This window comes from Megascapheus bottae, chromosome 19, assembly GCF_031878675.1.
Source record: "Megascapheus bottae isolate mThoBot1 chromosome 19, mThoBot2.hap1, whole genome shotgun sequence".
In the NCBI taxonomy this organism is placed as follows: domain Eukaryota; kingdom Metazoa; phylum Chordata; class Mammalia; order Rodentia; family Geomyidae; genus Megascapheus; species Megascapheus bottae.
Window position 1 is genome coordinate 18301521 of NC_143527.1, and position 576716 is coordinate 18878236.

At 43.4% G+C, this 576716-nt stretch overlaps 2 protein-coding genes across 7 annotated transcripts; both read left to right on the forward strand.

The window, feature by feature from the left end:
- Positions 1–54404: 54404 nt before the first annotated feature.
- Zbtb7c (zinc finger and BTB domain containing 7C) lies at positions 54405–334718 on the forward strand. Of its 3 annotated transcripts, XM_090353133.1 has the most exons (5): positions 54405–55221; positions 111956–112170; positions 216997–217058; positions 325798–327015; positions 332273–334718. In XM_090353133.1, exons 4-5 carry the CDS (start codon positions 325814–325816, stop codon positions 332925–332927), a joined length of 1857 nt encoding a protein of 618 aa, XP_090209259.1. In that variant the 5' UTR covers positions 54405–55221; positions 111956–112170; positions 216997–217058; positions 325798–325813; the 3' UTR covers positions 332928–334718. The 3 variants fall into 3 exon arrangements, with proteins under 3 accessions (XP_090209259.1, XP_090209260.1, XP_090209261.1); XM_090353134.1 differs by lacking the exons at positions 54405–55221; positions 111956–112170; positions 216997–217058 and adding an exon at positions 257796–257835; XM_090353135.1 differs by lacking the exons at positions 54405–55221; positions 111956–112170; positions 216997–217058 and adding an exon at positions 316002–316046.
- A 49955-nt stretch (positions 334719–384673) lies between these two features.
- Positions 384674–448747, forward strand: Smad2 (SMAD family member 2). Of its 4 annotated transcripts, none has more exons than XM_090353138.1 (11): positions 384674–384700; positions 408996–409281; positions 427469–427558; positions 428582–428775; positions 429631–429765; positions 431870–431944; positions 435300–435353; positions 436639–436851; positions 439562–439699; positions 439854–439998; positions 441297–448747. In XM_090353138.1, the coding sequence occupies exons 2-11, from the start codon at positions 409046–409048 to the stop codon at positions 441418–441420; spliced, it is 1404 nt and encodes a 467-aa protein (XP_090209264.1). In that variant the 5' UTR covers positions 384674–384700; positions 408996–409045; the 3' UTR covers positions 441421–448747. The 4 variants fall into 4 exon arrangements, with proteins under 4 accessions (XP_090209264.1, XP_090209262.1, XP_090209265.1 ...); XM_090353136.1 differs by lacking the exon at positions 384674–384700 and adding an exon at positions 387273–387354; XM_090353137.1 differs by lacking the exon at positions 384674–384700 and adding an exon at positions 387629–387759.
- Positions 448748–576716: the final 127969 nt, after the last annotated feature.

The following is a 576716-nucleotide window of genomic DNA, read 5'->3' on the forward strand; positions in this document are numbered from 1 at the left end:
ATTTACTTTAAGGAAAGAGTCACTGAGTTATCTTCTGTGATGAGCTTTCCCCATTCATTTAAAGTAGGAATTACTTTATCACAATATGACGTATAAATAGCCCTCCAAGATTGCATCTGTTGCTCAAGATGACACCAAATGAAGTCATTAAGATGATTTCAGTGCCTGGAGAATGAGAGCAGAGATGTTTGCTTGCTTCAGCATTGGCAGGGTCCAGCTGGGGGAGGATTTGTAGACGTCACTCTCAAACCACTGCTTCTAATCTGGTAAAATTATAAAGACCACAGGAATGCTAAAATCAGGTGAACTGTTTATTATACAAATGGCTTGTGAACACCAAGGAAGACCTTGCCACCGAAGACTCCATAAGAAGACAGAAACAATAAGAGAAGTCACACTTTTTCTGTGTTGCTTGTACTAGTGGAGAGCTGGAACAGAAATGATGATTTGTTATACACATGACAATCTTTACTGACCAGTTCAGGAGGTCCACAGAGGAACACTGCCTTCTGACTTCTTAGTTAAGATGACAAAGGTCACCAGTTTATCGGTGCTATATTTTTACCATCTCTAACTGGATACATGGCTCAAGAGGTAGAGCACCAGCTGAGCCAATAATTAAAACCTGAATTTAAGCTCCAGTACTGTCTTTTTCCCTTGCAGAGACATATTGGATGGAAATAAAATAACACACAGCCTTTCCTCTGACATGATTTAGAGGGAAAATCACAAGTGGAAGGATGAATGAGACAAGAATGGCAAATGTTAGCTATTCAGTCACATGAGAAGTACACAGATGTCTTCCTACTCTTGTCTATACTTTTGTATATCTTTGAATTGTATGCTAAAACAAAAAGAACTGGAGCTTGGAGTGTGGCCTAGCGGTAGAGTGCTTGCCTAGCATGCACAAAGCCTTGGGTTTGATTCCTCAGTACCACCTACACACAAAAAGGTGTAAGTGGTGCTGTGGCTTAAGTGGTAGAGTGCTAGCCTTGAGAAAGCCCAAGGACAGTGCCTAGGCCCTGAGTTCAAGCCCCAGGACTGGCAAAAAAAAGCTCATAGTGGGAGCCAGTGGCTATTGCATCAATCCTAGTTATTCAGGAAGCTGAGATTCAGAAAATAATGGTTTAAAGCCAGCTGAGGCAGAGAAGTCCACAAGACTCCATCTCCAAAATAACCATCAAAAAGTCAAGTTGGAGATATGACTCAGGTGATAGAGCTCCAGCCAAGCAACCAAGCAAGCCAATGGAACACAATTTTCCAAGTTCAAATCCTGAAATAGGAAGAAAAAGGGATTCTTGCCCCCATTTCATTGTCTATTCTCACTTGCAAAAGAAGCTAGGAAATAGATTTTTATTTAGGTATCTGTCACACACAACAGTTTGGAGTCCTGTTGATGAGGAAGGAGGGCACAGGGATGTGCTCTGCCATGCTAATAATGACCTGTGAAAATTGCTACCCTGGCATTTCCTTCAAAGCCAGTGGCACCGTGGTCACCAAAGCACAGTTTGGATCTCCTGTGGGATGGATCAGCCAGCACACTTGACCATATTCTTGGTCTCACTGGGCTTGGAATGTTCCCCATGGTCCCTCACTCCTTCCCTGGATTAATACTCTCCATCCTTAGGACTCAGTTCACCAATTACACCTCCCAACAAGGCATTTACCTGTCTCCCTTCACACCCCTCGTATCAGTTTAAATTTCCTTCTGGGTTCCTATATCTCTTCTGCTTCTAATACCTCTCAAATACCTTCTAATACCTGCTACAGAGTACAGAATGAGATTCATGAATCTGATTGTAGATTGCTAAGGGTTATCCTAGCAACAATATTAGCAATAATAACAAATAACCTTTCTTGGCTATTTAATATGTGTTAGACTTATTAGGTGCGTTATTTTGTTGAATTTTTACAAGACTCCTGTGTGAATGCATTTTTTTCTATTGAACAAGGAAGGAAAAGAAGAGATTATCTTATGGGATTTCTAAGGTGGCAAAGCCTAGTTTGCACTATAGGATTGTGACTGCAGAGGGTGAAAGCATCATTTTTCCTTTACTGCTTTCATGTTGTCTTCACTCCTGATGGCTGTGACAGGAACCAGAATTAAGCAACCTAGAATGCTGGATGTGTCCTTATATGGTAATGGCAGGTGATCCTGGTATGTAGATGTAGCTGTGCTCCCTGTATGAAAAAGCTGGGATTGAAAACAAGAGCCCTGGATTAAAGTTTTAGTGTTAGTATGTGAGTGCGCGCGCATGCTCGCGCGCACACACACACACATACACACACACACACACACACACGTACAAATTTACTGAATACAGAGCATTCTTGGATTAGAGCAAGACTTCTGGCTTGAGTTTATCTAATCCCAGTGGAATAGTCTAGAAGGCATATCTACACAATGCTGCAACATTCTCTCTCTCTCTCTCTCTCTCTCTCTCTCTCTCTCTCTCTCTCTCTCTCTCTCTCTCTCTCTCTCTCTCTCCATTAATGTCCCTAAGAATGGAAGCTGGGGTTCCTTGGCTGGGCTGGGACAGAAAGGAAGGCTATTATTCCAGTCCCAAAAAGCTGCCTCTGTGGCCTGTGTCTCAGCGACCTTCTGGGCAGCCTGGAGAAAGGCAGTTGTGTGAGCATCCCATAATAGAGTCTGGAGGGATGCTGGCTTTTGAAAAGCCTCACCTCTCCATTCTCTCCCTGGAAGAGCTTAGGGATAATTGGGTATTATGTGCAGCCTCTAAGACACAGGGCCTTTCAGCCTGACCATCCCTGGGGGAATGGACGTTTTTGTGTCACCCTGCAATTTTCCCTGGGCAGGGGAAAGGAGCAGGTCAGGCCCAGTGCCTGCCTTTACAGAAGTGGGAATCCTACCCGGGTCTGGGAACTTCAGTAACATTCAGAGCCACACAAAGCCGTGACAGGGGAGGCAGCAACAATGACCACCCAGTGTAACCTTACCACGAAACCACTTTCTTCTTTCCTGGTGGAGGCTGAGCAAAAGGGTAATGTGGTTGCTTTCCACACTTGTAAAGTGGGGCAAACTTGACCATGTCCTTTGTATCCAGCTATGATTCTTTCCCTCCTCTTGAGGGGTGAGAGGCTAATTACCCTGGCTTTGATTCTGGGTATACTGCTGACCCAAGATACCCCAAGGAGTTCAGCACTCAAGTCTATGGGAAATCCCATAGACTTCTAAGAAGGAAGCCCTCTGGAGCCCTTTCTATCTCCTCAAATGACTTTTTGATTCTTGTATCAGAAGACAATGGTTTTGTTGCTGCTGTTTGTTTGATTAAGTGTGTGTGGTTCTGGGGGATTAAACCCAAATCTTGGGGTAAGATGGGCAAGAGCTCTGTCACTATGCCTGAACCCAAGCCTCTCTTCTTCCTCCTCCTCCTCCTCCTCCTCCTCCTCCTCCTCCTCCTCCTCCTCCTCCTCCTCCTCCTTCTTTATTTGTTGGCTGGTCCTGGGCTTGAATACACAGCCTGGGTGCTGTTCCTGAGCCTCTTTGTACTCAAGGCTAGTGCTTTACTACTCGAGTCACAGCACCACTTCCAGCTTTTTTGGGGTAGTTTATTGGAAATAAGAGTCTCAAGGACTTTCCTGTCCAGGCTGGCTTTGAACTGTGATCCTCAGATCCAAGCCTTCTGAGTAGCCAGGATTATAGGCATAGCCACCTACACCTTATTATTCTTTTTCCTTTTGGCCTCCCTCCTTTTTTCCTTTCCTATTTCCCTCTCTGTCTCCTTCCCCTTCTTCTCTCCCTCCCTTGTTCCTCTCTCTCTCTCTGCTTCCTCTTCTTTCTCTTCTTCCTCCTCTTCTTTCTCTGTCTCTTAGATCTTCTTCTTGAGGTAAGGTCTCACTATGTAACCCAAAGTTGGCCCAGAACTCTACATAACCTAGACTGGCTTGTAATTTTTGGTTTTCCTACCTCAGCCTCCTGAGAGCTAGGATTACAGGTGTATAGCATCACATCTAGCATCAGTGGGCCCTTCTGATTTGTGTGGAGATCTCTCCCGGATTGTTCTAAGTCTTGCTGAATGCAGGATGAACATTCCTTGTGGAAACTGTTCCACCCTCTAGCTCTCCTGCAAGTGTCTCACCTGTCTTTCCTCCTCCATGGCGGTGTGGGCAGGAAGGGGTAAAAGTCAACACTAAGAGAGACCACATTCCAGGATGTGCCAAGAATTGCCAGGGAAGACATGGTTGGAAGACATACTGGTCTGAGTCCCTGTGATAAAGTTCAGAAGGGCAAATTTAACATGTATGATAGCAATGAGTTAGCTTCATAGTGTCCTGCACACACTGGGTATTAGCTGCATTTGTGGTTATCATCAGTGACCCCCAATAATAGCCTTAGGGTTCAATCACATACAGCCAAGGTTCTCAGGTGGTTCAGAAGATGAGGCAGTGAGCGATTTGGGTGAGGAAGGAACCAGAACTGAGTACTAGCAGGAGAGAACTGCTAGCTTGGGGGAGCTGCATCCTGTCAGTACAGGAACGTCCTGAAGAACAGAGGTCCTAGGAAGAACAACATTGCTCTTGCTTTCTCCAGGAGAGAGATTAGTGTGGAACAGTGAATGACAGGAATTGTTAGGAAGGGGTGATGTCACATGCATTGACAGGAAAATAAATAGGAAATGACCCATTGTCTACACTAAAATCACTATCTTCTATAGCCTTGTAAAATCAATCTATCTATCTATCTATCTATCTATCTATCTATCTATCTATCTATCTAGTTTTGCTTTGTTTCACTTTGTTTTGATTTATTTTACATAAGAGTATTGGTATATAGCCAGGGGTGGCCTTGAACTCATGGTCTTCCGCTCTCTATCCCTTGAGTTCTAGTATGCTTCAACATGGTTGTCTTTGTAATATGTTTTTAAGTGAAACTGTCGCTTGTGTAAAGCGTTCCTGGCACAGCCCTGCCTCGCCCTTGCTTCCTGTTCTAAGGTTGCCTCTGGGCTCCCCCATGAGACTCTAGTATGGAAGGAGGAGGAATTTGGTGTCCTATGTTCACAGTGGGGACATTCAGAAGAACAAAAATCAAGCAGTGGTGCCTGGAGACTATAACTAGGTGTTTCCTCTGTTAGCTACAAAAGGATCATTGCAGCATGTTTCACAGGGTTTTCCAAGTGGATCCGTGGGGCCAGGCAAGTAATCGCTCATAAATATGGTCCAATCTACCAAGGGCCATGGATTGACAGCCCAGCCTCCAGAACTCTGCTTTCCTTCCTCCTCGTCTCTCACTTTTAATCTCTAGACACTTGCACATGAGCCTTTGTTACAGGTACTGCTGTCTGAGAAGCTGGGTCCCACCATGGGAACAAAGAAAGCAGGTAGACTTAAACAAACAGGCCAGATGACCAAGTACTTCACTATTTGTTTTTAATTGTTCAGACTTGGAGCTCATATAGGGAGTTTTGTCAAAGCACACCTGCCTTCCTTCTCAGATCGGATGGAAGCCTCACTCATGGGGAGAGATCATTTATAAGTGCTTCTATTTGTATAAGATACAAACAGGGAAAACTGCTGGTGGCTTACACCTGTAATCCTAGCTACTCAGGAGGCTGAGATCTGAGGATCAAGGTTCAAAGTGAGGCTGAGACTCTTATCTCCAATTAACCTCTAGAAAATGTGAAGTGGGACTTGGCTCAAGGGTAGGACAGTAGCCTTGAGCTGAAGAGCTTAGAGACAATGCCCAGGCCCAGGGGTAGGGCAGTAGCCTAGAGCTGAAGAGCTCAGGGACAGTGCCGAAGCCCAGTTCAAGCCCCATGATGCACACACACACACACAAAAACATAGGGAAAACTTTCTAGATAAGTTTATTTTCACACTTAAGGAAGATGTTAAGATAGAAATATAATAGGAAGTTTACAGACTACTGTTATGAAAATGTTTGCTTGGTTTTATTATTTCACTGTAATTTATCTATTTATAGACAAAGTCTTATGTAGCTCAGGCTCTTCTTGAACTTACAATCTTGCTACCTCTACTTCCTGATTGCTGAGATTTTCAGCATGCACCATCATGCCAACAACTGTAAGGTTCTTAAGAAAATAGAGATCTGTCCCATTAGTAACTAAACTCCTAGAAATAAAGTTTTATTTCTAAAAGAGTTAGGATTTATTTCAGTTTTCCAGGACTGACATAACATAGTGGTTTAAACAATATGCATCTGTTCCTTACAGCACTGGGAAGCTACAAATTCAAGACCAAGGAATCAGCAGCGCTGTGTTTTTCTTCTTGCTCCTCAGCTTTCAGATGGCTCTTTTTTTTTTAAATTTCTGGGCAGGTGTGTTTCTAGTGTCTCTTTTTTTAATAGGGACAACAATCATACTGGATTGCAGACAACCACTGGGACTTCATTTTACGTTAATAATCTCTTTCAAAGCCCTGTCTCCCAATGTGATAATCTGACTCTGGAGATCAGGGCTTCAACATGTGAATCTTTCATGTTGAGGAGGCCTTGAAAGGTAATGTTGTAAGGATACTCCGTTGTGATAAACAGAAAAGCCATATTTTCAGAGGTTGAAATGGGAGTCTATTGGAGAGCTGCCATCTGCAGGTGGACTCCTGTCATAAAGACCTACAGCCCCTTAAATAGTGTTAGAAAACTTAGTCATGAGGGTAGGATAGGAAAGAGCAGAAAAAACAATGCCAACAAATCAGATCAACTCCTGAAGTGGGATGCCATGGTGACTGGAGGAGAGTCAGGAGCCAGGAGACACAGGAGTACAAGGCATGGCATAATGGCACCTGAGCAGATATAGGGGGCAGGGTCACAGGAAACTAGAGAGTCTCCCAAGTTCAAGGCACAGGACTGGCAGATCCAGTGACCTATCATCCAAGTCCCCACCTCTACTTCTAGGAATTTAGGCACTCCCATCACCTGGATGGTGCCACCATGAAGACAAGATGGTGCCAGTTAAATCCAAATCCCTATCCACTATGTGGCCAAAATGGTGCCCAGTATCCTCAGATCACTAACACTCATTTGTTACAGGAAAAAGGACAGAATTTCTACCTTTTGAACTTACACATTGTTGCACCCAGACAGTCTCATGGAGATTAAACTTTTTCCTTCTGCCTCTATTGAGAAAAACGTAGAAAAGCACCTGGCTGCCTCAGGAGGAGGAAGCTGAGACAGAGAAGGTGGCCTGACCCCAATTACATCATCTTGTGATGTGTGTGTGTGTGTGTGTGTGTGTGTGTGTGTGTGTGTATTCAGGACTTGAATTCAGAGCTCATTTTCTTCAAGGCTAGCAGTCTTTCACTTGAGCCGTATCTCTACTTCTGCTTTTTGCTGGTTAATTGGTGATGAGAGTCTCCCAGACTTTATTGTCCCAGCCTGAGATCAGTCTTCAGATCTCAGACTCCTGAGTAGCTAGGATTGCAGGCTTGAGCCACTGGTGCCCAGTGACGTCTGTGGTCATGAATTAGAAGAAGCTTCTAATTGGGTGTTGCATACTCCTGAGACCTTGCAGTGATTCACCCTGGAGACACTGGCTCCAGAGAGTGCCATCATCCATCTTGACTCTACAAAGTTCAGCTGAGAGGATGTCCTGATGCTAGAGCATGAAACAATGTGAAGGAAATAAAGCTCATCTTGAGACAAAGAAGCACTGGGAACAAAAGACTAGAGTTCCCACTTCTGCTTGCTTGCATCAGGGTGTGGGTTGAGCTGGGGTCACTGGGAACCTTTGGCAATGGATTATGTCTCTCACCTCTACCCCTGAGGATTTTCCAACAGCATGCTTCAGTACCCCAGAGCTAAAAAGGGAAGAGCAGTGCTTCTATCCCATTGTGTGTCCCAGTGAACAGGAGTCACAGCCCTCCTACTGCCCCCTTGCCTCTGCCCACTTTTTCCCTCTTCCTTGCCAACTTCCTGGTTGTGGCCAAGGCCTGACACATGGCAGGACGCACTTCCTGGGGTGGTTTCCAGGAAGAACGAGGTTACTTCCACTCAGAAGGGAGATGCTTGCTTCTGCTACAATGAAAACCCTCACTGCCTTCCATCAGCCTGTTTCTGACAGCCTTTTGTCTGTGGCTCACTTTTGTGCCAAGCTTTTGCCACATCCTGCTGAGGCTGATTAACAAAGCTGGGGCCCGCTTTCTGGTCCTGGCCAATAGAGAAAGAGCTAAGTGCAGAGGAGAGCAGGGCTTCCTGGCAGGGGTGGCAGAGGCAGAATCCTCCAGCTGGGCAGTTTGGACTGGCATGCAGTATCCCACTGGGCCAGCTGCAGGTGTGCCAGATGGCCCACCCTGAGTCAGCTCATCTCCTTTGCCAGTCTTTGTTTGTGTTCTGCCACCATCACTGTCCCCATAAAACCCATCGTGATGCCCAGGCAAACCTGAATGCAGCAGCAGGTAGAGGTGGGATTCTAGAGATTATTTCTTTAAAACAACGAGAGAAGCGTATTGTGGAAGCTGATTCCAATGAAATGGAATCGGGCTGTAGAGGCCCTGTTGCCAGCATCAGTAGGAGCCCACAAGAATCCTGTGTTTCTTAAACATGGAGCCATGCTCTGAGAAATAATATCATTATTATATGACTATCTTAGGGGGTGCTTTCACAAACCAAAGCAGCAAGGGCATCATTAGGTGACACAATCTTTGTGTAAGTGGCCCTCACTGGCTGAAAGATACATTGAGTGGACACACAACTATATTCTAAAAGGAAGTTTGGTTAAGTATGGTGGTACACACTCATAATCACAGCCTTCGGGAGACTGCAGCAGGAAGATAGCAAGTTTGCGGCTACTCAGGGACAGATAGTAAGACTCTGCCTCAGAAGACAGTTTGTGGCTGTAATCTTAGCTACCCAGGAGGTGGAGATCTAAGGATCCTAATGCAAAACCAGTTTGCGCAGACAAATTTGAAACTCTGATCTCCAGTTCAACATCAAAAAGGCAGAAATGGAGATGTGGTTCAAGTGGTATAGCAGTAGTCTTGAGCAGAAAAAGCCAAGCCAGGGCAATAGGTTCAAGCTCTATACAAGCATGCATGCACACATGCAAGCACACATACTCGTACAAGTAAATGAAGTATATTTGCTCAGCAATTATTTTAAAGTGAAAACTAACCCAGAAAATGGTCACCAATCCTCAATGTTACTGATTGGTTTAGCTAATTGTAGATCATCACATAATTCCCTTTCAGCCAAATCCAAAAACACATCAAGCTAAGTGAGGCGAGAGGACTCAGAAGAGTGAAGAGGCGTTGTCTGTGAAAGAAGCTTCTAGAAATGATCTCCATTTTGATGTGGCTAGTGGACCTACATGTGAAAATGAATGAAGGGAAACATATATAATTATTGCATGCATATATTTGATAAACCTTTATACAAAAAATAAAACAATCAGGTGTCCTTACTTTGTGCCAGGCACTGTGCCAGGTCCTTGCAGTATACATGCCTAAGCAAAGACAATCAAGGGGTAGGAGAACAGTGCTTAGGAGCAGCTTAGCAGGAGGTGCTGGTGGTCAGTATGTGTACTCCTACAGTAGTCACAGACTCAGGACCCAGCTGGAGCTTTGCTGTCTAGGATGTACATGACCACCCATGGCCTTCTTTTCCTAGGCGTCGTCACTGATCAGCTCTGGGCAAAGACGGGGGAAGTCCACTGAAAGGAAGCCTATTTTCTCTTGGTATCTGCATTGTGGACTAGACAACTGCAGCCATTTGGTGTTAGGAGGTGACTTTGAGGGAGAGAGTTCTTTAGCACTGATGTTGGAGAGATAAGAGAATGATCCCTAATGACCTTGTGGGGCTGTCTGGCTGACCTTGGGCTGCCAACCACAGGCGGTTGTTTACAGGAGTCCTGTGCACTGAACTCAGTGCGGTTTACTTAGTGCTGGGCTGCCTCCAATCCAGCTAATCATACGTTAAGGCCAAGTTAATCACAGGGTTCCATGGGAGATCTGGCAAGGCACAACTCAGCAAAGGAGTAGGATAGTAACAAAGACTCCCCTCCCCCTCTTTTTAACACACAAAGTGCCACCTGGAGTGAGTCTTGGCAAATAATAAAAATTTGACTGAAAAGTAAAAATATCTCTTTAAGTCTTATGAGAGTTCTACCTGATATAAAAATCTGTTAAAGGGCCTTTGGATCCAGTCAGAAGAAGATCTCTTACCTTGAAAGAGCCAATAATCCGATCTACTGGGTAAGTATCAATTAGCATTACCTTATCTTTAGTGGTTATTTGAATATTTGTTGATAAAATGAAGATACTTTAGTTCTTTATTTGACTTAAAATTCTACCCCGCGTGCCTGGGAGTTTGGCCTTGTGGTAGAGTGCTTGCCCAGAATGCACAAAGCCCTGAGTTCCATTCCTTGGTACCACATGCAAAGAAAAAACCAGAAGTGGTGCTGTGGCTCAAGAGGTAGAACTCTAGCCTTGAGAAATCCCAGGGACAGCGCTTAGGCCCTGAATTTAAGCTCTAGGACTGGCCAAAGAAAGGCATAGTTAATGATCAATTGTCATTTGAAAACTCTCAATGAGGAAGGACGTAAATGACTACTGTTCTAAGAATTATGACACATGGCTGAGATGTCATTTTTCCCCAAATGATCTTAGATTGCACACTATCCATCAACAGTGTTTAGTATAAATTGACAAGCCTATTGTAAAGTTATATGGAAACATAATGTCCTAAATACTTTTGGGAGAAAACAATTACATTAGGAGGCTTAAATTATTTGACTTGGAGATATTTATAAACCATCTGTTTCAAGATACACTTACAGAACTGCAATACTGAGACAATGAGATGTTGACCTAAAGATAAATAATAAGATTAAAAGAATAAAATTTGGCCAGGAGTTTGGCCTAGTCGTAGAGTGCTTACCTAGTATGCATGAAGACCCAGGTTCGATTCCTCTGTACCACATACATAGAAAAAAGCCGGAAGTGGTGCTGTGGCTCAAGTGGTAGAGTTCTAGCCTTGAGAAAGCCCAAGGATAGTTCTCAGGCCCTGAGCTCAAGGCCCAGGACTGGCAAAAAAGAATAAAATTTAGTTTCCAGAAATATATCTATACATGTATTTTCCATTGATTTTTTTTTTCAGTGATGTTACCAAGGCAGTTCAGTGCAGGAGAAGAAAATCTTCTCAGCACATGGTGGTGAAAGAGAAAGATATTTATATGGAATAAAAATTGAGTTTGAGCACAGTTGCACATACATGAAATCAGAGGCAGAGGTAGAAGGATTATAGTCCAAGACCTGCTTGATCAAAGTTAGCCAAAGACCCTATGTAACATTAAAAAAAAATGTGATATGGTTCAAGTGGTAGAACACTGCCTAGCAAGTATACAACCTTGAGTTCACTGTCCCCTACTGGGAAACAAATACCTCTCCCCCTAAAAAATAAAAATTAAAAAAAAAAACCCATGATCTGCTATTTCACACCATACATAAGAGTCAAATGGAAACCATAAAGCTTCTTAAGATTCTCCCTCACTCCTTGTTTCCTTTTGGACATGTTATAGTTCCATTCTTCAGAATCTCAGAAGCAGCCCCTACATTGAAATCATGACCTCTTTCACCTTTAGGAGTGTTTTGGGTGGCTGTAAGTTATATGTCATCCTGCCAGGATCTTCCAGCTATTGATGGTGCAAGTTGGGGTGACAAGATTTAACGGCAGTTCGTTCTGAATCAGAGCTATGGGAATCACAAGGTTAAAAGTCAGAACATCTAGGGAAGAGCCAGGAATTCTCTCTTCTCTTTAGACCTCTTCTCAGGCTGCATGCTCAGATGTTCCCCTGGACTAAAGCATCCAGTCTTTTCTGTATGCAGAAAGCCTCCTCTTCTTATCGACTTCCTGTCTGTCCTGTTTTGTGTTTTATTCTAATCTCCCTGGTTCTCATTCTGATCCTTTGACAATATCCTCATTTAGAGTTCACAATTAGCATTCGAAGACAATATTGGCTGAATTCAAAGAGGTGATCTTGGACCTTTATCACATAAAAAAATACTGATGATCAGTCAGTAGGTATTGGCCTAGAAATTTTAGAGGGATGTGCAGCCTCCAGAGATGTGAGGAGGGGATCCTGGGGGGAAAGTCGAGACAGCTGGCATTTAGTGAGTAAGTCTCCACTCCCTCCTCTACTTCCCTTCCTGCCTCTGGGTAGTCAGCCCTCCCTGTACAGAGCTGGCTGGTCCATGACTAAAAGACACAATCTGAACCTGGAGAACATTCCAAGGCTTTCTTTGAGACGTGACATATTGTCTCAACCAGAGCTGCTGAATGGGAAGAAAGGAAGCCTGGAGCTGTTGTTCCTGGTAGCGACATAGGAGATAAATGTCATCCAAGAGGAAGCAGAGCCAGACCAGTAGAGTCCTCATGACTTAGATTTCTCTCTCCTGTCACTGAAAGAGTCCTGATTGCCAGAAGCCATTCTCAGGAAGCTTAGTGATAGTAGAGTCATCGCCTGGACTTATCTGATAGATTCTGTCCCCAAATGGCACAGAGTAACACAACCTGCTCCAAGTGGATGCTGACAGCTGAAACAACAGCAAGGTGTTATTACCAAGAACTGCATGTCTTTCTCATGTGTCTTAGGGAGCAGGTCCTGTTTCCCACTCTGGAGTCTGGCCAGCTTATGACTTCGTATGGACAGGAGAAGGCACCAAAAGTGACACTGTGCAGGTTCAAAGGTCATTGCTGTGGGAAAAGCCATCATGTGGAGAAAAGCTGTGCACCCAGACCACAGCTGGCAGGCACTAGCAGAGACACCTAGCCTTCTTTCCCTGGCCTCCAATGTGCAAATGTGTCCTCTGCCAAGACAGAGGACCATTTGGTTGGCCTAAGCCTGTCATTGGCCTGCAGAATTGGGGGTTGAATGCTGGTGATTGTCATTGGCTTGCTAGATTTGAGGGTGACCTCTTTCCTAGCAGTTATGAACTGATATTCCTTTGACATGATGCACTCTGTAAACTTGAATGGAAACCCACACTGGAGACATTTCTGATTGGGAGTTATGGTTCTACAACGACTACTGGGAGGGCCTTGGGCAACGCTTTTCAACTGTTGCTGCAGATTTCTCATCAATACAGTGCAGCTCTGGTTTGAATACAGTGTGCCTCCCCAGAAATTCATGCTGAAAGTTGATTGACATTGACTGTATTGGAAGGTTACCAATAAGAGGTGATTAGGACATTGGAAGGACTTAATATCTTTCTCTCAAGACTGGATTAGTTACTGTACCAGTGTGTTGTTTTCAGAGAAGCTCACACCCCAGGTGTCTACCTTCTACAGTGCCCACGCATGTTATGTGGCAGCACAAATCCTTGCCAGGGACAAGCAACCCATTTTGGATTTTCTGTCTCCAGAACTGTGAGCTACTGAACTTCCTTCCTTTATCAAATGGACGAAGGCAAATGGGCATAAGAGTAGCACAGATAGACATTTGGTAAGACAAATGAGAGCAAGTGTGTGCAGTAACTAGCACAGTACCTGACACACCATAAGCCTATGTGGACTATGTTATTACCACACACAATACTCGTGACCTCTAAATTGCACTTGACAGTGGGGAAGACTGAAACTCAGGAGGCTAACTAGATGACAATAGTAACCGCATAGAAGGTCCACCATGACCCGAAGTTTCCAGAAGCTGAACCTTCCAGAATCAGATAATAGGATCTGTGAGTATAGCCTAACCCAGATGAGTCCAGGGGAGCTGGGGCCTGGTTAGGTCCAGAGTGGGGAGAAGAGTCTTTTCTTACTCTTGGAGAGGCTCCAGGCCAGTGCTGTCTCAGGAACCCAAGCCTGTGAACAGGAGAGAAAGGGGAACAGAAGCTCCCTTCATACTCAGTTCAGCTTTTACCCTCCAAGAGGGAAGGAACCCCAACAGGTACAAACCTACCCTCCTCCAAGCCACCGTCTCATTCAACATCCGGCACTGGAGCATCAGCCAGAGTGTCTGGATTCTTTCTGCCCCATCTGGACAAAGCCAGAGCAATGAGTCATAGGAGAAATAGGTCTTGGACTTTTTGTTCTTTCCAAAATCAGAACAATTCCAGCCCAATTCTTACTACCAAAATTATGCACATACCCAGATACTTATTGGAGAGTTCACCTGATTCTCCCCCATTTGTTTTCCTTCTGCATGTTTTATCTCCACATGTATGCACACAAAAGCATTCAGACATCCAGCACCAGCACGCCTGCACCCAGAACACTGTGTGCTCTTACCTCACTAGTATTTAAGTGTCTAGTTTTCATGACAGGCTTCATTTTTCTTTGTATTGCTTACTTTATGACACAGTTTCTATTTAGTTTCATCCTCCCATTACAATCTAAACCTTCAAGAGGGACGTAGTGTTCCATATGTGTTTCCAGTATCTACAATGGTGCCTGCCCATAATGGCATATGATGTCTGTCGAACAAGTGAGTGGATTATATGTGTTGGTGCCAGGGTGGAAGCAAAGAATTGGACATATAGCATGTGGAAGGAAGAGTGATGAATGGAGTGGTGCATGCCTGTCATCTCAGCTCAATGCTAACCATAAATAGTACGATTAAAGTCCAGCCAGGGATGGGGTGGGGGTGTAAAACCTTGTTGAAAAATAACCAGAGCAATAGGAACTAGGACCATGGCTCAGGTGGTAGAGCACTTGCCAGGCAAGCAAGACAAATTCAAATCTGTTGGGCAAAAAAATCATGTGCTTTTAAAAAGAATTTTTAAGTTTTCAAAGTACACAGCCAACCATGTTCTTGTAAGATGCTCACAACTTAGGAAACAGATCTTTGATGGGATTCCCAGCTCAGATTTCTATAGGGAGAATGAAATTTCAGGCCCAGTTTTGAAAAGGTTAAAATAATAAAGCCAAAAGAAATTAGAACCCCAACTTTTGAATGAATGGATGGGTGAATGAATGATTAGATGGGTGAATGAATGAATGGACTGATGGGTAATTGATTGAATGGAGCAGTGCTGGCATATTTCTACTCCCCACACAAAGTCTTTTTCTACCTTCTACCTTCTACTTCTACCTTCTACACAAGGGTTTATTTTCTCCAGTCTTAGATCTGTGCAAAAGAAAGGTCACTCTAAGATATTAATGACTAACTTCTATTTAGTGTATTATATTTGGCAGAATGATCTAGATTATACGATCATTACAACTAAGCAGCAAAATCTTGAGGGCTTAATATCCCAGGTTTGTTTCTTCCTTACTTACACTGCATGGTCATGAAGTAAGATCTACTCTGGGTCCCACACTGGTGAAACTGATAAAACCTGGACCACTTCGGGTCTCCAGGCAGGAGGAAGGAGACTGTGTGAAGATCTGTACAGTGACTCACAGCCTTTCCAACTCTCTAGGACCTGTATCACTGCCACCCACAAGTGGTCTACAGAGGGTCATGTGGCCATGATCAACATCACAGGCCAGGATGTACCAGCCTACCACGGCTTTGATGGGCAGATAGGCAGACTAGGTGACTTCCTTCCTGACTTCCTCCAGTGATACTTGTTATTTTACGAGGCCAGTGACTTAAAATGGCTGAAAGTCACCCAAACACACTCTGAAGGTGGAATATCAGGCAACAGCTTTGAGTGGTGAGAGAGAACAAATTTGAAGGCGTCTACAGATTTCCCAGATCCTTCACCAACAGGACCCTGGTTCTTAGCAGAACCTGCTTGCTCTCAGCCTACAGTCTTCATCCCCCGGAGTTGCGGCACAGATGCTTCCCTTAGCACACTTCTAGGGGGACTCTGCATGCAAATATGACAGGTTTGGTTGCTCCTCTGTTTCCCTGTCCACAGTCCTTAATGCTGTCCAGAGGCTGCATTGTGTAGTTCACCTGGAATCCTACCTACAAACATCTTTGCCTCTCAGGGAATGGCCAAGTCTTCTATTTTTTTCCCCCGAGTCAAAAAACTTTTAGGGTTGAATTCTGCCACGGTTGAGTTGTATAACTTGGTATCTGTTCCATTTTTCTGCAAAATCAGAATCTTAGCATCTACCTCATGGATTGTGCCAATAGATCACAACCTTTTCTAGCCGTGTGACCTCTCTGTGCTTCCGTGTCCATACCTCAGCTATTCTGAAGTGTGAGCTGTTACTTGTAAAGAGCACACACAGTTTTGTTTGCTCTTGGCAATGGTTAATATCAAGGCAAGCAAAGCAGCTGGTACACAGAAGCCTCTGTTAAAAATGAGTCCTCATCTTTCCTCCCTTAGCTCCATAGGCTTTGGCAGCCACAGCCTGATTTCTCTGAAGCCACCATACAGTTCCAGGCAATCCATTTAGCTACCTTTGAACAGTAAATGGCCTCAGTTCACCCTCAGTTGCAGAAAACTTAAGTAACAGTGACGCCTAGTGGACTTGCTAGGGAATGCTCTGGATTCCCTATCTGTGGCTAAGGCCATAGGTGGAGACCCAGGGGACAGTACCACTGTGGGCTTCACCAGCAGGGTGCCTGATCACCAGTCCTCAGCTGTGCCTTGTCACAGAAGTCTCAGTTCCAAATCACAGGGTCAGGACAAAGTCTGTCATGTCCACAGCACATATGGAGGACATGCTTCAGGCTGCAGTAGGGGGACCCAGGGCATAATTGAGGAGTTGGCAGAACATAAACAGGACTAGTTCTTTGTTTCACATGGAAAAGCTTAACACGTGTGTGTGTGTGTGTGTGTGTGTGTGTGTGTGTGTGTGTGTGTGTGTGTGTGTGCTGGTCCTGAGGCTTGAACTCAGGGCTTGGGCACTGTCTTTGAGATTTTTGGCTCAAGGCCTAGCACTCTCCCACTTGACCCACAGTGCCACTTCTGGCTTTTTTGGAGGTTAATTGATCAGAGTCTAACCGACTTTCCTGCCTAGGCTGGCTTTGAACCACAATCTACAGATTTCCTCTTGAATAGGTAGATTATAGGTGTGAGCCATTGACACTTGGCTCCTATCACTTCTTTGAGAAATACATTGTGACATGTAAAACAAAAGGATTGTTGAAATCAACATGACATTCACTTTAGGAAATAGCAAATATAGCTGAGGCTTTCTGGTGCTTCTCCAATTGTACTTCTCCTCAGCCGCTCCCCTGCAAAAGGAACCACCATCCTAAATTTGGTGTTTATCCTTGCCTTGCATGCATTTACATTCTTACTACTACATATGTGTGTGTTCTAAACAACATATGGCAGAGTTGGGTATGGAAAAACCTTTGTGTAAATATATCATAGAGTACCGATCTGTGTCTGTCTGCCAGGACTGTGGTATCATACCGCAGACTGAGGGGGCTGAATTAGCAGGAGAATGTTTCCTCACAGTCCTGGAGGCTGCAAGTCCAAGGTCAAGGTTCCAGCTGACTCAGTTCTTGTTGAGGACTCAGATTCACTTTCTTTCTTGCAGATGGCTCCCTTCCCACTGTGCTTTGCATGGTCTTTCCTCTCTCTCTCTCTCTCTCTCTCTCTCTCTCTCTCTCTCTCTCTCTCTCTCTCTCTCTCTGTATAAGGGTAGGGAGGAAAGGACAAAAGAGAGGGAAGAATAGGGTCTTCAATATCTTTCTTACAAAAAGACAATAATTCAATAATTCTATGGCTTCATTTAACCTTAATTACTTCCTAAGAAGCCCCACAGGAAGGAGGTTTTCTTAGCATGTGAGGTTGGTGTGGGGAGGGGCATAATCTACACTGATTCATGAGAGGTCATCAGTGGTCCAATGACAAGTATGTGGAAAGATAAGGAGTGGAGACTGGTGAGAAGGAAGTCTAGGGGAAGTTATGAGGACCTGCAAAGGGCCAAGACTCAAGATTTGTCCTATGTGGCTGCTCATCCAAAAGCATTCTTTTCAGAGCAGGTAAAGAGGGACTGAGCTGGACCAAATTATGCTCCGTGAAGGACAATAGCCATCTCTCCCATCATCTGTGTTTCTCAATGGACTCTTGGATAAAGTGGTCATAAAAGTGGAGCTGGACTTTGCCTGCACCATCAAAGAGCTGGTGAGCAGGGAACTCGTTGATGGTGTAGGCAAAGCCTATCCACATCAGACAGGGCGATCTGCTGCTTTCGGTTTACATGTTCAACTGATTGTCTCATCCAGGAATACTGCACAGGCACACTCCAGATATCCAGACTTGCCCATAAGCTTTCCTCATTATGGGTATGGAGCCAACAAGGGAGAAAGAGGAGTAGATGTAGGGTGGGACAGGCAGCATCTGTGAGCTTCCCATTGGGGGCTGTATCTCAAAATAGCATCTGAGGATGGAAGGCTCCATCCTCTACAAGGAGAGGCCTTTATGTCCACCAAGAAGGCTCAGGAGAACCCAAAGGTCCAGCTTCTCCTAACACCACCATCCCAGGCTCCTCATTGCATTCCTTCCTCTCAGGATGATAATAAGACCCCATCACCCTTACCAGGAAGTCCTGGGTTTTTGAGCTGTAAGATTTAAGGTCACTTTAAACCTTCTGGCTTTCACATTGTGCTCTGAGTTGAAGCATGGCCCTCCTGATTGTGCCATTGTACTTTTAGAAGATGTACAGAGCAGCCAACAAATGCCGGTTTCCTCCATAACCATCATCATTCCAGATGTCCCTTTATCTTCAGGTTCTGGATCCTCTGTATAGATAGTGCTCAGTCTTGCTAGTGCTGTGGTGCTACAGGATGGGACACAGGTATCTGTCCATCCCACCAGCCTTCCATACACTGCTCTGGTGTCATCTGGCTCCCAGACGCCCCAGTGACAGCATGCAACTCTGAGGTTGTCTCCTAAGGCCAATCTCAACACCAACTTCCCTTCAGCTCACCTGAAAGCAGAGCCCGTGCTAGACTTGTATGAGGTGACCTGCATGGCCAGCTCAAGAAGCAAGAGGCAGGACAGGAAAACAGACTGAAGGAAGATGTGTTATCGGGATGGGCTCTGAGCACCTGATTCACCAGGTCTCTAGGAACAGAGAGAGAAGGCTGGGGGACAGGAGTCTGGTTAAGGGGTGCTTTAGGGACACTAGTGTTCCTGCAGTTCTAGATTGCTTTGCTCTGGGAGCAGAGAGGGATTCTGTGCACCCCAGAAAGCTTGGAGGCAGGAAGCAAATGGACACAAAGCCTACTGAGGGCTATTGCCTGTGGGTTAGGCTGAGTTGCTGAGAACATTTTGAGCTGTGAGACTGAGGTGGGAGGGTCCCAGTAGGAATCTGCTACCATCAATTTCGTTTTAATCTTTGCAAAGATAAGTCAATATGGAGCTAAAATCCTCATGTTAAAAGCTTGTGGATTTTTGAGGCCTTAGAGAAGGTGCCTTCTGGGATGGGAGGAACTAATGGTGGTAGTGTGGTTTTGGAGGGGATGGGCCTGGCAGCTTTCCCAGCTTCAAAGCTCAAGGTCATCTCTGAGTTGCTGCAATGTCATGAAACTCAGATTCAGGCCAGTGTCTGCAGCCATAGTTTGTCTCCCACTGGGAGTCCAGTTTAGGCAAACTCTTGCCTGAGCTTGCGTCAGTCCATCCTGGGAATGGACTTCAGGCTAGGCTGCTACCTGCAGTGTTCAGATGGTAAGGCATTTTCACAGACCATTATCCTCTGCCCTCTGCCCCACCTTCTCCTACTCCCACCTCCACCCCAGCATGCATTCCCGTTCATGCACAAATCACATCATTGCCCTGCTCTAGCTGGCTTCTGTTTCCAGTAGTTTCCCCTCCCAGGAGGTGCTTTCCTCCTGCAAAAAAAAAAAAAATCCTTCCCTGGGGATTTCAGAGCCTCTCCTAGGCTGAACCCGCCCCACCTCTTCTCCTGGCTCATGTGACTCAACACTTATTTTTACTGTCTGTAAGGGTGGGCGTGAGGAAGAGAGGGAAAAGCTTTTCTTTCTCCCACAGTTTGCTTTCAGATCTTCTGGTCCAAGCTTCTGCTCAAGGTGTTGTCTTCGACTTTCAAAGGTGAAAAATTTTCACACTATTGTAGCCAAGTCTTGCTGTTGTTGGTTTGGTACATTCATCTACACCTTAGGGTTTGACAGATTTCCTGTCACCTAATTGGAGTGAAGATGTCAGAGTCCTAGCTAGGATGTCTTAGCTGGAATCTAGTTTTTACAACTGTCTGTGCCTAGCATTGTCTCTGAAGATCAAATACTCTAGAGGTTTTTGAGCCAGATTTCAGCAAACAAACTTGTCTATACAGATGAAAACTCTAGTCAATCTTTGATTTTAAACAGGTTAACAAAAAGGCAAATGGATCAGAAGTTCAAATTTGCCAACCATAATAATTTGGTTGAAAAGACAGAGTGTCTTTATGGAAGCTGTTTCCTTGAAGTCACTCCAGTGTCCTCACTCTACAGAGAAGGAAATGGAGCCTAAAGCAAGTTGGGCACCAGCCCAAGCACAGGTGGAAGGGAGGACCCAAGGCGGAGCTGGTTTCTCCACTAAAGTAGCTCTTCCTGCCTCCAGGTCGGCACTCTACTGGTCAGGACTGAGAAGGAGTAAGTTCCCTAGTTTGCTCTAGTCTGGATCTTAAATGTCTCTCAGAGGTCCCTGGTTTTCATTCCCTTTTTGTTGTTATGCCAACTGCCTCAAAGAAACAATTTAAAGGAGAAAGGATTTATTTGGGCTCACAGGTTCAGAAGTTTGTGGTGCCTCACCATCCAGTAGAACATCATGGTAAAGAGGATAAGGTAAAGAATAGTTGCTCCTCTCATCACAGTGGGAAAGCAGGAGCTACACAGGAAGGGGCTGAAAGCAAGATAAAGCCTTCCAAAGGCACAGTCTCAAAGACCTACTTCCTTTAACCAGGCCCCACCTCCTATTTTCCACCACCTGCCACCTGGATTGTGAATCCATCATGAATTCACGCATTGGCTAAGTCAGAGACCTCAGGACTCAATCACCTTTCAAAGACTGAGTTCCATACTAAACCTTCAACACATGAGCCTTTTTTGTTTTTGAGTGTAACATTCTATTTTTTAATATATTTTTATTGTAATTAATAGAAGGGTTACATGGTATTTGCCAGATAAATGGTGCCTTAATTCCCACACATTGATACCCTTTTACATGTCGTGGTCCCCATTTCCCTTCCCCCCTCCCCCAACACATGAGCCTTTTAAGGGTTATTTCATGCACAAGCTACAACAATGGGACCTAGAGGAAGGCTCTTAGGTCATTGGGATGTGCCCTTGAAAGGAATTGTGGGATCTAGGTCCTCCTACTCACTTTTTTTTTTTTTTTGCCAGACCCAGGGCTCAGACACAGGGCCTGAGCACTGTCCTTGGACTTTCTCAAGGCTAGAGCTCTACCACTTGAGCCTCTGGCTTTTTTTTCTATGTATGTGGTACCGAGGACTGTAACCCGGGTCTTCGTGCATGCTAGTCAAGCACTCTACCACTAGGCCAAACTCCCAGCCCCTCTCCTACTCGCTATCGTTTGCTTCCTGGCTTTGTGACGAACTCCCACCAAATGTTTTGCCTTGCCACAGGCTTAGAGCATTAGGACCAATTTAATCATGGATGGAAACTTTCGAAACTGTATGTCAAAATATTCTATTTTATAAGTTGATTATGTCAAATATTTTCTAACACTTGTGTTAGGAAGTGTTCTTTGGGGTTTTCTGAGGAGAGCAACTTACTCATTATGAGAAAGTTTAAGGAAGCACCATCTCATAATCCTTAATGCTGATTCTCATAGCGTATTATTGTCTATAAGACTCTAAGAGGTCCTGAAACATAGAAAACTCATCATCTTTGCTTAATCCAGTTTAAGTGTGTGTGTGTGTGTGTGTGTGTGTGTGCACGCATGTGTATTTTAAAGATGTCACTTGTGTGTAGATCTTCTTTAGAGCCTCTTGGGGCCAGAAAAAGTTTTCCTAAGGAGCAAATCCCAACAGGAGATATAAGCATTAAGCTATTGGTCAGGTTTTCTGGGGTCCTCATCTGCACTGTTTCTTCCACCTCAGAGCTGGTCACCTGCCCTCTGTTGGGTGCAGTGTAAAGACAGAACAGTTCAGCAGCCTTACATTAAAAATGAAGAAGCTGTCTCCAACATGGCTGGTAGAGTTTTGTACTGTAAATTTTGGGAGAGGAGTGGTCCATAGTGACCTGGATATAGCCAGGGGTTTGCAACTAGGAGAGCTCTCCTAGCTGTTCTCTTGATGTTTTCTGTCCTTTTTTCGTTTTGTTTTGCTTCCACATTCTGTGGCTTCCCCCTTTGAAGGGCACCATTGTCCATCTAGGCACAACTTTTTTTGGAGGTTCTTAGTCATCCCTGCTGGCCACCAAGCTGAGGGTTCTGAGGTAGGACTCCACCCAGGGCCTTGCAGGCACTGCCCTCATCTTCCTTGCAGAGCTGGTAGGTGGAAAGTTGTTCCTTGGCATCTTTCATTAAGGGAGGTTTCCATGCTCCAGTGTGAGATTTTTCTGTCCTCCAACCATCCTTAGGAACACCCAGTTCCACTTCAACTCACAACCACCAGAGGGCACAGTGAACCCCAGACAGCAATTAAGGCTTGTGAAGAGAGACCGCAAAAATGCTTTTTTTCTGTCATGCAACCCACAGTCTAGGAAATAGGAAACATTCAAATCTGAAAAGTGAAACACAGAATACTGTGGCTTTTTCTTTATGTACTATGTTATTTCTCATCTTTCCTTGTTATCTGATATATTGTATATATGTTTATTCGTTTATTTGAAATAGGATACAGAAGGGGGAAAACAAGATGAGGGGAGGGGGTCGGGAAGGGAAATGGGGACAAACATGAGAAGGGGTAGCAATGATTGTTAAGAAATATACCTTCTATCTGACGAATATAATGTAACCCTTTTATTAATTACAATAAAAAAATTAAAAATGTAAGTAATATAAAACACCTGATATAGTAAAAATGTAAATGAAAAAAAATATGGTGGCTTTGGTCACTACTTGTGACCTCTTCATTACTTTTATCTCAGGTGGTAACACAATTTATGCCACACCATTTCAAGTGGCTGGGTCTCCCAGCTCTTTAAAATGTGCCAAGGAAGAATGTGTGGAAGAGGTTTTCAGCCTTGATTCAGAAATATGAATTTAACAATGGCTGTCTTATAATAAACAGGAAGGCTAAGGAGAGAGCACAGGGTATGATAGAGGCTGTTCTGGGTTCCCCTACAGAAAATGGGGCTCTGACCCTGGCTTTATTGTTACGTACCAGTTGAATCCATGACTTATTGACAGTGGATATCCGTTGAACATTCACTACCTGACAATAGCCTGGGACTGGCTTCTTGTGACCATTATTTCTCATGGTTACCATGAACTTGCAGGATACTTATGTTTCCTTCCCTTGAATGGATGGTCAGAGATATTGATGACATGCACTAAGTTCCATAGCCAGCAAGTTCTTGAGCCAGTCTCTAGCTGTATCAAACCACAAGTTCCTGTCATCTTTAGGGTGTGGCCTTCCAGATCAGATAGATATAAAGAGTAAGAAATGAGAGATTCATTCCGGAAGTGGCAGACATCCTTTTCCATTTGTCTGCCCTAATGTGACTCCAGGAAATGTTAGCCCTGGGTCTAGGAAGGGGAGGGGAAAATGAATATTGATGATATGTTCTCTCACATACATTCCTATCTTGAGAGATTAAAGTGAGGACAAAATAAAATGATTATCTGCTAATATGGCCCTGGGGATTTACCCTGGAAGGAAAAGGCTGTCATGGAGAGATTGCAGATGTGAGTATGTCTGCATGGGAATTGTGATGGGCTGGCACTCGGGCCTGCATTGAGGAATAAAGAAAATAGACTGCAGAGGCTTTGCTGTTCTTCCTGGCCCCAAGGAAGCCTTTCAATCATTAGTTCACACATTTACTCTCATGTTCATTCTTCATTTATGCATCCTCCAACAAATTGTTGTAATGCCCTGAGCATTGTTGTGTTGTGCTGTGCGTGTGTTCATGTGCATGTGTATATATGTGTGTGCGTGCAATGTCTTATCTAGAATTGCTATCAGTTGTAGAAAGGATGAGTTTGTCTTTGCTCTGAAGTGAAGGTTTTTCAGTGCCACCTGTTGACAGGTGGCTAGCTGGCTGCTCAGTTCTACATGAGGAATGAGACCATTTCACTACTTCATTAACTATTTTATTAATGTAAAGTTCTAACAAACTTGAATTTGTTTTTTAATGTTAAAATTATTTTAACACATCATTGATCTCATTTTGCTTGTGGGTTGATAGTGAATAGCTTTTGGACTTTTGTCTAAGCTGCATTCTTGTCATCTGGACATCTTTATTCATGGACACCTTAACAATTACTAAGATATTTAGGAGAGATCTGATGCAAACACTCAGCAGACCATTCTGTCTAGGTGCCTCATAGATGTGGATACTCTCTGAGAGAGTCGAGAATCCATTCTTGAAGTCGAAACCCCTTCTGTAGGCCCATCTACATACTGCTTTCTTGTGTCTGGTTTTCTACTCTGTTCCTTTCAGGCCCATGGACATCTGACCAAGCTATTCAATATTGCCACAAAGATAGCCTCAGCTCATTCTCTTCATATGAAGTATATAATCAAATAAATTTGGTGCCAGTTTGCCCACTGATAGAATTGCATCTTTAAGGCCACTCTTGGTTGTGGTGACAATGAGTAAAATAATGGTATTTACTAAGCTTAGTTTCATAAGAAATGAATGAAATTGGAGTCTGGACCATCTTTTTCTATAGTTTACTTAATCTTTCTGTATTTCTAAAGGCCAGGCCACTCCATTTCATGACAGATTGCTGTCTATGTACCCAAACATGATTCTGTAGGTTAGATAATACACAACTCACTATAGAGAATCAGATTGCACAGTAGCAGAATGTCCCAGGGCCAGCTGTCCAGTCTCTATCAGGGTCCAATAAATGCAAGAAACTACTTCTCAAACCATATAGGTCTTTACTGTAATTCAAGGCCTTGTTCTGGAGTCTAAGGGCTCTCTGCTATGGCTTGTCTCTTGAGAACTGCCACCTCCTTATGCAGTACAGATAACTCTAGCACCATTAGATCCATTGGTCAAAAGACCAAAGAAACAAACTATAACAACAAACCAGTCTTCATAGTAGTCCACAGAAGGAGACAATTGTTACACATGCTTCTACCTTCTATTTCCTAGGGGAAGATAGTGCTTGGTGTATCTGGTTCAAAAACCCTCTTGCCATGCTTTGAGGGGAACCTCTCAGATTGGTAAAGTGATAGATTCTGGTGGAGGAGAGCCAGTGACACCTTTACTAACCACCTTTTGATGTTCTTAGCACACGTCAATGACAAGAGAAGGATGAAATCAGCTGATTGAACTCATTAATGTTGACCTTTCAGGAGGAGATAATCAGTATTGTACACATTTCCATAATGAGATGTATACACAAATTACACTGCAGAATATTGAGATGCTTCCTCTTCTTGTCCATAGATTCTTTTTAGAGAGAATTATATGTACCATGAGATTTGATTGGGAACTTTAGGTGAATGTTGTGATGTTTGTATTAGATAAAAGCCATGTTACTTTGTTAAGAATCATACACAATTCTCTCAACTCTAATGGCAAATTTAGGTCTATCTGAAACCTGAGGCCTAATTCTGTACCCATATACAGATGTCCTGATGGAGCCTGGATCTAATATGACTTCTCAACCTTCGTCTGCTTGAATGATCTCATGTATCGGAGATTCTGTTCCAAAGAATCTCATGATAGTTAATCTTGATTGTTAAGTTGATTGGGTCAAGTGACACCTAGGGAAAAATTTGTAAAATTTGTAAAGCATACTTCTGGGTATATTGGTGAGAACATTAGTCTTATGTAGAAACTAGATTTTCCTAAACTAAGCTATTATAAGTAGATTACCACATTGTTGTCCAAAGAAACCTCCATCATACCAAAGCAGAGATGACTGGCATATGTGACAGTGGCCAAGGAGGAAGACCTGACTTGAATGTGGATAATCATCCTGAAGAGAAATAGTAGGTGGAGAAGCACAAACGTGATTTTTCTTGAGTGGGTGTGTTCATTGTTCCCATTGTCCCATTGAGACATTAAACTCTAGCTTCTTCAGGTTTTCAACATGGACTAATGCTACCAACAACTCTTCAAGGAGCTTCTAAGCCTTCAACCCTGGACTAGGGCTGAATCAATCATCCCTCTTTTTTTTAATTCTTAATTTTTTTTTATATTTGAGGGCTTTTTAAAAAAATTGTCAGGGTAATGTATATAGTTACATTCACCAGATAGTAGGTGTATTACTTCTCACACATTGATACCCCTTCTCATGTTTTTGTCCCCATTTCCTTCCCTTCAGCCCCTCCCTCAGTGGTCTCTCTTATTTGGAGGTTTCCTGCTTACTTTCTGTCTCTTTCTTTCTTTCTTTCTTTCTTTCTTTCTTTCTTTCTTTCTTTCTTTCTTTCTGTCGGTCGTGGGGTTCGAACTCTGGGCCTGGGCGCTGTCCCTGAGCTCTTCAACTCAAGGCTAGCACTCTACCACTTGAGTCACAGCATCACCTCTTCCTGCTTCTTAAATGGAGTAGCTACTGAACTCTCTGACTCTTCAGCATGAAGACAGCCATTGTGGGGCTACTCAGTCTCTAATTGTGTGAGCCAATATAATAAAGCCCTTTTTATAATATATCTCTTTTATTGGCTCTGTTTCTCTAGAGAACTCTGACTAATACAACTCTCAAATTCAATAATATATCAGAATAATTCTGGAAGCTGGGGGAAAAAACTGAGGTTTCAGGACTTATACCACTCTCTGAATCAGATTCTGAATCAGAATCTCTAGAGATGGGGCTGAGAATCAGTTTTAATTTTGAAAAGTGTCTATGCAATTCTAATGCTAAAGTATTCTTATGAAACAATGGTCAACAATAGCCTATCTTCATCTCCTCTGATCTCTCAAGATATTTTCTGGTTTTCAACTTTGGTGATTTCTCTCTCTGTTTACTTGGTAAGGACGAGATTAACAGAGAGAGAATCACTTTATCTATATGATGTGAAAATGTAGTCAGCTATGTAACAATTACTCCTTTCCTCTAGTGAGCAACTGTTAATTAATTAATTAATTAATTATTTTTGTCAGTCATGCGGCTTGAACTCTGGGCCTGAGGGCTGAGCCTGAGCTCTTTTGCTCAAGCCAGGTCTCTACCACTTTCAGCCATATCACCCCTTCCAGTTTTTGAGGGGTTAATTGAAGATAAGAGTCTGATAGGGACATTTCTGCCTGGGCTGGCTTCAAAATCCTCAGATCTCAGCCTCCTGAGCAGTTAGAATTAGAGGCATGAGCCATCAGTGTTTAGCCAAACATTTATTTTTAGAGATGACTATAGAGGGCATCTACAAAAGGATTGGATGAGCCGTAATTATTACTCAGTTTCTGGTGTAAGCAGGGTCCTCTTTTATCTTCACACTAACCACTCAGGAGGGCATTTTTACTGCTATTTTGGAAAGCTAAAATGAGGGATTCCAAGTAACTGATCTTCACAACTCCCAAATTCTCCTTGCACTAAACATGAGCTTTTGGCATCTCTCATTGTCTCTGTTAGCCCCAGCAGATATTGTGATCTGGTAAGAGGGAAGATATGAGGCTCCTGGAATGGAGGCTGAGTTGAGAGGCCGAGCCCAGAGACTGAAGTGTAGTTCTCATGGCATCTGGACTGGCTGAAAAGAAACAGAATACACATTTGTTGTTGTCTAGCCCTGTGGCCTCCTCCTGGACCTAGCTAGAAGCTACCTTGGATGAATTAATAGGAGACTGGAGAGGTTTCCAGGAATAACAATGAAAGCTGATAGGGTTCATGATACCTAGAAATTGAAATTTACCAGAAAATCCCAGCTCAAGGCAATGTAATCATTGTGAATGTTCTAGTCAATGGCCACTTTACATCTTAAGGGTTGGACATGTCACTCGCTCTACAGAACAGAGGAGCCATGGGGCCCCACGTCCCCTCACTCTGGTATTAGAAGCCAGGCCTGGTTGGGAGAATGGGCACCCCCCTGCTTCTGTGTGTGTGTGTGTGTGTGTGTGTGTGTGTGTGTGTGTGTGTCTGAAGGAAAGGCCCTGTTGGCAGAGGTCTGTGCCTTGAAGATCTCATTATGGTCCTGGCTTGGCATTTGTTCATTCCCATCATGAGCCAAAATATCATTAATAATAAAGATACTAATTCATGTCTGGTCTCAAAACCTAACAAATTGATATGGTACTCATCACTCATACCTATAATCATAGTTACTCAGGGGGTTGAAATCTGAGGATTAAGGTTTGAAGCCAGCCTGGGCAGGAAAGTCTCAGAGATTCTAATCTCCAACTAACACTAGCAAAAAGCCAGAAGTAGAGCTATAGATCAAGTGGTAGAGCACTAGTGTTGAACAAAAAAATGTGCAGGGACAGCATCCAGGCTTTGAATTCAAGCCCCTTTTCTCCTAATCCAACAAGTCAACTTTTCTATGCCAAGCTCTATGTAAAACTACAAAACAGTAGTAGTTAAAAGATCCCCTTCAGAGACATGCAAGGATTAAATGAATTCACACAGAACATTTATACTTGTGTCTGGCAAATAGCCAGTGCCATAAACATTTAGTGGTTGCTGTCATACCTTTCTTAGGCTCTTTAATGTTGCCAAGCCCAAGAGCAGGAAGAAAGGCCACCTCTAAAAAGGGATCTAGCAATTGACAACATTGGAACTGTGTGTGACCTGGTTCAAACTCTGAGGTTCAGTACAGTTGCTTTGGGCTCTATCTTAAAACATGGTAGAGTTGGCAAGGGAGCTGCCTTGTTTTTGTTTTGTTTTGTTTTGACTCTTAGGGCCCAATGAGAGTATTTAAACCTTGAGCTCCCAGGACTCAGTCAATGTCAGGCCTTGTGGACTACTGGGTCCACAGGTGTGGTTCTGGTGGCTTTCCCTTAAAGTCTTGCTGGTGAAAGCTTTTTTTGGTAGACCAGTAGCCTGTAGTCCTCTGCTGCAGCCTCCCCTGGGGCAGGGCCCTTTCCATGGGCTCTGAGTCCTCAACCCCCTAACCCCACCCATTCTTTAACTGCCACAAAATCTTCTCTTCTAGCGTTGCTTAAACCACCAAAACCTGGGATTCAGCTACAAGAAGAAAACCACATCTTCTGAACTGGTTTGTTTTCTCTTCCTTTTTTTGTTGGATTAGGAGAAAAGGGGCTTGAATTCAAAGCCTGGATGCTGTCCCTGCACATTTTTTTGTTCAACACTAGTGCTCTACCACTTGATCTATAGCTCTACTTCTGGCTTTTTGCTAGTGTTTTTGTTTCTCTCCTTCCCTTGCTTCTCCAATCTAACTTTGTGTCTGTTTGTCTGTCTCTCTCCTTTATTCATAGCAATTTGGCCATCAGGAAGTTGTTTCCTGGCTTCATGAAACAAGGCTTTCTGAGATTTGGAGATTCCATCCAAGAACATGTAAACAGAAGCCTTCCCAAAGCTCTTAGGGCACTCAGAGGACTAGCTGACATCTTCTCTTGAACCACGGGCCTTTACCTCAGCTGCTCTGGGCTCTACTTTTAGGCATGGCAGAGCTAGAATGGGAGTTGTCTTGGATTTTTGGACTTTGAGTCCAATGTTAGTAGCTTAGCCTTGAACTCAGAGGACTTTGTCAGTGACAAGTCTTGGGGACTACTGAGTCTGGAAAAGACCATGAGGTGATGCTGGATGCCTGGACTCATCTTTGAGTTGAACATCTGGCTTTGGAAACATTGTCTGAGACTATGGTGTCTTTTGTAGGGTGGACAGGAGGAGGCAAAGTTGGCGGAGTAGGGAAGAAGTAAGAGTTGCATTGGTTTTGCTGGGCCTTTGGTCTGTATGCAAGTAAGTGGCCTAAAGTATTTCCTCAGGGAAAGAAGAGAGTTTCTTTAACAAAGTGGAAGGGAGATAGTCTATTTCCACCCAGGACAGTTTCAAATTCTTTCTATGGCTAGGAAGGTAACTAGATAGGAAAAAGATCAGATATTTAGTGCAGGAGATCAATCAAGCCAAAGGTTTAAATGTTAAAATACTTGATTTTTTAATTTAAAAATCATTCTTTTAGCCATATTTTCTGACCAGCTACACCATATTTTCTGATCACTTACAACCTCCAGTGGTGGAATCTCAGTGAAAAACACATTTGTGACCTTCTGACAGAGAATGTCATAAAGAAAAGCATCAGAGGGATTCCTAAAATGCAAAAGATTGATCTGAAAGATTGCAAGTCAGGATACAACAAAGGCTTCTGTATACCCATTTTCACTGCAGCACTGTTCACAATAGCCAAGCCATGGAGACAGCTCAGATGCTTTATAACTGAGGAATGCCTTTGGAATTGTCCCTGTCCAAGCTCCCTTGGGGGCACATACCTGAGACCCTGCTTGTCAAGAAGGACAGGACTGTGGGGCTCTAGCTATGCTGTTCCGTGCATTATTCTGGACCTTCCTTTTCTTAGGTGGCTGTTTCCACAGGGTGCAGTCTGCTGTCCATCATCTCTGGAAGGGGCTATGTGGGGATGTCATCTGTCTCTGGGTATATAACAGGCCTTCAGAACACATCCTATAGCTTGTACTCAACAAAGCTCCGCAGCTGTGTCTGCCTTAGCATCCTTTCCCTTCTCCAGAACCTTAGGCTGGGGAGTAGAGGGTAGCATATGGGGTATTTTGGTGGGGAGGAGATGTGGGGAGGTGTGGTGAGGATGGAGATAGGAATGGGGTAAGAGGGTAATGCTTCTACATATCTTTCTTCCATGTCTTAGGTTTGTGGACTGTGAGCTCCTTACTGAAGGGTATAAGACACTCAGTTCCATTCAGTGAATGAGTACTTGTAAGGAGATATGCCAGGCTTTGTGCTGAGCTGTGAGGATGTAAAGATGTCCTTGGGTTTGGAAGTGTGTGCTGCAGACCTGAGATGGAGGCAGCATGTGCACCTTCTCTATCTTGTCCCTGATGGCCCTCCCATCAGTAGGCAATCTCAGATGTGACACTCCACGGTGACAGTGAGTCACAGTGAGGTTCTTAAACATTGTCACCCTCCTGGAGCTTTCTGGTGAATGTAAGTCACAGCTCACCTCTGCAGTGACAGCCTTCCTTTCCTCTGTTTATTGAGTCAGCAGACTGTGACAGAGGCACTAAAGGGACAGGGGAGGACAGGGCATGGCCCTGCACTAGGATAGTGTATTCTAGTAGAGGGCCTACACTGGCTCCAGGCTAGGCACAAATCCCATAGAGATGACTCACACAGCTTAGGTTCTCTCCTTCCAGTGCATGAGGGACATGGAACCAGCTGACCCCACCCACTGTGGGAGAGAGGTTCAGAAGAGAAGCACATAGTGGGCTTTCATGCCTAGGGCCAAAACAAGTGTCCTAGAGAGTGCTCCCCTTCCTGTGTCTAAGTCACAGCCACGATGACTCAGTTGTGCTGAGCGGTGCACACAGGTGCAGTAGCCACCAAGAAAAAGGAAGGACTCCCTGGAAGAAGTGGGCTTTCAGTTGGTCCATTAGGCTAGTGCCATAATTCTGGTGGACTCTGATTTTTCTCATCTAGTATTGACAAAGCACTCACTCCCAGCCTGCCTCAGTGTGAATTCAACTATTCATGGTAGGATTACATAATGATTATGTCTTGCTCTGTCTCCTTCATGTGCCTTTGTCTGCCCTTGAGGACCATGAGCCCTTTGAAGCCTGTGGGGACCATGTCTTTTTGGTGTGTCCCCCACAGAATGGTGCTGGGGACAGGACAAGGTGCCCAGTCCGCAAGACTGGATCTATGGGGGTCCTTAGTGCCCCTTGCTATCCTTCCTTGGAGAAGGTCACAGCAGCAGAGCCCTGGCAGTGCCTGGGATTTGTCTTTAAATAGAGCAGAAGAACCCTGTCATCACAGCAGTGGGGGAGAACACACTTACACTTTGTATTATTCATTTATGTTGGGAACATTAATTGAGTTAGGCTTTGAATAAAAATGATTCTATTTTCAGAAGAGTCAGAAGAGCAATGAAAAGATGGCATTTTCCTCCAGAGGAAACCAAACCACATGACTTCTTTTGGGAAGCTGCTAAAGGTTCAGGTAGTGGGGGTACAGAACACCTAGAGAGCCTTGAGTTGGCAGTACTAGTGGTGGGTATGGAACCTCTGCTTTATTGAAATGTTAGATTTATTTATTTTTGGAAGTAGTAAGGTTTTCAACCCAGGGCCTCATATTTGCTAGTTGAGCCACTATTTGAGCCATGCCTAATGGACCTTGGATCTGGGGTTCCTGAAATAAACCATGGAGCTATAGGATCTTGTTGTCTTCCAGACACATGAGAAGTGGGTGGAAAACCCAGGACCAGTCTTCATGGTGCTTTTAAGGCCAAGATATCTCTGGATTCAGGCTGGATCATTTTCCCAAAAACACCATCATAAGTCACAAGAAAGATGAACTGCTAATTACTGGCTACAACATTGACTGCTGTTCAATCATCCCAAATCAACTGAGGCGTCAATAGAGGCTTCCATCTACAGCAATACAATGATTTCCTTAATAACTTCAACCTCTGTGGTCCTTTGCTGTTCTCTGGCCTCCAGAAGGCCTTCCATGTACATTTCTAGAACCTCAGACAAGTAGTAATGGGAAGTACAGGGATCAGTTCTCTGCTCCATTCCACCCAGACCTTTACTGGATGGTGATGTCCTGAGCAGGAGTCACCTTGACTTTGCAATAGGAATGATCCAGAGAGTTTATAACAACCCCTGACACCTAATGAATCACGCTTCTCTAAAGTTAGCTCCCAGCAACAAACAGTACTTTAAAAAGTTTCCTGGTTCATTTCAAGGGGGCAAATTGAAAACCAATGGCTACCACAAATTCCTTGCCCCCAAGAGAGAAAACAGCATGTCCAGTGTCACATGGCTTCCAGGGCCAGGGCTGAAATGCAAACTCAGAGCTTTTGGATGTCTAGATCAATGTTTATTTGTAAAAGATTGGGGGAGAAAAGGAACCTCATCTTCCTAGAGGAGAGGATCTGACCTCCAGGGTAATAGCTTGTTAGGTGCCAGAGATGATGTTTTGAGAGCGGGCAAAGGGGGAGAGAACTTTGTGGAAGAGTGGTCCCCAGAAGAAGGGGAGGGAATAGAAAGGGCCCTGGGAAATGGGAGGGGCATGGGAGCCAAGAACAGTTTTACCAGATGCACAGATTGAATGAAGGTGGGAATAGCATGCCACAGGAATCAGCTGCATAGATTAAAGGCATTCATTTCTTGATCAGCTTTGGGAGCCACTAAAGGAGCAGTGGTGGTAAGGAGGGGCAGTTGCAAATGGCTGCGTTTTTACCTGTTGGGTCCTTAGTGCCTCTGAAGGTCATAAATGCCCTGGGCCACCACCATACCTGCTCCATCATCAGAGTTCAGAGCACCAGGCCACTCAGCAGTGCGGTGGCAGGCACTCAACCCGTTGAGAAGGCAGGATATCAGATTAAGACTAATATTTTTGTGGCTGAACGCATTCCTAACTCCTATAGGGGATTTGTGTATGTACTTGGGAGGAGGAGCTTAGTGGAAATGTCTGCTTCTAAGTCTCAGACCCTCAGGTTTTCCATGTTTACTCTCCTAGTATAACAGGTGACTTTCCAGCCAACTGGCCACCAGAGGGCGCCCAAGACATCCACGAGGTCATGGAAACTTATGGAAGGACATGCATTTTCCCTCCAGTTGAGAAAGTCCTGGTTGGATGTCACTGAACAGCAGGAGTTAAGAAGCATAGAGTAGGCCCAAAACATAGGAGTGTGGTATCTAAAGCCACACTCATCCTTGGACTTTTCCAGGTAATGGCAATGCATAGCCATTTTCCCTTCCTGGTGATTGCTTCTGTGGCTCATACACCAAGTAATACCTGATGGATTTGTCACAGTGACAAGTTGGGTTTTCTGGCCATTGCTTCCAGGAATAATTTGAAAAAGGAAAACTCTATGTAGCTGTGCAAAACTCTATTAGAAAGGAATAACAGATGCCACTTTCTCAGCTAGCCATGAGTGTCACTGACCCAGAGTCCCCACGCCTTGATGCCATTGGCCAGTGATGCTTTTAGAACAAATATACCTCCTTATACCTCCATCTCTCATGCACTTTTCATGCTAAGTGAGAACTCTCTGCCCAATTATAGGTTTCCGTCAACTGAAGTTTATGAATCTCTACTCCAAGCTAAACTAGTATATCTATATCTATATCTATATCTTGAAGATCAAATGATCTCACTTATCCAGCTAAGCCTGGAAGATAATAAATGGTTAGATACAGAAAACTTTCCAAGTAGATTGATTGGTCCACACTTCTAAGGCAGAGGCCAGTAAGGCCCATATCTGGTCCATGCCTGTTTTCTGTAAGCATTGGAAACTTTATTGAAACATAGTCATGCTCATGCATATATGTAATATCTATATCTGATTTTGCATATAGTGGCAAGGTTAAGTAGTACCCCACTGTTAGGGTTCCCCAGCCCTTCATATGAAAGCCAGCTGACAACTGTTCTAGAAAACAAAATGGCAGCTGCAGAAGCTGGTGGGCTGGAAGGCTTCTCTGCTGTACTCCTAGAATGGAGATGATGGTAGGGCTAGCAGAGCCCTCAGGATTACTCAACCATCTGCTAGGTAAACAGACAGTGGAGAGACAGCCTTGTTGAAGAACCATTGGTCTTTGTAGGTCTACTTAATTCCTGGTATAGGACTACGCTGCTGAAGTTTTCAGAGTCACTCCATTCTCCCTCAACATTTTAAGGACAGTTTTATTGACCTATAAGTCATATACCACACATTTGCCCAATGGGTTGTAAAATTTATTCCATTTTCTTTTAACTTACATGTCACTTTGTCCTTCTCTGCTTCCTTAAACCACCAATGGATCAACTTATTTTGTGTAAAGACTTCAGTGAAGGCATAAAAGAAGAGTAAGACCACTTGGAATCTCAGAGTGGCCCATCCCAGGTTGCATCTTTGGATTTGCATTAGGACTTTTTTTTTCCAGAAGCAGACCATGAGTTTCAGGTGCAGAAGAAGATGTCAGCCAAACCCAGGCAATCCGGCTTTGAAGTGGGGTGTACCTATCAGTATACTGTGCAGTCTGCCCTGGTGCTCAGGCCTCTCCCTGTCAGGAGTTTGCAAGTATCCCAGGGATGAGGATCCCTGAAGCTGTGACTCTGCTGCTCATGATCCCTGAAACATGGTCATCCATGGAGCATGGAACTGCAAGTCCTTCCTGGAAGGGGGATCTAAGAGCCACACCTCCAAGTGCACCTTTACAGGGCTCCATTATCCTGGATCTCTGGTATTCCTTCATATCTAGAGGTTGAGACTTCCTGTACTCACTTGGGAGTGGGGAGGCAGCCACAGGTACGCAGAGGGGCCTCAAACTATGGAAATACAAGGCACAACCCTGGAGGGCCACTGGGTTCTAAGATTTGCAACCTAAAATTTCAATTTCAAGCTGGGTGCTAGTGGCTCACACCTGTAATTCCTAGGTTAAAATGGCCACTTAGGGATCAAGACACATAGGTAGGAAAATCAGCCAAATAAAATCAAACCTATACACCATCTGCTATTACAGATCATATTAGAAACCCTCACAGGTCTGCTAGTTCCATTTCTTTGTTTTACAGTCACCAGTATGGAGATCCAGAGCAAGGAAAATTACTTGGTAAGGTCACAGAAGGGGCACACTGACATGATCCTGATTCTGAGTCTCCCTTGTGGCATTTACTATAGGTTCCACATGAGGGAGGGAAGGTATTTCTCAGTTTTCTGTTCTAGTGGTTATGGTGCAGTACATATGGTATGGATGGAAACTTCCAGGAAGCTTCTGGGAATTTCCTTGGGTAACTCCCTTTGAGTGAGTCAGCCTAGGGTCTGCTGACCAGGGGCTTTCCCAGGGAATCCATTTTGGAAGTGAGATCTAAGAGCCACACTTCCAAGTGCACCTTTTACAGGGTTCCATTACCCTGGATCCCTGGTATTCCTTCACATTCCTTTGCATGACTTGAAGAGAATGCCATACTTTTTTCCAACAGACATTGGCTGGTTTTTGTGTAGTTGGTTGGTTGGAACTACGGAAGACAAGACTGTAAGAAAAGAAAAATCTAGGAAGGACAACCAAGTCTCCTTCAGTTGGGCAGAGGAAGAAACGGCACACCTCCCTGACAAGTAGGGTCTATTTATTTATTTATTGATTTATGTATTTATTTAGTAGGTCATGGGGCTTGATCTTGGCCTGAGCACTATCCCTGAGCTATTCAGCTCAAGGCTACCACCCTCCCTTTGAGCCAAGCCCCACTTCCCATTTTCTTGAGGTTAATTGGAGATAAGAGTCTCTGGTCCTTTTGTGTCTGGCCTAGCTTTGAACCTTGATCTTCATATTTCAGTCTCCTGAGTAGCTAGGATTACAGGCATGAGCCACCTCACTCAGCTAAGTAGGATCTCAATAGGCAGAAAAAGTGAAGTCAGGCAGGGGAGATGGAAGTGGGGTGAGATAGAATCAGAGTGGGAGAGCAATCTTACCTTGAGTAGGGGGTTTCAAGGTTTCAACAGCATCTGTGTTCACTGGGGGTCTCAGCACCAGATGTGACCTTGGTCTCGGGTTTTCTTCCAAGACCACTGGGTGCATTTGTTCACAGGGAAAAAGAAGGGGGATGATTCAGCAGGCTGGACAGCAAAGCAAAACTAATCTCCAAAGTAACAACCATCCTATTAAAAAATGGGCCAAAGACTTAAAGAGAGTCTTCTCTGAAGAAGAAACAAGAATGGCCTGTAGACACATGAAGAAATGTTCAACATTTCTGGCCATAAAAGAAATGCAAATCAAAACAACTCTAAGATTCCACCTCACTCCAGTTAGAATGGCCAGGATCAGGAAAACTAATAACAACAGATGCTGGAGTGGATGTGGCCAGGAGGGATCACTACTACACTGTTGGTGGGAGTGCAAACTCATTCAGCCACTTTGGAAAGGAGTATGGCAGTGCCTCAAAAGGCTAAACATAGAGCTCCCCTATGACCCAGCAATTCTACTACTTGGCATTTACCCAACCATCCAGAAACAAGGACATACTAAATCCACTAGCACAACAATGTTCATTGCAGCACTATTTACCATAGCAAAGATATGGAACCAACCTAGATATCCCTCAGTTGATGAGTGGATCAATAAGATGTGGTATTTGTACACAATGGAATTCTATGCTGCTGTTAGAAAAAATGACATCGCCCCATTTGTTAGGAAATGGAAAGACTTAGAAAGAATCATATTAAGTGAAGTAAGCCAGACTCAAAGGAACTTAGGCTCAATGGTTTCCCTCATTTGTCATAATCAGTAGAAACCTTGGGCTCTCCTAGCAGAGATCTGCAATAGAGCAAAACCTTGATACATAAGGCCATATAGTATGAAGCTAATTGAAAGGACCTCCAGGATATTGAAACAAAAGCCATACAATGAACGATTGTTGTCCTTAATGTACTATGTCATCTCTCATCTCTTTTGCCATCCCTTGGTTATCTCATAATGTTACAGTATCTCACTTTGTTATCTGATATATTGGATATATTTGTATTTGGTTATTTGAAATTGGATAGGGAAGGGGGAAAACCAAGACGGGGGGTGGGGAGGAGGGTAATGGGGACCAAGACATGTGAAAAGGTATCAATGTATGTGAATTAATGCACCTTCTACCTGGCAAATATCATGTAACCCTTTTATTAATTACAATAAAAAATATTAAAAAAAGATATGTAAAGGTGAAAAGATAAGTGCTTTCAGTTTAAGTTGCTTTCCCTACACTTACCTTTGTGGCTTCCCTTAACCTCAGTTTTCTCTCATGCAAAACAGAGAGGAGATTATTTTTCTTGCTCTTCCCAAGAGGGATATGGAGGCACAGCATGGCAAGTCAGATCATTAAGTATAGGGCTAGCAAAATACATTTTCAGGAAAGACTTCTTCAGGGTACATTGTTCTTACCTGTCTGTTAAGCATCATCAGGAAGAATGCTTTAAGAGCCAGGCATGGTAGCACACACCTGTCGTCTGAATACTTGGGAGGCTGAGGAAGAAAAATCTTGGTTTTGATGTCAAAACAAAACAACATAAAGACTGTGGAAAGAGGAATTTCAGAGAAGGACAGTGTTAAAAATATTTTTTGGGTTTTAAGAAATGGAGCTGCCTTCATGCTTGTATTCCTAGCTATTCAGAAGGCTGAGAGCTAAGGATCATCGTTCAAAGCCAGCTCAGGGAAGACTGAGATTCTTACCTCCAATTAACCAGCAAAGACCAGAAAACAACAACAACAAAAAAAAACCCAATGCAGGAAGTGGGGCTGTGGTAAAACACCAGCCTTGAGTGAAAAAGCTAAGGGACAACACCTAGACCCTGAGTTCAAGTCCTGGTAACTAGTGCACACCCACCCAGAGAAAAATAAAAGGAAAGAAGAGGAGGGAGAGGAGGAGGAGGAAGAGGAGGAAGAAGAGGAAGAGGAAGAGGAGGTGGAAGAGGAGGAGGAGATGTAGAGTGGACAGAATCAGGCAAGCATCTTCTGGGGCCCTATTGTCACTTGAGTGTCTTTGGGCTGCAACTGCCAGCAGAAGATGTGAGTGACACTTGGGAGACGTGGCACTTGGAGCTGGCTCAACAGCAAGAGACTACAATCAAACCTGTGAGTGCTTTTCCAGATGCTGCAAACAGCCCTGTCCTGCCTGCTGCAGAGTGCCAGGGAAGCCCACAGAAAGAGCAGACTGCAGCTTCCAGGGATGGGCTGCTGTCAGGGCCCCTCAGAAGATTGATGTCTCCTTTCCAAAGAGGCAGCCAGAATCCTTCCTGGATGACAGCCCCAGAGGAGCCAGGCTTTGGCGAATTTGGCACAGCTTTGTGCCTTTTTGTCCCAGGGCCTGGATCTGAGCATGGTCCCAGAGTGTTGGCAGGAGGCTGTATTTCAGTTGGCTGTGGTGGAGGAAGCTGACCAGGCCGACATCCTGTGAGGGTCTGGGAGGGCTGGGAGTGTGCCCTGCAAAGAAGTCTGAAAGCCTAGTACACACGCAGTCATACCAGTCATTCAGTGAGAAACTGTTGGCACTGGATATGACTTTAAAAATGCACAGAGGGAGCAGGATTTCAACAAAGGGAATCCCCTTTGTGCTCTTTGGCTTTGTGAAAGCGGTCATCACAAGCTAATCCCCACAGGTTTTAGTTGGTTTAAACTACCTTCATGCTCACGGAGGGGGCTGACTACAGGGAAGCCAGGGAAAGTTTTGGAGCATTTCTTCTTGTAGTTGGATGTGACAGAGAACAAGTACAGTAATTGGCATTTGTTTCCCTGAGCCTCAGGGTAGAGGAATAGGGGACAGTTGTATAGCAAGATTGGGAGCTATACACAATCCTCTCCAGGCCACTAAATACTATATAGCTGTAGGCAATCCATTGCTCTCTTGGCTAGCAGATTCTAACACGCCTTTTAGTTCCAAAATTCTAAATGAGGGTGTGTCAAGTGTAAGTGAAGATTATATTTTTTAATGAGCAGAGGATTACTGACACTAAGGGGAAGCATTTCAGGAGTCCATGGATATTTGATTTTCCTTAAAGTTATTATCTAAATAATAGATGTAATTCAGAGACAGTTTTAGTTGGAGCTGGGTAGGTAGGAAAGATAGAAACATATTCAAACAAGTGCAAGAAAAGGGAAATTACTGAATTCCATAAAACCTAAGGTCAGGGAGTGGGTGGTAGAGGCTGGATCTGGGAACTGAGAGCCGTAGGGAATGGAAGTGCCCCCTTGATCATTCCTGGTCATCCTCTCTCTTGATCACTCGGAAATGCCACACGGCTTTGCCTTGCAATGGTGCTAGTTTCTTCCTCCCTTTACTTTTCTGTCCCTTAAGTTTTGATACTACTCAGTATTCTTCCCTTGGTCATCTTTGCTCTTTTAGGACATCTGTCAAGGACATAGTATCTTCCAGACATCAAGAATATGGCAGAGAGATGAGCACTGGTGGCAGACACCTGTAATCCTAACTACTGTGAAGTTTGAGATCTGAGGATTGTGGTCCAAAACAAGCCCAAGCAATTAACCAGCAAAAAGCTGGAAGTGAAGGTATGTATGGCTCAAGTGATGGAGCATTAACTTGGATTAAAAAAAGCCAAAGGAGAGCCTGAGGTCTTGAATTCAAGCCCCAATATTAACCCACATATACAAGAAAATAAATAAGAAGAAAGAAAAGAAAAGGCACAGCCTCTACCTCCACAGGATATACAGCCTCATGAGAAAACAAATGGTTATAATCTTCCATCAAGATCTATAGTGGAAACCAATGCCAGTGGCTCATGCCTATAGTCTTGGCTACGCAGGAAACTGAGAACTGAGAAACACAGCTCAAAGCCAGCCGGGGCAGACAGAGCCAAGTAAAAAACTCAGATCTTAGCATGTCACTGCCTATTTGAGCTTTCTCCCTAAAAAAGCAAAATACTGCAGTGTTAAAGTTTCCATGTAGATAAACAATCATTTTGACTTTATTTTCTCAAAATGTATTTTCCAGTTCCTTTGCTATATCACTTTGTTCTGTGCCAATGCCATGCTTAATCAATGCAGTTTTCAGGTTTTTGTTTTGTTTTATAAAGAATTGGCATCTGATAAAACAAACTCCCTGTTATCATTTGACATTTTGTTTTTCAGTTGCCTTGAACATTATACTCTTTCTCTTTTTCTGTAGCATAAAATTTTTCTCTAGTTTGGAGCAAGTTATGCTAAATAAGCACAAAAATTGGAAAACTGAACATATGTGACAGGACTATGACATTTTAAAATATCAACCAGGTTATAAACACTGACTTGTGCAATTGTCCCTAGGCCTCATTAGCCACCAAATACTTCCTACTTGTATGTATTTTATGGTGTGATTTAAAAAAAAACAACTGACAGTGATAAGAGGTGATATTATTGCCATCATTTCATTTAATTTTTTTTGTGTTCAATGTTTATGGCCTAAAAATGTTGATGGTTCGATCAAAGCTTCTAATAGTGTTATTGAAAAGCCCAAGACTGGGGGCTGGGAGGTAGAGTGCTTAGTGGTAGAGTGCTTAGTAGTAGAATGCTTGCCTAGCATGTGCAAAGCCCTGAGTTCAATTTCTCAGTACCACATACTCAGAAAAAGCCAGAGATGGTGCTATGGCTCAAGTGGTAGAGGTCCAGCCTTGAGAAAGTCCAAGGACAGTGCCCAGTCTCTGAATTCAAGACCCAGGACTGGCAAAACAAACAAAAATGTAGTTGTTTGAAGGAGTCGCCATGCACTCAAGTAGTTTATGAATATGATGCATCTTGATCTATGGCACCTCTTTCAGCACTCTTACCCAACCCTCTCAATACACTACTTAGTTATCTTAAGTTTAGAAGACTTATTGCTACTTAGCAAAGCGGGTTGTGTGTACACTATGTCTTAATCTGTGTCATCACTTCAATACCTTCACTAACTTTGACCCACTCTGCCCCTTACATGTCTCAATTCTGTGATATATCAAGAGCTTTTTATCTTTGTAAGTTTATAAGGATTATTCCTAGTGAAAACATTTTAGCATATTAATGTTTCATTTATTATACTGGTGAGTTTGGAGGCCCTTTAAATCTGTAAATTCAAATCTTTGATTTTTGAGAGGTTTCCTTCTCTACCTTCCCTTTTCCTTCCTTCTTTTTTATTGCCAGTCCTGGGGCTTGAACTAAGGGCCTGACACTGTCTTTGGGCTTTCTCAAGGTTAGAGCTCTACCACATGAACCACAGCACCATTTCTGTTTTTTTTCTATGTGCTACTAAGGAATCAAACCCAGGTCTTTGTGCATGCTAAGCAAGCACTCTACCACTAGGCCAAACTCCCATCCCCTCCTTCCTTCTTTTCCTCCTTTCCCTTCTCTGCCTCTTCCTTTTCCTTCTTTTTCTCTTTCTTCTTTCCATCATTTTTTGTTTATAATTTTCTGCTGCCCCAATTGCTAATCTATTGTGATAGTCTTTCTCTACTTTCCTCCCCTTTTTCCTCAGCTTTGCTTTTATACTCTTTTTCATTTCTACTAAAATGTTTTTCATTCTTAAGGTACCTGCTTTTGTTCTCTGAATGTTCCTTTTCATAATAACAACTCTTTTTCCTATCTCATCTCTTGTATCTCTGAGAATATTTATTATAGCATTAAATGAGCTTGTTCCTCTCTTCTTTCTCTTTTATTTTGAAGTGTTTTGGTTTTTTTTTTTTAAATTTTGAACCTGGTATGCTGTTGTTGTTTTGAACGAGAGATCCTGATGTTTGAACTCAAGGCCTTACACAGGAAGGCATAGTACTGAGTACTCACAGATTTATCTTTCATAGTTCAGCTACTACTGGGCCCTGTGCAGCCTCAGCTGGGGAACACATAACAATCCCAGCTTCTAGGAATCTGCTCTCTTCTTGGAAGGAAGACCTGAGCTCAGATAGCAATGATTTAAGGTAGAGTCTGAACCCTATGACCTGGAAGGGCTAGTCAGTGCTAGCAGGGCAGGGATGAGAGGACAATTAGCAGCATCCAACTGCTGCAAAGCTGGAGACTGGATCACCCATGCTGGTGAGAGATGAAGTAGGCCGTGGGGCAGAGGAGCTGAGACCCACTAAGGTCATGGTCCACGAGGAGGAGGCAGATGGGCTCCCGGAGGGAAGAGTGGACATGTCATATGACACACTGCCAGAGGAGGGTGGAGGTGGTGTGGGGTGCCATGTGACTGGAGTGCATGATGACATGGAGAAAGTGACAGCAATGACAACATTCTCCTACTGCATGGCTTCACCCAGGGCCAGCTCCAGCCTGACAGCCATCTGGAAGGACTAGTGGTTCCACTAGTCCTTGTCTCCTTGCCCTTCCCTTCCCTCTTCTGCCTTCCATCCACCCATGGGTGTGTGCATGATGTCATGTTGCAATTTACAAAACCAGAAAATTCCCCCAGCCCCACCACAGGCTGCCCTCCGGTGGCCCTGTGATTTCATGGGTGACCTTTTCACATGCTCTTTACATTTTATGTGGTACTGAGAGATGGGTATCAAGGGTCTTGGGATAGAAACCCATAAGGATAATGAGTTTTCTTTCTTTTCCCTTCCAACCTCAAGTCATCTCTACAAGTACTTTATCCATTCTGTGCAAGGTACCATTCAGGAGCTGATGGCGAGGAAGGAGTTGGGCTAAGAATCCCAATGTGTTATAGGTGAGGAGTTTTTGGTTGACCAGATGTGAGAAAAGTGCCTTTTCTATCCAAGTTAATCTTGTAAGACCCGGCAAAGAAACTCTGTGCTGCATATTGCCATGGAAAAAGCCATCCTGAGAATGGGTGAGGAACAAGGGAGAGTAGAATATTCTGGAGGAAGAGTGGATGGTGATGGAAAAGATTTTAAGGGAGAAGACATGGAAATATTGGAGATTGAGGTGGGTGGGTATGGGAATGGGGGAAAGGAAGTAATGACCAGCTACTTACTTTCTATTTCTCCTGCACCTCCATTGTCTCTTGTCTTTGCATAGCCCTTATACCTAGACGGCATTCTCACATTTCTCTCCAACACAGTGAACAGGAGGATCAAAGTTCTCCATTTTCCATGTGTAGAATGGGAGCACAGAGAATTTCTGTGCCTGGCCCAAAGTCCCACAGAGAATCATGGGACTGTGGGGACCTCTAGGAATTCAGATTAACCCATCGAAGCACTACTTCTAAATTCCTTCTCCACTTTCCAGATGCCCTGGGACCCACAGATGAGAAGTTCAAAAATATGTCACAAATACAGTGTTTTGAGTGACTTTAGGAGGCAGGACCCTGATTTATTCAGGAGAACTGATGTCCAGAGTATGTGACAGCAACAAGGCCTTTCCAGGACCTGTATCACTTCTTATGAAACTACAGGTGATTTATCTGAAACAAACATGGAAATTCAGACGGCAAATTCAGATCAGTTAGTGCTGATAATCAATCTTACGAACACCTCGTTATTGTTAATAAGCACGTCTCCAAGACCAAGACAATTTATTTATGTGAAATATTGAACGCTGTTTGAACTGCTATTACTATTAATGTAGAGTAGAGCAAGCAGGCTTCTGAGTGGCTTCTGGGTCCAGTCTCCAGCTGCACCTTGATTCTTAATCATCATCACCATTACCAGCGCCTTCATAACATTTCTGTCTCTTTTTTTCTGAAATTGGTAATGACCACCAATTGAGATATTCAGCCCAGGGTCAGCTCTCGTCTCACCCTGGAAGCAAGCTCATTACTCCTTTTTTAATTTTTTTTTGCTAGTCCTGGGCTTGAGCTCAGGGCCTGAGCACTGTCCTTGGACTTTCTCAAGGCTAGAGCTCTACCACTTGAGCCTCAGCACCACTTCCGGCTTTTTTGTATGTATGTGGTACCAAGGAATTGAACCCGGGTCTTTGTGCATGCTAGGCAAGCACTTTAACCACTAGGCCAAACTCCCGGCCCTCATTAGTTCTTTGTATCTATTTTTCTTCGTTGCATTGACATCTATGTTTCATGACCACTTCTCCCTCACTGCAACTACTCCAGGGACTTTGGGTGAGAAGCAAAAATCTGGGTGGTGATTTAGCTCTTTGGAATCTCCAATGCTCTTCTTGCTTCCCATTCACTGTGAGAGCCATGGGTGAGTTGCTATTCCTTTCTGCTTAAAAAAAAGTGTCAACCATATAGCAAAGAATGTTTTCTTACGAATACATACAATAACATGCAGCTGTTTCAAGATTGGATGTCTAGAGCACTAAGTTTTAAAAATCTCTAGAAAAATCTACTTTTATGGATTCCATACAAATGAGGGGTTGCTGTAGCCTGTTAATAGCCCATAACACTGTTTACAGCTTTAGGGTAATTGCAGAGGTTAAGTGCGTAGAGGGCCTGGGCAGTATATGTTCCTCTGTTTCTGTATCATTGGTGATGCTTGATTAAGATATATATTAGATTGTTGGTAATTTTTAATTGACTCATCTTTTTGCTAGTTTGGGGATGAAACCTGAGGCCTCACACAGGCAATCAATGGTAACTGGTGAGTGTTGGAAATAGTGGAAGGGGTTGTTTGTGCATAGGGAAAGATTTGAAATCCCATGAAGCTCAGTGGATGGCAGTATGCATTCTGCCTACATTTGTGGCTGGTTTTGTCTAAGAGTTCACATAAACTATGTATCAGAACATCAAGGAATATGGTCTGCTGTGTTTTCCCCTAAAACGATCTGTCATAATTGGTTTTTATTAAGTATTTCACTCTAAAAATTAGCACTGAATGAATGAATAAATATACTAGTGGAGAGAGGTGACAGCAAGTTTTCAATGATTAGGGTCTTAGCCTCCTTGTGTTGAAGTGCTTTCAGTGATGTGGCGCATCCCAACTGAATAGTCCAGAGTTCAATTAATATTTATAAATTCAATTAACAGGATCACTACCTGATAAGAGGAAATCAGGCATAGTTCTATAATATACCAAACCAGATATTGAGTCCAAACAAAGGATAATTTTAAAAACAGAAGAACAAGTAACAACTGGAAGTCAGCAGATGACAATGTCTCTTCATGTAACCAGACATTAATGCCAAGAGTACCAACAAATGCCAGTGTGCTAGGCATAGTGTGAATTAAGGTAGAATCTACATCCCTAACCATAAGTTATTAATTTGAAGACACACAGATAAATCTATAGAAAGACCTTTTCTGCCAAATATGGTGGTGATGCCTATAATCCCAGCACCTATGAGGCTGAAGCAGGAAGGAAGTTTGAGAGTTCAAGGCCAGATTGGGTTACATAGTGAAACAGTATTAAAAAAAAAAAGACATTGTCAAAGATGTCATCAAAGTAAGGTTATAGGAAAGGCCTTGAGTAACAAGAGGAGTGGTCTCTGTATTCAAAGGGCTCAGGCAAAGTAGGCTAGAGTGAGAATTGCCATTGCATAGTTGTCACTTGTTTATGGCAAGACTGCATCTGCTTCTTGATCTATAGAAAGGATTTAATGGTTTTTTATAACCAATAAGTCAACAAAATATTTCTTATACACTGCTAAGTGCCAAGCTCTGTTCCTTTTACAAAGAGGAGCAAATGGAGTTCTGGCACTGAATTACTCAGTCAATATCATCTTGGACAATAGATCCAGCTGTATGGTAAGGCGAGGGCACTCTTCATTGGTTTTTCTTCACTAATGATGGAAGCCTGCCTGCTGTGCTCACTGTGGCCTCTGCATTCTCTCAAGATGGCTACCAAGAATTTTTTATCCAACAGGTCTGGCTTAAAAGACAGAACTTATATGCACTTTCCAGGCAATAGGGGCCATAATAGCACCACATAAATTTGCTATAGGGGCTTAGAGAGGCAGATGGTTAGTTGCTTTTGTTTTGTTCAACCTAGGAAAAGAGTCATAACATAGCTGACCAACCAGTAGATCTCAAAGGATGAAGAAGATCATATTTTAGAAGATCAGGTCCTGCTCTGCTTTTACTACCTATATCATCGTTGGTTAATTAGAAGCTTGGAAAGGAGGTCACGGTCCCTGGGAAATACAGCTTCCTTCCTGATCCTGGTGGAGTTAATTTAGAGTCCTTCGGATCTGAGCCTCTATGGGAGTAATAAAACTCCTGGAAGGGACAGGGCCTCCAGGTGAACAACATAGCTGGGCCAGCCTAATAGAGAAAGTCCAAGGAATTGGCCCTCTGTTGAGTTTTTCTTTGGCTGGAGAAGGCCCAGTTCTTCATGTGGCTGATGCCAAGCAGGCCAGCACAGTGAACTCATGGTGCTCCATGGATCCTGGTGCTGGAGACAGAAGTGGAGGGCATGAGGGGTTGCTGGAGAAACTCTCATGGCTCCAGGTTTGCAGTAGGCAGGGCACCAGGCCAAAGGAGACAGGAAATATTCTGAGTTTTCAGACATTGTGTCATATGATTGTTTATTTGGGAGGAGAAAACCACCCAGAGAGTGCTGGTACCCATCATCACCTCCAGAGAGAAAGCAGCAAGAGCACGTGCCATCTGCCCCACCACCCCTACCTCAGGATCATAAGTAGGTGAGCTTGCTGTGTATAGAACCCAGTCACCTGTATATACTCCAGTGCTACAGGAACGACCCAGCTCTCCTGCCACTCGAGCAATTCACTGATGGGTTGACTTTCAATTGCCCAATGTTTCAAGCATTGTTCTGAGAAAAAGCTGTGAAGAACAAACCAGAGCAACTGCAGACATACTATGAATGGTTTATGTCTTCCTAACAACTAACTGCTTAGCTGAGCTCACCTGAGTTCCTCTCTTTCCGTTCTGTATGCAAATCGTGGTTAGCTGAGATTTCAGGTGCAAGCCACTGTTCCCAGCTGATAGTTTAATTTAAAAAACTAACCCAGATAAACTCTGTATTCTTAGAAGTTTGCAAAGATAGTTATTCTTGTATAATTTACAGTATTAAAAACATCAAAAGAACAGTAATGATGATAAAGTGGGAAATGTTTGCAGCACATGTGACAAAAGGCTCATATCCTCACTATGTGAGGAAGTCTTAAAATAAGAAAGGAGAGGAACAACCCGTTCAGAAATGGGCAAAGATCACAAGCAATTACAAAAAAGAGAAATATCAACTAAGGAGCTTATGAAAAATGCCAGCCTCATTAATAACTTTTAAACAAGAAGTTCAGAAATAATATATGCCAAGGATTAGCTGTTACTTCATTCCCTTCCATAGTTCTAGTTCACTGCTCAGGCTATATTTGAGGAGTGGCAGTTGCTATTTCCTCTGATTTTTTTTTTTGGAGATTCCAGGTCCATAATGTCTGTAAGTCTTCTCAACAATGATCCCTCTGTCTCCCATTGGGGTGTTAATATAATGCTTTTTAAGGACTGTCTTGTACTATGCTGGGCCAAAAAATGCATATTTCTCCTCACAGGGATGAACCCTGTTCTTGGCCCATAGGAGTCTGTACAGACTGTAGTCTGTGGGAAGTCATTGGTTTCCTGGGTTTGCACTAATAATCACCACAGGGGACTTGATGCCTTCACAGAAATTTATTTCATAGTTCTGGAGACCAGAAGTTTTAAAGAAAGGTCATCAACAGGGATGCTGCCTTTGGGTGTCTCCATCGGTTCTGTGATTCTCTCTTGGCTTCTGGTGTTGCTTAACTATAGCTGCCTCACTCCTCCCTCTGCCTCCATCTTCACATTGTCTTCTCCTGTAGTGTTGCATATTTCCATTGCTTTCCCTCCTTCCGATATCTTTCTCTTCCTCCTTCCCCTTCCCTCTCTCCCTCCCTTCCTTGGCACTGAGGTTTGAATTCAGGGTCTCACATTTGCTAGGCAGGTCTCATCAACTGAGCTACACTCCAGTCCTTTGTGTTCTTCTTGTTTTTCAGGTACGGTCTTGAAGTTTTGTCCTGTTGGGCCTACATAGTGATCCTCCCACCTATGGCCTCCCAAGGAGTTGGAATTTCATGCCCAACTTTGGCAATGAACTTATGAAGTTTTGCCTGAGTTGGCAAAACTCAATCATCTAAGTCTCCAACTCCCAAGTGAGCTAGAGCTTACATGTATGGGAATTTAGGATTTAGGGCTCACCCTAATCCAATATGATTTTAACTTAATTTGACATGTGTGAACAGATATTATTTGCAAATAAGGTAATGTACAAATTCCAGGCAGATATTAATTTTGGGGGTTAATTATTAATCTAGAAAACTAAGCAAAATTACAGTACAGAATGAAGTAATTATGATTATGAGAAAGACTTGGTTAGAATAGGTGCTGGTTTATGTTTGCAAAATGTAATTACAAATGTTAAATTTAATGTGACTAGAAACAAGATGATTGCTCACAGATTCCTAAATGCTGTGGGGAAAAAAACCCCTTGCATTTAAGGTCTTCTTCAGCTAGCACAGCAACCACCTTTGAGAGCTCTTGGCAGCCAGGACTCAATATCAGATGACATTTGGGTACTATAGAGGCAAGAAGAGATCTAATGTCTCAATACAGGTAGGTTCAATGCCCTGGCATTGAGAGCAATGTTTCTTTTTTGTTTGTTTTGTTTTGTTTTGCCAGTCCTGGGCTTGAGCTCAGGACCTGAGCACTGTCCTTGGACTTTCTCAAGGTTAGAGCTCTACCACTTGAGCCTCAGCACCATTTTCGGCTTTTTTCTATGTATGTGGTACCGAGGAACCGAACCCTGTTCTTCATGCATGTTAGGCAAGCATTCTACCACTAGGCCAAACTCCTGGCCCTAATGTTTTTTTGTTTTTAACTGAGTGATGAATTTGATACTAGCGAGTGAGAAAGGAAATGAAAAAAAAAAAGATTTCTGGACTTGAACAAAAAAAGATGATGTCTGGATACTCTGAAGAATCTTTATCACCAATGAATGGTATTGACATAAATAAATATGCAAATATCTCTGCCATGATTCTAAATCTTCATCATTAAATTCTACACTTCACAGTAAAATACGCTATACTTTAAAATCATGTTGTTTATATAGAAAGGCACTCTGCAATGAATATTAGTCTAGCTCCCCAAACTTCCAGAATCAAAGCCATTGTCTTCTTCCGCCAGCCTCTGAGCAAGGTGTATTATAACCTCCTAACTGCACAGCTCTGACCTATCACATGGGTGATTCTCCTACCATAGGTTTATGGGGAGGATGAGGCAACAAGATTGTACAAATTGGGGAAAGGTGAAGGAACAGAGCTAATCATATGATAGTTTCTAAATTTTGGAAGCAACTTGTTTACCTGCTCTTCATACTTTTAGACCGAATCCTCAGTGAGAACTCTTCATAAAAGGGTGTGATGTAGAGTACATGGGTGCAAAATTGGTTCACCAATATCTTGCTAAATAGCAAGACAATTGGTTCACCAATATCTTGCTAAATAGCAAGACAATTGGTTCACCAATATCTTGCTAAAGAGTAAGACAAATATACAGTCTCACCTGCAACTCAGAATGCTGGGGGATATTAAAGGGCTGAGCTTACCTGCAGCCCTCTCTTCCCTGCATGGCTTAGTTGTTCAGCTATAGAGGTGCTGGTGGTCATCACTGAATCAACTCTATCCAAGCAACTACTTCAGGAAGTTATTTTAGGTGGTTGAATGGACTGAGGCTGTGGGAAATATATGAAGGCAGGAGAGGAGATTCTTGAGAAAGTCTCTCCCTGACATTAGATGTTGGTTCTCCTATGGAGGATCACACCAAAGGGTAGATAAACCACATGAGAGTCAAGACTAATTCCTGGAAGCTCATAAGCCAGGTGAGAAGTAGGGGTGCATCATCAGGAGATTCACTATGAAAGACCCAAACCCTATTCAGTCTTCCCTAAACTGTGAAGGAAATGGAATCTCATGCATGGCTTCATGTTGTCCAGTCTTACATTCTAATTACCTTGAGCTATTCCAACCCTTTATTATATGTCACCTACAGCTTTTGTAGGCCCTGGTATGGCAGATAGAAGAGTGTACAGTGGAATGGTCTTCCCATACCAAATTCTTTATGGGGGCTTCCAAGGACACAGCATCTTCCTTCTCTAGAGAGTTGGTAACCAGAGTCTGGGGTGCGGGACTGAGAGGAGTGGTGGATCATGGGAGTAGCTTGAGTGAGAGTGGAAACTGGGGAAGTGGAATGTATGGATCCACAGTTTTCTAGGGGAATTCATCCCCTGGGAAACAGTAAACTTGTACTTGAATCACACAGACCTGTTGAAAACTCAACAGTTAACACTGATTATAACCAGTGGGTATTTACATGTGGTCTTAATTTTTAATTAAATATTTATTTTCTTTGGCCCTTTTAAAGAAAAATTCTTCTAATATTTGTTAACGTGCTAAGTAAAAAAGTTTTTTTTTTTCAAGACCATGGGGGCTATTACAATGAAGAAAAGGATGGGTCTTGGCCAGAACAAGTGGAGAATTACAGCCAAGGAACCAAATGAGGGGAAGTGGGTTAAGAAGATGGAAAATTACTAAGAGGCCCTCAGGGGTAGGTAGCTTCTTGCTAAACTGACCTAGCAGGATTCTTGCTAAAGATAGACCAGAGTAATCAGGTATGGAAGGTGAAGATGAAGAATTGGACAAGATATTGAGTTGATAGGGCAGAAGGATTCTCACTAAATAGGCTTAGCAGAATTTTCTCTGTATCTGGACTCGGCAGTACTGAGGGTGAGGGGACACAAGGATGAGAGCCTAGACAAAAATCAAACGGATGGCTCAAAGATTGTCTCACAGGCACTCACCATTAAAATAAATCAAAGTGATAATGTTTGTTTAATAGAGGAAAATATTCATGAACAATGTCAACTGAATGCAATATAAAATCCCAAGTTAGATCTCAACCAGAATCTATTTTCTCCCCCCCACTTAGTGAGGCAATTGATGAAATCTGCTTAGATTAGATAACTGTTTTTGTATGACAGTTCTACTCTGATTTTGATAACTGTGTTACAGAATGTCTTTGCACATCATATCTGCAGCTTACTCTCAAAGATTTAGGAAGAAATAATATGTATGTATAAGGAAACAGTGGAATAAAGTAAATGTGGGAAATTGTTAGCATTTGAAAAATCTGAGTGAACGTATATGGGAATTCTTTATATCAATTTTTTTTTTTGCCAGTCCTGGGCTTGGGCTCAGGGCCTGAGCACTGTCCTTGGACTTTCTCAAGGCTAGAGCTCGACCACTTGAGCCTCAGCACCACTTCCGGCTTTTTTCTATGTATGTGGTACGGAGGATCAAACCCAGGTCTTTGTGCAGGCTAGGCAAGCACTCTACCACTAGGCCAAACTCCCGGCCCCTCTTTATATAATTTTTGTAAATCTGAAATTTTTATTTCAAAGTGAGAATTTAAAAATTAGTAAGAAGCTAGATGTCAGTGGCTCCCACTTGTAATCCTACCTACTCTGTAAGTTGAGACCTGAGGATCATGAGTTGAAGCCAGCCTGGGAAAGTCTATGAGACATCTATCTCCAGTTAACCACCAAAAAGGCTTAAGTAAAGCTGTGACTCAAGTGGTGGAGTGCCAGCCTGGAACAAATAGCACCTGGGCCCTGAGTTCAAGCCCCATTAGTTCTCCTCCACTCAAGAAATAAACAAAAGGAGAAAAGAGGAGAGAGAAGGAAGGAGAAAGACAGGAGTGTGTATAGAGGAGTGGGGGGGGGGTGGGAGGGTTCAAACTTCAAAAGACTGAGTAAAGTCCATCTTTTCCAGAAAATAACTCACAGTATAGTTTGTGCCTCATTCAGTATCTAAGTAATGTAGACTTTAGTTTCCTTGGTTATCTTTTGCTGTTCCTCCCCCCACACACATACTGCCCCCCTTAAAATTGCCTCCTCTCTCCTGTAGGGAAAAGATGCTCCTGAACTTCTGACCTCCCTAATTCAAGACCAAGTGCTGCCTTTGCCAGCCCCCAGCTGCGGGACCCTGGCCTAGTCACTTACTGCTTGTGAGTTCTGTTTTACACATGGTTACAACAAAGCAATGCTTTTATAATAAAGTAAATTTGATGAGTTTTTGCTCACTCATCACTTTTTCCCCCACTCATATCACTTTTAAAGTCTTGTGCATGAGCCTGGCATTCAATTTAACAAGATGGGTAAAGAGCTTGAGGTGGTGGGGACAAAAATACAATTGAGCAAAACCCATACACAGAGTCTGTAACCACTTTCTTGAAAACACTCTATTAACCACCACCACAGATTATTCTTCTCTTGAATGCCCTTACCTTAATGGAAGGTTTCCTTTCCTATGGTTCAGTACCCTGGTGCTTTCTGTCTAGAAGCCTTAAAGCTATCAGTGGCTTACAATTACACGGCATCAGGTCTGGGCCAGAGAAGGGAGGAGAAACTTTACAATTCTGACTTATGGCTAACATAGTGCACACTTTTCCTGGGTTGTAGCTGCTGTCCTCCCACCCAGAACCACATTTTTGGCATTCCAGGGAAGGTCCTCCAGGTGCTCCCTAAATGTGCCCCAATGTTTGGCATGGACACAGCCAGATTTACAGCTCTGAAGCTCAGCCATGCAGCTGGCCCAGTAGTACTCCATATTGCTGAAGACCTTTTAATGAAAGAGCCAAGCATACAACCAAATTTAACAGGGAGACTCAACCTACCATGTTGGAGTATAATGACTTCTTAGGGCTACTTAAAGCAATGAATATAATTTTGTCATTGTGGAAACTTTAGCAACTTGGAAAACTACATCCTGACTCTGAAACATCTTAGTTTCCACAACAGACCAAACTTGAATTGATTGAAGAGTCAGTTCCTCTCTAGCACATTTATCTCCATATCACTGTACAAACCTTGTGTGTCTGGTCCCTTTCTCATGCACCTTCCTGCTTATTCCAGGCACGTCTTCGCTAGTCTTTTCTACCCTAACATGGAGCACTCCAATGTACATTTACCGTGCCATTGAATGAAGGATATAAAACATCCCAAAGACCCAGGTGCTGGTGGCTCATGCCTGTAATACTATCTACTCAGAATGCTGAGATGTCAGGATCACAGTTGGAAGCCAGCCCTAAAATGTCTGTGGGACCCTTATCTCTAAAGAATCAACAACAGCAATAAAACAAAGGTGTGGCTCTAACCTTGGGAGAAAAAGCCACACACTAGTGTGAGGCCTTGATGCTTCAAGACTCCGTTCTGGCACAAGCAACAACTGCAACAAAACTCCCAGAGTACCAAGCATACAAGTTCATTTGTGTGCATTTCATAAATGATGTCATCGAGTATTTTCAGCATTAAAAGACACTATTACACAGTCACCGCACGGATCTCCTTTTTGGGTCAGTGTAAGGTTGGGCATCCATTCATGGTCTCCCCTCTCCTCAGCCAGCCCTGAAGAAGTTTGGAAGCAGCCAAGGGAGGAAGAAGGGAGAAGGGGTGAGTTATTAGGGTTAAAGCCAGGTCAAGGGCGCCCTAGTCTTACAGTGGCCAAACGTCAACACCAAGCGAGGACCAGCCAGTGACTTTTCACAGGACCCTATTAGGTCCAGATGCCCTCGTCTCCTCTGCGATGGGTCCTCCCCAAAATCCCTCACGACCTGGCACCGCTGGGCAGACTCTCGGGCCTTCCAGTACGCTCGGGGGCGTGGCTAAGCGATTGGGCGGAGCCACGCCTTCTCTGGACCAGCCCCTTAGCCGCGTAGCTTAAGGGTGGGACCTGACCCACCCTCCCAGGAGCGGTCCAGGCCAGGTCGCTGGCACCTGGGTTGCAAAGTAATGGGGATCCTTGGCGGCCAGGGGTGTAGGACCCCGGCTGCTAAGAGGTCTCCAGGGTGGGCTTTCTAGGAGGGATCTGGGCCACCGGGATGCTGCAAGCATACCATTTTTAGTGGGCCAGGCGTAGGGTGGTACTCGCGGGAGTTGGGGAAACTTCTTGTCCCCAATTCCTGGCTTCCCACTCTATTGCTCCTCACTTTTGGATGGGAAGCAGTTACTGACTAGTTTGATTTCCTCCACCCCCTCTCGCCCCCCACCCAACTCTGCAAAAAAAAAAAAAATAGCCGTGCACAGGACAACTAAGCCAAGTTCTGCCGCTCGGGCCCACCGGGCCGTGTGTGCTCCTAAAAACGCCCCGCCGTTCGGAGCTTGCGCTCGGGAGTGCGTGCGGGTCTGGCCGGCCGCAGAGGGCGTCTGGAGACCGGAGAAACCTCGGCCGCCGGGCCCCTCGCCTCGGCCGGGGCTGTCCCTTTAAATCCTGGAGGAGGCAAAGAGAAAAAAAAAAAAGAAAGAAAGAAAAAAAAAAAGACGCGGAGCCCCGAGCGGCTGGTGGCTCTGCCCGGCCCCCCACTCCGCCCCCGCGCCGGGACCGACTCCCGCCCGAGGCCTCCGCGGGTTCCCCGCAGCGCCACCCACTCGCCACAGTTACGGTCAAAATAGAAATGAGCGGAGCCGGGCGGAGGCTGAGACGCAGCAAGTGCACGTGTGGCTGGGCGGGGAGGGGGCGCAGGGGGGCAGGCGGGCGCGAGCCACCGAGAGGCGACCGCACACATCCGGGCCCTTTAGCCCCGTGCGCCCCCCGAGCCAGCCGCGCGGGTGCCGGGCGAGGGGCGCGGGGCTGACAGCCGCGGCGCGGGAGGCGGGGCGCGAGGAGGGCGGAGGCGCAGCCCGGGGAGGGAGGAGCTGCCCGCGCGCCCGCCGCCGCCGCGCCGCTCCACACCCGCGGCCGGCGCAGCCCCGCCACGAGACTCTGACAGCCGGCGCCGCTCCGGAGCGCACGGACCGACGGACGGCCGCGGCCGGGGGAGGACGCGAGCACCCGCGGCCCGGCGCCAAGTGCGGGAGGCGCGCGCGGCCGGAGACGCGCAAAGGTGAGCCGTCTCGCGCTCCGGGCTCTGGGGCCGGTGGTCAGGGGTTCTCTTCCACACCTCGGCTGCTGAGGCGACCGGGGGGTCGCGGGGCGCGGAAAGGGTTGTCTGCGCATCAGCAGCGCCCCGAAGCGATCGCCGGGGACCGTTGCTAGGAGGCGGGCGGTCCGCGCGCTCCGGGGCGCCGGCGGGGGCAGGAGGGCGCTCCGCTCGCTGGGCAGAAGGCGGGGGGCTGCGGTGGCTATTCAGGGGCTCCGTGCGGCAGCCATGCCACCGGAGGAGGCGGGAGAGGAGAGAAGGAGGAAGGGAGGGAGGGAGGGAGAGCCAGCCCAGAGCTTACCAGCGAGCGGGCGCCGCGCCTCTTGGCTGGCACCGCGGCCCGGAGCCAAGGGGCGCGCCGGGCTGGAAGGGAACTTCGGGGGGCGCGTGCGGTCCCGGGCTTGGTGGCGCATCCCGGCCCGGGCTGGGAGGACCTCTTGGCAGCCACAGGTGGTTTCTGCCAAAAGTTTTGGCGCACTTTTGTCGGGGAGCCGCAGGAGCATCTTGGCGGGGTGTGTGTGTGTGTGTGTGACGTTTTTCTGGGACTTGGGCACCTCGAACATCCCATCGCCTTTTTCTTGACGGTTGGGAAGAAAGGAGCTGGGACGGCTGGGATTCTGTGCCTCACAATGAAGCCCGAGGGCTGCGTGGCGGTCCCGGGGCGAGATGGCGCTCAGGCAGGGTCTCAGACCCTTGCTGCGGTCCACGTGGGAAGCTGGGAGAAATGGGCGCACGCACGCAGCCCCTGGTTCCTTCGGAAAGTTAAGCGGAACCTCGCCTGGTCCCGCCGCCCGCCCGGGGAGCCGGGGGTCGCTTCCTAGCGACGGGAACCGCGCGCACCCTCGCTCGTCTCTGGTTGGCTTGAAACCGAATTGCCTCTGGGCCGTGGTGCTGCTTCGTTATTCTGGCTGCTCTTGGTTTCTCACGGAGAAATGCCAGGAGAAAGAAAGAACCAACAGAAAAAGGCAGCTCCTGTTACCTTTGAAATCTGCGTGGCTGTGGTGGCTGGTACCCAAGCTTGAGTGGTGATCGCGAAGGGTGGAGGAAGCTGGGGCAGAGTTGTGCTCCGTCTCTCCATGGAGTCCTACCGTACCATGGCAAAGCTAGGGCAGGGGCCGCGGAGATAGAAAAAAAAAGGGGGGTGCGGGTGAGACGACTTCATGAAAGAGGGAGAAATGTTATCTCCAGCTTGGTGGAGAGGTTCTGAGGTCTGGTGACTTGGCCCCATTCCTCATTCACGTGGTTGAGGAATCCAGGGCAGCGAGGTAGAATCACCAGGGTAGGTCTGTCCTGGGCTGAAAGAAATCATTATCCCTAGAGCTGGTCTGATACCCTGTGTTGCAAGTAGGTACAAAACTGTGTGAGAGTTGGAAACACACTCAGTCCTACAGTCTCCTCGGTCCTGCTCTCACACTCTGTTTCCCCGGTCTCCATAAGTACAGGAGCATAAAAGATGTTCTTTGCTTTAAGGAAGCACACATAATTTGGGGGAAAGGGTGAAAGAAACCCTAGCTATTAACAGCACTCATTTTACAGATGAGCAATGCCAGGCCCAAGGAAATGATCCAGTACAATGTTAAGAGTCCAGGGAGACTAGAAATGACATCACTCTCCCAGGCCAGGGTGGATAGAATTCTGAAGGCAAGGCCTTATCAGAAATGCCACTCCAGATCCCACACCTATTATGGACTTATTATCTCGTGCTTTCTAAATCTACATTAGCTAGCCAACATGGCATATTTCCTGTCTCTTGTTCTTGGCTTAGCAAAATCAGGAATGTCACTGCAGAGGCCAGTCTGACACTACCCTAACTTTTTCTGCTCCCTTATCACCCCCAAATTCCTCAGACTCCTTTGGTAATATAATGTGGCTTGATTAGCCAAGATGGGTTTGCCACTTGTCTCACTGAAGTACCCACTTCCCATAGGATGCCAGAACTGTTTTCCTGGTAATTAGGTTTTACAGATATTTTTGAAAGGAAGCCCAATTTTGGATCAATTACACTTGGACACAAATGCTGTGCTGTTGTGGATACCAAATGAGAGAGATGAGCAATTATCTGGGGGTACTGGAATAAATGTTGTTATGAGTATTTGACACAGCTATTAAGCACCAATGAGTGGGTTTTCAGTAAATGTTTTTTTTTAACTCTGTATTTTATTGAGCAAACAAAGTGTCTTAATTAAAAAGAGACGCGAGTTGGCCACTTAGATTTTAGCCACTTGTTTCTTATCAGTGTGTATGCCATGGGAGAGGGGTATCAAATAATTAAGATACTTTTTTTCTTTTAAAACCAAAATATTATATTTTCCAGCATAAATAAATACTCTAGGGGAAGGTTTAACCTTTGGCTGAGATGTTACATTCAGCCTGGCAAAACCTTATTAAGTAAAAATGAGGCTGGGTGTGGTGTGGGTCAATCTGTATTAGTCAGAAATGACTTGTAAGAGAGAACGTTTTATAAATTTCATTGCTTTCATGAACATTCAGTATCAAGAATTCAAAGCTAATGCAGAGCCAGCGAGTATAGTTTTGCTTAGAGTGTCCCATATAAGAAACTGAGAGTTGGTGTTCTACTGATAATGGTGTTGTACTGTGACAATGTCTTCATTTTCCTGACACCAGCATCCCACAGACTGAGTAGTTGTTTATCTTACAGATGGAGAAACTGAGGCAGAATGACGGGAGGTGTGGTCCTCCTATAACTTCTTCCAGGGCATTAACACATTCTGACATGCAGCTTATACCTGCTGGGTGGTTCAGAGTGTAAAAGAATCCCTGAACAGTTTCTGGATCCCTGTCCTTCCTAGCACTGCAGTTCTAGCTAGAGGAGTGTGGGACACAGGGGGTTACAGTTAATAGCTGTGGTTCATTGGCAGTGGGTCAGGACCTCTTGCTTCTTGGCCCCGCCCAGGATGGGCAGTTGTCCTCCCTCTTAGTAGCAGGCTGTGGGAACTTGGGTGGCAGAAAGACCAGCTGGCTGTGGTTGGGGCGGGGGTGTGGGATCTGTGCCTGTGTAGGGCTGAAGGAGTGCAACCTATTTATAACCCCTCCTCCCCTCCTGGGAAGAAGAGACTCAAGGGTCTAGAACCATCTGCAGCGTTCACTTCTTCCTCCCTAGGATGACTGTATCCCCTGGGAATAAAAACAAACAAGAAAAAAAAAAAACCACACTAGGGTGAACACTGACCTGTGTAGGCGGATCCTGGAGGATGGCTTGGAATATCCCTGCTCTAGGGACTTAGGCTCCAAGGACTTTCCAGAGCCAGGATGTATCACCTTTGCTCAGGCACTGCCCTCATTGCACAGGGAGGTGCATTGTAGGGAAATGCTCACCAACCTATGAAAGGACACAACGTTGGCTTTCTGAAGAATAACAGCAATGATTTTTATACAGGAGATCCTGCAAGTGATAAATTGGCTGTGGTTTCCAGGGACTCCACGCTGGGCCACTTCTGTACAGAATGGAGGAGGAAGTGGAGGAGGTTTGAGGCACACACTCCTCCCCTCTGCTCTTCCCCAGACGAGTTCCTGATGGCCCCTTGCCCACCGACTCTTGAAACAAACACCAAAGACTTCCTTTGTCTTGAAATAAATACTTCTGTCATGCTACTGGTTACAATCTCATGGCTGAGGCTACATCCATTTTCTGCCGGTTGGCAGAATGAAGAATGGGGGTGTGGCTGGCGGGAGGAGGTGGTACCATTGAGCTCATCTTTCTGCTTTTCCCCTTGGTGACTTGATTTTTCCATAGAACCATTTCAGGGGCTCAAGGTAGGTTTCAACAAGAGGAGTGTACTTAGTTAGGAGTCTCTGGCTGAAGAGGAGAGATTGGAGCCTGGGTGGGCGAATAGCAGTGTTTCATGGCACTATGAAGGAGTAGCAGAGGGTGGAGAGAAGGATAGAAATGTCCTTCGGTATTGTGAGGTACAATTCTGGGCCCAAGCGGATTGGCTACTTTATAGCACTAGGAATGATAGGATCCAGCCATCATGGATGCAGCCACTGGGGATACGGTCCTTTTGTGCTGGCTGTCACTGCCCAGCACAAGCTGCACAGCCAGCCAGCAAAGTGGGGTTCCTTCAGGATGGGAGGTCAGACCATCCCCTCACATAACCCTCCACGGCTCCTGCTCTCTGATCTTCCCATGATCCATGTTCTGCCCTTCCCATTTTCTCTTGTTTCTCGAACACCCAGAGTGTTTAATGTTTTTGACTCGGCCATTCCCTTTGTCAGGAATGCCCTTCTCTCCAGTCCTCTCCATCTGGCTTTGCCTTCACTTTTAGGTCTCAAGTAGAACATCATTATACCATTCTGCACTGTTTTTTGTTTTTGTTTTTGTTTTTTTCTTTTTACAACATCCAATACTGGAGCTGGGGGAAACCTATTGGAATTTGCCAGTTGCTGCATATAAAAAACAAAACATTGCCACTATTCCGAAAAGCCAACTATAAGTCTGCCTTGGGATATTTCTGGGGTGTAGTGTACCTCCCTATGCAAGGGGGGCAGTGCCTGAGCATAGGTGTACATCCTGGCTCTGGGAAGTCCTTCAATCCTAAATCCCTGGGATAGGAACGTTCTAAGATCCTCTGGGATCATTCTACACAGATGGGCAGTTGTTCCATTGTGGTTGGGTGGTAGGTTCTCTTGTTTAATGTCTGTCTTTCCCACCAGGGTGTAAGCTTCAGGAGGGCAGGGACCATGTCAGTGTTGATCGTGTCCTCTTCTCCAGAGCAGTGTTTGACTCATGGCACTGCCAAAGCAAACAGTTGATGAATGGCTATGCTGATTAGTGCTTTTGGATGTGTGAAGATGAATCAGCCAGGGGCCTGACCTTTGGATCTCTTTGGCCTAGAGGCAGAAATAAAGTTTATTCATGCACATTCTGAAGTGAGGCAGGAAGGGAAGGTGGCATATAAGAGGCACAGCCCAGGAAGACCATTGTCAAGGCTGGCTTAGGTAGAGGGAGTTCTTTCATGTACTCCGTTATGAGTTATAGAGCTCTGGCAGCTGATGTCCTCTCAGGACTCAAGTTCTTCTAGCTTGCCACCCCCCTGCTTATTTACTTCTTTGGTGGGCAAGAGTTCTAAGCATAATGGCATCCTTGGAGAGTCAGGAATGTTGTGTTTTTCCACCAGCACCATTCACTGGCAGCCTCTTCAGAACAGCTGTGGGCAGCTGGCTGCCAGCGTGGACACAGGGTAAGTTTCTCTTCAGGGCCAAGGAGGGGAGTACACTTACACTCACAGGTGTGGGAACTTTCATTCTTCTTCCACATTCTGCTGATGTCCAGTTTCCACTGAAATGATGCCTGTAAAAACAAATTCATGAGGAAATTAAAAAAAAAAGTATTACCACTAAAAAACTATTACGGATTTTTTGGAGACAAGTTCTTATGAGTCCTGGCCAGTCTTGAACTCACTAGCCCTAACTGTACTCCGACTCATGATCTTCCTTCTGCTTCAACTTCCCACATACTGGGATTACAAGCTTGTACCACCACTCTGAATTCTAGTTTATTTTCTGATTAAATAATGCAGCAAGCGTCATAACAGAAAATTTGAAAAATGTGAAAAAACATAAAATCGAAGCATTTCTACAACATTGACTTGGATGTATTTTTAAGGTATTTTACCCAACACACACACACACACACACACACACACACACACAAGCACACACATCCAACTACAATTAATCTCTAGGCTTTTAAAATCCATGTTATCTTTCACTGAAAACAAATCTACTAAACTGGGTGATAGTGGCTTGTGTCTGTAATCCTAGCTACTAAGGAGACTGAGATCTGAGGATCACAGTTTGAAGCCTACCCAGGCAGGAAAGTCTGTAAGGCTCTTATCTCCAAAGACCCAAAAGACCCAAAAGTGAAGCTGTGTTTCAAGTGGCAGAGTACCAGCCTTGAGTGAAAAAGCTTAGGGACAGAGCTCAGTCTCTGAGTACAAGTCTCCCCTCCCCTCTAGCCCTCTCTGAGACCCCTCTCCCATCCCACTGCCCCTGGAGGTTCCTTTCCCTTGGAACCTTAACACATTATCATTGTGACTCACTGATACTAGAAGAAGGGGTGTTTGAGTCTCCACACCCACTAAGAACTCTTCAGATAGGAAAACCCATCTCCTCCCTTAGCTCCTCAACACAGTAAGGAATGGCAGAGGTAGAGCCTTACAGAGTGGAGAATGGCAAAGAGAGGCACAGCCTATCCCAGGAAGCAGCAAGAGATTCTTGACACTGATAGCTCCTAGGACCTAGAATCTAGTCCTAGTAGAAGGTGGAGCCTTGGGATATCATGGCCCTTTTCTCCATTCCCAGGTTAGGAAACTGAGGTGAAGCAGTTAAGGCATGGAGAAGGCTCGTAACTAATCAGACCTGAAACCCATGGCTTGGGTTCCTGCACTGCAGAGAAGCTGGGAATTGTCTGCCCACTACAGCTTTGGGATGGGGATGAGAACTCTTCTTCCTCCTCCTCTTGGGTTCTTACAGCACATCAAGCACATTAATTGACCCTTCTCAGTTCTGGCTTCTTTTCTTGATAAAAGCACCAATATCTGTGGAGCTGAGCTTATAGAACAGCATGAAAAAGAACTAGGGACCCCATGCGTGGAAGACACTGCCACTCATACATTTTACAGATTTCCATCCCTAGTCTCCAGGGAGGGGGAGAAAAGACTCCAAAGGGTCTTTTCTGCAAATATATTTAAGACATTGTTGTCTTTCCCTAAATGGCTGCCTATTGCAGAGGCTAAAACACAGGCTAGATGGGTGGTGACGATTTGGTGGTGACTGCTCCCATGCAGGCAGAATTAACATTAACATTATTTGAGGGAGCCTATGGAGAGAGGAATATACTTATTAAGGCAGGAACTTTATCTAGTTGTCACTGTCAAGGGATGTCTTGCTTCCTCATGCACCTCATGAAAAGACACCTATGGGTCTTTTCAATAGAGAATATCAGGCTGCAGAGACAGGAATGTGCTAGGTTGGCTCTGCTGATGGGAGCTGAATGGAGAAGCTACAGATGACCTGGATTGGCTTAGCCTACTAGGAACTTGATTGAGCCATGTATATAATATAAATGATATAGTAGATATTTTTATAAAGTAAAAATATGGGTGAAATCATTTTTAAGTAATTTTATCTTGTTTAACCTCATTTGATGTGTATTATTATACATCACCATTGGGTCCCTTTTGATATCTTGAGTGCTCAGCAGTTCCCCAGGCTGGTGGCTGCAATGTTGGGGGCCTGGGGCACACTCAGCCCCACAGAAATGGGGGTGCAGGTGAAGAGGCACAGTCTAGGGGAGGCTGGGACTACCAGGGGAACTCTGGATTTCAAGTGAAAGCAATAGGACCCTGGGGAGGAAACATCAAAAGCAAGTATATTAGAAGTTTTGAGCCCAGCTCTCTTTTCCTGGTCTGGTGGACCTCGTATCCCCATGTGTGGTGTGAGCTCAATTATCTCTAAGACCCATTCTTGGCCTGGTATTCTTCTGAAAATAGGACAAAGAGAAAGAGGCATGGACAGTTAATTTGGCCACTTCCCACCCTTAAGAGGGTGTAGGTGAGGTGAGGGAAGATTTGGGTGGTGTCGAGGATTGTAGGGACACGTGTGAAGCATAGCAGACATTGTGCTGTCTGGATAGCTTGTATAGTAAGACTGTTTATGAATGGATGGCATCCAGTCACTACATGAAGCTGCCTTCTCAAAAGTCTGTTTTGGATATGAGGCAGGAGTGATGTTATTTTAAAACAGGGCCATATTTTCATTGTGCTGAAATTCTGAAGCTTCCTCATGTTCCTGGTCATCCTAGAGGGCTGTCAGTAGCAGCCATGAAAGATGGGAGGGGCTCAACAGGAAATATTAGCACAAAAAGGGAACTTTTTCAGCTGTGTCATAAATGGGCACCCAGCCGGTTCAAAGAGGATGTGGGAAGAGGGAGGGACAGACACAGAGGCAGGTGTGTCTGAAGGGAAGGGCGGAACCCTTTTTAGGCAGACCCTTTTCAGCTCCTTAAATCAGAGGTACTGGTTTTCGAGCACTCCAGAGAAGCTGGGATTTGTTTGCACACTACAGCTTTTGGGGTGAGGACAAGTGAGCATTCTTCTTTCTCCTTTTTTTGCCGCCAACTCTTTTTCCTGCTTTTTGGGGCTTGAACTCAGGGCCTGGGCTTTTTTTGCTCAAGACTGATGCCGTACCACTAGAGTGGCACATCTGCTCTTTCTGTTTAGTGGTTTAATTAAAGATATGAGTCTGAAAGAACTTTCCTGCATGGGTTGGCTTGGAACTATGATCCTCAGAGCTCAGACCCCTTGAGTAAGATTTCAGGCATGAGCTACTGATGTGCTGCTTATGATCCTTGCTCTTTTAAGGACTATCTCTTCTTTTTAAGACACATCCAGTAAATAGCTTGTGTTTATCTGAGGGATCCCTGTCTTCCACTCAGGAAAGGAGTCCGAACTCTCTGGTTGTTGGTTCAATTCTACTGCTCTTAATGAGGCAACTGTGGCCCAAATAACCCTCATTACTCTTGAAGTTCACTCCTCTCAACCCCCCAAGCCCAGGATTAGGCACTAGAATCCATGCCTGCCTTCCACCTCTCCACCGGTCCTGTCCTGGGGTCTTATTCATAGAACTCAATATGCTGTCTTGGGTGTGTGTGTGTGTGTGTGCGTGTGTGTGTGCGTGTGTGTGTGTGCGTGTGTGTGTGTGTGTGCGTGCGCGTGCGCTCGCAGGCGTGCGCGCGCGTGCCAGTACTGGGGCTTGGACTCAGGGCTTGGATGCTGTCCCTGAGCTCTTTTGCTCAAGTCTAGCATTCTACCACTTTGAGCCAAAGCACCACTTCATATTTTCTGGTTAATTGAAGATAAGAGTCTCACAGGGTCTTTTCAGCCAATGATTGGCTTCAGACCATGATCCTCAGATCTCAGTCCCCTGAGTAGCTAGGATTACAGGCCTGAGCTCTCAACCTAATGATTTTTTTTAAAGTGAAAGCAATTTTGGATTTTTCTGAATACAGGTGAAAATTTTAATATTTCAAGAATAAGTTTGCGGAGTTATTATGTACAAGCTATTTTAAACTAAGGATTTGGAATAGAATGTATAATTTTTGGTTGAACCTACTGGGAAACAAATCATAGAGTCAGTCTTGTCTTGGTAAACCAGTGTTTCTTGAGCTCCTACTATGTGCTGAGTGGAGGGAAGTGCAAAAGATAAAGGGGGCTGGGAGTATAGCCTAGTGGTAGAGTGCTTGCCTAACATACTCAGAAAAAGCCAGAAGTGGTGCTGTAGCTCAAGTGGCAGAGCACTAGCCTTGAGCAAAAATGTCGAAGGATAGTGCCCAGGCACTGAGTTCAAACCCCAGGACTGGAGGGAGGGAGAGAGAGAGAGAGAGAGAGAGAGAGAGAGAGAGAGAGAGAGAGAGAGAGGCAGAGACAGAGAGAGAGAGACAGAGAGACAGAGAGGAGAGAGAGAGACAGAGAGAGAGACAGAGAGAGAGACAGAGGGACAGGGAGGGAGGGAGAGAGAGAGTGGCAGAAGCACTTACTTTTCTTGGGGTTTCATATTAGATGGTGAATGTAACTGGGGCAGAGAATAGATATGGCTTCATGTCAGGGAAAGGGGTTTAATGGCACATTGCACATAGCCCTGATGAAGGAAAATGGAAGTCCCAGGGGTCTTGTTAGGTCTCTTTGATAAGAGATGGGTACACGGTACCAGGAGAGCTTCCTGGTTGATTGGCTGTTTGTAAGTACCATTTCTTGACCATAGCTTCTGCCACTATGTCCTAGGTCCCCACATCTGTCTCTTTCTGTCATTGCCCCTCTGCAAGGACCTCCAAAGCCCAGAGCCTGGCTTCTGTATCCTTGGTGTGTTCCTTGTAGTGTTGAGGAGCTTTGAAATCCTCCATGATGCAGGAAATCAAAACAGGTTTCAGAGTTTGGGGGAGCTGTCTTTCAGTTTAATCCCTTTTTGGCCAATGAATTGTGGAGAATCCCTGGAATCAGAGTGGGCTATGGTCATTAGGGGAGACTATCACCTCTGCACAGGAGGGGGCTCTACTCTCTGACCCAGAGAGTATAGGCTCGTCCTTGAGTATAAGCAGCTCATGAGTCCCCTCTCAAGCTGAGAGTGATCTGCTTCCCATCAACACTGGCTCCAATCCTGACACCTGTCCTCTCTGGGGCTCAGAATGCTTTTGGAAGCAGCCTCAGGCTGAGTAGACCTCTATTAGTGGACGTGCAGACAACTAGTTAAAGTTGCCAAAGGCTTGTTGATTGGAAACAACCTGGTTTCCAAAGGTTCTTTCTGCTTTTGTGTGTGGAAGCTGGGATTCCACAGGAAAACCACAGTGCCTTGGGCTCCTTCAAGGTTTCTCATCAGGGGCTAAGCTCCATAGGAGACCAGAAAAAGCCTAAGATATGGTCTTGCTTTCAAGGGTCTGAAAACCTGCTTAGAAGATGTTATACACACGACATGCACAGGAAGGTAGTGTGTGCAGACGGTAAGGAGTTAAAGAGCAATGTGTACTTACCAGTCTAGTGCTTAGAGTCAACAGATGTGAGACTTGCATTGAACTTCCAAAGGGTTGCTGGTAAGATGACCAAGACTGGCATTATTCAGTAACTGTTACAGGGCAATACCTTCCTGGGTAAGGCATATCCATTAATTCTCACAAGGGACCTTTGCTTGGACATTGTGATTCCCACTTAGCAGATGAAGTACTGGGGCTTTGAATGTTTAGATTAACTTATGTGAGGTGCAGTGGCACCCAGGAGGTGACAGAGAACTGATTCCAGAGTCTATATTTTCTCCATCACACCAAAATAGAGACTGAGGTTTCTAGAGAGTATTCACAGGGAGGGGACACCTCAGACAAAGGAGTGGCAGGGCCAAGCTGAGCCGAGTATCCCCTAACAGAAAGAGGGGTTGGGAATCAAGGAGAAATACAACTGGTTAAGGGAGTCAGGGATGCGAATGTGATTTCCACTGCAGGTTGGTCCCCCATCTGTTCACTTCACTGCTGGCCTTTCCGCCTTGGTCAGCTGAATACTACAATGATTTAGGGTTGACAGTGGCACTGATTCAATTTTAGCCATAAACAATAAGAATTTAGGAAGCCATAATCCACCTGACACTAAGTAGCAAAACTGTGGATTTTAGTCCAGCACCAAATTGGGATGACTTTATTCACTGGGTCACATCTCTTTCCACTGGCATCTTGAGAATTCGCTTTTGGAACTATCTAAAGCACCATTGTAAAAATGTAACTACAAGCACAAAGAAATACCAGGTCACTAAATTCAAGTGTGAAGATATCCCACAAGTGTGCACTGTATAACCCTACTCTCTGAGGGCTGTGGACTTGCTGATCACCACTGTTGTAGTCCATGGTGGAGGATAAGAATGCTCTCATTACGTTTGCTCTGTGTGGTGTGAGCCACAAGGTACATGTGCCATGTGGGGCAGTGAGTGAACAGGGGCGGAGGAAATGATTTGAAGGCTAGTGAATCTGATGCAGTGATTAGGTGTGAGACATAGGGAAGATTCAGGGACTAACCCATCATCTGAAGGCCCCTGTTGGCACAAGCTTCCTCCAGTGGATTTATATCAATCTTTGTTATCTCAAGGTTTCTCTGTTCTCATACTAATATACAAACAAATACAAAGCACTGGACAACAATAACAACAAAAGGCTTTTGTGTTATTTTTTCTGACAAGCTGTAGCCTATGGGAATCTGTGCCTTAATGAAGGATAGTTAAGTAGGTGGAAGATTTAATTCTTACCTGGTGAGGATGTGTTCATTTCATTCCGCTGGCCATGAGTCTTGTAGATTATTTGCTCAGGGTGGAAAAAAAATTCTGCCTGATTCTGGGTTAGCTTTGTTGCTACATGTATACATGCTCATTTAGCAAATCGCCCCCTAATTTAGATTTTGGCTGGTTTCTAAGAACATACAACTCTGGCTCACAAGCTGGACAGTACAGATGAGTAAGCAGAGGGTGAAATCCCAGGTACTTTCTTTGTCAGCCATTAGAGAACAGGGTGAGTGAGCACCTTTTTGCCTTTGTCTGTTTTGAGGTCCTCATATCTCTTCTCAACTGCTTTGTCAGAAGGGTAGGGCTGGAAAGAGGGTGTAAAAGTGAATTGTTGGGCTAGGGACCTGTGGATCACACCTAAGATCCTAGCTATTCTGGAGGCTAAGATCTGAGAATCAAGGTTGAAGCCAGCCCACGTAGAAGAATATCTGAGGCTCTTATCTCCAATTTACCAGCAAAAAGTAAAAGTGGGAGGTAATAGACCACCTGCCTTGAGTAACTAAGCTAAGGGGGTGCATGAGGCCTTGAGTTCAAGTCTTACTACTGGCACATATATACAAAAGGGTGAGTTGTTTCATAAAAAAGTATTTTTGTTCACAACAACAATATAGAATAAAATGAAGCCATACTCTTCTTCCATGCCTTTTCCAGCAATTCCTTAATCCTTTACATTCTGATGTACCAATTCCAGCCACCTTGCAGAGAGCTACCTATTTGTAGAAGTCATTAAAAGCCATTGTTTAACTAAAGGCTTTTCTTTTCCTTCCTTACAGTTTTCAGCTCTGGCATTTATGCAGACCTGACTCAGCAATATTCTATTTTGAGAATTTGTTACCTCTTCTCAGATTCTGGGCTGCATTTATCTCATTTTCAGCTCTTTACTCAGAAATGGCAATTACCTAGATTTTGACTTCTGATATAAAGTAATTTCTCACATCTTTGTGGATGCCTCTGCCCCCTGTCACTGGATAGCCTGTGGAATAAATTCTCCTTTCTTCCTGACTCCTGGACAAACTAACATTTTGACCATTATGGAGTTCTATTCTCTGGGAAAGAAGCAGCGAGGCATTTGAGTAGGACACAGCCACATGCTGGCTCACACCTAAGTACTCAGGAGGGTGAGATCTGAGGATTATGGCTTGAAGCCAGCCTGGGCAGGAAAGTCTGCGAGACTCTTATCTCTAATTAGTCAAGCTCCCTCCTCCAAGCCACCCCCACGGAAGCACAGCTGTGGCTCAAGTGGTAAAATGCCAGTCTTGAATGAAAAAGCTAAGGGACTAAGCCCATGCCCAAAGTTCACGCCCTAGTACCAGCCCCCCCCCCCAAAAAAAAGCCAAACAAAACACAAACACAGATGCACATCGTCTCATTTATTCACACCACCCCCACTTTGCCACATTCATCCTCCTTAAATGGCATTCGAAGTGGAATCTTTCTTACACAGTGGTCTTCACAGAGCCCTGAACTCACCAAATATTATCGGCTACTACTAATAATACATTGATCATCCTCAAAGGAAAATGCAGCTCCAGAATTCTTGGTTGTCTGTCCCAGGATCAGAGAGCTCTCTTATTTGTGTAGTGATCCTCTCTGTTGAGTTTTCCTCCTCCATCTTTCACACACACACACACACACACACACACACACACACACACACACACACACAGCACATTAAGAGTCTGTTCATTCTTTGAATGTGTGCAAAATTCCAATTCCTGTCAGGAGAATTTATGTGTGGCTTTAGAGGGGATAATCGACCAGTTAGTATGTGCGCACTGATTTTATACACATACGAGTCGAGTTTACAGCACACATTATAACATCTTCAGTCTCTGCCAAGAATGGATATTTCTTAGCCCCATGCATTTGCATATTATGGGTTCATAATTCCAACTAGCTGTAAAGATCTCCATGGAAAAATGGAGTCACTGTACTCTGATGGTTCTAAATCTCAATCTACTGGTAGAACCTGGCTAATTTTTGCCCCTGCTAATGTGCCAGCCCTGTAATTTTTATACAAACACACCACATTCATATTTCTAACTTTCTCCTGTTTCTAAGCAAGATTTAATAGTTGGGAGCTGAGTTATGTTGATTATTCCCCAGACTTCATTACCTTTCCAAAATATATTGTACACACGATGCAATATACTATGGTCTCATTACATATGACTAAAAAGAAAAAAAATTCAAAATAGATGGACCAACTATATCTTATCTTTCCCTGGCTCCCAATTATCTGCCCAGTTTTGGGTTCACTGAGCTCTGTGAGGAGGCAAGGAGCTCTTCAGAAATTGTTCCTGCAAGAAAATGGCACCCTAAAGTCCAGCCACCTCTCCCCCATCCTCTAATCAATCCTTAGAGCTTCTACCATGGACAGACCTTGGTTTGGCAAAACAAAATGCAGCTAGGCACAATGGCTCAAGCCTGTAGTCCTAGCTACTAAGGAGGCTTAGATTTGAGAATCATGGTTTGAAGCCAGCTGGGGCAAGAAAGTCTGTGAGACTTACCTCCAATTAATCATCAAAAAGCTGGAAGTGAGGGCTGGGAGTTTGGCCTAATGGTAGAGTGCTTGCCTAGCATGCATGAAGCCTGGGTTCGATTCCTTGGTACTCACATACATAGAAAAAGCCAGAAGTGGTGCTGTGGCTCAAGTGGCAGAGCACTAACCTTGAGAAAGCTCAAAGACAGTGCTCAGGCCTTGAGTTCAAGCCCCAGGACTGGCAAAAAAAGGGCTGGAAGTGAAGGTATGGTTTAAGTAGTAGTACACTAGCCTTGAACAAAAATGATAAGGGACAGCATTCTGGCTCTGAGTTCAAGCCCTCATATTGGTGCATATGTGTGCACCCCCCTCACACACACACATACTAGAGCAGTGAGAAGAAACTTCTGTGACATTCTTTTAACACTTGCAGTTATGAAGCACTCAAATCTTAAAAGTAATTGCATGAAGATTTTCTTTTTGAAGTATGGGGGGGGGGGAAGGAGGCCAAATTGAAGTCTATTCCACCTTGTTTCAGTGTATAGAGAAGTAAATATCCAAACCATGGGAGTTTCAAGTATGTTGGCTGTGATAGAATGCCGTAGAAACACATTTTGGTGATGCTAACCTTGGGGTCACTACATTGGCGTTGGTGGGCACTGGAGAGGGGGGCACCAACAGCTTCTTTGTGTGGTGGGTTTTGCTCAGTGATGCTTAATCCAAAAGTACTTCAAGGAGCACCCCAATGTCTGGGTACTCTAACTTTTTGGGTGTCTGGGAGAATCAGGGTTTTCAGAAAGCAGGGAACAACATTGCAGCTGGGGAGAGGCAGCCAGAACTCTTCAGGAGAATGAGGAGTGCTGGCTTAGTGGCTCTTGATTCTGTCCTTTGCGGATAGTTTTTAATTAGAAATCTCTCTGCCCCTCCCCTCTCTGTTTCTTCTTACCAAAATGATATTTAGTTCTGATTAAAAGCTTAATCACAGAAGAATGGAGTGAAATATGTATAATTTTAAAAAATCGACATTAAAAAAAATAAATTAAAAAACTGTGTGTGTGTGTGTGTGTGTGTGTGTGTGTGTGTGTGTGTGTGTGTGAATTGAACCCAGGACCTTTTGTAGATCCATCCCCCACCTCTGTCCTTCCTTGACAGGGTCTTACTATGCAGCCCAAGCTGGCTTCAAACTCAGAATCCCCCCCCTCAGTCTCAACCTCCCAAGTGCTGGGGTTATGGCCATGTACCAACATGTGTGGTAAGCTCAAACATTTTAAACAGCTTCATTGAAGTATAATTTCCATGGTATACAACTCAATTTGTTTTAGGTATGTAGTCCAATACATACACACACAGGGAGGCAGGGGGAGACAGAGAGAGAGGAGCAGAGATTGTAGAAAGGTTATAAGGGATGTTCTATTCCAGTCCATGCAGGTGTGCTTCCATGTCACCTTCCCTGCAGAGGGAGCCACGCCACAGGAAGTATGGCAGGGAAGGACACACATGTCCTGAGTAGGATCCTTCTTGGTCTACACAGTCCCACCTGGACAGGTGAGGCTCTTCAATGCTTGGAAAACAGTTCCTCCCCTGGTCATCAACACAAATGCTATGGCATTATCTCATTAAAAGCATATTCATGAATACATTTGGCCTCATCCGTTTCCTATCCTCACAAACAGGTTGTGGGGGCCAGTTTCCCCAGGTATGCCTAGCCAAGTACTGTCCCTGGAGCTGAGCTGAGAGAGTGGGCCAGAGGAGCACTCAGTAAGTATTTGGAGACAGACTCTGATCTTTTGACTTTGCCCTGGGGAAATGATCTAATGTGGGCATTGGAGGAAGTAGAAAGGCAATAAAGAAGTCACCAGAGACCTGTTTGTCCTTGTATAAGTTGCTAATACTCCAGCTCACTGTCTCGCCTGCAGACCATCTTTCAGTACTGCAGGTGAGGGTCTGGCTTGATGTTATCCAAGTTTCTCATCCCGAACCTTGAGAGGAGTTGAGGGAAGGGATTTCTTCACTTAGGCCTTTAGTCCAAAAGCAGCCAGACTTTGGTTGCACCCAATAACTCTGAGCTGGAAACCAGGCCAGTCTGAGAAACACAGCCACCACTTGCCTTTGGAGTTCTGTCAAGAACCCCCCATTTTAAATCCAAGTTGCATCCTACTAGTGTGTGTGTGTGTGTGTGTGTGTGTGTGTGTGTGTGTGTGTGTGTGTTGTTCTGCAAAAAAAAAAAAAACCTGTACTTCAGGATTTTAAAAAGGACATTTCATCTTGAAGCATTCAAAGCTTTTAAAAAATCAGTTAAAGAAGAAACAGGGTGAATGTAGCTGTGAGTAATAACTAGACATTCCATGTGTGGTGGGAAGGGGAGAGCTTATGCTTTGAAAGGGGGACAGTGGTCCCTCTGATTCAAGGAATTGTCACAGGGGATTCAGCCTGCTGGGGCACTTGTTTCGAAGGCCTTTCCTTTCAGCTTTTGCCAGCTGTGGAGCAGCAAGCCAGCCACTGGGGCAGAAAGCCAAGCTTTCTCTGGAGCTGAGAGCCACAGTGGGAAGAAGGAGGGTGGCAGCAGGCCCTGATGGAGTAGCCACCAGGCAATTGCAGCTCACAGGAGGGCTAGAAGGGGTCAGCACAGAGGGAGAAACCTGGCACTCCTGGAGGCTTGCTGGAGCCTCTCCAGACTTGAGAGCTAGGCACACAGGGAGTTTCCAAGTGGTGGTTTTCTAAGCAAGGTCACCCTAGACCAGCAATGTCAGCTTCCCTCGGGGACCTATGAGAAATACCAGTGATCTGGCCCTACCCATCCAGACCACCTGAATCAGGAACCCTAGAAAAGAGCCAGGTGCTAGTGTCTCATGCCTGCAATCTTAGTTACTCAGGAGGCTGAGATCTGAGGATCATGGTTAGAAGGCAGCCTGGATGGGGAAAGTTCATGAGACTCTTATCTCCAATTAATTACCAAAAGCCAGAAGTGGGTTTATGGCTCTGGTAATAGCCTTGAGAAAAAATGCTCAAGGACAGAGTTCAGGTTCTTCAAGCCTCAGTACACACACACACACACACACACACACACACACACACACACACACAAACTCTAGAGAAGCCCCTAGCAGTCTATAGTTTACAAACCTTTGGTGAACCTGGGTAGTTTTCACATAAAACTACCCAGTTTGATCAAGAAAGGTTTGTTAAGCAGTGATTGATAATGGAATGGCTGAGAACCAAGTATTACTTTGTGTTGTTTTTGTGTTGCTCTTATATAATTTTTGTGTTGTCCTGTAGTATTGTTTGTGTTGTTTTGATAGTTCTTTAAGTCCTGTTTGGTCAGTTTAATGAAGAGTTTTATTATTCTACAGAGAGTATTATAGACTGGCTTGCATAACAAAACACAAGGAACTACTCTGAGGAAGAGCAGAGGGGAGTTGTGAGAGTCAAGGGATGGGCATTCTGCTTAGCTCAGCCCTTCCCAGTGTGGAAAGCTAAGCAGAGTCATCCACATTGGAGGGCCTCATTTTGTTGTTGCTGTTGTTTTCTGAGAAAAATTATAGCATGGAGTTCTTGAACATAAAGAAGACTAAGACACATCCCATAGGCAGTGTGAACCTCGGGCCTGTGCTCCATGGACCCATGCTGAGAACATATCCCTCCCACGGGCACTGCCATTGCACAGATGGTGGTGGGCATTCATCCCTATAAGATAGTTTTGTAGAACTACTGAGGTGGGTAGGAGCTGGGTTTGGCTACAGTTTAGCCTTGCCCAGGCCATTTATCCTCACACATGTTGGCCCTGTTGCAAATTAGAATGCTTCTAGTCAGAGCTAGAGAGAGGGTTGTCAGTGCTAGGCCTAGGGCAGGGGAGAGAAAGATCTGACATTTTTCAGCTCTCATTTGATTGTCATTTTCACTTGTCTCTCAGTCCTTTGGTTTCTCCATGCAAAGGGGCAGTGTCTAGAGGGAGAAGGATGAAGTCTCTTTCGGAGACAAGCATAGGGATGGTAGAACAGGTGCAGCTGGGGCTAGAGCTCAACCTAGGCTATGATAGAAGGCAATGTCTCATTTATCCAGTGTCCAGGGAACCAGGAGAAGGTAGGCATGAGTGAAGATGGGGTTTACTCTCCCAGCTAGCTAACAGAAGGGTCCAAGTAGGTAAATTGTGACTGATTATAATTTTTAAGCAATCCTTAACAGTTGATGAACTATCGAACTCTTAAGGAAAGTATTTGTAATGAAATGTAAATACTTTGCATTTTATTTATACTCTTGGATTTTTTTTTTTTTTTGCCGGTCCTGGGCTTGAGCTCAGGGCCTGAGCACTGTCCTTGGACTTTCTCAAGGCTAGAGCTCTACCACTTGAGCCTCAGCACCACTTCCGACTTTTTTCTATGTATGTGGTACCGAGGAATCGAACCTGGGTCTTCATGCATGCTAGGCAAGCACTTTAACCACTAGGCCAAACTCCCGGCCCCTACTCTTGGATTTTTTTTCTTGGAATTTTTGCCTGTCTTGGTTTTTGTCATTGATTTAAAAAACCGAAGCTCTTTAGCAAGAAAATCAATACTATAGAGACATGAAATACTTTGGAAAGAAGATCAAAAGCAATTACTAAGCAAAAGGACACTTTGAGATATAGCTCTATTTCTACCATATATATATATATATATATATATATATATATATATATATATATATATATATATATATATATATAATCTGTGTGAAGAGGCTGGTCATGATAATCCCAACTACTTGGGAGGTAGACATAGGAGGAATCACAGCTTGAGGATACCATAGACAAAAACCACCAAGACCCTACCTGGGCATGGTAGAGCATACTTGTAATCTCAGTTGTTTGGTAAATGGAGGAAAAAGGACTGTAATCTGAGGCCAACCTAGGCAAAACTGTGCAACTTTATCTGAAAACTAAAGTAAAAGCAAAAAGTACTGGGGATGAGACTCAAGTGGTAGAATATTTGCCCAGAAATTGCAAGGTCCTGACTTAATACTGAAAAAAATTCTACATGTAAAAACACAATGGATGCTAAAATATTACTAAAATGTTAAATTTCTTTCTAGTTTAAGCATTGATTACCTTTGTAGTTAGACAATACTAGTTACTAAATAGTTGCTAAAACAGAGAAGCACAGGTGTCTTCTCCAATTCAGCTGACCCCCTCACTTAGGATCTTTTGTCCAGCCTTGTCCCTGCATGCAGACGAACACAGTTCCTCTAACAGTAGTGATGGCATCATGTTTCCCATGGAATTTCCTCTACATCCAGCTCAGTGGGTAAAACATGGCAGAGGTCTAGAGAAACTTACACATTCATTCATTCCTTTAAAACTAATGTATCAAGTGTTAGGTGTGGTGGCACATAGCTGGAATCTCTGCATTCTGGAGGCCAGGGCAGAAGATGGTGAATTAGAGGCCAGCCTGGACTACATAGTTCCAGGCCCCAATTTAAATTACAGGAGAGAATTCATCTGTAAAAAAAAAACAAAATCCAGAAAAAACAAACAGCAACAAAAGATATATTAAATGCCTCTTTGTGGCAGGCTCTGTGCTGGGCTCTGCAGATTCCATACAGTAATACAGAATGATGTTGATTGCTTCTCCTCTGAGAGAGTTCCTCTTTCAGATTGATCCACATCTTCATCTTTTAATAGAGGAGAATAACACAGCATGGGGTTGTGGCATCCAAGGCCCCTTTAGAAACAGACAGGCTGGGATTTGGGCCAGGAAAGGTAGAATCTATACTAGGAGCACTTGAGGAAAAATTCTGCCTGTCATGACTGTCTATTGATGTTTTTGTGCCAGGCACTGGATTAAGTGTTTATGCCTATTCTTAATCTCTACTATAATCCTTTAAAGGCAAGAAAAGCTCGAGTATAAAGGTAAAAGAGGTTGGCTGTGGGTCATGCATGTAGGAAGGAGCAGAGTGAGGAGCTAAATCTCTATCGTTCTGTGTTTTCTTCCCTAATACTGTGGTTTGAATCCAATGCCTGTTTGCCAGGCTCTACCACCTGAGTCACACACCTAGCACCTTTCTGGGTCTTTGAGGCCCTCTGTCTCCACCCTTACTTATCGATAACTCCATTTCCAGGCTGTTACAGGCCATCAAGAGTTCACAAAGCCCACAGGTAGGCTCAAGACACTGTGACACAGACACACAACATTGTCTGTCTGTCTGTCTGTCTGTCTGTCTGTCTGTCTGTCTATCTATGTATGTATGTATCTATCTAATCTATCCATCCACATGGGTACAAATGCTAGGCACACACAGGATGATTTAAAGAGCCTAAGTATCACTCTATGAATAAATGACAAAACACAGCTTTGCAACCTTTGGAGTTAACCTGATACTCCTGGGCTGAAGTCTTCATGTTAGTTCAGACTTCAGGGCAATTATTTAGAAAGTGTGATGACTCAGACAGGGCTGGGCTGAAGTATAACTTAGTCCAAATTAAGATTGTATGTGTGATGAGAGGAGAGGCCAACTTGATCCTGTAAACAAGATGAGAAAGGCCTCACTGGAACTCTTTAAGAGGATACTTTGTAAGTCCTCATTTATACTTCTAAAGAACTCTTTATCCTTCTTGTTCTAGACCAATTCTAGACAAGTGACTTCTGTGTAAGTTGGACCCAGTCCCAGCTTCAACCTCCATGATACTAGTTTTTGTCACTTTAAATGGAATCAGATCCTTTAAAATCACATAGCTAATGCCATTCTACCTTGTGGAGTTCCCAGTATGAAGAAGGAAAACATGAATACTACTATGCTTCACAGATTTTTTAAAATAATTTTTATTGTAATTAATAGAAGGGTTACATTATATTCACCAGATAGAAGGTGCATTACTTCACAAACATTGATACCCTTTCTCATGACATGGGCCTCACAGTTTTTATAGAACTGGTTACTTAATAATAGTTTAATTTTTTCTCCTTCCTTCCTTCTTCCTTCCTCCCTTCCTTCCTCCCTTCCTTCCTTCCTTCCTTCCTTCCTTCCTTCCTTCCTTCCTTCCTTCCTTTCTTGATTTCTTCATCCCTTTCTTGCTTTCTTCATTCCTTTGTGCCAGTACTAGGGCTTGAACTCGGCCTAAAGCTCTTGCTTGACTTTTTTGGCTCAAGGCTGATCTGCTACCTCTTGAGCCACATTTTTACTTCTAGAGTTTACCTGTCCCAGCTAGTTTTGAAGCAAAATTTTCAGATCTCAGCCTCCTGAATAGCTAGGATTAGAATGAGCCAGCACATGGCTGCATCGATCCTTTCCATATGTCTACCACACTGATAGGTGTTATGAGAAAATGTAAGACATATTCCTATTCTTAAGAGGATTATTATTATGGGGATTATTTCAATATCTGTTCAAACCAAACAAGGCAACATCTGGACTGGGTGGAATACTGTTTGGTACTGAAGGTTTTTAAGAGAGGGATAACAAGGAGGACAGGCTTTGTAGCTGAGGTGAGTTTTTTTTGTTTTTGTTTTTGTTTTGTGGATCATGGGACTTGAACTAGGCCTGTGCACTATCCTTGAGTTCTTCAACTTAAGGCTACCACCCTACCCCTGGGCCTGAGCATTGTCTCTGAGCTCCTCAGCTCAAGGTTACCGCCCTACCCTGGAGCCAAGCCCCACTTCCTATTTTCTAGAGGTTAATTGGAGATAAGTCTCAGGTCCTTTTGTGCCTGGGCTGGCTTTGAACCTTGATTCTCAGATCTCAGCTTCTTGAGTAGCTAGGATTGTCGGATTGTCGGAATGGGCCACTGTGAGTTTTGATGGGTGATCGGGATTTCAATTGGAAGGAGGAAAGCAGGCTTCTAATACAAGCCAGTTAAATGAATGAACAGAATGGAAGCCCTGCTTTTGATTCAGCAGTATTGCTTAATATGTCCCTCTATTAGTTGATGTCACTTCAGATCAAATTAATCCTCAGTTGTATGTTTGTAGGGGACAAGGGAGCTGCCCTCTTTTCTCTTCTTGCTGTTCTGTCTCTCTGGCCCATGGCAATGCTCCTTTCTCTGTCTTGAAAAAAGATAGAGGCAAAGAAATGTGAAGGTCAAGCTCTTGCTCAGGAAGAGATTCACTGGGAAGGATGGCTGGCAGAAATGATGTAGAAATAAGGTGAGAAATTGGCTGTGGCTTTCAAATGAGCATTGTTTCCAGCTTTCTCCATTTAAACTGCTCATTAGGAAAACAGCCCATGCCTTTTGAGCATCTATTAAGATGGAGGCTAGCTTGCTAGGTGGACACAAGACATTCCTTCCAGGTATTGCTTTCTGGAATGCTGTTTGGCACACTTTCCTTTGCTACCAAAACTCCTCCACCAAAACTCCTCCAGTGTGTTCAGACTTCTGACCTCCATATCCACTCCTCACCTCCATGTCTACTCTTGATCACATTTGACTGCCCCTCCTTTGTGTCTTTGCTCTGACCCCACCCACTTTGCAATTTCTAGACTTGACATTTTTGTATCTGAGCCTTATTTTTGCTCATTGTGACTCCTTCATCCTGCAATGTTTTACTTCACTTCTTTTTAAGATCCAAAGTATTCTTTAAAATTCAAAGTGCCTCTTTCTTCAAGAAGACTTCCTGGACCATCCTCCTGGAACTAATCACTTCTAGAACACTGTGGGCTGAGAAAGGGGAGAGAACAGGGTGTGCTTGCTGTGAAGCCTGGGAAATTTGAAAGACTTGACAAACATTTGAGACTCTAGAGTGGTGTGGGAGACCTGAGAAGGAGAGAAAGGGGAACATGAGTGATAGTTCTGTTGGCTATTGAGTGATGTCGGATAGCATTCTTTGAGATAAAGGAAAATGGTTGAATTTCCTCTTGATTTTTGATTTTTAGGTTTTTTGGACCCTATATTTTTACAGACTGTGCTATAGGGGACCCTAGATTTTATCCAGGCTACCAATTACATTTTCCCGGCACATCTGTGTCCAGGTTGTCATCCATTATCTACACTCAAGATTGTTTGTATATATGGCCAGCTGTTCTATGACTTGGATTTTCCAGAACAGTTCTGATTTGAAAATGATGGTTACAGGGTGACATTAATTAAGATTTACTGTATTCATAAACTGACATATTGACTTGAAACCCCTTTGTAAAACAACTTAAACAATGAGATAAGATAAAATGAAATTGAAAGGAAGGAAGGGAAGAAGGAAGGAAGGGAAGAAAGACAAAAAGGAAGGAGGGGAGAAGAAAACAAAGAAATTGTCACTATAGGCAGGCCAAGGCTCTGCAGCTGAATTTGCTTCTTCTCTGGACAAGGTATCAGTGCCTCTTTGCGTCCACTTTGCTGGTAAGGGCAAGTACTTATTGAGTGCTTGGAAGGGGTAGGCTTCAAGTCCACGTTCACCTGGATATTGGATTATTGTCACCTTTGAGGACCTTCAGCATTTACCCTCTGCTTCATCTGTTCTTTCTACATCTAAGCTAGAAGATTCTTGCCATTGGTAGGAGTAATGAGAGGGGTGGGTTCACTTACCCACATCTGGTACATGTCTACAGGGGATGAGGAGGAAGCCTCCCATATCAGACTTCCTTTAGCCAGGGAGAACAGCGGCTCCTTGGTGGACAGGGCTTCCTAATTACAAACTCCAGTGGGTGGGAGGCCAGGAAGAGGGGTGGAATGTGTGGGAGTGGATCTCTCACATCCCCATTCCTGCTTTAGCATTCCACAGTTTCATGACTCCAACCATGCTGAGGGAGAATCTTCCTTCCTTAGTAGAACCAGGGCAGCTGAAAGGGCTGCTCAGAGGACATCTCTTTGTATACACGTGGGCTGTGGATCTGCCACGCTGGCTGCCTACAGCTATCCGTGTGGGCTGGCAAGGAGTGAGGAACAAGCAGCGCTGTACATGGTGGAAACCACAAATCAAGATTCTGCAAATATCAAGGGTTTCCTGTGTGTTTCTGCACTGCTCGCTGGAAGAGGCTAAAGGGACTTTTTGTCTGTTCCACTCACTTCTCTGCACTGCTATCCCTTCCCCATTGCCTCTGTCCCAAAGCTTGGAGCCTTCTGAGTAGGTCTGCCCTCTGTAGGGTAGTGTTGCTCACTTCTTGCTAACGTGTGTGTTTGTATGGTACAGTTCTCCCCCCACCACCATGACCATACTCTAAATTGAGATCTATAATTTCTGGGCTGTGGGAAACCAGTGGGCCAGGACAGGTGTGAAAATTCCAATCTTAGATATCTCATAGCGTTCTAATCTAGTGACTCCCCCTTCCCATCAGCCTCAGCAGAAGTCACCCATAGCTTCTCAGTCGCTCCATACTGCAGGACAGAGTAGGTACTACGAAAGCCTTTGATATCCTACAGCACTTAGACCCCCACGCTTAAGAAAAATATTGACTCTGAATTGGAAAGAGGTCAGTAAACCAGAAAGAGAAAACACTGCATCAAGTATCTACAAAGCACACTATCCGGTCCCCTGCTACTTACTTCAAGTCTAAGTTCATCACTGTAACCCCATTCAGTGAAGGATGTGGGTGTATTGTGGCAGGTCAGCTCCGATATGAGATAGAGTTAATTGGATGTTTAATTTTAGACAATCCAAACATTTAAAAGTATCAAAGGAACTGCAGTGAAATGTATTCACTTAAGACCTATCAGTTTGAAAAAGAGAGTAATTGAATTAATTTTCTACGAAAGTATTGGTTTTGGGGGGGGGGAGATTCTATAAGGGTTTTGAAGGAAAGGGATTCTATGCTCAGCTGAGCCAGTTGCCTGGCGAAGGGAGGGTTGGCTAACTGACAGTTCGACTCTGGCTCTTTGGAGACCATGATTGCTTAGGTGATGGGAAGTATTTGTGGTGCAGTGCCTGAGGATGAAAGCTCGCTGAGCCTGGGTAAGGCAGCAAGGAACTAGTGGGCTGGAGCACAGCCCCTGTTATACCATCAAATGAAGAAGCTCTACATTCACATTGGCCTCAGTATAGAATGCATCTTGATGGTACAGAGGGCAGAAAGAAGGCATGCTCTCGATCTGGTACACTCCTGCACTATCGTTTAGGTAAGCATTTACTTCTAAACTCTGCTCTTCTAAGGGATCATAGTCTAGAAGTCATTCTAACCAGGTCTCTGCACAGGCAAGATCAATGTTAGCGAAAACAATCTCTTGCACAGCGCCAGCATCGATGCTCCTGAAGTCGATTGCGTGCATTAATGTAGTTTAAGGTTTCTGCATTCTTCACCTCTTGTGGTTTGGATTATATAGAACTAACTGAAAGTAAAGAACATTTAGGTTTCTCTTATGTGGGAAGGGGTGTCACTAGTGAGAATGTGTGACACTAGGCTGTGGGGTTTGAAGGGGTGTGATTATAATAGTGGTTGTCACTTGCTTTGTGTGGAAGAGATTCATGTACTTGTTTACTCTCAAATTCAGAGTGGAAAGTATCCATGGTACAGTGGAGTTAAGTGACTAAGAGCTGCTTGGCCTTGTTATTTATCATCATTTAATAACTTTTAGTGAATGGTTTTACAAAACTTACCACACAAAAAGGAATCTCTCCCTCCCTCCTCCTTCTCTTCCACCGAGACAAGATGAGATTGTTTTCAATTCTTGTTTCTGGAATTTTTAATTTTACTTCTATCCTTAAATAATGTTTGTGAGGAAGCTACTTTTAAAATGTTCAGGAATTATCTGCTGTTTTCCCACGCATGGAAGGTGACACTTTAACTCTTTCATTGCACCTTTGTTCCAGCCTACATTACAATACACACATTCACCAGCTATGAGATCGTTCCCATTGGTTCACTGGCTCTCTGTGAATGCATAACACACCTGTCTTCATTGTCACGTGGCCTGCATTCCTGAGGGAGGGGTCATATAATTGATATCACAAGTGCTTATGGGATTAGTTTGGTTAATGGAATGTGAGTGGGAATGATGCCTGCCACTTCTGATCAGAAGCTTAAGAGCTATTGTATAGTCTAGTTGGATTGCTCTTTTCCTCAGCCAAAAATTGGTGATGTCTCAGAGTTGAGGCTGATCCTTTCACCTAGATCTTAGAATGAATAAGGCATGCAACATAGCCACAGCTGGCCCACAGCTGTGATTATTGTATGAATGAGAAGTAGCTCTAGTTTTTGTAAGCCACTGAGATTTCTTTTGTGATGGTAGCATTTCAAAATAAAAGCTGATCAACACATTACTCTCCTTGTCTTTTTGACACCTTTAAGCTATACTTTTGGTGGAATAAATATTGAGTATTATGGCATGTTCACACTCTCCTCAGGTGAACTGCCTGTATGAACTCTACGATGCTTTTTCTTTCTTGAATCACTTTGTTTTTCCTAGAGTTTATTATTGCATTATGGTTATGTCTATAATTGCATGTATTTATTATTAAACCAGTCCCCAAAATCTCTATCAGCTCTCTAAATCTCTTCTCAAAATGTTTAAATTTCTCTCTTTGTGTCTCTGATATGTTCCAGTTTGGACCAATAAATCTCTACACCTAGTGCATTAGCTATCACCTCGGAGTTATCTTGTGCATCATCCTTGGGGTGATTTGAATCTTCCTGTGATGAATGCTCTATTTCCTGTACCCCTTGGCTTCCTCTTGTTTCATTAGACCTCTATATTGTTGGAGCATATCCCCTACTAAAAAAGTCTCCTAAAAAGGGTGCATAGATATAATTTATTTAAAACTTTGAATGTCTGCAAGTATCTTTATTCTATTACCATTCTCAATTGATACTTTGGCTGGATATAGAATTCTTGTTTGGAGATCATTTTCCTTCATAATTTTAAAGGCTTCCCCTCATTTATTTTAGATTTCACTTTATAGTGGATAAGCCTAAAATTCTCATATAAATCATCTATATGTGCACATGATCTTTTTTTTCTTTCTGAGTGTTCTTTAAATTATTTATTTTAGAACAGTTATACATTTGCAAAGCTAATGTAAAGATTGCTCAGGGTGTTCTTTTTCCATTTATTTATTGTTATTGTAAAGGTGATGCACAGAGGGGTTACAGTTATATAACCCATTTAAAATGGTCCTTATCTGTATACTTTTCCTTGATCACTTAGCTAGAGATAGTGTTTGTCCTGCTTCTCCACTTTAAAGTTACTCTTACTTTTTTCCTTTTCATATATGTCTCTTTGAAAGAAAGCTACAATGTATCCCTCACACGGAAGGATGGAGTATTTGCATAAGTTATTTGGAATGCTTCTTTCTGCATGAGAAGTTCTGCCTATGCTACTCATTTGTTTTATTCATTCAGTTAGTATTTATTACCATAGATGTGTGAATATTTATTTTAGTCTTTGAATTATAATTCAGTGCTGTTTTAGTTACTTGGCTGCCTTAACCACCCCAGCCTTGGCCACAAGAAATTTTTTCACTTGGTTCCTGTATTCTTTTGACATACCATCTTTGTTAGTATGAGGGATATGAAAGGATGTTTTTTCCTGATACTATAAGATATGTGAGCTTCATAGATTTTCTCAGCCAATTTCTTGGCTTTCTTCAAGAAGTTCTTAAAATGATGTCAGTAAAGATCTAGGCACTAGTTGTATTTATTTCTACTAGGATTCCATTGCTTCTAGATCCTTTCAGTTTATAAAGCAGATGTACATGGGTGCACTGAGCCTTGTGTACACACAATCCTGCAAATATTTCTACACCATCTACACCTATAAAGTTAATTATAAGTTTAAAATGATACACTAGCCCTTTTTGTTCTAGTTATTTTTGAGATAGGGTCTTCCTTTTTGCTTGGCAGGCCTGGAATCAGATCCTCCCAATCTTAGTCTCTTGTATAGTTCCGATGACAGGCATGATTCACTGGTTGATGACAGAAAGTATTTTCATTCATTGTTGTACTGCTCTGGGTAGAGTTGGGAGACATGGGGAAGAATGATTTAAGGGGTGATACTGATCAAGACATATTGCATGTATAAATTGATATGTGGAACTGAAACCTTTTTAGGGCTATTTGAAGATAATGATAAAAAGTTCTTTTGTTCATCTTTAGATTTCTAGCACCTAGCCCAATGCCCAGACTTATATAAACTGTTAGTAAATATCTGCAGCACAAATGAACAGCAGAACCATTAGTTGTGGCATGGTCTGGTGGAATAGGCTTGATCAAGGCTGCCCAACTCCTCTGATCTAAGAGTTGAATGTAGGGCTTAGTGGGGACCCAGGATGGGTCCCTGAGGGCTTGATCCCAATCCTATTGCAGCCCCCAAAGACTTTCTTCATGTGTTTGAGGTTGTAATTAGGAATATGGAGACTGGGGAGGGGATGGAAAGTGTCTCTACATAATGATGTCTGTTCCCTTCATGTGTCTGTGTACTAAAGGCAGAAGAGCTCTGCTGGGTGGGTGTCTGGTGAGAGGCTGTAGAGAAGGTGTCGTTATGTTGTAATTGATGAGCAGGTCAGCTTCCTTCCCTGAGGCAAAGCCTAAAGCATTAGCAGAATGCCAGCAGCGTTTACAGAGCCTGGTCACCTGGCTAGACAGGGCTTAGCATGACATAAAAGCAGAGAGCAAAGCTAAGAGGGGATATGCACCCCAACTGCAGAGGTGCAGCAAGGTGACTGCCTCCGGGGGTACGGGCCATGGGTTCTGCCACCTACCCTGGCAGGAGGCTGCTCTCTAGGGCTGATAGTGGTTGGGGGAACATGTCACTGGCTGACTGACAGCCCTGCTTCCAGCAACCGAGCCTGGCCTTGGGCTGATTTCAGGCAACCAAGGGCCTTTGTTGAGCCTCACATACCAGGCCCCGAAACAGTAATTAGCCAAGTGCTTCTGAGTCACATGGGAAGCCAGAGTTTTCTGAAGGTAACCCCAACTGGAGCAGGGTGGCTGCAGAGGTATGGAAAACCCTTCTCTTCCAATTGTCTTCTCTGATGGGTCTCTAGGGCTCTTTTGTGCCCAACTTAGAAGTAGATGATGTCTTTGGGATAGGACATCATTCTATTTAAAATGCAAATAGTCACAAGAAGAACACATTAAACAAGTATCGGCCAGTAACAACTTCATGTGGATTGGTTTAAAATATTCATTAAGCAATTAGAGCTGGGAAGAATCTCAGACTGCCTGGACTTTTCCAGGCCTCTGTGGCCAGCAGCAGCGGCAGCAGCCCCTGGAATTCATTCAGGTTGCACATTCTTAGGCTCACCCTGGCCCCAGTGACTTAGAGACTGGATTGTGCCAGAGCATCTGTGTTTACGAGTCTTCAGGTGATCCTGATGCCCTCTGTTGTGAAACTTCACTCCTGAAGACTAGGAAACAGAAAGGGCAGAGGACTCCGGATATGTTTTGTTGTTGTTACTATTATTGTTATTGTTGTTGTTGTTTGCCAGTTGTGGGGCTTGAACTCAGGGCCTGAGCGCTGTCCTTGGACTTTTCTCAAGGCTAGAGCTCTACCACTTGAGCCACAGCATCACTCCCAGCTTTTTTCTATGTATGTGGTACTGAGTAATCGAGCCCGGGCCTCTGTGCATGCTAGCTAGGCAAGCACTCTATCACTAAGCCAAACTCCCGGCCCCATCTGGATATGTTTTAAGACACCAAACTAGCAATAGCAGAACTGGGACCCAAAGCCTAGTGTTCTCATCCTTAGTCTGTCCATTTGAAATGACATCTGCTTGCCAAGATGGAGGAAGGAGTTCCCATCTAGGGGTTCTGCATGCAAATCGGGGAGTAGGAGCATTACCTTATGTGGTTCAAACCTCAGTTCTGCACAGTCCTGGTTTGCAGAGGCTCAGCATGGTGAAGTAATTCCCCGGGGCAGGGTAGACTGGATTTCAATCCTGAATTTTTTCCCTTCTTTTACACTTACTTGCCTCTGATTGCATCATGTGCGCAGGCTATGGACAGGTAATATCCAGAAACTTCTGGACAAGGGCAAGATACTTGGAGCAACCATGGAGCATTCCTTCAACTGGGGGAGCAGGGAACTTGGAGGTTCGCTACCATCTACCACCTTTTCAGTTTTGCTTCCTCTTGAGTCCCAATTCAAATGCAGAGGGAGAAAGGAGAGATCTCCCTGTCCTTTCCTGCCCCTGCATTTCTATCTATGCTTAGGAATTGGCTTTCCTTGGTGATTTGAGCTTCTCACTGCTTTTGTAACTCTGGGAAGGTCTGGAGCCACAATAAATGGAGCCTGCATACCAGGCAGGAGAGCTGACCATGGGTTCCCATATGCCTTTGGAGTTAGATGCCCCGGGCAAAACACAACAACTGGAAAAGGCCAGGGAGTGTACACAATGAAAGAGAAGAGGAAATTAAAGAGGTTCCAGTCTCCTTCTAGCTTCTTTCTAGCCTGCTCTGTTGCATTTTTGGCAGGGTTTGGCAAAGCTGGCCTGTAACTTTCCAGTCTGCCTGCTCATTGTGTTGCCCAGAAATACCAGATAAAAGAAACCGTGGAATGAGGAATGAGGAGCTTGGGTCCCACCCCCAGGCAATTCCACCAATACCAACTGGCTTTTATGTTTGCCCTGGACCAGCTGTCCCAACAGTCCTTGCCTCTGCTGTGTGGTCTGTGGTGGTGAGGGGGTGTAGACGGTGTGTCTCTCAGGAGCCCCACATCACAAACCAGATGTCCACCCACTATCTATCTTGCGCCTGAAATCTGCCCAGCAGCACCCTTCTACTGGAGCTCTCGGGGTTCCTTTTGTAAGCAGAATGGTCAAGAAGGGTAATCTTTGGTTGGCAGGCATCAGATTTTTGGTTAAACATATAGGCACTCCGTGGAAAGGAGCCAATAAGTCAGAGCAGAGGCTACTGACAAAGAGGGGCCAAACAAAGAGCAAGGAAAATGACAAGAGTCTTAACAATCCTCATAGCCAGAGGTCCTTGGTTCAAGGTTCTAGGAATGACCCCAGGGATGATGGAGAAGGGTCTGCCCTGCTCAGGAATATAAAGCTGATGAGGATAGAGCTAGATTGTTTTCTGGCCTGTGGCTCTCTAAGCCCCTTATGATGAGAGATTGTTTCATTTCCCACCTCAGGCTCTGCAATTTGACTGCATCTCTTCTTCAAGGAGATGTGATCTTCTCCAGAAAGGATTTAGAGTAGGGCTCCACTTGTGTGGTCATTAAGCATCTTGTGATAGTCTCCTAGAAACATGATGCCAGACGTAGTACCAGAAGAGATAGAAGAAAGCGCTCACTATCCCAGCTCCTGTGATATTCCTAGGTCAGTAGTCACATAGAGAGGTCCAACTCAAAACCTCAGGGCTGGGCATAGTTGTGTATACCAGTAATTCTAGCTACTTGAGAGAATAACAGTCTGAGGCTGGTCCTGAGCAAAAATAGAAGACTCACTGAGATTGGTGGCTCATGCCTACAATCCTAGTTACTAGCCTGAGATGTGAAGAATTGTAGTTCCATGCCAGCCCAGTCAAAAAGTTTGTGAGATCCCATGTCACCCAATAAAAAGCTGACCATTCACAATACCTGTGTGCATCTGATCATATAAAATATTTGTCCAGGGCCGGGAGTTTGGCCTAGTGGGAGAGTGCTTGCCTAGCATGCACGAAGACCTGGGTTCAATTCCTCGGTACCACATACATAGAGAAAAAAGCCGGAAGTGGTGCTGAGGCTCAAGTGGTAGAGCTCTAGCCTTGAGAAAATCCAAGGACAGTGCTCAGGCCCTGAGCTCAAGCCCAGGACTGGCCAAAAAAAAAAAAATAAAATAAAATAAAATATTTGTCCAAATGAACTTCAGGAAACATAAATGAGATTTTTTTCTTGTTGCTGTTTTTGTTTTCTTTTCCTTTGTCTTATTTGTTTATTTATCTGTCTTTGACACAGATATGGGGACAAAGGATGAATAAATGCAGCAGTGATGCTCACTAGAAAATGTTGAAAATGAACTTTACAACTTGTGGATGGGGATGGGAAGGGAAAACTGGGAGAGAGAGAGGAAAGGGATGACATTGTTCAAAAGGAAATGTACTCTTTATCCAACTTACGTAACCATAATCCCTCTGTACATCACCTTGACAATAACAATGTGTTAAAAAAAAAAAGCTGGCTGTGTGTGTGTGGGGGTACAGTTGTCATCCTAGTTACACATGAAGTATAAATAGGAGGCTCATGATATAAGGCCAGGCCAGCCCAGGAGTAAGAGGATGACCCTGTTCAAAATGTAATGAAAAGAAAGAAGAGTTGGGAATGTGGTTCAAATGGTAGAGCCCCTCCTTAATGAGTGCAAGGCTCCGAGTTCATCACCCAATACTGAAAAGGAAAAAGGCACTATAAGCAAGGTCTGTCTCTGGGGCTGTGGCTGTAGATGAGCGTCTCCAGTCAGAAGGAAGGTTATCAGCTAGGCTGGTGCTGGGGACTGAACAATGAATCAGTTTTGCTGAGCAGATGGAGGAGGGAGGAATGAGAAGAGGCAAGGACATCCCAGGAAGAGAGGGCCTTTAAGATAGTATTACTTTAAGATAGATCTTGCTGGGAACTACAGACATGGATACATCATGGTTTTTGACAGGGAATGCTTAGCAAGGCCAGCTATGGGGATTGAGCCAGGCCATAAAAGTCTTGAACAGGGTCATGTTGAGGAGTTTGGTGTTTGTCATGTCCCAAAGATGATAGGGAGCCTTTGAACACTTTTATTAGTCAATCAATGCTAACTGTCCAATAAGAAACTCCTCCCATCTTAATGGCTTAACTCCAATAAAGGTGTAATTATACTCCTACAAAGTACGATGAGACTTCCAAAATCACAGTGGGAAGGAAGAGAAAGATAGAAATGGCACATCAATAAGAAATACCTTGAAATGTTTCCTCACTGACAGAATAAGGAGTAAGTAGCTTTATTCATTGTTGGCTATAGATCAAGGTTTAGCCAGGTTTTTCTGTAATAGTCCAACAAGAAAGTAAATACTGTAGGCAGGTTTTGCAAGCTTGTGATTTCTGTGTCAAGCACTCATTATTATTATGCACATACAAGCCCAATAAAACCTCATTGACAAAAAGAAAAAAGAAATGGCATATCAACTCTTAACTACCTCAGCCTCGAAGTGACACAGTTCCACTTACATTTATTGGCCATGGCCAGTCTCTGGGCCCTAACTTAAGTGCAAAAGAAGCAGGGAAATGTCCAAAGACACACACACACACACACACACACACACACACACACACACACACATATATATATATATATTTATAGTACTGACTCACTACTAGTGATATTGTCTGTCATGCAATCTTGATGTTCATACTGGGAGTGGTGAATGGATAAATTAAAGGCTTCAGTTGTGAAGGCAGAGTGGTCAGGCAGAGGCCTTTCTAATTGTCCAGAGGGAATATTCTTTCGGTCCCCATATTCCTGTTCCTCTTCAGATTGCAGGTAGGTGAGCACATAGGCTTTGGTGGGAAGATGGAGAAAAGTAGCAGTGAAGGAGGTAGCTGGGGGAGAAATGGAAGGTAATGAGGGACCTGTTAATATGTCCAGTAGGAAGCTGGCTGCAGCGTCATAGGTGGGCCTGCGCTGAACTCAGGTGAATGGTATTGGATTTTACCAAGTTAAGGCCTACCAAAGTGGGTGTCATGTCTTCTTGTCACTCAGTTACCATTTTGGAATGAGTGAGCAGTTGGTAGATGAAGCCATGGGTGAAAATGAAGAGCCCAGAGAAAGGAGGAGTCGGGAATAGAAACTTCCCAAGGAAACAGCAGCATTTAATGGCCTGTCTTCTTTTCCAAGGTGATAAAATCTCTCTCGTGTTCCTAACACTCATTGCCACCTATTTGTATCTCTTAGGAGTAATGAAAGCTGCCACATCAGAAGTACTTCAGGCGTTTTCAGAGGAGGCTTTTGCTCATTAGTTTCTGCATGTCTAAGCTCATCTGAATCTGGGGCCTGACTAGGCTCCCACTGTGGCCTTCCACTGGTAGTGCCATGCCGTTGGAGTCTTCCCATTCTGCCTCTGTCCCCCTACTTGCTCTCCCAATGACAGGGTTGGAACTTCAGCCAAGCTAAGGGATAGTTGTCACAAAGCTGATGGACAGAAGATGACGATCTGAATTCAGCTTTGCTGCTAACTTAGTAGGTGATCTTGAGAAAGTAACCTTTAGCCCCTGGGCCTTAGTTTCCCTTTCTGAATGTTAGGCATTGGGTGTGCCTGAGAGTTTTGAGTGAGATGATCTTCCAACTCATTCCAGACATTTCTAGTTCCACAGTATGGAAATGGAGTATCTTAAGCATCTGGCAGATTTCAGGACTGTGTTTGCCTAGCTAGGAGTGAAACACCTGGAGGAATTTCTGTGTAGTAGAGTGTCACCTGGAAGAGCTCACTGGCTATTTCTGGGGGCTGCACAAATCATGGTTTGTGGGAGTCAAATGTGGGCTTTCTCCCTTGCCTCTTTAGGAAATGACTTTTTGAGCAAATGAGAGAAAGCCGTAGACCACTTCCCCAGGAAAACCTGTGCTAAATGAACCACACACCACACACACACTTGCCCCTTTACACTTAATTGTAGGGGTTTCACTGGCTCCCTCAAATGCAGTGTGAATCATTTCCTGCCACATGCCTGCTTTTTTCTTCCTAGTAGGTTCTGAGTTTCTATTACAAATTCAGTTCTTGTTCCTGAAGCAAGCTGAAGAAAAGCCTCAAAAGGCCAAAGGGAAGTCCCAGAGGTGTTTTCTCTGGCTTCACAGGATTGGCTGAGCCCTCTCTTGAGAGGCAGAAAATCTTATCAGGCATAAAAAAATCAGCACAGTCTCCTGGTAACTACTGAAGGCATTTGTAAAATGGTGTGTGTTTGTGTGTGTGTGTGTGTGTGTGTGTGTGTGTGTGTGTGTGTTCCCTGATCCTTGGATTCTGTACTTTTTATAATTGTTATTATAAAGGTGATATACAGAGGGGTTACAGTTATGTAAGCCAGGTAAAGAGTATCTCTTTTTTTCTTCCTTCCTTCCTTCCTTCCTTCCTTCCTTCCTCCCTCTACCATCTTTCTTTTCTCTTTTTTCGCCAATCCTGGGGCTTGAAATTAGGGCCTGGGTATTGTCCCTGAGCTTCTTTTTGCTCAAGATACTCTACCACTTGAGCCACAGCATCATTTTTGGCCTTCTCTGTTTATGTGGTGCTAAAGAATCGAACCCAGGGCTTCAAGCATGCTAGGCAAGTACTCTACCATTAAGCTACATTTCCAACCCCCAAGAGTAAATTTTTCTTTGGAACACATCTGTACTCTTTAAAATTTAAGCTTTTCATTTGAGATAATCATAAATTTTCAGGCAATCATGAAAAATATTAATGCACACGGATCTTATGTATCCTTAACCTAATTTCTTTTTATGGCAATATCTTGTAAAGTTACAGTATAAGACACAGACTGACACTGGAGTTGGTAAATATATTGTAAGTTGAAGCTACTGTAAACTGATGATATGTTTAGCACATCTAATGTACAGAACATCTTACATGGTAATTCAACATACTGTGAAGAATCCACTGCTCTTAGAGCTTTTTGGCTTGCTCCTTGGCTATTCAAGATGTCAAAGTTTTGTGTTGTATGTGGCCAGCTCAGGAGATTAAAATTCAAAACTGAGGGGTTCGTTGCTACCAAAATATACCTTACTTTGGTATCATCATGAAGTTAAAAAATGGCTAGCCTGAGCTATCATAAACGAGGAACTTCAGTACAGACATTGATATAGTCAGGATACAGAATATTCCTGTTCCTACAAGGTTTCCTTTGGCTACCTGTTTATAGCCATATCTTTCACTTGCTTTCATATCCTGTTTATACCTCAGAGGTTATTATTTTGTTTTTTAGGCCTATCCTCTTATCATTTTAGTGATGTCATATAATTAAAATAATATTGAATTTCCTAAGATGCATCCAGGTTAAAAAATGTGAGTTTGCTCATTTTTATTTCTGACATTATTTTATGGTGTAGATGTACCACAATTAGTTTTAGCATTCAACTATTGAAGGACATCTGAGTTCTTCTTTGGCCTAGGGATTAATTGGTTTGTTGATTTGTTTCCATGTGTTTGGAGCTTTTTCTGTTAACTTATTGTTACTGATTACTAATTGGTTTCATTCTATACAAGCCAGAAAACACTCTCTGAATGATTTCATGTCTTCTCATGTATTGATTTTTATTTTATGACTAGGATAGAATTATCTTAGTATGTGTTTTTTGTATACTTAAGAGTAGTTTATCTTCTGCTCTTGGGGTGAATGTTTATCAATGTTGATTAGATTCTGTTGAATGATATTCTATTATTTTAGGTTCTTACTGAGTTTCTGGTGGTTTGATTAGTTGTTTAAAGAGGGGTGTCGACATCTGCAAATGTAATTATGGGTTTGTCTGTTTCTCCTTTACTTCTATCTGCTTTTCTTCTCACAATTTGTAGCTTTGTTGTTTGGTGCTTGCATCTTTAGGATTGCTATGTCTTCTTGGTGAGTTGAACATTTTATTATTACAAATGTCCCACTCTTACTCTGATAATTCTCCTTATTTTGAGATTGAGCTTATCTCATATTCATGTAACTAACTTTGCATTCCTTCATCACAATTTACATGACATGTTGTTTTTCCTCTTTTAACTTTTAACATGCTTATATCATCATATTTGAGGTGAATTTCTTATAGCCAGTATATAGGGAGTCATACCATTTAATTTGCCTTGTTATATAATTTATATTTAAAGGAATATTAATACATTAAGTCTTAAATATGCAATTTCATTTTTCTTGTTTACAATGCCTTTCATTTTTATTTTTCCTGTCTTAGGGGTTATATTTGGCATTTTCTACTTGGATTTATCTGTAGTTTATTTAGCTTTATTTTTTTTTGTATTTTAGTGGTCTCCCTACGTGTGTGTGTGAGTGTGTGTGTGTGTGGTTTCCTCCACTTTACTCATATCATTATTTTACCAATTTGAGTGAACTGTAGGAACCTTACTGCTTTGTGTCTCTTTTTATTCTTTCCTGATTACAATGCACTTGTCTTGACTATTTCTCCTACATACATTTAAACCATAATAGAAGGTATTATAATCTTTGCTTCTACTGTCAAACTCAAGAGGAGAAATAAAGTACATTATACTTATTCTCTTTTGTCCATTTTTTAAACTCATTTCTTTTGGTTTAACAAAGAACTTCATTTATCCTTAGGGTGACAGATTTGCTTACATTTCCCTTATCTCAGAATAGTTCAGTTTCCTTTTTGTTCCTAAATTATTTTCTTTAGATATGGGATTCTGGAATGATAATTATTTTCTTTCTTCTAAAATAATGTAGTGCTGAGATTTGAACTCAAAGCTTCACATTTGCGAAGCAGGCACTCTTCCATTTGAGCCATGCACCAGCCATAATTATTTTCCTTCTTTTGCAGTTGTAAAAGATGCCATTTCCTTTTCTCCTCCATGGTTTCTAATGAGATAACTTTTGTGTCTCCTTTTGCCATTCTCCTACTATTGGTATGCATTACTTTTTTTTGCTTGTATTCAGGATTACTTTCTTTGTCGTTAATTTTCAGAAGTATGGCTATGATTTGTCTTGGTATAGGATTTCTTTGGTTTACTCAGCTTCTTCAATCTGTATATTTATGTCTTTTATCCAAATTTTGCAGGTTTTCAGCTGTTGAACCACCTTTCAGCATGGCCCCATTCTTTCTGGAACTCCATTGATAGTATTGTCAGAACTATCCTTATAGAACTGTAGATTCCCACATTTCCCCTCCCATAGTGTATTCCTTTGTTTTTCAGACCCAGTCACTGCTTTTTAAAATTTTTCCAGTTGATTGAATTTCCTCTGGCCCCTTTCTTCTGCAGCTGAGTCTATCTACTGAATTTTATATTTCAGTTATTTATTTTTTGGTCCTAAAGTTTCCTTTTGGTCCTCCTCTCTCTCTTTCTCTCTCTCTCTCTCCCTTTCTCTCTCTCTCTCTCTCTCTCTCTCTCTCTCTCTCTCTCTCTCTCTCTCTCTCTCTCTCTCTCGCACACACACACACACACACACACACACCAGCAGCAGCAGCAGTAGCACCTATAAAGCAGCATCTGCATCACTTGGGAAATTGTTGGGAATTTGCATCCTCAGGCCTCCCTGCAGACCTCCTGCATAAAACTATGCCCAGCCATGGCAAATGGCAAGGCATGTTGTTTATGCTGTTGGTATTTGTTGTGTTAGTGTTTGTGCAGGAAAGTAGAAGCCCTATATATCAAGTGTGTGTGTGTGTGTGTGTATGTGTGTGTGTGTGTCTGTAAAATATATAGAAGGATACAGAAGGAGCCAACCACAGCCACAGCGATTGTTTTCTGATGGGATGTAGGATAATAGGAGCTAAGATGGGACAGTGAATTTCTTACTTTGTGTTTGTGTGTGTTGCTGAGCATTGAAGCCAGCACTTTGAGCATGCTAGGCAAGTACTCTAACCACTGAGTTACACCTCTAGTTCTGACTTTTCACTATATAGTCTTTTTATTTTCGCCAGTCCTAGCTTGAACTCAGGGCCTGAGCACTATCCTTGGACTTTCTCAAGGCTAGAGCTCTACCACTTGAGCCACAGACCACTTCCAGCTTTTTTCTATGTATGTGGTACTGAGGAATCGAACCTGGCTCTTCGTTCATACTAGACAGGCACTCTACCACTAGGCCAAATTCCCCACCACTATATAGTCTTTTAATCTTTTGAGTTTTCACCATCCACTTAATGTCATACTTGTTTAGATTTAGAAAATTAAAATACAAAAGCGCCTTTCCATGCAATCTCTGCCTCCCTCATTAGCTCTCTCCCTCCCTTCCCATATGGCTTCTTCATGCCAGTCAAATGTGTCTCTTGGATGTAGATGGCATTTTCTGACATGAGTCTTTGATTAATGCTCTGCTCTCATCTAGACTTTCTGAGCTCTTCTCTGCGTCACCAAAAGTTTCCTTGCCTTCCAAGGTCAGGCTTACTGATACCACATTGGGAAGACTTGCCTCAGCTTCCAGCTTATGCCTTTACTGCAAGTTTCTCTCCCCTACTTGCTCATTCCCTGCAGGCAGGCTTATGTCTTTTTTAACCTATCTGTTTTTGGTGGGTACAACTTGACCCTGCAGTCTTTGGGTCTCTAGTATCCCCTGAGGTCTATAGCTTGGTACCTATGATTTTTTAAAAGTAAATAATTGAACTCAGATCTATAATCCTAGCCACTGAGAAGACTAAGATCCAAGGATTATTGTTCAAAGCCATCTGAGCAGGAAAGTCTGTGAGACTTTTAGCTCCTGTTAATCAGCAAAAGCCAGAAGTGGAGGTATAACTCAAGTGGTAGAGCACCAGCCTTGAATGAAAAAGTTAAGGGATAGTATCCAGGCCTGGAGTTCAAACTCCAGTAGCAACACCAATAGATATAAAAATGAAAACGAAAAAAAAATCTGAGTAAAACGTGCATGATAGATGGGGCTGGAAACCGAGGCACAGAAGGGCAGATTGTGAGTAGGAATTGTCCTGCAAAAAGAAGAATGACCACGCAGGAAACAAGGGAGGGATGAAGGAATACAGGGGTTGCTGCTGATGGCTAGGCTTTCTCCTGATTGGCTGGGACTGAGCCATTCTCAGTACCCTGAAGGGCCACTGGGAGGCACGTCCTTTCCCTTGGGACCTTTTAAAGGACAGCTGTGCTTTGTGTGGGGTGTGATGGAGGGTGCAATGTGTGACAAAAAGCTCCTGCATAGGCGGGCAGTAGAGCCCTACCAACAAGGCTTGTCTGATTAAAACCAAGTCAGGGGTGAAGTTAGATTTTAATAAGAAAGTACATGCCCCCATCGGCCATGTGTCCCTCACCACCCTCCATCCCAGCAAAGCAGCTGACATTTCCTGCACATTTTAACTTTCTAACCAAATAATGAAATAATCATACCGGCTCCTTAGTCACAGGGTTCATTTTATCTCATTCCCAGGCTTCAGAATTCATCTCATATTTTAATCTGTTTTGAGCTCTTTTCAATTGCCTTGGAGATAGAGCCAAAGGTTCCCTGAACTCATGTTGCCTGGAGTTGTTTGGTTTAGGTTCCTGTGGGGTATTTTCTTTAATAACATGGCCTATCTTAGGGCAGCAGTAGGAATTCAAGGGGGTGGGGTTGAGGACAGTCTTGCATTTTTGTGGCTCCCTGACAGTAAATGAGTGTCTAAATTCTGACTCTGGGGATTCTCATCTTTTGTCTTCTTATGGGTGGAACGCTCCCCATTCCTGCAGCAATACCTTACAACTAACTGTTCCAGGCCACAGCATCCCAAAGTCCCATGGGACCAAGTACATGCAAAACCACCAAGGCAACATGGACCAACCATTCTGAGCTCAACTTGTCTATAGACGTAGGAGCTGCTATGCGCCTATGGTAAACTTAGATTAACATTTTTTTTAAAAAAAATTACTTATTTAAAAACCATTGCATTATATTTTTTGGTGGTTATCATTTAACTCTTTCTACACTACTAGAAAGTAAACCCAGGACCTCATGCAAATGCTTTACTATTCAGGCCATAAACATAGCCCTTTCACTTGTTTTGTGCCTGTCTTGAGGCTTGAACTCTGGGCCCTGAACTTCTTTTGCTTAAGGCTAGCATTCTGGCCTTTTCTGGCACCACTTCTGGCTTTTTCTGTGATTAATTGGAAGTAAGGGTCTCCAGGACTTCTCCTGTTTGGGCTAGCCTCAAACCTTGATCCACAGATCTCAGACTCCTGAGTAGCTAGGATTACAGAGTTGGCCATTAGTGCAAAGCTGTGAGACTTTATATCTAATTAATTAGCAAAAAAGTTGGGAGTAGAGCTGTGGCTCAAGTGGTAGAGTGCTAGCCTTGAGCAAAAAAGCTAAAGAACAGAGCCTAGGCCCCGAATTCAAGCCCCAGTTTACTCACTCACTCTTTTCTCTCTCTCATGTAAGTTTCCCACCCATACACACATGATACAGTTTTAATAGCCTTATTAAGATACAATTCATGGGTTTTTTTGCCTCTTTTGTTTTTTTTTGTACATTCAAGGGGATTCACCTCTTATCACTACTGTCTGCTTCTAAAATACTTGCTTTCATGTCTTTAAAAAAGAATCCATTAGCATATACCTGCCTTGGGAGATGTTTGCTGTTACATCAGCACAGCACAGCCCATGCTGACTGACACCGACACTGACACCTCTATGCCTAGAGGAGGCATGCTGTGTGATGCTCATTTACATGCTGTGCCATTAGTTTAGGGGAAATCTGGGAATGGGAAGTCTGGTGTGAAGGTGAGGATGTCTTCACCCAGGTAGACATGGACAGACAGCATGAGGTGCACTTTGCTGTCTCCCGATGTTGACACTTTGACTTTCTTTCTTGCTACTAGCCTGGCTGACTGATTCTGAGAGGCATGGAGGATTGATCAGGTTGGGTGGCACCAGAGTTGGAATGTCATGAGATCTGGAATCTGAAGGCCACTTGGCAGTCCCCTGTGACCTTGGGGAAGGCTGACCTGACCCTTACTACCTGAGTGATTGATGAGACTTCTTTGAGCCTTTTACCCCAGCAAGCTGTGTTCTCCTTGGCATTCCTCTGTTTCATTTTTTTTTTCTGTGTGTCAGAGTGAGGGATACTGGGAGACAGATGTGGAGAAATGAATACCCCACATCTCAGCCCTGCTTCTTCTGGGTGGGAAAAGGTCAAGCTGACCATTGTGACAGCTCTGTTCCTGCTCCCACTTCCTATCAGAATGCATCTTTGCTCAACCTTCAGAGACCACGCTGCCGGAGTGTTGGGAGGTGATAATGTGGTATCCAGTAGACTTATCTCAGCACCTGTACTGATGAGCAGGCAGGCTGCCTGGGGATGTTCATTCCTTAGATGGTCCCTAGGGCTCTCCTGTGCCCAGCAGAGAGCTTGGTGCTGTGGGCAGGGGCTCATAACCTAGGTCTGGCTCCATCTCTAAGCCTTTCCTGTTCAGCAGTGAAGGGCCCCAGGCCACAGTGTTTTGAGGACTCAGAGGGTAGTGAGAATGCTCTGTAGCCTGGGTTGATCAGGATTATCACATCACCACATAGGCCTCAGTTTCCCATCTGTTGGATAAATTGATAGGCTGCTGAGGATTTTTTGTTTTGTTTTGCCTTTGTTTTTGTTTTTGTTTTAGGTAGGTAGACTTTGGGATTCAGAAGTTGTTACAATTCAGTTTCTGTCAGTTTGGGATGGTGGTAGGGTCTAGCTCTTCATTCTCATTTTGAATGACATCTTTTCCTACTGAGGTCTGGCCTAGAACATGGATCGTGGCCATTTTAGCCCAGCAGTCTGTGACAGAATGTAGGGGTCATGGTGAAGAATTTTCTAGATACTAAATTCCTGGCCAGTGCCCCGCTTTTGCTGTTAAAATACTGTGGCAGCTGGCAGCATCCAGGCATATTGCTTGATTGGGAGACAGTGGCATTTTTGAGCTCTAATTGGTTGCTGAATAATTTAACCATCCAATTAGCAGGAACAGGTGGGGGAGGGAGGACCATGGATCAGGATGGCTCTTTGCAGGAGGCTTGAGGTAGCCTGAAGGTAGGCTGGCTACTGTATGCTCCATCTGCAGCTCCTACATCAGGATGCCACATAGACTTTCTGTGCTGGCTTACTTTGAGGTTCTCTGCAATGAATGTGAGAATGGGTGTCCCCAAGAATAAACAGATTAGGCAGCTATAAGGGTGTTTGGTCATCCCTTTATCAAAACTAGAAAGGGTGCTTTAAGGACTCTAACTTAAGGACAAACTTCATATGCATATGGTTTGCTGGAATTGGGGTACTGGTCTCCCTACCAGGGTGCCCACTGCAAAAGTTAGGTTCCCATAAGCTGCCCCTGCTGTTTCTGGTTCCCAGGTCACATCTCAAAAGCCTTGGCTAACTTCTCAATCTCTAACCTGCTGTGAGCATTTACATGATTGTGTCACTACCTGTAGGGCACTGGTAGTCTAAGAATTTACCCTACACAAGCAAAAAATAGGAGGTGATAGATGTCCTCAGGAGAGTTAGAGAAACCGAACAGGATGATGTGAGACTTCCAGAAGTAGGACGCAATGGATGATGGGTACCGTGTAGACTGCTAGACTACTAAGGCATACAATGCCCAGTGCCTGCGTGGTGCCTCACATAGTTGAGCATTGGGTGGCTCTTGGGACAGGAAAACAGGGTTCCTGGGCCAGGGCCAGGAGCAGGGGCAGGAGCCAGGTCAGGAAGCCCAGAGCTTCCAATAGCTGAGTGGAGTTCCAGGAAGGGGCAGGAAGGAGAGAAGATTTTTAAAGGAGAGGGACGCTGGAAAGTCGGAAATGCTTGGGTGAGGAGTTCACTCCCTTCCACAGTGAACTGGGGATAAATAGACAGCAGCTTGGCATTCCCAAGCACACATCTGGAAATGGACTCTTGCATTTTGAAAAACAGATTTTCAGTAGTAGCTCATGGCTGGTCCATGTGACATGATTTCAAGGCAGCATCTCAGAGCTTTCTCTGTTCTTGAACATGCTTTAACCCCACTCCATTGTTTTGGCCACTTGTCTTGAAACTTTACAATTAGAGATTTTTTTTTTACATTTTATCCAGGAGGTTTATTTGATAAACCATGAAGGAAGGAAATAGTCCAGGAAGGAAATAGTTAATCTTGATACTATGCTGTGTCACCTCATCAGGTATTTATGGGTAGTCTTCTGCCAAGGTCATTGGACAGGGGAAGTAGAACAGGTAATGTGGACCAATCTGAAGGCAGAGGGAAAGAAGGGCTAGGTGTGGTAGAAGGAAATAGTATTGTGGGGGCAGAGAGTTAGTACGAAGACAGCGTTGGTGTAGGGACTGCCCAATTCTGAGGACTGTCATCAGGAATGATAGGTGGTATGAGGCCTGAGACCTTAAATACTAAGGGGGCACAGAGAGACATCACAGGGCTAACAGTCTCAGGAGGTCACAGCTAGTGGAGTTACCCTTTCTTTTTTCTGGGCGGGGAGGGGGTCATGGAGCTTGAACTCTGAGCCTGGGCACTGTCCCTGAGCTCTTCATCTCAAGGCTACTGCTCTACCCTTGGGTCAACCCCAGGGTGCTCTTTTTTTTTTTTTTTTTTTTTTTTTTTTGCCTGTCCTGGGCTTGGACTCAGGGCCTGAGCACTGTCCTTGGGTTTTCTCAAGGCTAGAGCTCTACCTTTTTAACCACAGCACCACTTCTGGCTTTTTCTTTATATGTGGTACCAAAGAATCGAACCCGGGTCTTCATGTATTCCAGGCAAGCACTCTCCCAGTAAACCAAACTCTCCCATCCCCCACTGCCCCAGCTGGCTTTGAATAACGATTCTCAGATCTCAGCATCCTGAGTAGCTAGGATTTCAGGCCACCATGCCTAGAGAGTTACTCTTTCTTTCTGTGGGCGGTGAGGATGTGGGAACCACTGTACCTCAGATTTCACTTCTGGCCTGCTGCAGGTTCTTCTACTGAAGAGATGGGATGGGCTAGACCTGTTCCCATAATTTTATGCTGGAGCATGTAGTTCTCAGGTCTGTTCCTGATTCATCTATTTAGCTGCATTCAACACACACACACACACACACACACACACACACACACACACACGGAGGAGAAACTAATCCAGTTGTGTTTGGGAATGAAGATCCGAAAATGAGATAGCAGGAAAGTCCTGTTACCAGTCACTTCCTTCTCTTTCTGGTCCAAGTCTAGAGTTTCTGAGCCAGGTGGTCTGTAGGAGAATGATGCTCACATCCTCTACTATGTTCAACAGCCTTCAACAGAAACCTTATGAGCAAAGTTGATGGCTGTCCCCAGCCAGTGGAGCAGGACACTTGGACAGGCTTGTAGGTGACACTGTGAGAATGGTTGCTGTGCTGAATACTTCTAGGACTCAGTTTCATTTACTCCTCAAACATAACCTGAGCACTCTGCTTATCAATGCTGTGCTGTGATAGGTACCAGCCTCAGGTGCTCACTGTTCAGGGAGGCCAAGTCTGGTGACAGAAGCAGGTTACATTTTAGAGTCAAAGGTGATAGAATAGAATTAGTGCCCATGCACTGGGTACCTGCTAAGTCCTGGCCTTGTAAGTTATGGAAGACTTCCTGGGAGAGGGGTCCTTGAGCTGATCCTAGAAGGCCAAGAATAAGTCAGGTGGATCAAGGGTGGAGGGCTGCTCTAGCTCCTGCCATACTGGCCCTTGGATCCACCCACTGGTATTGAGCATCTGTTCTCTTCATCAGGCAGAGACAGAGGTGTATATTCCATTCCTAGCCTGAGCTTGCTTGGATATCTGCAGGATGAGGCCTGGCCAGGCTAATGGGGCCTATTGGTGCCTTGAGAGCTTCCTAGATAGCTGTGAAATCTTAATTGTTGAGATCAAAGGTTTCATGTTCTCTTGAATAAGTGATTTAACTCACCTTTGAGATGGCTGTGACTCAGCTCATCAAAGGCTTGTTCACTTTGAAGCATCTCCACTAGGAATGGATGAAGAACAGGAAGCAAGGGCTATAATATGGGTGCAGCTTGGACTTTGGAAACCTGAGTGTAACTGTGACTTCCTTTTGTCACCCCTCAGAGGTGAGAGGCTACCCTCAATATGCCCAGTGGTGATGTGGCCCCGCAGAGCATCAGTGAGTTTATTAGTCTACAGAGGACCTGTGAGGGAGAGGCAGCTTAACTGGGGGAAAAATGCCCAAAGCCACCACTCTGAAGATCCTCTAAGTTGAGGTCCCCTTGGCTGGATGCTGGCAGATCTTCCTTCCAGTCCCTGCCCACACTACCACAAGTCCAAGGATTTTGAGCAGCGGAGATCTCTAGGGCTTCTGGGTGTGGTGGAATAGCCCAGTGTGAGTATAGAAAGCATGGGAACCATGGCTTTTTGTTGTTGTTGTTGTTGTTTTTAACCAAAAAGACCTGGCATATCACCCACATATGGCTGGAGTAGAGAGAGTATACTTGAAATGATTTTTCCCTATGGGGGTAATTCATCAGGGGTCAAGAAAGTTTAAAGCTCATATTTCACCCAGGAGTCTCAATTCTATGGATTATCTTATAAGTATCCAGATACCAACACAGAAGGACAATATATGAAGGTTGTTGCAGTGTTGTTTGTAAGAACAAAAGATTAGAAATAACCTAAATTCCTATCACTGGGAAACTAGATTAATCAACAGTACAGTAATACCGTAGAATAATATTCAGCCATAAGAAAGAACAAGGGGGCTTCAGTATATGGATTTGGGGCAATCTCAAATGTATCATAAGGGAAACAAAATGTTGGTCACTATTATATATGGTACCATTTGTGTAAAAAAAATCAAAATTATATGTGTGTATGTGTATTTGTTTGTTTAGGCAAAAAGCGTCCTGGAATAGAGACACTGAGAAATGTTAACAGGACATATAAACTAAGCAATGAATGACACAGACCAAAGCACAACTTAAAAAAAACTATTTTTATTGTTGGGGTAATATATAGAGGGGTTGCAGTTACATTTGCCAGGTAGTAGGTGCGTTATTTCTCCCACATTGATACCCCTTCTCATGGTTTTTATCCCCATTTCCCTCCCCCAGCCCCTCCCAATCATCTTGTTTTCCCCTTGTCCCTTTCCTATTTCAAATAAACATATATACAATATACCAGGTAACAAAGTCAGATATAGTAACAACATGAAATTACAGAGGGAAACTTTTGCTCTGTCATTTTATGTATCATTTGGACTTAGAACAGTGTGACTATGCTTTCAAATGTAGTAAAGAGAATAATTGGCTTCCCTGCATGGCCAGGACTCCAGGGCTGTGTGTCTCCAACATGGCCTCTGCTAGGCCTGGAGATTCAAAGCCCTTTGCTATCTTGAAGCCAATGGACTGGTCGGGGCCTCATTTCCCAGTTTGGGCTGGCTCATAGCCTGAAAACCTCCAAGCTGCAAGATCTTTGAGAAGCTTGGCTTGGGTTTTTTTTGCCTCTAGCACTCCTGGTCTCATTTGTTATGTAACTCAGGAGACTGGGTAACTCAGAGTTTCTGCTGTGGTAGCATTTGTCCAGCCTCCTCTTCTGAGACCACCATTCCCTCTTATAAGGGGTCTGTTGCAATCATTTATTTCCTGACTGTCCTCTCAACAGGGATTCACTGAAACCTGCCAAAAGATCACACATATCTTCTAGGTTGTACCAGCAGGGCTGGGCTGGTGTTAGGAGGGAGGGAAAAGATGAGGCTTGTCATGTAGTTGTTGCGAGAAAATTTGTCATTGTTCTTCTCAGACATTTCTTTTGGCCATCCTCATTGTATACTGTGCCCTCCCTCCTCTCTCAGGCGTGGCCAGGTACTGTGACTCTGGTTTGAACTACTGAGCTGGTACCTGTCACTAGACCATTCCAGGGCTGCATTTAGAGACCCTCAGTTCTGTTCCCCTTGTCTGCTTCCCCAACCCTCCCTCAGCCCCAGCTTCCTGTGTCTCTGCTCTGCCCCCCCCCCCAAGGCTTCTTAGGTGCTTGAGCAGAGTTGGCAGTGGAGCAGACAGAAAACATAGGTCCACATGTCACTTCTCACAACCAACCTTACCTGAGGGACTAATCCTGGCAGTCCTGTCTTAGCTTGTACAGGACAAGAAACTGTAGTGTCTGCCAGAGATGGCAGATCCAGAGCAGAGCAGCAGTTACTTCCTTGTCCAAGTTAGGAACTTGTCTTCCAGGAAACATGGCAACCAAGGAATCATGTTCTAGACTCAGCAGATGAGAGTTTGAATCCAGACTATGTGACCCTTTCCAAAACTCAGTGTACCTGCCTGTGAAGATGGGGGCTAGACCAAGAATGCCCATGGGATGGACAGAGCTAGAATTGAATTCTAAGTCCAAGCTTGCCATCTGGTCCAGCTGTTGTGGTTGAGATGAGCTTATGACAGTAAAATACCTCTTCTATGGGGGAAACCAGAAGGCAAAGCAGAGCAAGACCCAGCTCCGATTCTAACAACGGCATTGTCTAATCAACTGAAATGCTTGGTTTACTCTTTCGCAGGGTTTTGACTGTTTTACAGTTGTGCCACATTTCAGGCATGAAATAGAAACTGGCTCATTCCTGGATGGAGGGAGCAGAGGTGGGGCTGAATTTTAGCCACCTGTAGGTACCTACACATTGCTCTGCCAAGTAGGTGGTTCTGGGTCTCGGGAAGAAGCCTGCCCCTGGTCTTGGCCTCTGATGACTTCCAGGGGAGGCCAGGACAGAGAAGCCTCATGTGTGATTCAGCATCTCTTGCCTTTGAGACACAACAGGCACAGACAGAGAGAAATTTGGGGACTGGTTTGCAGAAAGGGACCCACTAGGGATAGGTAGCACTGGAATGGAATTTCAAATGTGAGTTTGCCCTTCTCATACAGCCCTGGTGGTGATGTCTGCTCCTGATAATCTGTGAACCTTCTTGGGGACATCAGCCAGTGAAACTAAAGGATACACTAGTACAGGTGAGGAGCCAAGAAACAGGTGCCTTACTTGCTGAGACAAAGGCTCCCATGCCCAACACAGCTTCTATGTGGAGGAAAGTCCTGTGGTCCTTACAGACAGCACCACCCTGGCTCCTTACTCTCAAGCACATTTTTCCATTTCTGCTCAGGTTAGAGGTGGCGCAGCCTAGGGTTCACATTAGAGGTGAGACAGGGCAGCTGATCTATCAGGAGTGGGGGTGGAGATGTGGTTTCTAGGAGCTTTCTTTGGGCACAGAGTCAATTGGAGAGAATAAGTTTTGACAGTACAGTTCCAAGCTCATTGGAATGACCTCACCCTTAAGATGGGCATGTCAGCCCTTCCATGGTGGTCTTGGAGTCTGGGGAAAATGTTCGTAAACAAAGTTTATATTTTATATTCTTTACCACAATAGAAAGGGAAGCAAGCAGACATTTAAAGTCACACATATTGTAGTAAGGTTAAGAGAAAACACATTTTGTTGCTTGAAGGGATGATGTGTAGCTGCCTATAAAAATCAACCTATCTCATCTGTATCTCTAGAAAAATTAATATTTCCATTGGCATCATGAAGTGTGAGAAGCAGATAGGTCTAAGAAAGCCCCATACACTCATTTAATTTTTACTGATGATGGAGTAGAGATGAAGAGATGGTACATAATTTGTCCAAGGTCCCTCAGCCAGGTGGCTACAGAACTATCCCTTAAACTTGTATCATCCTAGTATAAGATAGATTTGGGAACTGGGCAGTAGCCTGGACTTGGACTCTGTACCTCAGCAGAATCAGCTAGACTTGGGCTAGGACTGCCTTCCAGCCTTCCGGGGTCAGCACTAAGGCCTAGATGGGGTCCTGAGGGGCTTGAAACATCTGCCCTGGAGGAAATGGAAAAGACCCTGTACAAATGGGATGGGAAAGGGGAGAGGGCAATGTGAGCTAGGGGAGCTGAATCTTGAACAGGGTTTCCAGGGGAGTGATATAAACATGGCCAAAGCTAAGGGAACAATGGACATCCCCCTGTTTGCCCCTTATGTTCTGTGACTGCTATTCTAAGAGAGACCATTTATAGTCATTCTAGAACTGGTGTTTGAAAGGCAATGTATGTCCCTGGACCTGGAAACAAAGAGAAAATGCTGAGCATTTCTTATACTCTTGCACTCTTGCAGAAACTCACTTTCAAGGGCTGTTTTTTTTTTCTTCTCCTTCAAAAGAGGCCAATAGGGCTCAAACCCAGCTTGTCCAATGCAAACCCACAGCACTTTCTCACTGAGCATCTAGCCACACGTGTCCTATTTTTACTCTTAATAACTGTTCGCTCAGGGTTACCAAGGTCTTCCTGTTGCTATAGTGAGAGGTGATGGCGCCAGCTTTCCAAAGCGCTGGACCCTTGACTCAGAGGAAAAACACAATCTGAGTTGCTGTGTTTTGGGGGTTTGCCTGAGATACACCATTTTCCAAGCCTCAGCAAACAATGACGATTTTACTTAAAATTCACCAAAAAGCTCTATCACCAAGAAAACTGGTGATTCTGAAGAGTAGAACATTTGAGATTACATGGAAGATAAGTGAAAAATTATTTTCCTTGGGAAAATAAGAAGAAATATAAAGGAAAACCCCCAGGTGTAGGTGCATTGCCTGACACAGTCTTTGTGGTCCTTCTGGGCTTCAGTCCTTCTGTCAGTTTTCCTAGTATTCATTTGGCAATATTGAAGACATCACATACACATAATTGGCAGTCTGCTTTTCTTAGTTAATATGTGTTAATCATTTCTGTGTTGCTGTATTTTCTCAGTGAGTGCTGTTTGTAGTATGGGGTAAGGTTCTTGCATACAGCATCCTGCTTTCTTTCTCTGCTTTGGTCTCCTCCACACCGTCTCTAGCTAGACCTGTTCTTCTGCAGATGTGGCCGATGGGGTCCCCTTCCCTCTCACACTCCATGCCAGCATTGCTAAACAAAGGATGGTTTTAGACCAGTGAGGTGATGTGGACACACCATGGGATATGAGCTTGTTAGAAATGGAGATTTGGTCTCCACCTGTGACCTCCTGCATCGGCAGCTGTGTGTTACATTTGGACACGATTCCCAAGTGACCTGTGACACACTAAGGCTGACAAGCACCCGTCTCAAACACATTCTGTCCAACTCCAGGGCACAGTGTCAGAACCCTCACCATGCACTGCCGAATGCAGAGAGACTAGAGAAGCAGTGCGTGTAAGACAGGAGAGAAGGAACCACAGCAGCTGTAGGTCTGGAGCTTTGTAGAGATGGGAGGTGGTAGGAGCCAAACTCACAGAAAATGCAATCTGGTTGTCCAGGTGGCTGTTAGGGGCAGAAGTGTAGATTTGGGGAGATCACCATCCCTCACATCCACATTTACTTTACAGAGGAAGAAGCGGAGGCACAGGGAAGTCTAAGGTCACTCGGTTAATAGGAAGTGGATTTGGACCAAGCCTGATTCCAGAGACCACATTTCATTGCTACCCGTAGCTCAGGGTATGGGGTAAATGGCAGGATGGGGAAGCCAATATTCCCCAGGGACAGTGAATTACTGGAATTAGCATACAGAAGCCCTGTGTGAGGCTGTGGAGGGAAAACTACAAGTGTTCCAGATACATACAGTCTATAGTGTTTAAAGATGGTGGATTCAATTTTTCTCACAATGCAGCCCAGCATCCACTAGAGACATCAGCCTGTCAGCAAATTGAGAATGGTTGCTTTCTCACTTTAATTAAACACATTACATGACTTCTGACTTTTGACTTCTGACTATTCCCAACTTTTTAATTGTTTTACTTGGGGAGGGGCACTATTTCCTTTTCCAGAGGCAGATTTTCACAAAAAGCAAAGGCTAGGAAACCCTTAACAGATCACAGAACTATTTTAATATGACTTATAACACCAGACAGAGAGCTTCTCTGCACCCACTGAGCTGTGTAATGCACGTGTGAGAATTAATTATTTTTTTTGTGTGTGCCAGGCCTGGAGCTTGCACTCAGCCTAAGCTCTGTCCCTGAGCTTTTGTGTTTGAAGCTAGCATTCTACCATATGAACCACAGCTTCATCCCACTTTGCAGATAATGTCTCAGGAACTTTCTTAGGCTAGCTTTGAACTAAGATCCTCAGATCTCAGCTTTCTAAATGGCTAGGATTATAGGAGTGAGCCATGGACATCCAATTAAAATTTTTGTTTTTTGAATGTCTTTTTAAAAAATACTGTGCTTGGTCAACATCATATGTAATAAATCCACAAATAATACTAATAGCCTAAGCAGGATTCAAGTCCAAAGTATTTTAAATATCAAACTGATACTCTTTCTGTCATGTATACTTTGCCAGTAAGACATGGTATTGGTTGGCCTCTCTCTCTCTCTCTCTCTCTCTGTCTCTATTTCTCTCTGTCTCTCTCTCTCAGAACAACTTTTCTCCTTTCTACTGGTTTCCTGATTTTACTCCCCACCCATCATAGAATTCCTCTCATCTGTCCAGAATGGGGAGAGCAAGGTTCAGAATTTGTCTTTCCCCAGTCCTAAAACAACAACAACAAAAACCACAATGAAACATTAAGGTTAGACAGTATCTGGTTTGGCAATTAATCCAGGCCCAGAAATCTTGGGTACCTCTGGCTGAGGTCACACAGCCTGCTTGTTAAAGATCTGAGACTCTGGCTCTTTGGATGCTACTGGGATATCTGTGTTTCTGGTGGCCCGAGTATCTTGGACCCTTCTCAGGGCCCTGTCCAGCCAGTTGGCGCTGTGCAGCTGTGTTGCAAAGTTAGTGTCAAGTCATCCTTGATCTTAAGCTTCAAGTATCCCCTATGACCCTCTATTAAAAAAACAAAACAAAACAAACCCGTGTATAAAAAAACACCTATTTGATGCTAATAATCCATGTAGTACAGGGTGTGCCAGAAAGCACCCCCTCTTCTGGGTCCTTCCTGGACCACTCCCAAGGGGTAGTCACTTAGCAGCCCTGTCTCCAAAGATTCCTTAATTTCTCTGCCAGCCACTGGGCTGTTCAGGATCCATGCCACAGCAAGGTTATTTTTAACAAGCACCCCAGGCTTCAGGGGGTTGAGGAGTAGGGGAAGGGAAAAATATTCCACTTGTATATTTTTAATTCATGCACATCTGAGGAAGCAGTGAGTTTCTGGTCTCTGCTGCCCGAATTGTGGGCAATTGATTAGGCTCTGGGTGCTGGTTAGTCCTTTCTCTTGCTCTAAGGAGACTGTAAGACTTCCAGGGGCTCAGAAAGTATTGCCGCATGTTAGTGGTTGTAGCTGGCTGCCTCCTGATCCTGTGTCCCCAGCAGCTTCTTCCCTCAAGCAAACTTAAGAATCCTGGCCAGGTCTCTAAGAGCAGAGAAAGTTTGGGAACTTGACTCTGTATGCTAGGCTCATATTTAGAAATGTCCAGCCAGACATTGGCATCCATCCACTCAGGCTCTGGGTGGGGTCATGTGTGCCACCTTTAAGTGGGCAGAGTCTGAGTGGGCACTATCCCACTGTGAATATAAACACAACTTCTTTGTTCCCAAGATCTGGAGAGAAATTTTGTGCTCCTGAGCACAGCAGGGGCTGGTGCTGGTGGACAGATAGGCCATGGGGGAGGGAAGAAAGATGTCACAAGGGCTGGCCAGGGTACATGGTGGTAGATGAGAGGCTCCAGATCCCAACCCATTTTCCACAATCCTTCCTTGGGATCCCAGGGTATCGTCTTTGCCTGTAGAGACTGTCTGCTGTCCTGTAGTAGGCCAGATAGTGCCCAGATGAGTCCCTTCCTCTTCTTTCCCCCTTTTCTCCTCTCCTCCTCCTCCTCCTCCTCCTCCTTTTTCCTTTCTTTGTTCCCTCTCCTTTCTTCCTTTCTCTTCACTCTTCATTTCTACTTTTATTTCCCAGTCCGTGAGACTAGATCAAGGCCACCAACAGCAGAGCCTTACCCTCTTTCCCTTCTTGGAGCTGCTAGCCTCTCAGCCTGTCCAGACCACATCTGTAAGGCCCTGAAGGCTCTCTGAGAACCCTGTGAGTAAATAACAGCAAGCTGCCCCACAACCTCTAGCTTACTCACGATAGCACATGAGGGAGAGTGAATTAGATTTCCTGATCTGGGCTTTACATCGTCATCTCCTTTTCAAACAATTCCCTTTCATGGAAAAATCCTGGATCATTTCCTCATGCCTAAGTTATTTATTGAGCACCTATAAGGGCAGGCCCTGTGGCCATCAGCCTTGTGGTGGCTAACTGGACTATGTAGCCACCTGTGGGAATGGGACAGGAGGCTTCCCAACCAAGCTTCATCACAAGGCTCCACCCCTTTTCAGGTCCTAGCCTGCTCACCAACTTCAGCCTTCTGGAGTGGGGGCTGCCTTCCTGTTGCCCTTGCTACTCAGAGAGCCAAAATACAGTAGAAAGTCTCCTGCCTACAGCCTGATACTGCCTTCCTCTTCCTATCCTGTCCTTATTGTCCCACATGTCCGAGGACCAAAAATACCAAGAAGTGGGAATGAAGGTTTAGCAGGTATTTTCTTGGTCTGTCCTGGGAAACATGGTTAAAACATACAATAACTGAATGAGTAGACAGATGGATAGGTAGACAAATAAGCCAATGAGTTAATGGCCAAGAGTAAACAGCTTCTGCTCTAAAGGAATTTAAAATTCAGGTGGAACAGACTGCAGGATGGTGGCTCTGTGGGCCTGAGGAGATCTTTGAGATTGAATCCAGTACCATTTTTTATTAAATGAGAAAAGCCCTCAGGATCAGAGGAGGGGGACTGCCTCAAAGCAAGCAACAGACCACTGAGGTCAGGCAATGGTGAGATGGCACAGGGTGGCAAGATCTGGAATGGAGTGCAGGTGGCCCTGAGTGTCCCTTGTCCTTGGAAACTGTGTCTTTTCATATGGTTGGGAGTGGACAGTGCAATTTTTCTTAGAGGGTTAATTGTTTGCCTGACAGCACAGATAATTAGGAATGAGAATCCTGGAGTGAGGGTGACAGTACCATCTGCTATGAATATGTTTCAGCCCCACCTTGCCAGAGAACCTGGCCATGCTGGTTGTGAATACATGCAGCTGCACCCTCTACCTCAGATGTGGGCATTCCGCTGCTGCTGCTGCTGGCCTCATGCTAGGGGATAAGGAGACTTTGTAATCAGTGGGCTGACCCAGTGACTGGCTTCTTCTGGGTGCATTATCTCCCTCTCCTGTGACAGTTAATAAGGGCTCCAAGGATTAAATGAGGACCCAACACTAATACAAAGGAGACAGTTTTCTCCAGGGCCTGATGGATGATGGTCTGGTCTTCTGTTGGCTAAAAGTGGACATCAGGATGTACACTGAGCTATATGGCGGACATTGATGGCTTGGGTCATTTTCCTGCCCAACTCTATGGATTTGTCACCTGCCCTGGCTTTTTGCTTTTAGAACTGTGCTGCTTATTCTAGGGGGAGGTTGGCTCTGGCTCCCACACCCAGGCAGGGACATCTTAGGTGTGATTTCTCTGTGTCAGTGGAAAAATAGCAGCTTTGGAATCTTATGTCTCGAAGCAGCTGAGACCTTTTTTTTTTTTTTTTTTAAATAGGAGCAGAATTTTGTGTTTTTCCTTTTCTTTAGTCTTTTTTTTGTTTTTTGAATCACACATGTAGAAAAGCATATGGAATGCATGTATGTCTCTTGAAGGTGATAATAACAGCTTGCCTTTCAAAGCAGCTCTTGGCTGCATGTTACCTTGCACAGGAGGGCCTCCCTTGAAGGCTGAGTGGAGAGGCTCAGGGTCAGAGCCTGTGGCTCTTTATGATGGCTGATTTCCTTGTCCTCTGTGCTGCTTCTCCTTACTTGGCTGAAAAGGAGGAGTTGAAGGTTGGAGTACATCTCAGTAGCACAGCCATGTGGACAACATGAGTTTGTCTTACTACCAGCCAGGCCTGGTGAGAGGTTTGGGGCTGTGGCCAATGCAGACCCAGTGTCTATGTACAGGAGAGGAATGGCAACTTCAGATGGACACCTGCTAGCTCCTCCAAACAGATTGTGAGCTGAAGTTATGGTTATAAAATATAGTGATTCATGAAGCTACTGTTCCTATCCCTCACCTCAGAGACATGTGCATCATCTCTACTTTGGTCCCTCACTTTGGGATGCAGGGCTATGAAAAGATGTTTATCAGTAGCCATGGGTGGGGTGGCCTTGCAGGAATCCCCCAGAGCACAGCTCACAGAAACCTGGCCTCAGAGACCTGGGCCGCAGGGTGGAGAAGTGTTCCTCAGCTGACAGATCTTGATATTTATATATTACACTGGTAGAGCAGGGACATTCATTTTCTTCCTTTTGCCTGGGCCAAGGGACAGCTCATCCTAAGTCTAAACTCTGAATGATGGCTAGCATTTGGACACATGTCTTTTAGGAAGACAGAATGTAATGTGCAGAGGTAAGAAATTAGGAGGGAAAGGCATGATGGTGCACGTCTGTAGTACCAGAGATTTAGGCGGTGTAAATAGGAGAATCCAGGTTTGCAACCAGCTTGGGGATAAGGTTAGGATTTTATCTCAAAGAACAAATTGGGCATAGTGAAAGATTTCTGTAATCTGAGCTACTGAGGAAGTACACATAGGAGGATTTTAGGCCAAGATTGGCCTGGGAGGAAAAAGGATAAGAACTTACATGAAAAACAAACAAGGCAAAAAGTGCTAGGGGGTGTGACTCAAGTAGTACAGCATCTAGTAGGGCCTTATGTTTAATCCCCAGTGCTGCCAGAAATCAAAGGGAAAACAACAAGCCCCAAAATGGAAAAAAAAAAACAAAAATAGGAATGGAGTTTGTATGCATATGTGTGTCTCAAAGGCTATGGATAGAGCCTTATCAGTGAACTTTCTGGAGTGCATAAAGCTGGTATAGTCACCAGGGATTGTAAGACATGATAAGAAAAGGCAATGAGAGGATATCTAGAAGATTCCAGAATATTTCAAAGAGATGGATAGGTGTCTCTGCCATGGTAGGTGATATAGGCCTCTGTTCTTCCTGCAGATTCTCTGTGAGAGATCTGAATCTCAGGTGGCTTCCCCCCTGAGGAGTGGGTTAGCAGAAGAGGAAGAAGGGATGGTGGTGTGCCCACTTGGGGCCTGAAGAGTGAGCCACAGTCTGTTGAACCTACAGCCTTCAAGTGGGGGTCGGCACCCTGGGGTGACTCAAGAAGAATCGATGCGTTGGCTCCCATTGACATGTACATGGTGTAATGACAGGTAATGAACCCGCAGCTTGTCTGTCCTTTATGAATGATGTGACAGGTGGGAGAATTTATCAGCGTGCTATAGACATAAAATGTCAACCTCAGGATGATAACTATGCAAACAAAGCACAGGATGGCCTGATAAGACGATAGATGGACACTTTATGGTTATTAGTTTTTGCCCATGTGTTTGCTGGAGCCAAGCATCAGAAGATTTAGCATCGGCTGGATTCACTTCCTAGGCTTGTGGCATGCATGACTCGATGCCTTTATTGATGGAGCGTGTCTGATTTGAGAAACAGAGTAACAAATCAAGTAGACATTATTCCCATCAGCTCTTGTGTGGGGCAGGAAATCTGTGCCAGTGGGGAAACTGAGGCAGTAAAGGGGAAGGGAGATTGTTGCATTTGATGCATATGGGTGGGTCTGGGGATCCTGATGTTTTGTAAAACTTCAGGTTTGCTTCAGATAATTGAGTGTTTTTTTCTGAGAAAAAGAACGAGTTTGTGGCTCCCTTATTCCTTCAAGGATGCCTGTGCAGGTGGTAGATGATAGGAGGTAGCCCAGGAGGTCCTGAGTAGGCATCTGAAGGGGGTGTTCAAATTTTGATAGACACTGTGGGTTTAGCAGTTGATCCTGGAACTTAGCCAAGGTAGGAAGATGTATCAAGCAGACTGTTAGGGTTTAGGAGGGATTAGAAGGAGAGGGAATCCATAGGACTAGAAACCCCCAAGGTGAGTTTTGATCCAGTGACAGAGCTGTTCCCACTGGTTGTCTGGTCTACACTGTCACTTATGCTGCTTTAGCAACTTCTGTCATAGGGAACACAGCAGGCTGAGACAGAAGCAAAAATAGCTTGGAGCCTTGGGAAAATGACCAGGTCAAAGGAGGAAGGGCCTGTGTCCAGGAGCAGAAGGCCCAAGAGGGTGTGGCAGATTCCATTCCAGTTCAGGCCAATGTCAGGGTCCTGAGGTCAGAGCCAAGGCTGGGGAGGGGCAGAGTAATAAGGCTTCTGGGTGGCCTTGTTCTAAATCAGGCAGAAAGAATAAGTTGGAGGAATCTGGAAAGCTGAACCCAGCTTTAGGCTGTGTATCAGCTACACTCACTGGGCAGCTCCAAGACTTGACTCCTGTCTCTGCAAGGAAATGGAAAGGACAGAGCTCTTGGGACTGGAGGGGTTAGCAGAGAATGAGGTCATTCCTTGGGTGCTTGAGCTAAATATGAGGTATTGGACCTGAGCTGTCCTCATATTCTAGTTCTCAGTGGGGCAGCTGGTCAGTACAATTCAAGCTTGACTCGGGACTAGGGCTGACCCTGAGAGGTCTTTTAGCAGTAGGAGGTGGGCAAGGGAAGATAGGGCAGTGTGCTGTCAGAAGTTCTTTAGTCAAGTACTGGTGGCCCATACCTGTAATCCTAGCTACTCAGGAGGCTGAGAGCTGAGGATTGTGGTTTAAATCCAGGCCTGGGGTAAAAGTCCGTGAGATTTTTATCTCTGAGTAATCAGAAAAAAGCTGATAGTAGTGCTGTGGCTCTACAAGTGGCAGAACACAGCAACCAGCTCCTGAGTTCAAGCCCTAGTGATGGTACAAATAAAAGGAGAAAGGTTTTAACCAATCTGACCAATAGTTACCAAGCACCTACTATGTATACTTCACTAATGCAGAAATGCAGAAAATGAGACAGTCTGTCCCTAGACAGAGGATGTAGCAGAGGAGAAAGCATTGAGACAGGTCCTTGCCTACAAATTAGTGAAAGTGCTCTCAAGAATAAAATAAAATACACCATACAAAACAAATCCAAGCCACTGGCATAATCTATATATTTAGTTTACTTCTACTTTTTGGCTCTTGGAAGAGCTCAAGTGGCAGGTGGGAGAGGGACAGTTTGGGAGGAGGGCATTCTGCCCTGGGACTAATGATGGCTCACTGCCTGGTCAGCTTGGTGTTTAGAACTCCTCTGGCCACAGGAAATGGGGTTTAAAGTGGGACCTTTTACTTATAATTGGTGATCATGTTTGAGGGTTGTGGCCTGAGAGACACAGAAGGCAGAGTCAGGAAGCCTAGGATTATGAAGATTTGAGAAGATAAGAGGGACATTCTCACAATTCCTAAAGAGTCTTAAAAACTGTTTCCAGTGAAGTTTCTTGGGTGGGGGCAGGATGGGGTTGGGTGTCACAGAAGAGAGGAGTGACCCAGAAGAGACAGGAAGCAGGCCACAGGTGCAAGCCACACTACTCTCAATTTGCTAGTTACATGGACAAACATGAAAAACAGCAGGTGGAATTGATTTCAATCATATATTTAACTCAATATATTTAGAATATTATCATTTCATCATATAATCAATATAAAGTATTACCTTTCCTTGGCCTTAATGTCCTCCTCAGTTAAATGGATAGGAGAAAGTGTTTATCTATGACTTAACCCTGGGGTCCTGTAGAGGAATATCCTGAAAGAGGCAAATTAGTTTCTTTCTTGCTTTCTGGGGGCCCACATGGAGCAGCAACTCCTATACCACCTTAAGGTTTGCATAGAGAAGAGGCAGAAAGCCACATTGCCCTTGACTGACAACCTTCCTATGTGTATTTAACAATTTTAATTTTTCATGATTCTTCCGATAAAAATAGTGCCTGACTAAAAACAAATACATTTGTATTTTCAGTCTCCTTAATTAGTTTCTAATTTGGGGGTTCTTATCACCTTAAAATCATCTCACTGAAATGGTCCTCCAATGATAAAAAAAAAAAAGAAAAAAAAACCACCATGGAAAAGCACAATCAATTCCAGAGAGATCTTCCTATTTAATTATGCTGATTGGTGCACTAGAGACCCCCGGCAATAGGAACCTCTCAGAATAAGCTTGATTTGAGCAATTTGGTTTTTAAAAATTTGGGATGCATATTTATCATGTTCAACTCTATGTTGTTGTGTTCTCCTTGAGCTCCTGACTTGTCTCCAGTGATGAGGAAGGAAGAAACCCAGGGACAGCTGAGCTATGCTCATGGATTTACTGACTGGTAGGCCTGGTCTCAAGGGAACATGAGAGCTCCAGCTTGTCAGCTGACCCAGAGGCAGGCTAGGGATGGGTAGGCTGATACACCTGTGTAGTTGGGTGATAGGAAAGATTTTGTTTTTTCATAAAAAATCACAAGAATCAGCCAGTCCTGGGTTAGAGATAGATCCAGAACAAAAAATCCTACAATGTTCTATGGCTTTGGAGACACTGAGAAAATACCATTGGTCAAAAAGATTTGTATCTTGGGGGCTGGGAGTTTGGCCTAGTGGTAGAATGCTCACCTAGCATTCATGAAGCCCTGGGTCTGATTCCTCAGTATCACATACATAGAAAAAGCTGTAAGCAGTGGTGTGGCTCAAGTGGCAGAGTGCAAAACTTGAGCAAAAGTGCTCAAGGATAGTGTCCAGGCCCTGAGTTCAAACCCCAAGACTGGCAGAAAAAAAAATTGTATCTCATCTTTCAATCCCATAGGATTAGTTTTGCTTTTAGGTACCAATCCTAACAAGTCAGCGATTCCAGATATTTTGTGGGAGACTGAGGAAAGAGGATCTCAAATTCAAGACCATTCTAGAGAGCATAAGGAGTTCTTGGCTCAAAATTAAAAAAAAATATTTTTGAAAAGGGCCAGAGGTGTTGCTTAATGGTAGTTTCTACAGGCCCTGAACTCAATCACCAGCAAAGCACACATAGGCACATGCATACGTACATACACACACACACACACACACACACACACACACACACACACACACACACACACACACACACACAGAGTAGAGGTCACAAGTTATAGACAGAAAAAGAAGACATTATCACTACCCAGAATATGTTCTTTCCATGAAGGCGAGCCTGCCTTGATCAGGCAATAGCTCTAACTATGGCTTTATACAGGGGCCAGAGGAACATGTAAAATCCACTATGGGGCCAGCACCCATACACTAAGTGATATGCCTCAGCACCTACTCTTAGTGTGGATGAAGGGACTTGTGTTAAGACACTAGTCCAATTCATTCTGTGTGTTGTCTGGATTTTTGTTCAAGCTGAGCTACTGCAAAAAGGGTGAATTCAAGAGAACCCAGGAGATGAAGTTAGTTAGGTATGAAGTAATAAACATTCGATGGTTAGATTTCTTTCTGTGATAGTGTGGGAATGTGGGCTAAGGGTGTAGTTTTGTGGTATAGTACCTGTGTGGTCCTGGGTTTGATGCCCAGCACCACAAAGATAAATCCTGGAGATGCCGCTTACAGGAGTATTTACAGGCCACACAATAAGATCTTCCTATCTTCCTTCCTTCCTTCCTTCCTTCCTTCCTTCCTTCCTTCCTTCCTTCCTTCCTTCCTTCCTTCCTCCCTGATGTGGTTTGGCTTTGTAGGCTAGGCTGTCCTAGAATTCATTACATAGCTCAGACTGGCCTCCATCTCACCGTCTTCCTCCCTCAGTCTCCCAAGTCTCAGTTTTCCTTTCTGTAAATGAACCACTTATTTAACAAGTTGATGACTGTTATCTGGTGCCATTTTATAAAACTCAGTCTTAATATTTGCTTGCAAACTTGTGCTACACATCTCTGTGGACAGAGTGTGGTACAGCAAAGGATGGCTATCCATGGGTGCCACACACTTTGAGGACATAAAGGTAGTAAAGTCTTTGCCCTTAGAGAGTTTTTAATGGCATGAGAGGTAATAAGAACAACCATAATAGGGACGGCAAAGCTGCTCACCCTAGGACAATGAGAAGTTCAACTACAGTGGGAGGGGGGAATTTCTTGGGGCTGAGATGGTTTGTGAGGTCCCCTAGAGGAGGTGGCACCTGACCTGAAGCCTGAGAAGATTTCTGTGGCCAGGCCTCTGTTAGAGGCCTCAGCTGGAGTACTGCTTCCCACACCCACGCTCTGCAGCTGAGCACATAAACCTTGTTTGGATTACTGTGTCATAGGACTTGAAGTCCTCCCTGTATGGAGTAGGAGTTGATGCTTTCCATGCCTGTCCCTTACAACTTCTTCTATCTTCTCTCTACTCAATCTCCACCCACTTACCTCTTACCACCAGAGCCCAGAGGATTGCCCCTGCCCTCTCTTTAAGCCATTCAGACAAAGCATCCAGGCCTTCACATGGCTTCCAGAAGTAAGAGAGGTAAGGTACCGCCAGAAGCTGGTTGAGTTTATTGGTTTCTGAGAGTTAGCTAGGGCATCAACTATCCTGGCTGTGTAGACATGATCTTACATGGGATGTAAATAGTCATTCTACCACTTGCCATCCACATTGTTGTTTAATTTGCGCTGAAGAAATGAAAGAAAAGGCCTTAGGAAAGGGCAGTGTGGTGGTGGATATTTATTGAGGTGTGTTCAGGGCCCAGGGGTCCTGCCCTAGCCATGTCCAGATTCAAAGATGACCCAGACACTCGCCCTGTCCTCAAGAGTTCTGGATGGGCAAAGCTTAGCTTGTGAAGTGGAAGCTGTGGCAGTGAGTGGGCAATGACTTTTACAGTGCCCAGCCCCAACTCAGCTTCACTGGGCACTTGCCCAGCCACCATGGAGCCTCATCTCTGAGCTCTGTCTTTACCAGTTGGGGAGGTTTCATAGTACTCCCCACACCCCCATAGTACCTCTGTGTTCTAAGTGAGTGATGAGGTGACTATAAGAAAAGAAAAAGAGCAGAGGGAAGGCGTGCATCCTCAGTTGAAGTTATTTTCCATCAGTGGTATGGACAAAAAGAGATGAACTAGAGAGAGGTTTTGGTCTCAAGGACCTCAAAAACTTTTAGTTCCGGCCCTTTTCATCTCTGCCTGAGAAGAACGATTTTCCTGAACCTCAGTTTCCTTATCTGTGAATTGGAAAAAATAACTAGTTTTCATGCCCTGCTAACATTCTTTCACTGTGAAGGAAGTGTTTAATAGGCAAAGAATGGCAAACACTTCAAGGTGCATGAAAAATTAGTCAGACATTAAAAGTAGCTCATGCATATTCATATGTACAACTCACATACATAAATGGTTCCTAGAAGATAAAAAGTGTGTTGGGGGAGCACTATACTTTTTGGTCCTCTGTCCCTTTGGAGGCTATATATGAGGCAAGGATCCCACATAAAGCTGGTACCCCACTTTGTTAGGCAGACTGCCTGTGTGTCCTTGAATAAGTCATGTAACCAATCGCCTTCTCGGCAAAATTGAAGGTTAAAACAAAAAATGCAAGTGTTGAAAGTGGAGCTGTGGCTCAAAATGCTAGAGTGCCAGTCTTGAGCAAAAAAAGCTCAGGGACAGTGCCCAGGCCCTGAATTCAAGCCCCACCACTGACAAGGGGGTGAGGGTGGATGGAAAGCCAGCTACTAGATGCAAGAGGATTCAGAGTGATAAAGCGGTGATCTATACATAAAAGAGGCCGCCATGCTGGTAGCTGCCAGGTGGCCTCCCATGCTGGTAGAACCCCAGATTTAATCATGATTGTTAATTGATTAATGTGCATCCTGCCATCTCAGCTCCCTTCCAGGGAGACAGTGGCGATTACTTCTATGTGAGAGAGACTATTGGAGAAGACAATCTTTCTCACATTGCTGTATGGAGGACTCCGGATGGAGCTCTCCCCCAGTGTGGCTGACAACAGTCAGGTGGCCACTGGGGCTGAGACCAGCCATCCATTTACCCACTTATTCCAATTAGTTCTGTAACTCAGCACTCACTCTGGGCTTTGATTTACAGTTAATGGTTCATCTCTAAATGAACACTTGTCTGGAATCTTCCATCAGTCAATGGATGACTTTTAGGAAGTGGTGGTATTGACCTACATGCCGTGAAATGAGTCCTGGGGTGCCAATTTTTTTTTGTTGCCAATACACCTTGCTTCTCCTTACCAGCCACTAAAGAACCCTCACAAAGGTGTACTGATCTTAAGGCCACAAGATACCAGGGAAATTGTACCAGGCCATGAGTGCACAGATAAGTTCTCAGCTCGGCTATGCTATCAACTCACTGTGCCAAGCAAGAAAGTCTTATGACCACTCTGGGCCTGAGATCCCTTCACTGGGACCCAGTTGACAAGGGAATTTCTCTCTGAGCCTCTGATTTAAGACAGCACATGGATCAGTGCAATGGTGTGTGGAAGGCATGCCATAAATTAGGAAGGTCTTTGTTCAAGTTACAAAAATAACTTAAAATTATAAACAATATAGAAACATTAAACTGAGTGAAGGAATTTGGGACCTTCTATCCATCATCCTGATCAAATATACAGGTTATCTATACAGGTATCTGCTTTTATTGTGGGTCTGGAAAAATATATCCATATTAAACAAAAAAGGAACAAGCTATATGCTATGTTCCACAGTTTTGGTGTCCCTTAGTTGAACTTTGAAAATCTTTTTTTTTTTTTTTTTGGCAGTTCTGGGGTTTTGATTCATGTCCTTGTTAGCTATTTCCATATTGCTGAGTCATGTCTATAGCACAGGGTTGTTATTGGTGGTGGTTATTTTTAAGATGAGGCCCTCCTTTCAGCCTAGGTATGTGCCTGAATGGTGATCTCCCTACTTTAGGCTTCCCTCATTGCTGGGGTTATAGGCACAGACCATTGCATCCAGTTTCCATTGCTGAGATGGAATCTTGTGGATTTTTCTCCCCAGATTGATTTCGAACCATGATTCTCCCATGTATCATCAGGATGGGGGGGCATCCTCACAAGCTTTTATGCTTCGGTTGGCCTGGAATCACAATTTTCCCTTTCTGTGCCTTCCAAGTAAAATGTATTATAGGCATGAGCCACTGGCACCTGGCTACTTTTGTCTCAGTTTGTTCTTTTGTTTTGTTGGTCATGGGGCTTAAACTCAGCTTGGGCTCTGTCCCTGAGCTCTTCAGCTCAAGGCTACCGCCCTATCCTTGAGCCCAAGCCCCACTTTCCATTTTTCTAGAGGTTAACTGAAGAGAAGAGTCTCAGGTTCTTTTGTGTCCAGGCTGGCTTTGAACCTTGATCCTCAGATCTCAGCCTCTTGAGTAGCTAGGATTACAGCTGTGGGCCAACATGTCCAGCTCAGTTTGTTGTTAAATATCACATTTTTGGCTGGGAAGCTTGAGATTTCAATTCTCCTCTGCCTCCCAAATAGCTGGGCATATAGGTGTAAACCACCATACCGAGGTACTTTAATTCTTTCTTACATGGATTTCTATAGATTTAACTTATAGTAGAATTAAATTTTACTTGTTGATGAGCATCAGGGTGGTGCTGAAGACTCTGATTGATTTGCTGTTCGACTGCCACTCCTTCTCAAGGAAGAAAGAGACTGGGGAGGGGAAGAGCTCACTCACACAGCTGAAATCTCCCTCCTCAGGGAAGGCACTGCTATCTCACTTCACCAGGAATCCTTTGCTGACATGTTCTGTGGCTGAGCACCACATGAGATACTGTCCTTCACTATTTTGACCCCAGGGCCAAAGCTGGAGTAGAGACAGGGACCACAGTGAGGAAGCCCTGGGAGAGTGGGATAGAGGAATGGGCAGTGTGCTGAGGGAGGGGTTTGAGAATGGAACATGTGCTTAGAACAGTTGGATTGCTCCTGGAGCCAATGTCAGGAGTTGAATGAGACAGGTGGGTTGTGAGACGATATAGAAATAGTATTCTAAAGAAGCACGGGCTATGAAGCAGCCTTCCTGGTATAATCCATGGATTTACAGCCTTCCTGATTCTCAGAGAAGGCTAGGGAGGCCTGACCACTATGGCCAGCTAGAGAAGATTCCCTGGGCTTGGCGGGGAGGGGGAAAGAAGAAGGTGAGGGGTGACTCTCAAACAGGATGGCATGTTAGAATCTATTCTTCTGAGAAGGCAGAAAGGAGATATTTTTGGTTCTTTTCCCTGCAGTGATTTCCCATTTGTTCTTGGGTTTAATTGAATTGGAGATTTTGAATAGGTACAGTATTTGTATAGTTCAAAAATCAAGTTACTATAGAAAGATGATATTTCTCTCACCTTTATCCCCTTCCACGCAAACCCTGATCCTCTTGTCCATATGGAAACTATTTGCATTATTTCTTGGTTTATTCTTCCACTATTTCTTTGTGCTATTAAAACACAGAAAATTGAATATCCATATTTAATTTCCTTTTTACCATACAAAACATAACCTGCTGTATACGCTACCTTATACCCTGTTGCTTTTAAAAATGTCCTAGAAATCTGTTCATATAAATACACAGAGCTCTTCCTATTTTCTTTTTTTATAGCAGCGTAGTATTCTACTGTGCTACTGTAGTATTCTGCCAGTACTCTATTCATGGCTCCTGAACTATTTTCAGTTTTATTCTATTAAAAACAGTTATTCAGTTTATTCAGTTATTCAGTTGTGGATGGGTATCAGTGTGGTGCCATAAGCCCTAACTGATTTGCTGTTTTCCCCTCATGCTGTCCCTTCAGTCTGATGTCAGTTGGAACTTATTGTATACATGTGTGCTTAATGAAAAGTACCTGTCTTTGCTAAAAGTAAGCAATGTATCATGACCTAGAAGCAGATAAGTGAGCACGACTCTTCCCAAACTCTGCTGTGTCTTATAAGCAATCCTGTTCTTAGCCTGTTAGTTTTCCACAAGCACCACAGTGTGTGCAAGGTCCCTTGCTGTCCCACCTAGGCTACTGAGGAAGTACTTCTGTGGTTTGGATGGAGACTCATGGATCCTGACAGGTGATAGAAGTGGCCATGGTCTGGACCAGTCTGAGGGTGTGACTTCCTCTCTTACATCTGCTGCCAATGAATGAGGTGACCCTACCTGTCACACAGCTATCTGTTTGGTTTGAAGGTCTGTGCATGGGGCATTCACAATCCTTGGAGCATCCAAATGATATGAGGCATTGTGTTTAATCCCCAGGCCCTGAGAGGAAGTAGTATCTGAAGTTACTGTCCCAGCTTGGAGCCTGTACTGGGTGTCATAACTTCTTCAATGTGAGGTTGGATCTTGATGAAGCAGGTCTGTGGTAATACTAAAACATTGCCCACATGCCCTATCTCATTACTTAGAATCACATCATTTGGCTACAGATTTGTGAAGCCCTTTCCTTTCCAGTGCATGAAAAAAGGGATATTTCACACATGTTTCACAGCCTGTGATTTAGCTTCTCACTGATTAAGAATCAATGCAACAGCCAACTGCCACCCAAGAGCCCATTTATATAGTGTGACTATTGGCTACGGCCCCACCTTTGATGGCTGTCTTCTCAAATCTGATAATAGTAAGAATATTGTACATTTTCATTTTGTGTCTCCTTCCCTGAGGCTTAGCTGTTGGTGCCTGTGCCTTCACTCTTGTCGATCTGTCTCTGTCTGGGTTGCATCAGAGTCTGTTGGGACCTTCAAAGTAAGTTTCACCCAAGAGAAGAGTCCATCACTTAGCAATTCATCAGTTAGGAGATCGATCAGTCATCCAATCCACTTTTGTGGAGCACAGAACCCTTTAACTCACTGTACTCAGTCATTCTGCATGCCTGGGAGCCAGTGTTTCCTGTAAACAGCACGTCTGTCCATCCCATCAACCACCCTGTGCTTGAGCAGTGCCCTTTCTCTCACCCTCCTGGGAAGTTTCTCTATGTGTTAAATGTGTCTGGAGTTTTCATTTCCCTCTAGTCCCTGTGTCTTCACATTCTAGCTCACCACCACCTCCCCCTCGTAGCACAGCGGGTCTGTTGCCACCAAGCCCCACTCCATCTTCATCTATTATGTTGGTAAACGTGTCCCCCTCATACCGCTGCTTTCTCTGGTCTTCAGTGGTTTCTGGGTTGCTTATAGGAGAGAGGTAGAGAGGCTAACCAGGGTACTGTTAGATCCTTTTCACCACATCTGCCTCCTCCTCTCAAACCCTTTTTGGCTTTGAGAACAAGCAGAGCTTTCCTACCTTAGGGTTGTGTGCACTCCCCTCTTGGTGGTAGTGGCTTTCCCCATCTTGTCAATGGTAATTCATTCTCACCAGTCAGGGAGCAGCCGGGCTGTCCCTTACTTGGCCCTTGGGGCTCGTTCGGCCTTGGTGCATGTGTCTTAGCCTTATCACATACCTTAGTCGATTGGGCTACTATAAAAAGCATCAGAATATTGTTTGTTGGTTTATTCTTCCTGTATTTTTGTGCTAATGTGGAATATATCCCAGCCACTCAGGTGAGACTTGAACCCACAGCATTAAAGTCACCAGCGCTTTAATAGCTGTGCAGCAACTGCTCTCCACCTTTGGGTTGGTCGAGAACAGCCCCATGCTTCAGTGGGGCTGAGTTTTTTAAGGTAAACACCACACGCAGGTGGTCCTCACCATATGACATCAGCATATGATGCCCTAAATCAATACCCACATGGATGAAACCACATGCAGGTGGTCAAGCAGGTTAAGCATTTTTACAAAAATAGGATTTGATAGCTAAGCTTGGCAGGTTATTACATATTTATGTATGTACATAAATGTATATAATACATATTATATAGACTCTCCTACTTTCCATTTTACATAAAATGTAGCCTACTGTATACTCTACAATGTATCTTGCTTTATTTCCTTATTTGCATATCCTGGAATCTCTCCAGGTGCATGCATTACCCTGGCTTACAAACAACACAAAATCATAGCTTATAGGCTGCAGGCTGAGAGGACCTAAACGCTGCTAGCAGCTTGAGTGTCTGGTGTGGACCAGTTTTTCCAAAGAGGCTTCCTTCTTCCTTGTGTCCTGACCTCGAGGATAGCTGCTCAAGCTACACAGGGCCTCCTGAGAGGGCATTATAAAAGAATCTTTTCTGTTGAAGTGGTTGCACTGCCATTTTAAGAGTCAGCACCTTCGTATAAGAAGGTGTTTTAGTTAAGCCACATCCTGTGATTAGAATTGTTTTTCTAGGGGCTGGAGGCATGGTTCAAGTGATATAGAGTACCAGCTGTGTAAGAATTGTTTTTCTGGCAAGTTCCTGCTTTGGCCAGGTGTCCAGATTTTTGGTTGATTGCTTAGACAAACTTTTAACCCTTTGAAATTAGACAATCATACAAGGTTGTGAACCTAAGTTCCGACCAATCAGAATAAAGGGCAGTATTGCATTAGGATAAAACCTGGGTGGACTGCCCACTCAGCATTCTTGTTCATTTGTTAGAAGTATATCCTCCTGCAAAAGTAAACTTGCCTTGCTGAGTTCCTTATGAATTGGGGTGTTCTGAAACCCCAATATCCTCGGACAGTCCAACAATTTGGATCATCACACACAGGGAGAAGGGTGCTTTTGGCAGAGGAGATAGAGGCCAGAGGTTTAGCCAAGCAGCCTTCAATGTTTCAATGCACAAGTCAGCCTTCTCTCTCACTGGCCCCCCAGCAAGGATGTACACACTGTCAGGATAGCTAAGATTCAGAAATCCTTGCTGAGGTTTTATAGGGAACCCCGGAGAAGCCAAGTCCACTGGGAGGTATTCAGATGGAGGGCACTATATCTAAAAAGGACAGGAACTTCCAACTAAGCATATATTATAATAACCTGTCAAGCTTAGTCATCAAATTCTGTTTTTATAAAAACGCTTAACCTGTTCAACCACCTGTGTTGGTGTCATCCTTGTGGGTTTTTGACTTAGGACATCATACGGTGACATCCTATGGTGATGTCCACCTGCACATGGTTCTGATCACCAAAAGTGTGGTGTTTACTTTAAAAAAATCCAGCCCCACGGAAGCTAGAGGGGCTGTTCTCTACCAGCCTGAAGGTGGAGAACAGTTGCTGAGAGACTATTAAAATGACTCCTAGATTGATTCACTGAGCGCTGCTGACTTTGCTGTGGAAAGTTCAAATCCCACCTGAGTGTCTGGGATACAACATATATTGGGGAAATGGCCTCTCCTGTGCTGTGAAGATGGAACTAAAAGGTTCTATTGGGTGTGGAGGGCCAGGGAAGGGTGGGGAGGAGTATAAGTAGCTGTTCGGACCAAAGAGAACCCAGATGGGGAAAGCCTGATCTAATGGGTATGGGGTCTGGGCATGAGGGCCATTCCTCTGAGCAGTGTTTTTGCCAGACCTCATAAATGGTAGCATCTGCAGCCTCCTCTTTGGCCAGAGGCCTTCAGTGCCTAGGGGCCTGAAATGGGGGCACAGAGAGCAGGGATACTGCTTGTACTCCGCTCTCAGTGAAATGGCATAGACCCACTGCAGGGAGGAGCTCTGAGAGCAGATTCCTGCTGCTGATTCCTGCTGCCCTTGGGAGGTGTGAGGACGAAGGGTAGGTGTAAATCACATTCCATCCAGTTTTCCCCACCCCCAAGCCCACACCATTTTCACCTAGGAATAGTCTAATACAAATGCGTTTCAAGTCCTAGTCCTAAAGGATCGAACATGAGGAGAAGCTGGGGTAAGATGCCAGCTCCAGCACAGCCTTGATTAAATGGAGCTAAGCTGCAGGGCTTTTTCTGCCCTTGGAAGCAGCCCCAGGGCCCCTAGAAGCAGTGGGTCCTGGATTACACCCCTTTCCAGGCCTGTGCTTGGCAGAAAGTCCCTGGGTCCCAGTGGTCTAGTGAGTTATGTGGGCACTCACCTTGCTTGGCAATCCTGCCTGCATGGTACAGTCAGCTTCTGAGGAAGTTGTACACCTAGGTGAAAAGACTCCAGGGCTTTGCCTGAGAGAGCAGGTGGTGGAGAGAGGTTGAGTGTTCTGCCTGGAAAGACAGGTGCCAGACCAGGCCCTTTGCACAGCGGTTCTCAGTCCTGACTGCACACTTAAATCACCTTGGACCCTGGAGAAAATTCCATGCCAGGATGCATCCCAGATCTATTAAAGGAGTCCCTGGGTAGGGGTAGAACTCAGGCAGCAGCAATTTTTCAATTTCTCCAGGTGACTTCAATGAGAAGCCAAGGCAGAGAATTGTTGATTTAAAGTATCACTAGGCTCAGGCTGTGTGGCTACGTGGAGGCTGTGTCAAGGGCACCAGGGAATGATCAGGACTCAGGAAATCATGGGGCACGTGGACCCTGCATGGGGAGGGACTGTCACCCCTCAGGCTGCACTAATGACCAGGGTCTTCCTTCAAGATGACTGCATAAATACAGAGGATAGACCCCGACTCAGAGCTGGAGTCTGAGGTACAAGCCTGCGCTGCCAGCACGGTCAGGGGATCCTCTAGGGGAGTGAAGGACAAAGGCAGGCGTGCCTGCTAGACTTGGCCTGGTGTGGTAGACTTTGTATTGCAATTATTTAGATGTGTTTCTGGTCTTTGCTGCCAGACTGAAAGCCTGGGGAGAGTCTCAGCCACTTTATAATGCTGTTAGGGGCTGGCCACTTCCCACCTGTGCCACTGTCATCTCTCGCCTGGAAGATTACACTAGCCTCAGGGTTGCCATCCAGCCTCTGCCCTCCAATCTTCTGTTCCCAAGGTAGTCAACAGGATCCTTCAAAATATGGTTCAGGGCTTCTTTCTTTGCGCAGAACCTTTCAGTGGCTTCCCCATGTCAGGATGCATTCCAGGTCACCTGGCTGCATCTTTGTCCCTGACCCATCCACCACTTTGTTGGCTTGCTCCATACCAGCACTGGTTTCCTTCAGATCTTTGGAGGATTCTTCACTCAGGACCTTTGGCTGGATGTTCCCTCCACCAGAGAGCCTTAGCACAGCCCTCCCTTCCTCTTCCTTAATGTTACATTCATGAGGAATCCTTTGCTAGCCATCTCCTTTGTGATCTCCTGGATCTTCTTTATTTCTCTGATAATACCCATACATCAATGCTATATCTTTTGTTTGTTTCTGTCTCTGTGAACCACTGCAGCCTGTGAGCAACAGGAAGGATTTTTGTTTTGTTTTGTTTTTCTTTTGCTCTTTCTATTTTATTTGCTTTCATAGAGCCAAAGAAGTCAATTTTTTTAAAGAATTAATGTGGATGTTTACATCATATTTTAAATGACAAGTTTAACAAACAAGTGTTCAAGGCAAAGAAGTCAATTTTAAGAACTCGGGATGTGTACTTCTGATTTTGCTTTCTTGTGTTGTTGGTATTTAGAAGTGGTTTCATCGTAGTATTTGGCCTCTGACATTCTCTCTCCTGGTCCATGCATGATCTACTTTTATTTAATTATGCATGTAATTAGTTATTTTTATTAATGTCATAAGCAGCCAAAGGCTCATCACCCCCAAATAAAGCCAGCATGTAGCAAAGTTCTGCATTCAAATGTATGATCCTGCCTCAGCCCAACCCCCTGCCTCTTAGCCACCATCTTCCTTAGTCTTTAGGCTCTTAATCCCTGCTGTTCTTTGTGTATACTTTTACTGCAGCTATAGGAACTCTTATAAAGGATATTTTATTGTAGTTATTTTCAAGCTTATTCAAAGCCTACTGCACTGTATATAATCTGTGGAGTACTTTTCACCTAATAATTATATCCCTATACTGCTGTAGGTAGTTTATTGCTATATGTATATATACATGCAGTAGTTTCTTTGACTCTGATAAGTGTTTGTGTTATGGATATTTAGCACTGTTTCTTTCCATAGAGACAATTTCATAGCAATAGCTAAAGACTTTTAAGTATTCCTCTGTGCAAGGCACACTATTTTATCAACCCATTTAACTGACGGGAGAAAAGAGACATGATGTAAGCAACTGGCTCAGGTCGCACTTACATGGCCAAAGGCTGCATGATACAAATGCAGAGACTTTTTTCTGTCCCTATACTTTATTGTCTCTCTGAAGGAACTAAGGAAGGAATACATAAATGTCTCCTCCTATCAATTTCTTCTCTAATAAAAGAACATGGCAGCTGGGCCTTCTGCTAACAGGGACTGGAGGCTTAGAACCTACCCAGCAGGTTCTGCACTTAGACTTGGTTGCCAAGACAGAGGCCAGGCCGAGACTTGTACCCTTGGCCCAAGGGAAAAAAGAACCTGTTCAGATGATTTTTATGTCCCTTCACATCATAGTCTGGATGGCTGTAGAGGCCACACTTAGCAGAGCTGGGCATGCATTGATCAGCCTGGGCAAGAGATGAGACTTTTTGGGGCCCTAGCCATCAGCTACCCTCTTCAGGTGCCTCGAGCCTAGAGTATCCCCCTAACTCCAAGGGGTGATTCTTTTCCATATATTAGGAACCAAGAGAAGGAATGGGGAACTGGTAGTTTGGTAACCAGATTGGGCAAAAACTAGATGCTGTCCTAAAAATAATAATCCTGCTCTAAGATGTCTATGCAGCAGGGCCCAGGTTGGCCAAATAAATGAACACTGTAGGGCTTTCGTCCAAACCCACTGTTGGGCTTGCATGGGCCAGTCTGGACTGGAGAGAGGCCCCAGAGTGTACTGTTGGTGTGAGGAATGGCCGTTCTGGTGTGCCTGTGTTTGTGCAAAGCCTGAGGCAGAGCAGATAAAGTCCCAGCAGGCACTGGGACTTCACTGACCAGGAAGACAGTGGGTATTCCTGCAGGCAGCCAGCTTTCTGGCAGGGATGCACACCACCTGGGAACAGGGGCTGATTGATGAAGGGAAGGGTTCCAGGCCAAGTCTGGAGAAAGGAAAACAAGTGACATGTTCACAGTTATCAATAGGGGGTGATAGAGAGTAGAAGATAGACAGCTGGACCTCCACTGGGCAGAAGTCCTCTGGGGCCCTCACGAATGCCTTGAGTGTAGGTGGCTAGGAGGGAGGCAGTAGTCCTTGGAGACTACTGAGTCTCAGTTCATAGGCTGTGCATTAGAATTGCCATGGGAGCTTCAAAATTCAAATGCTCTGGCTTACTCAGGCCAATGGGTCAGAATGTCTAGATAGGACCCTGGATCTGGATGTTTCAAAGTGTCTCAGATTGAAATCTCTGCCAGACAGTATATCCACTGGGCCTCCATAGCTATCGGACCTGGGACACTGGCTGGCATCCTCTCTAAAGCAGAGATGCCATAGGTCATATGAGCATCAGAACTTCCATGAGGATTAACTGAGGGACAGAGGCAGCCTAGTCAGTCAGCTGGCAACATATGTGCATTGTGTATGTTTTGCAGGTGAGCTGGACATTTGGCATCTATAGAACAGGACTGAGGAGTCCTGGGTCCCCAAAGAGTATGGGAAGGTATTTTATTTCTGGAATTAGATCTGTGAGAGGCTGCTTCAATGTGTCCAAAAGGTAGGCTTGTACCAGACGGAACTTGGGATAAGCTGAGGTACAAAGTGAGAATCTTGCTTCACTAAAGCCTTTGGCCTCAGTGGTGACCTCAGCTGGGGTCATTGTATTGGCAAACCTGTGGATTGTCTCATGTGTACTGATCAAGTTCACCGTTTTTATTCCTTGTCGCAACCGGATGTGGTGGTTCTACAGAGCCCATTTTATTGAGAGATAAACCGAGGTCCGGAGAGATTTGGCATCTTGCTTAAGGCCACACAGGGGAACCAAGTCTCTTGATTGTTTTACTGCACTGCTGCCCTCTGCAAGCAAGGGGTTGGGGTGGGGCAGAGAGGAAAGAACTTCAAAGAGAATAGGTCTGACTCCTCAGACATTCTCAACTCAACTTTAGTTAACCCATGCACAGATAGGTAGGTTTTATTTCAAAGTTCCTTTTTAAAACATAATCTATTTTAATAACATTCTTTTCAAAATTCTAGTTTTTCTCCAACTGGAAGTTCTGTAGAGGCCTATCTTTGAAGATGGCCTCTGGGTGCTCATAGAATGGGTGTCTGAGTAGGAAAATCAGGCAACCTTGGTGTCAGATCTCTTCTGAGGGGGAATCTTTTTCTTCTGTCCCAAAGGGCAAGAGGATTGGTTTCTTGGTCCTCCAGAGAATGGAAGCCAGCTGGGTGCCAGGGCTTAAGGACCTGAGAGTCTTATCCTCCATCTCTAAGACCTCTCCCAGCCCTGGTATGAACCAACTTCTTCATTTTGAGTTACACCATAGCCTAGGAGATGAAACTAGTTGAGACCCCTACATCTCGGAGCTGAGCAAGACCATTTAAGCCTACCCAGCTTGGAGATTCTGTAAAGAGCTGGATGGGAATAGGGGCCAAGCACTGCAGGACCCACCCACCATGCTGTAGTACCTGACATTTGGGCTAGAACTAGGGTGTTTGGCAATTCCAATTACCCTTCTTACCTTTCATTTTGCCTAAAATGAAGGAACTGAGGCCCAACACATGAGATGGCTTTGTGTGTGTGTGTGTGTGTGTGTGTGTGTGTGTGTGTGTGTGTGTGTGTGTGTGTGTGTGTGTGTGTGTATTGGGGGGGTTCTTCATAGTGAGTGGCAAAGCTGTGAACACCTGAGTAGAGTGTTCGGACAGAGAGCTTTGCATTTAGATGGTGTTGGGGCACAGTCTGGAGAACTGAGAAGAAAACGGGTTGATGTTGGCCATCCCAAGCCCCTGTGTGGATAACCTTCCCTCCATTGAGAAGCCAAGCTATGATCCTTCATAGCTTTCATCATACAGAGTACCTTTGCTCTTTTCCTGTGTCCTATTGGGGTTATGAATTTTCAGAAGCCCATGGGTAATTCAAGTAATTCAGTATCCATATGTCATTTTACGGATGGTGTTGCCACAGCTGAGACCTCCCTTAGTTCTTGTCACTTGTTTTCTTCAGGGGTTGGCCGTGTGCCAAATTTTCTAACTCAACTGCCTTCTGAATTCACATACATTGTGTTCCCACTGTAATTGGTACTGTTAAAGGCATTCCCCAGTCCGATCCTGGCTGGCTCTGATAGCGAAGCAGAAGTCAGGAGAGGACCACCATATCCAGTTGGAGATGTCTTCCTCAAAGGCCTTTGTGGAAGGGCTGGACTTTGAATATGGCCAGGAGCCAGTGCTACTGGTTCCTGCCTCCCATCGTTCCACACTAGGCTCAGCAGCATGCCCAGCCATGATTTGCTGCTCAGGTCTGCACTTGGGGCTCTACAGCCCTTTCTAATTCACCTGTCTCAATTGAAAGGACCACAAGATAGCACAGTATGCTCTATACATTTGAACACCAGGTAAGCAAAGAAACATAGTTTAATGTTAGAATATCTGTATATATTGTCTAGGTCATTCTTGTAACATAACTTATTCTTTCTTTGAAGTTCAAGTGAAGCTCGGTGTCGTGTATTTTTGGTCACTAAATCTAGCAACTTGATGCACCAAGGATCTCTCTAGGACTGGGTTGAAGAGAATAATCAATCTGTTCTATAGTTTGTTTGGTTTTTTTAGCTTCTTTTAGAGAAACTCTACTCATTGATGCCCCTGTAATTTTTTTAACTTAATTTTATTTTGTTGTGAAGGTGATATACAGTGTTACCCCCTCCCTTCTTTTCTCCCACTTTCTCTCCCCTCTGAACCCCACCCCCACATTGTAAAGTTCATTTCCAATACAATATGTTGTAAGTGTCTCTGTTGCATTGGTTCACCAGTTGTCCTTTGTCTCAACATTATTCCCCTTTCCTTCCCCAAATTAGAAAAGTGTATGTATGAGACACAGGGTAGCAAAATCATGAACAGTAACAACGGGGTAAACCAATAGAAAAAATAATGAAAAATGATTTTTTAAATTAAAGTTCTTTTTGCAGGTTCTGATTCAGTAGGTCTGGACAGGGTTGAGGTTCTTTCTTCCTAACAAGCTACCTAGCCTATGCTGATAACTAGGATCATAGTTTTGAGTAGGATATAGGATTACCCCTGTGATCTGATTAATTTGTCTGGAGGCCTCAAGCTTAGAGCTTTTAGGTGATCTGATTCCCACACAAATTTAGCTCCATCTAGCCTCAGCTCTATCTTGACACCTTTTAATCTGTTCTTGCTGGCCCAAAGCCAACAAGATTTTCTAGGCACAAAGTTATCCACTCTACATCTCAGGGAGATGCTAACTGTGTGGATGGTCATGTACCTGGAGCTGGGCCTGCCAGCCATACCCCGCCTGGGAAGCAGAGTTCATGCCTTGAATACTCTGTGGTTTTGGTCAACTCACTTAAGATCTCTGAGCCCCAGATCCATTCTTACAAAGGGATGGAAGAGTGATAACTAAGAAAAAGAGACCTGGATAAAGCGTGGTGCAAGAGCTTCTTAGATCCATGAGAACATCAGATGAGGTACGGATGAGGAAGAAAGTACACCACCATCCTTTCTGTGGTGGATTCTCAGTTGGAATCAGTTGCCACTCACTGAGGAAATCCCACCCCCAGCATTATGGAAGAACTTCCTCACCATAACCTCAGGATCAAATCCAACACCAGTGATCTGCCTGGCAATGTCGGGCATTCAAAATACCAATGAACCAACTTGTGACAAAGACACAGCCTCAGAAGCTGGGCAGGTGAGCCCCTAGGGATGGAGTATGTGACATGATGAGTGCTTACTTGCATGAGATACTATATGCAGTCTGCCATTTCTTAATGTATTGGATCATCACAGCATTGCTGGGAGGTATAGTCTGTTATCTCTTCTTTACCCAAGCACAGAGAATCTAAGCAGTTGCCCAGCCAAGCCAGGGTTGGGACCCAAGTAATCGATTTCAGACACCAGGTTGCTAACCTTGTCCTCTATTTTCTGTTAATATGAAGAGCATCATGAGAATTAAGCCATGTTATAAGAGTTCTGACACTTGAATTCACACAGAAGCAGAGGAGAGAATCATGGTATGAAGATGACAGGACTCACTGAGGTGTCATGGGGACAGGAGAGGCAGGAAGGGAACTTGGCCAGACACCTTGGGCAAAAGCCAGTGCTGAAATGAATACAGGTCCAAGGGGATCACCCCTGAATTGGGAAGCCAGTTATATTACCAGCCCTGCCTGAGAGCTCTTTCCATGCCCCCCTGGACAGAGGTGGCTGATAATGGCCAGCTTCTTGCTAAGGGAATTGGACCTGACTTCCCCAAGGATGCCACCTGCATGCTGTTCTTGAGAACTGGGTAGCAAGAGGGAAGAAACAGATGGCCTCACACAGATATTCTCAGAAGGCAGGGGAGCCTTAGTGGAAGTATGGAAATTCTTGCCTTCACTTTAAAGTACATCCATCAAGAATGTGAAGATTCAGTGCTTGCTTATTGGGGAGAAGTATCTACTCCAAGGTGATACCTTTTCTGCATGTGCTTATCTTGTTGATGAAGAAAAATCTGAATTAAGGCAAATTTTTACTGGAATATGAGGTATAAGGTAAGGCTAAAGACTGAGAGCCAATATAGTTTTGTTTCTTTTCCATCCCATCCACTGGATTCTTGGACATCTTTGATTCTCAGAACCCCATTTTTCTCATCTGTTGTATAGAGATCATCCAGTGCATTGTGTGTGTGTGTGTGTGTGTGTGTGTGTGTGTGTGTGTGTGTGTGTGTGTGTGTGTGTGTGTGTATTTTGGGTAGTACCAGTTCCTCGATTCTCTTTCTTAGCTGCCAATGGAAACTTTTCCTCCCAAGTTGGCAACAGCCAATAATGGGCTCCAGATATGGCCAAAATTTCCCCAGGAGTCAAAAATATTCCAATAGAGTACAACTCTAATAGATTTCTGCCTCCAGACAGAAAAGTCCACATGTCATTCATTCATCATTCATCATTTCATTGTCTCATTGGACACATATGCACTGATTTTCACATAGCTCTGGTGCCATGTATTGGCTAATGAGATATTTGGTGGTGAACAAGGCAGGTCACCTGTCCCTTAGCATCTCCCACGTGGTGAAGGCAGAGGGGAGGCAGTTGAGAGCTGGCATCTGCAATACCCTGGGGGAGCCTTCTTAGGGAGATGTTTAATCTTGGGCTTTTCATTGGAGTACAGGGAGATGTGGAGAATGAGCACAGATTCCAGGGAACCAGGTGACAGACATTATCATTTCTGCTGATAATGGAATTCTGGAATTAGGTTAGCCAAGGCTGCATATGATTAATTTTCTATCTGGATTGGGGAGATGTACAAAAATATGCTACACTGGGGCCGGGAGTTTGGCCTAGTGGTAGAGTGCTTGCCTAACAAAGACCCAGGTTCAATTCCTCAGTACCACATACATTGAAAAAAGCTGGAAGTGGTGCTGAGGCTCAAGTGGTAGAGTGCTAAGCCTTGAGAAAGTACAAGGACAGTGCTCAGGCCCTGAGCCCAAGCCCAGGACTGGCAAAAAAAAAAATATGCTACATGGGGGCTGGGAGTTTGGCCTAGTGGTTAAAGTGCTTGCCTAGCATGCACAAAGACCCGGGTTCAATTCCTTGGTACCACATACATAGAAAAAAGCCGGAAGTGGTGCTGAGGCTCAAGTGGTAGAGCTCTAGCCTTGAGAAAGTCCAAGGACAGGGTTCATGTCCTGAGCTCAAGCCCAGGACTGGCAAAAAAAAAATATGCTACATGGAGGGACAGTTACTTTGTCTTGACATTTAGAACCAGATTGTCAGGAACCTGCTAATGTGTTATCTTCTGAGAAGACCAGGATAATAACAAGTGTGTTAGGTCATAGCATAGAGGACTGCTATCAGGTTAAGTTGCCAACTGGAATGTCCTCTTCCTTCAGACCTCCAAAGTTTGAGAGACTAGGCCTTGGGAGGGCAGGGAATAAAGAATCCCACCTGCTTGGAAGCAGAAGTGCCTTGAGGGAAAAAGTTGTACCTGCCCCAGCCAGGGCTTGGGTACCAGTGCCTTTCCTAGAACTTTGAATTTGGCTTGGGAGATTCTAGAGCTTTTAAAGAAAATTTGCAACTAAAGCTGTTTACTATTCTTCAGGGAATATATCTATATCTATATATATCTTTCTCTCATCTTCCTTAGCACTAGGAAATAAGGAAAGGAAGATTGTGTTTTCCAATAATAACTATTCTTTGGAAGTCTTTGGATAGAGTTTTTTTCCTTCAATTTGAACTCACTTTATTATCATTCCTGCATGAACCATTTGGCAAGCAGGAGGAATGGTTTACACTTGTCCAAGAAACACAAGAAATAAAAACTCCTAAAATTCCTATGTTGTTGTAATGATGACAGCAATTTTTAAATGACACTGATTTTGAAAAATAGCAACTAATTTTGGAGTGCCTGCTGTGTGCTGAACCTTTGCAACCCTTACCAGATCCTTGCAAACAGGTCTCTCTGTCCCTTTGCCTAGGTGGGAAGCTGAAGCCTAAGACTGATCCATAGCGCATTCCAATACTGTAGAGTCAAGATTCAGGACTGAAGGTTGAGAAGAAATGCAAAAAAAATGCAGTGAGGTTTTGATAAGGTCAAATTTTTCTCTCTTACAAGAATTGTCCTTTATTCTGAGACTTTCATTCTTCCAATACTTTAGATAATGAGATGCATTTGTTTTAATGCTGAGGAGGCAATATAACTTAGGGACATAAAACTTTGCTATCTTCAAACATACATTCTATTGTCTTATGAAATTCTGTACCCTAGCAATTTTGTCTTTTATAGGAAGCCCAAGTTACAGTCCCACTAAGAAAAGCCCTTAATTCAGTGTTCTGTGGGAAGTAGCCAGTGTCTCCACTTTCTTTTTGTTCTTTCCTAGCTCCCTTCTACTTTATGCCTAGGATTGTGGACTTGTCATGGAGGAAAAGTGAGAGCAGGAAAAATGGTAAGTGACAACCCTTAGGGCAGCAGTGGTTTTTTTTTTTTTTAAGAAAAGATTGTAATTCTGTTGAAAATCGCTGAAGAGGATTGTACAGTCCAAGTAGGCACATGCAAATTACATGCAAATCACACACCACCCTCCTACTTCATAACCTGGATGTAGCCCTTGGGAAAATGCTAATGGAGACTAGTGGTCTCTGGCAATCTTCCATTCTTCATCTCTAGGAGTCCGCCCCTAATTAAAATGTTTTTCCAGTAGTGTGGAACTTCAGTGGTCTATATTTTTGCATCCCCCTTTCCTTTACCCTGAGGCCCATGGCCAAGCTATGTATATATCTGGGTAGTAGTGGTAAAGGGGGGAAATCTCTTAATTTCAGGGCAGGTGAAGTAAGAAACATGGCTGGAGACTTGGCTTGGAAGGTTCTGGAATTGCTAGGTAGATGTCTCCTTCTGTGGAGCTTTCTATATTCCAGCATAAACTCATCCTGAGGGCATGGACTACTTTAAGTGCTATTTCTCCAGCTTCTGAATGATTAGGATCATGTGGAGGGCCTCAGACAAAGATGGCTACATCCATCCCTGAGTCTGGGTGGAGCTGAGTGCATAGAATTCCCACATGATGCCTATCCTGAGACCACAGTTTCATGACCCCAGGTTTGGAGCAAGTGGTACTACTCAAAGTGTGCACATTGGTACAGAGCTTGAAATGTCCTGACATTCAAACATGTGCTGATTTTTCTGTTTATTTTCATTGTATTTTAGAAAAGAGTAGTGGTTTTTGATGGTTTGGTAGTTATGACAAGTCTTTTACTGCAGATATGAGCGTGGGAACTCTAACCTTGACAACCTAGCCTGGTCAAGGTTCAGGACACTTCAGGATGGCTGGAGAATTGGAATGCCTATCAAGAAACCAAGACAGAAGGTTCTGTCCCTGGAATGTACTTGGAAACGTTGGGGATGGGCAAGGGTTGGTTGTTGAAATGACTAGTGGGGTGTGAAAGTGAGGTAGAAAATTGGGCATTTAATGACTGAAGGCTGGACATAGGCATGGCAGAGAATTGTCTTGCTGTGATGCCAGTAGAATCCCCTTGGGGAACAATAAATAGCTGGGAAGGTCAAGGCTAAGGAGCTGGCCTGACTCCAGACCCCTGGCTTTCTTCCAGGATGGAGATTTGGAAGAGAGAGGGGGGGGAGAGAATGTGGGTAGGGGTGCTGGTCAGTCTGGCTCAACCAGAGTGGCTTCATTTGTACATGGTAACTGTGTTTGTGGCCTTCATGAGTGGTGTGTGCCTCTGGGTGGCCATATCACTGCTGGCATCTTTACACAAAATCTGCATATGAAACTCCTTCTTTACACAAAACTTGTATATAAGAGCTACAAAGAAGAAAAGTAGATTGGCAGGCATCATGAGACCAATTCCTTTTTAAAAGGATCAACTGAAGTTGTCTCTACTAATCAAACATGTACCAAAAATGTAATCGAGCTGGGTGTGGTGGCTCATGCCTGTAATCCCAGCACAGGGAGGCTGAGGCAGGAGAATCACAAATTTAAGTTCAGCCTGGGCTATATAGCTTACCCTGTTTGTTAAAAAACCAAAGTTGTTGTTTATATAATGTAGTCTATACCTATCTGCTGAGGAAGGTGGAAGAATTTAAAGGTGGCATGCTTTTAGATGACATTAAAATTGTTTTGGAAATTTTGACAGCAATAAATACCAGAATAAGTGGCTCTTATGGGTAGGGCTCTGGCTTGAGAGCTGGAGACTTGGCAGCCAGCTTAGGCACAGGTCCTTATAGGCCTTTAGCCTGGGCAAGTCCTTTTCAACTAAAAGAGAAAGTACTGAGATCCAGATCCGGGGCTTTGCAGACACTGTTTTGACATTTTATAGTGATGGTGGGAGGAGTAATTGGATGTCCTATGCCTTGTGGTGTAGCAGGAGGTCCCAGGATCTTACAGCTCAGGATCTTAGCAGACAGCGTTAGAAGAGGCTGAGCATTCAGCAAGCATTCATTTTAGCATGGTGGAAACTGGAGGGGCCCGCAGAACCAGAATCAGCCTCTCAATCAGCTTGTATTGAGACAGGCAGCCTGGCCTATTGTTGGAGGCTTACTGTGTAATTAATGGGATTTGGAGCAATTACAGGGACAGTAAAGCCCCTCGTTTGTTTCTGGTGCCAGGCCTGGGATTCCTGAAGAGGGTGGAGTGGAGAGTGGAGGGAAGGTGGGAAGGAGGTGGCAGATAGTTGGCAAATCAATCCTTGCAGGGCCTGCTGTGCTGAGCACTGGCTCACAGTCTTAGTGCCTTGGAGGAGCTATACAAAGGACCGATCTGTTTTGTTCCCAGGACCCTGTTTTGGTTTTTGTTTTGTTTTAAACAGTTCTTTCCTGTTCCTTTTAATGCTGAGCTCTGAAGAGCCTGCTTCTGTTGTGTTTTGCAATCAGCACCACATAAAAAGGTGTGCATGGTTTGGGGAGAGGTGCCAAGTGGCCACTCTCTAGGGGTAAGCAGAGATTTTTCTGATCATCACCCTGGGTTTTCCTGCTGTACAAAAAGCTGTGGCAGACATCTAGACATCCGGATCCTGGGCCACTCATAAAGTCAACAGTATTTTTTGATTACCTGTTATTTCCCAGCCACTGTGTGCATGGGCTGCAGATACAAATGAACCAGCCAAAAGCTGGAAGTAGAGATGTGTCTCAAGTAATAGAGAGCCAGCCTTGAGAGAAACAGTGATGGGACAGTGCAAGGCCCTAAGTACAAGCCCTAGTACCAGCACACACACATATAAACAAATGTTCTAGAAGTGGATGCTGGTGATGATCTCACGACAGTGCAAGGTGCTCAGTGTCTTAATTTTTAATAAGTGTGGCTAGAATTGACATTTATGTTGTGTGCATTTGTTACATTTCTAAAGTGTAACAAAACAGAGTAAAGTCTCTGCTTCCAGGGAGTCGCTGATGTTCTGCCAGTGGTCACATCTGAGCCCCGGGATCTGTACCATGGACTGCTGGCCATGAAGAGGTCAGGAAAAACCTTCAGCTGATAGGAGGTTGGGAATGCCTATGATAATCTGAGCTGGGACCACCCACCTACATATTCCAGAAATATGGCCATCCTTATCCATGTTTCTGGATCAACTGTGATTTGAAGACATTGCTGGCATAGAGAGGGACTAAACTTACTTGAATTTGTTTGGTATTATTTTTCTCAAAGAGATTCCCAGTGGTAATACCTCGGGGTTGCCATCACAGAGACACCCTATGTTTGAGCTCTGCTTTTCTTCTTTCCAGCTCATGTTTATTTCTTTTAAGACCTTCATCGAGTTGAGTCTACCTAGAACCATGCTTTGTTTTACCTAGTGTTCCTTGAGACTTGGTCACTAAAGCATATGACACCCTGGGCACAGAGGAGAGCCTCCTTTTCTTTCTGTGGACCAGAGCACTTGGGATGGAGGGTATGTAGAGAGTCACAGACCTGCAGGCAACATTCTGTGACAGCTTTGGCTATCACTTTCACTGGGTATTACTATATCCTGCCTTAGTGTGAGCCATGCATTATTTAACCTAGCTCTATGTTGATCTCCTCAAATATTACTTAGCATGTATAAAAGTGGCATCTCATCATACCCCCAGTATGTATCAGGTGCTCAACAGAGATTCAGCTGATTGGGTACAATTTGCTTTCAGAGCCATAGTCAGGGTAGATTTTCCAAGGCCAGATCTTTCATTCACACATACTGTGGCCCTGGTCCAGGTCTCTGGGAGGGAAACTATTCTAGGCTCAGGTCTGTCCTATGTGAGGCTCTCAACAGCGCTTTAACCTTTCTGTTTGCAAATAGTTGCCCTGGACTTTTTTGACGGTCTAAGGTCCTGATGGCCGCACCCAGTGACAAGCTGCTCAGATAATTACATGGGCTTTAAATTGTTCACCACTTTATGTCCTCAAAGTAATTTCAGAATCAATTTGAGGTTTGATAGGGAGCTGGTGGCAGCCTAGCAGGCCTAGAATGACGTGCTGGCCCTGCTTAGAGCTTGTTATAATTCCAGTGGCAGGCCCTGTGCACCTGGGGAGCAGGGCCACTGTCCTCTCTGAAACTCGGGGTAGAAAATCAATCAGTCAGTCAATGAGCACACACTTAATTAAAGGTAAGAAAGGCTCTGAAGCCTCTTCCCTCCCTGAGTGTCAGGCCCGTACAGTGTCAGAGACAAGTCTTGCTTCAAACGGGCTTCAGATACAACCTGGATGTCTGAAACTAATAGACAAAATGCCATGTGGTATGATAATATGGCTCAGGATGGCATCTGCCTCTTCCAGTACCTCTGTATCTTGTGAGGAGATTTATGACACTGCAGTTTCCTTTTGCAGCATAAGCTGTTAACTTTATTGGGTATCGCAAGGCCCTCTTGCTTAAAAGGTGCTCACCCTTCTCTGAAGCACAGAACTCTTCCTAAAGTCTTAAAACTGGGCTTAGGCCAGGTGTGGTGGCATATACCTATAATCCTAGTTACTTGGGAGGTAGAGGTAGGAGACTCTTAAGTTAGAGGCCAGTTTGGGCAAAGTTAGTGAGATCCTATATGAGGAATAAAAACCAAGAGGGCATAGCTCAAATAGCGGTATAGCCCTTGCCTAGCAAGCAAGAAGACATGAGTTCAATCCCTAGTACCAACATAGGATTTAGGCAGGTAAAGGACTTAAGGGCTGACGGCTGCTCTTATTTGTGACTAGGGGTACATCGGGTACACTGCACCCCTATTGCACTGGGCTTGGATGTTTGATTCAGGTAGCCTGGCTCCCACTTATTTATTTGTTGATTCCTAAACACAGAGTGTGACCATCAAAGTGTGAACCAGACTTCTTGGCTTTACCACTCACTGACTGGGCATGATGGTGGTGCCTCTTGCCCTGACTTCTGGATGCCTGTGAAGATTACATACGTGTGTCAAAGGCTTAAAGCAAAATCTTCGGATCATAGAACAGTTTTCCTAACAAGGTAATTGGTAAAGCCCTGGATTGTTTATTTTGGCTTTCACATTAAGAAAGGGGTGCCGATGCCCCGAGGGATGAATGTATCTAAATTCACAGAGTAGAGAGCTGGAGCCAAGTATAGAATAGAGGCCTTATCACCTGGAGTTGAGACCAGGTATTGCCTATGTTCTGGAGTTTATCCTTGTCTATCTGCCTGTACCCTGGGTTTCCTTCTTCCCAGGTACCCTGAGTTCTGATCTCCAAACTTCTAGTAAGCCCAGCCCTGACTCTATGCACCTCCACTCTTCCCTTTATTCTCCAAGCTAAGATCAATCCTGGCTGTGTAGTTGGTATTTTAACAGGGTCAACGCCTTGTGTTGCAGGAAGGAACCTGTGTTCACGCATGGAGAAACCAAGAACACATTGTTTTCTGTCTACTTCACTGGGTTTGGGAGGTTCAAATGGAGTGATGAGTGTTCTCTAGAGGATAATAGACCAACATGTAAATCCTAGTGTTTCATCTTGGTGCTGTGCAGGGGAGAGATGGGGGCAGAATGAGGTGGATGGGAGAAAAACGCAAACTTTACCTGTGACTGTGCTTCACATTTCTTCCCCTCATACCAGTGCTGAGCGCTGAACATTAGGAAAGAGTCACAGCTTTCCTAGAGGACAGGGAGACCAGCCTACCCCTCACCTTTCCTTTCACTTTTTACTCCTTCACTTCTGTTGCTAAGCCGTATCTCCCTTTTTCTGATCCTCCCATGCTGCTCTGGACCTCAGCTTCCATCCTTTGTCCTGCCTGCCCATCAAGGTGCATCCAGGCAGGACCAGACAATCTGTGCCTGAGAGGAGAATGGGTATAGTGAGGTGAGTGTTTCGTGTTTCTCTGTCATTTGGAAATTATACCTAATCTGGACTCCTCAGGCATGAGACAACGCCAGATGTCATGCAAGATGCATGTACAACACACGCGTGCATGCACGCACACACACACACACACACACACACATACACACACACACATACACACACACACACACACACACACACACACACACACACACACACACAGCTCTTTGGCTTCTGAGAATAGCCCAAGGGCTAAAGGATAAGTCTGAAGAGCTGAGAAGGGGCCTGGAGACCTGGCTGCAGCAGGGACAGGCCAGGGCCAGCAACTGTGAAGAAGCCCCCTTTTGGCCTACAGGTTGAGGGTGGCAGCCTGCTAGCACACTGGACCCAGGCTCCCTGGCTCTGGATCCCAGTTGATATATCTGATGATATAAGGCTGGAATTATCGCCAAAGTGCCCTTGTCTGAATGGTGTGGTGTGGCATTGGCCTAGGTCCTCAGCAGTGAGGGAGTACTGTGAGGACTGACACTTGGGGAAGAGCACTGTGAGGCATACCACAGGTGTGCTCAGGTACAGGTCAGGATGGGCAGGCCTTGCACAATATGAAATATCACACAGTGCTCTCTCAAGGGGGGGTACTGCCCCCATTGCTACCTATGTCTGTCTCTACCCACGAGAGAGGTAGAACCACAGGTAGTTCTGTGTCCACCTCCAGTTACAGCAGGACACATTAGGGCCATACCCAAAGCAGGCAACACCTTCCTACAGGATTGCCTGTGAGGTGACAGAGCCTGACCCAACCCAGTAACATGTCATCCTCCTTATGAACATGTAAATGAGGAATTCATGAAGTTCATATTTCTGCCTTCCTGCAGGTTCATTAGCAGGTATTGATTGATTTTTAGCTGTAATATATGCTACTTGTAATGACTTCTGACTGAAGAGGAATGTGTTGTTTGGAAGTCCAGGAAGTTCAAAACATCCTGAGATTGCCTGTGTGGCAGCAATGCCAAGCTATGCTGATTGTATCTCATCATGAGGTTAACAAGAAGATAACTCAGTCACCTGCTGTATGCCAGAGAGGGGTTTCTGTGGGAGCATAGAGAGAGATGGGAACAAGTAGAAAGTCAGTGACAACAGTTAGCCAATCAGGATAGAGTTTCAGGATGGCTATAGGAAGTAGAAAATAGAACCAGGGAGGGTCCCTGAGGTTCTCAATCTGACCTGTGTCCTTTTATTTCTAAAAACAAAACCCAAAGGCCAACACAGCAGAACATTAATATATGATGGTGTTTGACTGTATGTGTGGGGTGGGGAGTTATTCTGTTTTTCAGTGCAGCTGTAATAGTTAAACAAAAATGTAAGAGAAAAATAAAAGGCATGGGGCAGTATGTACAGCAGGGTGTTGTTTGAGATGAGAAGAGGGGACATAGTATATCTCCATAAAGAGCCACAGGCTGTGGGAGGCAGAACCCATGCTGTGGAAGAGAAGCTTTCTCTCTCTCTCTCTCTCTCTCTCTCTCTCTCTCTCTCTCTCTCTCTCTCTCTCTCTCTCTCCCCCCCTCTCTCTCTCTCTCTCTCTCTCCCTCCCTCTCTCTCCCTCTCTCTCTCTCTCTCTCTCTCTCTCTCTCTCTCTCTCTCTCTCTCTCTCTCTCTCTCTCTCTCCCTCTCTCCCTCTCTCTCTCTCCCTCCCCCTCCCCCTCCCTCTCCCTCTCTCCCTCCCTCCCTCCCTCCTTTCCTGCTTTTCAGATGTCCTGTCTTATTCCTATATTACCTAATACTTAAAAATAACATCAATTTTTTTCAACACTTAAGACAAATAGAGAAGGAAGGGAAAGCAAAAAGAGAGACCTTTGAGAATAAGTTTTTAAGAAGAGGCTCGAGCCTACAACCAATGGCTGGGTACTGTGGCATTAATCTATCACCTCTGCCAACACTAGAAAGCATAAGAAGGAGGATTGAAGCCCAGGCATAAACTAAAACTCTGCCTCAAAAATAAGCAAATCCAGAAGGCACTGAAGGCATGGTTCAAGTGGTAGGCTTGCCTTGCAAGCTCCAGGTTCTGAGTCCAATCTCCCATACCACCAGAAGAAGGAGACAGAGAGGGAAAGAGGCTGGAACTCAGCCTGTGCACTTGTGATGACATTGGGCAGCAATCCCTCAAGGGTTTTCTGGCAAGGAGCCCTGTGCAGTTGCCTGCTGTGGACAGACATGAAAGGTGCTGACTTCATGCCCAGACCTAGCACATGCTCTCCCATTTCCCATATTTTAATGTGGGACAGGATGCAAGCAGCTGAGCCTGGTAGGGTCTGCCTGTAATTTCAGCTACTGGGATGGCATTGGGTGTGGGGTGTAGATAGAGGTAAGAGGATCATGAGCCCTAAACTGCCCAGGGCAGGTATACCTTCTGATCCTGCCCTGCAGCCAACTTGCAGCAGGTAGAGGCTCAGGACTTGTAATTCTTACTCAGTTGTTGAAGTTGTAGGAAAGAAAAGGAGGCAAAAAGCACCAGGACAGTAAGTGCGGAGGAGGGTAAGGCTTGGAGAGGGAAGGGATCCATTTTGAGACCTGATAATTCACTCTGCTGGCACATGCCACCCAGGTAGTCTTCCCCATCACTCCCTGGAGGCTGTGCTGACATTAGCTGGAATGCCCTCTGCAAGAGCAGGGAGGCCAGGGTGGGGGTGGGGGGGCAAACGGGGACCCTGGAAGCCCAGCCTTGACTGCATGAGCATAGAAAGTGGGGGCAGATCAGCGAATATTTGCTGTGATGTGGGGTTGCTGCTTCAAGTAGAGGTGGGAAGACCTGCAGAGGGAAGGTCTGACAAATGCTTGTAGATGGCCTTGCTTGGGGCTGCACCCAGTGTGGCAGGAGCTCTAGGGACAGCTAGGAATTGTTTCCTTCCCAGCACCCACAGCAGAGGGTCTGGCCTGGGGCACCTGTCAAGGAATAGCTGCTGGAAGTCAACAGAGAAAAAAAATACACACAAAACACCTTGGAACCAGGGCCTGAGAGTGAGGGTGAGCGCAGGATTAATTTAATTAAGCTTTGCTTTGGGGACCAGGCTAAATTTAGCCACTACTCACTGCTATTAAGACCCATTCCTGCATCTCCCTCCCTCCCTCTGCCTATTGTGTTCTGCAGGTGATTAATTCAGCATTCCAGGCTGGCAGAAGCACAGGCTCCTGCAGATGCCCAGTCCCCTCTCCAAGCCTGTGCTAGTAGTATTCTCTCCCAGGTCCCAGAGGACAGCGCATTTTGAACATTAAGCCAGCAACCTGCTGCCTTCTCCAGGGAGGTAAACACAGCCTAATGACTCCAGAGGTGGCCCCAGCAGCCCCAGGGCCTAGCACCTCACCAAGGAAGCAGGGCACCACTGTCCCAGATCTTGAGCTGGCTTCATTCTATTGTTCCTGATGGAGTGTTCAGGAAGATTGGAAAGCAGGGTGTTGTTTGAGACCACAGTGACTGTTCTGTGTCTGGCTGTTCTGCTGGTGCCTCCTGGGGAGGAGAAGAAGGCTCCCTTACCACAAATCCTGCTTCCATTCAATACTCACCCCTTGTTTTGTTTTGTTTTTTTGGTGCCAGCACTGGAGCTTAACCTCAGTCTTACTTGGCATATTTGCTCAAACCTACCCTTTGACTCTACCCTTTGAGCCACACCTCTACTTCTGGCTTTTTGCTGGTTAACTGGAGATAAGAAGCTCATGGATTTGTCTTCCTTGGGCTAGTTTTGAATGGGGTCCTCAGATTGCAGCTTCCTGAGTAGCTAGAATTACAGGTATGAGCCACCAGGGCCCATCCATTCTTCCCCTTCAATAAACTGTATTTGGTTGTTTCATTTTCCAGTTTTAGACTACCCCCCCCCATTTCCTCCATCCCATTTACGGACCATTTTCAAGTTTGTTCATCAGGATAAAGAAAGAAAAATTAGAAGGATGACCTGAACAATAAATACCGAAAGATGATTTATAGTTTTTATGGGCTGAATGTTTGGATTTCACCCCCCACCTTCCAAGTGCAAGTATTAAAACTTGATCCCTAATGCAGTATAACATTTACTGGTGTCTCCCAGGAGGAGGACATGTTTGGAAGGTGATTATACTTAGATTAGAGCCTGAAGATGGAGGCCTCCTGAGGCAATTAATTCCCTCACAGGAAAGAAAGACCGAAGTGTTTGGTATGTATATCACAGACCACGGGATAGCAACCAGGAGCTGCATCAGATCATCTCAACTTCCCAGATCCCAGAACTGTGTGTGGGATCAATTTTTTTTTTGTTAAGCCACCAATAGATGATATTTTTTTTTTGTCATCTGGACAAAGACAAGTTTAGAGCATTCACATGTTCACTCATAAGGTAATGTGTGTGTGTGTGTTGATGTTTATGAACATTGTTCCTTAGCTTTTTCAGATTCAAGGCCAGTGTTCTACCACTTGAGTCATAGCTCTACCTCTCGATTTTTGGGTCGCTAATTGGAGATTAAAGACTCAGACTTTCCTGTCTTGGTTTGCTTCAGACTATGATTATCAGATCTCAGCCTCTTGAGTAGCTATGATTACAGGCATGAGCCACTTTTGCCTGGCTATAAGGTATTTTTTTAAGTGTCTCTGATGATCCAGCCATTATGATCCTAATGCAGAAGCTACCTCAATGAGCAGGACACAGGTCCTACCCTTAGGACCTGGCCACCCAAGAATAGTAGACAGGCAGAATTAACTGGCTGAAGGCCATTGTATTTCTGGAAATAGTGGCTGTGGTCATAACAGCAGTGGATTTCCATGCTTTATACTAGGATCCAAGCTAGGAGGGGGAATGGAGAGAAGGGAAGAGCAAACAGAAAAAGCTTTCTTTTCCCCACTGTACACTGCTCCATGGTTTTTCCAGTCTCTGATTTGAATCTTGGACACATCCTACAGCTTTTCTGGTCTCACACAGGTATTAATGAGTGGTTACAGTTAAGTTACTAAAGTTGGCAGTTTAAACCCCATTTCAATCACTCATCTGCTTTTCAGCTACAACCTCCATCTCTACCCTAAATCCGTATCCAGGTATCACACCCTCAGCAGAGCATGGGGCACAGTGGCAACTCTTTACTACTTGGCATTCTGCTCTCACTGTTACACTGGCCTCCTTGGGGTCAGGTGCAGGAGTGGGAGGTAAGGGAAAGAAAGCAGAGTGTCATGTGATCAATTATAGTATAAAACTGGGGCTTTCTAGGAGGCAGGTGTTGGAATCCAAGCTCTCCTGGGTGCTGCGGGAGGCTGGATACCTTGGAGGTCTGAGAGACAGTGGACCATAGCAAAATGCTTTGGAGGCAGGCAAGCTGGCAGGCCTGGTCTCAACCTCAGGCTGTCCTACTACTATGACCTTGAGCAAGTGACTTCCTCATGACTCCAGCTTTCCTCACTATAGTATATAATGGGTAGCTTTTCTCACTATAGAATGAGTAGAACTGCTCATGTTTGTGACTATATGTATAGTGACTAAAATATTCTAAGTACTAAGTGATAGTAGCCAGTTTGGGAAGTCTGAATTCCATATTAGTGTTTTTAATAACAGAGATCTGGTACTTAAGTGGAGGCATTAATTCTGCCTCCAGACTTGAGGCTTTTATAGGTTTTCTTAATTTACATTTTCCCCTTCCTCCCTTCAATCATCCATATCACAGTATTACTTTCCCTAGTCAAGAATATAGTGATTATAATGACTGCACCTATGGACAGTGCTGTCTGTACTTGGATTAGTTATAGGTCTGTGACTGTAAATTAAGACACTTCCCAAATTTGCAAGGTCACATAAACAGTAAGATAATTTATATAATAACCAGGCCTAACCCCAAGGGTCTATGAGTTGTACCCTTTCACCCTCAGAACCAGCACTGTAAGGTAGAACTCTAATGTGGTTGGGGTGATATGGTACCATCACCCATAGACTTAGAAGTGGTTTAGGTCCCTCTGCTCCTTTTTAAAAAATATTAATACCTAGCTATTATTTATGAAGCATACTAAATGCTAAGTGCTAAATGACTGATCCTTTATAGAGATTTTTTTGAGGCAGGATTTTGTTAGGTAACCCAGTCTGGCCTTCAACTTTTGATCCTCTAACCTCAGCCTCCTGATTTCTAAGATTACTCAGTGAGTGATATCTTTGAAGGCACAACAAGTCTATAAGAAAGGTACTAGCCTAACAACTATTGTGCTATTTTAACAAGTGTGGAAGCTGGGCCTTATCAAGAATAGCTAATCCAAGCTCATAAAGTACTCATCCAGGCCAGGGACTGGTGGCTTATGTTTGCTGCAAGGAATTGGGGTGGGGGGGAGGGAAGACATTAGATGAAATAAAAATTCCCCATAAGCTTATTAAATATTTTACAAAACATTTTTAGTGGTACAGTAAGTATACCAGTGCTCGATGTTTAGGCTGTTTCTGGATTTGTGACAGGTACTACTGCATCCTCATTATTTTTTTTGTAGGTAAATTTGTACAAGCTGGAATTCACTAGATCAAAGGATATGAGAATTTTAAAGGTTTTGATAAATATTGCCAGATCCCCTTCCAAAGAGCTTTACTGTTTTGCACCCCCCAATTTTGTGTTTTTGTCCCACTTTCCATCTCCCCATTTCTCCCCTTTTCTTTCTGCCAGTACTGGCCCTTGAACTCAGGCCCTTGCTCTCTCAATCAGTTTTTCCACTCAAAGTTGATTTGAGCCATGCCTTCATTTCCATTTTTTGTTGTTTGTTTTTTCATATATTTGGAGATACAAATCTTGAGAATTTGTCTGCCCTGGCAATCTTCAAACTGTGATTCTTTGATTTCAGCCTTCTGAGAATTTAGGATTATAGGAATGCACCACAGAGACATGGCCCTTTTCCCCTTTTTGAAGATGGATATTTTATTAAAACATTATATACATAGAAGAGTGAAGAGCTTGGGTGTCTGGCTCAGTGAGTTTTCACACTGAGAATAAAGCCATGAGCCCAGCTTGATCTTGGCAGAGGACTGTTGAGATTCTCAGCTCCTCAGAAGGCACACTCACTCCCCACCCCTTCCAGTCACTGTCTTGATCCCAAGGGAACATCTACCCCGACTTCTAGCCCCACAGCCCAGACTTGCTTGGACTCGCCCTTCATATTAACTGTGTAAAAGTCACACAGTGTTACTCTTCAGTGTCTGCCTTATTTCCCTCAACAGTGGATTGGGTATTCTACCCATACTCCTGTGTAAGGTTATAGTCTGTGCATTGTTCTTATTTCTATATATCTCATTGCACGACTGCATCTAATTAATCCTCCTCACTGTGGGTGACATTTAGATTATTTTTAGGTTGGGGCCATTACAAACAGCACTGCCCTGAATGTTCTAGTACACATCTTCTAGTTAGTGATTATATTAATTTCTGTTCTCTATATACTCAGAATTAGATTTGTTAAATCATAATATTAAGTGTTTTTATTTATCTAAAATATTGTTACTTAGTTGAGTTGATGCTTAACTAAAGAACAATAGCTAACAGGATATTTCACACCTCTGAGTGTTGGGTGTTTGTTAGCTGGTCCTAGAGCCTTCCTGTAGATTTCATGTACCATGGGGACTGCTGGTATGCCATGTCCCCTAAGTGTGACCAAAATATGTGAATATGAAGCTTTTGTGTACATGTTTATATGGAGAAATAAGGTGATAGGGTTGTGTTAGTGACTGGGCAGAGATTGGCTGCATCCCTTTGTGGCAACCATTTGTGTCTAGGGCTCGAGAAGCTGGGGCAACACATTTAAGGAGCTATATTATAGATTGTGGGTTCACGATGAAGGTACTTGAGTCGGTATGTGCCTTGGTGGAAAGCAGGTTTTAGGTCATCCATGGGAATATGGCTGGAAGCCACGAATGCTGGATGAAAGGCACCAGTGTGGGAACATGGGGTTATAGAGGAGGGAGCTAAGGGAATCCTTAGTCATGGGGCAAGTGTCTGGAGCCTGTGGACCCTTGGGCTATCCTGTAGTATGCTGCTATTTTCTCCAGTTCCCATGTGTCTTTCTAGCTACCTGTGCACTATCACTGGAACTCAATGTGGCTGCACAAGTGAACCCTGTCTCTGCTACTACACAGCACTTGCCATCTAGCATTCAACTTTGGAGTGTGCTTCCTGGGACAAGGACCACTTTTTTCCTGTCTGCTAACCTCCTTTAGCACCTAGCGTAGTGCCTGAATGCCATAGCTGCTCAATAAACATGATGAGCCATCTTTCCATCATACCCATCTTCCTCTCTGCCAGCCTTCTGCTGATTTCCACCTGCTTCTCTTTGCTCTTAGTCTCTGCCTATATCTAATCTCAACCCCCGTTTCCATAGGTGAGGATGTTGAGCTAGTGCAGTGCAGAAGCAGGCCCTGTGCCTAATGCCCTGCCTCTGTCTGTAAGCATGACCTCTGACCCTGAGACCTGGATGACCCAGTGCTTAGGATGCCTGGTTTGTGCACCCTCACTGTGAGGCCTCAGTGGGGAAGCTGCCTGAGGCCTAGGACCTGGGTGACTCACCATAGTAGTGGCTAAGTGCAGTCATTCTAGGTAGAAGTGATCCCTGTCTGATCCTTCACCCACTGGACCCCCTAAAGACAGGCCCTATTCTTAGTAGAAGATAGAAGTACCACACCAGGCCCCATGTGACACTTATCTTCATTTCATGATTTCTTCCTTGTCGAGCTTATATATGATTTATGTATGATTCATGGTAATAAACTCAGTTGTGTCTCATATTTACTTATAGCCAAATGGGAAGGACAGGGGCCTGCCTACAGTTTGTGGTCTTGGTTTTTTTCCCCCTTTTTCTCCCATGTGGATCATGAATGACTGAGGGAAAGTGGGGAGCCTGGGACAGCTGGAGCCTGACCAAGGGCTGTGTGTACTGGCTGTACTGATTTCCTTGTAGGATATTCTCTTGTAATGATGGAGCAGGAACAACTTGCTGGCAGAACTGTTGACCATCTGTGCTCTGAGACAAGGTGCTGCCCTCTGGACTTGGGGTGTTTGGTTCTGTGGACTTTTCTACTCGTAACATATGTGGTGTGTTGGAGACTATGCCCAGAATACTGGCTCGCCCGCCAAGCAAGTTTTAAGGGTTCTGTAAGTCCCAAATCCATTTTCAGTGTTTCTAGCAAATTCTCCAGTTGATGAATTTAAAACAATAAAACAAAAAACCTGGGCTCCTTAAAATGCCTTGGGGAACCTTTGAGGTACTGATCACCAGCAGAGAGCAGTTAGGAGGTGTCTCAGCTATAAATTACTACAAAGCAAACCATCCTAAGTATAGCTGCATAAAGCAACTATAAACTGATCTATGGGTCAGGAAGTTGAGCAGGAGTCTGTGGTAACAGCTTTCTTCTCTTCTACTTGGGTCATTCAATGGGGATTGGAAGATCCAAGGTGGCACCACTTCCACATATGCTTTGGAGCTGGCTCTTGGTTGGAAGCCTTCTATGACACCAGTTATTGGTTGAGATGGGATGTTACAAATGTTTTGCCCAGATTAGTCTCAAATCATAATCATTCTGATCTCTGACTCTCAAGCAGGTAGAGTTATAGGCATGAGCCACTGATTCCTGGCCTGTGGGCTATTTTGTGGTTATAAGTTATGTGCTCTAGAATTCTATTGTTTATTGTAAACCTACAATGTGTGTCTACAAATATGACCCTTTCTGACTGCAAGTTGCTAGAGAGCAGGGCCAATCCAAGGGCCTCTTGACTACTCTGGAGTGTAACCTTGGCAGTCAAGATTGTACTTAATTATGCAGTTTTGAAATTTGCGCCTGACACATTGTTAAACAGCTTGTTAGCGGTTCTAGCCTTCCTTAGAATAGCTGTTAATTTTTAAATTCTCCAAATGTAAAGAGAAAATAGCTATTTATTCTTGTTTTTCTTTGTGGTAGAAGATCTTATTGTAAACTTAGGAATGCCCCTACTGCTGTTCATTAACATAGCAAGAAAACAAGGAAAGGAGAGTAGCCACAGAAGGGCTGCTCTTTTGCATGGGGCAAAGGAGGAGAATACTGAGGTCATGAAATCCTGCTGTTTCTGTCCTCTGCCCAGACCTCCTCCAGCATCTCCAATCCCATCTTCCTCCCAGCTTCTTCCTTATTCTGAGTCCACTTCCAGGATTTCATACCAAAAATATTTCCAAAATCAAATTTGCCTTTGAAGAAAGAAAACAGATCAGTTGTTTGGGTCCTGCTGCCTTCTTACCATTGAGCTGCTTAGCAGATGACTGGATTATAAAACACTTCTGGTTCTCATTAATTTAAACATGATAGCATGAGGTGCTGGGGAAGAGCAATGAAGCGCCAGGCTTTCCAAGGTGCATTTCTGAACTGCTTCATGCTGCAATCTGCTCCTGAACTTGATGTACTGAGCAGTTATTTTGGGTCATTTAATGCCTGAAAAGAATGCAGGGGGAAGACTGTGTAAGTGGCACATTGTTTAATTTTTAATAGATTAAGCAGCACGAATCAATGATCAGGAGACACTGGTATGGTAAATTCCAGCTCTAGCAAAGTAAACTCCACCCACCATCTTGGACAAGTACTAGGATTTAATATTTATATCTTTAAATCAGGGATTTAGAGGTGATTTATCAAACTCTGGACCAGGTGTTGCACTGAGCATTGAGACTAACCTGGGCTGTGTCCTACCTACAAGGGGCTAAGCCAGTGTTGCAAATCATTTTCTGTGATCATTAAAACTCCCAACCGACGGACAGAGGGAAATCAGTCTGTTGTCCTCCAGTGACCTGGAGGTCTTAGCGTGACCTGATTCTGGGTATTTGCATCCATGTGTATCTCCTCAAGGTTGTGTACACAAGAACTTAACAGTTCAACTGGACCTGTTTGGGTACCTAATTAGTTAATTAATTTCTTATTGCTAAATATTAGTCATTCTTTTTGTCAAATTGTTACTTTGCTCAGTTTGACTCTTTTCTAGTAGTTAAGCAGTTTGAATATTAGGACAGATAAGTTTGTCTCCAAATTGGAAATAAAGCCATGGAAGTTAAGTCCCTGAAAAAGGGAAGGGTTGGGATTAACAGCCTGTATGAGAGTTGGGTATGTGGCAGGGGCGGGGGAGAAGTGAGGACAGGTTTGTAAACAGCTCCTCAGCCACCCCCTCACCTCTGACCTTGTAATGTAAAGCATGGCAGAGAGCAATAGTAGACTGGACCGTGGCAGAGACTGACACTGGTTTAAAAGATAGATAAATATGCACACATATATATATATCACACACACATAGATAATGTCCCTTAATAGTAACATATAAGTGTTATTCATAGTTTTCTAATAGTCCTTGAGACAAAATACAGAAGGTCTCTCCAGTATTTTATTTGTCTAGTCTGTCTTAGCATCTCTTGGCCTGTTATTTTCCTGTTATTATCTGTGTCAAGTGCCACAAAAAACTTAATGAGAATTTTTTTTAAAATATGAGATGTTATTTATATAACATAAATTTCATTATTTTAAAGTGTAAAATCCAGTGATTAAAAAAAATAAATCCACCAAATCATGCCATCAATACTAATTTCAGAATATTTTCATCATCCCCTAAAAGAAACCCATACTCATTAGCAGTCCATGCCCATTCTCTCATCCCATAGTCTATCTAGGAAACCACTAATCTCTTCTATTTTTAAAGATTTGCATATTCTCCATATTTCATATGAATGATATGCAGTATGTGCATTTCATATAATATGAGCTTTTTATGTCTAGCTTATTTCATTTAGCTATTATTTCATAATGCTTAGAAGATTCGTTCATGTTGTAACATGAGTCAATACTTCATTCCATTTTTATAACTGAGTAATGTTTCATTGCCTGAAGAGGCCATATTTTCTTTATCTACCATTAGCCAATGGACATTCGCATTATTTCTACTTTGTGGTTTTTATGAATAATGCTGCTATGAATATTCTCAGGAAATTTCTGTGTGGGTATATGTTTTCATGTGTCTTGTATTTATGCGTAGGTTGAAAATGCTGACTTTTTTGCAAACTTTTTTTTACCAGTCCTGTGGCTTGAACTCAGAGCCTGAGCATTGTCTGGGTTTTCTTAAGGCTACAACCCCACCACTTGAGCCACAGCATCACTTCCCGATTTTTTTTTCTATGTATGTGGTACCGAGGAATCAAACCCATGTCTTCATGTATGCTAGGCAAGCACTCTACCACTAAGCCAAGCTCCCGGCTCCTTTGGAAACTGTTTTAACTTCTTGAGAGATTACCAGATTCGTTCTCCAAGTGAATGCACCATTTTACACCTTAATAAATATGAGGTGGTAGATCTCATGGCCCTAGAATTAAATTGCAATATTTTTATTTTTTTCCAGATCCATATAGGGAGATTAGCACCTGTATACTGAACCTTCTTATCCATTGTATATATGTATACATATATATATATGTATACATATGAATTTGTTTGTTTTAACTCTGTATTAGACAGTTTATGAAGGATTACTTCCCATCATCTGCAAAGTTCCCAAACTGTAAAGTCCCAAGAAAACTAGTGTTTTAATCTCAATCCAAACACAATGATCTGAAATCCAAGGGAGTCAAGATGGGAATCCCAACAACTTGGTGTACAGTATTTAAGAGAGGTAATGCAGCTTTCAGCTCAAGCAGAGAGCAAATTCGTCTTTCCTATGTCTCTGTGTTCTATTTGTACTGTCAAAGGATCAGACAATGCCAACTCACATTGCAGGGCTTCTTTTCCAGGTCTGTTCATCTGATGCTGATATCTAGTGAGTTCCTCAGAGACATACATAGACCTATTATTTTATAAGCCATCTGGGCCTCAGTCCAGTCAGGTAGATACCTAAAATTCATTATCACCAGATGTATCAAGAACAATGATATGATGCAGATTTCTTTTTAATTATTGTACTGTTTCTCTTGTCATATTTCTCTAGGTAAGTCTGTAAATTTAGTGAGGAGTAATGAGGGTAAATATCTGGTTCTAGTTAGGAAACTGACTTTTAACAAAAATACGTTTAAAATTTTACTATAGCATAAGATACTTGAAAATACTTGTAATAAAAACTTTTATCAAAGTTTTTTCTTCATTTGTTAAAGTTATGGAATTTTGTATAATTTTTTTTCTTCGGCGTTTTCTAAGCAGATTACACTTTTTGTTCTTAATCTAATAATACATTTTCTATTAATTTTCTGATGACAAACATTTTACATTTCTAGGATAAAGTTTATTTGGTTGAAATATAATTTTTGTACATTGGTAAATTTGAGTTAAGACCAAGACATGTGAAAGGGTATCAATGTATGTGAATTAATGCACCTTCTATCTGGCAAATATCATGTAACCCTTTTACTAATTACAATAAAAAAAATTTGAGTTAAGATGATTTTAAATAAGATTTTGGACTTATTTTCCTAAATGAGCCAGTGCTGTAACTTTTATTGCAATGTACAGTTTATTAAAGTTACACTGGTCTTATGAACTTACTGTTCTTGAGCCAGTTTGCTGGGGATAGGTTAAGATGGATACCAAGAGAAGCTTTGCCATTGTGGTGAGCTTTCTTTTAGCATAGTAAATAATTCCTTCTGAAATTATGAAGAAAATTAAGTATGGAAATTGGAGTTCTAGGCTATAATTCTGGCCCCAGGTTTCTATATGTCAGATCAAGCCACTTGCCTCCATATGTTAAGTAAAGAGATGAGATGAAATGAAGGGCATAGAAAACAGATTTATTATGTGACAATCATTCCATAAGAGGAGGCAGCTAAGCTCATCTTCAGGGTACGGACAGGAGCTTTAGGCTTTAATAGAGAAAGAATAGGTGCAGGGGGCAAGAGGTATACATAAAACGTCCTAAGCAAAGTATGCCCTGGTTGATCATTATCTCACGTCTGTTCTACAAAGGGTTCAGAGGAGTTGTCAGTATGTCTGAGATCACTTGAGGAGAATAAATCTGGAGATTACTCTTGTTCCAGGATGCTGCTTCCTCATTGAAGTTAATTATCCAATGCTACTTGTCCTCATTTGGGGCATGTTCTGTCCTGAGAGGGTCTACTGCCCTTTTACACCAGGTAACTCAGGTCTGATGGTGAAGATGTGATTGATCAGTCCTGTTGTCCCTGGATTCCCAAGAACGGCTTAGATACAAAATGGAGGTGGAGATGTCAAGCTTTTCTCTTGCCTTGAGTTAATTCTTAGGCCCAAGTCAGCAGTCATTGCTTTTCAGTAAAGGCAGTTTGAGTATCTGTGTGATCTCTCTCCAGTTCTGGAATGCAGAACAGTCTTGGCTGTATTGAGACTAGGATGTGCTACAGAACATTTGGTACTCACCTGCATACCCATAGGATGGCAGTGTCCTTGTTAGGATCCTCAGATTGCTGCCACCTGTTTATGTGACTATAGAGAGAGGGGAGCAAATGCAGAAAGGAGGTGCAATCTGAAACCATGGAAGTGGTACTTACTAACTTCTCTCATGATGCCTTCCACCTTCCCAGGTGTAAGCTCTGATGTCTGAGTGGTGCTAACTCCCTGCTCTGCCAGACCATTTTAATCTCTCAGCAGCAGCTCTGTTTAGAATATGTTAGGGTTTAAAAAAATTAAACCATCTCAGTCTTACAGAAAAGCAACAAATACAGTGCAGTCAAGCAACCTTCCCCAATCCTTGAGAACTTTGTGAAGAATCTTACAACCTGATGTCCCATCACCCCCAGAATATTTTAGAGAGCACTTCCTAGAAACATGACCTTTCTCCTACAGGACAGAGAATGTCACATTTGTACACTACCACTGGATAATTTTCAGATCCTTACTGAGCATGATCAAGTGTCACAATAGTGGTTTTTTAAAAATTATTTTGTAGAAGAGCCCAGTTCAATATTTCATGCCACATGGAGTTGCTGTGTCTCTTTAGTCATCTACAGTCTGCAACTTTCAATTGGTCTTTTTGACTCTTTTAGTCTAGGTGCTTTTGATGATTACAGGCAGTCACTTTGTAAGCACCCCTAACTGAGGGTGTATATGATGTTGGCCTAATTAGAGTCAAGAGGTGTCTCTTTGACAAGTCGGCCACAGAAATATTGCCTAGTTTTGTCCATTATCAGTTTTATTTTAAATGAGAACATAAGTAAAAATGTGCTCATTTATTGAACTCTCACTGTCTGGCTAGCAACGGGCTCATTTCTTTTCCTGGATGATCTGTTCAGCACGTCTGTGGGGTTCCTTCCACTACCCTGACTGGGTAGTGATGGTAGTTCTGCAACGTTCAGAGGTGGATAGAAACTTGGGATAGTTCCAGTTGCTGGGATATATTAACCATTGCCAAATGCAAGCAGAGCCTATCAAACTCTGAGAGACAGCTTTGAATCAGAAAATATTGCAATAGAGGGAAAAAGACCTCAGTGTAGAACTGAGATCAAGCCCAGGTACCTCAAGAAATAGAAATGTAGAGCCAAGGAGCAGAGCTGGGTATGGAGGGACAGTGGGTAGAAAATTACTAAGAGGGGATAGCAAAGGTTAAGCCAGTTCTTGCTAAATGAATTTAACATGATTGTGGCTGAAGGCTAACGAGTGTGATTAACTATCAGAGATAGAAGAGTCTTGCTAAAACTGGGTTATTCTTTCAAGCAATGAAGGGGGTTAATGTTGAAACCTAATAAATAAAAAGAGTTTAGGGAATCCCAACCAAAGTTTGGTAAGAGAGAATCTTTGGCATGATTCACTTGCCTTATTGACTACTATGCCTTGTGTCATAGATTTACCTTTTAGCCCTACATAATAGTCATGCTGATACTCTTCAGATTAGGTAGTGATCAATGTGCTCTTTTACCTGATGGGAATTCTGAGGCTAAGAGATGAGATGTGTGACATGACTGGGTCACATGCTGTATTGGTAGAGGATTGGAACCCAGATCAGATCTCTTTATTCCCAGGACAGGGGATATAACTCAGGTGGGCTTGGCAATGAAGCTGGGTGAGAGTAAACTGGGTGAGTTTGCAACCAAGGATTAAGATGCCAAGTACAGCCTGACTGGGTCAGTGAAAGACACAAATGACTTGGAAATGAAGATGTACTCCCCATAGCCCTGCTAGCCTGGACAGACTCACCCAGTTCTTCTTTGGTATTTTTCTCCTTGTCCAAACTCAGGTTCCTCTAAGTCCAGCTAGACCCTGTACTTGGACTCCAGTTTTATCAAGAATATTGCTCTTTCCCGGAATCCTCCTCTTCTGATAGCAAATCACCTTTGATATCTAGTGAGAATCCTAATCCTTCAAGTGATATTCTGTCCCAGTGGCCTACTTTTGAGACTGGAGGTTTAGCTCCCACCCACAAACTTCTGTATATCATCTCTGGCCACTTGCCTCTATATGGCAAATAGACAAGATGAAGGGTAGAGAAAGGTTTATTTTGTGGTATAGGCAACCCCCCCCAAAATCAAACTGCACTTAGGGTCATCAGTCATTTTCAGGGTCCAAACATGAGCTATAGGTTTAAATAATCAGGTATAATTTTTTTTTAAGTTCCAAAGGTAGCAAAAGGTAGTCTGATAGTCCATTGTTTTATAATGGGCATGTGGGCCAAGCAGCAGTGACTCATACCTGCAAACCTGTCTAATTGGGAGTGGAGAATGGGAGGATTATGGTTCAAGATTAGCCTGGGCAGAAAAGTTGTCAAGGCCTCATCTCAAAAATAACCAGCAAAACAACAGGGCTCAATTGGCCCAGCCTAACACGACTGAGGCCTTGAGTTCAAATTCTCGTATCATCATCAAAAGAAAAGCAAAGAAAGGGCCAGGAGTTTGGCCTAGTGGGAGAGTGCTTGCCTAGCACGCACAAAGACCTGGGTTTGATTCCTTGGTACCACATACATAGAAAGAGCAAGAAGTGGGGCTTTGGCTCAGGTAGTAGAGCTCTAGCCTTGAGAAATCTCAAGGATAGTGTCCAGGCCCTGAGTTCAAGCCCCAGAACTGGCAAAAGGAAGGAAGGAAGGAAGGAAGGAAGGAAGGGAGGGAGGGAGGGAGGGAGGGAGGGAGGGAGGAAGGAAGGAAGCAAGGAAGGAAGGAAGGAAGGAAGGAAGGAAGGCAGGCAGGCAAAGGAAGAGTGAGTGAGTTGGTTAGGAGGGGCTTATTTCACCATGATCTCATCCCCTGTTCTCTGAGATTCTGAGGTTCCAGAGAAGTTATCACTGTTGTCACTTGAGGGGAGCAATCGGGCTCCCTTGAGATGATCATTCTTGCCCCGTTATTACGAGTAGTTGTCCTCATTAGGAGCAGGGGTGGGGGTTGTCCTATCATGCTGCTGTTCCTTAGGGGAAGCTTCCGTCCCTTGTCATAAAGTTATTTTCCATTTGTCCATTTCTGGATTCTGAGGTGACTGCAAACTGAGCGACCTAGAGCAAATATGACCTAGGGCATAGATATGAAATAGAGGTTGAGATGATGAGCGTCTCCCCTGCTTTTAGTTAACGCATGAGCCCAAGTAAGGGGCTTTTGCCTTTTTAACCAAAGCAGTGTTTGAACGCTGGTTACATCTTTAGCAATGCGGATGTTTTACTAAGATAGGAGAGTAAGAAAAAGTAAGACAATGGTTTATTAGCATGCCAGTACAAGAGATACAGTGGGAAGCTAGGCAGAGAAGCAGTGTGTGACTGTTGCTGGGAGCCAGTTCAAGATTGAGGACAGGCTTTATGGAGTTAGTACCAATTCTTCTGATTGACTGTCTCCTTTCTTGTGCACCCTCTTGATTGACTGGCTGGCTGTTTTTCAGACCACAGTGTGAATTTTGTGCATGGAACATCTCGAGGGCTCAGTATTTTTTTTTAAGATTTTTTATTAAAGAATTTATTAACAATGATTTTTGCATCATATTTCAAATGACATGTTTAACAAACAAGTATTCAGGAAGGGAATCTCTATATACAGTCACTGGCATTTAGATTTTAGAACATAATTAAAATTAGGCTGAGGGTTTGTATGTCATAGATACATATTAATCTATGTAATAAAACATGTCTATAAAGTCATAGATTTTTTTCATATATTTTTATTGTAATTAATAGAAGGGTTACATTATATTCACCAGATAGAAGGTGCATTACTTCACATACATTGATACCCTTTCTCATGTCTTGGTCCCCATTTCCCTCCCCCCACCCTCACCCCTCATCTTGTTTTCTCCCCTTCCCCTATTTGATTTCAAATAACCAAATATGCATATATAGAATATATCAGAAAACAAGATGAAATACTGTAACAATGTGAGATAGCCAAGGGACAGCGAAAGAGATGAGAAATAACATAGATTTTTATGTCTATGTAGTTGTGTTTATATTTCCAATACCATGTCCACAGCATTGGGTGCTCGCTTTTGTACTGTTTGGATCTAATAGCCACATATTAAGGATATCATGCGCCTTTTGTTCCTTTGGTCTTGACTTGTCTCACTCAACATGATTCACTCTAGATTCATCCACTTCCCTGCAAATGCCATTATTTTATCTTGTCTGTTGGCTATGTAGAATTCCATTGTATAATTGTGTGTGTGTGTGTGTATATATCTATATCTATCTATCTATCTATCTATCTGTCTATCTATCTATCTATCTCTCTATATATATCACATTTTCTGTATCCATTCATCTGGAGTAGGGCATCTAGATTGTTTCCATCACCTGGCTATTGTGAATAGTGCAGAGATGAAACATAGCTGAGCAGGTATCCTTATAATATCTTGGGTCATGATGTTTAGGATAGATGCCCAGGAGTGATATGGCGGGATCGTAGGGAAGGTCTATTTTCAGTTCTGTAAGAAACCTCCACACTGTTTTCCAGAGTGGCTGAACTAGCTTATAGTCCCACCAGCAGTGCAGTAGGGTTCCTTTCTCCCCAACTTCACCAGCATCTGTCATTGTCTGAGTTCAAAATCTTGGCCATTCTTGTTGGGGTAAGGTGATATCTTAGGGTTGTTTTTATTTGTATTTCCTTTATGACCATGGATGATGAGCATTTTCTCATATGCTTTTCTGCCATTTTAACCTCTTCTTTTTTTTCTTTTTTTCATATATTTTTATTGTAATTAATAGAAGGGTTACATTATATTCACCAGATAGAAGGTGCATTACTTCACAAACATTGATACCCTTTCTCATGTCTTGGTCCCCATTTCCCTTCCACACCCCGCCCCTCATCTTGTTTTCTCCCCTTCCCTATCCAATTTCAAATAACCAAATATACATATATACAATATATCAGATAACAAGGTAAAATACTGTAACAATTTGAAATAACCAAGGGACAGCAAAAGAGATGGGAAATAGCATAGTACATTAAGGATAACAATCACTCGTTATATGGCTTTTGTTTCTATATCCTGGAGGTCCTTTCATTTAGCGTCATACTATATGGCCTTATTTATCTAGGTTTTGCTCTATTGTAAATTTCTGCTAGGATAGCCCAAGGTATCTACTGATTATGACAAATGAGGGAAACCATTGAAGGCTCATGATGAGTGAGTGGCTGATTTGATATACATTTCATCTTTTGTGTATTTCCAAAAAATCTCAATTAGCTCAAGTTAGTTCCTCTCTGAGAGGGAGTTACGTGTCTTTAAAGCCTACCAGAGATTGAAGAAGGGTTCATAGGTCATTAACAAAAGACCTTGTATGCATGTACACATGAATATATTAACTGAAAGTGTGGTTTACACAGGGGAGAATTCCAGTGGTGTAATTCCTTAGAACAACTAAGTCACAGTCTAACAAAATTAATACCAGCAAGTTGGAACTTGAAATGTGTGTGAAAAGGAAGGTCAAGTATGTGGGTGGGGGAGGGCACTAGATGAATGAAAAGAAGGGTGGAAGAGAAGGCAGTCATAATATTAACCTCTTCTTTGGATAAGTCTCTCATTAGTTCCCTTGCCCATTTAGTGATTCGTTTGATGGGTTTGGCAGGGGGGATTAGTTTCTTGAGTTCCCTGTAGATACTGGATACTAAGTATTTATCTGATGTGTTATTGGTAAATACGTTTTTCCAGTTGGTTGGCTGTCTCTCTACTTTAGTGGCTATGCTTTTATCTGTGCAGAAACTTCTTATTTTTAGGTAGTCCCACTTATCAAGTCTCTCTCCAATCTGTTGTGACCCTGGGATTCTGTTCAGGAATCTTTTGCCTATGCCTATGAGTTCCAATGTCTCCCCAACTCTATCCTGTAGCAATTTAAAGGTTTCCGGTCTGACATTGAGGTCTTTGATCCATTTTGAGTTAATGCTTGTGCATGGAGAAAGGCTAGGGTCAATTTTTAGTTTTCTGCATGTGGCTCCCCAGTTTTGCCAGTTCCAATAATTGAATAGTCTGTGTTTGTTCCACTGTATATCTTTGGCTCCTTTGTCAAATACAAGTTGACTATAGGTACGTGGTTCTACTTCTGGATCTTCTATTCTGTTGATCTTCTGGTCTATTTTTGTGCCAATACCATGATGTTTTTGTTATTATGGCTCTATAGTAGGGTTTGAAGTCTGGTATTTTAATACCACCAGCATTGCTCTTTTTGCCTAGAATTGTTTTGGCTATTCTAGGTCTTTTCTTGTTCCATATGAATCTTTGGATTATATCTTCTATTTCAATAAAGAATGTCTTTGGGATTTTGATGGGGATTGCATGAATTTGTATATCAGTTTTGGCAGTATGGCCATTTTCACTATATTGGTTCTCCCTACCCATGAGCATGGTAGGATACCATTTCCTGGTATCCTCTTTAATTTCTTTCCTTCGGCTTTTATAGTTTTCATTAAATAATTCCTTTACATCTTTGGTTAATTCCTAAGTATTTTATTCTTTTGGGGGCTATTGCAAATGGGATCATTTTCTTGATTTGGCCTTCTGTTTGCTTATTATTGGCATACAAGAAGGTTACTGACTTTTGCAGGTTAATTTTGTATCCTGCCACTTTGCTAAAGTTATTTATTAATTCTAGGAGTTTGGGAGTGGACCTTATTGGGTCACTCAGGTAGAGATCATGTCATCTGCGAATAGAGATAGTTTAATTTCTTCTTTCCCTATGTGGATCCCTTTGACAATGTCCTTCTATTGCCTTATTGCTCTGGCTAAGGGTTCCAGCACTATATTGAAGAGAAATGGAGAGAGTGGGCATCCCTGTCTAGTTCCTGATTTGAAGTTAAATGGTTCCAATCTTTCTTCATTTAGTATAATACTGGCTGCAGGTCTGTCATATATGGCTTGGACAATTTTTTTGAAACCCATAGTCTTCAGGGTTGTAGATGGGCTACTAAGTGGATGGATGAGAAGAAGTACCTTTGCTGGACCTCAGAGCCCAGGCTAGCCCAGAAAGGCTTGGTGTGGGGCTCACCCAAGGAAGCCTGTCAGGATCTTATTGCCTTTGGGATAGTGGTAAATTAGACCTCTATAGCCTGAAAGGATATTACAGACCCCCACCCACCTTTATATCCTAAGGAATTGTTGGCCTTCTTCCAGACTTGCACATTTGTTCTGGTACCCAGCCATGAACCCTTTTCTTTTTGTCCCTGCTCACTGACCCATCCATCCATTAAGCCACCTCAGGGTCCCAGATGCCATGTCACAGATTGGGAATGAGTTTAAAGCAGTGCTTCTCAAGTATGGTCCTAGGCCAGCAGCAGCTAGCACTGTCACTACCACCATAACCTGTCACTACCACTGCCACCATTACTACCAACAACCTAGAGCTTACTGGAAATGCAATTCTTAAACTCTATCAATCATTTAGTGAGTGACCAAGAATGCTAGTTTTCAAGGTTCATTGGGCACACTGCATCACCTTATATCAGAACTCGAGTTAATCTGTAAGCCTTTGATTGCTGGTTCTTTTTGGGGGGCAGTCCTGGGGCTTGAACTCAGGGCCTGAGCAGTGTCCTTGAACTCCTCAAGGCTAGTGCTCTTCCACTTGAGTCACTGTACCACTTCCAGCTTTTTCTATGTATGTGGTACCGAGGAATTGAACCTAGTGCATCATGCATGCTAAGTAAGAACTCTATCACTAGGCCAAACTCCTGGCCCTTAAGCTCTGGCTCTCATCTACCCTCCTCTAATATCCCAGATACTCACTGGAGAGGTGAAGTGGGATGCCTAGGTCACTTAACTCAATGTGGTGCCACCAGGACTAGAGCACAGGTCCCCTGACTCATTCTTCTCCCACTGTTTTTTTCCTGGAGAAGGGGCTATCACTCTCCCTGCAAGCTCCTCAAGTGGCTTAACCCTCCTGTCCTCCACTTCCTCAACAGCAGTGGCTGAGATAATGGATGGAAAGTCACCTGTGAAGGTGAAAGATGACCAGCTGCCCTTTTAGACAGGAACATAGGCATAGGGAAGTGTCTGCCACATGAAGATACAGTTAGTCACAGCTTTCCTCCCTCTTCCCCACCCCCTCCCCAGTGAGCAGACCAGTTGGTGGGGGCTGTCTGGGTTAGGGGGAAGGTGATGCCAGAGATATTGTTGCCATGGTGACTTAGTAGTAGCCCTCCATAGCATCCCTAAATCCCAACCCCTATAAGCCAGCTTTTTCAAGCTCTGCCTTCCAGCACATGCAAAAGCTGTCTTCAGCTCTATGACTTCAGGACTGTGTCGACAGCTGGACCTCCCACCACTCAGTAGGCCCTGGAAGGTCCCTCATTGAGCTGATCCCAGAGAGTGGCTGGAAGGGGTGAGCCGGGCTGGATCAGTGACATTGTGCTGTGTGACCCAGAGCCAGCTATGTGAAGGGACATGTGCTGTGGCACATGAAGTGTGTGCTCCTTTCTTTGTTCCTCTGATTTATCCCAGGTTTGCTCATAAAGGTGGTTTGCTTCTGTGGTCATTTTATACAATGAGCAGCACAGTCTTTGGTGATTACTGCTGTGTTTCTGACTGTGACTGATGGTAGCCAGGCTGGCTAATGTTCTATCTTACAAAGATTGGCTCATTAATTGACTGTAGAGATGTCACCCACACACAGGAGGTATTAGCAGCCATCGGCCTTAAGCAGTGCTGACTCAGCATAGGAAAGCTGCAGGCTTCCGTTTGTTCCGTTAGCGGGGGGATTACCAGGTTATAGGGCACAGATATCTACCCAGGTCTTGATGGGTTTGCTAAATATTTTCTCCATCTATTGCACCGTTAAGGCTAATGGCATTAGCCATTTATGAATGTTTTCAGTTCTCCCCCATCCTAACAGCATTTGATTTATGAATTTTTGGTGCTAATTTATAGGTATAAAATGGTACATTATTGTCTTAGTTTGCATTTAGGAGGTTTAGGTGGTTTAATTTGCATATCTTTGATTATAAATCTGTTCTATATATTGGTTTATTATTTGGATTTCCCCCTGTGTTTGCCTGTTTATGTCCTTGGCTACTCTCAGCTGAGTTTTTTTAGCATCTTTATTGTCACCCAAGAGCCACAGGGATATAAATCACAGCTTCCCTGTGCCTGGAGCTGTGATAGTCCGTCCCCTCAGGACTCTGCTGTGGAAGGTAGGGACCAAAAGGAGACAGGGAGGTCATTTTTAAAGATGCCAGAGAGCTCAGCTGCATGTATTAACTAAGCCCATTTCTGAAGATCATCTAGTCGTTCTTCCTCTGAGAAAAGGAAGAGACCACTGGATGACCTCTGACTGTTCTACCTCCCCCGGTCCTCGACTCTGCAGTTTGAGTGGGTAGAGGGAAAGGATGGCATTGAACTCTGTGTGATGCTGATTTCAGTTTGCTGTGATCTCCTGGAGCATGCCTGGTATTCTGACACAGACTGTCTGTGCTGGGAGAGTGGCATCTCTTGGCTACTGATGTGGGCTATCACAGGCCAGGGCATGGAGGTGAGTCCTGAAGAATGAGTAAACTCTAGACAGATGGACAAATGAGTGGGGCTGTTAGGTGAGGGAAATATCCTTCAAGCCCTGGCTACAAGAACTTCGATGGTATTTTATTGGATGGTGTCAGACGGAATCTGCATGTGTTTCCCATGAGAGCTAGGAAGTTCTAGGCTGAGGAGGAGAGGCCTAGGCTGTCAGGACACTAGGCTAGGCCAGGGGAAGGTCATTCACTGATGGTTTCTGGTGGTAAGATCGTAAGCTACTGTGGTATAAGAGGTTGATGGGTTGGCATCAGGGACCAACAGGAACAGCTGGGGCTGTTGGCCTGTAAGTTCTTCATTGGGGCACTGCTGGGCTGTGTGAAAAGTCTAGGATGTGCTTGGTCTTCCTCCAATCCTGCCACATATCCTTAGAAACAAAATATTATAGGATGGGTGAGGTGGAATGCATAGTCTGTTCATGTCTACTTACTGTGAGCTAGTGCTAGAGCCCCTATCTGTTGGATATGTCCAATAGAAAAGAAAGTCAAGGTAAGGTAGTGACTTGAGTGCAGTTATTTATGAAGTAGTTTTGTAGGACTTACCTATGATTTTTTTAAAAAAAAACACTCTAATGCTGCCATTTTCCAAGCGTTTTCACACAATATTGTGAACCCTGATTTTATATATTGCCTAGTACTCTGTGTATTTGGGGGGATGTGTTGGACAGGACTCATCCCTTCACTGAGATAATAAACTCTCTGAGAACAGGGCACTGCTAGGCTTTGCTATGTTCAGCAGCCCTAACCATGAGGTAGGGACATTGGGACATTGTAAGTATTCAAGATACATATGTGACTGGATAATGAGCTGGTTTCAGCTGTCTTATCCTTCAACTGGACTAAGCTCCTGAGAGGCTGGAAGTGTGATATTCTAGAATGGAGCAGAGCCCATGAGTTCTGAATTTACATTCAGCGCTGCTATCTTTTCATAGTACAGCACTGATTCTGATCATTTTCTTCTCCTGTGCCTTAGTTTCATTGACTAAAAAACAAGAGTGCTGTTGCCCACTGAGGACAGAGGAATCTCAATTTATTCAATGCTTGTGTGATGTACAGAGAAAAGAAACCCAGCCCTTTGACCAGAATGTACCAAGAAGTAGGGAAATCACCATTGTCTCCACTTCTACCTTCCTGTAGCACTGCTGCTCTGCACCCATATTCTACAGAGTTCAGATGGCACCTGTCCAAGGAATTTGTTCAAGGAGGGCCAAGATCACATCATCCCCTCTCATCTGACATAGGAAAACATACTGGATGAGGATTTAGAAATAGCAGAGAAAATATACCCCCAAATGCCTTTCTCTAGGAGTAAGTGGTGAGCCTGAAGACCCCCAGACCAAAGCCAATGGAATTTGCTTCCTAAGGAACAAGGACAAAGAGAGTTTGAGTCTACTGTGAGTTTGATGTCTGTGACATGAAGATGCTCTGGGATATAGGAGTGACTCTGAGGAAAGAATTCCAGCAGAGCTATTTAGCAAGGGTCTTGGTGGGAATGGAAAGCATCCTTTCAACCAGCATACACCGTCCTAAGAAGCAGCTTTCTCTGCAGCCAGTGACTTAGTGGCATCTGTCCCATAGTATTGGCAGCACTGGGCCATTATTATACACTATGGCAATAATCATCACTATGATAATCCCACACTACCCTTGTTAGTCTCTTAACTTGGAAATAAAGAAGATGACTGATCTGTCTGAGCATCAGCTCTGATCTATCTAGCTCATCATCACTTAATAATGATTATGGAGACCCCCCCTGGGCAAACAGTGCCTTGACCAGCACTCAAGATACTAAATCCACCTAGAGACAGAATATAATAATGCTGATCCCATGGGGATGTTCCAAGAATTAATTCCTGTGGGCTTTTCCTTCCCCTTTTCTTAGACACATTCAATCTTAGGAGCCTAGGGATTGGTGACGTTTATGCCATGAATTAAGACATTCTGCCATTGCCCCTGGAACTCTTTATTATGATCCCGAGTGGATCAATGGTAAAGAGGAATACTATTTATTACTTAAAGTGGATGCTATTGAATTCTTAATTTAAGTGGCTTTTAATTCAGTGTTTTACTTGTTGTCCTTCATTTTGCCCTTGCTCAGACAAATTTTCCCATTAGAGCTGGGTATGAGGCCATGTTGTTGGCTTTCTGTCATGGTTCTGTTTTAGCAGAGAACAGTCTTCAGTTGGGAGAAGGCAGGCTTCTCAGAGTGGGCAGAGAGGCCAGACAGCCAAGCCAGAAAGGGTCTTGTTGCTACCTGCTGTCAGGAAGTGGAGGATCTGGAGGGGGTGAGTCATGCATTTCAGATCACCCACAGCCTTTCAGACTGAGTCTCCTGGCTCATACTGCCTTCCTTGGTGGTAACACTTTGGTTCTACCAAATTGCAGTCTTCCTTGTGGTTCTTCTGTCATGATATGTCCAGAGATTATAGAGTTGAAAGGACAGAGCATCTTGCTAACCAGAATATCTCCCAGGCCCAGCCTAGCTAGCTCCCTCCTGCATGCTAGTTGTTGTTCTGTAGCTTGACTTTTTTCTGTATGATATCCAGGAATAGCTGCTAGTAGCCATGCCTCAATGCAGGAGACATTAGTTTGAATACTTTTATTGCTATTTTTAAGGGGATGTAATTGCAGTATAGTGCCTATGGAAAAAGTGGAAAATTTAAGTTTGACCTATGAATATACCTATGCTATTGCCAAAATCCTAAAAAAAAAATGAAGTTATCTTTTGCCCCAAACTTATTTCACTACCTCTGGAATCCTCCCTTCCTCCCTTCCCCTCCCCCATCCCACAGAGGGTATATCAAGGAATTCTGTATAATATGTCTACTTTCTGTCACTAGAGATTATTTGCAATCATATTATGTGTTCTTTTTTGTTTTTCTTTTTTTTAATTTTTTTAAATTGTGATTCACCAGATAGAAGGTACATAACTTCACAAACATTGATACCCTTTTTCATGACATGGTCCCCATTTCCCTCCCCTCTCCCCAGATGTGTTCTTTTTGGTGTTGTTTATATCAACATAATTTGATTGAAATTATTCCCTGATACTACATATAATAATAGTCAATTTGTCTTATTGTTGAGTAATATTCCATGGTATGGGTATATTATATTTGTTTAATTATATGCCTGTTGATGGGAATTTAAACTGACTCCAATTCTTGGCTATTACATTAACACTCGTGTGTCTTTTTGTGTGGACGTGTGCATTCATTTCTCTCAGGTATACATTAAATTATGAAATTATGGGATTGTGTAGTCTGAATGTCTTTGATGTATTAAGAAACTATTAGATTATTTACTAGGACCATTGTACTCAACATTGCTTATTCCCATCAATAGTAAATAAGAGTTCCAGTACCTCCTCTTCAACTACAGTTTTGAAAATTATTATATCTCTTTTTTCTTTTTAAGTCTACTTTGTATAAAATAAATACAACTGCTACCTTTATTTTGATTAATTTTAGGTATGTCTTTTTATTAGCTATATATTCTTTATATTTAAAGTGGTCTAGTGCTGGAAGACTATACAGCACTTGAGTATTTTTATCTAACAATCTCTGCCTTTTAATAATGTTTAGACTACTTATACTTAATGTGATTATATTGAGTTTATATGTGTGTGTGTGTGTGTGTGTGTGTGTGTGTGTGTGTGTGTGTGTGTGGTTACTGTTATTTATCCATCCCATCTGGTCTTCATTCATTTTATTCTATTTTTCTGCCTTGCATGTCTTTTATGATTCCTTTTTGAACCCCCTTGTTATTATCACCTATAACTACCTATAACTCTTTTTTTAAATATGATTTCAAGTTTACAGTTTAAGTCTTTTTTTTCCAGTCATGGGGCTTGAACTCAGGGCTTGAGCACTGTCCTTGGACAAATTTTTCTCAAGGCTATCACTCTGTCACTTGAGCTACAGTGCCACTTTTGGCTTTTTCTGTGTATATGGTACCAAGGAATTGAACTCAGGGCTTTGTGCATGCTAAGCAAGCACTCTACCACTAGATCACACTCCTGGCCAAGTATTAGTATTATAGTGTACTTTCAAATGATATAATGCCACTTCACATATATATATATTTATATACTATTGATATACTGTAGATATATATATATATACTTATATACAATTTGGAACTTCATAATATATTTCTGTTCCTCCCTTCATGACCTTTAGGCTAAGTTGTTATATATTTTACATTACTAAAAGAAATGTTACAATATTATCATCTTTGTATAGCTGTTCAATTACCCTTTAAAGCATAGATACAAGTGTAATTATCATTTCCATGCTACAATTAATTTGGATAGGTACATATTCTTCCTGGTATGGTTTTCAGTGCTTTAAGAATGTTCTATAACATTTTTTGCAGTGTGGCTAGTATTTTATACGGTTTGGGTCTGTTGATTAGGATTTTCTTCCTTGTTTTTGTATATACTGAAGAGTTTTCATTTTATCCGACTTTGTTTTAAAAAAGTATCTTTCTGCCCATACCCACCACCTCAAAGAATCTGCTAGAGTCTATTTGTTATTCTGAATGTAAGTTTTTTCCTTTGACTGCTTTGAAGACTTTTTCTTTATTAATCTTTAACAATTAGATCATCATGTATCTTGTGGTTCTTTTCTTCACATTTCTTGTATTTCAGGTGTTGTGTTGAGCTTCTTGGTATTGTGTGAGATTACAGATTTTTTTTTAAATCAAGTAGATTTCTGGCTATTATTTTTTTCAGATAGCTTTTCCCTCCACTCCAACTCTCTCCTTTTCTCTGGAGACCTTGACCACACATTTATTACACTTAAGAAATTGCTCCTTGACCACTGTTGAGTTACGTATTTCTCATTCTTTGTCCTCTGTGTATTTCATTGCACTTCTGTGTCTCTGCGTATTCAATTTTTCTATTCTTTTTCTTTTTTAGGAAGAAGAGTGTTATCTAGTATGTTTCTCATCCTAAACATTGTGGGATTTTTTTCCCCCAAAACTTTGACTTTGGTCTTTTTATATCTTATTTCCTGAAGGCTAGCTTCTTGAACTTTGCACTGTCTTACTCTGTAATTCTAAGTTCTGAATTCACTCTGTGTTACTTTTGAGTTAATTGATTTACTCTCATGTTAGGTTATTACGTGGCTTTACTGTACATTTGGCGATTTTGTTGTTGGCTGTCAATAACTGTATTTTATACTGTGTAATAGACAGTATAAATACTGTCTATAAATACTTTGTTCTAGGACTCAAGTTATTGGAGACAGTTAAATCCTCATAGGTTTTGCTTTTAAGATTTGTTAGATGGTACAGATCTGTACCATGGTCTGGGATTATACTTCAATGTTGAGACCATTCAGAATACTCCAGCCATTGTTCTGAGAATTGTGAGGTTGTCTGTTGAGGTCTGTGGGAACTGAATTTTTTCCTGATCTGTGTATCTGGTACCATTCCTTCTTTGACCTTGGGCATTTACCTGCCCTTGAACTTTGAGCATGCTGAGGGATACTTGAAAGCTCTGGAGGTCTGAGCTTCCCCCCTCTCCTCCTCTCTCTTTCCTTTCTGGTGCCCCATCTTATCAACTTCAATATCCTCTGAAGTCTCATCTCTGTCTCTTCAACTTAGGGAGAATGCTATGTTCCGCCTCAGTTTCACCTTCCTGTTCTGTGATCCATAAATCTCTCAGGGCTAGAAATGGGGGAAAATGTAGGGTCCACATTATTTGACTCTCATATCTCAGGTATCTCTTAAGGTTTTCTTCCAGCATTTTGAAAGTTGTTGTTTATATAATTATTCAGAATTTTCATTGCTCTAGGTGGGAGGATAAATCCTGTCTCTCAGAGCTTGATATTTTTAAAGCACTTTTAAGGCATTATTTTATTTTTTTCTGGATATGTGCCTGACATGTGTTTTTAAAAATTCTATTTAATTGATGGGGGAACTGGAACCTGGAAAGGAGGCATATCTTTCCCAGTGTTGAAGAAAGCATCAATGGCAAGAGGTGGAAGTGAGATATTTGAAGTCCCAATGCACCTGCTGTTGTGTCAAAAATCTCTGAACCACTTGTCCCAAGCCACAGTGTGCTTTTACACCACAGTATAATCAGGAAGGAGGAGAAACTTTACTAAAGCTCACAACTAAAAGAATCCATTCCACAGATGAACCCAAAGCCAGTAGTGTTTTTTCAACATAGTATTCTTGTTCTTAAAGCTGTAGTAAGAGCTCCTTTCAATTGTTTAAAAAATAATTTTACTTGTTCTTTTATTTATTCTCCTCACAGATATTTACTGATTATAGTATCAAGTGTTGGATAAAAATTGAGTAGGAACAAGCATGGTGCCTACCTCTTAGGATTCATACTCTTGTATGAATAGTACAAAAATAGTATAAACAGTAGAAAATAAATATTGCTAGAAACTATTTTATGTACTATTAATGGTTTGTGAATATCTCCTGATTTTTCTCTGTGTGTGTGTTTATATGTGCATGTGCCAGTCCCTGGGGCTTAAACTCATGGCATAGGCATTGCGCCTGAGCTTTTTTTTTTCTCAAGACTAGCATTCTGCTACAGTTCCACTTCTGACTTCTTGGTGGTTTAGGAGATACATCTCAGAGACTTTCTTGTTTGACTTGGCTTCAAACCACCATCCTCCAGATCTCTACTGAGTAGCTTGGATTACAGGCATGAGCCACTAGGGCCTACCCAGTGACATTTTACTTTTTTTTTTTTTGCCAGGCCTGGGCTTGAGCTCAGGGTCTGAGCACTGTCCTTGGACTTTCTCAAGGCTAGAGCTCTACCACTTGAGCCTCAGCACTATTTCTGGCTTTTTTCTATGTATGTGGTACCGAGGAATCGAACCCGGGTGTTCGTGCATGCTAGGCAAGCACTCTACCAGTAGGCCAAACTCCCAGCCCCGACATTTTACTTTTAAATGTACTTCAAGGTTTTAGTTCAAGTAGGTCACAAGAAAGAAGGCTCAAGCAGGCCAAGTCAGAGATCATCTCCCATATAAAAATTTATAGAGAAATAGGATGAGTAGATAATTACTGTGAGACTGGATTAAAAAAAAGAAGAGAAAAGAATTGTTTTAAAATCATTAGCTCCTCTCTGACAGTCCGCTGAGTGGGTGGGTAACTAGCTTCCCAGAAGGTCTTAATCTCATTAAAGTTTATCAGAAAATTGCTTATACATTTATCAACACTAATTTCTTCCCAGAAGGAGGCTAGCAATTACATCATGCAGAAAGGCAACATTTTACCCCAGGTTTAGGGATTTTTCTATTTTTGTATCAGGCGTGTGCAGAAGACAGAATCAAGCTGTAGAGACCCTAGCAGCAGAGGAAACTGGCATTGTTTGTTACAAGACAGGCACTATGCCCTTGGCTGACAGTTATCAACTCCCTTGATTCTCATATAGGCTATGAAATAGGACTTCTATTATTACTATTTTGCAGATAGTGAAAGCGATTCAGTAGTTTGCTCAAGACCTCACAGCTAGGATGTAGCAGTGTCAACTGACACAAAAAAATGACAGCAGTTTAAAGGTGTTCATTAGAGTGTGTGTGTGTGTGTGTGTGTGTGTGTGTGTGTTTGTGTTAGTAATGGGGCTTTCACTGAGGGCCTTGTCCTTTTACTTATGGCTCATGGTTGATGCCTTCCCACTTAAGCCACACATCTATGTCTGGCTTCTTGCTGGTTAACTGAACATAAGGAGTCTCATGGACTTCCCTACCCCTGGTTTCAAATATGGTCCTCATATATCAGTTTCCTGAATAGCTAGGATTATAGGCATGAACCATCAGACTTACTAGGATTGTTTTCTTTTTCTAAAATGGGCCACATTTCATGCCATGAAACAAACTAGTGCTTTGATGACTTCAGCAGAGGTGAGTTTTGCATACAGAGGGAAGCTGAAGAAAGCAGAAGCCAAGAACAGAAACAGACTGGCAATCTCAAAGTTACTTTCCTTCGAAGGCAGAGGCAATAGGAAAATAACTCATTGGTTAACTCAGATTCAGTTACTGCGTGTGTGTGTGTGTGTGTGTTGAATAAGGCAGATGAATCATGCGGTGGCCTGCTAGGGAAATGTGCCTGTTAATCTCTCTCTTCTAATTTGTTGAAGGTCAGGCAACTTAGTTTCCATTAGTTTACCTGGAGTTAGATCATGGGTGAATGTGTTGGCTGTGCCATTATTGTCGTTGTATGGTGCTAGACAGGTACTTCAGCATTTGAGTCATACCTCCAGATCTTTTTTTTGCCATTCTGGGACTTGAACTCAGGGCTTGGGCACTGTCCTTGGACACTTTTTGTTCAAGGCTAGCTCTCTGCCACTTGAGCCACAGCATCACTTCCAATTTTTTTTCTGTGTATGTGGTACCAGGGAATCAAACCCAGGCTTTGTGTATGCAAGGCGAGCACTCTACTGTTAGACTACGCTCCCAGGCCCCTCTAGCTCTTTTTGATTTGATATTTTTGAATTAGGGCTTTTCTTTTTGCCTATCCTAGTCCATACCACAATATTATTTATACTTCTTTTAAAAGAATTCAAATTTAATCTTTTAAAAGAGTTATTGTTATTGTAGAGTTGATATACAGAGGAGTTACAGTGACATGAATCAGGTAATGAGCACAATTCTTTTTGAACCACGTTTCTCTTTCCTCATTCTCTACCAGGTTTTCCCTCCCATCCCACCCATATATGTTCTTATAAAATAATATTTTATGAAATGAACTCCAAGAAAAGGAAACAAAAGATACTTTCAATTGCCATTGTTGCTTTTTTTTTCTTTTCCTTTTGCCTTGTTTGTTAGTTTGTGTTTGGGAGGGTAATGGGGGGGGGACAGAAAAATGCAACAATGGTACTCACTAGTTACTATGTGGAAAATGAACTGTACACTTCAATATGGGTCAGATGATGGGAATGTGACACCATATCTGGCTATTGATGCAATAAGAGTCTCTTGAACCTTTTGCTCAGGCTATCTGTAATCTCAGTCCTCCAGATTTCATCGTCTTGAATGAGATTGCAGTCACCAGCCACCACAAGTAGCTCCATGTTGCTTTTTAGTTTGGTTAGTCAGGACTAGTTCTGACAAGTAGCAGAAAGGTCAGAAGACTGCCCTAAGGAAGAAGGCATTCTGGGCAGACTGGACCCACCTAGTCTGTATCATCAAGCCGCACACCAGGAGTGCATTGGATTGGTAAGAGTCTCAGGATATATACTTGCTCTGGATTGTGGCTGACTCAGGTCTCCTCATGGTTGTTAAACAGTGTGTTTGGCTTTGGCAGAAGAGAGCCCCCTCCACTCAGAAGCATTTGGAGATAAAAGCCAAGTTCCCAGTCAGACAGACACATTAGCACAATACCATTAACAAGCCGTGGAAATTAGTGTAGGCTATTTGAGCTCTAGTCTGAGTGTTTCATTGTTTGCTTGACATATTTCTGCATCTTTACAGATAGACACTACAGCAGGTGCATTCAGATGGTGGTGAGAAGAGTCCCTCTACAGTGGTATAACTATTAATAAAGATAATGCAACTTTATAGGCATAGGTCCATGGGAGTGGGAGTGGGTGGTTTGTGTAGTTACTTTTGCCCTGGAAGAGCCCTTTAGAAACTACAGGAGCTTCTGGTGAAAATTTAAAAGAAAGTATTTAAAATATTTTTTACATGTCACATATTATCTTTTCTAAATGTATACGCATACTGGGAATTCCATCCAAGGTGTATACCTGACATGCTATTTTGCATTGTTTGTTTTCAATGACCAATGAATCATAAACATTTTTTCATGTTTCTGCATAATTATCATTTTAATGGCCACATAATATTCCATTGTGCAGAGGTAGTATAATTTATTAAGCTATTCCCCTTAATGTGGGCCATTTATATGTTTTTGGTTTGGAGCTTTGATAGATAACACTGCAGTAAGAAAATGCAAATAGCATTTGGCCATTGCTCATTTTCCATAGGAATAATTTCTAATAGAGGAATTACTAGCCAAGGACAGTACATGACTCTTTCTATGGCTGAATTATGTTTTTAAAATGTGGACTAATCCAGGTCATCCATCTACAACAATCCACTAGTCTTATCCCAGCTTCAGGAGCAGTTAGCAAAAGTGTCTTTTCTACTAATTTGACAGACAAAGCAGTGGGAAATTTTTTTTAATTTTCTATTCCTTTGCTTACAAGTGAAAATCCCTATTTTACCATGTTTTTTGCTTCGGTCGTAAATAATTTTCCAAAAATTATCTGTTCATTTATCTATTATGATCTTTGGCAATTTAAAGAAATAAAATTAAATTTAAATAGGCTCTCTAGAAATTATTAATCAGTTTTATCTTGTTGTTTCAAACATTTCTTCTAGTTGGTTGTCTTTTCCGTGGTCTTAATTTTCATTATCAAGTTGCTGCATGTGGGTATTTCCATCTCTTAATCTGTAAGTAGTAAAACCTTATTTATTTATTTATTTATTTATTTAATATTTTTGTGCCAGTATTGAGGCTTGAACACAAGGCTTTACTCTCTTACATTTTTTATTTGTTTATTTATCTTTTGCTGCTGATACCGGGGCTTGAACTCAGGGCCTTACACTTTCACTGGGCTTTTTCCTCAAGCTAGCATTCTACCATTTGATTAGCACCTGCACTTTCAAGGCATGACTCTCTGCCTTGATTTTTTTGCTCAAGGCTGGCACTTTTATATTTTGAAACATGCTTCCACTCCTGGCTCTTTGCTGGTTAATTGGAGCTAAGAGTTCACTGACTTTCCTTTGTGGGCCGGCTTCAAATCCCAGTCCTTAGAGCTCAACCTCCAAAGTAGTTAGGATTTATAGGCCTCAGCCACCAGCACTCTGCCTAAATCTTTTTCTAAAGAAGAGAATATAATTCTTAGATCTTTTGATTGTTTTATACACCTTGCATTTAATCATCTCTTTAATTCAGTCACCTGGTGCCTGTTGTGGCTAGAGCTCCTTCAAGGATCCAGCATACACATTTCTCATATTCTTAGTTACTGCTTAGCAACTCAAGGCCCCGAATCAAATCCCAGTGCTGCCAAAACTCTTGCTTTCATGGAGATGGCATACTAGGGAGAAGAGAGATAATAAGCAAAGATGTAACTAGTAGATCAACATAGCAACAAATCTTAAGAGAAAAATTAAAAAGCAGGATCAGAGAACAGAGGATTTCAGGGAGAACTTTTGAGCTCAGGAAACACTAGTCACAAAGTGGCATTCACAAAGGAGGGCAGGGAGGGCCACTACCAAAATGTGTTCTTTGACCAGAGACCCAAATGAAGTGACAGAAGCAAAAAAATATGCAGCTCTGAACTGGGAAGCATGTGAATGTACTGAGAAGTAAGGCAAACCCTGTGGTCAAGCAAAGCTCATGACTTCAGGGGTCTGTCACTGGAGTACTGGAGCCAAGAATACCAGTTCAAATCCCAGGGGAACTGGAGAAGGCCCTGGCACTAACAGAGCACCAGCAGGATAGGACTCCTCCCAGTTTAATTGGAACATTTGATAATTTTATATTTGAGTCATTTGGGCTGACTTAATTTTCTAGCTCTGTAATCATGTCAGACACAAGAGTCTTTTCCTTGTCTCTTTCTCTTCCATATTTAGTCCCCTTCTCCTGGCTTTAGCTTGAATTTCTTGACAAGAACTTTTAAGATGGTGTTAAAGAATTGCTTTTTATTAATGATTCCAATAACAGTTACAATGGTAGTTATCTTTATATAGTCTGGATTTAGGATTATTACTAATTTTTGTTTAAATATGGATGCCCCATAATAGTAGTGAGAATTCTTTTTTTCTTCTAGTTCTTAATTTTTTAATTAGGGATAGTAGTTAATATAAGATAGCTTTAAGTATACATTAAGATTCTTAGATGTTTTGCTACTTAGTATCTCCATGTGTAGCACGTTACAGTTTTATAGTGATTTTCATTTCATGTTTTTGAGACAGGGTTTTACTAGATAGTCTAGAGGGGATCTCAAGCTCACAATCCTTTTGCTTTAGACTCTTGAGTGCTGTAATTATAAATATGTATCACCACACTTAAGTAATATAGAGATTTCTTGTTGTTTTTCAGTACTGGGATTGAACCCAGAACTTTGCATCCTACCACTGAGCATCATCCTTAAACAATCCTGGGGCTCGAGCTCAAGCCTTGGATATTGTTTCTGGGCTTTTTTTTTTTCTTCTCAAAGCTAGTGCTCTTCCACTGAGCAACAGCTCTACTTCATGTTTTTTGGTGATTAATTGGACATAAGAGTCTCAGACTTCCCTTTGTGATCTGGCTTCAGACCCCAGTTCTCAGATCTTAGCTTCTAGAACTCACACAGTAGCAGATCTTATACTTGCTTATGATCGTAGAATAAACCTGTTTGTCATGGTATAATTTCATGCATTTTTCAGTGGATTCTCTAATGATTTCTATCTGTACTCATGTCAGTTAAGGATGGCCCCAACCACTGTTGACTTGATGTTGCCCTGACTGTCTTTGCTCTATATTTTGGCTTTAATCAAGATGTATATGTCCATAGTTCCAGCAATCACATAATGCAATAAAACTTACAACAAAAAGTAGGAGTTTCTTCTCTAACTTACCTAAAATTGCTTTTTTCCTTCCTAGCTATTTTTCTTTTTTAATTTTATTTTTCCCGTCTGTATATAACTTGCTTATATAGCTATATTTTCAGTTTTCTATTGCCAGCATTGTTATTTATTGACTTATTTATTATGGGAGACAATGATTTAACTCCCTTTACCCTTTATTCACATGAAGAATATAGATTTCTATATCTGATCTTTATATCACAATTGTGACTAAATCAATATTTAGTGCTTATATGGCTGTGATGATATGTGCTTATCACACCATAACTAGTGATGTGTTACCTGATTCATTTTCATACTTACCTTTTTGTTTTCTGTAATTAATAATTGTATTTTGGTCACTTGGTAGGGTCTTTTGTTCATTTCCTGAATTTTTCCAATTATTATAGTCCCCAACATTCCAATAGTTGGATAAATTTTTTTCCTACTTCCATTTTTTTGTTGTTGAAGCATTATTGGAGACTTCTGACTCATTTCATTCTTATTTGCTGCTCTGGGGCACAGCTGATAGCCTTTACCCGCATCCCAAGGGTTTCCTTTCTGTTTTACTCTGTTTGGATCTCTTATGGCCAAAGCCTTTTCTTTTAGCTTGCTCCCTTGTTTTAATGGAGCACATCCTCCAGTAACCATGAAAAAAGGACCATGAGGCATTCCTCTTTCCCACATTTTCTCAAAATAATCTTTTTCTCTTAAACAGATGTTTCACAAAAAGTATCTGTAATTTATATATTCAGTTTAACGAATACTTGTAATCAAGCATTCAAGCAGCCATCATTAAAATCCAGAGAAATAACATTTGCCTGATTTTGAACTTAATAAAATGGAAGCATTATATTATATATACATCTTTTAGGTCTTGTTTTACTCAGCACTGTGACCAGTTGTAATTTGCATTATCATCTTCCATTGCATGTGTATGTTGGACTATACACTAATTTAGACAAATATCCCTCCTCTTGATTGGCTAGTTGGCCATTTCCAGTTTGGGGACATAACAAATAACTCAGCTAGAAACAAATCTGCTATAAATCTTCTTAGCATATTTTATAGTTATCATGTATACAACATCAATGGATTATAGAACTCAGGGTAGAATTGTTTTCTATCATGTGTGTTAGCTTTACTGACTAACCAAGAAAGTCAAAGGAGGAAAGGTTTACTTTGGCTCATGGCTTCAATCTTAGCTCATGGATTGAGCAAAGCTATTTACTTCATGGTAGCCAGGAAGGAAGTAGACTAGGAAGAGAAGAAGGAATGAGAGGGAGGGATGGAAGGAGGAAGAAAGAGAGAGAGAGAGAGGAGAGAGAGAGAGAGAGAAAGAAAAAGGAGGGGGGAGAGAGAGGGAGGGAGGGGGGGGAGAGATTTTCTTTAAAGGCATGTCTTCCAGTGACATATTTCCTCCGTCTAGGTCCCTACCTTCTAATAGCCTAGTCATCTAAGAACTTATCGATAGACTAATCCATTGGTGAAGTTAGTGCCCTCAAGATCCAATCACTTCTCAATAGCATCCTATATAGGGACTAAGCTTTCAACTATGAGCCTTTTAGGACATTTCATGTCTAAACCATAATATAGAGTAAGATAGGCATACTAGATAATACCCCCCCAACCCTGCACACACACACACACACACACACACACACACACATGGTGGTTATCAAATCACTCTCAGAAGGAGGCAGACTGTATACCAAACCCATTCTCATCACGCCACCTTCCCTTCAATACTTGGTATTGTCAGGTATTCTAGTTTTGCTCATGCCATGGTGGGTAATGTGTACTTCAGATGGAGCCTCTCTTCTTATACTTTAGTAGATGTTAGAGATTTCAGTATCCTTCCCTTGCTTTTTCCTCCTGGCCACTTCTGATAGCCAAGTCTGGCCACATCTGAACTGTTTTGTGGGTTCCCAAGTTGGTCCTCTTGCCCCAGCCTTTGTTCTGCTTCTCCCAACAGGTCATTTCCAGTGGAGCTTACGCAAATCACTTACCTATTTACTTTCTGGGCCATTTCCTGCTGACCTGTGTTTTGTTTTATGTTGCAGAGGGATGACGCCTTCAAATTTTATTTGCCAGTTTTCTTGGACAATTGGATCTGATGTTGGCTAAGTTTGACCAAAGGAAGATACTAAAGGAGAGTGGAGGAATCTTAGGAGGAAGAAACCAGATTACTTGTCTCCTCTGTGTTGTTTTGGATATCACCTTCAGCGATGGTCACTTTCCTGACTTTTTAATTACAGCTGCAGCATCAGTTCCAGCCTCTGAGCTCTAAGGACATTCCCTTCTCCTGTCCAGCCCTTGAGATGGGCATGGCTTCCTGGCACTAGCCTCTAAATGGCCTCATCAATTGCTTGCTTGATTTTTCAATCATTCTAATACAATGAATTCCCCATATTAAATTCCCTCTGTGAAGCTATCTTGTATGGATTTTATCTTTTTACTGGAATCTGGAAGCAAAGTCTCTGGATCAAACTGTCCAATCAAAGAATTGTTAGATTCTTGTCACCAATAGGATAGAATTAAAATCCTATTCATTTTCAAAATCTGATTCATCTTACGTTTCCACCATTAGCTGCACTATTCATACATCCATACATCTTGCCTATGGAAAACTATGCCAATTCAACTGTATTCTTCATGCCTGCCTCTGTCTCTTGCTCTACGTAGCTCTGGCGTAACTTCCTCTATCCAGTAACATTCTATTCATAGTTCAAGTTTCGGTCCCTTTTTTAAATTCTTCCTTCAACTCAAACAAAATCTTGAAGTTGAACTATAAGTTTATGTGTTTCCCTAGGGCTCATACCTACCCAAGAAAGATTTATGAAGCCCTTCTCATGGGTAAAACACTGTTACAAATTAGTTACAGCAGGTATTCACTTATGAATGTAAAAGTTTCCTACAGGAGTTGACATTGTCTTGATACTAAAGTGCAGATGAACTTAATCAGAAAAAACTTTCTATTAGAATCTTGGTAAATTTAGACATGAGAGTTGAGAAAGATGGGAAAATGTAGACCTGGTGACTGAAACAAAGAAATTCTTCTGAATATGAGTGACATACAGAAACAAAAATTGAGGAAGTACAAAAGAGGCTTACAGATACCAAAGGCTAACATGTTTTATTCTTAATATAGTCAAAGAGAGTAGTGGGAATAAAAGAAAGAAATCTTTAAAGAGAAAATGGGGAATGGTTTTGCAGAACTGTTGAAAAACATAAATTCTCAAATTAGAAAACTAACATGAATACCAGGGAGATCAATTGGAAGAAATATTCTTTGAAAAACTCAAAAGACAACCATCACTAAATTCAGTTTTCAAAATGGCAAATTGCTTTAAAAGCAATGTTTGTTTAAAAACAGCATCTTTGAGAAGCTGTCAGCATTAAGTCCTATTTCTTACCTTGAAAATAGCTGAAAAGCACACTTATACAACATGAATGATAGAAAAATCTAAACCAGCCAGGGAGGAAAGATGGACAGCAAATTGAAAACGATGCTATCTTCATCTAGCAGTGCAGCAGACAGTAGACACCTTCAAGATGCCAGTGGGTATAGGAAATAAACTAGACTTTTATGCAGATATAAATGATCAAAAATACAAACAAATACTCAAAGAGGTCAAGTTACAAAACAGTCATCAAAGTACCTCTAAGATATATCCTTAAGGAAGAAGGAAGCCAGACATGGGTAGCTCATACCTATAATCCTAGCTACTCAGGAGGCTGACATCTAAGAACTATAGTTCAAAATCAGTCCGGTTAGGAAAGTCCATGAGAATCTTTTTTTTTTGCCAGTCATGGGCCTTGAACTCAGGGCCTGAGCGCTGTCCTTGGGCTTTCTCAAGGCCAGACAGAGCTCCACCACCTGAGCCATAGCACTACTTCTGGATTTTTTTATGTATATGGTAACTGAAGAATCAAACCTGGGTCTTTGTGCATGCTAGGCAAGCACTCTACCATTAGGCCAAACTCCTGGCCTCTCCATGAGAATCTTATCTCCAATTAATCAGCAAAAATGTGGCTTAAGTGGTAGAGTGCCAGCCTTGAGCAAAAAAGCTAAGACATAGCACTCTGAGTTTAAACACACCACTCCAGGAGTAGGAGTTGGGGGAAGAGGAGGAGTTTATTGCTGAAGGAAGAACTAACATGCAATGAGGAACAAGGATCAAAATCCTTGGAAAACAGATGGAGAAATGTAAACAATCTTAATGTTATTCCAACACTAACATTAAGAATTAAGAACAGATTAAGGAACACATACAAATCTATATATCCCCTGAACTGTGGAGCTCAGGTTTGAAGATGTGGCTGGCTCATTCTTGAGCATATTCTGAAACATCACCCTAGAAACAACAACAACAATGAAGTTAGTGTCTTCTTAGTAGGAGAGATGTAGAACTGCTTTGGGAACCTTGGAATATCACAAATGTGCACCTCCTGTGCCCACTAGCATTCTGTGATGGTGGACTGTGGCCACCACGATAGCAGTATAGCTCCTGCCTGACTCCTAACCAAGAGCCTCATTGAGCTATTAACCTCTCCCTTCTCCATGCAGCAGTCAGAGAGAACGTGTTTCTCAGATGTACTCACTGCGGTGGCTGGTGACAATCCCAGCTGTGTGCCCTCTGCAGAAAAACTAGCTACTATTCCTACGAGGGCACAGTTGAAACTGGCCAGGCACCCCGCCCATAGCTCATGTCTATAATCCTAGATATTCAGGAAGCTGAGATCAGAGGCTTACGATTCGAAGCCAGCCCAGGAAAGTTCATAGAAATCTTATTCCCAATTAACTACCAAAAAAGCTGAAAGTGGAACTGTCAGGCAGTAAAATGCCATCCTTGAGCAAAAAAGCTAAGACACAATGTCTAGGCCCTGAGATCAAGCCCCGTTCCTGGCATGTCTATGGGTGAGTGTACGTGTGTGCACGCACACACACACACACACACACAGCTATAGCACCTCTGCCTGCTCCCTTCCTCCCATGTTCTGTAATGTTACATTTAATCTGCAACAAACATGAGCTGTACATCAATTTGGGCCAAAAATCCAAACATGTAGGTAGCATGCTTGCCATGAGACAGGAAATTAGAGAAACGACTAAACATCATTTTAGTCCTGTGGGTGACTAAACATCATTTTAGTCCTGTGGGTTTAACATGGGAAACTGAGGAACAGAGAAGAGAAAGAAAACACCAGAATTCAGACCAGAGACCTATTTAAGCCCAAATATTCTCCTGTTCATTCCAGGATCGCCTCCAAAATCCTGTGGTCCTTCCTACTCTCCAGCAGTGCACTGTGGGCCAGGGTTGCCTCAGGCAGTACGGCCAGGCCTAGTCAGCTCAGATACAGGGAGGACACGGGGAGATGGATGACTCCAAGCCCTCTTCACTGAGATTGTGATGAGCCTGTGAGAAGGAATGTTGATTCCGCACTTAGATTCTCTTTATTGCTAATCTGCACAAAGAAACCTTAATGATTTTAATTATGGGGTTAGGTTAATACATCATGTAAATGATTTTATTTAGAAAATGCAAACTAATCTTCCTTGCTGTATGGCTCCGTCTCAGGGCCCATTCACCTGCCTGCCTGGCTGGGCAGGAACTAGGAGATAGGAATGGCAACCTCACTTGACCTGGCTACACAGTATGCTTTCCTCACCATGTGGAGGCCAGGAAGAAGGCCTGGTTCCCTGAGGCCTACCAGGAGTCCACACTTGCACCAGTAAGAAGACAGGTCTGTCAGGGTGCCAGGAGTTCCCTCTGCTGCTGACTCCTTTAAGTCCCTATCCCTTCTTGTTGATGCATGGGTAATTCCCACCAACAGACCTGATTATTCCACAATTTGTTCCAACCCCAAAATAAAGACAGATAAAGTGAAAATATTCTGGGAGGAATGCCAAGCCAAAGGCATTAAATTATTAAGTGATCTCTATCTGAGTAATAGATTTATGCCCCTTAACAACTTTAAAAGAAATATAATGTTTTTCAATACCCTCTTTTAAGGAGCTTCTTATAAATGAACTGTCCATTTTATTAGTACTAAAGGAAATGGAGGTTGAGCCAGAGCATCCTGGGCTTGTGATTATCGGTACATTTCTTCTTAGAGCTGGGGAAATTAACAATGTGAAATAATCCACACATTTTTTCCCCAAAGTGCACTTTACAAGAATATTGTACAGTAAATTGGAAAATGTATAACTGTTCATCAAGGTAAATCTTGGGGATAAAATAATTAGAAACCATACAACCATGGCTAGGAAATGTTAACACTAAAATTAGACTTTGTGTGCCTATGTTTTGATGTCATTGGACTGGTGACAGAGTGGGACGGGAAGCTGGGTGGAGTGGAGCCCAGACAGGACACTGGAGTTTGGGGGAAACTGCTCAGGTGGACATGTGGGGCTGTGGGGGATATTGGGGGAGGAACATGATGTTTTGACTGGAATCTGGCAGCTGCTTTGGTTTCCCTCCTCCTCTTTGCGTGACCCTGGCTGCCTTCACCTCAGCCTGGCACGGCTCTTCCTTGCTTGCCGTTCCAGATGGTTTGCAGCTCTGTGGTTGCCACTGGCAAGCAGATGGATTCCTTCCATAGGGGTCAGAGGACAGGGGAGGGGGAGGAAATACTAAAGCCTAGTGTGTGAGAATGTGCAATTTGTGTGCAGTGTGTGTGTGTATGTGTGTGGGTATATATAAGTGTAAGAGAGGGAGAAAGAAGAAAAGAAAAGAGAAAGAGATGCTCTTTGAGTGGAAAGGGTTTTACTTCTGCTTGGAGCCCTTTAGACTGCTGGCATCGAAGGAAGGGCTGTGGGCGGGTGGGCAGGGGGTGGGGTGGCAGCCACTATGTGCCAGGGCCTCTTCTCTTCCTGCCACAGCCTCCGCCCTTGGCAGCTGCTCTCAGGCCAGTGGGTGGGGTGGGACAGTGAGGAGGGGTCCTGCTAGGAGGGGAGGGGAAGGAATAGAGGAGGGAGGGGGAGGGTTAGGTTCCTGAGGACCTGCCCCACCCAGGAGCAGCTTGACTGTACCAAGCAAAGGCTAGCTTCTCCTGCCAGAACCAGTCTGGGTAAAGTGTTCACTCAGGATTGACCTAGCTCAAGTCATTTGTGACCAGAGGCAGCCACTTGCCTTATAGCTCCTGTACTCACCTCTCCCTAGTATAGATGGGGAAAATGAGGCCTACCCAGGCAAAGTGCAAGGTCAGAGAAAGGCCTATAGTGAAGACTGTGGCTGCTATTTATCGCCTGACACAGGCCATCCTTTCTGGAGGTCCTGCCTGCTAGGTCAGGAGAGCTAGCATTGAGGATGTTCCCCTCCCAGCTATTTCTTAAGGCAACCTCCTTATACAGGGGTCCTTCAGATCCAGCACCTTCAGCACCCTAAAGACTCCCATAACCCTCCCAGACCCCTCTCTTCTCAGTGCCCACTTCCAATGTCAGAAATACTGCAATGAACTGTTCCACTCGTGTCCCCTCTTCAGTATGTTTCCCTGTTCTCTTTGAGAGTAGCGGGGCGGGGGGGGAGGAATGGTGAAAGAGAGAGGAAGAACCCTCCCCTCCATGTCAGCAGCTCCTCTCCCATTTCTGGGACAATTCCTGAATCTCCTTATTTAATTTTCCTGAATTTTTACCCCTTTAATTTTTAGAGGACACAGCCTACCTACCCCAGCAATTTCCACTGAGAATCCTATGTCAATGCTGGATTTAGTAAAACAGGGCTCTTATTTCCCGAGGGTCTGAAAGAATTACTGAAACTCTAAAATATAGTTCATTTATTCCCCAGTCATTGTGACTCTGGGCTATTGTGATGATGATGATGACAATGAGATCCATAGCTGGCTACACTACAGACAGCTGTTAGTGTGGGTAGAGGCTGCTTCAAGGGAGACAGTGACACACACCCTGATTTGGGGCTGGAAAAGTGGCCTGGTCAAAGGCTGTGTCCACCCAACTTGCCCATCTATCTTCAGGAGCATGCCTGGCTAGTAGGAGATTTGTGAACATGTTCTCTAAATGAAATTTCCTGGTGAATACAACAGTATCTCTTCTCTCTAATGCTATTTAGAATAAGGGTCAGTTTCAGGTGCCTCTAAAAGCCAGGATTTCCAGCATTCCCATAATGTAAAGGCCTTTCATTGGAATTAGATCCTCAATTCCTTAATAATATAGCATCTTGATTGGTGTACATGTTAAGGGCTGCAAGTTTGGGGGGGAATAGGAAGAGAAGGGTTTGGAGGTGCCATTGCCAGATATCTTGAGACAGAAAAGCTTGGATGACCCCTTGAATGGAGGGATCTGTCTATATCAGTTAGCTACAGCTCTGAAACTTAATAGCCTCAAAACTTAATGGCTTAAAACAATGAATTATACATTGCTGTTCCATAGTCAGCAGGCCAGGTGGGCTCTATACAGAAGTGTTGTGCTCCTCCACATACCTGGACTTGGCTTGGGACAGCCTTTGATGACAATGACATGGCTTCTCTCAGCATGTCCCTCGTGATTAAGGAAGATAGCAATGAGGAGAATTTCACATGGTGCTGACAGTCTCAGATGGAGAAAGCTGAAGCTACAAGACCTCTTTAGACTTTGATTCAGTGTTGCGAAGTCAGTTCCCCATGGAATAGTCTGCAGCTGAAATGCCCATTAAAGTTCATGCGTTAGAGGCTTATGTCAATCCAAGGCTCTACTGGAAGGTGGTGGATCATTTACCAGGGGAGGGCTGTTAGGAAGCATTTCATCTTCCATCTTCATTCCCTCCTCAAGGTATGCCCTTGAATAAGGTTGTAGGACCTCAGTCTTTGTCCTTTCTTTCTCTCTATGGACAAGAGGTGAGCAGTTTTGCTCTATTACACATTTCCTCCATGGTGTACTGCCTCACCAGGCCCAAAAGCAATAGTACCAATCCGTCATAGGCTAGAACCTCTAAAACTGTGATCCACAGCAAACCTTTTCTCTTGGTAAGTAGATGAAGTCAGGTGTTGGTTCTAGTATCACAAAGCTGACTTGCACACACTACAAGTCATGAGGCCAGTCTACACTCATGTGCTGGAAAATTACAGTCCACCATCTGGTGGGAGGGATGACAGAGTCACACTGCAAAGAGACATTGTGTGTGTGTGTGTGTGTGTGTGTGTGTGTGTGTGTGTGTGTGTGTGTGTGTGTAATGGAAGGAATTACTGCAACAACCACTGAATAAGCAGTCAGCCACACCAGATAAAGCAGACCTGGTTTCCTTATTGTCTGACATGCATGAGACAGAATTTCCCAGAGGTTTGGGTTCTTCATGGTTCATTTTTCTCTGTCATCCTCTCCCTCTCTCTCCCCAGCCCCTTCTCCTTTCCATTTCCAGAGGTCTAGTAAGGTTGGTCTAACCCATCAGATGAGGCAGATAATAACTGCGGTGCAGTTGGACAGAGAAGTGGGCTATGGGTGGGTCCTGCATGTGCTCAGGCACGCAGATGTGCATTTGTGTATACTAGAGCAAAGGCAGACCTATATGCATACAAACACTAGCTGCCAGGGATTCTGGACTGGCAAGAGGGGAATCAGAAATATGACAAAGGGTTGGGTTGTTTTTTTTTTTTACCACTGCCTAAACTGATGTTTAGCTGATAAATAAACTATAAGTCACTTAACATTTTAGCAAATGTGGATGGAAAAGTAGTTGCCTGAGTTAGCAGAGTATATGTAACCCAGTTTTATGCCTTCCATATAACTTATTTAACTGAGTAGACTATTTTAACTACTTAGCTGTTATTTATTGGATGTTTCCTGGGAAAAATATAATTTGTAATTCACATCTCTGGGTGGATCTCAAGAAAGTTGGTAAGCAGTGGAGTTGTTGCTAGAACCTATGTTTGTCAGGCAGAGACCCTAATTTATCATCTCACCCTGAATGCTGTAGAAGATTCTGTTCTTGGCACAGTTTACCTTTAGTGAAGGGCGTGGGATACCCGGGTCTCTGGGCTGGTGTACAGAACCCTTGCCTATTCATGGGTTCTAACTGCCTCCTCTCTCCATTGGAGGTTCTTCCTCTCATCTTCAGCCTCTGTTCTTGGCCTCCTTCTACCACATGGACTGTGTTACTATCCCTTATGCTGGTGGCAGCTCTTTCTCCCTATGCTGCTTACTCACTTTAGTTTTATTTATCAGCTCCTATGTTTAAAGATTCCTCCATTGGCTCTAGAGTTGTGACTTTGCTGGACTGTTCCTAGTCAGATGGTTGAGAGTCCTGATCTATGAATCCTGGATGTTACATTATATAACTTAGACTAGGTTTTTGTACAGCTAGGAACACAGACCATAGGCAACAGTGACTAAAAATTACCAAGATTTTTTGCTCCCCTTCATTTAAGGGAAGCCTTTCTTTTTAAGACTAGGATGAAATAGCCACAGTTACTAGGGACTTGATTGTCTCTATTTTACTCTCCTAATCTTAGCATCTTCAATGGTCAAAAATGGCCACTGGAGCTCAAGCTATCACAACTTTTAAAGGTCCTATGTTTCCCTGTTCAGAAGCATATATTGTATTAGATACTTTTATCTTCAAGGTTGTCTGGTAAGTGTAATTTTCTAAGTAGGTAAATCACCCAAGTTTATAAATAATAACAGATAGTGACTATTAAATGAGAAAACAAACTTTTTTCCCGCTCCTAGGGTTGAATTCAAGGCCTGGGCACAGTCCTTGGACACTTTTTGCCCAAAGCTAGTGTTCTGTCACGTGAGCCACAGCACCACTTCTGGCTTTTTCTGCATATGTGGTACCAAGGAATCAAACCCAGGGCTTCGTGCATGCTAGACAAGCACTCTACCACTAGGCTACACTCCCAGCCCAAGAAAACAAACTTTAAAACATTTTTGTCAGTTGGGATGGACTGGAGAAAAGAAAGATCATTCTCCCATTTAATGATGTACAATGTGCAGTTCAAGGAGGTTTAGTGACTTGCTCAGAGCCATAGTAGTAAAAGAACTGGGCCTAAAGAGCTACATTCTTGGCCATCTCTGCATAGGCCAATCTAGGCAGGAACCTCTCCTAAATTCCCCTTGTGCAACCATGTAGCCAGTGTTGGTTGTAAAAAGGCTTCTTACAATGTGTTTAATGAAAAGAAATATTGTAGATTCCCAGTGCTCTCCCCTCCACAGACACATATTCCACTTCTGGGAAGTGGAACTGCACACTACTCCATCTCGAGTGTGACCTGGGCCTAGGCCTTCCCAACTGTCCCTGCCTCTGTCCACCACAAGCTAAGATCTTCCACCAGCCCTTCCTTCCTTGGAGTCTGGAAGCCCTATGCATGGGTGTTGATGTGTCATCACAGGCAGATACCTGTCTGGGACTGACCTGTAATTTTGTCTTGGGGATTTACTGGTAGAGTGACATTCATAGAGCATGGTGATGATGGTCATGACCTCAGTACAGCTTGGGCCCTTTGGGATGAGGCCACTGCTCATAAATGCGATCTTGACAAGAGCTTGGCACACATGTTCAAACAGGAGTGGCCCCTTGTCCCCCACATCTGTGTATATGGTGGTTTGGAACAGTGCCCTAGGGGAGAAGCCCAGAACCAGCTTTGGAAGGCCACAGGCAAGTCTCTGCTTCCATGAGTTTTTCTTTTCTCATCCCTGCTACTAAGCAGGGAATGGTACCACCTGTGTCTCCCCTGAGAGATTACACAAGAAGTGTCTTGTAATCCTGGTGAGTGCTTGTGCAAACCCAGTCCTGCTCTGAGCAGGTGTTCCTCCCACATTCTCCCCAGTCTGGTACATCCCTCTGTATCATTCTCTTGCATGACCCAAGAGCCAGTTAAACTTCAGGATCATCCAGGACAGAGGCTGGCAGGAGCAGGAACAGACCTCAGCCATCTGTTTCTATGTCACTGTACAGCCTTCTAGTGCCACCAGCTGTCTTCAGGCAAGAGTGGGAGGCTGGAGTGGGTGTGGGCAAGGCTGAGGCAGTGTTCAGAGACACCAGCAGTAGCAGGAGACAAAAGGAAGAAGCTCTGAGCACGTTGTTTCGGTCTCATTTTTGCCTAATATGTGAGGGTGGCATGCATCTCTACCTCTCTGTACCTCTACTTTTTCAGCCAGGCAGTGTGGCTGATAGTTTGCTTCACTGGCCTATTTCCAGGGCTGAGTGAATCAACATATGTGAAATCCTTAGAAAAGATTTTGATATGTGGTAAGTTTGAGCTACCCTTATTGCCAGTTTCTGGTTGGTGCCGATTTGCCCAGGCTATCAGGCAGGTATTCCTAGAACCTGGATTTAGACTGTACACTATGTAGAAGTCCCAGGTTGGGACTCCATGTACATGAGCTAAAAGTCAGTATGTAGGCAAAACTTGATGATGTCTATGGCTTGGAGGCTTGGTGGTTTGTGTTCTAAATCACCTCTCTGTCCCTCCGAGGCAGCCCTGCTGCCCCCATCTCTAGGAGCAGTGAGAACTAGCCACAGTCTGAGCACTGTTTGGTATCACTTCTGGTGCTGATGAGCAGCCTCTCCAAAGTGTCACCTGACTGGGGCAATTCCCTTCTTCTCCTTTTCCCCCTGATCTGAGTTGGATGCAGGCCAAACCCACTAAGTAGACATCACAGTGCTCTGACTTCAGAGATGGCTGGCACTGGTGCCTCTCCATTTCCAAGCATGAGAATGCAGTCTGCATTCTCTGGTCCATGAGCAGATGGCATCAGTACCACAGAAGATGGGCTCTGCATAACATCGTGGATGACCGTAGCAAGTGGGGCAATGTTGGCTAGCACCAAGCCATCTACTGGGAGTAGCCATAAGTGGACATTTGAAGGCCTCCTCATCCTGCCACTGCCTTAGCTTCGGTCTGGCTCAGTTGTAGTCATCTGATAACCAATCTGCCTCTATCCACACTCATTCCTCGCTCTGTTCTGACCCAAGTTACCCCAATAGGAACCTGCCAGGCTACCTCCCTGTCTCCCTCCACTCTCCCAGCTGCTTTGCCTCTCAGTCCAGCCTGGTTCTGTTAGGCTTTATCACTGCTTCAGTGTGTGAGATGATGCTCTCACCATAAGACCAGAGCCTTGGAGACCAAGAAAGGCAGCTCGACCTACCTCAGGCATACCCAATGCCCTGCAGATTCCAGAATAGCTCTTCCTACCTATTGTCTGGGCTGAGAAACTAAATTTCTCTTCAGCATGAAAAGAAACTTGGAAACAATACTAGCTTCTCATAGTGAAATTGGCCACATGCTGTGACAGTGATGGCCTTACTGTGGCATTGAGCTCCCTCCTGCTAGGAGTAACCCACCTAAGGGTGGGCCACATTGTGTGTGCCAGGTCTGATGGAAGGGAGCCTTCACTCTGCAGGGACAGCCTGAATGTCTCCCAAGAGACTACTTGTGTCAGGATTGAACAATGAGTTCAAAACCAGCCCTGGCAGGAAAGTCTATGAGACATTTATCTCCATTAACCACCCAAAATCCCAAAGTAGAGCTTTGGTGCAAATGGTAGAGTGTCTGTCTTCAGCAATAAATCTAAGGGAAAATGCCCTGTCTTTGAGTTCAAGCCCCAGTACTGGCACACAAAAAGCACCTTCCTCCACCTACAGGTTGGAAACCATATCATCCAGCCATTGCACTTGTACTTGTAGATGGAAAGGAGTTAAAGCAGAGCTATTTGCATGTTCATGTTCAGAGCAGCACAATTCACAGTAACCTAAAGGTACTAAAGGCAATCTATGTGTCCATTGATGGATAAGTGGATCATCAGATCTGGTAGGTACTTGCATTGTGATGTTATCTGACCTTCAAAAGAAAATTCGGATGCATTAAAATGTGGATAAAGCTTGAGGACATCATGCAGTAGAATAATCCAGCCATGAAAGGACAAATGCATAGACATAGAATGTAGGGGGGTGGCTGGAGGCTGAGGAAGAGGATAATGGGTAGTTATTGGTGAATTTATGTTTGTGAAGATGAGAAAAGTTCTAGAGTTGGGTGGTAGTGATAGTTGTATAACCATATGTATAAACATAGTGTCACTGAATTTACAGTGGATGTAATACTACTATTTATATTAAAATGGTTACAACAGTAAATTTGCATGTTATGTATAATTTTACATTTAAACAAATAGGTGGAATCCTAACACTGCAGAAATTGAGACCGTGGAATTGTGAGTTTGAGGCCAACCTAGGTACGTAATGAGTTTAAGGCTAGTCAGAACAACATGGTAAGACTCTCTGGCCCCTCACTCCCAAATGAAATACTTGCTCAAAAGGATCAAGTAGCCTAACCAAGGCAACTACACACTTGTACCAGTTCCCAGGCCTCCAGGAGCCCATTCCTTCTGTTGTCACACACATTGTCACATCCATGTGTTTGGAAGCTATTTGTCACACCAGCCTTACGTTTTGACTGCCTCATGGAGCCACCTACAAATGAACACAGCACAGAAAGGACCTCTTACATGCTAACATTGCCCATGAGCCAGCAGTGTCTGCTGCACTTGCTCTCTAAACTGCCAGTTTCCATCAGTCCAGTAGATTCACTATACCAGGTCAGAATAATTAGAACCAGAGCACATAAAAAGAGACTAACTCATTTGGGTAAAGCATGTGTTTCGTGGCCTAGTCTCCTTAGTGTGAACTACTCTAAAATGTAGTTTCTTTTTGAACTTGATGTTAGACAAGTTGGGGTTTTCTTGTTTGATCTATGTCAAGAGTAATGGGATGCTAATAACACAGAGATGTTCTTGGGGGCATACGGTGGGTGCCATGTGATCTTCTGGCACACACAGGAGATGCCATCTAAGAGCCCAGTGTGTGGAATGGATCTCACTCAAAGCCGTCACAGAATGTTCTAGTTTACTTGTGAAAATGCCAACTCAGGACTGATGAGGGCTATCACTAAAGATTCTCCTGCAGTGAGCTGTGTGGGTCAAGTTAATTTCCTGTCATTGGCAGCTTGGGGATAGAGAAAGCAAAGTCAAACAGCTGTGTCGTCAGGAAGCAAGTCCTGCTGCTAATTGAGAAGGTTAAGGGGCAATGCATTTGGACACATCATGAGAAAGCACCAGGTCTCTACTTCAGTGTCACCAGACTTTCAGACCAAGCTATCTCACCTGAGAAGGAAGCATGCATTCTAGGTGAGAAATACTGGGTCCTCAGGGAAAGGACTCAGTGACCTTGCAAGCCAGGGAAGTCTCAGAGCAAAGACATACTCATTGTCCCCTGTGAGTCGGAGTCAGGTCTCAAGTAGTTCCATGCAGGACTCTGGCAGACCTGCCTAATGGTGCAGACAGGAGCATCTGGGACACCATGTAACTTGGTCTATGCTCTCCCACTCCACACTTACATTGAATCTCCTTTCTAAATTCCGTCCCTTCTTTAAAACCCCGCTGTGGCCTTCTTGTCTGGGGCAGTGCTGTCTGCTGTGAATAGCTGCCCATCATGCTACCCCACCACTCAGCAAAGAATCACTCACATGGCTTCTTGTGGATGGGTATTTTTTAAATGGATGAATCTTTTTTTGTAGAGCATATTTTTTTGTTCTTGATCAGAAGGAACAAACTTTTCCATATACTCCCCCGGGGTTTCTTAACCTCACTATCATCATTCCTCATTATGTACTATGTTTGTTTCAATCCATGAACCTACATCAGCATGTCATTATCACTCAGTGTCACTAAGTGTCCATATACCTTTGGGCTTGCTCTTGATATTGACCATTCTATGGGTTTGAACAATGTGTAATGCCAGGTATCTACCATTCATGATCTTAAAACTCTTTTTTCCACCACTTAGTCACTCTCCCCTTCAAAAATCTTTCCACTGACTCTTCAGTTTTACATTTTCCACAGTGTCATTTAGTTGGAATGGTATAGTATGCAACTTCTCAGAATGGCTCTTTTTCCACTTAGTAAATATACATTTAAGCTTCTGTTGTTTTTTTCTCATGACTTGATAGGCTCAGTTCTTTTTAGCACTCAATAATATCCTACCATCTGAGTGCCCTATAGTTTATTTACTGAAGGGCGTGTTAGTTGCTTCAAATTTTGAAAAGTTGCTAAAAACATCTATGTGTATGTTTTTGTGTTGACCTAAGAGGTCTGGGAAAGCAAAGATTTGGATCATATAGTAGGTATGTGTTTACTCTAGCCAGGAACTGTCAAATTATCTTCCACAGTGGTTGTACCATTTAGCATGCCCACCAGCAACAAATAAGAAGAGTCCATGTGTTGTGTGTGCATGTGTGTGTATGTGTGTGTGCGCGTGCGCGTGCGCGCACGTGTGCATGTGTGTGCGTGCCAATAATGGTGTTTGAACTCTGGGCCATGGCCCTGTGCCTGAGCACTTTTGCTCAAGAATAGTATTCTAGCACCCAAGCCACAGCTCCACTTGCAGCTTTTTGTGTGTATGTGATCATTTGGAGGTAAGACTTTTCCTGCTTGGGCTGGCTTCAAATTGCAATCCTCAGATCTCAAATTCCTGAGTAGCTAAGATTATAGGTGTGAGCCACCAGTGACCAGTGAATAAGGGTCCCCTTTGATCTACATTCTCATCAGCATTTGGGGGTATTAGTATTCTGAATGTTGATCATTTTACTAGGTCTGTAGTGATATCGTAATTTGCAATTCTATAGTGGCATGTTTATTTAACAACTATGTATCTTCCATGATGAAGTGCCTATTCAGATTTTTTGCCTATTTTTAATTGTACTTGTTTACTTCTTACTATTGAGTTTAAAAGTCCTTTGTGTATTTTGGATAATAGTTACTTATCAAAAATATCTCTTGCATTTTTTTCCAGTCTTTGGCTTGTCTTCTCAATCTAGACAGTATTTCATAGAATGGGCTTTTACTTTAGTAGAGTCCAGTTGTTTTCATGGACCAAGCTTTTAGTGTTGTAGTTAAGATGTCATCACTACATCCAGGGTCATTGAGGTTGTCTCTAGGAGCTTTACAGTTTTATACTTTACATTTGGATGTATGATTGGTTTTTATCGTTGTGAAAGATGTAAGGTCTTTGACTGAATTCATTGCATGTAGATGTCCACTTGTTCCACATATTATCTTTATTCTATTGTACTGCCTTTGCTTTTCTCTCACAGATCAATTATTTTCATGGGAGTCTTTTCTCGTTATTCTGTTTCGTTGGACTATTGGAAAATTCTTTCACCAATAGCTCACTGTCTATAGGTTACTGCACCTTTATAGTAAATCTTAAAGTTGGTTAGTTTCAGACTAATGATGTTTTCTTCTCTAATACTGAATCTGTTATACTTGATCTTTTCCTTTTCTACTTGAATTTCATGATTTTTTTCTTAAATAGCTTAATGGAGATATAATTCATATAAAATGCCATTCACATATATATATAGCGCATAATTGTAATTTAATGGTTTTTTTATTATACTCATAGACTGGCCAACTGTCCCCACTAATTCCAGAGCATTTAAATCACCTCACAAACATACCCCAAGTTCATTTGCAGTTACTCTCTTCTCCATCTACCCTAGGCAACTACTTAATCTAGTTTTTGTTTCTACAGATTTTCCTATTCTGGACATTTTCATGGAAGTGGAATCATATGATATACAAACCACCCCTTTGTGCCTATTATTTACTCTTGTTTCTATGGATTTGCCTATTTTAAACATTTCTTATGAATAAAATCAATATAATATTTGGTTTTCTGTGATTGACTTGTTTTCACTTTTCATATTTTCAAGGTTTACCATGTTGTGGCAGAATTCTATTCCTTTTTCTCACAGGATAATACTTTATGTGACTGTATCACATTTTATTTCTTTATTTACCAGCTGTTGGATATTTGTTTCCAGTTGGGGAATACTGAGTATTGCTGCAATGAGCACTCATGTAGAAGTTCATGTGTGTACATATGTTTTCTTTTCTTCTGAGTATATTCTTGGAAGTGTAGTTGCTGCCTCACATGGTAATTCTCTAACTTTTTGAGTAACCGCTAAGCTGTTTTCCATGGTAGTCATGCTATTTCATCTTTGCACCAGCAGTATATGAAGGCTCCAATATGTTTGTATTCTTGCCCACATTTGCGATGGTCTGGCTAGTTGATTCTGGCCATCCTAGTGAATGCATAGCAAGGTCTCATCCTGGGTTTGATATCCATTTCCTTGATGGATACTGATGTTGAGTATCTTCCCATGTATTTATTAGGCACTATGATTTTGTTTTTGTTCTTGTTTTGCTTTGAGATAGACTCACTCTGTAGCTCAGGGTGGCCTTAACTCATTTTTTTTTACCCCAACTATTCTTGAATTCATGATGGTCCTGAAAAAGTTCTGAAACTTTTTAATACATTCTATATGGCTCGATTCCTTATCAGATAAATTATTTGTAAATACTTGTTCCCATTCTGAAAATCACAAGTTACTCTCTTAATGCCTATTGAAATACAAACATTTTGAATTTTGGTAAACTCAGTTTAAGTTTTCTTCCATTTCTTGTGTTTTGGGTATCATATAACTTGGACTTTTAAACAGAGGTTTTTTTTGAGACTGTGGGAACTTTGTATTTTGGTAACTCAACTAAAATGTAAAACTAAGGGCAAAATTTGTGTTAAGTTCAATGACTTACCTGCTGTAACAGTGAGACCTGTTGGCTTACTTTGGATTTGCTGGTACCTGGGTCAGAATGCAAAATTCAAAGCTCCCGGACAGCTGCTTCCTCACACTCTTTAGACTTGTGCATTCCGCAAAGGACAGGTGCTACTACCTCATCAGCATCAGAGGGTTAAGCGGTACTCTACCATACTCCACTATACTGAGGCTTCTTTCTTCTCTCTTATACTGCGATAACCATCTCTCTATAAATACATCCAGGAGAATATTTTCTATTTTGCCTTATGAGCAACAGCTGCTGTTTTTGCCAGGCTGTCATCTATTTGGTTGTTACTTTTCCGACTTTATTTTTAAACAGTATAGCATGGAGTACAGCAACACTGCATATGGGACAGATGGAGAGAAACACCAAACAGACTTCCAGAGACACCCTAATAGAAGTGACTGGGCTGGGGGAGTAAAGCCAGATTGCTGGATTGCTCAAAGCAAACAAATACGAGCAAATCACAAATTAAATGGGGGAAAGGACAAGCAAATAAGAAAGTGCATGCTGCAGCCATTCTTCTGCCACTTAGAGAATGAAGCACCAGGGAAAGATGGATGAACTGAAGTTGACAGGAATTCTAGATTAGGACAAAGAGTCATACCAGTGACAGAGATGAGAAAAAGGGCTGAGAAAGTCCTCACAGAAGAGGCAGCACATCCCACACTTGGTAGGTGGAAACAGTAAGGAGCCTTCCTGAGTTAAATGAAACTTAAGGCCATACTTCTCTTATCTAGTAAGATTCCAGGCTTTATGCCAGCTGAGGTACCCAGCTCCCATTTTCTTCTAGGGACTAATAAAAAATTACAGAGAAGTGAGTTTGTATATCTCAATTTTTCAAAAGGAGGAAAAGAAAATTCATTATTCATTGTATTAATTTCCTTTATAGTAGCTAATACTCAGTGTAAACAAGGGACAGAGAAAGAAATTGCTATGGTCCTTTAGGGACTGTGTCAGTGCGTAGTCTGGTGGAGGCAGCTTAACCAAATGGCCAATGCTACAAACGAATTACAGCTTCTTTTGATTCCTTTTCCTTTCAGAATGTATCGGGTGATGTCAAATGTGTTCTGTATCCAGGGTTAAGTCCAAGGAGTGGAGTTAACCCTGGATACAGGAGAGTCTCTTAACTAGAATCTCCTAGGCATGATGAAGGCCTTTAATGCCAGCTCTCAACTCTTGTTATAACCTGCTTGTACTGCCTTAGTCTCTTCCTATCTCTTGTAGTTTTGTCGTCTTCTATCCTCCTGACCACTTTTAGTAACACATCTAAATCTTAAAGGCATAACAACGAATGTGTAAATAGGTAAACACTTGAATCATATCACAATCATAGTCTTACCTCCTGCTAGCCAAGACCTCCTCAAGAGTAACCACAATCCTAGAACAAATATGGTGGCTCATACCTGTCTTCTCAGCTACATGGGAAGCAGAAATAGGAACACTGCAGACCAAGGCAGCTTCTGTAAAAAGTACCAGACCTTATGAAAAATAACTAAGGCTAAAAGGGCTGGGTTCAAGTGATAGGGTGCTTGCCTTGCAAATGTGTGGTCCTGTGTTCAAAACTCCAGTACTGTCAAAAAGACAAGAAAAGGAGTAACAACTACCCTACTTCAGTCGTAAGTCAACACTGTTTTGGTTTTGAACATTATATAGAATTATGCCTTGTTGGCCGGGAGTTTGGCCTAGTGGTAGAGTGCTTGCCTAGCATGCAGGAAGACCCGGGTTCAATTCCTCGGTACCACATACATAGAAAAAAGCTAGAAGTGGTGCTGAGGCTCAAGTGGTAGAGCTCTAGCCTTGAGAAAGTCCAAGGACAGTGCTCAGGCCCTGAGCTCAAGCCCAGGACTGGCAAAAAATAAAAGAATTATGCCTCGTTCATTTCTTTTGTACTTCACCCATGGTGGAGAGTGTCAGGAATCATTCTTTCTTCTTTTGCTATGCACAAACCATGGTATGATTATACCACAGTTTTTGCCCAGTTCTGTGTTGGGTAACTTCTGGCTTGAGATAGTTTTGAAACAAAGTTTCAATAAAGATATTTACTGATTATATGTGTGTATGTGTGTACATAAACATCGTTTGTGTTGGGTATACATCAGAGTGTGGAGTTGCAGGGGTTTTGTGATGTGTGTCTATTTGGCTTTCATAGCTATTGCCAAGGACCCACCCACAAGGATCTTCTCAGGAATTTAAAATAGTGCCCATGTTCCCCAGCACGTGATGCTTTTCTTGGTGATTCTGGTTGGTGTAGTGATATGTCCCTGTGGTTTAATTACTTTACATTTACACAGTATTGTGTTTGCTGGCTATTTTGATATCCTCTCTTGTGAAAAGCCTAGTGAAGCATTTCACCATTTTAAAATTGATACCTGATCATTGTTGTTGCTGTACTTATTGTTATTGGGTTTAGTCTATTCTGGATATGAGTTATTTGTGATCTGTCTATTTTCATCCTATAGCTTCCCTTTTGCTTCTCTTCATGGCACCTTTTGATTAACAGAAGTTCTGAATTGGAATAAAGTCCATTCTGTCAACATTGTTACCGATGGTGCTTTTTCTGTCCTGTTGCTAAAATAACTTTTTGCCTGCTAAAGATTGTGAAGATATATTTTTTTAGCAGCTTCATTGTCTTTTGGGCTTAAGTATATGATCCATCTCCAATTAATATTTCTTTAGTGTGAGGCAGAGGTCAATTTTTAAAAAATATGTTGATGCCCAATTGACTCAGCACCATTTACTGTAAGCACAATCTACTGTAAACACCATTTACTGTAAACCCTCCCAAAGTGAAGTACAGCTTCTGTTACAAGTTACATGAAGCTATTTCTGGACTCTCTTCTGTTCCATTGAGCACTTTGTCCTTGAACCTATACCACTCTGCCTATTACTGTGGTGTCATAGTAGTGATTTCTATATCTGGTGGCATAATTCCTCCAGCTTTGCTCTTCTTTATTCCCCCATGTTTGTAACTATAAAAAATACAATGAATTTCTGATTATTAACCTGATCTACAATGTCACAAGACTTATCTTCCTAGATTCAGTTATTATTTCTAGCCTTGCCTTAAACAACTCTCAATAGTGTGGGGGAGGATATGGGACCTCAGTAAATACCAGTGTCTTGAACGCCTTCTTACAACAGAAGGAGGTAACAGAAGTCTCTCTGAGCTTCCATCATGGATGTCCTTGACAAGTGTGATCTCCTCAAAGGCACTTCCTACCTCATCTCTAAGCTGTGCTATTTTTCTGTTGTCTACCGGCTCTTGTCCCCATTATAATTTGGACTTACCTTGGCTTGCTGACTGAGCTGTCAGGTGGCAAGTTGGGGACATGACTAGAGTGGGATTGTAAAGCTCAGAGTGGGGCTGTAAAGTTTCACAGGGAAGCAAGTCTGCAAGCTTGGGAGGCTTATAAAGGACTATGACTTACTTCTTTCTTTCTTTCTTTTTTTCTTTCTTTCTTTTTTCTTTCTTTCTTTCTTTCTTTCTTTCTTTCTTTCTTTCTTTCTTTCTTTCTTTCTTTCTTTCTTGGATCTTCTCTCCACAGAAAGAATACAAAGGAGGAATGGACATTATGGAGAGTGAGTGAAGGCCATGAGATGAGGCCCTAGTCTTTTGCTGGGTGTTCACAGACAGCTTCATACTGTGGGTGATGGGTTGAGGCACATGGTTCAGATTCAGAGACCTATTCAGAGATGGAAGAGAGCTTATGGCTGTCCCTACAAAGTCTTCAGAGCAACTGGGTGTCAAAGACACACCCCGCCTCAGAGAACCTAGTCTTACCCTAATCAACTATACACTGAATGGAGGAAAACACCCCCTAGTCCCTTCTGCAAATGCTGGCCCTCAACAAAAACTCAATCAGTCCTGAAAAATCTTCCCACAGCAGAAGTAGTCCTCAAAATACTAAAAGTAGAACTCCCATGTGATCCAGCAGTCTCACCATTCATTTCCATAGGAAATGAAATCAATATGTCTAAGAGATCGCTTTACATTCATGGTTATTGAAACAAGAAGTGTCCATTTTGAATAGTGTCCATTAATGATTAGGGGAAATGTGGGATTTATACATGATAAGATAACTGTTAAATTACAAAAGAAGGGCAATATGTCATTCAAAGACCACCGGAGATGGGCCTTCCTTCATTTAATGTCCATCAGACTCTGGGCTGGGTGCTGGGGCTATGAAGTTGCGTTAACTTCTACCTGCAGGATTAATGTACAGAATTGTGGAACAGTGACTAGGGTCAAACCGAGCATGAAGCCACAGGGGCACTCAGCTCAGGCCGGGAGACAGGGATGGGGTTAATGCCTCCTTGGTTAAGAAACCAAGGAGGTTCTTGAAGGTACAACCCAGACAGGAATGCAAAGAGGGGTGGACACTGCAGAGAGTGGCGCCCCAGAGGTTCTCCAGGAGCTGCTATTTCTGTTCCTGGTGGCTTTTTACAATGTGTGTGGAGTCAGAAGAGAAAGTCCATTCTCTGGAACTTTGGACCATTTTGAAGATATTCCCCATTTATATCCCTGTTTACAGCTTTCAATTTCCTCAAAATAGAGTAGTTAAGCATTGTTCTTGGGGAACCTGCCTCCTTCCAGCCTTTGCCAGTATGCTAAACATTATTACCTTGTCTCCTGCTCCTGCCTGAAATTCTGCCAGAGTTGGGGCCCAGCAACATTAAAGATGGCACAGGAATGGGTCAAGTCTAGAGTGCAGTGGGGTGACGGAGTTGGTTCTTGAAGAACAAGAGAGAGAGAGAGAGACAGAGACAGAGACAGAGAGACAGAGACAGAGACAGACAGACAAAGAAATAGAGATAGACAGAGGCAGAGACAGACAGGTGGGGGGATCTGAGCAGAGGCAGGCCATCTGGAATGTGAGTGAAAGGAGAGGAGGGGTCCAGAAAGTAGATGGAAAGAGAAGCATGGAAACCTGATGTCATGAGTCACTGAGCTTCCTGGGGGAACTTGCCAGAGCATGGAACAAGTACTGTGCCAGGGCCAGGCAGAGCTGGAGTGCTGTCATCATGGGATTGGGAAATAGAAAAGCCTTGATGGAGTTTCCAAGGATAGGAGAGATACCTCTGTGTGGCCTGGCATTCCCCTGGTTTATATCTTAGACTTTCCTTCCAGATACTTCTGAATAACTTTGTGTGGGTGGGGGGATTTTCTTTATTGTTATTGTGTTTCTCATGCTTGAAAAATTAAGTCAAAAGAAGGCAACTTTACTTTTCAGAATGCTTGGTGCTCAGACACTGAATCTCCAAAGAATTATATGTGTCATGGGAGAGGGAAAAGGACACCTTGGAAGGGAATGATTGACTTTATTGAAATGCTACATTTAAAAAGCAGTGCCTTTTCTAGGCTCCAGTGAGACTTGGGGTGTTGAGATACTTGTCTCCATTCTTATATGGACAGGAATAGGCACCCACAACACTGTGATGCACAAGCTGTACACTCCTCAGATTTGTTCTGGGTCTGCGCTGAACGAAAGGGGAACGTGGTCATCTGCATTCTGTCTAATGCCAGTGATGACCTCACTGCCGCTCCCCCCATACATGCGGCCAGGGCTGTTACTTTTTAAGGGAACAAGAAGAAGCTTATGCTGAATAATAACTTCCCCACAAGGGTCCCAGCCACTTTCTGGTGTGTGTGTGTGTGTGTGTGTGTGTGTGTGTGTGTGTGTGTGTGTGTGTATGAGAATGAGAGAGAGCGAGAGAGTGAGAGAGAGCGAGAGAGAGAGAGCGAGAGAGAGAGAGAGAGAGAGAGAGAGAGAGAGAGAGAGAGAGAGAGAGAGAAGGAGATCACCAGTAAACAAAAAAAAAGCTGAAAGAATTAGAGCCAAATCCAGGAGTGGGAGAAAAACTTCCATAAAACTATAATTGATGTCTTCAGAGAGATAAAAGGAGATAATACACTCATAAAATGAGAATGGGAGGTTATAAAAAAGGAACATCCAAAGAATAAGGAAGAATGCTAGGAAATTATACACATAATAGCAGAAATTAAAAATTCAGTAGAAGGTTTGAGAGATGGAGTTGAAGGACTTCATTAGAAAGCCAGAAAGAATAGCAATGGGGAAACTGGATAGAAAAACTAAGAAATTAGAAGATCAGTTTAAGAGGAACCCTATGTCTGGAGAATAAAAACATTTGAGAAAAGAAATGATCAAAGAAAATGTATTAGAAGTTCTCAGAACCAGCTTTCAGGCTTCATTTTCATGAATTGGACACACCTACCCCAAAATATATTATTGCTTAATTTTGAAACACCAGAAGATTTACAGAACTTTCAGAGAGGGAAGGCCGATGATGTGACTCAAATGGTAGAGTTCCTGTCTAGCAAGCTCAAGGCCCTGACTTCAAACCTCAATACTTCCAAAATAATCTTGTTTTTTTTGAGGGGGTAGGAAGTATCACTCAAGTAGAATATCTGAATAGTGAGTTCAAGGCCTGAGTTGAAGCACTGTTACTACCAAATCAAACACAGCTAGAGTGAAGAGGCAGGTCCGCATTGCATTGAGAAGTTCAGACACAGAACCATCTTAGATTCCATCAGCATCCTGGCACCTAGAAGACCTAGGGACAGTATTTCAACCTTCCAAGGAATATGGCTTTTCACTTCCCTTTCTGTTCATGCCCTGAAGGAAAATGGAGAGCAAGGGAAAATCCAGTTGTTTCAGGTAACCATGGTCTCCAAAATAGTCTCCCAGGCAGTCCAGCTTCTGAAAAAGCTACTGGAGGAAAATTTGTACCTGGAAACTACAATAAACCCCAAACAAGAATAGTGTGTGTAGAAGACAAAGCAATGGCTCCAAAGATGGCAACATCCTAATCCTCAGAGCCCATGAGTATGTTAGGTTTTATGGTGAAAGAGACTTTCTATAGCAGATGGCAGGCAGACTACTAACCAGCCAGCTACAAGAAGGGAAGAATCTCCTGTGTTATCCAGGTATACTCAGTGCATTCACAAGAGCTTTTATGAGTGAAAGACAAAAGATAGATATCCAGTGATGGGAAATGATTCTCTCCTAGAGCCTCTGAAAAGAACACAGGATCTGCCAACACCTTGATTTTAGACCAGTCAGGCCCCTTTCAGACTCCTAATCTTTAAAACTATAAGATAATAAATATGAATATCTGAAGTCTCTTTCCATTGTTTGTTTGAACAACCTAGAAACCCATGCAGTGTGTTTGGAGATATGTTGTAAAAATTCCCAGGCAACAGGCTCAGGAGCAATTGGTGCAGACTGGAGTAGCAGGTGGGGAACTCAAGTTTGGATGACTTCAGGAACACCACAAAAAGAGTAGATGGATTTCTAATGCACTGAACTGTTTCCAGGAGGACTTTAATAACTTGGTGGTCAGATTGTGAATAAATAACTATTAAGTGTATATAAATCCATTTTTAACACTAGAGGAAATGGAAATGTTATACAGGAAAGGAAATGTCACATGGCTCATCATCTATGAATACCAATAATTAACTTAACTCAAAGTGGTGAGGAGATACAGAGGCTAGAACTGTTTCATGGAAGGAGTGGTAGGGAAAATAGTACAGAAACACCTCTTTTCCATTAGGGGATACTGATAGATAATGCTGAGATGTTGAAAGCCTAGAAATAGTATATACCATATGCTGGGAACTCCTTTGTTTCCCACCATAATTCCTATGCTGAAGCCCCAATCCCAAGCATAGCTGTATTTGGAATAAGAAGTAACTAAGATTAAGGTTAAGTGAGGGCATAAAATGGAAATCTGAGCTAAGATTAGTGTCAATTTTTTTTTTTTGCCAGTGCTGGGCTTGAGCTCAGGGCCTGAGCACTGTCCTTGGACTTTCTCAAGGCTAGAGCTCTACCACTTGAGCCTCAGCACCACTTCCGGCTTTTTTCTATGTATGTGGTACCGAGGAATCGAACCCGGGTCTTCATGCATGCTAGGCAAGCACTTTAACCACTACGCCAAACTCCCAGCCCAGATTAGTGTCAATTTTTTTGTCAGTCGCCCTATGGGACTTGAACTCTGGGCCTGGGCATTGTCCCTGAGCTCTTCAACTCAAGGCTATAACCCTACCCCTTGAGCCACAGCATCATTTCTGGTTTTCTGGTGGTTAATTGGAGATAAGAGTTTCATGGACTTTAGTGCCTGGGCTGGCTATGGCTATGAACTGCGATCCTCAGATCCCAGCCTCTTGAATAGCTAGGATTACAGGCATGAGTCACTGCACCCAGAAAGGTTAGTGTCCTTATAAAGAAGAAACAGCAGACAGCTTGCTCTTCCTACCACCTGAGGGTATGGCAAGAAGACCACCGATAGGCTAATAAGAGAGGTATTTCCAGAAACTACTCAGCCAGAACCTTGACCTTGGACTTCTAGCTCCTAAAACCATGGCAAAGACATTTCTGTTGTTTAAGCCACCCAACCTGTGGTGTTTTGCCACAGCAGTCCTAGACTCTAATATATTATGTTATTTAGAAATATGACAGGAGCTGGGCACTGGTGGCTCACACCTGTAATTCTAGCTACTCAGAAGGCTGAGATCTGAGGATAGCAGTTCAGATCCAGCCCAGGCACCAAAGTTCTTGAGACTCTTATCTCCAATTAACAACCAGAAAACCAGAAGTGGAACTGTGACTCATGTAGTAGAGCACTAGCCTTGAGCTAAAGAGGGCAGAGACAGTGCCCAGGCTCACTATTCAAGCCCCATGACCGACCCCCCTCAGGAAAGCATAGAAGAAATAGTTAAAACAATTGAAAGTTGATCTCTAGGAATTGGGGCTCCATGTGGGAAGGACTGCTATGATGCCTTGTGGGGCTTTGATTTTTTTTTCAAGGCATATATATGTATTTGCTTGGGTTTTTTCAAGGTTAAACTAATTCAAAATGGAAAGAAATCTATTGGCTTAAGTAGATGAACAATTCAGAGACAGTGACATTCAATCAGGTCTCCAGTTCCATGGGAGGCGGGGGGAGGCACTAGCTCAATGCTGCCCTCTAAACTTCTTTTGGTAGCACAGTAGTGATCATAGCTCAAGGCTTTGTTTGTTATCAGTGGTGGGGATTTTCCTCCAAAAGCCCCCAGAAAGCATCTCATAGGGTAAAACTGGTCTAGTCATTATGATCAGGGAGCTGAGATGAATTGATTGGCTTAAGTCAAATATGACCCTCCTTTGAAGCACATTGATTTGGGGGCGGGTGGAAATTAGGGTTATCTTCAGAAGGAGAGATGAATGGTGGATGCCAATGTAACAAATACTCACTATGAATGTGTTCCTTTGGAGAGAATTTTCTCTTTTCCTAAGAGCAGTAGGTGCCTGATCATACTTGAGCATTCTTGATTATTGACTGATTGGATGGCTCTTGGATGAAATGTTAACTTTTGCTCAGTTTGGTTTTAGAGGCAAGCTATTCATATAAAGAACATGATTCTCATAAGGGAGATTAAGCAGAAAAGTAGCCCCCATACTGAAAAGGACTTGGGAACTTAAAGAAAAAGAGGTGAACTCATAGCCATTTCTCCCATTATGGCATTTTTGGACATGGCCAAACATTTCAGACTCAGGAAGACTGTGTGATAAAGAGAGCTCCTAGATGTTCTGACACCCAAGCCCTCCCCATATCAACCAAAGATGCCAGAAATGATGTCATTTCCTATAAGAATGATGCTGGCATGTACTGTAAGAAGTGTTGGTGACCCCAGGAGAGGGCTACTTTGGGATTGTCTATCACTGCTGCTGGAGAGTTAGTCAGCTGGATCCTTCAGACAGCTGTATGAGAGACAGCCTTGGGTAGGGAGAGCTGGGTAAAGGGCATCTGGAGTGGAGTGACCTTCTCAGCATAGGGCAGTGCTGAGAAGGAAGCAGTACCTGGTGAGCAGTACCCCACCAAGTAAGGCGGGGTAGAGAGAATCCTTAGACACTGTAAGGGGAGCCCCAGATGCTCTGAGCAACAAGTAATTCTCTTGCCAAATTTATAAGCATCCTCCATTGCATCTGGCTGACATCCATGGCTGGAGGAATACATGGGATAGGCGGGCTGTGGTCCAAACTATCCCTATGTCAGCTCCCACCAGCTGAGCACTGCTTCCCTGGGGACAGCTGGCTTAGCTCCCAACCCTGTTTATGCCAGTGAGACTTACTATTGTAATTATGTGATTTAATTAAAAAGTATACCAACCAAGTCAATACTGTTGTATAAAAAGTGACCATTTCTTGAATAACTGAGAGGAAATGTTGGAAAGATTGGGAGAAAAAAACTAGGAATTATTTTTAATGATGTTAGGTTAAACGTAGGTAAAACAACTATAAGCTAATGAAACATCCAAAAAGTTTAGGGAATTGTTTTTTTTAATTCATATTCAGATTATTTCTCAAGTACATTTGATCTCTCATTCCACTAATGGGGTCAGTGGGAGCTGGGGGAAAACACTGAAATTGAAAATTGTAGGCAAAGCTCTATGAATGAGATTTATACTCAAAAGATAAAGCAAACAATTCCATCCGGGAGATTGAAAGTCAAAGGCCTCTACGTGGAAAGTTTTCTAAATGAATGTCAAGAATATCTTAGATGTTAAGATGTTTCAATTAACTGACCAATCACACCAGCTAAGAGGCCGTCTGCCACATACGTTGGCTTTGGCTCTGAGAATCTTACTCCTACACCTTCAGATTGGAGACTGGAATGCAGAAATAGGATTACAGTGTAGTAGTGATCCCTCCTGGCCACATCCCCTCCAGCATCTGTTGTTATTAGTTTTCCTGATCCTGGCCATTCTAACTGGAGTGAGGTGGAATCTTAGCGTTGTTTTGATTTGCATTTCTTTTATGACCAGAGATGTTGAGCATTTCTTCATGTGTCTATAGGCCATTTTTGTTTCTTCTTCAGAGAAGACTCTCTTTAAGTCTTTGGCCCATTTTTTAATGGGATGGTTGTTACTTTGGAGATTAGTTTTCGAGGGATTCAATTTTTTGAGCTGTTGATATATTTTAGATATGAGGCCTTTGTCCGTTGTATGGTTGGTGAAGATCTTCTCCCACTCTGTAGGCTTCCTAATTAATTTACTAGCTATGTCCTTTGCCATACAAAAGCTCTGCAGTTTAATGCAGTCCCACTTATCCAGCCTTTCTCTGATTTGTTGTGATTCTTGGTCCTTATTAAGAAAGTTTCGACTTGTGCCAAGGAGGCCTAGTGTATCTCCTATTCCTTCTTGTAAAGTTTTCAGTGTGTCAGCTTTAACCACTATGGAAAACAGTATGGCAGTTCCTCAAAAGGCTAAACATAGAGCTCCCCTATGACCCAGCAATTCCACTACTTGGCATTTACCCAACCATCCAGACACTAGGGCATACTAAATCCACTAGCACAACAATGTTCATTGCAGCACTCTTCACCATAGCAAAGATATGGAACCAACCTAGATGTCCCTCAGTTGATGAGTGGATCAACAAGTTGTGGTATTTGTACACAATGGAATTCTATGCTGCTATCAGAAAAAATGACATGGACCCATTTGTTAGGAAATGGAAAGACGTTGAAAAAATCATATTAAGTGAAGTAAGCCAGACTCAAAGGAACTCAGGCTCAATGGTTTCCCTCATTTGTCATAATCTGTAGAAACCTTGGGCTCTCCTAGCAGAGATTTGCAATAGAGCAAAACCTTGATACATAAGGCCATATAGTATGAAGCTAATTGAAAGGACCTCCAGGATATTGAAACAAAAGCCATGTAATGAATGATTGTTGTCCTTAATATGCTATGTTATCTCTCATCTCTTTTGCTGTCCCTTGGTTATATCATATTGTTACAGTATCTCACTTTGTTATCTGATATATTGGATATATTTGTATTTGGTTATTTGAAATTGGATAGGGAAGGGAGGAAAACAAGATGAGGGGAGGGGGTGGGGGGATAATGGGGACCAAGACATGTGAAAGGGTATCAATGTATGTGAATTAATGCACCTTCTATCTGGCAAATATCATGTAACCCTTTTATTAGCTACAATAAAAAATATTTTAAAAAAAAGAAACAGGATTACATTTCTAGGTCATACATGCATAAGCTGGCAAAGTTTCCCAGCATTGGGTGGGGGGGGGTCATTGACCAAATCAAAACTAGGCAATAAACAGGAAGAAAGCTGGAGATGACTTCCTACTGGCTCTCCTAGTACCTGGAAGCAAATGCTACAATCCACCCCGCCTCCTGTTTCCCCTCCCTCGGGTGTGGTGATTTTACAGCTGCCCAGAGTCTCAAACCCAGTTATAGATCTGACTTCAGACTGGAGCCATCTACTCTGCCCAGAATTGCTGACTTACAGCCCAGCTTCTGTGGTCCCATCATTCGTACCTCTGTACCTCTACTTGGAGATTCCCCGACTCCTGCAGACTCTATGGCTATCTGCTGCACCCCAGGAGTCTACCTTGATTGACGTAGAGACTTTAAAGGACTCGGGTGGGAGAGCAAGGAACAGAAAGTCCTACAGACCAGTGACACATGGCGTCTCTGCCCTTCAGGTCTGCCAGGAGATGACCCCACACATGTGGAACTGAGACACTTGAGATGGAAATGTTAATGGAGTGTTTGGGAAGTGGGTGTTCAGGCCTCCTCAGCCTGTAATGTGTGGTATTCTCCCTGGGGATTGTTTGTGACCCCTCCATCCCCCAATGGGAGCTGGTACTTGGGGGCATCTCTTCACACCACACCATGGCAGTGCCAGAGAAGTGCTGACAGCTTTTCCAGGCCTCAAAGTTGGATGACACTGGTGATAATGCCACATGTGGTCAGCAAGGCCAAGCCCTCCTGTGGCTGCTGTCCCAAATGGCTATTAATAGTGTCTCCTCGCCCTCTGCAACGTGGCCTGCTTTGGATAGAGACATGTATGCCTCTGGATGCTCCATGTTAGGAATGGGGGTGGGGGGACATTCACCTCTAGGAAGGCAAGTAACAAAGCTCAAGGGTCACCTGTAGAGTCAGCCTCCCTCTGAGCCTGCCCAAAGTTACCCCATACCTGTCTGTCACTTGTTTCACATTTGTGATTGCTGTGATGGTTCCTAAAGCAGAGGAGGCAACATTCTCTTCCATCTGAGAGAAAGGCAGGCATTGAGCAGCCCCACTGTGCAGGGCCCGAGGTGGAGGGAGAACTTTCTAGGAAGCATGTTGAGATGGAAGAATTTGTACAAGAAAATGGGACAAAGGCAAACAACAACAACAGTAGAAACAGACACCAAGGGGAAGGAGGCTGTGGTCACTCAGGACAGAGCAGTGCCTCCCCTGTGCTGTCTGAACTCTTAAGTATCAACATTCCAAATATCTCATCCCCTAGGGAAGCCTTACTGCCTGCCTCCCAGACACCCTCCCCATGTGCCCAGGAGACAAGATGACTCTCACACTTCATTTCAATTATATCCCCTTCCTTGTATCTTAACAAAGAAAACTCCTTTTTTCAAACCTAAACTGTTTTTCAGTATTACAACACAGAATTGCTTGCTGTGGGAGAGCTGGTTTCTGCCACTTTGCCCTTTCTCCACTGCCCCCAGCAACCCGTGGCTGGGGTCCTTGCTGAGATCTGCCAGTACCAGCCATACATTCCTGAGGCCAGGAAAAATAAATAAATAAATAAATAAATAAATAAATAAATGCATGATTGAGCAGAGAGCCGGGATGGGGCTTCCTGACCATAGAGATTAAGCTTTTGTTCTTTGGACAGGATTCTCTCCCAGGCTCAGCCTCCACTGTTGGTCTTGGCTCTGGGTTCAGCCTTCTTTCTTTCTCGGAGCTATTTTAAGATTCTAAGCCATGGTCAACAGAGATCCCGCCTTCCAAGGGGCCATCACCTCAAAGAAAATTTGATTGCCTGAGAAGATTGTTTTCAATACACATCACACACACACACACACACACACACACACACACACACACACACACACACCCTTTTCCTCTGAATCAGACAAGACCAAACTGGCACCATGCCCTAGTAAGCTAGGTGAGATGTGTTAGACCCTAGTTCTTAGTTTACTCTCCATAAATATTTGCTGGGCCTCCCCAAAGCACACCCACAGGGGGGTAGTTTCAGGCTTACAGTGAGCACATAGATGAGAGAGGACCCAACTACCCACTCTTTTCTCCCTGATTCAGCTTCCTGAATTGTTAACACTAGATGGGGGCTGCCATGGCATCTTTGATAGAGTTGATGAGTTGAATTTGTGTATTTTTCTTTATTGGAGTCTAAGGTTCTCATTAGAGGTGCTTTGTGTGGTGCTTTCTATGTTGGGGTGTCTTTTTGACAAATGTATCCAGCATTACAGAATCATATAGAATAATTTCAGTGCACCTTGAATTTCTATTACCCCACCGACTCATTTCCCTACCCCCAATTCCTGACAACCACTTATCTTTGCATGGTCTTCATAGTTTGCTCTTTTTCGGAATTTATTATAGAGTTATGTAGCCTTTTCAGACTGGCTTCTTTCACTAGGCAAAGGCTTTTTACTGATTGACAGCTAAATTCCAATTACTGAATACTATAGTGTTGTTTGGATGTACTATCATTTGTTTACTCATTAGCCTACCGAAAGACATGTTGGGGTAATTATAAATAGGAGTGCTGTAAACATTTGTGTACAGATGTTTTAATTAATTTCTTTATTTAGTGCCAGTCCTGGGGCTGCACACTTCTGCTTAGCCTTTTTACTCAAGACTGACATTCTACCAGTGGAGACAAACCTCCACTTCTGGCTTTTTTCACTAGTTATTTGGAGATAAGAGCCTCTCAGATTTGTCTGCTTGGGCTGGCTTCAAACTACAGTCGTCAGATCTCAGACTCCTGAGTAGCTAGGATTGCAGGTATCAGCCTCTGGCACCAAGCTTTGTGTACAGTTTTTTTCTTTCCAGACACAAATTTTCAGCTCATAAGCAAACACCTAAGAGTTTGACAAACAGATTGTACTCTTCTCTGGTTCTACCTTTGAAGGGACTGCCAAACTGCCTTCCAAAGTGGCTGCCTCATTCTGCATCCCCAGGGTGGCTGATTTTCATATCAGAGACAAAGCAAACTGCAACTCAACCTGCATAGCTGCCAAAGGATTTTGTGAAGACTAGCCCTGACTCCCTGTCACCCAAAGCCCTAGGCTGGCTGGCCCATAAGGATGGCTTATCATACCAGGCCTCTTCTCACCGTCAAGGTATTGGGCATCTCCCCATCAGTTTGACCTGCCCATAGGATATGGTCAGCTGTCATTATGGGCTGAGCACTGAGAACTTGAGACTGAGCACCATGTGCTCACCTCTTGGTGTTAACTACCCAGGGAAAAGCCAGACTCAGGTCCTCACCTGAGGCCCCGCACCTGGTGTTTCCTTCCAAGTCCTCACTTAATCTTCACTTCTGTCTGTGAGGTCAGAGGTAGTTGCCATTAGTATACGCACTTAGGTGGTGAAAATCTCACATAGAAAGAAGCTGAGTCACTTGCTCAGGGTCACACAGCTGGCCAGTAGCAAGGCCAGTCTGGCCCTAAATCACCCAGACATGTTGTCATGGAACTGCAGATCCCACCCACATTACGTATGCATCCCCATCCTTGTTCCCAGGGAGTTATCTGCTTGGGCCAGCCATCCTCCTGCACCAAGAAGCTCTTGCCTCAGCTGGCACCAAGTGGCTGCCACTGCCTTATCTTCTCCCAAGTGCCATGGGAAAACTCACCAGGACACAGAATAAATTTACCCTCCTACCTAGGACCTGGGTGGAGCAGAAACCAAACTGGGAGCCTAGGAATGGAGCTCTGCATCTGTCTTTATTGTGGCTTACAGCCCTTGCCTAACCGAGCTGTGAAGGGAGAGATTTGGAAGGCTCCAAACACAGAACTTCTTTTTTTCTCAAAAAAAAAATATATATATATATACACACACAACAGTGACTGAGAAGTACAATACCAATGTTGATTTTTAAATGTTCTGTCAGTTTCTGGGGAAGACAAAAAGGTTAATGCAGATTAAAAGAGAGAGGGAGAGATGTCATTGATTTTTATCAGGTCCTGAATCAGCTTCTCAACACAGGGTGCTCAGAAGATGTCTTAGCAATGGCCCCAAGGGCCAGGAGCTTAGACTATGTCTGTAGCAGCCTGTACACTGTAGTCAGCCCTAGCCAAACGAGATCCGCTATTCACAAGTAATGCTGTGCAGTGTCCAGTGGCTTCTTCTCTCCTTTGGATGCCATCCAGGCTAAATTTCACACCAATCTCTAGGGGTATGCAGGAACCATTGGGAAAGACCAGTGAGTTGGGCAGGGGCAAGGGGGCAGGCTTTAATACTGCTGTGTCACTAGCTAGATGAATGGCTTGGGTATCTGTGCCTCTTTGTTACTGTCTGGAAGCTCTGGTGAGAGAAAAAATGCAGGTCTTCTCATGTCTGCATCACCATCAGGTATCAGAGACTTTGGGCCATAACTGATTCTCAGGGGGCTGAAGCTACTCTACCTGCCTGACAAGTATGGGGGAAAATGTTTTTTCATAAAGCATCACTCAAATGTTAGTTAATATTAGTGTGAATGTTGCTTTAATTTATATTTTTTGTTGGACATGGGGCTTGAACTCGGCCTGAGTGCTATTCCTGAGCGCTTTTGCTCAAGGCTAACACTCTATGACTTTGAGCCACAGTACCACTTCCAGTTTTTCGGGTAGTTAATTGGAGATAAGAGTCTCACAGAAAGTTTACAGCCCAGGCTGGCTTCAAACTGTGATTCTCAGATCTCAGCCTCTTGAGTAGGTTTGCAGGCATGAGCCATCAGCGCTTGACTATAATTCATTTATTGGCTCTTATTCATTTGTGGATACTGATAGTAACAAGCTTTCCACAGATGGAGTCATTGTATGTATCATTTCCCCTGTCAGTCTGCACCCAAGGCAGAAAGAAGAATGAGGACAGGGAAACAGAGCAAAGTCAGAAAGAACTATGGCTGACAGCACTGGCTAGTCAAAGGCCCATTGGGTCTCCCAGGATTGTGAGCAGCAGTCAGAGCCCTCTCCTCTCTGAATGAATGCTTCTTTGATTTAGTCTCCCCTGTCTGAGAGAATCCTGAGCATCCACCCCACCACAGCCTTGACAGACAGTGCCACTGGTCGTGGAACCAAAGGCTGGGGAGATACAGTCTAGATGATGTCCTTTGGTCCATTTCTGGAATTACTTAATGGTCTAATGAGAGCCAGAAACCCAGATCAGTGTGGAAGGACCTACCATGACTGGAAGAGAACCATGTCCTGGTGGAAAGGCATAGCTGGTAGATAAGGAACTCACCCAGCACTTGGAGGGAGGATGAGTGGGGAAGTGCTGGTACCTTGCAATGTTGCCAGCTGCCTCCATCTTCTCACCTCCAACTGTGATGTTATTATCTGTTAGAGCTGATAGGGCCTTTGGCATCATACTTCCCCTTAACAGATGGAAAGATGGGGGAAAGGCTTATCCAGAGCTGCTGAAGGATATCTCCTTCTGACCAAGATCGAATTTCTTTTTCTTTTTCTTTTTTTCTTTTAGTTTTTACTTGTAACACTATGGGTTGTTGTTGTTGTCATTTTTGAGACACATTCCAAGAAAAAAAAAATCAAGACAATGAAAAAAAATCACCCATGCTATTTATTCACTCGCTCAGAGAAGCTGTTAGTTCTAATGACCTTTCCAAATTAATAAAATCTGTAAACGCTCAATTGTTTATTACACATTGAGTTGCACCTCTAAAGGACTGAAGGGAAATACAGGCCTGCCTAAAATATTTTAGCTCCAGGGCTCTATAGCAAGCAGGCTTTATTCCCAGTGAGGGGAGCTGTGGCTTATATTCCCTAAGGAAAAGAGAAAGGAGAGGAGGCACCTGAGTAACCCATCCTGTGCTCAGCCCTGTGGCAAATGATAGCAGTAATCCTTGTCCAGGGATTTATTCAGAGAGGCAAAATTTAGATATGAATGTAAACAAATACTTGACTGCAGCCTATGGCAGTCAGAGAAAACAGCATTGGGAGCTATCTAGAAGATGACTGGGGAAAAAAAAAGATCAGAGGTATGGCTCAAGTGGTAGAGTGCCTAGGAAGGGTGAGGTCCTGAGTTTAATTTTCAGTACTGACAAAGATTCTAGAGGGAAGTGGGATTTGATAGCAACCTAAAGAAAATAGAACCAGGCTAGGTCTCCATGGAACAAGCTTTCTAAACAGGGAGCAGAGGGAAATGTCACTCAGGGCATGGAATGGGGTGAGGTTCTCCCCAGAAAAAGAGCTGATACTGAAGAGCAATAGTATCTGGACTTCAAGATGTGGGTACAAGAGCATTCTTACAGGGTCCATCTTCCCTCCACCCTGCCCAATGTTGGACAGACACCATGTTTGTGGGCCACAGTGAGCTCTATGCTCTTTAGTCCCAGTGATAGTCTCTCTATCCAACCATTGTGACTTCTAAGACTTTCAAGATGAAGATGGGCAGAATTCAGGTAGCAAAACTCTATGTATGTTGCCCTATTGTTTAGTGGTGACTTTTTAAAGTTAAAAAAAATTACAATAGAAATAGCTCACAGAAATGGTGAGACAAAGGGTGAACAAATGAAACAGTAGTACTCACTAGACACTGTGTTAAAAATGAACTATATAGGGGCCAGGAGTTTGGCCCAGTGGTAGAATGCTTGCCTAGCATGCACGGAGACCTGGGTTTGATTCCTCTATACCATATACTTAGAAAAAGACCAGAAGTAGTGCTGAGGCTCAAGTGGTAGAGCTCTAGCCTTGAGAAAGTCCAAGGACAGTCAAGCCTAGAACTGGCAAAAAAATGGACTGTATAACTAGGGGGGGGGATTGGGAGGGAAAAAACAGGGAGAAAGTGAAGGAAGAGGTGGCAGACATTGTTAAAAAAGAAATGTACTCACTACCTGACTTACATAACTGTAGCCCCTCTGTACATACATATATAGTCATTTTTCATGTGATTCTATGGCATTAAGTATATTCACATTGCCATGCAAAACATTGCCACCACTCATTCCCAGAACCTTTTCATCTTCCCTACTGGGACACTAACTCTGCCCTTGTCCTCCCCTCTCCCCCCTGCTACCCACCTTCTACATCCTGTCTCTATGAAATTAACTACTCTGGGGACCTCATCAAAGTGGAATCATATAGCACCTATCTTTTCTGTGACTTAGCCCTTGACATTTGTCCGTATTGTCACACATATCAGAATTTCCTTTGTTTTTTTTTTTTAAAGTACTAAATGCTACTCCTTTGTATACGGACCATGTTTTATGTATCTCTTTAATTGCTCCTGGCACTTGGGCTACCTCTGCCTTTGGGCTATTGTGTTAGGAAATGTGGGTTTGCAAATATCTATTCAAGAACTCTGTAAGGTTGATAAGTGGAATGAAGAAGTATGTCAGGACTGACCTGATGGCCCTACTTGTTGTCCCCACACTGGAAACAGAGCTGATTTGGCTTATTTTTGGCCTGCCTAAGGTGCTTCCACCGGGAATGGAGCTGAATTCCCATTCTTCCAACCTTTCCAGGGCCACTGGGTTCAGCAACTTGTCCGGTTGCACCAGAGCTACTGTCATGACTGTGCCTTCATTTCTCATCCTGAAACCCATCAGTCATGTCACATTTGTCCCTCACTGAAGAAGCAAGTGCTTTGTTCTCTTGCTTAGTAAGTTCTTTCCCTCAGTTTCTAAAATAGATTAGCCTTGGTTGTAAAAGCCAAGGAAAATTGCACAGGCACAGTCTCCTGTCCGAGTTTCTTCACCTCCCCACCTCTTCCAGAAAATGTCCATACACATGAGCAGAACCAAAGGGTATCCTGTCTTGAAGCATCACTACCTCTAGGCGTTAATTGCCCAAACTCACATTAGAACACATTAAAGCGGTGACACATTCAGGCGGCAGGCAGGAGAATTCACAGTTCAGGTTGGCATTGTCATTAACTCAAGTCTTCGGTGTCAACTCCCTCCCGCGCCAAGCGTTCCCGCCTGGCCTCACAGTCAACCTCCGCAATGCATTTTCTGGCCTTTGTTGGTTTGTGTCAGCTCTTGAACATTATTTAAACGTAGTTTGGGGGTCCATGAATGCAATTACCATTGTGTTATTATTCACAGGCAGATTGTTAAGATGCAGGCAGCTGTACAAGGAGATGCCCTGTGCTGTGAGGTCCAATTTAGGAGGGCCTTCAGAGCCGAGTGCGCGTGGTTGCTAGGCAACCCCATGCTACAGAAGCGGAGGCCTGGCTGGCTTGGGAGTGGGAAGAAGCCCAGTGCCTTCAGGGAATTGGAGGCAGTGGTCAATCTGAGACTGGCAGGGCGCCGGGAGTGGGAGGCAGCAGCGTGGACTGAGCCCACAGGCCTGCAGGGTGGGGGCACCCACTCAACACTATGTTCCCAGAGAAGGGGAGGGCAGAAGTTGCAGAAGCCCAAGGTCGCCCAGGAAAGCACTGAAGGAGAGATACCCAGAGCAGATGCTAACATGCTTGTCCATCCCTTTTTTCTTTTTGCAGGAAATGAACAGGTTTACAGGAAAACTGGTGGCCTAAAATTGAAGAGTAAGGCGTGGGTGCTTGTGAGTACGAGTTTTAGTTGTCAAATTCTGTGGCTTAACAATGTTTCTGGAAAGTGGGTGGATTCCCTGATAGGAGAAAAAAGCCTCAACCTCTGTGCAATCAGTTCTGGGTTTTTCTAGAGGTGGATGGGGCTAGACCCAGGCATGTAAAGCATCGTGTTGTGGGACCAAATGGCAATGTTATAACCTTGCTCTGACTTCTAAGTGGAGAACATTCCCACTGGCTTGGCAAGAGAGAACTACTCCCTTGAGTTGTGAATTAGTGTGGGATGAAGCAGGGATTTTTTTGGGAAGTGAGAGATGTGCATTTGTGCAGTTCTGTTTGCTACTAGGTTGGCTTGATTTTGATTGGTAAATTCTCATGGAGGCCAGTTAACCATATGGTCAACTCTGAACCATTATACATACCAATGCTGTCATCTGCCTGAGAAGCTCATTAATCACCAGGGTCAGGCATGACCCACAGGTCCTAAGCAAACCCTGAGATGCAGAAGGCCCAGGCTCACTTTGGAAGAGCACTCAGCTCTGTGTGCAAAGAAAAAATAATCTGAATATGAGACGATTAAAGAGCTTTCTAGAAAGATGCATGGGGTTAGCCATGCATCCAGAAACACTGGAGATGGTGAATTATTAAGGAACACTTCAGGGAAAGGAAGACTTGATCAGGAAAAGGGAGGCCTTTCCTAAAAAGCAGGAGTAGGGCAACAGCCCTGAACAGGAGTTCACAGAGGCCAGCCTGGATGGTAGCATAGCTATGGGTCTATGGATAGGGAGGGGGATTGGAGGGATTGGGCAATGTGCCAAAGGGCTTGGAATAGCCACATAAATGGCTCAGATAGAAAGAAACAAGATACAGCTATCTAAATCAAATTAAGTCTCTACAGTTCCTTGTTCCATCAGCAAAAAGGGATGCATGGATTTTTCACCAAAGTTGAGATTGCCTTTGAGATAAGTGCTTGTTGTATGCCTTGGATAGATTATTGGAACAGCAGCATCAAAGGGCCATCAGCACCTGTGAAACCAAAGGGAATATACACTGAGCTCCAATTGGACAGTCACACCAACTGTCCACTTACCCTTCTCTAGAGCTGTGGTGCCCATGTTGAGGGGAATCTGGAATTTATTTATTTTTTGTCAATCCTGGGCTTGAGCTCAGGGCCTGAGCACTGTCCTTGGACTTTCTCAAAGTCAGAGCTCTACCACTTGAGCCTCAGCACCACTTCTGGCCTTTTTCTATGTATGTACCAAGGAATTGAGCCAGGGTCTCCGTGCATGCTAGGCAAGCACTCTACCACTAGGCCAAACTCTGGCCCTGGAATTTATTTATTTAATAGGAATCTTAGCTATCCAGGAGGCTAGGATCTGAGGATCTAGGTCAGTCTGTATGGAGAAATTCTGTGATACTCTTAACTCTAATAAACCAACAAAAAGCTGGCCAGAAGTGGGGCTATGGCTCAAGTGGTAGAGCACTAGCTTTTAGCATCAAAGTTCAGGGACAGTGAGGAAAGGCTGACAAGTTCTAGAACCAATTGCAATAACTGGTATATACATAGCAGAATCAACTTACAGCATACTTGACAGTCTTGCCTCAAAGAATCCCAAAGATGTCCATGTTGGCACAAACTAACGTTGAACTCACTGAATCTTCACTTAAGTTCTCTGAGTAACTGAGCTCAAACACTCACACTGACTTTCCTGACTATACCTAACTGGACTTTGCTCTTTGATTATGGAACAAGCCCATCTAGGGCTGGCACTGCTCCGACTCACCCGTCTTGGGAAGTGGACTGATTATCCAGTGGTCCTTGAGTTCCCACCATTGGAATTTTCTCTATTCTAGAAGCCAGACTGTTCTTGACAGTGCTTTCCTGGGTTATATGTCAGTTGGATGATCTTCCACCAGGTAGAGAGATGGTTATGATTGTGTCCCCAAGACAGAAGGCTTTATGCATTTCAGACACCAGAGACCACTCTTTGCCAACATTACTTTATTTGGAATATGGGGAGGTGCTGGCAAGGAAAGAAAATGAGCAGAAAGGCAAACTCAACAGACCAACAGGTTTTATTTGCCATGAAAACCTAGTCTTCTTCAGCCCAGCTGAAGCAAATGTGATATGCACCCTTTCAGCTTGGGTTCCTTTTAATCAGGCAGAAAAATGAGGTGGGTTAGAGGTCAAGGGTGATTTGATTTTCATGGTAGGGGCTGGAAGAGAACAGGGAAGGGAGCTCTTTTTGCAAAGATGGAGGCAGAGTGAGAGAGTAATCTTATCTTGAGTTACAAGATTGGGAGTTTTCACAGTATCTGTGTCAGCAGATGTGTTTATACCAGGATAGCCCTCAGTCACCCACCATCTCTTTTAAAGCTACAGGATCTGTTTGGGGTGTGGGAATGATTCAGGAAGGTCAGCAGCAAGAGCAGTTCTGATCATTTTCTAGGATGTGGCTGTCAGGGGGGAAATGAGTATGTCTAGTTCCAGTTATTTTCCATTAGTATTCAAGGCGAGCTCTGGCCAGGGAGGACAGGGAGAGGAGAGGGAGGGAGACACTGGGTAAGGATGGATGCTCAGTGACTTTTGGCTCCACCAATTGTACTGCTGTGATGTCTAGTTCAGAGACAAGGGCCAGACAGCCCCAGAGTCTTACTAGTGGCACTGCTTCTACAGTATCACCTCAACCAAGAGCAAGGGGTCCAGGTGAAGGCCAAATGCCACACTCCACATAGCCAGGAAAGAGTTGCTCCAGCAGGAACAGACCTGAGGCTCTGTTTACTGTCATGCTCCTGGCACATGTCAGGTTCACCTGACCTGATGGCAGTCATCTTCATTACAGTGAAATTTTTCTATTTAAGTGTATAGAAATTAAAGTAGAAATATATAATACCAAGGACTGTTTTTATTGAATACAATGTGTGCTTTTATAACTGAAATTTTAATCTTAAAAGGTAATATAGCCATGCCAGGTGCCAGTGGCTCACACCTTAATCCTAGCTACTCAGGAGGCTGAGATCTGAGGATTGTGGCTTGAAGCCAGCCTGGGGAAGGAAAGTCCATGATAGTTCTGTCTCCAGTTGACCCTCAGAAAATAGGACATGGCACTGTGGCTCAATAAAGCCCAGGGTGAGGTGCCCACGCCCTGAGTTCAAGCCCCACTACTGACCAAAAAAAAGGTAATATAGTCTCGTGACCTTTTATTTGAAAATATTGAAAAGTCTCCCATAAAAAGTCTACTCAGGGGCTGGGAGTTTGGCCTAGTGGTTAAAGTGTTTGCCTAGCATGCATGAAGACCCGGGTTCAATTCCTTGGTACCACATACATAGAAAAAAGCCGGAAGTGGTGCTGAGGCTCAAGTGGTAGAGCTCTAGCCTTGAGAAAATCCAAGGACAGTGCTCAGGCCCTGAGCTCAAGCCCAGGACTGGCAAAAAAAAAAAAGTCTACTCAGTAGCTAGGTGCCAGTGGCTCACACCTGTCATCTTAGCTACTCAGGAGGCTGAGATCTGAGGGTCTTGGTTCAAAGCCAGCCCAGGCAGAAAAGGTCCCATGAGACTCTTATCTCCAATTAACCGCTCAAAACTCAGCAGTGGCACTGTGGCTCAAAGTGATAGAGGGCTAGCATTGAGCAAAAAGAGCTCAGGGACAACGCCTGTGCCCTGAGTCCAAGCCCCATAAAATGACAGAAGGGTAACAGTGCTTCTTACATTGCACTCATAACATGACAGGAAATTGTTACCTCTTTATAAAATTACATTGTCATCATCGTCATCGTCATCATCATCATCATCGTCATCGTCATGATGTCTCTTCCCCATCATTGGACCCATGTTGCTTTTCTCTTAGAGATGCTTACCAGAGTTTTTCATTATCTATCATGAGTTTAAGTACAAAAACATCTCTGTGGTCTAGGCATCAGTCTGATGTCATACTGAGAAAGATACCACTTTCTCAGCCCCTGCTTGTTGGGGCCACTCTGGAAGGAGCTGGGCTGAAATGGGCCTCTTCTTTGGAGTGAGAACAATTCAGAGACTGAGTGAGATCCCAGTGGAATGTTCAGAATGCATAAAAATGCTTCAAACATCTTCAAACTCCTCAATTACTAAAAAAAAACAAGTGATAGAATTGCAAATAACTATTTCTGATCATATACAATAATTATTATTTAAAACTAATCATACTATGTGCCAGTGACTCATTCTTGTAATCCTAACTGTTCAGGAGCTGAGATCTGAGAACAGAGCTTCAAAGACAACCCAGTCAGAAAAATCCATGAGACTCTTATCTCCAGTTAACCACCAAAAAGCCAGAGGTGGAGCTGTGGGTCATGTAGCAGATTGCTAGCCTTGAAGAAAAAAAACTCAGGGAGAAAGCCTAGACACTGAGTTCAAACCCCGGCACCAGCAAAAATAAATTATAATAAGCAACCACACATGTTTGAGAATACTATATTTTGGCCTTTGGAACTCCTCAATATTTAATTCTGTTCAAAAGTGCATTGAGTTTGACTGTGTTATTCTATTGTTGTGAATTGTCCCTATGGTTTTATCAGATAACATAGCTTGAATACAATTTAGGGACATGGAATCCTTTCCTGGGAAGTTCCCTATTGTAGGTAGTGCAATTTTTTGGTTGTTGTTTGTTGGTTTGTATTTTTAAAGTAAAGCAGTTTAGGAAAATGACACCGGCAAACCTACACCATGGGACAAAAGGATACAAACTTTTCATTCCATTTTTTTGAGATAATGAGGTTTGAACTCAGGGCCTCAAACTTCCTAGAGAGGTTTCCTACAGGTTGAGCCATAGCTTCAGTCCTTTTCCACTTTATTTTTTTCTAGTAAACTCTCAAGCATTTTGCCCAGAGCTGGCCTATGATCATGAATCTCCTACCTTTACCTCCCAAATGTCTGGAATTCCACCACCACACCTGCTTGTTGTATGAGACTGGATCTTGCTAACTTTTTGCCTGGGCTGGCCTTGAACCTTAGTCCCCATGTCCCCACCTTAGAATATTTCTAAGGTCCTGTCACAGCTGGAGCTAGCCCATGAATCTTCCCTGTCATCCTTGCCTTTATAAAGGCAAGGCCATGTATCTTATTTGATCCCAGGCTCTCCAGCTCTCATTGTGTTCATATCTTCCAAATTTTGGTCTCACAGATTTGGTCTAATGCCTAGAACTGTCCAAATAGAACTTACTTAGTAACCTACATATGTTTCCTCTTGCAAATGAGCGCCTGCTTTCAGTCTTCCATCCTCTAACTCCTGCATGACCTGTTCCAGACCCAAGAAGGATTTTAGTGGTACCCCCATGAGGTCTGAAAAAAAATCTCATTTCCGCAGGAGAAATAGAATTATTATCTTGATTGAAATAATATCTTTCCTCAACCAGATAAAGGATCAAATTGGCGTCGTTTCTTTATCTCTGCAGAGTTTGCAGGACACAGAATAATGGCCTGTCACTGCCTCCGGTGGGCGAGTTCTGTAATACAGAGCCTGCAGCAGCTCCTGGCCCACTTTGCCTGATTCCACATCTGTGGCCCTGTAAAACAGTGCCACAAGGACTAGCATCATTCTATGAAAAGAGCATATCCATCACTGTCCTTACCGTGGCTGCACAAGATCCAGCACATAGGACAATTGTGAGAGCCCACCATCACAGTTGACCTTTCCGTCCTTTGGGGAAGAGAGTGGCTAGAGCCTTGGGTGGCCCCCCCACCCCCAGCTCAGATTCCAGGTCTGCAGATGGAGCAAGAAGGTCAGAAGATGGACTAGGCTTAGTTGTGACAATTCCCATGGTCCTTCCTGTCCCCAGCCACTGAGCAGGACAGCCAGAAGCCAGCACTCTGGCATCCTCTCAAGAGAGCTGAAAGAGGACCTGTCCACCATCGTTATCTTGCACCTCTGGGCTCTTGAGGCCTGGTCTCCTCCTGGTTCAGGGAGGGTAGCTGGGGATGCTGGGAGAAGGAGATGTGTGCAGAACTCAGGAGGTCTCCTCTGTCCTTCCTGTCTTCAGCCGCTGAGCAGAGGGGCTCTACCACATCCCAGGAAGGTCTTCCAGGTGTCCTTTGAGGACTCTTCTCCATGTGCTACGCAGTCTTTTGCACTCTGGTACCCAACAGTGGCTACTTAGAATCAGCATCAGAGAGCAAGCCCAGTTGAGCTGCGGTCCACACTACCCTGGGTCCTGGCTTTCCACTGGTAACTGGCTTCAACTCCTTCCCTGTGACAATGGAGGGGTGACCTGGAGGATCAATGCTTGACCTGTTTAAGCACTTGGTGTGTGACAGGCACCACTATTCCAACCTTTCACATGTGTTCACTCACTAATCCTTAGAACTTCCTTGTGCACTAAAACATTTGGTGTGTCTTTTAGGAGTGAAAAGAAACAGAGAGGCTGCTTGACTTGCCACAGTCACACAGCCAGTAAATAGTACAGGCAGTCTGGGGCCAAGCAGGCTTCTGGAGCTCTTGGAAACTTCCAGTAGCCATAATGATAGCATCCAAGTGGTGCTCCCAGGAGTCGTTCAGCTGGTTCTGCCTCCACTGGAGGGGGAGAAGGGGGATTAGTAATGCAGGATCCTGCAAAGCTGTCCCTAGGTGTGCAGACAGCATAACGTACCAAGGCTTCCTCCCATGACTTATTTCCTTCATCACATCCCCCCAGTCTTCCTGAAGAGGCCCCTACCCCTGCAGGAAGCCCACCCTTGGAGCTGTGCTGCCTGTAAGGACTTCTCCACGCAAGGACTTCATCCCTCACTCCACCCTGTGCTCACCACACCCCCCCTTCCAAGCTTATAAGTGACAGGAAAGCGTCTATCTGCCAAATCTTCTTTTCAAGAGGAAAGCTGCCCTGCCGGTGAACACGCCTGATTGCCATGGTAATCACCAGAGGAATGGAGTGGTTTGATAATACATTTTCATCGGAACCTCGAACAGGTGTGCAGGAAATCAACATGCATCAACAAGATCGGTCCTGGGAGATTAATACTGAATTTAGGGCTGCTCAAGGAAATGGAAGGAAAGATGAAGGATCTTCACTTGTACCTCACCTTTGACCTGTTCCCTGACAGATGCTTGGTCCTGACACCCTGGCCTTGAACCTTTTATCCACATTTCTCCTCACCCTTTTCAGCTCTCTCTTCTTTCCCCAAGCCGAACCATCTGTCACACCTCACCTCTCCTATGCAGCCCCCCTTGTAACTCTAGCCTGGGGATCTTCATTTTCTCCAGTGGCTGCAGGTAGCTGGAAACATGCATCCACTCACTCTTGGACCCAGGCCTCCAGGCCTAGTCCCTGCTCAGCCATTCTTATTACTTCAGGAAACCCTTTTATCTAGGAGCTGGGGTCCTACCCACAGGCCTCAAAGAAGAGGTCAAGTTTAAGAACCTCAGAGGCATCTTCTGGCATGATTAAAATGCCCCGGTGACACCTCTGGGTGATGCTAGAGCTCTGAGTAATGCTGAGCCAGAGTTGTCTTCCCACTGGAGAGCAGGAATTTGGGCATATTGTGTTGCTCATTCTAGAAATAAAGACCAAGGTCGGAAAGCAGTTCAGAATTTTAAGCCTCCAGGTCTCTGGTCTTCATGCTGTCTGCCCACTTCCAAGTCAGGTGCAGAGCCCCCCACTTCCCTGGGTATCAGCCAGGTTTTCCTAGCAAGTGCAGGGCCACATTTAGAGGTTCCAGCACCAGAAAGCCTAAGCAAAGAAGTTCTGGCACTCTGTTTGCTCTGCTGCTTTGTTCTGGACCTGCCAGTGTTGCTGACATAGGCTGTAGACAAAATGAACTTGACAGAGGTCTCTCAAGAAAGGGCTTCCCACCTTCAAGTAGACAATGCATCAGAGAGGTTGCCAGGCCTGCTCTGACTATGGCACCAACATTAGCTAATATTTTTAATAGAATGAATAATAAAAAGCCCCAAGTGTCTCTTAGAACTAATTTTGAAGAACAGGCTCTGCCACATGTTCTTCTTGTTGGCTCAGGCTCCAGAGAGTTCCTAACAAAAGGTTTAGCCAAGAAGAAAGGCATTTTTTTTTCTCCACTAACTTTTCCCTCTTTTAATTCCCTTCTTGTACTGCTTCTCAGCTAACAGCAACTGGTGAACAGATGAAATAAAGTAGTGACAGGGAGCAGTACACTCTAAAGAGAGGCTGACAGTGGCAGCCCTAGCTTTCGTTTGGTTGAGCTCAGCTTTGAGGTGTACTCCCCTCATAGAGCAGGCCAGACATGGGGTCTTCTGCACAGACACTCCAAACATTCCTGGAGGAAGGGCACTGCACTCTCCACAGGTGTCCCAGCAGGGAGATGAGACCTAAAAGCCAGTGTGAGATGTGGGGTTCTTGTGAGACTCAGTGCAGCACCCAGAGATGTTAAAAGAGGGAGCTGTCACTCTGGGATTGAAAGCACAGGGAGAAAAGGGAGTGCAGAAAGCAAGGTGAGGTGAGGGGCCACTTTGCCTGGGCTGTGATCTCTCTGCCTTTCTTTCAGTCTTCCATCTCCACTTAGGGGGCTCCGTGGCTGGCCGGCTGGCTGGCTGAATGGGGGTGCCTCACCAAGTGGGAAGGGTGGAGAGTGGCTCAACACTCTGCCCCCCAAACCATGGCACAGATATGGCAGGCCTAGAGTTCTTATCAGGGCAGGCCTAAGCTGAGGCCCATTTTCTTAAGACTGTTTTGTCCCATTTCTAGGACTATCCTAGACATATACTAATTATTACAAAATGAGGAAAACCATGGAGCCTATGTTTCTTTGGGTCTAGCTTATTAATATGATTTTTCAAGTTTTTCCATTTCCTTAAAAATGGGGCAATGCCATTCTTTCTCATGGAAGCATAAAATTCTATTGGATATATATGCCATTTTTTTCTTGATCCATTCATCTACTGAGGGGCGTCTTGGTTGATTCTGTGTCTTGGCTATGGTAACTAATACTGCAATGAACATAGTTTGCTGGTACCTTTAATGTGGCTTTGTTTGTGATCATTTGGGTAAATGCCCAGGAGTGGGATTGCTGGATCATACAGGAACTCAAAGAAAAGACACACACACACTGCCTATCCACTAAGAATCAGGGTTTTTGGTTTTTGATCAGGAACAACAGTATCACAGAACCATCTCTCCGCTTGGAAGAACAGGTTCTTTCTTACCTAAGAAGAGATTGCAGACCACCCTGTGTCTATTCTGTACTAGTCTTAGAGTCAGCCATTCCTCTCAGGAGCTCTATTTCCTCTTGCTGGCCAATGGAATTCAGTACCAAAATCTGAATGTCATGTGTGCTCAAAGCTGGTGGGTGTCTGTGCTTCTTGGTGCTAAGAAACATGTACATGTGTATATATGTAAACCTTCATGTATCATACATACATAAACATGCACACATATGCACATGTAAATATGAATATATACATCCATATGCCCTCACATATTTCTAGTTTAGAAATTCTGTGCCTCTGTCAAAATTCTGAACAATTTCATAGGCCCAAGGTGAAACTTGGACCCTCAGCTCATCAACACATTCATTCACACATTCACTCGCTCCTTCATTTCATCTGAATGTAGTGAGCTGCTTCTCTGAGACCACTACAGCTACCTTGCTTCACCTCACCCTTCCTCTACCTCATCCTTCTAAGATCATGAATTGTTTGGTTTAGTCCTCCTCCTCTTCCTTCTCTTCCTTCTCTACTTCTCTAACTTCTTCATCTTCTTTGTCTTTCTCCTCCTCCTCTTCCTCATCTGCTTTGTCCTCTTCCTCCTCCTCTTTTACTTGTTTACTTTCCCCTTTGCCCTTCAGCTTGGTGGTAGTATATATTTAGAATGTCATTAAGTTCAGTTTTTTTCCAGTTTGCTTTTCATTTTAGGAATTTTCCTTCCTTCTCCTTTCTTACTTAATTTAATTTTATAAATATGCAGAACCTAATTTCAAAGGTCAAAGTATACAAAAAGGTATGAAGACACACACAGCAGCCTTTCCCATGACCCTTTCTCCCTTATACATAACCAGCTTACCTTACATTTCTGCTTACACTTCTGCTTTTTGTAAACATAAGCAAAAAAATAGTGTTTCTTTATTTTCCCTTTCCTATATAAAAGGTTATACAGTTTATGTTTTTACATTTAATCTATGTAGTAGTTTCTTGTGGAAACTTTATCTCACAGCACGTTATTAAGTGCTTCATTGCTCCTTTTCATAGGCACATAATACTCCATTGTATTTATAGACCAGTCTATTCAACTTTTGTTCTATGACAGCCTGTATTTTCAATTTCAGTGGGATTGCAGAGTGAAGGGGCACACAGGTGGTTTTGTCCGTTGTTGCTGGGTTCCCTCAGGACTGTGGCAGTCTGCATTCCTGCCTGCTTACCCACAGCTTTGCCAACAGAGGGTACTGTCCACTTGTAGAAGTTCTGACAATGTTGTGGGCATGAAAAGGTATCCCAACGTAGTTTTAATTTTCATTTTTCTTGTAATGAGTAAAACTTGAGCGTTTTACGAGTTTAAAGAGTTTATGTATTACCTAGTGTGTACTGATACTAGGGCTTGAACTTAGATCCTTGTGCTGTAGCTTGGGTATTTTTCTTGCAGCTGGTACCTACCCTACCTCCATGTCTGGCTTTTAGCCGGATAAGTGGAGAGAAAAAACATTAACTTTTGTCTGCCTAGACCAGCTTCAAATGTTGGTTCTCAGATCTCAGCTTCCCCAGTAGCTAGGACATGAGCCAGAGACACTTGGAGACTTTCATAAACAACTGACATTAACCCTTTTTCTATAATTTATATGGCAAATATTCTCTTCCAATGATCAATTACTTTGGCTTTACTTATGAGGATAGTCATACCATTAAAATATTTTGCATTGTCAATTTATTTAGTTTTACCTTTTCTCTAGACTTTTAGTTTTAGTTAGGAAGCCTCTTCTTACACTTGGGTTATGGAAGAATTCACTCACATGAAATAAAACTTGAATAACTTATATACTGTTTGTCTAAAAGAGGAATTGGAATTCCCAGGCTGGTAGGGGTAGCAAGTAGGTGAGAACAGGGGGGACTGATAGGAGATGTAAAATACAAGCTCTGTATTTTACATGGGTCTCTGCCCCATGGCATTGGACACACATACAAGGAATCAAGACACAAAGCACTGGCCCCATTCAGAGGAAGGAGCTACCAGGAAGGGCTTTGGACTTTGGAGAAGGAAAGGTTGGCCTAGGAACTTTGGGGAAGAACCAGGAATAGGAAGTAGAAGTACTTAGGGCAACATTTAAAGAGGTACATCTTCTCACTGGGCCATGTAAGGGTAGAACTAGAGCCTGAAGTAAGTGCCTCTTTAAACAAGCCTGGGAACTGGTAAGAGGTGGGGGTGGGGGGGAGGACACTGTGGGCTCTGGGAGCACTGAATAAGGGCAACCTATGGAACACTGACCAAGTCCCAGGATGGCTTATGTAGGAAAGGTGGGTAGGAAGGAGCCTAAATTTTATCCTGAAGATGGTAAGAGGTGGCTGAGGCTTTGAAGACATATAAGAAATGACGCCCAAAGCCAGGTGCTGACGACTTATGCCTATAATCCTAGCTATTGAGGAGGCTGAGATCTGAGCATCTCTCTTTGAAGCTTGCCCAGGCAGAAAAGTCCCTGTGAGATTCTTATCTCCAATAAACCACTGAAAAATGGGCACTATGGCTCAACTGATAGGGTGCTAGTCTTGCACACAAAGAGGCTCAGGGACAACATCCAAGCCCTGAGTTCAATACCTACAGCTACCAAAGAAAAAGGGGCCAGGAGCACAGCCTAGCTGTAGAGTGCTTGCCTAGTATTCACTAAGCCTGGGTTCAATTCCTCAGTGCCACATACTCAGAAAAAGCCAGAAGTGGTGTTGTAGCTCACGTGGCAGAGCACTCGCCTTGAGCAAAAAAGTACCCAAGGACAGTTCCCAGGCCCTGAGTTCAAGCCCCAGGACTGGAAGAAAAAAAGAAGAAATGATATTCAAGTGGGGGCAGTACAGATAGAAACGGCTACTTTCCAGAGCTGGTGGCAACATTAAAAAGAGAATTGACGTGTATGTTTCCCACTGGCACGGGACCAGCATGGAGTGGAAATTCAATAATGGTTTGTTTCCTACACTTGGATGGGATCTATAGGTTCTCTTCATCAGGTATCAGATCCATTGTCTGTGACTCTGTGGGACTTTTCCAATCACGGGCAAACACAAAACTTGAGATCAACTTGGGAAGAGAAATTTGGCCTTGATCAAGGAGCATAAGAAGCAGAATCTGAGGCCTGGGGGGTCTTACAGTTAGGCATCTTGTCCCCCTTGCTTCTCTTCTCCTAGCCATAAAGAACCTCTGGGCTTCCCTTCCTCTGCCCATGACATTCAGGCAGCCCTAGAAGTGTCTCCTCTTAGGGTGGGAATGGGTGACCCAGAAAGAAGAAAATGCAAAGAGCCTATTCACATTCCCACCCCACCCCATGATAGCAAGCCTGGGGTGCTGCTGCAAGTCTAAGTCTCTCTCCTTGAGAGACTCCCCCACCAAGAATCCCCACACGCATACTGTTCTCCCTCCCTACTCCAGTGAAGGGCCCAGCAAAGGGCCCAGTGAAGGCCATTCCCCAGGGCCTTATGGATCACTTCAATTAAGTATGTGGGAAAAATAAGAATTCTGTAGCAATGTGACCAGTGCATCCTTCTGAGTCACTTATCTACTCTCCCTGGGTCCCTGCTGATAGAGGCCAGGAGGTTACAAAATCTCCCAGACTGCTAGTGGAGGGAGGGCAGGCAGATGCTGGCTAGAGCTCCCATTCCTCCAATCCTGCCACTCCTGCTGAGAATTAAACATCCTAGAGCAGCCTTTCCCTCACTGTGGCCCACTCCATCCTCTGGGTAACTATTAGTGGTGGCATGGTGATATTTAAGAGGTGCTGGGAAGGAAGACATTTCAGTACCAAGGGAATGAAGGATGTTCTCCCTCATTCTACCTGCCACTTGTACATGGGGGCCCCAGCTTTCTGCAGGCTTGCTATGCCTGAGTTTTGTCACAGGTAGTTAGTGGACAATTGTCTGTCTTTCGGTACAAACAACCTGAGAGCTGGGGCTGCTTTTCATTCAGCTTTGAGTCTCCCAGGGATTTTTAGGCACAGGAAAAATTGAGCTCCAAATCTGGTCTAGGCCTCTATATCCTCATCCTTTACTGGACCACTCTTACCTGCCTTGCAGAGCCATTACACCAAACAAAGCAGTGAGGGTTCTGGGTTTGGTAGCTAATCTCCAATGGTCCTGCCATTTATTTACACACACCTATGTGCCTAGGGTCCAGGGCAGCAAGCCAACACTGAGTGCCTCTGTAAACTTCTGCTGAGTCCACTGAACAATTGGCTGGAGAAAGTGTGTGACGATGAGGTCACTTCTCCTCATGAGGTCTCTGCCCTCAGATACTTTCAGTCTCTCTCATCCTGGGAGGTGACTCCTCCAGTTTCTCTCCAGCCACATTGTGACTGAGATCAACCCCCAGAATCTGGTAATAGATGGCGATGGGTGGGACTGGTTCCTGGGATGTTCTTCCCCAAGTGGAGGGACTAGCCCAAGTCTCAGCCCAGAGCTGAGCTCCTAATCTCAAACAGCTTTCCCCAAGAGCTGCCAGAGCCATGCAAATTTCTTTCAAGGAACACAGATGTTGGCCATAAGACCAGCATACTTGTTTAACTTGTGCCTGGGTCTGAGAGCACTGGATAATGGCACCTCATAGGCTCAGGCAAGGCCAGAAGAAAACCAGGGAAACTCAGTTCCAAGTGGACTTTACAGCCCAGATCCAGCAGATTAGGGCCTGCACCTCTTAGGTTGAAGCAGCTGATACCCCACTCCTCTCTCAGCTTGGCCAGTGCTAGTTTGCTAGTGGGCTATGCTCACAATCCAAGGTGCAGCAGTTATGAGATCAGGAAGTAAAGAGCTGCTGCTGGTTGTCCAGGGGACACCACACCCATGACTTGCCTGGACAGAAGCCACATAGCAAATAAGGCTTCTGTCACCTGTCAGTACAGGGAGGAAGTGGACAAGGTAAGTTGGCTGCATGAGGCCATTAAGAGAGGCCTCTTAATGTGGAGCCATGCCTTGAATTAGTGTGTGGATATGTGAGAGTCCCCATGTACTTCCTCTGCTGAGATGTCAGGGCTTTCTCAACCACCTCTGAGCAGCTGAGGGCCAGCAGAAGGGCAGCCTTATCTCCCAACCCATTAGCCAAAACCTGAGAGAGAACAGATGGAAAAAGGCTCTTTCCTGAGGCTACCCCTGGCCTGACGTGCCTGTCATGAATCCCTCTCTGCCATCCTCAATCTAACATTTCTCTAGGAAGGAGGGAACCTCGGGACCCCCGATCTTCATTTCAACCTTCTGGCTCTCTAGACAAGGGTTCCTATCCAGTTCTCATGGGCCCAGACACCCCTTCACATAGAAAAATAAAATGCTAGTTGACCAAATTGCGTTGGCCAGGACAGGCCTGGGGTCCTACAGTACATGAAAGACTTTGAAGCCAAGCCTAGGGTACAGGGAGGGGCATTACGTAGCAGGGCAGCCCTTACCCAATCATGAAGGCTGTGCTATGAAAGCACTTCTCTGAAGTGGCTGTATGGCTCAAGTGATAGAGCGCTAGCCTTGAGCTGCAGAGCTCAGGTACAGCTCCCAGGCCCAGAGTTCAAGCCCCATGACCAACAACAACAAAGAGAGAGAGAGAGAGAGAGAGAGAGAGAGAGAGAGAGAGAGAGAGAGAGAGAGAGAGAGAGAGAGAGAGAGAGAGAATGAAAGCACTTCTTTGCCTCCTGTGCCACCCTCATGCAGTCACATGGACAGCAGATCCTGTATGGTATGGGTAAGACAATCCAGCTCTCCTACTGCCCACAGGGACAGAGCAGGAATCCCAGGCTGGTCAGAACACTTACCAAGCCTGCTGGGGGCAGAAAATTCCGCAACTGGAAAATGAGCCCAGCAGCACTCTATTTTCTCATCAATTTTCCAGTGGTTAGGGTAGATAAGCTTTCTGGAACTGCTCAGAGTAGAAAGAAAGCATAAATAGTTATTTTTTTATGCAGGATGCAAAAGACACGAGACCATTCTTGATGCAATCTCCATTTACCTATTTACCAGGACCCTGTCTAAAATGGGAACATGTCCTAGGACAGGTGACTAGGTTTCTAAATCTAGCTCTGTTAACCTAGTCCCCTTCCTCTAAAATATCTATTCTCCTGCTCCCATTTTTCATTAGCACTTATATTTTAAAATACTGTGGAGCAGCAGTTCAATTTTTATTTTTTTAAGTGCTGATAGAAGCCATGCCTTGCACATACTAGGCAAATGCCCTACCATTGAGCAACACCTCAGCCCTATGTTTAAATACTTTCAGTGGACATTTATACTTGGCTATTTTCCTTTTTGATTCTTAAGAATTCATTGTATATTACATACTTAAAACTTATGCCTATTATACATAGCACAAACGTTTTCTCGTAGCTTGTTTTTTCATCTGGATTGGGACATATTTGTCCCATAAAAGACTTTAACTTTTATTTACTAAAATTCCTCACCTTTTTCCCCTTGATATTTGTATTGTCCGTGGAAACTCTAACATATGAACCATGAATTTGTCAAACACAAAGTGGTTACCCTTCAGGATCCGGAAGCTGCCATGAGAAGACCTCAGGAACTTGTCCCACAGCAAGCAAAGCTTTCCAGAGGACCTTGTCACAGGAGCCTTGGACCAGAAGGTCCAAGTCAGCTTATCAGCCTGACATTCTCCCTGGCCCCCTCACACCCACCCCAGGCTCTGTGCCAGGACCTGCCCTTGGTTCCTTAATGATAAGCTCAGTGAAGCAAATATTGAGCATGATGCCCTCACAATGTGTTTTCTTGGCCATCAAGGCCAAATCAGAGTACTTGGACTTGTTTTTCCTTTCTGTGGTCTCCTCCCTCCCTGCCCTTCTCAGGCAGGAATCTGAAACTCTGCTAAAACTGTTTGATGTGGAAGGGTCTTTATCTGATTGTGGCTGCTTTTATGGGAAACTTTTCACCCAGCCCAACACAGAAAACTATCTTTTCAAACATACCATTCAGTGTAATTTCATAAGCTTTGCTGTCATTGCCCTTGCATTTTCTAAAAGGAACCTTGAATCTCAGCAGCTGCTGAGTTAGAAAAGAAGCAAGAAACGGAGGTGACCAGAATAGGGCTCCATCTTGTCATATCATGGCTCATCCTTGAGATTGTCATTGTTTCTAGCAAAGAGGAAAAGATTGCTTTGAAAAATGTCTATTGGAATACTCTCTCTCTCTCATACATATTCTCTCTCTCTCTCTCTCTCTCTCTCTCTCTCTCTCTCTCTCTCTCTCTCTCTCTCTCTCTCTTTCTCTCTCTCTCTCTTGCACACACAACCTAGAAATACAGTGGCTTGTAGGCTTATACTTTACTTAGACTGGTGTGTGTGTGTGTGTGTGTGTGTGTGTGTGTGTGTGTGTGTGTAAATTAACTCCAAGGGAGGGGGGAGGGAAGGCAAGAAATGGAGGCCCCAGTAAAGGAGCAGCTGGAAGGGGGAAGGCTCAGGGCTAGTCTCAGAATAGCTGGTCCTGGCGCCAAAGGGTGAAAAGGGCAGAGGAAATGGGTAGGCTGGCTGGTGGGAGGGGGAGGCAGAGCTGGGAGGGGAAGCTAGGGTGGGTGCTGGGCTGTGGCCTGGAAGAAATCTTGCGTCTGCATGGCCTGTAAGGAGAGTTTTCAAAGTGGGGATTCAGGAGTGGGAAGAAGGCCTGGGTTGGGGGAGGCTCTGGACATTGCTTCTGGCCAAGAAGAGATGGGTCACAGGACGACCTCTAAACAGCCATTGTGCTTGAGAATGGGCAAAACAGCACTGGTGGGTGGGCAGAATAGGGTTCAGCCAGCCAGAGAAAGGCAGGGCCAGCTTATCCCTGGGCTTTCAGCTGAGGGCCCCTCCTGACAGGACAGGGGAGGAGGCCACTTCCTAGATGGGGGTTAGGAGTGGGAAACAGCATCAGGAGTCCTCTTCCCACCACCCCTATTCTGTAAGGCCTTCATGACCCAGCCAGCCTCCTTGCTCAGTATATAGAAGGCACCCCGCAACTGCCAATAACGTCAGTGTCCAATTCCCAAAGGGCTTGTTCCTCTGTGGACAGTTGCTTCTGGACCCACCTCTAGAAAACTATCACCCAGTATGGTACTCAGTATGGTCCCTTGACTGCCTCTGACAGTGTAGTACCTAGACCCTGGAAGTGTTGGGCCACCTTTTGCCTCATCTCCCTGCTAGTGATTCATTTTCTTTCTCCTCTAATAGGCTGCTTCATTAGCCTGTTGGTACTGCTCAGGACTAAAAGAGGGCCTTTCTACTTGTAAGTAAGGGGACACATGGGTCCCACAAAAACTGGCCATCCCATGATCTCTGTGTTCTTTGGGCAGGTGACAAACAGAGGGCCTAAGACACTGGGGACCCTGACTGACTCTTAGGAGAACTAGTTTTGCAGATCAAAGCACAAATGCCACATGACTCCACTTATGAAAATAAGTGAATAGGCAGAATAAATTCATAGGGATAGAGAAAAAAAACAGAGGTTACAAGAGGCTGGAGATAGGGACAGGGAGGGAGGCAGAATGAGAAGGGGTGATGAAAAATTTAGGGAACTAGATTGTGGTAATGGCACACAGCATTGGACTTAATGACACTGAATTATGCACTTCAGATTGTTCAAGGAGCAACATTTATGTTGCATATTTACCACAAAAGATAGAAATATGAGGGAGAGCCAGGTGTAGAGACACCTGTAATCCTGTCCCTCGCCTGTAATCCCAGCACTTAGAAGGCTGAGGTAGGAGGATAGAAAAGTTGAAGCCAGTGGGATTTTGTAATGAAATCTTGCCTCAAAAAATTTTTTAAAGGAGACAGGTATATTAGGCATGTATGACAGACAGGTGTTGCTGTAATATTAATAAAAATTGTTGCTAAATTTAAATAGAGACCCAACCTTTTTTTTGAGTCCAGGTCCTACCACCAGATACTAGCTTTTGTCACTGGGCTCTACTTGCCTTCCCTTTATCTTCCCTCATCTGTAAATGAGGCTGTGGCAGGGATTAAAGAGGGCAGCAGTATGAGTGGCTAGCCATGAAAAGTAGATGTCATAGTTCTGATGTTCATGTCCTCATTAGTGTTGTAAACAGTCTCAGTTCAAGTTCACAGAGGTGGCTGGTGGGGAAGGGGATTCGTGTTGGCTGATATCCAAGGCTCTGCTTTAAGGTTAACCTTGAGGGCATAGCTTTTAGTAGTGAGAGGAGTGTGCAAGTTGGAGGGGAAGGGCTGAGAAGGGGAGCTTGGAAAGTTCTATGCAACCAGGATAGAGCCAGCCCAGGCTTTAAGTGTCCATGCGGGTTAAGGCAAGAGCCAAAGTAGGTGTTGATCAGGCCATAGTTCGGGAGTTACCACTCTGCAGGGAAGCTCCCTGGCCACTCCATAGTGGCTAGTTGTTTCTATGGGATTGGCTAATTTAAATCTGTCTTAGCCCACATAAATGAGTAAGCAGAACCCACAGTTGTGTTTTCATGGCTAAGCTGCTTAGAGCTGGGAGCCTACAGGAGACAGGGGCCTATCTCTTAATTGCCTCATGGCCTTTGACAAGAACCTTCTCCTTGCAATGTTGCAAGAGTCCTCCTCTGTACAGTGAGGGCTTGGAGAGTGTCCCTTCTACCCTGGAAGCTGGAATCTTGTTGGTGGAGAGATCTTTCAAGAGGTGATGCCATCGCTGCTGAACAGCAGTAAGGTTTATGGAACTGTCTTAAGGTATTCTAAGGTATTATGTCCTGTATCAGCCAGATGGCCTTAGGCCAGGTTACCTGACATTTATTTTTTGGTGGTACTGGGGTTTGAACTCAGAGCACTGCACTTAAGTAGGGGCTCCATCTGTAGAATAAGAAGCACAGTTCCAATGAGGGGAAGGAACCAGGGGCTGGTGAAGATTTAATGAACCCTCTGTTAAAGAAACTATAGGTGTTTAAGAAATGTGAGAATCTTCTATGGGCAGAGCACTAGAAATGATTAAATTAATCCTGAGTTATATTCAGCCTCCTGAGAGATCTAAAAAAGGAAGAGAGGGGTGTACCCTGTGCATTTTAGGGATTTATTAGCCTTGCTTAGTGATATAAAATGGTTCTTCATGAAATAACCAGCAAGCAAATGCTTCAGCATTCTTCTGGCCCAAGAGTGTGAATATAGGAGGTTTGGGGCTGTAGGTCAGGGAGGAAAGGATTGGAAAGCGCTTTGGCCTGAGCCTCAACTGAGGCAGGGAGGAAGGCAGAGGAGTTCTTTAGCTGGTGAGTGTAAATATGTGTGTGTGTGTGTGTGTGTGTGTGTGTGTGTGTGTGTGTGTGTGTGTGCTGTGGTTCTGTGTGTATGTGTGTGTTACCAAAAGAACAGGAAGCAAGGCTGACCTGGGAATCAGTCTGGCTCTTTACTCCCTTAAACAGGGGCCACATTTGGGATAGTATGGGGGCAACATGCCCCTTTCCTGCCTGTAGCTGTGACCAGAACGTGCCTTTCTGTGAATACAGGAGCAAACTCTTGTGCATAACCCAGGGTGTGATTAATATAATTATTTCAAAAGCCCCTTTAGTATTTCATGAGGGTCATGCCCCTGGCTGTGGGCTTGAATACAACTGCAGCAGGTTTCAATAAAATCAATTAATTTAATTTGATTTGGTTTTATGTACTTGGAACTGGTGCCTCTTGAACTCAGTATGAAAATTATTGCAGAATAAAAATGCATATTAGTACTCTGAGCTCAGCGTCCTTGGATTCTCTTCATGCAACCTGCCGCTTTGATCACAAAGGCAAATCCCGTCCCCCTGACCTGGCAAGAGCTACCACCCACTGCCCACCATTAACCCCCTCCCACCCGGGTTAGTGTTGCTTGTGCTAATGTGGAGTGCCAGTCTCACTTTCTGAAGCACTTTCTGTGTGGCAGTAAAGCTGAAATCAAGGTTCTCAGACCTCACACCCAAACTCCAGGGGTTCTACACATCAGGTCTAGCAATTTAACCCTATAAGCCAAAGAAAGAGACACGGTGAAGGACAGAGAAAGGGAGTTTATTACATGATGGGCAGTTACGGTATGTCAGCATGTTAGGCCATCTTCAGGCATCTTTGGGGCTTAGGCAATGAGCTTCAGATTAAATAGGCTGGGAAGTGGGGGCAGGGTTTAAAAGGCATATGTAGTTAAAACAGACAGGGCCAAAGTATGGCCTGGTTAATCATATTTCAGTCCTTATCTTTGAGAGGGGTTCCGAGAAGTTACCACTGCTTTCACCGGTCGGGAGATCACTGCCTTGTGGGTAGTCTGTCCTGAGGAAGGCTGTGTGGTTTCTTGAAAGTAATCTTGGTCTCCTGTCCTTCTCTGACTCAAGCTAATCTCCAAGTGACTACAGAGAGAATGGCTTAGAACACACATGCAAACTGGAAGCAGGAATGTCAAGCCCTTCTTCCTTTTCATCCATGGGGCAAGAAGAAGCAGCTTTGAAGCACTTGCAAAACATTCCCACTTCTATTTTATGAAATAGATTCAAAGAAGATTAGATCAGCCTTGGCCATTGGTGGCAGTTGCTGCTAACTAAATTAATTGGAATCTGATGCAGAGTGGACTGACAGATGGCTCTGCCCCTGGAACAGTACATGACCTTGAGCAAGTCCCTTTACTCTGGGCTTTTGCTTCCTCCTTGGTAAATGAGAAGGATGGACACCTGATCAACAAGCTCTTTTTGGCTCTAAAAATGATATTCAGTAGAACTGTGGTCTGCTTCCAGGAGCCGATCCCATTTCCATTCTGCTAGAGATATGAGTCCTCAGACCTGGCTGTGGAGAGAGTGGCTTCACCCTCACAATCCTATAGGTAGACATGCTTTCAGGTAGGGAGATGAGCTCTCTTGAAGCATGACTCCCCAGGTGCAATGACCAGATTTGTCACATGCACAGTTATTATTAAAAGGTAGAGGTCTTGTGCACCACTCCTTCTCCAATTGTCCTTTTCATTCTTTTTACTTGTCAGGATGGGAGATAGGCAAGCTGTCTGAGGACCCCTCAATAAAGCAGAAGCGGACATCAGTCCTAGCAAAGCATCTACACAGTAGTGGCTGCTGCCTCACTGTGGAGAGAAGCTGAGTGACCCTATTCCTAAACATCTCTCAGGGATACCCGAGGTTCCACATTGAGCCAGAGGATGGGAGCATGGCTGTGATGTATGTTTCTGTTAGTGGTATTTTTCTCACATAGATCTGACCTCCCCAGGGTCTGATGTAGCAGAAACCTAGTCTGTCCTTCCCATCTCCACCCTCTCAGTTCTCTCCTGTTTATTTTCTGAGAAGCACCTACTGTGTGCTTCTGAAGCCTATCCTTCATACCATCTCGTTTAGCGCCAGAATGAGCCGGGAAAGATTGTCATGGTTACCCGTTTTGCTGGGGGTGGAGGGAGGGAAGGGGTGACCAGAGAGGAAGCAAACTTTTCCTGAGGTCTCTGCCAGCTAGGAAGTGGCAGGGCTGAGATTCGGCGCCAAGTCTCGCAGCGCACCACCAAGTGGTCTTATTTGCCAAACACCTCGGAGATGGCCCTTCCCCAGCTGCCAGCGCGGGAAGAGGTGGCAAGTGACCGTCACACTCCGCGGGGTACCGCGATCACCTCCACTTCACAGAAGCCACGTGCCCGAGTCACCCAGATAACACTCGCTCCGCCCGGCACCCAGTGGGCCCGGCGGATCCGGGGAGCTGGGCTGCGAGGACACTCGCGCCTCGGGGGCCGCTCGCAGCTGGCACTGCCCTCCCCAGCGCCAGCGGCAGCCTGGCTGGCGGCCTGCACACACCGGGGCCTGGCACCGAGCCGGGGCGGGGAGGAGGGGGAGGGCGAGGGCGGGGGAGTGGGGGCGGCTAGCGGCAGCGGGGTCCGGGCTGGCGTTCCCGGCTCTCCCGGGTTTCAGCGCAGGCTCCGCCCGCCCCGGCAGGCGCCGGCCTCTCCCGCGGTCGCTGTGGGTTGAGGAGGAGTCGCGCCTTTCCAAGTCCCCCCGGGGGACTGGGAGGGGGTAAAAGGCCGACGGGCGTGGTGTGAGAACGAGAAAACCCCCGGAAACAGGAGGGGGCTGCGGGAGGGGGGAGGTCGCGGTGCCGGGGAGCCCACCAGACCAACCCTGAGCCCGGTGCCTGAGTGAGTCGGCGGGCGAGGCGCCGTCAGTGGGCGGGGCCCGAGGGGCGGGGCCCTGGGAGGGGCGGGGCGGAGCTGTTGGGGGCGTGGTCATGGGAGAAGGGCCTGGTTAGGTGAGAGGGTGGAGCTAAGAGAATGTGGGGCTTGGGGTTTCAGGGGTTGGTGGTGGTCGGGTGGAGCAGCTGTGGTCACATCACGTCCCCCACTCTGCTTTCTCAGGGTTCAAGCCAGGGGGAGGGAGAGAAGAGCGAACCAGTCTGAACAGGCCGGGCAACTCGAGGGCGTAGGTCTTGGCGAACTGGGATGCTGGCCAGCACCTTCTTCCCTCTCCAGGCTCGAGAAGTTTTCGTGCTTCGCCTGGCTGATTTTACAGTTTCCCCCTGTCCTTGCCCCACCCTGTCTCCTGATCCGCCCTTTCTCTTTCCTCCCTCCTTCCCTACCCTTTCAGTGTAGGAATAGTTAGCCAAGGGAGGCACCTGGCTTTTGCCCTCAACTCTTTCTCTCCCATTCCTCCAGGAGAATTCAGGCCTCTGGCAGCTCTTTCTCAGTCCCACCCCCACTCCAGGTCCCTAGGGACTCAATTCCAGCTCTTCTAACTTGAACTCTGGCCCCAGAGGCCCCTCCTTGCTAGGATCCTTCCACGGGGTCTCTTGGGGTGGGGGGCGGGCTCTTTATTCCCTTCAGCCTCTGGTGTCCTGGACCCACTGGCGTCTTATCTCCCTCCTCCTCTGAAAGACTGGAGGAAAGCAGGTACAGGAGCAGCATGGCACCTGAACATTTCACACCATTCTTGTCACCATCTGTGTCTTGTATGAAAGACTGCCAGTAGACATACTCCACCCCTTTCCAAATTTCTTGTCTAATGACAGAACCTCAGAATAAGAACCCTGGACTAGGGGTTGGGGAGCAAATATTTGGGACAGAAGACATCTTTTCAGGATCCTTAATTTCCTATCAAAATGGTTCTTGGGTCTGCCCCCTCCTTAAACTCCCACCATCCTGTCCCCATATCTATCTGAGACCAGGTTCACCGCATTCATCCCAGGGCAACAAACCAAGAACACTCCATGTGGTTGTGGTAAGTCCCCGAGCTTGTGTTTTCTGTAAGCCTGGAGCTCCTTGATCAAGCTTGTCACTATCAACACATCAGGGGTGTTACTTATCAGATGTTACTAACCAGGATCTTTAATGGTGGACCTGTCCCCAGGCTCTGCAGATGAGGCCTAAGAGAATCCTAAGAGAGAAATGACCTATCCAAGATCCCACTGCTGGCCTCCTAGCTCCTGTTCCAATATGACTCCTGTTACACCGTGCTTTAATTTCAGGGCAGCTCTATGTTAAGCACATAGTGTGACATTTGTCACTGAGTAAATGTTCTGTAAATGATGATAAGATGGCCAAACCAGCCTTCAACAAGAGAGCAGGACTGGTATCAGTGTGTGTGTGTGTGTGTGTTGGTACTGGAACTTGAACTCAGGGCCACTCACTTTCTTTTGGCTTTTTAGCTCAAAGTTGGTGCTCTACCTCTTGAACCACATTTCTACTTCCAGCTTTTTGGGTTAATTAGAGAGAAGAGTCTTGGGGGCTTTTCTGCCCAGGCTGGTTTAAAACTGTGTTACTCAGATATCACTCCCTTGAGTAGCTAGGATTTCAAGCATGAGCTACCATCCTAATATGTCTTTTGAAAAAAAGTCAGAAAACCCAAGGCTGCCAGGGCACCTTTTAGTTCTAGCCCTTTTTGCTGAGGGTTTCTTCAGGGTGGGCATCCAGCCAGCCAGCTATAGTACCACAGGGGCCTGGCATTATCTTCGGTCACTTCAAACCCAAGTTATTATGCCTGAGGAGCCTGTGGATCGAAGGTAGGTCTAAGTGTGAGCCAAGTTGGAAACTGTAGATCAGAGTGATTAATACTGTGACTCTTTTCCATTCATTACCCTCAACCAATATCTGAACAAGTTGCTCAAGATAGAGGCATGTCTGCTCGTGCTGGGGTGTCTGTCATCCTGTGTCCCTGCCAGGTATTGTACTAGGTGACCATGGCACTGCAGATCTGTGGTCTCTGTAACTGAAGGCCTCTGCTACCAGTTCTGGGCTGCCCAGGGCTCGTCAAACTTGTCCTTCACACCTGTGGGATCCTGCCTGCCAGGCACTGTTTTGAGTGTGGTACTCACGTGGACGGGGGCAACATTTAGGGAAAAATGAAAGCAGGAGAGATTCAAGTCATGCAGACCTCCTTTGCCAGCTTCAATTAATATTTAGAGAGGAAAGAGGCAGAAATGAATGATAACAGAAGTTCATGAAGGCACACTTGCCGCTTTGAACTCTTAGTCGTGCTTTGTGGTGGTGAAGTTTACCTTCATACTGTGGGTATAATTATATTACCAATGCATACGTGATTCAGAGAAGGATGGAAAGTATATGAGGATGATTTGCTTGTCATGATGGTGAAGTTTGATTAGAAGTGATTCATCTCCATTAACACTGGTAAGCCTTTTGTTTACAATCACCCATCAGATGCTGTCTTCTATGAGTGTCACTGTGCTAGATACTTGCCAGAACCCTGTAAGGTAGGAATGATTATTATTCTCATTTTATAGACAAGGAAATTGAGTCTGGTAAATAGAACATCACCAGGATTCACACCAGGGCAATATGGCTTCAGGGTCTCTAAGCCACCACTGTGCTATTATTTTAGATAAGAGGACAAGGGAACTGGAAAGAAAGAAAAAGGATTGACTAGTAACCTTACCTCCTTCCCGAACTTCTGTACTAGTTGTAAGACCACTCTTTCATAGATGCTCAGTAAGTAAACCAGTTGGTTAAATAGTGAATAAAGACATGGGCTGAGCTTGAAGTCAAGAGTGGGCTCCAGTCTGTAGTCTCTGCCCTCCTCCCTGGATTAGCCAATGGAACTGGAAAGGGAGAAGAAGGACTTGTCCAAGGCTACAAAGGTTCCTGGTCTAGGGCTCCTCTGCCTACCTCTCTATTGAACTGCTTGGAAGCAAATGTGAGGCTGGGAAAAATCAAAGTGAAGCCCTTCACTGTGTAGAGAGGGCCCTGGGGATTTTCTTCCAGTTTCACACTCCACCCTAGCCGATCCCTTCCACAGAGCTTCATGTCCACCCACCCAAAACCATTGGTAAAATCAGATGCCAGCAAAGCCTCAGGGTGGGATGGACCTCTTCTTGCCATCATCTGCTTTTGGAATCTGCTGCCTTGTAATCCCATTATACCAGCGCCATACATTTGCTGAAAGAGCAAATCCCAGGGAACTGCCAGGTCAATAATTAAAACTGAGTCTGGCAGAAGAAGGCCCAGTAGCTGGGAGAAGGTAGATCCATCGATGTCCATTCATAATTCTTCCAGTCTGGTCCCAGAATGCTTTATCAAAAAAAAAAAATCACAGAGGGAACAGCACAGAAGAACCTTCAACTTTATCATCTCCCTCTCTCCTAATCCCTCTAAGACAAGAACAGTGAGAACCAGGGGGAAAAAAGAACCAGAGTGATGAGAAAACTAGCCAGGGCTTGTTTGCTGATACCTTTGCAGCCTTCTTCATAACCAAACCACCCATTCTGATAGAGACCCGTGGTAGGAACTGAAACAAATCCACCAAAAGCAAAGAGGAGGAGGAAAAAGGACACAGCTGGGAGCCAAAGTTGGCCTCTGGTGCTACCCTGAGTATATTCAGCTTGGCCATCCCAGATACCTTCTCATTCCTGCTTGGCATAAGTTTATTGAGCCTTTATGTTCCTCTTTGGAAAAGGGAGGAAGCAAGGACCATCACCAGTCATTGCGGGAATTTGCAAGGTGCCAGCTTTCCTCCTCCCTCCAGCTCTAGATGTACTGGTTGGCACTAAGTGTGGACTGGGACCTTGACCAAGAGGAGAGCCAGGTATGTGAAGGCTCATTCTATAATCCTAGCAGTTGGGAGACCGGAAGTTCAAGAGTTTGAGGACAGCTTGGGCTACATAGGAAGACCCTCTATAGAAAGGAAGGAAGGTTGGAAGGAAGGAAGCAAGAAAGGAGGGAGGGTGGGAGAGAGGGTAGGAAGAGAAGAAAATCAAATAGCTTTGAGCCACCAAAACAGGTCACTGAACCCATACCCTAACCTACCCTCCCTAGGGGGCCATAGGCCAATAGGTTAGTTGGGGCCTATTTGTTCTTGTTCTGTGTACAATCCTGACCTATTTAGTTTTCCAAGCCCACATGCTTCATGGCAAATGAGAATGTAGGGTAGAGATCTGCATATGAAAAGTCAACTAGTTACCTGTTCTTGCCACCTTTAGCAGATCCAAGAGGGAGGGTTGGTGAAGACTGGCACTGTAGGTTGAGGGTTTAAAGCTGTTTTGTGTTTTTGTTATGCAAAACTATTCTATTCTTAATTAAAGACATTCACACAAAGACACTAGGACTTGACAGTGTGACAGTGGTGACAGTGTAGCTCTGAGGGCAACTGATTTGATCAGAGGACACAAATGTTAGCCAGTCAGTTGCAGGTACAACTTGACATAGACATGAGAAGTATAGTGATGAATAATATTGCAAGTGTATCACAGGAAACCAGTAACAATAAAGTGACTAGTGAAGAAAGTAGAGTTAACAACCTTTATAATAGATTCAGTCCTAAAGGTCTAAGCTTTTCCTCCAGGCATCTATGTTACTTTCAAGATCAATAAACAGTAGCTTATTTCATAGAAAGAGGAAATTCCCCAAGAATCTGGAGAGTGAGGGATCCTCATAGAATCTCCAGGACTGATTGTGAAGAGCCCTTATGAAAAGACTATGGGATCAATCTGACTTTTGGGTCACAGTCATTGACGATAGCTACTCTTCTTGTACATAGTCCTTCCCTCATCTTGCCTCTGGGCATAGTGTCAGAGCCCAGATTGAGGGACCCTGACTCCCTCACAGGAGCTCTTTTGGGTCCCAAAGGTCATTGGGCCCTTTGGGAAAAGCTGTCTTACCCCTACAATGCCTTCAGATCCACCCCCAGACCAATTCCTCCTGATGGACTCCCAAACCCTTGACCCATGGTCATGCCTGCTTGTCAGGACCCCAGGTGACAGCCACTTCTAGAATCACGGTGGCCTTGACCCTCCTCCCCTGCCCCCTGCCTTCTGGGAATACTAGCTGTGTACTCTGCTATCATGGGACTCTGAATACAGCTCTGGATTTAACATGATATACACCAGCCACCAGGTCATTGTTCCCAGCTGTGACCCAATCCACACCTACATGCACCAGCTGTCGTTGACACAGCCTCCCTCATAAGCCTTCCAGATCCCAGGGTGTCCAGGATTAAGATCAAAAGCCTGAGAAAGGAAAAAGAGCAAAGAGCCTACTGATTTTTAGCAAAGAAGCATAGTCCCACCTTTACTTGACTTCATAAAAACATTGTACCAAGCCATAAGTTCTGACCTCAAAAACCATAGTCCCAAAGACACAAGTCATATCTCTATCATCAGGCTTCACAAAAGAGCCAGAACCTTGAATTTCTAGGTCCTTCATTGTTTAAGAAGACACAGAAAAGAACAAAGGAGGTGAGGACCTTCCAGTCTCTTGTACTTACTAGCTCACCTCAGGCAGGCTGTCTATGCCTCCTTAACCTCACTATCCATAGTTGGTTAAACATACTGGTTGGTATTCATTTTAAAAAATTTGTCATAAGGCTAGGTGCAGTGATTCATCCGTATAATCCTAGCTACTCAGGAGACTGATATCTGAGAATCGCTGTTGAAAACCACCCCAGGCACAAAAGTTCATGAGACTCTTATCTCCAATTAACCACCAGAAAACCAGAAGGGGCACTGTGGCTCAAGTGGTAGAGGGCTAGCCTTGATCTGAAGAGCTTAGGGATGGCGCCCAGGCCCAGAGTTCAAGCCCCATGACTGACAAAAATAAATAAATAAATAAACAAAAAAAAACAAATAAATAAATATTGTTGTAAGAATGGAATTAGAAAAATGGCTATAGGGCTGGGAGTCTGCCCAGTGGTATAGTTGTTTTCCTAGCATTCACAAAGACCCAGGTCAGATTCCTCAGTACCACATATACAGGAAAATCCAGAAGTGGTGCTGTGGTTCAGGTGGTAGAGCTCTAGCCTTGAGAAAGCCCAATGAGAGCCAGGAGCATGGCCTAGTGGTAGAGTGCTTGCCTAGCATAAACAAAGACCAGGGTTCGATTCTTCAGTACCGCATACACAGAAAAAAAGCTGCAAGTGGTGCTGTGGCTGAAGTGGTAGAACGCTAGCCTTGAGGAATGTCCAAGGACATTATTCAGGCCCTGAGTCCAAGCCACAGGGCTGGCAAAAAACAAAAGAAAGAAAAATAGAAAGAAAGAAAGAAAGAAAGAAAGAAAGAAAGAAAGAAAGAAAGAAAGAAGGCTGTAAAGCTTTTCTCTATTATGTGATTCATATAGATGTTCAACAAATAGGAACTATTAATATAAAATTACTTCCTAGCCAGGCACCAATGGCTCATGCCTGTAATCCTAGTTACTCAGGTGACTGAGAGCTGAGGTTAGTGATTCAGAGTCATCTGGGGAAGGAAAGTCTGTGAGACTCTTATCTCCAAGTAATCATACATATACACCCAGAGGTAGAGCTATGGCTCAAGTGGTAGAACACAAGTTTTGAGTACAAAAGCTTAAAGACAGTGCCTAGGCAAAGTTCAAGGCCTAGTACCAGCACACGTAGACACACGAAACTCTTTATTTATGCAAATTTAAGTGCATATTCTACACTATTTTGAAAGTAAAGACACTCAGGGCCCAGCCCTATTACGGATGATAAAAAGGAGATTGATTCTGACCACAGGATGTCCCTGCTTTCGAAGGCTGCCTTGGGCCAAGGTACCAGGAGCTCCAGCTGTAGCCATGTCCCACCTGACTTTCTATGGGTCCACTTCTGGCTGAGGCAGGTGACTTAACATCCTTGGGCTATTTTCACATGCCCTATATTACATGCCCTATGTTACAGTACTGTCCAGGCCTGCTTCAGAAATCAACAAGATAATACTTGTAAATCGCTTAGCACAATGCCTGACACCCAGCAGGTGCTCAATAAGGTTGATTCTTTTCAAATATGTCCCATCTTATGCAAGAGAGCACCCTGGAAAAGTTGTGAAACCATATCCCACTTTCCCATAACTCGCTTCATCACATGACACAGGCTTTATCTTTACCTCCCATCATCCTTGGAAGACAGTGACTCTACACCAGCTCCAAGGGCCTGTCTCCTCTGCTCTGTCATGGCTCTCTCATGCCATGTAGAATTAGAATGTATAGGTGGCATAAATAATGATTCCTTACTATGCTGGTTTGCTTTCTGTAGATTTATTAGTTCTGTCTACACAGGGACTATTTATCTCTCTTAACATCTCTCTCTCTTTTTCTCTCTTCCTCTCTCTCTCTATGTATATAGAATATGTATATATATTATATATAATATATATATACCATCCATCTAACCTATCATCTTCTATCATCTACCCACCCTCTATATATCTTTTCATCTGAGAAGTGCCACCTATAATCATTTCCTCTCTGCCTTCCATGGGTAAAAACCTATGTAACCCATGCACTTATTTCCCAACTTTCACCTGAATTCTGTGTTTGGAGGACATAAACTTTGCTTGAAAATCCGATGTCATCTTTAGGAAAAGAATCATGGTTACGTACTCAATTGTATGTATAGGCATCTGGGGGGGGGTTCAGGAAACTCTGAAGCCCACCTAAGAAGCCCTAAGGACACTGCTGAAGCCAGAGCCCAGCTCTCCTATGCAAGCTGGCCGTAAGTAGCCACACACTGTTCCCTGCTCCTCCAGTATTTGGACTTACCTACTCCTATCCACCTTAGTCCATTGTCCTTTCTGTTCACCCATGGCTCTGACAGGCTGTCTGGCCTTTGTCCCTCCCCTTGGATGTCACCTCACCTTTGTCCTACTGTTTCTCCAGCCTCAAGCACCCTTCCCCCCAGCCCCTTATCTAATTCCAGCTCACAATGCAAGTGTGCATGACTAAATGTCCTCTCCCTGATCTGAAGGTTTGCATAGGATATGGGCCCTCAGCATAGAGGCCACAGCTTTCAAGGCAGAAAATTTAGGCAAAACACAAACACAACTTACTAATGCAGCTGAGGTCAGAACTGACAGGGGAGACTGAGACACACAGAATGGTGATCCAGGCTTGATATTTTCCCCCTCCCACATGGTAGGAGATTGAAGTGGCAAAATGCCCCAGCTCATGAATAGAAACTCCCAGGATTCCTATTCCAGACCTGGCACTGACTAGGTATGTTACTTCAGCCAGAGCAATAAACCCATTTCAGCCCATATCCTCTAGGGAGTTGGTGAGAATGCAGATTTGGGGCTCAGTTTCTGGTTCAGGGGACTTGAGTGAGGCCCATGAACCTGCATTATAACTGTTGATTCAGGAAACTGGCAAAGGATCTGAGAAGCACACCATGCTTAAGTCATTGCATGCACACAATCCAGCTGTTGCACCTCTGTTCATCAGTGAGACACAAAGCCCTCACAAATTGCCTTTGTCCTTGAACTTGTGACTAGGTAAGCCAGCCAACTATCCTAGACAGAGAGCCATTAATTCTCTGCTAGGAGATAGTGACAAATAGAATCCCTTCCTTAAGCAAGAGCCTATGACTACTGGTGTTCTTCTGTTATGACTAACAGAGCCTTCTTCTGTTTCACTTTGGTTTCTACTACTGCATCTAAAGCCTCAAAATATTCTGAGCCCTTTGAGCCAGTTCTTCAGGGCTAAAAGTTGTACTAAAGATGATGAATATCGCCTTAATTCAGATCCTGGCTCGTTTACTTTGCAAAAAAAAGATAAATTAAATAATACATGCAACTACGAGCACAATACTTGTAACTGTCATGACTATTTTCCTATAGTTGGGGTGAAGAGTGGGTCTTTTCTTTGATGTGATTCTTGGAGAAGGCTGAATCTATTGTTTTGATCTTGTAGGAGCTGTTTAGTTCTGCCTCTTGTCCCTACTTACAAGTCTAACCTTGGACTATTTTTTTAAATGCACTGCTTCAATTAAAATGTCCCTGTCTTATTGGGACATTGGGAGGTGTGGTAAAGGTCATTGTGCGGATCTCTGGCCCTGGTCAAGGACTATGAGCTTGCTCAACAATGCTCAGTACCCACTAATCAGCACAAGAGGTAAGACCCGTGTCTACTTGAGCATGCAAGGAGTCAGCTAGAACAGACCCTTTTCTCGAAGGTGTCAGAGCTGTTTGGTACTTGTTACAATAAAGAAACTTTGGTTATATGTACCTTCCCCATCTAGCACCCAGCCAGCTACTGGCCCTTCCACTTACTTGGCCTCCTCACATATGTAATAACCGCATGAAGATGAGCCTGCATGTACATACACACGAGCACATGTGCCCTCATCCTTTCCATCTCTCTGTCTTCTTCTTGGTCAAACACTAGTGTGTGCTAGTGTTTTCTACTGAAACACAAAATTTTTCTCTATGAACAACCCCTCTTCCACCCCACCCCCTTTTTTCTGCCAGTCCTGGGGCTTGAACTCTGGGCCTGGATGCTATCCCTGAGCCTCTTTGTGCTCAAGACTGGTCCTCAACCACTTGAGCCACAACATCACTTCTGGCTTTGTCTTAGTAAATTATTGGAGATAAGAGTCTCACAGACTTTTCTGCCTGGCCTGGCTTTGAACTGCGATCCTCAGGTCTCAGCCTTCTCAGTAGCTAGAATTGCAGGTGAGAGCCACCGGCACCCAGCAATAACCTCTTTTTGATCAAGAATAATCATTGTATTATTTTTCTTGTTTAGAAAATCGCTGGTCTCATTAGATTTAGCCTGATTATGTGCATTAGCGCAGCAAAAATGGTAACTGAGCAAGCAGCCTTTTAAAATTTGTCTGGCTCAAACTTTCCCTAAGGAGTATTAGGCTGGTTATTGACAAGCCTCTCCTGGCTGGGAAGCCAGACCAAGGACTTGCCACCAGTGTGCCTGCAGTACGTATAGATTTGGGGAAATCCTCTTTTCTTCAGGTCTCTAACTTCCTTAAGGTTCTTGAGCCTGCCAGAAATCTATCTAATACAACATTCCGGGGTAAGGTTGGGGAATCCTTAATTTAATTGTGCATAGATCTAAAGTTGCCAGTTAGTAAAAATCAAAAATAAAACAAAACAAAAACGAGACCATTTTAGCCTGAAATCGTAAAAATATGTTTTGTTTTTGTTTTTGTCTTTGTGGGTCATGGGGCTTGAGCTTGGACTGGACCATCTCTGAGCTCTTCAGCTCAAGACTACCACCCTACCTTTGATCCAAGCCCCACTTCCCTTTTCTGGAGGTTAGATGAGATAAGAGTCTCAGGTCCTTTTGTGCCTAGGCTGACTTTGAACCTTGATCCTCAGATCTCAGCCTCCTGAGTAGCTAGGATTACAGGTGTGAGCCACCACGTTTGGCAAAACATGGTTATTATTGAAAAGTCCAGTCATAAATCTTTCATTTTACTCACATACATGTACATGCTTTTAACAATTATGCTTGAATTTTTTTTCATAGAAACTCCATAAGACATTAAACAAAGTTAGGAAGCCCCTTATCTTCCTGTTAACTATTATGACAGTATGTGCATGTTAGCAATTTTTTTAATCACAAAAGAAAAAAATCCAAAAAAGCCCCTAAGAATAAAGTGTGTGCTTATATTACATTTAGTATTTTTAACTCAGAAGATGTAGCTGTGTTTTCTTAAACCAACAATATTAAACTAGCCGCATTTATCATGTTTGCCTAAATTACATGAACTTGAAAAATGAATTATTTTCTGACAGTCTTAGGGATATTTTTTTTCTAGTCCTATGGTTTGAACTCAGGGCCTGAATGCTGTTCTTGAGCTGCAGCTTCACTTCCAGCTTTTTGTGTGGTTAATTGGAGATAAGAGGGAGTCTCACAGATTTTCCTGCCACGGCTAGAAACTGATTGTCAGATCTCACATTCCTTAGTAGCTAGGATTCCATGTATGAGACACTAGTGCCTAGCAGAAATATTTTCAAAGCACTTACAATGACATGTTCTAAGATTCACCAGGGATGACAGCAGATATTACCAACATATGTGTGTATATATATATATGTATGTGTATACATATATATAATTTTTTCTATACATACTTATGATGAAGTATAAGTTATAAATTAGGCAAAGTAATAAATTTAACAAATTGGCAATAACTAATGAAATAGTAAATAAATAATAAAATTATTATGCTCTAATAATTTACACAAATAAATTTACATAAGCTGGTGGCTTATTCTCAAAAGACCTGATTGCTACTATACTTGTGATTATAGAAGATCCCAGACTACGTGCTGGGATGAAGTAAGGTGGAACATAGTCCTAGTGTCCCAATGTCTGGCTGCGGGTGACTTACCATTGATCTTCAGGGTACTATTTTGAGCAGTGTGATGAAATCTCATGCCTTTGCATTCTGTCATGCCTGGAATGTACATCTTTACTTTGTCTGGGATAGCCTAGATTGTCCAGCTATCTATCCATTAGTTACATCTCACTTATCAAATCAACTGAGGCAAATCACAGCATATATGTAATTGTTGAAGTAACTTTCAAAATAGTAAGCAATTTAAAATAACTATTCATTGTTAATTTCTGGGATTTTCTATCTAATATTTTTGGACTGTGGTTGACTACAGTTAACTTAAATTACAGAAAATAAAACCATGGGAACTATTTATTTCTAGGTCAATTTGATTAGTGCCCTTTTAAAGTACAGTGGGAAGGCTTAGTAGAAAGTTGAAGGGCTGCAGTGGGAAGAGAAAAATGGTGGAGAACAAGATAAAGGAGAGAGAAATTTGAAGAACTGAGGGAGCCGAAGGAAGATAGAAGCCTGTAAAAGGAGGAAGAGGAACAGAAGTATATGGAGAGAGAGATCATAAGGAATCCATGTGGGGAAGCAGTTGAACTTCCAGACTACCCTTACCTTAGCATACCAACAAAAATGAACAGAATTAACACCATATGAGTTTTGGAGTATATCATCTTTATCAGGATTCTAAAGGTGTAGGTGGGCAGGGGGTTCAGTCAACTTCCATATTGTTACCTTTTGATACCTACAAATATACAAGCCCAGGACTCCAACCAAGCTATTTACCTGGAGTTATAACCCACCTTCTAGAGTACAGTCCTCACAAAAGAACCAGGGCTTTCCTGTTCTGCTGTCAGGAAATAAATCATAAGGAGACTTCCATCCAAGAATAAGGCCATCACCACTCCCAAGATAACCTTGGGGAAGTCACCTCCCTATCCTCCTGTACATTTCCTCTCTTTATATAGGAGCTATAATTCCTGCTCTCCAGGTCCTTCAGGGTGGGGATCAATTAGATGAGAGGGTACAGAAGATGGACAAGTGGTTTACCTAAGGAAGGGCTAAGACAAATGATCACACACACCCACCTGCATTTGTCTTAAGTGCTTATTTATGGTTGTTTCCCAGCTAGAAGGTCAGCTCCACAAAAGCAAAGACATCTCTGTGTCCTCACTATCTTGCATCCAAAGCCTGGGGTATGTGGGGAGGGGAGAAAAAGGAGGGGAAGAGATAAAAAGATTAGACAGGAGAGAAGGGAAACCAGAAAGGGAGAGACTCCCCTTGCTGGTATCCCCATTGTATCCTACTTTGGTGGACAATGGCCCACCTTGGCCAAGTTCTGACCCAGCTTGCTTTTTCCCTGAGCTGCCAGCCTGCTCCCATGGTGACAAGTCCAATTTCCCCCAGCCAGACTTAGCGAAAGCTGAAGCTCACCACTCTTTCTTCCTCCTACTGTGGGTGCTACACAGTCTAAAAGGAGGATGAGGTCCTGGCAGCCGGGGCCTTCAGGCGGTGCAAAGAAAGCTGGGACCCTCCTCCCCCTCATGCTTACCATGCAGCCAGCAGATACAGAGCTATTCCCTGTGCCCCAGCCCACCTGGGCTCTTGCTCCCACTTCCTCCAGAGTGAACACCCCAGCACTCAATGCTTAAGTCAGCATCTCCCCTCGAGAGGCCCCAGACAAGCACCAGCTGGTCTCCAGTATACTTGAGAAGTAGGAGGCAGGCTCTGTAGAAATCGGGTCTTCCCTTCTGAGGCACAGCACCTTGCCCTTGCCCTCTAGTTTCCACGGGGCAGGGCAGCCAAAGGCCAGCAGGCCTTGGATTCTGCTTCTCTGAAAAAAAAAAAAATGGAACTTTTGTCTTGTTTTGTGTCTTGTTAGGTTTATTTTTCTTTTTCTGTCCTTTCTTCCTTCGTTCCTCCCCCTCCCCCATCCGCCACCACCTTGCTTTCATTCTTTGTTCAGGAGATTGAACTCTGGGCCTAGTACTCTACCAGTTGAGCCATACCCACCCACCTTTTTACTTTTATTTTCAGACTGCTATCTTTCTACTCCTGAGTAGCTAGGATCACAGACCTGGGCCACCATGAAAAGTGGAGGAATTTGAGGGATTTGGGCAGTTAAAGGAAAGGCTTTCCCCTGTAAAATAGTGTATGTAGCATTGACAATGCACAGATTCAGAAAAACCCAGTGATGCTAAATAGCTGTGAATTCTTCTTTCAAGATGGTGTTCAATATTTTCAGTGAGCTCCTACCTGTGAGTCAAAAAGATAGCATAATGTGATCACAGCTGCAGCTGTGTTAATGGCCAGACTGGGGCCATCAGGGAAGGGATGTGTTGCCAAAATCGGACTGGAAATAGAAGTAGCCACCAGAAAGAGGGCTGGCATGGCTCTCGCTGAGGAATTTCTGTTGTAAGTGCCTTCATTTTACTGTGGTTTCCACTGCCTAAATAAGTTCTGTTTTCCTCAAAAGTTGGTTAAATGTTCTTGAGCATCTAAGAAGTTCATGGTAGCTGTCAGATGAAGCCTGGGAAATGCAACTGGAATTGTTCAGAGAGTGATGGAAAGGACACAAACTGCCCTATGCTGCCATAATGCTACAGATAAAAGTTCATCTGGTGTGGTGAGACCCTCTCTCCATGAATTTTTCTGCTATAAATGAACTTCATATAATTTTTAGAAGAGAATATGAATCTCTCTAAAGTTTTCATTATTGATTTCAAAGCAAGGCAAACCCTCAAGCAGATCCAGTCTAGTCCATATACTTCTCAGATCTCCTGGGCTTGGGCCTTGGGCCTGTCCCCTACCAGGCATGACACAGTGAAAAAGACACATGAGGTCCTTGCTCCTAGGCAACCTCTAATCTAGAGGGAAAGGACAGTCTAAAATTAAAATAAATGCAAACATGAAGTAAAATGAAGTATGTACTCACAAAAGTGCTTCAGTCAAAAACCTGAGACAGACAATGGGAAGGGGGGGCTAACTTTTCTGGCCTCCCCAAGGAGGTACATTTCTGAGACCCCAGCAGGGAAGAACATTTCAGGTCAAGGAATCAAAGCCAAGGAAGGTCTTCAGCACAAAGGAAAAGGAATGCCATATCCTGGATCTGCCTGTAACAGAAGTATGGGGCAGGGGGACAATTTGGAGAGAAGCAAGGATTTTGCAGTGGGCCCTGGTGAACAGTCCAGATGAAGTGTCCCATGACATGAGCAGATGTACCCTTCCTCTCCTGCCTAGTACTGGGGTTATTCACAAGATCTCATCCATTGTGGGCAATTACGCTACCACTGAATCATACCCCCCAGAAGTAGTGTGGCACTGAGCTAAGGATCTGGATAGAAGCAGTCAGGGAGATAGGTTAACAGGTCCTTGCAGAGTTAATGTGAGATAGGATTGGGAGATGATGGCCTCAGATATGCTGGCAGAGATGGCAACAAGAGATCAGACACATGCTATGTGGTGGAAAGATACTTGCTGGCAGGGACTGACCTAGAAGTATGGTGGAGATCAAGTAGGAGAAGGAGGCAGTAAAAGTGGTCTCACTTCTGGCCTAAGTGACACTTCCTCCCCAATACCATGAGCATTCTGTAGGAAGACTTGTTTCAGTGCTGAATCCAAGTCCAATCCCCACCTCAGCCTATGGCTGGCTAACCATGTTCTGTGGGGTCAGCAAAAGCTGATACTCTCCTGTTCATCAGGTAGGGAAACTGAGGCACACATGGGCTAAAGTGAAGCTCCTTCTAAGAACTAACTGTATAAACTAGGTAAAGATCCAGGACTCAAATGCCAAAACAGCCTTTGGACAACAGAAACATGAAAGCCAAGGTAAAGCATAGTGAGCCCTTGAGCAAGCTGTAAGACCTCTCCAAGCCCATTTCCTCCTAACACTATGGGGAAGTAATAGGCGGTGCTTCATGTGGTATTGACTGAGTGTTCTCAGTCGTTGCTCAATATTGCTGTTGCTATTTCCAGGCACACTGTTCAGACTGAGCCCAGATCTTTGTCAATGTTCATAAGACATAGTGCTCATGCCTTCCCTGTGCACGGAAGGCGTGTGTGCACATCACAGCAAGAACCAGGCCTAGTCCTGGCTTCAGGTGAAGACAGTAGCATGTTTGCTTTTGATACTTCTGCCTGGCCTCCTGAGCCAGGCCTTTGAGCTAAAATAGGTGCCTTTCTCTGGGAGGGGGGGGGTGCAGGGAGGGGGGAAGGGTGTCCAGGAATGACTGTTAGGAAGCCTGTGAATCCAGCCTGTTTCCAAGTGTTCTACAAGTCCCAGGAAGGTGGGGCAGGAGGTAGGGGTGGGGGCAGAGCTAGGGCAGGATGGGAGGGAGAGCAGAAGAACAGGGTGAGTAAGAGGGAGGGAGACAAAAGAGGCTCCGGAAAGAGCCAGCCCAGAAGTAAAGGCACAGTCATAGTTCTCAAGTATAGCCTGTCCAGGGCTCCTGTGGTGGGTGGTTTGGGGAGTCTCCCTATATCCCTCTCCTTAACCCACCCCTCTGAGATGTCTCCTTTATTCTCTGTTCCCAGGAGGCAATTGGCACCCAGTGAGGCAGGAGAGGAGAGGCTGCTGGGTGGGGTTCCCCATTTTTTGCCCAGAGCTATTCCAAAGGGAGTGTCTCAGCAGGGTACACAGTGATTAAGGGGGGAGGAGGAGCGACATTCACTGTCCACTGCAGGACCCAGCGGGTAGGCTGGACAGCAGCCAGCTCTCCCCCAGGCTCTTGGCTGGAATACCATTGGCTCTGGCACCGCCCATTAGCCTACCCAGAGGCTCCTTCCAGAGCAGCGCTGGAGTTGTAAGAGGAGGGCCCTGGGGCAGGCTGAACTGGTGCCTTTCCTCTCCTACCTCTCCCTCTAGTGGCCCTCCCCCAACTTCAGCTGGCTTTGAAAAGCTGTTCCAATCCTCCTTTCAAAGCAGCCCTGCCTTGCACCAAACACCTTGTCCATAAATTAGTTCCACCCCCACAGACCCTTGCCTGATGTTTTGTCCAATGAGAGGACACTCTTAGCAGGTAAGCTGCTTACTTGCCCCCTATGCCTCCACCCCTCGATTTGATTCCTGTGGCTGACAATCTCCTGTTCACAGCAGCACAAACTCCCAGTCCACTTCCACTTGGATCCCTGTTCACATAACCTGCTTCCTAAGCAATCTGGAGCCCCTGGCCACTCTTTAGAAGTCACACCCTATTCCTTAGTGGACAACTCTGTGTGCTCTTTGCCCACACTTCACCCCCTGTGTGTTATCTGCCCTGCAAATGATTGGTTCCAGCCAGGGAGGTTCCAGCTGCTCCTATCCACCTGTGGGCCCTTGAAGCAAACCCTTTGTGGGTGCACAGCAAACATGGTACCTGCCCAGATCTGGGAGTAGAGCATAGAGTCACCTAGGATTAGATATTTAATTAGTGACTTTGTAGACAAAAGAATTTGATTTTTCATTTTTTGGCTTGGGTGTTCCAGGTGTATGTGGGTGTTGTTAAAGTTTAAAACTAAATGGAGTCATTCAATCTTGGAGGCTGTCCACTTACTCTGATGAAGTCCCCCCTTCCCCTGATCTAGTGTTCCTTGCCCTCTGTTTTTCTAAAACCAGAGCCTTTCTCCCCACACATTTTCCTCCTCCCCTCTTACTATGACATAGAAGGGCTTCTTCTCCCATCCTCTGCTCCATCCCATGGCTTTTTATTTTTATTTTTTATTTTTTATTTTTTTTGCCAGTTCTGTGGCTTGAGCTCAGGGTCTAAGCACTGTCCTTGGGCTTTCTCAAGGCTAGCACTCTACCACTTGAGCTACAGCACCACTTCTGGCTTTTTCTATGTATGTGGGGTGCTGAGGAATCGAACCCAGGTCTTCATGCATGCTAAGCAAGCACTCTTACCACTAGGCCAAACTCCCAGCCCCCCATCCCATGGCTTTTTGACAGTTTTAAAGAGAACCATAGAGAGATCCTTCTCAATTATCTTTGCCTATCTTCGTGGGGTGTGCTTTCCTGGGGTGTACCACCCATAGGGTGACTCTAAGAAGACATGACTCAATGCTGGAATGCCAGGCAGGGGCACTTGCTGGAGAGGTACATTAATGGGAAGAATCCAGGGGCTCTGAAGATCATAGCCTCATGCCTGGCTCTTTCTAGGCCAGTGTGGCTTTGGTATCTGCTTTGTCTATGAGATGCTTTAAGGTTTGTGGCAGAGTGGCAGGGCCATAGCAGGCCAAAGTATCTCATTGTCTGATGTGGATACACTGGGGCAGCTGGTCAACAGGAAGGAATCCTTCTCCTGGCTCCTCCCACATGTCTGAGAACAGCCAGCTGTTCTGGAATTAATGGCAGTTTTCCCCAGGTGACCAGACAATTCCAAGGGAAAGAAGCCTGACAGAGCCAGCTGGCCCGAGCATCCCAGATGGTGGTTTTCAAATAGGGCATGGTGTGTGCTTTGAGGGATAGGCTGGGAAAAGGTGCTGGGCTGCCCCAAATGTGGTGATTGGTATCTCTGGCTGACATTTGAGTCATTTGTACAATGAATGTGTTCGTACACAGAAACTACTGTTCTGTGCTCACCTCAACCTCCTGCTTTTTGCTTTTTGAATGATTGCTGTGCAGTGTTTGATTTGGTTAAGTTACAATCACGGCCCCTTAAGGAGAAAACATATAATTCTAGTAATTTTTATTGGGCTCAGATTTCAGGCAAATGGAAACAAAATTGCCTCTAAAAATACCATATAGACATACAGATTTGAATAAAGTAATAATAATAATAATAATAATAATAATAATAAAAGGCTTCCCTTGCCTTGAGATAAGTGAACTAAGACGGGAGGGGGAGGGTACAGGGAAACCTAGGAGAAAAGAGGGGGAAAGAAAGCCTCCCGCTGCCCTTGCTTTCATTTCTGGTTTACCTGCTCCAAGCGCCGGGTTTACGTGTTACAAAGTGGAGCCGTGGTGCGATTGATCCTTGTCCCGCGCTCCCAGTGCAGGTGGACGAAAGGGGGCTGCCTGCCAGATACTTCTGGTTGGAGGGAGGGGTGGGAGTGCTCGCTCTAAACCACTCCTGGAATGGCTTAACTCGCCCAGCGCGAATCAATGACACCCTCTCGCTGGCTGCGCCAGGCTCCCCGAGCTGTGCTGCCGCGTGGATCCCGGGATCCGGACCCTGGCGGCTGGCGGCGCTTGAGACTCGGCTCGGGCACCGGCGTGGCGTCCCGGGGCGGCCAGGTGGGTGTGCGGCGGAGGTGGCTTGGGCTGAGAGCGGGGGTGGCAATTCGAGGGGGGCTCCGGCGAGTCCCGGCCGCGCGCGGCGGGGAGGCGATGGGAAGGAAGCCCCTCGGGGCCTCGGGGTAGCTCCGCGGGCACGCAGCGGCGGTCCCCACGGCCCTCGCCCGGGGACCCCGAGGCCGGGGTGGCGCGGACGCCCCCCCCCCCCCGCTGAGGCTCCCTGGCGTCCTGGACATTTCCAAGCCTCTGCCTCTCCGGAGAGCCGGCGAGTGCCCTGCGGAGCCCGGGAGAGAACCTGAAACTCTGGGGGATACCTGTGGCTTTCCTAGTGCTGGGGACCCTTGCCCCCCACCCCCGGGCCACCCCCAGGCTCCTTTTGTTATTTTTATTTCTTGAACTAGGAGCAACCCGAGAGTAGAAAGGTCTCTGAAAGGCAGCTGTAGGTGTACACTGTTAGTTTAAATTGCTCCCTTCACCCCTAACCACCCCCACCTCCAAAAGTCGGGTCCCTCTGAGTGTCAGATGTAAAACTTGGGGGCAAAACAAAAGCCATGGCAACTTGGCAGAAGTCTCCGTTCCGAGGCCACCCGCAGAAATTAAAGAGAAGAGGTCGCTATGCGGGCTTGGGAGTTCTGTGCCTTCCACGTCCCCCGAGCTCCAATCTCGGGCGGAAAGGTAGGTGGGTGGGACATGGGACCTCCCCCACCCCGCCCTCCCGCACGCCACCCCAGAAGGTCTCGATCGCTCGATCTCAGCGATCTAGTCAAACCCGGGTCTCGCAGGATCGCAGGTTCTAGGCTGCCTGGTGAGGGGGGCACAGGGGAATGGGTCCTATGTACCCCCCATCACTCCCCCCCCCCCCCGCCCGGGAATCCAAGGAGCATGGCGACCTTGGGCGGCTACTGGCGGGCTCAGTGGCAGTGGCTGGCCCGGGAAAGATTCTAGAAAGAGTTGCCCCCCCTTCCCTCCACCGAGGGTGCTGGGTGCCCGTCTTGGTGCCCCCCCTGGTGGGGGTTCTCAGGGTGATCCATTCTGATGCTAGCTTCTGCTCTCCAGGCTGTGCGTCAGGGCAGATGGAAAGAAAGTGGCTGCATATCTTCTGTTTAGCACCCCACATCTGGCTCTGAAGCAGTTCTAGGGTAGCTGGTTGGCAGACCACTTCAGATTCTTTTAAATGCAGAGTTTTGAAAATGTAAAGGAAGTGACTGAAACAATGAGGCTGTTTTCTCTTGACCAGGTAGGAAGGAAGCTTTGGGAAGAGGGAGGAATGCAGTGCAGGAGCGGAATAGGGGATTCAGAGGGTGGGGAAAACCTGCCAAGTTCAAGTTTCAGCTCTTACTCCTCCCTCTGGCCTTCACAAGGCCTTGACTCTCCAGCCATAGAAAGTCCTCAGAATCCCCCCTGGGTGAACTCCCGGAGGGAAAGTAGCCAGAGCACTGCCCCCAAGATCCCCTTAAGGCCCATTGTGAGCTGAATGGGAAAAACCACTTTCCTAAAAAAGCTATACTTGCCTGGATAGATGGTAAGCATGGTATTCCATGTGGTGTGTGTGTGTGTGTGTGTGTGTGTGTGTGTGTGTGTGTGTGTGTGTGTGTGTGTGTGTATACTGGGGCTTGAATTTGGAGCATTATCCCTTGGGATCTTTTTTGTTTGTTTTTGTGCTGGTTCTGGGGCTTGAACTCAGGGCTCAGGCAGTGTCCCAGGGCTTTTTGGCTGGCTTTGAACTGTGTTCTTCAGTTCTCAAACTCCTGAGCAGCTAGGATTACAGGTAGAAGCTGGCTGGCTGGTACTGCTTCTAAACTATCACAAATCACCACTCTAAGGTCAGCTACCACCATCCTTATTCATCTTATTTTACAGCTGAGGACAAGATGAACTCCCCCAGATAACAATATACGAAAAGCACATAATCCCTATGTCCTCTACATAAAACATTGAGGCACCTGTGCCAACCAGGTCAGTCCTGTGGCTCACACTTTGGGTGGTAGGACCTGACAAAACTGGATTTTACCAAGCCCCTTCTGAGCCCTGCTGGCAGATATATACCCAAGCCTCTGGAGAATCCAGAATCCATAGATGAGCACATCCATCAATAAAACAGAGAGACCAAGGAGGAGATGCCTCCACAGTTTGCTGGAAAGGCTGTCTTGATGGTCAGAGTATTTGAGAAAGGCCTCAAAAAGGAGGTGACTTGGAGGGCCAGGGATGCAGCTCAATGACAGAACCCTTGCACAAAGCCCCAGGTCCAATCTCTAGCACCATGTGAGTGTGTATGCACACAAATGAGGCTAAAAGGGAGGTCACATGGGAACAGGAGTTGAAGTAGGAAGACCTAGAGAGCAAAGGCCTGGAGGCTGCAAAGCACAAGGCTGTCCTGCTGAGTACTTAAAGAAAAATCTGGGATGGCATGGCATAACCTGACATGCTTTATGCTTTTCTTCAAATTCACCATTGGTTATGGATCATTAACCTCATTTTGCAGATGAGGAAAATGAGGCTCAAAGGTTTAAGAAAGAGCTATCCAGGAGGCAGAATTCAGAGCTACTTATTATATTCTATGTCTTTTGGATCTTCCACCATAATAGTGGAGAAGGGAATCACTCTATTACACGCTAGTTTATATGGTATTAGGATCCTAGTGTTACACATAGAATTAACTATTAGCCCACATTTCTTTAATTTTAATCAATCGATAGTTATTCAACAATGATTATATTAAGTTTCAGTGCTTCCAGGTACCATGAGCTTCCAGGTACTGGGCATTGGATAGTAACTCAGCTGGCTCCCAGCCTTCCTGAATGAGGGCAGGAACAAAAATGCACATCCTTCATTAGGACTGAGTGCATGAAGTGAGCCTGAGCATGAGAAGATATCATAGAAGCACTGCTGTAAAAACAGCAGTAGAAAGCCTAGGTAAAAATGGAAAAAGGAAGAAGCAGCAAAGTTGGAATGATAGTTGTTCTCATGTCCCAGGCTTCAAGGGATGATGTGGACTGCACATCATCAGCTCATGCCCCAAGTGCCAGGAAGCTCCCTGAGCCCCTGCTAATCAACCAGATGACTGGTTTTAGGGTTCACAATCATGTGTACTTTGACACATGCTAGCTGGAAATGACAGAGGCTAAGAGGACTGGCTTCAGCAAAACCAGGATTGGAACCCAAGTCTCTTGACTGTAGTTCTTCATAGCAGCTTGCCCTGGCCAGCCAAGACAGTTTCAGGGCTCAGAAGAGAGAAAGAGCCCTTAATTCACTCTCTCTGCATTTACAGTACTGTTCCCTGAGACCCTAGACATTTTCTGTTTTAGCCGACTGTTTAGCTCTCTCTTAATAGAATGGTGTTGGATGGATGTTTGAGACAGCACAGCCATAAATATTCTGGGATATCTAGCCTATTAACTCTCTTTCCATCTCATCTGGTGTAATTGGTGTAAAATACCTACCTCTAATATTAGCTGTCACTTATCTCAAAGCACTTGCCCATCCAGGTGATACTCTGAGAACTTCCTTTACCACAGCTGACAGCTCTGGCCAAGAACATATGTTTCCCCTTCTTTTTCTTCCTTAAAAACAGAAAAGACAAGAAAAAAAAAAAGAAAACCCTCCCAGGTCACGATGCATTGGACTTTCATATTGCATTGCCAGAATAAAACATTTTTCTTCGAATACTGAGATGATCAACTTGACGAGGGTAGCAAGTAAGTACCAGGGCTGGCTGTCCTCGGTGTTTACAGCAATTACACAGGTGTATAATTGCACAGAGATGTTTGTTTGCTGAGCCCATGTGTAGCCCTACAGGTTGGGCCAGGGAGAGGGCTGTTCAGTTTGTTTTCCTTTGACTGGAAACTGCAGAAATGAATAGAGGGAGGGGAATCAGGTTGAGAGATTGTTGCCAAGAGCAATTTGGAGTCTCCTTCATATTAGTCAGAGATCATGTTTTTCCTTTCTAAAGCCGCATGCCTTGTAGCAACTTCCACAAGCGGCTCTGATTTATGTTTTGGGGTGTGTGTGTGTGTGTGTGTGTGTGTGTGTGTGTGTGTTCATACACACTTCTTAGTTTTTGTTTTGAATTTTAACTTGCTAGACTTCTTATGACTAAGCAAAAATAATTAGCTTAGGAAATGGGATGATGAAATGGACCCTTGATATTATACATTCTACATGTCATTGCTTAATGAATTTGAATATTGACTCCGAGGTACCATGATGGAGTGCAATGAATAATTCCTTTGAAGGGAAAGTTTATCTTCAGTGGATGACATTCAAAAGTGAAGCAGAATTTCACTTTTCCTCTGTACATCTCGATCCTGTGTTTACACAAAGAGGAATGCTTGCTCTCTTCTGTTGCATTTGCTTTTGCTCTGTTTGGACGTTCCCTCTATTTGGGCCTGAATTGGAAGGCATCTACTCTCAATGAACCTCTTTCCAGCTCACACTCACCATAAATCTCCCTTTACTATTGCAAGAGGCATGCAGGCGGAGGGAGCACACAACAGGGAAGCTTGCTGACCCTAGCCAGCCTCTTTTAGGATAAGAACCTGCATGCAGGCTATAATCTACCAGTCAATAAGTAAGTCCATCTACTCAACAAATTGAATGAACCAACTCTGAGACTCTAAACTTGAAAAATCACCAATTAAGACAGTAGATAATCTCTGTCAGCTTTTTTCAAATTAGATACAAACCAGATGCAGATATACACATGACCTGTATGATATCATATAACTGGACTTAGCCTTCAAGAAAATCTGTGCTGCCTGCACATATGTATGCACACGTGCATGCAGGTATTTTGGATAGTTTTATATGTGGATTCCGGTTGACTGTTCTATTGAGTTATTTTTACAGATAAGACTGGCCCACTGGTCTTTGTGGAGCCACTGAGAAAGGCCACTGGAGAGGGGATCCAGTCTCTGTTGACACCTGCCTTTCTTAGGCCCTAGAAAAGGCTACAAGATGTTACCCCTAGAGGCAGAACTGAAATAACTGAAAAGTTTCTGACTAATGATAGCTTTTTATTTTCAATAACTACTTTATTGTGATGTAATTCAGTGTATCCATTTAAACCATACAGTTCAATAGCTGTAGAATATTCCTAGGGTTATGAAACAATCACCAAAGTCAAGGTGAAATAACTTTTTACCACACGAAAAAGAAGCCTTATATGCAGGGGATTAGCAGTCACTGACCAGTGTACCCCCACCCTCTAGTCCTAAGCCAGCAGTAATTTATTCTCTGGCCATTTAGACCAGAGAACATGTGGGTGTGTCATATGGCCTTTTGCGATGGACTTTCATTTAGCACAGTACTTTCAAGAGACATCTGTTTTGTAGCAGGCACCAATACTGCTTTTCTTTATATCCTCAGATGAATATGCCATACTTAGTTTGTCCCTTCTCCAGGTGATAGATAGCTAGGTCATTTCCACATTCTTATAAATAGGGCTGCAATGAGTGTGTGTACCTTGTACATCATTCATGTATGTTGTTCATCAGTGACACTGGATTCGTTTCTCTTGGATCTATATCCAGGTTGCATGTGGCTCTGATTTTCACTTTTAGGGAAATTACTAGGTTGCTTTTCACAGGGCAAGCATCAGTAATAGATGAGTGACCCAACTTCTCCATGTTTTTATTCATAGCTAGCCTATATTTTCAGTGTTTTGTTTATGGAGACCCTAGCCTCAAATTTGTAATCCTCTAGCCTCTGCTTCTCTGAGTGTTGAGATTCTGAACTGTACCACCACATTGGTAGCCATCTATTTCTAAGGAAGCAGTCAGTATTCCAGAAGTACTCTGCAGTTAACTTAGTCCCCTATACTACAGTTGTCATGTGAGCCATTTGAGCCTTGAAACATCCCCAGTGTTCTCTAATGTTCATGTTTCCTCCCAGGTCCATCTTGACTTCTCCCTCTAAACATTTTTCTTCCTTTGAGTGGTTGGATGCTCCCTTCCCCACTGTGTCACAAATCTGCAACGAAATAATTTGAATCCATTGTTCTGAGGCCAATTGGGGTGACACTCTGAAAAGATAACTTTAAATTAATTAGCATGGAGGAATTCACCTTGTTTGAAAACTTCCAAAGATGACAGAAACTTATTCTTTCCTCTGAGTGTGATTACTAGCTATTCTGTGGCAGTAAAGCAAATCTTAACACCAGAAGGGAATTCCAGTAACTTCTTCAGAACCATTGGGACAGAATTTGGCCATTATAATCCATGATCCTCCTAGGCCAGGTTCTACTAGCCATGAACTTTACTTTCTTCTTCTTCTGCTTCTGCTTCTTCTTCTTCACCATGAACTCTTTTTTTTCTTTTTTTGCCAGTCGTGGGCTTGAGCTCAGGGCCTGAGCACTGTTCTTGGACTTTCTCAAAGTTAGAGCTCTACCATTTGAGCCTCAGCACCATTTCTGGCTTTTTTTCAGTGTATGTGGTACGGAGGACTCAAAGCCGGGTCTTCACGCATGATGAACTCTTAGTGTTTAGTTTAGCAGTTCCTAAGCTTGACCTCACATTGTCAGTACCTGTGAAGCCTTTTAAATGATAAGTGCCCAGGCCCTATCTGAGAAGGGGTGAAGTAGAATAGCGGTAAGTGGAAGGACTGAAGTAGAATCGAGGACTGATAAAGTATGAGAACACTGAGTCATCTTTGTGCCTCAGTTTCCTCATTCCAAACAAGGAGTAAAGAGAGGCTGATGTTTTCCCCAAAGAATTTTATACAGTTGATTCAAGCTGAACAGTTTTGAGTGGGCCCATCATTGCATGAAAATTAATATGTAAAGAAGTGTTCTCATGCTAAAACAACTATAGAGAGTCCTTGACTAGATGGCTTCTGGGATTCCACTTGAAGGTTTGAGCATCACATCTTCACAGTACGATTGTCCCAGTTACTTAGAGGAAGATTTTATAGGAGTCATACAAATAGCTCTTAGGTGTTAAGAGTCATGCTCTTAGAAGAAAGGACAGGATCATTTACTAGTGCTGCTCTGGCTGCAGTATGGCCAACTGTGAGGGACTAGAAGTTGACTGGGATCACCCTTTTCTCTCTACCCTTGGGATATCCTGCCCACTTCCCTTGAAGCCTTTAGAACTTTTTCCTGTGGCCTTCTATGTTTTATAGTATTCCAGAGTTTCATTCGTTCACTCATTCATTTATTCATTCAGTATTTCCCAAGCACCTCCTATAGATAACAAATTGATTAAAACTCTTGTTCTGACCTCAAAGAATGTTTTTGCAGAGTTTAAGCAGGGAAGCAGCTCAGGGCTCATTTCCAGAGCTACAATCTTCAGGGCTCCTTACTTTGACTGAAGGAAAGTTTTGAAGAAGCTTGAATTCATGGCATATATGGGAGGGAGAATCCATATCTAACTCTGTGTCTGCAGATCTTGTTCTGCTCTCCACCCTCCCCCACAGGGCTCAGCCCTATGCAGGCTACTCAGAAAGTGCTTCTGTCATCCTGGTCTTAGCCAGTGACTTGCCCTCCTCCTCAACTCCCACCTGCTAGGAGCACACTGGTGGAGGAGGGGCAGGGAGGGGCCAGTGTATTCAGAGATCTGAGCTCCATGCTCCAGCCCTTGGCTCTCACCCCATAACCCTGACTGGACAATTCACAGGGCAGCTGTGCTCTGAGGACTGAAATAATCAGTGTTTATTAAAGCTGTTGGAGGGAGGGCCAGTGGGGGAGGAGGGAAGTAAGGGTCGCATTTCTGCCTTCCAACAAGAGAGAGGCCAGGTGAGGAAACTTGAGGCCAGCTTCCATGCCCCATGCCCAGAGCCCTCTCCCTCCCTTCCTGGGGAGGACATTAGAGCCTGCTTTGGGGGTGTTGCGAGAATTTTTTTTTTAATAAGGAAAAACCTTGAAGGTTCATTTGAATAGGGATTAATGTCTCGATGGCCTGGACCTGTAGAGAAGGAGAAATTAGAGAAGGGTAGAAGTTGCAATAAAAGGAAACAGGCTTGATCTGGCTCCAACTGATCAGAAGGCCTTCCAGTTGGCAGCTTTGAAAGGAACATGTTTGAGGTAGTTTTCTCAGCATTAGGGTGCGTGTGTGTGTGTGTGTGTGTGTGTGTGTGTGTGTGTGTGTGTGTATCCTTGGTGAATGTTTCAACTTTGGGTTTCTAACCAGTACAGTGGGATACTTGGAAGTTATAAAGCTACCCAGAGTCTTTGGTTTCTAGTTTGTCTGTTTATTTTGTTGTTTGTTTGCTCACTTTTGGTTTTATGTGTTTGAGGTTTTATTGGAAGTTATAAAGCCACCCTGAGTGATTTTGTTGTTTGCTTTTGTTTCCTCTGGTTTTATCATTTTGGGGGAGTTCTGAGTACCACCACACCCAGCTCTTGGCCCCTTCTTTTATATTGCTCATCTTTAGTATCTTTGTGGAAGATAGAAACACATATTACAAAAAACCTTTTCTCCCATTTTCCTCCACCCTACTGAGGCCTGCCCACCTAGGCAACATTTTGTTCCATAGTCACCCCACTCTTAACACCTCTTCCCAATTCACCTTCATCCTTTCATTCTGATGAGCCAACTTAGGTCTAGGAAAGAGTCAGCTCTTTGCATTGGTGATGGATGGATGAGTTGATGGGTAGGGGTAGCTGAAAGGACAGAAAAGTAGCCACCTTTCAAAGTGATTATGTCTCCCCACAGGCAGTGGGCTTCTTCCAGGTAGCACTGGGTGTGACCCTGAGCAATTGAAGACAAAAGTGGCTTGGCAGCTGCTCTGGATGACTCAGGCCTTGGGAGGGGGCCCTGGGCAGGGTTGGGCCTCATCTGGCAGGCCCTGGTAGACCTGCAGCTGTGAGGTTCTCCAATATGCTGCTTCACTGGGCTCTTCAACTGCATCTGCTCACTGCCTAGAGGAACAGCTTCCCACCCCATACACTCCTTGTTTCTCCTGCTCCCACGGTGCACCCTCTGAGTGAACTTGGCCTCCAGCTCTTGGAAGCTTTTCCAACAACACAAGAAGCTCTGCAGACACAGGCAAAGGAGAAGGGCTAAGCAGCAGCCAGCCTAGAGTACATGCTGAGATGAGAAGCTTGAGAAGGCCTGGCTTGTAAGAGGAGGCATGCTGGTCTACATTGCTTTCTCCATATTCAGGAGAGCCATCACAGGTGAGATATGGCTGATAAGGACAGAATAACATCTTCTGTGCCCAAGCCTTTACTGACTTAGCAGGACATGTGTGTGCAGGTCTCTCTTCTCCTTTCTCAAGGCCATCATCTGTCTAACCAGGTAAGACCTGACTGTGAAAAAGAAGCAGTAATCTATCGTCAGCATCCCTCAGCTGAGTGGTCTAGGAAGGAGCGCTGGTCAGTCAGCATAGCCAGTGAGATATGGACTGAGATCTCTGGGAGGCTTCAGACAGGTGCTTTGAGCTAGGACCAGTCATAACAATGGCCACATGGCACAGGCTCTGAAATCAGACCCTGGTTCCTGTTCCAGTTCTATGATGTCCAAAGCTAGATAATTTTGGTCCAATTACTTAACCTCTCTACACTAAGATTTCCCCTATTTGCTGCAAGATGAGGATGAGGCCGTGTAGGGTTGAGAGAATCTAGCAGGGTATGGCCCATGCTCTGTATGAGGAGGCCCCCCCGATGGGGACCAGCCCCATTTTGTGCCATGCATTTCCCACACTGCTCTTCCTGAAGCTTCAGGGTTCTCTCCCCCTCTTCTTTCTCTACTCCTGCGGGTCTCATCTCTTTCCTTCTCCCTTGCTCATTCCCAGCCTCTTGTTCTTTCCTGCCTCCAAGGCTGTAATTCTTATTGAGACCTGAGTCCATAAGGAGGCAGAAGTCCTCTCTTCACAGATGCTTACCCAGAGGCAGCTCCAGGAAGGTGCCCCTACCAGCTTACAGAAATCTACAGTATCAGTGATGAACTCTGTTTTTCCCCCTTTCTTCCCCCATCCTTCAGTGGGGTCCATGGGACACAGAGTAAGGGAAATGTCCTGGGCAACTCAGAACAAACCAGGATAGGTTTTAATGGTCCATTCCAAGATGTTCCCAGGTAATATAAAGCTGGATGTCTCCTGGAACTTGAAGGACCTGAAATTTGGGGACTAGAAATAAGGTGATTTGAGGAAACAAAAGAATTTTAAGCTCTCAGTTGCTTTCAGATTATTTAGTTCAAGAGGCATTGTGATCACATTGTCCAGGCTGGACTACAAGTCTTGCATTGATGTAGACAGAAGGAGCAGAACCCAACTGCCCCAAGTAGCAAGGTGTCAGAAGGTATATTAAAGGTAGAGTATTTTTACTATATTTAAGCAGAAATTCCTTGTGTTTGTGACAGAATCTTAGCCTGCTTATAGGGTAAGTCACTTTATAAGTGATAGTGAACAATTCTCTCATGATGGATTTTTTCAAACTAATTACCAGGGATTAAATCAGAAAAGATAATACTACTATATGAGGAAATCAGCCTGTGTGATAATAAAATAGAAAACACCAATATATTAATGTTGGAAAGCTGGGTGCTGTGGCTCACGCTTGTAATCCTAGCTACTCAGAAGGCTGAGATCTGAGGATTGCGATTCAAAGCCAGTCCAGGCACTAATGTCTGTGAAACTCTTATCTCCAATTAACCATTGGAAAATTGGAAGTGGCACTGTAGCTCCAGGGGTAGGGTGGTAGCCTTGAGCTGAAGAGATCAGGGACAGCACCCAGGCCCCTTGAAGAGATCAAAATTTATAAGTAAATAAATAAATAAATAAATAGCAAAGAATAGTCCTAGTCAGTCAAAAGTACAGAGCTTCCAGAAGTCTGATCACAGGTACTCATGAATTCTTACTAGATGGTCCTACCATTGGCATGCTTCTCTCTCAGGGCCCTTCCAGGATGACTTGCCCAAAACACCATAGGGAAAGAGTTGCACAGCACCACACATTTGTCACATGCACATCTGTACCCCCGCCCCCTCCTCTACCCCTGTACAACTATCTCACACTAAAGGAACATCTGCTCCTGGGTATCCTGGGCACAGCTACTGCCCTGGATCACATGATATGCCAGAGTCATCTAATGAAGGTAGATGACATTAAAACATCAGGAGCACTCTGGTCTGAAGATTCTTCTCTGTAAATGGCAGAGCCAGACTATGGGTCTACTTGACCCCAAGTTTCTGCTCTCTAGCCATGGTATTGTGACAGCTGGTGCCTCTGCCATCCTTTCCAATCTTGCAGGGACCTGGATGAGACAGCTAGAATCCTGAAATGAGTTGTCTTTAGTTAGTGATGTACACCTTGGTGCAAAAGGTCCTGTACACCTACCTGTACAAGGGCTCCCTGGCCAGATGCCCAGATAGAAGGAGCTCAAAGATGTAAAACAGAAATCTGTACGGCAGGGAAGGGAGACATGGCCCTCAGGGCAGGCACAGCCTTCTTCCTTAAGTTTCTCTCTAGAAATGTATCTAATTCTGTCCAGGACAAGAGTCCTCCTGAGGTTCACTCAAGCTGGATGTGAATCCACGGGGACCTGTGTTTCAGTGTCAGCTCATCCACTTTGCAACTGAGTCTCTGGATGCCCTAAGCCTAGAGTTATTTGTCCATAAAATGGAATGACCTCAGCACTCTCTGACTGGATGAGAAAATTAAGATGAATAATGCAATGTATCTACTACATAGTAACCATCACTTTGAATATAGTTTCTGAGTTTCCATACAGAGTATCTCTGGGCCCCCATCCCTCCCTTGCCCCAGTGTCCCTCAAGTGCTGCCCAAGACTGTGGCATTTCTCCTGCTACCACTAATCCTCACCTGAGACCATCCAACCACCAACCACAAACTCCTACGTGGCTGTAGCTGAAGACCCTGGTGATCCTCCCATGGGTCAGAATTACAGGAGTGAACATGCAGTCCACCCCCACTCACCCAACTGGCTCCTCTGTTAGTAGTGATGAATTTAATCAATAACGTGATAAACAATGATTCAGTAGGAAAAGCATCTGGAGAAGCTAATTAGCAACAGAACACTTCAGCTATCACAGGTGATTGGTTGCATCTTGGTTAGCTCTGGAACAATGGTGCAGACTCTGTTCTAACATGTGTTAAAAGTGTCCTGTGTCCCCTAGAATGTCACCCAGGGCACCCATTCCCACTCCTCCCAGCCCAGGCAGGTTGCAGCCAGGTGCACAGACGGCAGGCTTTGCTCAGCTCTTTCATCAACTTAGAGAATGTGACAGTTCTAGGTAGAGGTCACCTTGCCCCCAAAGTAACTGACGCCAATTAAAAGGGCCAATCTGCCTGCAGAGTCGGGGTGATAGTAGCCTGCCTGTGATCCCCGGGTCATCGGGTTAACGTGACAACTGCAGTGATTCCTTGCAGACAGCTTTGCCTTAATTGGCATTTTTCCTGGCTGGCTGAATGCTGCAGGAAAGACACCATCCCACTGTCCTCAGGCTACAACAGCTTCTGTCCATCAGCAACCCCAGAGCTGCACACCACACAGAAAACAAATACAAGAAGAACCGTCCTTCATGTTACAAATTACATCAACATATATGTGTTTGTCTTCAAAATTCATTCACAGAAATATATAAGCATCCCTCCAGAGAGATATATTTTAAGGACATGTCATGTAGCACATATGTCTACATGTTTTCTTCTTCCTCCTCTTCCTCCTCCTCCTTCTTTTCTTCTCCATCTTCTCTCTTCTTTCTATGGTTCTAGAATTTGAACTCAGGGTTTCACACTTGTCACCCTATCACTCAAGCCACACCCATAGCATCTATTCATTGTAACTGTTTTTCAGAGAAAGTCTCCAAGTTTCTGCCTGGGGCCATCCTTAGATCCTGACCGTACTACCCAGGCCTCCTTTGATCTTTTATAGCTGGTTTTGTTTTTGTTTTGTTTTGTTTTTCCAGAGCTGAGGACTGAACTCAGGGCCTTGCACTTGCCAGACAAGGGCTCTTTTGCTGAGCTAAATCCCCAACCCCCATGCCTTCTTTGTAGCTGGGATTACAAAATCATACCACTATGCCAGCTTGTTAGTTGCAGTGGGGTCTCCCTACTATTTTTTTTTTTCCTGAGCTGGCCTTGAACAGAAATCTTCCCAATACATTTGCCATTTTCAAAGCCACAAAATTGACTTTGTGTATTATTGTGTCTTTTAGTATTTATTCTTTGTTGCTCAAATATAAGTTCTCCCAACAACAGAGAATGAACTACTTCATAGTGAAGAAAAAAATTGGGGATTGTGGGCTTGAACTCTGGGCTTGGGCACTGTTCCTGAGCTCTTCAGCTCAAAGCTACCACCCTACCCCTTGAGCCACAGTGCCACTTCTGGTTTTTTAGTGGTTAAGAGAGAAGAGGCTCACATTCTTTAGTGCCTGGGTTGGCTTTGAACCACAATCCTCAGATCTCAGCCTCCTGAGTAGCTAAGATTACAGGTGTGAGCCACCACACCCAGGAAGAGTGAAGAAAATTTAAGGAGTCAATTTCTACATGGAACAGGGATAAAGAGAGCAGGAGAGGCCAAGGGAGAAGCTGCAGTTTCAGCTAACTCCATGAGACCCTCTGGCACTGAAATGATGATCCTTTAGTTTTATCCCAGATTACTCCAGGATGCCCAGGTCATGGTAGAGGCTCTGATGCCTTCTGTGGTCATTGAATGCCAGAGGTCCCTGGAAGGGTGAAGGTGTGATTTTGGTAATGTCATGCAGCTCTGGCACCTTTGGGGCTGTCCTGAGCTGAGGGCTGATGGCTGACCTTGCTTCTAGTGGCTCGGCAACTCCTAAGTGGGTCATCCACATGATCCACTTTGGTTCATGTTCCCCAATAGTTGTAAACTCCCTGTGGGTAAGAAGTATCTTCTATATTACATGTCCCTGCTTTGGTCCCCAACATGCAACTGAGTGTTTGATGGATGACGGCAAAGTAATCAGTGCTCCAGATGGAGACACAGCCATGGGCATCAGACTCTCTGGCTCTCTCTGCCCAGTGGCAAATTGTCCAGACACTCACAGCTACTTGGATGGAGATGCCACAACTCAGGACCCTGACACTCTCAGTCGACAGAACCTAGAGACAAGCCCCGCCAGCCCATGCCCTTAGATACACATCACTCTTACCAGGATCCATGTGGGAATATTCTACCCTAAGTGGGGGGAGGAGTTACAGTCCAAAAATACAAAAACTGCTACCATTAACCTGCTCATTTGTTCCGTCCTTGAGCACCTATAGTTCCTAATGCAGGACTGGGGAGCTCAGGGTGGGCAGCTCTTCCTCTGGGGTGGGGCGGAGGAGTGGAAAAGGTTGGACTTGTCTGCATAGCTGCCTGAAAGGAAACCTTGGAGCTCAGGCCCAGCCCTACCAATCCAGGGAGGCCTCATTCCTGTCCATTTTGTCCTTGGTTCCCATAGCCCTGTCTGGCAGGCATGACCCCTACCCCAACTCCACCCCATTCTGCCTAATACAGATGTTTCACAGAGCTGCTGTAACATATCAAGTCCTCATGATCCCTGTCATCTCAGCTGCTCTGAGCCTTCTCAGTACATTTGGCTGTCACAATGTGCCCTGTGATTTCAATGGCTCCCCTGGCTGAGAAGCTCCTAACACAGGAGCATCCCATTTCTGCCCTCCACCCCACATCCTGTCTAGCAGCTCTGTAGCCATAAACTCATGATAAAACAAGCTCTCCATCTTCATAACAAAAGGGAAAAACAGTAACAATCCATGTAGCCAAAAATAGGATGGTAGTATCAGTCTTCCCTGTTAACCATTAAAAAGCCCAGGCAAGGCACAATATCATGGTTGGGCCTATGTGGTACTTTTAACCACAGAAAGATCAGACTGGAAACCCACAGCTCTCACCCCCCTGCCTGTCCTGAACAGAGAAGGCATAGCCGTGTGTCCAAGCAGAGCTCTGTTTCCACAGCTTCTGGTATCTGGTCACAGAAATATTAAGAGCCAGATTGGGGTGGCTCAGCTCAGCCTGCCTGACTGCAGAAGCCTGGCACTTCCTCTGCCACCCCAAGGACCACTTGGAACTCTCAGGACATTAGTGCTCCCCTGTTCTTTGCATAGCACCCTTTCTCTACACCCACTTTGTTCTAACAGGGCCCAAGAGCCAATCCCCACCCCCACCCCATCCTAAGCCTTTCTCCTAAACCCGTATTTCCTGGATGCCTTTATTTCCTGCCAGTCAGGACACAAGGGGGTCACACCAATAAGTCTTGCTGTCTCTTTCCAGTATGTTCTCAGGACCACAACTCAAGCTCTTTCAGTTTAGACCCTCTATCTGTTCCACACAAAACTACGAACACAATCCTGTCTGCACCAGACAGTTCCCTTCTAATGCTGCTGTGATGGCCCATGTGTGTGAGTGGGAGTCATTAGGACCCCAACTCACAGGGAGCTGAGAAGCAGGAACAGATATATTGAAGGGGGCTGGAGTTCTGGTATAAATGTATTTTGAATTGCCCTTTAATAATGTGACTTATATTTTTTTATTTTTAAAGAATATTATGCTAGACATAGTGGTGCATGCCTGTAATCTCAGCACTTGGATGGCTGAGACAGGAGAGCTTAAGTTCAAGGCCAACCTGAGTTATGTAACAAGACCCTATCTCAAAAACCCAAGGGCTGAGCATGTTGCTCAGTGGTTGAATGATTTTCCAACTTGAACAAAGGCCTGAGTTTCATCACCAGGATGATTAGATGATAAATAGGTAGGTAGGTAGAAGATAGATAGATAGATAGATAGATAGATAGATAGATAGATAGATACGTACATACATATATACATACATATATTAGCACAGACTTAAAAGGAAAAGAAGGCTCAAAGTCTACAGAAAGTGCAGCTGGGAAGACCTTCTGTCCCTGGACTCTGGTGTCAGCATAGAGACTAGGGCTTCCTAGGAAGATGTTACTTTGATGTCTGAGAGTTGTTCTGGCTATCAGGTGAGAGTTGATCTGGCTATCAGGTGGTGCTCCACCTCCTCCTTCCCTTCCACCAATCTGGACCATGGCATAGCTAATGAGCTGACTGTCTCTGAGGGACAGCTGTTCTTTCACAGAAGAAGAAGACAGGAAAAGACAGTGCTCCTGAATCTGGCTCAGAGAAAGAAAGTAGAGGAGCTGGTATGAGAAGTGTTTGCCTTCCCCAGACCAGGGACTGGCTCTGGGAGGGTTCCCATAATGATTAGATTGAATTTCTTCTTGTGACTCAGAGAAGGGTCCTTGGAGAGACCCACAATTTGGTCCTTACCGGGGAGTAAGAAGATCTTAGATCTATGTCGCCATCCCTCCCTGTTATGTGTTTGACAGTTTGAGAAACGGTGGTCTAGGGGACATAATGAAGTCTACCACAGCCTATCCCTGCAAGCTGACTTAGGTTCGACAGGGTGTAGATTCAGAAGGCGCTTTCTGAACTATCAATCACAGGAACCCCCTTCCTACTTCCTCTTCAAGTCCTGATGATTTTATTTTTGTCTTTGGAGTGCAAATGTCCATCAGCTAGTTCATGATTACCTCCAGATGTTCCTGTGAGTCTTAACACAGGAATGTAAGCTTCGAGTGAGGGGAGCTCCTGTTTACTATTATACCCTCTTAGCTGGGAAGTCCTTGAAGAGGAAGGACCCAATCCAACTGCACATGTTTCCCAGGTATCTATGATTGGCCTAAGCCAAGTACCTGTGTCCTCTCAGAGTTGGTGGTTAGGAAGGATCCATATGCCACAGATGAGTTAATTCAGAATGTGGGAGTTAAATACAAATGGAGAAATGTCTGCTACTTACTGGATGAGATGGGGAGAGGGAGGTGCCCAGGGAAGGAACGTGTGGAATGTAGGTTTCCGGGGATGTGGGGCTGGCAATGGGAACAAAGCCTCATCCATTGGGTTTGGGTTAATATCCTGAGTCCTTCTCACCTGATAGAAGCAAAAATACTTGACAAAAATTCAATAGATCAAGCCAGGAGCCCGTGGCTGGCACATGTAATCCCAGCTACCGAGGAGGTTAAAATCTGAGGATCATGTTTTGAAACCAGATCAGACAGACAAATCTGAAAGACTTTTATCTCCAATTAACCAGTAGAAGACCAGAAGTGGAAATGTGACTCAAGTGATAGAGCACTAGCTTGAGCAAAAAGCTGAGAAAGAGTGTGAGGCCCTGAGTTCAAGCCTCACTGGTGCACATGTATGCATATGTGCGCGCACACACACACACACACACACACATACAGACACACACTCTGTCCCTCTCTCTCTCACACACAGGATCCAATGTTTCTTCTGTCCTCAGCCTAGATGGAGACAAGGTCATGAGTGAAGAAATGGCTGTGATTATGACTATGGTTCTCAAAGGAGGCTCTCCTACCCATTGACAACAGCTGGTGCCATGGATGGGGACTTGTTTGAAATGCAGAACCTAACACCCACTCTATACTGACTCAGAACCAAGGGTTGAGATACAGCCACCCTGTTTTGGCAGCTGGTCCAAGTGATTCTGGTGTAGGCCAGAGTCTAAGAGATGGTTGTGAGCAAAATATGAAAATCTCCTTCTTTTACTTATAATTAATTTATTACAGAAAATTTAGAAAAATCATAAAAGTAAAAAAACAAAGGTGTCAATAATTCTCCTACTCAGAAATAACTCCTACCACTATGATGGTATTTTGGTATATCTTCTAGCAACTTTTTAAAAAGCATATGTATGATGGCTTTTTTTTTTTTACTGTCTCCTTTCACTCTTCTTTCTGGGCAAGAGATAAAAAGTAAGTCCACTCAAATCAACCTTTAGATAAGCACTCTGCATTCATTCATCTTAGTTCATTTTTATAGATGTAATGAAAAGCCCTTTGGAAAATCCCTTAAAAGAGTAAGATTTGTTAGAGCTTATCAAAACTACTGAAATCTTGGAGTGACTCTCTTTGGCCAGAAATGAAATTTATTTTAGTTCATTCTTATTTAAGAATGTGAGTAGATAATAAGTCATCATTTAACTTACCAGTTATTGTTTACTTGAAACTGTTACAGCAAGAAAGTGTAACAACCCATAAGTATTTAAAAAATTAAACTACCTTTCTTGGTCAAAGCAAGGTTTGGATATACTTTGCTTCTCTAAATGTATTGAAAGACCTGGTGCTACTGTTGTTTATCTGGGTTAGGATGCTATTTTCACATTCTGTGTAAGGCTCATGTAGACAGGTAGGCATAAATGGTGTTTAAACTCAAGTGATAGGGTTAAGTGGTCCTTGAGGCTTATTAGCAGAAGTTAGATCTTGATTCTAGTTATTCAGACTACAAAGCAGTGGTAGGATTACAAGAATATATAATGCTTTGGGATGGAACTTTCAACTTCTTAATAGAAAATAGGGAATATTGTTTCCTCTCTCTTTTTTTCCTTTTAATATGCAAATGTGAGTGTGTGATCTTTGGTGTGTTTACATAAGCTAACTTCAAATGAATTTAAGTTTTCTGAAAAATATTTCTAATCTACTGAAATAAATCACTTAAAATAGGTTGTATGAAAAAAAATGAAATTATTTTGACCATTCAGGCTGCTTTTAGCACAACACTTTATCTCTGAGCTAATCGTTCACTGAGAATCTCATTTTAGTGACCAAGCACTCTTCACTCATGTTAATGTATCATAACAACTATATACTTAGGTAGTTTTCTGTTTCTTCTAATATAAATGGTACCAGAGTGAACATTCTGGTATAAAAAGTCTGATTATTTGCTCAGAACAAAAATGCCAGAGGGGAAGGTCAAATTGAAAACCATTCTAGGTTTTTCAATGAACTTTTTACGGTTAAGAAAGTTTTTGAATAGATATGTGTTGTTGGGCCCCAGAGCTCATGCCTATGATCCTAGCTACTTAAGAGGCTGAGATCTGAGAATGAAGGTTTCAAATCAGCCCTGATAGACAAATCCGAGACTCTTATCTTCAATCATCAAAAAGCTAGAAGTGGAGGTATGGCTCAAGTGGTAGCATTTTAAAAAAGCTAGGGGACAGTGCCCAGCCTCTGCGGTTAAGCCCCAGTACTGGAGCTTCACACAGGAATGTGTGTGTGGGGGGGTGTATGTGTGCACATATATACATATTAACTGTCGTATATGTGTGTATGTCTATATATCATACAACTTACACATAGAAATTAAAAAACTTAAAAATGTATGCTGTGCCAGAAGTGGTGCTGTGGCTCAAATGGTAGTGATAGCCTTGAGCTGAAGAGCTCAGGGACAGCGCCCGGGCCCAGAGTTCAAGCCCCACAACCAACCAAAAAAAAAATTACAAACAATAAAGAGCTAAGGGCATGGCTTGAGTGATAGAGTACCTGCCTAGCAATTAAGAGGCCCCAAATTCAAACTCTAGTACCACTTAAATAAAGAACCGAATAAACAGATAAAACTAGAGTGCCTAGTTTACAGCTTAAAAAAAAAGTGTGTGTATATATATATATATATATATAGCACATACAGCAAAAGAAAGTGCATGTATTAGCCCTTTAGAAAGAGCTACCATCATTTAAAAGAAACCCTCAAGTGAAAACTCCAGTGTGTTCCTGGTTGTAAGTCGCCAATTTCATAAACCATCATAAACATTAGAATAGCTGAGCTAGCAATGAAACGGGTATTCTCTCCTCTCTCTGGGTATTGCCTTGTGGGGGTGGGGGTGGGTATACTAAAGATTCCTCCCACTGCAGTTTGTTAACTGTCAGAAAGGCCCATCTGTGGAGCAATGTCTGGGGCAATTCTGCCTCTACTAAGATTGTCCAGATGCTGTTTTAAACATTTCCTAACTTATATAAACTAATTGTACTTTTGTAATCATCCAATGAAGAGCTATTTAATTTTTCTGCCCGATAGATAACAAAAGGAGAGTCAAGCAACTTACCTAAAATCACACTAAGATCATAACAGCAGACAAGGGACCACACCAAGATTTGAACCCAAGAAATCTGGCTCTTAACTCATGCTCCTAATGACTGTCTTCCAATATGGTAGAACTTGTGGACTAAGAGGTTAAGTTACCCTTATCAGGGCCCCCCAAGACTGGAAGGGCTTTCTCGTGTCTACTAGCTTGACATTCATTCAGCCCTTTCATTAGCTGCCCTCTACCCATGTGTCTTCTACTTTGTCCACCCTCAGAGACACTCTTTGTTTTGAATCTTCTAGATTTGAGATAATGATAGGAAAGACACGTGGCTTATAAAAATTGGCTTTGTCCACAGAAGTACTGGAATGTCCAGTTTTGCTTGAAAACATACTTGTGGTTTCAGTGCCCTTGCGTCCTTAGAGTAGACATGACAGCTAACCACATTTGAGACTCTTCTCTCCTGTCCCCAGGCCAGGGGTATTGCTGGGACCTTTAGAGAGGTGAAAATAAAGTCCATTCTCAGACCGCAGCTTTCCCTTGGGGCTCAGGAGCAAGCCTCAGCAAATGGAGCCCCTAAACTTAAGGAATGTCGTTTCCTTTGGGGCCAATGCAGACTTGCCTCATGGAAGCACAGAAACAGTACCAGTGATGCCAGCTTCTGGTGACTTACCCAGGGAAGCCTTGCTGGGGGAAGTGTCCTCTGGGCAGGGATTTGAAGGATTCCAATAGCAATGAATGAGAGAGACATGCAGCAGATGAGGCAGGAGGTTTAGGTGTCCTAAGGAAGTAAGCAGTCCAGTCAGGCTGGATCTGGAGTTTATGCAGGATAGAGGCACATTGGGAGGGTCCCCATGGTCAAGGCTTCTCCCAATGGGCTGAGGCAAACATGTACAGAGGACAGAAAGGCCTTTAGGTGTGGGGCCCAAGCCTAATTGACTGTGTTAGGAGGAATTGGAGCCACACGACTGACAAGCTAGTACCGTTTCATGTGGTCAGTAGCAGAGGGAGGTGAAGGTAAAAGCCAACCCAGGTGCCCAGCAGCCAGATGGCACTCCACCATCCGTTCCCCCCTCCCCCTGCCAGCATCAACTATGCTGCCCAATGCACCATGGTTTGTCCGGTGTCTCTCCCACACAAGGGGAATGGACCAGGCACACAGACTCATTCTAAGACAGGTGAGGACAGAGGTGGTACACACTGAGAGGACCCAAGTGAAGGTCTACAGTAGCCAAGATACCTCACAGAGATGAGGGGTCTGAGGAAGAGGCCTAAGGACACAGAGCATAGGAGAGCCACAGGCATGAAGGGCTCTGATAGCCACAGGAAGGTCATATCTGGTGGGTTCCAGTGTATCTGACTTGACAATGACAGAAAGCAACAGGTTCAGCAGGGATAGGGCGAGAGCCGCGTCTGGTGAGTCAGAGAAATCATTTGTCTCCAAACTGCATGGAAGCCTCTGGTGTGGTATGGCACGGACCATAGTTTGTCAGTTCTGGGAAGAGAAGGCTACTGATTAATATTGATACAATCATTCATGTATCCATTACACAAATACAGGAAGAACAGGCACTATCAGGACTCTTCTGACCATCAGTCTGCCCCCTTCCCCCTCTTCTCCTCTCCACCCCGTCTCCCCTGCCCAGTGTGTAGACCATCAAGGGCAGCATAAGGCTACTTGCCAGTGGAGCCTCCCTCCTTCCTGCTTGACCTGACTTGTGCTGCTGCCTTGCAGAGGGGAGGGAAAGGACTGATCTGTTGATGTGTTTCTGTTTTCCCATTTTATTTTTAATGTATTGGGCATGTATAAAAGAATATTTGTTATGTACTTAGAAATACCTAGATATATCACATCTATCTAGATGATAAAATATATAATAGTAATGGCTGCACACTTTTGGTTAGATATCTTTCCCTCCTGCCACCCAGTTGGATAGAGAGGGTTCCAGAATAGTCTTCTATCCCAAAATTAGCTCCATTTAACCCTTTTTGAGATTATCTTGTCCCTTTTTTGTTTGGTTTGTTTTGGGGCTGTTTCCTAGGAATTGAACTGTGCACTGTCCCAGTAGTTAACTGGAGATAAGAATCTCATGGACTTTCTTGCTCCATCTGGCTTCTAACATTCACCCTCAGCCTCCTCAGTAAGTAGAATTACAGGCATGAGCCACTGGCATCTGCCTATCACTCTTTTTAAGTCTTCTTGATAACTATGGTGCTCTCCTTATGTCTGGTGGAGATTTGCTTTTCCATGTCCATCCTCAACTATAAGACAAGATAATCTTGGAAAGGATTCAATTAGTGGAAATCACAGATGCACAGTCTACTAGCCAGTCTCCTTATACATTTCTGTCCAGAACACAATGCCTATTCATAGGACAACAAGTCCTCAAGGATTTCTCAAGAATCATCACCTGTCAACTTTGTGGGCTCTGTGAACAGACTTTCCTGTGATGGGCCCTCAGCTACTGAGCTCTGCTCAGTCAGCCGGGTACAGTCAGCAAAGAAAACACCTACCACTTCCCTAAGGTACTGCATCTTTTGTAACTGATGAGTTTGGCATGATGGTGGAAAGGCATATTTTTTTCCATTCCTTCCCCCAGCATCTACAACATGGCAAACTGCTTTCTTCTCAACCATCTCTAATGATCTTCTTTTCCTGGAAAACTTTTAAATAAACACTTTTAGAATTATAGAATAGTACATATCCATTGTAAGGAGAAGGACACAAGGAGGAGAAGGGGTGAAGTGAGGGATAAACAAAAAAAAAGGAAATTAAACTACTATAAATATGTGTCACTCCATACATGCTTATGAATGTGTCTTTTGTTAAACCAATTAGAATCATTTTGTACATATTGCCCATCTGTGTCACAATATAGCTCATCTCCATGTCAGTAAAGTACATAAATATAGATTTTGTTGTTTTGTTTTATTATGTGTCAGAACACAGCTGGAACTAAGGACCTTTCACCTTCTCTCGATGTTTTAGTTCAAAGTTAATGCTCTCCCATTAGAGCCATGCCTCTACTTCTGGGTTTTTTTTTTGCTAATTAAATGGAGGTAAGAGTCTCTCAGATTTGTCTGCCTACGCAGACAATATCTGTCCTCACATCTCAGCCTCCTGAGTAGCTAGGATTGTAGGGAAAAGCATGGAGGGCCGGCTATTTTATTTTAATGGTTACAAGTCATTTTGTTATATAAATTACAATCTCATATTTTATACTTAACCTAGATGCCTTTTGTTAGATATTTAACATTTTTTCTACAACATAACAATGGAGATTAATATTATGTAAACAAAATCATTGTACATACTTAACACTTTAGATAACCAACTAGATGTGGGATGGGGAGGTCAGAACTGCTTTCTGAGCTGGATAGGGCTGGCTCCAAGGGGTCCAGGGAAGTCTCAGTGCTCAGTGATCAGAACAGGGCCAGAGGCTTCAGCAGGGCCTGGCCCTGCTCAATTCCAGCCTGGTCTGTTTTGTTTTTTGTTTTTTTAACATGGGGACCTGGGTACTGTCCCTGAGTGGTTTTTTTTGTTTTTGTTTTTGTTTTTTTTTTTTGCCAGTCCTGGGCTTGAGCTCAGGGCCTGAGCACTGTCCTTGGACTTTCTCAAGGCTAGAGCTCTACCACTTGAGCCTCAGCACCACTTCCGGCTTTTTTCTATGTATGTGGTACCGAGGAATCGAACCCGGGTCTTCATGCATGCTAGGCAAGCACGTTAACCACTAGGCCAAACTCCCAGCCCCCCCTGAGTGTTTTTGCTCAAGGCTAGTGCTTACCACTTTGAGCCACAGCACTACTTCTGGTTTTCTGGTGGTTAATTTAATTGGAGATAAGAGTCTCAGCCTGGCTGGCTTTGAACCTTGATCCTCAGATCTCAGCCTCCTGAGTAGCTAGGATTACAGGCTTGAGCCACCACACCCGGATCCTATATTGACTTTTTAATTTTGAAACTAATTGGTCACTTCACAAATACTATATGAGTTCATTCTACTCCTTAGGGGTGGGGGGGAACCTAAGTAATAACTAAGTCCTGGTTGGCATTTTCTTTAATCTAAATGTTCCACTTTGTATTCATGTGGGACTTGGATAATTTGTTGAATTTGAGGTTGTTTTGGTTCCAGCTCAAGTCCACAAATGTTGCTTAGGCACTCGCTCTGTGGCTGTGGGAGTTGCTGGGGAAGCAGCCACAGCCTTGGCCTTGGGGATTGTGGGTGGGGCGCAAGACCTGAAAGCTCACAACAGTTTAAGATAGAACCAGGTTACTACAGTAAAGAATCTTTTCAAAGCTACATGGTCCAACAACCAGAGGCTGGTTCACTCCTCAGATAGTTCAGCTGATACTTAGCAGAATACTAATTGACAGTAAGTTATTACGTAAAACCCAGGCTGAACTTCCACCATAACTTACATATTAATTGTCTTGTTTACTGAAGCCCCAGAATCAATCTTTCTTTTCTCCCCAGAAGCCCCTTCAGATAGCCACTCCCACACTGTCCCCCTATCCTAGAGCCTCTGTCCTGGGGCCTTCCTTCTCCCAGGACAGGGCCAGCTGGCACAAGGACATCCCAGCCTTGACTGAGTCTGGTAGGATGAAGGACTATTTGGCCCCTTACAGTAATTCTCCACGTTGCCCTGGAGAGAAAAGATATTCAGAGCTGTATATTCTAGAAAGCCCAGAGGGTGAAGCAAATTAAATCTCAAGAGTTCTGATGGGAAAGGAATGATTAAGAATCATAATTAATAATTTGATGCAGACAATGAGCCTGTCAGCAAGGAGCTGCCTTGTGCAATTGTTTCATGGTCTTGCCTCTGTATTAGCCTCATGACTTAAGCCTTCTTTTAGATGCACTAATTAGGTAATTAGCTCCCTAAAGATTACTTAGGAGCCCAGCATAGGCTTGGTTATAAGCACCAGCAAAGGGCAGGCCTTTAGAGTACAGTTCTTTGAACCAGATGGGAGACAAACAGGGCCAGAGAGTGGACAGTGGGAAAGGGAGTCATCAGAATCCTTAATGAGGATGTGTCAACCTGTGATCAGTGTGCAACAGTGTGTAAAATACACAAAACAATCCCTTCCCATCTCTGGAAGAAAACAGTACTATGTCTATGGATGATAATGATGATGATGCTAATGATACTAATAAATTCAATAATGCAGTACGGCATTGTCTTAACTTTCCATTGCTGGAACAAAATACTGAGGTCAGCAACTTTTAAGGAGAAAAGGTTTACATGGGTTCATTGTTTCAGAGGTTTAGGCTGTTGGTCAGTTGGCCCCTTTGCTTTGAGTCTGTAGGGAGGCAGAACATCATGGTAGGAGCCTGTAGCAGAACAAAATGCCTCACCTTATAGCGTCTGGAAACACAGAGGAAGAAAATTGTGGTGTCCATGTCTACTTCAAGGGCAACTCCCACCCCTACTCAGTGACCTAACTTCCTCCCACTGGGCCCCCCTCTTCTAAAGATTCCTCCACCTCCTAAAATTGCCACAGGTTAGAGAGCCTTCAGTATAAAGGCCTTTAGGGGATACTTCAAAACCATAACAAGTACATAGAAAAGAACACCAAGCTTAAATGAACCATCCATGGTCTATGGCACTCTCTACGTTGAGGACAAGTCACTTGATGGGGCTGTGCCTCAGTCTCCATGTCTATGAAGTAGGCCACCCTCCAGCCTATAATCTCATGTCAGCTGAGTAGTAGGTACCCTGCAAATGCCACAGTTTCTCTGAGGACCTTCCCTGTTGTTAGTGAGGACCCTAGGGACGGAAAGACACAGGCACATGGTACCAGGGTGAGATAGAAAGGTGCTTGTGACAGGGGACTGCTTACAGCTGCGTTGATACTAACACATCTTACAAGGAGGCGCATGTGTTTGTTTAAATACAGTAGCCTGGACCCTGATCCTGCTTAGCTCCTTCCTTTTTTCCTCCCAGGCCTTGCCTCACAGCCTCATTCATCATTGGGCTATATTTTTACCCACTTATCTTCCTATGTCTGCATTGTCTGGTGTGTTTGTTTGTTGCAACCCATTAATTAGTATACTGTTTACAGATGCTATAAATTCACTTTTTTTTCCTAATACTGGGATTTTGAATTCAGGAACTTACACTTGCTGGACAGGCACTGTATCGCTTGAGCCTCACCCCAAGCGCTGTAATCTCACTTTTCCACTCATCTTTGTAGGTGTTTTCATATGCACTGGGGTTTTGGTTTTTGTTTTTGTTTGGCACAGAGGTTGCCCTGGGTCTTCCAGTTCTAGAGAGGGAAAGACTCTGCAGAGGGCACCAGCCCTAGGGATACAAAACTGGAAAAGCAAAGGTAAATCAGAGCTGGCCTGGGCTGGTTTCCTGTTTGGGCGATTTGGGGATTGGTTTTTCCCCTGGGCCTCCAGAAAGCCCCTGGCATCCCCTCTCCCACTATGGCATGGGTTCTTGGTGGTGGCCTTTCTGGGGATCACAAGGAGATCTTTTTCTCTCTTCTTTATATCTCCCCTTCTCTCAGCAACAAACCTCTTTACTGTTCACCCCTAAAAAATTGTCCCCTGCCTGGCACTTGCCAGACACTAAGATTTCCTCTCTTCTCTATTTTTATATATCTTTTCAGGGACATTAAACAACTCTAATAATTCATAGGCCCCACGTTAAGAAGCAAGTACACAATTATGGAAGAGAAACGTAGGGTGAGGCAGGACAAAGGAAGGCCAAGGCCTAAGCCCTTGTGCACTGAACCCACCCCAAGCCTCTCTACCCAATCTGCCACTGGCGCGGGGTCAAAAGAGCAGGGTTGGAAAGCGCCTTGGCTCTCCCCAGGGTGCCAGTCTGGGGTTTCTTTTGTGCTTCTCTCCAGGTTTCCGACTTGGAGCCTGTGGCCACTGATCCTCTCTCCCCTCCCCCCAGAGAACTCCTCTGGCCAGTGACTTGCTCCCAGACCTGACTTCCCCAGCCTCCCGGCCTTCCAACTGCACCTTGGCTTCCTCCCAGGTCTTCATTTCCCACTTTCCTGCTCTAGGCTTCCCTTGCTCTTCACCCCTTAGGGCATCCAGCTGCACCCCACAGATGGAAAAGGCCTGGCCTCTGGAGTGGCCAAAAGCACGAAATTTTACTCCCTGGCTTCTGATGCCACGTAAAGGAATGACTTTCTGAAGGTAACATTTTACATGATTCGACAAATATTTGAGGGAAATGTTTCGACTGATGGGGAGGAGAAAGAAGATTCACTAGGAAAAGCAAACCTTAGGAGGGCTTTGAGAGTAAGGGCATAGGGACAAAGGACATGGCTTTACCAGCAAGCTTTTTCTTTGCATGACTGCTGTCTAGATCCCCGGGTAAGACTTTGATTCCTTCCAGCACCTGGGGACTTTGCCTACGTTCCATCAGGCACCCGAGCCAAGCTTTTTGTGAGCTCCAGGGATGACTCCACACTGCTGTAGTGTGAAAACAACTCCCAGGGGGAGGGGACAGGGAGGCCTTCAGGAAGGTTTCCCTGTGAGTATGTGACCTAAGAACCTGGGAGCAACTAAGTGGCATTGTAGCCCCTGTGACCAATCCCACTTATCTCTGCTCATGTCCAGGAACACCTCCTCTCTGCTGGTGGAGAGGGGACAGTGACCCCTGAGTTCTCCAGTCAGAGCCCACTGTGTAAACTCCTGGCCCTGCTGGGTCAGCACTTTTGAGAGAGTTTGGGGGGGTTTTTCGGCCCTCCTCCCTCCCTTTTTTCCCCTAGCCCTTCTCCACCTCCCCTCTCCTCCTTTCCTCTTGGCAGTCCTCCCCAGCTCTTCCCAGCTGTTTTCTGCTCTCCTCCCATCTCACCCCCCCTTAATTTCCCCCTCAGTCTCCCCCAACCCAGTTCAGCTCTGTCTCCTCCCACACTTTCCCTCCCCACCCCTCTCCTCTCTCCCAGCCTATTTCCTCCCCTGTCCCCTCCTCCCTCACCAACCCTTCCACTCTTCTCTCTAAGGCTTCTCCCAGCATTCTCCAACTCCCCTCCACTCTCCCTTCTCTTTGGTAAACTTTGCATCCTGATATTTAAATCTCTGCTCCTTTCCTGGTTCAGCTAAGGCTCTGATTCCAATTAAAATCATCTTCATCCTCCTTAGCAGACTGTTCTGGGCAGCCTGACGCTTGCTGAACCTTGCTGGACCACATTATGTAACCACTTTCTGGCCTCCCTTCATAGCTCAGAGAGCTCCAGCAGTGTGGAAGTAGGATTCTAAAGGGGTTCCATCCCCCAAAGCTCTTCCACCCACTGCCCCACCACCCCTCCTTCTTAGTGTCAGGTTGGCTTTGTTCCAGGCTGGTGGGTCTCTGCATTAAACAGAACACCCATCTCTCCACACAGTTTGCCCCAGGGGATATTTTTAAGCAGCTTTATAGAGGCATAATTGATGTACAATAAACCTCCCATGTTTAAAGTGCATTCTGATGGGTTTTGGCACTTGGAGGCATCCTGGAAACTGCCATCACCATCAGATGTGAACAAAGCAGTCAGGCTCTCCTGCCTCTTCCCACCTCAACTCTGCCTTCAGGATTTCCGCCACCTGCCTGGGCAAAGCTTTAGAACCCTTTTTCCTTCCTTACTGTACCATCCTCTGCTCTACTCTCTTACTGAAGCAGAGTTCAGGCCCCCTGTCTCCATGACAGCCAGGCATCTCTTGGCTGGAACCATCTTTCAGGGATGCTTGCCAGCTTAGCATCTGTCTGGGGATCTTGGGGTTAACCAATGCTCTCTTCCCTTTGTTGCTATTTTTAACCCCCCCCTCCTCCAGGAGGTGTTAAGTCCGTACCACCTGGGGATGGTAGGAGTTTGGGGGCTTTCTGAAAGCTGAGGCTGAGAGGGCAGTTTTCAGAGGTTCCTCCCTAAAGCCAAAAAGCATGGCCAGCAGGGCTGTGAACTTACTCCAGTGTGGTGTGCTGAGGTATGAATCAGCTACCAAGGCCATGGTAGAGTTGCAAAGTGGGCATGTCGGTGTGGCACCTGCCCTGTGCCTGCCTGTCCTTAACACATCAGCCTTATCATTCCATGAGGCATTTCTCGTCTGTCCAGAACCTGGCTCCAGCCCAAGATGTGCTCTCAACATTTTTAATTGCAATAGTATAATTTGATCCTAAAATATGAAATTACAGAAAGACTATTCCAAAGGACTTCTTAATTTGAGTATCTTTTTAATTAGCATTTAGGGCTTATGGTAAGACACAAGATGCCAGGCAGTGATCTGCTGGTGCCAGCTCCTTCCAGCTGGTAAGGCCAAGAGCTCACTGGTACATTTTAGGAATCTCATGAACCTGTTGTTCCCCTCAACCATCCTTGAAAATGGACCCTTGTGTTGAGAGCATTTATGGCACGCAAATCAACCTGCCTCTCCCTGGAAAGCCTCTTACCCCACTCCCCGCTAGGGAAAGTGTGAAGGGGTGCTGTTTGCTGTTGTCCCACCACTGGGAGGCACTACTGTTAAATGTTCTCCAAGGTCAAGCATATGCCCCCCCCACCAAATATCATCCCTCAAATTACTGAACCCGAGAGAAGCATTGAGATTCCTTGCTAAGCTTCATAAATAAAGCTCAAAGATCTGATGTGTAAGCCAGGCACAGTGGCTCATGCCTGTAATCCTAGCTACTCAGGAGGCTAAGATCTGAGGATCAAAGTGCAGAGCTAGCCAGGGCACAAAAGGACCCGAGACTCTTATCTCCAATTACCCTCTAGAAAATGGGAAGTGAGGCTTGGTTCAAGGGTAGGGTGGTAGCTTTGAGCTGAAGAGCTCAGGGACAGGGCCCAGGCCCAGAGTTCAAGCTCCATGACCCCCACAAAAAAAAAAAAACAAAACATCTTCTTTTTCTCCTCCTCTTCCTCCTCCTCCTCTTCCTCCTCCTCCTCCTCTTCTTCCTTCCTTCTCCTCTTCCTTCTCCTTTCCTTCTTCTTCCTTTCCTACTTCTTTTACAAATAAAGACTACATGTTAGCTGGTAGTTCATGTCTGTAATCCTATCTACTCAAGAAGTTAAGATCTGATGATTGGAGTTCAAAGTCAGTTCTGGCAGGGAAGGCCATGAGAGCCTTATCTCCAATTAACCAGCAAAGAGCCAGAAGTGGAATTGTGGTTCAAGTGGCAGAGTACTAGCCTTGAGTGAAAAAGCTGAAGGACAACACCCAGGTCCTAAGTTGGTACTGTCACCAAAGCAATTTTTTTTTAAAAAAATGAGACTACATGTTGGTGGAAGACTACAACTGGTACTGGCTGCCTGGACTCCCGTGACCTGGGATGTCAGACACACAGGGAGGGAACCAACTGCTCTTGATTGGCGGTGATCTTGTTGGCACACTATGGACTTGGTTGAGATTAGAATGACAGGCCTGACAAGTAGACAGCATGATCCCATCCTTACATGTTCCACTGTGGGTAGAAACACTGACTCTTAACTGCAACATCAGTTTCCTCATCTGTAAATTGGGCACATAATGGGAGTAGCTGCTTGTTGGGAATGTTTAGAATGGTAAAAGAACTAATATGGTAAAACTACAAAGAATAGCGTCTGGCTCCAAGCACATTCTCAGTAATAGTTCACCGCTCAGAAAATCAGAGCCTATTTGAGGACTAAAAAAGCAGCCAGTCTGAATTGAGATGAGCTGTAATTGTAAGACTTAATGTGACGGATAAAGATAAAATAATCTCATGAACCGTTTTAAAATATGGATTACCACTTGAAATGAATAACATTTTGGATATATTGGTTTAAATTAAAATATAAGGCTAATTTTTGGTTTACCTGTCTGTTTTTAGTTCTCAAACATGGTTGCTAGCACTTTTTAAATTACCCATATGAGTGAGGTGCTGTAATCCTAGCTACTCAGGAGGATGAGATCTGATGACCCTGATTTGACACCAATTCCAGAAAGAATAATCTGTGAGACTCTTATTTCTAATTCACTAGCCAAAATCTGAAAGTAGGGCTATGAATCAAGTGATAAAGTGCCAGATTTAAGTAAAACAGCTGAAGGAGACCACCTGGCCTTGAGTTCAAGCCCCAGTACTAACATACTAGACACATACATGCATGCATGCACGCATACATACATGCATACATACACATAGACATAAATTATACATGTGGCTCAAGTATTTCCTTTGGACAATATTGGTCCCACGTAATAAAGAGGAGCAAAAATGATGGCCCAAATCCTAGGTATCTTTCCATGGATGCCAAGGATAGGATTGGGAGGCACATAGAAATTTGTATGATGCTGGTGACAGAAAGCCAGGGGAGGGGGAAGAGGGTTGGATTTGTTCAGGTGATGAGCATGGGTATCACAGAGGCCAGGCTGCACCTGCTAGCAGACTCCTTCACAGGCAGCAAGAAGTCCAAGGGAGACAAGGATACTGTGCACAATGGCGAAGTGACAGATCAGCAAGCTTCGTCATTAATGAACAAGACCAGAACACCCCCGTGACCCCAGCTTTCCCCCATCCCTTGCTAGGATGGCAGATCCAGCTCCCCCTCCCACTCCTCTCCTACAGGCAGGGCCCTCCTCCCTTTGGGTTCCCAGACGTGCTAGTCTACATCCTCCTTCCAGGGTTTGGCTTGATTTGTGACCTTGTTTTCCACAGGCAAGCCTGCCTCTCCTCCCCCGCTCCCCACGGGGCTGCTTCTGCCTCCATTACCAAACCCTGTGACAAGAAATGCAGCCCCCTTATTAAAATAATGTAATGTCTAACTAAAATAGAAACCCCAGATAACAGTTTTTGATGTTTTAATGACTGGGCTCATTAGACAGACTTCCCACTTAAAGTGTCTGTCTAGCAATTAAGGCTAAAAAAAAAAATCATAAATGATGACCACACCTTTTGTGGCTTAATGGTTACTCTGAAGGCTGGTCTTATTATCTCAGTGATACAGTCTGTGATAAAAAAGAATTTAAGATACTCTCCCAAGATTTATTTCCCCATTAGCAAGCTGGAGGAGGAAGGTTAAGAGTACTCTTAAGGTCAGAACTGGAGTGAATAATAAGATGCCTAAAATTTTCTTCTTGCAGAACCAGTCTCCTCCTCACCCCGTGGGGAGGTCCCTCTCACCGAGGGCCTTCACTTTCGCCTGTCAGGCATAGTCTGTGAATTGTTACTCCAACTGACCCCAAGCAGTTTATTTAGCTAATTGTCAAGCATGCAAGCTGAATTTCCACGTAAATTATGTCCAATGTTAATCTGCTGACACTGTAGAAAAGGTGGAAAAGGGAGTATTTGATGAGAAAAACCTGGAAGAACAAATCCTACTCCCCTAAACCTATACTAACCAAGAAGAAGGAGGAAGGTACCAGGGAATTATTACATTGTCAAAGGAATGGGGGGGTGCTGGTCCCCTCCCTAAATGGTGCTGGGCTCAACCTTCCAGAAAGGTAACTTGTCAAGTCTATAGCCAGCAGGTTAAAGAAAACATCAATAACTTTAAAGTAAAGCATGCTATGCACTGGAGACTCAATCCTGTAACCCTAGCTACTCAGGAGGCTGAGATCTGATTAAAGCCAGCCCAGGCAGAAAGTCTATGAGGCTCTTATCTTCAATTAATGACCAGTAAAACAGAAATGGAGGTATGGCTCAAGTGGTAAATTACCAGCTCTGAGAGAAAAAGGTAAGAAACAGAGCTCTGAGTCAAGCCCTAGTACTGGCATAAAACCAAAATAAAATAGTGGAGCATCCTTAGAAATACTTGGGAGGACATGGACACATTTAACCTTTGATTAGGTTTGTCCTTGATTATGAATATTTATAAGGCTATTAACTGAGCCTTTCTACTTGCTTTGGCAGTTGAGGAAAGGTTGCCAGACACCTGTGGATAGATAGATAGATATCCAACAGGCCAACTCAGAACCTGCTAGGACTTTCTGATCCCCACTTCCCACTCCAGTCGGCAGCAGCAGTGGGTGGAAGTCCACTACAGATTCAATCACACTGAGTTGCAAACCTTGCCCAGTCTCTAAGATTCCCTCTCACTCTGCAACCTTTCCCGGTTCCCTATTCACAGGTTGGGACTTCTATAGAGATCTTGGGGACAACTGCATTCAGCCATGCAACATTGGAAATAAGCATGCTTACAATAAATTTTTTGTGTGGGTCATGGGGCTTGAATTCTGGGCCTGGGCACTGTCCTTGAGCTCTACAGCTCAAGGCTACCCCTAGGCCTGAGCCTTGTCCCTGAGCTCTTCAGCTCCAGGCTACTGCCCTACCCTTGAGCCAAGCACCACTTCCTGTTTTCTAGAGGTTAATTGGAGATAAGAGTCTCAGGTCCTTTTATGACCCAGGTGGCATTGAATCTTGATCCTTAAATCTCCTGAGTAGCTAGGATTACAGGTGTGTGCCACCATGCCTGGCACAATAATTATTTTTTTATGCTAGTGCTGGGGCTTGAACTCGGGGCCTTGAGCTCTTGCTTGGCTTTTTTGCTCAAGGCTGGCACTTTACCACTTGAGTAGCATCTCTACTGTCAACATTTTGCTTATTAAGTGGAGAAAGAAACTTGGGGATTTTTCTGCATGGGTTGGCTTCAAACCATGATCCTTAGATCTCAGCCTACTGAGTAGCTAGGATTGCAGGTGTGAGGCACCTGGCTTACAATAACTCTTCATATGCTCTGTCATCGCTTATTTATTAAGTCTCTGTTCTACCAGGTAGTGAGTTGGGACAAATTTAGTGAATGATGACACAATGTACTGCAAATTTTCTTGTCTTTGGAGAACATTAATGCCCCTTCCTAAAGCACTTATTAGACTGTTACTATTATTTATTTACCACTGGACAATTATTAAGCCATTTTATTGGCCTGCAGTTATTCCTGGCAGTAGTATTATGCAAAGTAAATGGTTAGTTTACCTAGTTTACCGATGAGATAAGATGAGATAACTGAGGCAGAGTATAGTAGGATTTTCTCTCTCTTTTCTTTTTTGGTGCAAAGGCAGTAAACATATACCAAACTGCCTTAAGCAATACAGAATATATGTTGTCTAACAAATGGAATGAAAGCATCAGATTGAGATGTAGATACCACAGCATCCAGCTAGGAAAGCCCCAGAATCAGTATGCTTTGCTTCCTGCTTTCGCTTTCTCCATGGCTTACCTTCATTCTCAGGTCTGAAGAGGTGGAGAATATAAAAGCAAAGAGAACCTCACAGCCTTTTCCATTCAAATCCAGAAAAAGAGCAGAGAGAGGGGGACAGGGAGATGGGCCTGAGGCAGGGGAGTAGTGGGGGAAGGAGTGATCAAATACTACCATCTAGTATTTAAGACTAAGCCTTGGGTATGACTAAACCTCATTAGCTATCTAATGTCCATGTCTATCCCTGAACCAATACTTGATGCCAAAGAATGGAATGGATTGATTGACTTATAGTTGGTCACAAGCTTCACCCCAAGAAGCAATATGGAATCCTTTTCATACTGAATGGACCAATGTTCCACAAAAGGAAATCAGGAGCTATGACTTACAAAGGTGGAATGGATTCTGGGATGCCAAAACATAATCATATTCACTAGAGAGGGTGCACCGGTGACAAAGCCAGGAAACAAAGACTGTATGAATCATTTGGCTCTTCCCCAAACCCTACAGGGAGCTTGGAAACAGAGGAATAAAAACCATCCCAGCTCTGGCCAAGGCCAACGTTGGTATTTGTAAAGTATCCCTTTAGCAAGTGGGCCCAGGGCATCATAGACAACAGCAATGGAGAGAACTTCCCAAGATATGGAGTCAGATATGTGACTAGGAAGACAATGAGATGGATATTTTGTCATCCCCCAATCATGGTGTGGCTTATCAAGGCTGCTTATGTTTCCCTCAGCCCTGAAGTGCATCCTGTTCCTTTCTGCCTAGCAAAATCCACCCACTGTCCAAGTGCATGCTAAGAAGGCCTATAACATGACTCCCTCCCTCCATGTGCTCCGATTGCACTCTTCTTTGCACTCTTCTGGCCTTTTGCCCATCACAGACTCTTTGCCAGTCAGTAACTTCTAAGGGCTTTTGTTTGTTTTTGCCAGTGGATCTTAAGCTTGTCTACTAACTTGGCTCAATTGGCAGTGACTGTCAGGTAAAGGATTTTGAGGCTTAGCAGGAAGACTACTGTGATCGATTAGTGATGCCTGCTGAGAGAGCTTGGGTAGTAACACATGTATTGTGTTCTTTAAGAAGCTTTTCCTTACAAGTAGAGAGGACCAAGTCAAAGCTAGCTTAATCCAGTTACACGGGTACAGAGGTTTGTTATGGTCTTAAAATCAGGAAATACTAAAGCAAGGTCCTCTTGAGAGACTAGGACCAGAAAAGCTATGATGACCAAGTATTTCTTCAGTATTTATTGATTGTTCAGAGGCCATGTACACTCTCATCTTGGCTTGTTTTATCCTTTCTTTGCTACAAGATTTGATTTGCTTTGCACATGGTAGAAGGTAAACATAAAAGATTCTTGTTTACATGGCACCAGATTGAACATGTGCAGAAAAAGCCTCAGCTGGTCAAAACAAATCAGTTGCCCACCTCTGAGCCCATCAGCCTTGGCTTGGTGAGCAGATCCTCAGTAATAAGAGGAACCCTTCATAAGAAGAAAGGGGAGGGTCCAGGAGTTTGGCCTAGTGGTAGAGTGCTTGCCTAGCATGCACGAAGACCCAGGTTCAATTCTTCGGTACCACATACATAGAAAAAAGCCAGAAGTGGTGCTGAGGCTCAAGTGGTAGAGTTCTAGACTTGAGAAAGCAAGGACAGTGCTCAGGCCCTGAGCTCAAGCCCAGGACTGGCAAAAAAAAAAGAAGAAGAAAGGGGATAATTTCAGGAAGACTATTGACCACAAGTGGAGCTATCTAATCATTAAGTGCCTTCCCTGCTGACCCTCACCTCAGCCAACAGTGAGGGTCAGTGAGAGAACAGTGTTCTCTGCCCTACCAGAGCACCTTGGAGCACGCACTTCAGCCAGTAGCTATCCAGCCCAGTCCTCTCTCAGCCATTTCCCTGTCTAATGCTGTCACATTGTGATTGCTATTTCAAAGAAAGTAAGAAATAAAGAGAAAGTCATGTTGGACCCCAGAAGTCACCAGTGGCCACCCTGATGTCTAAGGAGCCCCATTTCCTTTCCTTCTAACTACACTCTCTGACTAAGAAGAGTATTTATAGTCATGGGCCTGTGCCTGCAGTTCAGAGGTTTCACTGAAAGTCATTTCATTGGTACCCCATTTTCCAGGAAAAGACCCTGTGATTCTGTTTCCTGTTTCTCTTGCTTTTTTGCACATATGCCCTTCAGAAAACAGAATGCTTTTTTTTCCTCTTTCAAACCAGATGCTTACTATTGGCATTGTCTTTTCCTGATGAGAAGAAAGTAAGTTTTCCTGACTTAAAGGAAACTACTTCGATGGAGAGGCTGGAGAACATGTATAGGACCTAATATGAACCTTCAAGAAAGGTGAAGATTCTAAGGGGCAGTGATAGAAATTTCCAGAACAGAGAGCAGCTCTTCAGAGAGATTGGACAATGGCTGGAATTGCCTTATTGCAACCCAGTATACCTGATTGCAATGCACCCCACACACACTGCTGGATTCTGAATAAGAGATGAGATGACCATCTGCTTCCTAGCTCCCAAGCCTTGGGATTTTCGTGTCTAACTCCTCAAAGGGAACAGGGCAGAAAACAGCCATCTGCCCCTTGACAGTAGGCTGCAAGACACCTGAGTGAGACTTTCTAGTGTCATTTCCTCACTCAATCATCAGTGGCTCACATTTGTAATCCTAGCTACTCAGGAAACTGATATCCAAGGATGCATGTTGAAGCCAGCCTATGCAGCCATGACATTCTTTATGCCAATTAACCACCAAAAAGCTAGAAGTGAAAGTATATATCAAGTGGTAGAGTGACAGACTTGTGTGAAAAAGCTAAGGGACAGCACCCAGGCCCTGAGTTCAAACCCCAGTACTGGCGCGCACACACGCACACACACACACATCATCATCATCATCATCATCATCATCATCATCATCATCATCACTTACTGAGATTTCCTGGTCCAGGGCTCTTCTCTCAGACTATACCAGCCTTTCCTCTTTTTTTCTTCTTCTACTACTTAAAGTCTAGTTTGAATGAAGGCATGGGTATATTAATGGCTTGGGATTTGCACAAAACTCTGCTCCAACTCTATATAAAATAGCAACACATAGCTGGGCACGGTGGCTCACGTCTGTAATCCTATCTACTCAAGAGGCTGAGATTTAAGGATCAAGGTTCAATGCCAGCATGGGCACAAAAGAACCTGAGACTCTTATCTCCAGTTAACATCTAGAAAATGAGAAGTGGAGCTTAACTCAACGGTAAAGCAGTAGCCTTGAGCTGAAGAGCTCAGAGACAAGGCCCAGGCCCAGCGGTAGGGTGGTAACCTTGAGCTGTAGAGCTCAGGGACAGTGCCCAGGCCAAGTTCAAGCCCCATGACCCACCAAAAACAAAAAACACAACAAAAAAAAGCAACATAAATTTTCCAGGGAACTATGCTAAAGTGGCCATGAGAATTCAAGGCCTTCTGACCTAAGGACATGCCTGAGATCTGACAGCCAACAGTTTGGGAAAATTGAAATGATCTCTTCCCTTGCTTTGCCTACAAGTTTAAACTGAGTTGCTACTAGTAGGAAATCAAGGGGAAGGTTTTTGCACCAAATCCACCCCAGAGTGAGAAAAATAACCTCGAAATGCCTTCCTAGGTTGAGAGCGCTGTGCAGTATGATGGGAAATACAATGGCTGCCTCCCAGGCAGGGCAATCAATGCATGGTCGTCACTGGTCTCTGCTTTTGACCACCCCGACCACCGTTGTATCCGGTGGAGTCATTCAGCCGTGTGTTCTTCATTTCGCAATGTTCAGTTGTAATGAATCATACAGGAGGCCAGGGAGCGGAAGTCACTTAAGAAGTAAGTGCATATGCAAACCACTGTGTAACTCACTGCAACTGAAATGCAGTAAAACCTTGATGAAGTGCACCCCCAAGTCACCAGAACGCTCAATTAACTAGGATTTATATCTTGAAGTAAATGATGGGAGGGGATCTCCCCTGAGGACAATTTTTATTTTTATTTTTTTTTTAAAAACACTTTCAGAGTCATCCGGGGTGAGGTGAGCCCTTTCATTTGCATCTCAGTCTAGTGGTTGGAGTTCTCTACTATTGTTCTGGAATCTTCTGTGGTTTCTAGAATGTATTTATAGAAGTAGCATAAGAACCTGAAGATACATGTGAAGCGTATCTGAGGGTAAAATCCTTCTAGGCTTCTGGTTTGCTTTCCAAATTAGCCCATCCACACCCAAACCACCAGCATTTTTCAGTGACTCACCTTTGACTCTGTTAACTTAGTTTACATGAAAACTTCAATTTGCTTTCTTTTCGTATTTGTTTCATCGGCTTACATTATGCTTCAGTTGTGAAACAGCAACAATAGCAAATACAACCAGCATGAACAGACCTGGGTCCAACCTCCCTCCTTTCTAGGCTTGCAGCTCAGCTGATGGGTGCACATGTTAGGATGTATCTTAGCAAGGCCGGTGGCTTCCTCTGCTTAGAATATAGTCCATAGGTTTGCCAAGGGGATGGGGTGAGTTTGAACTAATACTGTGAGTCCAGGATGTAGAGGTAGCCCTCCTCCTATAACTCAGCCAGGGCTGTATGGCTAGACACTTGCACCCAACCTGGAGGCTCTGACTGGATGGGCTGCTCCTCATGGTTACAGAATCGGTGTGTGAATGAATGATTCCACAATGACTTCTGTTGCTACCAATTGCATAATTTACAACCACACCCTGTCTCTTGGCTGACATTCTTTCTTCCGGTGCCCTCCTCTCTCCACTGCTTGATCCAGGAGCAGAGGATCTGGAGGTCAGGGGAAGCATTGGAGAAAATCAGAACACTGGATTTGGCCAAGAGGGATAAATGGAAGTGTCCTGCAAAGGTATCACTGGGGGGATGCCAATGGATACTTTCCCCGAGAATGCACATGGCTGAGATGGCAGAGTCCTCCTGTACCCACAGAAACACTCATTAGGGTCTTATTTCAAAGGTGAGAATTATGCCTAGCTAATTGGGGTTCCTATCATTGTCTTACCCCATAGGAATCTTCCTGGGCACCAGCTGTTGGCCAAAAGAAGGAAGGGCTTAGGTTTGCCAGTCTCTCCCCTTTGCTTGCTGGCTATACTCTTGCATCCAGTGCCTAGTGCTGAATTATGGAACATCCTTGACAGTCTTGGGAAGAGACAAGTATTCACCTTGCCATCATGAGCTGGCCAGCCTCAGCTCTCCCTTGCTCTCCCTCATCAGTGGACTTGGCCAGGGAATTTTAAACTATAGGAGTCTGTAATATGCATGTATGAAAAGGTCATACGGAAACTCACTTTTAAAAATTTGCAAGAAGCAGTTTTCAAGGGAGTTAGAAGGAGATGAGATAAGAAAGAATAGAGGGAGATAATGCAATTCAAGTATATTATATACATATATAATAGTACCACAGTGAAACACCTCACATTGTACAATTATGTTCCAATTAAAAATAAGCCAGGGGCTGGGAGTTTGGCCTAATGGTAGAGCATGCACGAAGACCAGGGTTCGAGTCCTCGGTACCACATACATAGAGAAAAGCCAAAAGTGGTGCTAAGGCTCAAGTGGTAGAGTTCTAGCCTTGAGAAAATCCAAGGACAGTGTTCAGGCCCTGAGCTTAAGCCTAGGACTGGCAAATAATAATAATAATAATAATAATAATAATAATAATAAGTAAGTTGCCAAGTACCAATGGTTCACACCTGTAATCCTAGCAACTCAGGAGGCTGAGATCTGAGAATTATGGTTCAAAGCTAGCCCAAATAGGAAAGTATTTTGAGACTCTTATCTCCAATTAACCACTAAAAAACTGGCAGTGGCACTGTGGCTCAAGTGATAGAGTGTTAGCCTTGAACAAAAAGCTCAGGGATAGCACACAGACTGAGTTGAAGCCTCATGACCAACAAAAAAATAAATAAATGAATAAATACATAATAAGCCATACCAAGGCTAACCACATCTCCAGTGAGTCTGATTAATTAGGCCACAGTGTAGACAGGTGGAAGTAAATTTTTTTTTGCCAGTTTTGTGACTTGAACCCAGGGCCTGAGCACTGTCCTTGGACTTTTTTTTCTCAAGGCTAGAGATCTACCCTTGAGCCACAGCACCATTCTAGCTTTTTTCTATATATGTGGTGCTGAGGAATGGAACCTGGGTCTTTGTGCCTGCTAGGCAAGCACTTTACCACTAGGCCAAACTCCCAGCCCCAGAAGTACATTTTTTAAGCTTTCTACTATGAAGAACACTATTTAGATTACAACAAATCTTTGTTACCTTGTTAGACAAAATGTGATCCCTAAATGGAAATCATTGGTCTGACTTGGAAGCTGACTGGAAACATCCCTGAGGCCCATTCTAGACCTGAGTCAAAAGTTACACTGAGCTGAGTGACTGTGGCTCACACCTGTAATGCTAGCTACTCAGGAGGCTGAGCTCTGAGGATTTAGGTTCAAAGCCAGCCCGGGCATGAAAATTCTGTGCGACTCTTATCTCCATTTAACCACCAGAAAACTGAAAGGGACCAGCCCACCAGGCAGAGTTCCTTGGCAGCCCCTTCTTCCACCTCCCCTATAGCCACAGGCAGGAGGTCCTGGGAATCACATGTACACATGTGTGATGAGAATACTTTAGATATATATATATATATATATATATATATATGTTACTTGGGAGATGAAACATGGTCAGTGTTGTGGATGCAAGTCTATGGATTGTATGTTCCTGAAATCCCATGAGTTCTCAGCAGAGCAGTGCATGTTGGGATGCCTTTTGTGACATTCAGGAGGTTCCCTGTGAATCATCAAGAAGTAGCTCTCCATCAAGGGTGTCCACGAGGATGCACGCTTATTGAGGACCTATTTGGATGCTCCAGCCAAACCCAGAGCCCTGTGGCTCTGCCTCCTGGCCACAGGTTCATGCCTCTTCTCTGCTTTAGAAATCAGTTGCTCAGGCAACCAGTTGACAGTGCCTGGCAAGGTGCTTGGAAAGCAGGGAGCATTTGGGGTCAGTGTCTGGATATTGCTTGAATATGGAAAAGCTGGCCTTTTCACATGCCTGCTGCCAGGCTGCCTTCTGTATTTGAGATGATCTTATCATAGCCATCTCAGTAGCCCCTCTGGAAACCTTGCCCCAAATACCTGCCTTAGGACCACACAGCACAGTTTGTCTCAATTCATTTTACTACCTTGAGCTTGATGGTTATTTATAAAGAACCTGTTGCACGTATTAGATTGTCCATCCCTTCCATCACTTACTGAGTCCAATCATTCTTTTTAAAGTTGTAAAAATTAAATCAAACCTTAGGAATGAAGCACCACAAACTACTCAGAACACTAGAAGTAGCTTATTAAGTGGGGTTCTATCATTTCTTATCCCAGTAGGGGAAATAAACTGCTTTTCATTCTTTTTGAACTATTTAGTTAGTTAGTTAGTTAGTGTTGATCCTGGGGCTTGAGTTCAGGCCTTGGGCACTGTCTCTTAGCGCTGTCTCTTTTGCTTTACCACTTAAGCCACTCCTCCACTTACAGCTTATTGATGGTTATTTGGAGATAAGAGTCTCATAGGCTTTCCTGCCTGAGCTGGCTTTGACCTGCAATCCTCAGATCTCAGCCTTCTGAGTAGGTAGGGTTACAGGTGTGAGTCACAGGTACTGTCTGTTTTTTCATTACTGTAGCATTTTCACTAGCCAGCATTGTCTAAATTTGCTGAATCAGACACAGAAGCATCACATCAAGGGAGGGAGAGCCAAAGGGGTGCTAATCCTGGTCCTACATGCCAGGCCATCTTAGACATGTGCAGTGTGGATGAGAGAATAGGCATTGGGAAGGATGGGCGTCTCCAACTGTGTTTCCGATTTCTGCAGGTGCTGAAGGATTAGTGACAGGGCAGGTGGGGCCCCACCATTCTCCCTCTTCCACATTCAGACACAACAAGAACAAAACCATTGCCAAGAAACAGCAGAAAGAAACCACCTGCTCTTTACAACCCCAAGCAGGCCTGGGGGGGTCCTTTGCTGTCCATGACGCTGCAGGTGAAGCCCTGCACGCCAGGTATCCTGGGAGCTGGCAGATGGGAGGTGGAGTAAATCAACCCAGAACTGCACAGTGACTGAGGCCATGATCTCAGCGAAGGCCATGGAGGAAGGAAAAGGACTGCTATGGGCACTCCCTAGAAATGCAGACACCGGGAGATCTGGTAGGAGTTCTAGAAAACCTTTTCGTTGTGAGCTAGCTGCAGCCACTTTCATTTTCTTCTCCTTGCTGGGAACGGATTTAGAAAAATCTCCATGAATTTCCAGACTTTATGGAAAGTAATATGAGGGGGCCACAGGTGATATTGGGGCGGTCCTTTAAGAGCTTATGACCTTTGTCTTCCATGCAGCAAGATAGGGTGAGAACAAGTAGAAGGTACCTAAGTCTGTTGAGGAGGTTGTGTAGCTTCAATCTATGATAGCACACACACACACACACACACACACACACACACACACACACCCCACATCCATGCCCACACATGTGCCATTCCCGACCCAGCCCATAGCACTGAGGGGTAGGAAGAAGAAGGAGGGAGGGAGGCTGTCAGAGAACAGAGATGTTGGGCACTAGGGACATTGCCAAACACTAATTTTCTCTCCTTGTGTCTTGTGCCATTTCCCTCCACTCTGAGCACTTTGATAGATGACCAATTTTGATATTGGGAAAGATGGGAGTTTAATTAACTAGAGGGGTCAAAGGCCCAAGGGAAATTTAAGAATTAAAAACAGGTTCATTAAGGTGTGTTAATAACTCTGTGGCCCATCGCCAAAGCATCACTGGATGAATGGAAGGGACTTAGATACCAGGAGATCTAGGTTTGAGGTTTGTGGAGCCAAATGCATTTTCCATCCTGTGGGACTCTGAGACTACTTCTTTTCTGTGTTTGACTGTAGAAGATCTTTGAGAAAATGCCTTTAGTCTTCTCACCATTGTCCCTTCCAGAAAGATTTAGGTGTCTGAGAAACCCAGTTTGTAGCATGCAATCCAGTTCTGTCTCTACTAAGCTAGAGGCATCACGACTGCCCTTTTATTCAAGGATGCTCCTAAGGCCGCCCCAGCACACTGGGGGCATGGTGCCAGTTGCGGGGGCTGAAGACCACCAAGACAGGGAAAGCTCCTGCTCCTGAAAGCTCTGGTTCCAGAGAACAGTTTCCTATGGGAAAAGTGAATCCAGGTACACTATGATTTTTGAAAGGCTGTGGTGAGTGCTGAATGCCCACAGCATACCAGCCTAAGCCTGTGAGATAGAGGCTGGATTTTAGGGGCTGATGTTTCCATTGGAGATAACAGGAGACAAATCAGAGCAACAAGAAAAAGCACTGAGGGGTGGAGACCCATTACTATGCAAAAACATGGTAAGGAAACCTAGTAGAGCAGGGATAGGTGCTAAATCCTCTTCTGCCAGCCTCTGGATCTTAAAGAGGGTGGGGTGGGAGAGCAGGGGAAGACACCAACCAGTTGGAGCCTGGATTAGCCCTGGATAAAGAAACAGCAAAATCTCCTCAGGTGGTGTGGGGGAGGAGGGTAGGGGGAGGAGGCAAAGTCCTTGTCCTAATTCAAAAATGGGACCTGTTGTAATTCTTAGGCCCAAAGAACAGCCTGCTGGGAGCCTGCCTCTACCTGCCCAGCCTTGTACCTGTCCCAACCCTGAGGACTCTTCTGTTCCCATTGTTTCCCCACACCCAAATCCAAGAATAAAGACAGCCACCGCTGCCCACAGCTGCTTGCCCTCCCCACCCAGGTGACTCAGGCAGAGTGCCTGGTGGCAGCAGCTCTCTCCCTGGCCCTGTTCAGCTACCTGACACCCCTGATTTGCCTCCATGTCTCTGTGACCTAAATGAGGGTAGATTTTAATCCCCTTTGGGTAAAAAAAGGTGCCTTTCTCCCTCCTCCCCCACCCCAGCCTCACTGGAGGGAGAGGATTATTATATAGTGTCTGTTTGCTTCAAGGAGACAAGAAAAAGTGAATTTGGACAAGGCCAGCTTAATTGGGATGTACAGCTGCCCAAGGTCTCCTGTCCACTCTGGCTAATTCTGAGCCAAACCAGTTTTCCATGGCCAAACGGAGCCTGGTTTCCACATGGGTTCCTGTCAGGAAGTTCCTCCGCCCTGTGTGTGCTGTTAAATAGGATCCTTTTCATTCCTTTTCCTCTTATAAACTTCCCTTCCAGGTCATCCTGAAAGGGGGAAGGGAACACCAGGCTCCAGTCCCAAAAGGGAAATGGCTGTGGAAGGGAGGCCAGCTGTGGCCGGCCAGAGTCAAACATCTGAGTTTCCAGCTCGAGGACAAGGCCCAGAGCACCTCTTCCTCTTCAGACCATGCCAGCTGCTCTCCTATCCCATGGCCTCCCCACAACCCTATTCATCCAGTCCCGCCTTCCCTCCCTTCTCTACAAAGTAGGGGCTTAGGGGTAATGGGGAGGAGCAGTCCATCCTAAAAATACCTCCTACCTCTGCCATCCTAAAAATATCTCTGCCTTCCCAGAGAGTGAAATTCTCCCCTCCTTTCTTTAGCCTTCCTCTGCTCATGGCAAAACCCACACTGAAATGGGGCAAAACTCGGGGTGTGTGTGTGTGTGTGTGTGTGTGTGTGTGTGTGTGTGTGTGTGTATGTGTGTGTGTACCATTACTGGGGCTAGAACTCAGAGCTGGGGCACTGTGCCTTAGCTTTTTAACTCAAGGCTGGCGTTCTTTCATTTGAGCCACATCTCCACTTCTGGCTTTTGGGTGGTTATTTGGAGATCAGCCTCTCATGGACTTTACTGCCCAGGCTGGCTTTGAACAATGCTCCTTAGATCTGAGCCTCTTGAGTGGCTAGGATTATAGTAGCTAGGAGCCACTGGACCTGAATTTTTTCCAGCTTTACTGGGGCCTTTGGCTAATATACACTGGGAAAAGGGCAGCCTTCCTTCTCCTCCTTCTGCTGCATCAGGTAACTAGACCATCGACATGGCCCCATCCATTTCTGCACACTAGACTATAAATTCATGTGGCTCAGATTTTGTTCATTGCTGAGATTTTGCATCTAACCATGCAAACCACAGAGTATCAGTACCCAAGCATATGCTGAGTGACCAAAGCAGTGACTTTCTGTCTTTTTCTGTGACATTACTTTGGTGTCCTCTCTGGCTTCATAGCACAGGAACACTGGTGTCTCAGGTGAGTTCCTTCAGGTCTGTGAGTGTCAGTTGCCTCCCTGTAAGAGGGGCTAGATATTCCAAGGTTCCAGATAAGCCTCACCAAAGCCCATTCATAAAGGGCCAGAACAGGTGAGGTCCCTGACAAATCTCTTTCCTCTGTTTCACTTGAAGAAGTCTAACCTTAGTTGCCTAGGGTTGTTGCCAGCCACTGAGCTCCCCAGCCCTTTTTCATTCCAGGGAAGGGATTTTGTCAGACATATGAACAAAATGACAATAAAGTTATGAAAGAGCCAAGAACATTTCCTGGCATATAAAGTCTTTAATAATTTCTCAAAAAAGCCAGGTGCTGGAGGCTCATGCTTGTAACCCTAGCTACTCAAGAAGCTGAGATCTGGATGATTTGAAACCAGCCCAGGCCGAAAAGTCCATGAGACTCTACTCAGTTAACCAGCAAAAAGCCAGGGTTGAAGATGTAGCTCAAGTGGTAGAATGTCAACTGTGAACAAAGAAAGCCAAATGAGACTCCAGGCCCTGGAGTTCAAGTCCCAGAACCAGCAATAATAATAATAACAAAACTTTCTCATAAGAGAGAAAATCTAAAAAGCTGGATATGGTGACTCACACCTATAATCTTAACTACTCAGGTGGCTGAGATCTGAAGATCAAGGTTCAAAGCCAGCCCAGGCACAAAACGACCTGAGACTTATCTCCAATTAACCTCTAGAAAACAGGAAGTGGGGCTTGGCTCAAGGGAAGGGTGGTAGCCTTGAGCTGAACTCAGGGACACTGCCCAGGCCCAGAGGTAGGGTGGTAGCCTTGAGCTGAGGAACTCAGAAACTGCGCCCAAGCTGAGTTCAAGCTCCATGACCCACACACACACAAAAAAATCTAAAATCTCACTGTAAATCTGGGATGAAATTGCTGGTCACATAATCTCCCACAAACACTTTTTATAGTTTGGCTTTTTAAATTTACTGTGATTCTACTTCCTGCTTGTAGAAAATTGTACCGTATATCAAAACCTGGATGTCTGGTTAGCATCTCCATCTTCTCTCCTTAACCATATTCAACACCATCTCTTCAGTTCTTTTGAAGTATAGGATGTAATATTAACTATGACCACCCTACTGTGGGGTAGAGCAGACCACACCTTCCCATGATTCAAATCATCAGCTCCAATCTGCCCTTCATCTGCCTGTCCTAAGGTCCGAGCAAAGCCTTCCTTTGCCTGCGTCTCCATGGAATGGGGATTCTTGTAGTCTGACAGTTAAGACCACGGCCTTGGCATCGAACAGAGCAGACAGAGTTCAAGATACTGCATCTATAGCACAAAGCCTTTGCTCCTGCCAGCAGAGGCATCACATAAACCAACTAGGGGAGGTTAGAGGGGCACAACTTGCTCCTGTGAGCCTGAATTGACCACAAATAGGAACTTTTGGGGCAAATAGGGGTCATAGTTCAGACTGTTTGCCTGGCCCGGCTTCTGGCAGCTCATGGTCTAGGGGGAGATGTAGGAGAGAGAGAGAGGGAGAGGGAGAAGTGTCAAGTCCAGCCAGGTGAAGGGAGTGAAGGGAAAAGAAGATTGGAAGAGGCTCTCTCGAAAGGAGGCATATCTTCTGGTCCTGGAAAAGGCTAGGATGAGCCAGCAGGGGAGGAAGGGCATTTTCCAGTATTCCAGGCAAGGTGTGATGTGTGCCACCCACAGAAACACATAGAGATGGGGGATCCCACTGCTGATGGGACATTGTGCTCATGGGTTCACTCAGTCAGGCAACTCCTACCTACTCTGTGCCCTTCCCTGGACTAGGGACGCAAAATAGAAGGGTTAGGATGGCTGCCCCCCTGCAGGAGCAGAGACTATCTGGTGGGAGGAATACACCCTTGGTGGGGCTGCTAGTCTTTACTCTCTGAGCTCAGGAAAGAGCTCCTGGGATGTACCTCCTTGCATCTCCTGGGGTGCTGCAAGCTTCTCTGAAGGTGATAGCTTTCCCTCTAAAATGAAGGAGTCAGTGTGTTCCAGCTCAAGCACTTGGATTACAGAACTGTAAACTGCCAATGCTTGAAGGGCCTCCAGATTTCCTAGGCCCAGGATTTTCTGATTTTGGAGCCGTTGACTCTCACCCATGCTGAGAACTTATTAAACTGAGAGGTGTGAGGTACCAGGAGTTCAACTGTAAATTCTAAGTCCTAAGTAGGTCCTGATATAGCCCAGGGAGGTGCATCTGTAATCAGCTCCAAAATGACTCTGTCAGCCAGCTACTCGGGAGGCCATGGGGCATGTAAAGGCAATGAGGCCCACATCCCACCCCCAGGGCTGAATGCAATTGGCCTGAAGTGGAGGTCTAGGCAGTGATTTACTTTTTAAACAATTTCATAGTCTAATGCACGTCTGGATTGAGACCCTCAGGGCTCAAGTTTCAGCACAAATAACTTATAAATAAATAAATCAGGACTATCCAGAAACAAAACCTGTGGTGTGTATGTGAGTGCATATGTGTATATTGGGACATACAATTGTGGGTCTCTCAAGTCCAAATTGTGCTAGGCATGGAGACCCAGTGACAGCTGATACTTCAGTTTGATGGTGGTACTCTGGATACACAACAACTCCTCTTCCTCTAGGGATCTTAGTCTTTCTTCTTCTTAAGAAAAAACTGGTTGTAGGAGGCCCACCCACACAAGGTCAGAGCTAGGATGACAGATAAAATTAACCATCACATGCCTCGTTGTACAAATAAGAAGTAGAATAGACAACTCATCCATGGGCTTACAGCCAGGCCTGCCATTGCTGTTTTCCTTGTCATGGTCTCATAGATTGCAAAACCATGATCGTACTTTTAAAGTCGAATCCAACTTCTTCACTAACGGAAGAAAGCTATGATGACTGGGAGCTGAGCACCCTTTTTAAACCATTCATTTAGCAGTAAACAGAGTTAGGTCTTAAACCCAGGACCCTTAACATTTAGTGGCTGCTTCCTCCCCTACCCTGCATGGCTCAGAAAAGTAGGTCTCTACAACCAAGCATTCGTGCAATGGGGACCAGACTCTGTTCTACCTGTAGATTAACTCTTTAAGATCAGGGAAGAAGAACCTATAAATCAATTCTGCCTCTAAACAGAGGGGAGAGCTGGAGGCCTCCCAGCGGTTGCCAAGTCCCTGGATTTATATCCACATCCTGTTAGTATTTATAATTTTGTGGCTACTTCATTTATGCTTGGGTTTGCACACTTAATGCTGGATTCTACCAGCATGCACACATCTCTTGCTTGACATTAAATATTTCTTCTGAAATAGATGTTGCTTTAAATCAAAGCCCAGTTATGATGACTGATCTTATTAGTAGTGTGTTACCCTCACTCTACCTTCAGACGGCTTGGCAACACCCCGTCAATGTGCACTCTGAAGATAACAGGTGATGCTGTGATCCAAAGAGTTGGGATGAAGCAGACTGTAGGCATTTAGGTTCCTTGGAAAGACATGATCACAAACTGGGGGTGCTAGAGCCAAGATAAGCACCAGTTAATGCCCCAAGGATACCAGTCCAGGCTTCTGGAGCTTTAGAACATATGTGGCATGTTAACCAAAGGTTAGGCATTGTCAGGACATAGTGACAGGAAGCAGGTGCCACATGCTGTTGATAGGAGACTTCTGGAAAGGGCTGCCTTCTATATGGCTGTCTGGCTAGATCCATCACTGGCAGAGAAGAGGCAGGAAATGGGCAGAGAATAGAGCTGCCAGGCCCAGACACTAAGCTAACTCCAAGAGTAGGGGTTGGTTTGGGAAATGAGCTGTCCCATTCTGTCCCCCATCTCTGATAGTGAGTGGGCAGCTTCTGGCAAGATCACTTCTCCAGAGCTAAGGAAGCAATGTGGTAGGGCAGAGGACAGCTCAGATGTCCACAGTTACCTGTGACTTCAAGGAGACTGGTGGGATCCAGATCAAAGGTATGAGGTCAGACCTTCAGACTTTTGTCCCCAAAGGTCCTCAGTTTATATCCAGTAGCTTCATGCCCAGGTAGTGGCCTAGGTACTCAGCCCACTTGCCAAGTGAGCAAATCAGCAACAACTGAGAACACGCACACTCCAAGGTTCCATAATCATTTTCTTATAAACCCTGGTCTAAAAGTTTGGAAGGAACAGCACGGTGCTGGTGTTCCCTAAAGGTGAGTATGTCATGCTCCAGGATGTTAAGAAACCTTGGGCAGGAATTTCAATTAAACAGAGTTAAGCAAGTTTTTCTGTCTCTGTAGGGTTTTCTTAGAATGAGTATGTGATACCCACTCATCAGAAGTTCACTCAATATCTCCAATTACACTATGTTGTCCAGGTGTCCCCAATATTTATGTCACTTGAAGTTCATAGTAGCAGGTAAAAGACACAATGTGAAGCTGCTAGCTGTCACTTAAGATTCACAGCCCTGGCATTAGTGTCAAACTAGACCTGATGAACTTACTATGTAGGGGAGAGGTGAGGGGGGGCCCCCACTTCCTCAGCAGGTGGGGATAATCCTGTCACTAATCCTTCCACAGTGGGGCCTCTCCCATGCCGGAAGATGCCTCAGATTTTGGACAGCCAAAATCTGACTACAGAGCCCTTTTATTGGGGGAAAAGATACCGAAGACCAGCCAGGGACTCAGTATGCATAGAAGCCCCCAGTGGACTTGGCTGTGTCCTGTAATCTTCTGTAGAGCAGGGAGTATAGGCTGTCAGCAATCTCTCTGGCCCCTTCTGTTCCCTTCCCTCCAGGGAAGACTTTCCCTGCCCCCAGCCCAGCTTCCTTTCCCCAGTCCCCTCTCCTCATGACAAAATGGCCATCATGGCTCATGGCCTAGGTCCACAGGGCATGTTTCCTGAGCCTGCTAAGGAAACAGCCATTGATCTGATAAGCTCACTTGTATAACTCCGGGACTATCCCAGAAAGCTAGAATAACTTGGATGCGAGGTAAAAATACTTTGGTGGGCACTGGTGGTTCATATCTATAATCCTAACTACTCAGGAGACTGAGATCTAAAGATTGTGGTCAAAGTTAGCCCAGGCAGGAGAGTCTGTGAAACTTTTATCTCCAATTAAACACCAAAAATGGAACTGTAGCTCAAATGAAAGAGTCCCAGCCTTGAGCAACAAAGCCAAGAAATAGCACTGAGGCCCTGGGTCCAAATATCATTGTGGATACACACACACACACACACACACACACACACACACACACACACACACACACACACAGCTGCTTTGTTGGTGTCTGCCAGTGGAGGTTCTTGTTGAAATCTCCCCTGGTGGAAATTGCCAGTGGGTGGAATGGCAAGCCAGGTAGCATCACATGAGATGACAGAGGTGTGCACCAGGGTAGGCAGAACATAAAGAAGCACCCCAGTTACCCCATCCAACTACTACCTACACATAGAGCCAGACCTGCTTCTGTTTCCCAGTGGCTTGGGGCCACCTTGTCATTCTTCGTGACCAAAGTTGCTCAAATTTCCAAGATAATTACTCAACCTCACACTGACATTGACTTGGAAAGACCAGCTCACGAAATCTGCATTGCCAGAGATCAGTATCACAATTGTCACCATACTTATTAAGGACTATTTCATGTTCTGCCATGGATTCCTTGCCTTCCTGGTATGTAAGACCCCCAAATCTCAAAATGAGGGCTTGGAACCAAGTCATCTCCTTCAAATCTACCTCTGCCCAGTGTGTGTTTGTGGTGCACCTGGTCACAGCTGGACGTGGCAATTCATTTACTTACAGGAGCCATCTTGTCATCAGCCTTGCTTGTCCCTCTTCACCTTTCATGTCATCCCTGTTCCCTCCCTCCATTCTTCTTGTTTCCATCATACTCTTCCCATCTCCTGTCTCTCCTTGCCTTGTGTCTCTCTGGGAGCCTGAGGCAGGGGCTTCCCCCTCATAGGTAATAGAGAAGGTTCCAGGGCTGGAAAACACACAGGACAGCATTGCAAAGGACAGGATGGCACATTTAGGGTGTGATTGGGAGAAAAGATCCCACACAATTCCCTGGAACAGAGGTCCCCTGATCCTTAAGAGGGGAAGAAGGTAGAGACTCTCTAGGGCAAATAACCCATTTGCCCTAACATTGGGGACTAACATTGATGGGATGTGGGGCTTTTCATGACTAAGCCAGGAAAGTCCTGGATCACAGAATCTTGTTGAGCTCCTCAGCTTGGGAGATGGAAAGGAAGGAGAGTCATCTTAGGGATAAAGATGGTGGTATGGTAATCATTCTTTCTGGGGTGCTGGCTGGCAGATCCCCAACTCCTCCCACCCACTGTGGTCTAGACCTGTTCATACATTGGAGAGCTGAGCAAGGGAGACAGGGAGCTGGCTCCAGGGAGACATGTGGTTCTGTGTGCTAGCTGGAGCATCCAGGCCAGGAAAAAGACCCCAGGCAGAACTTCCTATGGTAGCCAGATTGATACCTCAGCATCCTTGACTATTTAAGGTCCCCATAGACTGCCATTCTAGGAGCCTGACTCAGCCATTTGCCATTAGCATTTCCTGGCTCTTCCAGCCACCACCACTGCTGTCAAATGGAACAGGCCCCTGAGCTATTGTAGCCATGGGCTATGACTTGCTATCCCCAGCCTTAGATTCCCTGTAGGAAAATAAGGTTAAAAATCACCATCTCAGCTGGGTACTAGTGGCTCATGTCTGTAATCCTAGCTACTCAGGAGGATGAGATCAAAGGATCTCAGTTCGAAGCCAGGCTGGGCAGTAAAGTCCCTGTGAAACTCTTATCTCCGATTAGCCACTCAAAGACCCGAGGTAGAGCTGTGGCTCCAAGTAGAAGAGCACTAGCTTTGAGCAAAAAAGCTCAGGGACAGCAGCCAAACCTGAGTTCTAATAATAAAAGAGAACAAAATAAAAATCACTATCTCACAGTCACATGGACTGTGACTAAATGAGGTAGGTAGCTCTTCTTCCTTCCCAGGGGCTAAACCCATGAAGGGTGTCCCTTCACTCCTCAAGCCCTGAGTATGATAAGGTCCCTATTCAAGGCTCCAGCTCCCCTAGTCAACACAATCCTCAAATACTCTATGGAAGTTTCTAGAAATAAATAATGCATATATTTTTAGTAACTTTTCTTAAACTGTATTGCTACAGCTATTCTATTTTATTATTATTGCTAATCCCTGACTGTACCTAAGGTACAATTTAAACCCAATGAGAAGCAACAGATATATGGGAAAACATAGCATGTGTAGGGAAGGCTCTGTGCTATGTGCGGGCTCAGGCTTCTGCTGGGGAGCTGGGTAGGCATCCCCGGTGAATAAGGGAATGCCAGACTCGGAAACAAACTGGGATATTTCACCCATGGCTGTTGGTGTTATGTTTTGAAAGTACAGCCGTATTGAAGTACTAGTAGGCCAAAAAGGTTTTTCAGAAGGAAATCCTTTCTATCCTGAGTTATAAATTGTTTAATCAGAAGAAATCAGACTGTCATTTATTTTTTCCTGGAATGATCGAGCTCGTGCGTGGTCAATGCTCTGGTTTAGCCTTTTGCAATCTGCCACATAGGAGCAGGTGCATGGTGTGTGCCCGAGCCCAGCCTTACTGGAAGGGCAAAACTTCCACTAGCCCTTGCTATTTACTGATGGTGTGGCTCTCTTATACCTGTGTTGGCGTCATTTCCTCCTTACTGAAGTAGAAGTTGGTATCACTTCAAGAAATACAGTTCACAGTGCTCTATAAATCACCCCCACAAACACAATCCCAAATACTGCTCTGTTCTGTGGTGGCCTCTCACCATCAAGGATGACAGTGACCCTGGAAAGATGAACATCTGTTTTGGAGTTCAGAATGTTTTCTGAGCCCCTACCCATAGTGTGCTTTCACACTCATTTGTGAACAATCCACCCAATTCCATTCTCTGCTTCTGAAAACCAGCCATAAGTGCAAGCAAAACTGCAAACAAAGCTGGATCATGTATGTGAAATGACTCATTTGCCCCATAAATGGAGCTGGGAGTCTCATGGGTCTTAAGACTCCCTTGCTCTGTTTCCATGGTCTGAGGACAAGATGCATCCTCTGGTCTAGATGGGAGGAAAGGGCCATAAAGACTGAGAAGATGTCCAAGGAAGCATGAGGCCAAAGCTCCAGGTAGGAAGTGCCTGACACAGCTGGTGGCCCTCTACCAATGTCATGAGTGCTGGGAGGAAGGAATAGGAACTATGACAGATTCCTGGGAAACCTGCCATCCACCCCAGCTCGCAGAGTTACTTCTTCCTTTTCCGGGCGAGGATGTCTGGGAGAAAGGAAAAGCTGGGACCATAGAGGACAACCAATTAATTCAGAAAGGCTACCTGGAGAAGGTGACCCTTGAACCAAAACTTACAAGAATGACCAAGAAGCTGGTGCTTGGTGGCTTATACCTGAGATCCTAGCTACCTAAGGCTGACACCTGAGGTTCATGGTTTGAAGCCAGTCCAGGCAGAAAAGTCTGTGAGACTCTTATTTCCAGTGAACCACCAGAAAACCAGAAGTGGAGCTGTGGCTCAAAGTGGTAGGATGCTAGCTTTGAACAGAAAAGTTCAAGCTCTTACTTCAAGCCCCACAACTGGCCAAAAAAACAAAAAGAATGAGCAAGAGTTAGGTAAGAGAGCCGGAGGTAACTATTTCACATGAGGAAACAGAGGGGCATGCAAGTCCAAGGACTGGACACACTGGTGACAACTCCCAGTCTGGGGAAGGTCGAGGGACCAGCAAGGCAAGTAAACAAGGTCGGCGGATGAAGGCTGTCCGCGGATGAAGGCTGTAGGAGCCTGTGAGAAGTGCTGAGTCAATGCATGAGGAGCAATGCAGGAGAGAAGGAGCTCATGGTGACAGCCAAGAATTGAGACCTGAGTGGCTGCTGGGAAGCTCAGATATGGTTGGCCAAGGTAAAGGACATACTTCCTCAGTCCTGCTATGTCCCACTTCTTGCCTGTTCTTCTAAGAAGTGTAATGTGCTTGTTTATTCCTTCCTCTTTCTTCAGCTCTTTGCCTTCCCCCCTGGCACATACTCCCCAGAAAAGCTAAAAATTCATCTCATCTGACCCAAATCAGAGGGTGGATGAGCTGGGACTTTATTACACCCTGGTTAAAATGAGTCTTGTGGGAGAGGATGGGCTACATTATAATTGCCTCTTTGGTCACCTCCACCCACCAAGTCCAAACCATGGCGGGGCTGCCTCTCTTTGGAAGCCATTGTACAAAGGCTCTTCTCCTCCCCCAACTTGTATTCATTAGTCTGGAAAAAATAATTTTGTCATCCTAGGGAAGAACTGGGAGACCTTGCAGGAGGGGGTTGGCCTCCCACAAGCTTCTTTAGGAAAAATGGTCTGGGCGGTCTTGGAGATGCATCTCTGGGGATGGGGCAGGACTGAGACTGGGGTGAGGGCTGTTTCAAAAGGAGTAGTAGCGCCTCCTTCTGCAGTATTTTCCTTCATGACTTTTCACTTCCCAAATTGTTCTCTGGGGTTAAATGCACCATCTATTTAGAATTAAGGATCACAAAAGTTGAAAGGGGGCACTGGTAACTAGATTTTGAAGAAATATTTTAGGAAAGGGCGTGGAGCCGCTAAATGAATCATGGTAGTACTCAGCATAGCAAGTAAACCCCTGCCCAGTCCCTCCTCTCCCTCCTTCCTTCTAGGAGACCCCAAGAAGCTGGCTATGAGTTAGACACATTGGGGGAACATTTGGGAAAGCTCAGATGAGACTACTGCAGTGTGATGGTGAGTTTCAGGCTCTAAGTCCTGAGTTTGCAGGTGTATATTCACACAGAGAATGTGGGCAACCTACTACTGTCTTTCTCCATTTTCTGTTGCTGTAACAAAAAACATAAATCTGGGTACTTTATAAAGAATAGATGTTTATTTAGTTCCTCATTGTAGAGATCCAAAAAATGCAGATAGTGTTGGCATCTGCTGAGCGCTAGAGAAAGCCCCCTGGCTGTGTCATCACAATATGGCAGATAACCTCATGATGGGGACACAGTCACATGATGAGACAAGAGGTTTCCACTACCTCAATATCACAATCTTAGAACAATCTTCTAGTGCATCAAGCTATGGAGAACATACTCAAGCCTTATCCAAGCCATTTTGCACACTCAGCGCTGTTGGTAAAAAGAGGACTTAAACCTCTGTAGTTAGATTTACAGTCTAATGCCTTACTCAGCCATTTTACCTAATAAGAAACACTGCATTTTTGTGTGAGCTTTCAAATATTCCACTATCTTCTCTTCACAAATAATAAACTAGAAAATCAGTATGTGTCTCTCCTATCCTCAGCCACTACCATGCCCTCTCCCAAGCATAATGAGAGATATAGAGGAATTACAAAGCACAGATATTGTTTAGAGAGACCAGATTTTATACACACACACACACACCTAAGCAAGACAGAAAATGGACTGGGCAAAAAAGTACATCTTGCCTCCTGGAATTGAATCAGTTAATATGTATTCCTTATTGTGGTGTCTATAGCAAAATGTCCTCAAACCTCAGCAGATTAAGAAAGCTGTATATTTATGTTTTTATCCTTACAATTTTTATAGTCCAGAGTTCAGAGAAGTTTTGCTGGGGAGTTGTGGCTCTGTATTTCCCCAGAGGTTGCAGTCTGGCTGTTGACTAGCATTGCAGGTTTCTGGTGACATCACAGGGACTGAAGGATCTGCCATCAAGATGACCTACTTGTGTAGCTGCAGATTGATGCTGCTGGTTGATGGGAGCCTTCAGTTCTGCTCCATCTGGACTTCCCCATAGGGTGCTTCCACATCTCCCATCATGCAACTGGTTTTCCCTGCAGCAAAAGTTCCAAGGGAAGCCAAGTAAAGAACCTATACCTCTCTAAGCCTAGCTTTGGAAGTCATGCTCCATCACTCCCCTATTATCTGTTGGTACATAGACCAATCCTGATACCTAAGAGAGAACCATTAAAGGAATGAATACCAATCTGCTTTCAGATTGCTTCATTCCTTGAACTAAAATAGAAACTCTGTCTTTATATTGCCTACGCACATTGTATGAATTGATAGGAGTCTATTTGTGGACTGTCTGTGACTTTCTATGGCCTGCCTTTCTGTGTGATCCTATAACCATTAATTTACATAGTGGTTCTATAATGTGTTTTCCAAGGGCTACTTGAGGGGTAGTCTCCCTACTCCCATGATTCATCTGTTCCAAAAATGCCTTGGCTTTTTGTAAGTGTTTATTTTTCTGTATGAACCTTAGAATCAGCTTCTCTAATATCAATAGAAATACTAGCTGATGTTTTTACTGCGATCATATTTCACTTGTTGGAATGAGTAAGATAGAACGGGTATCTTTACAATATTGTGATTCCTTATCCAAGAACAGGGACTATCTTCCTATTGTCTTAATACATTTTTATGTGCTTTTGTCAGTTTTGAGAACTTTCTTGCTCTAGATCTTGAGTATTTCTTATGACCTTACCTCTAGGTGTTGTTTCTATTCTTCTTGCCAAGTCAGTGAAGTCTTCGAACATATTTTTGACCTCATCTGTTATTTGTAGTGGAAAGTACCCAATCTTCTCATGTGCAAGGAATGGTTTCTTGCGAACTCTTTGCACACACATGTGTATGTTGGTACCAAGGTTTAAACTTGGGGCCTGGGTGCTGTTCCTTAGCTTTTTTGCTCAAAGCTGGTGCTCTACCATTTGAGCCATGGCTCCACTTCTAGCATGTTGGTGGTTAATTAATGGTGGTTAATCTCACAGACTTTGCTGCGCAGGTTGTCTTCAAACAGTGATGCTCAAATCTCAGCCATCTGATTATATGGGATTATACACAAGAGTTGATAGATCCTGACCTCTTTTCTAACTATTTAAATTTGTATTTCTCATTAACTATTTCTGATCTCAAGGCTCTAAGGGAAGCAGACAGTCCAGAGTAAAAGAAGCTAATGTGCCCACACTAGCTCTCTGGTGTATCTCAATGTAATTGAGAATATTTTCAATGTAATTTATGATTATGTGGAGACCAAAAATCTCAAAGCAGTTGGATTAGTGGCGGTAACTGGTGTTGGGAGTTGCTACTCTATTAGGGGCTGAAAGCTATAGTCTTCTCCCCCAAACAACATGGAAGAATTCAGTCCTTGGAGCTGAGTTCATTCAGCCAGAGCAAATGTTAGCAGAGGGAAGGTAGCTCCTGTCCCCTGAGATTTGCACCCAAGACACACACACACACACACACACACACACACACACACACACACACACACACACAGGAGATCTGACTTTATACGGTTACACAGCTGTGAACTATCATGTAGCACTTTTATGACAGTGGCAATAGCCCAGCATGAGGGGCTTGCCCAGATAGCCACCAATGACTCCCTGGCTCCTGTAGCACTGATTGGAGGTCCCCGCCCACTCTGGACTCCTTATGAGTTCTTAACTGCTCCTTATGGGTTAGTCTTCTCTGCTCAGTGGAGCCAGAAGCTCTCCAAATCAGGTATAGAGGCATTGTAAAGCCAGAAACATCATGAGCCTAGACCAAGCACGTGGGGAGTGACCAGTAGTGGGACTTCAGAAGGAAACAAACTGTGGCAGTATTCAGCCTGCATCCTAATTGCTCTTCCTATGGAAAGGCTTCCTAGCACCCAATAGCCCTCAGCGTCTGCAGTGGGCAATAAAAGAAATTATAGCCAAGGAGAAACTGGACATGGGTATAAATAGGAAGAGGAAATGCTTGGACTTCCTTGGAGCCATAAAAGCTCTCTATAATATTATACATAACTACAATTAAGCCTGAAAATTGCAAGCTTCCAATGTGTTCATTCCTAGCCAAATGCCAGGCGGTTCTCCTGGTGAATGGCGTTCGCACAGAAGAAAAGCGCAAGTTCAGAAGCAAATCTGAGGTTTCATTTCCTTTGGAAAACACAGGCAGGGCCAGGATCTTGTGGCATCTGGCTGGATCCCTGATTGGGGCCTTGTCTCCAAACTGGGGTGCACAGAGGAGGGAAACACATTTTCAAAGGATGAGCCATAACCCAGACATCACACACCTGTGCCAGGCTTGGTCTGTGATTCTACCCTCCTTCCTCCCACAGCTGCCACCCCACAGGGACCACTCCCAGACCGGATTCTGCACCACAAGATTTGGGGTAAGAGAAGGGCAGGGAGTGGCTGTGGATAATGAAAAGCAGCTGCCTGGGTGGGAAGCTACAGTCTTCTAACTGGTTGCTGACACCCTCCCCAAATGCAACACCAAGCAGAGGTCCCTCCCACCCTTAGCCTTCAGGGGCCTCTTTAACTGAGTCCAGATGCTTGGGAGGCTCCTGGTCTCCCTGCCTCACCTTCCCACCCACTGTGATCTGTTGACTTCCAGCCTCTTCCCCCACCCCAGACCTATGAGTCCCGGAACTCACCCACCTTCTACCTTTGAACCCAGTACCACCCCCAACCTACTCCATACTCTTATCTGCACGTGGCATGCTTGCTCAGCCTGTGTCTCACCTAGCACATGCTGTCCATCTTGCTGGAATGCTCTGCTCCCTGGCCCCATGCCCAGACAGCCTAGGGGCCTCACTTCCTTCATGGTGTCCCCTCCCTGAGCCCAGCGGAGCCCCTGACCTCTGACCCAATGTGCCTTGTCCACACCCCTGCACTAACTAGAACAGAGCACACATTTGGAGTCTTGTCTTTTTCTCTCACTCTTCTGTGAAGGTCAGGAGCCCCATTTCTTAAACTCCCGTTTCTCCAACACTTAAGGAAATGGGTAATCTTTATGGCCATGAAGAGGTGGGCATGGCAGACTGCCATGGAAACCTGGGGCACTGGCGCTTGGCTTCAGGTCCCAGAAACCTGACATAATGATGATGACAACAACGACAACAAAGAGGATGACTGCAGTAACTCCCTTATGGAATTGGGTTGTTTTGTTTGTTTGTTTTTGTCAGTTGTGGGGCTTGAACTCAGGAACTGAGCACTGTCCCTGAGGTTTTTGTCCATGCCACAGCTCCACTTCCAGTTTTTAAGTGATTAATTGGAGATGGGGACTTTTCTGCTTAGGTTGGCTTTGAACCATGAGCCTCAGATCTCAGCTTTCTGAGTAGTTAAGACTGTAGGCGTGAACCACTCGTGCCTAGCGCCTCATGGGATTTTTAAGAGGATATAATTAGAACCCATGTAAGTTTCTTAGGACAATGGCTCTTCTACAGGGTGGCCTATTGGGGTAGAGATTTTACAGACTTGGGGTCCTGGGGGAAACAATGTGTGTGTCCCCCTAGTATCCGGTGAGTTGTAACTTTGTGCTGATACAAGCTACAGGAAGCCATGACAATCTGGCTTGGGAACTCCTCCTGAAAAGGCAGCAAGGGACAGCTGGGACTCGGAAACACAGTAACACGTGCCTGGTGTTGTTTATGGGAAAGGAGTGATTTATTTTATTATCTAAATTTTTTGTAGTTTAATAAGGTTTAATAAGCCTCCCAAGGAGGTTTCTGGCTCAGGAAATCGCCTGCAATAAACACAAGTAGTAAATCCTTTATTTTGAACATAAAGAAAAAATGGTGGACAATTTTTCTGAAACAAAAACAAGTCTCCCTCTCTCCATTTCCCCTGCCCTGTAATAAACAAAGGGTGAGTGAATAATTTTTAAAACTCAGCTTGAAAGTCTACCAGAGCAAAGCTGGGTAGGGGATTGGGGGAAGCATGGAGGCAGAAGAAATGCTGCTGCTGCTGTAAGAAATGCTGCTGCTGCTGCTGTTACTGAGATTAAGGGTGACAGCTTGCACCCCAAGCTATCTGGAGTGTACACAGCTTGATACATCAGACAGAACCTGGGGGTGTGTGGGATCTCTGTCATTCGGCTAGTTCTGTGACCTTGGTGGAAGGGGGCTCAGCTCACCAGCAGGAGCCTGTATTCCTCATCAGCAAAGTGGACATAATAATCATCTAGCCACAGAAGTTGTGCAAGGTGGGTGGGAACAAGCGCTTCTGATCAGGCAGGCACAATAGGCACGTGGTTGGTCACCTTAGGGATTTACTAGAAAACCCAGAGCAGGGACTGAGTGCCTGGTCATAGGAGGAAACCATACAGTGTGTCACAGGAAATCTGTGGCTGAGATGAGAACTGGGGGTGCCTGCTTCTCAAGTCTGGCCCGTGCCAAAGCTCCACAGGTCTTTTGGGGGGGAACAGGGGAGGACCAGGTATAGTGTAGAAAAAGAAGGAGGTGTATGATTGTAGGAGTTTGGGAGGGTCTACCTTGCAGCTGTAAGGAAACATCTGGATGGCTGACAACTTTGACATAGGAAGAAAGCTCAGAGCCCACTGCACAGACCCAGAAGTGGGGGCTGCGCTTCATGAGGCCAAACGTTGCTAGGGATTGGAGATCCAAGCATATCTTGGCAGGGTGGCAGGGCAGGTGAGACAGGCTTCAGCCAGTGGGCACTCCGCCCAGGGTATTCCACAGCTGCCATATAGCTGTGAGTTGAAGTAGTCTCGCCTAGCCTCCCATCTCCTGTTGCTACTCAGACTCAAGGGCATTTTAGGGCCAAGGGGAGTAGCCACCTTGCCTGGGGAAACTGCCAAGGGCAGGGTGAGGCGTACCTGGCAGAGACAGGGGCTGGCCATTGCTTTGGCCAGGCCTTCCCACCTTCACTCCTGCTAGAGCCGCCACTACCTTGGGGGTTTCACTGCTTTAGACCACAGGACATAAAGATCTGCTCCAAAGACCCAGGTAGCTGCCCTGCCTTGTCTCAGGTCTGGAAAGGAAAACCACAACTTTTCCACCCTTTCACAGAAACCTATTCCACCAGGCAGCTTGGAAGCTCCAGGCCTGGGCAAGGAAGAACTCGGTTGGTAGACAGGGTGGGGCTCCCTGGGCCCTAGGAGTCTGCTGGTATGAATGGCATGCCCTGGAGACAGACAGATGGAAGCACTGTCCTGAACCCCAGGTTGGCTTAACTAAGGAGAATTCAGGAAGACACTGGGACTGCGGGTCATAACACTACAATCACCCATAATCACACCACCAAGGTGGCCTGGGAGGACAAGCAAGTAATAGTGTTTACTTTTTTTTCCTTTTATTTATTTATTTTATTTTTATTTTTATTTTTTGCCAGTCTTGGGCTTGAGCTCAGGGCCTGAGCACTGTCCTTGGACTTTCTCAAGGCTAGAGCTCTACCACTTGAGCTTCAGCACCACTTCCGGCTTTTTTGTATGTATGTGGTACCAAGGAATCGAACCCGGGTCTTTGTGCAGGCTAGACAAGCACTTTAACCACTAGGCCAAACTCCCAGCCCCTTAGTGTTTACTTTCTAACTATGTGATATAGGCAGGTCAGATAGCTCTCTGATCCCCACCAAACAATGAGTGGTAAAGATGAAATTATTACAAGTATCTTATGAATGATATCACAGTGTTCAAATATTCAACATAGAGAGGTTGAGCCATCCTACCAAGATTTTTAACATCAAGTCTGTCTCCTTGGTTTATTTGTGAGTGGATCTCATTCTTCTAGTTCTACCAGGTTCTATTTGCTGGTATCCTGGGGAAAACACAGACATAGAAAACGGGTCTTATGCAGGTCATCTTCCTGGGGAGAGGTGGTTCTTATAAATATCCCAAACAGGATATTTATACTACTGACCACTTTATTCCACTCACACACCATGCTGTGAGATTGACATTGTCACTCTCCCATTCCCCATATTAATAAACTGAGGACAGCAGGGAGATGTAATGTGCATGCCATGCTCCTTTGTAAACCAAGAACAGGGGCTTTCTCTGTTAGCCAGGCAGCCCTGCATCAAGTTTGGAGGCTTTGTGATCTGATGAAAGTGGGGACTGGGAGAGGACACAAGCTTGTCCATTAGAACATTCTTGTTGAAGTTCTGTCTCTGATGCTAAATGTGCCGTGTGATCCTGGACATGGCCTTCTTTAGGTATCTCTTGCTCCCCATCTATAAAATGGCTACATGTTGTGTAGCAGCCTTGTGGGCCCCTCTGGGGTTGGAGTCCCTGAGACAGGAGGTACACTGTGCTGTCTTTGCACCAGCCAGGTATGGCTTTGGAGCCCACAAGCACTGTTGGAAGTGTCTTTGTGTATCAAAATAGCAGAGATCACAAAAGCATGGACATCATGTTAGTTTCTGGAATGATCCCATCCCAACCTAGATCCCAGCCTGTGAGGGGCCTGTATCCTTCCTAGACTTCAGAGTGCTGACAGCAGTGAGCTCCATGTCAGAGCCCCTAAAGTACCTCACCTTATTTAGTCCTTGTAGCCACACTGTGAGGAAGATATATCCCCCACCTTTCTCAGAAGTGCAAAACCAGCCCAAGTTCCCTAAGCCATCCATCTGCCCAAGAACAGGGCAAATGCCTCACCCTGGCCTCCTGCTAAATATGGCTGCAGGCCCAAGCTGGCTGGAAACATTCCCACTCAAGGGATCTGGGGTTAAACACATTTTTGGAAGAAACTCGAGAAATCCAAACCTTCCAGATCCAGATGATATGGAATATGTTCATGCTGTGTCCAACAAAATCCTCTCTCTCTTTTTTCACAGCTCAGACAAGCCTCCTCTCTTGGAAGGCTTCCTGAGTCCTCGCCCCCAGGGGTTAATGTCTTTTTGTCTACACTCCCCATTTGCACTTAGCATTTTGCCTTGTTCCCCTTAGTTACCTTAGGGCATGAGCCTCAGCAATGTGGAACACACTCTCACATCCTAGAGTGCCAATCAGCCTTCTGGAGGCACAACTCAAATGCTCCTACCTCTCATTCAAGGGGACTTAATAGGAGTAGCGTGCTGAATGGCACAAGAGCTTGAATAGCAAATGCAACTGAGTTTTTATCAGGGCATGGTAGCGTATAACTGAAATCTCAACACTCAGGGGACTGGTGCAGAGGTCATGAGTTTGAAGCCAGTCTGGGCTTCCACAAAGAGACCCAATCTCAAAACAACAACAGCCGAAGAAATTATAGTGACACTTGCTGTGTGGCCTATGGCATATTTCTGGCTTTCTCTGGACCTGCTCTGTCTCTGTACTGTAGATACAGATAGAAAAATGCACCCTTCACATTTGTATTTTCTTGTTTTTGTTTTTTGTTGGTCATGGGGCTTGAACTCAGAACAGCCTGAGTGCTGTCCTTTGCTCAAAGCTGGCACTCTCCCACTGTGAGCCACAGTTCCATTTCTGGTTTTTGATAAGTGTTTCATGGGAACTTTTCTGCTTGGGCTGGCTTCGAACGTCAATCCTCAGCCTCCTGAGAAGCTAGGATTACAGTCATAAGCCATTGGTACCCAGCCACACTTGTGCTTTTGTGGAAGGATTAGCAGTGAAGTCAGTTGACAGGCACTTGATAAATAGTGGCTACCACTGGGTATGATGGTCCACACTGGTCTCCTTCCTGGCTTGCTGCCCCTTGTATTGCACAGGTCTCTCTGAGAGAGACCACCTGCTCTCATTTTACAGTTGAATACCCCAATACCTTATCTTTGTGGAAGTTGCTGGGTTCTAGAACCTTCCATGGAGCAGAGGCCCTGGCCATGCTAGAATGGTAGCTAAGAAGGTTTCTATCCCCTGCCCCTGGACTTTTACTTTTATTTATTTTCTACATATTTTAATTTCTCCTTACTTTTTAATTTTAGATATGAGTGTATGTATATTTCTAACCCCTTTCTACCAAATATTTATATTTGATGTTAGGCTTCTACTAGCTGAAGAGAGAGAGAGAAAAAGAGAGAGAGAGAGAGAATGTATGTTTAATTTACCCCCCCCATATGTTATTTTTGGAGATAATCCCTGGTTTGGGCTCAGGAAGGGAAGGTGGGGGAGGGGTGTGGTATCCCCCTGGGGACACTGCTATCTGTCTGCCCAACAGGGCATGGGAATCTCAGGGTCATCAGGCAAAGCTCCCAAAGCACAGGGCAGAGGTGCTTCTTTCCAAAGAGACAGTGACCAGTGAGTGACAGCCCCCATTGCTGACCACAGCATGCCCCTCCTGGCTTCCGCTCCCAGGTTAGTCTCCTGCCTAGAAAAACAACTCTGAGCTACCATGGTTACATCCTTTCCTCCAAGAATGGAAGTGAGACCACAAAGCAAGACATAGTGGGAATCGCTGCTAGGCAGGTCAGCCTTCAAATCCAGTGTCACCAGGGTTAGTTGCCCACTTTCCAAGCTCATGGTCATGATTTGGCCATCCAGTGACATAGAGAAAGAGCCCAGAAGGCCAGGAGTTTGGCCTAGTGGTAGAGTGCCTGCCTACCATGCACAAAGACCTAGGTTCAATTCCTTGGTACCACATACATAGAAAAAGCCAAAGTGGTGCTGTGGCTCAAGTGCTTGAGCACTAGCCTTGAGAAAACCCAAGGACCGTGCTCAGGACCTGAGCTCAAGCCCAGGACTGGCAAAAAAAAAAAAAAAAGAGAGAGAGATAAAGAGCCCATAGAGTTGGAGAGTTCTCCTAAAATCATAGTTACAGTTTCCTGGTTCTCCATCCTCACAACCCACGCTTTGTTCCTTGGGGGTGTGGCCAACAGTTGTCATAAACTAACTCACTGAGCGCCAATACTCAGGCACATAAGCCTGGGCTCCTCTGTTTAAGAAGGCAGAGAAATGCATAAAGAAGGCAGGAATTTCCATTCAGAAACATTTGGAGACATTATTTATTTATTTAGACATTACTATCTTTAAAGGAGTAAGTCCTTAGTAAACAAGAAAATGTGGCTCTCCATAAAGAACTAATCTCCCTGGGTCGGATTGACCTTGGCTTTCTACCTAACAGCGGAAGGGCAATTCACTCACCATCTTTTCAAAAGTACAAACCCCCTCTGAGGTCAGAACCCTGTTCCCTCTGGGCTGGCTTGGGAAAAATTAGAAAAGACTGTCACTCCTTCAATAAATTTATTTTTATCTACTAAAATGTATTTGTAATAACATGGACTTTGTTAGACTGAGACATTTAACAGCCATCTGTCAGGAAACTGTCATGATAAAAATCAGAGATGTGTGATGTCTGGAAAATGAACAGCGCCTTTCTACCAGTTACTTATTTCTGTATAACAAAAAACTTTAGAGCTGAGTGGCTCAAAGCCATAGTAAACATTGCCCCACAGCTACAGTGGAGGAAGAGCTTCAGAAACTGAGAGGATTGGCTTTAGTTTCAATTTATTCATGAAATGGCCATCAAGGTGTCAGCTGAGGCTGTCATTATTAGAAGGTCTGATGGGGCCTTGAGGGACCACTCTCAACCTAGATCACCCACCAGTTAGAAAGTGACTATTGGGTCTGGGAGTTTGGCCTAGTGGTACAGTGTTTGCCTATAGCATGCACGAAGACCTGGGTTCAATTCCGAGGTACCACATACATAGGAAAAGCCAGAAGTGGTACTGTGGCTCAAGTGGTAGACCTCTATCTTGGAAAAGCCCAAGGACAGCACTCAGGCCCTGAGTTCATTCCCCAGGACTGGCAAAAAATAAAAAGTGGCTATTGGCTGTTAGCGGGAAGCCTTAGTCACAGGCTATATGACCTGTTCCATAGGACTGCTTGAGCATTCGACCAGTATGGCTGCCAGCTTCCCAGAGTCAGTGATGCAAAAGAGAGTAAAGCTGAAATAGTGAAGGTGACTCTGCTTCAGAGGTCATATGTAATCAAAGCCACAGGGCTTGTTGGCCACACAGGTCTTCCCTGTATATGTGGGAGGAGCACACACAAAGGCATGAAATCTTGCCACTACCAAGAGACAAGAATCACTGGCAGCCATCTTTGAATCTGCTACTGCAGCCCACTTAGAGGGAGTACCATTGTATAGTAAACAGCCTGCACAACAGTGATTTTCAAACTACTGGCAACAGCCATTATCACAGATGTTCACTGGCTATATGCTAGCACTGTGCTAGGCATTTAATGGTAGTAGCTGCCCTCAAGCAGCTTAGGGAATCTAACAGAGATACCCACACTCACATAAAGATGTAGAGATACCCAAACTCAATTTGAAGACAGGGATCCACCTTTTCAAAAGACCAAAGCCTGCCAGGTACCCCTGGCTCATGCCTATAATCCTAACTACTCAGGAAGCTGACATCTGAGGATCATGGTTCGGAGCCAGCCCATGCAGGAAACTCCATGAGACTCCTATGTCCAATAAACTACTCAAAAATCTAGGCCCAGAACTCAAACCCCAGGAGCAGCACACATACACTCACACACACACACACACACACACACACACACACACACACACACACACACAAAATCTGTAGAGGCCCAGAAGCTGAATTGAGGAGAAAAGTTCTTCTCCAGCATTGGATATTGTCACTATTTTGTATTTCAACCATTCTAATAGGTATGTGACTTTAAGTGACCTTAAGTAATACTTCTGCATTGATAATGTTGAACATCTTTCCAGAAGCTGGCTAATTTTCCATTTGTACTTGTCTTAGGTGAAACATGCTTTACTTTTATCATAGTAGTTCTGTCCCCCCAGGGCAGAGCCTTCTTGGTTTTCTCTGTGTATTCTCAGAGCCTAGGGCAGTGCCTAGTCAGCCAATGGGTCCTGGCCTGTGGGTCTCTGGCCCACAGAGGGAAAGGAAGAAAGCAGGCCTCCGTTCTGGAGAAAGGTGGGATTGCCTAGGTTGAGTCCAGTCTGCTCCACAATGGAAGGATGGAAGGGAAGTATGGCAATGGTCAATGGAATCTCACAGCGCTCTGTGTGCTTTCCAGCTCCCTGGAGCTCTCTGCTATGGAATGGGAACTTTTACCTCCTCCTTTCCTTGTCCTCTGCTTTCCCAGGGCTAAAACTTCAGAAGGTAGCAGTGTGAGGGTCCCCAGAGCTCCTCCCACTGGCACTTGGGTCTGTAGTTTTCCTCTTTCTTTTCTCCCTGCCTTAGCTGATCACAGTTAAAGGTCAGGCCTTTGCTAGGATTTGTTTATTCATGGGCCATGTTGAGGCTTTGTGTGAGAAGTAGAGCCCTATGTGCTCTGACAGAAGTCCGTTCCATATCTGTTTTGTCAGGATAGAAAGGTTAACCGAGTGTTCAATATCTCATGGAGCTTAGTGAGTACTTACTTAGTAAACATGAAGAATCAAATTGTACGAGTACATTTGCACACTGTTGAAAAGTTTTTTTAAAAAAATCCTAAATCACACCATTGCAAATCAGGACCATCCACACAAACCAGGCATCTCAGAAGCAGCTTCTCCTAAGAGTTTATATGGCTGTGTGTCTAATGGAACACAGATAATGATTAAGCAATTAACCATGTATTTGTATCTATGGTGATTTAAATGTCTATTTATAAGTGACATGGCTCACAGATCTACATCTATAGGCCTTCATATTTTTTTAATCAAGAATGGCAAATGAAAGGAAACTTTTGTCAGCTACAATGAAACCAGGATAAAGTTAGAAGGCAAAACACATGCCATGAGGCCCCCATTCACTGGCTGAAAATGGACCACGAAATTGATTTTAAGCTTCCTGGTAGCCAGTGCAAAATGTGAATGGGTTACAGTGTCCCAGGATTTGTGAAACAAACCAGAGACAACAATTCTCAGCAGAAGCACCAGGTGGTGCTTATGTAAGAGGAGGATGCAATGGCTGGAATGCACGGAACAGCTGGGTTTCATGTGGCCATTCATCCTGGTCTGCCACAAATCCACGTTAACACAGTGGAACCCGATGAATCAAGCCTGGGAGAAGCCTCTGTGGCATTTTGCTAAATAGCTGATGCTTGCTACCTAGTAAGAAGCTCAGAGTCCTCAAGTACAGCACCAAGCTCCTGCTTGAACGGGGCTGTGACTTACAGCCTGAGGCTTGGCAATGCCAAGAAGTAGGACAGCTGGCTTCCTGGCAGAGGCAATCCTCCTGCCGTGCTCACTAACCCTTCTTCCTCTCTGTTTATCCCCACAGGGCTCTGGCTGAGAACATGGCCAATGGCATTGATGAGCTCATTGGCATCCCCTTCCCCAACCACAGCAGTGAACTCCTATGCAGCCTCAACGAGCAGCGGCATGCAGGCCTGCTGTGTGACGTGCTGCTTGTGGTCCAGGAACAGGAATACCCCACCCACCGCTCTGTGCTGGCCGCCTGCAGCAAGTACTTCAAGAAGCTCTTCACAGCCGGCAGCCTAACCAGCCAGCCCTACGTCTACGAGATTGACTTTGTCCGGCCTGAGGCCCTGGCCGCCATTCTAGAGTTCGCCTACACTTCCACACTCACCATCACTGCCGCCAATGTGAAACACATCCTCAATGCCGCCAGGATGCTGGAGATCCAGTGCATTGTCAATGTCTGCCTAGAGATCATGGAGCCTGGTGGTGATGGCGGTGAGGAGGAGGACAAGGAAGACGATGATGATGACGAAGATGACGACGATGAGGAGGATGAAGAGGAGGAGGAGGAAGAAGAAGAGGAGGACGATGATACGGAGGACTTTGCTGACCAAGAAAACTTGCCTGATCCCCAGGACATCAATTGCCACCAAAGCCCCTCCAAATCAGACCACCTCACAGAGAAGGCCTACTCAGACACACCCAGAGACTTCCCTGACTCCTTCCCAGCCGACAGCCCTGGCCATCTGGGGGTGATCCGGGATTTCTCCATTGAATCTCTGCTGAGGGAGAACTTGTACCCCAAAGCTAACATCCCTGACAGACCTCCCTTGTCTCCGTTCACCCCAGACTTCTTCCCTCACCTCTGGCCAGGGGACTTTGGTGCCTTTGCCCAGTTGCCTGAGCAGTCCATGGACAGTGGGCCACTGGATTTAGTCATCAAGAACCGGAAGATCAAGGAAGAGGAAAAAGAAGAGCTTCCCCCACCCCCACCCCCACCCTTCCCTAGTGATTTCTTCAAGGACATGTTCCCTGACCTGCCCGGGGGACCACTGGGCCCCATCAAGGCAGAGAACGACTATGGTGCCTATCTCAACTTCCTGAGTGCCACCCACCTGGGGAGTCTCTTCCCACCTTGGCCACTGGTAGAGGAGCGAAAGCTGAAGCCCAAGGCCTCTCAGCAGTGTCCCATCTGCCACAAGGTCATCATGGGGGCAGGGAAGCTGCCACGGCACATGAGAACCCACACTGGGGAGAAGCCATATATGTGTAACATCTGCGAGGTCCGCTTCACCAGGTGCGCAGACTCAGCTGAGGGCAGGGTGGAGGGGGGCTGGGACAGGGCCAGAGGCGTGGTGGTAACAGCAGAAAGAGCAGTGAGTGGCTGACAGCTCCAGCAGCCCTCAGGACACTATTACTATCTCATGGAGCACCTGGATCCCAAGTTCCTGAGATCTACCTCCCACCGAGTGTTTCTTAATAATGGCCACGCCACACTGATGTCCTGCTGAGCAATGCTACCCTTTTGTTCCCTTGAGTTCACTTAGCTTCATAGGGCTGAGTGAGAATGCCTACTAGACAAGGCTTTACCAAAGCACAGAATGATAGGGAGATAATAACCGAGCTCATGTGAAGGTCAAGTTCAAGTGTAATTCATTCATCTTCGGCAGAAGATGAGGGCTTCAGCAGAGGGCTTGCTATAGCCTGAGATTGCCCAGGCTCCATGAGAATGACCTCAAAGATCCAATCCAGATCTGGACCACCGAATCAACCTGGAAAGCCCTAGCCTGCCTAGCCTGGCTCCTCTTCCCTGGTTTCTTGTGCCTGTCACTTGACAGATGGATGGCACTGGGAACGCCCCAGTTGGTGGCTCCAGTGGGATAAGTAGCTCAGGGTGCCACACAGTGATCACATCCAGCATCCTTATCCCTGCTTCCCCTGCCCCTCCATGGCTTATCCCACACCAGCCTTTGGTGAGGTGCATGCAGGGATAGCCAGGGTGTAGACCTCACCTTCACTAGGGAAAGTTTTAAACTTGACCAGGCACCGCCTTCTAGACTCTGGAATATAGTCCAAGGGCCTCCTAGTTGGGGAAGCAGTGCTGTTTGGTAGGGAGTGTGACATTCCAGAATACTCCCTCCCAGTATCTGAGGATACTGAGATCTGAGATACTTCCTCAGTATCTGAGGTCTTCCCCACCCCCACCCCGCCTCCTGCCAGGCCAGATCAGACCAGAGATGGTTCCAGCCACCCAGCCATCTGCCTTGCCCACCCTTGGGTTCCTCCTGCTCGGTGGGGATGACAGCCATCTGGGTTCCAGGCCTGTCTCCAGCTGCAGCATCTGCCATCCAGCCACTACCCCACCTCCCTTCACTCAGTTCCCACTGGGCTTTGTCCTTGCAGAACAAGATCAGATAAGCTTTGGGGCCTCCTCTCCCAGAAGCAGAGCTATCCCAGGGTCAGGGAACAGGAGGGGTGGAGGAGATTTTTCTGGCCTGACTCCCATCAGAGATTTCATTTGTCACCACGGGCTATGACTGTCATGCTCAGTGCTCCCTTCCTCCTCCCTGTCACATTCTTCAGAACCACGGACACTTTTTTTTCCTACCCCCAGGGGGAGGGGGAGGGGTGCTGCCCCAGGGGGAGGATGTTCCACCCTGGCCTATCTGGGTGGAGGTTTCCCTGTGACTGTCGCCAACTCTTCTTGCAGCCATTCCGTAGGGTCCTGCTGTTTGGCTGCGTCCCCCTGCCATGATGCATTATGCTCTTCAGCAGGGATGGTGGAGAGGCTGTGCTGTCCACAAATGTCCTCTGGGGTACACCTCCTCCAGCTGTAGTCTGACTCCTTCATGATTTATAGCCAAGCTCTTGTCGTTGCAGGGCCTGTCTTTACCCTAAGTAGCAATCCTTAGGTGCAGGCTCTGAGCCGTATACACCTCCCTATGTCCATTCTCAGGTTGTCTGTGCCATGTGGGAGTGCCACTGCTGAAATAGAAGAGCGAGAGTCTTTCCAGCAGAACTCCTTCCTCCCCCAATGCCCTGCCTGGGCCTTCATCCTAGGAGTGTCCAAGAGGAGGGGCTGAGGCCTCTACCACAGGATTCTTTGTTCCTTGGCATCAGGAGCACTCTGAGTCAGCTCTGGGTGTTAGCTCAGCCACACCGGTTGTCCACCATTAATCTTCTATACATGAGGTACCCCCAGACAGGACCTCACAGGCTTTCTCTAGGTTGTCCCGTATGGTTGTCACCGTAGCCCTGTGCTCTGCCCTTACCCAGACCCAAGTCTGTGTTCACATTCTCTGGCCTGGGCCAAAGACATTATTAATTTCAAGGCTGGTGCCACTCATACTAGCCACAGAGAAATAACTCCTGTTCACAGAGAAATAGCTCCTGTTCATTTCCAACAGCTTGGGACAGGACAATGACAATCTTGGCCAAGATGACCCCAACTTTCTCTTCAGGCCATCTTCATAGTCCTTTTGAGGCCCAGAGATAATAAGTGAAGAGCTCTGTGATAGGTCCTGAGGACAAGGAAGCACTTGACCAGGGAGGAAAAGAAAGGACACTTCTGCCCTTGGTGGACAGATGCCCATGAGTGGTACAACTGTCACTGCTAACTAGCACTGGACCCTGGAAAGCCTCTGTATGTCTCTCCCCGTATCTTTTCTTTATGGATCCTTGATCAACAGCCATGGAGACCTTCCCCATGCCTCAGTAGCCCTTCTACCAGGAGCTCGCTCCTCCAGGCTTCCTCCCATAACTACCTACAGCCTCACTCATACAGGAAGTGGAAGCTGCAGGTGAGAATAGGCTGGCCCCAAAGACAACAAAGGTGCCACTGAGTATATAACCTTGGGGAAAAGATGGACAGCTTCTATTGCCGCATAACCCACATGGTGCCACCAGTGTGGGCAGAAGCACCTGCCAAATCCCACGGGCTACAATGTTTAGTCCAGGGCCCCAACCTCAGTGACAGCCAAATGATAGTAGCTCCCTCTTCCTCATCAGATACCTACTCTGCCCATAAGGCCAAGAACTCAGATGTCTCTATTTTCTTCCCAATCTGATCCTCCCAAGAGCTCTGGGAACCTTAGCAAGATCATGTAATGTCATTAGCAATAGTAACAGGAAGAGTCATTTCAGATCATCAGGTCACAGGAAGGGCTAGGAGACATCTCTTCCACCTTTTCTGGGGGCCAGGATCTAGGCCCACCCAGGTCTGCATTTTTGCTTTTCACCCAGAGAATGACTTGTGCATGGCATCATTCCCCAAAGTGTGATCTCTGAGCTAGGAGAAGGATTGCAGAGCAGGCTTGTGTGCACATGGTCTTGGCTGCATCTGGAGGCTGGGAGATGGAAAAAGCTGGCAGATCTGGGGGAGGCAGGCTCAAAGAAGCACACTGGTGTTGGAATTGTGGAGTTTTGAAATTGACCTTGCTGCTCAGTGGTCAATCAACAAAACATGATGTCTGCAGCTGTTTTACATAGGTTCAATGTTGTGCACCATACAGAGGACAAAAGGACACGGGACCAGGTGCTGATGGCTCATACCTATAATCCCAGCTACTCAAGAGTCAAGAAGCTGTGATCCAAGCCAGTCCAAGCAGGAAAATCCATACACACACACACACACACACACACACACACACACACATACACACAAAGCTAGAAATGGACGTACTAGTGATACAGCACTATCCCTGAGTGTTTAAATCTCAGTACTAGAAAAAATAAAAAGAGCACTGGTCATGTGGCTGGTACCACCCAGCTCCATGCCCCATGCTGGAGGAGGGATAGAGAATGCACCTAGCTGAATAGCTGCCTCTGAATGAATGAATGAATGAATGAATGCACAGCTCCTCAGCTCTTATGGGTTGGGTACTTGGTAAAGAGCACCAGCATGGCCATCAGGAAACCCAGGTTCAGAACCTGCTTGGATCTATGCCTAGATGTGTCATCTGGGAGATATCTCCTACCCTCCCTGGGCCTCAGTGTTCCAGGTAGAACTTGAGTGGGGGAGAGGGGCGATTCCTAAGACGCCCAGCCCCAAGTGAGCTCCCGAGCCTGGTGCATTGCCTGGGAAGAACATAGTTACAGAAAGTAGGTGTCATCGCCTACCAGGTGAGGATCGGGAAGGTCCAGGCAGGACCACAGACAGTGCAGATGGAGAGTCCCTTAGGGATTTGGCAGACTGGGAGCACATCACTCAAATGGGAGCCCTAGGGGAAAGAAGATTGGTGAGTGTGTAGAGTTGGGTCAAATGTATGCAGACCAGCCAGCTTCAGGTCCTCCTCCCCCTGCCTATCCTGCTGCCCTCCTCTCCACCTGCCTGCGCCCTCCAGTCCTCAGTAAGCTGATGTGGGAGGGCTGACTCTCCTGTCTGGTCTCCTGCCACAATAGTGTTCACAAGAATGCCCCTCTTTCTCCTTCCTGGGCCTGGGGTCTGTTTTGGAAATGAGAGCCAGTGAGACCTCTAGTGGCCATGGGGCGCCATAGCAGCTCCTGCTGTTTTAGCAGTATGCTGAGTATGGTTTAAATCTGGCCATATTGGGAAGGACATACCAACTCTGGCCTCAAATCGGAGACTGCAATTATAGGCCGAGAGACTCCACCCAAGCCTGTGGGGATGGGACTCAGAGCATCCCAGCTTCTGATTGGGGAAAACTCCAGAAGGATGGTGGGAGGATTCCCTGCCATCTGTCTCCCTCTACCCCCTCCCCCAGGTTGAAAGGCTCTGTGGACTGGATTAGTGAGCTCTCAGCCCTTAGAACAGGAACCTCAGGAAGTCAGTTTTCCTTTCAAGACCACCAGGAGAGACACAGACTCTGCTCCTACAAGCCCAAACTCCCTATCAGCTCTGGAAAGTTCAGCCATGTGAGAGCCTTTGCAAAACCTGCCTAAGATTTCCAGTGCATGCTGGTAGTGAGTCTGCAGCTGGAGCAGGGGCCCCCAGACCCTCGCTCAAGTCCCACCCAATACCTTGCCTTACCTCAAAATAATACTCTTAAAGCCCTAAGAGCTTCATCCTGGATTACCTGCATTCCTGTTGCACCTGGCTCTTTTGTAAACCCTGAAATTGTCTGTAGACAAAAAGGGCTCAGGGTAAGAAACCACAGGGCTAGAAACTTGAAGGTGTGCCCTGTTTGTAGAGCTCCCAGATTAGTGGAGAGGACAAATGGGGCTCCCAACAGTCAGGGATCCAGGTGAGATCAGGCAGGGGCTACAGATGCAAAGCCCAGGATGAACCCAGGGGGAAACCATGTCTTCTGGAGAAAGGGCTTGAGATGAAAGTACAGTCCATCACAGTCAGTTTCTGCACCATCAGAGAGTGAGGAGGGTCAGAATGGTGACAGCATTCTCCAGCGAGAGAGGAGGTGAGACAGACCCCAGTTTGAACAATAGGAGTTAATTACTTTGAGTTTGAGTGGGAAGGAAGTTTAGCGTGTGTTGGGGGAGGGGAGGGCAGCCTTAGATTCTGGAGGAGAGAGGAGTAAAAGGTGCTAAGCGGGTCGCGTCTTCAGCGCAGAGACTGACTCTCGGCTTCTGCCTCGCAGGCAGGACAAGCTCAAGATCCACATGCGGAAGCATACGGGGGAGCGGCCCTACCTGTGCATCCACTGCAACGCCAAGTTTGTGCACAACTACGACCTCAAGAATCACATGCGCATCCACACGGGCGTGCGCCCCTACCAGTGCGAGTTCTGCTACAAGAGCTTCACGCGCTCTGACCACCTGCACCGCCACATCAAGCGACAGAGCTGTCGCATGGCCCGACCCCGGCGCGGTCGCAAGCCAGCCGCCTGGAGGGCCACAAGCCTGCTCTTTGGGCCTGCAGGGCCCCCACCCGACAAGGCTGCCTTCGTGATGCCCCCGGCGCTGGGCGAGGTGGGAAGCCACTTGGGCGGCGCAGCCATGTGCCTCCCGGGCCCCAGTCCTGCCAAGCACTTCCTGGCAGCACCCAAGGGTGCCCTGAGCCTGCAGGAGCTGGAGCGGCAGTTCGAGGAGACGCAGATGAAGCTGTTCGGGCGTGCGCAGATCGAGGCGGCGGAAAGGAACGCGGGTGGCCTCCTGGCCTTGGCTTTGGCTGAGAACGTGGCCGCCGCGAGGCCCTACTTTCCACTGCCCGACCCCTGGGCCGCAGGCCTGGCTGGCATTCCCGGCCTCGCTGGCCTCAACCACGTGGCCTCCTTGTCTGAAGCCAACAACTAGGCTAGCCCTGGTAGACGCGGTCCGTGGCCCTGTCCCCTGCCCTCCCAGGCCCACTCTCTACTGCCTCCAGTGGGTTTGAACTTTCTACTTTGCAAACACAAAGGGAAATGAATATATATATATATGAATATATATATGAATATATATATATATATATATTAGCAGCAATGACGTTTCCCAGGCCTCCCTTTTGCTAGTGTCTGAACTGAACTGGCATCTCTTCCCAGAGGGCCTGGAACTGGCTGGGTCTTTTCCCTGCCCGGCACGCAGGGCGGCTGCCACAATGGAGGGCTTCTCAGTGAGTGCCAAGTGCACTATGAGGCCATGTGGGGCTTTGAGGAAGGGTTGCTAGACCAACAGGCCCATCAGGTGGAGCAAGAATGAGGCTGGGCCTGAGCACATACTTTGGTTGACCCACCACGTTGGAGGGGGGTAGTCCCTCCCAGCACAGCTTTTTAGGGGTCTTTTGCTTGTCTCCAGAGGCCCTGAATTCCTTTGGACAGTGCTCAAATGCCACATAGAAAGCCAGACCCCATTGACAAGGAGACTCTTAGAGCCAGGAGCCAGGCTATTTGGAGTCTGGACCCATTTTTAACTCATCCTGTGATTTTGGACAGGTCAACTCTCCGTGCCTCTGTGTCCCCCCTTCTGTGAAAGGAGGTGGTGGCTTAGGTTCCTGCACCCCCTTCACCTCCACACATATTAAAACCTTCCCCTCCAAAGAGGAGCCTTAGAGAGTAGTGGCTCAGTACCTCTAAAAGCTCTGGGAAAGCAGTTGATCCTACTGGACTTCACTGTATCACCTCCACACAAATTAGCAAAGATGAAAAATGTGGCCAAAGTAGATAAGGATGACAGATGGGCAGAGCTTCACATGCCGCCTGACCCAGGGAGGCCTACACAGTCTTTGTCCCAGGTTCACATGCCCTCTCTAGCCTCTGGGGTCAACATGGGAAGAGGCTGCCAGTTTTAACACCTGGCACCTGAGTCTCTTCCCACTTCTCGAAATGCAGACCTGGCCTATCACCCAGGGGCTTCACAAGTTGAGGTTTCTCTTGTCCTCAGTTTTGCTGGTGATTGCCCTCCTTTGCTGTTTTCCAGCAAAGCACCCCCTTCCTGCATGGTCCAGCACTGAGGTTAGGGTATTTGGCTCCCCTTCTTTTGACAAAAGGGCTGAGTATGGGAGGGGAGGGATTTAGGGGTTTGAAGGGCTCTGAGAATTGAGATGTCACACAGATCTTCTGGTTCTATGGTTGGTGACAGATTCTGGGCAAGAAGAAAGGTTCTCTGACTGACTTCTTTCTCCCTGGCAGTTCTTCCTTTCCATTCCACCTTCCTTCTTCCTGCTGACTTTACTTTGGTTTCTCAGTAGCCCAGAGAGGTGTTTACATCTGCCTGGATGGCCCAGAAATGGGCATCCTGACCTCCCAGCTGCAAACACAAGAGACTTGGTTCTTCCTATTGCCTTGGCTTTTTACTGAGGAAAAAAAAAGAAGAATAAAAACAAAAAGGCTAGAGAAGACCATAGACTCTGCTCTCCTTGTGGCTCTTCAGAAGAGACTCCCTGCCTCTTCAGCCGGGAGACACACCTGTCCTCAGCACTCATCTGCCTGGGCAACTGTCTCCCCATTTCAGACTTCACCTTTGGGACCCATCAGTGAACACACTCAAGGGACTGGGGCTGAACCAAACATAAAATGAACAAATGAACTATGTGAAATCGTGGTGTTGGGATTTTTGTTTTTATTTTGTAAAGATAATGACTTCTTATAAACTCAATTTTTCAGATGACTGGTTAGTTCTTTTGGTTTCTTCTTGGCTGCAGTTTTGAAGTTGTACATTGTAAAATATCCAAAGATATCAAGTACTGTATGATCATGAACTTGAAGCAAGTGGGCTGGTTGGGAGGGGGAAGGGAGGTGGTGTTTTGTATTGTTTTGATTTTTTTTTTCTGGATGTTTCTGATTTCCCTGTCTGTCTGTAGGAGAACTTTGGGATTTTTTTTTCTATTTATAACTCTTTTTATGTGATCACTCTATGTAACATGACACTCAGCAAAGTTTGCCTTAGTGATTCAAGGGACAATCTTCCATAACTTTGGTCGCACGCTGCATCCTACTGAGAGACTCAGCTAATTTTCTGGACTATTTATTAAACAGTATTAATTGACTTGATGAAATAATATGGAGCATTGCCCTTCTGTGAGATGTCACTACTAGAAGTTCACAGCAAAGTAGAAGATTTAGACTACTGGGTGTCATATACTTTAAAATAATGTCCAAGGCAGGATACCTTTACCAAGCAAACGATTTGACTCTGATTTAATTATTTAGAGAAGTGTAGGGTTGTTGTACTTGTTTGATTGGTGTTTAGTTTTAAGACGGGGTCAGATGTGTAATCCAGATTAGCCTCCATATCTCTATCCTCCTGCCTTAGCCTCCTGAGTCCTGGAATTACAGGCCTGTGCAGTAACAGCTTGAGCGAAGAATGGCTTTTTAAGTAAAAATGAGTTCTATTTGCCTGATGCCTTGCTTCAGGTTGATTTCTATGTTCCTGTTATTTAACGTGTCTGTTAGTGTTGTGTGATGAGGAAACTAGAGCTCAATTCTTTTTTCTTTGTGTGCCAGTACTGGGGCTTGAACTCAGGGCCTGAGCACTGTCTCTTAGCTTTTTTTGTCCAAGGTTAGTGCTGTACTACTTGAGTCCCATCTTTACTTCTAGCTTTTTGTTTACTGGAAATAAGAGTCTCACAGACTTTCCTTCCCCAGGCTGGCTTCCAACCAGGATCCTTAGCTCTTAGCTTCTTAGAATTACTGGATTACATGTGTGAGCCACTGGCACCTGGCTCAGAACTCAATCCTTACTAATCTCTTGCACTGCAGCTTTGTGAGGCTTTGTTTGATTCTAAGCTTTCAAGCATTTTGGAGCGTGTGTGTGTGTGTGTGTGTGTGTGTGTGTGTGTGTGTGTACAGGTACAGCCTGCTATGTGTGATAAGGGGACAGTCCAGAGTTGCTGACTGATGCCACATAGCCAGTTCTCCCAGTTCCCTGGAAGTCTCAGCAGTGGCCTCCAGCTGGCTTGGCCACCATTTGGACACTGGCCTTCTTCCCACCCCAAATCTGGATCTTGGTTTCTCTTCCTTTTATCATCTTAGAATCTTTCAAACTGCCCAGGATCTCAGGGTAAATTAAGTCCTTGGCCTGCATTTTTTTTGGGGGACAGGCAAAGGTCAACCAACAGTCCCATTTTCATTTGTAATCCCTTCTTTCTTAGTACAAGGAAAAGAACCAATCTAGGGTGTGAATCCAGGTCCTCGGGGCTATGTGTCCTCAGACTAGTTACTTGCCCACTCTGGTCCTCACCTTTCTGATCTCTTCAAAGAACTTCCCTCACATTTGACACTCAAATATTTCAGCATTTGAGACATTTGAGCATTTGAGGGCCTGTCCAGGAGGGTCTGAGTATAGGAAAATAGTCTGAGACAGCCTTTCTGCAGGGGAAGGCTTTGTGAAGTGGCCTCTGTGGTTCTGACATTTATATCCCCTTCTCTTACATCGTATTTATGAAGCATCTTATCATCAACATGTCTCAAACCAGGGGCTGGAGGAATGACTTGCCTTCTTCCCAGAATCTGCTAGTGATGTCAAAAGGGTCCTGAGCAAGCAGTAGCTGTGGGAAGTGCCAGCTTATGGCAAGCACAGCCTAGGAGAGGAGAGAAGCCCTAGGCTGCACAAGCTCAGGCACCTGGGGATCCTTCCATCCTTAGTGGCATCCACCGAATGGTCTAGATGAACATGGAAAAGGGAGTATGGAGCTGTACCCCAAACTTCAACTGCACCTGAGCTCTTCAGGTAGGTTAAATCATCTAGGCACAGACAAGTAAAAATTCTATGGAACCCCATCAAGTGTGGTATGCTCCGATGGGTGTCAGGTGGATTGGGGTTCTGACTGCAAAGCACCTTTGGGAGGGAAGGAGGAGGGGAAGGAAGAAGACTCTGAGGTCAAGCCGATGAAGCACTGTGACCTTGCCTGGAGAAGTAGGCTCGGGGGATACTTTAGAACAGCTCTGGGGATTCCAGCTACCTAAGGAGGCAGAGGTCAGGAGGAAGGTGGTTTGAGGCCAATCCAGGCATAAAGCTAGCAAGACTCCATGTCTACAGCGTTAGGTGCCAGCTACACAGAAGTTCTAAGTAGGAAAATTGCAGTCTAAGGCTAGTCCTAAACAAAAAAGTATAAGAACCAATTTTTTTAAAAAGCTGGACATGATGGTCTAAGCCTGTCAGCCAGCTGTGGAGTGCGTGAGGGTGCATGAATAAGAGGACTGAAGTATAGTTGGCCTGGGGTGTAAATATGAAACGCTATGGAAAAAAATCACTAAAGCAAAAAGGGCAAGGGGCATTGCTCAAGCTACAGAGTACTTACCTACCAAGCCAAAGGTCCTGAGGTCAAATACCCCTTATCAAAGACAACAGGCCCTAGGGCTCCTACAAGGATGAGAGACAGCCAAAGGATTTTGCCAGCTCAGACCAATAAGAGCAGAAGGGGCAGTGTCAGAAGGGGGCACAAAGGGGTACTCCTCCTTCTGAGTTCCAGGTGGGCCCTGGGATATACTGGGGTACAGGGGGGCAGAGCAGGAGGGCTCTCACTGCCTCAGATCCCAGGAACTTTGGGACCTTGTAGGCCTGTAGACACACCAATCTACTGAGACAGATTATGGATTCAGAGATGTTGGTGACAGTGACCTTCCCCTACTAAGTCCCAATCCTACCCCGGACATCCTCCACCCAGCTGCTCCCAGCATCCTCCCTACTCCTCCTGGAAAGAGACCCTGACCCTGAGATTCTTGGCCCTTGAAGAGTCAGTGCCTAGTGTAGCAGATGTGAAGGTGGCACGCTGGCTCCCCCTGCTGACTGCTGCCACCCCTGTTCCCTTCTCAGGGTGGACAGAGACCAGAGCAGCACAATAAGGGGGTGGCAGCCTCCAAGCAGGGGTGGCTTCGTGGGAAGCAGGCCTGCAAGTGCCCCAGTGGGCAGTAACCACCACCCACCCACCCCCGTCTGTCCTCAGGAGGGGCAAGGAGGGGCCATACCCAAAAAATTGAGTCCAGAAAGGGTCTGCCAAATAAGAACGAAACAGCTCCAATGTGTCCAGCAAAACCTGGAAACACAGTTCATCTTCAGTCAGATGCACACGCACACACACACACACACACACACACACACACACACACACACACACACACACTGGGCAGACAAAAGATACACTGGCTGATGTCATCTCTCCCTGTAACAAAAGGAGACCCCACAAGGCCATTTTCCTCACTTCTCCTTGCTGGAATATTTATAACACACACTCTCTTCATGGTTCCTCTAAGTGGGAACTCTGACCCTGGAAGCAGCATCACCCAAACTAGTAGGTTTCTGCAATGAGGAAGGAAGATAGAGTGAGTCAGACCCTTTCTCCCTGTTCCTCTAAAATAAAATAGATAAAGCACCAACTATCTGGCACCAAGGGTGTCCCCTGCCATCTCGGAAGCTCTCATCTGGTTTGTGACCCTGGCATTCACATATCATTAGCCGCATTCATAGCAGTTGGGATTCCTGAACAAATACCAGCTTAGCTAGAAAACATTTATAAAAAGGAAAGTAAATCTCTCACTGGGAAAGTCAGGCTTGCGGGATCATCAAGACCAGTGGTGCAGTTTGCATGCTGTGCAATATTAGCACATCTGAGGAGGATAGCCTTCACCACCTTTGTGTAGTTGGTATACAATAGATCGAGGCATTGTAACCATCGCCCAGCAGATGGCACTAAAGGGTCTTGAAGGGATGCCCTGGTCTAATTTGCACTGTCTCCAAGCTGACAATGGCAGTCCATAGAGTGGGAAGCCGGGACCAGTCCCAGCCCCCATCACGCCCCATGGTACCAGTGGGCATCTAATGGCTGCTGCTTCTGCTGGGCACAAACCACAGCACACACCACTCGCCTACCTTTAACTACTGTTCCCCCTAGAAAATAGAGCTCACACCCCACATTTCCTCCTGTGAGTCCCAGCACATGATGAGCAGATGCACTCACGGGAAGAGCTGGAGCCCACGCCAGCCTGGACTACCCAGCAAGTTTGGCACATGCACACCCCTCACCCCAACCCTACTGGGTGTCCCTGCTTCACCTTTCTGCCTTGCTAGAAGGTTCCATTCCATTGTAGACCATGTTCAGACACAAGGAGAGACTTCATTTTGAGTCATCTCAACAATGTAGCCCAGTGTAATATTAAAGCCCTCCTTGTTAGCTCTCGTCAACCTGAACCATCTTGCAATTTAAGCCTGCAGCAGGCCCAGGCATGAGCAGCAGAACCAGGAGCCAAGCTGTGTCCACTCAGCTCTCAGTCCTCCAATGCATACCAGTCACTGTTTGTGGCTGGTTTGGGGGAAAGGAAGGTAGTAGCAGAGAGGAGGGAGGGATGCAGATGGCCAAGGCCATACCTATAAGTGCAATGCCCTCGGAGTGACCAGTGCCAAATGCTGACTGGTGCTACACTCACTGGACTGCAGCCCTGCAGGATTCCGTCTGTCGGAGCCATCCCCATGCCTCTGATGTCCCTACAAACCATCCAAGATCAGATGGAAATGATACCCACAGAGATGGCCAGAGCTCCTCATCCTGACACTTCAAGGGACTGTTCCAGTAGCCCTGCCTGAAGGTTCCAGCCTCATGCCAGGTCACCCTATGAACAGGGAGGATGACAGAGAGAGCCCTACCTCACAGGACAGGTTTCTGCAGGCTCCACAGAGACATTCTGACCTTTCCAATTCCTTTCCCTGGGGCAAGGCTGAAGAGTCTGGTGGAATTTAATTAGAGCCTCCAAGTTTACTTTATTTGGACATCAAAGCCAAGTGTCTCTGTGATCTTTGTAGCGAGACATAGATGGCACCGCACCAGCCAGCCTCACACGCCTGGGCTTGTGGAGGCCGGCTGCCCTCCTCCCATGCCATCAGTCCAGGTTTTGCATGCAAGGAAGGGACATGAACTCCGTGGACAATAGAGACTCGCTTAAAGGAACTGCAGTTCAGCAGACCACTGAGGTGTCAGAGCCAGCCTCAGAAAACGGGCACTTGGCAAAACTGGTCAAATCATGACCCAAAGGTGGTCTCACTAAGCAGCTGCCCTGGCTTCACTGCCAGCGGCCAGCTCTGTGATTTTGGTTTCATCTGCTCCCTCCCCTCAGCATCCCAGGGAAGAGCATCTGAATGGCCAAGGTCAAAGTCAAATCCCCCATCTGTAGCTGCCACCAGAGTGTAAAGAATGTCTTAGCACCTACCATACACTAGATGATGCGCTCACTCAGAAAGGTGGTAGCAGAAGGAGAGCCACACTAGGCCAAAGGCCAAACACACCTGCTTGAGAAAATTCTCACAATTGTTTCTATAAGAAAGAAATGCCCCATGAAGCTTGGCAGGCACCAGTGACTCACCCCTGTTGTTCTAGCTAATCAGGAGGCTGAGACGTGAGGATCGTGATTGGGAGCCAGCAGGTACGTTATGACACCTATGCACCAAAAAGCCAGAAATTGAGCTGTGGCTCAAGAGGTAGAGTAGCAGCTTAAAGCAAAAGAAAATAAGGGAGAGAGTGAGGCACTGAGAAAGAAATGTCCTGCTCAATGATGGAGTCTAACCATTGGCTGGAGTTTTGTATTATAGTCCATCCTTTTGTATCACTGCAAGGAGAGCAGATGGGCTTACTAGCAATTAGGTGTCTGGTTCCTGAACCTTCTTCTGTCACTGATTCTTGGTGTCCACGTCGAGAAAGTGACCTCCTCTTCATGGACCTGTACTGCAGCATCAGAGAAATGAGGCTCTGGATAAGAGAACCCCAAGAATTTCTTCCACTCTCACACTGCTAGATTTTGCATGTCTGTTTGGAGGATAATTTGAGAGACCCGACTTCCCAATCAAAGGCCATTCTTGTTCTTTCCAGGATCGAGGCTGCCCAAGGGACAGGATGTACATTGTTATAGCTGTGGTTGGGAATGACTTCATTCGGAGACCAAAATAACCCCTGGAAACGCCTTTCATGTCATTTACCAAACAATTCACAGATTGGTTTCCACTTTTGTCTTTTCTACATGGTGTGTGTGCTTACTAAATATTCCACCACACACATACACACACACACGCGCACACGTGTGAGCATGCACACATACCATTGCCTGTGTGGTGATCAGTGTAAATAGCCTTCTTGCTCATGAGTGTGGTCTTAATTGAAGACCCAGAACATTCTCTGTGAACGTGTCTTTGGCATGCAGCTACAGCAGAATGAGATCTAACTGGGATAGCCAGACTTTCTCTGGGGTGAGCAGCTTCAGTCTCTATCCCCCGTGGGAATGAAGAGGAGAAGGGGGTAGAGGAGGGAGGCTGGTGGAAAGAGCCTTTGCAGTGGACATTGGAGGAACCTAAGTAGATTTCTGTGTCTGGTTCCAAGATTTTTTTTTTCTAAAGAAATATTCCATTTCCATGATCAGGGACAGTATTTTACCCTGATTTGTTGGGAGGCTTCCCAGAAGCACTGCAGATGCATAGACACAGGGCTGCAGAGGAAAGCAGAGGCCAGGGGACGAGGGGTGTGGGAGCCATGAGCCTGGATAGTGAGGACTCTTCCAAAGGTTCTGTAAACAGCATTATTAGCAATTAAAAAAAAAAAAACTTACACAGGTGCCTCAGGCCTGGAATCCTCGCTACTTAGGAGCTGAGATCTGAAGATCATGGTTCAAAATCAGCTGGGGTTGAACAAGCCTGTGAGACACTTGAGTTAACTAACAAAAGTCCACACGTGTAGCTGTGACTCAAGCACTAGCCTTGAGCAAAAAAAGCTCAGGGACAGTCCCCAGCTCCTGAGTTCAAGTCCCACTCCTGGTATGAATAAAAAGAAAATTACACATCATAAACTCACAAACTTCAGATTCCCCTATGGACTCTTATAGCATTAGAAACCAGAAATGCCCCATGACACGTTTCTGTTTTATTTTCTTGGGTTTTGTTCGTGGAACCAGAGCTTGAACTCAGGCCTCAAGCTGCTGGCTTGCTCAGCTGGCACGCCTCCATTTGAAGCAGGCTGGTTATTTGGCAGGTGGAATCTCGTGGGTTGTTTCTGTCCCCCCGCAGAATCGTGATGTGGAGCCACGTTCCTCCAAGGTCTCAATCTTCCTGGGTAGCTCAGATGTGAGGCGCAGATTACCGATGTGCGGTGCTAAGGGAGCGGGGAGGAAACTATCCAGGCGGCGGCGCTGGAGGACAGGGGCGTTCGGTCGCGGCAGCAGCCGCCTTGCGGGCTCGGCTGGCGGCAGGGCGGCAGGAAGGAGAGCCCGAGTCCGCGCGGAGCGCCAGCGGCGCGGGTGGAGAAAGGAAGAGGAGGAGAACTGGGGGTGGGCGGAGCGCGGCCGCGGACCGCCGCGCCCCCGCGCGGCCGCCGTGCGCACCGCGCCCGCAGGAAACAAAGCCAGCCCCGCCCACGGGGCGGAGCCTCGGATCCTCCGCCCCTCCCCCCCCCGCCCCACCGCAGGCTTCCGTGCTTCCCGCTGAGCTGCTGGGGAAGATCCCGGAGGGTGCAGGCCCGAGCGAGGGACCACGCATCCCACCACCGCGCACACCTCCCCGGGCCTCCCGCGCTCTGCTGGGTCCCCGGGTTCTGTCGACCCGTGCTCAACTACAACACCTACCTTAGGACAGAGGGAGAATGGCCAATCCCTTAAGCAATCAAACCCAGAGCCTCCAACCTTGTGGAGGAGACTCAGCTGCCCTGACCCCAGAGCAGGGGCTCAGGACCCCGCCCTGTGCCTACCGGGGACCAGGATGCCGGGGGGGGGGGGGAAAGCAGATGCAGACCCCTGTGAGTCTGCACCCCCTGCCCCTGCACGCCGCCTGCGGTATTCACCCCCAGAGGCCAGCACGGGGAAGGAAGAGGCCAGAGGCCTCCTGGGAACACCGGCTCCCTCCTTCCCAAAAACCCTGACGCCAGCGGGTGGCCAGGGAAACTTCGGGAGGAAACACTCAGCGCAGAGGACACACATTCCGCCAGGGCCCAGCCATCATCTGGAAGGAGTGTGAACTTTCCACCCAGCCCCCCGATCAAGGGGTTTCTTCTTCATCCATTCTACCCTGTGCTAGGCGTTTCCATCGAAGGTGCCAACAGTGCATTCCAAGTGGGCAGGACCCTCAGAGACTGTTTTACCGCCCTCTCCCTCCTACCTGGCCAGTGGTTTCCCTCCTGCCAGAAGCCAGCGTCTCCACACTTAAGTGTGTAGGTACCTCGAATCCCACCACCCCTGCTTCCCAGGCTCCTGGCCTCCAGCACCACCTCTTCCTCTGCTCCTTCAGAATTCCTGCCCGTTCAGCATGGCCCATCTGCAGCAGGCCATGAGCTGTTGATTAAATATAAGGGATCCGGGTCATGAGTATCACTGCTTTGGACTTTTAGACATCTGAACACCGGTGTGGCTCCATGCTACCAAACTACCTGATTCCCAGAATGCTGGGGGGTGGGGAGCTGGGCTACCCCTGTGCCATTCCTTTTGGTGTCAGAACCCCATTCAGTGCTTCAAAACACTCTGTTGGCACCAGGGTCTGTGAGAAGCTGTCTGGCCTGGTGCCCTCCCTGTCCCAGGGGCAGGCCCCTTGAAGCTGCAGGCTTCAGGCTACTTGGGCATATGGGCATCACTCCAGGGGCTTCTGTGTCATTTCCTGGTGACCTTGGTTGTTAGGTGGGGTGGACTTTTAAAGGCCCAGCCTTACTGGAAACCCAGTGGTGGCATTTGAAGACTGGTGTTAGCAATCTCCCCGTGGAAGTCTTGATTTTGCCTCTATTCCCAAAGGACCCAGCATTCTCAAAAGATTAACCACCTCACTCTGGGCCCACACATTCAACTGTGCAGTTGAGGAAAGTCCCTCCTCCCAGAGGAGAGTGTGACAGCCCTGCCAGGGGACAGCTCAGGTCCAGGCCCCCTCTCTCCTGACCCACTACATCAGCCAGCTTCTCACATCAATAGGGATGACTGTAATTGCTGATTTCCCCTCCCTCCCTCTCTGCCCTGCTCCACTGTCTGTTTCAATGGAGCAGCTTCTTGGACCCTCTGAAAGGGGGCTCAGGGATGTCAGGACAGCATTGGCAGTCCAGCTACTCAGCATGAGAACGGAGTTCTCTACCCTCTTCCCAGGGGTTGGAAAACGTTAGGTCAGGAAGAATTGCCTTCCCAGCCTGGGCCTGCACACTCTGCCTCTGAAGGAGTGGGCAGTGTTTGTCAGCTACCCTAGGGAGCTAGCAAGGGCCATCCCCCAGGGCCTGGGCACAATGACCTCATCAGGCATTCGCAGCTTTCATGATCTGCCAACAACACCATCAAGTAACGCCATCAAGTGACACAGGCTGGTGTCCCTCAGCCTGTTCTCCCCAGTGGGGGCAGGGAGGTGATCTCACCCCCACTGGAATGCCACTGCCCTTCACATGCTCCTAGCCAAGCCACAATACCACACGGCTCAGGCTGGGGCACAGAACAGAGCCAAGGTGGATAAAATGGCCTGGAAGCAGAGACAAAGTCAACAGGTAAGCTGATGTCATTGTAAAGACCAAGAGGCCAGAAATTGGAGCCACAAAATCAGAGGGCTCAGCCCTAGATCTGAGATGGGTTTCATGTGTGGTAGGCCATGTGGGACTAGTGGACTTACAGCTGCACTAGTATTTCTCCCTAAACTGGTCCCTCTCCCACAGCCCCCAGTCCCAAACCAGCTACTCTGTGCTTGCATCCCTTGGCTCAGGAAGATCTCACTCCCCCAGTGTCTTCTTCCCAGTGCACGAGTCATACATAAAAATGTGTGTGCATCTAGGGTCATAGCTCTTACTGTAGGATACTTCACAATGGAATTACCTCGGGCTGAAGTTCTAGGAGAAGAAAACAAGAGAAGGGGAGAAGGAGAAAATAGCTAATTCCTAGTGAGTGCTGTGTATCTGCTGGCTGCCTCATCCCAACCTGAGCAGCAGATGCTGTTGATTCCATGCTACAGATGGGGAAATTTAGCCAAATCAACTCATCCAGGCAATAGCCACAGCATTACTTGTCTGACCCTCTTACACCTTTATGCCTGCCACCCCTTCCCACCTGGGAGAGATAATGACTGAAGTCCTAGTTTTTCACTCATTACCTACCCCGACTTCCTGTCGCTCACTATTAAATAAATTTAGAAAATACTGGAATAGACGAACGACCAGCAACAAGAATATAAATATCGAACGAAGAGCTGAAGATCTGGGTCTAGTCTTAGCCCTAACAAGTTTTTGATGGACAAATCTAGAAGAAATGTGACCACTTTTCTGAACCTCAGTTTTCCCATCTGCAAAGTGAGTCAGAAATGTTGTCTAGGTTCCTGCTAAGTCTAAATTTCAGTCATTTTGTCAGAAGACAAAATTTTCAACACCAAGGAGGCATAACCACGTATAGGCACACCATGCATAAATCAGGACAGGGACAACCATTTGACTCAGCCACCATTTATTCATTCCTACCAGGCAGCTTGAAGGGAACCGCTTGGAACAATTTGAAGCAAACAACTGTGAAATCCTAGGGGAGCCAGGAGTACTTAATCCAGGGCTGGTTATTAGATCACTTCTGATTCATCTCTCTTGTCTGGTCTTAATTTGCTTGTTAACAGCTTGTCATCTTTGTTCCCCTCACTTCCTGCTGTTGTCCCATCCATCCTTTGCTCCTTTTTAGGAATTGAGATGACACAACGTCATTCTTCCATGAGAGATGGTTCTGTGCAGCACCTCTGGGTCCTTGCCTCCCCAGGCTTGGCTGGGTAGCAGTCCCCCACTCTCCCTGCTTCCATAAGGACACATGGCTTATTGAAAGTGTAGCCGAATGGAGCAGTTGTGGTTTTTATTATTTCCTGAGGAGACAGAGATTGAAGTATTCAGTGGAACTTTGACTTTTAAGGGGGTTGGTAACTTCACTGATTAATTAACCTCCTCTGTGTGGAGGTTAATTCATTTCTCATGACATGATTCTTACTGTCATGTAAAAAAAAAAAGCAAAAGCAAAAACAAATGAACAAACGTTTGAGTTTTTGAAAACCTGTGAAACTGCGTTGATGAGAGTGGGGAATGAGAACTTCTAAATGTTTTTAGTGGGGAGAAGAAACTGTGGTGGTGTTTGTGGTCTGGGACACAACTCAAATTACAAGCTCTAAAAAACGGGGCGCACTTTGGGGTGAACTGGCATTTCCCAGAAGAAAACTGGATTCCAAGAAATAATCATGGAATGGCAACATTTAGAGAGAAGGCAGTTTAGCAACAGTGTATTTGTAATTGAAAAAAAAAAACAACAACAAATGTTGGACACAAAAAAGGTTTTCTAAGAACAGGAGGGAGATTCAATAAATAAATGATAATGCATGTAGTAGGAGAATACTCTTTAGTCATTAAAAGTCCTGTTGCAAAACTTTTAAGAGCATGAGACATTGCTGTTGATACAGTCATTTTGTGCAATAATCAGATCACAAGGACTGCACTGGGGGTAGAATTGAAGAGGTACAGCCCTTGTCTAGTAAACATGAGGCTCTGAGTTCACTCCTCAACAGTGTCCAAAACAAACCTTGAATTAATTAGTTTTAAAAGGTACTTGCACTAGGCACCAGTAATCCTAGCTACTCAGGAGGCTGAGATGTGAGGATTGTAGTTCAAAGCCAGCCCAGGCAGGCAAGTCCAAGACTCTAATCTCCAGTTAACCACCAGAAAACTAGAAATGGTTCTGTGGCTCAAAGTGGTAGAATGTTAGGCTTGAGTGAAAAGTTCAGGTACTGCACCCAGGCCCTGAGTTCAAGCCCAACAACCACCCCCACCACCAACAAAGTACTTGCTTAGTATGTGCAGGACCCTGAGTGTAACCCCCCAAAACTACACCAAGAACTGGGTTACAAAGTGGTATACTTAGGACAACCCATGAAACCTATCTGAATGTTTGTGTATTATTATTTTTAAAAACCTTGAATATACACCAAAATATTAATTGTTGAATACTGTTTCTTTTTCATACCTTTACATTTTTAACTTTAACATTTTAACTTTATTAAACAGGAAAAAGATTTACGTATAAATATACTTTTTAAACAAACAGAACATACATTATAGTTCTTTATGTGAACAGCCAAGGAAAGGGAAAGCAGGCCATGTGTGACTATGACTGAGGACTGAGCCAGGTGTTTCCTTCTGTTTCCTCCCTCTGTACTTTCTGCTCCTAGTTCATCTAGAGCTCAGGATTTCTGCATGAGAGTGGGTGGCAGGATTAGTCATTCTGGCGATCACCCCAGGCTGTAAGTCTGTTCTCCACCAGTAGCCCTCCCCTCCCTGGTGTGCTAAAACAGCTAACCATGCACATCTTTTCTCAGTGTCCAGTGGCAGCATGTTCTTGCTTATAATTGGCTGCAGTAGAAGTGTTGATACAATAGAAATTGGCAAAAGCTACAAAAAGTTACCATCTAGGCTCCTCCTACCCAAGGGCCAGCTACTAAACATTTAAGAGGATTCCATTGCTTGAACCTCTGCAACTTCCTGTTACCTTATGACCTTTGACCTCTGCCAGTTTCAGATTACCTGGCAACCTTTGGTATCGCCTCTGCTTGTTACCTGAGACCTTTGACCCTTCCCAGCTTCCTTTTAACCTTTTGACCATTGGTACCTCCTCCCGTTTTGGTCACCTTATAGCTTTTGCCACCTCCGTGACTTCCTGTTACTTTGTGACCTTTGAAACCCCTTATCTTCCTGTAATCTTGTGACCTTTGATACCTCTCCAGCCATTCTTGGCCTAGTTCCTGAAGGACATGCTGCCTGCTCACCTCCAGAATGACTGACTCCTTAGCTCCTTCACCCTGGGTTGTATCATGTTCTACAGGTCACTAGACTCATAGCAGTACCATCCCTGGACTCAGCCAGCCACTCTGGTGGGCTCACACTCCTGTGATCCAGCAAACTCTGTAGGTGAGGCTGATATTCACTCAAATAAACACAGCCAAGGACAACTCTGGTCCCAGGAGGACATTCGAGTCCCCAAGGAGGTGGGCTATGGTCCAGGCCCACCATAATGGATTTCTCTCTAGATTAGGCTTTGCCTAACAACTCCCAGACTTACCTCTATCATGCAGAGAGTGAAAAGCTCACACAAACCACAAATATCCCATGCCATCCTACCCTGTGAGAGAGTATCCATATCCTGGAAACTTACACTCTGCATACCATACTTCCACATGTCTGAATTAAAATGATATGGAGTTGAAGAGCTGAGGGTATGGCCTAGTGGTAGATAGCTTATCCAGCCTAAAGGAGATCCTGGCTTCAATCGCAAATCTCAATCTTTCTTTCTCCCCCCCCCTCTCTCTCTCCTTCTCTCTCTCTCTCTCTCTCTCTCTCTCTCTCTCTCTCTCTCTCTCTCTCTCTCTCTCTCTCTCTCTCTCTCACTTGTCCTCCTAGTTTGGTTCTTTCCTTGACAAATGCTTTGTCTGACTATTGGATATTCTGCCCAACATGGCCTGCTGCCAAAATGTAGCACATATTTTCAGTCAAGGCCTTCTGAGGAAGCCTTGGCAGCTCAGGTTCCCTAGACATGTCCTTTTTATATATGCCAAGGAGGTGGTGAGGACAAAGGGTGCATTTTGACACCAATCACTTGCCTCAGGCAGCTGCAATATGGGGACAGATTATTCTGGTCTTGATCTGACCTGCTATAGGATAGATGTGACCTTGAGACCTGTTTGACCAAGGATCTGATGAGAGGCAACCACAAAGCAAATCCGTGCTCTTGCCCATGTAAACACAGGCATTTGCTTCCTCTTCCTTCCCTTCAAAGCCCAGGCACAACTGAATGGCTTGGGATCTGTTAGTCTCTGCAGTGCCTAGGCCCTGAGTTCAAGCCTTTGGTGACTTTGATTTCTTTTTCTTCTTTCATTTTTTTTATGGGAGGGAGGGGCAGCACTACAGCTTGAACTCAGGGCCTGGGAACTGTCCCTGAGCATTTGTGCTCCAAGCTAGCATTCTACTACTGGAGCCAAAGCTCCATTTCTGGCTTTTTAGTTGTTAATTGGAGATAAAAGGCTCTCGGACTTTCCCTACTCACGCTGACTTTGAACAGTGATCCTCAGGTCTCATTCTATTAAGTAGCTAGGATTATAGGCATGAGCCATCAGCTCCTGGCTCTTCTGATTTCAAAGGCAGGCCTCTGTTGATCAGCCCCTATAGAAGAAGAGAGCAATCACATAAATAACTTGCATAAAAATAAAATCATAGTTGGCTCTATCCTACACCGCATGTTCCAGGAGTAGCAGATTTGTTCTTCTAATTGCTTTGGCTGCAATTAATATTAAAAGGAGGCGGCAGGAAGTAGGGACAGAACCTGGCTTCCATGATTTGTCACAAGCAGAAAACTGAGAGCAGTCAGCAACTGGAACTGAGCCCTCTGACGGCAAATGGCTGCTATTACCATCCTCGGGGGACGGCCATCCCCTCTCCCAACCCAAACAGAGAGCTGCAGCCAAGCTAAATCTTAGCACACTCCTCCCTTCCTATTTCCCCAAGTGCAGAGGACAGGCCTTAGGTTGAAAGGCAGAAACGTGCTCTGCCTAGTGCTGATTGGATTTCTCCTCTGGTGGGAAGTGGGGGCTGGGGCTTGTGTATTTCTTCACCGCTCAAGAAAATATATCAGCCCCAAAGTAAGGGGAAAGCACATTGTTTTAAGATGAGGCGCTATCATTTTATTATTATCTTTAAATACTATACAAAGGGGATTTAATTCAACAAGTTGAATTATGAGTAGAGTGCATCCAATTTGTGTGTGTGAGTCTGTGTCCTGGCACTTGAACTCAGGGCCTAACTGCTATTCTTTACTTTGCTTTTTCACTCAAGAATGGAGGATGGTACTCTTCCACTTGAGCAACAGTTCCACTTCTACGTTTTTTGCTAGTTCATTCAAGATAAGAATTTCGTAGACCTTCTACCTGGGTTGATTTCAAACCATGATCCTCAGGTCTCAGCTTCCCACATAGCTGGTATGAGCCACCAGCACCCAGCCAGCATTACTTTGTGAATTGTGCTGATATTGTTTGGATTTAGATTTGAAGTGAACCCCAGAAGACTTACGTGGTTGGTCCCCAGCTGGTGGGTGCCATCATGGAGCGGGGAGTGGGTGGTAAGGGTGCTGATCTAATGTGTGGATTTATCCATGGATGGATTCATAATTACTTGGAGGTGGTGGAAACAAGGGGCAACACCTGGTTGGAGAAGGGGCTGACTGGCGAGCATGTCTGTGAAGAGCAGGCGTTGTCCCAGGCCCTTCCCACGCCTCTCCATCTCTCCTTTCTTCCCGGCTGTCTTGGGGAGCCATTTTCCTCCTTCTACTGTGATGATTTTGCAATGGAGCCAGCTGGCCATGGGCTGACAATGTTGACATGCATCAAAGTGTTCCTTCTTTAAGTTGTTTATTCAAAAAATTGCAGTCTAACACCCCCAGGCCAATAGAGAGTGTCATATATTTCAAAGACCCCTGCAGAAGCCCTGGGTCCAAGGATGATGGCTGAGGCTAGGCTAGTAGTCACATAGAAAGAAGGAAAAGACCCACAGGCTCATTCATTAACTCTGGAGACCAAGAGTCCTTCCTAAGGGGCTCAGTGGAAGAGCCTTTGCCTAGAATGGGTGAAGTCCTGGGTCCTTCCTCAGTACAGCAAAAGTGGAGATTCCTTCACAGGGAAGACAAACAGCAATAGCCATAGCCAGAGAGAGGCTGACCAGCCAGGATGGGAATGGCCAGCAAAGGCTGCCGGGAAGAGGGGAACTTGCATTGCTTTAAGTGCCTTGGGGTCAAAACCTGAATAGACAAGAGAACAGGACCTGGGATGTGCAGCTGAAAGCAACTAAGAGTCCCTTCGGGAAGCAACAGTCCTGCCTCAGGTCAGGACTGATGTGGATGGCCTCGGTCAGATGCCTGCTCACACATCCCTGTGAAGGTCAGCTAGAGCTCTCCAAAGGCATGTGGCCCCTCTCCATAGACCCTGGTCCTATCCTGGCTAGCAGTGAGTGTTAACCTGGTGTGAAGCATCCGTCCAAGTTCCTTTCATCCCTGGGGAATCTGACAAATGGGTCTTGATTTTCCACCAGATATCAGCATTTCAAGGTCGGGGAAGAAGGGGAGGAGGAAAGGCCACAGTCAGTCTGCCTTGACAAATGGATCCATGGGCAAGAGGGACAAAGGGACTTGGTCTAAGGCCTGCTCTTCACTGGGAATGAGTCGCCCTCCACTGACCACTGGGGGACATGTGCTAACTTCCTGAGACAGATGAAGACCCTGGGCTTAGGTGCTTGAGTCCCTTCACCCAGGCTCATAGGTTTACAAAAGCCATGGATTTTCTTTCATAAGCACTGGAAATTTAACTCATTCCATGACTGGACTTCATGAATAATTGTGCACTTAGTATAGAACAAGCTCTGGGCTGAAGGCTATTTCTTTTTCTGACTGCTTATAATATCCCTAAAAGGTTGGTGTCAAAAAACAACAACAACAAAAAAACATTTTAGCCAGGTACCAGTGGGTCATGCCTGTAATCCTAGCTACTTGGAAGGCTGAGATCTGAGGATCAAAGTTGGAAGCCAACCTGGGAGGGAAAGGTCTGAGATTCTTATGTCTAATTAAGCATCAAAAAGTCAGAAGTAGAGCTGTGGCTCTACACTAGTCTTGAGCAAAAAAAACTCAGGATAGGGTCCTGGCCCTGAGTGCAAGCTCCGCAAACTCCAGGACTGGAACACACACACACACACACACTCTCTCTCTCTCTCTCTCTCTCTCTCTCTGTCTCTCTCTCTGTCTCTGTCTCTCTCTGTCTCTGTCTCTCTCTGTCTCTCTGTCTGTCTCTGTCTCTCTGTCTCTGTCTCTGTCTCTGTCTGTCTCTCTGTCTCTGTCTCTCTGTCTCTGTCTCTGTCTGTCTCTCTGTGTCTCTGTCTCTGTCTCTCTCTCTCTCTGTCTCTCTCTCTGTCTCTGTCTCTCTCTGTCTCTGTCTCTCTCTGTCTCTCTGTCTGTCTCTGTCTCTCTGTCTCTGTCTCTGTCTCTGTCTCTGTCTCTGTCTCTCTGTCTCTGTCTCTGTCTGTCTCTCTGTCTCTCTGTCTCTCTGTCTCTCTCTGTCTCTCTGTCTCTCTCTCTGTCTCTGTCTCTCTCTGTCTCTGTCTCTCTCTGTCTCTCTGTCTGTCTCTGTCTCTCTGTCTCTGTCTCTGTCTCTGTCTCTGTCTCTCTGTCTCTGTCTCTCTGTCTCTGTCTCTGTCTGTCTCTCTGTCTCTCTGTCTCTCTCTCTCTCTCTGTCTCTCTCTCTGTCTCTGTCTCTCTCTGTCTCTGTCTCTCTCTGTCTCTCTGTCTGTCTCTGTCTCTCTGTCTCTGTCTCTGTCTCTGTCTCTGTCTCTCTGTCTCTGTCTCTCTGTCTCTGTCTCTGTCTGTCTCTCTCTCTCTCTCTCTCTCTCTCTCTCTCTCTCTGTCTCTCTGTCTCTGTCGCTCTCTCTGTCTCTCTCTCTGTCTCTCTGTCTCTCTCTCTCTCTCTGTCTGTCTCTGTCTCTGTCTCTCTCTCTCTCTCTCTCTCTCTCTCTCTCTCTCTCTCTCTCTCTCTCTCTCTCTCTCTCTCTCATACATACTCAGACCAGAAAACAAAACCAAAAACAAACAAACAAAAAATGTGAGCCTGCCAGGCACAGTGGCTCACGCCTGTAATCCTGGCTACTCTGGAGGCTGAGACCTGAGGATCAAGGTTCAAAGCCAGCCCAGGCACAAAAGGACCTGAGACTCTTATCTCCAATTAACCTCTAGAAAATAGAAAATAGGGCTTGGCTCAAGCGTAGGGTGGTAGCCTTGAGCTGAAGAGCTCAGGGACAGCACCACGGCTGAGTTCAAGACACATGACCCACACAAAAAAAAAAAAAAATGTTGTGAGCCAGGCATGATTTGTGAGACTCAGGCAAAAGGTTCATGAGTTTGAAGCCAGCCTAGGCTACATAATGAGCTCAACTCTAGTCTGAGTTATAGAAAAAGACCCTGCCTCTAGAAGCAAAAACGAAAGAACCAACCAAAATAATAAAAACATTGAAGGTAAGAAAAAAAAAAAACTCTTAGCTTTTTTCTCCTTCAAGGCTGAGCCACACTTCTACTTTCAGCTTTTTGTTCGTTAATTCAAGATGGGAGTCTCCAGATTTATCTTCCCAGGATGGCCTTGAATTAAGATCCTTAGATCTCAGCTTTCTGAGTAGCTAGGATTATAGGTGTAAACTACCAGTGCTCAGAAATATTTTTTAAGTAAGGTTCACTAAAATAATGATAGTGTGTATTAACCAGTACCACATTTATTATCATTATTAAATATTCTTTCTTTCATGACTGTGCATGCTGTATTCTCATATGACCGTGCAGTGGCTTTGAGTCACCTTTACTGCTAAATGTGAGTAGGCTTTGTTCTACAATATTACAATGGCTACCAGGGCTTAAGACCTGGTATGAAACAAGAATTGTTCTGTTTTTATTGCATGGGTCCACTACCATCTATGCATTCTGTCTAGAGCAAAATATCAGCATGTGGCTCGACTATCCATCACACAGATTCAAGCTGGCATTAATATTGATATAAAACTGGGGAGGGGCTACTCAGGAGGCTGTGGCATGAACATTGTTTAAGCCCAGAATTTCAAGACCAGCTTGGGCAGCAAAGTTAAGACTTTGCCTTTACAACGAAAAGGAAAGAGGAAGACAGAAGGGAGAAGAAAGAAAGAAAGAAAGGAAGGAAGGAAGGAAGGAAGGAAGGAAGGAAGGAAGAAAGAAAGAAAGAGGGAAGGAGGACAGAAGGGAGGAAGGAGATAAGAGAGGGAGGAAGGGAAGGAGAGATGAAGGGAGGGCGGGAGGGAAGAAAGAGGAATAAAGAGGAAGAGAAAGAAAGAAAAAAAAGGAAACAAGAAATGAAAAAGAAAATTGCTATGGCGTTAAAGTTAGCATTATTTTAAATTGCACTTTATATCCTTTTGTATCCTATTTAAATTCATGCTTCTGACATTGCGCACGTGCGCGCGCACACGTGTGTGTGTGTGTGTGTGTGTGTGTGTGTGTGTGTGTTTCAGGTCGTGAGCCTTGAACTCAGGGCTTCAAATTCTCACTTCATTTTTCACACTCAAGGCTGCTGTGCTACCACTTGAGCCATACCTCCGCATCGCCATACAACTTCAAAAGAAGAGAAAGACCCATCAGGGTGGTCACTCATGCTTAGCAACATGTACAAGACTTCCTCCATCATCACCTCGGCCCTGCCTCTCCATATGCTCCCTGACTGCCCAGCCCCCATCTCTGCGTCACATCAGGCTCTCTCCTCTGAGTATCTCATCTGCTTTGCCTCCTCCTGTCTCCTGATTGTCACCCTTCAGGGCTCCTGTTAATTCCATCACAGCCTTTTCTCCAATCATCAGACATCCTCAACTAGCTTCTTTTGCCCTGCTTCTATTTCCATTTTCCTGAGAACACATCTGGCTTATGCTTCGTTGTTCTGCCCTCCCTTGTTTTCTCCTCCTCCTCTGCTGCTTCCCTTCCCCTCAATGCTATCTTTGTCCATTGCATTTGTGACCTCCAAAGAGCATCAGGTCAAAGTTGATAAAGTACTGACCTAATGATATTCTTCCTCTGGGGAAAAGCATGTCAGAAATTTTGAGAAGAAATTAGACAAGATAAAAAACCAGAGCCATTCGCCATTCAAGCCTCAGACAGAGTTTGAAATCTGCCTTTGGCATAGGCAACCAGCTGCATCCTCTTCCATCCGAGATTCTGCTGGCTTGGCCTCAGACATCTCTTCCTGCAGTAGGTACTGGAAGGCAAGAATGTGTAACCCTTTGCTTCTCTCACTAGGAAGAAGAAATAGTAGGAAGCTGCTCTTCCCAAATATGCCCGGACATAGTTCTGTGACTAAAGAGTCCAAGCAATTTCCCATCAATGAGTTGGGTAATTATATTTTAAAATACATTTTCCCCCAGGAGATTCAATCAAGTTGTTTTCATTGTGGATGAAAATATGCAGCCCATCAGCATTCTTATTGTTCTTGAATTGGCCTTCATGCAAAAAAAGAAACAAGAAAAAAAAAAAGTGTGCTCACAAGTATGCGGTGTCACACAGCCTTCAAGTTAACTCCTGCCTCTGCAGGTTACAAAAGCTGCAGCCTTAGGAAGAGATTTAAACACTTTGCCAGGAGGCCATGTGAGGAGGAAATAGAAACAGTGACACCCACTGTGATGGGTGTGTGTGTGTGTGTGTGTGTGTGTGTGTGTGTGTGTGTGTGATCATTTGGCTGGACCCAGGAGTCCAGGTAATAAACATTCTGGGTGTTTCTGTGAAGATGTTTTTGCATAAGGTTATTGTTCCAATCGGTGGGCTTAAAGAATATTGCTTTCCTTAATGTGAATGGGCCCCTATCCCATCAGATGGAGGCCTGAATAGAACAAAAAGCTAGCATCTCTCAGGAAGGAAGCTTTGTTTGTTTTTTTCTAGCAGATGCCCTTTGAACTTTACAAGCAACATCAGTTCTTCCAAATCTCTCTCTCTCTCTCTCTCTCTCTCTCTCTCTCTCTCTCTCTCTCTCTCTCTCTCTCTCTCTCTCTCTCTCTCTCTCTCTCTCTCTCATGGAAATCAAGCCCAATGAAGGAAGACATTTGGAAGGCACTAACAAGGATGGGTACAATCCAATAAGACCAGAAAGGAGCAAGGTATTGTGACTGAGAGAAAAGTTGGAGCAAAGTGTCAAAGCAATCTGCCGAAGAGGTGTCTCCTGAGTCTTGACTTGAGCCAGGGCCTGTGGGTGTTAGCTAAATGGAGACTGGAAGGACAACAGAAGGCATGGCTAGAGAAAGGAGGGCTTCAAAAACTAGAGTAAGGAGGGCTGAGGAGTAGCCTCAGGCCAAGGGTAGTAAGTATATAGACACCTATGTCCCCTCATGAGTAATGTGCTGGAAAAGGAGCCTCAGGAAGAGTATGGGGAACGCGTGCAAGGGAGGGGAGTATCCTTCCAATGGATTCTGCATGGTTGCTTCCTGGGAGAGGAGAATAGTACCTCGAGGGGACAGCCCAGACTCCCCTCCACAACCAAGGTCCTTCAGGAGCAACTCCATAACCTCAGCCCTCATGGGAGGTTTGGACTAACTTGTTTATCCTCCAAAGGGCCAGTTTACAGGGAGCTAGTTTCATTCTGTGTCTCAGAATGTGGCACCAGCTCCTCAGCTCTGGGCCAAGGTACCCAAACCCCAGTCTCTCCTTCCTTGACCTCCAGTCACACACTCTCTTCTCTCTAGACTATCACACTTTAGCCCTTTCCACCTTCCACCACTCTAGACCAGGCAGAGTTCTGCTGCAGCCCCGCCTCTAGAAGCTCAATGGCAGCCCAGTGCGCTCTGAGCCTTCCCTCCCTGAACTTTCACATTGCCCTGGCAGTGCTCACCCCTGGGTTGTCTCAAGAGAGATGTGGTGTGTGAAACTATCTCATCAACACAGCAGCACAAGCCTGGAACTGTGTCTACTCACTCTCTCCTCTCAGGCAGCTTACAGCATCACTGATTTCATGGAAAATACTCAACATTCAAGCAGAAAAAAGGTGAGTCTCATGTCTTCCACAACAGAGATGTGAATTCTTTATCACCAGTTCAAGCTAGGGGCCATCATAGTGAAATGAAACCAGCTGGTAACTATGGAGATGATTAGCATTGCCTTTGTATGTGCTTCATTCCCAGAACTATTGGAAGAGTTGGCAAGGCCAGGTGGTTCTTACCTATGATCCTGGCTGAGATCCAGAGGATCATCTCTTAAATCCAGCCTGAGCAGAAAGGTCTATGAGATTCCATCTCCAAAATAATTAGCAAAATGTCTGGCTGGAGGTGTGGCTCAAATAGTAGAGCAAGCCAAACAAGCAAGAGGCTCTAAGTTCAACCCTGGTTCTGACAGCCCACTTGGAGTTGGTTCTCACCAGCAAGTGAGTGGGTGTGATTCCTGGGCTGGGCTTTCTAGAAGCAAAGCTTGAGCATCTGTGAGGGATGGAGGAGTGTGCTCATGGGCAGAGAAGAATTCAGCAAGATGCATCTCTAATCACCTCTGGTTGTGTGGGGAACAGGAGAGGAATCCCTAGAGGCATCTACTCCCCAGACCATATCCCCTAGCCCCCCAGCATCTCTGTCCCATTTGCCTCGCGTAGAGGCAGTACTGAGCAGGGCGTCCCTGCAGCCAGGCATGCAGAGGTAGCCTCAGCTCAGGCAGAGAACACCTAATTGGCTTCCTACAGACCCCGTTGGCTTCCTGCTTGTTTGAGACTCAATTAAATTAACAAACTGGTTTCCCTGCCCAGACTCTTTCTGCTGCCTGTATTTTAGCATATGTCAGTCAGGGTGGCCCCGCGTCTCCAGATGGCTGTGAGTGCACTGCACAAACCCAATGCCAGCTCGTGGCTGGCTCTACGCACGTGTGTGTGGAGGAACCACCCAGCCACACAGATGAACAGCCACCGCACAGGAGCAGGAAGAGGGGTGGGCAGGAGAGAAGAGCGGGTAGGAGAGGAAGAGGAAAGAGATAGGAGGTCGAAAAGCCAAAGTTCTTCCTCACAAATGAACCAGCAGATCCTGTGCCAGAAGGCTGGTGGAGGTGACTGACAAAGGCTGCTTCCAGTTTCTCTTGGGAAGCCTGAGAATTTGTTAGAATGAAAACTCAGTCTCACCCTAGCCCTGTAGTAACAAAGGCTTCAGGGACAGGCACAAGAAACTACTGGAGCTTAAACTCTACTACTGGAATCACACCTGCAGCCCTTTTTGTGTTGGTAATTTTGGAGGTAGGGTCTCACTTATGTCTTGGCTAGTCTTCACACTTACCTTTCCCTGTGCAACCTGGATGATAAGTGGTAACATACCAGCCATTGGTAGAGAGGGAATCTTGAAAACTTTTTCTTGCGTGGGGGGAGTCTTGGGGTGGCTTCAAAGTGTGATTCTCTCCATCTCTACTTTTGCAAGTAGCTAGGATTAGACTTGCCCTGCCACACTTGACTGAAATCTGAGGGCTTTTTTGTTTGTTTGTTTGTTTGCTGTGCTGATTCTGGGGCTTGAACGGAGAGCTTAAGTGTTGTCCCTGAGCTTCTTTGGCTTAAAGGTAATGTTCTACCACTTGAACCACAGCTTCACTTCTGGATTTTTCAGTGATTAATTGGAGACAAGAGTCTCAACTTTTCTGCCCAGGCTGACTTTGATCTTATCCTCAAATCTCAGCCTTCTCAGTAGCTAGGATTACAGGCATGAGCCATGAGCACCTGGCAAAAATCTGAGTTTTAACAACCTCCATGCAGGTATTAGGCCACTCAAATGTGATGCGAGTTCTGCAGCAGTCTTGGTGCATTTCAGCGATGTTTGTTTGTCATTGCTAAAAGTTAGAAAGGAAGAAATGATATTCAGAAATAAATTCTTCCTAGAGTACAGTCATTCATTTCAAAAAGACAAAACAAAACAAAATAAAACTGCGCTTTGCTCAATCCATGAGAGATACAAAGCCCTTCGTAAGATGCAGACAGCAACTGCTGGCAGATGAGTTAGTGACAAGGAAATTGAGTTCTTGAATCTGCTCTGTTGAAAGCTAAAATAAATGGAGCCTATCTTAGAGAAAAGAGAAGAGATCCTGGTGGTGTCTCCCCGTTTCTGTCCTCTCGTTTCATTCCCACCCTGCCACTAAGAGAGCATTGACCTTCCCCAGCTTCTTTCACAAGTGGAGTTTAGAGAGCTCTGCACATCTGAAGAGGTTATGGGGGAGCCATGGAGAAAACGGGAGGGAGGGGAGTGTCACCATACAGGGTACAGGGGCACCATGGAAGGATAGGGTTTTGGAAGAGAGAGGCAGAAGATTGCCATGTGCCCTGTAATAAAGATATGTAGAGGAGAGATGCAAGAAGAAGGCAGGAGGAGGAAGAGAAGAAGGGTGATTCAAAGGGATACAACTGTAGGACTGGGGCTGTGGTTGGACTCAATGAAGGACCAAAAGTGAGCTCCACTTGGTTCTCCTGGCTTGAGTAATGTAGGGATGATCTCATTGACAGAGAGAGAATCAGAAACCAGTCAGTCTCAGCCAGGCACTGGTGGCTCACACTTGTTGGCCTACTTACTCAGGAGGCTGAGATCTGAGGCTCATGGTTTGAAGCCAGCCCAGCCAGAAAGTCGTATCTCCAATTAACCACCAGAAAACCACAAGTGACGCTGTGGCTCAAAATGGTAAAGCAATAGTCTTGAGCAAAAGAGCTCAGGAACAGTACCCAGTTCAAGCCCCATGACTGACAAAAGAGAAAGAAAGAAGGAAAAGAAAAGCAGTCTGGCCACATGTCGGAGGCTGGTGGTAGCCTTGTGAGTGAGAACTGGTTAGGCATCAGTAGTAGGGCAATGCCTAGACCAAACTAGCCCTTCTAGAGGATGGGAGGAGGTGCGGGAGAGAAGTGTGGCATTAGAAAGCACAAAATCTCCACAAACATTGAGATACATTTGGTATCAAAACTGTAGAGGAGGAAAGCCCAGACTAAAGGAGATTCAGAAATGGGCAAGTGAAGCCAGTGGTCTCTAGAGGTTAGGGCTTCCAGAGAAGATACAGGGACCTCCTGAGTTTTAATCACACAGACACACAGACACCTGTACACACACAGACACAGTCTTAGTATTGCCATTCTGCTTTTCTTTGCTAAATCTGGCAACTCCCCCTGAAGGAAAATTTCAGGTGATCATTGTTTCCCTCTTTGATTCTGTCTATATTTGGGAACATACCTCATAAACAAATATTATTTATGTATCATAGGAAGAGTAATCTTAATCCTATTTGCTCTAATTCCTGAGCAATCATCAGTGTTTGTTGGGTTGCATTATGGATAATCTGGACCCAGGAAGAGGCCCTTAAGCCACAGGATCTTGCTCAGCTCCATTCCAGGCCCAAGACCTCAGACTGGACAGTGCCTAGCCTTGTACCTTCACCAAACACAAGTCAATGCCTGTCACATTCAATCTCCTTAGAAGGAAAGAGTGTCCCCGCCCTGCCAGAAATCCATTAACTGACTCTGTATCTCAAGGCCTTGCCTTATAGATCTTTCCTGTCCATCAAAGCTGTCCGGGAGAAAAGGGCCTCAGCTCCATTGTCTGCTGATTTTACAGATTAAGCACTCATGTGTCTTTCCTGTCCCAGATGGGGAATTCTTGGAGCATTTTTTCCAGGGGTAACATCCACAGTCTACTCCAGGGTGGAGAGGGGGATGGGGTCTACAACTCCCATACCATGATACATGGCTTTTATAGAAAGGCTGTAAGTCCCCTTATAAAAAATGGTGTCCTGTACACCATTCTATATACTTTAAGTCATCTCTGTATTACTTAGAATGCCTGACATACCCTAAGTGCTATGTTAAATAGCTGATGCACTATACTTTTATTCACATTCATTTTATTATTACACTGCTATTTTATATTAGTCTCTTTTTTTTTTTGCCAGTCCTGGGCTTGAGCTCAGGGCCTGAGCACTGTCCTTGGACTTTCTCAAGGCTAGAGCTCTACCATTTGAGCCTGAGCACCACTTTCGGCTTTTTTCTATGTATGTGATACCGAGGAATCGAACCCGGGTCTTCATGCATGCTAGGCAAGCACTTTAACCACTAGGCCAAACTCCCGGCCCTAGTCTCTTTTTTTTTTTACAATGTTTTCCACCCAAAGTTGGTTAAATCAGCACATGTAGAACCTGTGGATACAGAGAGTCAGTTTTAAAAGATTACACAGACACCAAAATTAATAATGGTGTTCTAACATTAAATCCTTGATAATTTGCAGTCTTTTCAAATCTCAATGAAATTTGGTTCTAAAAAAATACAATTGTGACAGGCACCAGTGGCTCACACTTATAATCCAGGCCATTCAGGAAGCTGAGATATGAGGATCGTGATTGAAGTTAGCTCAGGGAAGCCAGCTCTTATTTCCAGTTAATGGCCAAAAAGCTGTGGCTCAAGTGCCAGCCTTGAGCAAAAACAGTTCAGGGATAGTGCCCAGGCCCTGAGTTCAAGCTGCAGACCAACACACACATACACTGCTAGCCAAGCATGATGACTTGTGCCTGTAATCCTAACTACTCAGGGAGCTGAGATCTAAGGATTATGGTTCAAAGCTATCCTAGGCAGGAAAGTCCATGAGACTCTAATCTCTAACCAACCATCAAAAAGACAGAAGTGGGAAATGTGGCTTAAGTGGTAGAGAACTAGTCTTGATCAAAAAGGTTCAATGACCCACACCAAAACAACAATGAGGGGGAAAAAAGTGCAACTGGGCACTGTAATCCTAGCTACTCACGAGGCTGAGATCTGAAGCTCATGGTTCAAAGCTTAGACAAAATAGTCTATGAGATTCTTATCTCCAACTAACTACCAAAAAGCTGGAAGTGGACATGTGGCTCAAGTGGCAGAGTACAAGCCTTGAGTGGAAAATCCAAGTGAAAATGCAAGGCCCGGTGTTCAAGCCCACTACTGATGTGTGTGTGCATGCACATGCGTGTGCGTGCACACACACACTCGCATACACATACTTCTTGGTCTTTTGGCTAATAACAAATGTAAAACCTCTACCTATCTGTCTGTCTATCTATCTTGTTATCTCCAAATTATCTTAAACATTTAAATTATAGACTATTATTCATCTATTCAATAGAATATTATTATTTAGCACTAATTATAAATAATAGTCTGACCCAAGTCTTTTGATAATTTTATAAGTACTATGTTTATCTTTCAAATTGGAGTGAACTATTTTTCACCTCTATTACTTTTTAGAGTACCTACCATAGAGCGGGCACAGGATAAAATTTTAATGGTCTGCTGACTTCACACAGGTTTTGGATCTTATGTTTCTTCTTCTTCCCACAACATAGTCCCTTTCCTCTCAGTCCCCAACCATCGAGAGTCTTCATTTGCTAGGTACAGTAGCTCATACCCACTTAACTAGATGCCAGGCATTGTTCTGTGAGCTAATCCAGAAGTTTGGAGCCACTGTTTCCCTCCTCCCCACCTCAGCCATTTATCATTATTCTTATCTGATCATGACCCATATGTACAGTTAAGGGATTTGGGACACAGGAAGCAGAGGATGAGCATCTGCATTTGGGAACTCCTATTCCAAGGAGGCTAGTTTAAACTGAGCATGTGCAAGCACCCACCCACAAAACCAAAACCGAAATAGAGCCAATCTCTTGGCAGAGCACGTAACAAGTGTTAAGGATGGAGAGGAGCTGTGTTTGTTGGTTACTTTCCAGACACAAGAAGGAGCCTATCTAGTTCAGGCCCTTCATTTTCTGGATTCAGAAGCTGAGGCACTAAAAGGAAAGGGGGTGAATAAGGTGTACACACCTTTGTCAAAGGTAGGGATTCCTGGAGGGCCAAATGCAAGAGGAGAGAAAGACAAACCAGGAAAATGAGCGTTGGAAACATTTTAGAAATTTATAAGAGCAGTATGGGGACTCCTGAGGCTCAGGGCAGAGTCCCTGTTCCAATTCACTCTGGACCACACGTTGGGTGTGGAGTGGAGAGAACGCACCTTTCCCATCACATCCACTAGGGGGAAGAGCCCTAAGAATTGCCAGTGGCTGGTCCTGGAAGGTCAACACATAGGTTGGCTTTAGTACGTTCAAGTGAAACAAACCAATGACAACAAGAACTGAGCCAACCAAGCTGACCTGAGTGTTTGCAGTGTGCTCTTCCACCTGATATGAAAGGAGAAGAATGCTTATGTGATACTTTTAAAACGATTTAAATGTTTCTATATTTGTGCAAGTAACACATGCACATTTTAGCTGTTCAAAAAACCAAATGTTTCTAATTCTGGTATAGAAAAAGAAAAAAAAAAGCCCATGTTCACCATACCAAATGTCTCCCTTCTCAGAAGTCACCCTTTAGCATCTCGGCTGACTCCTTGGGTATTTACACTCACCTCTCCAGATAACACACTTGTCCTATGTTCTTGTGGTTCCACAATTATCTGAGGAGTTCCTGTTATGGATGAAAGAACTCAGCAGTCATTCCTCCACACGGTTCCAATCCTCCTTCTCAGTCCATTTACACTGCATTTAGGTAGGGCCCATAGTCACTCTTCCTATCATTACAGTGGAAGCTCTTGACAGCCAATCCATGTACTCAACTGCAGTTACACTTAACTTGCCTCTGCTTCTTGTTTTCACTAGAATAGTTTTCTTTAATATATATATATAATTCATATAAATAAATTTCACATAGCCATATTTACATAAATGACATATTTGAACGGGGGTGCTATTTGTTATTCTGACTAACAGAGCCTCTAAGCAGTTCTTTTTTTCTGATTGTTTTGTTCTCTGTTGTCCCAAGATGTCTGATGATCCTTTGCTTATATATCTGTAGCAAAAACTTACATAAGTCCTACTATGTACTAGGTATTGTCTTAACCACTCCTCAAAGCACTGTTTCATTTAGTTCTGTGCCTATCTTGTAGGGGTGTTGGTATTCCTGTTTGAGGGGGAGGTGCTGTTCATGTTTAAGTCCAGGAAACAAAGAATCCTACCGCAAACTCTAGGATGTAGGGGATTTTCAACTCTATTAACTACCTTCATGTGCTCGGGTCTTTCCCCTGTGGAACTGCCCATCAGTCCTTAGGTCTTTCCTTTGGGAGCTTTCAGATTACTGGAGGAAACTGTACTGAGATCCTGCCTAAAGGGCGAAGGTCTGAGTGACACATTGCTGGCAGCAGAGGAGATGATAATGGGAATTCCAGTATCCTCTGTCCTCTGCAGTCTCAGCCTTTGCCAGGCCAGTGGCCTTTAGCGTTATCCTTTATCATCTTTTCTCATAATCATGGAGAGGGAATCACAGACTTGAGGAGAAATACAAGGATATAATTGCTTCACAAACTCTTTTAATTTTAGTTCCCCTCATCCTCACCTCCACTTCTAGAAGCTCCTAGTACTGCCAATTCATGAGCCTTCTGGGGATTTTCTGGCTTACACATCAGGTTGGTTTCCCACATTCTGTACTGTTGGCTGAGGATTCAATTTTCTCTCCATTTTCTTGGGTCTGCTAAGTAAATTACCCCTTATCTAGTTGCTTTGTGGGTTTCCAATTTTATTGCTGTTTTCAAATCTCGAATTTTCCCCATTCATGTGGGTTTGTGACTTAAGAAATCCCTTTACTGGCATTCTAATGGGATTTCAGTAAGGAATGATATCAGATGTTTTCATCTTTACAGAAAACTCTCTGCTCTTCAGACTCTCCCTTTATTTCCTCATCCATTTATTCTTCTACCTAGAAATCACCAGGGCAGAGAAAGAGAGAAGAAAGAGATGACAATCTGACTTGCAAGTATGTTAGGGAGCCCAATGTTCAGAAAAGTGCCAGGAGGGATGAGGAATGGCGTAGACTATATGGTGTGTGCATACTGAGCATTGACAGATGATCAGAATCTCCACATGTATACAATAAACAGGGCCAAATAGTCTTTGTTCATGAACTCACGCACACGTAACACATTGCTTTCTTTAATGGGGATTATAGCCCACTGAAGGTTTTTTTTAGAATTTGCTGGAAAATGAGATATTTATGTGTGACTAAAAGAATCATGAGTTTAAAGGGGACAATACTCTATGAAAAAAGTTTCCTAAGTAAATAAAGTAGCCATCGACACACACACTGGACTTCAATTATCACATATACCCCTATCAGATGACTTTAGTACAGTCCACCGGCCCTCAAGTTTTAGAGAGCTAAGTACACTTGGCCAGTGGCCAGGTGTCTGGCAGGTATAATTCTAGAAATTATAATTTGCATTTTTCCCTTTTTTTAATACTGTGGATTAATGTCAGATCCTTCACACTGGGGCTGTAGCTCAGAGGTACAGCACTTGCCTAGTATATGCTAGGCCCTTGGTTCAATCCTTCATTGTAAACAAAACAAAACCCCCCAAATCAGCCCTTTTAAAACAATGATTGTCAACTCCATTGCCAATAGAACCTTATAAAAATGAACACTTGCTAGGCACTGGTGGCTCACATCTGTAATCCTAGCTACTTAGGAGGCTGAGATCTGAGAATCGTGGCTCAAAGCCAGCCTGGGCAGGAAAGTCCAATGAAACACACACACACACACACACACACACACACACACACACACACAATCAGGAAATGGAGCTGTGGCTCAAGTAGTAGAAAACCTAGCCATAAGCACAAAAGCTCAGGGACAGCACCCAGGTCCTGAGTTCAAGTCCAGGGCCACACACATTCTCTCAGATCCCATAAGAGCCCTCCTAAATCAGGCTTTCTGTGTGTGGGCTTGAGATCACACTCTGGAGAGTAACTAGGGATGGAATTCAGAGGATAGATTACCTGGAAACTTATAGGCAAGACTGAACATTGAATTCAATTTCTTTCTTTTCCTTTCCCTCCTTTTCTCCCTCCCTCCCTCCCTCCCTCCCTCCCTCCCTTCCTTCCTTCCTTCCTTCCTTCTTTCCTTCCTTCTTTTCTTCTTCCCTCCTCACAGTCTCCTCTTCCACTTCCTTCTCCTTTTCTTCTTCTTTCTCCTCTTCTTTTTTAAGACTGCATGCTGCATTCTGGGGTTGAGAAGATGGGGCATAGGCACCAGCCAATCAACTAGCGAATCCTGACCCTACTCATTTGCAAACTATCTACACCTTAATTTAAGCTGCTCCATTGGTGGAGTATTTTTCAACAAACAGTTCTGACTTCTGGAAAGCTATCTTGCATCGGCTCTGTGGTCTTATCAAATTACAAAAGGGGACCCACTATCTCTTAAACAAACACAAGCATAGCTCTTGCCCAGCGCTGGCACCAGCCACCATTTTACAACTTTGTCCCCCAGACGCATGTCTTCCTGCTTCTGGGCTTGCTAGAATGATGTCAGCCCAGCGGGGAGGGAGGAGAGGACAGTGGGGAAGGGAAATCAAGCTACAAGCACTGTTTGGTGGAGCTTACAGGATATGAACCGCATCATCTGGGAATGTTATTCTTAGAGACACACTTGAAGGGAGTGGAGGTGACATAAACCAGACCAATTCCGTTTTCCTTCTTTCCCAGCTTCCTCTGGTTGAGATGGCCATTAATCCTTTGATTACACTCTTAATGAGCTCTCAGTGACACTCCTTCCTCTCAGGCGTGGCCCAGGGAACCTTCGGAGCTACAGGACTGGGAATGAATTCAGTGGACACAGAACTAAGAGAATGTATAAGAAATTGGGGTGAAGATGGGAGGGGAAAGTTCCCTAAGCCAAGCCAATACCCAGCACCATGGCTTGTGGAATGGGACTGACTGATGGTCACACTGAGAGGATAAAAAGAGGACGGAATCCTTTGTATCAGCTGCTGCTCAGAGAAAAACTGGAGCTCATATGCCCTCAGGCAGGGATAGCTCTCGTCCTCCTTCCAAGACTTTTGAGGCAATATCCACAATGGTGTTATCCTTTGTGTCAGCAAGAAATCTAGACAGACTTTAAAATTCCTGCCTAGTATATATTCCCGTAGTCATCTCCTCCCTTTAAGTAGGTGGTCCAGTGCATGGCAATAGTGAAAGAGATCTTATAAATGTAGAGTTGACTTCAAGTGAAGAAAAGGGAGTATTTCTGGATGCAGCTGGCCTCATCCCAAGAGACCTTTCAAAGAAGGTATGAGAGCAGGAGATAGGAGTCGCCAGAGAAACTCAGAGCTGTACTCACTGCTGACTTTAACACAGTGAGAATCACTGACACCTGGCAGGTTATCTGGAGGGTCCTGGATTCCAAGATAGAGATGTAAAGTGTTGGTAAAGGAGAGATGGCTCAGGACATAGATACAAAATTGCTAAGGACCTAGACATTGCTTCCACTATTGAACAACTGAGAATTGAGACTGTGTTTGTGTTCATGCTGAGGGTTGATTGTGCATCCAGCTGAACTCCTCAAGTATTTTGTAACATTGTGGTTTAAAGGGAAAGTTCCTGTGTAAGGAATCATGAAGCCTGAGTTAGTAGAAAAATGCTTGCTGAGAAGTACATTATTCAAAAGATACATTTTCAAAGTATTGTCCGACCTGAGGGTTTGGATTATAATAAGAAGACAATCATAGATAGCTCAAGAAACCAGAATGAAAAGCATAGTATAACTGACTTTTTTAGGAGGATGGGGGGAAGTACTGGGATTTGAACTCAGAGCCTCATGGTTTCTAGGCAGATGATCTACCATCTGAGCTACACTCCCAGTCCTGACAGCACATCTTATATACCTGTACTCCTCTCTAACCCTCAGTACTTCTGGCTTTGCTGCCATATTTGTGACCCAAGAGTTACTATGTGCTAGTTAGTGTTCTAGGTGCCAGATAGAAATGAAAGCATTTATTCTTATACACAAGGTGCGGTTGTCAATATTTCTGGAGGAATTAAAGCACAGAGAAGTAACTTGTTCTTGCTCATCCAGCAGGCAAGTAGTTCTTGGGTCTAAACTCCAGCCGTTTAGCTTGAGTCCAGAATATAAGTTGCCTCACCCCAATCAGGAGACTCAACTCACTGAAATTTTGAAGTCACTTGGCAGCCATTGGATGCACCAGACAGCCTGCGAGTTACTTATTTATCCTGACCAGGCTGCTCCCCTCAAGTGATAAGGATACTGGGACCCTCCCTCCCAACATAAGGACTGAGATAATGACCGTCAGAAGGCCATCAAGGTGAATGGGGACTATTTAACTATGCATGCCTCTTCTCCCCTCCCCCAGTGCTCCTAAGGCACTGTCTATCTAAGGCAAATATCTATTTGGAAAAGAAGGCAGAAAGATTAATTAACATACTTCCTCTCCTCTTTTTATAACTGCCAACTCTATGAAATGAATCACTTTTCTTTATCCTGTTCCACTTTTCTTTATTTGGTGTATAGAATTGTATGGCTGGACCTGACATGTAGATGCTCAAGAGTTTGGCCTTAAGACTTTTCTGGTTTCATCAGGATTAATGTTTTCTCAAATATTAACCCTTTCGAGCCATGAGTCAGGCCAGGTAGCTGCAGAGTCTCAAATGAGGAGCGTCTCTGGTCAGTAACAAATTCATTAGAAAGCAGCAATTTTGCTAGGTTGTTGTTGTTGATGATGATGTGTTTTGTTTTTTCAAGGAAAAGAGGAACCCAAATGTGTGGCTTAGAGAAGTTTTAAAAGTTGGGAAACCTATCTTCCCACATCTCTGTCCCTTCCCCAGTGGATAGGTGACTCAGCCTTTCTGGATGTTTCCTTCCTCATTTGTAAACTGAGAAGGCTGACTTCTACAGAGGTGGCAGTTCCATGCTTTCTGAGATCCACCAGAATGAAGAAGGATAGTTTGCATTTGTCACAAAACAAAACAAAAACTTCTTTTAAAACCATGTAAGCATTCAAAAACTAGACTGTGTGCCTTAGAAATTCCAGCACTGTTCTAGTCACCAGGAACTCTTGCTGCAGATAGAAAGAAAACTAAGCTAATAGAAGGATAGCACATGGTGCAGTATCATTTCCCTTCTGTTTACAGCAGGTACTGATTTGGAAGTGTAAATTGGTGTTCATGGGGGCTGGGGTGAACAACTGAACTTTGCTTCAGCACGGTGTGGTCTTTACCTAGCTTCTGAGAATAACCTCTAAAGCCCTTGGACTGGTGGTGTGCCTGATAGAAATGTTTTTATTTGATTGGAAGCCTTGGGCCACCCCAGATAGTAAGGAGAGAGCTTCCGGTCTCCTGGGTACCAGCTTCATATCCACAGGGGTTAGAAATTAGGACCATTTGTAGGAGCTGTCAACTATGGTAGTGACTGAGCCCTAGTCTAAGCTCTGCACATTAGGGCTTGGATGGGTTTTCCCGGCTGACAAGATTTGTGTGGGTCCTCACACATTATTATCAGGAAAAAGCAGCAGTGTTCCTAACCCCAGTGGGAAAGGCTAATCAGAGCTGCTCTGGGCTTGGAATTTTCCTGTACTCAGTCCCATGTGCTACCTGCCTGTGGCTGATTTTTATCTGCATTTTTTTTTTGCTGCAAATAAACAATAACAGCAGGGGTGGGAGGAGGGAAATGGGGACCAAGACATGAGAAAGGGTATCAATATATGTGAGGTAATGCACCCTCTATCTGGTGAATATAATGTAACCCTTCTATTAATTACTATAAAATATATGAAAAAAAACAATAACAGTGGGGAAGACAGTGAGTTCTAAATTTCTCAAGTAAATTATTGAACTTAAACAGGGTCTTGTGAATGATAGGCTTTACTTGAAATGCCAAAAGGAAAGCCACTGGAATGTTTTAGGCCAGGGAATGACACAGTCTGATGCATGTTTGAAAAGATAACTCAGGTGCTGGGTGGATGGTGATAGATGTGTTCCAGATGTTTCTTGGTTCTTTGGGTATAGTGTCTAAAATCAAGGTATTGTCCTAGCAACAGGGACAAAAGAAGAATAAAGTTGCCAAGTATTGCAAAGAAGATACTTTGGTTGAGAAAAGAGAAAGGTGTTTTTGTTTGTTTGTTTGTTTTTGTTTTAATCAGAGGTAGCAGGATGCCCCAGAAGAGAGATGTCAGGCAGGTAGTTTAGAAAGAAAACTTTCTCAATGGAAACAGCACCAGTTTGCATAAGGACTGACTGCCCTGGAGCTGGGAAGCCTGAGGTTTATCATCCACGGGGAAGGGTCACGGGGAAGTGTGGAACTGCTTTGATGACAGCTGCACTTCTGAGAAGGTAAAAGCATGCACTTTGGATGTTCTTTGCTTTTCCAGGTGGAAGGTTTTATAGTATATAGCCGTCATCCTGAAATACAGATGTACTCTGATCTGGAGAGTAGGCTCCATAAGGGGGTGATAGGGCCAATATCCTAATTGTTAGTATAGTGTATGAGCATCAGGTTTTAGGAATCTTCTTGAAGGAGCATAGAATATTGTCATCTGGGGCAGTTCCTTGTTTCTGAGCACGTCTACCTTTCTTCTCACACTAATACAACTTGCAATTGTTGTCAGAGTAGGCAGTCTTGTGCGGCTGTTCCTTCCTGATAATACAGAGTCTTTTTTCAAGGATAAGAAAGAAAGGATGTCAAGAAGGGACCCATTGCTTGGGGTCCATTTTCTTTTTCTTTTTTCTTTTTTTCCTTGTGTGTGTGTGTGGGGGGGGGGAGGCTTGAACTCTAAGCTTGAATGGTATCCCAGAGCTCTTCAGTTCAAGGCTGATACCCTACCCCTGAGCCACAGCCCCACTTCTCATTTTCTAGTAATTATTTGGAGATAAGAGTCTCATGGACTTTAGTGCCTGGGCTGGCTTTGAACTGTGACCCTCAGATCTCAGCCTCCTGAGTAGGTAGGATTACAGGTGTGAGCCACTGCGCCTGGTTTGGGGTCCATTTTCATGACAAAGAAAAGCCAGGAAGCTTGAGCTACAGGAGGAATCTCAGGCCATCTTCTTTCTGTCTCAGTTACAGGCTGGAGAAGCCAAAGACGGTACCTCCAAACTAGAAAGCTCTTCTCACACAAATTATTCTCAAGAAAAAATGTGAAAATACCACCGTACAATGCGTTGGTGGCTCAGTTTGTAATCCTAGGTACCCCAGGGACTGAGACCGAGAGGATTCTGCCAGCCCAGGCAGAAAAGTCTGAGAGACACCATCTCCAATTAGTCAGCAAAAGAACCATGCTGGGGTATGGCTCTAGTGGTAGCGCACCAACCACAAAAGAATCTACTTTTGAGTCTTACCATGAGTACAGCAGTGGCAGAGCCAATACTACAAGAAAGGAAGAAGAATAAGGGTAGGGCAAGTGTTGCCAGCGGGTTTCTGTGTTATTGGGAACTGTGGTAGGAGAGGCATAAGGACGGGGGTGGACAGGATTAGGGCTTGCTTCTTCAACTAACTGGGATTACAGTGGCAGAGGTGAAAGTAGTAGTGAGATGACTGAAGTGACCAGAGGTGAAACACACTGATTGAAGATCAGGACAAGTCTGAAAATAAAGCAAACAATGGCCAATTTTGGTCTATGGCAGAGAAGTAAAACTGTCCCAGCCAGAGGCACAAGTGAAATGAAGCACTTCAGGCAGGCCTCAGGCACTATCCTGAACCATAGAACCTCCTGGCCCTCCCTAGCTGCCAGAGGCTCAGGACCAACCACTGCAGTTCCCTGTTATTCAGTGCTGTTGTTTGCAAACACCTGCACAGGGTGAGCTTCTCCTCACTTGCCCCTGATTTTTACCTGGGTAGATTAGAAAGATCCCTGCCAGGTAGTGTTTAGGGAGTACACAAACATGGTGAGAAGTCAAAGTGGCTTGATCTATTGTCTGCTAGCTTTACTGTTAACACCTCACAGAATTACAGTTCAGCAATCAAACTCATAGGGTTCATAGTGGTTCATGCTTCATTAAATTACAGACTGCATCAAGATTCACCAGTTTTTGCACTAATGTCCTTTTTCTGATCCAGTAAACTATCCCAAGATATCATATTATATTAGTTATGTCTTTTACGTTTTCAATCTGTGACAATTCCTCAGCCTCTGTCATGGATCTCTAGGTTTTGACCCTAGAATCTGGATAGTGCCATTTGTCCTGATGGGAAGGACTCCAATAGGACAAAGGAAAGGGATAGGCCTCCGAAGACAACTGAGGGGAATGAGGAGTTCCAATGTGAAATACCATTGCTATGGTTCGAATGTGTTCCCCTCAAAGCATGTGTAAAGAAACAATCCCCAATGAACAGACTAGGGGGTGGAGTGGGGTGCAGCAGCTCATGCCTGAAATCCTAGCTACTCAGGAGGCTGAGGTCTGAGGATTGCAGTTCAAAGCCAGCGGGGCACTAAAGACCTGGAGACTCTCATCTCCAATTAACCACTAGAAAATGGGAAGTGGCGCTGTGGCTTAAGTGGCATTGGGCGGTAGCCTTGAGCTAAAGAGCTCAAGCTCCACGACCGACCAAAAAAACCAAACCAAAACAGAACAACAACAAAAAAAACCTGGGGGGTGGGGCCTAATAAGAAGAGTTTATGATTCCATCTTCATGAATAGATTGCTACTGATTAGAATAGGGCTTGAGGTTTCCAGTTTAGTTTTGCTCCCTCTTAATCTTTAGTCTTGCTCCATGGAATGCCTTCTGCTGAATTTTCTTTTCTTTTTTTGTGCTGGCACCGGGGCTTGAAATCTGGGCCTGGGTACTGCACCTGAAATTCTTTTGCTCAAGATTAACATTCTAACACTTGAGTCACAGCACCACTTCTGGATATTTTTATTAGAGGTAAGTGTCCCATGGACTTTTCTGCCTGGGCTGGCTTTGAATTGACATCCTCAAATCTCAGCCTCCTGAGTAGCCAGGATCACAGGTTGTGAGTCGTAAGTGCCTGGCTTGCTGTTGATACTTTTTGACTTCTGCTTATAGTACATATCAAAACAACATTAGTTTTAGGAAAATTCCCAGTTAAGTCTTTGGAAGTCACAGAAAGGAAAATGACTGTATTTAATTTTTTAAATATATTTTTATTGTAATTAATAGAAGGGTGACATTATATTCACCAGATAGAAGGTGCATTGCTTCACAAACATTGATACCCTTTCTCATGTCTTGGTAAAATTGTATTTAAATACTATTCAGCCATCCCCATTTGTGATTAATCCCACAGATTAGACTAGTTTGATCTTGAGCCTCTGACAAGTGGAATATGAAGATGAAAGGAGGCCACAGCTGTTGTCACAAATGTTCTTTTCTTTGGTAATATTTTCTTCTAATGCTCTGACAGACTTTAGCGAAAGATGAGCAGTGCTGGTGCCTGGTTTTATCGCTTTAGCCTCATCCTCCTTGTAGCTACTGGTGACCAGGGGTTAAAAAAGAAAGAAAGAAAGAAAGAAAGAAAGAAAGAAAGAAAGAAAGAAAGAAAGAAAGAAAAAAAATCTCCACTCCTCTAATTCTTTTGGAGAATTAAGGAGCTCAAAAGTTCATTGTCATTCAAGGGTAGAAAACCCATTGCATAGCAATAAAGACTGAAGGGAGAATGGCCTAGGGGAATCAGAGAGAGTACATCAAGGAAACCACAGCAGAGGTGGGCGAAGCCTCAAGAGAATTACCATATCCTGTTTTCTGTGGGAGCCATGCCAGGTTCTTCACCAGGTTCCAGTGAATCACAGAATCACTTCAATGCAGCTTACTGCACAGATGGCGCTGGGGGCCCAGAGAGCTCACTGGGCGGTAAATCTCTGCTGTGCTAATCCCAGTAAGCACATGCTTAATTAGGCAAGGGTGAGTTGGATATATACACATAGATAATTGAAATAAGTTAAGGGGTTGGCTAGTTTTCCTCTTTAAAAATAATGACTATACATGTTGGGGTAAGTCATGAAATTCAAAAGACCTAATTTTACTAACCTTCGACTTTCTTATAGTATACCCCTATATAACATAGTTTAAACTAAAAACCTTACAATATTCTAATCTTGTTCAGTAAAATAACTTAGACTAATAGAAATTACACACACACACACACACACACACACACACACACACACACACACACACACCAGTACTGGGCTTGAACTCTGAGTCTGGGCACTGTCCCTGATCTCCTTTTGTTCAAAGTTAGCACTCTGCCACATGAGTCATAATATTCTTCCTGGCTTTTTTTCTGTAATTAATTGGAAAGAAAGAGTCTCACAGATTTTCTTGACTGATCTGGCTTCGAACCTCAATCCTTAGATCTCAGCCACCTGAGTAGCTAGGATTACAGCTGTGAGCCACTCGCATATTATATTTTTATGTCAAAAGTAATGCATACTTTTGTTTAAAAAGTAATCTTATATAAGAAGCATTTGGAAATAGAAAACTCATAAGATACTGAACATGGTGGTACACACCTATAATCCCAGTGCTCAGTAGGCTGGGGCAGTAGGGTAATGAATTCAAAGCCACATAATGAGACCTTGTTTCAAAAACAAAATAAAAATTCACAAATAAAACAAAAACATTCATCAGCAAAACTACATGAAAGAAAAAAATGGTAGCACCCATGCCAGCACATTATCCAAATCATACTTATCTGTATCAGGAAAATGTGATGTTACTTGGTTTAATGTTGCACTGATTAATGTTCTCATCAATGTTTCTGATGATTTCTCATGAACTTGTCATGACTAGAAGGTTTGAGGCCTCTTGAGTTTTGATACTGGGCCACTGATCTCTGCTGGCTCCCTTTCCTTCTCAGCATGGTAGCTTTTGCATGGGACATTTGTTTTTGTGTGGGTCTTTGCTACTCAGGGATGTGGAAAGTATCCCCACCAGGACCCACTGTGCACCACCACCAAGGTGTGGTCCATCAAATTGCCCAGCTCCTGCTAAACTCCCATGCTAAATACCTGATAGTCAGGTTTCTCCAGGAGATGGGTTCCCTCATACTTACCTTGTTTAAGTGTCTGCCTAGTTATATTGTAGGATTTGTAAAAAAAAAAAAATCCTGACAACTGACCTTATATTTCATCAGCCTTTCTCCTGTATCCCTCCCACTAAGCAGAAGTCTTGCTTTGTACATCAATCCTCAGGTTGGCAGATCTTACAGTTTAGCTACCATAGGCAAAAGGGCAAACTCTTCCATAGTGGAAGGAGCTGCATGCTTTGAGTTGTCCTGCTTTGGGTTAAAGTTGAGTATCAGACAGTCTGGGCAAGGTTCTCCATACCATAATCCCATTTATAGGCCATACCAGGCAAAAAGTTCCTGAGAAACCTTATCAACCCATAAAGGCTGGAAGTACTGGGCTGGGAGTTTGGCCTAGTGGTAGAGTGCTTGCCTAGCATGCACAAAGGCCTAGGGTTCAATTCCTTAGTACCACATACATAGAAAAAAGGCAGAAGTGGTGCTGAGGCTCAAATGGTAGAGTTCTAGCTTTGAGAAAGTCAAAGGACAGTGTGCAGGCCCTGTGTTCAAGCCTAGGACTGGCAAAAAAAAAAAATAAAGAACAAGTTGGAAATATTGGTAGATGCCTGTCATCCCAGACAAGACTGTTTCCTACTTCATCTGTTTTCTAATATAGTTTGTTAATTGCTATAATTTTATACTTCTCTTTCCCCTTTAATATGTGGGGATTTTGGTTATATAAGGTGTGTGTGTGCTGGTCCTGGGATTTGAACTCAAAAGCCTGGGCACTGTCCTTGAGCTTTTTTTCTCAAGACTAATTGAGGTACAGCTCCACTTCTGGCTTTTGGGGGAGGGGAGAGGGGGGGTAGAGGGAAGAAGATAGTAAATTGGAGATTTTTGGTTTTGTTTGTGAATTTTTTGTTTTGGAAACAGGGTCTTACTGTATGGCTGAAGGTAGCTTTAAATTCATTATCCTGTTGCTCCATCTTACTGAGTGTCAGAATTATAGATGTGTACCACCATGTTCGGTTATCTTGTGAGTTTCCTGTCCAGTGGGCATTTAACTGGGATCCTCAGATCTTAGCATCTTGAGTAGTTGGGATTGCAGGTATGAGCCACTGGCACCAGCAATGGGATATTTATTTTAGGATATAGTAGAAGATAAGTCAAACTTGATTTGAAAAATTCTTTGGAAAGTTACCAATTTACCCAGAACCATTTAATAACTTCTAAAAATATTTATATCACTGTATCAAGTGCACATGAATTAGTTTGTTTTTTTAACTTCCTAAGATTTATTTTCTGCTGTATTGATTTTTTTTGAGTAGCAAGTGCTTTCAACATTACATATCCAAAGGTGTAGAAGATATAAAAAGAGTGGTTCTAATCTCTTTAGAAGGCTACAGAATGATTCCAAGGTTGCGTTCATTACTGATTTCCTTTGGAAATTGGTTTTGGAAGAAGTTTTTGATTCACATAGAAAACCAGTCTTATAACTCAATAAGGCTTTTTGGATCCCAAATTACATCCTGTAGCCTGACCACAATCACTTTTCTAGGTAATATAGTTCAAATAAATCCTTTGAATCTTTTTTGTTTCCTTTGAAACTTGTTGAAGATGCAGACTCCAGGTAAGGCTGGACCTTAATTGTTTATGTTTATTTAAGAATCAGTCTTATGACTTTGTAGTTGTGTTTTTATAACGAATTTCCTCTTTTCTAAAATTTTTTATTGTAAATATGACATACAGAGGGGTTACAGTTACTTACGTCAAGTACTGAGTACATTTCTTTTTATAAACCCTAAACCCCACTCTCTCATTTTCTCCCAGTTTTTTTCTCTCCTGTGTTTGACCAGGGTGTGTGTGCACATATACACCTGAAGTTCAACCTTCCTGCTTTGTATATATGGATATAACTATAAGCTAAAGTCCAACCTAGCAAATAGAAGTATAAGAAAAAAATGATGTGCTTTGGGAAGGAGATGTTCTTTGTAGATACTGACCTCTAAACAAAGTCAGTGGGCAAGAGAGCCTCCTCCCTCTGCCTTCAGAAGCTGGATCCTGATGTTAGGAGAGTTAGAGACCTACCAGTAAGGACAAATAGTGTGGTTCTTGGAACAGGATGAGATCTATGTTAGTCACAAAGTCCAAGGTTGTGTTCATTTTTTTCTTCCCCCAAAGCCCTATACATTTCCAACAATAACATTGACTAAATGAAAGAAATTTCAAAATGGATGTCTCTCTGAATTTTATACATTTCTCAATTTTCTAATTTCTGCAGCTACAGCCAACAAGGCACACTGAAAGAATGCCCCATAAGGAGAGGTCTTAGAACACACCACAGGACAGGACTGCAAATTTCAGTGATTACAAACAATTAAAGTAGGCGCCCAACATGTAATTTTCTTTTTAGGCATGGACATAGAAGAAGAAAGGACTTACTGGGTTGGAATAGATAGCAACAGAGCTGTTTTCCTCTGTGTAAAAATCATACTTGATCAAGTTGAGATTAAAGCTAACATGCCCTCCTTTATTTGCTTTTAAAATGGAAGGATATGGAGATTAGTGAAATTAAATTCACAGCTGCATTAGTTGCTGATAACAAAGAAGTTCTATTTGATCTTGCATAAGCAAAAAAAAAAAAGAGGAATGTTTTAGCTTATAGAGAGAAAAAAAGAACTGAACAGGGGACAGCGATAAAGGTGACTTACCGCTACAAACACAACTAAAATCATCTCAACCATCTTTCTGTGCATTTTGGCTTCTTCCTACCTGTAGGTAGCCTTTTCCATCAGTAAAGACTGAGTGATGTCTGCCCTAAAACTATACTGCAGAGCTACTACTCTATCATTTGTTTCTAAGATCAGCCTAAAAAACCAAACAAACAACAACAACAAAAACCCGCTGTTGTTTGGCACCCTGACCCATACCTCAATCACTTAGGAGGTAGAGGTCTAAAAGATCATGATTCAGTGTCAGTCCAGGCAACTATGTCACTCCTACCTCATCATATCACACATTCCATGGTGATCTCCTAAATGGTGTCTCCAGTAATAACTGCAAAATGACAGTGTCAAGTGTCTTTTTTTCCACTTCATTAGAGATGTTCATGGCATAGAAACTAGTAAGAGGAAAATATAGGAAAAATCCTTGAGGATGTAAGCATAGGCAAAGCTTTTCAGGATAGGACTCAAGAAATAAAACCAAGAATTGAAAAGTGAGACTGCATCAAGTGAAAAAGCTTCTGCACAACAAAAAATTTACTACAAATAAGAGACGCCTCACATAATGTGAGAAAATCTTTGCCAACAATTCATTGGATAAAGGATCAATATCCAGAATATGTAAGAAGCTCAAAAAATTAAACATTGAAAAAACAATCCAATTAATAAATGGGAAAGTGAACTAGATAGTTCTCAAAAGTACAAACAACCAATTAATACATGAGTAAATGCTCAACATCTTTAACCATAAGAAAATGAAATCAACACTACACTGAGATTCCATCTCACACTAGTCCAAAAGACAATCTCAGGTAAACAAATAGTGGCAAGGATATGACGGAAGGAAAGAGCGGAATCCTTATATGTGGTTTATGGGAAAACCAGTATTAAAGTTTCTAAATGAACTCAAACCAGAAATAGCATGATCTTGCTATACTATTCTTGGGTTTATATCTAAATGTATGTTTCTATACAAGACAGACATATATCCATCAGGTCTGTAGAAATGATATTTACAATAGCTGACATATAGAATCAACTTAGGTGTCAACAGTCAATAAAAGGATAAAACATGATCTATGTACACCATGAAGTAAGACCGTTAGTTTATTAAGCCAGAAAAAGTATACATTTTCAGAAAAATAGATGGAACTAGAAATCATCTTAAGTGAAATAAGCCAAACTGAGAAAGACAAATACGGCACATTCTTTGTCACATGTGGAAGCTAGACCTAAAAGAGAGGGAAAAAAAAAGACACAAATGTAAAATGGGGGGATCCTTCTATCTTCACAACCAAGTAGCTGGTTTGACAGATGTGGATCACCCTTACAGCAGCTTTTCACTAAAATCACAAAATGCTGTTTTAAAGACAAATGTTTCCCTCATTAGTGAAATAGATTACATGGTGATAGCAATTACAATAGCAGTAAGGTTATACATTTGCCAGGCAAAGCTTGAGATGTCAATATCCACTAATAATCCTTATAAAAAGTCTAGCAGAACCAGGTGCAGTGGCTCACGCCTGTAATCCTAGCTACTCAGGAGGCTGAGATCTGAGGATCAAGGTTCAAAGCCAACCCTGACACAAAATGACTTGAGACTCTTATCTCCAATTAACCTCTAGAAAACGGGAAGTGGGGCTTGGCTCAAAGATAGGGTGGTAGCCTTGAGCTGAAGAGCTCAGGGACAGTGCCAGGCCAAGTTCAAGTCCATAACTCCCCCCCCCCACACACAAAAAGTCTAGCAGAGCCCTGCAGATGGTTAAAAAGAAAATTTAAGAGACAAAACACAGGAGAATATAGCATAGAAAAAGGTCAAGGAAATTTTATTAAAATTTATAATTAAAGGGCCGGAATTTGGCCTAGTGGTAGAATGCTTGCCTAGCATGCATGACGACCCAGGTTTGATTCCTCAGTACCACGTATATAGAAAAAAAGCTGGAAGTGGTGCTGTCACTCAAGTGGTAGAGCTCTAGCCTTGAGAAAGCCCAAGGACAGTGCTCAGGCTCTGAGTTCAAGGACCAGGACTGGCAAAAAAAATTATAATTAAAAATAGAAGTCTGGGAACAGACTTCAGAAATATTTGCATAGCATGTGAGAAATTTTGGGCTTCATCCCTAGCACTGCAAAAAAAAAATAATAGCAGTAGAGAAATATATAAAATAAAAATAAAAAGCAAAAAAAAAGTCTCCAAAACCAAAACCGAAAAGCAAAAGTGTCCATCAACTGATGAGTGGGCAAGTAAAATATAGTAGATCCATATAATCAAATAATCATACAAAGGCATGAAGTACTGATGTATTCTATGAGATGGGTGAACTTTAAAGATACTATGCTAAATAAAATCAGTCTGATTGAAATAGATGGTTGCTCACAGAGCTGTCTCCAATTGATGTTAAAGTTAGTAAGCCTGTAGAAAAAAATTCAAAATATACATTAGCTAAGTAAGCAGAGTATCAGATTTCCCAGTCACTATTTCTTCCAGGGGTGATGAGCCACAGTTACAGGCTGCTACTGTTTCCAATTAAGCTGATGCCATGTGAACCTGGAGAAAACTGCAATGAGGTTGGTGAAGATATGATCTAAAGGACAGTACAATTAGGAAGAAAACAGAACAATTATGTTTACGGTATAAGATGTAAATGTGGACCCAGAAACCAATTATTGTGTTTGATGTACTTTTTTTTTTTTTTGCCAGTCCTGAGGCTTGAACTCAGAACCTAAGCACTGTCCTTGGGCTTTCTCAAGATAGATAGAGCTCTACCACGTGAGCCTCAGCACCACTTCCAGCTTTTTCTATGTATGTGCCCAAGGAATCGAACCCTGGTCTTCTTGCATGCTAGGCAAGCACTCTACCACTAGATCAAACTCCTGGCCCTTGGTGCAGACTTCTCTCTGACTAGTTGTTAGATCTTAGAAATCTTTGTTTCCAACATCAGAGTAGTTGAGTGTTAGAAGGAGTTTGATCTGGAGCTCAGGATACCGAGGTCCCAGTTCTAGCTCTTACTTGTTCTCCATTCACAACTTTTTGAAGCCTCCTGTATGCCATGCAAAGTCCAAAGACACACACCCAATCTCAAAGATCTCACTCATCAAGAAAAGACAACAACAACAAAAAAAAATGGGGGAAAAGGTTAATGCTGAGGCAGGGAGAACATCACTTCCATCTTGAAGAATGAGGAAAGGAGGACAGGAAGGAGGGAATGGCTTATACTGTGTGGAGTTGTATCTTTTCCTTGCTCTTTGCTACCCCATGTGTCAGTAACTTGAACAGAACTCCTCTTTAAAAAGCATTGTTCAGCGTGGGTGCCTGTAATCCAGCTATTCAGGAAGCTGAGACCGGAGCATTATGGTTCAATGCCATCTGGGGCAGGAATCCATGAGACTCCACTTAACCACTAGAGTGACACTGTGGGTCCAAGTGATAGAGAGCCTTGAGCAAAAATGTAAAGGGACAGTGTTTAGGTTCTGAGTTCCAACCTTATGACCACCCCCCCCAAAATCATATTCATTAAAAAAAGCTTTATTGAGATGTAATTCATTGATCACACCATTCATTGAATATTCAATTCAGTGACTTCTATTATACTTACAAAGTGGTGCAATCATCACAATATAATTTTAGATTTTATTTCAGAATGAAATCCTGTACCCATGCCTGCCTGTTCTCTAAGACCTGACTACCAGTCTACTTCCTGCCTGTTTTCAGTATTTCATATAAATGGGAGTATATTGTATGGGACCTTTGTAATTGGCTTCTTTCACTAAGCATCGATGTTTTAAGTTTCAGGGTTCGTGAGCATAGTAACACGTCTCAATACTTCATCTCTTTTCAGTGATGATGACACTCCATTGTACTGATTTATCACTTTTGTTTCTCCAGTAGGTACCGGCATGATGCATTGAGTAAAGCAAACCTGGTATCACCTTTGCTATGTGCTATTGGCTCACTTTATGTGACTTCTCCAGTGTTCTCTACTCTTGACCGGTTGCTCCGTCTCAAACGCCAACATGAGACTTGGTTGAGTTCGTTGTGGTTTGATTACCATTGTCAACTAGCCCTAGACCCACAGCTTCTTCCAACTACTTCTAGACATGAAGGATGAGCCCAGATAACTAGATGTGAAGGAACACTAACTCCCTGAAATAAACTTTGACCATAAGGAGATAGGAGACATGGTAATTAAAATTCTTCTCTCTTTTGTGCTGGTGCTTGCCCTCAGAGTCTCACGTTCTTCCTTAGCTTTGGACCTTTAGATATTAGTTTCCTGAGGAGCTGGGCATACAGGTATGAGCCACTAATGTTTTCTTCATGTGTTTCAAGGCATACTATTTCCAGACTACCTGTCTGGAAATGTTCTGTACTGTTACCTGCCAAGGGACAAGCTGTATTTCTTCAAGCTTGTTCTGGAGCCAGGTTAGTGTGGTAGCACATTATTGTTCCCTTTCTTCCTAGTCTCTTCCCTCACTATTGCAGCACTGGAATTACTCCTTCCAAAAAAAGCATCAGGACTTAATACTTGCCTCGGGCTTTACTTCTATGAAACTGGGCTATGCAGAAATACCAGGAAATATCAGTTCAGGTTTGACGACCTGAGTTTAAGTGAACTTGCGTAAAAAGTAGACATCCATTTTAAAGTAGTTGAGTTTCACCACGTATGCTTAATTGAAGGACACTATGGTGAACCAAATAAACATCTATGAGTTAAACATACTATGGTGAACTGAACAGACATGTTTCCTGCACCTGAAGAACTGACATTCAGTAGAGAGGGGCAAGGATAAATTGGTACATAAACGAATGATTTCAGATAGTGACAAAGAGTTTTGAAAAAACAACCAAACTCATCTCATGTGATATGATAGAATTGATCGTTGGTGTGTGTGTGTGTGTGTGTGTGTGATAGTAATTTAGCCAGAATTATGAAGGGAGCTGAGAGTAGATGGAAGAAAAAGGAGGAGCAAGACTTCTAGAAAAGTGGCTGGAAGAAGAATCTTGTAACAGATACATTTGTCATTAGGAGTTAGGGTTTGGATAGGAAATTTGTCTCTATTTTTACCATTAACTGGGTGTTGAGGACATATGAATAGAATGTAATGCAAACTGGGAGACTGAAAAGAGACAACGGTCCAGAATAGTTTGTCAGCATGGGTGTGGGAATGTGGATGAGGAACAGGAAGGAGAGTTAATGGATAATACTAGGGTATAAAATAAAGATATTATATTAATGATCATTTGCCACTAAGTGGTCATAAGGACTTAAGAAAGCTCAATTTCCTTAGCTGAAAAATAAAAGCATCTGTTATTATATGACATGGATGAGCTGATATGAAAGTCAGTGTAGCAATGTAATTTAACCTTGAACCCTACAAGAAAGTCTTTAGGACCCAATAGTTATTGCTTCTTTCCTACCATTAATTATGTTCTGGCCACTCATCAGCTAACACAATTGTCAGACTCCTTCAGTAATGGTCTTTTTCATGAGAAAGGACTATTTACTGTAAGGACAAACAAGTGGAGCTCATTAATTCAATCATTAGGATAAAGATTATGCATCTATTGTCTACTGCAGTCAGTTATGTTAACTAAGTTCTTCATCAAAGCAATTATGCTAATATACTTGAAATTTTCCAAGAGTATTATACCTTCATATACTTGTTCTGCCTAGCAGCAGCTTGGTTCATACAATATTGTCACACACAATTATAATTAAGGCGTAAAGCCTTATTGCTAGCCTATAACTACCATATTATTCTCCCTCACAATTTTAAACGAGTTGCTTATTCTTTTGGGCTTTAGACACTGGAATATATATATAAATATATGTATATATATACATACAATAATGTTAAGAACTTTATGGGAGTGCTCATTGAATTAGAATTATATTGTAATTTTATTTTCCATGTGACTTTGGAATAATTTTTGGATTATTCAATGACCAAATAATCCAGTGGCTACTTATACCTTTAAATATATAAAGAATATAATGCAACAAATTCTTTCAATCTTTTTTTTCCCTAAAAAATACCTTCTTGGATATCTAATTTTCTTAAGTACCTATGGCCAAACAATGGTCCTTTCTACCAGGATCAGCCAATATTTTTAAGGTAGGTACATAATATGCATAATAGACATCTATTAAATTTTGTATCTGTTCTTGTTCTTGTCTTTGGCATTTCCTATCAGAATAGTTTCTATTTTCAGCAAACTAATAAATGAATGAGGACTTTGTGTACTTGTGTGTATATGCATACATTTACCATGTGATATATAAATTCAACTGGTTTTAGATTTCTTAACTGTAATTTTAATATAAGTCATATATAGTTCTTCACAGATTTTTACTTAGGTTATCAAATTACATAGGTTATCTGAATTAGCCAGTCTTTTTACTTTTGAGTAATTTTAGATCTTTATGATGTAGCAAGGTTCACTGCAACTTAGTCTCACTTAATGAGCAAACAGAGCGTAGATGTTGACAAGAGATCTAACTGTTGTATGGAAAGAAACTACAAACATTTCTGTTCAAGGATAGGAAAAAGTGAAAAAATGCTTGACACACACTTTTCTGTTAGGAAAATGATATAGATATTATTATTATTATTATTACTACTACTACTTACTTATGCCAGTCCTGGTGCTTGGGAACCATGCCTGAACTCCTTTTTGTTTAAGGCCAGCACTCTACCACCTGAGTTACAGCACCACTTCTGGTTTTTTCTGAATAGTTTATTGGAGATAAGAGTCTCACAGACCTCGAATGGCAATCTTGAGATTATCAGCCTCCTGAGTGGCTAGGATTATAGAAATGAGCTACCAGCATCTGGTGAAAATGCTGTATTTTACCCTTCTTTCATTACTTAGTCTTGTGATAAGGGCATGGAGAAGCAACTGAAAATAATTTGTTCTTTGCCTTCAGGAATTTTGTATATGTGGAGACATATACACATATGAGAAGTTATAAAACTGATCAAGACTACACAAATGAATCAAAACCTTAATTGAAGTTATGGTCTACATATCATTCAAACTATAAGAAAAAAATTCATTTAAGTGATACATCAATGAACCACTTTGGGCTGTTGTAGCCAAGAAGTACTTTATCAGGCAAAAGATGGAATGAGAGCTATGTCTTTTGAAAAACCAAAATTAAGACTCAAATTAAGTAAGAAGCAAACAACTTTTCTATTCATGACCCTAATGAAGCTCCTTATAGAAACAGCCACCATTACCATTTTTCTCATGTCTTTCGAATGTACTTAACCAGCTTTATATGCGCTCTGAATTGATTTAGGCTTAACTGATTTTACAATGGCATTAGTTACAAAGGATTAAACTCTCTTTCTATATAAAAATCAGACTTAACAAGTAATGCTCCCACTACCTAACGAATGTAGTTGTAACCCCTCTATACGTACACTGACAATAAAATAAAAAATAATTCAATATAATTTAGTCAATAGGGACCTACAGATAGATCTTCAGGTATACTAGTGGAATTCTAAGCTTATTGTTTCCATGGCAACATAGAGCCATCCTTGTTCTATGTGCCTTCAGTTTGTCTTGACCCACTTTGGTTTAGATACATTTCTAAGCAGAGGGGAAGGTAAGCACGATCCCATTTCTATGCTCCTTGGGGACTGTATTAGTAGCCAGAGTGCCCCTCTTCATTCTTCAATCCTCTAGTTTTATAAAGTTCTCAAAATAGAAGAGTTAGGAACTTAAAGTCCAATTATTGAAATAGTTATCTACTGAATTAATGCCTCTCAAATTTACTAACTCCCATACTAGAAGCAGATTTCTCTAGCATCCACTCCAGTTCTGCTTGTTATCATTCTTATGACACACTTGGATACTCTAATTTATACACTGTTTATACAGGCAAAATATTTATATGACTCAAGGCAGTTTTAATACGCTTTCATATTCAAGGCATTGGTCAGATGGAACAAACTACCATGGATAGATGACTCCTATTGTAAAGCCTTACCTGACCAGTAGTGAGACAACAGACTTGTCAGACCACTTGGACACCTCTGACCACCAAACCTGCTTTTCACCAGAACTGTTTAAGTATGCAAACCTCTCACCGATTTCCTCTAATTCTGCCTAAGGCAAACATCTGTTACTGGAAGGTGGCTCAAGATAGCCCCAAGTGTTACATAGTACACCTTCTTTCTCTGTCCTTAACCATATCCCTTAATTTGATGTGTAGGGGCCAAAAACCAAAACTGACATGCAGAACTGCAGTTCTGGGCCTGGGGCTAAAACACTGGATGCAGTGCTAGGGATCAATCTAGGGCCTCACACATGCTACACGAGCATTCTGTCACTAATTACATCCCTACTAGCCCACAGACTTTTAAAAAGGCATGCCTTTACAAAACAGAAAAGGAAAGTTAATGGCCATTGAACTTTGCTTAATTTCTAAGCCCTGTGCTACTTACTGACATTCATTATTTTACTTCTTCACAAACTAGTATTATCCACTAAGTAGGTATTATTGCAAATAAGCTTCACTTTGCCAGAAGTCATAGATTTGGAACATAAGCTGTTCTGAAAACTACAACTGGCCTGCGTTCAAGGTTCACACTCATCGTCAGAACTTTCCCACAAGAACAGTATTGCTACATCTGAGGAGAAGTGGTGGCAGTGAAGATTTTTAAAATATATCTAGAAAACCTGTAAGACTTAGGGAATGGTCAAATATCTCTCATGGTCCATATAAAAAGGTACCCTCCTCTGGGATGACTGCACTCTTGAGAGTATATTTATTTCTAAAACTTTTAGTGCTGGAATAATCACTTGGCACTTCCTGATTGCTGATATGTTTTGCTAGTGATGATTTCCAGGAATCTCCAAGTAAATCCACGAGAACTACATAAGCATGAGTGTTAGAAAACTACGTTCAAGAGTTGCCTCTGCCACCAACAACCCACATTTCTTTTCAACTGTCTTTTTACGGTTCTCCCGGCTGGTGGTGGTTAGTACTGGATTATTTGAGCTCAGTATTGCATCCGTGCTAAGGAAAAAAAAAAAAACCCCAAAAACAAGGCTACCACGGAACTCAGTAGTTGCACACCCTTGGACAGCTTCGCTGCTTCCAGTAGAGCAAACCTGTCAAGTTAGGATCATGAAACCAACTGCCTGAACAGTGGAGAGAGAGAGAGAGAGAAAAACACAACCAGAGCGTTAGGAAAGATAAAATCAGTAGTTAAGGAGCTTCCTGCCAGGCGCTCACCTTTTTCAAAGCTCGACGAACAAGATTCTGATGCTTTTTATTTTAGTATGAATATCAACCAAGATTCAGTCTGAAGAAAAACCCTGGATAAACTCCCTCACTCTCAACGCTTCCACAGGACACTGACATTGTTTTAATTCACCTGGCCCCGCCCTCCCCACGCCACTCCAGCACAAAGCCCCGCCCACTCATTTGCATAAGGGCGCGCCTATCTCCGGCCCACCGCCGGAGCGTCTTCCAAGGCCTTTCTGCCCCGGTCCAGTCCGGTCCTCCGGGCCGCCCCGAGGCCTCCCCGGGGACGGAGCACGTGTCCATTCTCGGCCTCCCGACAAAAGGCGGACCAGGCGGCAGTTCTCCCTCCGAGGTGCTGGCAGGGGACCGGAGGGGTGGTGGTCTGTGGATGGGGCGTGGTCTGTTTGGCGCGGCAGGCCGCAGGCTTTTTTTTTCCGCCTCTCCGCGAGCCCCGTGGGAACGTGCCGAAGACAAACTCCAGCGAACCCCCCCCCCCAGCATCCTACCCCGCCCGGCCGCGCCTCGCCTCACGCTGGACGGGGGAGGCGGGACCAATCAGCGAGCGACGTCTCCCTTCCGATTCCAGGCCCCCGACGCGCGGCTCACACCCCGAGCTCCTGGCGCGCTCATTGGCTGCGCGTGCTGCCGGTCCGGCCGGAGGCGGGGCGGGCCGAAGGCACAGGGAGGTGGGGAGTCAGTGGCCCGCGCCTCCCCGCGCTCCGCTCCGCGGCCGGCCCTTCCCGCGGTGCTCAGCCTCCTTCCTTCCCTCCTCCACTCGCTCCGTCTTCCGTGCGCACCCCGCGCGGCGCTCGGCCGGCGTGCCTCGCGCCCTAACGGGCGGCTGGGGGCGCCAATCAGCGTGCGGCAGGGTGCCAGCCCCGGGGCTGCGCCGGCGAATCGGCGGGGCTCGCGGCCCGGGGTGGGAGGCGGGTCTACCGCGCGGCCGCGGCGGCGGAGAAGCAGCTCGCCAGCCTGCAGCTCGCGAGCGCCGAGCGAGCCGCCCGGAGGTGGGTGCGCTGCGGCCCGCGGCCGGGGCGGAGGGCGGAAGTGGAGGTGGGCCGGTGGTGAGGGCGCGGCGCGCGGGGTCGGGAGGGAGGACGGCGGGCGCGCGCCCGAGGGGAGGAGGGATGGCGGCGTCCCCACCCCCTCCTCGGCGGGCGGCGGCCGGGCCCCCTCCCCTTCTTCCGCGCTCCGCCGGGCTGGGCTCGGAGCGGCGGGGTGGCTGCCAGGCGCGGGGCTGGGGGCGGGGCGGGGCGGGGGCTCGGCGGCCCGGAGTGTTTTCAGTTCCGCCTGGGATCGCCCATTCCCCTCCTCTCCTCCCAGCCCCCCATTCCATCCATTTGGCCGGGGAAGGAACAAAAGGTCCCGGGTCCCCGGGATCTGGCGGGGCCGGACCTGGCGCTTCGGTGCAGGTAAAGCCTCGGCGCCCGCGGGCCTCGGGCAGGGGTGTGTTTGTGCGGCCGGGCCGGCGTGTCACATGGCCACGGCGGGAGGGGGCTGGGGTGTGGCGGGGCCGTGGGCGCGCGGGCCGGGGTGGGCGTCGGAGGACGGGGCTGCCGCGATCCCCCCCCCCCTCCGCCCGGCCTGGTCCGCGTCCCTTCCCCGGCGTTGGCCGGCACCCTCCGGAGTTGGGAGAACTGATTTCCGAAGCCGAAGGGACAGGTCGTGTCGGTCGGAGGAGTTGGGAGCGTGTGATACTTTGCTCCCAGTTTGGGTTTTTGGTTTTGTTTTGGTCCCGTAACCTTTGTTAACCACCCCCGTCGCGGGAGCTGAATGGTCTGGGCGTCCTCCCAGGAGCGCGCTCGCTCGGCGCGGATGCTCCGCCGGGATCGTCCTCCGCACGCTCGGAAAGTTCTGCTGTAGGTGCAGCCTATTAGCTTTTGTCATTACCCTGGAGGGAGCGTGCTAATTCTATTTGATTTCACGTATCCCGCACTTGGTTCGCAAAATCATCCCTTTGGTTTGTTGTCTCCGGGAAATGACGCTCTTGGGGTCAGGTACTTTTGTCTTCGACTTACCCTTATTTGATCATGGCTTCTTTCTGATTCTCAACAAAAGAAAACGGTAGGTAGGTTATATTGAGTGTATTGTTATTTCGTCGGTTTGCCCTGCAAGGTAAATGCGACCTGTTTGTTGTCACACTTTGTGTTAAACAGCCAACAAGCAACAAGAAAAACGCCAGGTGAAACGAATTGGGAAGCAGCATTTTTTTTTTTTAAATTTCCATTGAGGGCTTGTTACATTTTTGAATATGCTAATTCGAGATTATTTTAAACTTTTAAAACGTCATACATAAAACAATTAATTGCAGGCACACATCCTGTGGTTTTATCTTTCCAAATTGTTTCCCTGAAGATGTGAGTTAATTTCCAAAGTTCCTTCTCATTTTCTCTGACTTCATGTGAAGGGAACCGCCATCATTAAAGTGTGCTTTCCTTGAGCCTTATCTGAGAATACATTTAGATTTACTGTTATGCTGAAAATACATTTGCTATTATTTTGCTTTTCATCCCTGAAAAGTTTACCTATTACAGAGAAAAGTTTCCCTCTTACAAATAATTCGAAGTTACGTGAAGGTTGAAGTTTTAATGCATGAGTCAGAGCAAATGTAATAATTGCAGAAATGTAGAATGGATTTCATAAAATGTCATAATTTGAGAGTATTTATTTATTTTGTCGGTCGTGGGGCTTGAACTCTGGCCCTGAATGCTGTCCCTGAGCTCTTCAGCGTTCTACCACAGTGCCACTTGCAGTTTTCTTGTGGTGAATTGGAGATAAGAATCTCACCCACTTTCCTTTCTGGACTGGCTTTGAACAGAGATCCTTAGATTTTTTTTTTAGATCTCAGCCTCCTGAGTAGCTAGGATTACTGGCATGATCCACCAGTGCCTGACTTCAGAATTTTTATTTTTAGGAAGACTTTCTTATCTAACTTCTTCTGCAAAAAGGTCTTTTAGCAAATGTCAAATTCAAAATAATTTTTTGAAAATAACTTAGTTTTAGCTTTACCTGTCTTAGTAGTAATTATAGTAAAGTCTGTGCATTTCTGAAGTGGGAGGTAAATTTAAGGCAGCTCATTGGCTACTTTCAATTACTGTGATGTCATTGGAAACACCTACTACTGTTCTTTTGTAAGAAAAGGTTCTTTAGAGTTTGTTCTTTATATTTGTAGCTACAACATAAATTATTTCACTTTGTAGGTGTTCAATGAACTTTGGATTCAAAGGTTGTAACCTACTTGTAGCTAAATCTCTACACAGTTTGCAAGATTCCTGAAATAAAGTTTTGTAAGAAACTATGTATGACAATTTCCTGTTGCCTTGTGGCCAGTAGGCTAGTATGTGTTTTAACTCTTTGTAGGAATATTGGGGATGGGTTTGAGTATGTAGTATTTTTCTTTTATAATGTTGTTTCTACTTCATGAGAATAGGAGGTCCACTTTTCATTTTCATCTATAAATATTAAGAAAATGTTGCTCACTACATCTTTGAGGACAAAATATGTGTTTGTAAAGAAAAAACTAATTTAGCTGCAAAGTTGCTTGCTAAGTACATTTTGGGTTTTGCATTTTGTCAATTTTTACTTTTAGGTCTGAAGGTTTTTCTTATTTTGATTTAGTGCTTGGAGCAAACTTTTTTGTACAGGTGCTTTTCTGAAGCATATGAATGCTGTATATAGCAAACTGTGAGATTGGAGATTTACTAACGTTCTGAGACAAGCATCATTTTTAGAAGGGAGAAGTGCACAACTTTTTAGATTTATTATTTAGTACTGAGGTTTAAACTGAAGAGCCTTGTGCTTCTACCACTGAGCCACACCATCCTGTTATTTTTGATAGAATCTTGTTTCTTTCCTTGGTATGTGCCTAGACCATGATCCTTTTTTTTTTTCCACTTCTCACTGTAGCTGGAGTGACAGGCTCAAACTTCATGTTCAGCTTCTTCCACCCTGCTTCTTATGTTGAACTTGTGTCTTAGGACTTTTTCTTGCCTGGCTGGCGGCCTCAGCCTTCTGCATAGCTAGGATGACAGGCATGTGCTACTGCACCTAGCTGTTGGTTGAGAGAGAATCTCTCAAGTTTTTCTGCCAGGTTGGCTTTCAGTCCTCAACCTTCCTGATTCCAGCCTCCTGAGTAGCTACAATTATAAGCTTGAGCCAGCCTGGCTGGTCTGGAACCATAGTCTCAGCCTCCCACATTTTGAGGATGGCAGGTATGAGTGTGTGGGGGGGTGTTCTTTGAACTTTTCTTTCTGGCTTCAGTCTTCATTCTTCCTGATGATAGTAGCCTCCCAGGTGAGAATGCAGGCACGAGCCACTGGCACGTAGCAAGATTCTTCGTCTTTTGATAGGCTTATAAGAGCCATTTTGGTCCCTTAAGTTCTGTAAGAGGGAATATGTTTTCCAGTAGGAACTACAAAAGTTATGTCAGAAAATGTGAAATGTAAAAAACTCAAAAGTAGTTCAGGAGAAGTTACAAGTTTATTCAGCACATAAGTTGTATTTATAGGGCAGTTGCATTTATTTATTCAACAGCCTTTACTATGTATCAGCCCCGGGACTAGGCAGTAAAAATGATAGTGAGCAAGTGTAGCCCCATTTCTTTATGGAATTAGGCATGTGACAACTCCTTTATGTCCCTAGTACTTAGAATAAGAAAACTAGTTATGGTGGTGTAGAAATGAGGGTGCATAAGCATGAAATAAATTCATTACTGAGTCAGTTCCTGCAGTATATTTGCATTACTTCCTATCAGTGTATATAGGACAGCCCTAAAGAAGGTATGATAGTCATTGGGAACAATCATTGCTTTTATGGTGGGTCAGAAAGAGTTGTTACCAGTTTTTGCAGTCTATACAAAACTGAAGATAATGGCCAGTGTTCCAGAAACATGTTATTGAACAGATGTACACTTGAAGAGTTAAGCTTTTTTTTTTTTTTTTTGCTTCAGTTTATTAACCATTGTCCTTTAGTTGCAAAAAGTGGTAAGAAGAAGAAAACTCCAATTGGGTTTCAGTGAAAGGGTGAGAATGACATGTAAAAATGTTAAACCAAGAACTATGTGTTGAGTAGCAATTCCATGTAGTAAAACTTAGAAAAACTTTGGATTTTGGAATTAGAGAGTCCTAGGCTGATACTTGGCTTCTTAGTTACAGTTGGATAAATTACTTAACTCCAGAAACTTAGGTTTTGTTTTTTGTCTCTTCTTTTTTTAAACTGATAATGCAGAACGTAACTTTTAAAGTTATTATAAGGATTATGTGACCTTGGTTACAACTTCATTGAGGCATCTAAGGGTCTTCCCAAATAATCTCCCCCCCCCTTCTAGGTGTACATTGTAGTTATTTGCCTACACTATTAACCTTGACCTGTTACAAAATGTATTTGAGAAAAAGTCACTTAAGCAACAAAGGTCTAAGGAAGCCAAATTGTTTCAGCCTATATCTTAAAGCGTAAGAGAGCCTTTGTGATTCTTAGAACCTGTTGGCATTTATTCAAAATGTTTTTAACCAGCTGAGTTATCTGGCTTCTAACCTTCAGTAGATAAGAAACCTGTAGATTAAGTAATGTAGGAGGTTTACAGGGATGTGGTGGGTACTAGTTTGGAGGATGGGGAACTGCTAGCCTACTGTCTATTGTAAGAAAAAAATAACAGTCTGGTGAGGATAATAGAGATAATATACAAGACACAAAAACAAATATTCAGAACTTGAGTAGCATGTCTGGGGCCGTTCTGTGCAGGACCAGACCTGAAAGCCTAGTAATGAATGTTCATCAATTAGCTTAAATCATGTTTGGGAACACTTTTTTTTTTTTTTTGGCCAGTTGTGGGCGTGATCTCAGGGCCTGAACCCTGTCCTTGAACTTTCTCAAGGCTAGAGCCCTACCACTTGAGCCTCAGCACCACTTCCTGCTTTTTTTATGTATGTTGTACCAGGACTTGAACCCCGGTCTTTGTGCATGCTAGTTAAGCACTCTACCACTAGACCAAACTCCTGGCCCTGGGAAAACCTTTTTAAGAGTGCAGTAATCTACATAATATACTTTAGATGGTTATTCAGAATGATTAGCAAATGTTCTTAAAGGAATAGAACATTGTTCTATAGCAAAGGACTTCTTTCATGAAAGATCCATCACCTACTTTGACCAAGATGGATCACACTTTTTTTTTCCTCAGAGAGAGACCCCAGATTTCAGATTATAAAGTCCAGTAATCAAGAAAGGTTACAGGAGAGGTATACCACCCTGTACCATGCTTTTTTCTTCCCTCCCCCCCCTTTCTCCATTGTATAGGAGTATCACAGAAAACTTTTCACTCATTTTGACACATAGGCTAAAAATGTACAGATGGAGTAGGTATGCATAGTTGGCCAGCCTCTGTGGTAAGGGTTTGTTGCTTTATAAGTGTGATGTCTGCCTGGTATTATTACACATACACACAAATACACAATTCCCTCATTTCAACTGTGAAGTACTTTCTGAATCCATAAAATAACTGTTGTTGATCTTGTAGTAGAAGCTTTGGCTATTAAAAAAAGGATTCTATTGTTAGCAGTAATGCACAAGTAGCCCAGCCCCTTTTCATTGAAAAAATCAGGGAGTAACTGCTTGTCACTGATCAGTTTTGAGTATGAATTTTTGTCTAGTTTAAATTTGAAGATTTTTTTCATAGTCTTTGTTGGGGAAGTAGTTTTAGGTTTAATATATTCATTTAGTAAGGAAGAATAATCACAGGTGAACCACTGAGAAAGTCTGTTTGCTGATTATTTGAAATCCCTTAAGTCCAAGACTGTTCTTGTTTTCAGGAGTGTGTGTTGGGCGGGAGGTGTAGGTGTTGGTTCTGAGGCTTGAACTCAGGTCTGGGGCATTGTCCCTGAGCTTTTGTGCACATGGATAGCACTCTACCATTTGAGCCATGACTCCACTTTCAGCCTTTTGCTGGTTAACTGGAAATAAGATCTTCACCGACTTTCCTTCCCAGGCTGGCTTTGAACAGTGATCCTCAGATCTTAGTACGGATTACAGGCATGAGCCACCACACCAGTATCTGGTTTCCAGTTTTGTTTTGTTTTGTTTTTCAACAGTCTCACTGTATAGCCTAGGCTGGCCCAAACTCATGGTCCTTCTGCCTGCCATTATGCACCAGTGCACCAAGATCAAAGAAGACTTAATCTGAGAAAGTAGCATGGTGAGGCTATGATTTCATAATTTATCTGTTTAAAAGTGTATTGCATTTCATATGCTGTGTCAGTGCTTTCCAAAAGCTCTAAAAAGATAGTAATTACAGTCTTGTAAGTATTAAGAAAGAATTCCATCTTAATCACATCTTTTATTCCAAGATGTGGACTGGAAAGTCTGATGTACAGACCATGTAAACTCCTTATAAATTTATGGTGTAGAGGAGCTAGGCCTAAACCTTCTTCCTTAATTTGAATAAGCTAGTGAAATTTTTGTGTTGATGACATATATATTAGTGGCTATGAATGAATGTTTTCTATGTTTAGACCAAATACTTAAATAGTTTGCACATAGGTAGTTAGGTTGTATGATTCACACTAGTTAATTAAGGTTTTTTTTTTTTTTTTAATGTTTTAGTTACCAGGAGATTCTAGCTTTTGCTTGGAATTTGGGATTTGTGCCCTGTCCATTTCTGTTCTAAGGAGTTTTCTTGCTTGAAGCACACACACATCTATGCACATAGCAAACAGAAAGCCTTAAAGAGAGAGAAATATGGATATTGTAGAACATAAAAAAGTTTTTTTTTTTTAATGCTGTTTTTGTAGAGAGGAAATAGGCACATGAGGAAGTCCTGCCTAACCAGTTTTCTTCTAACTCACAGCCCTGGGGAGCAGTAGGTCTTACAAAAGTGTTTTGTATTTATTTATTAGGTAGCTGCCAGTCACATGCAACTATTTAGCACTTGAAATTCAGCTATTGTGACTGAGGAACTATTATTTTTTTCCTTGATCCTGGGACTTGAACTCAGTGCTTTGCAATCTTGCTCCTCTTGCTCAGTTTTCTTACTGGTGACCAGTGCTGTACATGAGTTAATGTCTCCACTCCTCTTTTTGGTAGTTAATTCAGGATGAAATCTCAAGGACTTTGTTGTTGCTTGTGGTAGTTGTGAAGCTTGAATTCCAGGCCTGTGTTCTGGTGGTAATTGGAGATGAGTCTCAGGGATTTTTCTGGTTTTTGATCTACAATCCTCAGACTTCAGCTTCTGAGTGCTACTGGTGCCTTAGCTCTCAAGGACTTTTCTGTTCTGTCTAGCTTCCAACTATGATCTTTAATCAGAATTTCTTGAGTAGCTAGGATTGTAGGCATTAACCCCTGGTACTTAGCTCAGAATATTAAATTTATTTAGTCTTAATTGAATTTTAATCTAAATTTAGATAGCCATATGTGACTAAGGGCTGTATTTTTTTTTTTTTTTTTGCCAGTCCTGGCCTTGAGCTCAGGGCCTAAGCACTGTCCTTGGACTTTCTCAAGGGCAGAGCTCTACCACTTGAGCCTCACCACCACTTCTGGCTTTTTTCTATGTATGTGGTACCGAGGAATCGAACCCAGGTCTTCGTGCGTGCTAGGCAAGCCCTCTACCACTAGGCCAAACTTCCGGCCCTGTATTTTTTTTTTTTAATCATTGTAGAAAATTATTTTGGCCAGTGCTACTTTAGACTTGGCTAACTGACTTTGTATGCCTGTGGACTGATTGAGTTGAATGCTAGATAGAAAAGAGGCAAGGTTGACTTGGGAGAGTCAAAGGGCTAGTGGAGTACTTGATACTCCTGCTGACTTGAATGTGGGCCTGTTTAGTCTTGTGATGGTGTTTAATTATGATCTTAGAATGATAAGCCAGTGTGTAAGTTGTATGTTTATGAGCTGATTATAGAGATTTGGGTTCCACACAGCTCATTAAAGGTGAAAGTAGTATATATAACTTGGTTGTAGAACAGGTAATCTCTACAGAGTTTTCTATGTGATGTGGACTTTCACTCAACTAACAACTTGCTTCTAGAGCTAGATCTAGTCTCTGGTTAGGCTGTGACAATTCATAAAATTGCCCATAAGAGTGTTTTCTGTTCATTTTGGTTTAAAAGATACATTATCCACCATTGTCCATGGGGCCAGCTTGTTTTATAGTTGGCCCTGCCTTTCCTACCTAGCTTACAACTTTAGGTAGATCTAGTTAGAGTAGAAATTGACAATTCTTCTTTTTAGCCATTTTATGTTATGTACACATGCGTGTACCTGCTCACTCTCCCTTTTTTTCACACATAGTCATATCCTCCCTCTCATCTTTTTCCTCCCCTGCCAAGGCTAATGATTTACCACTTTGAGTCACACCTCTATTTCTGGCTTTTTTGCTGGTTAATTCCTGCCCTTGCTGGCTTCAAAATTTGATTCTCAGATCTCAGTCTCTTGAGTAGCTAGCATTATAGGTGTGAGCCACCAGCATATGGTGATGCATGGCTCTTTAAAACAATTTTTATGTGTTTTATTGTTCTAAACCTTTGATTAATATAGTTGGTAAACTTGCTGATCATCATTGATGTTACTTTTTTTTACATTGTGTGATTGGAACATAAATGCCAACAACTAATAGTTATTTTTACACTAGACTTTAGATGTCCTCTGAAGCTGTAGCCATTAAATTTGAAGTATTTGACGTTGAAATACTGAACTCTGATTTTATTTATTTTTTTTTGCCAGTACTGAGCTTGAGCTCAGGGCCTGAGCACTGTTCTTGGGTTTTCTCAAGGCTAACGCTCTACTACTTGAGCCACAGCACCAATTCTGTTTTTTTTTTTTTGTATGTGGTACCGAGGAATCGAACCTGGGCCTTCGTGCATGCTAGAAAAGCACTCTATCATTAGGCCAAACTCTGATTTTTTTAAAAATAAAAATCATACATGTATTGGAAAGTACTTTGCAACTTAAACATAGTTGATATTTGTCTTCCCTCTTTACCTTTTAAAAGAGTAATCGCTTTGCTTTCTATATTCAGTTACTTCCTCTGTTGTAGACTTCAACTTGTGTTTGTGTATTTTTAACCAGTTCTAGCCTCCTCATTCAGTGGTATTCAGTGGTATTGTTGTTTGAACTCAAGATCTCACAGGCACTTGCTATTGCTAGTCTTTTCATATTCCCTTTTCTACTGCTCTTCAGATGAACTGCCATAGCCATATTTAGTGGTCTTTCTTCAGTGATCATCCTACTTTGTCAGTGTTGCCAGTGTTTGTCAGTGTTTCTTTTTTCTTCATCTTTGTCTTATGTCTGTCTGCCCCTCCCCCCTTTCTTTTATTTTCTTTTGAGATAATAGGGGAAAAGTCTTAGTATAAAGCCTGTTCTGACCTGTAACTCAGTTACTAACTGCCTTGGCTTTTCAAGTGCTGGATTACAAGTATGAGCTACAATAACTACCTTACATTTCCTTTTTTTTTAATTTTAAATTTTTATTGTAATTAATAGAAGGGTTACAGTTATATTTGCCAGGTAGAAGATACATTACTTCACACACATTGATACCCCTTCTCATGTTTTTATCCCCATTTCCCTCCCTCCACCCCTTCCCCTCATCTTGTTTCCCCCCCTTCCATTTCCTATTTCAAATAAATAAACGTATATACAATATACCAGATAACAAGGTATGATACTGTAATAATATAAGAATAACCAAGGGACAACAAAAGAGATGAGAAATAATATAGTACATTAAGAACAACAATCACACATTATATAGCTCTTGTTTCCATATCCTGGAGGTCCTTTCATTTAGTTTCATCTTATATGGCCTTATGTATCTAGGTTTTGAGCTATTGTAATCCTCTGCTAGGAAAGCCCAAGATTTGTACTGATTATTACAAATGAGGGAAACCATTGAGGTTATGTTCCTTCAGGTCTGGTTTACTTTACTTAACATGATTTTTTCCAAGTCTTTCCATTTTCTTACAAATGGGGCGATGTCGTTCTTTCTGATGGCAGCATAGAATTCCATTGTGTATAAATACCACATCTTATTGATCCACTCATCAACTGAGGGGCATCTGGGTTGGTTCCATATCTTTGCTATGGTAAATAGTGCTGCAGTGAACATCGTTGTGCTAGTGGCTTTAGTATGTCCTTGTTTCTGGATGATGGGTAAATGCCAAGTAGTGGAATTGCTGGGTCATAGGGGAGCTCTATGTTTAGTACCTTACATTTCTTAGAGTGACACAGGCAGCATACTAGAACAGACTCAAAGTAAGCCCATTCATCCTACTTCAAGTACATGGACGTTTTGGTGGAAATAGATGACAAATATTCTTTTATGTATATATGAATAAGAGACAGACACAGAACACGAGTACCCACATAGTACAAAGGTGCTTTGGGGGGGTTATAACAGAGAACACCCAGTAGCTGGACATGGTGGTGATTTCATCCAAGTAAATATCACAGACTGAAAATAACCTAAGCATCTATCAGTAAGAATTCTGGTAAAATACAGAGTACTAGGAAAAAAACTCATTTTGTATTGATATGGATCAGTCTACAAAGTAAACTATATGAACATTTTCCAAAACGGTAATAAATATATGCAAAGTTGCTTATATATGAACAATACACAAAAGCCTAGTAACAGTATTTTGCTCTGGAAAGGCAACTGGGTGGCAAGGGATAGCCTGGCAAGAGACTTCACTATGTGTCATTTAAATGGCAGATTAGAGTAACTTACTGGTTGTATAAAAATTCCCGCCATTCTACATCTAACATCTAATGTATTTCTAAGTTTATTCTGCTTCACCTTTTTGTGCTTTTTACGTCCATTTAAAACTAGTTTTTCTAGTTCCTCTGTAAGAGATGTTTGAGGGTTCTTTCTCCTAGAAGCAGATGCCTCAGTGATGTCAGAAAACATTTATTTGTGTATATAGTTTCCAGAATTTTGTAGTGTTTTTTTTTAACTAAGGTGTATTAAATAAGAGTAATCCTATTCATACAGATTTTTAAGAACAGGTAAGATAAAACTTGGTTTTAGAAATCAAAAGAGTTGCATGGGATAGAAGAGGTGAATTGACTGAAAAGGTACACAAGAGCACCTCGGATGATGAAAATGGTCTGTCTTGGAATGGTGGTTATATAAATGTTTGTTATAATTCATCAAACTGCATCCTTAACATCTGTGCATTTTATTGTATGTAAGTTATGCCTCAATAAAGTTACTTTAAAAGTTGATGTATGAAAGTCAATGCATTTGTATGTCAGCATCACACGACGTTTAAATTTAAAATATGTGACATTTAAAATGGAAACGCAAAGTACAAAATACCTAGGAGAAAACAAAAACATGTTTGGGACTTAATGGAGAAGATTTTAAGTCTCATATAATTCAAATTGTAAGAAGAATATTTGTGCTTATGGGCATATACAATGTCATAAAGATGCCTGTTTTCCTCTATTTATAAATTCACTCTAATTCCAATTAAAATCTCAGCAGGTGAAAGAGAATTTACTTTGTCAGATATCAAGACGTAGTTCATTATTTTACTGGTTAAGGCCCAGTGGACATTTGCTTTAGATATAGATTAATGGAAGAAAACAGAAGACCCCGTGAAGGCCAGTGGCATTATAAATTGTTAGTTAGCAATGCTGATGTACTTGGTTATCTGTATTGGAGAGAGGGAGATACATAACTCACATTATACATAAAGTGAGTTCCAAGTAAGCCAGGCATGGTGGCGGTTCATAACTAATCTCAGGAGGCAGAGATCAGAAGCTTGAAGTTCTCATGTCAACCCAGGCAGTAACGTTCACAGGACTCCATCTCAGGGGAAGCTGGGTGTAATTTGCTCACAGGTCATCCTTGCTACAGTGGGAAGTTTTTTTTTTTAAGTTGGAGGATTGCAGTTCAGGCCAGGGCCTGGGTAGAAAGCCGCACTTCATCTCAATAATGAATAGAGGACTGGAGGAATAGATCTGAGATGTGAGTCTCTGCCTCAACTATGAGGCCCTTAGTTCAAATTCCAGTACTGCCTCCCCCAAACTAAAAACATTCCCAATAGATTGGAAAGTTGAAAATGAAAAGTAAAATGTTTTTTGTTGTTCAGTTGTTTGTTTGTTTGTTTTTGCCAGTCCTGGGCTTGGGCTCAGGGCCTGAACACTGTCCATGGACTTTCTCAAGGCTAGAGCTCTACCACTTGAGCCTCAGCACCACTTCTGGCTTTTTTCTTTGTATGTGGGACCAAGGAATCGAAGTCTGGTCTTCATGCTTGCTAGGCAAGCACTCTACCACTAGGCCAGACTCTTGGCCCTGAAAAGTAAAATGTTAAATTTGAATTTTGGTCACAACATGTGACCATTTAAGGTGATACAAGCTTATGTATAAAATAGGATTTAATATAATTGGTAAATCTGATCACATTAAGTGAAATACTGAGCTGGGTACCGGTGTAATTCTAGCAACTGAGGCTTAGATCTGAAGATCATGGTTTGAAGTCAATCCAGGCAGGAAAGTCCGTTAGACTGAAATATTTTAAAAGGCCATAAAAAGTTTCACACTGAATATATGCAACATGTATACTTAACAAAGATTAGTATCCTGGACTGGTGGAATAACAGCAAGTACGAGGTCCAATTCTAAAAAAAAAAAGGTTAAGTCCAGAATGCGTAAGTCATTGCTATGAGTTAAGGAAAAGGATGGTGAATGTGAGCAGTGGTTCCTAGGAATAGAATCCTGAACCATTGCTCGTGGTGAAAATATTCTCTTAGTCTAGAATTACAAATATCACAAACTCTTCTACTGTACCTATCATCTTTGCCAGAATTTAGAGGAACTAGGTCATGTCAGGAGACTGACAGACAACTGCTACTGTCAGTAAAGTTGTACATGGGCTTCTAGTCTATTTCTGTTCCTTTAGCATATATATACAGTGAAGTTATGGCTTCCTTACACTGTTTTTTGGTGATTCACAATGGAACATAGTTGGAACAAAAACAGTGTTTGGTTTTTTTTTCTTATTATCTTTATAGATACATCCCAGGATCCACTACATTGGCTTCCTCCTTACTAATGATTCTTTCATTTAGAGAAATAGAGTACACCATATGGGCAAATGTCTGTCTTTACTTTCTCACTATGGGGATCTTTGGGTTAAGAAGTTTGAAAGTTTCTGCACCAGAACAGCTTTCACATGGTGGTAAACAATAGCAACAACAACAAAGAAGAAGAAGAAACACAAAAAACCAAAAACCAACTTCATGACAGCTTGTAAGATTGGAAAACTGGTAATCTAAGTAATCATAAAGAGGAGAATGGACAATGAGTTATAATAAAACCATATTTGGTGAAGCTTGTCTTGTCCTACTCAATTTTGTAAGGTTCAGCAAAAGGAGGTTCCCACATGGTTCAGGCAGCAAAGAGTTTATTGTGAGAAGAGTATCCTGCCTGCCTGCCTGCCCAAGATGGAGAGTGCAGGGGGTGCAAAAGATGCAGAGGAGGGGAAAGGGATGGAACTCGAGAGAACCTCATGACATTTTCCATAACAGTCTAACTAGCTTACATTCTCTTTCTCCCCTCTTCCCTTTCTACCCTCCCCTGATTCTCTGCCAGCATTTATTAATTTTCCTTTTTTTCTTTTTTTTGCTAGTCTTGGGCCTTGAACTCAGGGCCTGAGCACAGGCTTTCTCAGGGCTAGAGCTCTACCACTTGAACCACAGCACCACTTCTGGCATTTTTCTATGTATATGGTACAGAGGAATCAAACCCCAGTCTTCGTGCATTCTAGGCAAACACCCTACCACTAAGCCAAACTCCCAGCCCTCTTCTGTTTAATGTTTTAAACTCTTATCTTTTGAATGGCAAATGGCTGATGGAAATTTTTTCTCCTGTTCCACAGATTGTCTCTTGGTTTTGATGATTGTAATTTTTTTGGTGGTTGTTGTTTTTTGGTGCTGGTCCTAGGGGTGAACTCAGGGCTTGGGTGCTTGCTGTCCATAGAATCTCACTGAGTTCCCTGTTTACCTTGGTAAATTTTGGTACTCAGATCTCAGTTTCCTGAGTAGCTAAGATTTCAGGGTTGAGCCCGTGGCACCTGGCATTTTATTGATTTATTGATGTATGTTAAACACACTCTACCCCTAAAACTACATATATACCAACCTCTCTCCCCTCCCCACCTTTCCCCGCCCTTCCCCTTTTCTCTCCATTCCCCCTTTTCCCATCCACCTTCTCTGATTCCCCTTCCTTTCCTCCACTTCTTCCTTCTTTCCCTCCCTCCCTTTCCCCCACCCTTTCTGTATTTATTGATCAGTATTGGGACTTGAACTAAGTGCCTCATGCTCTCACTTATCATTTTCACTCATTGCCATTTGAACCATGCCTCAAGTCCAGCCTTTTTCCTGGTTAATTGGAGTTGAGTCTACTGGATTTGTCTGCCCTGGTTTACTTTGAACAGTGATCTTCAGATAACCTCCTGAATAGCAAGGATTGTAGGCATGATTCACCAGTGTCTGGCAAGTTTTGTTTTTTAAAATAGCATTCCATTCTCAACAAAAACCAAGATGCCTGGAGGAATAAGTAAGTAAACAAGATTGTGTGTTTTGGGGGAGTAAAGCTGAACAAATTTTATTTTGAGTCCAAAATAAATGAAAACATCACATTTTCCTAATGAGGACATTGGTTCTCACAAATGTGTTAGTCCACAAATTAATATAAATTCATTGCACATCCAGTGGAACTCCTGTGGATGTATGTGTCTATAACTAACAAAAATCAGGAGAGGTGCTCAGTTGGGTACATATCAAGAGCTTTCGTAATTAAAACTGATATTGTTAAGTACAAGCAAATACATTAATGTGAACAGAATAGAAAGCACACCAAGATCTTTGTTTAATAGGGATTGAATATATGACAGAAGTGACATTAGTGATCTTTAAGCCAGGTGCTGTAATCCTAGCTACTCAGGAGGCTGAGATATGAGGGTTGCAGTTCAAAGTCAGTCTGGGCATGAAAGTCCAGCCTGAGATTCTTATCTACAATTAAATGGCCAGGAAACCAGAAGTTGTGGCCAGAAAACCACAACCAGGGCTCTGTGGCCCTAGTGGTGTAGAGTACTAGCCTTGAGCTGAAGAGCTCAGGGCAAGGTCGGGCCCAGAGTTCAAGCCCCACGACTGACCAAAAAATAAACCTTTAATAAACAGTGCTGATAAAATAAGATAAATCACTATTTTATTCTGTAAAACCGTTTCTGATAAATTAGCAAACAGTGTATGAAAAGTAAAATGTGTAAGAATAGATAGAGGGAATTTTCTTCATAAAAGCAAGGTTTGTCAATACAGTACCTGGCCCATATGGTTCTGAGGGTCTTGTAAAACAAATATGTTAAATATTCTGTTACAAGGCAGAATGAGATGTCTTTAAAAAGAAGCAGTTTTATCACAAAATATTTTTAAATTGAAATATGTTTGTACATTCTAGAAGATAACACTGGAAAATGAAACAACCATTTGGAGAGGGTTTTTGTAATACATATTCAGTGATGGCTTTTATGTTGGAAAAAGAATAAGAGATGTACAGCACAATTGAAGACTACAAAGAATATTAACTTTAGTTGAATACAGCATCAAAATGCTATTTGTCAAATTGTTACAGAATTATTACTAACTTGACTTTTATTTACTAGAAATCCAGGATAATCCAACTTCTTAATTGGAACTTTACAATGAGTAATCTTAAAATCCTACTTTTACTAAGATAGCATTTTTAAGTTTTTGTATTCAGCTATAAAGACTGTTCTTTTGAAACCTGCATCCATTAAATATCACTTTATTGCTGAAGTTAGAAATAATTAGCATCTAAACTTAGTTTCCAGGACTTTCAACAGTTGAAAAAAAAAGCAACTAAAGAGTTTGCTGTCAGACTATTGAAGGAAACTTGTATGTTCCCCAAATGACTCATTTTATTTTGATATCAAATTGTTTATAAATGATTTTTAATTCCATTTGTTAACTAGGAACCTTTTGCTATTTCTTTGTCAGCCTATACTTAGTGTACATTTCAGACTCTGACTAAATGTAATATTTGTTATTTTAAATAAAGTAAATGTTCAGTCAGTTGAAATGCATTATCAGCATTCCTGACAAATATTATTTGGTGACATCATTGTCCAGAGATAATCAGATACTAAGCGGCTATGACTCTCCAGATAGGAAAGGTTAAGGGTAGTAACTCTTAACCCAGTTCCACATTGATCGTTACTGATGTGATAAGAAATGGACTACTGAAATTACATGGTAGTACCAGGTCATGTACTTATTCAGATGATTTGAAATAGGCTTAAACATGTTTCCATTTCTATTAAGAAAAAATGTTTAAAAGCCTCCTAAGAAACATTTATCCTGAGGAAAGTATATCAAATAAACTAGTCAAGATTCTTCCTGTTACTGACAATCTATTTTTGTTCATTTTACAAAAGTTTAATTTTTATCCATATTTAGGCTAAAATTTTGTTACTTTAAGATGTATTCTTTTTAAAAAAGGTATTTTCTCACAAGGATTAGCCAAACTAACTCAACGAGAGGATGGATTAATTGTAAGGATAAGATTGTCAGAAGCTACTACCAATGGCTCACACCTGTAATCACAGCTACTTGAGTATAAGATCTGAGGATTATGGTTCAGAGTCTTGGGCAGAAAAATCCCCAAGAGACTTATCTCAACCACTCAAAACCCAGAAAGTGTCACCATGGCTCAAGTGGTAGAGCACTAGCCTTTTGCACAAAGAGGCTCAGGGACAGTGCTCAGGCCTCACAACTGGGGGGAAAATACAGCATGCTGGAACAGTCCTTAGACAGCAAGCTTGGAGGTTGTGTCCTCTGCTTGTTCTCAAGATATGCTTGTTTCTGTCTAACTTGATAAATACTTTGCTGAGTTGATTGTATTTCACTTCAGCCTCCTGGCTATGGAATAGACACATACAACAGTATGTATAAAACTGACCCTGGAGTCTTACCTTCAAGTCCATTGTGCCATGTTCCACATATTGGTTATTAAACAGCAGGTAGCTGCATCAGATACTCTTTTTTGGGGGAGAGGGAGTTGTGGGGCTTGAACTCTGGGCCTGGGCATTGTCCCTGAGCTCTTCAGCTCAAGGCTAACCACCCTACCCCTTGAGCCACAGCACCACTTCCTGTTTTCTAGTAGTTAATTGGAGATGAGTCTCTTGTACTTTAGTGCCTGTGCTGGCTCTGAGCGGTGATCCTCAGATCTCATCTTTCTGAGTAGCTAGGATTACAGGCGTAAACCACCACACCCAGCCATCAGGTACTTTTGAAATCCTCCTTTTCCCTAAGGTCTACACATCTAGTTGGTCAGTAATATGTGGACTGTCAGAAAAAGCTCAATTATCCTGTCATGAACATTAGTTAACTCTGTCATCAGGTTTGTAATCAGAACTGGTCTTAATTGTCTTCCTACCACCATGTTTCTCATACTCCATATTCTGGTGATAACCTAAGTATTTTTGTAGTTGCTTAAAAATTTCCTGTCTTTAGAAAACATGCTGAACTGTCTTCCTGTATGCTGTCTCTCCTTTCCAACTTGAGTCCTGCTGTCCTTTATTTCTGTGATACCTCTCCCTTCCAAAGGTTGAATTAATCATGACTGTCACATGGCATTATATAGTGGCTTCCGTAGCACATTCTTGGTGGTACAGAGTAGAAATATAGCAGAGGCCAAAGGTAGCCAGTATAATTTTGCTGTTACTCCCTGACTTCTAGTTGGCAGATTGTAATGTGTTTGATGGTGGTTTGTGTATTTGATTGATTTTGCCAAGTTGAAACTTTATATACTATCATGCTTATTTACATGTTTTGTTGCAGAGGCTACCACTGAAGACAGTTTAATGGGGCCTCCTTACTGGTTCTAGTTGTTCCTATAATAATTGCCTTACAATTAAGGCAACTAAACAGATGTCACTTTCCCATCATTTGTGCTGTTTAAGAAAGTCACATAATCCGGTTTATTCATTCCTTTTACATTTTTGGTGTCTAAATTGCAGGGCTCTTGATGTTGACAAGGATATATTGAGAAGGACTTCATCTGTCTCTATAATGGGGTCTGTGGCCAAATTATGAAGCTTATACTGTGTTGCTTCTCTTGAAAAACTCTTGGGAAGGTCTTCCCAAGAGTTGAGCTTCAGAGCTTATAGGTTTTGTTTTGTTTTGTATTTATATCCCTTAGAGAAGTGACTGTCATTGTTATTTAGATTACGATCAATATATTCTAATACTGTGCTAAAGCCTTAGTATATTCAATTGAAATACCAGTTTTTGTTTTGTTTTGCTTGCCAGTTCTGGGGCTTGACCTCAGGGACTAAGCACTGTCATTGGACTTTTCTCAAGACTAGAGATCTACCACTTGAGCCACAGCTCCACTTCAGCTTTTTTCTACATATGTGGTACCAAGGAATCGAACCCGGGTCTTTGTGCATGCTAGGCAAGCACTCTACCTCTAGACCAAACTCCCAGCCCTGGAATACCAGTTTTAAGAATGATCTTTTTAAGATTCAAAGATTTTCTTCTTAAGATTGTGTCTAGCATTTTACTTTTAATAATTTTATAGCTCTGTTAAAGCAAGCATACTGTCATTGCCTAAATCAGTATCAGATGCAGCTTGCACTGTCAGGTTTTATCCTGAAAACAATACTCCATTTTTTTGTTGACTAGAAAAAGGCCCAATTACAGCAATTTTATAAAAGTGGACAAAGGAATGTATTAAGAGACCATTAATAGCAGTTGATTTGTAGAACTTTGTATATTTTCATCAGTAGTCCTTGATCAGATGTATGCATTATGTATTTTTTTCTTAATCTGTTCTTTGTTGTACCCTTTTTCAATCATGTCTTTTAATAAGCATTTTTAGTTTTGATAGATTTGATTAATTTATGTAGATTGGCTTCATGGCTTCATCTTCATGTTTTAAGTTCATACAAATAGTCTGTATATTTCTCCAACATCTTAAGGTTCTATTTCTCATGCAGAATGATGTGAAACGGTATGAGGTTTATTATTTATTTTACATACTATTGAAAATAATAGTAGGCTGACTTGATGCCTTAGTGGAAAATGAGTTGACTGTGTCTATTGTGGTTCTATTTCTAGACTTACTTTTCTTTTTGAACATACAGTCAAGCCGCTAGGAATATAGACACCTCCAAGAACCTTAATCTTCTCTTCAGTTCGACATGCTGTTTAGGAAGCTTTCCTTTCCCTAGAACTTGATAGATAGTAGCTCTAAAAGGATTTACGGTCCACCTAGGGAAACAAACTCTGTAACAGTCAAGAGAAAAGAACTCTGACGACTAAATTGCTCTAGGATCCAGGTAGGGCACATTTCCTATACTAATGGTGTCATCATCAGCCTCTGCCAGTGAATCAGGGCCAGCTTTCTGTCCTAGAACTGTAGCACAAGGGATGAATAATGTGTTTCAGATGTGACATTAGTCTCACTCAATTCTGTAAGTTATTTTTTCCTTATGTCTATTTTGTGTGCTTAGTGGTAAACCTACTTATTTATCTCATAATTTTTCTTTAGAAATAGTCTTGCTCAGTAACCCAGGCTGTTTTCTGGAACTTGAAATTCTGTTTCAGCCTTCTGATGGCAAAGTTTATAGATGTATGCCACTACACCTTGCTATTAGTAAGTCTTAGTATTATAAGGTTATGTAGGTCCTTTAATTTCCTTTCTTTTTCAAGGTAGGCTTGATTATTCTAGACCTTTGTGTGTCTGAATTGTAGCATTGTACTGATTTTTTTTTTTTTTTTTGGTTAAGGCAGGGTTTATCTATGCTACCTAATCTCACCTTGAACTCACACTTCTGTTTCAGGCTCCCCTGCCTTGTACTCCCCCCCAATTGAACCAGAATTACCATACCTTGCTCAGTTTCATAAAAAAAAAAAAACCAACATTGGTTAGAGTCTTGATAGGCACAAATTGAAAAGAATATACATTTAATTGGGCCCAGTTGACATTTAATCCTGGATATTCTGAATTTTTCCCACAGAATTTGTGCTTCTGTTTGGGTACTTGTTTGGTCTTCAAGTCCATTTGCCTATTTTGTGTTATTAAAACTAATGGAATCTATATAATGCTATATGTTTTATTTCTAGCATTTCCTTGTGGTGTCTTTATGGCTTTAATGTTTATTGTGAAATTCAAAAACTTCATTATGCGTGCTGTCTGTCTCTCATCTTGTCCTTTAGTATTTTTAGTATAGTTATTTTAAAGTCTGATTATTCCAACATCTAGACCCTCTTTGTTTGGAACTTTGATCTTTTACTATTTCCTGTTACTGATACTTTTGATTTTTGACTGAATGCTTGCATTTGTATAAAACAGTAGAGCTTGAAGTAAATACTTTTAGAAAGTAGCCCGTTTTTTATGTTAATTTGTTAGACTGTGGGGCTAAGTGTGTAGTTGACCTAATTCTGGGCTTTCTTAGAACATTTATTTGATTTAGTATTTTGAGAATCAGCAAGACTTGTTCCTTTTTCCTGCCCCTGTATCTCTCTTCTGGGTCACCAGCTTTCTGAACCATGGGAGATTTTCCTATAGCCCAGCTATCAGTTCCTAGGTCATTTTATCAAGTCATTTTTGCTCTCTAGCCCTACCTAAGGCTTTTTTGATAAATGAAGTATCTTTCTGCTACTGATACTTGCCCAGGGTTTCTGCAGTTCCGCTCTCCCTCAGTCTTGACAGTTTAATATCCAGGATATCTGAGTGAAAGTTTTTCTGTTATTTCTACTATACAACCTCAGCAGTTGGCAACTGAAATGTCCAGTTTCTTGGATTGATTTTCCTCATCTGTTTCTCCTTTTCAAAATGTATATTCCTACTGGGTGCTAGTGGCTTACACCTGTAACCTCCTTATGAGGTTAAGATCTAAGGATCATGGTTCAAAGCCAGCCATGCAGGGAAGTCCATGAGATTATCATCTCCAATCAGAAAGCTAGATGTGGACCTATGGTTCAAGTGGGAGTGCTAGCTATAAGCAGGAAAACTCGGGGACAGTCCTCAGGCCCCAGAACTGGCACACACACAAAACCTCCTTCCACAAAATGTAATTTCCTTGCATTTTTTTCAGAAAACATAATATTTTATTAATGTAATTAATAGTAACTTATTCTAGGGGATCTCCTTTGGGATTTCTCCTCCTTTTTCTAATATAAATAGACTATAGGCATCCTCAGGATGCTCTGGGAACTTTGTTAAACACAGCAGATTAAATACAATTATTTTCTTTCCCCTCATACCTTACCAAAATGAAGGCAAAGGGAAGAAAAGCCTCAGTTCTGGAGGGACCAAGAAATGAATGAGAGAGGTTACCCACATTTTAGAGTATGAATGACAGAATGTGTTACCTGATATAACACTGCTAGAAAGGTAAATGAAAGATACAGAGAAAATAGAACAGATCAGAGGAACAGAAAAAAACTTCTCAGGACTTCAGGATCCACCAAGTATTCTTAGCAGTACATTTGTTAAAAGTAGTAAAGACATTTTAATGAATAGAAAACTTTAGAAAGTCTGAATTTCTTATTTTATAATGTGCTTTCAGGAATGCATTGAAATCCTATTTGTTGAAGTTAGTGTTTAACCTTTCGACATCTTTTCTAGGGTAGATTCACCAAGTGGTTTCAGTGTGGATTGCTACTTTGGTTACAAGCATGTCGTCCATCTTGCCGTTCACCCCTCCAGTGGTGAAGAGACTGCTGGGGTGGAAGAAATCAGCTGGTGGCTCTGGAGGAGCAGGCGGAGGAGAGCAGAACGGACAGGAAGAGAAGTGGTGTGAGAAAGCAGTGAAAAGTCTGGTGAAGAAGCTAAAGAAAACAGGACGATTAGATGAGCTTGAGAAAGCCATCACTACTCAAAATTGTAATACTAAATGTGTTACCATACCAAGGTAAGTGTAGCTAGACCCAGTGTTTGATGACCCTACTGTTGAAAATGACTCATAAGAGCTGGAAGGCAAGTTAGGTAGTGAGTTTTTGTTACTTTCACAGCAACTGTGAATAATGATTATTAAAATATGACTGTGTTAATCCTGTCCTACTAATTCTACTTTACTAGTTAAATCTTTAAATGTCATTGCCTTGAGCAGTGAGATTTAACTGAGTAATATGTAACATACTGAAATGTAAGTTTTATCTTCATTGCTTAAATTTGTGTGTGGTTTTAATTTCTGTAGTTGAGTAGTTTTTAGATAAAATATTCACAATTCTTATTACTCAGAAGTAGTGACTGACCAGTTTCCCTTGGTTAGAACTTCAGTTGGTAAGTAGTTTAAAAAAGCTGCTCATTTTTGTTAGCATACATTGGTGGTACAAGGGAGATTTCATTGTGAACTGCTACACACATCTATAGTGTATCTCAGTCAGCCTTACTCCTTTTTCCCCTATTCCCCCTTCTTAAGACAATTTCAGTAGACTTCTTTGCTGTATTTTTATACAGGAGGCTGCTGAATTCTTCCTATATTTTACATGGTTTTCTCCTCGAGCAGCATACTGCCAAGATAAGTCTGTATATTTTTTCCCTGCCCTGGGAACTTAGGGCCTGGGCACTGTCCTTGGATTTTCTCAAGGCTAGCGCTCTGTCACTTGAGCCACAGCACCACTTCTGGCTTTTTTTGTGTATGTAGTACTGAGGAATTGAACCTGGGCCTTCGTGCATGTGAGGCAAGCACTCTACCACTAGGCCACACTCCCGGTCCCCCCGTATATGCTTCTTAAATGTTATGTGTAGTTATTCGAACCCCTTATAAAGACTGACCTCTTAGATTGGGAGGACTTGTTTCATAAGAGCTTGAAATTTTGAGTGTAAATTTAATCATTTGCAGATAAATACCACTATCAAAGTGCTTTGACAAGTGGCTTTAAAATAACGTCGGTATTGTGTGCATTATAAATTGAGCGTCAGGTATGGAATTCTTTGAAATGATTGTTTGCAATGTCTTGTGTGGGCTAGCATACAGCATGTGCAACTGTTCTATTTGACTTGTTTCCTGTGTGTTATGAGAAACACTCCTGATGCTTGTAGGTAATGGATCCCAGTTACACCAGACTATTTCCTGTCTTGTTGGGTAGACCATGTCCTTTACTTTATTATCTTATGTGTATCTTACGTACATCACTTTTCTTGATTTATTCTTTTGTGTTACAAATCTTACGGCATGCCTGTTACATGGTAAGCGCTTGGGGTACTGAGCTCCAGGGGGATGCCCTTGACAATCCATACAGCTCCTGTCCTCTGGGCGAATAGGTATTATACACACTAAATAAGTGAACAAATAAATGTACTTTCTGATAGTAATGATGGCACAGACAACAGTGCAGCTGTATGATAGAGAATGCCTAAGGATCAAGGAAGCTACTTTGGCTTGGAGTTTTTGCTTGAACTGTGTCTGAGGTGCAGTAGCTAATTGACTGAATAGTCTTCTGGGCAGAGAAAAGAGCCAGTATGAAGTCCAAAGTGGAAGTTACTTCTGCTGGAAGATTTTAGAGGAAGAGACTGTAAAACTTAGAAGAAGCTGCACACCAGTGGCTCACACCTGTAGACCTATCTACTTAGGAGGCTAAGATCTGAGGATTGCAGTTCAAAGCTGGTGCAGGCACAAAAGCCCTCTCCAGTTAACCACTAGAAAACTGGAAGTGACACTGTGGCTATAGCTTTGAGCTGAAGAGCTCAGGGACAGCAACTATGCCCAAGAGTTCAAACATCATGCTGGGCATGGTGGCTTACGCCTGTAATCCTAGCTACTCAGGAGGCTGAGATCTGACGATCAAGGTTCAAAGCCAGCCCAGGTACAAAAAGACCTATCAACCCCTAGGAAATGGGAAGTGGGGCTTGGCTCAAGGGGTAGGGCGGTAGCCTTGAGCTGAGGAGCTCAGGGACAGGTCCCAGGCAGAATTCAAGCCCCATGACCCACAAAAAAAAAGTTCAAGCACCATGACTGACAAGAAAAAACAAATCCTAGAGGAGTGCTCATGTGTGGCATTGGGAGGATGTTAAGGAGCTATTGGAGTTTGAACATTGGTCTAAATAAAATAGGAAGCAAATGAGAATTTTTTTTTTTTTTTTTTTTTTTTTTTTTGCCAGTCCTGGGGCTTAAACTGAGGGCTTGGGCTCTGTCCTTGAGCCTATCTCTGCTCAAGGCTACCACTCTACTATTTGAGCCACAGCACTACTTCTGGCTTTTCTGAGTAGTCTATTGGAGAGAAGTGTCACGGGCTTTTCTGTTTAGGCTGGCTTTGAACCATGATCCTCCCGAGTAGCTAGGATTGCAGGTATAAGCCACCAGTGCCTGGCCGCAAATGAGGATTTTATAAAAAATGAGTTTATCAAAATCTATTTTTAAGGATTAAAATTTGCATGTTACTAAGACCCACTTGTTGGAGGTAAATTCTGGGAATCAGTGAGTGACGGTGTGGGTGTGTATGTGTATGTATGTTTTAACAAGGAGGTTGAGATAGGGAAATCAGGCTGCTGTGGCAGTATTCTTAAAGTCTAGGTAATAGAGGCTAAACTGGTATCGCTACATTAGTACAGAAAATAAATGGATTTGATTTAGGATGTGTTTTGAAGATAGAGCTCACAGGACTTGATGATTGGCTAAAAATAAGTCAAGGTTTGTTAGTATTTCTATTGTGTAGGTGGATTTTCAGTTGAGGTAGACATTTATTAAATGATCAGGGCATTAGCTATCTGTCACTGGAGTTTTCTCTTGGGTTTCTTACTTTCTGCTAAAGGAGATAAACCTTAAAGAAATAATTGTAAGTGCTCATGACAAAAGCATATACCCAGGGAACTCAATCCAGACAAAGCTTGTAGTATGCTTTCTTTGGGGGTGTTCTTAATGGTTGATACTTGAGTCTTTTTTTTTTTTTTTTTTTTTTTTGCCAGTCCTGGGCTTGAGCTCAGGGCCTGAGCACTGGCCTTGGACTTTCTCAAGGCTAGAGCTCTACCACTTGAGCCTCAGCGCCACTTCCGGCTTTTTTCTATGTATGTGGTACCGAGGAATCGAACCCGGGTCTTCTGCATGCTAGGCAAGCACTTTAACCTCTAGGCCAAACTCCCGGCCCGATACTTGAGTCTTAATGGTGAGTCTCAAGGAGTAATTAGTCAGGAGAAGCTTGTTTAATTAAGAGCAGTACTGTTAGGTAGAGACTAGACGAGGAAAAGGATTGGTGAAGAGTTCCAAGTAAGCAAGTATCTTTAAATGTACAGTGAGGAGCAGAATATGACAGACATCCCTAGAGGTAGGAAGGACTGGCAGCAGGCTATGTTAGGGCCTTCACACGTAGCTTGAGTGTGATTGTGGAGGGTCAAGTCATTGTCCAGAGGGCAGCTTGGTTTTAGTATAGCACAGGGACTGTGAAGCTCTCTGCAGTGGAGTCAGGGTTCTAGTCATTGGTCAGTTAACCCATCTAAGGGAGCACAGCCATATGGTAGGGGCGGAACATGATCTATACCACATCAATCAAGGGTCTGGTGCCTTTTGGTGAGGTGCTCTGTGGAGAAGCAGGATAGAGCTTCTGGTGATACAGCAGATAGTGGCTTCAGCTTGATTTTTGGAAGTGACCCAAATGTGGTTTTATAATGTGGTAGTCACCTTGTTTCCTTTGTATTTTTCTTCTTTCTTTTGTTTTTTTTTTGCCAGTCCCGGTGCTTAAACTCAGGGCCTGAGTTCTGTCCTTGGATTTTTCTCAAGGCTAGAGCTCCACCACTTGAGCCTCAGCACCACTTCCAGCTTTTTTTCCCTCTATGTATGTGGTACCAAGGAATCAAACCCAGGTCTTCGTGCATGTTAGGCAAGCACTCTACTACTAGGCCAAACTCCCAGCCCTCTTTGTATTTTTCTTTCTTCCCCCCCCCCCTTTTTTTTTTTTTTTTTTTTGCCAGTCCTGAGGCTTGAATGCAGGGCCTGGGGACTCTTCTTGGACACTTGCTCAAGGCTAGCACTTGAGCCACAGTGCCACTTCCAACTTCTTCTCTGTGTGGTTTCGGGGAATTGAACCCAGGGCTTCATTCATACCACTGGGGCATGCTACCGGCCCTTCTTTGTGTTTTTTAATAGACTATTATAGAGATATTTGTCTTCATAATCTACAACTTACTACGTATTTTCTTTTTTTTCAAGATTAATGAAAATAAGGAGTTTTTTTTTCTTTTTCTTTTTTCTTTCTTTCTTTCTTTTCTTTTTTTTTGTTTTTTTTTTTTTTTGCCAGTCCTAGGTTTTGAACTCAATGCCTGGGCACTGTACTTTGGGCTTTCCCAAGGCTAGGACTCTACCACTTGAGCCACTTCTGCCTTTTTCTGGTTAGGCAATACTGAGGGGTCCAACTTAGGGCTTCATGCATGCTGGGCAAGCACTCTACCACTAGGCCATGCTCCTGGCCCCAGTTTTTGTTTATTAACTTGGTTTTCACTAAAAGTGAATGTGAAGCTTAGGGGCTTATATAATTTTGAGTGCTTTTTGAAAATATGAGTTTTGAGTCAGATGCTGGTGGCTTATATCTCTAATCTTTAACTATTTAGGAGACTAAGATATGAGGATCATAGTTCAAAGTGAGCATGGGTAGGCTGGCTCTGTCACTTGAACTGTTTGCTGTGGTGAATAGTGCTTCAGTGAACATGGTTGTGCTGGTGGCTTTGCTGTATCCTGATTTGGAATTTAAACGCCCAGGAATTGAATTACTGGATCATAGGGTAGTTTTGTTTTTTGAGGAACCTCTGTACTGCTTTCCAGAGTGGTTAAACAAGTTTTTACATTGCCACCAGCTGTGTTTTAGGATCTCTATTGGTCACATTCTCACCAGCATATGTTATTGTTTGTTTTCTTGATAATGGCCTTTCTAATTGGGTAAGATGGAATTTCAGGGTTGTTTTGACCTGCGCACATTTATGGCCAGAAATGCTGAGCATATCTTCATTTGTCTGTTGGCCATTTTTACTTTTGAGAAGTAATTGGTTAGTTCTTTGAGGGTTTAATTTTTTAAGCTCTCTGTATATTCTGGATATTAGGCCATTGTCTTATGTGTAGCTGGACAAGATATCTCATTCTGTAGGCTGTCTTTTCATCTTGTTAGCAGTAGCCTTAAGGAAGTGGAAATACAGTCCACACTCCTTGATTGGCAGAATTAATATTGTGAAACTAGCAGTACTGCCCAAAGCAATTTATAAATTCAATACAATACCTATCAAAAACCCAACAACATTCTTCAAGATATAGAAAGCAATCCAGAAATTCGTGTGGAACCACAAAAGGCCCTGAATCACAAAAACAATCAAGCAGAAAAGGTAGTGTTGGCGGTATAACAATACTATAATTTAAACTCTACTACAGAGCAAGAATCAGATAGCTTGGTACTGGCACAAAAACAGTCCTGAGGACAAATGGAACAGAACAGAAAACCAAGAAAAATAAACTCAGACCTATAGTCATCTAATGTTTGATAAGGGAGCCCAAAACAAGCTGTTAGAAAGCTTCTTCAACAAAATGATGCTGGGAAAACTGGATATCCATATGCATAAAAAGTGAAACTGGAATATTATCTATCATCTTGCACTTGCACCCATTCAAAGTGCATCAAAGACCTTAATGTAAGTCTTGAAACCATGAGACTATTACAGGAAGGAGGAAGAGGAACAGCAGGACTCCTGGGCACATGTTAGAACTTTTTCAGTAAAGATCCAGAAGTACAGCAAAGCAAAGAAAGACTTGATAAATGGGGTTGCATCATATTAAGAAGTTTCTGGACAGCAAAGGATATAACCAATAAGTTACAAAAACGTTTTCTAATAGATTTTATATGATAGCTCATGTAATTTTTATCAACAGGCATATCTATTACGGTAATTGGTCCACAATAACTAGACATTTTACCCTCTCCATGTGAAAGCACTTTGTCAGCTTCAGAGTGGTATACAAATTTGAATTGATACTTATTTGTGGGATGCTGATTTTACAAAATTATTACATTTTAAAAATATTTCTGGTTTGGTTGTAAGACCATTACCTGATGCTTCATTTATTGGCTAGTGTGCTATCAACTGAGCCACACCTCCAAACCTAAAAATATGTCTTTGCAGCCAAATTCAAATATTCTGAAAATGTATGACGTAAGCCGGGCTCCGGTGGCTCACACCTGTAATCCTAGCTACTCAGGAGGGGCTGAGATCTGAGGATCATGGTTCAAAGCCAGCCCAGGCATGAAAGTCCATAATCTCCAGTGAATTACCAGAAAACTGGAAGTGTCACTATGGCTCAAGTGACAGAGTGCTAACCTTGAGCTAAACAGCCCAGGCTGAGTTCGAGCCCCACTACCAACCAAAGGAAAGAAAGAAAAAGAAACTGTATGACTTAAATTTGACCTTTCCACAGTATCACATTTTTTACAGCCATTATTATTTTATAGTTGATATATATTCCAGAGTTTTACACTTTAAGAGACTGCGTATCATGTACTTATATTTTTATTAGGATTTCTTTTTGTCAGGATGTTATTTTTAAAGTAGTTGTGCAAAGAGGTTCAACTCAACAAGTAAGATACTAATTGTTTGATTGTTAAAAACTGTAGGTATATATGGATCTAGAAAATCTATAAGCTGTATTAAAATAATTGAGCTACTTTTAGTGTTTTGGGGTTTTTAAAGTAAATTTTTCTATTTTGGGGAGGGCTTGAAATATTCCACGAAACACGTTTAGATTCGACATTTAAATCTCTTAACTGGCAGGGGATAGTTTATGTTCACAGAAATGCTTGGTTATTTTCAAATGCAGTAGAAACATCTAGCAGGATCTCAGGTAGAAATGAGAAATACTGGGAAAGCTTTTTCAGTTACCATCTGAGTCTTCTGCTTCTAAGATTGTACAAACTAAAGTCCTTGACAAAGATGACACTAAAAGAAGAGCATTTGTAGATTAGTATTTGTTACAAACATGAATGAAGAAGTGTTGAAATGTACTCTATAGTGATGTATAAAAAGGAGAATGTCATGATTGAGAAGGGTTTAGGCCAACAATTAGTTGGCTTAATTAATTAATGTAGTTATAACTATTAGCAAAGTGAAACATCATATGATTTCTTCATTCAAAAGCATTTGACAAAATTTACAATTTATTCATGACAAACAGTAGTAGTGGATGAGAAATATAGAGACTTTCTTGATCTAATTAAGAACACCACATAGCAGGGCCAGAGCCAGGAGTTTAGCCTAGTGGTAGAGTGCTTGCCTAGCATGCACAAAGACGGGTTTGATTTCCTCGGTATCACATATGTAGAAAAAGGCCAGAAGTGGTGCTGTGGCTCAAGTGGTAGAGCTCTAGCCTTGAGAAAGTCCAAGAAGAGTGCTTAGGCCCTGAGTTCAAGCCCTAGGACTGGGAAAAGAAAATAAAAGGAAGGAGGGAGAAAGAGAGGGGCTGGGAATGTGTTTTAATGGTAGAGTACTTGCCTAGCATTCGTGAAGGTTTAACAGTAAAGTACTTGCCTAGCATGAGTGAAGCCCTGGGTTTGATTCTTCAATACCACATAAAGAGAAAAGGCTGCAAGTGGCTCTGTGACTCAAGTGGTAGCCTAGAGCAAAACAGGCTCAAGGATAGTGCCCAGGCCCTGAGTCAAACCCCGGGACTAGCAAAAAAAAAGTAAAAAGAAGGCTTGCACGAAGGCCAGGGTTTGATTCCTCAAAAGCCAGAAGTGGTGCTGAGGCTCAAGTGGTAGAGATCTAGTCTTGAGAATGTCCAAGGACAGTGCTCAGGCCTTGAGCTCAAGCCCAGGACTGCCAAAAAACAAACATTAAACAAACAAACAAACCAAAAAAACAAAAAAACCCCTACCAAATAGCTAAGAATATACTTCATGGTGGAACATCATGTTTTTCCCTATGATCAGTTGCTAGATGTTAGATCCATAGCCACTCCTGTGTGTTCCTTTCATTATATTCGTGGAGGACCTGGCTATTACAGTGAATTAAGAAATTAAGGAAGTGGTGCTGTGGCTCAAGTGGTAGGGTGCTAGCCTTGAGTTGAAGAGCTCAGGGATAGCACCCAGACCCAGAGTTTAAGCCCCACGACCTACCAAAAAGAAAAGAAAGAAAATATAAAAATGGAAGAATGGGAAAACAGATCAAAATGCTTTCTATTTGTCAGTAGCATGATTTTTTTTTTTGGGCCAAGATTGGAGCTTGAACTCAGGGTCTGGGTACTGCCTTTGGATACTTTTGCCAGAGTGCCACTTCCAGCTGTGTGTGTGTGTGTGTGTGTGTGTCCCTATCCCTAAGCTCTTCAGCTCAAGGCTACCACCCTACCCTTGAGCCAACCCCTACTTGTTTTCTAGAGGTTAATTGGAGATAAGAGTCTCAGGTTCTTTTGTGCCTGGGCGGGCTTTGAACTTTGATCCTCAGATCTCAGCCTCCTGAGTAGCTAGGATTACAGGCGTGAGCTGCCACTCCTGGCCTGGCCTGGCTTTTTCTGAGTATGTGGTACCCAGAATTGAACCTAGGGCTTCGGGCATGAGAGGCGAACACTCTACTCCTAGGCTATGCTCTCTAGCCAGTAGCATGACTTTTTATGTTGGAAATCCTGAGAAATCTATACATAGAACCACTAGAGCAAATGACTACATGCCAGTCCTGGGGCTTGAACTCAAGGCCTGAGCACTATCCTTGGGCATGCATTCCTCAAGGCTAGCTCTCTACCACTTGAACCACAGCACCACTTCTGGCATTTACTGTGTCTGTGGTACCGAGGAATCGAACCAAGGTCTTCATGCATGCTAGGCAAGCACTCGACCACTAGGCCACGATCCCAGCCCCAATGCAAAGGACTTCATACATTCATGTCTAAAGTTTAATACCATATTTAAAACTAAATGTTAGGGAGATAATAGAAGTCAATTAACAAAATATTACAATAGTAGTATAAGTAAAACTAAAAATAAAAATGCTTTTCTTAAAAGTCACATGATGTGGGCCGGGAGTTTGGCCTAGTGGTAGAGTGCTTGCCTCACATGCATGAAGACCTGGGTTTGATTCCTTGGTATCACATACATAGAAAAAATACCAGAAGTGGTGCTGTGGCTCAAGTGGTAGACCTCTAGCCTTGAGAAAACCCAAGGACAAAGCTCAGGCCATGAGCCCAAGCCCAGGAGGACTGGCAAAAACAAAAAAGTCATATGATCTTTATATGAATTTTCAAAGCTTTGCTGAGAGAAATTAGGCAAGACAAATGAGGAGGGAGTTTGTGTAGCCAAATTTTTTGTTTGTTTTTTTTTTTCTTTTTGTTTTGTCTTTTTTACCACAGCATTAGGTTCTAGAAAAACAAAAATAAGGCAGTTAAAGGTGGAGTTGATAGAAGGGAATGGCATGGGTGAATTTAAGCTTTGATTCATGCAAAGTATGTAAGGGGAGCTAACATTGCAATGTCTGCTGGCCTGAAGAACCAGAAGTCAGACTTGGGGATAATCTCTACTATTGGAGTTGGGAGAGAATCCCAACAAGGGGAGAGCTGCAAAAGGACACATTCCAGATGTGATTTATTAATTGTGTTAAAGATTCTGGCTGTCCCCAAACTTTCATGGTGGAGTGGTAGCCTTGCTAAAGGTAAAAACAAAAAAGTAACTTGGATTGTTCAAAGACTAGTTTGCAATCCAACTAAGTTAGTTGCCTACTAAAATAATATTTAAACTTATTATAAAATTACAAAAGAGCTTAGAATTGTTTTAGATAATTCTAAGTTATTTGACGTATGAGCCATGAAGAAAATAAAATTCTCTCTCATGAGAATACCATGAAACAACCTATATGTTTAAGTTAGTTGTTTACTGACAGATAAATAATATGTGTAAGTTGAAAAGGAGCTCAGCAATATTATTTTAGAGGGCATATATTATTTAACTGCAAGATTTACAGTCTGATACTGGCATGAAAACAAATAAGTGGCCTAAATAAATAAAACTTGTGTGGTTATTGACTTTTTTTTTTTTTAACAAAATGTCAAGGCCATCTAGTAGGGAAAGGGAAAAGTAACTCAGAAACAGCTAGTTATGCACATGGAAAAATGAGCCGGACCCTATGTTACAGCGTGCAAAAAAAAAAAAAAGTGAATTACTATTCTCATCCAGGAGCTAAAACTACAAAGCTTATATAACAAAATATGGAACATGGCTATATTTGTGACTTGGGAGTTAGACAGTTTTAAAAAAGAAGCTGAGAGCAGTAACCATGAGAGTTGATAAGCTAAACTTTGTGAGTGTTAAAAGGAACTCAATAAAAAGTATTGTTAAGGGGCTGGGAGTTTGGCCTAGTGGTAGAATGCTTGCCTAGCATGCACGAAGACCTGGGTTCGATTCCTCAGTACCACATACATAGAAAAAAGCCAGAAGTGGTGGTGAGGCTCAAGTGGTAGAGCTCTAGCCTTGAGAAAGTCCAAGGACAGGGCTCAGGCCCTGAGCTCAAGCCCAGGACTGGCAAAAAAAAAAAAAAAAGTATTGTTAAAAAAAGGAATATCCAAGTAATGGTAGGAGAAAATAATTGTAAAACATACTTCTAAGAATTATATCCAGAGTTCATAAGGAAATTACTGTAATTTATTCATAAAAATGAATAGTATTTTTTTACAACCATGAATTAAAAGTGTTGAAATGTACTCTATAGTGATGTATAAAAAGGAGAATGTATCATGGTTTGTAACTTTTAAAAATTGTCCAATTTATGAATTTTTAGAAATGAAAAGATTTTGCTGCTTTACAAATGAACATATAAAAATATAGTAAAGAAATGGAAAAGTATACATCATTAAACCCACCAGGAAATACCACTGCACAACCACGATAATATAATCAAAGAGACTCCCAGGAATTCTCAGACATTGAGGAAGGGAACATAAAATGCTACCTCCACCCTGAAAAAAGATAAGGCACTTTAAAACAAGTATTTACTTAGTGTTTCCAGAGTTTTACTCTGATATCTGCTCAAGAGAGAGGAAAGCACATGTCTACCAGAAGGCATGTACTTCTTGAATGTTTACAGAAGCTTTAGTCATGTTAGTTAAGGCCTCTTGAGAAGTTACATGTCCATCAATAAAGTTGTGACTAAATAAGCTGTGATCTATTTACATCATGGAAGATTTTTTTCAGCACTAAAAAGAAGGAGGCTAAGACTGGTGGATCATGGTTCAAAGCCAGCTCAGGCAGGACAGTCTGAGACGATCCAAATAATCATCAAAAAATAAATAAATAGGGCTGGGAGTTTGGCCTAGTGGTAGAGTGCTTGCCTAGCATGCACAAAGACCCAGGTTCAATTCCTCAGTACCACATACATAGAAAAAAGCCAGAAGTGGTGCTGTGGCTTAAGTGGTAGAGTTCTATCTAGCCTTGAGAAAGTCCAAGGACAGTGCTCAGGCCCTGAGCTCAAGGCCCAGGACTGGCCAAAAAAAAAAAAAAAAAGAAAAAAAAGAGTAAAAGCTAGAAGTAGAGGTGTGGCTTAAGTGATAGAGTACTAGCTACAGGCAAAATAGGTCAGGATCAGTACCAGGGCCTTTGTTCTAGTCTAGTCCAAGGATTTGCATGTGCATGTGTGCGTGTGTGCATGTACACACACATACACACACACACTACTGTCATATGTTAACAAGAATGAATCTCAAAATCATCATGCTGAGTCAAAGGGAACCCAAAAGAGTAATAACTGAATATTCCTTTTAGATAACATTCTATATGACACTAAATTTATGATGTGAAAAAGTATCAGATTAGTGGTTACTTTTGGGGTTTAGAAATGGAAGATAGGAAGGGACATTAACAGTGGTCTGAATAGGGCTGAGTATTTTATGATAAAACTCATGAAATGATACTATTAAGAGGGGTTTTTTTTACTTCTAAAAGTTTTCTTTATTTCCTTGTTTTTAGTTTGTTAATTTTTTAAAATTCAATTTTATTTTATTGTGAAGGTAATGTCCAGAAGGGTTACAGTTTTACATAAGTAAGGTGATGAGTATACTTCTTGTCGAACATTGTTACCTTCTGTCTCCTTTTTCTCCCACTTTCCCTCCTTCTTGACCCCCTCCCACTTTGTAAAGTTCATTTCTAACTTAGTGTCTTACGAGTATTGCTGTTGCATTGGTTCACCCTTTTTTCTTTGTCTCACCATTTTATGATTTTCCTCCCCTTCCCCAAATCAGATAAACGTGCATGTAAGATGCAAGATACCAGTCAGGAAAGCATAAACCAAGGAAAAAGAAAGATATAACTTCCCATAGTATATTGAAAAGGGGGTGGGGAGGCAGGGAAAGTGGGAGAAAAAAGAGGAAGGGAGCAGCGATGTTGGACAAGAAATATACTCATTAAGTGAATAACTACCCCCTCTGCATCACCTTGACAATAAAATTAAATGAAAAAAAAAAAAAGCCCCTCTTGTTTCCATGTCATGGAGATTACCTCACCCCAGTTACAGTGGCCATTACCGAGAAAACAAATAATAACAGATGCTGGTAGGGATGTGGCCAAAAGGGAATGCTCTTACCTAGTTGGTGGGAATGAAAACACTTTAGAAAGCAATATGGAGGTTTTCAAAAGATTTTGAGATAGTCTTGCTTTGTAGTCCTGGCTGGCTTTGAACTATTGATTTTCTTGCCTCATCCTTCTCAGTGCTGGGCTTATAGTCATGCAACACCATTCCACAAAAATGTTCGGTTTTTGTGTTTTGTTTTTCCCTTTTCCCATGGTGGTTTTGGAGATAAAGTCTAGCTGATGTAACCAAAATCCTACATATCTCAGTATCATAACTAGCTAGAATTGTAAGCATTAGCCATCAGTGCCTATCTAGGATGTTTTAATCAAAGTAATCACTGTATTTTTAGTAACATTATAATACACTTATTTTTAACTAGGAAATAAAAACATATTGGTAACTAGATGCCAACATTAACCTATTTTGTGTTTTTCAATAATATTTGCTTTTCTCACAAAAATATTTTAGCTCTTGTAGAAGTAATTAATTTCAGTCACCATTCTATAAAAGTGTGCCACAAAGAACTTAGGTCTTCAAGCGAGAAATACATCAGTCTTGAAATTTACCCCATAAGTTCTGTGATGTTCAAGTTATTTAAATGTTTATGCTTCTTTCTCATTTTGGAGAATAGTAGTAATGTTAGTTCACATCATAAATATCAAGGTAGCATTGCATTTATTTCTGTGGCAACATTTTTTTTGTCCCCTAATATTCTCATGCAGCTCCACAATTAAAAGCATATGTATGTGTGTATGATATGATATTCTTTTTTTCATATATTTTTATTGTAATTAATAGAAGGGTTACATGATATTTGCCAGATAGAAGGTGCATTAATTCACATACTTTGTTTAATTCTGGTGAAGGGTATTTACTAGTTACTGTTCAATGTGTGTGTGTGTGTGTGTGTGTGTGTGTGTGTGCGTGTGCGCGCGTGTGTGCGCGCGCGTGTGTATGCTTGTCTTTGATTATGTGATTATATATATACAGCAAACAGATTTTTACCTATGAGAGTGTTTTCTTCTTCAAACATATTATTATGTGTAACATACTATAGATATATGCTTGATTTTTTTTTCCACTTAAGATATTTTAGAGACCTGTCCATACCAATTCATGGGGAGTTTGTTTTTGCTTTTTTGAGTTGTTTTTGTGATGACTTTTCTTTTTGCCTTTTGTTATTCAATTTTCATATGGTTGTGTGCTCCGATATGTGTTATATTGGATTATATTTAATAATGTATATACCCGTGTCTCATCTAGGACATTACAGTTAATCTAGAAAGTTTATTCATTTTATTTCCCAGTGATTCTATAGGCATTCACTGAATGGCGTTTTTAGTTTTTGTTATTTGTTGGTTGTGGGCTTGAACTCTGGGGTTGGGTGCTGTCCTTGAGCTCTTCAGCTCAAGGCTACTACCCTGCCCCTTGAACCACAGCACCATTTCTGGTTTTCTGGTGATGAGTTGGAATGAGAATCACGGGAATTTTAGTGCCCGGGCTGCTTTGAACTGTGATCCTCAGATCTCAGCCTCCTGAATAGTCCTGCTTTGAATGTTTTTCATTTATCTTGTTTTATGCCTTGTAAGATTTCACATAAATGAATCATTCAGTATTTAGTATTCGACCTCTTTTAGTCAAGAATCAACTCTACTACTGATCAGACTACTTCTGAAGTTCATCAAAGTATCCATAATTTTCTTTGGCATATATGTATGTATTTCCTTTGCATTTCCATATTTTTTTGTATTAGTTTATCAGTTACTATAAAATTATTTTGCCAACATCATGTTGATAAGATTGGAAACAAATGGACCATACTCATTTGGGAAAGCCATCTTAGCACTCACTGTGTCATTTAGTTATAAATATAGTTTATATTTAGATTTAAAGACTTTGTAAGGTTAATAAATATACAGATCTTAGATGTCTTGTGTTGATACCTATAATCAGGTAACAAGTGGTAAGTTCTCTTGGCCTTGTACGTTTATGACAGGAACTACAGAGGGGACTAGATTGTTCCAGGCCACTGCATTATGCTGCTAGAAACTATGGCATAATTTTGTCGAGTCTTTAGTGGAATTTTTTGCATTTGTTGCTATTTCTACATTAAATTTTTTTGTCTTAATCAGCTTGACAGCAAGTGCGTAAGTATAGTTTTCATTTTATTTAAACACCTGGATGTTCACTGAGCCCTTTGAGTGAAAAAATTTAGTCATTTTTTCTCTCTCCTTTTTTATTTTAACTATGTTGAAAATATTTTAGGAATTCAGAATGTTTTGTTATTATTATATTATTTTTTTTTTACTTTTACTTTTTTGCCAGTCCTGGGCTTGAGCTCATGGCCTGAGCACTGTCCTTGGATTTTCTCAAGGCTAGAGCTCTACCGCTTGAACCTCAGCACCACTTCTGGCTTTTTTTCTATGTATGTGGTACTGAGGCAGACTGTTTTAGCTATTTTTTATTATGTTTTAGCTATTATTCCTGGGGCTTGACCTCAGGTCCTGAGTGCTGTCCCTGAGCTTTTTTTTTTTTTTTTTTTTTTTTTTTGCTTAAGGCTAGCCCAGTACCACTTGAGCCACAGTTCCATGTCCCACAGTTTGATAATTAATTGGAGTACCACAAATTTTCCTGCCTGGGCTGGCTTTGAACCCTCATTTTCAAATCTCAGATTCCTGAGCAGCTAGGATTGCAGACATAAGCTATCAGTCCCAAGCAAGTCACTATTATCTTGAGTAGTTTTTCCTTGTCCATTCTTGTCTTTGTGAAACTGAACATTACTGAGCTGTTTTGTTAGTCAGTGTTTTATTTCAGGTTTTCTGATTAGGTAATTTCTGTTAATTTTCAAATGTACTGACATGTTTATCTTCTCCAACCTCACAGTTTTATTTCTGCATTTGTGATTTCCAACTCTACTATTTCTGCTTGATACATTTTTATAATTTTCATTACTTAACTGGTTCATTAAGTGCATGAACTTACTCAGAATAGTTAGCTTAATGTTCTTGGCTGCCAGTTCATCTTGGAATCTATTTCTGTTGACTGTTCGGATTGACTAGGTGTAATATTTAACTATTTCTTCATGTTTAGTTACATTGTGGAGACTGAATTCTGTTACTTGCCTCTGCAGAGTGTTAGTTTTGTTCCTGCAGGTAGTTTTCAGTAGTGTCAAAATCCAATAGGCTGGAGCTGAAATACATTCCTTCAGTCTTGATGTACTGGTTTCATTCAACCCCCATATCTGTCCACAATGTCATGGAGAGTTCAAAAAAGATTTAAGCATGCAGTTTGTAGACCCCCACCCGCTGCGATTCACTAATTTACAGTTAACTAATTTTCTGTTTCAGTTACTGTTGCCTTACCTAGCTCACTCTAGGGAGTATTATTAAGTATGAAACTATGGAAACAGCTCTCTAATACAATTTTCTTTGACAGATTTATATCCCTTTAATTTTTATCTTCTGGTTTGTTTCTACTGCTTTCAAAGACTTTCATTATATTTGGAATTTTTTATTATCTTGGAGAAAGTTAATGTAGTTGAGCCTTCTGTAATTCTACTATTGCTATACAGTTGTGGTTGTATTTTCTTTTACTAGTTGCAACTTTCTTCAGTTACTGGAAATTCATGTGTTTTAGAATCTGGTAAGGCCAGTTTTACTGGCCATGCTTATCTATTGTGGTGTGCTATATTACAGTAATTTTATTTGGACCTTTTTATTGAGATTGCAACAAGTATATAAATTTGGCAGAATTGTATCTGTGATAACTATCTTTTTGTTTATGGACATATGTATTATTTAATGTATCTTTGCATTGAGCGTAAAATGTTTTCCTGTATAATTTTGATACATTTATAATTGCATTGATTCTACTTGCTTTGTTTACATTGTTAAAAATTTTATTATAAAATACACAACAAGCAGATATTTTAGAAGCATTTAATATTTTAAAAGAACTCTTTGTGAGGATGGTCTAATAAAAGGCAGAGGTAAAAGGCTAAGTATTATGTTCTAATGGTAGTCAGAAAATAACTGAGTTAAGATGTAAGGTTTAGGTTTGTTTGCTTTTAGATTCCATGTTCTTAACAACTACTGATTATTTGATTAGTTTCAAGGTTAAACAGTTCACCCTAAGAGCCTCATACTCTGTTTTAGGTTCTGATTTTCTTGTTAGTCCTAGAGAAACTTGAATGAAATTTTCTTTTGAATGTCAAGAACAAAGTAGCCTCTGACCTATACTGCATTTAATCATTTTCCTTGAATTATTTCCAAAAACAAAATGATCCTTTTTTAAACTCAGAGTCACAGAAGGTTCTAAAATTTAGGTAATTACTTTCTGACTTAAACTTATACCAGGCTATAGATTCTAGTAGATATTTGATTTTTAAAAGCCTTAATTAAAGAATCTGTTTAGGTTGTGATTTAAAATTCAGCTTATCTTTGGGGGGAAAGGATAAGTCTAGATTATCATCTATTTGGTCTTGTTTTAAGTTGTTTTAGTTTGCACACTAAAAAGCAAAAGGATCTAAAACATCCTAAGGTAATGCAGAGTAATTTCTCAACATGCTTTAAATTTTTTTTTCAATTGTGTAGTAAATAAGCAGGACATGACAGCATTTCTCCTGCAGACATGCTATGCGAGGATATATACTAGGGGTCTCTTCTGCCTAGCCTCAAAGTCAGCACTTGAGCCGTTCCCCTTTGTAATAAGTCATCCAGTCAGCTTACTAGCTGTGTGTGAATTTGGAATGTAATCAATTGTCTATTTCCAAAAGTTGTTTTGAAATAGTCCATCTTCCCTTTTGAAATTTTGATGACTTTGTAGTATGTGAGAAATGAAGTTGAGTTTCAGAAGAATTACCTTTGACTACTTGTAGCTAGGATCCATGGCAGTCAAATAAACATTCCACTCCAAAAGTTCCTTTTAAGCTCTTCCTTTCTTCCAGAATTGAATTGAATTGAAGAAGTGGCAGGGAAAATAGAATTATCTCTGGGATGGCTATGTTCTCAAAAGAAATGTGGAAGAGAAATTTTAAGGTGTGCTACAGTAGAGTAACTTCAAAATCTAGTGTCCTTTAATAGAATAGTAACAATTTTCAGTAAAACTGAATATATAATTATCACAGCCAAATAGCCTGAAAATCTTAACTGTTTATGTTTATTTTAGTTGGATTTTTTATCCAATGGGCTTCTGCTTTCAGATAAAAATTTGTTAGTTTTCAGTTTTTAACTGAGTGATAAAACTGGAGCATTTTTGAATGGCTGATGGCATGAGTGTTAGATCTTGTTTGAACAGAAGAAATGGGAAAGGACATTACAGGTATGATTTCACTAAGCTAGACAGCATTGATGTTCACATTTTAAAAAACATAATCATAACTTATCTGGAGTCACATGTTTCATTTTAATGGCTTCCTTCATATAGAAAATATAGTAACCAGCACTTAAATGCCTGTGAAAAAGTCAAACAATGTATATTTTCTGGGTGAAGGAAGTATTCTGTACATTCTCCATGTTTTACATCATGGTATTTTGAATAACCATGCTTCCATGTTCACATCAATTTTTTGTTTTTCAATTTATGCACAGCACTTGCTCTGAAATTTGGGGACTGAGTACACCAAATACGATAGATCAGTGGGATACAACAGGCCTTTACAGCTTCTCTGAACAAACCAGGTGAATATTCTGCCCTCTATGGAATCGTAGCAATCTTGTGGGAGGGGGGTATTTTGGAAGACCTCTACTGGGTTGCTTATTATAATTTTGTTTAGGATGTTTCCTTAATGTAAAATAAGGCATAGCATTCAAAATATCTGCTTGCCAGTATTAAATGTTTCAGCCGATGTTTTGATCAATGCAATTTGAGTTTTGAATCTTTTAAAAAAATATTCTATCCCCTAAAGAATAAGAAGTTTGATACTATAAATTCATTGTAGTTCAAGATTAGATTAATCTGTCACTGGTCTAATATTTTGAGTAGACACATGACCGGTTCTTGCTAAATTTTTTGTTGTCATCTAAGTATCATATTTGTACTAATACATAGTTATTTACTGAATCCCTTATCACGATTAACCGTAGGCTAACTTGGTTTTTTTTGTTATCTTTTTTAAAAAATCACCTCTTTTTTAAAAGTATATTGGTATTTGTTCATTTCATCTCATCATATTCATCACCATCTGCATTTATGTGTGAGCTATATATAAGTATACCTCTGTTACCAAAATCACAACTGAATGATGAGTTACATTAGTCTGAGTAAGTTACTTCCACGTCATTGTTGATATTTATCATTCTTCACTCTACTTTCTTTTTTTGACTATTCAACTATCTACAGAATTATTGCCCTTTGAAAGAGTTTGGCTTATTTTAGGATAGATACTGACAAAATGTTTTTCAAGTTCAGTCATGTGGTATTCCTTTTAAGAGATGAATTTTTCCCAAGTGATGAGCCTTTCATTGGCATGTGAGTCATTCACTCAGCGTATTGATAGGAAACATCTGCTAGTGCTGCTGCTCACTTGATCAGATTGGTTAAAGAGTACACTTTTCTTCCTGGTTTTCACGAAAGCTAACTCAGTGGCTGTCATTCCTTTCTTTATGTTCTCAGTATACTTAGCCCCTTTGACTTATTGTATTTTTTCTTTTTCTTTAAAAAAAAAATCCCTTCCATTGTTTTTTCTCATTGCTTCCCAATAGATCTCTTGATGGTCGACTTCAGGTTTCACATCGAAAAGGTTTGCCACATGTTATATACTGCCGATTATGGCGCTGGCCTGATCTTCACAGTCATCATGAGCTCAAGGCAATTGAAAACTGCGAATATGCTTTTAATCTGAAAAAGGATGAAGTGTGTGTAAATCCTTATCACTACCAGAGAGTTGAGACACCAGGTAGGAAGACTACAGAGATTTTTCCTGTCCACAAATGAAATGCCTGACCCTAAATATTTTTAGGGACTCTTGTGACCGCAGGAAAATGTTAGCACAAAATGCTTAATAAACTGTCTTAAATTAAGTGTATTCTTTGATAGTAGTTATAAATGTTTTCTTTTAAAAAATGTATGGTAAAACTTATAAGTGAGTTCTAGGTCTTGGATAGAATATTATATATATAAAGATACTTGTCCAGGAAATTATAGGCCACTGTCTTCTTAGAGTAAGCTGACAGTGTTCCATGCCTCTATTGCTATGTCTGTTTTCAAGCACTTGCTTTTTCTTTTTCTTTTTTCTTTCTTTTTTTTTGTTTCAATCCTGAAGCTGAAGCATTTTTGCTCAAATTAGTACTCTACCCTTTCCCACCTGGCCTGGCTTTGAACAGTAATCCTCATATCTCAGCCTTTGAGTAGCTAGGATTACAGGACTGAGTCATTAGCACCTAGCTAAGCATCTTGAATGCAATTTCAAGACTATTTTTCATGACATTTGTGTATATGAAGTTTATTCAAGCTCATTTATTGCAAGATTTTCCTTTAGAGTGTGAAACCTTAAAAAAAAAAAGCTGTATTTTTTAGAAACTCCCCTAGAGTTTTATGAACTCGGATAGTAGGAAATGTAAGTGGTAGATTACGTAAATTAAATCTGTGATCACATTTATCTTTTCTCAGGAACTACTATAATACTAAATAGGTGAACTCTGGTAACTTCTAAAAATGAATCTGTTTCCTTCTTCCTTGTGATACTTTTATTAAGGTCCCTCCACACCTTTCTTTGCTCCTTGCCGCTAATGGTTTTCTTTAATCCTTGCAGTCTTGCCTCCGGTGTTAGTGCCCCGGCACACTGAGATTCTAACAGAACTACCGCCTCTGGATGATTACACCCACTCCATTCCAGAAAACACTAACTTCCCAGCGGGAATTGAGCCACAGAGTAATTACATCCCAGGTATTTTTGCCTTCTGAAACTTGCCTAAAACTTAGGATAACAATTTTGTCATTAACAGTGGAGTGTTAATAAATCATGGTTTCACTTTTTTTCAAGATTTTAAATAGAAAAATCTTGCTTTGTGGGATGGTTACATTAGTACATTTTAATCAGTTTTCTTTAGAGAAAAGCTTTTACTTTATATTCATTTTCTTTTTCAGTGGGTTTAATCAAAGTATTGTGAGAAGCAGAAAAGAGTGTAGTAAAAGTTTGTCCTTGTTGTTGAAACAGGGAAATACAGATTGTAACAAAAAAATGGTTCAGGAAAATTGTATTTCTGAAACAAATGTAACAGAGAGAAAGCTTCCTAAATGATCCCATATAATTGAATAATTAAGTGTAACATTTCTATAGGAGATATGATGTTTTAACCCAGTAGATATAATAACACTAATTATATTGACTATAGTAAAACCTCTTATTTTTAGTTAAGTTTTTCATGGACTTTTGTAAACTCTTGATGAAAGATGAATTAATTCTACCATATGGTTCCAAAAATTCCACTCTCTCGTTTTATGTAATTTAGTAAATTTCACAATATAGTTCTTGCAATTTTAGCTATTTTTTTTCTAAGAGAACAGTAATATCAGTAGTAACAGTTATTTTTCCTGTATATTTCCCCTTATTTGTTTTCCCCATGCAGAAACTAAAGATAGGATACTAGCTATGTGCTGGATTTTTGGTCTTAGGGTCCCCCCCCCCAAAGTTTACTCAGCTATTCAGATGCCTCTTGAATATTTCGTTTAAAAAAAGTATTGAAGAGGGAGGGTGGGAGGGAAAGGGGGATCATGTCATGAGAAAGGATATCAATGTTTGTGAAGTTATGCACCTTCTATCTGGTGAATATAATGTAACCCTTCTGTTAATCACAATAAAAAATTATAATTTAAAAGTATTGAAAATTGCTGGGCGGGGGAAAAAAAAACTGTTGAAAATTGGCTGTAACCTGAGGATCTGAGGATAGTAGTTCAAAGCCAGCCTGGGCACTAAAGACCATGAAACTCTTATCTCCAATTAATGACTAGAAAACTGGAAATGATGCTGTGACTCAAAGTGTAGGGCGGTAGCCTTGAGGTGAAGAGTCAGGGACAATGTCCAGGCCCAGGGGTGGGGCAGTAGTCTTGAGTTGAGGAGCTCAGGGACAGCACCTACGCACAGTCCCAGAGTTCAAGCTCTACAACTGACACCCCCCCAAAAAATTTTTTTTTGAAAATGATACATTGTAGTGTTTTGCTGATAGAGTACAGCCATATGTGCATGAATTTTCTACTTCTAACTTTTAGAAGTTACTAGTTAGAAATCCTGAAAAATCGACAAGATTTTAAGTAGACTTTAAAGCTAGGTCAATTTTGGACCATTTTATCATAGTTATCCTATAAAACTTGTATTGTGGGCTCTTATCTCAGAATATGTACATAATGGGAATGAGCCAGATGGATAAATATGTTTGCATTTAATAAAATATGCCAAGAGAGTTTGGGTGATAGTGGCTCTCGTTTGTAATCCTGGCTACTTAAGAGGCTAAGATCTGAGGCCTGTGGTTTGAAGCCAAGCCCTGCTAGAAAGTCCATGAGATTCTTATCTCCAGTTAACCACACAAAAAAAACCCCACTAGAAATGGTGCCATTGCTCAAGTAGTAGAGTGCCAGCCTTGAGTAAAAAAATCTAAGGGACAGTAACCAGTCCAACTTCAAGCTCCAGTACCTACATACACAATTCTCCTTTCTTCCCTCCCTGTCTCTCTCTGTGTGTCTCTGTGTCTCTCTCTGTGTGTCTCTGTGTCTCTCTCTCACTCTCAGTTACACACACACACACACACACACACACACACACACACACACACACAAATGAAATGCCAAGGGAGCTGAATTGTATTGCAAGTAGGTTTTAAAGATATACTTGGAAGGTTTTGGTCAGCACTTGAGTCATAAATCCTCAGTATTCAATCTTACCTTTAAAAAAATAATAATGTTTTTATCTTTTATTTGGAGATTGCTCATATTTGGTAGCTATGAGAAAAGGTAAAATCAAATCAGAGTAACTGATTTGTTCTAAACTGTTGTAGAAACCCCACCACCTGGATATATCAGTGAAGATGGAGAGACAAGTGATCAGCAGTTGAACCAAAGTATGGATACAGGTAAAAAAAAATGGTCAAAATGTCCAAATAATAACTATTTAGTATTGACAAGCCCCACAGGTGTAGATTCAACCAACCACAGATAGGAAATATTTGAGAAACATTTTATATCTGTACTGAACAGGTACAGATCTTTCCTGGTCATTATTTCCTAAATAATACAATGTATCAACTGTTCCCACAGTATTTTCTATATCATTTTCTATGAGGTAAGTAGCTGTAAACTTTTATTGTCCACAAATAGTTTTGGAGTCTTGGGCCAATCTTCTGAAGATGCCTACGGTCCATTGTACTTTACTTGCATTGTTTGAAACTTGGAGGAGGCCCTTCCTAAATTTAGAGAAGTTGAGAAACATACCAGAAAAGAGAATTTTCCATTTTGATAGTAACAACCAAAGGGAGATAATGTTATCATGAAAAAACAAGCATATACTACTTTTAAAATAGTAGTTAGGGGCTAGGAGTGTGGCTTAGTAGTAGTGGGCTTTCTTAGCATGCACAAAACCATGGGTTCAATTCTTTGGTATCTTATACATAGAAAAATCCAGAAGTGGTGCTACAGTTCAAGAGTAGAGTGCTAACCTTGAGAAAGCTCAAGGACAGTGACCAGGCCTTGAGTTCAAACCCTCAGGACTGGCAAAAATAAAATAAAATAAGGTAATGGCTAAAAGTTTTTCTTATGACACTGATGATTTATGAATAAATCATCAATGCATTTATCAACACATTGCATTCATAAACTGTTAAAAGGCAACTCCTTTGTACAACTACTTAAAAATAATAAAAAAAATTAAAATTTCTTTCATTTTATAATAAATGAAATCCTTTTTATATTCTATGCTTCTGTTTAAAATTTTTAGTTATACTAAGATATACACCAAAAAGATGTACGAATATTTCTTTTAAGTTGGGTGCCAGTGGCTCATGCCTATATCCTTGCTACTCCTGGAGGCTATGGTCTGAGGGCTGAGTTTCAATACCAGTCTGGGCAGACCAATCCCTGAGACTCTTACCTTGAATTAATTTTCAGAAAGCTGCAAGTGGCAGTATAGCTCAAGTGGTAGAGTGTCAACTTTGAGTGATAGTCAGGCACGGTTCTGAGATTAAGCCCCAGTGCCATCACATATACACTTAAAAGGCTCTTTGATAAAAGGCCGTAAATAGCCTAACACATTTTCAGAGAATAGGGGCTGGGGAATAGCTATCCAGTATATCTTTAAGAATGAGTTCTCAGGGCCAGGAGTTTGACCTAGTGGTAGAGTGCTTGCCTAGCATGCAGAAGACCTGTGTTTGATTCCTTGGTACCGTATGCATAGAAAAAGCTGAAAGTGGTGCTTTGGCTCAAGTGGTAGAACTCTAGCCTTGAGGAAAGTCCAAGGACAGTGCTCAGGCTCTGAGTTCAAGCCCCACAACTGGCAAAAAAAAAAAAAAGATTGAGTTCTCACTTATGGATCATTTATCCAGTGTATTCTGTACCTGACCTGATGTATGTAATTTCTTTTAGCTGTCATATCCAACAGTGATAGAGAAGAAGCTTCAACATATAATATTAAGATTTCAAGGCTTTTCTAAGTGGTTATAATAAAATATCAGTAGAATTAGTAGATTACCAATGAAATTGCTTTGATGTCACTGCAATTGTATAATTTGAAGTGTTCTACCCTGTCTGTACCTTAAGGATTAGACACTCATTTCTTAGCAAATTCTCCTTTCAGATTTTCTATATAGCTAATGCTAATACTCTATAGTTATAATCCAAATTACCTTAAAATGAATTAATTTTTGCTATCCTATTAATATTTAAGTCCTTAATAAATCATAGCTGTATGTAAATTGTGCTGTTTCAGATGATTTTCCCTAAACATTTAATGAATGATAATTATACGTAAAATCTATCCAATGTTTATAATGCCAGTAAATTATTTGGCATTTACAACTAGTGCTGTAGAATATAGTTATATGGAATTGAGTGAAGTAATCTTAATCAAAGATTGTTTTGTTCTGTTATCTCCTTTGCTGGTCCTTTTTCCTACTTTATATATTTGTACTGTACTCTCTTATTTTCTTGATTTGAGTGACCAGGATTACTTAAAATGGAGAAAAATCAGATGATTTTCTGAGAAAATATAACTCAATAAATGTGATTCAGAGAAATGAAGCTATCATTCATCGAAGAAATAATCTCCAGTAGCAAACTCTAGGAAATTGTTAACCTCAGGAAATTTCCCAGAATACTAAGCTTTTGAGTGTACTGTAAAAATACTACTTAAACTTATAGAACATAGAAAAAGACAAGGCTTTTGTAACATTGATTACATAAACATAAATATAATACTAGCATAGCAATACTCATTTATATTGCTTGAGACTGTCAATATAGGAGTTCTGAAGAAGTAATTTTATCTCTCATCTTCAAGGGCTTAGGGGTAAAATGCTAAAAAAAAATTACCTATTTTAAAGAAGACTAGAAGATTCGCTGTTAGCACTGTTTCATTAAATGGTAATTTGAAACTCAATAAATGCTACATTGTCAGAATCAGAATTGAATCATAAATCAACCAGATATTTGCAATTTACCACAAAGAGGCTGATATCTCTTAAACATAAAGAGCCTTATACAAATCAGTAAAAAAGAATGATCTTATAGGAAAAAAATAAAGAACAGGTTGTTCATATAAAGAAATACAGTATAAGAAACTAGTTAGTGTCATTTATAAGAGAAATGATAATTAAAACTATACTGTGTTATCATTTGTCACCAGTTAAAGCCTCACCATTTTTTAATGTTCTTTAACATTTTAAAGATATACAGCCTTTGTAAATGATAATTTTACCAAAATTAACCATATACAAACATTAAGATCTGACAGATTGTCTGATAAGAGTATCTTTCAGATATGACTGAAAGTTTCCAAAGCATACAAGATTAGTCCCTACAGTGCTATTTCTTAAAGAAAAAAAATTAAAAGCCTGAATATCTATCATAGTGGAATTATAATGTACAATGTATTGTTAAGTAACAGTTGGATGGTAGACAAGCAGGTAATAATGGAAACACAAGTTCTAAGAGAAGTAGTACAAATAATTTTGCTTATATGGGTCTTACAGTGATTTAGGAAAAGAGCTTTCAGTACTGGATTTCTTTGGGATGGGGAATTGGACAGTGAAAAGCCAAAACTGTCATACTCTTCTGTTGAAACTTCCAAAATTAAAATACAAGCATATTGAATTCTTGGAATTCAATTTATGTATTAATGTTGAATTGCATCCAATTATGAACAGTTTTATGATTACTTAATTAGAAATTCTGTAAATTGTTCAATCTCTTATTTCAAGTTTCCTTCCTTTGTTGTAGGCTCTCCAGCTCAATTGTCTCCTACTACCCTGTCTCCTGTTAATCATAGCCTGGGTAAGTTAAAGACTACTGTTTTCACAATATCTACTTCAGAAAAAAATCCAGTCTAAAAAATATTTTTCATATATATATGTGATTTTTATTTTCCCATGAAATAAATTTATTTTCCATGTTTCTACTTACATATCCTTTGTGTTTTATTGGTTTAATTTTGTTTATATGTAGAAGATTTTACCTTTTTTTTTTTTGCCAGTCCTGGGACTTGACCTAAGGGCCTAAGGCACTGTCCTTGGGCTTTCTCAAGGCTAGCACTCGACCACTTGAGCCACAGCACCACTTCTAGCATTTTCTATGTATTTGGTACCAAGGAATGCATTCTAGGCAAGCACTCTACCACTAGGCCACACACTCCCAGCCTTTCACTTTTTTTTTTTTTTAAATAACTAGAACAACTTCACAAGTCAAAATAGACAAGTGACAAAGGTCATATCTATCTATCTATCTATCTATCTATCTATCTATCTATCTAGTCATGGGGTTTGAACTCTGGGCCTGGGCACACTGTCCCTGAGATCTTCAGCTAGCACTTTACTCCTTGAGCCATAGCACCACTGGTGGTTAATTGGAGATAAGAGTCTCATAGACTTTAGTGCCTGGGCTGACTTTGAACCGTGATTCTCAGATCTCAGGCTCCTTAGTAAGTAGGATTACAGGCATGAGCCACGGGCCCCCACCTGTTTGTTGTTGTTGTTGTTGTTGTTGTTTTTACACTTTTGTCTTTAGACTTACTAATCTTTGCTGTTTCTTGATACTTTATCATTCCAAAAATTAACCTTCTTCGTTATGTTTTTGTTTGTTTGTTTTTTGCCATCATGGGGCTTGAACTTAGCCACATGAACTCAGCCTGAGCACTGTCCTTGAACTTTTTTCAAGGCTAAAGCTCTACCACTTGAACCACAGCACACTTCCATAGCTCTTTACTATGTATGTGGTACCAAGAAATCAAACCTGAGTCTTCATGCATGCTAGGCAAGCACTCTACCATTAGGCCAAACTCCTGGTCGCCCATTATGTATTTTTTACAATGTATGTGATATAGCAAGTTGACTTATGGCCTATGGTTTTATCATTGGGGAGAAACTAACAAAGCAAATAATCCAGCATAAAGTGACACTTCATGAGATGGGGGAAATTTAAGAATATACTGCTTGTGAAAACAGTTCCATCTACTTCCTTAACTGATGGCTGTGTCTTCTGGAATAGAGCATATGAAGAAGATGGTACTATTCTATGTCTTAAATTGTTCACACATCTCCCTTTTACTTATTTTCTTTTCCAGATTTGCAGCCAGTTACCTATTCAGAACCTGCATTTTGGTGTTCAATAGCCTATTATGAATTAAACCAGAGGGTTGGAGAGACTTTCCATGCATCACAGCCCTCACTCACTGTAGATGGCTTTACAGATCCATCAAATTCAGAGAGGTTCTGCTTAGGTTTACTCTCCAATGTTAATCGAAATGCTACAGTAGAAATGACAAGAAGACATATAGGTATGTTTTTCCAGGTGTGAGTAATTAGTGCCGTATACTTATTATATGGGCCTCTGTGTAAAATACCTAGCCTTCCATTGTTTAAATGCTATCACAGTTAAGTATATAGGTTTCAGTGTTTTTGATAAATCCTGAAGATTCTTCAGATTTCATGTCTTGCTTTAAATTAATGTTTACTTGGCACTCTTCTTAGTGAGAAGTCCTTCAATAAACATATATTCAAATAAATTATATTTAATCAAATCTGCTCACAACCTAAGACTATACTGTGTCTTAATAGTTCAATAAATAGTTCAGAGTTGCTCATGATGAGGGGGTTATGGATCACTGAGAGTTCTAGAAACCCTTTCTGCAGGTTGATGAGATCAGAATGTTTTCCTAATGGTACCAAGTCACAAACCCCCATTTCTGAATATTTCAGAGGCTACATGGCATAGGGTTTTACAAGAGTTTAAATGCACTACTGCCACATAAATCCAAAAGAAGTTTGAGGTAAAGAAATTTGGAAATGACTGAAATACTGTCACTTCCTTATACTTGTTATACTGAGAGTGAGTTATTTTTTGTATACATTCTTTACATTAATAAGTGACAGGTTTATTGTTTTGGTTTTTAAATGAATTAGTACTTTCAGGATCTCAGTTTTAATTTATTACATGGTAAGTTTCTCTAAATATAATCTACATATGCTGAAATCCTTTGGGATACATATAGTATTTTTTTTTAACAGTGAAGTAAAAAGTTTGAGTGTCTCTAGTAATTGAACATCATTCTGAATACTTCAGAATAACTTCAAGTTTGTTCTGTTATGAATTTGCCCTTATATTTTGCAAGAAATAATGCTGCTTCCCAAAGAATAATTTTAATAATGCTGCTTACAAAAAGAGTAATTTTGGTACTATAAAGTGAAAGAGACTATACTTAGTTGTATTTGGGTAGAATTTCCAAGTCTTGGTTGATAAATAAATTTGGATCATCTTACTAAAGTGCGCAGGTGTCATTGCAAGTGAAGAAAGCCTCTTGCCAACCCCCTACTTTGTCCACGTAGTATTTTCTTTTTTCTTCTCTTCTTATTTTCCTTGTAATGAGGACTAAGGACCTTTCATGCTAGACAAATGCTCTACCACTGAAGCCACATATCAGCCCAGTTATTTTGTCTTTTGTGTTTTAACCAGGATTTTTCATAAAAAAAGGAACAGATATCCCCTGTCCTATTTACTTATTTCAACATAGTTTTAGATAGCAATAATTATAGATTGCGTTTATACCTTTGGTTTCTTGTTTGTCCTGTGATTTTGTTCAGAAAATAGAAACGGAAGAATCTATCTAGTTGATTGTTGTATAAATATTCCAGTCTTTTTTTCTTTATATTTTTATTGTAATTAATAGAAGGGTTACATGATATTTGCCAGATAAGAGGTGCATTAATTCACATACATTGATACCCTTTCACATATCTTGATTCCCATTTCCCTCCCCCCCCACCCCTCATCTTGTTTTCCCCCCTCCCTATCCAATTTCAAATAACCAAATACAAATATATCCGATATATCGGGTAACAGAGTGGGATACTGTAACAATATGAGATAACCAAGGGACAGCAAAAGAGATGAGAGATAACATAGTACATTAAGGACAACAATCATTCATTATATGGCTTTTGTTTCTATATCCTAGAGGTCCTTTCATTTAGCATCATACTGTATGGCCTTATGTATCTAGGTTTTGCTCTATTGCAAATCTCTGCTAGGAGAGCCCAACGTTTCTACTGATTATGACAAATGAGGGAAACCATAATATTCCAATCTTAAGAGGAAAGAGTACCAGACTCTGCATTGATCTGTAAATTTGGCTTGTTGATTGTCTTTTCCTTTTGCTGCACAGGAATATGCTCCCTTTCTTTTTGCCAGTCCTGGGGTTTGAATTCAGGGCCTAAGCACTGTCCTTGGGCTTTCTCAAGGTTAGAGCTCTACCACTTGACCCAAAGCACCACTTCCGGCTTTTCCTTATGTATGTGGTACCAAGGAATCAAACTCAGGTCTTTGCGCATGTTAGGCAAGCATTTGACCATTTGGCCAAACTCCTGGCCCTGAGTTCCCTTCTTAAGGTCAGCTTATTTTCTAATATAATTATATTTGAAAATTTCTTAACACATCTGAAAGATTCTCTGACAGAAAAGGGCCTGACACCAGGGCAACTCTTATATTCTGTCATAAAACAATCCTTTACATCTTTTGATTGGTCAGATTCTGAAAGGAATACTAAAATACTTCCATGCTGATTTTTTTCTAGCTTAATTTTGCATATATGTATCTAGAGGTTTGGTTGCCACTCTGATACATAGCTTTTTTAGCCTCTTGATATTTTAAAATGCTTTTTTTTTTTCTTAACGGTCATGGAATCTTTAAGAAATTCTGTTATAATGAAAATATACTTGTCCAAACATAAAGTCATCCTCTAAAAATTAGTTCCATTTTTAAAGATTTTTTTTTTTAGTTTTTAAATATAATTTGTTGCAAGTGTTCTGTCAGTGTACTTTCCTATATAGTTTAAAATTTGTTAGTATGTATTACGTTTAAAGATCAATAAACTTCAGAAAGGCCTGGCCATGAAAGAGGTCATCAGATCATTTTAGAATTTCTCAAGAAGATTCATAGTTATGCTGAAATAATAAATGTTTTAAGACTAACCTAGTATTATTTTGTTTTAGGAAGAGGAGTGCGCTTATATTACATAGGTGGGGAAGTTTTTGCTGAGTGCCTAAGTGATAGTGCAATCTTTGTGCAAAGCCCCAATTGCAATCAGAGATACGGCTGGCACCCTGCAACAGTGTGTAAAATTCCACCAGGTATGAACTCAACGGTATATATAAGCCCATCATATCAACTTGTTTTAAGAATCAGGAGATTATGTGCATGCTTATTATAAATCCTGTATCCCTATTTAAATTATTTTCAAATAATGATACTGTTTTCATACAAAGCTTTTAATTTTTTTTCTAGGTTGTAACCTAAAGATTTTCAATAACCAGGAATTTGCTGCTTTGCTGGCTCAGTCTGTTAATCAGGGTTTTGAAGCCGTGTATCAGCTAACTAGAATGTGCACCATAAGAATGAGTTTTGTGAAAGGTTGGGGAGCAGAATACCGGTATGAAATACATATTCAGTTCATTAATCTACAGTATAATTATTTCTGTTCTATTTTTATTTCTTCCAGCATTCATTTATGATCTATTTTCATTGACGATCTAGGTTTAGCTGATCTCTATGTATAACATTAAAGGAAAGTTGGAGACCTGAATCCATAACTCTGTGATGAGATATCAACTACTTTTTAAAAAAATGCAACGGATTTCATACATGGGGTGGAAAGTTGTAATCCTGACAATAGAACTGGATCTTAGTTTAGAAAATAAAAATTTAAAACAGTAAGATTGGATAAAGAAGATGAGAGGCCATTGGAATAAATTACTTCCATATTTGTGGTCCTAATCTTATATTATCCAAAGTCAAATGATGTTCACTCTGTGACTCTTCTAATACTGTATATACAGATGTAGTAAAAAGTTTTCAGACATAGAAATGTAAATGTCAACACTTAGTTCGAGCACATTGATAATCTGAAGGCTAGAATGGGGCACGGACATCATCCGCTACAGAACACATTTTTAGAAATACTGTTCAAGTTATATTAGGCACATGTCATTCATTTACAGGTGAATAACTGATACAGGCTTTTTTGGTTTGAAAGGTTGTTATATTGAAGAATTAAAAGCACCTTTATTGACTTGTCTGTGTAGCAAATAAGAACTCAAGCTCATGAGAGGGACAGGATGAATATTTGTGCTTCCCAGGGAGTTGCCAGTTTGTAGAATTTGTTGGGACGTTTTGTTGGTTTATTTGCTTTTAACCAAAAGACTGAGTTAGGTTGCTAAAGGAGGTGTTATTTGGGTCTGTTAGGGGAAGTTCACTTCTCAAGGCATTTGTAGTTAAAAATTTAGCATGGGTCAAAATTTGATTTGATTTTGATATAATTTAAATTTGGATCCTGTTCCATTTAAATTGTTTGATACTTAAGTATATTACTATTCTGTGGCTGGTTGGTAAGGAGGGTGACTGTTTCTCACTTTGTTTGAGATAGTACTTCCTGTGTATATCTCTCTTCTTAGCATGACAGGGCCTACATTTTCCTCCAAGTCCGTTCTGGGACTTGAACTCTGGGCCTGGGCACTGTCCCTGAGCTCTTCAGCTTAAGGCTATATCACTTTGCCCCTTGAGCCACAGCACTGCTTCCTAATAAACTAATCTTAATTAGTATATTTTGATTTTGAAGATGAGCCATGTTTCAAAATAATAATCCAGATATACAAAATTAATAATTGTTCAAATGAAATAACATTATGTACAGTCTGCTAAGTTTTTCCCCCCTTGTATTTATTCAAACAGAAGGCAGACTGTAACAAGTACTCCTTGCTGGATTGAACTTCATCTGAATGGACCTCTACAGTGGTTGGACAAAGTATTAACTCAGATGGGATCCCCTTCAGTGCGTTGTTCAAGCATGTCGTAAAGCTTCGTCATCAATCAAGTTCCATCAAAAGACTAATGTAACAACTCTTCTGTCATAGTATTTGTGTTTGGTCCCCGTGGACTCTTTGCTATCCAAAAAATCCAGAGAGAAAACAGCACTTGAGGTCTCATCTATTAAAGCACCTTGTGGAATCATTTCCTATATTTGAATATTAGATGGAAAATTAGTGTCTAGAAATGCCCTCCTAAAAAAGGGAAAGAGAAGATTTAAAGACTAAGAATATCTTGTTGGGCCTAAGACTGAGTGTCCCAAAGGTTTATTAATACAGTAGTAGATATGTGTACAGATAATGAATCATGACCCAGTGTTGCAGTATTGTGCTGTTTATATACATTTTTTTAGTTTGCTTAAATGAGGTGTGTGTATGTGTGTTTGTGTATGTATGCGTGTGTGTATGCGTGTGCTGCTTCTTGACCTAGGCAAGCCTTTATAAAGTTACAGTACCTACTCTGTTATTCCCACTTATCCGTTATTTTTGTGTGTCTTTTTTAATATATAATATATATATCGAGATTTTCAAATTATCATTTAGAAGCAGATTTTCCTTGTAGAAAAACTAATTTTTCTGCCTTTTACCAAAAAATAAACTCTTGGGGGGAAGAAAAGCGGATTAACTTTTGAAATCCTTGACCTTAATGTGTTCAGTGGGGCTTAACAGTCATTCTTTTTTGTGTTTGTTCATTTATTGGTAAATCTTACTCTAGGATACCTTGCTGAAAACTTTTCCCAAGCCTCTTCTCTTCATCCCACTTTTGTTCTGATACCAAAACAGTGCAGCGTGACATCATTACCAGTAATAGTTGCGCTGATAGCCCCTGGCACCAGTTAACTCTGGGACCAGTAAAAGTTGGTATGGACTAAGTTCCCTTGACTTGCAACCAGATCATAACTGACTTGTATAGCCTATCAGTCTACTGATTTAACCTTCCACTTCATAAAAAATACACAAATGACAGTGTAATTGTTTTCAGGGATATGGTAGAATTACTTCAGCATATTTATCCTTTTCAAAAAGCCAATCTAGTAATAAAGTATCCTTTTCTAAAAGCTATTTAAAAACATTTCAGTAGTAGGCCTTCTGCTCTTTGATTTGAGGAGCTTCATTTGCCTCAGTTACCAGATTGTATTATGAAATGGACATTTTATAAACGTAATTGCTTCTGCAAAACCCCAGGAGAGTGATGCTGAGGTATGATCAGCAGATAAGGGCCATCTGTTTTTAAAGTATGTTGTACTCAATTTCTAAATGGGATGCTGTTTTGCATAATGAAGAATTTAGAAAATTAGGAGAAAAGCAATGTAGCAAGTTTTTTTTTTTTTAAGCATTTACTTCCCTGCAGTCTGACCTGTTCCTAACTCTTTCTAGGTATGAGGTTCACTTTATGCATTGCTGTGAGATGATTCCAGCAGCTCTGTTGATAGACCAGTGTAGCAGATAATTATGTTTAATGTTGACCCATCACAATGTAAACATTTCTTCTTGTTTACATCCCAGTAGAATAACCACTCCTGATCTCATTTTCGTGAATTTTCATACTTTTGGAGATAGATACTTTTGGTACTTGTTCTTTGAAACCATATTTACCTGTATGTACAGGTTTCATTTTTGATACTTTTGTTTTTCAGCATTTGGTTGTTTCCTATTGTATACTTTTCCATTTTCATATATTTGTGTGAATATGTATGTGTTCATGTGAATTTGGTATAATAATTTTTTATTCATTCAATGAATATTTATTGTTCACCTGTTCTGTACTAGGAACTTTTCTTAGTCTTTAGGAGAAGGTGAACAAGACAGCTCAGCTCCTGCCTTTGCCAAGACAACATTGATCAAACCTGTAATCATCTTATGTGTCTATGAAGGAGATAAACAGGGTACTGTCTAGAGAATAACGGATGTGATGCTTCAGGTAGGACATTAAGAAGGCGTCTGAGGAAGTGATGCTTAAGCTAACACCTGGTCTAGAAGGAGCAAGCCATGTGAAGAGCCAAGGGAGATTAGCGCTCTTGGTGAAGGGGACAGCATCAAACAGAAAGGTTCATGCTAAAAGTAATTCACTATTAAGTGGTCATGCTTTACACAGAAACCTCTAAACAAATCCAAACTTGAAGACCAGAATAGTGCTACAGTTTATTATGTTGAAGGCGGCCTTATTTTGTGATACACTGTTTCATGTCATTCTTACTAATAAATGCTTTTCCTCAAACCTTTGCTAGAAAAATTTCCTATTTGCACCAGGCCAATAACTTAGTTAAAAACCCTTTCTTGTGCAAATGTTCATCAACGTGTGACCTGCTGCTTGCTTCCAGACTTCCTGTTTCTTGCTAATTGTTACTTCCACTGCCAGTGTGTGAGTTATTTCCCAAGTATTACCACCTTCAAGCCTGCTGGCCATCTCAGTGGAGGATCTCTCCTTCATTGAAAGCTTTGATGTACTTGAGAACTTGTAATGATGTTGAAAACTCCTGTTGTATTGAGCAGTTGATTTCATCACAGTGGTGATTATGTTTGTGTGAATATGTTTAATGATCCTATTTGCTCTTTTAATGAGATACTGGTTTTTGTATTATATTTTTGTCTACTGTGGCCTAATTTTTGTTGCTTGTTTTCTTTCCCCCCTTTTGTTTTCTAGGAATAGTTCTTATTCCCCATGATAGTGTCTCCTCTCTTGATTTTTGTCTTGATTTTAATTAAGTTAGCAGCATTACTTAGGATTTACCCTTTACAGCCCTATGATGTCGTCTGTCCATGCAGTACCCCAGAACTGAGTGGCTGTGCTGCTGTCCCGATTCTACGATGATTTGGTAGATGTCTTCCCAATGGCTCCACAGAGGCACTGTGGAGCGGGCCTAGGACGTGGTGGCTGGTGGAGTGCCATGTGGCATTTCTTCTGAAAAAATAATTTTATTGCCTTTTAAAAATATGTTTTTTAGATTCTCTAGAATTAGATTAGAAATATATAACAGGATGTCGTACCAGACTTGTGCTAATTTCACCATGTTAAAGTTTTCTTGATATACAGACAATACATTATGGTACACATGCAGTCAGTGGACATGTTGATGCCTGTTGTCTACTTTGATAGATGTTGAGTAATCAAACTATGCCTAGAGTACTGTCCTGGCCATCAAGCATATCTTAGTCCTATGAGCATATACTCTCAATTTTTCTGGAAAGCTAAATCTTCTCATTCTACACTAGTACTTTGTATTCTGAATATATTTGCAGATTATTTAGTATCTAGTTGTATTTTTTACTTTAAACCATATGCAGTTTGTTTCATTCGTCTACCTTATAAACATTGTCAGATTTTTCCCTTTGTTAAAATTATTTTAATTTACTTGATTTGTGCCTTTGTTGGGTTCATCAAGACTAAGACTTTGAAGATGAAAAACAATCAGTCTAGTCTCTTGCTAGTTGAAACAAATAAAAGAAAGTATATGCCCAGTTGGTTTCTCTACCTCTTCTAAAAGCTGCCCATATACAAATCTATCCTTTCAAATCTATCCTTTTCAGAATTACAGAATGTAGCAATTATTCTTTCTTAGGCCCCCTCTTAGTTTGGATTGGGATGGGTGATAATGGGATTTAGAGAAACACAAGACAATCTTCACTGTACTGAAAACCTGTCTTATATGTGGTCTTTGCTTTTAAAAACAGAACATTCTTATATCCCCATTTGCCCCTATAACATTCCATCTCCCTAAGTAGCTATCACTGTCTGGACATGAACAACCAGGGATCTTTTCTATTATTCTGCCCATTGTCTTTCATGTGCTTTACTTAACTGAATCCTTTTTTATATTCCCCAATGGAATTTTTTTGTTTTGCTTCTTCCTTTCTGACAATATGTATCTTAAGTGGTACTTGCTGATAACCTTTTCCCCTGCCAGTCATATTTTATGTGTGCACCTGCAGAATGTTTTTTTCCCTCAGAACTTGACCATTCAAAGGAAGATTTTTTTTTTCTGTATAACCAGTCCTCATTTCTTTACCAGGAAGGTCAAAACTTTAATCTTACAAATATAGCTCAAATTCTACCTGGTTAAATGTCTTGGTGACTGGCAAGTAGAAAATTAGCAGACTTTAAGTTACCTTTATAATGACTTTTCTGGTACTTAAAGCTAGTGTTAGCCCTATTCCAGCCTGGGGCTTACTAAATTTTTATATTTAGTACGATCATCATGGTAATGAATATGGTCTCCAGCCAGACAGCCCTGCTATTGAGTTCCTTTTTCACCTTTGCAAGTTTTTGTGACTATTTTGTTCATTCAGGCTACCTTTGTGTGTTGGGATTGAGAGGCAGTCTCTTGGAGTGGAATTTTCCTGTGTTTTGAGGCTCACAGCTAGGAAATGTGAACTGTATTAGTCTCATAGATAGCCTTTTTGATAAAAACTTGTCTCATACATATATTCATGTAGGAACTGTTTTTATCTTGGATATTACAGCTAATGTTACATATAATAGAATTCACATTTTTTAGCAGGACAAAAACGATGTGTGTATATGAGTTTATATATATGTATATACATATGCAGAAAAACAAACATAAGGATCATTTTAACAGCATGAATGATTCTGTTGTTTAAGTCTCAAATCTTCCTAATTTGCTTTCAGATATTTTCCTCTCATCACAGACCAGTGGTGGTATTTTTTTTTTCTTTTCATTCTTCTAGTTCTAATTTAGCTGTTTCTCTAGGTGGCCAGTTTTAGGCAACTTGACAAGAATCCTAAGTAGATTTATCAACAGCAGATAAAGGTATGTACACCTTGACCAAATTACTAACATTTAATGGTTTTTGGAATGTACTTAGGATTGATGATTTTGTTGTTAGATGGCCCCCTCTTCTTTAGTTTTCCCCCCTACCTCAGATTGCTTAGGATACCTGGACAGTACCACCAGAAGGTCAAGTTCTCTGGTAGCTAATGATAACTTGAGTGAAGGTGGTTTACAGCCTGACTTGTTAGCTATACTCAGCGGAATTGGGTTTCCCAAGGTTCCTTTGGTCCTCCCTGACGCACAGGGGACTTAACTAGAGTATATTAACCTCGGGTGATTTCAGTATTAATTGGTTTGCTACCAGCAGGCCCAGAGTAGAGTATTACACTACTGCTTGACATAGAGCATCTTTTGAGATACAGTATCTGATGATACAGGGGAGAGGGTTTATGAGTTCTACTTAGAGGACTTTAATGTATTTTATTTTTAATTTCAAGAGAAATAGCATTTTGCCTTTCTAAAAAAATCTCTTGCCCAAAATTTCCACTTTGCTCTGTTAAGATGAGTAATCTTTCTGATTGAAGACATTTATTGAACAATAAAATCCATAATGCATTAAGTTAAGGATAAAGTGAAGTTGTAGAATTATAAAGACAGATAAAATCAGATGTTTTTCCATTTCATAATCAACTCTTCTTCCTTTTCCCTGTGGCTTAATCTTTTTTTTTTTTTTTTTTTTTTGCTATTTTATTTGGTTAGTCACTAGGTAACTTGCCATATTTCTATTCCTATATTAAGTTCTGCCCTTCACAATGCTGTAGCATAAAGTTGGTTCTTAGCATTTGTCTTACTAAAGTTTGTTTTTCTATTGAAAATTTCCTTTCCTCAGTAACTCCACAAAAAAATAGATTTGCCACTGTTATTTGTCATGTTCTCAGATAGTTCATGCTGAAAAGGATTGTGCAGAGAAAGGCTGGAAAACCTTGCTGAAGAATATATGCCCTTACTTTAGGAAGATAGTCATTGCTGGTGTGTGTACCTAATACAAACAGATTAAATCAGGAAAAATAATTATCACATAGCAATTAGACGGTGTGCATGAATATTTAATTAAAAATATTTCTTAGCAAAATACAGAACTCAGATTGAGTATTTCTTAGGGACCAACTTTACCTCAGGCTTCATTTTTTGCTTTTATGACCCTGACTTTTGAAGCATAAATATTTGTGACTTCTTATTAGTGATAGTGATGGTGTGACACTAAACATTTTATACAAGAGGATAAAACAAAATTCATAGAGATTAAGATGAAAGTAGTTCTTCAGTTGTTGAACTAGATCACAAAATTGTAGGCAAAATAAAAATGTATATCAGTGTGTTTTTGCCATTCTCCCCCAAGGCCAGTCCTTCCAATAGAACTCAGTGGAAACTACCATGGTTCGGGGTTTTCTGTAAATATCTCCAGTTGGCCTTCTTTTTAACTATATAAAGCTAAGATATTGATAGTAGCTGGCCAGTTTTTTTTAATCTTAAAAAGGATCATAGAAAAACATACTAAACCATTATTCATCTAGCTCTGAAAAATCTTGAAAATATAGAGTAAAATACTGTACGACTGGACAAAGCCAGGTGAACTTTTGGAAGATTGTGTGCAAACAAGTTGCAAGAGTGGACTTGGTTATTACTGCCCACTAAGGTTGCTTGGTTACTCATAAATATTTGAAAAGCTAATACCTTTAAGGTATTTCTGGACTTTAGCCTTTTAGCAAGTTGGGAGGAACTGGCCTTTAGTAAGTACGCTAAGAGAATTTGAGGACTGACATCCTTAAAAATGGCCTAATGCTCTTGGACATTCTTTTTCTCTGTTGGTTATGAGGGAGAATTGAGTAAGATTCTTGGGGTAGCCAACTATTCTGGCATGCCAGGGACTGAAGAATATCCCTTCAGGCCAGAGTCGGCAAGCCCTAGGCTCACCAGAAAGAACTGTTCTCTGGCGTCCTCGTGATTTACTCTTACTCCCTGATGTGGTCCTAGTTGCTGCTATGCTTGCCTGCTTTGTGGATATCTATTCCTTATTGCTGTTGATAGGACCTGAGATTGTAATAGGCAGAAGCCAGAAACACAAACTTCATGATGAGACTTCACACTTAGCAACCTAGGAAATGGCATTGTGTGTTTAGTGCAATTTCTGAAATGAGACACCTAGATAGCTAGGTTCTTCACAATCTGTAAGTCTGTCAGGTGTGAAACTTCACAATAAACAAAAGCAGTGTGGTTGTGGATTACTCCTCATCAGAGAAACCTAGCCTTTGAGGCCCTGAACTCTATTAATGTCCTAGTCTATCCTGCTCAAAAGGCTAGAATACAGTATTTCTTTTTGGTGAATGTGGTGTTGAAATGATCACATGCACCAGCCAATCACAGGTGAAAAATAGTGTGTCCTGACACAGGCTGCACTGTTGGCATGCAAGTCTTATGTCCTCCCATTTTGAAGGTGCTTACTAGCTAGACACCAAGCCCACGAGCCAAGGGTTTCCTAAGAAGACATCGGTGTTGTGGTACAGTATGGTGAATGCACTGTCTTCAGCACCTGCATCCTCTGCACTGTGATGTGTTCTTTGTAAGCCTTCTATAAACGTGAGAAGAATGATGTGGTTCCTTTTTTATCGAACAGTGAGCTGAGGCTTTTTATTACAGCTGGTTTTCAAGTAAAGTTGTGAAATACTGATTTCCTTCCCCTGCCCACACCAAATATTTAGTCTATTTAAAGTATTAAAAAATAATTCTACTTAAAAAAAAAACATTGCCTAAATGTCCTGTGATTTCTGGTCAATTTTATATATATATTTGTGTGCATCTGTATGTGCTTTCACTTTTTACCTGTTTTGCTCTCTATCTGTGTTAACAATATTGTCACCATTGAAAGGTGAACAATTTTCTTAGCATTAAAAAAAAAAGCCATTTGAGTTGTTTACCATGTTATTATGGGACTGCTTCTTAATTGTTTTAATGGGTTTTGGTTTATTGATCTTTTTTTTTCTGAGGGAATTATATTTTTGTGTGTCCACTGCCTAATTACATGGATACAACAACAACAAAACACCCTCAGGGCCTTGTGCCCTTCCTGGGCTTTTTGCTTACAGCTGCCACCTACTACTTGAGCTATTCCTTTAGTTCCAGCTTTCTCACTTCATTTTTTTTTTTTAACCCCCATGGGCTGGTTTCAAATCTGTCTTCAGATCTCAGTCTACTGAGTAGCTAGCATTCTAGGTATGAGCACTGATGCCTACTGTTAAATTCTTCATTAGAAAGTAAGAGCATTGAGTCAGTAACAGATTCAAGAACAGTTCAGCCATAGATTAAGTACACTTCCTAAAAAGTGACACTAGAGAATGTTACTGTACTCCATTCTAAGCGATATGCCTTTACTGGTTATTGAGTAGATGGGGGTGTGAAAATAATTTGCCAAGTTTTAGGAACTGTTTTCAGTAGTTTATTTTGGCTATCTCTGTTCTTACTGCTGTACAGTCATAGTATTACTGTAAAAGTTTTAAAATTAGGTAAGAGATGTGATCCTAGGGGAAGAAAAGGTTCTGAATAATGTGCCCCAGAAAGAGCATGGACTTAATACAGGGTAAGTTCAGTGTTCAAGGATGCATTCAATTTGGGGAGCTGGAGAAGTCTTTTGAAGTAGGTCAAAATGAGATCTTGGAACCCTTATTGCTTGGGAGGTCAATGTGTATGAAAATGCCAATGGTGTGGCGCTGCTATCATTTATGGAAGAAAGAAAATTGACAGCCATAAATAGGTGGGAAGCCTAAATCTAATAATAGAGCCTTGTCAAGTATGGTGGTACACACTTGTAATCTCAACAGAAGCAGAAGCAGGAAGATCCCAAGTTTGAGACAGCAGAAAAACAGCGTAGGCAACTGGGTAGTAATAGTTGTAAAGCTTAGGTTCTATAATCTACTATGAGAGACTGGAACAGTCAATTGGCAGTATGATGAGGATGCCAGCAAAGGACAGGCTACATGGGGGTAAGTATGGAGGTGTAGCTGCATTTATACTAGTAGTTGTGTGTGTATATGTGTGTGTATAGTACAACCTTTTTAAGTCATACAGTTGAAAGTATTTTCCCCGGGGGGGGTGTGGTGTGTGTGTGTGTGTGTGTGTGTGTGTGTGTGTGTGTGTGTGTGTGTGTGTGTGTGTGTGTGTGTGGTGTTAGCAAATCATCAGAGGCCTTGATTGCTCAGTCATGATTCTTGGTCATGTCCACTCATGGAACTTAAACTGGAAATTTATATTTATGTACTCTGATTTCAATCTTAAGATTCTTTTCATGTGAGATCTTGTCTTAACCTATGTTGACATGTTACTGGCAGAAGTTGATCACACTATGACACTGTGTTGAGTAAGTAACACTTAAATGCACAAAGCTAACCTACTTATAAATGCTTTTAGTGGCTTAAAAGTATGTTTGGGCTGCAGTGGGAAAAAATGGTGATTAAAACAAGTCTAGTTTACCATCTGAAATGAAAGATTTTGTAAAAATGTCTAGGATATCTTCTTGTATTGAAAAAAAAAGTCTATTTTACCCCAGCTAGACCAGTATAACTTTTTAATCAAGATCTAGAATAATAGCATGTGCTATTCCCTCATTTTAAAAGCATACTTAGTGCTGAGCACATTTTCTAAGGAACTGAATTTTACAGAGATAATTGGATGCTTTCATCTGTAACAAAAGTAGTGGCCTGCAAAGCCCTGTGGTTTCTCACTGCTCTGAAGTTGTTAAAGGGAGAATTTTCTGCTACAAGCTATACTCATAAGGAAACTAAAATGTAGCAGAAATTTTTTTAAATTTTAAAATGAAAACTACAGACAAAAATGTTATACTCTAAAAGTTCAATTTTAACAGGTTTTATTTTAATATTCTAATAGTTTAAGTATATGCTGATAAAGTCAAGCACTATATGTTAGTGCTCTTAGTTGCTATATAATATGCAATATATATTTGCCAAAAACCAACTTCTTTCCCTATGTTCTGCTTTTATCCAGTCTACTACTAACCCTGAAAACTACCTTATCTTAGAATTCTTAGTTTGTTTTTTTTTAAACTTACATTATGAAAGGAAAAGAGACCAAGACTCCAAGCTTGTCTTATTTCTTTGAAAGTTACTTCTGATAATGGGCACATTTTGTGCAATGACTTATTTTCTAATTTGTATCTAACATGTCCACGGATTCACCTTTATTCTAAGATTGACACTACCCACACTAATCTCTAGTGTGTAATTAGTGATTTGTTATAGAGAAATAAACATAGTTTTTTTATGACTAAACTGGGAAATGGCAGAAGTTCTGATATAATTCAGTCTCTAAATTGGACATTTCTCCATAGCCAATAACACTGTCCCAAAGGCTATTTAAGACTGGAGGATTGAACGCTTGAAGAAACAGTGCTTTAATGGTCAAATACTTGTTATCTTTGATGATGGGATAAAAACCCAATTGCCTTCTTTGAACAAATTTTATTTTTGGTGATTTGGACAGAGTAGCATTATGCTGGGGGGGAGGAGAGAGAGAGAGAGAGAGAGAGAGAGAGAGAGAGAGTGAGTGAGAGTGTGTGTGTGTGTGTGTGTTGATCCTGGGGCTTAAACTCAGGGCCTGGGTGCTGTCCTTGAGCCTCTTTTGCTCAAGGATAGCCACAGCTCCAATTCTGGCTTTTTAGTAGTATTAGAGCTAAGGGTCACATTTTCCTGCCTAGGCTGGCATTGAGCCTTGATCTTAAGATATTAGCCTCTTGAGTAATTAGGAATATAGTCATAAGCTACTGGTACCTGGCCATTGTAGTTTTAAGTCTTCGCCAAGTATTGAAATTATGGAAAATAGAATTCAAAATCTGGGGCACCCATAACCTTATTGTACTTATTTATGTGACTTTGGGTGTGCCATTTTATTAGTCTCTTTTCAAGTCCTTCATTAACACAAGTTCTCCCAAATGAGGAAATTAATTTTCAGTATAGGTGAGGGTAGAAGGCTATCAAATGAATGAGACTATAACACAATGCAAGGATTGGTATTAATATGGCTGCATCTACACTGTCCAAAATACTAGGAGATGGTAACAGTCTTCATTAACAAATCCTCAGGACAGCTGAAAATAGATGTAAAATTCAGAAGTGTCAAATAAATGAAAACCTCCTAGTTTTCATACCCAACAGTTATACCAAAGTAATGTGTAACAGGCATGGGTTCCCAGTGACCCAGTGTTTATTGTACAGCAGCAGCCATGTCATTTGTGAGGTAGGTTGGTGATAAACTGAGTGTCATAGGCAGTCATAGTCTTGCCTGGTGCACTGGAAGAGCCTCCGCAAGAGAGACTGCATTCTCTATGCTTCTCCATCTGAAAAATCAGTATCTTCATGGCCTTGACAGAACCCCAACCATACTCTCACTAGTTCTGTTCTGCAAATTTGGTGCTGAGCAGTCCTCTCAGGAACAAGCCCCTGGGCCAGCCACATAGTAGAAAGCACTAGCACTTCCAGAGGTGACAATCTGCCAAAGCTTCTCAGCTTTGTGCTGATGTTACTGCCAGCATTGAGGAAGAAGGGAAGAAATATATGAGGTTTCAACCTACCTCTTGGCAGTGGCCACTTGATTCAGTGTTTTTAATTCAGAGAGCATGAAGTAGATGCCTGTTTTAATATAACCCATAATGGGGTGTTGAAACCCAAGCAGTGTGTTTTCTGACAAAGGCCCATCATTGCCATTGTTTGTGGCTATTGTCACATGACTAGAAATTCACACTCCTGACCTCGGTGTTGCCTTTGCATGGCTAGAGAAGCACACACCTTGTAACTGAACTAGAAGGCATCATCCCTTCAGAGAAACCTCTTTATGATGGACATTGACATTTATTGATGGTGTTTCTAAAACCTTTCTGGGATTTCCCTAACATGAAGATGCTGTCTCCCTGCTGTACTCCCTGCTAGCCACTTCAGAACCATGTAATTCTTGCTATGACCTACCAAGGAATGCATTCACTTACACTGAAGTTATCTTCAGCGACCACATTTATGTTCTATGTCTGTATTACCTGCATCAAAAACTGCACAGAATGCAAAGCTTCTGTTCTCAGGGAGGAAGGCGTTCCCTTTGCTGAGAACCTCCAAGTGCTTGGTGGCCTTGGACTTTAATGTCCCCACCACTCCTTTACCAAATGGCACTGAGTCACTCAGGACATAGTGTGTTTCTTGGATATATATTTAAATGACACCTGTGTCCCCACATTCATCTTGCCAGGTTCCTGGCTCCTTTTGGCAGTCACATGCCAGTGGATATGCAAAAATACACCATGGTCTTTTTTACCTTTCAGCTAGCAGCTTATAGCTTACATAAGCTCAGGAATCCCTTACAGAAGACAGCTGGAAAAATCACTTTCTTCTCGCCTTTATCACCAAAGGATAGGAGGATCAGTTGGTGCCACCCATGTTTGCCTTCTCTCCTTACCACATGCATACTGATGAGAGAATATTCTGTCATAATTTAAGATTTTTGAACTAAGTTCTCCCAACTCCTTTGCTGAGTCCTGAGTTTTGTCATACCTTATAAAGCCCTTTGGCCTTGCTCTGCATTGCAGACCTCATTTCCTAGTTTAAATTCAGTCTGTTCTGAAAGTCTTCCATAACCACCCCTACTGAAAAATGCCCTCCTTTTTAAAGCAACATTTGGCAGCACCACAGATGATGGTGGAAAGTAGGTATGAAGATTCCTGGGAGGACTTGGGAAGACAGTGATGGACACATGGAAGAAGCCTTAGTATAGTGACTGTGTTACAAACTGGTTTTCTTAATGTGGAGGTCTTCAGAAGGGGGCTTAAATGGTGCTAATCAATGTCCTCAAGCTTTTCTTTTGCTGGTAGTGCTGAAGTCTGAACCCAAGTGTTGCTATAAAGCCTCAGCTGGCCCTGATTTTTGAAATTTCAACCTACCAAGCGCTGAGATTACAGACATGCACCACCATGCCCAGGTAGCCAATTTGTTTATACATATCTTGTGTTTGCTGCAACATCTCTAGAGGTGTCTTGTATATAGTAGGCCTGTAATAAATGATTGTTGGTCTATTGACAGATGCTCGGAAGATTTCGCCTGGATGATTTTCATAGGTTGCTTTCCTTTCCTTTGAGCTCATTCATTTTTCCCCCCATTTCCTTGAAGTGTTTTCTATGCTTCCTTTCCCTCATCCATTAGATTCCATGTTAATCAGTGGCTGTCATTTTCTCTTTTGTTGTTAAAAGTTCTGGTAAGCTTTGAAATCTGTGTGTTTGAAGCAGAAGTGGGGCATAGGGAAACCTGAAGTTGAAGACAATCCTGCCAGTCTGTAGTGTGTGAGTATAATGATCACTGATGGACTGCTGTAGATTTTAGAGACACCTTTAAAAAAAACAGCAACTAATTGGTTATTTGAAATTGGGTAGGGATGTGGGGAAATCAAGATAAGCAGGGGGAGAGTGGGAGGGAAATGGGGACCATGTCATGAGAAAGGGTACCAGTGTTTGTGAAGTTATGCACAGACAGGTACCATCATGTCCAGCCCAGTACCCAATAACTTCTTTAAAAGCAATATTGGCCTTGAGTTTAGGAGTTTGAAATGTTCACTCTGTCCCTGGAAGCCAAGTGCATAGTAAGTAGCTCTTGCTTCCTTTATTGCATATTTGGGACTGGGGACTGAAGATCAGATTGGTCTCAATTAAAACTGTAGCTACTATAGTGTGGTCTTGGTACTTTGATACTGTAGTCTCGCTACTACTATACCTTGGGGTATAGTGGTGCTCACTCCAACAGAAACCTATAGGCCAATAAGTGCCATCTTTAGAGAACAAAATGAGCATAGAAGTTGTTCGGACATAAGAAACCATGATTCACATCCCATGGTAGAAGGAAGATGATGCTGAATTCACAAGACAGTACAACAGTGTGAGGGCGCAGCCATCACTGCTTGCTTCTATGTTTTTAAGCGCCAACAAGCTTTCCACCCTATAAAAGAAATGCCTTCCTTATGGGGAGGACTTTAAGATCATAGCCAGATGGAGCCCAGTAGGGATGGTAAGCTGGAAGGTGGTAGTCAAGGGAGCAAAAGGTGACATTAGAGAAGGGAGAAGGGGCAGGAGAAGTCTAGGAGGTTGGGAACCGAGAGATTACTTGACTAGGGAACACTTTGTATATTCTCACACTTCGTCTCTTCTCACGTGTGGCTAATGTGCAATTTGCTTGGTTCTTAGGATTCTTAGCTCTGCTAATTTCTTTCCAGGATGAGAAGTCATTTCATAGGCCTTGTCTACCTGGGCTGTGATGTTTTCCAAGGTTCCTCTGTGATTGTGCCCAGATCAGCTGATCTTTGCAGCCAGGCTGGCAGAAGTCCTCTGACTTCATGTCTGAAAGGCTGTGTATTTCATCGTTGTAATTACCAGCATTTAACAGACTGCACTAGCCCTTTTTAGGATAACTTGACACATGGGATAGAAATCTGTTACACATCATACTCAGCAAGTTCACTCAGCTCCATATTCAAGTATGTCTCAAACTGTGAGTCAAAAGGAAATGGGCAGTTTGTTCTTTTTTTATTAGAGAATTTTTTAAAAAGGAGTCTCCATCCAAGCATCAGATATGTACATTGTATGAAAAATTGGTATCTCCCTACAAAATCATCAATCAAGGAGAAGGGCCAGCGGGTCCTCAATAATGAGGAGATCCTGGAAGATTTAAAGAGAATTATAGACAGACAGGGCTGAGCATTGGCTATCATCCAACAAAGCTCTTAAAAGATTGGAGTCACTCTTGTACTGAGTTCTGACCTGGAGGGAAGATGAGTCTGGAAGACCTGGCATAGACTCAAGAGTGGTTAATTGTCTTTCTGGTTCTGGGTTCTTAGGTGTTGAAAAGTGGGTAGGATGGGGGGCTGAGTGGCTGTTCTGAATGTGCACAGCCCTTCTAGACTACTTTCCAATTCCCTTGCTTGTTTCCTTCTCCTTGGCACAGTTTCTAGATTGGAGAGATTGGAGAATACTCCCCACCTCCTGCCTCTCCCCCACCCCCCGCCCCACTTGCTCACCTAGAAACCTGACATTCTTTTACCACCAGCCAATGTCTGCTAAAAATGTTAAGGAACTAAATACAGAGGAAGGGAGAGGAAGAAACTAGCAACACTAGAGTGCTGTAGGTTTTCCAACCCTCCCCACCCAAGTCTAGAGACTGCCTGTTTCCATGGTAGTACAATTCACTTCCATCTTCCCAAAGATGGATGGACAGTAGACAGACTGTTGGAAATAGTCACACGTTACTCAGTCGATTAGAAATAAGGTACTTCGTGTTGGCAACAAAAGTGGAGCTGAAGCAATGAGACTTTATTTTCTTGTGTGTGGTTCATAAATTATTTCTGTACAGAGATGTCCAGAAATTTTTGAGCTTAGAAAGGCTTGGTGAAGGCTGGGCATAGGTGGCTCTTGTCTATAATCCTAGCTACTTGGAGGCTGAGATCAAGAGGATTCCTATTTAGGGCTGGATCATGCAAAACTCAACCAATGGGATAGGTATGTGCCTATCATTCCACCTATACAAGAGACAACGAGATCAGGAAGACTGACATTCCCAGCCAGCACAGCAAAAACATTCATGGAACCTACGCATGAAGGAAGTCACTTGACCTTTCCATCTGTGATTTCTTTCTTGCTGGCAATGAGCCTGTCCACTCTGCTTTTCCTCACTTCTCTGTGCTGTCACTGGGGTCAAAATGTGATGATTGTAGACACATATTTGAGTCTTCACAGGACAGTTCCCAGGGTACAAAGTCTTATGTGAGCACCAAGAATCTGGTATCTCTGCAATATTCCAGGAAAAGAACAGAAGAAGGATGCTGAATTCAATATTTTTCCTGGCCCAGTAGAAAACATTCCAGCCTACTTTCTTCAGGTATAAATCATTACTCCAGTCAGTTGTTCTTGTTAGTGCTTCCCAAGTCTCGATGCTTAGGCAATATTCACAGGGCAGAGCAAGATCAACTCATGGACTTGCTGGCTTGAATGTTAAAGAGAGTGTGGCCAGCCAAAGACCTGGGCATCTGGAGGGACAGTCGTGGTGTGCCTGGATATATCACACACACATACTTGGTGGGCTGGAAAGGAGGTAGTTTGTGATGTGGTCTTCTTTACAGTGCTCATCTAGGGCAGAGATGAAATGGAAACTGCTGCACCTACCTGAGAGAGAGAAATATTCTTTGTGATTATATTGATTAGCAAAGAGGGCACAAAGGAATAAGAGCATGGGATGGCATGTTTTGAGCATGGTAAAGGGGAAAGGATGTTGTTAGTGGGTAGTTGCATGAGGGGTGTCTGGTCACCGAGAGGGTAGAAGAAGACACTAAGATGGTCATCCTTGAGAAGCTGTGCATGTGTGTGTGCATGTGTGAGTCCATGTAGATGTGGGTGTCTGAGCCAGATAGGGATACCATAGGATTTCAGGGCAGGGCTAGGCTTGCAGCAGGCAAGAAGGATGGAGAGAGAGATAAAAGACCAGTGCTAGCTGGCAGGGCACAGCAAAGGCAGGTGCTTAGAGGAGAGACTGCAGGGCAAGGGGGACTTGGGTTGAAACTATAAAAATGAGATCTGGGTCCGTACCAGATTGGGATTCAGAAGCCCCAAAGTCACACAGCACATGAAGTGCTGTGGTCTTGCTAAGAACCTTCTCTGTGGGCCCAAAAGTGAATTTTTCCTGAGATGACTTCTTTAGAAATACCTTGAAAGATAGGAACACACAGATTCTGGAACAGAAGAAACTCATATAGCCATAGAGACGTAGCGCCTCTGTCTCTGCCTCCGTTAACTCTTTGGAAGGCCTTACAGATCCAAATAGTCTTTGTTTCTATTTCTTTCCATGTAGCTATTAAGAGGGCTCCTACGGCTTATCCTATTCTTGAATAGGAAATAAATTGATTCGGTATAAGTTGGAGAAGCCTTAGAGAATAGCTATTAAAGTCTCTTTCTCCTTAGAAGAGCTCAGTATTATTTCCTTTATATCCTGCCAAGATGCTGTTCAGGACCACACAAATAATTAGGTCCACTATTCTGGACCTTCACGTTTTCATTTATTATTTCTTGGAAATTATTCTACTTTTCATTTCCTTCTCCAGCTGCATGATATCCCACCATATGGATATGCTGTAACCTGTCCAACTGTTCCTTCCACCCTTACCACTAGTCACCTAGTATTTTATTATAATAAATAATATTACAATGAGCAACATTGCACTTAACCACATATAGAAGTGAATAGGGGAATTGCTGGCCCAAATAACATTTGCAACATTGAGATACTAAGAATTGCCATCCATAAAGTTTGTGTCAGCATATACCATTCCTAAATATGAGTATGGGTGCTTCTTTGCCCTCTTTAACTAATGCATTATTGATCTAGGTCATTGCTTTCAAACTGAGAGCAAGAGGAGAGTAAACAAATGTAATTGTTGATAGGCAAATCACAGCTGAGTGCAGTAGCTCAGTCTGTCATCCTACCTAATTGGAGGGTGCATATTGAGAGGCTGTTAGAGACCAACTCAGTGGGAAAAATAGTACAGGACTCCATCTCAATGGCTAAATGCAGTGATGAATACTTATCCCCCAGTAATATGGGGGAATACAACTAGGAGAATTGAAGCCCAGGCTAGGAAAAACTGTTTGAAGAAATAATTGCTTCAAATTTTCCAAGCGAGGACATTTTCAGATACACAAAAGCAGATACATACACCCAGTGATGCCTTGAAGAAAGAAATGAAGCGTGCTGGAATTGGGATGCATGAGCTCTCCAAGGAGGTGGTTATGGATGCAAAGAACAAGTACAGGCCTGAACGTCCTGGTAGCCTTATAACACGAGCTTGGGCAGGTAAGAGAAATCAGCCTGTGAGTTGGACCTTCCATTGAGGTAGGAGGATAATCGGAGAGTGCAGTGTTCTGGGAAAGCAAATGGTCAGCTTGGCAAATAGATCTTATACTTATTGGTCAAGCTAAAGAAATCATGGTTGGAGGTTCTCGATGATCATGACAGAACCTTATCTCGTAGAATGGTAGGTGAGAAAGAAGCCTGATGAGAGGAAGTGCTGGGGAAATTCAACAATGGAAGGAAAGAGCAATTGATAGGATGGATCCATAGTGAAAAATGTTTGGCTCACAGTGATGGCTACTATGATCGGGTCTTGTCCCCATCTTTCTCCAGAAGGAAGGTAACATTTACTTACCTGATGTTTACAACAGAATCAACCAGGGCTGAGGACACTGCTACTAGGGGGCCAAGGGGACAGAACTAGCATTCCATTGTGGACTTTTTCTCTCCAGATTCCTTTCATGGAGACCCAGAGCCTTGGGGGACCATTGAGTATTGTGATGCCTTGCCAAAATACTGGTGAAGCCTGAAATGTGCCCCACCATATAACATGTGAATTTGAGATAATCTCACAAGCCACACCAGAATTAGTACCTCTCTAGCAGTATGCTGCCAGGTATGGCTTCCTGGGCACTTGTGCGTTCTTTGTCCCTGCCCATTAATGGAATGGTAGAAATTCAGTTAGGATATTCTTGGCTGAAAAGAACAAAAACCTAATTTGAAATAACCTACAAAGCCAGGCTGTTAAAGTGTCACAAAACAAAGTATCCAAGTCCTTCTGTTGAGTTATTTTCTGTCTGTGATCTGATACCCATTTTCATTTATTCATTCATTCAACACATATATATTACCTGTCCATTTGGTGTTTGGCACTGCTCTAGGGGCTAGAGTTACATCAATGGAAAATGCAAAATTACTTCGTTTGATATTTCCATCTATTTTGGAGAAGGAAAGGAAAAAATGTATACATAATGATGAATGATATGAAAACAAACCAAGCAAAGTGTAAAAGCTGGAGTAAAACATTGCAGATATTGTGTAGAGAATATGTTGCAGACAATAGTCAAGGAAGGTTTCTTTGATAAAGGGCCACAGGAACAGAGACCTGTGGAATCCAGCCCTGTGGTTATCTATCTAGAAGAAGAATATTCTAGACTGAGGAAGGAGATGCTTGGTGAGCTTGGGAGTCTTTCAATGTCTCAGGCACAGCAAATGAGACACGGTAGAAAACAACTAGTTGCGATGGATCAGATCGGGCTTTTGTAGACCTTAGTAAGTGTGTTTGGTTGTATTATGCATTGGCAGTCCTTGGAGGGTTTTGAGAAGAGGAGTGTCTTCATTTAAAATTAATGTTCCAGTATCCCTGTGTCCTGGAGGAGACCAAAGGCAGAAGTAGGGGCACAGTTGAAGAGCTCTTGCAATCATAGTCCAGGCAATGGGAAATGGACAACAGAAGTCATATTGAGATATATTTTGAAGATGAGGCAAATAGGGTTGTTTGCTGATAAATTTGACATTCTAAGTTTTTAAAGGAAATTGAAGCATGGAGTTGCCAATAACTGAGTCAGAAAACTGGGGTACTAGGACTAGAACAGTAGATTTAGAGGTTAAAAATAGAAAGCTCATATCTACTTTTGAGGTATTAGAGATTGAAGAGGACTTGCTCATGCTAGGAAAGTATGCCACTATTGAGCCACTCCCTCAGTCCTTGGTTTTGTTGAAATAATCTTACTATATAGCCCAACCTGGGCTCCAGGAGTAGATTGGAGGTGTGTGCCACCACACCTTGCTAAAAATCAAGTTTGTTTTTTGAATATGTTTCATTTGTCCAAGTGGAACTGTTGATTCAACAACTGACAAATCTGAATTGCAGAGATGATGGGACTGAAAGATGTAAGTTTGGAGTCTACATGTGGTACTGTGCTATGTGACTGACATACACACCATAGAGGAAGTGAATATAACTATAACAGTTATATAAACACTAAGTCTTTGGTTCTCTAATGTAAAGCAGTTTGGAAGGTCAAGTTGAAACCAGTAAAAAGATTGAGAGTGTTCAATGACACTCGAGAACAGAACTGTGCCCAAGGACATTTCTCAAGGAGGACAGAATGATGGTTTATCAAGGCTACTGAAGGATAAGAAAGTCGAAAAACTGAATGACCATTAGATTAACAACATGGAGGCAATTGATGACTAGACCAGACAAATTTCTGTGTCTGGTGAACAAAAGTCCTAAAGGCTCTAGGCTGAGATTTTCAGACAGCATAGAGGTAACATTTTTTGGAAGAGCTTTGTTAACGAAGGGAAGAGAAATGAACTGGTTGGTAGCAGGAAGGCAGGTGGTACTTTGTGAGAGCTTTTACAGATGTGGTATCAGGCAGCAGGTTTGTTTCTCAGGAAGAAGATTCAGCAGAAAAGAGGAAGTGGAGGATGTGAAGAGATGGATGACAGGTACATGGGAAATGGTTCCGGTGAACAATGCAGTGCTCTTGGGATAGGCTTTCAGGTGCCACCAAGTTAAAAGACTTGCTGGAGAAGGCATGAGAAAGATCCCTGTGGCTGCCTCTCTTTCCTCAGTGACATTAAGAAGGATTATCCCTGGCTGGCAGAAGTGGATGGTGTTGAAAAGACAAAGCAAATGGAGAATGTTACTGAAAGCCTGATGGTAAACCTGATGGGTTGAATGCTAAATTCACTGGAACTATTCCCCAGCCTTCTCTGGCTAGGCTATCCCTCGCCTGGGTCTTTCTACTACAGGAGCCTATATTTTAGGCTGACTCTATGAGGCTGCCTGGCCCCTTGAGCCCCTCAGTTAGGTTCTCACTGAAGTCAAGTCAGGAACATCCAGACCAGGGGTTATGGAGGAGTGGACCATTTCCTCAGTATACCATGATCCAGTGATGCTGGCCCTCAGAGAAGAGAGTACCCACTTGGGAGGATGGTTGGTTGGTAGGGTGTGCAGCTAGAGTCGCATGACCCCAAGTCCAGAGTCCCTTTCTCCATCCATCATCCCAAGGAGAGTGGGATATTCAGTTGGTTCCAGCCAGAGTACTTGCCAGAGAGATAGCAGAGCCCCGAGCCCCCTGGGCCATAGACCCCTGCTAGCAGGTGACTTTGCCAAGGCTCTAGGCCAACTTTGTCCCAGAAGCACCAGGACTCCAGGCAAAGCTGACCAATGGGACAGGGAATACTGCAGTGTTTCTGAGGGTTCCCAGCTCTCCTGCATGAGAGCACCACACTTCCAGCTCTACAGAAGCTAATTGCTCAATGAGCTCCAGGTAATTGGCCTCAGTCTCTCCTTAAGCTTAATACAGTGGGTGACCACAGGGAGTCTGAGAGGGCAGGGTGTGCACTGATGTCTGGCCTGGTTTATGGGCCTTCTCCTGGAGGAGAGTGGGCAGGATATCTGGTTGTAGTGTTTGCTAGCTGGCAACAGTGCTTCCTGAGATCCTGACTCACCACCCCAGGGACTTGGGGGCCAGCCAGTCTCAGCTTTCCCAGATGTGAAATGGGTATAAGCCTTTTTGCAGCTGTGGGAGGGCCTGAAGGGCTATAATTATAAGAAAGGGTTGTGAAGCCCTGGGAGCCTGGGACGGGACATTCCAAAGAAGCCGGCAGCCAGCCAGGGTTTGAACTGGTTAGTTATGAAATTCCCTTAGAAAGAAAGGGCAATGGAGGGAAAGGAGAGAATGGAAAAGCAACATAGGAACAACACTCTTGGGAAACCATCTTAGCACACTCCGAAGCCCTCTCACAATTCAATCAAGTTGTTGCTTCTGTTCATACCAAAAGGGCCTTTTTAAAACACAATTAGGCTCTGTTTTATTATGTGTGACAGACGAGGCCATTAACCATTCCGACTATTAAATCAGACTTCATTAAAAAAATGGAAGTAACTGTAAATTGCCTTGGGTCACGATCGTTTAGAGCTGAGACATTTCAAAGAAAAACATTAGGGAGCTCAGGACCATGATGAAGTTAATCAATCTGACATCCCACGGTGAGGCTGGCAGGGCACCCCAAGAACTGCTTGCAGCCCCTTCCCAGAGCTGGTGGGTGGGGTCCTGGCTTCTCTCTCCTGAGGAAAGGCCAGGGCATTGACAAAAAACATGAAAAATCTTAGGGGAACATAGAATCTTTTCTTTGAGAGATTTTGTTTTCAAAAAAAAAGATCTAAATTTATAAAAGTAGAATATGAAGTTAGACATATTTTATGCTTTTGCTCTAGTCCGGCCCAGGGTTCTGGGATGTAATGTGGTTTTTTGACCCCTGAGAGAGGGGGTGCAGGAACTTCTATGCAGACCTTTGAATTGTGAAGTGTGTGGCCCTCTGTGTGGGGCATACTATCGGCCCCAGCTCCTTGGTGCATTCTGAAGGGGGAGGCCCTTGTGTAGGGGTGAGTCTGTCCTCCTCTTGAAGAGGGGATAGAGAGGGCCATAAAGCTGGGCCTCACAAAACCCAAGGAGGGGGCCCAGCCTTGTGCTTACATCTCATCAGGCCCTGTTGAACTATAGAGAGAAACCGTAATGCTCCTCAAACCATGGGAGCTCGGCACAGCCTGGGCCTTGAGGTGGAGCAGAGGGGGCAGAGTTAGTCCCAAGCCAGCAGAAGATGGAGTCTCAGCATCTGCCTGTTCCAGAAACGCAGGGACAACATCCTGTCCACTGCTAGGTCCTTAGCTCCACTGTAGTACTTGGAGCGGAGATGCTAAGTACCCATGTGCTGAAGGACTCATGGAGGAAACCCTGTGAGTATATTTTGTGACTCCCTTTACATTGCTGCCTTAGCATTGTTGTTTGCTTCCTCTGCCAGTGCTGAGAGGTCGAGTGTTTGATGAGTGTATTTGTGAAGAGGCAGTTTTGAAGGGCTCTGGCAATAAGCACATGGTCTTGAAGGCCTGTATTCTTTCTTTCTTTCCATCAATACCCAAAGATAGGGTCAGTCTCTTAAACAAGAAATTTAAAATTTAGGCCCTTATAAATGTTAAAGGCGTGGCAGTATATGCCTGTAATCTCAGCTACAAAGGAGGCAGAAGTGGGAGGACTGAGGCCCAAGGGTCAGCTCAGACAAAGCTAGCAGAAGACTTTATCTGAAAAACTAAAAAAAGTGAAAGAACTGAGGGCTTGGCTCATGTAGTAGACCGTGTGCTTCGCAAATTCAAGGCCCTGGGTTTAATCTCCCGAACTAAAAAAAGGCTGCGGGGGGGGGGGGGGGGGAGAAAAATAAAAAGGTGGCTTGAGGCTGCAACATCTAAATTATTCTACTCATATACACTTTACCCATCTCGGAATGTGATAGCCTACCATCTCAAGCCAGTGAGTTATATGATCTTGTACTTTTAGAAGGAGAGAAATCCACTGGGCCCAGTTCCATCTTTGTCCCTCTGTGGGGTCTCTGCTAAGGGCCCAGTGGCTCCCCATGTAGCAACCACACATTCCTGTCCCTCACTGGGTTTCCTGGCATGTTGCTCATAGGTGCCCACGTGTCCTAGAGACGATCCTGTTACTAACTGTTGTGATTTCCACCTAGCTCTGTTTTTCCTTCCTGGAGACTAGGACCTTCCTGACGTTCACCCATGCAAAGCTCCTTCCAATGTGCTTCGCCGCCATTCCCTCCATGATTACTCCCTAGGGAAAGGTGAGTCACCCGGGCTGGTCACCATCCATCCGCTGGGGTGAGAGGCTGGCTGCTTGGGGGTGAGGGTCCTACTGCTTGTTTTCTTTGGCCTTGCCTTGTGACTCAGTTAATGCCAAGTTGTGTTCTGGCTTGAACCACGTGTAAGCACTAACCTGACTTGGCAGGCTCTTGCTGTTCTCTGGCACTGATGGTGCTTTTCACAGTTTGCTGTCCTGACAGAGGCCACTGTCTGTAGGAGGAAGATTTCTTCCTGTTCATACCTGGATATATCCACTAATAATGCCTGCCACCAGGAGAGGGCACACAAGGGACCTCTGTGTACCTCAAATGAACTGGGAACCATATTTGAGTTACTCTTATCTGAGCCTTTTGAGTAACTAGGATGATAGGCATGAGCTACCAATTTATTTCTTAAAATGGAAAAAAAAAATCTAAGGCAAATGGAGCTTAGTGGGTTGGAGTCCAGTTTTTATTTGCTATGCTCATCTGTGTGTTTGATAGACCTACCAATAAACCAAATGAAGTAATGAGAAAAGCTACATAGACCATAGACAGACTCCCTACCCAAGAGTCACCTAACCCGATGGCTCACCTGTCCCAGGAACCAGTCTGAACAATCACCTTCTTCCTGACACTTCCTGGGAAAGTGCTATAGTACAACAGTGGAAAATTCCATCCTACCCAAAGCCTAGCCTTTTCCCAGATCCCTTTCCCCAACGCTGCACCACACACCCTAGCCTTTGATCCGGGTCAGCTTGACCAGCCTGACTCAGAGAAATACGGTGCTTCAGAGCCAGGCTGGCAGGGTCCAAGTGCTGACCCTGCCCCCTAAGTGCTTGACCTTGGTCACATTCTTCTAGCTGTGGGCCACAGGATGAGGAAGAGACAGGCTGGGGGAAAGGTGGCCTATGAATCCAGAAGAGTAAGCAGAGCCCGCTCAGGAGACCTGCCATCCTCAGTCCATCTAGAGCTAGGCCACTTGGCAGGCACCAGGTCCTGTTTACACACAGCAGCAGGGAGTGGCAACCTCTCTCCTCCATCCCAAACCACACGGGGGTGGAAGTAGAAAAGACTAAGTCCAAAACAGTTTACTCAGACAAAATCTCCTGCCCAGATCTCTCAGGGCTAAAGCGAATTTGCTGCTGACTGTTCCATAGAAAAGGAAAGAAATGGAAGCCTCTTCCAATTGGTTGTGGATCACTGAGCCATTGTGAAAAGGCTTTCAGGAAATGTACCTAGTGCTGGGGACAAAACTCAGGGTCTCATCAATTCTAGACAAATGCTCTACCTCTGACCCCAACCTTTTGCCCTCTGGACTACCCCTTTCTGTCAGATGTTGCAGGGACATATCTATAACTTACACAAGCTCTCTGCCATGGTACTCCAAAGACTGACAAACCTCTCATACTTCTGCTCACCTGCTTCTTGGAAGTGTCAGCTACCTTCCTGGGGCCCTCAGAATCCCAAGAGACCACCCACTCTATCCCAACCAGCCTGCACCTCTGTGTCTAGCTACATTGCCCTGAAGAGCCCTCTGTGGCCTACAGACCAAGCAGCATGGCTTAGATGGGACTATTATGGGATGACGTGTGTTTTCCCAAAATTTATTTGTTGAAATCTTAATCCCCAGTACCATAAATATAAGGTTATTCAACAGTGGGGCCACTGAAAATATAATTAGTTAAGATGAGGTCATTTTATGGGCTCTCAGCCAATATGACTGGAACAAGCTTAAACTAAGCAGACACATACACAGGGAGAGGCCATGTGAAGATGGAGGCAAGGATGGGCGATGAGTCTTTATCAGCCAAGGATGCCGAGATTGCAATCAAACTTCAAAGATTACCAGCAAAGACTACTACTAAAAGTAGTATGGTACTCATTGTGACATGTCCTAAGTGCTTTCTGGGTGGCCGGCCTCTGAATTTAATCTAGATGGAGCTTGGGGAAAACAATACTTCCCCTTATCACTCATCAGAGATCATGTAACAAGCCAGACTCACTGCTGGGCCCCGCCATAAAGCCTGCAACCTCCAGACTTACTGGGCAATTATAACAAGTCAAACATGTTGGGCTGCTTAATTTATGGCACCTATGGCATTTTGGCATGGCCTTGGCCATCTGATGCTGGAGTCCCTTCTGCCTTACACTAGTGGTTGTGAATGATTTTAAAGTCCTTTCCCTGGGAGTTATTCCCCTTCCTTTCTGAGACAGTGCCAAGTCAGCTCTCTCTCACTATGCTTTCCAAACTGTTGGTTGAAGTTGGAAAGTTGGCAATGGGAAGGACAGAGGAACAGAGACCACCTGCCTGAGGACAGCTCTCTATCCATAGCATGTGCAACTTGGTCAAGCCGCTTCGCCTTGCAGGCCCAGTTTTCCCAGCTGTGAACTGAAGAGATGAGAGGGAACCAGCAGAGATGGCATAAGGCATAGAATTGGATGGCTATCTACTTTGGGTGTGTCAGCGCATGCTCACCAGGCCCTCTGACTTACAGATCTATGTGTCAGGTGAAAAACAGGAAATATGCACCAATTCTTAACTTGTACCACTCAATTTGCAAAGGGCTCTTCGAGAGGAAGTGTCTTTTTAAAAGAATTTTTAGTTTTCAAAAGGTTAAATGGCTGGGCTAAGTTTCCCCACCCTCCCTCTTGTTCTGGGACTGGTGACCATTGCCCTCCACCAGAATGTCCCCACCCTCAGTCTCAGTGATCCAGATGGATGGTAACCCTAGCATCTGTGACTCATCACTGAGGCTGTCAGGGCTACACAACCCTGAAACCCTGTTACTTCTCTCCCTTTCCTGGTTACGTGACTCCTTCCCATTACAAGTGGTAATTAAAGATTGCTGGGTTGGGAAGTTCCCTCTCCCATTTGCCAGCCATTTTGTTTGGACCTCCAGGTTGAGACCAACTTTTGTATGTCTGTGTTTATGGGATATACTTTCTCTAGAGCCTCAGGACAGATATTATAGCTGGAAGCTGGGCCAGGTTTTTGTTTTGTTTTGTTTGCTTTTCAGCTCATGACCAGGACCTGTGTCTCTAGTGTTATAGTGTCCAGATCAACAAGGAGAAGGGAGCAAAAAGAGAATGAACTGTTATGGGCCAATTCTGCCTGGATCTGACTGGCTCTCCAAACAGTGTTGATGTCTGTGACAAAGCTGTGCCTTACCACACCTCGTTGTAAGGCTTAGAATCCATGAACTCAGATGGCAAGGCATCCCGTGAGAGCTGAGGAACAAAATGCACATGTGGTAACCGAGGGAAATGCATCCTTCAGGTCAGAAGGAGAGTTTCCAGAGCAGCTGTGAGGCCAAGGCTGCTTCTGAGGGAAGAGAAGGGGTTCTGCTGGATATTCAGGCTTGGGAAGGCATACGCTCTGCCCAGTAGGTGGATCCTGAAGGCGCACAGGTGTGATATGCAAACATGAAATCTCAGAGATTGCTCTTGCTCATTTCCCTCTTGTGGTAATGGAATTCTTTTTTAATTTCATGTAATTGGTTTTGTAAAGCAGCCTGGTATAAATGCTACATTTCTTTGTACTTCTGGTATCTGCCCAAACTGTAGCTGATGAGTATGAAAGCAAAGGTAACCCCAGTATAGAAGATGCCTCTTCATACTGTCAGTTGTCAGAGCAGCCCTTGCCTAAACTTTTGTATGAGGTAGAAATAGGAATCTCTTGTGTTTACACTTCTGTTCCTTTCCTGCCCCTTAATCCTAAATTACAGAGAAACCAGCCTTCCTTCCTTCCTTCCCCTTTTCTCTCCCTTCCTTCCTTCCTTCCTTCCTTCCTTCCTTCCTTCCTTCCTTCCTTCCTTCTTTCTTCCCTTACTCCCTCTCTCCTTCCCTCCTTCTCTTCCTTTCTTTTTTCCTCCCTCTCCACTTCCTTTTTTCCTCCCTCTCTCCCTCCTTCCCTCCTTCCTTCCCTTCTTCCTTCCCTTCCTCCTCCTCTCTCTTCCCCCCCTCTGTTTTCTTGCAATTCTTCTGATTATTTTGGTGGTCCATTATGAACACCTCTCATGGCTGAATCTCTCTTGTTTTGGGCAAAGAAAGACCTGGACTTATGCCTTTTGGCAGGCAGCAACATCTAACTATAATTTATTGACATGGTTTTGTTTCTATGATATTTATTTTTAGGTTACCATTTACTTAAAGTAAATGATACTGCTTTTCCATTTACAATAGTGGCATGAGGTCACTTTCCTTTTAAAATGATTTGCTTAAGCAAAAACAATTGAGCCGATTGAAAGATATTGAATGACTAAGAGTGCACAGGTTATGTTGGAAGCAGAACAACAGCAATGGAGAAGGAGGCTGGAGGATGACTACGAGGGACTGTGCTGCTTCAAAAAGAATTATGGAAGCATTTCTTTCTCCAATATTGATGGGTTTTGTTTAGGATAATTCAGAGTATTCTTGGAATGGGACTTCCTAATTCCTCAAAGCAATAACTCAATATAGCCTCCTAGAGGCCAACCAGAAAAATTAAAGAGCCTGGGCTCTGAAGCCAGACTTTCTGGGTCCAGTTCCTGGCTCCTCCAATTGTAAGTTTTGTGACTTTGGACAAATTACTGTACATTTCTCTGTGTTTAACATCTCATTTTTAAAAATGGTGTAGATGATGCTAGTGCAAAGACTGAGTGACAAATTGTACATAAGGTGCCGAACAGTGCCTGGCACTCATTACGTATCTGGTATATTAAACTCGCTATGTCTGATTTGAACACACCATCAAGAGTCAGAGTTGGAAGCTTTTTACTAAGTCCTTTTAGTAGAATAACTATCTTGATGCTCAAGAAGTTTCACATCCTAGAAGGAAATACAAACAAAATAGGGTAATGATGACCTTGACAAGGGCCAGAAAGTTAAAGTTGATCTTATCAGGCAATCGTGAATTATAATCTCAAGCAGGAAGATGTCATATGGACAGGAGAGAAAAAAGAAGCTATTTTTTATTAAAGAATTTATTAACATTGATTTTTACATCATATTTCAAATGACCTGCTTAACAAATAAGTATTCAAGAAGGGAATCTCTATATACAATCGCTGGCACTTAGATTTTAGAACATAATCAAAATTAGGCTGAGGGTTTGTATGTCATAGATACATAATTATGTAATAAAACATTATGTCTATAGAGTCATAAGGTTTCTTTTTTTGCCAGTCCTGGGCTTGAGCTCAGGGCCTGAGCACTGTCCTTGGACTTTCTCAAGGCTAGAGCTCTACCACTTGAGCCTCAGCACCACTCCCAGGTTTTTTCTATCTATGTGGTACCGAGGAATCGAACCTGGGTCTTTGTGCATGCTAGCAAGCACTCTACCACTAGGCCAAACTCCCCACCCTAGAGTCATAAGTTTTTATGTCTATGTAGTTGTGTTTATATTTCCAGTAACATGTTCATAGCATTGAGTATGCAACTTTTGAGTCCTTGCTCTTGTACTGTTTGGATCTAATAGCCACATATTAAGGATACCATCCACCTTTTGTTTCTTTGGTCTTGACTTATCTCACTCAACATGATTTGCTCTAGATTCATCAACTTCCCTGCAAATGCCCTTATTTTATCTTGTCTGTTGGCTATGTAGAATTCCATTGTATATATATGCACCACATTTTCTGTATACATTCATCTGCAGTAGGGCATCTGGAAGAAGCTATTTTTTAAAGCATATATTCATATATAGAATGAAAGTCTTGGTTAAAACTTGGTGTCCAACCCTTGCAGTGAAACAAAATGAATACAGCCTTATTGATTGGCTTCAATCTTACTGGTCACCAGACTAGGCAAATAGGAGGTTGAACATACCGCAGCTAAGAATCCGTACCACTGACCCTCGTAAGGATGGATGGCAGACTGCCTGGTTGTGCTATGGATGACCACATGCTTTGGTAGAAAGAACCCTGGGCTGGGACTCAACAGACATGATTTCTAGGATCTAGTTTTCTCTTGGCCCCTTCAGTGGCCTTGGTAACTTTGATTACTTCCATCATGCTTTCTCACAGAGCCAACCTGGGTTGCCATTGACTACTCTACATCCCAGGAGGCAGTGGGAAGCAGAGGAGAGCATTGTACAACAAAAGTCTTGACTTACTCTTGGGCAGGATTGTAGTAGAGAAGCTCTGTGTTCAAGCTCATTAGTATACATACTAGTGGAAAGCTATAGGGGTTTGTTTCCTGACCATCCTGGGCCTCAATTTTCTCAGCTGTAAAATGGGAGTCATAGTACTTATCACACAGAGATGCTGTAGGAAAATGTTGAGTAGGAAGCTCACAACAAATGCGAATGGATGATATGGATATAAAAAGATGCTCAGGTTCTCCCACAATGGACGAACTAGGAATCCACATAGCCAGACATCATTTTAAAGTCTAATGGCTGAGTGTGGAAGCACACACCTGCAATCACAGCTGCTTTGGCAGTAGAAGGAGGAGGATTATGTTTTCAATGGCGGTCTTGGCCAAGTTATGGAGGCCCCATCTCAAAAACACGAAGGTTAGGTGCATGGTTCAAGTGTTAGAGCATTTTTTCAGCATCCCATAGACCTTAGGTTAAAAGAATCTAATATTTAAAAAGAAATCTAATCTAAGCTTAGTGTTGGTGAGGATATAAACAGATATACAGCTGGCTGCTGGTGGCTCACACCTGTAATCCTAGCTACTCAGGAGGCTGAGATCTGAGAACTGTGGTTCAAAGTCAGACTGGGCCCAAAAGTCCATGAAACTCTTATCTCCAATTAAGCACCAGAAAACTGGAAGTGACAATATGGCTCAAAGTTGTAGAGTGCTAGCCATGAGTTGAAGAGCTCAGGGACAGTGCCATGGCCCAGAGTTCAAGCCTGACTGACAAGGATAAAAAATTCACATCTACTCTTTGTGGGAGATTAAATGGCAGCAGTAATTTAGGACATTTTAGTTTAAGGTGATGTGAATTTATAGGAGCATTGATGAGAAAGAACACACTTTCTATATACCATCAAACTTCTGCTAACTCTAATAGCATTACCATGGACTGATGACCCAAAGTTAGAGATCAACACTGAGTAATATTTTAACCAATCCAACATTGGTTATGTATGTGGCATTACTTGGGTTTGAAATCAGGGCCTTGTGCTTGCAAAAGGCCTTCAACCATTTGAGCCACACTGGAAGTCATTTTTTCTTTTCATTGTTTTTCTTTTTCTTTCTTTTTTTTTTTTTGCCATCCCTGGGCTTGAGCTCAGGGTCTGAGCACTGTCCTTGGACTTTCTCAAGGGTAGAGCTCTACCACTTGAGCCTCAGCACCACTTCCGGCTTTTTTGTATGTATGTGATACCAAGGAATCGAACCCGGGTCTTCACACATGCTAGGCAAGCACTTTAACCACTAGGCCAAACTCCCGGCCCTTTCAATGTTTTTCTAGGAGGGTCTCATGTCATGTTCTGGCTGGCCAGAACTATGATCCTTTTACTTATTCTACCCATGTAACTGGGATAAATGGACAGTTTCCATGATGCTGAGTTTTGAGCCACTCTGAAAAGAACTTTTAGTGTTGGTTATTTTTGACATAGGCTCTTACTTTGTGCATGAACTACAGACTAGACTGTGGTCCTCCTATTTATACTTCTTTTTGTTTCTAGAATGACAGGCATATGCTGCTGTACCCAGCCACTGTCCTTCTCTTGTAGCTTGATATAACAGGTGTATGGACATTGGTTGAGATGGAATCATGAACTTTTATGCGTGGGTTGGTCTCAAATCAAAATCTCTGCTTTCCAAGTGTCACATACCCAGCCTTTTATTGATTAAGATGGGATCTGGTTAGCCAGACACCTGTGGCTCACACCTGTAATCCTACCTACTCAGGAGGCTGAGATCTGAGGATTGTGATTTAAAGCCAGCCCGGGCACTAAAGTGAGACTCTTTTTTTTTTTTTTTGTCAGTTGTGGGGCTTGAACTCAGGGCCTGAGCACTGTCCTTGGACATTTCTCAAGGCTAGAGCTCTACTGCTTGAGCCACTTGAGCCACAGCACTACTTCCAGCTTTTTTTCTATGTATGTGGTACCAAGGAATCGAACCTGGGTCTTCATGCATGCTAGGCAAGCACTCTACCACTAGGCCAAACTCCCGGCCCCTAAAGTGAGACTCTTATCTCCAATTAACCACTAGAAAACTCCAAGTGGCTCTGTGGCTCAAGGGGTAGGGCGGTAGTCTTGAGCTGAAGAGCTCAGAGACAATGCCCAGGCCCTGGGGTAAGGCAGTAGCCTTGAGAAGAGCTCAGGGACAGCTGTTAGGCCCAGAGTCCAGGCCCCACAACCGACAAAAAAAAAAAAAAGCTAGGATCTGGTGAACTATTTGCTTGGGCTGTCCTTGAACCATGATCTTCCTGGTTTCTCCTTCATTACTAGCAAGGGTTAAAGGAGTGAGCCACTGTGCCTAGCTTGTTAAAACTAAATGGTTCATTTGGATTTCTCAGATTATTGTACTAGTATTTCTTTTCAGTTCCAGGATCTAATCCAGGAGACTACTTGGCACAGATTTTCACATTTACTTTAATCACTTCTAAACTGGATAGTTTCCTAGTTTTTCTTTGACTTCTGTAACTTCTTCAGGAGATCTAATTTGATATTTGGTTGATATTCAGTTCCTTAGTTGAGTTTATGTATCGGTTGCAGATTATTAGACTTGAGGTTCTAGGCTTTGTGGGGAGGGGTAGATCAAAGAAAGGCATACCATAATATTGATTAGTAGTGATACTAGAATGTATTCTGGAGTTTTTTTCTTGTTATTATTCCTGTAGCCTAATGATAGTATTTATTGTTTAGGTTTGGTAAGAGAAATTCTTCTGTGATCCCTAACTGATCTTCTATGTCTCTCATTCTTTTATTCTTATCAGTTGGAATTTTTACAAAGGAAGAATTATCCCATATCCCCACTTACATATCTAATCATCCATTTATATCAGTGTGAACTAGCATGTATTTACTTTATTTGGGGTAAAATTCTATGCATTTTTTTGGTTGGTCATGGGGCTTGAACTGGGCCTTGAGCTCTTCAGCTCAAGGCTACCGCCCTACCCTTGAGCCATAGCCCCACTTCCCATTTTCTAGAGGTTAAATGGAGATAAGAGTCTCAGGGCCTTTTGTGCCTGGGCTGGCTTTGATCCTTGATTGTCACATCTCAACCTCCTGAGTAGCTAAAATTACAGTCATGAGCTACCATGCCCAGGTTCCATGCAATTGTGTTGGAATCATTTTGGAATAGTACATAGCCTTTGACATTTCCTCATAATTTTTCTTACATTTTGGTAACACCTGGCAGTCTTAAGTTTATCATGTACTTTCTCTTCCCAGCTATTTCTCCAAGAAGTTTTTTTTTTATTTGAGGACAATATTTAGAAAAAAATTTATGAGTGTGAGCATAGCTACTGAGATGTCATCGATTATAAGTACTCTCAGTAGACAGAGCTAGGATGAATGCATACTAGCTCATGCAAATCTATCTATCGGTCTGTCTCTATCCATTCTCTATCCACCTATCTTTATTATCTCTTACCTATTTATATTATTTATACATCTATATTTGTCATCTACTCTACCTGTTTTATCTATCTTGTACCTATATCTACCATCTATATATCTATCTTTATCTTCATTATGTATCTAATATACATATGTATATGTAGAGATACATCTGTATCTCTATAATAGTAATGATAGATGAGTTAGCCTGATATCTGGTAGAGAGACACTAATATCTCTAATACTTACATAATACAAATGGGGCCATTCTAGCCTTTCTCTTATTTATTTTCTAATACAAAGAAATCTGATTCATTATCTACACTATATTTACTAAAACTCTAGTGTATATGTAGTTTCAGAACCTAACCTGTATCCCCTGGCAAACAATTTCACTAATAAAGCACAATATTTGCATCGTCCCTTATGCATATGTATATATGTATGTATATGAATTATAAGATATGCTAATCAGTCCAAAGAAAGCAAGAAAATGGGAATGGAGGGGCATAATCACCACCAAGAAAGCAGAGGGCCAGACAGATGACAAATAACAAAATAGTAGATCATACAGCATTTATCACATAATTAAATATTAAAGACTTTTCTTGTAATCCAACCCATGTTTTGGAATACTTTTCTGACCCTGGGCATGTAGGATTTGGTTTTGAGCTGCCTGCGACCTCACAGACAAGCAGCATGCTGTCTGTCTCTCTGTCTGTCCCCGTGAGTGCCACAGCTTCCCTGGGAGGCTTAGTGCAGTGTGGGAGCAGTACCAGAAATGTCACAGCTTTGACCAGCTCTGCGCTGGCCCATGCCTCAGTTTCCTTTCCACTACGAAGCTTCTAATCTGAGATCAGTTTTGATTTTTAACTCAGTTGCTTGAGTGATGTCTGTCTGTCTGTCTGTCTATTTTTCATTCAAGAAAATATCAGCATCCCTCCTATCCTGGACCCTTCTATCCTGAGTCCAGGGCTTCAACTAGTACTAAGGTTTTGTGTGTGTGTGTGTGTGTGTGTGTGTGTGTGTGTGTGTGTGTGTGCGCGCGCGTGCGCGCGCACACACGCGCATGAGCTAATCCTGAAGCTTGAACTCAGGGCCTGGGCACTGTCCCTGAGCTTTTTTGTTAGTATGCTTCATCACTTGAGCCTACACTTCCAAGTCAGGCCCTTTTTGAAGGGGGACTTGGAAGGGGTGGGGAGAGTAATGGTATTTAATTGGAGATAAGAGTGTTGAGGTCTTTTCTCCCTGGGCTGGCTTAGAACCTCAATCCTCAGATCTCAGCCTCCTGTGTAGCTAGGATTAGAGGTGTGAACAACAGGCACCTGGCAGCACCAAGTTCTTTCTTTCTTTCTTTCTTTCTTTCTCTCTCCAGGGGTGGTAGGCCAGAGACATAACAACAGGCAATTGAGTTTTACATTCTCCTAAATGCCAGCAGAAGTCTGCCTCATGAGCTTTTTTTAGCTTTTTTTTTTTTTAAAAAAAAAAAAGCAATTGAAACCAACTTCCTGGAATCTATTCCCTCACCATGGGCAAGTGATAGTATTCCCAAAAGCTTATTTTTATGGAGGAAAATCCAGCTAAGCATGGTGAACTGGGCCTGCCAGCCTCATAAAATACAGAATTTGTATTCAGAGGAAAGTCCTTTGTAACTGGGAGTGGAAAGGGTGTGGGTGGGGAGTGCCCCTGGAACTAATCTCTGCTGGTTAAATTTAGAGATTAGGAGAAAAAAAACAGTCATTTGTAAAACACTATTTAATAGATCTAGGATTTTTGCTTCCTCCAAGGGACAGGCAGTAGAGTGGAAAAGTGAAGAGGTCATGGGCCCTGGAGTCGATAGAACTGTTTTTCCTTATTCTGTTTCACAGTTCTGATAGGAAATATTCAAATCCACCAAGCCTCAGTTTTGCCATCTGTGAAATGACCCCACACATAGTAAATCTTCAACAATGTTACTTTCATACATTGCTTTTCCCCCTCTTCTCTTTGGGTGTTTCCCAGTTTTCTACTGCTATATTACAAAGTGTCTGAAAATGGAGTTGATTAAAACATGAGAGCATTTATTTTGCTCAGTGTAGAGGCAGCATCTAGTAGGTTCCTGAGATTTTTTTGCTCTTGTATTTAACCCTCTCCCTGTGAATAGGCTGCACTTAGTGATTTGCTTCTAATGAGCAGGATATGGCAAAAGGGAAGATCCTTTTGTGGTTAGTTTGTAAAAGACCAGGTCTTCAGTCTTTCTATTGTTTCCACTCTATTGAGTTCTGGGCTTTCAAGAAGTGGCTGCCATATTGGATCCACCAAGAACTTTCCATTCCCTAGCGGTATTAAGGTTGAGGCCATGCTGACTTGACTTTTGGACTCTCTGCGTATATCACATGTATTGATACATGTTATCCACGTGTAAGTATAAATTGGGTGCATATCCTCTCAATTCACTAGAAATCTAATAGGTGAATGATTCTACCAAATCATTTTCTTGAATTTGTCATCTTTCAGGCAAGAAGTCATCTTAATTTATATTTCTATTTCCTCTGAAAAATGACAGGTTACTTTGTAACTTGTCTTTGTCCTAACTGTTGCCTCATCTGATCTCAGTGGATAGATCCATGACTGAAAACCTTGATCTAGGTCTGGACAAGACTAGGATGGAGACACAGGGTCCTGCGTTTGCAGGATCACTCTTGGGTCCTTGGATCTATTCTGAAAGATAATGAACTGAGGAGGGTGGGGTTGGAGAGTGGTTTGGGACAAAGATCTAATTCTAAGATGCTTTCTTCACCTGTACAGACAGGGCAGCCCATGGGTTTCCTTTTACCACTGTGTCTCCAGAGACTCTCACTGTACTTGAACCAGAACCTGAACACAAGTAATCCACATGGAACCTTCCAGGATGGATAGATAAGGGGACAAGTGTCCTCAGTGATCTAAGACAGAGGACCTTGAAACACATTAATGGAGGGCATTGATGACTGGAGGAAGGACAGAAAGGAAGATGCGGACACGCATTAGTGAAGATATCGCTGACTGTGAAAGATGGTGACAGCAATGAAATCAAGGTTCTCTGGTGGGAAGACATCCAAAAAGTGGCTGATGATGCGGAGAATGTTCTGCGTTCTGTCTTGTTGACTCCATCTTGCATGCTAGCCCCTGCCATGTTGTGATGTGATTCCTTACCGTCCCTCTGCCTTTGTTGATACCAGACTGGTGTCATAGTTCTTCAGTATTCATGGTTTGTTTTTACTATTATTTGAATGAATTGGTCATCTCTTTGGGGGTAATCCAGTCATGCTAGTATGATGCCGAGTCCCCAAGTATCAGCTCCACTTCCCCTAAATACATGGGCTCCCCAGGACTCTAGAATGCCAATAAACAGCAGTCTGCATGTGCCTTAAACCCTGTCTCCTCCTCCTCCTCCTCCACCTCCTCCTCCACCTCCTCCTCCTCCTCCTCCTCCTCCTCCTCCTCTTCCTCCTCCTACACCTCTGCTTCCTCCTCCTCTCTTCTCACTCCTTGCTCCTCACTCCTCGCTCCTCTGTGCTCTTGTCTCCCTCTGCACCCTGACTTGTGGTGGTGGGCTGTGATTGGGAAAGGAGCAAGTGTTATTGATTCTTTAAAAAAAATCCCAGACTTGGGGCTTCTACACAATCTCCCCCCAAGCCACAAAGACACTCTTCCATTCTATAAGCTTTTCTTTTTAAAGATGTGGAGCTTTCTTTCCAGTTCTCTGGGGGAAGCCATTTATTCATCTCTCCAGAATGGACAAGTGTGGTCTGCCCACAGGGAGGAGACAGAAATGCTGGGTCTCAGCAAACATTAAGAGGACGAGGGCAGCTGAAGTGAGGACAGGCTTCCTGGACTAAATGACAAGAATCCTAGGACAACTAACCGTGTGTTTAGGTCCCAAGTGCTCTGAGACTCAAGGACAATGCTGAATGTTATGTGCTTGGACTTACTTTTGGGAAAAGGGTCAAGAGTTTTCATGAGACTCCTAAAGGGCTCTGGAACCTTCCAGAAGGTTTAGGGGTCTGGCCTAGACAATGCCTGCTGTGGTCATTCTATTTCCGCCAAAGGAGTAGAGATACAGGCGGTGACTGAGTCCTTGGGGACATCTGGTGGTGGTGATAATGCATAGCATCCTTTGGCCAATGGGGGGTGGGTGGGGTGGAAGAGAACCTTGGGCCCATTTCCTGTATGGATAAGTCTTAGGGAAGGGTATGGAACCTGGGAGGAGCTGCCTTCTCTCCCAAGTGTTGGGTGAGTCCCTACTCTCTGCTCAGTGGGTTTTTTTTTTTTTTGCCAGTCCTGGACTTGAGCTCAGGGCCTGAGCACTGTCCTTGGACTTTCTCAAGGCTAGAGCTCTACCACTTGAGCCTCAGCACCGCTTCTGGCTTTTTTCTATGTATGTGGTACCAAGGAATCGAACCCGGGTCTTCATGCATGCTAGGCAAGCACTTGAACCACTAGGCCAAACTCCTGGCCCCTGCTCAGTGTTCTTTACTTCCTCTGAACCCCCTCCTGTGGCCTCCTAGGAGTTCAGAATGAAACAAACCAGGCTGGTCCAGAGGTAGTCTGGTTAAGAGAGAACTTCAGTGAGTTTCCAGCTGAAGTGGGGTTAGAACAACTGAGAAAACTTGGACAGCAAGCGTCATGGCAGAGCTACGAGTATGTATCTCAGAAGGCTTCCCTGGAGCCAACTCCTGTGCCCTCCTTCTATTTTGAGAGGTAGGTCAAACTTATATCCTACTCACAAATGAAGTCCAGAGGAGGGACAAGACCTGCCTCCATTGCCCTCTCACAGTCACCCACTGCAATGCACTCCTCCATCTGGCCTCCCAGCTTCTTCCTCTAGCAGTCTCAGCTTGGGCTATCTCGATCCAGAACCTGTACTTGGCTGAGCATGGCCTGGTAGAGGGAGTCCCGGGGGATCTGTGTTCTAGTCCTTCCATTCTGCTTGTTCCACAGTGGGTCCATAGGACCAGAGCTATCTCCAAGGCCTAGAGACAGAGCAGAGAGAGAGTCAGATGCAACCAGCCCATCCAGGCTGTGCCTGTGCTGTCCTTCAGGAGACTGAAAGGTGCCTGCTTTGGGACAACCCAAAAGAAAGCCTTGGTTCCCACAGAAGAATGTAATGCCATGAGATCATCATTCCACCAAGTGTTGGCACTGAATGTATGAAGAGAGCCAAGAAAGTTTTGTCCACTGGGTGAAAGATCCACAAAATGCTCCTCAGGGCAGGTCAGGCTGAACCAGGAGCATGATGTCATTAATTTGGGGAGAGTCTTAAACTTTTCTTCTAAGATTGCTTGTATTCCTTTCTCTCATGTCTGGGATTCTAACTGCACATGTATTTGACATTCTCAGTGCATCTCTTATTCTTTCATATCTTTGTGTGTTTGCTATTCTCTTTGTGCCAACTCTGAGGTTTGAACTCAGAACCTGGGCACTATCCCTGAGCTTCTTTTGTTCAAGGTTAGCACTCTACCACTTGACTCATAGCTCCACTTCTGGCTTCTTTTTTTGACAGGGGTTCGGGGAGTAGTTTATTATGTATGAGTTTCATGGTCTTGCCCTGGTTACCTTTGAAACAGATCTCAGCTTCCTGAATAACTAGGATTACAGGTATGAACTACTGGAATCTGGCTCATTCTAAGTTTCTGTGACTTTTGTTTCCTTTTATCAGTAGTTTCTAATCATGTTAAATCTATCCATTAAATTCCCAAGCTGAGCTATTGTATCTTTTCAGTTCTACAATATACACTTTACCAGTTTAAAAAGAAATTTTTTTTGGTTCTTTCCTGAAATTCAAAATCTTATTTTCCTAGATAATAAAGATGTGCTGGTTTGATTATTCTTAAGTTCTAGGATATTTGCTACCTATTTTGGTCCATGCTTTTATGAAGAGGTCAAGACATCAGGAAGACATTGACCTGACTCTGTGATCCTCCAACTTCCTTGTGTGGGACACAGCTTCTCGTGCCTGAAAAATCCCTGCACAATAATAAGTTTCTCATGGTGATGCAGGAGTAGTGCTGTCATGGCCACTAGTTCCCGATGTGTGGATTCAACAAATGAAGAGAAAGATCCTGCCACTAGAGGGCGTGCCATCTTAACTGGAAGACAAAAGAACACTGAGGAAATGATCCATTGGACATATTAAAAATACACAGCTCTGGGCCAGTGGTGAGCAGCAGGTTTTGACAGTATGTATCACCTGATCTAGATAGGGGGTAGGGAGAGTGTTGAAAGACCTCATGGGTAATGCTGCCAGAGCCCAGAAGAGGGGTCCTACAATAGATCCGTTTTTACAAAGTTTAAGGCATTCATCTGTCTGCTCATTAAATGTTGAAATGTTTGGTACTCAGGGTCTTTCTATGATCACTCCTACCACTGAGCCATTGCCAGCCAAACCAACACTTAGTTTGGAATAGTACTGTGTCCCAGGTACTGACCAGTGTGCTGGCCTTAAAACCAGATGACTGCTCTCTTGGTCCCTTTTGGGTAGTTGGGATTTGAAGGACTTTTTGTTTGCTTATTTATATTTTGGTTATTCTTTGTTGTGGCTAGAACTCAGTGCCTCATACAAGCTAGGTAAGCACCTTCCCCCCGCCCCTCGGGAGATTTTGTCTCCTGGGATATGAGACTGGTCACTGGTTCTCACTTTCACCTTCTGGGTTTGGTGTGAGGGTCAGGGAAGGGATCCAAAGGCAGCCTGGAGCCTCCATTCAATGTGATGGAAGTCAGATTATTGTGAAATAGCAACATCTTTTCATCTTAGAATCACTTAAGTCTGGCATGGCATAGTATAGGTATCAGTACATCCTTATTGCTGCAGATGTGGATTCCAAATTCTGAGGTCCCTGCCTTTAAGTGCTTTTGTTTCACAGAACTTATATTTCCTTTAGGCCCCTCTCAACTCTTTCTCTTCCATTCATCTTCAGTGACAACTTCCATTCATGTTGGATTGACCTTTTCCTGAACACTTGGTGTTGGTCCATCATTTTGTCATTTCAACATCAACCACATGCCTGTGTGTGTGTGTACTGGGTCTTGAACTCAGGGCCTGGGAGCTAATCTTTTGCTATTTTTAACTCAAAATTGGTGCTCTAATCCTTAAAGGTGCATTGCTACTTCTGGATTTTTGGTGGTTAATTGTGTTGGCTTCCAACCACGATTCTCAGATCTCAGCCTTCGGAATAGCTAAGATTACAGGTGTGACCATCACCTGCATCTGACTTAACAACATGCATTTAAAAAGTTATTTACAGTCTACCACATGTTAATACTTCAATTCAGTTCTTCTTCACAATATCCCTTTGAGAGAGATACTTCAATTATCACCATGTTACAAAATAGGAAGTCTAGACCTACAGGAGATTAATAATGGAAGCAGCAGAGTTTGTATTTAACGCCTGGGTGTCATGACTTAGATGTCTCTATCCATACTCTTCCTGCCATCCTGCATCAAGTGCACTGTTAGATGTACTTTTATTACTGCAGGGAAGCAAGCAATTTTGAGTACAGGGCCATGTTTAAGGTTTGGTTTGTTTGTATAATTTTCCCACCCTGATGGTCTGACCTAATACCAAATACCTAATACCTAATGAAGACTTTGCTCTGAAATTTCACCAGTGTCATTCTTAATTTAGCCACTAGGTGGTGCTATATCACAGAGAGTGGACTGCACGGGCCACTAGCTGGCACTTAGTTCTCCCTAGGATCTGGTCCATTCAGAAGGATGCTGGGAAGTAGAGAAGGGGGATCCAACACCTCCCGAGGAGAGAAGATAGAGAGAGGATCCAACACCTCCCGAGGAGAGAAGATAGAGACAGAACCCACCACCTCAGCTGGTTCCTGGTACTGCTTTCTGGAAGCCTGGCAAGTCATTGGTGCCTGATAGCAAAAGGGCCACAGAGTGAGTCCCAGCCACAGTGGTGAAGAAGGTAGAGCCACAGCACATAGCAAAGCCATCTCTGTGTTCTTGGTAGGGAGGGCTTGGCCTTCTCTGTTCAAGGCTATGGGGTGCAGATGGACAGCAGCATCTGGATTGTAGTCCCATCCAGCTGTGGGGCTCCTCCTCTCCCTGTGGAGTCTCGGGCCTCTGCCGGGTTTCAGCCATTGCTTCAGGGTCTGGATGACCACAGACCCCACCTGGCCTCCTACCATGTACTCTCCTCCCTGGCCTGGCCACAACCTGATGGAGAAGCAAGGCTAGTGCTACATGTGATACATTTTGGGGTGATCCACACCTGCAGGGCTCAGACGAGGGCCAGTCCCTGAAGGATTCGTGGTCAGGTGGGCTTCTTTGAGGAGGAGGTTATAGTAGATACAGGGGATCAGGACCTGCAGTCATTAGCGCTTGGCATTAGCTTAACTCAGTGGGTGGGCTGGAGGGGAGATAAAACCCAGGGACCATGAACATATAGACTGTGAAAATGACTGAATCTCAGCCTCCATTTTCTCTTCTTTAGAGTGACCACGCTTCTTTCCTACAGGAAGAATCTTGGGCATGTGAAGGCGGTATTGTAAACAGTTGCCCATAGTCTCAGGCAAGACCTGTGACAGCCGTCTGGACACACCAGAGGCTACAGCTGCTCAGGTTATCTGTGCCATGAGCGACCAGGACCATGTGACTCTGAGGTGGCATTTCTGACTCTAGAGGAGCTGGCATCAGGGACATAGATATGAGATCAGTGTGTCCTAGTTTGGCCATGCTCTGAGATGTATGGAGGTCTGTGGGGAGTTCACTCACTGGTCCATGGATGCAGTCAATCCAATCCAGCCAAGAGTTTGTAGGTCATAAATACCCAATTTATAGATGCAGCAGGTCCCAGGCTCTTGAAAGCCATACACCCCTGATCCCACCCCTCCCCCCCCCACCTCCACTCTGAAGACAGTAGGAATCTCTTCCACCTGCTTCCTCCCTGGTGTGGTCCTGGCTGTATCTCATCATTCCTGGTGGGCCCTGGCTGGGAGGCAGGCCTCCTCTGGGATGCTTTCGAGGAAGTCTTTTTGGAGAGCCCCCTGTTTTGTTTGGCCCTGCCTCGCCCTTGCTTCTAAATTCCACCCTGCTTCTGTATCCTAACAACCCCATGACAAATTATCCCACTGCTAAGTTAAATTGGCTGCCGTATCAAATACCGTGGATTATAGGGAGAAGAAAACACATAGCTCATTAACTCAAACCCCTGCCCCTCCCCCAGGCCTCGGCCTGCCTCCCTCTCATTCCACCCATCTCGGGAAGATGGAGAGGAAGCAGGAGGACTCCAAGGCCTTTCCTGGAGGAAAGACACTGAGGCCACCTTGGCTTTGCCCTGCGCTGGGGTTTCATGTTTCAGCCAACTGGCAGGACCTTCATCCTCACCCCAGGAGGCTGTTCAAAGGCTCCAGCAAAGGAGCGGGTTCCTTGGGAGACTCATGCCCACCCATCCCCTTCCTTCACCTGTGGCGGGGGACAGGGCGCAGCTTGGAGGAGCCAGCCTTTCAGAGACTCATGAAGAATTTACCCGGCTTTTGTGTCTGCCTGCCAGTGAACTCTGAGAGGAGACAATGGTAGGCGGGAGCCTTTGTCTTTACTCTCCACAGAGCAATGGCAAAGGCTGGCCACACATGGGCCGGTGTCCCTTTCTTTTCTTCCTTTCTCTTCCCCCTTCCATGCCAGGCCATCCTGTAACTAGAGAGGGGAACTCATACTCTGGGTAGTTAGTCAGAACTTAAAACTTTTCACTTGACCGAGTCAGGTACACCAGGTGTGGGAGCCACTGGGGACCATGGCGTGTGTGGTTATACCCACCAGGGCTTCGCAGACAACCAGCCAGTTCACCCATTGTACTTTGTACAGTTCCCCAGTGAGGGGGGGGGGCGATGTTTGTAGAAACCATGAAGAAGATCCAGGCGGAAGGGCCCTGTTGTAGCACCCACCAGATATGCCTGATCCTGGTGATGTCATCTGCAGTGCATGTACTCCCTGAAATTCCGTGATGAAAATCAACTCCGGTGTGATCTTATGCCTGCTGAAGACAGCCTTTACTGAACTCAGGTTGTGTGGGCAGGGCCATTAGACCAAAGGTCCGATGGGGAGACACAAAGAGACAGTTTGGTCAGGTGAAATAGCACTGTGAGAAACAAGTAGGATGGGTAAGAGGATGGGATGCAGGGCCCTATTTCTTGGGATGTTATGGAGGCCTCTGGGAGGGGGGCACTAGAGGATGGAGTTCACCCTGTGTGGCCATTGCAGACAGAGGGAAGAACAGTGATTTATGGGAAGACTGGCTTGGTGTCTGCAAATATCTGCTCAGCCAAGGTGGCTAGAACAAAATGAAGGGAGAGCGGCAGAGGGGAGGCTCCACGGAGTGAGCAAGGCCAGAGGGGTCACTGCAGGAGCTGCTTGGCCTTAACTCTAGGTGAGATGGGCCACGCTGGCTATTATTATTACTATTTGTCTCTATGGAGTAAGGGTTAGAGATGGGGACATGCACGGTGGCCTCTCACCCCAGGCAGATTTTGTGGAGTGGCTTTGTCAGTCCTGCTTAAATTCACCCGAATGCTAGCATGCTTGTGAAGCAGGCCGGACCAAAGCAGCCTTGCCTATCTCGGCTGCTCTCAGTGGTCATGACCCCCTTCCATACCTGAGGCCGGGCTCTGTCCTTTGGGCTTGTCAGTCTTCACCCCATTCCTAAAGCACCCCATTCCATGTCCACACCATCTGGCATTCTGACCCCGCCCTATCCTTTGCAGATTGGCTCCAGCCAAGGTGATGCTGCGTCCTTGTCAGCAGCCCTCAGGGAGAGGGGCAAGAGAGCCAGGGGGAAGGACCTTCCAGGAGGCTCGCTCTCCCGCCCCTCGGCGCCGGCGTGTGCGGCTGCGCGGGCGCCAGGGGGCGCGCGAGCGTCGGCGTCCGCGGCTGCGCGGCTGTGGCGCGCGGCGCCCGCCAGGGGGCAGCAGAGCGCGGGCTCCGGGCGGCGCGGTGCGAGGCGCGGGGCTGGGCGGCGGCGGCAGCTGCGTTCCGGGCTCGGAGCGCCGTTCTCTGTTAGGAGGGTAATTTAGAGCAATTACACCGATTATTATTGCTTTTCTAATTAGTGCTTTTCCTACAGAATTAGCCGAGTGTTTATTAGGAGCTGCTTGTTGCCAGCAGCTTAACTGCTTCGCTGCCGGGCGGGCGCAGGCGCGGGCGCGGGGAGGGGCCGCCGCGTGGGGCCGCTTGGTTATGTGGTTGCGCATAAAAGCACGGATTAAATATTCATCCTGCTTTGTTACATATAGCATTAAATTTTTATCAGCTGTATGTTTTCCTTGAAGTTCTTCCTGTGTGTGTGTGTGTGAACCTGCAGGGCAGGCCACAGAGAAACTCCCGCACCTCGGTGGTGGGGAGGGGAGAGGGAGGGGAGGGAGGGGAGGGAGGGGAGGGAGGGGGAGGGGGCCTTGACACCTGCAGCACCTCTGGGCTCACCCCCAAACCCCATGTCCTTCTGACCCTGGAGGTTGGCAGGACAGTCCCCCTGACAGAAGCAGAGCCAGGGCCTGGGGGGAGAAGAGTGTTGAGTGGCCTCTCAAGTTGCCTGTGTGAGTTTCCAGGCCCTCAGAGCTTCCCCTTCCCACCCCAGCACCCCAACCCCCCCCCAATAATCCTCCCCACCCCATCCAGACCTCCCCACCCACAAGACCACCTTCACGCTTTTCCAGGCTCAATCCCACCAAGGGACCAGAGGCCTACTCGGTGCTTCTGAGCTCAGCCACCTCTGGATAAGAAGAGCCTTCTGCAGCCCTTGACCTCAAGGAGCAGTGACCCTCGGCCAGGATGGCCAGGTGAGAGATGAGTATTGCGTGGCTACACAAGGCAGTCATCTTCATGTTGGGTGAAGAGGGGAGGGCGTGAACTCATTTCTCAGCATCCTCAGATAGCTTCCAGAGGTGGAGGGGGGCACAAATGGGACCCACAAATACGATCCCAGCAAACCCAGAGGGTATAGTGTGTGCACCGATGTGGATTCACTATTGAAAGGCTTCTTGGAAAGCCACACCCCGTGCATCCCAGGGTCGCTTACAGCTCATTAACCACTTGATGGAAAGGTTGGGTGGGGGCTCGGCAGGGAAGTATTGACAGAAAATCCATCAGAAATGAAGATTAACGATCTCCAAAATGTTCCTGTGGGTCAACAGGGAAATGAGATTTGAATTCTGAAAACTGGAGCACTTCCATGAAGACTTCGTTACTCGGTTGTACTGCTCCTGGCCGGCCGGGTAGGGGATGGAGAGTGGGTTTTGTTGGGAGAGGCAGCCATACCTGGGGGTTTTAAGGATGGAGTTTCTTGGTTGGCACTTGATCCTGGGAGTTTTTAGCTTCGGCAGGAAATGGAGGAGAAAGTAGGAGAATCTTCACACTGCTGCGATTGGTCAGGATGGACCCAGGACGGGTTTTCATCCAGGCCTCTGTGGCTTCTCACTGGGCTGTGTGAGCCCTTTACCTGTCCCTGGATTGGGCCCTGCTTCTCAGGAAGGGTGCAAGTGGGAAGCAAGCAAGTATTTGTAAATAAGCCCAGAGAAGCCAGAGGAAGCACTGGCCATCAGCTCTTGGGTGGTTCTGGAGCATAGTAGCTGTGGAGTGGTAGGGCCACAGCAGGCCCCAAGAGCCAGTGAAGGGGAGTGTGGGCTTCGACTGAATTCCCAGGAAGGACATCAGGCCTGAGGCTGAAGCCTTGCATTTCTCAAGGGACTGGCCTGCAGGCACTCCACACAGACTGGGCTCTTATCCAGGCTCCTCTTAAGTATTGGCTCTGCTGCCTCTGGCCCCCTATCTTCAGGGAGGTTCCCCCCTTTCCCTTTTTCCTTTGCAGAGATCTGTAGATTGAGGAGCCCACCAGCTCCTGGCTACCTGTTTGCTATGGAAAGAAACACCTCAGGGTTGAGTCCCAATATCACTACTGTGCTCTTCACGTCCTCCCAGGGATTCACATGCTGTGTGAATATGGCTAAGTGGCCGGTGTGAGGTCTGGGAAGCCTGGGACCGAAGGTGGAGCCCTCTGCATGGTGCTCTCTCCTGTGAAGTGAGCTCTTACCTCTGGGGAGCCACTCTCAGGGACTGCATTATGGACAGAGAGAGATTTCATGTTGTTGTGGGGTCTGGCCTATGTTATAGGGGGTTTTTCACCCTCCCATTCTCACACTCTGTACACACTCCACCTTTGTCACCATCAAAAAAGTTCCAGATACTGTCAAACATTCCCTGGGGAACAGAGACTTGCCTAGTGAGAATCTTAGCAGTACACTAATCTTCTTTAACCAATATATACAAACGGATGCCAAGCAATGTTATGCCACATAGGTGCCATAACTAATCCAGTCAATAGGCAAGTAGTTGGATTCTGGAGTCAAGTCATATCTGGGTTCAAGTTTCATCTCTACTACCAGCCTGAGACAATCAACCTTCACCTGCCTTGGCTGGTGAATAAACACTGTATTACCTTCATGATGAGTTGCTATGTTAGAAACGAAGATCACACATTTGTTCAGTAAATTGCCATATACCTCACCACGGCACAATGAAGAACGGCGACTACAAGGCTCAAGAGACAGCGCCCATCTCCCAATTAGAACAAGGAAACCCCTAGGAGGTACCAGCAGATGGCAATCTGGGCACCCCACCCTCAAACCCACAAGCCTAGAATTACAGGAAAGACATTTACAAATTGTTCACATGTGTTTGAGGGGTCCAGCGAAAGAAGATGGGTTCACATTAATCAAGGAAGAGGTTCTATACCGACTGTTGACTAAAGGGACTGAAGTGGAGGGAAAGGTTCCTTGGCCCAGGGAACCACCTCGGACATCACATCAGGAACAGCAGACAGCCTCTACTGGTAGGAATTGGTATGAAACCCAGGGAATTCTTTGGGGTTCAGTGTGCTCTAGAAAGGCTAAAGCTCATTTGTTCTGTGGTGGCTGTAGCTACACAAGACCCCTGCTCTCAATAGACGCCAGATGAAGTAGTACCCCAAGGTGCATTCTCAGCTTCTGAACAGGCTGAACCAGCACATTCCCCAGAGCTCACTTCAAAGACAAAAGAAAAAAGAAGTTTTTCTTTTACCAGCATTTTGAGAGTTGATATCCTGAGCGGAAGCACCGGCTCAACAAATGAAGGACCTTAGCATTGATGAGGAGAGGGAGGACATAAGGCCATAGATTCTGTTTTCCAGTGAGGCCTGTCATTGGGATCTGGAATATCCCCACAGTCGCTGTGATAAAGCCATGGGCTCCCATAGAGCACTATTGGTAGGTGCTGGATCCTTTAAGAGGTGGGGCCTCACGAGAGGTTTTAGATCATGGCGGCGGGGGGGGGGGTGTCCCCCATGTGTGTTCCCTGCTATGATTATGTATTTTCTTAGTACAGGCTCCAAAGCAATGAGGCGTAATTTGTACTGGGCAGAAACCTCTAAAATGGAGAGAAATACACACTTTCTTTTTTCTTTTAAAGTTAGTTATGTCAGATGTTTGTTACAATAGCAACAATTTGACTAAAAGGAAATAGAAGTGTGGCTCAAGTGGTGGAGTGCCAGCCTTGAGTGCAAAGGCTAAGGGACAATGCCCTGAGTTCAAGTAACTGTTCCAGCATAATACAAACCAGTCAATGAAAAACTCAACAACAATAAAACTGATTAACACAAGAAGAGAAGTTGATATTGTCTAAGAGATATGGAGGCCTTATGAGAGATATGGGATCCTTATAAGAGACAACGAGAAGCACTGGTGACTCGTGCCTATAATCCAAGTTACTCAGGCGACTGAGATGGGTCAAAGCTGGACAGACAAATCCTTGAGACTTATAAACCAGCTCCAATTAATCAGTGGAAAGCCCCAAGTAGAGGTAAAATGAAATAGTACTAACCTTGAACAACAACAAAAGCTAAGCCAGAACATGAGCCCCAGAGTTCATGTCAACTAGAGATCATGAAAATGAACAATTTCTTAGTTGAATTAAAAATGCAATCTCAAAATTGATGCTAAAATGCAAAATGAGCATAGATGAAAGACTAATAAAGATCAAGGCAAGCATGCCTTTGGGAATCTCGCCTTAAAATTGATAAGAAGAAAGCTGGAAAGAAAACATAGCCAAACACAGAGGACACATACACAGTGGACCAAAAAGAATAAAACAGAAATGGAGGAAAGGCAACCACTGAAGTATTTATAGGAGGGCTGAGTATGATAGGACACTCTTGTCATCCCAGCTGCTCGGGAGGCAGAGGTAGGGGGGTTGAGGCCCAAGGCCAGCCAGGGTCAAGTTAGCATGAGACTCTATCTGCAAAAGATCAGAGGGTATGGCTCAGATGGAAGTGCAGCCTTGTGTGTGGGCCCTGTGTTCAGTCAGCACTACTCCTCAGGCAAGTTAATAAGAGAAGTTTTTTTTTTATTTATTTTTTTTACCAGAACTAGTGAAAGAACAGTTTTCATATTTAAAGGACCTATGAATGCCAGAAAAATTAACAAAACTCAAAAGCACGAACATGTTAAAAAGGTTTTAGAATTCCAAAGATACAGGGAAAATTCTAAAAATCTCCAGAGAGAAGAAAAATACATTTGGGTCTAGGGCTGCTGTTACAGAGTGTCCCAGGGTAGCTTGAAAAACAAACTGGTTAGCCTGAAACACCAGAAATGGATTTTTTTTTTTCTCCAGTGTAGAGGCCAGAGTCTGAAGTAAAGTATTAGTGGGCATGGGAAGATCCTTCCCTGAGTGCCAAGAGGATGTTGCAGGCCCCCTCCTAGTGCTGCTGGCTTTGTAGGTCCTTGCTTGGCATTCTTTGGAATGCCATGTAGTTACATGGTTTCCAACATGACCTTCTTTTCTGTATCTGCGTTCTCTCTTTTCCTTCTAAGGATGCTGGTCCATGGATCTAGGGCCTGCCCTACAGAATCCTAGTTTGAATTCCTCCTCCCTAGTTGTACCTGCTCACACCCTTTTTCTAAATGAGGTAACTCACAGGCCTGGTTGGATAGTGGCAGGAGTTGGGAAGGGCTCCCCTCAGCTTACCCTACCTAGCAGCAAGAACTCGACTGGTATCGCACTGCTCATCAGCAAAATTGGATCCAAGGACATAATGGAGCAATATTTCCAAAGCTCTGAGGGGAAATGGCTTTGAACATAAATTATCATTCAAGTGTGAGGCTAAAATGAAGCCCTATCAGACAAATAGGGACTCAGAACATTTACCAGCCTTCCAATTCTTCTTTGGTAGAATTATTGTATTTGGCTATTGTGTTTCCCTCTTTTCCTCCCTTGCCAACAGAGAAAGAGTAACCCTGAATTGCCTGGCATTAATATGAAAGCATGTTTGCATTATATTGTCTAGCAAATGATCACCATTACTTAGGCAAATATTGCAATATTGCTAGATTATGTTATGGGAGTGAGGAGTTGCTACTGTGTCCTCCATCCTAATGTCACTCTGCAAAGCCACCACTACAGCACTTTTAGCAATTTTGTGATACACACACACACATACACACACTCCTTGTATATGCAGTCCTTGATTTCTCAGTTTCAGAAATTATCAATTGATTTTCGTGTCTATGAAGAATCAGACATTGCTGTCATACATGATCTTTACTCCTTCACTAAAGACTCTACATCAGCTCTAGTTAGAACAATATCATGATGGCCTTTGAGGAATCAAACCCAGGTCTTCGTGCATGCTAGGCAAGTACTCTATCACTAGGCCAAACTCCTGACCCCCACGTCTTATTATTTCTTTTTTGATACCTCTTATTTTTTTTAATGTGATCCTTTCCTGGAAACTGTAGGATCTCTTATTGATTCCTACGTTCTTAGATTTCACTATGATGTGCTCTAATGCATGCCTATAGCACCCAGTTACAAATCAAAACATTTCTTTTTTTTTTTTTTTTTTTTTGCCAGTCCTGGGCTTGAGCTCAGGGCGTGTGCACTGTCCTTAGACTTTCTCAAGGCTAGAGCTCTACCACTTGAGCCTCAGCACCATTTCCGGCTTTTTTTTTTCTATGTATGTGGTACCGAGGAATCGAACCCAGGTCTTCATGCATGCTAGGCAAGCACTTTAACCACTAGGCCAAACTCCCGGCCCCAAATCAAAACATTTCTTAGTTGACTTGGAAGCTATGCAACCTATACATAGAAATGATATAAAACCCTGAAAAAAGAAGTGCCCTTTTTCCTCCTTCTTCCTAGCTGCCCAGATGGATATGTGATGACTGGAGTCCCAGCACTGAACCACACTGAAGACTTTCTAAGCAGAAGCAATCTGCATTCTATGCAGTGACTGATGGGCTCTTATTTGTTTGACAGAAATCCACAAGTGCCTGCCTGCCTGCCTGCCTGCCTTCCTTCCTTCCTTCCTTCCTTCCTTCCTTCCTTCCTTCCTTCCTTCCTTCCTTTCTTTTTTGTGGTGGTTGATCTCTGGACCTGAGTGCTGTCCTTGAGCTCTTCAGTACAAAGCTATTGCTCTACTCCTTGAGTCACAGCCCCACTTCCCGTTTTTCTAGTATTTAATTGGAGCTAAGAGTCTCATATTCTTTAGTGCTCGGGCTGGCTTTGAACCTTGATCCTCAGATCTCAGCCTCCTGAGTAGCCAGGATTATAGGTGTGAGCTACCATACCCAGCCATACAAGTGCATTTTTATATATTATTTTCCAGTTGACACTTTGGTGTTATTAATTAATTGCCAGTACTAGGGTATGAACTAGAAGACTGAGAACACTGGCCTGGAGCTTTTTTGCTCAAGGCTAGTGTTCTACTACTCCATTTCTGGTTTTTCGTTGGTCAACTGGAGATAAGAATTGGATGGGCTGTCTTTGAACTGAAATCCTCAACTGTCAGCCTTCTGAGTAGCTAGGTTTACAGGTGTGAGCCACTGGACCATGATAAGAGCATATGATTTTTTTCCCCAGAGTTTATCTGGACAAAATTAAGATGAGCTTCATACAATCAACTCCCTTCCATGTAACCAGATAATGATAATGAACCTAGGAGGAAAACCTAATAAAGCAAAAGGAAATTAGAGACTGATGCCTGTTGTAGAAGCATCAAACACATGACAACAATCACAAGTTAAACCTTAGCTACATCTAGTGAGAATGGGGGGTGACATAGGTGTGTGCCTGCTGGTACTGAGGCTTGAACTGAGGGCCTTGGATTCTCACTTTCTATCAAAGCTGCTCTACCACCACACCCTACTTATGGGTTTTTGGTGATTTATTATAGGTTAGTGTCTCATGGACTTTCCTATCTGGACTATTTTTTGAGCCTCAAACCTCAGATCTCAGCTTCCTGAGTAGCTAGGATTACAGACGTGAGCCACCAGCACCAGGCTTAGATAGTTTATTTTTTGTTTGATGTAGGAGTGAATTATGAGCTGATTATTTGTAAGACAAACTTTAGCAACATGGAAATCCAGTGAGAATAACTTCTAAATATTAAATGAGATAGAATCAAATGCAGACAGCTTCACAAATTAAAAAAAAAAAGGCAGAAGGGGCTGGGAGTTTAGCCTAGTGGTAGAGTGCTTGCCTAACATACACGAAGACTCGGGTTTGATTCCTTGGTACCACATACATAGAAAAAGCCAGAAGAGGCACTGTAGCTCAAGTGGTAGAGCTCTAAGCCTTGAGAAAGCCCAAGGACAGTGCTCAGGCCTTGAGCTCAAGCCCAGGACTGGCAAAAAAAGAAAAAGGCAGAAAAATAGGTGAAATTAAAAAGCATGTTAAATATGGTACATATGCAGACTTAAACCAATGCTCACCATCGTGCTTAGTATGACTCTTAATGTATCAGCCAATTATATAAGAATAATATTCTTCCAACCTTGATTTGTAAAACTCCACTTTTATGTAGTTTTCTCCAACATACAAGTGTAAAGCAAATCTATAAATTGAAAACAAAGGGGAAATATAAAGATATATACCAAGGAAGACTGAAAGACATAAAAATGGGAATAGTAATGGTAATAGCAAATAAAATAAAGAGGAATGTTTATGCTGAGGTGAAGAATCCACTTTTAAGATGATAGATAACAATCAGAGGCCATTATGCACGTAACAAAAATCTTAAACATAGAGAAAGCAGAGATCGATGGCACTGCTGGGAGACAAAGATGAACATAATCTCATAGTTACTTCTAACCAGAACAACAAGCCAGCCAAGTAAGGACACAGAGGAGACAAGCAACATGATTAAAAGGTTGATGATGAAGTTCAAAATGTGGAATGTGTCCTGAGCAAACAGCAATACAAATCCCTCTTCAAAACATGTGAAGCATTCCTATGCTTGCCCTGTATGTGCTTACAAGTAGACATCCATCTTTTTGGGTGGCAGTTCTGAGTTTGAACTCAGGGCCTTACACTTGCTCGGGTTGGCACGACACCACTTGAGCCATACCTCTAACCATTTCTTGCTTTACTGTTCATGTAAGATTTCACAATTTCAGGGCCGGGAGTTTGGCCTAGTGGTTCAAGTGCTTGCCTAGCATGCATGAAGACCCGGGTTCGATTCCTTGGTACCACATACATAGAAAAAAGCCGGAAGTAGTGCTGAGGCTCAAGTGGTAGAGCTCTAGCCTTGAGAAAGCCCAAGGACATGGCTCAGACCCTGAGCTCAAGCCCAGGACTAGCAAAAAAAAAAAGATTTCACAATTTCTACCAGGGGCTGGATTCAGACTGTGATCTTCCTATCTATAACCTCTAGTGAAGCTGAGGTCACAGATGCCCACAAAGTCTGGCTTATTGTTTGAAAAGGGATCTCAATAACTTTTTGCCTGAGTTGGCCTTGAACTGAGATTCTCCTGATCTTCTTAATGGAATTCAAGAGCAGCTGGGATTATAAGCTTGAGCCTCTGCACCTAGCCAAAATAGCAAGACATTTTTGAAAATTATCACAGTGAAATACCATATCCACTAGCCCTAAGATAATAAAGTGAAGAACCATCAACAAATGATAGAAAAAGTAAAATCTATGCACCTGTAATTTAAGTACTATATTCTTCTCAGTAACTATTGGATTAAAGGGTCAGTCAAAATGGAAATTACACATCATTAGAATAAACACAAGAGCACAATATATCAATACATGTCAAGTGTGGTTATTCAGAAAACAATATAAAGCCTTACAGCCATTAATTAGAAAACATCACATCTGCAAATGAATAACCTACAATTTCATTTCAAGGAATTAGATAAAGAGCAACAACATAAAACCACAGACAATGAGCTGAAGGAATTAGGAAAGCTAAAAACCTCAGCTGCATTGACTAGAAAACAAAAGGTAGAGTTAATTCATAAAACCCAAGTCTTTCTTTGTAAAAGACTACTAAAATAGGTCATCTGAAAAACGGGTGAATCACAGGAGTCAGTGGGTCGAGTGGTGAGGCATTTGCCTGGCAAATGTGAAGCTCTGGTTTTAATAATAATAAAAATAAAAGAGGAAAGATAGATGAAAAGCATAGAGTTGACACAACTAGTAGAAGGAACAATAACAAGAGAAACCCTTGTCATTATAAAGGGGAAAATGGGAAAAACATTACAAGTTTGGGAAAAGCATTCAGTTAAAATCTCTACTGTTTCAGTGGCTACCATGGAATCTAAAAACATTAACCAGGGGTCATATCTGTAGTGAAATTGAATGGCTCACTTGAATGCTCCTATCTTAGATGTCTTCAGATTGATGAGAGGGTGCTACTGTGTTGTGTGAGCATCTCGAAGTTTCATTGTTTCTGTTAATCAGCAGTCTTTCTCAGGGCACATATTTTCTGATCACAATGGCTTGATGTGTTTCTGACCAGGTGTCACCATTGTCTCATTGGCTCAACACTGTCTGGTTCCACACAGCAAGAGAGGTGTCAGCTCCCTTCTCACCAGGCCTTAACCAGTCATTATGCTTTCTGAGACTGTCCTTAGGCTGAGTACTGACCTCTGGGCCAGTCAGGTGGGCCCAGTGTCCCCCACACAGAACATTCAGTGTGAAGAGCTGACATTCCATCCAGCTACTTCCCCTCAGAAGGAGCACCACAGCGTGTGGCTAACACTGATCTCTGCAGCCCTGGCTGATGTGTTTGTCACAGTCTTCTGGTAGGACATAAGACACCCTGTGTCTCTCTGTCCCTTCCTTTATTCCAGCCCCTGTGTTCTCAGTGAGAGGGCTCTGAATCCCACAAAATAGGAGGGAGGGCATTCTCTGAGATGGGGCCCCTGTGATTGGTTCAGGTTAGATATCAACTGCGCAGGATGAAAGGATACTTAGAGGCTTGGAGGAGACATGTTTTCTCTCTTTCTTCCCCTCCTTTCTCTCTCTTCGTTTCATACAGCTGGAACGCTTTTCTTCTCCAGCCCTTAGACATCAGAACTGCAAACATCTGGCCTTTGGACTCCATGACTTACACCTTCTATCAGTGTTCTCCTGGTACTGAGCCAATCAATCTGGACTGAGAGTCACTCCTTTGGTTATTCTGGTTCTGAGACCTTCAGACAGGGAGTGAGTCATGTTGCTAGCATCCAAGCATTTCAGCCTCTGTAAATGTCTGAGCCAATTACCTGCATGAATCTACTTGCATATATCTTTATCTATTGATATATGCTATGGGTTTTGTCTTTGAAGAATTCTGTTGCATCCCCTTTGACTTTGGGAGAGGCAGGGATGAGGCATCTACCTGACTTTGGAGTAGAATCCACAGCAACTCTGCTACAGTTCTGTTCCTTCCAAACCTGGAAGTGGGGAACCTGTGCAGACTTTCACGGCCTCTGGGGCTAACTCCCTGAGATAGGACCTACATCAGTTAGCCATCATCTAAGGCCTTACTTTGAAACAAATCTACCTTCAGTTTGAATCCTGTTCATGTTACTCAACTGTAGCAGAGTTGCTGCACCGTGGAAGCCACTCAGACACTCCCCAGGAAGTTTGTATGGCTAGCAATGTTTTGTTCTCATGGTGTCTAAGGCCATCTGTGCTGTGGTCCAAGGTTTGTTATCTCTTCCTACCAGGTCATCCTTTGGGAGATTTTCCTGATGTCTTGTGTCCAGCTGGTCCATGCTTGGGTGGATGCATCACTTTGGAGTAGTTGCTTCAGGAACCTTTCTTCTTGGTCCACTGTTTCTTCTGTTGGTATGAGACCTACTTGGACATCTCAGTCCCAAAGGGAAGAGTGTGCTGACCTCTGATGGCCATGAATGTAAGATGAATGTAAACCTTCACGATTAGAAGCCGCCAGGCTGGGGGTCAATTGTTACAGCTGCATCCTCAGCCTGAGCAGACTGATTTTGTTACTGTGACTCTGTTTCTGTCTCCTGCACTGGACTATGAGCATTTTGGGAGCAGGGACTAGGCTTTTTTTCTTTCAACAACAACTTGTATGTTACTGTTTATGAGACAAGCAGTCTGCCAGATGCTGGGAACACAGAGATAAAGTTATCAGTCCTTGACTTCAAATTATCCAGTCTGATGGGAACCCATATAAATGGCAATGATAAAGATCTGTTTAAAGGGAACATACCTAAGGGCCAGAGGGAGGAAGAGGAAAGCTCAGGCAGAGGACGCATAAACCTTTGCATATGAAGTTGACTATGTCTGTGTTTGTTAATTAGCTTAACATCCCACATTTCTTTTTAGGAAGGTTGCGAAGCTTTTAGGTTTGTGCCATGCATAAAGGCTGGCACCTGAAACTCCACAGTATAATGTGTTAACTGTCCAGTGTCTGAGCCCTCCCCCTCTTTCCTGTTCAAGTTCTTCTCTGGTGAACCCCCCTTCCCGGATCTCAAGGATTTAAGCTTCCTTCCCCTGAAGCAGCTGCCTTTCTTGATATACATTAACACTCCCAAGCAGGGTCCCTGGCTGGGAATCTAAAGAAGGTAGATGTGTGATGTAAATGTTATTCCAGAACACATATTTAGGATCTTCAGAAAATCCTCGTACACCTTTCAGCTCCAATACCTTAGATTGAAGGTCAGAGAGGAACAGTGTGTAAATGGCATTTAGAAGTAAATTATTAACGTTAAGAACCTCTTTATTAGACAGTTGTACACAAAGGAATTTTATTTCAGATCCTGTGACACATGACAAATGGCTGCTTCAGACAAGAAGTAAACTGCATCCTCTGGCCAGCGGAACCGAGGGCTGTATTGGCTGGGGGAAGAAAATCCAATTTGCTTTTAAATGCCATTCACAGACTGCTCCTTTCATACTAACTACCCAAGTATTGGAGTTGAAAATGTAAAAGTTTAGACATTAAGAAACTTTGCACAGGCAAGGCAAGAGATCTCTTTCTCAAAACTAGGCTGGAATGACATTGGGTGTCTGGGCACAGTGCAACCCTATTTTCATGCATCCTTTTCTCCTTTGATATGCCAGGGGTTTGTGGAATAGACTGCTTTGCCAGACAGTGAACAGAACATAAAATCCATCGAATTACATCCTACTTAGGAGTTTCCAAAAGGCGGCTTTGAAACAGATTCCTGAGGATAAACAGTATCAGCAATCACGTAGCTGATATGTGTGCACACATACAGTGAGTAAAGCCTGTCTTCTAACTGTTTAAATAGCCAGAGGTGGGAAGAAAAATGGAACTCATAGTCAATAGCCTTTTGTTCTGTTGACGTTTTCTCCTTCCAGCCATCTCCAGCAGTGGTGATTGGCAAGCCAGGTCAGAGGTGAGGAGTAGGGAGGTAGCAGAGTGCCATTAGATGGAAGGCATCTCAGAGTGTGGCAGCTGGGTAGAGAGGGAGGGCCTGGAGCTAAAGAAGTTGGTCATTGAATAAGGTCCTGGGGCCGTGGACCTGGAAACCAGCAGGCAAGATATATCAGTGTTCTGAAGCCCAAGATAGGGTAGATGAACCCATCGCAGTAACAAATGTGAAGACAGGCTCACTGAACCTGTAACTCTAGCCCCAAGGACTTATCCAGTCCCAGCCTACCTGCAGGACTCACAGCAGTAGTTTTCTTCCAGCCCCCTCCTGAGGGCTTCTTACAGAGCCTCAGAGCAGAGCTCTCTGGCACTCTTAGTTCATGGGATAAGGTAGGAATATGTTTTGGAGAAGTGTACTGAGTGGGTAAGTAGCTCTGTGAGTCACATTTCCTTGTCTGGAGAGTCCCAGAGTTTACAGAGGTCTTTTGGTGGAGATTGGTTCCGGCCTTCATGTTCACCTGCCGATTTATAGGGTCATTTGATTTAAGGAGTGTCTGGTGTCCCACAAAAGGAGAAAAGGGGTCACGTGTTTCAGAGGTGTTGGCCTGGTTCCAAGACCAACCGAAGGAGGAATTGTGCGGCTCTTCTTTCTAACTGCAAGTTGGCCTGGTGCTTCTACCTGAAGCTGTCCTTGTTTCCAGGAGCTTCCTCTATTTCAGGCTTAGTCGGCAGCATGCACTCAGCCTTCCAGATCAGAGAAGATGAGTGCAATGGCTATTAATGTCTTTCAAAGGTTTCTGATAGTTCCTTCATCTGGGAGGTTAGTTCTTAGAGAAACAAACCCCCCTTCCTTCCAGAGTCCTACCACTTACTCCCAAAACTATAAAAAATTATAATAAATATTATAATGATCAAAATACTCATGATCATAAAGGATTTTCAAAAAGAAAGCTTTCTGACAGGCCTAGTCACCACAACATAATTATTATTGAAGACTCTCTTTTCTCCAGTTTTGTCACTTAATTTTTGCCCTGTTTATGCTTACCCTTTGCAGTCATCATGGTGGAATCAGGCTTTATGCTTGTGCATTAAAATGCACTTACATACTGTATCAAGAGCCTTTTTTCCATACTGTCTCATGGAGGTCGTTCAGTATCCTCCTTCCCTCCATTCAGGTGCTCAACGGGCTGTCTTTTCTGTAGCCTTGTCCACAACCAGGATAAGGGAAGCTGATGGGAGCTGGGGAGTGAAACTTCTCTTGGGGGTGTGGATAGAAAGGGCTCATCAAACTATTGGAAGAGAGAAGCTCTGTAGGTGGCTTTCTTCACTCCAAGCCTCCCTCCCTTCCTTCTTTCCTCCCTTACCAAGCTGCTGTTGGTTAAACTCATTTCTGCTTTGGCTGTTTCTTCACATGCTCAGGCTTGGGGAATAACTACATTACAAAGTATGGAGCAGAGGCTGAAATCCATGCATTACATTCTACTTAGGAGTTTCCAAAGGCGGCTTTGAGATAGATTCCCAGGGATAAGTAAGATCAAAAATACGCCTGGTAATGTTTGTATACACACATACACACAGTGAACAAAGCCTTCCAGATTTCATTAGCAGAGGAGGGAGGGAGGGTGGGAAGAAAAGAGGGAGGAGGAAGGGAGGGAAGTCCAGTTTACACCCTGCAGCTCCAACAGCTGAGAGTGGGAGAAGCTACAGTGGCAGGGAGATGACCTCTGGTCTCCTTCAGGACACATGTCTGTTGACCTGGCTTTGGTGACAGGCAAACTGTTTTTGAGAAGCCAGTATAGGTCACAGCTTGAAGAAAGCCATCATCAGTGCAAGGCCTAAAATGAAGGTCTGGTTGTACATTGGGTTCCTGAGAGGGCCCTAGAATAAGTAACATGTTCCTTCCTCATACCTCTACATGGACAAGACCATCTAGCCACAAAACCCTCCTTATCAAGGTGGTAGTAAGGTGGTAAGGTTCATCTTTCTGCATCCCAACAGTTAAATTAGTTAGCTGGAGGCTTTGGAATGATTCAAAGAAGACAATTGCATCATCCTATAGGAATCAGTAGTCACCCTTTTGGTTGGAGAAAGCCTGTTCCCAAGGGGGAGCCCTGTGTGGTGTGTGCCCTCTCCTTCTCCCCTGGGACTGGAGTGTATGCTGCTCTTGGACCACTACGGTCTGGTCTGCGTTGGGTGTTACAGGTTCATCTGTCTCTAGAATCCCCAAATAGGAATTGAGCCCCCACCAGAAGAGCTATTTGGGAAGTAAAATGAAACAAAATAAAAATCATCTCAAAGACACAGTGTGTGGTAGAGGCTCAGTGTCTAAACATACAGGGTGTTTATCCTCAGGCCACAAGCAATGCCTTGATTTCCTCTCCTACCCATCCCATGGGCCTGCCAGGCAATGGTCCAGACTTGGCCATGGACTGTTTTGGTATGTGAAGGCTTTGGGGTCCAATGGGCTGGAGGGGGCAGCAGGCAGGATAAGGGCTGAGGGAGGACAGGTGCTCGTACACAGCAAGTATTATTTTCCAAGTGACCATGGTATGTTCAGATTCTTCCCTCCTACAGCACATCTGCAGCATTGTCATTGTTTGTCTTTTCCCACTGGAGGCAGCAAGAGACATTGTGTTCAAGAGTTTCTCTGTCAAGCCTCCCAGCTTCTCCATTGAGGAGTCGATGATCTGTAAACAACCGCTTCCATGCACAAGGGAGTGCCCCGGTTTAAAGGCACCTTAGGGAAAGGCCTTTTTACAATGAGAATTATGGCCCCGCGATGTCTCTATTTGTGAATTTGGAGATTTGCTTAGCAAGTTACTTTAAAATGGAGACTGCGTATCCTGAGCAAAACAGGCTTAGGAGCAGGACAAGACTTTCCCAGACCTTGTGGGAGGAGCTGGACCACAGAGGTGGCAAGACAGGCTCGCTCCTGCTAGGAAATGAGCTCAGAACTCAGAGGCTGGCAAAAACTGATGTTGGAAAGTTAGTGTCACACGTGGTAAAGAACCTTGGCCTCTTTCTACATATGATGCTGGCCATGCTGCCTCAGACTTCCCAGCTGTGCAATGGGGATAGTCATGCCTATTCTCTATGTTGTTATGGTGATGCCACAAATCACTGAACCTGATGGACATAGGTGGGCTCTGCAAATACAGGGTACCAACAAGGATCCGAGCTCACAGTCTTTCAATTTCTCCTCCTCTGTCAGGGAGCATCCAGGACAAGATTTTTCTTTGGCTCCATGAGTCGACATTAGCACCAGCTGTATTACTGTATTACCATCCTGGAAGTCGGAGCTCAATAGGGAAGCTCAGTATTTTTTTTTTTTTTGCCAGTCCTAAGGCTTGTACTCTTGGCTTGGGCCCTGTCCCTGAGTTTCTTTTGCTCAAAGCAAGTGCTCTACTATTTGAGCCACAGCACCACTCTGGATTTTTTTTTTTGAGTAGTTTATTGGAGATAAGAGTCTCACGAAGCTTTCTGCCTGGGCTGGCTTCGAACAGAGATCCTGAGATCTCAGAGGCTTAGTATTTTTAAGGTCTTTCCTGGGTAAGTACAAGGAAAGCCCAAAAGACCAGGAATTTGGGCTCCTCACATCCAGGAATTTGGCCTCCTTCTGCTCTTCTGCTTATTATTATTGTTATATTATTATTATTATTATTATTATTGTTGTTGTTGTTGTTGTTAGTACCATTAGTGGAGCTTGAGCTCAAGGCCAGCATACAGTCCTTTAGCTTTTTTTGTTCAAGACTAGTGCTCTGCCACTTGAGACAGCTCCATTTATAGCTTTTCGATGATTGTTTTTTGTTTTTTTTTCTTTTGCTAATTGATTTCAAGAAGCTGGATCCTTGGATCTTAGTTTTCTGAGTAGTTAGGATTATAGGCATGGGCTACCAGTGCTCAACTGCTTTTGCTCTTTTGTCTTTCATGTTTTCTTCCACATGTCCTTTTCTTTCTAGTTCAGTCCTACTTTCCTCCCTTTTTTTCTGTACTGCTACTGGGGTTTAACTTAGGGCTTTACACTCACTCAGCTTTCTAGCTTCCATCTGGTGCTTTCCCCATTGAGCTATGCCTCCAGTCTGGCTTTTTGCTGCTTATTGGACATGGAACCTTGTGAAATTTTCTGCTTGGGCTGGCTTTGGGAATGGAAGTCCTCTGATTTCAGCCTCCTGATCAGCTAGGATTCTAAGTATGAGCGAACCAGGCCTAGTTTAGTCTCCCTTTGCCTTCTCTTCCTTCTATTTGCTTCTTTCTCCAGCTCTAAAAATCTTCCTTTGTGCTTCTTCTTCCTCCCCTTGCCTCCCCCCTCCCTCCCCATCCCTGATCCCCTCCTGTGTTTTTTTACACCTTGCACTTGCCCTGAACCCCACAATCTGTGTCACAGAGTTAGTTGGGAAGGCAGATTTGGTGGCCTCTCTCACCCTGGCCTCCCCTGAGTGCCATCATATGTAATTGCCTGCGGTCCTGTCCCATTTTGCCCTTCTCCTGTGGCCACATTTTGCACAAATGAACCTCAGGCCCCAGCTTGGGGCCAAGGGGACCAAGTCGTAGAGGGCACGCTCCCAGCCCAGTCCAGCTGCCCTTGGGATCACGCTGCCCCCTGTTCAAATGATAAAAATGAAAGAATTAACGAAGAAAGGCCTGCTCTGCAGGCTACATATACTCATGATCTTCATGCCAGCCGCTTGCTTGCTACAGTGAGTTGGCTAATTAGAGGGGCCTTGTAGTCCCCGTGGTAATTTGCTTAAATGGAAGAAGTTGCTTTTCTCTCCTTTTTCTGTTCTCAAGAATTCCAGTTTTAGGTTCTGGCAGTCTCAAACCACCCTTGGCCCTCTGGGGAAGTGTTTGCTATGGAAATATGCAATTAATATTGCAGCGATCATAATTGCTAATTATTAAAACAATGCTACCCCCTTTTCCTGGCCTAGTTTCATGTTTAAAACCATTTAAATAACAGGGAGAAAGAAAAAAAAAGGGAAAAAAGTTAAACACCAGTGCTGAACTTGTGCATAGCCATATGATATGGTCCCTGGGCTGCCCTGGATTTGTTCTGGTGTTTGGAAGGATGGGGTTCTCCAAAACCCATTGGGAGAGCTCCCCTCGAGCCATGTGCTAGATAACAGTGAGGTGAAAATTGCATCTTTGTCTCTGGAATCCCATTTCCACAGTGACATAGAGCTATTGTGTTTTCCTCCTTTTTGGATTGATCTCTAGTAGGATCCTCAATGGTTATGAACAGTTATGAATTACATGGCCCTATCTCTCTTCAGCCTCTCCCTAGCTTGCTTCCCCAGAGTCCGAGAAAGAAATGTCTGAGATCAACAGCTGGAGTTGCTCTAAGGATAAAGTACAGGAGTGTGTCTCTAACAAATATAGTGATTATAATAAACACTACTTGGTCAATACCTTGAAAGCTGTAAAAGCTGTAGTCATGTCAGTGTATAGCCACAACTTTTTTTTTTTTTTTTTTTTTTTGCCAGTCCTGGGCTTGAGCTCAGGGCCTGAGCACTGTCCTTGGACTTTCTCAAGGCTAGAGCTCTACCACTTGAGCCTCAGCACCACTTCCAGCTTTTTCTATATATGTGGTACCAAGGAATCGAACCCGGGTCTACGTGCTTGCTAGGCAAGCACTTTAACCACTAGGCCAACTTTTTTTTTTTTGCCAGTCTTGGGCTTGGGCTCAGGGCTTGAGCACTGTCCTCGGACTCTCTCAAGGCTAGAGCTCTACCACTTGAGCCTCAGCACCACTTCCAGCTTTTTTTCTATGTATGTGGTACCGAGGAATCGAACCCGGGTCTTTATGCATGCTAGGCAAGCACTTTAACCACTAGGCCAAACTCCCGGCCCCCCCCCTTTTATTTGTGGGTTATGGAGCTTGAAATCTGGGTCTGGGTGTTGTCCCTGAGCTCTTCAGCTCAAGGCTTCCCACTTCCCATTTTCTCGTGATTAATTGGAGATGAGTCTCACATTCTTTTTTTTTTTTTTGCCAGTCGTGGGCTTGAGCTCAGGGTCTGAGCACTGTCCTTGGACTTTCTCAAGGCTAGAGCTCTACCACTTGAGCCTCAGCACCATTTCTGGCTTTTTTCTATGTATGTGGTACCGAGGTATCGAACCCAGGTCTTCATGCATGCTAGGCAAGCACTTTAATCACTAGGCCAAACTCCCGGCCCCGAGTCTCACGTTCTTTTGTCCCCGGGCTAGCTTTGAACCTCGATCCTCAGATTTCAGCCTCCTGAGTAGCTAGGATTACAAGTGTGAGCCATCGTGCCTGGCACAGTCAAAACTTTTTTGCAATTCTCTACTTTGTTTATAGGCTTGAGCCCTAATCCTTACTTTTCTATTTGAACACACAATGACCCAGGTTCTAATTGTCTCTTACCCCTTCCTTCCTTCCTTCCTTCCTTCTCCTACCCTACTCCCCCCCCCCCATTTCTTTCTTGGTGCTGGCACTGGAGCCTGAACTCAAGTCCTTGAACCCTTGCTTATCTTACCTTAGCTTTTCCACTAAGGGCTAGCACACTACCACTAGAGCCACATTCCCACTTCCAGCTTTTTGTTGTTGTTGTTTACTTTTTTTGCTGGATAATTGGAGGTAAATGTCTTACAAATTTTTCTGCCCTGGCTGGCTTTGAACCCTGATCTCAGCCTCCTGAGTTGCTAGTATCACAAGTATGAGTCATCAGCACCTGGCCTTAGTTCTCATTTTATCTGTCACTCCCTCCCACCCATCAACCAGTTTGGCCTTTCCCAACATAGGTCTCCATGTTCCCACGTGCCTGCAGTAATACGGAATGGATTTCTCACTTTACCCAATTCGGTCTTTTCTGACCTTCCTCAGCTCTCCCTCCTTTCTGGGATGCCACCCCTCCATGCTTTGTCACGCCTAGGGCCCTCCTGCACACTGCTCTTCAACAGATCCTCCTCCACATGTATTTTCTAGCCCTGACAGAACTCCAAACTTGTTGAGATGTTGATGGATGCTTGCTGACCTCAGATCTTTGTGTTTCTAGCCCTGTGCTTTGCCTCCAGTAGGTGCTCAGTGATTATTAGGAAAATGATGGAAAAATTGAAGACACATTTCAGGGAAAGCCTGACATAAGCAGCCATAGCATGCTAATCCTGCCATAACAAAGTGCTGTGGGCTGGGTAGCCTATAGCGGCAAGCATTTATTGTGCCATGGTTCTGGAGGTGGGGTGTCCACAGTGAAGGCATGACCAGGGCTGTGGTACTTCTGAAGGCTCCAGCATGGGGTCCTGTTTCTGGGAGTGGCAGGAAATTCTAGGTGTTCCTTGGCTTGTAGATGAACCATCTGATCTCTAGTATCATTGTCACATGGTGTCACTTTTAGGGCCCACATGAATCCAGGATGACCTCTCTTAATTGATTGCATTTGTAACACTTTATTTCCAATTTTGAGGAACTTGATTTAACTCAAGACACTAACAGACATTCAGTCCCAAGAGAATAATGGAGGTGGATATGAAATTTTCCCATTGTTAAAACCCTAGTGTTTTAGGAATATTGGAGTCATAGAGAATGGAAAGTTCACAGGGCCCCCCGATATTTTTAAGTGCCCATCCTGGGGCTTGAACTTGGGGCCTGGTCCTGTCCCTGAGATTTTGCTCAGGGCTAAAGATCTATCACATAAGCCATAGCTCTACTTCCAGCCTTTTCTTTTCTCATTGTTGATTGGAGATGAGAGCGTCATGAGCTTTCCTATCCAGGCTGGATTCAAATTGAAATCCTGAGATCTCAGCCTCCTGAGTAGCTAGGATTGCAGGTATGAGCCAACTATGCCTGGCCGGGCCTTCTACTTTTTAAACCAGTGACAGGTGGATATGTTCACCCAGAGTTGGGATTATAATGGAATAGATCTGGCAAAGACAATAATTGAGAGATATCAACTTAGATATTAGATGCAAAGCTTATCAGGATACAAGTTTTGAACCCTATTGATTTTTTTTCAGTAATGCACACTATCTCCTTACCTTAAAGTGTTTGCTAGAATGTTGGTAGGAGAGTAAAGGAGGAATTAGGCAGAAGGATGCAGAGAACAAGAGAAGAGACAGCAGGGCACAGAATGTTAAAGATGCTCTGAAAGACAGGGAGTAGGTTAAACCTACTTTCCAGTGGAGGGGAGGATGTTACAGTGTGGGAGAAGTGAGTGCCAGCTCTACAGAACTTCAGAGGCTCAAGAGTAAAGCGCCAAGTCTGCTGGCTGAAGATTTCTTGCAACTAACTGGAATCTCTGGGCTTTTCTACTCATGATGTTGATTTTCCATACTGGACCCTGGGCCAGTAGGGGTTGGGGGAAAGCACCCAATGGAATCAGGGGGATTTCTGTGGGATCATCCTGGGCCCTCAGCATCCCTTCCCACTTCTACTTCTCCTATCTGAATCATAAGGCCATAGGGTGGTATTGAGAAATCAGTGCTGGATGTGTGGAACCCTGAGCTACCATCTGATTCTGCTACTAAACCAGTGTCTCTGGGTCGGTCTTGCTTTCTTATCTGGAAGAGGACCCCACTTGGTAATGTCTACTTGGGTAGGGTTGGGTTTAGGGTACATTTGTGAGAACTCTAATGTGCAGAGCCTGGTGGATATTGAGCCTTGACTCTTTTGACCTGTAGCCAGGAAGGCTTTGAAAAGGTCCAGGGATTTCAAGCACAGGCCCATGCCACCAAAGCCACATGTATATCTTCCCAGGTGAGTCTGCTAGGCAGTGCACATCCCACATGAGGTATTCAATTTTTTTCATCTTTAATGACATTTTCTTGAAATCCATCATTTAACAAAGAGATTCAGGGCATCTATGGTATGTCAGGTTCTGTGCTAGTTTGAAGATGATATGATCAAGACAGTCACAGACTTGTCTTCCTGAGGACATCACCCAGAAGTCAAACAACTCAGGATGGTGGCAGTGTGGAGTAGTGACAAGGAAAAAGGAGGTGAGATCAGTATGCAGGAAGGAGGACCATTTCTTTGGGGTATGGGGAGGGGAGACTTCCCTAGAGACATGAACCAGGGTCAGAGTTGAGGTAAAAGTCTAGGTGCCATGAGCAGAGCACAGTCATGAATTGAGGGTGGAGCAGAAGGCGTGAGAGGAATCAAAGGACCTTTAGTGGATCTGGGAGCACTGAGTGAGAGTCTATGGTGCATGACAGGGCTGGAGGGGACAGGACCACCATTCTGCATTGGGCATTGTGGACAGTGAAGGACTTTGTCCTTTGTCCTATGAGTCTGGAGAGTCAATGGAGGGTTTTAAGTGGGAGATGGTGGTACAACACTGCTTCTGAAAGCCTGTCTGGCTGCAGCAAGGGGAGAGGCCCTCTTGTCTTCTGCTTTTCCTGCTCTGGATGCAAAGCCAGGAGAGCATCTGCCCTTGACTGGGATCCAGTTGTCTCTCTTCCCAGCCCCTATGCTTCTGCTGCAGGTTTATTTTGGGAGGTTCTTGTAGACAGCACAGTTATTCATTTACCCTTGATGGAAATATGAGCCAGTTCTCCTGAGCATGTCATTTGTTCAGTCAGTATTATAGCTCCTGCAGGTGCCAGCTTGGAGCAGCAGGGCTGGGGTACATCCACCAGCCAGCTACCAGCCAGGTAGATTGATGGGAATGACATAGACTCCTTTCCTGTCCCCTTATATATGGGATGACACGGTGTTATAGAGAGGGTCCCCTTGCCTGGATCAAATCATTGGGGTAGATGATGTGTAAGTGTGAACTTCGGAGGCCCAGAAAGCTGATTGCATATGATAGGCATAAGTAAACACACACACACACACACACACACACACACACACACACACACCTCACCGATGACAATGTGACAAGACCTAACCAAGGGCAGCAGGAGGCTATGGAGCCTGGTCCAAGAACCTCCTGCTGGGAATGACAGGGTTTCAGGTTCTCCTCTGGGGATTTGAATTCATGAAGCTTGGACATAGGAGAAAGTTCTGGCAAAAGGCAATTCTCCATGCCAAGACCAGATATGGCGGCACATACCTGCAGTTCTGGAGGCAGAACAGGAGAGTTCTAGACCAGTCTAAAAAAGTTAGCAAGACTCTATCTGAAAAAATAAAAGAGCTGGTTGTGACACAGCGTTAGAGAGAATGCTTACCTAAAAACCAAAAAGGCCTGGGTCCACTCTCCAGTACAAATAAAAGCAGGGCCTGCGGTCTCATACTAATCTTGGGCTCTAGTATAGCAGAGATGGGAGGGTACAAGAGGAGAGGGGGACAATCTCCTATTACTTTGGCTGAGGAGAAGGAGCAGGACAGAAGAACACCTGGAAACATGGCTTGGGGTCTCTCAGGGGCTGAGAGCCCTGGTGCTTGGGCAGAGCTGTGGCATCCTGTAGGTTTCTTGCCACCCTACGCTTGCAAGGCCCAGGCTGGCAGCATTCTATTCTGGCAGCTAAGCATGGGCACCTCATTGCCCAGGCTGACAGGGAAGGGCAGCAGGGCCAGCGGGGATGCTAGAGGGCATGAATTTGTGAAGTTGCCCACTCTGCTGAGATTATGAGTCACAGCTTAGAAGACAGCTACATGTACAAGTTTGGGGAGCAGAGGTTCTGTCCACACAGTCTGACCCTGGCTGGTATGGTTGGCTTCTTGATGACACAGGAGCCAAGTGAGCTTGTCTTCTTTGCCTTTGCGGAACCTGAATCCTCTGAATCCACACACCCGAGGCTGGCAGTGGGGGGTGAGGGGTGTCCTATCTAGCTGCCCACAATAAGTAAAAGTCTGTGGTGATTCTCCCTCCCAGCACCTAGGGTCCATTTTCTTCCCCACATAAAAGGAAATGAAATGTGCAAGCCTCTAATAAAACATGAAAGGCTTAGGTGTAAGCCGGGAAGTAGGGTTCTGAATGGCAGTCGGTGGTCTCAGCTGGTTGGAGGTGTGTATCTATTATATGTCAGGCAATTAGAAACAGGTTTCTATTAACTGGTTGACTTTGTTCACAAAGAGCAGCAAAATGAGTGGCTTTCCCAGTGTCATCCTCCAGCCCTGATGCACCCTAGAATCAGTTACAGGTGTTAAGGGGTTGTAAGTTTTAAGTCTATATGTCGAATATGCTCAAAGGTTTTGAGAAGGTGCTGTGAACCTATTTATAATGCTGATAATACACTGACCAATTGAATTTGCTCACTAAGTGATTCCTTCATGTATTAATTCAGCCATGTGAGATCACAAATATCACACGACAGTGTGTGTGTGCAGATGAAATCAGGTAATTAAATAATTGAAAAAGTATCTCGCTTTGTCACCAGTGTGTCTCTGACAAAGGTCATGGCAATTTTGTTTGGGATACAAGGATTGTTTCTAGAGGCTCTATGGAAGAGGAGTCCCCTTAGCTGTGCATTGAAGATGGACAGAAATGGAATGAGTTATGCAGGATCAGAACATGGCCTACACCTTGGTAATCCTGGGTCCATCTGTAGCCAGTGACAAGGGACAAATGGGGTCGGGAGGGAGGGGGCAGGCTTGATGGGGAGGTCTTGGACCAGAAACAAATCCAAAGGCTCTAGAATCTCCTTCCTCTGTTATTTTCTGCCTCATCCTGTTTTCATCATTGCCCTGACAGAAGTTTCTGGCTGGAGCTTCATGGAACTTAATCCCAAGGTCACAATACTGTCTCCACAGCTATCTCTAAAGTAGAATCCAGCACTACTCACGACTCAGTGTTTAGTTTTTGAGCCAGGCGGTCTACCGTTAAACTCCAGACATGCATTTAGAATAGAATGTCCTTGGCTTGATGTAGGGTGCCATCCTTGCGTGTTGATAGTGCCCAGGAGAAGAAAGCTCTATTCATTGAGGAGATGCCTCCTTTGTGATCCAACACACCTCTCCCTCCTCAGAACCCCTTGTTGGCATTTGGCATCTAGTGGGGCATGACTGATTCATTTCCAAGGTCTTCTAGAAGGAGACCTGTAACTTTGATCTAGCATTATCTTTGGGATTCCTCTCTCCACCTGCAGTGGGGCAGCCAGGTGAGTTCACCCACCTGACCAGGGGGAAGAGGCAACGATGGGGTTTGGGAGAGCAGCAGATGGCCCAGCAAGCTGGAGAGTTAATCCAACCAAATTACAGCAACAGATGTTTGAAAATGTTTACATTCAAATTCAAACTGTTAGGTCTCTTGGAAGAGCCAACCAGAATGGAGAAGTTCAGGCTCCCTCTTAATTAAAGTGAAGCAAAACTAAACAATCATTTTTAAAATTCAAGCCCAGGCACCAAGTTGTCAGGGATCAGCCACTGAAACTCTGGCTGCCCATAGGCCTCCGGTCCCCGATCTCAGCAGACAGGCTCCCTGCAGGAGTGGCACTGGGAGGGGGGTCAGCCGCCCGGCAGGTGGGGAGAAGGATTGGAGGGTGGTAATGATGTGCACAGGATGCCCACCAGCAATGGCCAGCCGGCTGGCCACTTGCTCAGTGCAGGGGACGAGCTTCATCCCGAAGAGGGAACATTATTGATGCTCTTGCCTCAGGGCGGGAGAGTCGATAATGGATGGCGGACAGGGGATGAGCTTTGTCATCAAACAAGGGCCCTGAAAGATGGTCCGCTGGAATGCTATCAGTCATGCCTTGATCAAGATGTAATACTCTCAAGGTCATCGTCTTCTCTCTTCCCATCCTCCTGCTCCCCTCCCCATCCCTCCCCTAGCTCTCCTTCCTCTCTGTCTCTCTGGCTCCTTGTTCTCCTCCTCCTCTTCCTTCTTCTCTCTCCTCCTTTTGGCTCTTCCTCCCCACCTCTTCTTTTCTCTCTCTTTCTTTGTTCTGTCTCTTCTTTGTCTTTGTATTTTCTTTTCCCATCTATCCTTTTCTTTCCCACTCTTCCCTGTCCTCCTATTTTTTCATCCCTCTGCCTCCTTTGCTCTTTCTGTTTTCCTTTATTTTTCCCTCTCCTATGTTTCCTCTTCTCTTCTTTTGTATTTTCTTTCACCCATGACCTATTTCCTTGTCATTCTCCTGGTCCTGCTTGGCTCAGTATTGTTTGGCTAAGATTTCTGTATCAAATCAAATTAGTAAGTGATGTTTCCATTCTCATTAGTTACTTATCCCTTCCTGCCTTTCCCCTGCCCACAGATGGCACTAGACAGGATCTAGGATGTGCTGGTATAGGTTTGGAAATACAACAATTTATTGGTGTCCTCAGCTGGACCTCCATACAACCCATGCTACTCTAGGCCTGGCTCCCAGCCACATGGGCTATTGCCTTTGGAGCCCCTGCTTTCTACTGACCCAGACTGAGTACTCCCCAAAATAACAAAGGCGCCAGGAGCTGCCGCCATCCCCTTCCCTCTGGACTGAGGCTGTCTGAGCAAAACTGGGACACCGGCTCACTGTCTGCCCCTTCTTCCATATTCTCATACTGAGGTGACCCCAGACTCATCTTGGTGATGCATCAAGATGTGCCCACCTGAGGAATCAGTGCCAGATAACACCTGAGACTCAGAAGACTGTGACACTGGAATTTCAGGTGTCATTGAACAGGTGCAAATAGTATGATTTACAATAGATCTTACCAATGGGCGTGGCTCCATAGGTAGGGCTTATATTTCTGTGTTTGGGACTGGACCTAGCAACCACCTTTTTCCAATCTTAAAATAAAGGATTAATATCCCAGTCCAGCTCTCAAAAGGTGTGTATTAAACTTGGACATGCCATGCTGAGCCCTTTTCAGCACTAACTTTGGAGAATCCTCAGATCTTCAACACCTGCCCTATGTGTCTGGCTCTTCACTACTGGCTGTATACATTAAATACCTATTGAGCTGCTGTGCCAAGAGATCCACATCCAGGATCTCAAATCATCCTCACAACTCTAAAATACTGATAGCAATCACATTTCACTGATTTAAAAAACCCAAAAATAAAAAAATACCTAAGGGCTGAAATTAATGGACTTGCTCAAATGGATTCCATCTTCTTCAGTGGTAGAGTTGGAGCCTCACTCCAGATTAGATAACACCATAGACTAACCATATCTTCACACTTCACCCTGGCTTGAGAGCGGGTCCTCCCCAGGTGGGGTAACATTATAGTGGAGGGAAGAGTGCTGGCTGTGGAGAAGACACTGGTGGTATCAGAACCATTCTGGTTGCTGATGCTTACAACAGAAAGCATTTATACTACTGAAATTCACAAGCACTGTAAAACAGGGATTTTTCTCCCTAGATTGCTGGTTATTGAATAATTATAAACACACCGCTGATTCTGATTCAGTCATTGGCAGCTGTCAGACATACGACATAGTCTTTGCAAGGTGAGAGCAAGAGAGTTAGGATAGGCCAACATTTTAGGAAGTACATTCTTTGGCAGAGGGCAGCAGGGTGAGGTGATGGGGTCAGGGAGGGCCAGGGGAACTGGCTTCCAGAAAGAACAGGTACATTAGCATTCCCCAAGGAGCCACAAGACTGGCTAATGCCTGTATCTAATGCCTGATGGAACAGCTGCCCAGGCCTCCTGGCCCCGGCTGTGTAGGTGGGACGAGAAGGAGCCAGGGTATTGGTGATTACAAAATCAATGCAGAAGAGTATGGGAGGGGATCAGATTTAGTCAGGGGGAGTCAGGAGAGTGGACTGGCTGGCCATTTGCCCACTCCCTCTCTGCTGCACTCTTCTAATCTTTCTAGACCTTTTTAGTCTCTGAGCAGGCAGGTGCTGAGATTGTAAGGTGTCAGGCCTTGGGTGACAGAAGTGGTGATCAGGAGCCTCATTCCAAAGGCCTGGGGAGCAGCTTGGCTTACAAGTGTGCACAAGAAGTATCCCAATTAGGTCAGGCTGTGTGACCATCAGAGATGATGGCTGAGAGTCAGATTCCCACACCTGCCATTCTCATCCGAGATGTAGACTTCTCTTGAAACACCCCCTAGTCCTAGCTATGTGTCTCTACTCCAAGCAACTTGGGCTTCCTTCATCCCTTTCTGCATACATGTATTGTAGCCTTGGGCTTCTCCCTGAACTCAAAGGATTTCAGTGGCCAAAGCAATGTAAGATATAGACAATGTGGTGTCAAGTACCTATAGCAGGTGCTGCTACTCACCATGGGCCCACAGCTGGGTTTTGCTGATGTCTATAAGACATAGTTAATACCATGAAGTTGTATGTTCTCCACAGCAATGAGGCAGAGGTGTGAACTTGATGGAAGGATGGACAACCAGTTGAATGGAAACCTTCACTCTGTGAGGTAAAGTGTAAGCCAAGGTGAGAGGAGAGTGATGGATAAGCTTGGGTTGGCTCAAAGAGGTTCAGGCAGCCTGTAAAAATATTTAGGTGCTTTGTTTTAGCTTATCTCTTGAAGCCCCTCCTCTGATTGGTTATAACCCCCCTGGACGTGCTGCTTGAGCCAGGCTACAGGTGTGGCGGAGAATATACTAGTTCTTGGAAGCCTCTGCTTTCATTCATTATCTTCACTTGTTTAACTGACCCCGCAAGTTCCTGCATGACCTTTCTCTTCCCTCAGTCTGCTCCTTACTGTCCCGAGCATTAAAAGGATTTCAGAATGCCGAATGATTATTGATATACTAATGAGTCTGTCCAATGGCCATTAGCTTGCAGACTACTTGGATATTTTTAAACTACTCAAATCAAATCTTGCAGGATCCATTATGCTCTGGACAGTACATTGCTGCTGAGGCTCCACCATGCATAAACACAACTGTGCCTGCATTATCAAGCATTTAAGCCCTTAAACATTGTCCAACCTCTCAAATCTCCGCTTAGAACCTGGTGTTGGCTATGCCTGCAAAGACACTAATCCCCATTAAGACCTTTCCACCCAGTCCCTGCTCTGGGCCTGGGGTCTGTTTTAGACCCAAAGCAGCAGCTTTCTGGTGCATTAAAGGATCAGGGTGAAGCAAAGATGATCTCTCTTGGAGGGAGGCAGGCTGAGTGGGCAAGCCAACCAACCATTTTTGAGAACAAGACACTATTGAAAGTGATTCTGAGTGTGTCTTTGTGTGGGGCGGGTGGGAGTGGGGCATATTGCAGAGCTATTGTTCTGATGTTCAGGAGCTGCTTCTGTGGCCTGGAGGGAAGTTAGGAGTTCTTCATGGAAAGCAGGCAAGGGTTTAGTTCAGGCAGGAGATAAGGTTTTACTTCAGCACCAGCATTGCACTCTTCCCTTCTGTCAATGAGCTATCATGTAGGGGAAGCCACTATAGGTTCCACAGAAACCTGGGTCCACAGAACAGGAGTGCTGCCATTTTGGAGGTATTGGGCAAAGAATCCCAGTTTGTGACTCAGGTTGCCATTTTGGCAGTATCAGGCAAAAATATTCCAGTATGTGTGACTCAGTCTTTTCTTTCATTTTGCCTTCAATGGATGCATTCTCAGCTTATCCTCTGTGTGTTAAGGCCTTGCCTGCTGTGGGGGACATACCTCAGATGAAAGACCAGGGGTCTAATTCAGGAATCCAGCATAAGGATTATCAAGCAATAATTTATTTTCCCCAGTACTAGGGCTTGAATTCAGGACCTGGGTACTGTCCTTGAGCTTCTTTTGCTCAAGACTAGCATTCTACCTCTTGAGTCACAGCACTATGTCTGGCTTTTTCTGTTTATGTGGTACTGAGGAATTGAACCCAGGGATTCGTGCATGCTAGGCAAGCACTCTACCATTAAGCCACATTCCCAGCTCAAAGCACTAGCTTTCAAATGAACTTCTACCTGTATAGCTTTTATTCCAGATTCCTTACATTGGATGTGTCATATTTCTCAATTGATTCAAAAAATGAGAGGAAGGACTTTTTGTTAGAATATATTAATTGTACAAAATTGATGAAGTGTACTGTAACATTTTTATACATGCATATAATGTACTCTGGTCATAGTCACCCCCTTACCTTCCCTTAACCCCGCCCCTAACTCAGCTTCGTCTTCTCAAATAGTCTGCCTTCTATTTTCATGTCTTTAAAAAACAATCTAGTGAGAGGGAAAAACAAGGGAAGGGGTGACATTATTCAAAAAGGAATATATTCTTTATCTGATTTGTGTACCTATAACCCCTATATACATCACCTTTATAATAGCAATAAAATTTTATTTAAAAGCCTATTAATAAAAATTCCAGTGACTAATAAATACACATGGAAAAACTGTTTCAACATCTTTAGCCATCAGGAAAATACAAGTTAAAACTACACCGAGGAAGGTACTTATTATCAATTTCACAAATTTTACCTTCCTAGGTTATAACACTGATAGCTTCCCATTAAATGGCCTTTTTATCTTCTTCCTTTGAGCTCTTTCTAATGCCATACACTTATTATACCCCAACCTGTCAATGTCCCTCCCTGGCCCCTAAATTCAAAGCCAAACTGATGGATGATTTGACTCCGTGCAACCTTGTTTTGGGTCCATGGCTGCCATTGTATGGCCATAGGCAAGCAATTTAATATGTGACTTACTGAGCCTTTTTTTCTTTGTTCTTTCAGGATTATAGTTAGGATATTCCACAGATAGCACCTAGCACATGGTAGATACTCAACAAATGCTCATTTCCTTCCCCTTCCCGTCCCCTCTCTGTGTGATCTTGCAGAGTGACATAACAGCCCCCAGACCATCTCCATATCTGTAATTGACCATCCTGAGATGGAGACAGAGCAGTATTCAGTGTGGTGGTGATGATTATGAGCCAATGGAAAGGCTGCATGGACAGATGAGGTCAGGTAACTAGCTTAGGGTCACAAGGTCAACAGGACTGGAGCTTTAACACAGGTACTCAGTCTGCATTCTGCTCTCTTGCCTTTAGGCCTATTTGGACACTGTGAGGCCCAAGACTGGATGGCTGGGGAAGCCATTTCAGAGAATGTTTGGTTCGGGACTGAGCTCCGTCCTTGCTGTGGCTGGCTACTTATCAGAGACTGGCCCCTTGCTTATGTTTCTAAATTTGTTTTTTTTTCCCTCATGATCACTCAGTCTCTTATTGTGCTTCCAACCTTGCTCCCAGAAGCTCACTGACATTTCTCTTTAAGACCCCAGAGACCTGATGTCTACTGGCAGTCCTCTAATGATCCATCTGGTATTCTGGGATCTCTTTTTCCTTTCCTCTCCCTACACATCCAGTCTGTATACTATTGCAATCCTGATGTACAACTCTTGATATAATTTGTTCATCAAAAAAACATTCTTATCTTTCTTTGTCACTCTAGAAAGAGGATGGCTCCTTTGGTTGCAGATTTGAAATCCTTTTAGTACTGAACACCTTTTCTTCTCTTTCTTTGGTGCTATTGTTTGACTTTGCCTGACTGGGGCCACTTGTGGGAAGAGTGTGGCAGCAGAGGAAGAAAGAAAGTGAGCAGAAGCTGAAGTCCAGCCAGCTTGTCTGTAATAATCCAGATTTGGATAACCTGGAGTGTGGGATATGCAGATGTGACTCATCTGACTGCGGGAAGAATGGAGCAGGAAGGCTGAGGACCCTCTTGCTGATTTTCCTGCCTTCTCTGGTTACGCTCATTGTTCTCTGGACAGAAGAATGGCCAGGAGCTATACGGTATTTATCTCAGTCAGGTGTCTGATACATAGAAGGGGTACTGGTCTGCATCTATCTAGGCTGGATGGGGGTTGTTTGTGGCAAGAAAGAGACTGGGGACTAAGAAGGCAAAACCTGTGCTTCGTTCATAGCTAGCAGCTCCCAGATGCCCTGAGGCATGGACACTTCCAAGGGTCTGGGGCATCCCTGGCCCCAGCCTCCTGCCAAGTTTCCGACCTCATTTTTCTTTGCTCAAGCCTCAAGCTGGAGTTAAGCTGGGTCTCTCTACTACTCATCCACCTAGCAGTGTGACATCTGTGAATGGATTTCTAATTACACATATAAATCAGCATGATTGGAAATTCTTGAAATTTTATTGGGAAGGAAATTTATAGTGATTAAAACCAATTAATTTGGGTCTCCTATTAATCCAGGCAGCAGGGTGGGGGCTGCCATGGTACTGTGCCTCCTGAAAGCCATTGGGTGATGATGGGCTCAACTTGGGGGCCACAGGGGGTATGTGCTCATTTTTCAGGTTACAAATGCTCATCCCATGTTTTAAATTATACCCCTGCCCCTGGCCACATATCTTGTTTTGTATCTAAAAATAGAGTTCTGGGCTTTCACTAAAGATTCAGAAACACTAAAAGGAATCTTTTTAATCAAAATAAAGAACCCTTTTTAATTACTCAGCCTCCCTCACAGTTGGAGGTAATAATTGTCGTGTGCTTTTAAGTAGGGCTGTTATTAGATTTCCCTGGGGCTCCTCTATTTTCTAGAAGTTTGCAGTGCTGACTGTTGAGGCCAGAGGAGGACTCAACTCTTATTTCTTTAAGTCTTTCATGTCAGCCCATGTAAGTCACATGGAAATAGGCAGGAGAAGAGTAGGCTATGGTCAGAAGCAATCTGTCTTGGGAGGGGCTTCTGGATGTTCCACACTGAAGGTAAAATAAAGTTCTGCAGAGAAGCAGAAGTAATAGAATCTATGGAGATACATTCAAATCTGTTGTCTGTGAACTCAAGGCCCATGAGAGTCAGTGGTGTAATCTTAGTCCAAATCAGAACCAGGACAACAAATGGTGTAAATTCCAGTCTGAGTCTAAAGGCCCCCAAACGGGAGTACTAATGTCAGGACAGGAGAAGAGGGATGGTCCAACTTAACCCAAGAGAGAAAATGTACAACCCCTCTTGGCCTTTTAGTTCTACTTGAGGTCTCAAGGAATAAAGGAAGTCATCCATACTTGTGAGACTAGATTTTCTGTACTAAATTTGCAGATTTGATTGCAAATCTCTTCTGGAAACAGGGTCTCAGATACACCTAGCAGCGGTCTGGGTAAGTCCAATTACCATCATAACCTTCACCACTGGCTATCTTTTCTTACATAATGTCTTCTTTTCAAGACCTCATTGAAGATCCTGCTCCATCTAGGTTAGGAGATTTGCTGCTCACTATTCCTGTCAATTCAGTCCAAATTCTGAGCAGGCATGAATGACTCTGAATTCATGTCCAGAGGCTGCTATAAGAAAGCACTACAAACTGGGTATCTCAAGTAATAGAAATGTGTACCACATAGGTCTAGAGGCTAGAGGTGTGAAATTGAGGTGTCAGCAGGACCATGCTTCTTTTGAACCTTGTTGGGGAAATTCTTTTACACTTCTTGCAGCTTCTGGTATTTCCTGGCAATCCTTGACATTCTGTAACTTGTAGCTATATCACTCCAAGTTTTGCCTGTTATTACTAGGCCATCTTTTTTCTTTTTTATTGTATTTTATTGTTGGAATAATGTATAGAGGGGTTACAGTTACATTTGTCAGGTAATGAGTGGACTACTTCTCACATCTTTGCCTCCCTTGCCCTCCCCAACCCTTCCCAATCATCTTATTTCCCCCTTCCCTTCCCTATTTCAAATAAACAAATAAGCATATATACAATATACCAGGTAACAAAGTCAGATAGAGTAACTGCATGAGATTAACCATAAGGGCAAAAAAAGAGAAAAGAAATCACTTCACATAGTATATTAAGAACAACAATCACAAAGATGAAACTCTTCTTTCCATAGCCTAGAGTGCATTTTGTTAGGCTCATCCTGTATGACCATATGTACATAGTTTTTGAGCTATTGTAATCCTCTGCTAGGAGAATCCTAGATGTGTATTAATTATTACAAATGAGGGAAACCATGGAGCCTACGTTCCTTTGGGTCTGGCTTACTTCACTTAATATGATTTTTTCCCCAGGTCTTTCCATTTCCTTACAAATGGAGCAATATCATTCTTTTTGGCAGCATAGAATCCCATTGTGTATAGGTACTACATCTTCTTGATCCATTCATCTACTGAGGGGCATCTGGGTTGGTTCCATACCTTAGCTATAGTAAATAATGCTGCAATGAACATTGTTGTGCTAGTGGCTTTAGTATGTCCTTGTTTCTGGACATTTGGGTAAATGCCAAGGAGTTGAACTGCTGGGTCATAGGGGAGCTCTTTGTTTAGTCTTTTGAGGAATTTCCATACTGCTTTCCAGAGTGGTTGAATGAGTTTACACTCCCACCAACAGTGTAGTAGAGATCCCTTCTGGGATTGTCAAGGTCTTCTTTTCTCATGGGATACCAGTCATGTAAGATCAGGGTACACACCAACAAACCCTTCTTAACTTGATTACATCATCAAAACCCCATTTTCAGATGAGATTAGACACTCATAGGGTGCTTGAAATTTGAATTTCAACACAAGATAACCTGTGACAGAGTCTCTTGTACAGTTCTCAAGTGACAAGACTTTTGGTTCTAATTTAGACTAATGTAGTTGAATGCATTTTTCCTGTTTCTTTGATGTTCATCAGACTTTTGACTCTGCCCGATATACACTTGCATGGGTTTCTTTTTCCTGTATTTCTTTCCTTTCTGGCACTAATACTTTTGTACCATTTAGCAAAGTGAAGTCAAACTTCTGTTTCTGCTTCCTCTGCTTCACACAACTTACCATACCATATTCCTTTACCTTCCAGCAGCTTTGTGAGGCTACATGTTCAAGTCTGTCTCATGGAATATGGGGAGCTGGGCATGTGCTTCTAGGCTGGGCCTTCTGAGCCGCCTGTGTGGTATTCCATGCTGCATTTTTTTCAACCCAGCAGTGCTTTAGGCTACCATCTTGAATCAGAAGCAAAATGTGTCCTTATTTGAGAAAATTGTGTGGGTCCATTTTCTAAAGCTATTTTTTCTTGGGGTGGTACTGGGGTTTGAACTCTGGGCCTCTTGCTTCCTGGTCAACCCTCTACCCCTTGAGCCACACCTCTAACCCCAGTGGGTCTGTTTTCTTATCCATGCATTCTCTTAGCATAGATACGCCTATGATAAAAACCTAATATATGTTGATGTCTTAGGAAGTAGATGCTATCCTATTTTCCAGATGAGCACATCAAGATACAGAGATAAAAAGCTTACTCAAGGTCAGAAAGTATTGGGATTTAAGCCCATTCCAGCATCAGAGATGGTGTTCTTCAAAGGCACAATGCCGATGTGCCTCTGATCATATAAAATCATGTTTATCAAAACGGACTCCAAGAAATGGAGACAAGAGATTTTTTTCTTCATTGTTGTTGTTTTATTTTTCTTTTCTCATTTTCTTACATGTTCATTTGTCTTTTTTGGAGGTAAGGGTGGGCACAGAAATGGAGGGACAAACAATGAGCAAATGCAGCAGTGGTACTCCCTGGACACTATGTTGAAAATGAGCTTTACAACTTATGGGTGAGAGTGGGAAGGGAAAAACTGGGAGAGAGTAAGGGATGAAGTGACATTGTCCAAAAAGAAATATATCTTTCCCCTGAGTTCTGTAACTCTTGCTCCTCTGTACACCAACTTGATGATAACAAATGATTTTTAAAATGCTTTTTAGATTTTCTTTCTGAAATACCTTGTATGTAGAATGTTCTCAGAGTATTTTTGTTATATGAAATCCAAGCAAGCATTTCACAAGCACTTTGAGTGAGGTTTTGAAGCTGGATAAAGCCCTGGATCCCTGGCAGAGGCCTATCCTTCAATCCCAGTTCTCTAGCTTCTGAGTTCTTTACATCACGCTGATAATTGCTCTGGGCTTGCTGCAAGGCAGTGCATTTAACAAAACAAACACAGGTTCCATTTCACATGCAAGTAAATATTTTCCCCAAGTGATTAGCACCCAGACAGCTAATGATTAGCCCATATGACACTTTGAAAAGCTGACTACGCATATTTATGGAAAATGATTATTATCACAATATTAGGAGCTCATTAATTCTCAAGAGCGCATGTGAGAACATTCCAAAGTCAATGTAACATTTGCACGCCGTAACTACCCATCTGCTTGGAAAGCTGTATGGGGCTTGAACATTCCACAGGTAGGGAAATCCCGTGAATTAGGACAGTATATTACTCTGGTTTGGGGTCTGGCTTTGAATATCACTATTATTTCCAACTGCAATTATCTATGCACATGCATGTACACACACACACACACACACACACACACACACATACACAACTAGGATTTAAGAAAGATTAAATGTCTTACCTTCCTCAAAATATGGGCTTTTTACCCAGGTCTAATATTCCCTATTTCAGAAGACTTGCTTAGATTATTGGTTCAATCATTGTTATTTGCCATTCTTCCTAGACAGCTGCTGGTGTTGAATGATATGCTGGGTTTTAGTGCATAGGATATGAAATAGAAATGGGAATGAGTTTTGGAATCCTAACTAGAATAGAATTGTCTAGCAGGAGTCACAGCCAGGAAGGGGAGGGAATCTTGTAGAGGTCATGTTTGAGGAGTTCATGGGCATAATGCCGAGCAAGTTGTTTAATAATGCTAGACTCAAGTTTTCTTATATGTGGAATCAAGCATTGGATTATAATATCTTGTGAATGTTGAAGGTAAGTTAGAGTCTTAGTGTCAAAAAAACCTTCATTTGTTTGTTTATTGAGATAGAATCTCCCTAACTTTTCCTCTCCTGATGTTGAATTTGCCATTCTCCTGCCTTTGCCTCTTGAGTGGCTGGGATTAAAGACGTGGATCATGACAACATGGCAAACATGACATTTCCTTTGATCAATACCTCAAGACTTTCTTAAGCTATTTCAACTCCATTCCAATTCAAGATATAAATGAATAATATACCTTCTTTAAGTTACATAAAAAGTTGGTATATAGACTTGTTCCTGTAAATAGACTGGATCACTATGTATACAAAATCTATCAAATAACCATTCTAAAGAAATAGTGAGAATAAAACCCTCTCTGAATTATGGATAAAACCCTCAATTATTCAGGGTCAACCCTTATATGTTGACAGCTCTCCCATTTAAACTCTCTAATCACCTCCACTCTTATCATTATTCTAATTATGTCTAATTTCACACTTCTCAGAATTCAATGTCTGTACCAAGAGACCCTATTTCCCACCCACTCTTCAATTTACCACCACCTAACTAGAACTTTTCTAAGGATATGGTCTCTTCTTGGTAGGCCAACCCAATGGACTCAGTTTTAATGCCTCTTGGTAACGTCTAGTCAGTCTTGAGGATCCTACCTTTTCCTTCACCTCTCTCTTCTCTTTGAGTCCCTGATTCCATCCTCTCTTAATTTTCTGTTGCTCAGACCTCTTTTCTACTTATACCCCTCTCTTAGTACTGTCCTCATGATGGTTCTGAGTCAGCCGCCCTCTTTACCCTCTGTCGAGAGGGTGCATGCACACGCTGGATTTCCATTGCCTTCTGTGTGCTCATGACATTCCAGTGTGTGTCTCCAGCCAGGTCACTCTCTTGAGCTCTAGACTAATTAATACAAGTGATTTCTGGACCTTTCCATTAGCAGGCCCTGTGAACCTCTTCAGTCCAAACTGCCTGAGTTACTCAAAGTTCACCTCTCTTCCCCTCCACCAAAGCTGCTCCTGTGAGTCTCCATGTTTTGATTGCTGGGATGTGTGAGCTCTTACTTAGTTCTATGTCTTAGTGAGCTTTCTTTCCCCCTATTCTACTCCCTGGCTCTGTTGGTTCTCTCTTGGTTCATTGTGATGTTTCTTTACAGTTCATCCAGTATAGTAGATCCCTATCTGCCTATTTCCCACATTGTTACTCCAGTGTGGAGTTGTTTGATCATTATTATTTTTTTATTAAAAATCTAATCACCAAGTCAGTCTCTCCTTGCCAAAATTTTCTCTGTATTGGATTTTTCTTTTGGACTTTTGTTTTTGATACTCAGCATTCATTCATTGTTCTACTGATGTCAATCTCTGATTCTTCCCTGGGAGAATGCCACCACCCCCAACCTCCCCCCCAGAGGTTTAGGAGTGGGATGCAACCTGTCACTTAACCCTAAATGAAACATCCCATTTCACTTTCCTGGCTATAATAGTTGTTCATGGTTGGGTTGTTCAAGCTAAGCCAGGCCCCAGGGCTTTAGCATGAATTACCTGAGGAAGAAGTTGGAAGAAGTGATGTGGGAGCAGCTGTGGCCTCTGTGTGGAGCTGAAGGAAGCAACCAACTTCTGGAGAAAAGAGGTCTGAGCTGAGATGGCAAAGTCATGTCTTGATGGTTTGGTCTGAACCCTGAGTTCTATGTCTACCTAAAGCCAATTGATAGTTCTAGTTTTCAATTAAAAATGCCAGTAATTTTTTTTTTTGGTAAGCTAGTAGGAACTGGAATTCTTCCATTTGCTACATATTCAGTGGCCATCCATTATTTGGGGAAAAAAATCCAAATTCTTCACAAGGACCTTTGCCACCTGGCTTTGTCTTCCTTTTAGCCTCATATCCCTTAACTGTCCACCTTACCCAGTGAGGTGGAACCCCGTCCAGTTCCCTGAACACATGTAACCACTTTATTGTAATTGCTTTTAATTGTCTATCTCCTTTGGGAACTAGCTAATACCATGGGGACCAGCCATGTTTATCTTACCTACTGCTATACCCTAGCTTCTAATGGGATGGTTGGGATGTGACTGGTGATAAATAAATATTTGTCAAATCTATCAATGGGTACTTAGTAGTCCTTGCATGAGATGTCATTTAGTAGATTAATTTGTTATTGGATTAAATCCTTTAACTAATTTATTTATTCAGTTTTTATTCAACATCTACCATGTGATAGATGCACACAAGGATGGAAATAACCTGGGACTACAAGCCACTGGAAAAATATGGAAATACTTACAATGTGTGATTGGATATAATGTAATTTGAGGTATGAGCACTATATGATCAGAGTCCAGGAAAAAAGTCTCCCAAGATATGTTAGGATGTCAGTGGTATTAGAGGAGCAGTATTAGGAGCTTCTGGTTCTGCCTTTTGGGTTCCTTGCTGAAACTGCCATTTTCTAGGACTTATTCTTCTCTAAGAGCAGGAATTAAGGGACATGAAGTTGCTAATTGGAGCAGGTGTGGTGAAGTCTTGTTAATGTATAAATTGTAGACAGGATGTAATGGTTCATGGATATGAGACATGAGAGCAAACAGCATGGATTAAACTTAATTATTCTAGGCCAAGACACTTCTATCCAAGTACTAACTAGGTTCAACCTTGCTCAGCTTCTTAAATGAGCCAGCATCAGGCATATTTTGGGGTGATATGATTGTAGATTGGATTAGGTACTGCTAAGCAAAACATGGTAACAACATTGTTTCAGTTTATTGAATTATCACCTGTTCCCCATGCACATTTCTGTTCTATCTCAGCTTAGTCTTTTGACAACCTTATCAGACAGATTGCATTATTATTACCCTATAATATATGAGAAAACCAAGTCTCTTAAAAAGATGAAATAACCTACCCAAGATAAATTCAGCTAGTAAGTAGTAGAACTTGCACTGCTGATGGGAAAGTTGGACTATCGGATCTTGCTCTTAGTACAGCATACCTATTTAGGATGGTGCCCATTTTTCTTTATACTACAGTTAACTGGGTTTGGGGTAGGAAGACATGGAGGAGTTAGATGTTCTTATCCTCTGGTTGGTTTGGACAGGCATAATGACAAAGGTCACCGTGACAAAAGAATGGTATGAAAGTTTAATTCTGCTTACCCATGGGGAGAGTTGGCTTGCTGGAATTAACACAACCAGAAAGTGTTTGTTAAAGTAATCTGATTTAGAGAGGAGGATATAAAAATAGGAATCTGAAGTTGCCTCTGGATTATTTAGTAGGGGATTGACTTGTCATTTTCGAAGAACTTCTGAAGCCTTTGACTTTATACCTCTGCCTTCAACCTAGGGAAGCTGTAGTTTTAATCTGAGAGAAGAAATTGATTCTGCCTCTAGGTTTTCCTCTGCTGGCCAGGCTAACTAGGGGTAGCCTTTGATTTGCATTTCTATCATTGCTGTGCTAAGCCTGATTAAGTTCCTGAGAATTATCTGACCACCTCCCTGGTTTTCAAAAACTACCTCTAGCTTCTTATGATTTCTAATCAAACTTTGTTTTTGATTTTTCTTTTCTTCCTTCTTTTTTTTTAATAGCCATGATTTTCTAGGAGCTTTAAAAAGCTTTCTCTTTTCTTCTATGAAGTTTTAGGGCGACACTTACTTTTCTTTTCTGATTTATTCAGCTTAGCAAAAGACATCTGCAGCATAGCAAAAAGTTTTTGTTTTCATCAGCTCTTTTTCAAAGGTTTGTTTGAATGTTCATAGTACCCTTCTGGTTTAAGATGAAGAAAGGCAGTTTAAGATAAAGGAAGGCAGGTATTAGAAATAAACTGCTGGATTGTATATAGAGATTCCCTTCTTGAATACTTGTTTCTTAAATGTGTCACTTGAAATATGATGTAAAAATCAATGTTAATAAATTCTTTAATAAAAAAAGAAATAAACTGCAGGAATGTTGGGCTTGAGCTCTGGGAAACTGTGTCCTTTGAATAAACGGGCAGAAGGCAACGGGTTTAAAATCTTTTTTTTTTTTAACTCAGAAGATTAGCTTACAGTCTACTTTATAATGTTGCTACTTTGCTTTTGTAGGAAAATAATTTCTTCTGACCCTGTGATGATTGTGTATTTGTGTTTAGTTTTTTATTTTCTATTTTTATTTATTTATTTTAATAACTTTTTATTTCAATGTATAGAGAGGTTACAGTTATATTCACCAGATAGAGGGTGCATTACTTCTCACACATTGATATCCCTTCTTACGTTTTTGTCCCCATTACCCTTTCTCCACCCCCTCCCCTCATTTTTCCCCTCCTATTTCAAATAAACATCTTTGTGTTAGTTTTTGAGTAGAACAACTTACAACTCCCTGAAGGCAAGGCCAAGTTTACATGGTAGATCCACATTTCCTGTAAGACTCCTGGAAGCTTCTAGAATGTTCTTTTCATCTGATAAGCTATGACAATATACCACCACTCACAGATCCTCACTGAAGAGATGATTTTACCAATGATCTCTGCATGCTGGGGTTGCTGAAAAGCAGGGTGTTTCTGTTTATGTGCAACATCTTTTTTTAAAGAGCAGAGTAAATCTTATACAAATCTGATAATCGTCTCAAAAACTCTGGGCCTTTCCATTTACATTCCCTAACTTAGGCTCTGTTCTACATCAAACGCAAAAATAATGGCTTGTGAAGACTTAACAGCTTAGGGATAGAAAACTTAAAACTAGTCGGATTTTGTCCAAATCCTATCAGATTTTCTTGCTTCTCATAAACCTTTAATCAGCATCAGTAAGATGTATGTGTGCTCAAGCATTCACTAACACACATACACACACACAGATATATACTAGGTGTATACACTAGGTGTATATCTGTGTGTGTGTGTGTGTGTTCAAGCATTCACTAACACATATTACTGCTCCTTTCATTTCAGCTCATCTAAATGACCTAAAACCAAATGGCAATGACTCACACATCAACTACTAGAACTGCGTTAGACATGCTGTCTCTCACAGGAGTCTCTGAAGGCAAGCTTAGCCTTGGGACAAGGCTATGTGTACTGAAGTTCTGAGCTTCCTGTCTTTCCTGTGCCCCATGCTCTGTTGCCATTCAAAGTTACACAGACCATAGACAAACAGAAGTCTGAGGCTCAGAAAACTGGGATGTGGAACCAGGGAACTGATTCTAAATATATATCACCAAAAACCTTCCTCCTTCCCCTTTCAACTCTTATTAGTATTTTCCTCCTTTTTAAAATTATGTTTAAGTAGTCATAGAAAGGATTTGCCTTTTAACAGAGCAGTTTATGAGTGTAATTTGTCTTGATCAATGCCACCCCTCTCAACATTCTCACCATCCCTCTCCTACCCACTCCTCTCACTTTTCTTAACTGTACTCTCCCCCTCCCTTCTCCTCTTCTACCCTTCTCCCTTCGACCCTCTCTGACCCCTTTCAAGTACCCATTTCCTGGTGTTTATTTTGTTGAACTTTGATATTGCCTTTGTAAGGAATTGAATTATTTGAGTTCTCCTTTGAATCTACCATATTTCGGTTAACATATTCGTTTATACTTGCACACCACCCAGCACATTTAGTTAAAAGTTTTTAAGCTAATTCTAGCTTCCATATATAAGGGAAACCATAAAACCTTTATCACTCTGGACTGACTTGTTTCACTGAATATAATTTTTTAGGTCTTTGTAATTCTTTACAAATGATACAATATCAGTGCCCTTTCCGCGCTTCATGGGTTCTGAGTTTTATAGTTTTACATTTGCATTTTGCTGGGAGATGAACTTCATGTGCCCTGGGTGGGGTTTCATGGTCATTCTTGGAATGGATAAGTGGGAGTGGAGGGGTGGAGGAGGCTTTCAGACCAGGAAGATCCTTTCCTCATCACTGATCCAGGGAGGCCTTTAACAAGGCAGGCCTTGAGATATGGTCTTAGGTTCTTCCCGAGACAGGAAGAGATGTGCAGAGGGGCACCAGTGACCAAATAGCTCTGCTGTTTCTGTCTCTGCAACCTCAACAGCATTCAAGTTGTTTATCAAGGGCCTGCTGTGTGCCTGACACTGGGCTGAGGAGAGGGTTGTCCTTAGAGGGCTTGACAATTCTTATTGCTCACCTGCTCCCAAGTAACTGCTGTCCTCTTAAAGAGGACTTTTCTGAAGTCAGAAGAAGCCACAGCTAATGGAGGAATCATAGCATAGGAAATAGGTACGGGAGGGAGAGAGAGGGGGAGAGAGAGATATAAAGATTAGATATAGATACAGCAGGTATAGAGCCTTTGCATTGCTTTTCAAATCACATTGCTGACTGTTAGGCTCTTCCACAGTAAGGAGGTGCTTTTGAAATCTGAGCAGTGCCCTCTTTGTTGGGTAGGAAGGCTGCCCATGGTGGTGATGGGAGGTGTTTCTGCAATTTGCTGGTCCAGGAGGAAATGAAAAGCATTAATTCTGGGCCTGCAGAAGAGTAGAAAGCTCATCTCTTAGGAGCTCTAGTGCAGCCCTTTAGCTTTCCTGGGAGTTTCCCTGTGTTAAAATGCATTGGCTGTGAGTCAACATTTCCCTCTCAGTGGGGGGCTCTGTGCCTGAGTTCCTTGGCCTCATTTCCTTGCCAGGACCCTGATGACTGGCAGACAACAGTGAATGACAAGCCCCCCTAAACAAGGAGGAGTGTTGGCAGGAGAAAAACAGCCCTGACTTGGCAACAAAGCTCTTAGCTTTGGGGCCATGAGAATAGCATCCAATCATGTCTAGAAAGTACATCCAGGAAGCTCCTCTCTGGGTGAATGCAGGAGGACAGCTTGTAGGTGCCATGGAAGGCAGAGCCCACGAGAGAGTGTCAGCAGTGCAGGAAGAGGCTATAGTGCCTCAGTGGGTGTACTGGCTGGCTTTGAAGCATCAGTTTCCAGTTCCCTATCTCTAGGGTCAGGAGATTAGATGGACTATGCCACTTGGATCTGAACTCCTATGATTTTATTTCAACCTGTTGCCAGGAATGTGAAGAGATGCATCTGATATTCAACCTGCTGTGAGACAACAGCCCCAAACCCTTCATATAAAAATGAAGGACAGCTCTGTGAGTGCATGGGATCTTGAGCTCTATTGTGGAGTCCTATGGGAAGGTCATTCTTCCAGTCTATTTTAACCACTATTAATTCACCTTTGTCCACATCTTTATGGCATCACTGTGAGATAAAGAACAAAGCCTTTTTACAATTTGATTGACAAGCTTCCATCGAATGAGGTATCTTTACAATTTAGGGTTTGTGATCATAAATCAGACTCTCCTTCCTATACCTTCTATACAATCCCAAGTGTAGTTATAGCTTAGAGACACAAGAGCCATCAGCTAGGTGGGCAGAATTTGCCAAACCATGGGAAACTGTAGTTAGGAACAAACATTGGATTCTGGGACTATTTGTTCAAAGCCTGTGAGATTCCCTGGCTTTCCTACAAAGCAGCTTTTTCCCCCCTAGGCTCCTCTTATCTCTGCAGTGTCTTCTGATCTGGGCCAGTTACTAGTATCCCTTTCTGGTTTTCCAAAAACCAAAAAGGTTTGACACTTTTGACTAGACCTAAGTAATTTAAAGAACATTTCTCAGTTTGGATATGGTCTCTTGATTAGTTTGACTGAGGTGGGGTGACCTTTCAGTGAAATGAGGGGTGTGTCATGACAGCATGACTGCTAATACACAATTGGGCTCAGGCAATGTCTGCCAGCTTTCTCTACTATAAAGTGACTTCTTTCTACTTTATATTGGTTACAAGTATGAGTTTTCTTCTTTTAAAGATTAACAAGTTTTTATTTAGCAAAACAGAAAAAAGTAGGGAGAAGTATGAAAAAGAAAGATGAACCATTCCTGAATGACATGTAGGAGAGGGGAACTGAGACATTCTGAAATGTGAGTAGTTTTATGTTTAAAATTTGTATCAGGATATTACTTCTAATGCCAGGTCATAATAAAAAAAATTCCCTTTTGTCCTGAAGTCTCTGATTATCTGAGATTAAATTGTAATAATTGTACATGATGCTTTGGGAGGTACTGGTGAGTCTAAAGAGGTCTCAGCAGATTAAATCAAGGCAGGGCTCTAGCTGAGGTTCTAGTGGGTGAGGGCAGATGGAGGGGAAGGAGAAGAAGGAGAGCAAAATGATGCTTAAACAGTGCCAGGGTGCTAGATGGGATGGAGAGGCAGGTGAAGCAGGGAGCTATAAGAAAGGCAGTTTTAAATGAGGCCTGGGGCAATTCAGGGCTAAAGAGGACCCTGTGTGAATGGATGTTTTCTCACTGTTTCTCATTTGATTGGTTCCATGAGGCACTCACCCTGGTTAGGAGTAAGTCTATGGCCACGAAAGACAGGTGGTCTGGGCTTTTCAGTCTCTCAGACTCATGATGTTGGCTGTAGGGTCAACCTAGATGGACAAGAATACCATTCAGGCAACTCCTGAATTGCAAAGGGTCTTCTCAGGGCAGTTATATCTGTTCAGCCATGTTTATGTGGGATATGCCACTGACCAGAAGGTCATCTCACATCTTCTGCAAGCAAGGGGGAGGAGGCTGGGGAGAACAGATTACTCAGATATCTGCTGGATACAGGTCTGTGAGAGATATTTTTTTTCTGTAAGCCTGTCCTTGTATTACCCTGCTCTGTTTATCAGGGGCCTGCCATCAAGCTATTGTTTAAAGGGAAAGGCTCTGGGTCACTTTTGCTGCCTTTTTCAAGTCACAATGACTTTTAACAGGCAACATCTGACAGTGCGAGAGCCCCTTGCAGCCCTGGGTGAAATTATGATAACAAGAGGAAAAAGCTATTACTGCCACCATGCTTTCATTATGCAAATGATATTAAGATAGGCTGTGTGGATTGCCTCTGGCTATGCTATAATCTCCATGCAGTGATTATAATGTGTCAAACTTAGTCATTTTGATTATGACATGTTAATTACATGCCATCCTCATGTAGACATGAATATTACTCCCAGTCAGACAAAACACAAATTGGGGCCATTGTTAGTTGGTTAGTTGTGTTATGTATTTTAACTTTTAAAAATACTAAATGGATTAAGAGATCTGAAAGATTTGTAATATTCCAAACCAATTAAATACTGGACAGCTCCACTGTGTTCTCCTGGGTAGAAGTAGGCAAGGAAGCTCACTTTGGGTCTGCTGGCAGAGTCAGGGTTTTCTGGGAACAAGAAGCGTGCTTGTAGGGATGGGAGGTAGGAGGTGATCTAAGCTGGATTTGAAAGGAGTGAATAAAAGGTGGGTCGGATAGATGCCAGGGAGACTTTGAGAACTCCAAGCCCAGCATAAATTGGGAGAAAGAGTTAGGATAACTGACAGGAGTAGCTGAGTCAGAGGATCTTGGTGGGTCCTGCAATCTACTTTTTCCTTTAACAGAGGAGGAGATTCAGGACCCAGAATGGTGAACGGATTTGTCCAGAGTCAGCCAGCCAGTCTGGGAAAGAGCTTGGATGCAGCCTTGCATAGTGTGACTGGCTCTGAGGGGCTACTGCCCTATGGCAGTGGAAGGGTGGTGTTGGATCAGTTGGTGTGGCCTCCATAGGTGACCCCCAAGTGATCTCCAAGAAAATCTTTGATCTACACACTCATGGGTCAGAATCAGGTCCAAAGTTCCCAACTTGTCACCCCTAATTCTTCATAATTGGGCTCCATTCTATGTGTCTTCTTATTGCCTTACTGCTACTCTTAGCTATTACAGCGCCTCTACTTTCCAAAGAGAATTTTGTGCAGCAATGTCCTTTAAAGACACCAGAATCATTATTAAGCATTGCAATACTAGACTATTTTAACCAATATTGCAAAATGTGAAATAATAAAGAGCCAATAATTATTTAGAATATTTTCATTGATGTTTATTATAATTTGTGTATTTATATTTCATATAATTTTCAAATATTATAACAATGTATAAACATACATTATAAAATTATATATGATGCACATATAGAAGTATATGTGCATCATATACAAATATATAAATTTATCATATATAAATGTATAAATTTATATATAAATTTACCACATATAAATATATATGCATCATATATAAATATATAAATGTATCAAATATAAATATATAAATTTATATAGAGATTTATCTTCTATAAATATATATGCATCATATATAAATGTATAAGTTTATATATGATGCACCATATATAAATATGATACATTACATATGATACATATACATTATAAAATGTATGTTTAGGGCTGGGAGTTTGGCCTAGTGGTTAAAGTGCTTGCCTAGCATGCATGAAGACCCGGGTTCGATTCCTCGGTACCACATACATAGAAAAAAGCCAGAAGTGGTGCTGAGGCTCAAGTGGTAGAGCTCTAGCCTTGAGAAAGTCCAAGGACAGTGCTCAGGCCCTGAGCTCAAGCCCAGGACTGGCAAAAAAAAAAAAAATGTATGTTTATACATTCATATACTTATATAAAATATATGTTTATATAGTGTTATAATATTAAAAATTATATAATTATAATATATAAAATGAATGTATATATTATAAATACATGTATATATTATAACTATATTATAAATACATTTCATATATTATAACCTTTATATTCATATATTATTCATTATGTTTCAAATACAATTCTGAAAATGTGTTTAGCTTCATAACAGCTCTACCCCATATATTTTATTAGCATTTCCATGTAACATATTAGGAAAGTGAAGTGTTGATGATAGTCTAGGGATGACCACTGGCAGAGCTCATTCTTACAATTTTGAGAATATGCTTCTTGGATTAATGCTTTCTTCTATTGTATTTCATTTCTCAAGGCTCACATCATGTTGTTTCTCCCCTTGGAAGCAGCCCCTAATACACTTGCTCATGTATCCCCAAAGAATTGAACCCTGCCAGCATTCATTTCTCTACCTGCTGGCCTGTCTCAACTAACTTGACAAGTTCATTTCTCTCTTTCTTCCTGACTGTCCTGTCAATGAACTGAGGGCAAGCAGTGAGTGGACCTTATCCTTATCCACTTCCTCACTTCTTTTTTTTTTTTTTTTTTTTTTGTGGGTCGTGGGGCTTGCACTCTGAGCCTGAGCACTGTTCCTGAGCTCTTCAGCGCAAGGCTACCACCCTACTGTTAGAGCCATAACCTCACTTCTGGTTTTCTAATGGTTAATTGGAGATAAGAGTCTCCTGTTCTTTAGTGCCCAGAATGGCGTTGAACCTCAATCCTCAGATCTCAGTCTCCTGAGTAGCTAGGATTACAGGTGTGAAGCCACTGTACACTTTCTCACCTTTTCCCTAGACCTAATGTAGCCTAGGCATATGGTAGTTCTTAATATGTATATGCCTACTGAGTTAGTTCTTGTCACCTAAAAAATGCCAATAAATATATTTCACTGTGGTTCCATATGGCTAGGCCAAGGGCTCAAGAGACTTTTCACCTCTCCTCACCTTCCTAAGAACTAATTCCTTCTTGATGCCATTATTTGTGCTTCTCTGCCGTGTGCTGAGGAGGCAGTGGGAAACCTGTCTCAGTCCTAGTTATTAAAGAACTCATCCTTAATTTACCCCTAATATCCCTCTATTAGGAATTACTATATATTTGCAGTCCATGCAAGTATATATAGCCAGACTTTTCATATAGGGTCTTAGTTTCCTCATTCTCAAGTTATAGAGAGCTGGATTAGATTATGGAGGACCAGAGGAGTCTCTCCAGGTCTCTCTCGGCTCTAACAGCCAGAAGTCCAGGCTCATAGTAGAGGATTGACTTAGGAGGAGGGGGCCTGGGCCTGAGACCTCTGATACTTCTGCCAGCCTCCTTGGAGATATTGAAGGGCAGGTCCAGCACCGAAATGAAGCCATTGAATTGCCTTTAGTACAGATTTAAGCAAGAAATTCTTTCTTCAATCCAAGGCTACCGCCCTACCACTGGGGCCTGGATGTTGTTCCTGAGCTCTTTAGCTCAAGGCTCCACCCTAAACCTGGAACCACAGTGCCACTTCCGGTTTTCGAGTAGTTAATTGGAGATAAGAGTCTCATGGTCTTTGGCTTTGAATCAGGATCCTCAGATCTCAACCTCCTGAGTGGCTAGGATTACAGGTATGAGCCATGTAGATGCTAATTGCATACCTTAAACTTTGTACTATAGGTCTCCTGCTTGCCTCATCTTAGAGCCAGCTCTGGGCAGGGATATTAGGAGCCATGGTCCTTTCATTTGAGCAGAGAAAACCAGGACAATGGGATACCACATGTGACCCAAGGGGTAACGCTAGATCTTCCTGTCCAAGCATCCCTCTGGCAGAGGTTGGCCATCTTTAAGTGTTCTCAGGACAAGTAGGTAGTTACTAGCTAGCTCTTCTGGAGGCCAGTCATCCCAAGGTTGAACAATAGGGTACAAAATAGGGCTTCTTAGGGGGGTAATGCAGGCCAAGAAAGATGGAAAGGAAGAGCTATGCAGAGGCCGAATATGATGATAAAATAGTCAGGGCCAGCCTTGGAGCCCAGGTTATTGATTACCTCTACCTGTGGAGTTTTCCAAGAGATTTCTTGATCTAAGGAGAGCCAGTAGGATGCAGGAAGGCAGATCTTGCACAGAGACTGGCTGAACTCCTCACCTTCTGGAACCTTGTCTTACACAACTGTCATCGCTCAGGGTTGAACCCACCCTGTCACTACATTGGAGGGAAAGCTCTGTGGGGCAAGCACTAGATTTGGTCTTTTGATCTCTGTCTTCAGGGACTAACTCAATGCCCTGTACTCCTGAGTACCAGAGAGCAGCATTTCAGCCCTTCTGCAGACACACCCACCGATGGATGTTATAAAGACAGGAAAAGAGACAAGGGGGAGAAAAGTTAATTTAAGGGGAAAATTATCTCAGTTCTCTGCTAATGGGACCTGTAAATTAGGGCATTTAATTACCAAAGACAATTTGTTCTTTTTGGGTGCTAATATTTACATTAGCAACTGCTTTGAAAGCATGAATTCTGATGAATTGGCAAAACACTTTTACTCCTTTTCCCCAAATTAATCAAAGGAGCTGTGATCGGGCTATTTATAAGTCTAGTTAAGTACATCTCCCTAGTGAGGGATTTTTCCCCTCCCACCTTCCTCACATTTTGTGAGCTCTCACAGATACTCAGCTTCTCACCTAGATTCTCAGTACCCAAGGACCTCAGTGGGAAGGTGTTTGATCTATTTCTATATTTAATGACACATTTCATCATTGCAGAACAGAGCATTGAATAACCTCTGTTGAAATTCTATTTCAATGATAATCCCTTCCGCTCGTATAAACCCTAGTGACTTCCAAGGTGCTCTTATGGAAAAGGACTCACCCCCAATGCCTACCTGCTGCTAAAAAAAAAAACACACAGCTTGAGACTTGGATGCTGATGAAAGGTAGGTTTGGATGGGGCTTGCCTCCCCAAGAGTCTGGGTAGAAAGCATTTAGTCATCTGGGAGGGGAAAATGCCAATGGTGACAGACCCAAGATAGCCACCTAAGATTGTCTTCAGTACAAATATTTTCTACCACTTTCTCTGACGCTAGCCATTCTGATCTCACATGAGCCTTGACCCTGGATGTTGATGGTAACTGACTCTATTCTGACTATTCTCCTTGACTCAATTCTTAGGGGATCTCTGCCACATAATCCAAAAAGGGTGAAGCTCAGCTACTTATCCCTCATGACTAGTCATTCCTGTACTAGAAATGTCGGGCCTGAACTCATGGTCCTTATAGTTGGTAGGACTCTGGGTAGCTCTTCTGGCCAAGCTGATGATATTTGGAGATGAGGTGGTGGTGAGGACCAAAGAATATTACAAGTCTTGCTTAGTTTAGTATGTCTGAGTGGGAGTGGGAGGAAGAATCCAAGCTGGGGTCCCCTGCCGTCAGCTGATCACCATAAAGTTGAGCCTCTAGGCAAGAAGAAGGATCTCTACATTGAGAATGTGGCTTACTCTTACTTTATGCTGAATGTTTTTGTGTTCCCCAAATTCAAATGCTGAAATCCTTACTCCCAAGTTGAGAATATTAGTAGATATGGCCTTTGGATGGTGATTAGGTCATAACAGTAGAGTTCTTGTGAATGAGATTTGACACATCTGTGACAAATACTCGAGAGGAACCATTTAACATGAGAAATGGTTTATTTGGATTCATGGTTAGTCTCTTGTTGGCTGGTTGCACTGCTCTGGGTCCAGGCAGGCTGAATATCATCATAGATTCATGTGATGAAATAATCTCCTCATCTCATGATAGACAGGAAGTAAAAAGAGCAGGAGGAAGGGGCAGGGACATGATACATGTTTCCAGGGCACATTTTGTTTCTCCAAGTAGGCCTCACCCTCTATTTTTACCACCTCCCAAAAATGTCATATGAAGGAGGATCCAGTCTCTACCCCAAAGCACATCAGGTGGCACCAAGGCTCTGATACATGAGTTGACTGGATCATTTCACATGCAAACATACAAACCATAGCAGTCCTATAAGTATACAGTGAAAGAACAGCAGTTTCTGAGTCAGGAAACCAGACACCAAATCTGTTGTACTTTGATTTGGACTTCCCAACCACCAGAACCATGAGAAATACATTTCTGTTGTTTACAGGGATGAAGACATAGAATTCACTTTTCTTTGAGAAGCCTTTACTGTAATTTCCAGCTACTAAATCCTTGTTCCTACCTTACACTTATAATTTGGTCGTACAAATCTCTTCCAGGTAGGTCGAGCTGAAATATTTAACTGAGATATTGTTAAAGGTAGACAATGGAAAGAAAAAAACCATAAATGAGATCTATAGATAATACTCAGCCCCTTATCCTTTATTTAGGATCCTGTCGAGGGGGCCCCAACTGCCTCCCATCTACCTCTGTAGTACAGAAGCTGATTTTAACCTCTGCCATATGGGTGCTTCTTTGTATACATCTACATTCCTGAAATGTTATACGTGGATGAGGGAGAAACTCAGCCGTGATGTTAGAATATGGCCCTCTGCCTTGGCCTGATCACTGACCTCTAACCAAGAGATCTTATGGCATGGGTTCTGACTTCCTTGAAAGGTACATGTCCTATATTCAAAGTCTACAAAAACCGAAACCTACATTTTAAGGCTTGCTGGCAACTTTGAAGTTAATGACTGTCCACTAGATATATTCGTGTTGGACTTGGAAGGTAGAGGCAAGGCCAGAGGGTTTGGATAAGGCTGCAGACCCCTGAGTGGAATGACATATTCAGAAGTTTCAGGGGCAAACACCAGCTCTGACGGTTTTGAGGGGCAGCTGTAGTGAAGGAAGCAATGGCCTCCTGAGACTGAGAGTACCTCTAAGAGGGGTAGAGAAGTGCCCATTTCCATTCAATTAATTCACGGTGGCCTCTTGATCCCCACCTTCCACAGTCATTTGGGTGTTTCTGAGCCTGCACGGGCTGTCATTCTAAGAAGATGAGCCTAGAGCACATTCCTATAGCCTTCCATCAACTTTACTAGCACCATTTTCTCACATGAAATCATTTGCTGCTTAATATAAATGGAATGATTTCTCTTCCTTGCATAAACTCTGGCTGATCCACTCATTTATACAGCATGCCTTCCTGTGTCAGGTCACATGGTCCCCAGTATCTAATCTAGGAAAATACCGTTATCTTCAGAAGAGGGCTTCTCCCAACCATAAGCGTGCTGCTCCATTTAACGCGAGAGAGTAGTCTGACATGGCAATGGGGCTATGATGGGTTACCACAGGGTTTCTGTGCCTTGTTGCTCCAACCAATTATAATTCCTCAAGGATGGGCAAGCAAATTTGAAGGCCCAGAGCCACAATTTTCCAAGATGTAAGATGTTTAGGGCTCCGAAATATCTACTGACTAGACAGTTGGTACTCCAAGGCATTGGACCTAAAGCTACCATATGGACTTGGCCTCCACAAGCCTTAACAGGATGAACCCATAAATAAAACCAAAGAAAAAACATTAAGGCTTGCTTTGTGCAGCTCCTGGAAGCTCATGCCCTGATTGATGTCCTGAGATGAATTTTCAGGGAAAGGGGAAGTAGAAGTCAAAGCATATTATCACTTGGATTATGGGAGGTTCAAAAGGATCCACACTGATTTTTGTAACTTGATTTCCAAAGTGGGGTGCCATTCATTCTCTCAAATTCTGTTGGTCCCATAGTATAACCTGGGCATAATATAGTGGAGGCCTACACAGGGCGTGGTCTTATTTGAAGGAGGTGGTATTATTTGAAGATTGTCTTGGAGGTTAACTACCCCTTGTGCTTTGTCTTTGTAGCCTGGACTGTGTTCCAGTTCACATTTCCTGTGCAGTAGGTACTAGTGGATAGCACACCCTAGCCAGAACTCTCACGCCCCCAGAGCTAACAGTGGGCTAATTGGTAAATGCAAATGTAAAATTTGGAACTTGATGTCTAAAATAATTAGCGAAATTTCTATTTTAATATTTTTCAAATATTTCAAGGTGGATATTATAATTGCTTTCATGACAGGTTGAAAACTTTATCTCAATCTGAAATAATATTGAAAATTCATTTTTGAATGCAGGGAACAAAATGCTGTGTTCTGTCTTGCCCATGGAGCTGACCCTCTGTGCCCTGTGTCCTTGGGTCTTTTCCATCTTCTCCTCAGATCACCTCTGTCTTTTCTGTTAGTTTCTTCAGGAAGCAAAGCATAAGTGATCATCCCATTAAGATAACTTTGGAACCATTTAAGATGGGCTATTTCAAATGGTACCAAATTCCCTGATCTTATAAAAACCATTTAACTAGATCATCCTGTAAAGAGAAAGTGCGTTAAAAATACCAGTTAATTACTTTTTTTAATTCTCAAGGCACAAATAAGTCCTAGTTAACTGTCTTTGCACATTTATATATTTAGACATCAGGCATGACTCTATTGCAGTCACAGTGAGCCAGCAGGCACAGTTGAGGACATCTGGCTCTAAGTGATGAGACTGACTTCTGTAGAGACTTCAAGACTCACATACCTGAACTCATTGCCACGTGTCATCACACATTGATGTTGCAAAACTCTAGGAAGAAAATCTTTGAATTTAGACTTAGCAGTTCTCTTCTGGAGAGTGAATATTGTTGGCCTAAGTAACATGATGTACTTTCATTGTAAGTGTTAATTAAGCCTCAATCCTGCCTTGGTATGCCAGATGAATAAGACTCCAAAACAAGCAATTATCATTAAGAAAATCTTGAGAAATGAAGCAGAATCCTATTATATTTAGAACTAAAAATGGTAAAGTACCCCTGCCCTTGATATTGGACTTTAAAGTTGACAATAGGACCAAAGGTCTCTAAAAATCCACCCAAATTATATCAAGTAGGGCAGATAGACTGGGTTTTCTGGAGTCAGCTAGTACTTGTTTCACTATTTTAGAGAACTGTTTCATTCTTCTTGAAACCTAGCTTGCACTAAATTAAGACACAATTCCAAGGGAAGTCCAGCCAACATAGGTTTCACTGACTGATACACAGAGACTTCAAGCCCTTCCTCAGTGGGGCTCCTGTCTCAGTGGCTGGTGCCTTTGCATTTTTTCATTTTAAAGGAACCATAATTATCTAGTTTCTTAGATTCTTTAATCTACTTTCATAGATTAAAATGTGTGAAGTGGAAGGAGAAGTTACTGGCAAAGTTAAGCACACAGTAGAGAAACTTGCCAGGAGACACCCTCATTGAAGAAGGAAGCATGTCACTGGCAGGGATCATATGACGGAGTGCAGTGAACTCAGAGATACATGGTAGGGAGAGGCAAGGATGGCTGAGGTGATGAGGAGAAGGGCAAGCAGCCTCAGCCGCCTCCTCACTTCCTTGGCTCTTGAGAGATGCTAGCGCAGTAGTTTAGTACTATATCACCTACTTATCCTTACATTTCAAGAATAGTTAAGTATCAAATAAGTACCAATGATGAGTAGTAATACCTTCTGTTGGGTGAAATCTAAGGTCTACCTATGTGGTTATGCAAATATGAAACATTCATATGGAAATGACAGTGCATGATTTGTTTTATGTTAGCTCTAAAGCTCATATTGAAACTTATATTAAGAGATGGGCCCTTGGGATATTGTCTTATTAAAGAACTTCAGGGAGTGTTTTCTTTTCCACTTCTCTGCCATGTGAGGACAATGTTTTCTCCCTTTGTGTCTTTGTCTTTTGCCATAATGAAATGTCATTGATGGGAAACCACTAACACTTTGATCTTTGACTTGTCAATCTTCAGAAAAGTTAGAAAACAAATTTCTGCTCTTTATAAATTATCCAGTCTTCTATCTTGTTCAAGCAGCACAAATGTGCTTAGACATGGCATTCTGTGTTTTCTGAGTTGCCTTCTGCGGGACATTAAATAAAAGGTCTAATATATAAAATCTACTCTGGAAAGAAAGCAAAAGAAGTTCCATCTGCGTTAGTAACATTTCCATCTCCATAGATGTAGCCAAGCAAAGTTCTGTGCCCATTGCTGAGAAATGGAGTCCTCGTTTAGCAGTGGAGAACAGGGAGGCACTGGGAGAGTAAGAGTTGCCTGGAAAGGCAGGTGACAACAGAATGACAGTGGTCCTTAAGTCAATCCCTTGGTCACAGTTTTGTTGGAATCAAGAAAGCAGCAGTCTGGAAACCTCAAGAGGGGTGCCCCCGTTAGCCTCAAAGAGCATGTAGAACATCTTCCATGCTATAATCCAGTTCAGTCACATCACAGATTTGACTTGCAGAACTTTGCGTTTGTGCAGTTTTGAACCATGGAGTGTATTTTCTTGACATGCCTAGGTTGAATGAGATTTGTACTTATGAAAAGATTTCTTTATGTGTCCCTGTGTCCTCCACAAATGCCAGGCTTCTCCCAGAGTTATAAGACCTCTACATTAGAAAAGATTGCAATGAAATAACTTCGCTAAAAGTGATTTGGAGTCCCTGGGGTACTCCTTGTTCTCTGTGTCCCTTGGCATGCATGTCAGTCCACTGCCAGTGTCCTCTGCCTGTCTGAGTGAAACCTGGAGCTACACCAGGAGCTAAGGCTTAGTAAGAATCCGGTTAATGACTCTTCAAAGGACACACAGGAGGGATCTTCCTGTCCTAATGAGCAGTTGACTAATTCCAAAGTAGAACCAAGAACTAGTCTTAGCTACATGGGCCCTTGCATAGGGAACACCAACTTGCCAATTGGAAGTAAAAGCAGTTATGGAACAGGTATGGTTGCCATTTCCTGGAGGCAAAATCAAGCCATGGTTCAGAGCAGGGGTGCTGGAGCGCAATGGTTACTCATACCCTTGGACATGTTAGACTTTGATGGCTTATAATTTTCTCTTCTGTAGAACAGAGCCAGTAATAGGCTCTATTTCGTAAATGTGTTGAGAGGATTAGGTGCATTAATGCATATAAAAGGCTTTAGTATAGTGCCTGGCACAGAGTTAAGTGTTAACTGGCAAGCTGTTACTTGGCCAAGGGAAAAATACAGATGATTACAGTGCTTAGCCTTTTTTTTTTTGCCAGTCCTGGGCTTGAGCTCAGGGCCTGAACACTGTCCTTGGACTTTCTCAAGGCTAGAGCTCTATCACTTCCAGCTTTTTTCTATGTATGTGGTACTGAGGAACCAAACCCCGGTCTTTGTGCATGCTAGGCAAGCACTCTACCACTAGGCCAAACTCCAGGCCCCAGCCTTTTATGAAGGGTATGGTCTCCTTTTGGTTTCTTACTGTAAGACAGAAATGAAATGCAAGTTGATCTCTATCCAAATAGCTTTTGTCTCAAAATTGCCATGCAGGTGACAGAAAATCAAGACATTTAACAGAATTAGCAACCCCGTGTTAATCATTTAAGTTCCAAATCAAGCTCATAACATTAGCTTGAAGTTTACTAATAAATTTGGCCTTCAACAGTATCAGCACAGACCTCAGAGCCAAGTCCTGCTACAATACGGTGCATATGCACACCCCCTAGTGCCTCTGACTTGACAAGTTACACTTGCAGAGGGACAAGAATTAGATGAACAGAAATGATCTAAAAGCACACCATCTTTTTAAAATGAAAGGCAAAATGTCTCTACTCCAAGTAGATCTGCTACTTCATAGCAGATCATAGGTGCAGGACCTAAAGTCACAGTCCATACTTTGTGTCATTTTTTTTCTTATCCAAATTTACTCCTTCATAAATCAATGTGACTCTGCCTGTGTCTGTACTTAGTTCATCAAAAAAAATTTTCTGAAAATTATTGCATATTAGATGTACTGTGAGACTTCAGGAACTCAGAGATGAATGAGGCACAGATGCTCAGATGCTCCCAGACAAAGAAAAGGTACTCTATCAGCCAGAAGGGATGAGGTGGGCTCCTCAGCTTCCTGGCCATCAACCCTTTTCATGTCTCTTTCCAACAACTACTCCACCTCTCTGCTCCTCTTCTTAGGAAGTCATCTTTGTTCTTGCTGTTTCCAATTTCCTTCCATTCCTTTTTGACCTTGCCTCAGAGTGGTGGTTTTTCTTTCCCCTTTCTTCTGAGTATTTTTGTCAGTCTTCTGTATTTCTATTTGTTATTTCTCATTTCTCCTTTATCTGAACTCTTAGCAGCTTCGAACACCACGAACCATGGTTTTTGCCACTCCTGTTGCTTGAACTCGGGGCCTGAGTATTGTCCTTGGGCTTTCTCAAGGCTAGAGCTCCACCACTTGAGCCGCAGCACCACTTCCAGCTTTTTCTATATATGTGGTGCCGAGGAATTGATCCCAGGTCTTGATGCATGCTAGGCAAGCACTCTACCACTAGGCCAAATTCCTGGCCCTGTGGACCATTCTTTAACCTGTAAATAAATTTCAGCATTATAACACTAGAAAACAGGATTATTTAACTCACATCTCTGAAGGTTCAAAGACATGAGGCCTGCATTGACTCAGCTCTGGGTCCTTATAGCTGTCTCATATCATGGCAGGCGTCAGTCGGAGCATACGAGAGAAGAAGCAATCATCTCTTCAGAGATGAAGCAGGAGAGAGCTGGGTGGGGTTGTGCTCACGCAGTGTAATGACCTTCTTGGGAGAAGTACCAGGGCATCACACAGGGCTCTGATCCACTAATGGGCCCCTCCTCCATCACTTCCGAGTGCTGCCATCCTGAGGACCAAGCTTCTCATGCAGTGAAACTTTGCTGACATTCTGAGGATGATGGCAAATCCAAACCCTAGCAAGCATCTTACTTGCTGTTTATCCACAGAACTTTGTTTCTAACTTCACTGGACAACTTGCCATTTCTTTGTTCTCTCCTCTCCCACTTTCCCACCTTGGGAAGGAAGGATTTTTTTTCTCTGTTGATTATCACTCTATCCCACTGCCTGGAATACTGCATCTTCCTTAAGAGGCTCCTGAAATATGTGGATCATCATAAATTGATGTGCTTACTGAAATTGATGAAGGTCCCCTGATTACAGAGATCCCATAGTGACCAAATATGTCACAAAGGTTTTCTGTCTTACAAGTAACACGATTTGTTTATAAGGTAATGATTAATCACTAGAGTCTGATGATGTTGATAATGAAGCATATCCTAGCAGTGTCACAAGAGACAAGAAAGTCTTTGGTCTATATTTAGAGAGAGAGCTACAGGAAAACTGCCTCTCCCTCCTTATTACTGTTAGTTTTGTGCAGTGCTTGCAGGGAACATTCCTTATGTCATCTACCAAACATGCCATGTCCTTTAGTCTTAAATACAGGAAGTTTAAACTAGGTAGGAAGTTGCTTTCTACTCTGTCTTGGTTAAATTAGAGTTGACTAGCACCTGTCCATTTCTCCATCAGCATGCCATGCTTACCCAATGCTTTTGAGCCCCTCCTGTGCCACTCTCAAGGAATGCAGAGCATCCAAGAAAACAACAGATGGGAAATGGGAGTCAGGTACACAGTAAATTGGTGCTCATACCAAGTTCGGGGGAGATTTTCTTGCTCTTGCGTTACCCTCTCTGTTTCCAGCTCCCCCTGGAGTAACTGTGTTGCAGACTTGGTCAGATTGAGGAACAGGTAGAAAGTAGGGAAGAAGAGGGTGAATGACTGTCTGAGTGCAGACTGTGTGTGAAGGCACTCCACTCCTAAAGCCTCTATCTGAATGGAACTTCAGCAGACATTCGAATCTCCTTACCACACCCTGGAGGCTGCCCTTCTTCTACCCCTGATCCCCCATAGACAGGGAAATCATGGATCTGAGTGAGTTATTTTACAGCAATCAGCAGCCACCCTGCTTCTATCCTGACCCATTTTCTCCACCTGTGAGGTGACTCTTAATAATCCCCATTCTGCTTTCCATCTTGCCTAGAGGCTATCAGAGTTCATTAGATTAAAAAAATCTATAAACTACTTTGAGTACCATAGAGGTAAGTGTTCTATAAGTACAATGTAATAATAATAATGCTACAATAATTACCTTGATTAATTTATGCATATGACAGAAAGAAGATTATTAATTAAGAAACATTTCAGAAGCATGAACACAGGTCCCATATATTGGAAAGTATTACTACCATCAGGGATTTTAATGCCGGGACAGATTAAAAAAATAATAAGTCAGTCACCCATTCTCACACCAGGTGACCCGCGATGATGTGTGCAGTGGGCGGATAACTGTTATCCGCCAACTACAGAGGAGAAGATCAAAGCGGGAAGTGTGGTGCAGTGATACAAAACAGAAGCTAAATTTATCTGGTAATGTTTTTATTGGGCTGCAAATAATTAAGAACTAATAGCAAGCCAGTCTGTGACATCACTAAAATGATTTAGTTAAAAACATAGTCAAAACAAGTGTCTGTGGTGGTATAGACAGAAGCTAGAACTGATCTAGGGAAGAGATGTATAATATTTCATGTATATTTTGGAATGTGGATTGAATTAAGGTATAAAGTTTGTCCAAGTTGTAGCTCTTCTGAGACCAAGTTGTACTTAAGAGGAATGGAAAATATCTTTAGCATGGACACAACAAGTACAGGCCTGTGTCCCATCTTCTGTTTAGTTAGCCGTCAGTTTTCGCAGGCACAAGAGTGTGATAGTTTCAGTATAAAGTGCCTCTGTATGGCACAATATGAGGCAGTCTAACTTAGGAGCTCCTTAGTACCTGGGCCACTTGTGGTTTCTTTAGGCTATGCCCTGGATCCACATCACATTTTTTTTAATGGCTAAGATGGCCAAGGTGATTTAACCAGCCAAGTGTCTTGCATTATCCAGTTTTTGTGGGGAGTAAGAGGCAACAGTCCACCTTTTCTGAGGGTAATCTTCTGCCTAGTAGTGGAATTCCCTCCTTCAGCCTGTCCCGACTATTTCCAGCCCTTTCTCTGGGGAAAGCTGGAGGATCATTGGAAAGCAAGGATGGTACTAGTGATAGTCTTTGTTTTGTCTGTTTTTGGTTTTGGTTGTAGGGCTTGAACTTGGGGCCTGGGTGCTGTCCCTGAGCACTTTCACACAAGGCTAGTACTCTACCACTTTGAGCCACAGAGTCACTCTGGCTTTCTGGAGATAGGGATCTCATGGACTTTCCTTCCCAGCCTGCTTCTGAACCATGATCATCAGATCTCAGCCTGAGTAGCTAGGATTAAAGATGGGAGCCACCAGTGCCTGGCAATATTCTCCTATCTATAGAGAGTCAGAAAGGCTGGTGCAGGGGAAAGGAAGGATAAGTTTTGTGGGGGAGTGGGGCTGTGTGTGGGAGGGAGAGGGCATGCATGTGCCTGCATGCATAATCATGGTCCTATAGGTAAAGTGGAGAGAGTAAATATGAAGTTATTAGATGCTCAAGCAATTTTGCAGTCACTTAGAAGTATTGTTTAATCAGGCTGCTTTCTTAATCTCTTAGAATAGGCATTTCTACCAAGTATGTTGATCATTTTAAATCTGAACAGCATCCTGGGATGAGGGGTTTCACAGACAGGGTATAGTAGGAATGCCTAGGTGACAAGATAGAGGGACGCAGAGTGAGAGGGGGACTTATCTTTTTTCATATATTTTTATTGTAATTAATACAAGGGTTACATTGTATTCACCAAATAGAAGGTGCATTACTTCACAAACATTGATACCCTTTCTCATGTCTTGGTCCCCATTTCCCTCCCCCCACCCCCGCCCCTCATCTTGTTTTCCCCTCTTCCCTATCCTATTTCAAATAACCAAATAAACATATATACAATATATCAGATAACAAGGTGAAATACTGTAACAATATGAGATAACCAAGGGACAGCAGAAGAGATGAGAGATAACATAGTACATTAAGGACAACAATCACACGTGATATGGCTTTTGTTCCTATATCCTGGAGGTCCTTTCATTTGGCATCATCCAATATGGGCTTATGTATCCAGGTTTTGCTCTATTGCAAATCTCTGCTAGGAGAGCCCAAGGTTTCTACTGATTATGACAAATGAGGGAAACCATTGAGTCTATGTTTCTTTGAGTCTGGCTTACTTCATTTACTATGCTTTTTCTGTCTTTCCATTTCCTTACAAATGGGGCAATGTCATTCTTTCTGACAGCAGCAAAGAATTCCATTGTGTATAAATACATCTTGTTGATCCACTCATCAACTGAGGGGCATCTGGGAGCATATCTTTGCTATGGTAAATAGTGCTTCAATGAACATGGTTGTGCTAGTGGATTTAGTTTGTCCTTGTTTCTGGACGAGTGGGTAAATTGCTGGGTCATAGGGGAGCTCTATGTTTAGTATTTTGAGGAACTGCCATACTGCTTTCCATAGTGGTTGAAGGAGTTTGCATTCCTACCAACAGTGTAGTAGTGATGGGGGACTTATCTTCTTAAAATTCATATAGGCCAGTTTCCCTTTCTCTCTTGAGAGCCAAAGACTTTGATTATTCATTGCCTACAGTGAGCTGTCTCTGTGGGAAAGCTGAAACCCAGAGAAACTCAGTCTTGCTTTGCCTGTGGGACAGTGGGATAGGGCCAGGTATACTGAGTCCTTACATCCATCACTCTAACAACTAAGACATTTCCTCTGTATGGGGCACTGGGCTGCTGATTAAGTTACAGGAATGTATGACTCATGGGTCATTGAGACACATACATTCATACACACATACACATGTGAGCACACACACACACGTGGTAAATATTACCTACCACTAATAGATTACAATAATATTCCCAATTCTCTCTGTCTCTCTCTGTCTCTGTCTCTGTCTCTCTCTCTCTGTCTCTCTCTCACGTTTGCCAGTCCAGCACCACTCTCAGAGCTTTTTGTTTATATTGTACAGAGGAATTAAATCCAGGGCTTCATGCACACCAGGCAAGCACTCTACCACCAAGCCACATTCCCAATCCTAATGTTCTCAGTTCTTGACCATTCCCTCTGTTCATACAGTTTCCTATACAACTTTGCATGGGACTTTTACCAGAGACGAGTGACCTGCTCTATTACCTGATACCAGGTTTAATCATGTTACTAGCTATGGTCAATGAAATGGGCACAGAGAAGATGCTAAAATAAGCATGGGATTTGCTTGCTGTCTTTAGTGGCTGACATTACCCGAATGACCTGCTCTGCTCAGCCTAAGGAGGTGAGACCAGAATTGAGGCAAGTACTTCAATGAATGATTGAGCTTCCTTGTGCCCAGAATATGGTTTGGACTTCAATTGTATAGAATCTAAGCTTTGGCTTATGATCCACATAACACTATAACTCAAAAGTTGGTCTCATGCCAGGCACCAGTGGCTCCCACCCTGAAATTCTAGCTATCCAGGAGTCTGAAATCTGAGAATAGTGTCTGAAGCCAGAAAAGTTCCCGAGACTCTTGTTTATAGTTAGCACCACCCCCCACACTCAAAACAAAAAGGCCTGAGTTCAAGCCCTAGGATCAGCACATACATGAAAATAGTTGAACCCATTACCTATAATGTTCTGGAGCTGCCTTGGAGCTCTGGGTCCTGACATTGGCTATTGTTATTATTATACTTATTTTAAAGGTTGGGCAAGTGATGGTCAGAAGGAATGTAGAGTTGCCCAGCATCTACTGCAAGCAAAAGAAGGAATCAGAACAGAATCAAGATTGGCTATCTACCTCAAGGGCCTTCTCTTCACAGAGATACTGTATTAAAGACTTTCATCTTATCCTTCCAACTTTAAGCCATTAGCAGGCTCCCATGAATTTTCCTGGCCAGTGAGGTGTTGCAAAAAGAGTTATACATGTGTAGCATCTTTATAACCTATACTTTCACAACTCAGGGAAGCCAGCTAAAGGAGTCCTTTGGTGGCAATCCGACTGCTCCCCTGCCTGTACTCTTTATAGTGGCTATAAGAAACCCATTGTACTTTAACCCATTGAATCAGGTGTGCAGTTTATGTTCTCACAGCAAAGATGGCAAAGCACATCAATTAACATATGGATACATAAGGCAGTCTTGGTGTAGTATACACTTCTGGTAAAGAGAGAAGGATGGACTGGGAATCAACACACCTGGGTTCTCATCTCGACCTCTGACTTTGACCTGATGACTCCCCCTCCCTCTCAGGGGTTAGTGTCATTATCTGTGAAGGAAAGGGCAGTGTTGATTATTTTCTAGGTCTTAGTTCCCATTCTGACATCATAGGCCTCCATGCATATTCATGCTCACAAAATGGTCCTCAGCCACAGGGAAGGAGGACTCTGCCTGGGATAATTTGCATGAAATAGAAATCAAAGCCTTAAGCCATAGAGATGAAGTTTCTAGAGTGTAATTTCCCCTGTTATCTGTCTGAGAAAGAAAGAGACAGTGGCATGGGGAAGGGGAGGAGGACTGGGGGCTGAGACAGTATTCCTAGAAGGAAGCCCACCCCATGAATGGCAGGATCAGTCAAGGCACAGTGCAGAGACTGAGCATGTGGGCAGCTGCGCACACGGGTGTCTGCTCTGTGCACGTGGCTGTCTGTGCACATGGGCACAGCAGGCAGCCAGCACCCACCTCAGGCTCCAGGTAGAAACTTATGGGGTCTGTGGGCTCACTTTTGGCTGGCTATTTACTTTTAATGCCCAAAACCAATTTTAAATAAAATAAAGGATTCCCCGTAAATATTCTATATGGGGTTTTCTTTTTCTTTTAGAGGGACATTTCAAGACTAGTTTCACACAGGTTTAGCCAAAAGGGAAATTAAACTCTACATTTAAATGGAGATTATGGCACAAAGGAATCCATTAGTTTCAATATTTCTCAGCAGGAGGGCTGAGAAACTTATTTAAATAAGTTTAGATATTAAACCTAAAGTAGCCATTAAAACAATGTGGATTTGTTTGTCTATTTTTTCCCCCACTGAAATCTTGTGTTTTTTTTTCCAGCTGACTGAAAAAATCCATTGCTTAACTGATGGAAAATATTTTAATGCATTAAAAAAATCCAGGATTTTTTTTAATGTGGCACTTCCTTTGAATTTTTAAGTACCATATCATAGCGTACTTATTATTGCCAAGTGTCATGTTTTGGATAGATTAGACTGTGAGCATGCTATCTTCCCTGCCCCCACTCCTGGCAAACTAGTGCTAATATAAACACTGACATTAAACTGTATATTGGTGATGGAAGAGTCTTTGATTGTCATTGAGATTATTTTAAAAGTTATTTAGGTCCCCCTGTTACATCTCTGCAAACCACGGAGAAAATGTTGTGCTAGGTTTGTCTGTGCAACATTTCTTTGGGGATTCATAAATATTGATTGTACCGTAAAAAATTGATGGAATCTTGAAACAGACTGCAGTTGAGGCAGCTGGGGAATTTACTCAATTTTTCTCAATCGCTGCAGTCTATAAAAAGAGGAGATTTTGCAAATTGTTTCTCACCTTGTCTTTTTAGTATTTAATAGCTCTCAATTCTATAGCCTTCGGAACCAGGCGCTGGGCATGTTTTCTATCAAAATGGAATCAGGCCTATTCAATGGGAATTAAAAGGGTGAGAGCAGGTCATCAATGGGTTAAACTCCACCCTGTTCTGCACCTTCCCTTTCCTCCTGTTTTCTCACTGTTCTCAATATCCTGCTGTTTTGGCCTTTAATCCTCCACCTGTCCCTCCCACGCCCAAGAGTATCCTGCCTCTTCACTTCCCAAAGCTCTGGTGGACAGAATAGCAAAGAACTAGTATGATAGTATGGTAGATAGAATGGCAGCCAACTAGTAAGCCCCACTGCCGAGCAGGAGCTCCTGGATCCCTGTTGTTCATACAGAAGGGTCCTTCTCCTCTTGGCATTCAAATCTGTTTGCCCATTTGGCCCCAAACTGTCTTTATTCTCATTATTACAACCCTCTTTCTGGAAACCTAGTTTTCTATCACACAAGACTCTGCATTTCCTCTCAAACCTACACAGTACCTATATTCTTATCAACCTTGGTTTATACTTTTCCATTACCTGGAATGTCCTAATTTCTATCTTCTGCACTAATAGGAAGACTAATTTGTCTAAAGATGTCTATTTTCTAATTCTTAGAGACTAACCTGCACTAACCCTGTGGGACTACTGTAACCATAAAGATCCTTAACATTCGAAGAGAGAGGTCAGGAAGGGTGTTCATACCTGTAATCCCAGCTACTGAGGAGGCAGAGATACAAATGGTTGTGGTTCCAGGTCAGCCCAGGGAAAAGTTAAGAAGATCCTATCTCAACTAGTATGGTGTCGTACACCTGCCATACAAAGTCATAGAAGAAACATAAATAAGAGATTCACAGTCCAGGGCCAGGAGTTTGGCCTAGTGGTAGAGTGCTTGCCTAGCATGTATGAAGACCCAGGTTTGATTCCTTGATACCTCTTACATAGAAAAAGCCAGAAGTGATGCTGAGGCTCAAGTGGTAGGGATCTAGCCTTGAGAAAACCCAAGGACAGTGCTCAGGCTCTGGCAAGCCCCAGGACTGGCAAGAGAGAGATAGACATGGCAGGGGAGGGAGATTTTCACAGGTCAGTCCAGCTCAGACCAAAAAAGCCCACAAGACTTTATCATAAGAATAATAAAAGTAGCCAGCATGGTGGCTCAGGCCTATAATCCTAGCTATTCAGGATGCTGAGATCTGAGGAGCAAGGTTCAAAACCATCCCGGGCACAAAAAGACCTGAGACTCTTACTTAAAGAGAATCTTCTCTGAAGAAGAAACAAAAATGGCCTATAGACACATGAAGAAATGCTCAACATCTCTGGTCATAAAAGAAATGCAAATCAAAACAACTCTTAAGATTCCACCTCACTCCAGTTAGAATGGCCAGGATCAGGAAAACGAATAATAACAGATGCTGGAAGGGATGTGGCCAGGAGGGATCACTACTACACTGTTGGTGGGAGTGCAAACTCGTTCAACCACTATGGAAAGCAGTATGGCAGTGCCTCAAAAGGCTAAACATAGAACTCCCCTATGACCCAGCAATTCCACTACTTGGCATTTACCCAACCATCCAGAAACAAGGGCATACTAAATCCACTAGCACAACAATGTTCATTGTAGCACTATTCACCATAGCAAAGATATGGAACCAACCTAGACATCCCTCAGTTGATGAGTGGATCAACAAGTTGTGGTATTTGTACACAATGGAATTCAATGCTGCTGTCAGAAAGAATGACATCGCCCTATTTGTTAGGAAATGAAAAGACTTAGAAAAAATCATATTAAGTGAAGTAAGCCAGACTCAAAGGAACTTAGGCTCAATGGTTTCCCTCATTTGTCATAATCAGTAGAAACCTTGGGCTCTACTAGCAGAGATATGCAATAGAGCAAAATCTTGATACATAAGGCCATATAGTATGAAGCTAATTGAAAGGACCTCTAGGATATCGAAACAAAAGCCATATAACGAATGATTGTTGTCCTTAATGTACTATGTTGTCTCTCATCTCCTTTGCTGTCCCTTGGTTATCTCATATTGTTATAGTATCTCACTTTGTTATCTGATATATTGAATTTATTTGTATTTGGTTATTTGAAATTTGATAGGGAAGGGGGAAAACCAAGATGGATGGGGGGTGTGGGGGGGAGGGAAATGGGTACCAAGACATGTGAAAGGGTATCAATGTACGTGAATTAATGCACCTTCTATCTGGCAAATATCATGTAACCCTTTTACTAATTACAATAAAAAAAATGCAAAAGAAAAAGACCTGAGACTCTTATCTCCAATTAACCTTAGAAAACAGGAAGTGGGGCTTGGCTCAAGGGTAGGGTGGTAGTCTTGAGATGAAGAGCTCAGGGACAGCGTCCAGGCCAAGTGCAAGCCCCATCACACACACACACACACACACACACACACACACACACACACACACACACACACACACAAAGAATAAAAGCAAAAAGGGGCTCACATCATGGAGCCTCTTTCTAAAAAGTACAAATCCCTGAGCTTAACCCCTAGTACTGCCTTAAAAAAAATAACAGAAGAGGGATTAGAGGGGACAGTCCAGGAGATGGCAATATGAAGACATGGCTTTGAAGGATGGGGCTATGAGCCAAGGAAACCTGGGGGAAGGGGTTATTCACTCATTCAAGACTGGCTTTCTATGAGCCAGTCCTAAAGAGGCTGGAAATTGGGAGAGGAAAGGGAAGACAAGGCCTCTGCCTACAGGAACTGAGAATCTTAAGTTTTTTCTGCATTTGGATGGTCAGATGCTTTACCTTGTGAGAATGCTATATTCCTTTCTCTTGATCCAAGCATCATATATTAGCTGTGTGCACTGCATAGTCCCACCCCCTGACTGGTTTCTGCCCTTAAAGAACTTACGTCTGGTGGTTGGGAATTGTCCAATGAGAGGTCAAATGACCAATGATAAGTGGTCAGAAACTAAATGAAGAAGGACTCTGTATGGGATAGGAAATGGCCTCATGATGGCATCAGGTATCTAAGAGAAATATTAAGTAGGCAGAGGTATAATGGTTTGAAGGGGTACTCCACAAAAAGTAAGAAAAAACAAGTAAGTAGAGTAGAAACTGCCCCGGGTAAGAGAACAGCCATGAAAAGTAATCAGGGAGAATAAGAGATAGAATTTTAACTACTTAGATTTGCCTTAAAAATAGCCTCCCAGTTGTGGCCCTCAACCCTTCTCTCAACTCAATTCCCATTAAATCACAATAGCTATGACACCTTTCAGGTACTCCAGGACTAATGCTGTCACATTGGGCTTCAGGGAAAGATGACCAGAACAGAAGTAAGGGAGGCAGCCCTAACCTTCCTGGCACCTGGCAGGATGTTCAAGGGTATCTTCACAAGGATTAGGAAGCCACCATCTCACTGTGTGTGTGTTTTGCCGTAGTGCTGCATGGAGCTCTGGGTAGGGGGTTATGTTAAGGGACCAGGAGATTTAGAACCCCCATATTTACACCCTCCTATTTTCTCTAGTCTCTACCAGCAGTCACCAGCACCAGTACAAAGTTCTTTCACCATCCTGATAGTTGCAGAGGTCATCTTACCTCCCTATCTAGCATCTTGGCTACTCTAGTTCTTATTTCCCTAGTAAAGGTCTTCAATACCTCCAAAGGTGTGATTTCTCTATTGTATCTATTGTATCTGGCCTTGTAGTTGTTCTTGGCAGGAAGGCTGATCAAACTATTGCCATTTAACACCAGGAAGCAGAAACCCTGTAGATATTTGCTTTTGAAGGATATATTCATTGTAAGAGTTTTATATTGGCAATTGTTTTCTTTTAGGGTTTTGAATATATTATCTGTTGTCTTTAGGCTTCCATTATTTCTGTCAAAAAGTTAGCTGTAAGCCCTATTTCTGCTCTTTGAAGTAATATTTCCTGTTTTTTCTCTTGCTACTTTAAAGAATTTCTGTATCCTGGCATTACAAGGGACAGAAGTTAATTTTGAAATTAATTTTGTCACCATGTCCTGAATAGCTACTGTGCTTTTCTCTGCCCAGCATCTTTTGATTTCCTCATATCTTTGACAACACAAGGCTACAGGCCCTTACCTAGTTCGTGCCTCCTGACTGCTCATTTGGTGCTCTGTTCAGCCTAGCACCTCATGTTTCCAGCCTTGCTCTTCTCTCGTTCTTCCCTCTATCATTAAGCACTTGTGATCTTCTAACACCAAATTTGTGTTACACCTCTGCTTAGAATATTGAGACTTCCCATTTCCTATTGTGAAAGTAATTCTGAGCTTCTTGCTTTATTACTTGTCTTAGTCTATTTTGTGTTACTATAATAAAACACCTGAGGCTGTATTTAGTTCACAGGTCTAGACATTCAAAACCATGGCACCAGCACCATTTTGTCTCTAAAGAGAGTCTTATGTCAGGTGGTACCATATTGGTGGGAGTGTGGGCAGAAGAAATCATATGATAAGAGATCACATGACAAGAGCCAAAGCAACCAAACCTGCCTTATAACAACCCATTCTCATGAGAGCTAATGTGACTTTTCCAGAAGTGTGTCAATCCCTTCTGAGGCTAGTGTCTCAAGATCGAATTATCCTGTCTCATACTTCTCTTTTTAAAGACTCTGCACTTCAGTATTACCACACTGGGGACGAAGCTTCTAGTGTGCAGGCCTGGGTAGCCCAACTCAGACCTAAACTATGGAAGACTATGTATTTTGGGATTTCTTATTTCTGTTTTTAACTTTATACTCTAGAACTCTGATCAGTTTCTAATTCTTGCATGTACTGTTTCCTTCCTCCCTTTCTCCATCCTTCCATTCTTCTCTCTACATTCCTCTTGTTCCTCTCGCATGTACTTATGCCACTCCTAGGCAATAGTCATTTTTTTCTAGCCACATATCAAGCATTCAAAGTAACCTGAGGGTGACTGGTCATCTGTAATCATGAGTCATATGTAATGATTGACTATCAGCAGGGACTAAGTATAGTAGGTTTAAACCTAGGTTTGGGGAGGTCTTAGTCTAAGAATACTGGAGGCAAGGGAGATGCAAGCAAATGCTGTGTTCAGGGTTTGCGGGGAGGTTAATGATCAGGAAGCTCATAAGACTAAGATCCAAAGAAGCCACACCAATGTGTGATGAAGCAACCAACTAATGGGCCCAGTACAATCACCACCCCCTTATTAGGGGAGAGACCTCTCATTCATTCCTGGAGCTCCCATTTTACCTTTGGATAGGCAGAAAGCAGTTTCTCCTTGCAGATGGCAGCAAGCAATCTGGAGCAAATGATACCCGTATGGGGAGGTAGTACAGATTCTGTACCCCTCACTGTGGCTCAAGGATATATTCCCAAACATCTTCCTCGAAGTATGTTGCTGACACTGACTTTACCCTAACTGGTTAATGGCATCAGGCTGCTCTGAACCTGGGGATCAGGAAGATAGAATGCCTTGGAGTTGTATCCCTTGCTGCAGAACCGGTGGAATCATGGCTCCTTGATTACTTCTTACTTGAGCCATCCTATACATCTGACCAATTTGCTAATTCCTAGCCTCCACTTGGAATGCTTCCAGCTCATTTTCATGCTACGCTGCGCAGTTCTGCCTTCTTAATGTAGTCTTAAAGTTGTATTAAATAAACAATGGGTAGAAAATCAAATTAATTATTGGACACTCCATGCTATTTAATTTTAAGGCTCCCTTTTTGCTAGTATTTCTTCTGAGGACAACAAGGCGTGGAGTGCCAGGCAGCTGGACTTGTCTTCCTTCCGCATCTCAGTGGAGGCAGAAGAAGAGGATAGAGAGGAGAATTAAGAAATCTCAAATAGGAACAATGAAGGAGAGAATCGTGCTTTTTACTATGTGGAAATGACTTTCAATCCAATTTCTTGAGATCCCTCAATTATCTGCAGAGTCAAATGGGAAGAGGGCAAATTAATTATTCCAACCAATTGTGGATGGCTCTATCTAAAGAGTTTTTGCATTATTTGGCTAAAATTCCTTTCCTGAAAAGACAAGATCTAGGATCTTCCCCTCTACATTCTCTCCTACATTCTTATCAATTTTAAATTTGTTCTTTAATCTTTTTCATTGACTTTTTTCCCCCCTGCCTTGCTGGGAATGCCTCAGTAAATCAGCAGACCCCGCATTCTGGCTTTCCAGGCCAAGTCGTATCCCTATCATTATAGTCTCAATAGGACCATTGGCCCTCATCTTCGTTATATTGATCTTATTTGTGATCTCAGGTTTATTATCTGAGTGTTTAATTAATGTGGGTCTCTTCACTTCGAGCTACGGCTTTCTCAGGAGTGGGGATCATTTCTCTTGTACTCACTATTGTGCTCTTGGCCTGGAACGTGAAGAATACATGCTAATTGTTGGGTGGATGGAAGAAAGGAAGGATGAAGGTCATCTGGAAGACGGGAAAGCCTTTGTTGCTCAAAGGCTCACAGGTTTTGGCCCTAGCCTTTTTGGAGTCTTGAAACTTGGTCCCTAGTGTTCCACAAGAGTGGAGCAGAATTAAACCCAGGAGTCTGGGAAAGCTGACTCTCTAGTGGTTTGCCATTTCTAGCATTTTCTTGTACAAGTAATTTTCTTAGCCTTTCTCTTGGCTGATGTCATTTTTACTGTGAGCCTTTTTCAAAAGGCTCTGAAGCAGCACTACAAGGTGCTTTCCTTCCTTCCCCCAGATCTTGGTGCAGGAATGACACCTCTTTTATACCGGAAGCCCCATAGCTATGATTCTTGTTAATATTGCTCTTTCTACTTGGAAAAGGGTCACTTTCTCTCCTTCAAAGATGCTCATTGTCAATGGTCCAGTTTTAGCTCTATCTTCTTTTTGCTGTCTTCTAAGGCACTCCAGACAACAGTGCTTACAACAGCACACAAAGACTCAGCCCAGGACGTTTCTAGTTTGAGCACTAGAAACTCCACATCTGCCCAAAGCCCTCTTAGTCTTGGGAAATCCAGGAGGGTTCATCACCCTTACCTTATCCTAGCTGGACCATTAGAGCTTTGCTAAGCTACAGTCAATGGGAAATGTATGACTCTATTTAAGAGTCACTTCCTCCAGAGAGATGTACCATCCCGAGTACAGGAGAGCTCCATTCCGCCCATACACTCACACTGTTCTACTTTGTTCCCCACAACAGTAGTCTCTCTGGGTTATACATTACTCTCTTTAAGTGCCCAGGGCAGCATCTGACATAAAAGGTACTCAGGAAAGAAGGATTTGTTGTGCAAATAGGTGTTATAGGTTGAATTATGTCCTCCCAAAAGATAGTGAAGTCCTAACCCAGTATTAGTGAAGATGATCTTATTTGGAAATAGTCATTGTAAGTAATCAAGTTAAGGTGAGATTATGAGGACAAGCCTTAGTCTAATCTTATTCATGTTCTTATAGGAAGGGGAAATGTAGACACACAGAGAGACACTACATAAATGGAAGATAATATAAAGAGACCTAGAGAGAAGATGACCTATTACAAGCCAAAGAATACCTGAGGTATTAGAGCCAGGAGAGGGCTCTGGCATAGATCCTTCCCTAAAGCCCTCAGAAGGCTATGGCTGTATCTACACCTTCATTTTGAACTTCCAACCTTTAGAATCATGAGATGATAATTATTTTTGTTGTTTAAGACATCTGATCTGTGCCACTTTGTTATAGTAGCCTCAGGAAACAAATTTACTAAAGTTCAACTAGGAGATAATTATATTTACTGTCCTTCCTTTATCTCATTACATATGCAGAGTTCCTGTGTGGGACTTAAGCCTTCACTGCCCTTGGGTGTGATATTAGCTCAACTTTTGGCTCTTAGAAAATAAGTGGTCTCCAGGACCCATCTAGAATGGTATCATAGTTGCAATTAAAATGTCCAGCCAAGTAATATGTTTAAACACTCTCTTTCCCATAGCCCAAGTGGCTCTGGCAATTTTGATTGGAGAGGCAAATGGATTGTGACTAACTTCTCCATTTTCCTCCATTTCCACTCCTTGCTTCCCATCCTGGCTCAGAGGTACTTCCTGACCCTTACAAGCTAGGAACAGGGTGGTGCAATTGACTCCCACCAGGAGCTAAAGTAAGCTGGATTTGTTTTTCACTCTCTGGAAGCTGTTTCCTGCTGATTTTCTCTAGGCTAGTCAGTCTGCTGAAGGGGTTATTTTCAGGGACACTTTTGTGAATTTCCCACTGTGCCCTGTGCAGTGGGAAATCCTTCACTGCACTGCCTGTGAGAAGGACACATTTGTTCAGTTGCTGCACTGGGCTGTGACTACTTCTCTGGTCACTCCAAGAGTTCTGCTTCCTAATGGATTTGCTTCATCACCCCAGGTGATGCTTTTGGGCAGGATTTGGAAAGACCTTAGGCCTTCCCTCTCCTGCTAGCCCACGCCTACTCTAGGAAAGCCCAAGGGTCTTGAAAGCATCCAGGTAGCCTTCCCCAAACCTCTTATTACTCCGGATGAAAGACACAGCTTCTTGTCTTCAGATGGCTCTGACACATGTCACGCTGAAACCTGGTATAACCCTCTACCTAGGCCTCAGGAGAGGGGAAGCAGACCTCCCCTCCACCCTATGGATATAGGCTTTGGACCTTTAGAAGAGCCAGGTCTGGGATATGGAAAGTTCAAAATGTACATAGCGAATGAATCTAGTGCATCTTGTACTAGAACTGGAGGAAGAGCTCCAAGAATGAAGGGGGCCCAGGAGATGACACAGGAGCCAGCTTGAGCTTCTCAGCAGGTACTCATGGGGCAATGGGGACATAAAAATGGCAGTAAAATGAATGTTATAATCCAGGAATTAAAAAGAAAGCTTGAATCCATGCTGAGAATATGTAAACAGAGCAATTCTAGGAAGCTGTCTGTCTCTCTGGCATTTACACTTGTTCCCCAAGTGTCTTTCCAGAGATGAACTCTCACTTACTCTGATCCATCCTTTTGTTTTATTTATTTTTTCAGATGGTGAAACTGAAACCTGGAAAGATGTTAGGTTATATTTCCAGGATTTCTTAGTAGTATAATCCATGATAGTCCAAAAGCAGACTCAACCTTTTTGGCCCTGATCAAACGTTCATGACCCTAGGCTGGGAGGCAGTGACTATAATTTGTGACTTCTACCTGCCTTCCTCTCCTGGGCATGTGTCTACCTGTTATGGATGGCCCATCTTGCCAACCGGGTCTGGACAGCCCTCTTTCAGCTCTAGTACTGTGAATGCCCTTGGAGCAACCCTCAGAGGCTCTGAATTACTCTTTCACCTCCCGGTCTCCACGTCCAGCCGCCTGTCACCTCCACCTTAATAAATAAGAATCTCTTTTCAGCTTCTTTGTCTTCCTCACCTCGGGTCCCACCTCCTGTAACCACACTGTCAATTACACCTCATGTCTAGCAAGGCCAGAGCTAATGAAAAGCAATAGAGAATTCACTGCTTTTTAATGAGGGAAACATGGCTTTTTACAGGGAACAATTTATTGGGCCAATTCCCCCCGTCCATCACCCAGGGGAGTTGCTGCCTTTTTGTACCCTGTGTTTGTTACCATGTCAGGCACCGTGTAAAATTACCAAGCCAAGTGCCGAGGTGAAGGCTCTGACTCAATTTACAAGGTGACATCTCTAATCTCCCTCCCCAGTTCAGTAAGTGATCCTGGCAATGATATGCATAGAAATTAATTACTCCACCTCTCCTGCTCCTACTGTAGCCAGGAGTAGGGTATCCTCCCAGGCAAACAGCTGGGCCAACTGTCCATTGACCTTCACTATCAAAGGAGGTGAAGGACCATGGTTCCTTGAAAAGACAAGGGGAAAATGCATGGATAGAGAGCCTCTTGTGCCGTTAAGCCATGTTGAAGGTCAAGGGCAAATTCCAGGTTCATCACCATTTTCAAGGGAGAGACAAAGGCTGGGGATACAGGAAAAACACAGTAAGTTGAGACTCATTCTTACAGTAATTTTCTCTGTGATCCTGGACATGAACGTTCATCTCTAAAGTGTTATAAATAGAGTGATTACAGAAAACTCACCTCTATAACTGTCTCTATACCTCTTTCCATGGATAGCAATTAAATTAAGTCACTGGATTGTAAGTTTGGTTGATCTCTATGACCTTAAGTAAGTCCCTTTAATTCTCTGTGTTGTGTCATATAGTTTTTCATATATTTTTATTGTAATTAATAGAAGGGTTACATTATATTTGCCAGATAGAAGGTGCGTTACTTCACAAACATTGATACCCTTTCTCATGTCTTGGTCTCCATTTCTTTCCCCCCAACCCCTGCCCCTCATCTTGTTTTCCCCCTTTCCCTATTCTATTTCACATAACCAAATAAGCATATATACAATATATCAGATAACAAGGTGAAATACTGTAACAATATGAGATAACCAAGGGACAGCAAAAGAGATGAGAGATAACATAGTACATTAAGGACAACAATCATTCATTATATGGCTTTTGTCTCTATATCCTGGAGGTCCTTTCATTTGGCATCATCCAATATGGGCTTATGTATCTAAGTTTTGCTCTATTGTAAATCTCTGCTAGTAGAGCCCAAGGTTTCTACTGATTATGACAAATGAGGGAAACCATTGAGCCTATGTTCCTTTGAGTCTGGCTTACTTCACTTAATATAATGTTTTCCAAGTCTTTCCCTTTCCTTACAAATGGGACGATGTCATTCTAACAGCAGCATAGTATTCCATTGTGTATAAATACCACATCTTGTTGATCCACTCATCAACTGAGGGGCATCGGGGTTGGGTTATATAGTTTATCTATAGTTCAGCTACCTAGTTCCAAAGATGGCTCTGGAGGTCAAATGCAATAAATTTGCTTCAGCATAAAAAATCATATAATTTAAGCTCTAAACACAGGGCTGCCTTGGAGAAATTAAGGAAAATGGTCAATTTGAGGACCACTGACCAAGAGTTCTTAGCCAAAAGTGTTTTTTATATCACTTGACACTCTTGAAATCCTACCATTAACGATTTACTTCTTTTTGTGGTCTTCAGCTATCACTTAATAAGAATAGTGTTTTATTTAGTTCTTGCTCACTCTGTCATAAGTAGCACACCAGTACAGATCACTGTCACATGTAGACTATGACAGCAAAATCTACAAAGAAAATACTATTGTCTTTTCATAAAGTTGAGATTCTTAATTTCAAATTTGTCTAGGCCACTATATAAGTGAAGAGAATAGAATACATCTTCTATATCAACTTCACTGAGAGAATTTGCAAAATATAAAATGTACACTTTTTTAAAGTGTGTATGTGTGTGTGTGTGTGTGTGTGTGTGTATCTTGAACTTAGAGCTGAGCTCTTTTTTTCCCCTCAAGGCTATCATTCTACCACTTATGCCACACTTTCAGCTTTTTTTGGTGATTAATTGGAGATAAAAGTCTCATAGACTTTTCTGCCTGGGCTGGCTTGGAAACATGATTCTCAGATCTCAGTCCCCTGAGCAGCTATGATTACAGGCATGAGTCATTGGCACATGTGGCTAAAATACACCCATTTTAAGTTTGTAGATTTGACAGATGTTTACATCCACGCAACTACTACCACAATCAAGGTCTGAGATACGTACATGAACACTATGATTTTCTTTATGTCCTCTCCCAATCACTTCCTGCTCCATCCTTAGAAACACACTGATCTCTTTACTCATTACTGGTAATATGTACCTTTGTTAGCATTTCACCAGAAGGAAATCACACACATACACACACACACACACACACACACACACACACACACACACACACACACACACTATATGTATGTATACTCTATATACATATATATACATAATGTGGCATTTTTTCATTCTGTATATTTAAAATAACAACAAATCAGTTGTTCATTTCTTTTTCATAAAAATGAAGAAATTGCGGAAGTTTATATTTTCCCTGATTAAGAAAACAATATGAACTATTGTGGCCAACTTTCTTTGTGGACATACGTAATTTTTAATAGATTTTTTTTAGGATTGTCTCAATATATGGTCATATTCTTGGCAAATAAGGACACATTTGCTTGTTTCTGTCTAAACTGTAAACCTTTTATTTTTCTTGCCTTATTGCATTAGCTGTAAATGTTTCATAGATATCCTTTATCAGGCTTTTAGTTTGTCAAATACTTTTACAAAGTATGAGCAGATACTGAATTTATTAAATGTATTTTTCTGTTTCTATTTAGACAAACCCCTGACTTATTTATTTATTCATTTATTTATTTATCATTTATTTTTGCTGATCTTAGGGCTTGAACTCGGGGAAGTTTAGGGTGCTGTCCCTAAACTTTGGCTCAAGGCTAGTGCTCTACCATTTGAGCCACAGCACCACTTCTGGCTTTTTCTGAGTACTTTATTGGAAATAAGAGTCTCATGGCTTTTCATGTCTGGTATGGCTTCAAACCACAGTCCTTAGACCTTTGTTTCTTGAATAGCTGGGAGTACAGATGTGTAAACCACTGGTGCCCAGCTCTATGACACTGATTTATTTTATGTTTTGCAAGTCCTGGGGCTTGAACTCTGACCTTGGGTGCTACCTTTGAGCTCATTTTGCTCAAGGTTAGAGCTCTACTACTGGAGCCACAGTGCTACTTCTGGCTTTTCCTGTGATTAATTGGAGATAAAAACTCTCACAAACTTTCTTGCCTGGGCTGGCCTTGAACCATGATCCCCAGATCTCAGCAGATTAGATGCATGAGCCACTGTTACTTGGATCTGTGATATTTTGTATCCCTTTATTTGACAGGTCATGGTGATTGGGTTTAAACTGTAAAACTAACATTACATTTTTTATATAAACTACCCTTTTTATATTTTGCTGGATGCAATTGGCTAATACATCATTAGGCATTTTGTGGCTGTTTTTAGGAGAACTAGCTCATAGTTTTCTTGTTATAACTTTTGTTTTAGTGTCAGAGATAATGGTCTCTTCATAAAATGATTTAGGAAATACTCCTTCCTTATTTCTGAAAGAGTTTGTGGAGGTTTGGTGTTACTGCTTCTGGCTGTTCTTGTTGTGGGACTGTTTGGTTGATCTTTTAAACTACTAACTAATCATGCTAGAATATGAACTCAATGTCCAGACCATGGAAGATAGACATCCTGTTCCTTGAGGCATGCCCCTATCTCTTTGGGTTTATTTGTTTTTCATACATGGTTTCATGTTTATGCTCAGGCTAGCCTGACTGTATTCCTATTTAAACTTCCTGGGGAGCTGGAATGGCATAGTGTGTCGGTATATCCAGATTTAATTGGTTGACATGGAGTCTTTACAACTTTTCCTGGGTTTGTTTCAGGTTGCAATACTCCTGATATCCAACTTCTGCTTTTTTTAGTCATAAGCCATAGTGCCCAGCCTCTTTATATTTGTGGAGGAGGGGGTTCTTTTTAAGACAGTTTTGTAATTTTTGGTCTTTTATATAATCTGTGCATTTCGTCCCAACTGTTACATTTATAATTCCACAATTATGTTATCAGTATATGTAGTATTGGAGCCAGGATATGATATGATGCAACATAATAACATAACACTGACTCCAGAGTTTATGTTCTTGCTATGATATAACTCTACCCCTGTTATAAGTTGTGACTTGTTAAGGAAGGCGCATATATGAAGTCTTCAGGAAGAAATATTTGATAGCAATCCAAAGCTACAGAGAACCAGGTTTGCTAAAAAGAAGCTCTTATGTGTATACATGATTCTGGGGTCTAAAAAAAAAAAGGCCGAAGAGCTCAGGAACTGCAGGGGAAGAAGGCAAGTTTGTTTTCTTAAAATACGTGACATACTGGTTTACGTTACACAAGCACTTCCCAGTTCACATTCTGCTGAAGGCTCCATTTTTGGGTGGACAGGAAAGGAGATCAAATGACACCTTAGTTAACCCGTGTACATTGCTCCAGATTTGGCTCACTTGTGCCCTATGGTCTGAATGATGATTGGATTTCTTTTATCGTTTTCTCTTTTATCTTGCTGCAAAACTTGCACCTTTATAATATGTGTTGTCAATATGCAACTTTTACTCATTATATATGTAGCATTTTTTTTGACCCCTGAGTAATGATCTCAGTTTCAAGCCAGCAGAATATATTTTCTACCATAGAGGGAAGGATGCTAGATATTTGCTCTCTGATTCTGTTGTAGATAGGAGTGCTGTTGTGATGGGAGTTTAAGATTTGATAATCCTCTTTTATCTACAGAAAATGTTCAAGGTCTCAGTGGATGCTACCAAACCTGATACTTAAATACCTTTCCACCTTAACTAATCAAATACTCTAACTATAGCTGGAGTTTGAGATATCTTGGCAAAATTTATCATAAATTTCTTTTTCTTTCATCACAATTGTAAAGAGATTTGTTCCTTCTGTAGATCTTAGCAACCACAGCACATAATTCAGTTTTCTATTGTAATTAAGTTGATAATGCTCTTATTTTCACTTGAAGAAAGTATTCTATGGCTTCCCTTTGGCATATCTGAATTGCAGTATTATCACTCTTGTGCTTGGGGGCTATTACTAAGTAAAATAAGGGTAACTTGAACACAAAAGCACAGAACAGCCACAGTGGTCAAATTATAACCAAGATACTGAGTTACTGAGAAGCGGATAGCATGCACAGTTTGTCCACGCTGGAAAAAATGACGTTTCCCAACCTGGGGAGAGAAAAGCATGAGGTTTTTATCATGGTATTCAGATTAGCACACACTTTCAAACTTACAAATTGTTTATTTCTGGAATTTTATGTTTTGGATGTTTTTGAATACAGGCAACTGATGCCTTCAAAAGCAAAACTGTGTGTAGTGGGGATTGCTCTGTAAGGAAAAACAATTGAGTGGCTTCTGTGATAAGATTTCTGTCTTCCTCTCAGTATATATATTCTTATGGGCCACACTGGCTTCTTATTTTTTTTTTTTTTGCCAGTCCTGGGCTTAAGCACAGGGCCTGAGCACTGTCCTTGGATTTTTCTCAAAGCTAGAGCTCTACCACTTGAGCCTTAGCACCACTTCCGGCTTTTTCTAAGTATGTGGTACCAAGGAATTGAACCTGGGTCTTCGTGCATGCTAGGCAAGCACTCTACCACTAGGCCAAACTCCCGGCCCAATCCACACTGGCTTCTTATACATTGACTTTGCATCTGAATTTGATATGCCTGGGTCCTGGAGCAGTTCACATGAGATTGAGGCAATGACATTGTGTTTGGGAAGCTAGCATACATCAGCTGGAAGAGCAAGAGAGAAAGAATTTCGGTTCCTGATCTCCAAACCAGCCCTTGAACCATCTACCCCAAGGCTTAGTGATACAAGAGATGGATTTTTTTTTCTGCCAGTCCTGGGATTGAGCTCAGGGTCTGAGCACTGTCCTTGGATTTTTCTCAAGGCTAGAGCTCTACCACTTGAGCCTCAGCACCACTTCCAGCTCTTTCTAAGTATGTGGTACTAGGGAATCGAACCTGGGTCTTTGTGCATGCTAGGCAAGCACTCTACACTAGGCCAAACTCCTGGCCCCAAGATGGATTTTTTTTTAAGCCCATCCATGTCTTAGTTGATTGGCCCATTAGGGTCTCTTCTGTTCAGAATCTCACTTTGCAAGAAGTTATTTATAAAATCAGGTACTCTTATCACACAGAAGTACTAAAAAGAAACAAAATAAACCAAGATGGACCAGAAAATACTCAAGGATAATATGATCTTAGGATGATGAACAAAATATAAACACAAATTTAACTGTTCTGGAGAACTTAAGGGATCTGCAAGAATATTCCTATAATCATACTTTTAAGCTCCAGTAGGAGAAATATGCAGGAGGCTAGGTTTGGAAAATAAGAATTTGGCAAGATTGTGGGACATGCGTAATAGTCCTCCTCCAGTTTACTTATTTCGTTTTTGCATTATATCTTGATTTATGATGACTTTCTTTTGCAAAGCCAACCTTCTTAAGTGAAGGTAATCCCAGAGGATGGAGGGGTAAAGAGATGAAGGGGTGAGCTCAGTCCATAAATGTTTGAAGAGAATCTGTCTTCATAGCAATCAGATACATGTCAAGAACTGAACATTAAAACCAATTTGACAAGCTTTCAATATATTTTTCAAAATTGTATTGCAAAATAAATAATACTGATTAATCCAGTGTTTAGTGAAAATATGAAGCAACCCTAAATCACTCAGACATTACTGGTGAGAAGGTAAATTGCTAAAATTACTCTGGAGTATAATCTGGTGATATTTAGTCAAGGGGAAGACATGTCACTGCTTACAGCCAGCTACTCATCTCCTGAGTGTACACTCTACAGATTCTGTCACAGACAGAGCATGAGAACAAGTGTGCAGAAGGCTCATGGATACTCAGCAACAGTGAGACCATGAATGATTGAAACTAAGATTTTCATTATTCTTCAATGGGACAATAAACTGTGTGTGCATTCACACAGTAGACAACTACAGTGCTGAAAAAAGATGAATGAACTTGAATATCTCCACTGTTGAATGTGTGTGGGTTGGGGGGGGGATTGAACACAGCATACTAACATTTGCATGAGTTAAAAAAATACCTGTAAAATTAGACAATGGGCTTTTATGGGTGCATATGTGTGTCTTAACAGTACAGTGGTTCATACGGAACTTATAGAAGAAAGTTCAGCACAATTTCTACTTCCTGGGTAAGGAAACAATACATAGAAGACTATGAATGAAGTTAACATGGTCTATTTCTCAAGCTATAGAGTGATATGTGGATCTTCATGAGCTCTACAACTTTTTGCAGGTCTTAAATGTTTGTTGGTATTATTTTTAAAGTCCTGTCCTAGGAAACAGAGAAGCCAAGGAGATTAACATAGGTTTGATGGTAGAAAGACCAGTGGAAAAATCAGAAGCCTTGGAATTCGAGGTTCAGGACTTGCTCTCCAGCTCTTTGGTTGGCTAACTGTGATGTGATTTGTGGGACAACTTAACCTCTCGAGAACATGATTTTCCCAGGTGCAATGTAAGAAATGATGATATTTATGCTTACCTGGATGTGGTCAGTATCATAATGAAATCAAATTATTTTAAGTACTAATTACTATGCCTGGCATGCTTTTTAAGAGACTCTATTCAAAGCCAGCTCAGGCAAAGAAGTTCAAGACACCTTTTCTCAAAGTAGAGCTGGATAGACACAATGGATCTATCTTTCAGCTAGCTATCTTTCAGCTATGATAGCAAGTCTAAATAGGTGGATTGTCTTAAAAGCAACCAGGAAAATTGGGACTACTAGAGGTATATCTCAGAGTGCCTGCTTTTCAAGTGTAAGGCCCTGAGTTCAAACTCTAGCATCTCTTTGTCTCTGTCTCTCCTCTCCCTCTCTCTCTCTCTCTCTCTCCTCTCTCTCTCTCTCTCTCTCTCTCTCTCTCTCTCTCTCTCTCTCTCTCTCTCTCTCTCTCTCTCTCCCTCACATACACACATGCACACACACACACATACAAACATACCCTACAGTATGTCCACAGACATGTCTCAACTATGATATCACCATCAGAGTCATTGTGACTAAGCTTCCCTCAGAAAGGCTTATTAAATAAACAGGTTGTTTTGATCACAAAGCTTTTTTTTAATATTTGAGCAGTTGGGATCAAAGGCTTCATACCTGTGATAATATCTATGTTTTACTGATTGCTTACCATATGCAAGGTGCTTACCAGATTATCTCATTTAATACTTGAAAACATTTCCTAAGCTAGACATACAATTAGATGGAAACTTTTTTATTGCCCTCAATTAGTACAAGGATATTTTATCTTAAGTTTATTTATATATACAATACCTCTTGATCATATTCACCCCTCTTCTATTTTTATTTTATTTCAATATATAGAGGGGTTACAGTTATATTCTTCCCATCTACCATTTTCTCTCCCTCCTCCTTAAACCAGTCTCACAATGTTACCTTATTCCACGTCACCCACTTATCTATCTTGCCTATATTTGCCCTTCTTCCTCCAATCCTTTTGTCTTTCCCTTCCCACTGATGCCTGTACACCAGGTAAGAATTGCTAATATCTATTCTTTTGTGTTAAAATTCATGTTAATCATTCAAACAGGTTTCATCATAGTGTCTCACTCAGACATATCCCATACTACAAACAGCTTAATATATAGTATATACTTTACTCAGATTAATTACGCACAGACATATGTATGATCTTGTATCTGTTTTTGTATATATAGTTTAGGTACACAATCCACATCTGACACAAGTAAGTTTTTTGTCCTTCAAAGCATGGTTCACTTCACTTAGTATGATGGTTCCTAGGCCTATCCATTTCCCAGGAAACAATTTTATTCTTCTGTATTGCCGAATAATACTTGATTATGGATACGTACCATATTTATCAATCTGTTCATCAGTTGTGTAGTATTTGGGCAGTTTCCGTAGCTTGACTGTAGTGAGTGGTACTGCAGTGAGCATGGGAAGGAAGGTGCCTCCTCTGTGTCCTGACTGACATCCCTTCAGGTAAATGCTCGAGTGGTATTATTGGATCCACATAGAGGTTCTATTTTTAGCTTTCTGAGAAGCTCCATACTGATTTCCATAGTGGCCGTACCGTTTGAAAGGTTTTAGCAACAGTGGAGCTATTATGCTGCTATATTGGAGAGAGAGGGGAAAGGAAAGATTCACTCTAAACTGCCCCTTAAAAGACAACTGGGAACCCAATCATTTTAAGTCATAGACAAACAGGTTTAATTTAGGGAAGAACTTTTTAACAGAGTTTACTATAGTGATCCAGGCCTGCTTACTAGGTAGTAATCTTTTACACAATGAGTAAAAGATCACATTTTGACCCCTGGAAGATTGAAATTGAAGAAACTCAAACACATATCCATCCATGCATCCATGCATTCCTCCACACATTCACCCATCTATTTTTATTTACATGCATTCACTTATTGAGGCCCAGAAACAATTTTCTTAGCAACTCATTTCATTTCAAGGAATGTTTGTTTCAAGGAAATATATAGGAAGTACTTCACTAAAGTTTTGTAGAGGCCCAAGCTTTGGCTGGTCTTCAGATTCAGATGCAATCCCCAGGATTTTTATTGGTGTCTTAGACAGCTCCTGTTTTCAACAGCAAAGGATACAGAATGGAAAAGAACAGAAATGGAAAAGGCTCCTGAGAATCCAAAAGGGGCAGCATGCAAAAGCTGAATGCAAGTGAAGGAAGCTGGGTTATGGCCACTTCTTTCCCATCAGAGGCCTCTGCTTTAGCTGCACAGTAATCACTGGATTTTATTTTACTTGTTCTCCCAACAGATCCTTGTCTGAAAGGAGTTCTGCAGCCCTCTGTCCACTGAAGCATCACATGTGCATGATTCAATTAACCTTTAGGGTGGCTTGTGAAGTTTGTGCAATAGGAGAGCCATACCTTAATTGGCAGCCTGACACAGACAATAAGGTTTGATCAGATGAAGAGGCATTAGGGACATCATTAGCATCCTCTCCTGAAGACGATGTGGTATGTGAAAGTTGTTTAATTTCTTCAGGAGAAGGAAGGAGAGGGGAAACCTGGTTTGCATTTCCTGCATCTTTTGTTTACTAAATGTTATATTTCCCTGCCAGAAACATCAAATGGGCTTAGTGGTTTGGTACGTGTACAGCTTCAACCTCAAATTGATCACTCTCTCATTATTAAAACTGCATTTTGCAAGAGGGATTTGGAAAAAAAAATAAATGTAACTAGAGACAGATGGAATGATTTCATTTTAAGAGCTTTGAATGGGACAAACCAGCAAGGCAGAGAGGAGGTAAAAGTCCATGCTGGAGAAAATTTGTAGAATGATGGCCTTAGTGTTTCTTCAAATTCTTCTAAAGATAGAAGTTAAGGGAAAGGACTCAGGAAACTAAAGGAATGAGTGCTAGGTTAATGCCTCAAACTTATTTGTTTGTTTGTTCATCTATTTTTGCCAGGGCCTGTGTGCTTCCCCTGAGCCTCATTATGCTCAAGGCTAGCACTTTACCACTTGCATTACAGTGCTACTTCTGGATTTTCTGAGTAGTTTATTGGAGATGAAGAGTTTCACAGACTTTCCTTCCCTAGGCTGGCATTGAACCATGATCCTCAGATCTCAGCCTCCTGAGTAGCTAGGATTATAGACATGAGCCAATTACACCTGGTTTCCTCAAACTCTTTTATTCAGAAGACTTTTTACAGGAGAAGCTCACAGTTGCTGGATTTTCTGTGCCCCAGGGAAATTATAGGAATCACTGTAGTTCTCACAATGAGCCCCAGGAATGAGGTTGTTGTGAGCTACTTTTAGAGAAGAGGAGACTGGAAGATGAAGAATGTTTGTGGAGGGAGCCATCCAGCAGGTGAGGTAAGGGCTGGACTCCACTTCAACTCTGGCTTTTTCCTGATTCTCACCAGAAAGACTGACAAACTTTCAAATCTATTCTACTTAGTGATATTTTCTCTATAATAGTACACCTTCCTATTCCCCTACAAGAGACAAATAATGCCTGCCAATCTAATTTATATATTAACTAATGTGCATTTCAAATGTACATTTGAAATGTGTATCATACTGAAAATGAGCAATTAATTTTCGCTCAAGCAAAGACACTTAAAATTAAATAGAGCTAGACCAATGAAGGTGTGATTATCACTGCTATGTTGTAAATTCTTTTGGAATCAACAAATTATCAAATGTAGCACAAATGCTCACTCTGAACAAAGTACTCTACTGAGAACAGGGTAGGAGGGAAAAAGGTGGAGAAACAGAGGCTTTGTACTTCCTAAGAAAGGAAACAAGGCAATTACGTCTGAAGACTTGATAGTACATATACAATATCCACGAGTATATACACACACATGCACGCACATAGTTATTAGGGATATATCCTAAACCAGATAGACAGTATGCCTTGTCTGCTTTTATGGGCCTTGCAGACCTGAAGGGAAGAGAGTCTGTGACTAGGTCTTTACCAATGTAAAAAGGAAGTTTAAACTGACCAGGAGGGGATCTTTGGAAGATGAGACATTTATGAAACCTTCAGTATTTGGGCTCTATATGACCTTGCACAACAGCTCTCCATTTAAGCCCTTGCCATCAAGAATGAATCCCATGCTCTATTTTATCCAATTTTATTTATTTATTGGTACCAATACTGGAGTTTGAAATCAGGGCTTTTAGATATTGCTTTGGATTTTTCATTCAAGATTGGTGCTTTACCAATTGAACCATATTTCCACTTTTGGCTTTTTGATGCTTTGTTGGAGATCAACATTTTTGGGTTTGTCTATCATTGAAAATCTCAGATCTGAGTCTCCTGAGTAGCTAGGATTATAGTTGTAAGCTCCAGCTCCTGCAGTTTTGTGCTCTGCAAGATCTCTCTTGAAGCTGTCTAATGCTGTGAACATTTCAGAATCCTAACAAGATGGGGAATGAGAGCACACTTGGTGTGTAATGTTTTCCTGTGGGCCAAGGCCTCCTGGCACTTATAGCTGGACCATTGTCTTGGTATCTTGGACAGCACCCCCAGTGCTCAATAGGCCTCATTGCACTCTGGGTGCAGTAGTCCTCACAACGCCCCTGCCAGACCCTTCCACTCTAGTGCCAATGGCCAAACAGCTCAAGATTCTTTCATCAAATCATTGCTCATTTCAGACCTAGAAATGATATGTTAATGGAAAATAGCCACTGGGTGGGGGCATTTACAGCCTGACAGAGAAAGGGTAACACCAAAGCTGTCCTTGACAATTTGAGGGTTCATTAGGGGCTAGAATAGAAGGGAGGGGACCTTCATCACAAACTTCACTCTTGTGTAAGGCCTCCACCAGTGACAAATAGAGCTGGTGACGGGATTGGTATGTAATAGAGGTAATTCAATGGTTAAGCACAGAAAATTCCCTCTGTACATTCTTAGATACAAGTCTCCTAATTCCTTAATTTTCAGGTTCCATTCAAGCTTATTCTCCACTGATTGAAGATGCAGGAATAGTTTGTTGAAGCTTTAACTCTGTAGCAATAATGATGATGGTGATGAGGATAGTAATAGCAATGATAATAACAGAGGAGAGAATCATTTATAGAGCTTTTTATTTTCCATCTTTTTCTTTGTCTGTGATCATCAGCTAATTGCTCTTTCTGGCATCTCGGTGAGGTAGGTAAGAATTAGAATTCTTTCTCAGAAAATACTCAATTTTCTAATAACCAACAAGGTAGGTGACAAGCTGTTCAAGAACTGACTTTTCTCATCTGAAGTCACTGCAGATTGATCTCCTCTAATAGTAATGGTGGAGTTTGTTTTCTGTGTCCTATGAGCTGATTGTAGCACACTGTAGGAACTTAATACATTTGCTGGTGGAGCAGCTAAGGCATTGACTGATGAAATGAACTAACAAATGAAGTGTTGGAAGGACTGTCTGACAGACGCAAGCCCTCTGTGGCCTTCAGAGGTGGAACACCTGTTTGTAATGTCCCTGGTCAGTAAGGTTTCAGAGAAGCTGCATGACACTGCCAGTAATCACGGAGACCAAAGTCCTGTCTTCACCTGTGCCTGGACAGAAAGAGATGAAGAAAAACAGTGATAAAGGAATGAGCTATACCTTGTGTCTATTTTTCTTTCATTTCTTCTCTCTGCCTGCCTAAGGCTGGATGGATCCCAAACAACAGTTCTGGAAAAGCCAAAACATGCTTTTTATTTTAAGTTCCTTCCTTTATAAGAAGGTAGATACCTTCCCTCTTACTAACCCAGAAGCTCAGCATTTTATGTTGGTCTCATGCAGGCAAACAAACAAGCAAGCAAACAAAGGAACTCTTCCTGACTTACTTTCATCCGTTTCAATAGCACAGGTTGGTGTTCTTTTGTTTTAGATAACCTCTCAAAAAGACAAAAAAAATGAGGACTGGGCATGGTGGTACATGCCTATAATCATAACAGCACAAGAGGCAGAGGTAGAAGAATTGCATCAAAAGCTGGCCCTGGGGGAGAATAATGGAACGGGTGTCATTGATCAAGATGAACTGTACTTATAAACTGACATGTTGATTGAAACCCCTTTGTACAACTACTTAAAGGTTAAAAAAAACTAGCCCTAGGCAAGAACATGATTCCATATAAATGATATGATTCCTAAAAATAAGCTAAAGTAAAAAGGTTCGCGGTATGTGGGGGGGAGGGGTTATGGCTCCAGTGGTACTCAGGTAGAAACTGTAAGTTCAAACCCTAGTAGTGCCAAGAAGAAAAGAAGAGAGGGGCTGGGAGTTTGGCTCAGTGGTAGAGTGTTTGCCTAATATGCATGAAGGCCCATGTTTGATTCCTTGGTACCACATAACTAGAAAAAGCCACAAGTGTCACTATGGCTCAAGTGGTAGAGCACTAGCCTTAAGAAAGCCCAAGGACAATGCTTAAACCCTGAGTTCAAGCCCCAAGACTGGGAAAACAAACTCACTGGTAGTAGAGTACTTGCCTAGCATGCAGGAAGACCTGGGTTCAATTCCTTGGAACCATATACACAGAAAAAGCTGGCCCAAGTGGCAGAGTGTAGCCTTGAGCAAAAAGTGGCCTAGGCAGGCCGGGAGTTTGGCCTAGTGGTAGAGTGCTTGCCCAGCATGTGCGAAGACCCGGGTTTGATTCCTTGGTACCACATGCATAGAAAAAGCCAGAAATGGTGCTGTAACTCAAGTGGCAGAGTGCTAGCCTTGAGGAAGCTATCCTTGAGTCCAAGGATAGTGCTCAGGCCCTGAGTTCAAGCCCCAGAACTGGCAAAAAAAAAAGTGACCAAGGACAATGCCCAGGCCCTGAGTTCAAGCCCTAGGACTGGCAAAAAAAAAAAAAAAAAAAAAAAGAAACAAAAAAAAAAGAAGAGAGATGAGAAGAATAGAACTTAGGGGTTAAAATGATATAACAGTCAAATACTAGATTACCAGAACCCTTGAAAATACCTAGGATCTGCTACACTAAAAGTACAACTCATTTTAAGTGTCCTAAATTCTGGCGTCCCCATGTCCCATCTCTGCAATGTGTCCTCCCCGAAGGCCTCAATCTTCTTTAAAATGTACCAGTTATTAACTACAGAATTAGTGGCATAAACAAGCTAAAATATAGTTCTGCTAAGTCTTTTTTTTAAAGAATCCACTTATGAGAGAATATGCTCCACTTGTCTCTATTTGACTTTTGTCGTTTAACATAATTTTCTCTAATATGTCCACTTGGCTTCAGGTTTCCCTTCAGTATTATTTTCCTTCAGCCAGAGAAGTTTTTAATTTTTGTACTGGGATTTGAACTCAGGACTTTGCACTTGCCAGGTAAGTGTTCTACTACCTGACCCACTTCCCAGCCCATTTTGCTCTCATTATATACCATGTTACAATGACATTGTACTGAATGATGTCAGCCAATCTGATTGGTGTCCCTAAAACAAGAAGAAAATGTGGACACACCCACCAAAATGGAGAAAAATGGACTGCCATTGCCAAGCAGTACCCAGGGCTACTAGAAATTTGAGGAGGCCATGAAAGACCCATGTCTGGATGGATTGAAAGGAGCATGCCCTTGTCATGCCTGTGTTTCAGATCTATGAGAAAATAACGTTCTGTTGTTTAAAAAGCCTACTATGCAGCAAGTTGCAACTGGCCAAGAAAAGATATTTGATATGTTGGAATTATTACTAATAGACATTATGCAACTGTACATAGCAAGAACCCAAATGATTGTGGGGAAGCCCCAGAGACTTGAAGAATTGCTGCATTCTCCAGAGACTGTGGGCTAGCTACCTGGTGATTGCTCTAAAGCACTGGCCAATGTCCTTGGTTCAGTGGGCTCTGAAGAAGCCTAAGATAAAGATGTGAGACACTGCTCTCTCGTGGCTTTTTCTTTTCACTTAGTGGAGAAAAGTTTCCCAGGGTGCTGAACAGATGACCAGGCACACACAGTGGTCCTGGGTGGGCATCAAATGAGACCCATTAAAAGGGAAATGCCAACTATTCCTGAGGGAGATGTTCACTGCTGCACAAGGAAGCAATGGCATCTAGTTGTTGTCCTGGACCTGGACTGGCCCAGATAACCAGTGATCAGAAGTAGATACGCACTGGCAGGGACTAGAGGACCAAAACCAAAGGATATGCTGTGGCTAGGTTCTGAGGAAGTCATGTGATCCTCTAGTGTTCCTCCACCCTCTTCCTTTACAAGGAGACCCAGCTTTATAGGTCTCTTCCCATAGGGTGGGGCCAAAGGTGGGGAGGAAGATCAGATGGGAAAGTGAGTTATAAAGTGAAAATTTGGCCAACAGTTGCAAAGTTTGTAACTGCAGTTTTGTTATCCATACGTGAAGAAATCTATTATTATCTCCTAAAGGGCTTTGGCTATGTCACATAGGCATTTTGTTATTCTAGAGAGGAGCTGTCATATGCTAGGACCTGTCATTACTGGTGACAATGAGCTATTCAGATGCAGTCAGACTTTCTGAGGTGAGGATACATTGTGATGAGATTTAAGAGGTTTTATCTGAGTTGAACAGACTTTTTAAGAGAATCATTTGAGGAAAATGTGTTTCAGAAACAGCAGACTAGTACCTTCACATCAGGGTGGGCTTTCAGTAATTGACATGTTTCTGGTTATTGTTTTATAATACCTTGCACGCTCCCCCATTACCATTCCATTTTATGATGATGTTAATATACAGATGTTACTTTAATCCGTTTTTTAATTTATCTCAGCTATCCCACAAGTACATTTTCAAGTGACTCGTTTATTTAGTAGCACCTCATTTATTTTAAAGGTATTTCTTTTATCACTGTGAAAGTGCTAATGGTATTTCTACATGGCTTCTCTTTCATTTCTTGGTTCATCCAGAATCCAGAAGTACTTGCTGTCCTCAAGGCCAGGATAATAGGCCCCTCCTCCGTGATAATATTAGTCATCAGATCTTTTCTGACCATAGATTTCAGAGGTGGTGGGGACATGGAGGGCTTCCTTTAAGCTTTCCTTTCTTCCAGAAGGTTAAAAATAATGTACATGGAGGATCAAGTAGACTCTCATACTTGCAGGAAATGTGAGGATGACCCTTGACAGGCACTGTCCACTCTGGCAACCTCTGTGGAGACCTGCGGACATTCCTGACTGGTTTGCCCTTTACTCTTGCTGGTTCTTAGCACCTTGTAAATCTGGGAAGGGGTCTCTCCCAGAAGGACTTGGAGATATTCACTGACTTCTAAGCCAGTGAGGTACTGGGGGGCTTCTCTCCCTGGAGAGTGCAATGTAAGGCTCATTTCTCAATAGGGAAAACAAAGACAGGGGGTTTTTAATTCCAAGCATCATTAAGCTGGCTGGGGGAGGAGCATGGAGAAACGTAGAGGTAGAGCATTCTCCCAGAGATTCTGACACCATAACACCATGCCATCTGCACCACCCAAGCAGAAAGCCGGCCCAAAAGACAAGAGTGGGAAGACAGGCTGGCTTCAGGGTTTGAGGGTCTGGGTGTATTAAAAATGAAGACATACTAAAAGAAGATTACAGAAACTATTTACACTGAATAAATTATTTACTTTGATGTATACATCTTCATAGAAAAAAAAGAGTGACTTTGTATTGGATAGCACAAAGAAATACTGAAAGGCCTTACTTTGAGGATAGGTGAAATAGAAGGTCTGGGTCAAGTTACATCTGATCCATTTATGGAAGGCAAGGTGTGAGTCACTGGCTTCTAGTTCAGCATACCCAGAACACCCATTTTATCCTCACCATTTCCAGAATGGCTTTCTCCTTGCTGTATGTATGCCCAGATTTTGCTCTTTTCTCTTATTTCCCCACTGCTCACTCACCCTCCCATCCAACAAACAACAGATTAGCCCTGTACATTTCCATCATGGAGGGCTGAATTCAAGGCCAGTGCCCTAATAGAAACAAAAGCCAGGGGGCCATTAGGTGCTGCCTTGATCTTGCTGTCGCTGAAATCTTCCAAATGTATTTGCTATTTGTCCCTGTGTCCCTATGAACCCCTGCTGTTCTCAATTGTCCATTGCCTATTAGGAATGGTTCCAGCTAAGGTATTTTTTTTCTCTATTTATTTGCTCCCCTTTTCCCTGGGAACTTTACTATGCATGAGTAACTGGCCCTTGATGCTGCTTTTGTTTGACATTTTGCATTTGTTAAAAATCAGTCATCTGCATGTTTTATAAAGCTGTGGGGGTCTCTCCCCATGACCAGTGCTGGAAACACTCATTAACATCTGGGGAAGTGATGGCCCTGGATAGGGAGGGGGAAGGGAATATGTCTTTAAAAAAACAAAACACCAAAGCACTTTATATTCATTGCCATGGTTGTGCACTAATAGAAATGAGCCTGGCTGGCTTTAGTACCTTAGTGTATTCCCCTTCCCCAGCCTAGAATGCATTTCCCTTCCACTCGGCTTGTCTAAGGAGATTTCTCCTCTGGGAAGCCCTTTCTGGACACCTTGGCAGGCTCGGATTCTCTTTCTCTGGAAACCTAACTTCCACTGGCATCTCCTGTGTGCCTTGCACAGTACAAGACATTCCTAGGATTCAGCGTTTAAAAGGGAAGTCCTTTGGCTCTCAAACTAATAATAATAATAAAACACAGACACATTATTAGGACAAGCTATAAGGACATCATGCAGAAAGATCAGAGGCAAGAAGGGAGTAAGGACTATTCTCCGCCCTTCTTGGTAGGGAGGGCAGAGGTCAAAAAGGAACTG

What these genes read in the sequence shown, in the direction of transcription:
- Zbtb7c (XM_090353133.1), top strand. Translation starts at nt 325,814, where the DNA reads ATGGCCAATGGCATTGATGAGCTCATTGGCATCCCCTTCCCCAACCAC. An exon ending in TGCGAGGTCCGCTTCACCAG is followed by an intron (nt 327,016 to 332,272) that starts GTGCGCAGACTC and finishes TCTGCCTCGCAG; the next exon opens with GCAGGACAAGCTCAAGATCC.
- Smad2 (XM_090353138.1), top strand. Translation starts at nt 409,046, where the DNA reads ATGTCGTCCATCTTGCCGTTCACCCCTCCAGTGGTGAAGAGACTGCTG. An exon ending in AAATGTGTTACCATACCAAG is followed by an intron (nt 409,282 to 427,468) that starts GTAAGTGTAGCT and finishes ATTTATGCACAG; the next exon opens with CACTTGCTCTGAAATTTGGG. An exon ending in CCAGAGAGTTGAGACACCAG is followed by an intron (nt 428,776 to 429,630) that starts GTAGGAAGACTA and finishes TAATCCTTGCAG; the next exon opens with TCTTGCCTCCGGTGTTAGTG.